Source organism: Trichosurus vulpecula, chromosome 8, assembly GCF_011100635.1.
Source record: "Trichosurus vulpecula isolate mTriVul1 chromosome 8, mTriVul1.pri, whole genome shotgun sequence".
Taxonomy (NCBI): domain Eukaryota; kingdom Metazoa; phylum Chordata; class Mammalia; order Diprotodontia; family Phalangeridae; genus Trichosurus; species Trichosurus vulpecula.
Genome location: NC_050580.1, coordinates 89,635,184 through 90,097,739, shown reverse-complemented (window position 1 = coordinate 90,097,739; position 462,556 = coordinate 89,635,184). Strand labels below are relative to the sequence as shown.

At 39.8% G+C, this 462,556-nt stretch overlaps 3 protein-coding genes and 1 pseudogene across 10 annotated transcripts; 2 read left to right on the top strand and 2 right to left on the bottom strand.

Moving 5' to 3' along the window:
* Positions 1-5,828: 5,828 nt before the first annotated feature.
* On the bottom strand, positions 5,829-21,696 carry NSMCE4A (NSE4 homolog A, SMC5-SMC6 complex component). Its single transcript, XM_036737077.1, has 11 exons — positions 21,268-21,696; positions 19,146-19,226; positions 17,609-17,739; positions 14,419-14,570; positions 13,057-13,156; positions 11,769-11,859; positions 11,419-11,513; positions 9,807-9,855; positions 7,738-7,829; positions 7,562-7,641; positions 5,829-6,008 (listed from the first exon to the last, which is right to left on the bottom strand). Exons 1-10 carry the CDS (start codon positions 21,533-21,535, stop codon positions 7,579-7,581), a joined length of 1,122 nt encoding a protein of 373 aa, XP_036592972.1. The 5' UTR covers positions 21,536-21,696; the 3' UTR covers positions 5,829-6,008; positions 7,562-7,578.
* Positions 21,697-38,662: 16,966 nt separating this feature from the next.
* Positions 38,663-349,889, top strand: TACC2 (transforming acidic coiled-coil containing protein 2). 8 transcript variants are annotated; one of them, XM_036734239.1, is made up of 24 exons: positions 38,663-38,784; positions 71,352-71,437; positions 73,890-73,949; positions 100,739-100,920; positions 126,442-131,868; positions 132,469-132,576; positions 188,558-188,683; positions 203,797-203,931; positions 271,209-271,345; positions 294,340-295,657; positions 300,899-300,959; positions 303,538-303,739; positions 312,724-312,785; positions 314,903-315,018; positions 316,264-316,429; positions 318,054-318,194; positions 319,151-319,240; positions 326,999-327,142; positions 327,622-327,698; positions 330,841-330,884; positions 338,829-338,989; positions 339,822-339,928; positions 343,031-343,151; positions 349,673-349,889. In XM_036734239.1, exons 2-24 carry the CDS (start codon positions 71,405-71,407, stop codon positions 349,736-349,738), a joined length of 9,084 nt encoding a protein of 3,027 aa, XP_036590134.1. In that variant the 5' UTR covers positions 38,663-38,784; positions 71,352-71,404; the 3' UTR covers positions 349,739-349,889. The 8 variants fall into 8 exon arrangements, with proteins under 8 accessions (XP_036590134.1, XP_036590130.1, XP_036590135.1 ...); XM_036734235.1 differs by having other exon boundaries at positions 303,538-303,841; XM_036734240.1 differs by lacking the exon at positions 203,797-203,931 and having other exon boundaries at positions 303,538-303,841.
* LOC118827897 lies at positions 66,279-67,849 on the bottom strand (annotated as a pseudogene).
* Positions 349,890-353,568: 3,679 nt separating the features above from the next.
* On the top strand, positions 353,569-458,149 carry BTBD16 (BTB domain containing 16). Its single transcript, XM_036736544.1, has 16 exons — positions 353,569-353,586; positions 354,944-355,041; positions 366,662-366,886; positions 375,026-375,099; positions 379,062-379,205; positions 383,068-383,157; positions 384,307-384,421; positions 398,492-398,561; positions 401,244-401,374; positions 409,372-409,491; positions 439,701-439,792; positions 443,300-443,382; positions 445,104-445,181; positions 450,752-450,850; positions 453,358-453,546; positions 458,081-458,149. The coding sequence occupies exons 1-16, from the start codon at positions 353,569-353,571 to the stop codon at positions 458,147-458,149; spliced, it is 1,695 nt and encodes a 564-aa protein (XP_036592439.1).
* Positions 458,150-462,556: the final 4,407 nt, after the last annotated feature.

Below are 462,556 nucleotides of genomic sequence, written 5' to 3'. Positions count from 1 at the left end.
TAAGTTTAAAAACCCCACTCTACATAGACTATCATTTCATCTGCAAAAAAAGCAGTAATTATTTCCTCTTTGTTCATGTTTATTCCCTCAATTTCTTTTTCATGTCTTATGGCTATAACTAGCATTTCTAGCACTATACCAAATAGAAGTGGTGATAATATGCTTTATCCATAATCTTATTAGACCCTTGTCTCTATGCCCATATGTATAATGTGGGCTTTTAGTTTTAGATAGGTACTATTTATTAAGATCCATTTATTCATTTTCTAGGGTCTTTGCTATAATAAGTATTGTATCTTCTCAAAAAGCCTTTTCCACATTTATTGAGATATTCATGATTTTTATTACTTATATATTTATTTTGTTGATAGTTGTTTCCACAATCTGGCTAGCAGCTGCTGTGGGGGTGTAAGATCTACCCACAGCCAGCACCCAGAAAGCTGCTGGCACGCTGCAAAAGCACAGGTTCTTTTGATCTGCTTTAATAAGGAAAGCAAGGTTAAAGGGGTTAACAAGCTTACTTTAATTCAGCATACAAATATCATTCACTTAGTTCAGGGGAAAAAGCCAGCACTCTGAACTTCAGAGCAAATTACAAACAAATTACAAACATTAACAGACAGACTACATACAGATTCATAGTTACCAACATCTAGGTTCAGCCCGGGAGCTCAGAACAAGGGCTGGCCCAGAGTCATGCAGTCACCACTGCTATGGGTAAGAGAGCTCCAAAGAACAGACAGCCAACCCCTGGTTTTTATATCTTCTTCAGCATCAGGGGTGAGTCACATGGGTGTGACTCACCCACATGACCTAGAATCATCACAGAGGTGGACTTAAACCCACTGTGGTCTAAGAGCCTCTGCTCTCCCAGACATGTAAACTAGGCCCTCCCTGGAGTTAGCCCCACCTTGGGCCCCACCTTAGTTGCCAATCCACACCCACTAAGGTTTTACACCTAATAGTGATTTGGGTTTGGGCCTGGGGCTTAGCACCTAGTAAGGCTCAATGAATTACTCAAAGGGAACAAAAGCCAAACTATTCAAGGGCACCTGTTGAACTAAGTGCTAAGGAGCCTATTTTACTTACCAACACAATAGTTCTACTAATACGGAATTAACCCCATTATTTCCAATATAACTCCAGCCTGGCTAGATTGTATGATCTTTTTAATGTTTTTATAACATCTTTGATAAAATTTTATTTAAAAGTTTCATGTCAGTGTTCACTAAGGATATTGATCTATAGCTTCCTTTCTCTCTCTTGGTTCTTTCTGGTTTAGCTGGCAAGACCATATTTGTACCATAGAAGGAATTTGGGAGAAACTCTTCTCTTTAAAAAATGGTTTACGTAATGTTGGAATTAATTGTTCTTTGAATGCTGCAGTGGTAAGTAAGGTGGGACTTTCTTACTGTTTTAGAATGATAAATTAATTGTCTTTGATTGAGCATTACTAGGTGCAGAGCCCAAACCCCTAATTACTAGGTGCTGAGCCAATATGGGCATGAAGCTCTTAGGGTCCTAAGGGGAGTGGCTAAGACCAGAGCAAATAGTAGGCACATAAGCTCTGGTTGCTCAGATGATGATTGATGACGTCTAAAGAGTGTATAAAAAGAGAGAACACAGCTATTTGCGTAAGGCTCTCTTGGAAGAGTGTTGATGTGGAGACTCTGGGCAGGTGTAGTTAAGAGCCCTCCAGCTTGTGAACCTAGATATTGATGCCTTCTTGGTAACTATTAATTGTATTTGGTCTGTTTATAATGTATCTTTGCAATTTGTTTCTATTTGCTCTGAAGTTCAGGGTGCTGGCTTTTTCCTCTGAACTAAGTGAATGATATATGTATATGTTGGATTAAAGTAAGATTGTTAACCCCTTAATGTTACTTTCCTTAGTAAAGCAGATCAAAGAACCTGTGCTGGCTGCATTCTGGTTGTTGGGCTTGTGTTGGTCTTTCACCCCCACAACAGCTGCTAGCCGAATTGTTGCAACAAATGCTTGATAGAATTTGCTTGTAACCTCGTCCCAGGATTTTTTCTTTGGGAGTTCATATGTAGCTTATTTCAATTTTTTATGATATTGGGTTATTTAAATGCTCTATTCCTTGTTCTGCTAATCTGAGCATTGAAAAATTTAACAAATATTTATCAACTTAAGTTGCCAATTTTATTGGCATATAAATGTGCAAAATAATTACTAATGATTTCCATTATTTCTTCATTTGTTTTCTCTTTTTTTCATCTTTTGATACTGGTAATTTGGTTTTCCTGTTCCTTTTAAAAATCAAATTAGCTAATGGTTTATCTTCCCTCTTACCTCCCAAAAAGAAACAGCTCTTGATGTTATTAAATGTTTTTTCTTTCAATTTTAACAATCTTTTACTTGTTTTATAATTTTTTATTGGTGTTTTATTAGACTTTAAATTTTTTTTTGGTTTTCTAGATTTTTTATAGTTGCATAATCACTTCATTGATCTATTCCTTCTTTCTTGTTTAACAAAAATGTTCAGACATAAATTTTCCCTTAAGTACTGCTTTGGCTGTATCCCCAAAATGTTAATATGTTGTCTCATTGCTGTCATTATCTTTAATGAAATCATCTGTTGTTTCTATTTTTGTTCTTTGACCAATACTTTAGAATTTTTTGGTCTTTAAGTAATTTTAATCCTTCAGTGGCCCTAACTGAATAAAATTTTATTCCATTGTGGTCAGTAAATCATAAGTTTCATATTTCTGCTTTTGTGCATTTGTGAGGTTCTTATGCCCTAAAACATGGTCAGTTTTTCTAAAGGCTTCATGCACAGCTGACAAAAATGTATACTCCTATTTTCATTCAGCAATTGTGAGAAATCTATCATGTCTAACTTTTAAAATTCTATTCAACCTTAACTTTTTTCTTGTTTACTTTTTGGTTAGATTGTCTAAGTCTAAAATGGGTATATTGAAATCTCTACTAATAATAGTTTTACTGTACTTCTCCCTACAACTTGCTTACCTTTTCCTTTATTTTTTAATGCTGTGCCATTTGGTGCACACATATTAACATTAATTCATTTTCTATGTGTTCTTTTAGCACAACAAAGTTGCCTTGTTCATATCTCTTAATTGAGCCTGTTTTTGCTGATATCTTATTTAAGATTATGATTGATAGCCCTATCCTTTTAAGTTTAGCTGAAGCCCAGTAGATATGCTCTAGCCCCTTATTGGAACTGTGTGGATTTTTATGTTCCAAAAGTGTTTCTTATAAATGCCATGTTTATTGTTAGATTCTGCTTCCTAATTCATTCTGCTTTTCACTTCCATTGTTAGGGAGACTTAATCTCATCTACATGAACAGTTTCAATCACTCTGCATTTTTCTCCATTCAATGTTCTTAGAAGAATGTAAATGCTTCATTCTTGGTCCCTTTTGATAGCTCACTCTTTCTTACCACTGCATGTTTCTTTGACTTCCATGTTTGTTTTTCAGAGTTTCTTCCCAACTCTGGCCTTTTCATCAGGAATGATTGGAAGTCCTCTATTTTATTAAAAATACATTTTCTCCCTTGTAGGATTATACTGAGTTTGGGAGAATAGGTTATTTGGGGTTATAGGTCTCTATCTTCTGCCTTTTGGAATGTCATATTCCATTTGTTCCATTCCTTTATAAGCCGTAGCTGCTAAATCTTATATGATTTTGAATTTGGCTCTATGGTACTTAAAATATTTAAAGCTGCTTGAAGTATTTTCTTTTTGACCTGGTAGTTTTGGATTTTGGCTATAATGTTTCTGGGAATTTTCATTTTGGGTTTCTTTCCAGATGTGACTGGTGGATTCTTTCCATTTTCACTTTGCCATTTGGTTCTCATGGATAATAGGCATTTTCTTTGATGATTTCTTGAAATATAATGTTTAAGCTTTTTTTTGTCATGGTTCCCAAGTAGTCCAATAATTCTTCAGCCTTCATCTAATTTCAAGGTTACTTGTTTTTTTATATGAGATACCTTACATTTTGCTCTACTTTTTTAGCCTTTGGACTTTTAATATTTCTTGTTGTCTGAGTCATTAACTTTTGTTTGCTCCATTCAACTTTTCAAGATATATGTTGCTTAGGAAAAGTTTTGTACCTCTTGTATTAAGCTATTAATTCTTCCCAGTCTTTCTTCCAAAACTTTTTCTTTTCCAATTCTTTCCCCTAATGTTTTCATTTCATTCATAACTTTTAACATTTTACTTGACTCTTTGCTTTAGTTCTTTGAAAAATTCTAGCTGAACTTATATTTAGCCTGTGTGGGCTTTGCTTATGCTTTTGGAGTCATTCTCTTCCTCTAGGTTTGTCCTCGGGCATCTCTGTCACCATAATAGCACTTTATAATACAAGTCTTTTTTTGGTTTACTCTTTCCTCCAGCCTTACTTTTTGAATTGGGACTTTGCAAGAAATTCTGCAGGGAATTTCTTGGTTTAGTTTAGTCATGATTTGTATTGTCTCGGTACCATGTTGCTACTTTCTCTGGATATTAAGTGCTAGGCTCTCAGGCGACAGACTAGCAAACTTTTAGTGGGCCCAAATTAATCTGGAGAAACATAGCATTCCCCACTTTTGAAAACGGTGTTGACTGAGGCTCCCACAGACATTTAAGGATCATAAATTAACTCCACTACTGTTCCAAGTCCTGTGAGTTGATACTTGCAGAGACATAAACTCCTGATTAGCTGAGACCTTGAAGATCCTGACTGGATAGACTTTGGAACAACAGTTTAAAAGACTAAGTATTAGGTTTTGAATGTTAGGATAAAGATCACCTAGGAGTCTCCAGACACATGGAGAAGCTGGCCCTCCTCAACATGTCCCTTTATTCCCAGTTCCTGTACCCCAAAGATTACTAAGAACAGATTTCCCTGGTAAAATCTTCCCTCCATGATCTCAAAAAGCTCACTTACTCTTAAGCATTGTTTTGTCTGTTCTAATCTGTATAATTTCACTGATTCCGACTTACTATTTCCTTGGATAAATAGGTTTGCTCACTGTCTTGATATTTTTTGTGTACCAAGCATTTGGTAGGAGGGAGTTAAGCTGCCTAAAGTAAGCTAACTGCTAACTTCCCCTTTGGAGCAACTGTGGAAAGCAGCTTTTATTCTCAACCAGGGGTGGAGAACCTGTGGCCTTGAGGCCACATGTGGCCCTCTAGGTCTTCAAGTAAGGCCCTGACTAGATCCAAACTTTACAAAATACATCCCCTTAATAAATGGATTTGTACTGTAAAACTTGGCTTCCACCCAAGGACCTAGAAGGTCACATGTGGCCTTGAGGCCACAGGTTCCCCACCCTTGTTCTAATCCCTTACAAAAGCCTTGTACCCCTACATGACCACAGATATCCCTTTCCCACCTCAACCCCCAGGCTACTGGTAGTGCAGCCACAGCCCTCCCGCCCATAACTCTCATTGCAATAATCCATGTAAGAGGTGATAATGACTAAAGGTACAAGGAGCCAGATTCAAGATATATTTTGAAGACAGATGCAGTAAGATTTGGAAACTAACAAACGGGAGACTGAAAGAATGGTGCCACCTCCAAAAGAACTACGAAAATTTAGAAAGCTGATGGGTGTTGGGGAAAAAATGAATTCAGTTTTCATGTTGAGATGTCTCTGTAACATCCAGTTTGAGATATACAATAGGTTAACTAGTGACAGGGGTCTGAAGCTCAGGGAGGAGAAGCAGAACTGAATATAAAGATGTAAGTCATCTGCATAGGGATCTGTGAAGACCCATGGGTAAATGACCTAATAGAAGTTAAATGATCATAAAATATAGTATTGAAAGAATCAATAAAAAAGGCAGACAATTATGTACAGATATGGCAGTGAATCTCTTTAATCAGAGGAAAGCAGGGCAGCTTCAAAAACAATAAAATAAAATACACATAAACAAAAAAACCTAAACATCTGATTCTCTGAAAAACACATTTCATAATACAATAAATGTTATATGCTTCCTTCCATTTGAGGTGCCAATTTTCATTTAGGACACCTAGAAATAAGGAATAATCAATCAAAAACAAATTCAAATATAATCCAATTAATATAGCTTAGTTTGCTAGATTATCAGGAAAGCCCTACAAAGGTACAAAAGCCAAGGCAAATCAAAGGCTAAGCATCCTATTCTCTGATTTCTACACAGGCTAAAACAAAAATCAGTAATAGCCTTATGGCAGGAAAACAGTTACATGAAGGAAACTTAAGGGTTATGAAAAGGGTGATCCCCCTTGATTTGCCTCACTGATGGAAGCAATGTTTATGGCTGATACTATATACTAAATGTTATTCTTTTTCAGTAAGAGCTGTCTTCTCACCCACTCTGAATGCTTTCCAATTCATTGCCTAGCTGCTGTCTAGAATGGCTCCCTCACGAAAAGCCAGGGAAACACAGGGGACCTATCAATTAGAACTACTTTAACCTCAACAGCTTACTGAAACAACAGCAAGCTTTTACCCAAAAAGAAATCTAAATAAACATGGCCGATAAAAAAGGCACTGATTGCTGTGATGACAACTATTACTGGGCTCCTAGGATTCATTTATTCAAGTGAAAGTGCTATTGTCCTGCAGAGCCCCTGCAGGGCCCTCCTTTTTCCCAAATTTTTGGTGCTATTCTACTTTTGTTGGCAGACAGCAGGATAACTGAAAATAAAATGTCTACATGGCTGTCGTGTTGTAGCTATGAAAAACAATATTTTGTAAGATCAGAAAATAAAAATATTAATAGCTAAATTATATTTTAGTAATACTATAATGGTCTGTAACAATTAATGGCAAAATATTAAAATTGCCTCAAATAACAAAAATGCAATTTCAACCCATCCCTAAAGATTGCTACTAAGCTTGAGGGTCTAAACTGTGCAATAATCAGCAAATGGAAAGCTTTTCACAAACCATTTGGTGACCTAATTCATTATGGAAAAATTTTAATCCATAAAAAATATATTTTATAATGAGAAACTTAAAAAAAGCTCCATTTGCAAATACAATTCATTGTAACTAGATACTTATAAAATATCTCTGAAAAACTTCCAAAGTTATTATCATATAACAATGAAAAATAAATATGACATCAAAACATCTATTAATTTTAAAGGTTTTATAGTAACTACCAGGTATTAAAGAGTGATATTAGGGAAGACAAAAGGGAAGAATGGAACATTTAGAACTGTAACCAAAGTCTATCTTTCCTAATCTTCACCTTTTAATTTGAAGCTTTCCCTATAAGAGTGGTAAAAGGAATCAATTCAAGTTGAACATCTTGGTAGCCCTTCAAGAGGACAAACTCCTGCTTTACCTGTTTATAACACAGATACAATTTTGTCTGTCAGAATCACCATACAACTCTGTCCAAAGCATAAACTTAGCTGAAACGTTACATTTGTCTTGCCAGTGTCCTATAGTCAACACGACAACGTTATGACAATAGAAGGAGACACACAGTAACTACAGGAACATAAAACTACAGCAGAGAGAGCCAATTACCTCAGTGGTATAAGTCATATAGGAAAGCAGTTTTAGATGCCAAATAACATGGAACCATACCTTGGAAAGCTTGGATTTTACTTGCTACAGCATGGAGGAGAGATCATAGGCTGTGAAATTTCGAAAGTTCTCACAATGTCCTGATAGAAAAAAATGAACGTTAAAGAAAATGCCATTCAACTTAAAACCAATGTAGAAAGTCAAGATTTAGGAAGCTGAGGACACAATGCTTTTACCTTCCAGTCTTGATAACTCAGTGATATAACGTCTTGGTGCCTGATCTGGGTATTCTGTTGTTCACTTTCCTCATTACCATGGGTAATGGGCTCTGTTAGGTAAGAGAACATTTTCAAAAGGGACTAAATCAGAGGAGTATTTCACCAATAATAGGACTGTAAACTTTACAGGCATTTGTCACTTCTCTTAATTTAAAATGTACTTAACAATTCAGTCCAGTGGCATGGGACATGTCAGTATATTTTCAATTTACTGCAATAACTGAATTTGGGGCAGCTAGGTGGTGCAGTGGAGAGAGAACTGGCCCTGGAGTCAGGAGGACCTGAGTTCAAATCTGGCCTCAGACACTAGTTGTGTAATCCTGGCCAAGCCACTTAATCCCGACTGAGGGTGTCCCCCACCCCCACCCAAAATAACGATTTGAATTTACCTCCCTTTATTTTCAACAGTAATTGGGTATTAGGTAAACAATTATTTTTTTCCCTACAAACATGTTGAGTGCCTATAGAATACATGGTAATACAAAAGGCACTTGGGGTGAAACTAAGGAAGGAGAAAACACTATCATTGATGTTGAGGAATTTATAATATAGTTGGCTAAAACAAGAAAAATTTTAAAGCAGCATATAAATGCAAACAAGAACATACATGAGACTTACATGTATGTGTGGGAGTTTAAAGAAAATTAAATAAAGCAGAGTAATCAGGTTAGCCTTTCTTGAGACATGGGTTTGGAGTTACATATTATAGGAAATAATGGATATGGATTAGTAAAATAAAGAAGAATGAATTCTAAGTAAAGAAAATGGCTTAAGTAAAGCCATGAATCTGAAAATTACTAACATTGCCTAAAGGGGTGGGGCAAAAAAATTGGCCATGATGGAACAAAAGAACTATTCAATCAAATTGAATAGGCAAAGAGAAAACATGCTTAAGGTACAGATTTATTGAGTTAGCGAGTTTCTAGGAAACCATTTTGGCTTAAGTAATAAAAAGACATGATGGAAACTTTGATATAAAGAACTTTGGAGTAGGGGAGACAAGAGGAAGATCAAATGAATTAGACACTTAGACACTGAAAGCTTGAGGTAGGAAGACTTGGACTAAAAGCATTACCTTCATCCAACCTCACCCAAATGAAATTGTGGGGGAAAAAAAGACAGGACTTCATGATAATGAAATTAAAACATATGGGAGGCTTAGCAGACTAGGGGCAGAACACTCCACGCTTACGTGCATAAAGAACTTGGATGACCATAGTTTGATTAAAAACAAAAGTAAAATTAGGAAATGGTGAGTGTTTGGGATAAGATAATGACTGGTTCCATTTTCAACAGGCTAAGTTTCAGGTGGGCAATCCTATGGGCAATTACAAATTTGAGAATGCAGATGGAGAAGAGCAGAGCATCAAGAAATTAGCCCCAACATACTGTAGAGAAAAAGGAAGAAAATTAAAAATTTTGAGGACATTTTACCACCTTTTAGTGGAAGGACATAAGCATTTATATGCATAGAGTCAGTATGTTGCCAAGAACTGTGCTAAGTGTTTGTCTACAAATGTTATCTCATTTGGGCCTCACAACAGCTCTGGATTTTATTTATTTATAATATTACATATAATATAATATATATTTTATATATACTATAATCATTATATATTATTATATAATATTATTATAACATTTATTATTATCTCCATTTATAGTTGAGAAAACTGAAGCAGATAAAGGTTAAGTGACTTGACCAGCGTCAGAGAGCTAATAAAGGTCTGAGGCTGGATTTGAATTCAGTCTTCCTGACTTTAGGCCCTGAGGTCTATTTAGTTATTTTATCCCTCACACTGTAAAGATAATACTAATATGACAAGGTATTTTACCTATAATTATGTTTATTGTTTTTAACTAATCTTATATTTCCAGTTTTCAGCTGTTGTTAAGCATTATATAATAATGAAGTAAAAGTGTAAACCTTGCAATAAAACTCATTTGCTTTGAACAAAATAAAAATTTGTCCTCTTTAATTAAAAAACCAAGTCTCCATAAATAAATTTTTTAAACAGAATCATTACCTATTATTGGCAGTTTATCTTGGTCAAGCCTTATTCTTGCAAAGCCATCCTAAAGTACAAATGTGATACATAATTTTACCACCTGTTAGTGAGACACATCATTTATTTTCAACTCATATCTCCAATGGTAGCAATATGGCATTAGAAAATAGAGGTAACAGTACAAATAAAGGCTAGGAAACAAGATTTTCCTTAACTTCCCTGTCATGTTGTGGCCAGTAATATAAATCTTGATAGTCTGCACTAGAGAGGACCTATACACAAAAATCTATGCCAAGAATAAATACAAAACTTCACCTGCTTCAGTCATGTGTTAAACTCAGCAACATTTGGCAGGCCAAGAATCCAACTTTACAGTAAGAAAAGATTGAGCACTGAAAGCTGTCCAGCAATGAGAAAGCCTGCCTTCAAAAATAGAGGCCTCTCATGAAAACTGGCCAAGCAAGAGATGGATAAAAGGAGGATCTGACTCAAGAGTCAGTGTTTTGTCCATCATAGCGCCAGTCCTTGACAAAATGCTCTGCAAATCATACTTATATTAGGACTTTGCAAAATATATTTATTTATATCTTTGGTTTTTTCATGACCAAAATTTATCCCAGTATCCTCCTCCTCCTCCCTCTCAAAGAGCCAACCATCTAACAAAGAATATTTTTTAACGAAAAAACAGAGGAAACCCTACCCCCCCACGCCCCAGCAGAACTGGTCAATAAAAAGTCTAAAAATATATGCAACGTTCCACACCAATGGACACCCTATCTGTGCAGGAAGTAGGGTAGAGTGATATGTCTTCTCCTATCTCTACTTTGGAGACGTGTTACTTTTAATACTTGCAGGAGGCAGCAGGTGGGTGGGAATACTGCTAACCAGGGGCCCCTTTCGGACTTCCGGGCTTTCCCAGATTCTGATTCTGTGGCTGAACTTGCTTTTATTAGTCTTCTTTCCCAACTGGAGTCCCAGGAAAAAAGACTGTCTAGCTTTTTCTCTTTGCATCCCTAGCACTTAACACAGTGCTTGATACACAGGAAATGCTTTTAAAAATACTTTTCCTTCCTTTCATTCATGCATTTTATGACTCTGACATCTACTCCAGAAAGCTTTGTAGTGGTATAATATAAATATAAATCACGTGATTATAATATAGTATGTATGTTTATACAAGTAATATTATGTTTTCTATTTGAAAGTGGGCACAGTACTACCAATCACAACTCTATCTCCTAACTGCACAATTTCTTTCAGAAATGCAGATTCAGTCTACATCTTTTTAAGGAAAATGTCTTGACACTGGTTCAATGACTAGCTGTATCCAAACTCTTATTATGTTGTTTCAAAATGAATTTTAAAATTTCCAAGCTGCAAACTCATGATATTAATTTATTTTAAACAATTCTATCTTAACAATAACAAAGTAAAACCAATGGTACAGAGAACATGAAACAGTTTATATCTGGGTTAGTTTCTTCTACCTATTTCCATACAAACATTTCCTTTCAAATAGCTAGCAATGATAAGGGTTTCTGCAAAACTGGCTTGAACAATTCTTTTATGTATGTTATTTGTAGCTTTTTTACTTAGAAAAACAGTTGAAAATTTTTTAATTAAGCCTTACCCTTACAATGAAGGAAACATGGAAAATATTTTCCACCGTTCGGGCAAAAGAATTTGGATCAATCACAAAGTCAAAGAAGGATATAGGAGTCTCAGCTATAAATATGGGAAAATAGAAAAGAAAAAGTTACTCTTCACCTAAGTCCACACAACAGCATTCCCCTAAAAGGTGGAAGTGGTATTAACTAAAAAATGGCAACTCATTTTTTGGAAAAATACTTAAAAATCAAATTTTTAATACACTTAAGATAAAAATGAAACACCTTTTACAAGAAAATAATCACTTTACGTAAAATTTGTAACGCTTGCTAAATGCATATTGTTCAAGTTACGAGTTGAAGTCCCACTCACGCTCTTCTCCAAAATAGGTCTGCAGTAATCCCAGGATCCTCTCTACCTCTTTTTCTGTAGCCTCTTGTTGGGACTCCTCCATTTTTTTCACCTGGAAAGTACAAGCAAGTTAGCAAACAGGAATGTTCATCATCACCATCGGACAAAAAGGTTTTACCAGAAACAAGTTGAGTCCCTCAGGTACCTATTCATACTCATGAAACTTCTATAGAATAGAAGACTTGGGGTTTTGGAGGACCACCAGCTCAAAATGAAGCCATGTTAGGGCATGGAAGCCAAAAACACTAATGGTATCTTAAGTTTCCTCAAGAGGAGCATTATATACAAAAGGAGAGAGACGGCAATTTTATCGTATGCAGCCCAGATGACACCACATCTCAAGAGTCATTTCTAGATTTCAGTACCACATTTTGAGGAGGACTCCTGACAAAATGAAGCACTCTAAAGGGGCAACCAAGTGGGTGAGTGCACAGGAAACCAGAGGACTTGAGGGTAACTTGATGTACTAAATCTATTCAGCCAGTGGCATATAATATAACCGTCTTCGAATGTCAGAAACAACTGCCAAATACAAGCATGATTAGACTTGTTATGTTTAGTTCCAAGGGGTACATCTAGGACCTATCTGTAGAAAGTGCAAAGAGGTAAATTTTAACTTGATATAAAAAACAAAACAAAATTTCCTAATAATTAGAGTTGTCCTAAAGTGGAATGAGTTGCCTTAAAAAGCAATACTCTATCACTGCAAGTTTTCAAATGACTATTTATATGATCGAATCTAAGGAATATTGAAGGAGATTCCTATCCTGGTACAGGCTGGACTAAGTTATCTCTGAGGTTCCTTTATGATTGTCTAGTCTTCCTAGCTGAAAACCACGTATTTACCAGGTAGCAGCAAGGATGACATCCAAGCATAAATTCGTCAAATACCATAAATATTACATTTAAAAGGATAAATGTAAACTTTCCGTTTCTAGTAAAAGAATTTGAAAAAACTTATCCCTTCTACTAATAGAAGAAAACAATAAAGTTAACAAAAACATTTCTTAGAATGGTTACAGAAGAGATAACTGGTAACTGAATTCCAAAATGAATCAAAACAAAGTCCCATTAAAAAAACAAGCAACAAAATATAAGAATGATAGAAAATCACAAGAAAAACATAGTTCCAAAAATGCATCCCATTTTCCTATCTCACGACCTCCCTCCGATAATGTCTTTGAAACTTCTAAAGATGGCTGACTATTATGTTTAAATATAAAAACAATATTGACTGCAAGAAGCAAACCTCGGCAGGCATGGCCCTTTCTTCTTCTTTCTTATCTTTTCTTCTCTGACGTTCATTCCGTGGCTTTGGCACAGGAGGATCAGTCTTGAATGAACCAAACCTAATTAGAATGAGAAAAAACCTATCTGTTCAAGAAAGCTCTGATTTACCAAAGTCATTAGGTGACTCCTGCTCAACATGGTATGATGGAAAGAGCACTTCTCTTGGAGGCCTTATATCCAAGATACATAAAGAATTAACTCAAAACTATAAGAACAAAAGCCATTCCTCAACTGACAAATGGTCAAAGGATAGGAACAGACAGTTTTCAAAGGGAAAGCCAAACAATCCTATGAATAAATGCTCTAAATCATTATTAATTAGAGAAATGCAATTATAGCAACTCTGAAGTTCTACATCATACCCATCAGACTGGCAAAGTTGACAAAAAAATTGTTAGAGGGGCTGCAGGAAAATGATACATTAATGCAATATTGGCACAGCCATGAGTTTATCTAAAAAAAATCATTAAATTATGCATGTCCTCTGACCTAGCTAAACCACTTAGGTCTACACCCCAAAAATATGAAAGAAATTTTTAAAAGACCCACACATATAAAAATATTTGGTTTGTTTTTTTTTTGAGGAGGGAAGGCAGAGCAATTGGGGTTAAGTGACTTGCCCAAAGTCACACAGCTAGTAAGTGTATCAAGTGTCTGAGGTCGGATCCGAACTCAGGTCCTCTTGACTCCTGGGCCAGTGCTCTACTCACTGCGCTACCTAGCTGCCCCTATAAGAATATTTATAATAGCTCTTTTTAGTAGTAGCAAAAAAAGTAGAAGCTATGAGGATACCCATCTATTGGATACTGCTAAATAAATCATGGTATACAAATTCTTATTGTCATAAGAAGTGACAAAATAGAGGGTTTCCAAGAAAACTGGGAGAACCTAAATAAAAAATGCATAGTAATGTGAGAACTAGAAGAATTATTTATATAGTAACATTATTTAAAAAATAATGTTAAAAGACAAGATCTCTGACCAATGTAATGACAAATCACAATTCCAGAGGACTGAAGATGAAGCATGCTACCCACCTCTTGACAGAGAGGTGACAGATTCAGGATGCAGACTGAGATATACATTTTTGGACATGACCAATGCAGGAATTTGCTTTGTCTAACTATGCTTGTTATAAGGGGTTTCCTTTTTTTTTTCTTGTTCATTTAGGAGGGAGAGAAAATACATGTTTGTTAATCGAAAAAAAATTTTAAGTGCTTTATGAAGTTCATCTATACTCATGCTAAATATAATATTATCTCTAAAACAGAGAACAACTTGTCAGATATCAACCCCTCTGCCAGGCCCCAAATAAACTTACAAAAAGTGGAATGTTGGAGCAAACTTTAAGTATTTTATTGATATTATTCCTACTCTGAGCCAGGAATCTTCAGGTAAGAATCCAATAAGAAGACATTCTTCCTCACTATCACTTTCTTCTACTTCAAGACGATTTAGGCCCATATACTTAAGCTGAAATGATAGAGGGAAAAGTCTTAATTTAGTCAAATGCCATCATTTACTAGATGAAAACCATTCCTAAACCTCCCAGTTAAATGGTCAGAAACTATATCATATCTCTGGGCTACACACAGCTACAACACAGCAGCTAAGTAAGTTTATGAGCAGCCATGAAATAAATTGTATGTTCCATGTAAAGGAAAGCTTACATCTTGAACCTAAAGAAAAATTACCCAGCTAAGTTATAAACTCTTGGTAAGAAAGTATGATGGTCTAACTCTTCAGCTTCTTAAGTGCTATTTTCCAGCAGCACAATGTGTACTAGACCTTTTTGTACATGTCTACAAACAGTTTTTTGGAAATAGCCACAAAATTTTACAAGCTCAAATTTAAATCAACTTCTATATATGTGATACATGCAAAACACTTTTCTGTCCTCAGAACAGAGATTATGGTATTGTTGGAAGAGCCACACATGCAAGTGGCCATTTTTAATTAGGCCAGTGACACAGTCATGAAATTCGAAGATTACTTAAATTAGAAAAAAAAATATTTAAAAAAAGGAATATTTAAAATATGCTATTCACCACCCAAATTTTATTAAAACAGAATTCTTGAAATATATGGCACATTAATAAACAAAAATTAACTGAACAGTATACATCATGATACTAAGCACTGAGGAGGAGAGCTTAAAGTATCTTAAATGAAAAGTCAAAATGGTATCAAAGTCATTGATGTAAAGGCAGTCATAATCACTTCTTTGCTAATACAAGAAAACTAAAGATATCACATTACATTTGAATTAGGATCATGAAAGGGCATTATTTAATTTTCTAGATGCTGTTAAGAAAAGGTTTACAGTATCTGGGAGATAGGACCAGAACCCTGCGGTCATGTTAATCTATAAACTCCTCCCTACTTGGAACTTCATTTGCCTTATAGCCCATTAATTCCTTCCTGCTACTCCTCAAATCCCTGAGACTCTGAATCACAATCTGCCCAGGCAAAAATCCCCCAATCACAATCCAGCTTAGTGCTCTCTCTTTTCAAAGTTCCTTCACTACTTGGTCTACCGTTTCCACTCCATCACCTAGAATCCTTACTCTATCATTAAAAAATAACTTTTCATTCTCCGCCTCTACCACCATCTTTTGGCAATAACTTAAACCCTATCCTTTACCATCTTCTACAACACCAACAGATTTCTCTCATGTCTTGGATACACAGGGCCAGCAAGAGAAGCAATACTCATTGCTCCCCACTGCCTACACTCAATAAGCAATTTCAGGTCCTATGAAGTCCACACTTTCCAATTATATCATCTGGTCCACAGCCTCAGCTACCAATCTCTATCACATCCCAGAAATCTCTTCTTTCTTAAAGATCACTTTCAGCCCTGGAATTCATACCTTGGAAATACCCTCAGTTCCTCTCTCTGAACCTCTCCCAGAACCTCCATTTCAGGAGGCGGCTCAGAGCAGCCATCATTTCATTTCTCTCCAGGGTGAAAACCTGGACTCCTCTACCATGCCCCCACAAAGGTACCTTCCTCTCCCTCTGCCCCCATCCTTACTTCCTTTTCAGTTCCCTCTTCTGTGTTGTCTTCACCCTTTAGAATGTGAGCGCCTTGAAGGCAGGGACTGTCTATCTTTCTGCTTGTATTTGTGGTCCTAGTATTTAATACAGTGCCTGGAATGTAAGAGTTTTTAATGTTTGTGGACTAACTGGTTTATTTCTGATCCATATTTTCCAACATTTTTCATCATCTTGACCTAGTCCTACCATGACATTTATGTTTTACCAAGTATCCAAATATATATTAAGACCTTCAAAATTAAATCAAATCCTTTGGACAATTTCTTACCTCTTTATCCTGTGCAACGACTATTTGTACATGATAGGCAATTATTTTCATGGTACTTTTTGCAAATAATTATCAGAAGTATTATAACATGCAATGACCAATGAGTGGCCTAATGAGAATTTAGTATCTTTGGATGCACAATAAAACCGAGTCCTCTATTTACCTCACTCCAAGGGGAAGTTGTGAGCCATCCTTCCTTTTAGTTATATTTCATTTTGCCTTCTATTTTCATGTATTTCAAGGATATCAAGATTTATACTATTCAGTTCCTCCAGTAGTATGTCCACTTATTGGTCACCAGATAAGACATTCATCTTGAGTACCAGCAATATATCTAATTAACTATTCATTATGTATGACCAGACTATTCCTCAAAGACCTACCCTTGCTTCACTGTGGCATAAAGGTGCCCCAGGGCTTTCAAAGGTTATGCCAACAGAGTATAAGCTCTGGTTGGTTTAGATGTGGGAAAGGCTTCAAGTTCAGTCCTGCCAACAGAATGAGTAGGTGCTTTCTGAGGACCAGTCTAGCTAAGCATAGAAAGGCTCATCATTAGTAGGCTGGCCCCTTGGCAATGATTTCTTTAGTTATGGAAATTCATGAAACAAAGAAAAAAATATAAAACAGTCTTCAGTACCATGCTTTCCCCTTCAGGTTCTACAGTGATAGGGTGAGAGTGGTAAAAAGGGGGCAGAATGTACTAAGAATCCATATTTAAACTGTCTATAAACTTTAACTTAGCAGTCTGTTCAGTAGTAGACACTCTTTTGAAACAAGCCAATCTTATTAACAACCTATTTAAAATAGTAAGATCAGAGCAGAGAACTACCCAGACTTGATTTCAATTTTGCCCTACTATAAAAGAAAGAAATAAAAATTCCAAATAACCTTTTGAATTCAGTCAGCCTCAATTTCACAAAGAACAAAAGAAAATCTTATAGTTTTGAAAGAAAGAGACCATCAAACATTATGGTAAAGCGAAATATACACCTCTATGATTACAAATAAATGTCTAATACCCAAGTCATTGTTTCATACCTATCTACTAGCTCCATGCTTGATTCCAACACAAGGGAAATGGAGTATTAACATATAAAGTTGGGGTAGGAGGCCATTTAAAACCCATTTCAAAATCTAGTAAAGTGAGACAAGGGTTCTTAAAATTCAGTAGCTTTGAACTTACTAAATCTTCAGTATACGATGTTGGATCAAATAAGGTCATATCAGAATGCAACTGATTTGCTTTTTCTTTACCCAAGTCTGAAGCCAACACAAGAAACTGGGCATCTAGGGCTGCTTCTCTGGCTTGGGACACTGTTCAAAAAGGGAGAAATGTTATCAAGATATGATAAAACAGTCAAAGTGCCTAAGTTCAATATATCAGTCATGAGAATACACCTGCAATTAATGAACTGCTAACCTCACAAACTGAAAATGGCCCTTCCCCTAACTGGGCATTCCATCCCCCTCCGAACAAGGCTATAACTCTGTCTAGAACATGTTCCCGCTTCATTTCTATCTTTTGGAATCCTTCCGCTGAGGCTCAACCCAGGAGTCATTTCCTTCATGAAGCCTTACTTGATTCTCTCAGTCATCGGTGTTCTCTTCCTGAAGATCAAAACTCTATACCTAGGAAAAATGCTAGAGACCATTTAGTCTAGCTAGCCCCTCATTTTACACCTGAGGAAACTGAGGCCTTGAGGCTCAATATCCTATAGGTAAGACTTGTCAAAGGTTGGATTTGAACCCAGGTTCTCTGTGTCCAGAGCCAGTATCCTTTTCACTATACTCTGCTGCCTTTTAAATGACTTTCTGTTTACTGGTATACATGGTGTTTAAACTCCCTGAAGGGATTTTTTCATTTTTATTTCAACATGCTTATCATTTCATACACTGTCTTATGCAGAACAGATGTTTAACCATTTTTTGAACTAAATTTACTAAAACAGAACTCTCACCTCTTTACCAAAACAAAGTTCTTTTCCTCTTTTCCCTATTTCTGTTAATGTTATTATTTTCCCAGTCATTAAGGCCTGTAGACAGGAAGACTCATCTTCCTGAATTCAAATGTAGCCTCAGACACCTACTAGCTGTATGACCCTGGGTAAGTCACTTAATCCTGTTTGCCTCAGGTTCCTCATCTGTAAAATGAGCTGGAGAAGGAAATGGCAAAACGCTCCAGTATCTTTGCCATGAAAATCCCAAATGGGGTCACAAAGAGTTGAATACACTGAACGAAATGAACAACACCTCTGATTATCTTCTCCTCCCCTTTATCCAATCATGATTATTACCATTAATAAACATGCACTGAGTAACTACTGTAGAGCAATAATACTAGGTGATGTGAATACAAAAAGGAAGACGCCTCAATCAATGTCAGGTGAATGGCTGAAGAGACCATAGAACAGGAAAGTACTGGGATGTTATTGTACTGTTAGAAATGATGACTATGAAGAACTCATAAAACCTTGTAAAGAGATGTATGAAATGATGAAGAGCAAAGTAAGCAGAACCAAGAGAATGCAGAAAATGACAAAGGAAAACCATACTTAAAGATATTACAACTCAGATAAATAAAAGAACCAATCCCTCCTTACAAAGCTCTCCATGTCACAAACTTGATATCAACAATTTAAATCTAGCTATAAGCGAATCAATTTGAGTCATCCTAACATTCCTGGTTACGTTTAAAAGTAGGCATTATGTCTATCACTTACCTCTGTTAAACAGCTGGTTGGCTTGTTCAAGTGCATCTGTTAATTTGTTGCTTTTTGAACTCAACATATCTTCTCGTTGCTCTGTTTTAAAAATACATACTTTAGAAAATCAAAACTTTAACTAATACATCATTAACAAAATGCAACACAACAGCAAGTATTTCCAAAGGTCCTGCTCCCATATTTTAGGGAATTATCATGAAAAAAGTACACATAAGGATAAAGGTAGTTTATTGCCTTAAAAGAGCCTGGAATCCTTACACTTTATATCCCCAACCCCTTGGTTTTTTCCATACCTCATAAGCTCCCCTTTATACAACTAACCTACAGAAAGAAGGTTGGGTATAGTGTTAAGAGGCCTGGATCTGGAGTCAGAAGAACTGAGTTCTAATCCAAGTCTTGTGATACTGGTCAAGTTACTCACCCTCTGCCTCAGTTTCTACAAATGTAAAATGGGAACAAAGTTGCTCTAGGAATACTTGGGGAAAAAAAACATTTAAGGCATGATTTGCATGTGGTCTAGACTTGTGAGATTCCATTGGGGTACGGAACTCACCAGCAAAGAAACTCCCTCTATCAATGCAGACTAGCAATTGTTCTGCAGCTTTTAATCTTAGAGTTACCTGGGACACTGAGAGTGACTTGGTCAGGGTCACACAGCCTGCATGTATCAGAGATAGGATGTGAAACCAGTCTTCCAGTCTCAGATTCAGCTCTGTCCATTCTCCCCTGCTGCATATGGTGGGCCATTAACATTTCAACTGATTCATGATTATTATGATTAAATAAACAACACCATGATCTTTAAACAGTCTTAAAAAGAAAACTTTGTAAAGTACAAAGTCTACGTCAAAGTATTCCAGAGCAGGAAAGTTCCCCTGACATGGTCGATGCCAGCTTCTCCATCCCAGGAATGAAAAAACGGGGATGCAGAAGGGTGTGTGACTGGTCCAAGACCACATGAAGTACGACCTGCAGCCAGGCTTACCTTCTCTCCCCCGAGCCAACTCAGCCCTCTCACAGTGTTCTACTATTCCACACTCTCATTTCTGTCTTTTTGGTGGTTGTTTTCTGAGATGCCACCACCACACACCCTTTGTTGCCTTTCTTTTAAAAGCAACCTTGAAAGTTGCTAGGATCAAATTCAGGCTGAGGTATAGGCAACCGAAATTGAGGAAGAAAGGCAGAACAAAAATAGCAGTTCACGTTTATAAAGGTGCTTTATTCAATGGTCCCTGTGAAGCAGTCAAGTATCAACTCCATTTCAGATCAGAACAGTCAAGTTAGCAAGCATTTATTAAGTGCCTACTATGGGCTAGGTACTGGGCTAAGCCTGGATCTAGTCTTTAGTCCAAGCACCATTGCTATTTTAGAGACGAGAAAACAGGCTCAGAGACATGAAGTGTCTCGTCCAGGATGATGTAGCTACAGAGTTCAAATCCGTGTAGCTGTGTGACCCTGGCTAACGCCTGCCTGTTTGCTCATCAGTAATATGGGGACGATAGCACAGTATTATGAAAACCATATGAGATTTTGGTTTGTAAAGCGCTTTGCAAACCTTAAAAGGCACAAATTAAATGTGTGCTACTATTAATCATTATTGTGATTCAGTAGCTGTAAAGATGACACGTGATGATGGTTTGCAAAGCACTCTGAGCACAAATTAAAAGGTGCTAATTAAATGTATGTTATTGAATACCCACTATTATTGTGAGTCAGGGTAGGGGCTGGCTATTCAGCCCACTGTACAAATGACGGGCAGCTAGGTGGCGAAAGAGGTAGAGAGCTGGAGTTAGGTGATCAAATCTAGCCTAGCTGTATGACCCTTGGCCAGTCACTTCACTTGCGAGCCTCAGCTTCCTCCTACATAAAACGGAGATGAAAAGCCGCCTCCCCTCATCCCCCCGAGGGGTTGTGAGGATCAAGTGACACCTCATGGTAAAGCGCTCCTCCGCACACAGTGGGAGGTACACAGTGGGAAGCACACAGCGAGAGGCAGAGAAAGGGCTCTTCGTAGAGAAGGCACAGCCGGAGGTCAGAGGCAGGGAGCGCCCCCAGTACCGCCGGCGGAAGGAGGCCGCCCCGCCCCTCTCCCCTGTCCCGCCCCTCTCCCCCGGCTCACGCTGAACGTTATGGATGAGCTCCCGGTACTGGTGGCGGATCAGGCGCCGCTTGCCGTCGTCGCCCTCCATCTCGAAGTTCGGCTCTGAGCCACCGGGAGCCGGGCAGGGCTCGTCCTCCGCCGCCGCGAAACCATCGCCCCGGTCGTCGATGCCCTGGCTTCGCTGCGGGGTCCGACAGCCGCTCGCTTCTCGCGGGGCGAGGGGGAGCGAATCCCGCTGGCGGCTGGTGCCCGCCTGGGGCGTGCCGCGGTTGTAGTTGCCTAACATGGCCCTAGACCCGCTGTTTGTTCACGGAGAAGAGTAACTGTTAGCAACCTTCGAGGGGAAAGGGGGAGGGGAGGAAGATAGGCTGCTGCGCGTGCGCAGCATCGCCCAGTGGCTTCCCAGCTTTAGATAATTTCTTTTCCTGCTTCTAATTAATGGAAGGCGGACGGTGGCTCAGCAGGCACAAAACGCGTTTGGTTTATAAACGGAATCTATGGATGCAACCACTTGTGGGGGAGGGTTGTCTCTGCTTTACCACGCCAGCCGTTCTTAGCCATTTTGTGTGTCCTGGAGGCATTGTGGCGAAGCCTATGAACCCCTTCTCAGGATAATGTTTTCAAATGCATAAGATTGCAACAGAAGCCAACTCTACTGAAATACAGTTACGAGAATATTTTTAAAAAACAATTTCACAGGCCCCTGATGAAGAATCTCTGCAGGGGGTGAGGAGTTTGCAGGTTACACCCCCCCCCATGCAGACACCCCAGGCTGGTGGTTTCCATATTTTGCTTAGGAACGCTCCTGTCATTTTTTATGCTGTCGCTTTTCATAAAACAATATATGAAAATACAACAATTTCTATATTTTGTTTAAATAAAATTAAAGATTTATTGCAATTCTTATATAACACAAATCTTAAATGTACAATAAAATTGTGGCACACAGCTGATTGAATCCTTTATGTATGTATCAGTATCCATACAGTTATAATTTCATAACAAAAGAAAAAAGATTTTAACGCAATTAATGGGCAGCTTGTTTTTCGGTTAAAAAAAAAACACAAAACTTGGTATTATTGGTGATATTGCTACTAGTAAAATTTTTTCCAGGAACTTCTGTAGTGATATCTTGTCACTGAAACAAATTGTAGCAGAAAACCCTATTTCACATGAATAAGAAGTTACAAAAAGCAGAAAATTTGTATTGCTTTGTTTAATGTACTAGATAATTCTTTATTCACCCATTGCCAAAACATAAGATTTCAGTAGCTCTTGTTCTGATGGAGTAAGAACAAATGTATCCTCTTTGTAAACAGCAAATGATTTCATTATCCATTATTTTCGTCCACTAGTATTAAGAAATCCTGAAGTCTTTAAAATAAAATATATTGTTTCTTCATATTGGTCAAATGATTAATAAGAGATTAATAAGTTGGTGCTTTATTAGTTTCATTTGCAAGGCAGGATTTTAAAATTGGGAAACATAAAAATATCATTTCATAAATTTATTTCCATAGCTCTGTTTTGTTGTTCAGTCATGTATGACTGTTCCTGACACCATTTGTGGTTTTCTTTGCAAAAATACTATAGTGGCTTGCCATTTCTTTCTCTGGCTTATTTTGCAGATAAGGAAACTGAGGCAAAAAGTGTTAAGTGACTTGCCCAGAGTCACACACCTAGGAGGTATCTGAGGCTGGATTTGAACACAGGAAAATGAGTCTTCCTGACTCTATACACTATGCCACATATTTTTTTTTTTAGGAAATAATTTTTTTTTAATGTATTTAGTTTTCAGCGTTGATTTTTACAAGAGTTTGAATTACAAATTTTCTCCCCATTTCTACCCTCGCCCCCACTCCAAGATGGCATATATTCTGGTGGCCCTGTTCCCCAGTCAGCCCTCCCTTCTGTCACCCCACACCCCTCCCATCCCCTTTTCCCTTCCTTTCTTGTAGGGCAAGATAAATTTCTACGCCCCATTGCCTGTGTATCTTATTTTCTAGTTGCATGCAAAAACTTTTTTTTTTTGTTTTCGAACATCTGTTTTTAAAACTTTGAGTTCCAAATTCTCTCCCCTCTTCCCTTCCCACCCACCGTCCCTAAGAAGTCAAGCAATTCAACATAGGCCACATGTGTATCATTACATATAACCCTTCCACAATGCTCATGTTGTGAAAGACTAACTATATTTTGCTCCTTCCTAACCTATCCCCCTTTATTGAATTTTCTCCGTTGACCCTGTCCCCTTTTGAAAGTGTTTGTTTTTGATTGCCTCCACCCCCATCTGCCCTCCCTTCTATCATCCCCCCCACTTTTTTTTTAATCTTCTTCCTTCTTCTTTCCTGTGGGGTAAGATACCCAATTGAATATGTATGGTATTCCCTCCTCAGGTCAAATATGATGAGAGCAAGATTCACTCATTCCCCCCTCACCTGCCTTCTCTTCTCTTCCTACAGAACTGCTTTTTCTTGCCACTTTTATGCAAGATAATTTACCCCATTCTATCTCTCCCTATCTCCCTCTCTCAATATATTCCTCTCTCATCCCTTAATTTGATTTTATTTCTTTTAGATATCTTCCCTTCATCTTCAACTCACCCTGTGCCCACTCTCTCTCTCTCTCTCTCTCTCTCTCTCTCTCTCTCTCTCTCTCTCCATATATATATGTATATATATATATACACATACATACATACATACACATTCACTTATACATAAACATATATATATATACGCATATTCCCTTCAGCTACCTTAATACTGAGGTCTCATGAATCATACACATCATCTTTCCATGTAGGAATGTCAACAAAACAGTTCAACTTTAGTAAGTCCCTTGCAATTTCTTTTTCTTGTTCTTTTTCTTGATTGCCTTTTCATGCTTCTCTTGATTCTTGTGTTTGAAAGTCAAATTTTCTATTCAGCTCTGGTCTTTTCACTGAGAAAGCTTGAAAGTCCTCTATTTTATTGAAAATCCATATTTTGCCTTGGAACATGATACTCAGTTTTGCTGGGTAGGTGATTCTAGGTTTTAATCCTAGCTCCATTGACCTCCAGAATATCGTATTCCAAGCCCTTCGATCTCTTAATGTAGAAGCTGCCAGATCTTGGATTATTCTGATTATGTTTCCACAATACTCACATTGTTTCTTTCTGGCTGCTTGCAGTATTCTCTCCTTGATCTGGGAGCTCTGGAGTTTGGCAACAACATTCCTAGGAGATTTCTTTTTGGGATCTATTTGAGGAGGCGATCTGTGGATTCTTTCAATTTCTATTTTGCCCTGTGGCTCTAGAATATCAGGGCAGTTCTCCTTGATAATTTCTTGAAAGATGATATCTAGGCTCTTTTTTTGATCATGACTTTCAGGTAGTCCGATAATTTTTAAATTATCTCTCCTGGATCTATTTTCCAGGTCAGTGATTTTTCCAATGAGATATTTCACATTGTCTTCCATTTTTTCATTCCTTTGGTTCTGTTTTATAATATCTTGATTTCTCATCAAGTCACTAGCTTTCACTTGCTCCAATCTAATTTTTAAAGTAGTATTTTCTTCAGTGGTCTTTTGGACCTCCTTTTCCATTTGGCTGATTCTGCCTTTCAAGGCATTCTTCTCCTCATTGGCTTTTTGGAGCTGTTTTGCCATTTGAGTTAGTCTATTTTTTAAGGTGTTGTTTTCTTCAGTATATTTTTCAATATTTTTTTGGGTCTCCTTTAGCAAGTCATTGACTTGTTTTTCATGGTTTTCTCACATCCTTCTCATTTCTCTTCCCAATTTTTCCTCTACTTCTCTAACTTGCTTTTCCAAATCCTTTTTGAGCTCTTCCATAGCCTGGGACCAGTTCATGTTTTTCTTGGAGGCTTTTGTTGTAGGCTCTTTGACTTTGTTAACTTCTTCTGTCTGTATGTTTTGGTCTTCTTTGTCACCAAAGAAAGAATCCAAAGTTTGAGACTGAATCTAGGTGCGTTTTTGCTGCCTGGCCATATTCCCAGCCAACTAACTTGACCCTTGAGTTTTTCAGTGGGGTATGACTGCTTGTAGAGTTTAGAGAACTATGTTCCACACTTGGGGGGATGCGCCAGCTCTGCCACACCAGCACTGCTCCTTCCCCAAGAACCCCCAACCCGGACTGGACTTAGATCTTCAACAGGCTCTTCACTCCTGCTCTGATCCACCACTTAATTCCTCCCACCAGGTGGGCCTGGGGCCAGAAGCAACTGCAGCTGTAGTTCTGTAGCTGCCCTACCTCCGTTGCTCCCAGGGCAGTAGCCGAACCACGAACTCCTTCCACTCCTGCAGCTTTTCCCACTAACTTTCTCTGTTGTCTTTGGTGTTTCTGGGTTTAGAACTCGGGTAACTGCTGCAGCTCACTTATTCAGGGCTCTAGGGCATGCTCCACCTGATTTCTGGTCTGGTTGGTCCACGCCGATCATGCTGGGGTCTGCTCCGCTCCCAGCTCCATGCGGGATAGACCTCACCCAGAGACCATCCAGGCTGTCCTGGGCTGAAGCCCTGCTTCCCTCTGCTGTTTTGTGGGTTCTGCAGTTCTAGAATTGGTTCAGAGCCATTTTTATAGGTTTTTGGAGGGACTCGGTGGGCTGGTCCCCACTTTCTAGCCGCCATCTTGGCTCCACCCCACCACTATGCCACATATTAAAGTGCTGCAGTGTACAGTAGTTTTTGGTTCTGTCTGACTCTTCATGACCCCATTTTTGGGTTTTCTTGGCAAATATACTGGAGTGGTTTGCCATTTCCTTCTCTAGCTTATTTTACCTATGAGCGAAGTGAGGCAAACAAGGTTTAGTGACTTGCCCAGGGTCACACAGATAGTGAGTCTTCCTGACTGTAGGCCTGGTGGTCAACATGTTATGGTTTGGAGTGCTGGGAACCCCAAAATACAAGGGTACAGGGGTCTGCGTAAAAGAATTCCACCTCTCAAGCCTTATTTCAGTCAAAGTAGCAAGGTTTATTTGTGAGCCCATAGAAGTGGGCTGGATTCTAAGTGAATCTTTGAAATTTAATGGCAGTAAAATTGGTACTTATATACTAGAAAAGAGTGAGAAGATCTGGATGGGATTAAGGAGTGGTAAATAGCCTGGGGTGGTCCAGGTGCAGATAATGAAGGTAGTTAAGTGGTGGGAGAGCCACAGTGAAAGGGCAGTTAAAAGGATTATTGAGCTTCTAGGTGGAATGAGATGGGCCAGAAGCCTCAGACCAAAGCCAAGGACTGGGCTGTGTGGGAAAGTTCAGGGAAACTGCTTCCTGCTGGCAAGGGCCGTAGCTTTCAAAGACGTGGTCTCTTTCTTTCAGACGTCCAGGTCTCATCACCCCATCATATCCACCATACCACCTAGCTGTCCAAATGTTTCATAAGTGTCAGTAATTGTATTCTTCTAGATTGAAATACGAATTGGAGGACCTTACATTGATTCACTTATGAGTATAGTTTTTCAAAAATATTCACCAAATAGCATGTTTCAGGAGAATATTTTTGTCATAGAATGAATCTGTTGTATCTATATCATCACTAAAGAAAAATGGTAATTTCTCCTCTTAGCTCAAACATTCTTTGAAGTACTTTAACATAAGAAAGCCAAGAGTATTTTAGAGCAACATAGAAGTTACCTGTGCTCTGCTCCCATGTTGTCCCACAATTTATAAAATCCTTTTAATGGACTTATTAATAAAGTTGATTACTTTTGTTACAACTTGAAAAAGTACATGTAGCTTCTCATTCATATTTCTCAATACAGTGAAACATAGGTAACACTCCCTCTGGACCAATTTCCTAGCTTGCACTTATACATTGTTTGTTTCCTCAGAGGGAAGACAATATTCTCAGATTCTAGAGGTACCTGGTGTATCCGCGTTCCTAAAAGAGCCCATTGGTGAGCTTTCCTTCAATAGCTGGTAGACACAAATAGCTCATACCAAAAGCATTCACTAAGATGGCACAGTAAAAGCAATAGTTACAAAACATTCCCCTACACAAACCTGTGGTACACCTCCCACAATTACACACAGAACCTGTTTGAAGGATGAGAACAAACTACATAGTAAGATATACACATGGGGACTATATGTAGGCAGGAAAACTCATGACTCTTGTGATGCATGGATCTGAGGTCTTTTTCATCTTTGTGGAGTCTGCTAGAGAAAACACCTCTGCTGGGTGAGCCGCTCCATCGGGTTTCCTGGGTCTGTTCCTCTACATTGCTAAACTCTCAAATTACAAATCTAATTCTCCCTTGATCCATAGTTAGCTTCCTTCTTTGCTGCCAGGGATCTAACTTATTGAAGCTGTTTCCTGATTAGAATGGTTCTCCTTTCTATGTCTCCATTGAGAGTGGTTGTCTCTGCTACTTACTGGGACTTGCTGGGTTAGTTCCTGTCGTATGCTTTAGATACACCAGCATTCTATGGATGCAACATCCATAATTCGTTATGGAAGAATCCGTTATACTCAAAATGGGCCCAGTAGTACAACAGATGGACCTACTCAAACATTCAATCATGCTGAAGTTACCTCAAAGAAACTAGCCTCACTGGTAAAGGAAATACCAGAAAAATGCCTGTCCAAATATAGTCCAAAACAAAAAAAAAAATGTTAAATTTTCTCCACTGAACCTCTGAAAACCTGCAGTGTCCAAAGGGAATCCTGGATGGAGGATCTCTCCAATGTACACATGAAAATGCATAGTGAAAACAAGTACATCCTGGATGAAGCCCCCATAGTGTAGCCTGATGAGCTGATGCTTTCTGATATAGGTGCAAGAGTCAAAAAGCATTTATTAAGCGCTTACTATGTGCCAAGGAAAGACAAAAACAGTTCCTGCCCTCTAGTATTCATTTCACATTCTAATATGGGAGTCAGCATGTAAATGACTCTGTATGTGTGTGTGTGCTCAAGAAGTGCTGGGGATACAAAAAGAGGCAAAAGACAGGAAGCTCAGGGAGCTCACAATCTAAAAGGAAAGACAGTAAGTTAAAAAAATATGCACAAGCAACCTATATACATGATAAATAGTCATTTAATAAATGTTTTTTGACTATGTTGAAGTTCCCTAGTATGAGAATAGGAATTTTAGTGAAGATAAAGACTGAGCCAGGCACTGAACTCATTGAGGAAGGAAAATGTCCTGGAGGTCTATAGATAGCAATAAAGACCTGGATTGTATAATAGAAAGATAGCATAGACTAGATAGCATAAGCCTCAAGGGAGAACTTGGCAGAGGCCGCAATGGAAAGGGAAGATCTGGAGTGGGACATTGCACAGCAAGCGTCGAGATGAATAGAGCAAGGGAGTGGGTTTGTGCACTCCACAACGCTCCTCACTTGAACCTTTTAGGAGGCCGGAAGAGGTGTGGCCAATTATTACCCAGCCAATGATTTTGCTGCATCCAATTCAATCAAAGAAAAACTTATTCATGTTTCATAAAGGGACATAGACACATCTTTAATAGTTAATTTAGTACCTTGTTGTCTGGTCATTATTTTCTATATTTCCTATATCTACTAATGGATTGAGAAAAAGACATTAGTTGTATAAAAATTAGCTACCTATGCAATGCAATGTATATAAATTGTATAAGCGGCCAAATTTTAGTCTAATGATCATCAACCTGCTTTCATCCTTGCCTCAACTGGAGCTCCATTAGTGCAGAGTCCAAGATTTTAATTTCTCAATTAATTGATCATAAAGTCTTCAGACATACAGTCAATTATCTTTCTCACCATGGTATCCCCAAGTAAAACCATTCAAAGTTACTTTGCATACAATGAGACAAGCATCATTTTGACAATCAGAACTGCAGGGGGAATCAGTGTTTCATCTATCAAATGGGACGTTTTACATTTAGCAATTCTGTAAGTAACGTCATATGATGCAGACAGTCATTCTAATGTGTTTATGTGGTTTTATAAAACGTTTGGTTTTGTTATTAGAAGCCTTTATTCTGGAAAAAAAAAATGTCCTTACATTGCCAATGTATTATGTGCAAATAAACTTTGAACTTGCTATTTCAATTTATTAGATTTTATGCCATCTGCAGCTATAGCATTCATACAAAGCAATCATAGTAGTCTATATTTTCTATCAATAATGGTACATGTGAATCCAAGGGACAATTACAGTAGACTATATTTTTAAAATTTGTTCTCAAGGTTTTTTTTCAGTTGTATCCAACTCTTCATGACTCCACTTGGCAAAGATACTGGAGTGGTTTGTCATTTTCTTCTCCAGGTCATTTTACAGATGAGGAAACTGAAGCAAACAGGATTAAGTGACTTGCCCAGGGTCATACAGCTAGTAAGTGTCTGGGCAGGATTTGAAGTCAGATCTTCCTTACTTCTGGCCCCACGCTCCATCCACTGAGCCTCCTAGCGGCTCTTTATTAAAATTTAAAATTTTCATTTTTGTGTCTTTGTATTTTTGCTACTTGAACTGTCTCTGTTGTCTTTGTTTATACTATTTTCAGCTGCTCCAATGGATTTTCTCTTCAAACAGTTATGTTTTTATCTACTATGGATATTGTTTCACTTAAAAACCAGAGACAATAAAAATACAAGAGAAATATGTTTAATTGTTGAAATTTTCAAATGTTTTTTTTTTTACTTTTCTTGAGCTATTTCCATTTTTAATAGTTTAAAAATTCCCTTCATATATTTGAGGGGAAATGGACTATTATATTTTACTTGCCAAAATGAATTATGTAGAGAAACATGAGAGATTGTTGTGATACTTTTTCTTTCCACGCAAAGATTTTTCGATTTTGAGATTATGTCAGATTCAATTGTGGCAAATAATGCAATAGAACAACTCACTTGACATAAGCCTATGCCAATGGTGGTGGATTGTACCTACATCAAGATTCAGCATACAGAATCTCAAATTTGACTTTGTTTATACCGTTGTAACATGGTCATCACCCATATGTAACAAGGGTTGTAGAGTGTGGCTTGAAGGGAGTCCAAAATAGACACTTGCTAGAGAAGGGATACTAGACTATAATTATTACTATTATTAGTCTAGGGGATATAGTTTTTAGATTCAAGCTATATAGCTTGAGGTTATGGTAAGGTCTAGTGAGAGAGAGATTAAGGGAACACAAAAAAGGGTTTACCTCATCAAGAGGAACCCCCTCTTCATCACAAATTGGAGTAAAAAGACAATTCAACTTGTTTTGACAGTAAGTATATCTTGTCCAGCTATATAACTGTAAATTATAGAATAACACAATATTTGAAGAATCAAAATTGTGAGTGACCCGAAGTGCTAAGGAGAGACATGTGGTGGGCATAAATAGGCAGCAGCACATTACCAATGAGAGTTTGTGCTCAAGAAGCAGCAAAAAAAGAAAGGACTCAATCAAAAGATGTATGATTGGAAAAGTAGGGAAGACAATTATGTAACAAAAGTGAGAGATGAGTTCAGGTCAACAGGATGAGTACAACGCTGCTGCTTATTTAAGGTTAAAAGATAAAGACAAAAAGGCCTCCACTTTCTTGGGTGGGTACTTAAAGAAAAGATTTGTAGGAAGATTTGTGTGGGATGAGAAAGTATGGATGAATTACAGTATAGAATGAGGTAAAAAAACTACTGTTGTTGGAATATAAATTATCATCATGTCATTTTTCTATGTAATAAATGAATATATTGATAGCTAAAATAATTTATTCTAATATTATATGCAAATTGGAATCCATTCTACAATAATCCTGATAGATGGTCATCCAGTCTCTGCTTGAATATTTCCAGTGACTCACTATTTTACTGGACAGTCCATTTCATTATTCAATAGCTCTCATAGAAAATTTTCCCTCCAAAATAATAATACTTCATTATTATATAACACTTTAAAGTTTACAAAATACTTTCTTCATACAAACCATATGAGGTTTATGATGCAAAGATTATTATCTGTGTCTTATAGGTACCATGGAACTCTTGCATCATGCCACAGGAAATCCCAATGAAATAGATCGTCATCTTAAAGAGAGAAGTATACTCATTCATACTGAAAAAACCAAATGGATGAAAAATTCTTATTTCTCAGTTTATAACACGCAACCCATTAAATTAGTCTATGTGTATATCATGTATATTTGTGTATATATACATGTACACAGAAATATATGGATATATGTGTGTAAATACATACAAATATTTTCATATAAATGCAAATATATTTGCATATATGTGTATGTACATATTCATACATATACTATACACGCACAGGTGTGTATGTGTATATGTTTTAGATAACTGCTACAAATGAATAAATTAAGCCTAAAAGTGAATAAAAAGAGATCAATCATGTTGGATTGTATTTAGGAAACTGCAAAGTGCTTTTAAGGATCTTGAGCTGCTCAGTGTCACGGCACCATGATCTCAAAATTGCACACCCTAGAGACCAGGAGCATAATGGGGCCAGCCATTGATGTCTACCATTCAGGGGGCTCCAGTCTGTCATTCAAGTCTTTTACTCTCCACAGCCTCACGTGCATGTCCTTTCTTTATGTGTCTTTTCCAAGAGCATCTAGAATCAATTCAGTAAGTCCCTTATATAGGTGTGCAGCATTTTGATTCAGGAGGAAGACTCATGTCTTGCTCCATCTACAAAACCTGATGCTCAAGGCTGTCTTTCAGGTAACTGCCCCAAACCCACCTGGGCAGGGGTAGGGCTTTAAAACTATAAGTATAATTTGGGGTGGAGAGGGAAGGGGAGGCACTCACATCTAGGGGTTCAAGAAAGGTTTCATGTGGAAAGTAACACTTGAACTACACTTTGAAGGAAACCGAATATTCTAAGAGGTAGAAGGGAGATGTGCATTCCAGGTGCAGGCCATTCTATGCAAACCCACGTAGAGAAGATCTGGAATGTTGCAGGTGAGGATCGGCCAAATAAAGCCAGTGTGGCTTTAAGGATAGTGTGTGAAGGGGAATATTTTGTGATAAAGCAAGGAAGGTAGGTTGGAGTCAAGTTGTGAAGAGCTTTAAATATTTTTTTAAAGTGTTTCTATTTGATGCTACAGATAACCAGGAGCCCCTGAAGTTTATGGAGTAGTGGAAAGACATTGGTCAGGCCTGTGCTTTATGGAGATCACTTCTGTAGCTGCATAAAGAGTGAATTGGAGAGCGGAGATACTTGAGACACAGACACCAACAGGGAGGCTATTGCAGTGGTCTGGGGAAGAAGTAACGAAGACCCGAACAAGAGTGGTGAATATGTGATGTAGAGAAAAAGGGATGGAGATGAGAAATGTAAATCCAGAATCAACGAGATACGGCAATTGATTGTATTTAAAGGTCAATGAGTTAAGGAGGACTGTGAGTTTGCCCAATTCTCATCCAAGAAAAATAAGAAAAACCAGGATTAGTCTTTAGTGTAGTAGCAATTACAAAGGAAATATTATGTTCAAAGTTTCAGTGCCAATGATTTCTAAGTGCTTGGAAGGCTAAGAACAAAAAATTCATTCTTAAGATTCTTTGTGAAAGAAAGATTTAATATTGAGTTCGACCTAATGCGATACATACCCATGATACTCACCACAATATACATTACATACAGGCTAGGTCTTATTACTACAAATATTTTTGAAGTGAAAATCTTTGTGTGAAAAGAAACCCCAGTCAATGGACTTTTTATTTCTGCCAACTTGATTCAATGAAATTCCATCAAACCAGGGATTTTTGGATAGTCCTTTGAAGTTGGTAAAAATGTGATTTGACCTCTCCTTCAAAGACAAAGTAAAAAAAGAACTGTGCATAGAGTACTAATTTTCAGCACTTCCTGCTCCAGGTTAAAAAAAATTATGCAAGAATTACTCATCTTTGCAAAATGGTTTCATCATATGCTAAGCTAATGACAATGATAATATAAATGAATGACATTAAGCCAGTTCTACAGGTTAGAGTAGGACTCAAGATATACTTGAACTGATAAAATCTTTTCTCTGTATACTAGGAAAAGCATGGTTGCATTTGGTTCCATTTCAGAAACTTCATCTTCATTCATGTGTGTCTGAAGAAAGGGAATTGGGAAAGCAGATGAAAAACTATCTACCTAAATGTTCCCATTTGCTTAAGTCATAACCCAGGAAATCATGACATAATGAATATTTCACAGCCTGACAACTCCCACACTTCACTATCCCGATGTACCTGTAATCTAGTCAATGTGAGTATTTCCTTTAACAATAAAGATGATAACATAGGCTCATCCCATGAGACTCTTGTTCATGTTCTCCCATGAGTTCAGCATGAGGTAGTTTACACAACATGCTTCTTCATATTCTCCCTTATTTTATTTTTTAAGTTAAATTTTTATAGATAACTTTTGTATGTATACCACCTATATTTGCTATTGTTGTCCTCCCCTTTGTCCCCAAAGAGCCATACTTAAATGTGAAGGTAAAAAAAAGTTCTGCAAAACTAAACAATATGATAAAAAAGTCTGTTACATCTAGTATTTCATGCTCATGTCCACTACTTCTACAAACGAGGGGAGGGAGTTACCTCATATCTCTTCTTTGGTGACAAACTTGGTCATTCTAATTTCATAGTATTCTATTTTGATTATGTTGTCATCATTATTCCTTTCATTTATGTTGTACTCATGTATATTGTTTTCCTGGTTCTGATTACTTCAGTTTGCTTCAGTTCATATAAGACTTTTCACGCTTTTCTGTATTTGTCATATTTGTTATTTCTTACACACAGAGTAATCTTCCACTATATACATGTAACATAATTTGTTTAGCCATTCCCCAATTGATGGGTATCTTTGTTTCTAGTTCTTTACTAACACAAAAAAGTGTTGCATAAATGTTTCTTTTTGTCACTGACCTCCTTGCCTAGCACATAACTAACACTGGAATCTTTGGGTCAAAAAATAGGGATGTTTTAGTTACTTTCTTAGCGTGGTTCCAAATTGCTTTCCAGAATGAGTCTACTAATTCACTGAGCCACCAAAATGTATCAGTGTACCTGTTGTTCCATAATCTCTCCAATATTGATTATTTCCATCTTTTGTCACTGTTTCCAATATTCTGGCTGTAAGGTGCAAAATCACGGTTGTTTTGATTTGCATTTATATTATAATTAGTGTTTTGGAGGCATTCTTTCATTTGGCTATTGTTTACAATTCCTTTGAGGATTATTTGTTCATATTCATTGACCACTTATCTTCTGCAGAATGGCTTGTGGTCTTATGTATTCCGTTAGTTGTCTATATATCCTGACTCTTAGACCCGTACCAGAGACATTTGATTCTATGTTTTCTTGAAATCAGAAGAGTGCTACTTAGTCCTCACTCTCTCCACGTGACCAGATGATCTTTTCAGTTATTAGTTTCTTTGATAATATCATTTACTTTTTTTTTAAACAACACCACAACTTCTTTTGGACAATACCATGTTCATAATGTTACAACCTGCTGTGACTATTGATCTTTGAATGATCCCCATTTCAGTTCTTCAGAGACTATAGTATTCCATACCTCATTGACACCAGGAGAATAATGTTATTTTTTTAATGAGCTTTTGTTTCAGGGAGAAGCTTGGGGTCATTAAAAGAATTTTGAAATTTCCCAAAGACTTTCCAGGCTGCTCTTCTTGTGTTCAATTATGAACCCAGACATTATTTTTCAAGTCTAGAGGGCTGGCCTGTTTCAACTGGAAAAGGCAGTGACTGTTGTGTCTGCCCCTACTATGTACCTGTTAACCCCTTTGGCACTACATCAGTATATAACAGTATCCTATGGGTCAGAAAAGCATGTGGACTCTATGTCTTTCTTGCCTTGATCCATGTTCATTGTGCTATGGAACAGAGCCCCCCACACTCTATTCCTTATCCTTTCTACCTTTCAGTATCCTCCCTTGCTACATTGAGTTTCCAATATCTTCTATTTGTCCTTTCTGTTTAGAAGAACAACTTTGAGTGAATAAATCATTTTGACTATTGTAAATACTCAAATTAACTACAGAGGACATATGAAGAAAGAACCTATTTGCATCCAAAAACAGAACTGATAAATAGAAGTATATATAGAATGATTTTACATATATATGTATGTATGTATGTATATATATATATATACACATACATATTTGTGTCTAATGGTAGCTATCTCTAGGTTGGGGGGGAGGGGAGGGAAAAAAAGAAATTTACTTGACAATTTTATTATATATTTAAAAGAAATAGCAAGTTACACAGAGTAAATTTGCAGTTTCATGTGCAATCATCTTTTTGATTATACTATGTTATGAAAATGCTTGTTTTTATTCCATAAAATAAAAATAAATAAAAATTTAAAAGAAGAAAAGGATCATATTTGGTGTATTTTCACTGTCTGCCTGGATAGCCATTTGTCTGGTATGTTGTTAAGGGGATGTTCTTTCAGGTGGAGGTTGGACTAAAAGGGCTTTAAGCTCTGAAGATTCTGTGATAGACAAATTCTATAGACTGTCAGTTTAACTGCATATCAAAACATTAGTGGTAAATAAATTCTTCAAAGGACTTCCAACTGGCACCTGGAGCTGCACTTTTCTTCCCTGAGAAATATTTTAAAAATCATCTTAGCAGAAGGAAAAAAACCCCAAATTTTAAAATGGTCATGTTTATTATGCATTGTATGAGCATTGTTAAGCTTCCTCTGTTATTTGTGTTATGATATATACATTCAAATAATAGTACCTCACACTTGCTTTCCATTCTAAAAGAACTTACCAAAATATAATTGAATGTGAGCCTTATAACACTGTGAGGTAAACTGGTCAAGTATTAGTGTCTCCATTTTATGGATGAGAAAAACAGACTCAGAGAAGTTAGTGCTCTCCCAAGATTGCACAGCTCATAAGTGGCAGATGCATTATTGACACAGTCAAATGCTTTAATTATTAGACATTTTAGAACCTCACAGTCTTAAATGGTTATAATCTTAAAGTTGATCATCTTATAGATGACTGCCTTTCTAAAATCCCAGCCAAATCTTTTAAACTCCCAATCATTTAAAGTATTTAATATACCAGGACACAGTATGGTATAGTAGATAGACTGCTAAGTCAGGGTCAGGAAAACCTGGATTCAAGTTTTACCTACAGTATATGCTGGTTGGTTGTTCCTGGCAAGTCACTTAATCTCTCAGTGTCCTGAGCCTAGGTCACTCTCTAGGACTGAGTTTCAGAGCAAGTGCCTATCTTTATCAGTAGAGAGAATTTCTTTACTGGGAGTTCCCTCTATTGATGAAATTAAATTGTTTTCGTTGTTTTCAGTTGTGTCTGACTCTTCAAGACCCCTTTTGGGGTATTTTTGGCAAAGATACTGAAACGGTTCACCATTCCTTCTCCAGCTCATTTTACAGATGAGGAAACTGAGGCAAACAGGATGAAGTGACTTTCCCAGGGTCACATAGCTAGTAAGTGTCCAAGGCCAGATTTGAACTCAAGTCTTCCTGACTTTAGGCCCAGTGTTCTATCCACTGTGCCATCTAGCTGAAATTACATGCAGGTCCAAAAAGATAGGAAGTTGATGTTAGAAGATTTATAGAAAGAAAGGTATGCATAGTTAGTGGGTATGTAAATTGGTCCAACCTCTGGAAAGCAATTTGAAAACATGCTAAGAAAGTGATTAAAATGTTAACACTCTAAGATGACTCAGAGATTCCACACTAGGCATATAGCCCAAGGAACTCAGAAGCAAAAAGAAAGACCCTGTGTACCACAAATATTTTTAGCAGTACTTTTTGTAGTAGTTAAAAATGAGAAAGAAAGAAAGAACAAATGTAGATGCCTACTGATTGATACCTATTACATTCATGTAATAGGCAATAAGAATCACTGAATATGATGAATATAGAGGAAAACAGCAAGACTTATATGAACTGATGCTAAGTGAAGTAAGCAGAACTACGAAAACAACATATATGATTATAATAGTGTAAATGAAAATTACAACAGCAGCAAAATAATTCAAATTGAATTCAGTGAAATGATAAAGGACTAAGCCTGACCCTAGATATTTACTAGCTGTGTAACCCTGGGCAAGTCACTCAACCCTATTTGCCTCTGTTTCCTCATCTGTAAAATGAGCTGGAGAAGGAAATGGCAAAACACTCCAGTATCTTTGCCAAGAAAACCCCAAATGGGGTCTTTAAGAGTCAGACACAACTAAACAACTGAACCACAAGAAGTCTGACCCCAAAGAAGAAATATGAGAAAGTTCCTCTCCTGCTTCTTTGAAGAGGTGGGAGACTGGGTATAAAACCCTATATGTAATGTTAGCCATCTCTAGGATGGAAGCGGTGAGAGGAAGGAGAAAAAAAAAGAAAGTTACATAACTTTGTATATTTGTATAACGTTGTGTATTTGAAAGGAATAGCAAGTTTTACATAATAGATCTGCAATTTCGGATGCAATCCTGTTTTTCTATTCCACTTTGTCATGGAAATGTGTTCTTTTATTTCTTAAGCTCAGAATAAAAAAATGTTCGACCTTCCCCCACTAAAAAAAAAAAATAGAATGTAAACTTCTTGAAGGCAGACTGTTTTTGCCTTTCTTTATTCACTTAGTACATAGTAAGCACTTAATAAATGCTTGCTGATTTGAAAAAAAAAATCAATAAAATGTTTTAAAACAAAAAAGAAATTATGAGACCAGTCAAAAAAATAATGTTATAATACAGTATGGAATTCCTTTCAATTGTCCAGAAATAAAACCCATTTATAGTCTCAGGGGATTGACTAAAGATCAGACAGGTTAAGTGCCTTGTGTATAGTCACATAGCTAGTAAGCATCAGAGGCATTATTCGAATTCAGATCAATGCTACCTCCTAGGCTGGGGCCAAAAAATAGGACAATAGAAGTTTCAAAAACCTAAACATTTTCAGCATGACAGGTTGACTTTTAGAGTTCAAAAAAGAGGGATTTATTGAAGGTATTCCAAGAAAAAGAGGACTGCTCTGTTTTATGAAACCTACAGGGGCCTGCACGGTCAGCCTGACCTGCCACCGTATATCAGGTCTATTAACTTTTCAGGTTGTTTCTTTCCCCTTCACCACCTACTCCCCCTTTAGTGTTAGTTTAAAGCACAATTTGGCCAAGTCAAAGAATAAGGCTGTTTCCGTTAAAGGAATCTGCCTGCATAAGTTTGTTCAGGATGCCTTCGTTTTCCAAAGAGGCGGCACAATTCTCCTAAATATACAGTCAAAGGATAGGAATAGTCTCCCCTCAGCTCTACCTGAGAGCTTGCTGCCGCTAGTGTTATTCTCATCTTGCGACTGAAAATTCCTTTTGAGAACTGACGTGTCACAGCAGTAAAGCTCCCAGGGTCAGATTCCTTACACTTCGCCGCCATCCAACATAGTGTTCTCAACCTGAAGCCAACTCACATTTATAGAACGCTTGCTTTCATGTGATCCTGGGGGTGAAAAGAGGGACTGTAAGTCGAGAGAGAGAAAAACAGTGGTGAAAAGTTACAAAATCAGGAAGAGAGTGGCCTTTTTTCCTTATTCTTATTCATGCTAGAAGAACACAGGGTAAGTAAGCCACAGATTGTATTTTCTTTACTCTTTTAATGAACATGTACTTTGAACTAGTTTGGCAACTGAGATTAGAGGGATAAAGTTGAAAAGTCTTTTTTATTTTTTTTCTTACATAGTAAAATTTAAAGCTTATTTGTGTTTCTATTTTTGGTTTGTTTTTTAAAAATAATATGGTTTTTGTTTCTTTCCCCAAAATAGCCAATGGTTTTTTTTTTAAAGCAAAATAGTGACAATTATCCCAGTTTTTCTGGACCTCAGTTTCTTCATTTGTTAAATGAAAGGGTTGGGTTGAATGACCAAGAGTCACTCCCTTCCAGCCTTAAAATTCTACAATTTGATGATTCTGTCAGCAAGAGGTGTTAATATCACACTTTTGTAATTAAGCAGCAACTGTAATTTAAGAAGGTACTTGAACTTCAGACTTTATGGAAAATAAGTTATTTATAAGCTCTTAATCATATTGGCTTATAATTGCATTTGTACTCATTCTTATTTGGATTTTCACAAAACAAAATAACTTTCCAGACAGATTTCCTCATTTGTAAAATAAGAGATTGGGACAAGGCGATTCTAATGGCCATGTTGCTATAGGGCTATTTTGGAAGTTGTGATTATTCATTTAAGCTGCCATGATGTTCATAGAAAATATGTGTTTCTTAGAATGATTCTCAGTGGTAGTTATTAGCAACACTGACAGGTCAAAACTGACCCAAGCCTGAACCTGAGGCTTGGGACAATCTACATATTACTTCACTAGAGTACTTAATTTTAAGGACTGATTACCATCTTGTTATAATTTGGTGTTTGGGTTTGGAGGTATTAGATAAGTTCTTGGAGCTTTTAACACCCCTATGGTTCTAGATCTGTAAGTTAATAATTTCAGATATTTTCCCAAAGTGGTGGTGAAAAAAACTCACTATATAACTTTTGAAAGGTTTTTTGGGAAAGTGCTTTATTTTATGTTAAACCAAATTCATACTCTAGGAGACAGCTGGATTAAAATGGAAAGAGCTCTAGACTTGGTATTGGAGGATCTCAAACTTAATGCTGGCTTACTACTTCCTCCCCTGTATCATCTGGGACAATTTCCTTAGTCTTTCTGGGTTTCAGTATTCTTATCTATAAAATGAGGGGGTTGGACAATGTGATTCCTAAGGTACCTTACAACTGTAAATCTTAAGATCCTCTGATCTTCCTATATCTTTAGAATATTACAGGATAGCAGTGAAAAGTTAAATTTGGCTATTTTTATTTGCAGGAAAAAGAGAGGAGTATCTCTCAAAGTTTTGCACGTATGCATCTCAAACTCATTGTGTCCAAAATGGAACTCATTTTATTTCTCCCTAAACTTGCCCCTTTTCCTCACCATCCTTCCTTTGAGTCATCTTTCACCCCTCTCTCTTCCTCATCCCCCAGTCCCCCATCTTATCAACTGCCAAGTCTTGTCCAGCCCACTTCTGCCACATCTCATGTGCATCCCCTCCTTTCAGGTCATGCAGCCACCACTCCAGTTCAGCCTCTCATCACCTCTCATCATATCTCCCTGCAGTTGGTCTGACCCCTCTCCAATCAACTTCCATGCAGTCACCAAGTTAATATTCCTAAAGCACAGGTCTGACCATGTCACTGCTCTGGTTAAGAAACCTCAGAGCTCCCCACTGCCTCTAGGATAAAGTACAAATTCTGTTTAGCCCTTAAAGTCCTTTGCTTTCTAGAATGATTTCTAGATAGAATTTCTAGATAGAACTTGCTTTCTAGAATGATTTGGGGCCTCTAAAATTTAGCCCAAATGGCCTAGTTGTTGTTCCTTTCACATGACAGTCCATCTACCAACTCAATGGCTTTGCACTGGCTATCCCCCATGTACAGAATATTTTCCTTTCAAATCTCAGCTCGGATGCCACCTCCTAGTCTACATGAGTCCTCTCCTGATCCCCCAGGTCATTATGCTCTCCTCTCCAAATATTACTTTTTATTGACTTTGTCTATATTTTGTACTAACTTAGCTGCGTACGTGTTGTATCCTCCCAATAAAATATAAGTTGCTTGAAGTTAGGGACTGTTTCTTTTTGTCTCTGAATGCTCAACACCTAGCATGGTGCCTTGCACAGAGTAGTCACTTAGGAAGCTTGCTGAATTGAGTTGAATATATTCTGATGTTAACAAAAATTATAGGCCCAGAAGAGAACCTTGAAAGGCCACTTAGTCTAACCCACTGACTCCATGTAGTGCTGATTCAAACAATTCCTTAAAACTCACACCCTTCCCCAAAATCTTTTTCCTTTTCTTTTCTTTTTCTTTAAAGGTCTATGAACAATAATCCATGATACCTTCCCATTTCAAATCTTGTCTTATAGTCATATAAATATATTTATCTATTTCTATAAATGTATTCTTCTTATCCTTCCTTCAGAGGAAATATTCATATGACAATCTTTAGAAAGTCTAGAATTTAAGGATCCCTCAAAGGATCAAGCTACATCAATTGATAGTGCATTTAAAAAATCCATAAGGCAAATAGAGATAGGATGAAAATTTTTATTTCAGAGTAAAATTATAATAAAATCTTGGTGTCAGTCAACATAATTGGTCCTGCTAGTATTAAACCCCCTTTCCATCTACTCTTTACTGGGCCAGAAAAACTCTCTTCCCTTAGGCATCTCCCAATATTATTCAAACACAAATTTATTGAGCGCTTATGTAAGTCAGCACACTGTTTGCCGTGGAGGATTCAAAGAGCAGAGGCCTTGGTGCCTGTCTCTGAAGAGTTTATAGTCTAGTAGGGGAAGCAATAAGCTCAGGGAGAAGATTGTCTAGGATGCTAGACTGAAAATGACAGGAGCCACAAGAGCAGGAGGAATGTAAAGTGCTATAGGAGTTTAAAGAAGGGAAGAGATTATGATCAAAAAACAAGAAAAGAAAGGAAGAGAAAAGAAAGGAAAGGAAGAGAAAAGAAAACAAAAGAAGAGAAAAGAAAAGAAACAGGATTTGGGGGAAGGGTGTGAGTTGAACTAGGACTTAAAGGAAGATCCAGATTTTGATACTGAGAGAAAAGAAAGGAGATATTCCAAACAGAGTTAATGCACAAAAAGCATACAGGGAGGAAAGCACAATGGGGACAATGGATAGATATGTGTAGTGAGAGTAGAGGATTTGTATCAGGAAGCTCCTGGAAAGATGGACATGAAGAGCCTTGAATGCCAGGTAAAGACATTTAGATTTTATCCTAGGCAGTGAGAAGCAATAGGAGGAGTTCTGGGAAGGGAAATTAGATGAGGAAATGATATTTAGGATGGTTAATCTGGCATCAGGTTGGAAAATGGTTCAGAGGAAGGAAAGAAAGGTGACAGATGAAACTGGTTAGAAAACTGCTCCAGTAGACCAGGTGTGAGAGATGATGAAGGCATCAAAGTAGAGTGGTAGCAATAGGAATACAAAAGAAGGGATGGATTCAAGAAACATCTGAAAAAGCAACAGGACCTGGCCAATGTCTTATTGGGATGGGAGGTGGGAAGCCAAGATGACTTACTGTAAATAAATATAAATGCATTTAAAAAATCATAATTTGTAAGGATAAATTTATGTCTACATTTCTGTCCCTTGTGAAATATACATGTACGGCAAGAATAAGAGAAGTAGTTTTTGCAAGATTACTGCCTGAGGGTTTCCTAAATATTATTAATAATGGTGTTTAAAATTGACACAGTGTGATTAGTGCCCATAGTATGTAACTAAAAAAGGGGAAATCCTGTTGTGCCAGATTAAAGTCTGTGAGCAGCCCACGTGGACCGGGGCCAGGATGGGTTTCCATGAATTTTAACTCCAGATTAACTCCAGCATCATACACCAGTGTTGTAAATCAAATAGGACCCACAAAAGGGATAACTTTCTGCGGTCGAACAGCTAGCATCTGTTTGCAATCAGGTAGTGATTACAGTGGATTGTGTCTCACTGCTCTGTGGCGTTGGAGAAGTAGCTAGCATCCCCAAATCCGTGTAGATAAAGAATCCTGAGGCACAAAGAGTATTTATGGATGTATACATTTCTGGTTAGATTCATTATTCAGTTCAACAAAGTTTATTAAGCATCTCCCGTGCGTTGGATGAGCACTGGTGTTAGGAGCTGGGGTGAAATACAAACTTTAGATAAGGCATGATATAATCATTATGCTAGCAGGTGCTTTGAAATAATAATAATATTAGACTCAAAGGGGCGTGGCTTACATTTATTTAGTACTTTAAAGTCTGCAAAGCACTGTACATAGATAATTTCATTCAATCTTCACGACAACCCTGTGAGGTAGGTTACTATTATTTATAACTCTTTTAGAAACATGTCAGCTGGGTCTCAGGTTAAATGATCTGGCTATGACCACAGAGCTATGGAGGCAAAAGTGAAACTCAGGTTTTTCTGACTTCAAGTCCAACACTGATTTTATTTATTTATTTTTTTTTTGCTTTTTGGCAGGGCAATTGGGGTTAAGTAACTTGCCCAAGGTCACACAGCTAGTACATGTGTCAAGTGTCTGAGTCCGGATTTGAACTCAGGTCCTCCTGACTCCAGGGCCGGTGCTCTACTGACTGTGCCACCTAGCTGCCCCAAACACTGATTTTTATATAGCACATTACATACATACTCTCATTTGAACCTCACAACACATTTTTAAAAAGTTTTGAAAATTTTTTCCCTAGTTACACGTCAAGAAAATTTTTAGCATTCATTTTTACAAGATTTTGAGTTCCAAATTTTTCTCCCTCCCTCTCATACTTCCCCTCTTCTGAAAATGGTAGGCAGTTTGATATAGTTTATACATCACAACACCCTTCTGGGATGGGTACTACAAGTAATACAACCGTTTTACAGATGAGGAAACTGAGGTTCCAAGAAACTAAAGAGACTTGGCCATAGTTAAACAGCAAGTCAGAAGCCAGGCCTTTCTGATTCTAAATTCGTTACTCTTTCAATATATCATGCAAAGCGTATGCAAAAACTTGAGGGATTTTTTTCAAAGCAGACATCTGAGTTATTGCAGCTAAAAGAAGATATTAGCGAAATGGCTGGCTGATAAAGCTGAGCCCCATGGGTCTGATCCCATATAGGTCTTGTAGGTTTAGAAGGAAACTCAATTTGATTGGTTCATCTAGGGGTACAGAACTCTGGGAAGCTGATTCACCCTGTTCAAGCTTACAAAATTAGAAGTCTAACTTAGAAACCAGAATGTCAATTTGCTGATTTACGGTGACGAGAACTGGGGTCATCCTTTTATATAGAATATATATTCCTTCTGAATGATCCAATCAAGTGAACCCTTCCAGGTGAATCCACTCAGGAGGTCAATTGGCAAAGCCAAGAGGTTGTTGGTGAGCATGGAATTGAAACCATACGAGTTGGATGTTAAGTACTATTTCCACCAAGTTCGTATAGCTTGACAAATGGTACTTCTCCACTCTGCCTAGATTTCTTTCCAAAGAACCAATAGAGACCATCTTTAATCTAAGCATCCTCCCCCTCACTCCCACCCCGACAGTGCTGAATAAACACTGACAAATTCTTAATCTCTGGCTTTCCTTTTTCTAGTCTCTAAATAGACCGATCTGTTATGAAAACATTACCTTCACCACGACACAAGAGAGAGTTCCCTTTGCAATCACTCACACTTTAGTCACTTTTGGAGTAGGTTCTAGCAGACCCCAAATTTATTTTTGGCTTCTGTTATTCATTGAGGCGATCACAACTTGTTAGTCACCCAAAAGCAACATTACCTCACACTATAGTACAGTGCCGGAGAGAAGGCTTTATTTACTTTAGCTATACTTTAAAGTTGTGTTTCCCAGAGGGGGTTTCAGAAGACTGTATTCTCATCAACAGCCTATTCACACATCATCTCTTGGCCAGCCTCATTTTATGTTGATGCCATTTTAAAGAGGGACATTTTCCTGACTTGGTTTCCAAATTCTGGAGAGTGGCCCCCAGATCTAAGTTTATAACCTCCATGCATTTGGGGGGCAGATATGTCACTTTCAGAGGTCACTAGAACCAGTCCACTAAATGAGCAATGACTTGATTTCATAGAATGTGTAGCAATCTACTCACTTTCAGGCAGTTAGTAAACAATGTCTGTGAACACACTTTTGCTAAAATTGATAATAAAGTTCAAGTTAGAACCTGACAAAGTTATTTCACATCTCAAATTTCATACCAGCCAGATGAGGCAATTAACACTTGGACTCTAGACCAGTCACAAGATCTCCTGCTCATATTTTCCAATTCTTTGAAGAGCATTTCATGACATTAGGGTTTGCATTGCCAAATGAGAAGTACACTCCTTGGCAGCAATTGAATGCCCCCCTCCTTGCCTCCAGGACTTTTTGAGGACCTTTCTTTCTCATTTTTCACAGATGAAAAATCTCAGGAACCTTTTTTACTGAGTACACTTTGTAACTTGCCTTTGCCCACATTGCACTCTATCTTATGGCATAGTTATCTGCACACAGTTGGTAGTCTACAAACCTCCCCCCACTCCAAACATAAGCTCCTTAGAGGCTATGACTATCATTTAAAAAAAAATCTTTGTATCTCCAGTTCCTAGCAAGTGCTCAATAAATGTTGAACAGAATCTTGGTTAGAGAGGAAATAAGCATTAATATAGCACCTGCTGTATGCCAGACATTAAATGATTTACGTATATCATCTCACTTGGTACTCACAATAACTCTGGAAAGGAGGTGCTATTATTTTCTTCATTTTACAGTTGAGGAAACTGAGCCAAACAAAGGTTAAATGATTTCCTCAGGGTCATACAGCTAGTGTGTTGAATATCCAAGGTAGGATTTGAATTCAAGTCTTCTTGACTCCAGAAGCAGTGCTCTATCCACTGTGCCATCTAGCTGCTTCTGGCTATGGCCAGACAGCAAGCCAAGGGTTGTCAAGGAAATGAAGATTTATAATCCTGTAGCTTATCTGTATGAGCAGTTACGTGGTGCAGTGGATAGAGCGCTGGGCCTGGAGTCTGGAAGACTCATCTTCCTGAGCTTACTAGCTGTGTGACCCTGGGCAAATGCTTTTAACCCTTCTGCCTCAGTTTTCTCATCTGTAAAATGAGCTGGAGAAGGAAATGGCAAACCACTTCTCTTTGCCAAGAAAACTCCAAATGGGGTCACGAAGAGTCAGACACGATTGAATAACAACCACAACAACAACAACAAAAAACCCAACTTCTAAAGCTAATCTGCATGTAAGGTATGATGTATTGGTCTAAATCTAATTTATTAATATGGCTGATTAAATTTATAGTTTTCCTAATATTAAACTGATGCTGTCTTCCTCGTATAAATCCAACCTGGTAATAGTGTATAACCGTTGTGATTTTTTTAGCCACTCTGTTAATGATTTATTTAAAATTTTCACATCTGTGTTTCTTAGGGATATTGATTGATCTGTAACTTTCTTTTTCTGTTTTGATTCTCCTTGGGTTGTATATCAAGATCATATTTGTGTCCTTAGAAGGAATTTGGGAATATCCCTCTTTTTGCAGATAATGTATATAATATTGGAATTAATTGTTCTTTGAATGTTTGATAGAATTCATTTATGGTTCCATCATAATTTTAGAAGACTGGTGAATGAAACATGCTATACATTACAGAGGTGAAGGACTTAGGGTGCAGAATGAGGCATATTTTTGTATGTAGCCGCTAAGGGAATTTGTTTTGCTTGACTATGCATATTTGTTTTTTCTTTCTTTCTTTTTCTTGCATATTTGTTATGAGAATTTTTTCTTTTTTTCCAGTGTAGTATGGAGAAAGAGAAAGAAAAAAATAGATTTCTGTTAATTATTTTTTAAAGGAGAGCTTGGGGAGTACTTCAGATGTGGAAAGATGAAGTCACTATACTTAGTTTTACTGAAGTGTTTTACTTTGTCACAAGAGACCTCTCACAAAGTGGGAATAATCTGTAAATATTTGTAATGTATAACAAAGTATAGCAATAAAACTTTTAAAAAGATTTAGTGGTGGTGGTAGTGGAGGGTCAGAAATGGGGCTCCCGGGCTGCTCCTTGGGAAATATAGATATGCTCTGAGGACTTGCTTGAAACATAGCTCCTGGGATTCTTCTAAAAAAGATCAGTTTAGAGCAAGGGTGGGGAACCTGAGGCCTCAAGGCTCCTAGGTCCTCAAGTGTGGCTGAATCCAGTCAAAGGGTTCCCCACCCCTGGCCCAGAGCTCTCACAAATAGAAGGGTGCAGGTAACTCTTTCTGTGGCAAGGCTACTAGATTTCAGGGACATTGATAGGGCCCCTTTCTATTCCTCTGCCCCCCATCAAAATAACTTCTCCACCCAGTTCCAGAAATTCAACCATTTGAGTTTCATAACTAAGGAGATTGAAGGCCTTTCTATCTTTGAGAATCCTCTATTAAAATGTAAAGAAGTCTAGGAGTGGAAACTTCTGAAGCCATTTTCAAGGTGCACCTTAAGGTTTTAACACTCTACTCTCCAAAGGAACTGTGATTTCATCAATGCTTTGCTGATCATCGCCCATTCAGTCTGTAAGACTTATGTTCTTCTACAAATTCAGTACTCAGTGTAGACTGAGGCAATTTGCTGAAATGGGATGGGGAGGAGGTGAAGCTCTGGGAGGAAAGAAAGAAGGTTTAGTGAAAGAGAAGTGGGAAAGTAACAAAGAAATTTTATCTACTTAGAAACTGTGGTGGAGGAACATCTCTGACTGGGGGACAGACGATCATCAAACTGTCCAGGGATTATTCAAAGGTGAAGAGACCTCCAGTCTATTGTGTCAAGAAAAAAATCCCTGTAGCTTCCAAGGCAGCTAGCGTGCTGGAGTAGAAGAACCATTGGAACTCACTTCAAATTTGGATTCTGATTATTCATCTATGTTGTTTCAGACGTGTCACTGTTTTCTGGGACTTAACTCAGTTTCCTCATCTTTACGTAACAGGGGACTGGCCAATGATAGCGCAAGCTTCATGAGCATGTGCATTGTTTTCTTCCTGAAAATCCCTTGGATTCCCTTGGACCTTGGAGAATGTGTAGACATTCTATGACTGTTTAATGTTAGCTTATTGAGAAGTGAAGAGAAAGGTCTCTTTGTTGGGCAGGAACTGATTGAACATACAAAAGACTCCCATGGGGACAGCTCAAGCTCTTCTGAAAACAAGTGAACCAAAAAGTGTTGGATCTCCTATAGGGAGGGATCTTGGAGGCTCTTCACCTGGACTCCTACCATGTAGCCCATGAACACGCATCCCCACTATTGTTTCTGCCTCTTGTCTGCCTTGTGAAATCTCAAAAGACCCAGGGATTAGAGTCCATACCAGGTTTTACCAGCAGCCAGAACTGTTTGTGGCACCAATGACCTGCTTGACCCAATGTAGTAGTGGATTATCGATGCTAGTGACTCATTCAGCAACTATACTGTATTCGGAAGTTAGCTTGGGGGTGGGGGGAATGCTTTGTAGCAACTACTTTTATTTTGAGCCCACTCTCTCCAGGAGCCAAGATGCTATAGTGGAGGGTGTGAGCCTAGGTATTAGGGGAGAGGGATGTTTTATAACTTCTGTTCTTACTATATCTTCCCAGCAAACATCCTTTCATAAAAGCTAATTGCTATTAATTGATTACATGGTGCTAATCAATGGGGTAAATCGATGACATACCTGTAAGTGGTGATTAAAATCGAGAACACACCAGAATATGGGCTCAAGCTGATAACATTACAAAGGGGTCTCAAGCCCCTCAGAACTACCCCTAGAAAAGCCAGCCTTGCCCTAGGCTAGGGAGCCTGACATATCAATGTGAGTGGGAGTTGGGGAAAAGACTGTGTCTAATATAGATATACATATAAAAAGAAGAAATTAGACAATGATTTTTAAGGACTCTCCTCCAGAGGTTCCCAAAGTGGGCAATACTTCCCCCTGAGGGGGGGTGCAGGAAGATCCAGGGCAGGGCAGTAGTAACCTCAGGTGCAATTGGGGGGTTTTGAATAAAAATAAGGGGGCAGTGGGAGCATAAGGAAAGAAGAGAAGATAAGAAAATTTTGAAAAACAGTTGGTACATCTTTCATCTGTTGTGTAACAGTTAAAGTAGTAGTGATTACATTATATTCCAAATAAACACAAAATACAAGTTATAATCAATCAGTGGTCAAGTCCACCCACAGGTCTTAACAAGCAAGTGTTGGCAGGCGAGCATGTGGCACATTGTTGGGAAGTCCAGTATGCACTGGCAGGACTATGTGCGTGTAATGACTTGCTTACTGTATGACACTACATGGTTACATGACATAGTATTGCATCATCAAAATTTCAATGCAGGAAAAAACCCCACAAATTTACAACAAATTATTAAGGTTAAGATGCATCATTTAAAAAAATTATAGTTTTTTGAAATGATGCAAATTTCAAAAAAAACAAAACCAAAATAACCCTGTTAAAGGGTTCAAGATTTCCTGGGGTGGAGGGTGCTAAGTAATTTTCTTTTTTATGAGGGTGGTAGGCCAAATAAGTTCGGGAACCTCTGCTCTAAACATTCCATGATTCTACACTAAGAATATTTAGCAAGACAGATTGTCCTCCCACCCTGCTGGGCTCTTCTCTGGTACAGTACCAAACCCATCCCTCCCTGCCTAAGTAATATGTCTTCTTTGAAGTATTCCTGCACTTGTCTCCTCCATTAGAATGTAAACACTTTGAAGGCAGGAACTGAGTTTTTGCCTTTCTTGCCTCCCCAGCACTTAGCACAGTGGGTGGCACATAGTAAATGCTCAATAAATGTTTGTTGACAGGCTGACTGACAGACCTCCTCCTGGTAGCTGTTTGGTGTTCTGCTCTGCCTACCTCCCTTGGCATAATAGAAAACACTGGATATAGAGTCAGAAGACCTGTGTTCAAACTCTAGGTCTGATACTTACTACTGGTGTGACCTTGGGCAAGTCACTTTCCCTTGTAAGGCCTCTGTTTCCTCATCTGTGAAACAAGGGTCACAAGCTAATTAATCTCCAAGATCGTTGTCTGCTCTGAAACACAAGATCCTGTTATGTTTATGTGTTAGCCAGACAGTGAGTAGCCTTGTAAATCAGACTAGATTTGATGATAAAGGATCTTTCTTCATTCAAGTCCTGATTCTGCCACTTAGTAACTTGGTTTAAAAAAAAAAACACTTTACTTTTGCAAAATGATCATTACACGATTAACATTATTTTTTTAAAAAATTGTAGCGATGCTTTTAAAAAACATTCTTGCCACTTCCCAATATGATGTCAATAGATTACTTTTGTAATAAAGCAGAATTAAGCAAAATAAACGAACACATTGATCGTGTCTGATAGAATTATTCTTATTATTACTAAATGGAGATGAAGACATCTCCCACTAGCTGAGGATGGAGTCATCCTCATTCCTGATGAAATGGTGGTTTAAAGGCATAAGCTGCCATTTTTGAATTTTCACAGTGTTTTTTTGTTGTTAAATAGCAAGCTCTTACCCTGTAGTTGAGGTCCTTAGGTTTATTGAATACTGTTCAGTTGCTTCTGTCTCCCTGGGCTGGAGCCCAGAGCTGGAGCTCATGGTGTGGAAACTCCCTCTACCAATGCAGATCATCAACTATTTTGCAGCTTAGAGCAGGGCTGTCCAACCTTAGGTTATCTTAGGTGCGTCATCAATATGATAGGCCAAGGAGCGAAGCGTGAAAGCAAACACAAAACAACAAAGCAACAACACAACAGTATAAAGGTAAGTATATACTGGACTGAACACATCCCACAGATTAATTGAAAATTCCATGCGATACTTTCCATCCATAATACTGCTTAAAAACACCAAAGAAAATCAACATCAACAAGATTATTTATTAGTGATGGAATTAAAAAATCTAATACTCATTCCATGCAAATTATTATTTTATTTTTTTGCTTGTGGAAATTAAAACCCACAGGTGGACTGCATAAAATTGTATGCGGCCCACAGGCAGTATCTTGGACAGCCCTGGCTTAGAATATAAGAGAGTCACTGTAGCTACTGAGCCACTGCAAGATAAAGTGACTTGTCTAGGGTCATACAGTCAGTATGTATTTATCATAAGAAAATTTTAGTAAAGCTTCCATTTTTCATGACATAAGTCATATAATTAACTGAAACTTTTTGAATTTAGCTGAGACTCCAAAAGTTTAGCTCTGGCTAATTATAAAAGATTTCTGGCTCAGCTTTATTATTCCTATTTACTTTAGTTGAGAAATCTCCTTTTAGATCTGGTGATCTGGTTAGTTCCTGCTCTGTCTACAACATTCCGGTTAAAATCCCCTAATAATTGTTGATGTGATCATTACTTTACCTGACATAGATATTCATCTTCTGCTCTCAATTCTTTGATATATAAATCTTAATGTTCCCCTTTGATCTCTGTAAAATTCCAATTGTATCCATCCTGCCTTGTCTTACATAAGACTGTTGGATATGCTACTCATGGCCCATTGGTTTTCATGTACCATGGAACTATGCTGAGCATATAAGAAAATGGTTATTAAAATATCTTTGTGTGTTGATAAGTATGATTGGCAGCAGTACCTATCAATGTATCCCTGAATATTTTAAAATTGTGCTGGGACAGGATTTGAATCCAAGGCTTCCTGACTTCAGAGTTGGCTCTTGATTGGGGTATCATTGTGAAATCCCCCTTTTCTCTTGAAAGGAACTTATTTTATATGTTTTTGTTTTACAGTATTTTATATATACTACTGAATATCAAGTCCCACATTAATCCAGGAAAGAATATTCTACCAAAGGTCCAAAAGCCAGTATCAGGAAGAACCAGTCAGGGTTAGAGTGTAAGTCAAAGTTTAAATTATGAAATTTCTTGGTCAGATATTAGGGGTAGAACTGACACATCAGGGAACAAAATTGTTTCCAAAAACAGTGGATTAGAATCTTCTCATGGCAAATGGCTGTAACAAGTCAGGATTTAAAGAGCTTGTTTAGAAAACTGTGTGAAAGTATGAAGGCAATGGAGTTTAAATATTCAACAATGAAATTAGTATTTCACCAAGAATGAAATAAATAAAGACAAATAATTAGCAACAAAACTATGTTCAGATTCTCTACCATGGATGAGCAATGCATAGTCCTCTAGGTCAATGTGGTATTTTGGATCTTCATGTACAGGACTTGGGTTCAAATGTTACCTCTGATTCCCATTACTACCCTTGTATGATCTTAGAAAAGTCATTTTACCTTCTTGGGTCTCAGTTTCGTCATCTCAAAAAGAAGGTTGAGCTAAACGGCCTCTAGATCTTCCCTTCTACCTCCTGAAATAAGTCTATGAATCAGCGCTGTGATTATAAGCAGTATTGTAGCCTTTGAAGGACTAACTGCTATTAAAACAAGCAGCCTCAGGAGGGCACTCTAACTAGACAATCATTAATCACCTACCGTGCACGATCCATGTACCTGCATCTATGGGCCATCTTTTGTCTCAGTTCTTACCTAACCCTTAGTCACTGAATGGGCACGGCCTCAGACAAACAGACCTAGGAAAGACCTTAGTTTAGAAAGGCCAAGGTTACCCGCTGCATCCTCCACCATGACCAGTCATCTTGATCTTCTCTTGCCAATGGACCCCAGTGACTCTGGAGGAGAGAGGGAGGCTGATGACTTTGAGCAGCTCTGCCTCATTCAAATCCAATTCACAAGCAGGCCAAGATATTACACTCATGATATCATGGGTCCTCTTCAAGAACGAAGGACACACAATAACAACATTGTACATGATATATGAATTAATTAATGCAATAACATCAACAAAACATGATGTTACCCATTAATGCCGGTGAATTATGGTAGCCACCCATGGTTCACTTTTGCTCTTTATAATAGTCTTAAAGCAGCTATAAATCCTTAATAAGGCAGGCAATATGGAATAGCGAAAAGAACACTATGCTAGGAATCACAAAACATGGGTTCAAGTACCAGCTCTTTCATTTCCTGGATTCGTAAACTTTGTCAAATCACTTAATAAATTGAGCCTCAGTTTCCTCATTTGTATTTTGGGGAGAGTAATTTCTGTGGTATCTACCTCCCAGAGCTCTTGGGAGGCTCAAATGAGATCATAAATGCTTTGCAAAGCTTAATATGTTATATATTGTATATAATTATAGGTTATATAGTGGAAGTTCTTATTGTGGTTATAGATGTCAACTTTTTTTTTTGAAGGGGAGAAGGCAGGGCAATTGGGGTTAAGTGACTTGCCCAAGGTCACACAGCTAGTAACCGTGTCAAGTGTCTGAGGCCGGATTTGAACTCAGGTCATCCTGACTCCAGGATTGATGCTGTACTCATTGCACCACCTCGCTGCCCCATAGACATCAACTTTGACAACTGGAAATCACCACATTAATGTAAGATGTCATTAAACAAATGAGGAAAAAGCATTCATGTTCCTGATGTGCCTCAGACACACTGGAAACCCAGCACCTTCTCCTGAAGAGCTCACTTAATAAAGATAACCTTAAAAACCTAATACATATGATTAAATACGTGATTCTTGCTCTCCAGCAAGTGAATGATGAAGAAAGGCATGTATTGGCTCAAAGGTTATTGAGGAAATCCTGAGGCTTTTTTTTTAAAAGATAAGCTTTAAAGGAATATTTTACAAAGTCTGAAGAAGTGGCTTCCTACATCATTCACAATTTTTTCCCTCAATGATATTGGTCTGAATTCTTCCAAAGGCCACAGACCCTCCCATTTGTCATGTGTCAAGTAAAAGGTGGACATTTTTGGGGTAAGTTCAGCTGTACCATGTGTAAGTGTCCATGCCTCTCACTCTGACTCGATTTGTCACAGATTTCTTCCCTCCTATACCTAAACATTCTGGTTAGGCTGGATAAAGTGATAAGATCCCCTTCCCCTTCTCAACAGCCTCCCCGTCCCTCTCTACTCTCTCCCTTCCTTCTTCTTTCTCCAAAATCCCCTCCTCATCTTCATCCCCATTATTGTTTCTCTTGTCCTTGGTTTTTCAAAATGACAGCATGGCTCAACTTTGGGGTTGAACACCAATGTTTGGATTTTTGTGGGTTACAACAGCTTGTTTTTATAAAGAGTCTGGTTCTTTCTAATTTCTAGCCTGCATGGAAACTTTGAGTAAGGTAAAGCTGAAGTCTGAAAGTTTCATCAAGGATTTGTTCTTAAAAAAGAAAAGAGACCCTTTAGTTCAAATCAATATATGGGTCTGGGTTTCCGTAGTAGACCGAATAACTGCACTCGCTGCAACACACACACACACACACACACACACACACACACACACACATATAACATACATATAGGTATGCATACATACATATATAATTATAATCTATAATATATGATATCCATCATATAGCCTCAATTTAACTTTTTTAAGTATATGTATTAAGAATCTACTATGTATGAAGCGCTGTACTAGGTGCAAAAACAGCAATGAAACAGACTTTACCCTAAAGGAGTGCATATCCAATTATTAGGGGACAATATCCAGATTCTGATGAACAAATACAGAAATTTCTGAGTACTTAGGGAAGTGGCAATCACAAAAAGCTGGTATGGCTTCATCAAGAATGGTTTATTCCAGACTAACCTCATTTCCTCTTTTTTAACAGGGTAACCAGATTGGTAGACCAGAGGAATGCTGTAGACATAGTATACTTCGATTTCACTAAAACATTTCATAAAGTCTCTCAAGCTGTGTTTCTGGATAAGGAAAAGTGTGGGCTAGATAAGTGACAAAAACAAATGCATTTTCCTGGCAAGTCCCCTTCCTCTTCTCAACAGTGTCTCCACCCATCATTCCCTACATTCCTTCCCTTCCTCCTTCATTTTTCATAATCTCCTTTCCATCTCCATGCCCATTATGCACTGTTAGTTGCACTTGTAACTGATTGAATGACTGGACTCAAAGAGCTGGCATCAATCGGCCTATTTCAGTTTGGAAGGTGGTCACTTGTACAGTATCCCAAAGATCTGTCCAAGTCCTGTGCTATTCACCATTTTAATGAGTCACATGAATTAAACCAATTAAGCTGTAGTTGGCATGCTTATAAATTTTTGGGGGGATGTAAAGTAAAAAATGAACTATTTCCTGCCCTTCTGGAACTTACATTCAATAGGGAAAGGACTACCACACACACACATACACACGCACACACACAAATATAGAATACTTGCCAAGAAAATGCAAAATAATTTGAATGAGGGGAATAACAATTGGGGTGACATAGTAGATGGCACTTCAACTAAGCCTTGAAAAGAACTAGGAGGTGTGGATGAAGAAGGAAAATATTCTTTGACTGAATCAAGAGTCTTTGATGACCTGCTTAAGTCACAAGAAAGCCCAAGTCACATGAGTTTGAGTCACATGGTTGTGACACCCTCTCACCCTGAAGAAGTGTATATATACCCTGAGGTTAACATTTTGCTTCAGGGGCTCACTCATTGGAGGAGTGTTTGTGTGATTTGGCCAGACAAGACTCTGGGTAGCCGTTAAGGAGCCCTCCTGGCTTTGAAAACCCAGATGTTGGTGCTTCTCTCTCTGGTCACCATGTATGTATTGCTATGGACAGACAGTTAGAAGCCCTGTCTGCTGATTTGTGTTATTTTCCTTGTTTATATAATTTCTGCTTTTAATTTCTGTTTGTGTTTTCTCTGAAGTTCAGGGTGCTGACTTTTCCCTCTGAATTAAGTGAATGATATATATATATATATATATGTTTAATTAAAGTGAGATTATAAACCCCTTAAAGATGTTTTCTTTAGAAAAGCAGATCAAAGAATCTGTGCTAGCAGCCCTCCTGTGTGCTGGTGTTGTTGGTCTTAAACCTCCACAGTAGCTGCTAGTAACATTGTTGTTACATTTAGGTAGACTTCTGGTTAAGATCTTGATGTAAAAAACCCAGGAGCCAAGATTTAGGTGCAATAGGAAGCAGTACAGCTTAGCTTCTCTTCAAAATCCTTCAAACAAATCTAGAAAATGTACCAGACTGAATCCTAATGTAGGAACTCCCCCACCCCCCACCTGCCCCGCCACACACAAAGTCATATATTGGGCCATTTTTCTAGCCCAGGTAAGCCCAGGGAGACAGAAGCAACTGAACAGTATTCAATAAACCTAAGGACCTCAACTACAGGGTAAGAGCTTGCTATTTAACAACAAAAAAACACTGTGAAAATTCGAAAGTAGTGTGGCTGAAATTAGATTCACACAAAAATATAACACCATATGTTAACCTAACTCACAAGTGGATACAGGACCTAGATAGAAAGGATTTTATCATAAACAAATTGGAGAAACATAGAAGGAAATATTTTTCACAGTTTTAGATAAGGTGAGAATTCTTGACCAAACAGCAGACAGAGGAGATCGCAGGAGAAAAAAAATGGAAAATTTTGATTACATAACATTGAAAAGCTTCTGCACAAACATCATCATTGCAGAAAAAACTACAAGGGTAAGAGTTAGCTATGAAAAAATCTTTGCAGCAACTTTCTCTCATAAAGTTTTCCTATCCAAGATAGACAGGAAACTGATTTAAGCATATGGAACAAGAGCCATTCCCCCCAATAAATAAATGGGCCAAAGATACGAAGAAGCAAGTCTTAAAAGAAGAAAGCTGTCAACAACCATAGGAAATCATCAACAATAAGAGAAATGCACATTAAAACGACTCAGAGGTTCTATACCAAACCCATATAATTGGCAAAAAGGAGAAAAAAAGGAAAACGACAAATGCTGGAGGGGCTTCAAGGAAACAGGCTCATTAATGAACTGTTGGTGGATCTATGAATCAATCCAATCATCTGGAAAGCAATTGGGAACTATACCCAGAAAATCACTAAACTTTGAATTTAGTCATACTCTTTGACCAAGTGATACCATTACTTGATTTAATCATCAGATAAAGAAAGAGAGGACCAATAGTGGCTCTTGTCAAAGAACTGGAGACAAAGGGAGTACCTATCAATTGGGGAATGGTTGAACAAATTGTGGTATATGAATACAATGCATATCATTGTATCACAAGAAACAATGAAAGGAATGAATTCAAAGAAACCTGGGAAAACATGTATGGGCTAATTCAGAGTGAAGTTAAGTAGAACTAGAAAACAATTTATACAATGACTACAACATTGTAAAAGAAATAATTTTGAAAGATTTAAGAACTATGATCATTGCAATGGACAACCATGGCTCCAAAAACTCAATGATGACTGCTTCATTTCTGAAAAAGAGGTGATGGACTAGAAAAGCAGAATAAGATAGAACTTGAACAGTGTATATATTATTTTGCATGACTATTTTTATTTGCCTAAATGAGGTTTGATTTTTTTTAAACTTTGGGAATCTTTTGAGGAAGAAAGGGTTGACTGGTAGTAATATATAAAAGAAAAAAAAAGAAGACAGTCAAAGAAGAAAGTTCAGAAAGAGATAGATAAATAAGACAGCTCAGAAATGTTGAATTTATTATATTCTTTAGAAGAAAAGAGTAAGTAGTACATGATAGCAACTCATGATATTGTATCGTAATACCAACAGTGAGCAAGACACGCCACAGAGTATAGGTTTTAAATGGAGAATTTATTAGCCGGTGTCCATTAGGGGATCAACCCAAATTAGAATGGCCCCCAATTGGGGTAAGGAGGTAATTTAGATAGAAAATACAGGGTGCAGTGGTTAATTATCTCTTGGACTTTACAGGCCAGGTCACAGGGTAGTGGGTGGTCCCGGGGAACAGGCATAAAGGTCCTGACAGATCAAAAGATTCTGACAGGTTATCGTTAAGTGGGATAATCTTATTGACATTCCTTGGTGGAGTCACGGAGCCCCAGGGACATTTGCTAAATGCCAAAAGGTCTGAGTCCATTCCTTATTATACAAACTGGGGTTTTCTCAGGGGTCTCCTCAGCAATAACTGATTTTTCCAGTACCACAGTACATAATCCTCTTTTTTTTGTATATGTAAATTGTCATTTTTGTTAGTATTTGTCAAGTTGAGAATAACAAAAAATAAAAATTATTTTAAAAAGTACATGTACAAGCCATCGTCACATGTTATTATTAGTAATAGCTAGCACTTGTATAGTATTTTAAGGTTTACCAAGTGCTTTACAAAAATTTCATTTGAAACTATTGATGTCAAAACTATATCAAAATTATTGCCTCTTAAAGTATTAGTATACCATTGTATGTGGTCTCCTCTCACCAATTCATTTGGCACACAACTGCTAAAGTGATTTTTCTAATGCACAGTTCTGACCAGATCATTCATCTACTCAATAAACTCCAAATGTCTCCCTATTATCTCTAGGATCAAATATAAAAATTCATCTTTTGGCACTTAAATTTCTTTACAACCTGGCCTCTTCCTACTCTTCATGTCTTCTTAAGCATCATTTTTATTCGTGCACTGCATGGTCTTGCCATAGTATTGGCCTACAGGTCTCCCAATGCATCCTGAGCCATCTCCAGTCATCCTGGTAAATATCAGGCCACTGGACCCAGATGGCTCTGGAGGAGAAAGTAAGGCTGGTGACCTTGCATAGCCCTCCCTCACTCAAATCAAAGTCAACTGCAAGTCATCTCCCTGATATCATGGTTCTCTTCGAGAACAAAGGATGAATACCACCATTACACACGCACATGCTCATAAGATACTCTGTATCCCATTTCCACACTTCTGTCCTGGCTATCTGATGTCTGGAAGGCCCTCTCTCCTAACCTTTGTTGTTTGCAATCTCTATTTTTCTTCAGATTTTAGTTCAAGTATTACCTTCTACGTGAAACCTTTCCTGATGTCCTGATGTTAGTGCCTTCCCTCATCAAACAACTTTATATTTATTTTGTATATATTCTGTGTTAGCGTGTCCCCTTCTCTGGACCTACTCTCCTAACATGCACTCTCATTAATGGATTGGTCGCTGCATTGATAATTGGCACAGACATTTTTCAATGTTGTGTAATCAAAATTATTCATTTTATCTCCTGTAATCATCCCTTGTTTTGTGAACTCTTCCCTTACTCATGGCTGTGAAATGTATCTACTTCCATTTTTCTCTAATTTCTTTAGATGTGACTTTTTTTTACATCTAGGTCCCACATCCATTGGGAGGTTATTTTGAAATATTATGTAGTATGTTGACCCAAAACTAATTTCTAACCAACTTATTTCTAGTTTTTCCAGCAGTTTTTGTTGAATAGTAAGTTCTTTTCTGGCAGTTGGGTTCCTTGTGTTTATTAACCACTGTCCTATTATGTTCAATTACATTTATGTATCTAATCTGTCCCATTGATTAAATGTTCTATTTTTAAAATTGTACCAAGTTGCTTTGAATGGGCAGCTAGGTGACACAGTGGATGGAGTGCCAGACCTAAAGTTAGGAAGTCTCATCTTCATGAGTTCAGATCTAGCCTGAGACACTTAGCAGTTGTGTGACGCTGGGCAAGTTACTTTACCCTGTTTGCCTCAGTTTCTTCATCTATAAAATGAGCTGGAGACGGAAATGGCAAACCACTTCAGTATTTTTGCCAAGAAAACCCCAAATGGGCTCATGAAGAGTCAGACATGATTGAAACAACTGAACAACAACAATGAAATTTTTTTCTATGATTACTACTTTATAGTACAGTTTGAAATCTGGTACTGCTAGGCTCCCTTCCTTTCCACTTTTTTTTCCCATTATTTGCTTTAAGAGTCTTGACCTTTTTTTCCTCCAGATAAATATTGCCATATTTTTTTCTCCTATAAAATTATAGTTTGGTAGTTTGATTCATATGATATTGATTCAGTAAATTCATGTAGATATTATTATCAATTATTACATTAGTATAGACCAATCATGAGCATTTACTTCTCCAGTTATTAAATTTTTGTAAAGAGTGTTATATAGTTGTGTTCATATAGTTCCTATGAGTGTCTTGGTAGATGAACTCCCAAGTATTAATGATAATATTTTGAATGGAATTTTTTTTCTCTTTCTGCTAGATTTCATTGGTAATGTAATTCAGAAAGGTTGTTGATGATGATATATATGTATATATAGAGAGGTACATGCATACATATATGTTTATTTTATATCCTGCAATTTTGTTGGTTATTAGTTCTATTAATTTAATTGTTCTTTGAATATCTGACAGACTTTGCTAGTATCTGAGCCTAAGTCCTCCCCTCCCACACCCGCCTTGGGAGTTCATTTATAGCTTGTTCTTTTTCTAAGACTGAGTCATTTATGTTTTCTATTTCTTGTTCTGTTTTTCTGGGTATTTTATATTTTGGTAAATATTTATCCATCTTATTTATCAGTTTTGTTGGTACATGATTGGGTAAAATAGTTTCCAATTATTTCTTCTTTTGAATTAATTTTCATTTTTATACTGCCATTTTGGTTTTCCTCTTATTTGATATGATTAGAGAATGTTTTATCTATTTTATTAACTTTTAAAATGCTCCCAGTTTTATCAGTTTGATGTTATATTTGCTTTCAATTTTCATGATCTCTTTTTTTGATTTTTTGAGTTTCTATTGCTTTGGGGTTTTTTATTTGATGCTTTAAAAAGTTTAGAAATTTATATGCTCAATTCATTGATCTATTCTTTCTGTCTTTTGTTAATGTATGAGAAAATATGTATTTTTCCCTTAAGGACTGCTTTAGCTTTGTCCAAAAATATTTAGTATACTATCTCATTGTTGTCATTTATGTCATTGATGAAATTATCTATTATTTCTATGATTTTTTTCTTTCACCCATTAATTCTTAAGAATTAAATAATTGGTTGTCATTCACTCATGTCCAACTCTTTGTGACCCCATGGATTATAGTGTCCATAGAGTTTTATTGGCAAAGATACTGGAGGGGTTTGCCATTTCTTTCTCCAGTGGATTAAGGCAAATAGAGGTTGAGTGATTTGCCCAAGGTCACACAGATATTAAGTGTCTGAGGCTAGATTTGAATTCTGGTCTTCCTGACTCCAGGACCAATGCTCTGTCTACTGAAACATCTAACTGCCCCCCTTTCAGTAATAATTTATAGTATCTTTTGAAATAAATAATAATTTAGTTTTCATTTAAGTTTGAATACATTCTTCAATTGCCCTTGATTAACTATGCTTTTTATTGCAATGTAGTTATTAAATTATATACCCAATAGTTCTGCTTTTTTGAATTTTAATGACATTTTAATGTTTTAGCCTATGGACAATTTTTGCAAAATTTCCATCTTCAGCTGAAAAGTATGAATATTACTTTCTATTCCCATTCAGTAACTGCCAGAGAATCAGTGCATATTGCTGTTCTAAAATATTGCTCAGGTCCTCAACTCCTTTCTTGTTTGATTTTTTTGTTAGATTTGTCTAAGTCTGAAAGGACATGTTGAGGTTCCCAACTATTATATTTTTACCATTCATTCCTCCCTGTATTTATATTAGCTTTTTATTTAAATACTTAGATTCTATTTCATTCATTGGATTCATGTGCATTTCAGTGAGTGTTGTATTATACGTGAGGAAGAGAGGGAAGCCCAGAAGATCAAAGAGAAGGCCACTCCACTGTTCCTCATTCCTATTTACCATGCCACCTCTATTCTCCCACTTAAACATCTCTCTCCTCTATTTCCTGACTGTTTTCCAATTCTGTGCGTATATGTGTGTGTGTGCCTATGTACATGGAAGTGTATATGATCAATCTTCCTTTGGTTCAAGTATGAGTGAAAGTTACGAGATACCCACTTCCCTAACACATCCTTCATATTCATATATTCTTCTTTTTCACCTCACTTATAAGAAATAGTAAGTTCCTTCTTCTTCCTCATGACTTCCCTAGGATATTCCATTTTCCTTCCTTTTCTTTTTTTTAAACCATCAACACAAAACAAACTATCTTTAGGCCCTGCATTTATTTAGAGAACTCTAACTCCCTCTGTGATCCTTGTAACTAATAGGGTTCTGAAGAGACATTTGTCTTTGCCCCCCATTAGAATGTAACTGGTTAATCATTATCTATTACATTCCAGTTTCTAAAATGTATTTACCATTTACATTTCTCTTGACACCTACGTTCTCATTTCTGAATTTCTGTTTAGCTCTAGTTTTTTCATCAGAAATAATTGAAAGTCTTCTGTTGGAAGTCCACTTTTCCCTGTGTAATATTATGCTCAGTCTTACAGGGTAATAAATTTTTCATTTGTTTTTTTTAGAATAGTAGAGTCTAAAATTTGATTTGACTATTCTTTGCCAGAGTAGCAAAGTCAACAAACATTTATTAAGCACTTACTATGTGCCAGGCACTGTGTTAAGCATTGGGAATACAAACAGAAGCAGAAAGAAAGACAGCTCCTGCCCTCAAGGAACTTAAATTCTAATGGAAGAAGGCAACAAATAAAAGAAAGCTGCAAAGGTCAGGGGTGGAGGTGGGGGCAAAAGGTATCGTTAAGAGAACATGCTGGACTGGAATGACTTATATAAACTGATGCTGAGTGAGGGGAGCTGAACCAGGAGATCGTTATACACAATTATAGACACATGGTATCTGTAAGGACTAACTTTGATAGACTTGACTCCTCTCATCAATGCAAAGTCCAAAGACAGCTCAAAAAGATTCATGATGGAAAAAGCTATGCACATCTAGAGAAAGAATTATGCAGACTGAATACAGATTGATGCAAACTTTTTGCTGTCTGTCTCTTTCTTTTCCTTCTTTTTTTGGTTTCATTTCTCCTTTCTCATGATCCATTCCATTGGTTATAATTCTTCTTTACAACTGGACTATTATGTAAAAAAGTTCAGTGTGAAGGTATATGTAGAACCTACATTGGATTACATGCTGTCTTGTGGGGGGGGAGGAGAGGGAAGAAAAGAAAATTTGGAACCCCAAAACTTGTAGAACTGAGTGTTATAAACTAAAAGTAAAAAAATTAATTTATTGTTTTTTGAAAAAAAGAAGACATGGTAGAAAAAATCTGGATTTTCAGAAGTAGAGCCCAGAGAGGAATAAAGACATAATAGACTTGGACATTTTCTTTAAAATGAATATTATAGGAAGAAATGACCAGCTAGAGAATAGGGCCCACAATGGCAGAATGAACATCCAGGGTAATAAATCTACTATAACATGGTGGAGGAAGAATAGAGAATCAATAGGAGAGTCAAGTGAGTAAGCGCAGAACAGGCTTGTGCACTCTTTTTTATTTTTTTTAATTTATTTATTTGCAGCGGGGAAGGCAGGGCAATTGGGGTTAAGTGACTTGCCCAAGGTCACACAGCTAGTACATGTGTCAAATGTCTCAGCTGGATTTGAACTCAAGTCCTCCTGACTCCAGGGCCAGTGCTCTGCTCATTGAGCCCCCTAGCTGCCCCCAGGCTTGTGCACTCTTTATAGTAATTCCTTTTCTTCTAGCTGCTTAATAGTATTTTTTTCTTTGACCTGGAAGCTTTGGATTTTGCCTGTGACGTTCCTGAGTATTTTCAATTTGGGTTTCTTTCTGACTTTATTAATATATTCTTTCTATTTTTACTTGCCTTGTTGTTCTAATAGATTTGAGCAGTATTCTTTTGTCATTTCTTGAAATATGGAATCTGGGTTCTTTATTTGGTCATGACTTCCAAAGAGTTAATTGATTCTCAAATTATCTCTACTTGACCTTTTTCAAAGTCAATTGTTTTTGAAAGCAGATGCCTCATATAGTCTGCTATTTTTCAGTGTTTTGACTTTATTCTAATATTTCTTGTTGTCACCTAGAATCATTGAGATACATTTATTCTATTCTGGTTTTTTTAGGAAACCTAAAAGCCTGTGTGAGGCTTTCCATTTTCAGTTCTAAGCTATTTATTTTTCTGAATTTTTCTACATTGCTTTTATTTTGCCCTTATAATTTTTAAATCACTTTCTTCAGCTCTTCAAGATACTCTTCAAGTCTTTGAGGCCAAGTCATTTTTCTGTCTGAGGCTCTGCTTGTATTGTTGGTAAGGTGCTTTCTTCTTACGAGTTTACCGCTGTTATTGTCTTTTAACATGTAACATTTCTTCATTGTGTTGGATGTTTTCTTCCATTTACACAGCCTGTTTCTGGTTTAGGACTTTATGTCCCCAAAGGGCCAGGCTCTGTTCTCTTGCACACTCTTGCATGGAGTAAACAGGCCATATTTGGTCACATCCCCAATTTCCCATGCCCATGTGAAAGTTTCCATATCTTCTTGCCATCTGTGTGGCAGCCTTTCAGGCCCTACTAAAAAATCCTTAGTTAAACTTAAAGGCTTCAGGTCACCTACCCATATCCTGAAACTTTACTGGCTAAAGTGCTGAGGGCCTTCAGCCCCCTTGAACATCCTAGGTTAGAGCATAGGCCAGTTTCATGCTTGTTTACCTGAGGGCATCCTAGCTTCCCGGGCAGGACTCCTCTCTCAGTGTATAAAACATTGAGGAGGAACTTGGAAGGACAATATTTGAGCCTCTCCAACATATCTAAAATTGAGATTATGTACAAATCTTTCAAAAGTACTACAGTTACACTAATGCACTGTTGGTGGAGTTGTGAACTGATCCAATCATTCTGGAGTGCAGTTTGGAACTATGCCCAAAAGGCTATAAAACTCATATAACCTTTGATCCAGCAATACCACTGCTAAGTCTATATCCCAAAGACATCCAAAAAAATAGAAAAGGACCTATTTGTACAAAAATATTTATAGCAGCTTTTTGTGGTAGCTAATAATTAGAAATCAAAGGGATGTCCATCAATTGGGGAATGGCTAAACAAGCTGTGGTATATGATTGTAAGGGAATATTATTGCGCTATAAGAAATGATACGCAGGATGATTTCAGAAAAACATGGAAAGACTTACATGAACTGATGCACAGTGAAGTGAACAGAAGCAATGATCCAAGACAATCCCAGAGAACTAATGATGAAACATACTATTTGCTTCTAGAGAAAGAACTGATATTGATTAAATACTGATGAATTATACTATTTTTCACTTTTTCTTTCATTTTTTGTTTTATTCAAATCTTGTACAAAATGACTAATATGGAAATGTTTTACATAATTGCACATGTATAACCTATATCTGATTGCTTACCATCTCAGTGAGGGAGGAAGGGAAGGAAGAGGTAGAATTTGGAACTCAAAACTTTAAATAACAATGTTAAATTTTTTTTAAAAGTACCCCAGTTGATTTTTGGGAATAGCAGATATTTAATAGGAGAGAGAAAAGATGGGGGAATTGACCAAGGACCTTGATCCACTGAATGTCCTATTTAACAGAGATAATAAAATGTTAAGATTTGGCCCCTTTCAGACTTTGCCTTCAAGCATTCACAATTTGTAGAATGCACAAAACTTTCCTTGAGTGAACTATTCAAAGATTGTAAAGGGGCATAAAACCAGGAATGGAGCATCCATAGCTTATAAAGGAAGTGCAAAGAAATGACCTTGTATTTATTTTATTTTGTAAATCCTTATATAAGGACATCTTCCCAGTAAAACGATAGAATATAAGCTCCTTAAGAGCAGAATTGTTTTATTTTTGTCTTTGGGTCTTAAGTGCCAATGTGTTCCCTGACATGTATAGGTTCTTACTAAATGCTTGTTGATTGATTGGAAAGGATCTCAGAGATCTTTTTTTTCTAATTCCTTCATATGAAGAAACTGAGGTCCAAAGTCAGGAAATTTTTTACCCAATTTCTCAAAAGCTTTTAGTAATAGGCCCAAGATGGCAGCCCAAGTTTCCTTACTCTTGGTCCAGGATTCTTTCCACTACATCATACCCTTCCTCCAGCTCCAACATACAACCCAAATTTATATCTCAACAATGGCCTCCTAGAAACATAAAACTCCTTAACGATGACACAGTGGTGATTATTCCAGGTACCATGCCAAGTCTTGAGGGGAAAGAATGGTAGGCAGGTCATTCCTGTGGCATCTCTCCAAACTCATCTCATAATCAGCAATCTCTTCTCACATATGGGTTGATCCCAACCATCAAGGACCTCTGTGAACATGGTGCATTTATGTATCTACTTGTCAGAACCAAAGTCACATATTAAGTATAAACAAATACCAGACTGTTTGCATCACCATTTTTTTAAAAGAGTAACTTTTTCCCCTTTAAATCAAATTTCTTTAATGAATTTGAAAACAAAGGCACAAGTCTCTAGCTGTGGCAAATATTTCCATTTATATTGCTGCCTCATCCCTGTTCCTATTGGTCCAAGTTGTGCTTTCTTCAACCACTAACTTCATACTTGGAACATAGGCAAGTTCAGTAAACTGTAAGGTTTTTTGTTTTTAATCTGAAACCTTATGGAAAACCAGCAGGTAAAATTTTGAGAACAAACTCTTCCTTTAATAAAGAGTTTTTGTTCCGTAGCTCTTCAACAAAAATTCATTTTGGTCTTTTTTTACTCTAAACTGATTTGCCCCTCCATGTTTCATTGCCTTTCCTAATATCAAGGTGGCACTTTTAATTCCTATTAACACATATCTTCTTTGTTAGTTTTTCTGAGGTGTTGTTTTCTTCTTCTGTAGTATCACTGTAGTCCCTTTTGGTTTTTATTTCCTCTTCTTGGCATACCTGTGGCTGCTTAATTCTTCCCCTTCTAACAAAGTGCTGGATCCGGGACTCCAAGCCTTCACATCTAGGACGATCCAATAGCTTATAGGTTTGTGTTTTCACTCCCTCTACAAAGGCACTGATCTGCTTCTGGACAGAAGGTTTGACATCTCTCCACTGAACCATTTCATTTATCTTTGATCCTGACCCAGGACATATGGCAGCAGAGTACATTCCTTGTAGCATGCTGCATAACATGTGACTTTTAACTGCATAACTAGCCCACAATTGCTGCTAGTGTGTAACATTGAACTCCGGGACCTCCCGATCATAGATCCACTTGATGTTCTCAAATTTACAATCATATAGAACTAGAGGAAATTCCACTGCCATGCTGTACTGTGGTTTTTGGGGATTTTTCTCTATGTTCAGCAGTTCATCAATGATGTCTGGTTTCTCCATCCTCTGGCCAATAAGAAGGAGAATGGCCATCATACAACATACTTGATGGCAAAGAAATGCCTGCCCAATCACTTCAAATTGACATAACTGGAATGGTTCCTGCTGTTGAAATTTCTCCCCTGGACCCTGCAAGGCCACTAGTTGCACTGTAGCAGACAGGATAGTCCTCTGGAAATTTATCACACCATTGGCCACATCCATTTTACGTAAGTTCTGGAAATCATGAGTGCCAACATATTTTTGGGCTGCATCATTCATGGCTTCAATATCTAAATCAGCACTGGGGAAAAAGTAGCGGTAAGTCTGTTCAAGGCAGCTGAACTGGGCACTAAATCTGGGTTCTACAGGGGCCCAAGCCAGCACCCGGATGTCTGGAAGGAGCACCCGATTAAGAATATGGGTATAACGAATCTCTTCAGCAGCATCATTGATACTGTCTTTCAAACTTTGATCTTCTGGATTCTTGCTCCCCAGAAGTTAGGAGCGAAGGTGAAGGGAAATCACCTGTCCAAAGGCACTGACTCCTTTGTCCGTTCTCCCACACAGGTGGTAGTTAGATGTCTGTCTGCTTTCTACTAGCCGAGTCTTGGTTAGTGCCTCAAACAGTTTCTCCTCAATGGTGTTGTTTGTGTTTTCTTGACTGGCAAAACCCTGGTATCCCCAGCCCAAATAAGCTATCCTTAGAGCTATATGTCTTTGGCCATACGCACTGAAATTAAAAGCACGCTGTCGCTGCTGCTATTTCTTTGGTTTCCCAGCTTCAGTGGGACTTTCTCCCTTAATGTTTGGGCTCTTCTTCTTGTCAGCCTGTTCCTGCTGTAGCCTCTGTACCTCTGTCTCCAGTTCTCGTATTCTCTTCAGAAGTGTCTCAGTCTGATTTGACGCTATGTTTCTTTCCATCATGTATCTCCGAAATGTAAAAAAGTATATAGTTTCTCTGTGCCAATATTTCAGATGAAGATTTCTGAGTGCCTTGATCCACATCTTCTCTCAAGTATTCAGCTCCATCTTCAAGGTGATAAAATAGAGGCTTCCGGCAGCAAAAGCTTCCAGGAAGCATTCTGTGCATCACCATTTTTCAAAAAGTGTTTATTGCTTTTCAGCCTTATTTACTGCAAAATAATTCCCATGTATAAACAGTACATTTTATTCCTTTTCCCCCAGACAGGAAAACTCCAGTTTCCTGCTTTAATGTGCTAAGGGCGAGTAAGCATATAGTATTCCAGTGTTTTCATGCTCTCACATTTAACACCACTGTTGTAAATCACTGACATAGTTTTAATTTGGATAAGCCCTTTCTAAAAGGAATTCTGCTGATGGAATAATTGGAAAAGGCTTCAGTGGTGAAGGTGATGGACTAGTTATTAGGATTAATGTGTTCAGCTCTTAGTTTTCTAAAATGTCAGCTCTGCATTAGACAGAAACTTTCAGGAAGCCTCATTTAAGCCATGCCCTGTCTAAGGAGGTATGAAGTAGAGCTGGTTTCCGTCATCCAGGGCTGGCTGAGGGTGGAGACAGTGCTGTTTGCTCAACTGGTTAAGGTGGCTTAGTTTAGATCTCATGTGATTCTGAATGGAGGAGTAGAAAGTACTATGTGAAATCACATCCAGCTGAAAGTAAAATATTCGGGTTTGGTGGAGCTAGAGGTAGCTGAGCCCCCCAGCTCATTTTTTTAATGTAAGTATCAAACAAAGTTATGTTCTTTGGTAAAAATTCTTACTGGAAAATAAAGGGGGGAGGGGAGCTATAATTTCAAAATTCATTAGGAAAGCATCTCAAGTCAGGCCTTTCATATATGCTTTTTTGAAATGCACATACAATCAGAGGTAGTTTTTAATTTTTTTGTATTTGTCTGTTTAATTGCTTTGAAGTATTTTAGATGTGTTGGTTTTTAACCCAAATGCTTAGTTTTATTTGGTCTAATATGCACCTTAATGGCAGAGACTGTTTCATTTTGTCTTTGTATCTACATGGTCAGCATTTAATAAATGTTCATTAAACTTAAATTATATAAGAAAATGACTCATTTAGAAAAGTATGATATTTGGTACACTGTCTTTTTTGCAACTAGCAAATACTTTCCAAATGGATATTTTATATTTATCTAGCACTTCAAGTTTTGCAATATATTTTCCCCAACTCCTGAGGTAGATAGTACAAGTATTATTGTCTCTATTTTACAGATGAAGACACTGAGGCTCTGAGAGGTAAGAGGCTTTCCTATGATCATATAACTAAGCAAATGTCTGAAGGAGGATTTTGACTTAGGTTTCCTGACTCCATGTGCCTATCCCATGCTCCCAGATCTTTGAGGAAATTTTACTTACAGTAAATTCGAGTAATTAATTTCTTCTTATTCCTTATAAGTAATACATTTCAAGGGAAGGGGAAAGAAAAGGAAACAAGATTTCGTGATTAGAAGATTGTTTTTTAAAAAATCATACTTACCATAAGAAGTTTTTCAAAATGAATCTTGAGGTCATGTTGTCCCAACTCCTCATTTTACAGACGAAGAAACTGAAGTCCACAGAAGTAGAGAGAAATGCCCAGGGTGCCACACCCAGCTAGTTACAGAACTAAGAATAGAACCCATGAGTTCAAATCCAGGGTTTTCCACTGCTCCACACTGACTCTTTGGTGTCAGCTCCAGGCCATTTTAATTAAACTTGTGACAACCTATTATGATGAACTGAAGTGATCTTTTCTAGTAAGTGGGTATTTTAAGATGCTCAAAAATCAGTTGAAGACCATTGGGAGATAAATTTGATAAATATGGTATCTTAGAAAGAACAGGGGCCTGAGAGTCAGGAGACCAGGAATCAAAACATACTCCAGCCACTAAGTAGCTGGGCAAAGCTGGCCCTTGTTTGCTTCATCAATATAGTGACTAAGAAAGAGGGTGGGACTAAATGATCTGAGTTTCCTTCTAGTACTAAAAGTCTGTCATCTTCTGAATTCTACTATGGCTTAGTAGTATGCTTACAAAGATAGAGGCAGTGTGAGACTGGGGGAAGAGCAGTATCCTTCAGAAGCAAATGAGGAGGATTGAAATTCTACTTCTAATGCCTACTACGTATGTGGCTTTGAGAAATGACAACTAGTTTGTTCATTTGTAAAACGAGGAAGTCGGACTACACGGTCTTGGAAGTCCCTTCCAGCTCTATACCTATCATGGCCTTTATATTCCTTATAACTGATATGTGCTAGAGGAGGAAAAATAAATGGATTTTTTTTTTAATAATTAGAAGATTGTAAGACAATGTAAACAATGAAAAGACAAGCTGGATTTCAGGTCTATTTGCAATCCCGCTAAGTTTGTAACAATCTTGAAGAAAATAGTGCTAAACACCTGTGGGATCCTGTGGGATCCTTTGTAACTATATAAATGCTAAGTACCATCATTATCATGACAATTAGTAATAACACTATCCAATGTATTTCCACACACATATTAATATGCATTTTCAGTTCAGTTGGCAGGACAGCCCTGTACGAGGAGGCAGCCTAATTCAGGCTGTGGAGTCAAAAACCTTCCCTTCGAATCCTACTTCTGACCCTTAATACCTTTGTGAGCTCAGGCAGGCAGGGCCCTTCACCTTTGAGTCTCACTTTCCTCATAAGTAAAAGCAGGGGTGTGTGCTCTAATTGGGCTTTAATGACACCCCATTTTCTTAAAACGGGAGAACTATACTGACTTCTTTAAAGCCTCTTGCCAGAGTAATAGAGATAAAGATATAAATACATATATGTACATATATATATAGTCTTTATATCGATTAGTTTGATAAAACATTGTTTAAAGATTTTTAAGTGCTGTTGACAATCCTTGCCACTGAGTTGTATTGTCACCAGTTGTGTGAAGGCAGCTCTAGGGGTCCCACTTCCAAAGTGACCTGTTACAGTGAGCAAGCAGCAAGCAGCAGCCTGGGCAGGGGCAGCAGGCTGGCTGGCAGCAGCAGGCTAGACAGCGGAAGGGGCAGAAGCCTGGGCAAGGGCAGCAGCCTGGGCAGGAGCAGCAGTAAGCTGGGCAGCAGAAGGGGCAGCAACCTGGGCAGGGGCAGGAGCAGTCTGGGCAGTGGAAGGGCAGCAGCCCGGGCAGTGGCAGCAGCAGGCAGGGTAGCAGTAGCAGCCCGGGCAGGGGCAGGGGCAGCAGGCTGGCTGGCAGCAACAGCAGCTGCCTCCACCTCTAACAAAGCATTCTTGGCAGGACCATGCCTTCATTTATATAGTCACTTGTAGTTCAAGAACACGGTAACAAAACTGGCTTTTCGGCTGCATCTGCCAACTTCGGGGTGGTAAAAAAAAAAAAAATTTAAAAAAATAAAAAATGAAACAAGCGACTGCCAACCCGTATTGGGAAAGAACTCCTGGGTGGCACTTCTCTCTCAAGAGAAAAGTTTTCCAAGCGATTTTCCATGATGTATCTGTTGAGATATTGGAGCAGAGGAGCGCGCTCGAAGTAGGGGTCCTATTTTCGTGAGTTTCATAAAGGTTTCTACTTCTTTTTGTCTCTTCTGGTAGTTCGTCTTTTCCTGATTAAGGAGGGTCCGCTGAGAGAGTCTCCGCCAATCACAATGGGGAACGAGAACAGCACCTCTGACAACCAGGTGGGTGTTAGGAAACTGCTTCACTCCTCCTTCCGCCCCCCTCCCCACCCCCATGCTTAACCTTTATTGAAGCTTACTTTTTTTCTGCCTGGAAAAGTCGTGTTCGTTGTTGTCGTCCTCGTCGTCGTCGTCGTCATCATCGTCATCTCATCATCATGCCAGCAGCTCATTAACAAGGTTGAAGGAGCCTTATGTTTAAATAGGCACCTGCCACCACTTCTATCTTTTCTAAGATTCTCTTTTAATTACGGTGTAGCCTCTTTTTTGGACAAAGGGAGCATTTTCATTCTCTTACATCTATGTCACCCTCTCTTTTGCGAAACAGATTTCACAAATTCTTTCTGGATTCTGTAATTAATAGTCACATAGTTCTAGTAGTTAGGTGGTTAAAATAGAAGTTTCCCTCTCCGCTCCAGAAAATTTTTGGCTCTTGGAAGGTTAAAAAAAGTAAACAAATCTATATTACTCAGAGCTGTTAAGGAATGTGAAACAGATTGTCCTCATGATAGATAAAGTTTCAATAGCTTTTCTAAGCCAAAAACATTCTAAAATTGAAGATTGGATTTCAGTTGCTTAATTGTGCATGCACAGATGTAGCATTTCTCATCCATTGAGGTTTCATAGTGGAAAAAAATTAAATTCTGGTAATATTAATCAAATGTCTTGGCACAATCTCATTCAGCTAATTAATACAGCAAAAGCATGATGCAGATTTAGAATGTAATGGTATTGCATTCCTCAGATGAGTAAATTGGATCTAGGAAGCTGGCATTCTCCATCTGGCTTTCTGCTGTGGTTGTCTCCTTCTGATGCAAGATTTCTTAAGAGGAATCCTACTTTGGCAACTTCAGTCCAGCCTTGGAGACCTATATGCTTTGACTACTTGGGGCATAGTTTGAGAAATAGTGGGACATTTTGGAATAAGAATGTCAAACATAAAAGGGAAAGTGTGCATGGGGGCTGGTCAGAACTATGCAATTCAGGTCCTTTGGAAAGTACTACAAGGAACAGGTAATTTAAAAGGTGCTCTCAAATAAACTTTTTAAAGACAAATTCTTTTGATCAAGCTGGATTTAGGAGACATCCCAAGGGTAGATGCTCGACCTCAGGGCACAGATCCTGCAGGAAAAGAGACTGGTATACCAGATAGGGAAGAGACAGAGACCCTGAGGTAGTATGAGGATGAGTGGGTAGGACACAGGGAAGACGTGTTCACTTGGGGTCCAACCACTTGGGGAGGGAAGGAAGTAGCCCATTTGGTAGCTTCCCATTTTAATTCAATTAAATCCAAGATTTATTAAGTGCCTGCTATGTACAAACACTGTAGGGCTACAAAGACAGAAAATAAAATTGTCCCTGTCTTCAAGGAGTCAGTCAGTCAGTCAACAAACATCTACTAAGCACCTAATATGTACCAAGCATTGCACTAAACAGCGGGGAAACAAAGAAAGAGGAAAAAACAGTCTCTTCTCTCAAGGAGTTCATAGTCTGATGGGGAGGGGAGCCACAAATAATTATTCAAGTTATATAAAGAAAACAAAAGAGGGAGGGAACCCAAACATCAGGGATGTTTTCTAGAGGAGTTAGCATCTGAGTTACGTTTTGAAGGAAGACCCACAGTAGGCACTTTGTAAATGGTGAATTGAATGAGATGACCAGAACAAATCACTTCCCTTGATACTAGCTAAGTAGGTGCTAAGCTTCATTATTTCCACTAGCTGAAGGAGTCAATACTCTGTAAACGTCAGCGCCTTGTGACAAAGCCCCAGGTACACCTCCCTAGTTACAGGACTAATATTTAAGTCAGCTCTTTCCCTTTTCTTCAGATGAATTAAGAAATCTTGTGAAGGGACACGAAGATTTAGATAACAGTAGCACAAACAGATGAGAGCTATACACTTAAAAATATGAAGTTTGCGTTTTTGAGACCTAAAAACCTCTCTCTGCCTCTCTGATTTTTGTTGAATTCTTACTCCTAAGGTAAATATTCTACAAGAGATTTAAATTTTAAATGCCTCTATTATTTTTCTCCTATCACATCAGCCACATGGCAATCCCTTTTCTTCTCTACCTCCTGGTTTCCTTCAAGTCTTTTCTCAAATTCCGCTTTTTCAGGCCTGTCTCTAGCACCTGATGAATCTAGGTGATTTCATGGGGCCTACACCATGGGGAAGGGAGGAAAGCAAGAAGATCCTGTGTGGTTTCAATTAGCTGGAATGCTCAAAGAGGCAGCATGGTACTTTCTTTTTTCTTTTAAGGCCATCTTGGCAATCATTTAAACTTAATTTTACCTGGATAAAACTTGGGGGATGGCTCACAAGATAGAATTTATTCTGGCTTCTATATGCTGTAGGGAATACCTTGAACCCTATATCTCTAGCATTGCTGCTGCCAACAGGTGATGCAGCTAATGCACTGCTCTCTATAACCATTTCACTCTATTTGCTTTCAGTCAGAGGATGCTGGCTCCAATAACATCATCCTGCTGCCACCAAACCTGGGTGTACCACAGGTACTGGAAAACACGACCGATATGCATGGCTTGTGTTTCAGCCATTTGAAAGCATTTGTGGATGCTTTCCAATTTTGTATTTGGCATATCTGCTTTGGTTCCTTTTTTGTCTCTCCCCCTCCCTCCTCACCCCAGCAAGTTGTGAAACATTATCTAAATTTGCTTTCTTTTAAATATGTGGTTAAGCGTTTGCTTTTCATTTCTTTCTTTCTTTCTTTCTTTCTTTCTTTCTTTCTTTCTTTCTTTCTTTCTTTCTTTCTGTGTTTGTTTGTTTTTTTTGAATAAGATTTTTCTGTATATACCCAAGAATGTACTGGTTAAGATGCTGTAGGGAGCTGGAGAAGGTCTTTGCTCTCAATAGTAAAATAGATGCTGGGTGTAACATCTCTTTTATCAGGTAGCTCTTTGCCAGATCCCCCAAGCTGCATTTTGGGTCTCAGTTCATGGCAACACCATTACTCTCAGTAGGGTAAACTAAATTGACATGAAAGACTGGCATTTGAAATCAGTGGCAATATCCTTATGCAGTTATAAAGGACAGAAACTATACAGCTTTGCCTTATATAATAATCATTTGGGGGACCTTGAGGATCAAAAATGATGAACCAAAACCTTGTATCAGTTTTATCATTTTTATGGATTGATATTTTTATGCACTGATTGTGGGTTACTATGGTTTAATAAATTAGTTACATGGTAAATTAGTCCTTCAATAAACTAAGGTCTCTCATTGACCTTTCCGTGCTACCTTGATAAAGTGCTAGAAATAGACATGTGACTCCATAATTTAGAAAATAAAAATGAGCCATTTTAAGACAGATAACACTAGCATACAGGATGGCTGCTAGCACAGGTTCATTTTTGATCTAGTCAGACAGGAAAAACAGCTTTGAAAGGGTTAATTATCTTACTTTGTTCTAGTCTAGTCTCCTCACAAGAGGGTTGCTGATAATGGCAGCACAACTCCTACAGCCTTTCCTAATCACCCTTCTGGCAGGGGCCAGCAAGAAGGGAGGGGCAACTATCCCTACATCTCGATGAGGTCAGTCGAGACAGGCACTGCTGGTGCACTCCCCTAAATCCCTTCAAGCCTCAGGGGGGCTGGTTAAAGCAAACATAGAAGCCCCCAAGCTGATGGGGTGTTGATGGGGGCTGATCAAGGCACACACAGCAATCCAGCTTGTGCATTCAACCTTAAGGGTTCCCCACTCCCTGACCAGTGCCCCCCTGTTTATAGGGCAACAGACAAAGAAGGCATATTGCCAGCAATAGCCTAACAAGTTTGCATCACCTCAGCCCTCTATCTCACTGTGAATTCCCAGTGGATGTTTACAACTTAAGCACAAATGTTTATATTATTTATCATTATATAATGCTGCGCAAGCATGGTGGAGATGTTTTGAACCATAATTGTGAGAACTCATATCTAATACTTGGGAACAAGAGATTGTTATGGCTATGGATCCTGGGAAACTGAACCTTAAGAAATAATAACAAAAATCCACTCTACACACACTAAAATCCACCTTATTTACAATCACCCTAATTCAAACTTCAGGAAGCTCAGACATTCTGCCTGATGCTGTCTTTCATGTCTACCCCTCCACCATTCTAAAGCAAATAGTCTTTGATTTTGTCCCTTTTTAGGGTTTCCTTAAAACATTTATAGGTTCAAAATAAACTGTAGTCTTTATTACCTCCAGGATCTAATATAAAATCCTCTGTCTAACTTTTAAAGTCCTTCATAGCCTGGCTTCTTCTTACCTTTCCAGTCTTACACTTTACTCCCCTCAAAATGCTCCACAATCCAGTAACATTGGCATCTTTGATGTTCTTTGAATACGACACTTTATCTCCTGACTTTGTGCCATTTCAATGATTGTTCCCCATGCATCGAATGCTCCCCCTCCTCCTATCTGCCTTTCCTTGGAGTTTCCTCACAGGAGCCCCAAATTGAGAGGTATATATCTTGGGGCAGTAAGCAATTAGATTGGATAAGTAATATAGGGCCAGCTTTCAGAAGGACTGGTTTCGTGGTTTCCTTCAATTCTTTTCTCAAATTCCACCTTCTCCCTCTCAATGCTAGTGCTTTCCTTCTGAGTTTACCCTGTATGTATCTTGTATGTATAAAGTTCTTTGCATGTTGTCTTCCTCATTAGAATGTGATTTCCTTTGGTACAGGGGCTGTTTCTGCCTTTTTGTAACCCCAGTGCTTAGTACAATGTGTGGCACATAGTAAACACTTAATAAATGTCTGTTGACTTGATCTGTTAAAGAACTTAGATATGGAGGGGATCCTATTCTCCCTGATTTCTATATGAAGAAAACAAGACCCTGGGAAGTTAAGTGACTTGTCCAAGGTTACTCGGTTTGCTAGTGTTCAAGCTGGAACTAGAATGACAGTATCCTTACATTCAATCTGTGCTCTTTCTACCATGCCAATTCTGCCCCCCCCCCCCCACTGCTCACCAAGAAACAGGTGGTTAAGTCACCTTTAGTCATCCATCATGCATTGAGTTCAGCAGAATTTTACTTTATAGCAAATATCATTTCTATGCTTCTAGTTCAGCATTTTCAGCCCCTCTTACTAGTCATTTAATACTAAGAATTGTTCATTAATGACCCTGCTGAACCTGTTCAATAAGCCCATGTTACTTAGGATGTCTTCTAATGTGAGTCCTGGAAAGACATACCTAAGTTCAAGGTCTCTCTTCAAAAATCACAGCTCATAAGATCCCATCAATGTTTCTCTTTTACCAGACCAAGCAAGAGGACAGGATAATTCAAAGTAAAAGACTTTAAACACAGCAGAGTAGTAAAGTAAATAGCAATTTTCCCCAGACAAATGAGGGCACATTGTACTACAGATTCTCACATCACTTCTAGGGGAAGGGAACATGCATAGCCTGGACAACTCATGTTACTAGGGCTTAATCCTAATACCATCCCAGCTGGTACTTTTTTTTTTGTCTCTAAAATTACTACTTGCTGCTTCTCTGCAGAGCAATTGGTGTCATTTTCTGGGCCATTTTCTCAGCTGAAATGCAAACTGCCAGTATCATTTACAATGCTGTCTTTTGGGCTGCTGCTGTTATTTGCTCATTTTCCACTGAATTATAGCTTTTATGTGGCATCGTTGAGATTCTGTGATTCTCTGTAATGGAGTATTGACAGCTCTTTTAGCCCTTAGCCACATGGCTACTTTAGATTTTTTATGAATCAGACTCACAGATGGATCCAGTCAACACTCTCTTCATGTTTCTGTTGGCTAGTGATGGGCCAAGAAAATTATCCTGAAGCTTCACTCTAAACATATTATAGGAGTCGGGGAAATTGGGGACTTTTGATCTGCATGCCTATAGTTATGTCCAAATGTCTGCTGTCCTTGTACTTGGATGTGCTGTGTTTGTGCCAAGACCAAACTTTACTGAAATATAAAAAAAGAAGATTGAGCCATTACAGTATAATTTGTTTAGAACCGTGGTTCCTAACTGTAGGTCTGTGAATTTATCTTTAAACATGTTTGATAATAGTATTTCAATACAATTGGTTTCCTTTGTAATTCTATGTATTTTATATTATGCGTTTTAATACATTTTGAGAAAGGGGCCATAGGCTTTACCAGATGGCCAAAAGGGTCCATCACACACACATACACACACACACACACACACACACACACACACACACGTTTCCCTGGTTTTAGAGCTTAATGTAAAGTTGATGCTATCTTCTATTTAACTCAATTAAATTTAATAGACCTTTATCAGATGTAACAACAATGTGCTAGGTGTTGGGAAAAGAGATGACATTTAAATAAAACATTGCCTTTGTTTTTCGTAGTAGAGTATGACATATACACAGATAATCACAAGATAGAATAGCATGCTGTGTTGCAAACAAAACAAAGAACTATAAGTCCTGACCTTACCTTCCAAGCATTATCCAGGTCTCATTTATCCAGGGCTTAAGTCATTTTTCAGCCCTGTCTGACGCTTTGTGATGCCATTTGGGGTTTTCTTGGCAAAGTCACTGGAGTGGTTTGCTATTTCCTTCTCTAGCTCATTTTACAGATGAGGAAACTAAGGCAAACAGGGTTAAGTGACTTGCCCAGGGTCACACAGGTAGTAAGAGTCTGTGGCCTGATTTGAATTCAGGAAGATGAGTCTTCCTGACTCCAGGCCTGGTGCTCCATGCACTATGGCACCACCTAGCTGCCCATCTAGGGCTTAGGGGGCTGAAAAATAGAGTTTAGGTTCAGTCTCGGGAATGAAGTAAGACTGTCAGGAAGGAACTGTGCCTTCCCAAGGGAAAGAGTTAGATGAAGGGCCCATTGACTAGAAGGAATTTTTTTTTAAATGTACCTGGAAGAGATAATTTGGTGCTTTCAAGATGTGCCAAGCTAACTGAGTTATATGAGACTGTGTACTTGAAATTACCTTAACTCTATGTCGTTTAGACACTAAGATCTCCTTGTATTACAGTAAGGCTTAGTTACAAGCATGAATTAGTTCTGAGTGGTTTTTTTATTGAGGATAATTAGCAGAGGTGAGGTACCACCAAAAAAGAAAAAGTGAGAAAAAACTGACTCTTTTTTTGAGTTCCCAAAGTAAAAGTTTGCCCAATACCATTGGTAGCAGGAAAGAAAGGGGCATCATGTCTGATCCTAAGGACTTCCCTTGAGGTTTCCTGAAAGGAGTCTAACTCAGTGGATATATATTTTGGGGAAGTTTAGGGCCAACTTTCAGAAGGACTTGAAAGCCAGGCAATAAAAGTTTGGACTTCATGCTAGAGGTAATAAGTACCCATTGTGTTTTTGAGCAAGAGGCAATATGAGGAAAAAAATATTTTAGGAAGATTGTTCTGACCATCCTATCAAGGAACATTAGAAACATGGTACCTAGGATTAGGGAGTTGATAGCCCCACTATACTCTGCCCTGGTTAAATCGCATCTATACTATTTTGTTCACCTAAATTCACTGTAATTTTGGAAGGCCATTGGTAAATTGGAGAGAGTCCAGAGGAGCTCAGTAAGGATAATGAAGAGCCTTGAAGATCATGCCAAATGAAGGTCTAGGGATGATTAGCCTGGCAAAGAGAAGACTTAGAAGCAAGGACATGATGCCTGCCTTCAGGTATTTAAAGAGCTGTCAAATGGAAGAGAAGTAAGATTTAGGATTGAAGAAAGGAAAAGCTCCCTAACAACTAGAGACATCCCAAAGTAGAATGGGCCTCCTTGGCCATCTTTCTGAACGGAGGTCTGTAAGTGTGGGTTGGGTGACCACTCGTTGTGGGTCATTTCAGAGGGGATTCTTGTTTTGAAGAATGGATCAGACTATATGAACTCTGACGTCTCTTTCAAACTCAGAGATTTTTCGATCTTTTAATCTTCCCAAATTTCTTTGGGCAGCCAAACTTGTTCACTAGTTGTCATTCCTATGACTGGTGTCAAATGCTCTAATAAAGGCTATTCAAGGCAAAAGAGAAGGTTTTCCTGAATGTCTATATTTGCCAGGCTGTACGATAATCCCATTGCCTGTTACATTGTGACTGAAATCCTCACGGTGGTCCAGATTCTTCCTAGTGGACATGTGGCACAGAGCATCCTCTGCAGAAGGACCCCTTTCTCTTGCAACATTAAGGGTGGTAAAAACATGAAAATGGGTAGATGCCCATGCAGACGTTTAACTAACCTCTTTTCCTACTTGAACACTTTGTCAGCTCTTCACGCAGGGAGGCAGAACATATTTCTGAGAATGACTTTGAAAGTCTGAGAGGACAAATCACCTTATAGTTACTTACTTGTATCCATGTTGCATCCCTCCAGTATAATGTAAACTCCCAGAAAGCAGGGTATGTTTTGTTTCTACCTTTATATCCCTAGTGCCTAGCCCTTGAACACATTCAAATCCTTAAATGGATCTGCAACCTCAATGATTTAGATAGTTTCTCCCAATGATGCAGGTATCAACCCATCTATGCCTTCCTATGCTGTGCAGCTCTGGTCCATGGCCTGCCATAAGTTTTCCACAGAGATATATCCAACTCAGAGATCTATCCAACCCTTGCTCTTAGTAGGTACCTAGTAAATTTTGTTGAAATGGGGGAAAAGTATGAGGGAGGAGTACCTATGAGTTTATATTCATATCAGTGTCTTGAACTGGCAGAAATTAGTACTGATGCCATCATTGTAACTCAGCTTTGAAAGAATTACCTTCTAATTCTCCCAATAGTATGTAAGCTTCTTGAGGCAGGGACTATCTCATTTTTGTATCCTACGATCCTAGCACAGGAAGAGTTTAACAAATGAATACATGAATTGACTTGTCTGGGGTCATGCGGGTAGAAATGAGGATTTGCACCCAGGTTCCTGTGACTCCAAACGAATCTTTCTAAGCCTCAGGAAATGTGGAAACAACCTAGTGTGAACTTAGAGGTCCAGATAACATGTTTCTCAATGGCTGGTGACAACACCTGAAAACAATTTGACAAAGTCTCTGCCCATCTACCACTACACAGCTTGTCTTTTAGTGTAGCTCCCCATATTCTGGGTTGTCCTTTTCATGTGAAGCTGACTTAGAGGAGGCAACTAAATTATCTGTGATGCAGTCTCACAGGCCACGGCCAGGGCCATGAAAATCATCTCTCAACTGCTGATTTCTGATATACCATCATTTGGGATTTATCCCCTTAATGTTAAGGTTTTATTCCCTTTAAAATGCCTCTGAAATGATTTCAGCTTTTATTAGTCATAATGACATAGATTTAGAACAGGACCCAACCCCCTTACTTTACAGATGATAAATGGGTGAAATATGTATTAAGCTTTTACTGTGGGTCAGGAGCTGTGCCTTATAAGTGCTATGGATTCAAACACAAGAAAGCTAGGAGCTTACATTCTCATGGCGCAGAAACACAGAAAGGAGATCTGGGAAGGAGTAGGTGCTAGCCACGATGGCTTGGTTTAGAAATGGGGGCCAGGAAATGACTCAGAGACCTGCTTCTGGGCAGGATAGCTCAAAAGCTTACCTGTCAGAGCCGTGGATACTTCCAGAGTCCATGACGAGAAAACTATCACCTGAAGAAGTTATTGTACATACATACCTTTGTGTAGATTTCAGCTCTAGCTTTGGTTTTCCTTCCCTCTGGATGGAGGAAATAATTCAGAGGTTATTGGATTCCTTGAATGGGAAGAAAAAGAGTTGAGGACCAAGGGGAGAAAAGGTAACAGAAAGATAATACTTGTAAATCTAAACTGCAAACTGCCTATTTCTTAGTTTTCAAGTGGGCCCTAGTAGGTAATATAAACACCAAAAAATTTAATTTCTGATGAGAGGTAGTAATTAGATCTAAATGGTGTGACCCAAATGGGGACACTATTACAAATGATTATCTCTACTTTCTTTAAAACCTCTCTAATATCCCTTAATTTGTAGCAACAGATATCACATGTTGAAATTCTCACCTAACAAATTACAACCCATGATACAACCTGACAATTGGGGTGCTTTAATGTATAGAGGGCTAGCTTTGCAGTTAGGAAGAGTTGGCTTCAATGTTGTCTTCTGACATATACTGCCTGTGTGGCCATGTTAAGAGGTCATGACCTCCAAATGCCTCAGGCACCATTTTAATTTCTTCATGGGGAGTTTCCTGCCCTGGTCACTGTCCTAATTTATGAAACAAAAGAAAATTTATAATAACTCAAAGATAATGAAGAAGTTTTCATTTATAAAAACCTGTCCCTAATGGGGTGATACACCTAAATCTAGTCTCCTCACTAACACTGGTATATTTAGAGGGAACGATAAGTTGTCCATAATAGATTTGCAATCTTTTTTATTATACTATGTTACGAAAGTGCTTGTTTTATTCCACAAGTTAAAAAAAAAAGTAAAATACTGGTGACCACACAATTCCCTTGGTTTAGCCTAGGGGTGGGGAACCTGGGGCCTTGCACATGAGGACCTAGAGGGCCACATGTGGCCTTGAGGCCCCAGGTTCCCCACCCCTGGCTTAGCCTGTGTCTTTATCTTTGGTCCTGACCTATGATTTCATTAACCTATCGCTCTTCCTTCGTGGATACGGCTTTGGATTGGCAAAATTTAGAAGGTACAGTCATCAAGCATTTATTGGGGTAGTGAGAAGTAGGGGTCTTGTCCAATATTAATCCCAACACTAGCATGTGCCATGGACAGGATGGGAACTGAGATTTTCCTGCCTCTAAGACCAGCCCTCTACCTGCAGCCCTGGACTGCTTAAGTTTTGTTATATCTGGCAAACACGTTTACACGTTCTTGGAAAAAAGGCTGTTCTAGAAATAATCTCTGGCCGCCTGGATTGAAAGAAGCTGTGCCCCACCTTATTTCAAATGTCAGGGAACTTTCTGAATCTCAGAGCACTTAAAAACAAAATTACCAGCATTGTTAATGCCTGGCTTTTGTTTGTGTTTCCATTTAGAATTGCTTTATTGATTTAGAGTTGCCAGCTGCTGCTGATTCTGCTTAATAAGATGAATCAACCATTCAGCTGCAAGCCCTGCCTGCCTTGTGAAAATTATTTGTTGCATGCTGAGACCTGATTGTTACTCCAGATTCTCTCCAGGCAGCTAATCCAGGACTAAGAAGTAGGGTTGGCCCCAGCAAGCCAAGTCTGACTTATGGTATCAAAATGCCCAGCAAGGAAACCTAAGCTTGCTGTCATGATGTTGTGGTTGCTTTCTCTGGGCTTCGGGATGGGGGAGGGGTGCCAATGCAATGGATTCAGGCATATATAACCTCTGAGGTCCCTTCTGGCTCTAAATGTAGGATTTAACAACCCTAACTGATCTGCTGCTGTTTTTTTTTCCCTCTGGAAAGTAAAGGCAAGGCAGAGAGACAACAGCAGCGGTGGGTCTCTCAAATTTCTTCCTTTTCTTTTGTAGTAAAGTATAATTTATTTGAAGGCAGGGGGATGTTGAGTGGGGAAAGATAGTTTGTCAGAATGTCCTATTTGAGATAAAGAGATGCTCTTGGGAAGTCTCAGAATACTGGCATGTGTAGTGACCACCCTGGACAAGTGGAGGAGGTTGGCATGGAGATGAGAGGGTTGCTCCTAAAGTATCCTCCTCCAATTTTGTTTGTGGGACGGATTGCAACATGACTTGGTCTTGTGACGAAATGTCAGTTTTAGTTCATACCTCATCAGTCTGAACCTGCAGGATAGGAGCCTGAAGAAATCAGCTGAAACACTTATAAAGGGTCTATTATATTTGCAAGGCACAACTGAAAAATTAGTGAATGTTGTTAGGCTGTAGCCAGACTATGGGCTGAATGAAAATTATCATCTGTAGTTAGAATGGCACAGAACTGCTTCAGGCCAATTTATTTGTCCTCTGGTTCAATGGGGAAATACTGGATTTGGAGGCAGGAGGCCTAGACTCAAAGTCCCCCTCTGTTATCTACTACCACCATGGCCTTGGGCAAATCTGCTCACTACCTTAGTGACTTTGCGTAAATCACTCGGCTTCTCTGGCCCCAGTTTCCTTGTGCAGAAAATGAAAAGAATGGACAAGATGGTTTCCAAACCCTTCCAGCTCAAAAATTTATGATTTTTTTGGTGCATCTTTAGCACCTGGCATTTAGTAGGTGCTTAATAAATGTTTATTGATTAGTTGGTCCTAGGATCCTTCAATGGGCCTCAGTTTCCTTATGTTAAAATTAAGACTTTGGACTAGATGACTTCTAAGGTTTCTTCTAGTCCTAAATCTAAGTTCTTACAATTTCCTGATGCTCTTTCTGTCACTGTGGGAAAGTTCAGGAAAATATGTTTAGAAACAAAAACAGACTTCTCTGTAAGACTGAACAAATGAAAAAGTCTTGAAGTAGACCTATTTTCCTTTAACACAGCAAACTAGTTAATAGAGAAAGATCACACCTGGAAGTGGAACTCAGGAGGATTTTGACAAGCCCAGGAGATGTTTATGTGACTTCCTTGCCCCATATAAGGTGGTTGCTTTGTCTCTGAGTGTGCCTGTGGGTTTGCCTCCCAGCCATCATAATTCCGTCCTTGCCCCTTCAACTCAAATCCAAAGACTGTGAGGGAGGAGATGCAGTGTGTGAAACCAGGAACAGATTGTGACTGAGACTTAATCCTGAAGGGATCCTGAATATTGTGGATTGTAGAATCTTTTAACCTTCAAACAATGATGACTTTTGAGAGTCTGGCTTTTAATTAAACGCATCCAAAGTTTATCAAAGGCAAGACACAAAGAACAATTTATAATCTAGGAAAGGACCTGTCACATGCAGGTGTTGCACAGGAATGATTATAATAATTCTTAGCAGAGCACTTTAAAAGGCTCACAAACTGTCTTTCTCATGACATCTCGGTGATGTAGCCAGTGTACTGTCTGTCTCATTTTTTTTCCAGAGGAGGAAGGGAGCGCACAGAATGAGTATGACTTTGCCCAGCTCGTAAATGTCCAGACAGCCCTGGAACCCAAGGCCCCAGCACTCCTGCCACTATGCTGTGTCTTTAATAAAATGTCAAACATGAGGGTATAAGAGAGGAACACGATGCTAAGGGGATTCAGAGGAAAGACAAAGAGAAGAGAGAGCCCTTCTGGCTCTGGGAATGAATGTCCAGAAAGAGACCCAGCAGCATTGGGAGAGGGGGATGAGGTTTGGTTTGGTTTGGTTTCTCCTTTGCCAAACACGTTTATTGTGAGGCTTTGGCTGCATAAGAATATGAACTTAGGGGCAGCTAGGTGGCTCAGTGAGTAGAGCACCGGCCCTGGTGTCAGGACGACCTGAGCTCAAATTAGGCCTCAGGCACTTGACACACTTAGTAGCTGTGTGACCTTGGACAAGTCACTGAACCCCAATTGCCCTGCCCTCCCCCCTCCAGAAAAAAAAATATGAACTTCTAGTTGAGGCCTGTGTGTATGTCGTTCAACAATACAAATAATTTATAAAATAAGTTTGCTTTGTTTGGATGCACTCTCTTGACTCTCAGACAACCACAGGGACAAAGAGTTGCAACAGCAGTGAGGCAATTATTTGAATTAATAATATTTTTATTGAGGCAGATGACTTCTGGGAAGGAAGGCAGGTGTAGGGAATTATTGTGTAGGAATCATGTAGATAGAGCTCTGGGCTTGGAGTCAGTTGAAATGCGGCTGCAGATACTAGTTGTGTGCCTCTGGGGCCAGTCTATAAAATGGGGATGATAAAAGCACCTGCCCTCCCAGGGTTCTTACGAGAATAAAATGAGAAAACATTTGTAAAGTGCTTTGCATACCTTAAAGTGCTATTATACATACTTATTATTAATTATTATTAATGAAAAGAGAAACAGAGGGAAGATTAAGCCAGGCAGCATCGAGTCATACAGAAAATCAATTTCGCTAAGCTAACTCCTCTTGATTTTTGTGCAAATTACTGTCCTTCTTAGGACCAACCCCCTTATGACATTGGCTTTCAGTAGCCTTAAGTGTGTAGTAAGAAAGGGCCAAGTCAGCCAAGTCCGGCTTCTAAAGAGTTAAATGATTTAACTATAGAGGAACAAGAGTAACTATCGGTAATAAATGAGTGGAAGACTTTCTCTTTTTAATAACACTTACAGGAGAAAGGAAGACCTTAGTCCAAGTCTTGCTTTTGACACATACTGTCTGTGATGCTGGGCAATTCCTTTACCTTCTCTGTGCTCAAGGTTAGATGTGTCCAACATGCTGCCCAGACACTCAGAGTTAGTGCCAGATTAAAATGTTACTGGAAAATATTTAACAAAATAAATAAAAGTATGAAAAGAACATAGATAATGGCAATATGTGTTTTTCCAAGTCGACATGTAACTGTCAAGGGTTCTTCTGTACCGTTGAGTGGACACTGTTTCTATTTGAGTCTGACATCATCTCTCTAGATAACTTTTTAAGGGGCAGCTAGGTGGCGCTATAGTGCACAGAGTGCTGGGACTGATTTTCATGAGTTCAAATCTAGCCTCAGACACTTATTAGCTTTGTTTCTTTGGGCAGGTCACTTCACCCTGTTTGCCTCAGTTTCCTCATCTGTAAAATGAGCTGGAGAAGGAAATGGCAAATCACTCAAGTATCTCTGCCAAGAAAACCCCCAGTAGGGTCACAAAGAGCTGGATACAACTGAACAACAACAAATGTGTATACAGAGATGTTCCATACATATCAGGCCATATCGAGTTTTGTTACTTTGAGATGTGGGCATCCTCCCAAATTCCAAACTTTGCCCCTTTTGAGATTTTGTTATGATGGTCAGATCTATAGGTAGGATAAGGAGGAAAGATGACCATCTGGGGATGTCTAATATTTCAATCTGACTAATGCTTTCAATGCTTCCTTTCCCCTTCCCCACCCCCATCTCTAGTTCTAACCAGCTGCCCCAAGATTTGCATCCTTACCAGTGCATTGTCTGTTAAGCTGTTTTGCCCTCTTCTGTATGTTAAGTACCTATTCTCAATTGCTAGTTTTTCAGAGAAAGTTAGGAGTTTTCACAAAATCTTAGAATTGGCTTAGAAAATTCTCTAATTTGACTCAAACACATTTAGTGGATGTAGAAAACACTGTCCTAGGTGATGGAGGATGTACAATGGCTAAAATAAAAATATCCCTGTCCTCATGGAGCAGAGTCTAGTAATTGAGCATATATACAGATAACAATGACGTACAACACTGGATACAAGTAAACTGAGTCCTGGCGATACTCATCATTACACAGCAGTTCACTTAAGGCAGGGTGAAGACTAGGACCAAGTGCTAGTCCAGTATTCTTCATTTTTGTGATACTGTCAAATCCATCATTACGCCCAGAGTTTGAAGCTAGAGGTTAGGCAGGACTTCTGTGCAAGACATAGCCCAGTAAGAAAGAACATTCCTTGGGTCACGCTATGAGAGCAGGGTGTTCTCCCTGTGGATCATGAAGGAGTAACCTCTCCTGAGCTGCCCCTGAACTGTAATGTGTTTTTGTCCTGAACATACCGCATAGGTCCCTCTGCCTGCTCATCAGTTCATAAGTGATACACATGTGGGACATTCATCTCCCCTTGATGGGAATGATGGGTGGCCTGCTGCCTCTAACATTTAACATGTGTTCACCCTCCATATTTGGTCAGCTTGGCAGTTGTTTCTGAAATCTGATTCCTGAAGCCATGGGGATGACCTTTGGTCTACTTCCCAGCATTCACCTGCAGCCACACTGTTCCCTATAGAAGATCCTTAAGGAAGTGCTTGACTAAGAGTGAATGAACTGGTCATCTTAACAGATTTGAGCATTCAAGTCAACATAACCAGTAAGCCTCGGTGTCTTTGCAGAACGCTACAGGGAGGGAAAAATTTAAGAGGTAATATCAGTGGGATCAGTGGGGAGTTGGGGTGAGGAGCGAGCTCTTTTTTTTTGAAGTGTAGTCGTTAGGAATGGAAAGCTTGTGTGACTTTTTAAAAATTGTTTTCAACTTCAGTCAGGATTCTGGTATATTCTAAACTGCTCCCCAAAAGGCTGTATGTCTTAATCAAACAAGACAGAGAAGAAAAAGATTTGTGGAAGCAACTCGAGAATAAGTTTGCCATTGGGATTTGTATTTTTTTTCCGGCTTCTCTCTTTACTCAGTCCTCTGTTCTTAAGGGTAAATGATAACTCCATAAATTCCTGTTTTAAATGATGCCTGGTTCGTGTTGAAACATCAGACCTCTTGGAATCTTGTAACCAAATCCAGCCCCAGCTCTCACTGCTGTTGCTAGGATGTTAAACCTTGTATGGGAGATTCAGTGGGAGTTGCAGAAAACATGGCAGGAGACAGCTCAGATAGCCAAATAGATTTTTTTTCAAGATTTGCAGAAGAGGCTGCTGCATGAAGCCAGAATATTATAAGTTGTTCTTTTTGATTACTTTGTGCTTTAGTGGTCATGCTTTTAAAAAATGACAATGTTCTTTCAGATCTGACTTTTATGAGGGTAGAGAAGATAGGAATGAAAGGAATCCATCTTTCCATTTCCCAAACACTAATTTGAGTCCTTCTTGTATTTTCTTTGCCCGAGGAAATTTTGAACTTGGTACGTTTATAAAGGTCTACTTGCTTAATATGTATGTTACTTGTATCTGTCTTAGTTCTTATGTACATGTCAGAACCACTACGGGATTGTTTTAAAGGAAACTGGATTATGGAAAAGAGTGCAGCTTTATTTAATTTTCAGAAAATCACATTTTCTTTCTCGGTCATGTAAAGATTTTAAAGAGCACTACAACCTTTAAAAACTTTACTGACAGTTGAATTCACATTTGCCAAAATCCTGAAAGAGCAAATTTTATTATATAGCGCTGAAATTTGGATCAAGCAATGATTTGAAATTCCAAAATCTCAGTGACCCTGCTTTATCAGAAATTTTTCTTTGTATTTCATTTATTGAATTGCCACAGCAAATTTTAAAATCATGGCATTTATTTTTTCCCCTTTCTAAGTTGTTCGATGCCCTTTATACTTTGAATTGAAGGCAGTTTAAACTTTCTAGTGTTCTGATTTGGGGAGACAGCAAAGATTCTTGCCTCATTTTACAGATTGATGACCAAACAAGGGGAATCTCGCCACCTGCGTCACAGGAGATGTTTTATTCGTCTCTGCTATGTAAAGGGATTAACCATCGGTGGTCGCGATCATTCAGATAAGAGAGGCTTGAGTCAGAGGAAGAGGTTTTCTGAGGGGTCAGAGAGAGGAGGAAACATCTTTACTGAGGAGAACCCTGGGATATTCTGGTGTAGTCCTAACTATATTACATCAGGATGTTCCCTTGAGTTCCTCTGTAGAGACAGATGCTTGACTTGGAGGATTCAGACAAGAATCGTACATGATTAGAGAGCTCAGGAACCCAAGGCATTAGCAAGGTTATGCTAGGACCCAATTATTCAGTATGATTCTTCATGACATCAACTTACACAGCAAACACGCCAGTGAGTCTAACTGTGGCCGGTTCACTTTCTACCAGGTGAGGGAATCTGCTCATCCTCTTGTCACTTCAACATTTAAGATTTGAAACAGGGCCAAAGTTCTTCTTCCTATATCCCAGGTTAACTGAATTCTGTTTCTTATCTTGAATTAATGGAGGTTCTTGAGGTGCAGCTAGGTGGAGCAGTGGGTAGAACATCGGGTTTGGAGTCAGGAAGACTCTTCCTGAGTTCACATCTGGTCCCAGACTCTTACTAGTTGTGTGACCCTGGGCAAGTCACTTACCTCTCTTTGCCTCAGTTTTCCTCATCTGCATAATGAACTGGAGAAGAAAATGGCAAACCATTACAGTGTCCCTGCCAAGAACACCCCAAAGGGGGTCATAAAGAGGTGGACATGACTGAAATGACTGAACAAACCAAAAAGACTTGAGGTGCCGTGCCCATTTCAGCTACTTTGAAATGAGGTATCTTGTACACAAGTTTGAGAAATAGATCTGGGTGATCCAGTTACTCAGAGACCTAAAGATTTTATTCTAGAGGAGCCCCAAAACCTTGCTTTTAAGCCCATGTAGCAGAGGAGAAAGAATACTGAATTTGTTATCAGAAGAACTGTGTTCAAGTCCTGGATATGCCTTTAACATTTCCTTCTCTTAGTCCCAGTTTCCTTATCTGTAAAATGAGCAGGTTGGATTAGTTAATCTCTGAGTTTCTTCCTAGCTCTAACAGTCTAGGATACCATATGATTTGCACTTTTTAGACTAGAAGTATTCATAAAACATCAGTGGATCCCTGATATCATAAATGTATCCTTCATCAATGTAGGCCCCAGCCCATCCTCATTGTCACTAGTCAATAAACATTTATTAAGTGCCTGCTATGTGCCAGGCGCTGTGCTAAGCTCCAGGGATACAAATATGAGATAAGAAAGACCTCAAGGATCTTAGAAAACACAGTTGGAAGCAGAAAAGCATGTGGGCTGGGGAGGAGGAGGAGAAGGTATCCAACATGGAGGCTTGGTGGAGAAATCAGTCAGAAAAGTCCCAACATAGCACAGCCAGGGGAGAAACGAGATGTCTGAGCAAGCTCTCTCATCATGTACGATTCTTGTCTGAGTCCTCTGAGTCAAATATCTGTCTCTACAGAGGAACTCCAGGGAACTTCCTGATGTGATATAGTCAGAACTGCACCAAAACATCCCAGAGCTCGACCCAGTAGAGATGTTTCCTCCTCTCTCTGACCCTTCTAGAAACCTCTTCCTCTTATTCGATCCTCTTCTTCTGTGAATCCCTTACCTGAATGATCTGGGCCAATGGTTAATGCATGGAAGAGAAGAATAAAATATCTAGTGTGAGGCAGGTGGAAACATTCCCCTGTTTGGTCATCAATCAGTCAAGCTATTACTATTATTTATAGTTAGCACTTATGTAAGCTGTTTTCCTATGGCTAACTCATTTGATTTGATTCAAACAATAACCCTATGATGTATTGATATCCCCATAATAGAGATCAGGAAACTGAGGCTTTATTGTTATTTAGTCATTTCAGTCATGTTCAGCTCTTCATGACTCTGGAAAGATAGGACAGGGCTAGGTTATTAAGGTCTTTAAAAGCCAAACAGATGAGATTAAATTTTATCCTAGAGGCAATAGAGAACCGTTAGAGCTTAATGTAGATTTACCAAGGAAGACTCAACAAACCAATGGAGCATGTTTGCGGAGAGAGCTTTGAGAAAGACCCTCTCTGGTAGCCTGTTTCATATTCTTATGTCTGAGGTGACCTTAGGATTAGAGATCTAGAACAGAAAAGGGTCTCCAAGGCCATCCAAGGCAGCCTCCTCATTGTAGAAATGAGGAAACTGGATTCCAGGAAGGTTCCCCAAAGTTACACAGGTAATAAGTATCAGAAGTAGGATTTGAACACAAGTCCTCTGACTCCAAAGTCTCTTAGAGGGAATGTAAATGTACTTTTTTTATAATTAAATTAGTAATTTGCCTAATTTGGTTGATTTTCATTGACTTTACAAAAAGCATCAGCTGATTCCTGGGTGACAGGGAGCCACTGCTACTGGCAAAGCATAGCTCAAGCTACAGATATTCAAGGGAGGTAGCACAGTATAAATGGATCTTGTGAGCCTCATACCTGGATTCTGAGATCTATAGCTAGAAGGGACCCTTGCCGTTATCCAGTCTGACCCCTCTACTTTGCAGATGAGGAAACTGAGATCCGGAGAAGTGTCATATGGTTAACTAGTGATAGAATATGGACTAGACTGCATATTCTGTCACTAGTTAACCATATGACAGGGGTGAATCCAAACTTCACAGAATAAATCCCCATAATAAAAGGATTTGTTCTGTAAAACTTAGACTCAGTCAAAAGGCCGCACCTAGGGACCTAGACGACCACAAGTGGCCTTCAGACCACAGGTTCCCCAACCCTGCTAGAGCCAGATCTTCTGACAACCAGTCAAGTGTCCTTTCAATTCAGCAAACATTTATTGAATACCTAATATGCGCAAGTCTCTTCAAAGGCACTGAAGGCAAAACAGAACAGCTTATAATTTCTACCCTCCTAGAGTGTTGAGTCTGAGAGATGGAGCTTGAGATAGGGAGTGACAGATGCATCCTTGTACAATTTTGTATTGTTTATTTGCAAATTTAAGGTACAAAGTGTCATGGAGAGGTCACAGTAGTCAGGAGTCACTTCTAGTTGGGGGAATGTAATGTTAATGGAGGGGTGTAAGATCTTCTCCATCCATTAATAGGCCTCATGTGGAGTCCATTAAGGGAAGCTTGCTTGCTTGTAGGGAGGTTTGCACACGTTTTGTTAGTAAGCTAATTAGGCAATGAGTCGGGTTGTGATGCTTTCTGGCTCTGAGGCTATTAGCTGAAAGAGTATATATTGTGAGAGGTGAGCTCTTGCTTTGGGGGCTTGCTCATGAGAAAGATGCTGTGATTTTCTGGTTGAGACTGTGAGGGACTGTATGTTCAGAGCTCTTCAGCTCCTCAACTCCTCAGAGGTAAAGGCTCTCTCCATTTGGTGGTGGATGTAAAGCTTTGATTTAAGCAGTAGAGCCCTGTCTGTTGGTCTCTATTTCTCTTTTCTGTATTTCCTGTGTTTGTATTTTATGTGATTAAAAAAGAAAGATTGTTGACCCCTGAAACAGTTGTCTTTCCTTAGTAAAGCAGATAAAAGAACCTGAACTAGCAGCCATCCTGAGTATGCCAGTGTGGTTACCATTACAGGGAATCTGGAAAAGCTTCGCATTAAACCACGCTCTCTCCCTCTCTGTGCTTGTTTTCTTCCTCATCCTCTATTCCCTTTCCCTCCGTCTCCTCCTCTTCCTTCCTCTTCTTCATCATTTATTATCGTCATCATAATTTTTAGGACTAGAGGGTAAAATTGTAGTCAGTGATATTTATCCCTCAGGGTGTTTAATGTTGCTTATGTAAGGATCCCTGGGGTAAATTTTAGCTCCAGTGAAGTTCTAGGAGAAAATGTATGTTTTCTTTCATCAGAAAAAGAAAATTATGTCTCCCATTGTGTTTCTTTTTTTGTCTTACCTAGAAGAAAACTTGGGGTCCAAGTCGGTGCCAGGAAGTAGTTCAAAGGTTCCTGGTAGTACCTACTCCTACTTCCTTAGATGAACTTTAGTTTTTATTTTTCCAGAATGTATCTTGTCCAAATGTAAACAAACCATCATATTTTAACCTGTCAGCTGCCTGAAACCTTCTTGGAAGTAGGTGGGGTTGTAAGTGGTAAGTAAAATAATATATGGAAATTGAGAGAAGGGGTGACTCTATGAGGTCTTTTTTTTCCTGTTGGCAAAGACAATATAGCAATGTGATCTGGTTAATATTGGCTTTCTCCCTCTGTGCTGTGCTGAATTATATTCGTTGTAAGTTGAAGGAATATGAGAATTGGCTTTTTCTATTTTCTTGAACTTCTGACATTCTGACTTCATTCATATTGCTTTTTGCCAATTAATATATTTCTGCCAGGAGGAGATTTCCAAGTTGGCCCAGTTTCTAGGAATGTAAACAAGTACCCATGGCCTGCCATATACCTGAATCTGTGAATATTCTTGTTATTTAGCATTGGCTGGGGGGAGAAAAGCCCCAGATGTTTTTTTTTTCCCTTCTCCCTTGGGGCAGTGTTTGAATCATACCACATTTCAAGTACCCTACACTTTCTTACATTACTGTATTTTCAAATGTTCTGTCTCCTCTGACTTAAATGGCTTCTGAATCTTTAAGACCCAACTCAAATGTCACCTATTCCATAAAATCTTTTCCAGTCTTTCAATAAAATGTCTGTACAGATTGGATTGGGTTAGACATCTCCTTCTTACAAATCCCTATAACACTTCGATCCAATGTCTTTTATGGCACTTACTATATCTTGCCATAAATTGTAGGTATTTGTTTATATGACTCATCCATCTACCAGACTGTAAGCCCCTTGAGGACTGCAATCATATCTTATTCATCTTTATGTTCCCCACAATGCCTAGGCAAGTACCTGGTATGTAGTAGGACCTTAAAAGAGATATGATTTTTGAATGAATGGAAACTAGGAATGAATTTAGATCTGTAAATATTTCCATATGGCAACATGGTGAAAACCAACTTCATAAATCAAATATGAACAGTGCTGAGTTACTGACTTAGTTGTTATGTGAAAGTATGTGTGAAAATAAAAACCAAGTGGGGGAAAAATCCATCTTGCAGAATCTTCTTCAATGGTTTTAAAAACTAAATGGAAAGTTACAATCATACTTGAATATATCCATCATCTTGCTGGCATGGGTACTCATCCTGCCTTCCCTCCCTTCCCCTATTCAGAATACTAGCCTTCTACGATGTCTCATTAGGTCTAATTATGGTTCACATATTTACTTTCTATTGTATCCTCTGTAACCCATGTTTTATCTTCAACAAACTTCCCTTCACTTAAGACCCGTTCCTTTCATGTTTTCATCTTCTTGTCCCCTGAGATTTGGCTTGCCTCCAGAAGATGCTCTATGTCTAGCCATCTTTTCTTGTAATGGTCGCACCTTTTCTCATGTCCCTGACACACTGGACATATTCTTTGCTCATCATTGCTACTGCCACACTCTCCCTTTGTCACCACCACTAAGCAATGTCATCTCCTTTTAGGCTCATTTCAATTTCTCAAGGCAGTTGTCTATTGAGTTATTAAAGGCCATTCTCTCTCCTTTCTCAAGGAATTCAGTACCTGACCCACAGGCTTCCTCTTCACTCTACCCTCTGGTTTTATACTAGTGTACTTTAATATACAAGCTGATATTTCCCCAGATATCCAGTTCATCTCTTTAACTCCCATAACCTACATCTTACTCCTCCCTGAGCCACATACAAGCATATTCTTGATCTCCCCATCATACAATTTCTGTAATCGAAATTTCCAAAATTCTTGTATCCTATCACAAAATCCTAACTTTGCACCACTCTTCCTAAATCTAATCTTCTAATTTTTTTTTGTATTTTGAACTTTACAAATATAACATGAACACTTTTATATATAAATAGCAGTAAATTATTATATACAAAACTGAAAACAACATATATAAGTTATCTAAATCCAGTCTTCATGTGCCCTTACCTACCCCATGCTTAAAAAGCTCTTATTTGACCTACCATTCCCTCAAGCTGTCACCTCCTATATCTTTCCTCCCATTCATAGCCAAACTCCTAGAAAAAGCAGTCTGTATTTATTGCCTCCACCTCGTCTCTTTTCATTCTTCAACCCCTTGCAGTCTAGTTTCCAAACTCATCAACTCACCTGGCATTGCTCTCTCCAGAGTTACCAGTGATTTCTATATTGTTAGATTCAGTTGTCTTTATAGCATTCTCTTCTTAGATATTTTCTCTTCTCTGACTATTCTCTCTTGGTTCTTCTCCTACCTGACAGGTTGTTCCTTCTCACTCATTTGTAAACTCATCTATATCTTGCTCCTAGTTGTGGGTTTAACCCCCCCCCCCCAGGAATGGGGAACCTGTGACCTTGAAGCCACATGTTGCCTCTAGGTTCTCAAGTATGACCTTTTGATTGAATCCAAACAAATCCTGAAGTTTGGATTCAAAGGTCCACACTTGAGGACCTAGAGGGCTACATGTGGCCTCAAGGCTGCAGGTTCCCCACTCCTGCCCAAGGCTCTGACCTGAGCCTTCTCTTATACCTCACTTTCTTGGTAATCTCATCAGCTCCCAAAGGATTTTATTATTATCTCTATGTCTATCACTCACATCTATCTAGCCCTAGTCTCTGTCTCTGAAGTCCAGTCTGGTAATACCAAATGCCCTTTGGAGACTTCCAATTGGATTCCAAACTCATCCTTCTTCCTAATTTCCCAGCTGTCAAGAACACCACCATCCTTCTAGTCACTCCATTTCACAACCTTGAAGTCAACCTTAACTTTTTGATGTCCAGACTCTGTTCCCATCCAATCAGTCTTATGGCTACTATTTCCACAACACTTCTCCCATTTCCCTCCTCTCCACCCACATGGCTAGCATCCTAGCTCAGACCCTCATCACTTTTTATTCTTTTCAATATTCTTTTACAAATAAGTATGTGCTTTAAATAGGTGTTGCTTTTGGCTACTGTGCCTTTGCCTTTGGAATGGTGATTGTGCTTGTTGGCTAAGGTAGTTTCTGGCAACATGATATAATGGGAAAAGCAATGGATTTGGCATCAGGAGAGATCTGGATTCCAATATCGCGATTGCCCATAGAGGGTTGTTGTGAGGATCAAAAGGTCTTTGTAAACCTTAAAGCACTTTACCAATGTTAGCTAAATATTACATCAAAAACAGCATATCGACGGTGTTGTCTTTGGAGGTGCCTCCTTCCCCAGTGTGGTCCTTTCATCCTATAGCAACAGGAAGCATCACATGGCTTAGCTGTGTAAATGATCCACTTGGTCTCTGGCTGGGGATCTAGAGTGGAGAGTGATCCTATTGGGAAGTCAATCAACAAGTATTCGTTAGGTGCCCACTATGTACTAGGCACTGATGAATTCCGGAAGTACAACTGATCAATCAACAGAAATTTATCAAATGCCTAATAGGTGACAGGCATGAGCTGTATACAAATACAAAGAACGGGGCAATCCATGGCTGTGGATCATGAGAATTATCTGCTGAGGGAATTGCCTTCTCAGTTGTTGTTCAGTCGCATCCAACTCTTTGTGACCCTATTTGGGGTTTTCTCGGCAAAGATACTGGAATGGTTTGCCATTTCCTTTTTCAGCTTATTTTACAGGTGAGGAAACTGAGGCAAATAGGATTAAGGGACTTACCCAGGGTCACACAGCTAGTAAATGTCTGAGGCTGGATTTGAACTCAAGAAGACTCCAGGCCCAGTGTTCTGTGCACTGCTCCACCTAGCTACCCATCTCATCACTTAGCCTCTATTAACTCTACATATCTTCCCACATTTCTCCCTTCCTAGTCCCATGCAAATGATAGTTTTTTTGGTTTTGACCCAAGAAAGTATAAGACACTATATTTTCAGTTGAGAGGCAATATTGTATGATGGAAAAAAGCTGAAGTTCTGGGACTTTTTGGACATAGTATTTGGACACTGGACCAATTAAGTCCTATTGTCTAAACCTATTATGTCCCAAGGCAGCCATTTTACTTCTGGATAACTTTGATTGTTGGGAAGTTTTTCCTTTCCAATTGAACTGAAATCTTCCTCTTTCATTTTCCATTTATTGATCCTGGTTCTGCCCTCGGGGACCAAGAAAAATTTAATCTAATGCCTGAAACACATGATAGCTCTTTATATGCTTGAAGGCGATTTTGGCATCCTTGCAAATCTTTTTCTCCAAGCTGCACATTCCAGTTCCTTCAACTGATCCTTATATGGCATGGTTTCTAGTCCTTTCACCAACCTGGTCACCGCTGGACATGTTCAGAATCATCACTGACCTTTAAAAAAAAATATGGTGCCTAGAACTGAATACACTATCCAGATACAGTCTGGCTGAGGTAGAGTTCAGTGGGACTATAACTTTTTTTGTTTTGGATACTTCCTACTTCACAGACTTTAACAGGTCTGTGATTTCAGAGATCATAATGTTGGAACTCCCTTCACTAATGCAGGTTCCAGCCTTTCCATGCCTTAGCAAACACTTTCATGAGCCTTTGAGGACAAATAAGTTCAATGTCTGACATCTGTCCTCAGATGATGACACATGGCCAGGCCCATCCATACCCATAACCTTTCTGCTTCTTGCCTGTACTTCAATAGCATGGCGCCAGAGTCACCTTCATGCTATTATGAATAGGAGCCTAACTTCCCATTAGCTTTTGGGGATGCCACATCAGCCTATTAATTTGGGTTGAACTTGTAGCCCACTAATGTCCTCCTGTCTTTTCCTCATGAACATTCATTCTCTGGTTCTAAGATCTGCAAGAGCTAAGGAAATTATGGTCTCATCACCTAGCTTCCATCAATTCTATGTATCTTCCCATATTTCTCCCTTCCTGGTCCCATGCAAATGATCTTTTTTAACTCAAGCAAGTGTAAGACCCTATATCTGAAGTTGAGAGGCAATATAATGTGACAGAAGAAAGCAAAAGACTGTAATTCAGAAAACCTTGGGTTTGACAGTGTGACCTTGGGAAGTCACTTGATCTCTCTCGACTCTGTTTCTTTATTTGTAAAAATGTGGGGATGGGGAGACACAGCTAGGTGGCATTGTGGATAGAGTGCTGGGCCTAGAGTCAAGAAGACTTCTCTCCTTGAGTTCAAATCCAGCCTCAGACACTTACTAGCTGGGTGATCCTGTCCAGGTCATTTTACTCTGCCTCAGTTCCTTATCAGTAAAATGGGCTGGAGGAGGAAATGGCAGACCACTCTAGTATCTCTGCCAAGAAAACCCTAAATGGGGTCACAAGGAGTAGGACACAACTGAAACAACTCAACTACAACCCAAAATGAAGAGAATGGACTAGATGATTTCCAAGGCCTATTCTTCAGTTAGCCATCTATATGCCTATAGAGCCATATTTTTTGTTTCTTCATCTGGCTAATATTTGAAGCAGGTGGTTCTCCTCACTCCCAGTGTAAATAACTTTGTTGTTTGTTTTGTATTAGACTGTTAAATATGTTAATTTTAAAATCAGTTTCCTTTTGCAGACATTTTTAATCTGGGATACATGACACTGATTTTTTAAAAAATATTAATAACTATATTCAAATATTTGTTTCTTTGGTAATCCTAGCCGATGTATTTTGTTTTTATGAATTTAAAATCATTATTCTAAATAGGCTTTGCCAGACTTCCAAAGGGGTTCATGACACAAGAGGTTAAGAATTCCTGATCCTGGGGCCTGTGTGGAGGGGACAACCGGGTCAGCACTGGGAAAAATGATTGGTTTTCATGTTCTAATGTTCCTGCGGATCCCCCAAATTGACTTGATAAATGAAAATATGAATATTTCTTTTATAACTGAAGCACATTGATAAACTGGAGAGCATGTGGAACAAGACTACCATGACACCATTTGAAGGAACTGGGAATGTCCAGCTAGGAGAAGACTTGGGGCTTTAAGTGAAGGACTGGCCCCTGGAAGATAGATTAGATTTATTCTGCTTGTCTCTAGAGAACTGGGAACAATGGATGGAAGTAGCAGAGGCAAATGAAGGGCTGATACAAGGAAAAACTTCACAATGAATTAGATCTTTGCAAATGAGGAATGGGGAACCTTGGGAGATAATGGTTTTCCCCCTCACTGGAGGTCTTTGAGCAAAAGCTGGGTGACTACTTGTCAGGTATGTTGAGAGGATTATTTTTCAACTATGGACTGGATTAGATGGCCTCCGAGGTCCTTTCCAATTCTGAGATTCTATAATTCTATCAAATAAGGCTTTGATTTAAGTTTCCAAAAGTTAAAAAAAAAAAAGAGGGGGTCAATTCTCTACTTCATCCCACTGTCTCTCAGTTCCATTACTGTTGTCTAAATGTTGTTTTTTATGGTCATCTTCTTCCATCACAGGCTTTCTTCTTTATTCTCTCTGCCTGCTTTTATCTCCCATGAGCTCAACTATCTTTACGTAAAGACTCAAAGATGTGGGTATGTAGGTATAGGTCAGAATTCCCTATTCCTGCAAAACGTTTCTAACTGGCTGTCCTGAAGTTATCTCAAACTCAGCATGTCTTAAATGCTGCTTGTTTTTGTTTCCTCCTAAATCCACCCATTCTCCAAATTTCCCCATTTTTATTGAGGGTTTTCCAGTCACTTAACTTTATAACCTCAGCCATCATTGACTCTGTCCTGTTTGCCTCAGACTACCACTTATCTCATCAGTTGGGATACCTAGGAAGGTAGTGAGCTCCCCTTTGGAGGCTGTTAAGCAGAGACTGGACAGCTATTTGCTGGGAAATTGAAATTGTAGTAGAAATTCCTTTAGGGCAGAAGTTCTTAACTTTTCATGCACGTGTGTGTGTGTGTGTGTGTGTGTGTGTGTGTGTGTGTGTGTGTGATGGACCCCTTTGACAAACTAGTGAAGCCCATGGACCCGTCCTGCAAATATTGTTTTAAAATAATTGAAGGAAATGCTAAATTTCAGTTAGAGATTAGTGAAAATAAAGATGTCTTTTTCCTATCCATGTTCAAAGACCCCCTGAAATCTATTCAAGAACCCCCAAAGAGGAGTTAAGAGTCCCTGCTTCAGGTTGTGGGTTAGACTAGTTGGATGCTTCCCTTCAAAATCTCAAATTCTGTGATGTTGTCCTTTTTTAGGCTTTGCATGTGAAATCAGGGTTACTCAGGACAGTTTGGAGGAATGTTTAAACTGTCTCCAGAAAGAGTGAACTGTCCTATTGTTAGCATTTGGATGGGCCAGATTGAGGATGGCAAGGATCAAAGATTAGACAGATTTGCTTGGGGAAGAAATCCCACTCCCAACACCCCCCATTGCATAGAATCTAGACTAATCAGGGAGAAATCCGGTAATTGGAAATACGGTCCAAAGCAGTGTCAAAATCAGAAAAACCTCTTTGTCTACTGAAGCAGATTGGAAAGATCTCATTGGGCAACAGTTAACAAGAACCAGGAAAGTCTGCTACAACTGGGAGGGATAGACAGGGAGCAGAGGTTGGCAGGGTCTGCAGGGGTGGGGAACCTCTGGCATCAAGGCCACAGATTTCCTGCCCCTGGTCTACAGCCTGGGAAATCAGAGAGCACTGATGAACAAGGTTGGAGAGCACTCATCCTAGAAAAATCAGTCAACCAATCAGCATTTATTAAGCTCCTACTATGTGCCAGGTATTATAGAAATTAATTTTGTTTGGCTCTTTTTTTTATACTCTCTGTTATATATTAGGGCAGGTAGGTGGTGCAGTGGATAAAGCTTGAGCCCTGGAGGCAAGAGGATCTGAGTTCAAATGTAGCCTCAGACACTTATTAGCTGTATGATCCTGGGCAAGTCACTTCACCCTGTTTGCCTCGGTTTCCTCATCCGTAAAATGATCGGGAGAAGGAAATGGCAAACCACTCCAGTGTCTTTGGCAAGAAAACCCCAAATGGGGTCAGAGAGCTAGGCACGACTGAAGCAATTCAACAACACACATGGGGAGCCCAGGACCAACAGATGCAGATCATAGCTGAGAGCTCAAAGACCCTTAGGGGATTCCTGGCTGCTAATGGGGGGGGGGGCAAGAAGAGAGAAACTAGGATTACTTCCTGCTTTGAAGACTTTGTTCCATAACAGAAGTGAGACCACTGGTCTGCCCATGTCCTCTCCTCTCTTTACGCATTATTTAATTCCCTTTTGTTGCTTTTCCCATCCTTCTTTCTGTTTCAGGGGGTGTCACCGACTCCTACACCAGAAGCAGCACAACCTGCTGGAAGTAGTTATGATATAAAGCAGAAACAGGGAAAGAAAACTGGAAACACTGGTAGCAGCAGTAACTCCCCTGGCGTCTGGCCAACTACGGCTGTGCCCCATGCTGAAACTACACCGGCGTTACTGAGCAGTGCCACCAGGTAGGAATAAGCTTTTATGAAAACTGTAGTCACAGAATGATCTGGCATGTGACAGCTCAGATGCTTGTTGCTTAGACAATCCAAACTAACATCAGACAACCCATAGAAAAGAAATGAAAACCTCACTGCTTGTCATCTCTCTCTTTAGAATCGACTTGTGCCAGAGTATTAGAAAATTCAAATCAGATAAACATTTGATAAATGCATACACTGTGCTAGGCCCTAGGGATACAAAGACAAAGGGAAGAACAATTCAGGCCCTCGAGGAGAATATAGTCTACTAGGCGAAATGTCTTCTTCCAGCTGTCTAGTAAATGTGCTTGCTCACTATAGGCTCTTATTTCCTCCAAGTCCACTCTCAGATAGACCCCTAAGGGCAGATCTTGAAATGTAAGATTGAGAAAATGAAAACACCCTTCTGAAGTGTCCACTTCCTGTCTCTCTTGATGGCAGGGCTGATTATTGCAGTAGACAATTTGCCATTTGAGTGGTAAACTCAGGCAAAGAACAAATGTCCCAGATGGGATCGATGGACATGGCCCAGAGATTGACTAAAATCCAGCTTGTTTGATTTGTGTAGTTGATTCTTGGCTAGGTTCAACACATCAAGAACATCCCTGATGACTCTTTTCCCAAGAGACCAATCACATGTGGATTTCTTATTGTTTCCTTTGGTATATGACACTATCGAATACAGGAGATTTTCTGTCCTTAGGTCTAAAAGCACACTGTGCCATAGCCATTCCCAAAAGATCCTAGCCACAGTAACTCTGCAAAGAGGCTCCAATTTGGGGTTTTGGCTGCTTAAAATAAATACAATTGACTACAGGTGTTTGGAAATCTCAGCCTCCCCTCCCCCTCCCTCTCGTTTTCTGCAAGTGGCCAACATAACTCATTATGTGATTTAGCCGTGTGGTTTCAGGAGGGAGGGACTGGCTACTCTTGGTATGAGTGGAAGATTTTTGCAGGGAAATGGAAGCAATTGAGATTCTGAGTAATGTTGTCCCGGAGAGGAAACCAGCCCTCACAGAACAGCGTCACTTTTCACCCTTCTCTTCTACTTGGGGTTTCCTTTCCCCTTTTCCCTTTTTTAAAGCTTGCTCCACTTTAGAGTGCATTTTAGCACTAGTAACTACATGGTGGTTTTCATTCCTGTTCTCAACCAGACAACTTAATTAGCTCAGTATGACCATGAAATTAATTAATGACTATTTTTTTTTCCTGAAATCTACGCATAACAGAAATCACCTTTGGCAGAGACCCAAATCTTCATTCTTCTTCTCATTGTGGTTGAAAGAGTCCTTCTGTGGTTTATGGATCTGGGTTTTGGTTCTGCCTCACATCTGAAGGCCAGTAAGGGCTAAAGTCCTTTACTTCCCATGACCCCAGCCTCCATCACTTCTTTTTTCTCTGAAAGTTTGCCTCTTATTAAAATGGAAATGCAATAGGAGGACTTTCCTATTAATGATAGTAAATCCTTATCATCAACAAGAGAGGCAAGCTATTGAATGCCTACTGTGTGCCAGGCACTAAGACCACAAGAACACAAGGGCAGACGCCTAGTGTTAAACGCTTGAGAAACTAACAATCTGGTTGGGAAGATGTGGAAAAGGTAGCAAAGAGACCTCGTGTCATCAGACAATGACATCCAGTGACCAGAACAGGATGTTGACCTTGTCTGCTGGTGTATTTGGCAGAATGAACATAGACCGCAGATGGATAATGAGGTGGACTCAGAATGAGGCAGGAGGGGGAGGATGGGGCTGAACTGCATGGGGGATCTGCAAAGTTCTTCTAGTGCCCCTCTCAAACTTCTCCCTGAAGTGAAGACTCATCTTTCTGTGTTGGTTTTTCTTATTTTTTTGGAGGAGGGAAGGCAAGGCAATTGGGGTTAAGTGACTTGCTTGAAGTCACACAGCTAGTGAGGGTGTCAAGTGTCTGAGGCCGGATTTGAACTCAGGTCCTCCTGACTCCAGGCCTGGTGCTCTACTCACTGTGCCACCTAGTTGCCTCAAGACTCATCTTTTAAATACTGATGTTCTTCTAGTATTGTTGTTCAGAACTAAGTCATGGAATACTATCCTCTCTGAAGAACTGAAAATGAGAATCCTTCAAAGAATACGTGGGTCAATAAGCATTTATTAAGTGCTTACTGTGTGCCCAGCACTGAGCTAAGTGTTTTACAGATTATTTCATTTGATCCTCACAACCCTCCAAGGTAGGTGGTATTATTATCCCCACTTTACAGATGAGGAAACTGAGGCAAACAGAGGTTAAATGGCTTGCCCAGAGTCACATAGTAAATATCTGAGGTAGGATTTGAACTCAGGTCTTTCTGACTCCAGACTTTGGACTCTCTAAATAACTAGATTCATAGAAGACACGCTCTTTCCCTCTCTCTCCCTCCCTCCATATACACACACACACACACACACACACATATATACGTGTATGTACATATGTGTGTGTATGTGTGTGTGTATATATATATACACACATATAGAGAGAGACACACATACACAGAGACAGACAGAAACAAAGACAGAGTGGGGGGAAGTAAGAGAGGAAGTGAGGGAGAGAGAGAGAGGGAGAGGTGGAATATGAAAAGTAATCTCAGAGGGAAAGACACTAGAAACTGGAGGGACTGGGAAAGGAGTCCTGTAGAAGATGGGCTTTAAGTTGAAGGATGCCAGGGAGGCTAAGAGGCAGGAATGAGGAGCTAGAACATTCCAGGCATGGGACAGCAAGTGCAAAGGGTGGGAGATGAAATGTCATGTGGGGGAATAGCAAATAGACCAACTGGATAATAGAGGGCGTAGATGGAAATAAAGTGTAAAAAGATTGGAAAGGGAGGGAGGGAGGGATGTAAAGAACTTTAAATGTCAAATAGAGGAGTTAATATTTCATTCCACAGGTAATAGCAAGCCACTGGAGTTTATTGGGCTGTGGAGTGATGAGGTCAGACCAGAATCTTAGGAGAATCACTTTGGCAGCTGAGAGGAGGATTGATTGGATTGGGGAGAGACTTGAGGCAGGGAACACAATTAGGAGGTGATTTCAATTTGTTGTTGAGTAGTTTCAGTTGTGTCTGACTCTTCATGACCCCATTTGGGTTTTTCTTGGCAGAGACGCTGGAGCCATTTGCCATTTCCTTCTCCAACTCATTTTACAGATGAGGAAACTGAGGCAAACAGGGTGAAGTGACTTGCCCAGGGTCACACCGCTAGTAATTGAGGCCAAATTTGAACTCAGGTCTTCCTGACTCCGGGGTCCTGCACTCTATCAGCTGTACCACCTAGCTGCCCCTGGTGATTTCAGTAATTCTGGTAAAAAGTGCTGAGGGCTTGAACTTGAGTAGTGGCTATAGGAGTAGAGAGAAGGTGACATATACAAGAGATATCATGAAGGTAAAAAGCTGAGTAGTGGACATGATCAGGCCATACCATGTTACAAACAAGGAATTACCAAAGAGAAGCCGTGGAAAGGCTGTGATCATGGAATAGATAAGCAGGAAAGAAGAAGATAATTTCCTTTGCTTACATGGTGAAGGAGGAGCGATGATTGATGGGTGCTCCTCATGCTTCATGCACATCTAACACAAGAAGGCTCTTAGCACATCAGACCTCCATGACGAGCTAGTCAGAAGACACGGACTGGGGTCACAGAGGATAAGCAGGCATGACGGGCTGCGATCTGTATCACTAGAGTGAGGCCTGTGACATTGCTGAACTATCTGAGTGGTTTGAATGAGTAAAGGCAGAAAAGGACACAACTTACTCAGGAAACAACGGATGGACCAATGTGGCTTGCTTGAGGGATTTAAGTGGGAGATTGCTTAGAGGTAAGTCTGGATGGGTAGGTAAGGAGCAAAATGGAAGCTAGGTGCCCTAGTGGAGAGAGTGCTAAGCTTGGTGTCCTGAGACATTCGAATGTCAGGAGTTCAAATCCTGCTTCAGACACGTACTGGCTGAGTCACTTTACTTCTTGCAGCCTCAGTTTCCCTATCTGTGACACAGAGGTAATAATAGTAACCACCTCACAGGGGTATTGTGAAGGGTCAAGTGCGATAACATTTGTAAAGTGCTCTGAAAACCTTAAAATGCCATAAAAGTGCTACGATTATTGTGGGTAATAATATGTAAATAATAAAATTTAGCAGGATTCGAATGCTAAGCTAAGATGCTTATACTTTATCCTATATGCAACAGGAGAGGCAGAAATGCTAAACTTAAATATGTAATTAATTAATATTAAGATCATTTACCGTAGTGCAGTAGACAGATTGATTGAGGTAGGAACCAGAGACCAGGGAGACATAACTATGCAATTTAGACATAAATATGACTTTGGCCTGGATAAGGTCAGGGAGAATGTGATTCCTAAGCATGATACTAACAATGATGTTTATATGACATTTTAAGGTTTGCAAAGTACTTGACTTTGGGAAAGTAAACAATCTCCTTTGATCTTCATGACACCCCCTGAAGTAGGAGATTATCACCATTTTATAGATGGGTTCAAATCTTGGCTTGGCTGCCTGCTGCCCCGTGTGACCTTGGCGGATCACTTAATCTTGCTAGGCTTCAGTCTGCCCAACTATAAAGCGAGGGTGCTGGACTAGAGGGGCTCTGGGACCCCCCCCCCCAGCTATGATTCTGTGATCTCACTTATGGTAAGTCCTACTTTGGGTTCTTTTAAGTTTAATAGCAAAATTAAAGTTTGGATAGCTTAGTGACTCTAAAAGAAACTCAAGTTAGGGGCTGGAGGAAATTAAAATGAAAAAGATTGATTTCTAGATCCAGAATTATAGGTTTTTGTAGGTCATTTTCATAAGTTTTTTAAATAAAATCTATAGGTCTTTGGTCTATCTGATTAGAGGCAGCTAGTTGACATAGTGGATTGGGCTCTGGACCTGGAGACAGAAAGATCTGAGCTCAAGTCCAGATTGACACTTATTAACTGTGTGATCCTGGGCAAGTCATGTGACCTCTGTCTCAGTTTCCTCAACTGTAAAATGGGGATGGTAATAATGGTACTTACCTTCCAGGGTCGTTGTGAGGATCAAATAAGATAATGATTATAAAGCACTTCACATCACTTTTGGCACATAGCACTATAAAAACATTAGCTAGTATTATTTCATGGTTAAAGGCAGCTAGCTGACATATCGGATGGAGCACTGACCTGGAGTCAGAAAGACCCCAGTTCAAATCCACACTCTGACACTTACTAGCTGTGTGACTCTGGGCAAGTCATTTAGCCTCTGCATGCCTCAGTTTCTTCAACCGTAAAATAATAGCGCCTGCCTCTTGAGGTCATTATGGCAGTCAAATGAAATATTTGTGAAGCACTGAGCATGGTGCCTGACACATAGTAGGTGCTTAATAAATGTTTATCCCCCATTGCTTGATGGGCAATGAAACCAAACATTTCTGGTATAATGAGAAAAGCAATGGCTTTATAGCCAGAAGACCTGGATTCAAGTCACGACTCTGCCACTTACTGGCTATTCGACCTTGGGCAAGTAATTTAACCTCTCTGGGCCTCAGTTTCCCTCTCTGTAAAAAAGAAATAAAAATAGCTGTGCCAAATAGGGTGGTTGCAAAGAAAGCCATAACATTCCGTATAGACGTCAGCTGCTGTTTTTGAACTTGGCTTAGTTGCACTGCATGCCTGACCCCAGACAGCTGTCATGCAATTTGTCACAAAGTAGCGTCTTGTAGGTGGATCAGCTCCAAATCAATCTGACTCTTATAAAACAGAATCAAAACCAATGGCAGCCCAGTCTTCTCTGCATATGAAAGATAATATTATTTATCATCGGTTCTTAAGAGACAGATCCTTTATTTCCTGCCTTAAAATGTCCTGAATACTAAGGACATCAGCCATTCCAGTATTGGGCGGTTGTTTCTTTCTTTGTCCTGAAATAGAATCATAATGACTTTTCAGTCTGCCAACAGGTTGGTGTGTTGATAACTTTGTTTATCAACAGATGTTTCTATGTAGCACAATCCAGAAAGAGAATTAGATCCTGTGCCAGGAAACTCCTTCTGTCACCAGCTAGCTGAGTGACCTTCAAGGGCAGGGGACAGGAAAGAGGGTGACTCAGCCTCTCTGATTCTTCATTTCATCATCTTTAAAGTGAACTTGTTAGACTCTCAGCCCTGACGTTCTAAAGTCTACATGTCTTTGGTCCTCAGTGCTGATGTTCTAAAAGTCTAGATGTCTCTGGTCTCCTGGAGGCCCTGATTCCAATCTGTTTATTTGTAGGGTGCTGTTAGGATCATGACAGATTGTGTCAACTTTTAATTGTAATTTCTAGATTCTGCTTAGCTCCAGGAAAAAATGATGGTTATGTTTACTAAAGTCATCACCATGACTTCTTATAGAAGAAGTTTCATTTATAACTAAAAATCCATTGGTGTTTTGGGTAGCGGCAACTTAAGAGGAAAGAATGAAAGATGCAAAATAACTTGAGAAAAATAGGGCTTCACCTTTTAAAAGGATGTTTCACAAACCACTTGCAGGGTGATCTACATGTTCAGCCTAGTGCCTGGCAAGTAGTGGGTGCTTAATAAATGTTAATTGAATTGAAAATTTGTAAATTTGCTGTATCATCAAAATTCAGTCCATAAATGAAATTTCTTAGCCCTAGTAAAACTAAAACAAAACAACCCTCCCCTCACCCCAAAATAAAAAACACGAAACAAACCTAAAAATGTGATCTGGTTATAAAATAGCAAGTCTGTTCCAATGGACTAAGAGAAACTTTTTATAAATGCCCAGCATTTTCTTAAACTGCTCATTTCTACCCCTCCCCTCTCGTAAAAATCCCTGCTCCACGCCCATACTCCTGACATGCCAGGATGTGTCAGGATAGGATGGGATGGGATGCCGCCTCTACCCCTCCCTGTCCTGTGCCTGACTCACTAACACCCCCAACAGGAAGTAAACACTCCCAGAGAGCTGTTTGGCGTAACTTTTTAGACTGAGAAGATGCTGTTCTTAAGAAGAAGAGCAGCTGTCTTTTTATGCTTGTTGGAGAAAAAGGACTTTTTGTATAATACATATGTCCATGCTGCTTCTATGAGGGATTTGTATTTAAAAGTAAGAGAAACTTAAATGGATGAAAGCACAGCAGGACTGCATAGCAAGTCTATATAGCAGTGCATTTTCAAATCCAAAATCCCCTTATAATAGCCCTTTAAGATGAGGCTCTGATAAAAAATGCTGCTTTGTCTCAGCCAATGAAATCATTTTTTGGGTCCCAGTGCACAGTAGATCTCCATTTCCTTCTGAGAAGAGCAAGCCAGCCCTATTTTAAAAGACCAAGGATAGCCTTCTAAATAGTCTAATTCCAATCATCTAATTAGTTTTTCACTAGTAACCTGTCTTTTGGATCTTTAGTTCCTAAGTAATGACAAACAACAGCAGCAAGGGTTAGCATTTAGATAGCATTTTAAGGTTTGAAAAGAACTTTACAAATTGGTCCTCACAAGAACCCTGTGAGGTAGAAATATCCCATTTTTGAGTTGTTTCAATCACATCAGATTCTTGGTGACCCCATTTGGGGTTTTCTTGGCAATGATATTGGAGTGGTTTGATATCTCCTTCTCCAACTCATTTGACAGATGAGGAAACTGAGGCAAACAGGGTTAAGGACATGCCCAGGGTCATACAGCTTGTGTCTGAGGCTGGATTTGAACTCAGGTCTTCCTGACTTCAAGCTAGCGCTTTATCTACTTCACCACTCAGGTACTATTCTTCCCCCATTTTGCAGATGAGGAAACTGAGGCTGACAGCAGCTAAGTGTAGCTAGTGAGTTTCTCAGGCTATGTTGCAGTTTGGGGTTGCTGGGAACCTGGAAATGTCAGGGTACAGGTTGAGTCTACTTGGAAAGAATTCAAGGACTCAAGCCTTCTTTCAGTCAAGGAGCAGTTTATCGTAATGCCAATAGGAGTAGACAGAGTTCCTAGTGAATCTGCAGCTTAATGGGGGTGAGACTGATGCTTAGATACAAAAAGCACAGTGAAAGGAATCTGGATGGGATTAAGGAATGTTAAGTAGTCTGGGGTGGGTCAGGTGCAATAGCAAAAGGAATATCAAGTAGGCTAATTAGGTTATCTAGATGGAATTAAGGAGTGATGGGACCCAGATGGCTCTGGAGGAGAAAGTAAGGCTGGTGACCTTGCACAGCACTCCCTCACTCAAATCAAAGTCAACCGCAAGTCATGTCATCATCTCCCTGATGCCATGGTCCAACAAAGGACAAACACAACACAAGGAGTGATAGGTATATGCAAGTAGTCTGAGATGGGCCAAGAGCTACAGTAAAAGGAGGGTCAAGGAAGCTAATTAGGTGAACCTAGGTGGACTGGAGTGGGCCAGTTGCCTTGGGCAGAGGCCAGTGATCTGGGCTGCAGAAATGTATGGCAAAATTCAGGGACTGGGTTGCTTTCAAAGATATGGTCTTTTCCTTTTAGGGATCTAGGCCCCATTACCCCATCATTAAGAATCTCACCCACTGCTATTGGCATTACAACAAACCTTGTCACTTGACTGGAAAAAGGTTTGAGTGCATGAATTCTTTCCAGGCAGACATGCCCTGTACCCTGACATTTCCAGGTTCCCAGCAACCCCAAACCATGTCATCAGGGCTCCCAGTAACTCCAGACCACATCATCTGGATTTGAACTCAGTTTTTCTTACTCTTTCCTTCGCTCTATAGTACAGTAAGTTTTAAAAGATTATAATTAGATAGAGTGAAGAGTCCTCCACTTTATAGTATAGTATTTAAAAGACAACAGAGTGGCAGTGGGGGGTGGAGGGAGGGTCCAAAGCACTGAGCCTCAAGTAAGCAAAGTTGTTTTTGAATCCTGACTCTCCTATTTACTGTGTTACTTTGGGCAAGTCCCTCTGAGGCTATTTTTAAAACTGAGAAAAAATATTCACATGACTTATAATGTCATGAGAAAAATCAGTTCCACCAGCATTTATTAAGTTTCTGCCAGGTGCCAGGCAAGCACTTTTTAAACCTGAAAGTTAGAAGACAAAGTAGTTAATGCTGACTGTATAATTTTTCCTACATGAAAAATTTGAAATGGACTTTAAAAGATTAAATTATATGCCTGAATAAGTTTTTATTTTATTATGCAGGAGGTCCGGTGAGAGGCTGGACATCACCTGATGTCCCTTAGACATCTTAAGTCTAACATGTTCAAAGTAGAAATAATATTTTCTCCCAAACTCACCTTTAGGACCTACCTCCCAGGGTTGTTGTGAGGATCAAATGAGATGTTATTTGTAATGATTATTTTTTACAAATGTAATGTGAAATGTAATGTAATTTATAAAATGTAATTTGTAATGATTATTAATAACCAATTATTTGGGGAGATTCAGTGTTCACCCTTTTTCTAAAGTCCTCAGCCTCTGAAGGACAAGACTTAAAATAGAAGATAGGATTAATCTAGGTATTGCTACCCCACCCAACTTTATAAGGAATTTAATCTAAGGTGAAAGTCCCGGTCCATTGTCTTCTTCTCAGGCTTGGGTAGGGTATATAGATTCTTTGTCTAGATTTCCCTGGGGGAAATTTGGAAGTGTCATAATCAAAGTTAAGTCCCCTAGCTCCTCATTAGAATAGGTCCACTTATCATTGTAATATTAATTCTCTCTCATTAATTGTTAACCAGTCAGAGTTGATTGCTACCCTTAGGAACACCCATTCTTCCAAAGGCATATAAACTGTGAGCCTCACCACCATGATTGGTATTTGGCATTTCAGAGGGTCATTGACCCTTTTATTAATAAAATGCTAACATTATTAATAAAATGATTAATTACTCAAATTACCTCTTGAACTTTTAAAATGTCACACACCAGTCCCTTTATTTTCACTCACAGAGTCTCCTGTTAGTGTTGTTCAGTCATTTCAGTCCTGTCTGACTCTTCCTGACCCCATTGGGGGTTTTCTTGGCAGAGATACTGGAGTGGTTTGCCATTTCTTTCTCCAGCTCATTTTACAAATGAGGAAACTGAGGCAAACAGGGTTAAGTGACTTGCCCAGGGTTACACAGCTAGTAAATTTCAGGTTGGATTTGAATTTAGATCTTCTTGATTCCAGGTCCTATGCTCTATCCACTGTGCCACCCAGCTGCTACCCTGTAGAAATAGGAAGTTCTAATCTTATTATCACCCCCATTCTATAGACAAAGAGACTGAAGTTTAGTGGGGTCAAGTGATTTGCCCATAGGTTACAACTGATAGAAAAGGAACTCAAACCTAGGTTTTCTGACTTTTCTTTCCACTAAATCACATATTCTCTCTAAATATGAATGAAGTCAAATTGGCTTTTGGAAAAAATTTCAAAACAAACCAAATTTGGGTTACCTCCCCTTTCCATCTTCCCATTCTTACTACATACCCCAAACGTTCTCATTTCTCTTAATCATGAGAAAGGATTCAAAACATTCACACTAAAGTGGAAATGACTGATAGCAGCTTAACTCTCCTGGGAATATGACTATCTAACCAGGGTCAAAGCTTTAAACTAAAAGAATGAGGCTGTCTTCTATTGGAATTTCAGGCATCAGCCAGCAGGTGGGGAAGGTATTTGGCAAGCCTCCAAACTTTCCTATAGTTTGTGAAAAGTCAGCCTTGTCCGGCGCAGCCAGAGACATTTTGGCAATCCAACTTTCTAAAGCATTTTCCAGGATTAAGAATCAATATTTTATGCTGTCTTGTGCAGGTCACATTGTAAATACGATCCCAGAAGGTCCTTAAAGTCAAATATTTGGTTCCCAATACGTATATCCTTTTTCAAAACCACAGAAAAAATTGATGGAGACATGGAAGAGATCCCAGTGATAAAACACTCTCAGACTAACACAATAATCCTTCCAGTGCATGGCAGGAACAACATGCCATTTTGATATATATTATTCTGAGACAGTTCACGTATGGTGCTTTAGGAGTCTATAATTGTAATCCTAAACCTTGGGTGAGTTAAGGGGTTTTTGTTGTGTTTTTTTTTTTTTCTGGCTCTGCCTAGCGTAGTGAGAGTGGCTGACTTAAAGAGGTCCCACTCATTAGCTGCACCTAGGCATCTTTTAGCTAATCTGGATGTTAGTGGACATGTAAGTTCATGGTTCACTACTCTGAATGGGTATTGAGATGCCCAACTGAATGAAAAAATAACAACCTTGGAGTTAGTGGATAGTGGGTGCATTCAGCATGTTTAACCTTCACAGTTTGCAAATTTCCTTATTGGTTCCCAGTATAATCTAGACACTGCTTTTCCTGGGTAGAGAGAGCTAGCAAACTTTAAAAAAAAATCCCATCCCAAACATACAGCCAAGATTTCAGCTATACATAGTTAGTAGACATGGTTTTCAGTCCCATTTTTGCTTCTGATCAGCAATATGACTCTTTTTTTTGGAGGGGGGAAGGCAGGGCAATTGAGGTTAAGGGACTTGCCCAAGGTCACACAGCTAGTAAGTATGTCAAGTGTCTGAGGCTGGATTTGAACACATGTCAAGTGTCTGAGGCCATATTTGAACTCAGGTCCTCTGACTCCAGGGCTAGTGCTCTACTCACTTCGCCATCTAGCTGCGCGCCCCCGCCACCCCAGCAATATGACTTTGGGCAAGTAATGTTACATTTTTGGGCCTCGATTTTCCCATTTGTAAAGGGAGGGGCTATTGGAGGAATAGATAGCAGGCCAGTAGCTATGTAACTATGAGCAACTCATTTAAACTTCTCAGTATGCCAGACAACTCACTAAGACTATAAATTATAGAGGAATTCTTGATTTAAATAGTAGAGTTTCCATACCAGAAGTTTTCTGCATTGACCCAGTCATATATTTGGACAAATAAAACAAATATAAGGGGATAAGATCAGTTCATTTCTAGTCTGCATTTTTAGTTAATTTGTTCAATAACTTAAGGAAATAGACAAATTCTTTTGGAACTGGGCCTCTGAGCCTAGAAATTGGTGAAATTCTATTCGACTTTGTGCTGGCACTGGATCGGATGCCAGGGCAGTCCCAAGTGGAGAAGGGAGGCCAAGTAGGGCTGCTCTTCTTCCCCGATTCTGCTGCAGGTGTCACGAGCGCAGGTTACTTGAGAGTCCAGTTCCATCCTCACTGAAGCACTGAGGACACAGCAGTGAAAAGAACTTTTCGAAAGCCTCAGTTGGTTTGGAGAGCCAGAAAAGGATGTTATCTCATTCAAACCGCCTGCCAGTTTCAGGCTTGTCACTGATCACAGCCCCAAATGAGGGCACTTGGGAAGAGCTGCTTAGGAAATCCAGCTTGGAGCAAGGGAAACATTTGCAACATTTGCCTGCTCCCCTCCTCTCCTTCTTTTGCGGGCTGTGGGCTGGCATGCAGCTGTTCCGAGCCCTTGAAACAGCTGAGCGCTCTCTGTTTCAGCCACTGGCAGTGGGCTCATTCCTTTACATAACTCCTCTTAACAATAGTGACTGGACAGGCCGAAGAAACATTCAGCTGGCTGTTTAAATTCCCACTTGCCTGGTGTACGTCTCAATGTTTTGTTTTGTTTATACTAACGTGAAACAGAAATGTCTCATTTTGCTAAGCCTCTTATTTAAAAAAAAAAAAAAAAAGCAGAGAATTCCCCTTTTAGGCTTTGCTGAGAATTTTTTTGGCCCTGTCCTGGGGAGGAAGTCTAAGGGGAACATAGTAAAGAAGAGATATTTTTTTCCTTGAAGAGCTTCTCAATGAAGTTGTCTCAAAAACATTTTGATTCTTCTGTCAGTGACCTTTTATAGTCTCAGACATCATTCTTGATATCAGTTCATTTTCCCTGCACTGTTGTTACTTTACCTTCTGCAGTCCTGGAGAAAGTGGGTCAGAGGGCCCAGAACTAGAGAGTCAGGGCCTGGAAGAGGTGGAAGGAATTTTAGCTACCATTTAGTCCAATATTTTTATTTTATAGTTGAAGAAACTGAGGCCTAGAGTTAGGAAGTAACTTTCTCAAGACCACAGCAGCTCAGTGGTGTACTGGGGAGTCTCTGACCTTTAACCAGCTTGCTCCCAACTAATCTTTTGCTGACATGTTCCCGTTTAGATGGGTGAAAAATGCTGCGTTAAATATTACATGAAGAACTTGATTTTTGTCTTTATTCAGTTTATGAGAAGGAGGGAGGCGATGAGGATTGAGGTTTATATGGTGCTTCATAATTCTAAAGAAAGCATGTTTCATGAAACATGATCTCATTTGTTCCCCAAACACTCCAGCAAGAATGGCCTTTCTACTGGCCTTATCTCCATTTTAAGAACACTAGCCCAGGCTTATTCAATGCCTCCCAGCTGACGTAGTGCCTTCCCCAATATAATTCTGGGAGTTTGACCTAATGACTGTTATTATCCCCTTTGGATAAGTGAGGAAACTGAGGCTTATAGTGGCAAAGGAAAAGTTACTTAGGGGGAAAAAGAGGGAGCCAGAACTTGACTCCAAGGTCCTCTGTCTCCAAATTCAGAGCTCTTTCTATTATCCCCGAAGTGCCTCTGTTTTTTACTGCTTGATGTGGTCTGTGCTCACGTTACAGGTTGAGCTACGGTTTCTTTCATATAGTTTCTTTGTTAACCTACAGGGGAAAACAAATTCAATGGTTCTGGTTAACAAAGAACATCAGCTTTTTTTTTTTTTTTACAATTTTTTTTGATAATTTCCACCTTGGGGCGCAGGATTAGTGGCGACCCCCATTCTTACGGTGTCTGCTATGTTATGGAAGATAGAAGACTTTGGATCAGGAACATGGTTGGGACCTTAGGGGTCATCTACCCTACTCTATCCCTTTTGTTTTATTGATAAGGAAAGTGAAACCCAGAGAAATGAGATGCTTTCACGGTCACACAAGCAGCAGGAAGTGTCAGAGTTGAAATTTGGTCCCAAATCCCCTAGACTTCCTTCCTTTCCCATTGTACTGCACTGTGCAACTCTATGAGGAGAAGTAGTTAGTTGCTTGCCTGACACTGGCCTGAAAGACTTCTTGTAATGTCCCCAAAGCCCCTAACTGACTTCCAGGGAGTAACTTGAGAGCTGAAGACGTAGCAGCTATAGTATCCTTGGTGGAAAAAAGAAAAAAACAACCAGAAACAATGATGATCTTCGTTCTGAGGCAGGAGAGCCAAAACACCCGTCCCGACACTTGCTGGATGTGCTAAGAACAAGCATCTAATCCTTCCTTGTGTCAGGAGATGTCATCCTGTGCTCTGCCAGGGGAGATCCTGACGCACCTTAGTAGACAGCTTTTATGAGTTAGTGTGAGCAGAACAATTCATCACCATTTCATCACTGCCTATGTACAGCTCATGGTAGACAGCATTCATCAACCTGTGCCCAGGATTTTCCATTGTCCTTTGGATTCCCTGCAATTTTGATTATTCTTAGCTGCAACTGGGCCAGGGGAAGGCAGTGTGGTGCAGTGTCTTTGGAATCAGAGGGTCTGGGTTCAAATTTCACCCCTGATGCTTATTATCTTTGGGACCTTGGACAAGTCACTTAAACTTGAAGGAAGGAAGAAGGTGGGGAGAAAGGAGGAAGTGAGGGAGGAAGGAAAAAAGTACTTACGAAGGGCCTACTATTTGCCAGGCACCATACTGTGTTTTTGTTTTGCTTCGTTTTTTACAGATATTATCTCATTTAATCTTCAGAACAACCCTGGGACATAAGCGCTATTATTATTATTATTATTATTATTTTGTAGATGGGGAGGCTGAGGCAAACAGTGACTTGCCCAGGGTCACATAGCCTGGATTCTTGACTTGTCACACAGTACTTACTCTACATACCGTGGTGCCATCTAGGTGCCGGTAGAAATCTAAACAGTTTTCCATGCCGAGAGGCATTTGTACACTTGAAGGGAGCGGCCTTGTCTCAATCTCAGTCTTAGTCTTCTCTTTTCCAAGCTGAATCTCCTCAGTGCTCTCGACTGCTCCTTTTAAAACATGGACCTTCCCCATTCTGGTTGCCCTCATCTGGATATTTTTCACTTAGTGTAAAATAAGACACCCAAATCGAAAATCACTTTTCAGATATGCTTTAACCAGAGCACAGAGTACGGAGGGACTCTCACCTCTTTGGTTACACACACAATTCTACTTTAAAAGATCATCTCTGGAGATTGTTAGCACATAGTTTGGCTGTCTTCTAACTTTGTCTGTAACTCCAGTGCTTGGTACAGCACCTGGTGTGGGGATAGGTGCTTAATAAATGTTTATCAGCTGACTAACTTTATCCTTCTTGGTGGCCATGATACATAGTTGATTTATATTGAACTTGCAGTCACTAAGAACTCAGGATCTTTTCCACGTCAATTCTTGTCTAGCCATATTTTCCCCATTTTGTACTTGCGAAATTGATTTTTTAAACCTATTTATAGGTTTATTTTTAAACTTATTTTAAACCTATATATGTTTGCTACAACTAAAAGGAACTTTATTTTGAAATAACTTTTGACATGGGTGCATGGAAAAAGCTCTTTAGTTGGCTATATATGTGAATGAAAAAGAATTAATCAATATTATATAACATTATAATAAGTATATATAACAAATAATATAATATAATATTAACTAATGATATAACTAATACAGCTATATACAAAATAACCATAATAAATATAATAATAATAATATATAATATTATAATAACAGACCTCTAAACATTGACAATGCATTGGCAAGCAAAGTAGACAGCCCAAAATGAATCTTAAACCTGTCTTCTATTATATTTATACTTTTTACTTTTCATCTTGAGACTCTAGCTTTGCCACTTCTGCCTGACCTTGTTCTGTTAATGCCCGTACCCTTCCATAAAAAAAACCAAGTCATTTAATATATTCTCTTTTCCTTCTAATGCCTAACACAGTGATGGGCACATTGTAGGTGTTCACTGATACTTGAGTTTCAGCTGCCGTCATTAGGCTTGCAGGGGGCATTACAACTTTAAAAAATGTTTCATGACTAGGAGATTCTATTTTAAACTGGTTTCCCATAGTTTTTACTTTCCTAAGATTGTTGTTGTTGTCATTCATTCATGTCTGACTCTTCATGACCCCATTTGGGGCTTTTTTGGTGAAGATACTGGAGTGGTTTGCCCTTTCCTTCTCCAGTTCATTTTACAGATGAGGAAACTGAGGCAAACTGGGTTAAGTGACTTGCCCAGGGTGACACAGTTAGTAGGTGTCCGAGGCCACATTTGAACTTAGGTCCTCCTGATTCCAGGACCAGCACTCTACGCGCTGTGCCAACTAGCTACCTCATAAGATTTAATATTTATACTGTGCAATCTGGTTGTGATGCCATAACAATTTCATAGCTGATAAAATGCTGACTGGTGCTTCCTGTGTTTTTGGTTTAGAAGAAGCTGCCTTATTTCTTGGTGAAAAAAAAATCCTTTAAAATTGAACTAAGTGAACCACACATTGGGAGAGACTGCAAAGCACAGTCTCCTTCTTCTTCTCCTTCTCCTTGTTTCCTTCTTCTTCTTTCTCCTCTTTCTTCTCTTCCCCCTCTTCTTTCTCTTCTTCATTATCATCATCATCACCACAGGAATCCTGTAATATTAGAGCCAGAAGGGGTCTTAGAGGTCATCTAGTCCTATCCTATTGCTTTATAGAGGAAGATATTGAGACCCAGAGAGAAGTGGTGAGTCTGAGGTCACCCTCCTGGGTTAGGACATCACCACAATGGCAGAAAGTCAATTTATGTGTTTGAGTTCTTGGCCCTTTTATTTAGAGGACTTGCTATTCCCACATTTAATGAGTAAGCTGAGTCATCCTGAGCCTTAACCTCTTGGTAGCTTCTATGGAAATGTCATAAAAACTGAGTTGCTTTCATAAGGAAGGAGTGCGTTTTTACTACAACCAAGAGGCAGGAAGCAGAAAGGGCTATACCTCCGGACGTTTGTCAGAAGCAAACGGAAATGAGGTAGAAATCCAGTTGTGACTCTCCTACCTGGGGTTTTATGAACCAGTAAAAACACATGAAGTCCACTCACCCCTGCCCTTCTCTCCTCTAACCGGTGCCTCTTCAGGGCTGAAGGGATTCAATTTTTTTTTTCAACCATTCAGAGACTTGCTGTTCAGCCCCTACCCTGCTCTAGATTACCTAGGGTCTTTTGCTTTTCTCTTGCTGATTTTTGATCCTCTGTCTGTAGTTAAACCACTTGGCACCCTTATTAGTTCCTGGAAAAGGAAGGAGGTAGTTAAGACCCTTGGCTAAAATAAAGCTTTATTGTTTGGTGAAGCTAGGTGATACAGTGGGCTGGGAATCATTAAGACTCATCTTAATGAGTTCAAGTCTGGCATCAGATACTTACTAGCTATGTGACCCTGGGAAAGTTACTTAACTTTCTTTACCTCAGTTTCCTCATCTGTAAAATGAGCTGAAAAAAGAAATGGCAAACCACTCCAGTATCTTTGACAAGAAAACCCCAAATGGGGTCACAGAGTCAGACATGACTGGAAAAAAAGACAACAATAGTCTGCATATTTTCCTGCCTCCATATGTTTGTTCAGTGATTATATGTGCCTAGAATGCCTGTTTCCCCTCCCATCTCCATTGTGTGTTGAATTCTTTTAACATCCAATTCAAATGCTACCTCCTCCATGATATCTCTTCTTCTCTTCCTGCCCCCAGCCAAGTTAGTAATGACTTTCCTGTCCAGACTTTGCATCTCTCTTATATATTTCTATGCATTCAAGTTATTTGAATATATGTGTATTTCCCTACTAGACTGTAAGTTCTATGTGGATAGGAACCGTATCTTACTTAAATTTGAATCTCCCTGAGCAACTTAGCACAATGCCCTACAGATTGGGTGCCAAATAAATGTTTCTTCAATATTGAATGCTTTGAGGGGAAGAGGAGGTATGGACTTTGTGGCTCGAGTATTCAAAGGACTAGACAGAATAGTTGATACTTTCAGATTTGGGGAACAACTCCAACCATTTAGTTACTAAGTGTTAACAAGTAGTTCAACTTTAACCTCTCAACTGTATTGTAGTAATGCTGGGCACTTTGGCCCTCATGTGCATCTGTGAGTTGAGATTGCATTTTAAAGTCTGGCCCTGAGCCCTATAGCTCTGCCAAGGTCCGCAGAGTCCCCAGGCATCCTCTGAGCAGTGTTTGGACAAGTGAGAGCCTGTGGATTTTTAATTGAATCCACTTTGTCAAGAATTTTGAAGACCTTTCCACAGAAGTTCCTCTCTCCATTAAATATTATGTTCTAGCTTTTAGCACATGGCAATTTTCTTGGCCCGCCAACAGGGCAGGATTTTTCCCCCTTTGGCACTTATGTTAGGGGATGTAGGTCATACCCTGACATATGTGTGTATATAAGGTATACATTTGTCCTGTCAGTCAAAAACATACAGTAAGTACCCCATTGTGAGCCAAACTCTGAACTAGGTCCTTAGGAAAATAGCAGAAAAATAGCATATGTATGGGCAGCTAGGTGGCATGGTAGATACTGTGCTAGGCCTGGAGTCAGAGAGACCTGAGTTCAAATGTGAACTTAGCCATTTATTAGCTGTATAACACTGGGCAAGTCACTTAACCCTGTTTGCCTAAGTTTCTTCTTCTGTAAAAAGAGCTGGAGAAGGAAATGGCAAACCACTCCAGTATCTTTGCCAAGAAAACCCCAAATAGGGCCATGAAAAATAGGACACAGTTGAAATGACTGAACAACAAAAGCCTATGTGCGTAGTTGTCCTAAGATCTGGCAGATCAAGTACATGAAGGATATCAGGATATCACTAGGACAAGGCAGAATCAATATTACAGCATATGGTTTGACTTGAAGGAGCCTGAAATGACCTCCTATCTCAAAATACATCTGAAACATTTATATCAATCACTCCTTGGTCTTAAAGAACAAGGAGAAGTGTAATGGAGAGATGATTGAGAACCAAAAGATGCAGTGTGAGTCCCAGATCTCCCCTTGACTAACTGTGTGGCCTTGGACAAGCCCCTTTACTTCTTTTGGTCTTAGTTACTCTCTCTGTTAAATGTGAGAGTTGGAATACACTGAAAGTTTTCAATCTCTTTGATATATTGGGCCCCTTTGGCAGTCTGGTGAGAGCTATTCACTCTTTCTCAGAATGTTTTTAAAAGCATAAAATTAACTACACAAATTGCAAAGAAAACCAATTAAATTGAAAAACAGTTATCAGAACATAAAAAACCCCACCAAGTTTATGGACCCCAGGTTAAGATCCCTGGAACACAGGATTTCTGAAATTCTGTCTTAGTTCTAATATTTTAATTAAAAGCCCTTGTTGGATTGTACCTTTGGAAGAAGTCACACATTAAACCATTTATCAGCCAGTAACATTGTAGCTCAAACTGGTTTTCATTGGGCTCGGTTTATTCATTTAGCAAATTTCTGAAATAAAGATACTTGATAGACAAGTTTTAATTTGGAGGGTAGGCAAACAGGGTGGAGAAAGAAAGATCTAGAGCAGGGCTGTCCAACCTTAGGTTTTTATTGAAACAATAGACAATATATTTTGATTTGCCATTTTAGTGAGAGATCCTGGTTTGTCGTTTCCTCCAGAGATGAAGAAACTGAGGCAAACTGGGTTAAGTGACTCATCCCAGGTCACACAGCTAGTAAGTGTCTGAGGCTGGATTTGAACTCACAAAGATTATTAGATGATTCCTGATTCCAGTTCTGGAGCCCTATCCACTGTGTCACTTAGCTGTCTTGGCTCAAATGAGATAATGTATGCAAAGTATTTTCTAAACTTTATAGTGCAATATAGTTGTAAGCTGCCATTTCTGTTATTACTACACACAAGTATGAAAGGCAGCGGCATGAGGTGGTGGATGCTGAGGTGGCCTAGAATCCAGCAAGATCTGGGTTTGAGTCCTGCCTTTGACACATATGGCTGCCTCACCCTAAGCAAGCTGCTTGCCTCTCAGCGCTCTAGACAACTTTCTAAGACTGTAAGTTATAGAGAAGGTGCCCATATGCATTGGTAGATGGGATTTCCCCATTAAGGAATTTCTTATACAGATAAAATCAGAAGCCCAGTCCCTGACTCCACACACACACACACACACACACACACACACACACACACGTATGCACGTGCTATACATTAACCTTCAAATTGACCAAAAGCCTCATTTCTAATTAATTTTCTCCTCTTAACAAATGAGGGCTTTGGGCTACATGTTCTTTAAGGTGCCTTCTATTTAAATGTGCTTCTATATTACTCAACTGAACAAAAAAAAACAATTTGTGGGATACTGTTACTATATCAAATGTGCTTAGCATGATCTCATATGCAAGCTAATTCTAGGGATAAGTTTTACTTATCTTATTCTAGCTTAGAAGACTTGTTGAGAATGTTCATGCTTGCTCACTGACTGGCACTTATGTGTATGTTGAGAATTTATAGTGAGAAAACCTAGGGCATTCTGGGAAGATGGTGGAATAGGTCAGAAATTTCTGAGAAAATCTAGAGCTCTGGTCACCAGCCCTTTAGGAATGAATCAGTCTCTCTCTGTGTGTCTCTGTCTCTGTCTGTCTCTCTCTCCCTCCCATTATTTCTAGTCAGGCTAGTTTTGAGGCTCTTTCTCTCACTTTTCACAATCAAACTGAAAATTGGCTATGTTGCCAATAGTCTGTTTTTGCTACTGGAAGTCCCTGGTTACTCCCAGCTTACTTCCATTTATTATAGTGGTATTCTGATTTCATGCAAAAAGTTTGAAGGATGTGGTCCAGTCCTTGTATCCCCACAGACTTTATTCAGAAAGGGAATCCATTGTAAAGACTGAATGCCTTCCATTGTGATGTCTAACTGGCCCACAAGAGTGCTCAGTTTTATTCTGTATAATGTCCTACCAACTTGAACACTGAGTCTAAATCACAGAAGCATAAAAGGACATTTTGTGGATTGTAATTAATGCACAGACCTAAACAGATTAGTTCTGAAAAATTTTCCCCCTGGCAAATCTGCTCCTAGTGAGTGCCTTTTAATGTAACTTTGACATAAATAGCCATTGAGACAAAACCAAGGAAATCACCAGCATCCAGCTCACATGCAAGAAAACGTGGGCTTTTTTTCTTTCGAAGCTGCCCATTTACTGACATGGTTGGGCCCAGATAATCTCTGATGGTGTTGTATAACTTTCTGAGGTTCTAAAATGGAGTAAATTTATAGCCTTGTTCCTTGTTTACATTATTTCAGCCAATCTTGTCTATAGCCATTTACCTCCCTCCAGTGGATTTCTGGCAGAGGAATAAAAGTGAGTAGTGATTTGGCTTAGTTAATTGCCTGTCCATCTCATGGGCTGGGCTATATTTGAATATTTATTGGTTAAAACTGACTTAAATGGGGATACTTCATTTCTGAATTACATGCAGTACATCTCATGAACTACTCAACTGTTCAATCATTAGTTTAATGAATAGGGTATAATTAAATTTGTAGTGCTTGTTAAAATGAAAATTAATGAGCTGATATCAAAGTGATTTAATCTGTAGCAAAATTCTTAATAAATACACAGTGCCATAGAGAGGAAGGTTGAATTTCATGGAAACCTTGTTGATTGCTATAAATACCCCCTTGGGAAGTCTGGTCCAGGGTTCTTAACCTTGTTTTGTGTCTTGGTCCCCTTTGGCAGTCTGATGAAGCCTATGGACCTCTTTTCAGAATACTGTTTTTAATTGCATAATTGAAAAAAACAGAATTACAAAAAAAATCAATAGAAAATGTTTTAAAAAATTCATTGACCCCTTAAAATCTATGCAGAGAGCCCTTGGGCCCTGTGGTCACCAGGTTACGAATCCCTGGCCCAATCAATAGCAACTTCTCAAATGGTTTAGGGAGTATTTGCCTCATGTGAAGGTTAGTAGCTTCCCTTGGGTTCTTCTTTCTTTGATGGTCATTTTGGAATATAAGGTATTAGGCATAATTATCCCAATCTGATTTCTCTTTCTGTAACTCGTTTTTTTTTTTCAGTTTTATTGCTCAGCCAAAGAATGCTAAAATGGCAGATGTAGAAACACTCTTCTCTTCCCTTGGCACTTTCCCTCCCACAAAGTAATGGGTGGCAGTGCTTGTGACGTACTATGATAGTATTATAGAATATTAGGAATTGAAAATTACTAATGACCAAGAAAGAAAATGATTTGTCCAAGGTCACACAGTTTAGGTATAGAGCCCAGGTTCCTTGATTCCCACCACAGGGCTTTTTCTTTTCTACCACCTATACTACAATTATGAAAATGTGTTACATAAAAAGAAATGCCATTATTCTGATTTGAATGTACTTTACAGGTTAGCTTCTATATTTTGGATATCACCATATAAAAATTTCATTTATGTATAAATACGAGTATACAATTCGTGTTGCCCAGAATTCTTCAGTTTTGGCAGTGGTGACATCGAAGCAAAGTTTCACTAGAAGAAGCCAGTTTCGGTATGTGTGCCTGTGTTGGAGCACAGGGGAGCCCATTAACATAGACCACAGAGGCGTATGTGACTTGCTGGGACAGATTGGGGTTGTTTCATAGCTTTGAATTACTGTGTTTCTTACCCCACTCTCTTGGTCTGGAAGTGTTTTTCCAGCTCAGGTGTAATAGTACTCCATTTCACTGTTGTCCTTGGTTAGGCCTCAATATTCACCTGCTGATGGATCCTGGTTAGATGAACCCTATTGGGCTGTCTTTCTGTTTTTCGAAACTGGGTGGGGGGAGTACCTCACTAATCTACCTACACTTAAAGGCTTGATCTCTACCAGGCAATTATTCCTTGGTGCTGTGATTAAGTGGCTAATAGTGCCATGACTGTACTTGGGGATGCATAGTAAATAGACCCAAACAACTTCTAAATCTTTCCCGGTTGGTGGATATTCTAGCACTGTGCTGTATAGAAGAAATGGCCTGTTGGTCCTTGGCGTGTCCTTTGGCTAATAAACAGGCCGATTTGAACCATTAGTCAGTGACTGATCCCTGTTAGCAAGATCCATACCATGCAGCTGAAGTGGCCATTAGCTCCATGTATATTTGATCACGTTATAAAGAGCAGGTCACTTAACTTCTTGGTACTTGAGTTTTCTCAACTGTAGAAATGAAGGAGTTGGACCCAATGACCTCTACAATCTTTTCCAGTTCTGTGATCTGATAATTTAGAATGCATTTACTCAAATTTCCTTGTCTTTCTCCTGGACAGCAGCCCATAATGGGCTTAAGCAACCATATTCCTACTGAATCTAATTAACTTAACCAGAGCAGTTTGTCCTGATGGAAAAGTATAGAAAAGTTATAAAAAGCTTAAAAAGATTGCTCAGGTATTGCATATGCTGAACAACTTTTAAAATGACTACAAATCAGTGACTGATAAACTATGTATAGATTACCTCCAGCAAAATTTTGAATTCCAAAACAATTTCTCCCTAAGTGTATTTGAGTCTTAGCTCTGACACTTACTAGTTATATGACCTTGGTTAGTATTTGTAATAATAATGATAATACATTTCAGAGTGATTTAAGATTTACAATGTACTTTTTCACCATATTTTTGTGTTTGGTCACAATAATAGTACTAGCTCCATTTTACAGATGAGGAAAGGGAGTCTCAGAGAGGAAGTGATTTTTCTTTGGTCAGAGCCAGCGAATATCAGCACCAAGTCTCTTGACTCCCCGTCCAATGTTCTGCCTGCTGTATTAAGCACAATTTCAGGTCCTTTATCTATAAAAGGAGGATAATAATTCCTTTCAAATTTATTCCACATGTAGACTTTTTTTAGTCTGTACCTATGGTGTTATAGGTATGGGGAATTCCCAGCATGGAGATTACCTCTCCTAATGAAGATTAGTGAATATTTTTGGGTTCCAAATTTTCTCTCCCTCCCTCTCCTCCCCCCTCCACCCAAGATGACATGTAATCCAACGTAGGTTCTACATTTACCTTCACATTGAACTTATTTATATAATAGTTCAGTTGTAAAGAAGAATTATAACCAATGGAATGAATCATGAGAAAGGAGAAATGAAACCAAAAAAGAAGGAAAAAAAAGAGAGCAAAAAGTTTGCCTCAGTCTGCATTCAGGCTCCATAATTCTTTCTCTGGATGTGCATAGCTTTTTCCATCACGAGTCTTTTGGAGCTGTATTGATGAGAGGAGTCAAGTCTATCAAAGTTAGTCCTTACAGATACTGTATGTCTGTAATCATGTATAATGGTATCCTGGTTCTGCTTCCCTCACTCAGCATCAGTTCATACAAGTCATTCCAGATTGTAATGAAGTCCATCTGCTCCTCATTTCTTATTACACAACAGTATTCTATGACATTCATATACCACAATTTGTTCTGTCATTCCCCAGTTGATGGGCATCCCCTTGATTTCCAATTCTTTGCTACCACAAAAGAGCTTCTATAAATATTTTTGTACATATGGGTTTAGTCTTAAAGAATTATCTGGTGTAGGAGAGGGTAAGTGATTTGCCTAGGAACGCATGGTCAGTGTGTGTCAGAAAAGAGACTCGAATTCCGGTCATCCTGACTCCAAGGCTAGCCCTCTATCCATTAGACCGTGCTGCCCCTCACACAAATGGATATTTGTTTTAAAGCATAATTTTGTGCACATGGATTTTTCTTCTAATATATAGGAAGTATCTTTGAGGATATGAGACATGCAGTTGTAGCTCAAATTGTGCTTTATAGTTTGTTTTCTGAAGTTTGAATCTGATTCTTGTGTTTTGTTTTGTTATTTGGGGTGTGTGTATCTGTGTGTGTACGTGTGTGTGTGTGTGTGTGTGTGTGTGTGTGATGTCACGTCGTGTCTGTCTTTTTCTCCCAGCAAGGGAGCTGGTTGCACAGTGCCCTGAGTCTGAATCCAGCCTCAGATACTTCCCAGATATGTGACTTAACCTCTGTTTGCTCAGTTTCCTCAACTCTAAAATGGGATAATAATATCACCTACCTTCCAGGGTTGTAGTGAGGATCAGATGAGATAGTTGTAAAAAGTGCTTAGCACATGGCCTGGCACATAGCAGTAGGCATTAGATAAATGCTTATTCTCTTCCCTTCCCCTTCTCCCAGCAGCTCCTGACTAGCACAAGGTAATGTCAGAACAACACATTGAGATTTCCTGCATGAGTTACTGCGCAAGGGTGAGGGCATTTTTAATGGATGGGGGAGTGTCACACAGCAGCAAGATTCCTGTGAGTCAGGTGAGCTGGGTTCCTGCCCTGGCTCTGCCCCAGTTCATCTCAGTGATGTTGGGCAGGTTCTCTGGTCCTCACTTTCCTCATCTCTAAAATGTGCAGGGCTTATACCATCTCACTAAGGACCCTTCCACCACTAACATGCTGCCATCTCCTCTCCACAGTAAGTCTGCCTGCATGGGAGGAATGACCCCAACACCTAACACCTTAGTTGCTTTTTTTTTTGGGTGGGTTGGAGAATTTTGTTTGCTATGCTCTTCTGTCCTCAATGATAATGAACCAATGAAACGTTTCCATTGTTGGCAGCATCAATCATGGAGTCACCAGTGGCTACACAGTGAAGGGTGCAACCAACCCCAGTTCATGTGCTGTGTCTTTGGAGGTGACTGGACAGAGAAGTCTCCTACAGGAAGACCAGAAGACAATAGCATCTGCCTCCTCGTCCCACCCAGCTGAAGGAACACAAGAGAACAGTATCTCTGTCTCCATGCCTTTTGCAGAACATATCCAAGATATTCTCCAAACAAATCAGGCCTTGGCCAGTGAAGATGGACTCATCCTGCATGGTAACCTAGGGGAGCCCATGCCAGACACTACAGAGGAAGACCAAGTGAGACTTGCCCCAGTGGTAGATAGCAGTGTGGAGACCAGCCTGGTCACTACTATTGTTCCTGTTGATGATGGAAAGAATGCACCGAGGGAAGGGGGCAGGGACTCTTCTTCTGATCATGTTATCTTGTTACAAGAAGATCCAAGGACACATTCAAGGATATTGGAGCCATTTAAACCGATGGCACAGCTGTCTGGGAAGGGTGATTCACATAGCAGCTCTTGCCCCCCTGGGAAAGAAGTTGGAGATTATGTTACCACTCAAGAGGCCCTGCAGAATCCAGAGCCCCTGCAAACAAATCACGAGGCCCCAGCTGTAACCCAAAGAGGTGAAAAGAACACAGATGGGGTAGATGGCCTGCAGTTGAAACAGGAGACCCTGTTACTAAATGACACTGCCCCAAGCACATCAGATGGAGAGGAAGGCAAAGTGCTGGTGAAACCTCAGAATTTGGATGATGATTCCAAAGTCCTCCTCAATGTCCACTGCCAAGATTTTAAGGATGTAGAAGCTGCCCAAGAAAATAAGGCAAATGCCGCTCCTTTGGAATATAATCGGGAGCCAATAGCAACTAATCTTCCCCTACCAAATTTACCCCAGAATCCTGTCCTGGATTCAAAGGCCAAAGGTCCTTCAAGGGAAGCTGTTACCATATTCGATGCTCTAAGCCCCTTTCAGAGTGGGACACAAGAAAAGTTATCTGATAAACTAGGCCCCAGTGCCGAAGGAGATGGGCTTAAACCTGTACTTTCCCAAAGAGAAGAAGTGTGTCTGATTTCCAGCATGGGTTCAGAGAATATTCCAAATCCAGCTGCTACTGTTGCTGAAATAAGACCCAATTGTTTGGCCACAGAGACTCCCGTTGTCTTGGCTACTGAGACTCTTCCAGACCCCACAAAAGGGTATCCCATCACAGATGTAGGAATGGTACCAGGGAATTTAGATTTAAGTGGCGAGAGCAAACATTCTGAGATGAGGCCTAAGGAAGATCCTGTCCATTTATCTAAGGAAGAAATAGAAACTCCCACGAATGAAGGAAAAACAGAGAGAATACAAGGAGCAGTTCCTACTGTGTTTCCCAGTGGGTTGAATGAAAGCATGGGGGGGAAGCTGGAGGGGAATGGTGAAGGCCAGGCACTTGTTGATGCTGAAAATCAAAATGGCACTAAAGAAGAAAATCGAAGCGATAACTCTCAAGAAAAGGAAGTTCTTGCACAGGATACCAAATCCACAAAACCTATGCATTCACAGGAGGAGACCTCACTTGATTCCAGTGGCAGATCCAATCAGGGAGTGAGCGAAACAAACTACACAAATTTGGAGCCCAGCTTGCTGCACCATCCAGAGTCAGCACAGTTGCCAAAGGACACAGTTCTCATGGAGCTGGAGCAGCCTGAGAATCAGTCAGAAAACTCAGCCTTGTGCTCCCTGCCTTATGAGATGACTGATGGAATCTGTGCTGTCAGTACATGCGGTCTACTCCCTGTGCACTGTGGGAGCAGTGACGTTCAACCTGTTGAGCAGGATGGAGATGAGGAACAAATTACTTCTACAGAAACTAGTCTAGAGGTTACAGGCCCAAAACCTGAGCTCCCAGATACTCTTCAAGGTCCTGAAGGAGGGGAAAGAATGGAATCTGTTCCTATTGCAGAGCCTGGGAAATTTGGTATGTGTGTCTCTCCGGAAGTTGATGCTGATCCTGAAATCCAGGAGGCTGAAAGTAAAGGACAGGGTAACCAATCAGTTAAGGTGCTTTGTAGCAAGGATGCCGAGGACCTGCTGGTACCTAAGGTTGGACCTTTAAGTACTCCTGCAAATGCGGAAGTTGGACAGGAATTCAACCCAGATGTGAAAAACCATCCTGATAATGAGACCTTGACTAAAAAAAGTGGAACAGAGCCTCAGGGGCCAGTGCAGAGTCAGCAGGGAAATGCATCATCTGCAGGTGACAGCAAGGCAAGGATCACTCAGTTAGGAAATCCTGAACCATCAGCAGGGACTTGTTCCCAGCAATCTCCCTCATGTTCAGAATTTTCTGTCTCAACGAACTTCGGTGATAACACCTCTCCCTCTGAAAGTAGGAAAGAGATTCCTCCAGATGATCTTGAAGGAGTGAAGACCAGGACTGAAGAGCTCTCAAAAACCGTACCATCCGCAGAACTTGGGGAAAACTTGAACTATCCTCCTCCCCGCAGTGGACAAGAGCCAAGTCCAATATCAGAATTCCAAAATATGCAGTATGAAGAAAGTCTGAATGATATCCAAAGTTCAGGTACACATGATTCTAAGGAAAAAATTTTGGACAGTCCTTCAACAGAGCAGTTGGACTCATCAGCACCAACAAGAGAAAAGTGGCCTCTAGTGATGGACCAGGAGAAACAGTGCAGTGGTAACCAGTCCTTCAGTATTTCTTCTCCTGTTGTGGTCAACTTAGAAGACTCTTCTCTTCCAGATAACTTAAATGTTAAAACAGAAGAAAGTTGCTGCACTAGGCAGATGCCTGACAAGCCCCAGCAGGAAAAGGAGGATGCTTTGATCTCAGACACTCAGCATGAAGAAACATGCCAAGAAAATGGGTTTTCTGAGGCAGCTGACAGGCATGCACAACCCAGTGGCTTAGGTAATACAGAAGACGCAAGTGAAAATGAGGTAGGGGCTCCTCCTTGTCACCTAGGTATACATCCACCTATTAATGCTGCTGCTGACATTCAGCCTGCTCCATCAACTGGCAATCTCAACACTATACCTCCTGATGCCCCAGAGAAGGTGCTTGATGAAACGTCAAATAACAGTCAGCTTCTGTTGGACACACAGGAGAAAGTTGAGCTTCCAGCCCCCTCAAACCAGGAGATTCAACAGCATCTGTCACTCAGTAGCAAAATTAGCCCCCAGGAGGACCATGTGAAACAGAATTTTGAAAGTATATCTGCTGAAAGAGGAAAGAGTGTTGACCAAGGAATTCTGGCTACATGTCTGGCATCACAGGAGCTTGGAGAAGCTGTTCCAAACAAGGATTTCCTTCAGACTGAATGCAGACCTAAAGTGGATGCTGAGCCAGCTCCCAATAGTGGTAAGAGTGAAGGCACCTTTGTCTCAGGTAGTCCCTGCCAAACTGGGCAGAAGTCTGGCAGCTGCAAGAATGACTCACGGCTCAAAAGTGAAATGGGTGGAATTGTCAGTGATGTCTTGAGTACTTCAGCATGTCAGACCATCTCAGACAGGGAGCAGCCAGAGCTGCCGACTGCTGGGATATCCAGGCAGACAGTAGTGGTAGCTCCTGAGAATCTTAACCTCAATATAAACACTGCCGTTGGAAGAAAATCAGAAGATAGCCAGACAAAGACTGATTCCTCTGAAGAGCCGAGTGTTTCTGGTGAAAGTTCCTATAGTGAAGGAGAGTCTATGTTCACCTGCAAGGACTCTGTAGATTTCCTTACAGTTTACCTCTCACCCACATTGAAGCCTGCCCAGGCAAAGGAAGAAATATCTGCAATTAAATCCAAAGAGAGCCAAAACGAGAAAAACTTCAAGACCCAGACAAGGAGTTCCGGGGAAAGCATTCAGAAAATGGCAGATGTCCCTAGAGAGGATGCAGAGGAAAGTAAGGAGAAGGCAGAAGATACCTCCAAGGCACACAGGGACACATCTGACTGTGAGAACTCTGCTTTGGGACAACCTAGCATGATGGCTGGATTTCCTGATTTCAAGGCACACATCAGCAAAATATTTGAGAAATCTGTCCTTGGTGCTTTGACCACTGACCGTCCACAGCTTATATTGCAGGAAAAGGATGGGTTTTCATGGAGCCCCATGGGAAAGGACTCTTTGGTGCAGCTAAGCACAGAGAAGCATTCACATCATGGTCAAGGAGGAGACTACATCATGATTTCCACTACTCGTGTTGGGCAAGGGGTAGACGCAAAAGGTAAGGAGCAGGATTTGACTTTGGAGACTGTCTCCTGCCAAACAAACCCAGACAAGATGACTTGTCAAGAAGGTATAGTCACAGAAAAATCACCAGGCTTAACTGCTCCCACCATGAAACAGAACCTGATAGATACCAACTTGGAAAAGAATGGAATTGCATCTGGTGTCTCGCAAAAAGAAAATAAAACAGAAAACTCTGAAACAGCTGATGAGAAATATATAGGGATCACATTTGAGCATCAAAAGCTTCAGGGAGGAAAAAAGCAGGGGTTATTTTCAAGTCCCCCTTTAGACATTTCTGTGCAGAAGACACCTTTGGAAAATACCACCCTCTCTAAGGGTGAAGAGTATTATGTCATCTCCCAGGTCCATAGAGAGATGCCTTTATCTCAAGAGGGTCTGAATCCTCCAGGAAGCCAGCAACCAGAAATATCTCCCAGCAAAAATGTGCCCAAAGATGATGAACTCTATGCTTTGATTGGCACCAAGGAACTGGACAACAACCCAGGACTTGCGCATGTCCAGGAAATTTCCTCTCCACCTAGGGACATCCCAATCCCTCCAGCTACAGGCAATAAGCGGCTCAGTGCTAGCATGCCAAGGAATGAAAAGAGGCCCCAAGATGGTGACAGTGCTCCTGATGACTCAAGAATTTTGGAGAACCCAAGAACAGAAAACATTCTGGATTTACCAAAGCCCAGTGGGCCTTTGACACACTCTATAGTTGATTGCTTCAAACAGGAGTTAGGTTTGCAGAGCCTCCAGCTAGGTGTCTTACAAGAACCTGACCCAATGATAGAAAAAGCTCCAAAAGCAAAAAGTGAAAATTCTTTTACTAAAGTAGAGTCAGAAGCTCAGACCTCTGAAGATCAGCCCTTAAAAGGCAGCCCTGAAACTGGTACTTTGAGAGTGTCATTTAGCCCAGGTTGTGACTCAGCTCTACAAATGAAGCACCCTAATCAAGGCCCAGAGGCTCAGTGTGGCTCCTTGAAGGCAGTTCTGGGGATGGAGGAGAAGGCTGCTTCTCAGTGTTTAGAGAACCAGGCTGGGAACCAACAGACTGACCAGCATTCTGAGCATGAATTCTCACTACCTGACAAGGATGACAAGTTACCTGTCTGCTCACCTCTTGGGCCAGATAAAGGACAAGTCCAGAAACCCCAAGATGTTGTTTCAGAAGAGGGACTCACAGAAAGGTACTTAAGGCCAATTAATTCTTGTGGGGATCATCATACCTTTTCCAAGATTCATTAGAGATTAACCTGACTAGAAAAGTCAGTAGGGTGTATATATGGGTGGGCTTTCGGGGAATTCTGTCCCCTTTATCCAACTGCCCAAATTCTCATCTGCTAACTTCTCTCAATTGCAGCAATTTAGACTTAAAGCCTAAACAACTGAGGAGAGAAATATTTGAAGAATCGTGACAATTACTAATTTATCATGTGTTTTCTTCAGTTCTTTCAGTTTAATTTAAAACCGTTTATGCTCTGGGGATTGTAGTGTCATAGGTTAGCAGTCATTCATAGAGTATGGCTTTGGTTCCGATGGGAGTTCAGATACATCTGTTTTTTAATCTGGATTTGTTTAGGAGGACCATATTTTTTGGAGGGGGGGAAGGTTGATATGCTTCAAATGTCCCCCAGAATTGTTGAGTGAATGAATTTAATTTTTTTCTCGTGCATTTTAGTTCAACTGTAGCACGAAGCTCTCATTGGAAAACATGTGTTCATTCAGAGAAACATAGAGATGAAAACCAGCTAACAGATTGTACTTGTTGCTTTCTTCCATCATCTCAGAAAGAGCCCCGAGCCTGATCACTCTCTTCTCCCTCTGGTACCTGAGAAGGATGCTCTAGATGTTACGGCCCGTTCAGCCAAGTCCAACGAGGATGACAGAGTAGAAAGGTACAGTGACAGATCTCAGTTATTTGGAGAATCATCATGCTGTGTATAAATGTAAACATTCTAGATGTCCTAGTCTCCTGACTTTGGATCCTTAAAAAAAATGGAGAAAATGGCCACTCTGCATACTTTAGCACTTACACTGGCAACACAGTAATAGAACAAAAAACCTTCTTTTGTTCATGTCCTGGGATGTTAAAAAGGGGATTTCTTTCTCTTTTAAGCCCATTTTAATTTTGAGGTAAATTTGCTGAACATTGATCCAGTTTCTCATTCCACACCCATAAATCTACTTGTTCATACAACTCTTGCTCTCCCGAGACCCTCTCCGGGCCTCCGTTTTTTCATTCTTAAAATGAGGAGGTTGGTCTTGGTAGAATAATTCATAATCTTCCTTGCAAGTCTAAGTCATATAGATTTTGGCGCGTGAAAAAAGACTTTGATCTTGGGCAAGTCAATTAATCTACCTATGCCTCAGTTTCTTTATTTTTAAAATTAAGGGGTTGGACTTGATGGCCTCTAAGGTCCCTTTCAGCTACCAACCTATGGAATCCCAGACTTTACCATCCCCCACCTCATCCCCCCACCCCCACTGTATTTCTCTTGCCTGCTGCATGAAGACTCCACCCCCCCACCCCCAGTAGACCTTTTCTAAGTGAATTGTCACCTAATATTGTTGAAAAGATGCTGCTTTAAAGTGGTTTCCTTTGGGATTTTCTGGACTATGAATAAAACAGTGCAAAGTTAAGATACATGTGTGAATAGACTGTGAAATTCTTTTAAGGCTTTAACTCTTTTTGTGGTTCTCTGTGTGAATATATGTGTGGTGGATATTAGACTTTAAATTAGTACCTGTGGCTGGGGAGATGCATTGTACCAAACAGCTGCTGGCATTTTGTAAACTATTTGATTAATATTTTGCACATGCTTTAAGAATGTATGATCACCTGTTTTTCGAGTCTGAACACTTCTTCCTTCAGAGGCAGCTGCCTTCAGTGGCCTACAATAGCAACTCTGTTAACATGGTGCCTGGGTGTGCAGGTGCCCAGTGAAATGTATGCATATTCTTCATAAACATATGTAAAATTAATCTCCAGTTGGCACTTGTTTCTGCTACTGATTTGTCATACAATTCCCTAGGGCCTTTGCTGGTATGTATTTATCACATTCCCACTTAGGGTGTAGGAAAATATTTGCTCAGCAGGACAAGAATAGGGCTGTTGTTTTTCTTTTTTGCATATAGATATGTATATAGAATATATTATTATTAAGCTCATCTTCATGAGTTCAAATCTAGCCTCAGGCATTTACTAGTTGTGTGACCCTGGACAAGCAACTTAACCCCATTTTCCTCAGTTCCTCATCTGTAAAACGAGCTAGAGAAGGAAATGGCAAACTACTCCAGTATCTCTACCAAGAAAATCCTAAGTGGGATTACAAAGAAGTGGATACAGATGAAAATGACAACAACAGATTATATACATGCATATATATATATATATATATGTGTGTGTGTGTGTGTGTGTGTGTGTGTGTGTACATATGCATGTATATAAATATTTCAGATGCTTGGTTTTTCATTAGTCTGTGAATTGCACCATTCTTTAGGGAATCAGGGGTCCTGCAGATAGTAGGTATTTAAATACGGGGAGGCATGATGTTGTAATGGAAAGAGTTTAGGATATAGAATTAGAACACCTGGATTCAAGTCTGGTTCCCTCACTGTCTGGCCATATGACAATGGGCAAGTCATTTGACCTCTCTAACCCTAGTCTTTATGATGAGGAGAATGACACATGCACCATATACCTTATGGGTTTTTTTGTGAGGAATAATTTTGTCTACTATAAACTACGATTCAAATGTGAGATACTATGCATGCACAAAAGATGCTGGGTGGGTCATGATGATGGACAACAGATGGGCTGCCTGACTAACAGATTGGGTCCCATGTGAATACAAATAGCTAAGAGTCTGAAAAATTGATGGAATGAGCTAATAATCTGTTCCTTTGCAACATGATGGAAACATGGATCTTTGGTTCTCATCTGCTGTAAATTTATATCATTGAATTGGTTTGAATATAAAATTAGTGTTGCAATTACTAATTTTTCAATTCGGACTTAGGTTATTGGATAATTTGGGTCAAAGTTCTTCCAGTTTACAGATGGGAAAATTGAGGAAAGAATAAATATAAGAAATCTTTTGAAAGAAGAATAGGTAAGATTTGGTGAATGATTGGATTGCACAGAGAGAGAGAGAGACAGGCAGACAGACACAGATAGACATACACAGACAGACGGGGCGGGGGAGGGAGAGGGAGAGGGAGAAAGAGAAAGGAGCAAGGAGCCAAGGGCAGCTCTGAGGTTTTGAGATGGAAGAATAATGGTGCTATTGATAAAAAGAGGAAGACGTAAGTGGGGTAGTAGGCTTTAAGAAAAGGTTATGAGTTTGGGTTTAATTATGTTGGATGAAATAACATATATTGCTGTATATGGCTGTTGAATTTATAACCAAACTTTCTTGTCTTTATTTAAAAATCCCTTATAATTGGAGGATAATGATTGTTTAATGAGGCAACGATGATGGATGCTGGTCCCAAATAATATGGAATACCGTAGCTTAACTACGGGTTAAAACTTTGCCTCTGATGCTTCTCGTTTATGTGACCGTGGGCAAGTCACTCAAGGAAAGGAAAGGGAATAAGCCTTTGTATAGTGCCCTCTATGTGCCAGGCACTATGATAGGCATGTTTTACAAATATTATCTCATTTAATCCTTGCAACAATCCTGGGAGGTAGGTGGTAGTATTATCTCTATTTCACAGTTGGGAAAACTGAGGCAAACGGGTTAAATGACTTGCTCAGAGTCAAACAGCTAATAAGTGTCTGGGGCTGAATTTAACTCAGGTCTTCCTGGTCTGGGCACTCTATTACCCTACTCTGTGCCTCAGTTTCCTCATCTGTAAAATGAGCATGTTAGAATAATTGGTCCATGGGTTACCTTCTAACTCTAGCTCTCTGATTCTATGATCCATGATTCCTGCATATGCCCTCACAATGGAAGAAAAGGTGAGCTTTGAGGCTTGAACTATTCAGATGGATAATTGATGATTTATTCCTTTACAATGGACTGTGACTATCTGGCACGAAAGGACATAAATAGCCCAATTAGGTTAGAGAATGAGTTTTTGGCTTTTCTTTCTTGCCGAATGTGGTCAGCTTTGGCTTGGTCCTCCTAGTGACAATTAGCGCAGAAAGTTCTTCAGAGGTTAACGAAGGGACTTGATGTTTATTCTGTGCGTGAAGCTAGGTGTTATGAAACTGGAGAAATTGGAGAAGGAAACGAGCAGTCTCGTGGCATTGTCTTTTCTGAGCACCTGCAGCATTGCGCCCCGTGTTGTCAACGGAGCAGCTAGGTGGCACAGTGGATGGAGCACCAGATCTGGAGTCAGGAAGACCTAGGCAAGTCACTTTAACCTCTGTTTGCCTTAGTTTCCTCATATGCAAAGTGAGGGTAATAATGGCTCCTACCACGCTTGTTGTAAATCAAATGAGGTAATAATTATAAAGTACTTAGCAGAGTGCCTGGCACATAGTAAACGCTGTATAAATATTAGTTAGGATTATTATTCCTCAGGCTGATTCATGTGTCAGTGACCTGGCTATTGGCATTGCCACATGTTTTCCTATATTCTTCTGAGAGTTATCAGATCTTTTCTCTTCTTTTTCCTTATCTTCCCTTTTTCCCTTTTTGACACTGGGTTTACCTCTCTTGCTGGAAGTACAGCAGCTACTCAAGAGATGAGCCCACTACTGATCTGTACAGAAGCTTTGACCTGCTCTGCTTCAAACCTGTTCCCTTCCCCCCCTTCCCCCTCACATCCCCCTTGGAGCTCATGATACTACTGCCAGATTTAATGCAGACAATCTATCAACTTTAGCCCTACTGAAGCTCAGAACTCCCAAACTCAAGCAAGTCACCAGCATTATTCATCTGGTAGCAGGAATGCACCACCACCACCGGCTATCAGATCTTTTTTCAAAAGCATTTTATCCCCCTGACTTTCACTTAAACTTATCCAGGATAATGCTCACTATGGACCCAGATCTATCAATCCCAGTGTTTTATATCTGTGCATTCTGTGAAATCTATATGTATACTTTTAGTTTAGAATCTTTTAGGCTCAGGATTTAACTAGTTCTCCAAACAACCAGTTTGGATTATTGAGTTTAGATGCTAAGAGAGAGTCCATTGTACTCTCAGAGTCCTATGATGGGAGAATCAAAGGTCTCTAGAAAGATATAGACAGAGACCTCTAATTCTCTTTACCCCAAACCCTCACAGAGCCGAAGTGGGAAGTGATCAACAAAGATACTGAGCATGTCTATGAGAGGAAGTGGATAATATCACTTGGGGAAGGGACAGGACAGGAGGGATAGGGCAGAGGTTTGGTTCAACACCAGTTTCTAGTGTGATGGCAATGAGAGCATTTAGCGGGAGCAGAAAATGTAAATGCCAAATCCAAGGGAGTTGTCAAGAGCAGAAACCAAACACTGTTTGCTGGACAAGGAAGGATGTTAAAAAGGAGCCCATACTATATGGGGGCATGTAATAGGAACACCACCATAGGAAGGCCAGGACTTAGAAACTAGGGAGAAGTCAGAGATAACAGGGACTATGTTTGGAGTTATAGGAGAAATGATGGACTATATGCCTGCCTGTCAAGAGGTGGAGAGGGCTGATTACAAAGGAACTAGTATGTTAGAACCCAGACGCAAGACACTATAGGCTTCCGTTGTTACCTTCCACTGCTGTGTTAAAGAGGAGCCCAACTAGCTGTCTCAAATAAAATGACCGAGAGATCACCATTGGGGCAATTTGGTCAATGGAGTCTCTTACATGGAGAAATCATAGGCAAATGTCTCCTTGCCTGGTAATCTAGCTTGTAAGAATTGGTGCAAAGTTTTCTGGAACACCGTGATCCTGCCATGAGGAAATTGACTCATTACCCTCATGAGGGTTTGTCTACCATCTTACGACTTTATGTGGATGGCTGAAAAGTGTTTGGAGCTCCTCTAGGCAGTGAGAGAGTCACCAGTGTTCCTGTGTTACTCAGGGCTATGGTATTTGTACTAATGACGGTAGGTGGGGCACAAGCAAGAGACAAACAAGATCCACACATTATTACTCAAATCCTTCCATGGACCTGTGATGTCACTGATCTGGGAGTTCCCTCCTATGATGTTGACAGATTATAAACTCTCCCTCCCTTCCTACCCTTGGCAACACCTCTTCATGTTTTCCTAGACACGTGATTTTCATTAGACATGTGATAATAAACTGTTGTTGTTTAAAAAGTGCTTTAGTTCATTCTATTAGTTGACCCTCACAGCAACCTCCTGATATTGGTAGTGAAAGTAGCATCACTGTTTTAAAAATAAGGAAATTGGAGGCTCAGGTCATGTGAATGCCCATGGTCACCTAGCTATTAAGGGACAGAGCTGCATCTGCCTTTAGTGCAGTCCTCTCTTCACTTAATGCATTGCTGAAATTGAATGGCATAGCTATGGCTGCCAGGCAGAGAAGGTAGGAGTCTCTAGACTTAAACTGAATTCTGTCCATGGTTCTCTCTTCTTTATATAATGGCTGTTTTTTATTCCCTCCCTTCCTCTCTACCTCCCTCCCTCCCCTCTTCTCTCTCATCCTGCCTTCCCTCTTTGTTTCCTGCTTTCTTCCTTTTTTCCCTTTCTTCCTCCTTTCCTCCCTTCCTCCTTTCTTTCCTTCCTTCTTTGCCTCCTTACTTCCTCACTCCCTCCTCCTTCCCATTTTCCTTCCCCTTCCTCCCTTCCTTCTTTCCTCCTTCCTTGCCTTCCCTTCTTCTTTCCCTTTTCTCCTCTCTTCTTTCCTCCCTTCCTTTCTCTTCCCTCCTGCCCTCCTCTCTCCCCCTTCCTTCTCCTTCCTTTTTTGGACAGGCTGATGATTTGGTCAACAATCCCTCATGGATAGGATGTTTTTTTCCATGATCTCTATCTGTGTTCTTAAATGACCAAGAAAGCCCAGCTGAGCCTGGAAGAATTTACAAGAGTGCAAAGAGGAATAGGCACTCGTAGAAGTTTGTATTTGCACACCATGAGAAGTGTGGCACTTCAAATTCATTTGGCATAATCCCAGCTGGCCCTATGCTGTCACTCATCCCATTCCCTACGATGACTATTCCAAACTTTTCCTTCTCTCCTACTTTCCTTAATTTCACTTCCACCGCTAACACTTAGCGATGATTAGGCATGAATTCAGAGGACCCCTGATGAAGCACATTACCCACCTCCTAAAAGAAAGGTGATAGACTCAAGGTGCGGAGAGAGATTACATTTTTGGATGTAGCCATTAGTGTGGATTTGTTTGATTTGATTATGTTTGTTATAAGGTTTTTTTTAATGGGGGGAAGGGAATCTGAGGAAGGAAGGAGAATAGCAATAGCGATGCAAAAAAACAAAGAAGGAAAAGAAAAATAGAGCCATTGAAAAATTTTTATATGTACAGAAGAGAACAAGGAAGTTCTAAAAGAAACACATTTAAGGAGGATAGATCTGAGAGTAACATGTTGAATTTATCGTAGAATTTTTTTTTAAAGCAAACTAAATGAAATAAAGATTCACAGTTTCATTTACAGCCCTCTTTTTATACCCTACTTTGTAGCTGGAAATGCTAATTTTAGGTGTTAAATTCAGAAGAAAATAATGAAGTTACTAAAAACAAAACCAAGCCAAAATTAGGAACATGTTTATAGTCCCTTACAATTATATATCTATAATTTTGTGATCTTCCCTCCTAAATCTGTTCTTCCTCTTAACTTCATGATTTCTGTCTGTGGTGCTGGTCATCTTGTCACATTCAAATTATTGGAAGTGGTTTTAACTTTCTTCTTACTATCTCATATTCATCATTTACCGGGTCCTGTTGATTGCATTTCTACAAAATCCTTGCTACTTACTCCCTTACCTTCTATTCCCACTGCCTTAACACAAGCACTCATCACCACTTGCCTAGACTATTACAATAGCCCTGTAATAGATACTCTTGCCTCCATATTTTGCCTCCTCTGGTCTATCCTTGGGCAACTAGATAGTTCAGTGGGATAGAGCACTGGGCTTGGAGTCAGGAAGACCTAAGTTCAAATCCAGCCTCAGATACTTACTAGCTGTGTGACTCTGGACAAGTCATTTAAACTCTGTTTGTCATAATCCACTGGAGGAGGAAATGGCAGACCACTCTGGTATCTTTGCCAAGAAAACCCCAAGGACAATATGGTCCATGGGGTCCTGAAAAGCTATACTTCTGTTGATGCTTTTTGTTGTTATGTCACATTGACTTCTAAATGTATCCCTCCCCTGCCCAAACCCATGTAGCCATCTTTTTTAAATATATATTTTATTCCCTCTATTATATGTTAAAACAATTTTTTAAAATTTGTATTTTTTTAAGTTTTGAGTTCCAGATTCTGTCCCTCTCACCTTCCCTTTCCTTCCCCTCCCTGAGATGGAAAGTAATCAGATGTAGGTTATACCATGTAAAATATTTCCATATCAGTCATTTTGTACAAGAAGACCTGAATAAAAGAAAAAGAATGAAAGAAAGAAAGTGAAAAATAGCATTCTTCAGTCTGTATTCAAACGATATCAGTTCTTTCTTTGGAGGCAGAATCCTTCATCATTAGACCTATGGGAGTGTCTTGGATCATTATATTGCTTAGAATAGCTAAGTCGTTCACAGTTCTTTATCATGCAGTATTGTTCTTATGGTGTACAGTGTTCTCCTGGTTCTGCTCACTTCACTTTGCATCAGTTCATGTAAGTCTTTCCAGGTTTTTCTGATAGCATCCTGGTTGTCATTTCTTATAGCACAACAATATTCCATTTTAATCATATACCAAAGCTTGTTTAGCTATTCCCCAACTGGTAAGCATTCCTTCAATTTCCAATTCTTAGCAGCCACCACAAAAAGAGCTACTATAGATATTTTTGTACAAATAGATCCTTTTCTCTCTTTTTAAAAAATGTCTTTGGGATACAGACCTAAGCCATGGCATTGCTGGATCAAAGGATATGCACAGTTTTATAACTCTTTGGACATAGTTCTAAATTGCTCTCCAGAATGTAGCCATTCCTTTTAACAATGATTAAAGAAGAAAAAGAAAAAAAACAGTTCAGCAAAACCAACTAATGTTGCCTATGTTGGCTCCAATATCTCATACCCATAGTATGTATTACCCTCTGCAATGAAGCCTTGTCCAACCCAGCTACATCCTCCACATTGAACTTCTTGGATACTTCCTAGTCCTTAGTAAAGACCTTCTGCTTTGAACTTCACTTTCTGAAATCTTCTGCCTTCACATTTGTTTTATACTTCTCTAAATTTCATATGAAATGTGATGTACCGTATTATCATTATTTCTAATCTCCGTTTTTCCTCCTTCTGCTCTGTGAGCTCCACGAGGAGATGGATCATCTTTTTATCTAAAGTTTTTATTGTCTTCTAATATCTAGAATAACCTTTACATACAGCATGTATTTCAACAGATAAATAAAGCTAGTTGAGTGAATGAATGCATGTATATATCTTCATGTAGGATGGAGTTGAGCCATAGTTTCACATGAGAATACATAAAATCCTGGGATTTTAGAGGAATGAGGGAGTTAGATTAGGTGATACAATGGTTCTTTCATCTCAATTTTTTTCTCATTTGTTCTTAAAATGGTCATTGAAACCCTTGCTTTACTCTTCTCCCATCCTTTTCTTCTACACCTCCCTTCTTGTGTCCATTTCTCCCTGTATTCTCAATGTCTTCTATAGTTAATTACAAGTTTTACTGATGCCTTTCTTTTCCTTTTCTTTTTTATATCACGGTTGTTTCTTTACTCCTCCAGGTTGAACACACCCTTGTAACAAAGAAAAACAGTTAAGCAAAAACACCTGGCACAAAGACCACTTCTGACAGTGTATATATACAAGAAGGGAACAGTAATTGTTTGGGGAGCCTAAAACTGGAAATTTTGTTTATATTTCTGAGCCAGAAGAACTGCCCTCGCTAAACACACTTCTAGATTCTTCGTCTCACCAATTATGGCCATGCCTGGTCTACCACCACAGGGAGTTTTCTCATTTGATGAAATTATGTCCCTGAATTTAGACAGAGCAGTGTGAACTGCTAGTGCTCTGTGAACCGCTTGAGTGCCCACTGATGCTCGCTTTCCTTCAGCACGGCCGCAGACTAAACCATCTGAGGAGAAAAAGCTGTGAGGGGAGGGAAAGGGGGAGACAGACTGATTGTAATTTGCTGAGAAAATACACTGTTGGTTCCAAAATAGTTTTGAGACCTTGTTCTCTTGCCTTTTAGCTCTTTCTCTTTCCCTCTCTTTTTCCCCCTTGTTTCTCTTTCCCCTTTCCCCTCTACTGCCAACTGCATTCTTGGAAAGAACTAGCTATAACACTATGATTTACAGTCTGAGAATAAGGTTTTATATTAGATTATGGGCACAGCTATGTAAATTAAAGGAGAAAATACTAGCCTCATTCTCTTTGCAACTCTGCTGAGACCTTAAAGCCAGGTTATTTTCTCAGATTGTTCCAGACATTGTCTTCCTTTAGCTTTTTGTAGATTTCATGGCATAGTCAAGAGTAGGATGAATTTTAAACAATCTCTTTAATCAAATGGCAGGTATAGTGGAAAAGACTTGGCTTCAAATTCTGACTCTGTTTATTACATTGTGATTATGGGCAAGTGTAGTCATATTTGGGAATTCTTGTGCCCAGGGCAAATTCGGGGAAGGAAAGGGGCAGAGGAAGGATAGTATGCTCTGGATGTTAGAGAAGGGGTAATCTGTCTCCTAGAGGGTCTAGCCTATAGCCCCACAGCCTGGCTAATGGTCCTTGATCACCCAACTAGAGAAGATAAAGAAATTAAAGAAGTGGCATTGGGGGAGAGGGTATGGGGTAGAGAAAGGCAGGCCCTAGGGGAGGTACATCATGAGAATGATGTCTTGGGATGGCACCCCTTGGTGGGGTAAGGAATTGTGATTCACCCTGCAACATGGATTGGGTCAGCGGAGTGCCATGAGGCATGGAAAATGAAGTGTGGCTTCCTTGGATGTTCATACCCTGGGATAAAGCTCTAGTTGTTCTGCCCTAATTATACTTCTGTGGGAAAGTAATTTAACTTCATTGACCTTTAGTCTCTTTACTATTTAAAAGGGGGTAGTAATATTTGTACTACTTATATCAGAGAGTTATATCACACCATGTGTATGGCATCAGGTGGCAAGAAGATGACCAGGGTGAAATGTAAAGCATGGCTAGGGCCAAGTGACACACTCGCCCATCGGGAGAGCCCCTCACCTCAGGTTGGGAGATGAAAAGCTGAGAGGGTTAAGTCACCCAGAACATTGCCCTAAGAAACATCAATTAAAGTGCTATATAAATGTGAGCTATAATCTTAAGATATGCTGTGATAGAAGCATAAACCAATTCTTAACCAAATGTATTTGTTCACAAATTTGCTGAAAATTAACTAATAGGATTGGATCCCTTAATTAAATCGTACTGTCTTCTAGTTTCTGTCTCTTCTGCTACCCAATTATGTGACTCGGGTCAAGCCTATTGACCTCTCTGTTCCTCAATTGTATTGTCTATAGCATGGAGATAATAACATCTGTTCTACACCCCAGGGTGGTTATGAGGACAAAATGAGATAGTAGAGAACAGTACTTGGAAAAATAAAGCACTGTATAAATAGTATGTATCATAATAAAAGCCTTGCTTAGAAACAGATGTAACATTTTTGCAAAATTATCTCTAGGTCTCAGAGATCTTTTTGAAATGTAGCTATATTATAACTTTTACAATCTGTAATTGAAAGAATATTTATTTTAGAATATCTCTGACGTATGTGTGTGTGTGTATATATATGTATATATATATATTTTTGGAAGGATCAAAGATCATAGAATCATAGATTCAGATCTGAAAAGACCTTTTGAGGTCATCTAGTTCAAGGTCCTCATTCTATAGATGAAGAAATGGAGGCCCAGAATGATTAAATTGCCCAAAGCCCCAAATCACTCAGAGGCTCTAGACCCTTTTTAATTAATGCTTGATTTTTAAAAAATATTTTTGTTGACATATTTTATATTACCTAGATTTCTCTGGGTCCTTTCCTTTATGCTCCCCAGAAAGCAATCTCTCATGACAAAGAATTTAAAAAGGAAAGAAAAAGAGAAAAAATTAATTAAAAATGACCCATACGTTGAAAAACATCTGACGTTAGATGAAATATTGCACATGCATGGATGTAATCACTTCAAAAGAGCAGGGGGAGTTATCTTTTCCTGTCTCTTCCTTGGAGCCAAGTTTGGTCTTTATAATTTCACAGCATCCAGTTTCAATTTTTTTTTTGTGGTTTTTATTTATATAGTTGGAGTCGTTGTATATATGATTTTTCCAGTTCTTGATGTTGCGTCAATCCGAATCTTTCCATACTTCTTTGTATTCATCATATTCATCCTTTCTTACAGCACAATAATATCCAGTTACATTCATAGACCACAATTTGTTTAGCCATTCTCTAGTTGATGGGCATCTGTTTTCTTTTTTCTTCGTTGCTACCACAAAATGTACTGCTATGAAATTTTGGAATTGTAGAGACCTTTTTTTTGCCAGTGACCTTCTTGGGATAAACCTAATAGTGGAATCTTTGGATCAAAGATTATGGATATTTTAGTGCCTTTATTTGAATAATTCCAAATTTTCCAAAAATGTTGTACCAATTTGTAGCTCCACCAACAATGCATTAGTGTACCTGTCTCACTCAGACTCCTCCAACATTGACTTTTTCCATCTTTTGTCATCTTTACCCATTTATGGAATGTGAAGTGTTTGTTTTGAATTATCTTTTATAATTATGATTTGGATCACTCTCGAATGTGATTTTTAATATTTTGCAGTACTTCTTTTAAGAATTGTTCATATCTTTGGCTACTTTTCTATTACAGAATTTTTATCCTTATTATTTATTTAGCACCTACTAAACATTTATAGAAGGGGTGGTACTGCCTTCTCGGAGAAATGCCATGATAATCTGGGCCTTCAGGTTTGTGAGGGATCTAAAAGCAGCATCTTATACTACTCGGTCTTTTAGATTTAAAGGGACCCTGTCTGATCACACTGTTAACTAAATCCAGCAAGCCAGCATGGGAGGAGAATAATCCAACAGCCATTTAAAAGTCTTGGGGGAATTTAGAATTGAAGGTGGTAATTATCCAAATTAAACATGGACACATCACTCCCCCCTCTCTTCTGGAACCTTTAATTACTATGACCTGGTGGAAGCCCTGACATCAGATTTGGATGCAGCCTTATTTTTAGAAACAATATTTTGGGACAGGCTATTATTTAGGAGAGAAGCGGCCTCCACAGTGGACCATGCAAGTCTGAGCACTTTGGGTATAGGTGTCCATTTTATTTTTGCTAAAGAGTGACTGGAATAAATATACAAGAGACTCACTCTAATGGTCTAGGCAATATTGTTCACTATCTCATATAGATTCATAGATATATAGAAAGTTAGAGCTGGAAGGGACCTTGGAAATCACGTGGTCAAACTGCTTGTGTTGGCAATCAAAATGGGCTCTTAGCACTCAGTTCAACCAAGTGCCCTTGAAGAGTTTGGCCTTTGTTTCCTTGATTAGATTGGGAGTCCTTGGTGACCTCCTTGCCTCAGGGGAGGGCCTAGTTTACATGGGTTTTAGTGGCACGTTTGGGACATCAGAGGCTTTTAGACCATGTGGGTTTAAGTCACCTCTTTGTGACGATTTTAGGTCACATGGGTGAGTAGCATGTGTGACTCACCCTTGACCCTGAAACAGATATAAAACCAGGGGTTGACTTTCTCTTTCTCGGAGCTCTGAGCCACAGGAGAAGTGGCATGTGACTCTGGGCCAGCCGTTGTCAAGCTTCCTGGCTTGTGAACTCAGAGGTTGATGCTTTTTGGTAACTATGACTTGTGATTTGGTCCGTTTCTAATGTATCTTGGTATTTGTATTTGCTCTGAAGTTCAGGGTGCTGGCTTTTTCCCCTGAACTAAGTGAATGATGTCTGTATGCTGGATTAAAGTAAGCTTGTTAACCCCTTAATGTTGCTTTCCTTAGTAAAGCAGATCAAAAGAACTTATGCTGGCAGTGTTCTTGTTGTTGGGCTTGTGTTGCTTTTTCACCCCCACAGCAGCTGCTAGCCGGATTGTTGAAACACTGCTTCATTTTGCAAATGAGGAAACTAAAATGTAGAGTGATGAAATAACTCACCCAAGTATTCAGGACCCAGGGAATATAATGATAGTGATTAATAATAATAAAAATGATAATAACAATAATAACATTCATCTTAGGCTTTAAGGTTTGCAAGGACTTTTATGTAGGTTAACTCATTTGAGCCTCACTACAACCCTGCGAGGAAGGTGCTATTATCATCACCATTTTACAGTTGAGGAAACTGAGGCACAGAGGGGTTTGCCCAGGGTCACACAGCTGATAAGTGTCGGAGACCCTCAAACTCAGGCCTTCTTGATTCCAAGTCCTGTGCCCTGGGCTGCCCCAATTGTTGGAAGAACTGGAGGCTGTCTTTTTAATGCTGCTTCGCCTAAAGGTAAGTTTCTTGGAAGCACGACCCGTACCTAATCTCATCTTTGTCTATCCTCAGCATGCAGCACAGGGTCGCAAATGGTAACTGCACTGTTAGTATTTGTTGTATTAACTTGGCTGTTGTATTAACTTGTAAGGGCTGTTAGTATCAAAGTATAATTAGATTTCAAGCTGGAAAGTGGCACAAAGGGCAATGAAATCTTTTTTGTTGTTGCTGTTGAGTCGTTTATCAATCATGTCTTCGTGACCCCATTTGGGGTTTTCTTGGCAAGGATATTGGGGTGGTTTGTAATTTCTTCCTCCAGCTCATTTTACAGGTGAGGAAACCGAGGCAAACAGGGCTGAGTGACTTGGTGGGAGTCACCCAGCTAGATTTGAACTCAGGAAGATGAGTCTTTCTGACTCCAGGTCTGATACTCTATCGCCCTTGGAGCTTCTAATAGAATCTTAGAGGTCATCTTATTCCAACCCCTTCTTCTTACAAATGAGGAAACCAAGGCCTCAGGATCAGGACTTGCCTCAGAATCACACAGGCTGTGTGTAGCAGAGCCAGGGTTGGAACCTCAACTGTCCAAATCCACAGCCCTTTCTATTTGTATTACACTGACTCAAATAGCATGGCACCATGATAGTTTATGAGAATCGCCTTATGACAAGTATCGTCCTCTGAATCACCTTTCTGATCAGGCTTATAAAGGATGTCCCTCATTTGCCTCTGCATTAAGTGGTTCACTGAGTAAAAGCCCAGAACAATGATGTGGTTTTTAAATTGATTTCCTCATGCTGTTAATGTGCTAAGACACTTACTGGTGGGAAAAGAGCTTGAAAAGTAGCTTATTGTCTAAACGTGGCCTAACTTATCAGGGGCCTGGCTTGACCTTTTCTTCTCCAGGAATAGCAAATAATCCAGTACTAAATATTTTCCCAGGTTTGGTGACTCAGGTATGGATTTCCTAACTCTTTCCCTGTTTTAGGCACACATTGGAGTAGGATCTGATTACTGACACTTTTAGGGCCCCTTAATCCACTTTCCATTAGGAAAGTTGTTATTTGGGAAAAAAATAGTCTCAGGAGGGTGGCCTATTTCTGTTCCTTGGAGGGGAATTTTGTGTGTGTGTGTGTGTGTGTGTGTGTGTGTGTGTGTGTGTGTGTGTATGTACATGTACTTGGATCAGCTGCTGCATAGATGCCAAGACTCAGTATAAAAGATACCTTGGGGTGTGCCAGTGTGCTTTAAGGGAAAGCTCCAAGGTGAAGGTCAGAAGAACATTATTTTGTCTCTGCTGTGATTTAGACGTAACTTCTAGACAATTACTGTCGTTCCCTGATCTTGGTCTGCTGTCTTCCACCTCCGTGCATTCATACAGTTTGCCCCCTCATACCTAGAATGTATTCTCTCTTCATCTCTGACTGTTAAAAGTTCTTTTTCTTCAAGTGCCCCTTTTCCACAAAGCTTTCCCAGACCATTCTCTATAGCATCACTCACTCCCCAAGTTTTCCTGAAGCATTTTGTCTGGCTCTCTCCCTTTTCTCCATCACATAATACAAGGATTATACTTAATCTGTGCATGAAGAGGATCTCCTCCCACCCCTAATCCCCATTACCCCCGGTGGCATGGGAGCCTTCTGCAGCACCTACCACAGTGTCTTGCCCATAATAACCACTAAATAAACGTTTGTTGAATTGAGATGAACCCTTACAGAGGACCCATCGATCTTTGAACAAACATTTTTGGGATCCTACTCTGTGCTTAGGTGAAAGATACAGAGTCTATAAAATCACTACCCTTACTATCAGGGACTTTAGATTCAGTTGGGGTGGAAAGACTGGCCCTTGTGAACAGACACCACAGTACAGGATAGGACTAAATTATGGGGAACAGACTGTGTTGCCCAAAGTTTAGAAGAGAGAGCTCTCTGAAGGCTGGGGGAATCAGGGAAGGCTTTCTTAAAGAGACAGGACTTAATCTTGGCTTTGAAGAACGGGCAGGGTTTTTGTAGGAAAGAGAGGCAGGAACCTCCAGGTAAGGGAATAAGCTGGGATAAGCCATAAAGACAGGAATGAGCATGGCGGGGAGGAGAACAACCTTAAGGGTCAGTGGGAGTATGTGCAGTTGTTGACTTTCATATAATCATACAGCCTGTGCCAGTTCTACCCATTACTAACGCCTGGAACGTAGTAGGTGTTGAATAAATGTTGATTGATTAATTGATTCAGGAGTCCCCTGTCTGCGCTCTCCCGACCTCTGATATGTGGATGGCTTCCCTCCTACATAAAACCATGTTTTTCAGGGTTTCCTAGGTTCTCCCCTATCTCACATCTAGGAATCTGATGGATATTTCCTGGGGACCTCATAGCCCTTCCCCCTACTCTACACCACTTCTTCCCCAGAATCTTTGATAAAAAATTAAATAGAACTTTTGCCCTCTGTTATTATTTTTCCTGTGCTTATTTTAAACAGGACAGACTCCATTATAACTTTTCAGAGTCATTTCACTGTTATTCCCCTTCACCTATTCTCCATTAAAGTTGAACCAACCTTTATTGCTGCTCCTGGTACTCAGCATTCTATCTCCTGCCCATGTATCTTTGCAGACTCCCTGCATGTCTGGAATGTACTCTGTCTTTTGAATCCTCAGCTCATTTCAAGGCAACATTCCGCCTACCCTTGATATTTCTAGCTGGTAGTTCTCTCTCTCTCTCTCTCTCTCTCCCTCTCTCCCTCTCTCCCTCCCTCCCTCCCTCTCTCTCTCTCTCTCTCTCTCTCTCTCTCTCTCTTTCTCTCTCTCTTTCCCTCTCCCCCCTCCCCAAATTATATTGTATTTATCTGATAGAACATATATCAAGAGTCGAAAGAATGTAAGCCCCTTGAGGGATTTTTTGTTTTGTTTTATCTTTCTTTGCTTAGCTCCTAGTACAGGACCTTGGACAAAGTTCATGCTAAGTAAATGCTTATTTTATTGAATTTTAATACTTACTGTAGTGAATTGTATTTAATTTAAAATTGAATTTTAAGCACTTCAGCAAATGTACAGGGTACAAGGTAAAGGAATATCATTTATAGTTGGTAAAATATGATGGTTATGGCCACATGGAATAAGAGACAATATGCCAATAAACAGTTTGGTATATTGGTACTTCCCTCTACCACCCCCTATCCCCCTGCCCATTTGCCAAAATTAAAATATAATCCAGAAAAAACGCCTCTGACATATTGAGAGAATCCTTTATGGAGGATTTCTGAAAAGACATATAGAAATATTGTGCAAGATAAGAAGGTGTGAAGGGGTTTTCAATTTGCATTAATGGAAAGAGTTCCACACCATGAAATTGTGGATTTGTCAAAGTATAGTCACTTTTATTTAAAAAAAAGGTAGGCACCAAAATTTTGTTAGGAAACAGACCTCCTAGAAATATTTCTATAATAAATTCAATATCATCATATCACTATATATAGTATATTTTCTAGTAAAATAACATATTTTAAATTTCTGAGATAGGATCTATAAGGCTGATTGGGGGAGCAGGTCTTATACATCATGCCATTGCTCCGGACTCTCCAATTTGAGGCACTTATGAAACTGGAAGGTAGGACTGGCTACAAATGGCAAAGCCTAAAAACATGTATGTGTGCAGACCATTCAAGCACTGCAAATGGTGACAATTTCGTCTAACACTACTCACTGGTACTTGCTTGGTATAGAACTAATGCTACCTGAATCTGGGGTTTCATATATCATATGCTACTTCTCACGTCTTGGGATTTATAGTTTTGACCCTGATTCTGGTTCTGAAGCAGGAAATAGCAAATTGCTACAGTATCTTTGTCAAGAAAACCACATGGATAGTATGCTCCATGGGGTCATGCAGAGTCAGATATGAGTGAATGATTGAACAACATTCTGGTTCAGGCAGTGCCTTCTTCCACTGATCCTATTAGTTCTTTGACTTATCTGTCTGGTTTTTTTTAAATCTTATCTTATTGATATCATGATTTTGACACCTACCTACATGGAAACTTCTCAGCAACAACCCCCTCCTCCGTAAACCTGAAAGGATTCATTCAGTACCATGCTTCTCCCATAAGAGAAGGAAGTAGATATATCTTGGCTATTTTGGTGTTTGGGTAGGGGTCTTTTGTATTTTCTTTTGGACTATATAAAACCAATTCAGTTTTTGTATCTTATTAGACTGAGTGCTTACGTAGGAATTCACTTCCTTTTAAGGGAAACACATAAGCCATAGTCTGATGTTCCCAGGGGAAACTCTGAGTTGGGACATGGCATGGGAAATTCAGATGTTATCTGGGAAAAAGGGGAAATACAATCCAAAGAGACTGTGAGACACTCTAAAAGTTGAATCTAGTTGATGTGAGTCCAGAGCTATCATTCTGTTTCATGTCAACCACAAGGTTGACAGAACCCAATCTAAGTTCTTACCAAGAGTATACTCATGGGGCAGATTTCTTTCTATGGACCAAATGAACCCCAAATAAATGTCACTCATTTCATTAAATATTACATTCTTTGTTCTTTTGCCTTAGATATTTTGAACGTAATATCTTACGACTATATCAATCCCTAGAGGAATTGTCCTTCTAATAGGAAAGTCTGATAACAATGCAATATCATCTTCCTAATCTTTGCATTCAAAGTGCAATCTATGTAATGAATGTAAAGTGCTTTACATATATTATTTCATAGAGTGTTCACTAGAATCCTGTAAGGTGAGTATTTTTATCCCATATATAGATGAGGAAACTGAGGAAAAGAAAAAACTAAGTGACTTGTCCATATCCACATAGCTAGTAATAGTCAAAAGCAGAATTCAAACCCAAGTCTTCCTTGAAACCAGCGCTTCAGCTGGTCCACTCCTTCCCTTCGTTCTCACTGCATGTTCAAACCATGGTGGAATTCTGTGAAAGACGACTGACTGTACAGTCTATATACAGAATATATTCTCCTCCTAGGAAAATCAGGGCTTTGGGGTTAATGTCCCAAAATAGATAACTGTAAAGATGCCCAAACTGAAATCTGTGGTGGGAGGATGCCAAGGGTTTGTTTAAAAACCAATAAATCTTGCTGTTTGGTAACATGCTCTAACTGCATTTTATTGGACAAACTCTGCCTCCCACTACACGAGTGAAAGTCCCTGAGCTACTGTCAGTTTTTCAAAGTACCCGAATGACAAGCAGGGGGATGGGACTGGACCCTAGTCAGACCCTAACATTGAGGCATAGAAAATAAGACTCTTCAAAAATAATGAGCTGGAGGAGATTTGTCTGGGCAAATGACCAAGTGGCTGCTGCATAAACATGTGAGACCACAGTTGGCTGGAAAATGAGAATTCTGAAGGGGAGTGCCAAGCGTGGGCTTACTTTATCAACTATAGGGCTGCCTTTGTGTGTTATCACCAAAGGACTTTAGAGAAAGCCCCCACCAACTACTTGTAAATGCCCCATCCTCTGAACCTGGCTTACTTGGGTAATCATTTGATGATGACAATCAAGAGCTCAGGGAATGTGAGTATGATTGGCCAATGACTGGTATCATTGATAGAGATAGTTTTAACTATGAAGGCTAGTGGATGCATGATGGCAGAATGGATTTCCTTGTAAATTGAACTTAAATTTAACTTTCTCCACTTTTCCTTTGCTTTTTCCTTCGTTTGGTCATTGGATTATATCTGATGAGCAACACATGTGTGCAAGTTAGCTCCTGAGCCTTGTGGAAAATGAATTAAGCCTCTGCCTTTGTTCTGAGAGAGCCCTGAGTTTCTTTTGCAAATTGCCAATTGCAGTAGACTGCCATCAATATCAGGCATACACTGCTCTTAGGTTCTCAGTTTTGCCACCTCTTTTTTGAGGTAGGTAGACAAGTTGCTAAGAGGTATTATCCAGGATGATAGAAAGAGTGATAGATCCATGGAGACAGGTAGGGACCTTAGAGATCATCATAGAGACCATCTAGGGAGGGGAGGTGACTGGCCCAAAGCCACAGAAATGTTGTTGCTGTCCTTGCTGTTCTTTGCACAAGACATTCCATCTTCCGACTCTGGAGACACTGGTTGTCTCCCATTCCTGCCCAACTAAAATCCCATCTTCTACAAGGAGCCTCTCCTGATCCCTCTTAATGCTAGTGTCTTCTCTTGGTTGACTATCCCCAACTTCCCCCGTCTGTATCTTCTTTGCTCATATTCATTTACCTTTTGTCTTTCTCATTATACTATGAGCTCCTTTTGAGCAGAGACTAGTTTTGGCTTTTCTTTGTATCTCTAGTGCTTGGCACACTGCTTAGAACATGGTAGGTGCTTTAAAAATGTCTTTTTGCTGACCGACTGATAGAGCAGAACCTGGATTCAAACGCAAACTTGCTGATTTCAAATCCAGTGCTCTTCCCACTGCATTATGTTTATGAGGAAGCCTTGGTTCATAACCATTTTAAGTCTTCCTGCATTAGAGTCTTTGAACCCAAATGACTTATGGGAAGGCATCTTGATATAGTTAAAAGAGCCCTTGATTTGGCATCAGATGACCTAGGCTGGAATCCTGGTTCAGTGTTACTTTGAGCAAATCAGCTGGTCTGAGCTTTTGCTTTGCACATCTGTAAAAGGAAGAAACTGGATGAGATGCCCCTAAGGTCCCTTTGGGGCAGCTAGGTGGAGCAGTGGATAGAGTCCCAGACCTGGAGCCAGGAGGACTTGAGTTCAAATCTGGCCTCAGACACTTACTAGCTATATGACTCTGGGCAAGTCACCTAACCCTGTTTGCCTCAGTTTCCTCATGTGTAAAATGAGCTGGAGAAGGAAATGGCAAACCACGCTATTATTTTTGCCAAGAAAACCCCAAATGGGGTCATGAAGAGTCAGATGTGACTAATCAACAAAACAACAAAAAAGGTCCCTTCTAGTTCAAAATCCTGTTTGCATGCATTCGTATGGAAAATTCAAGGAAAAGAAATTGAGAATATACAAGGCGGTCAGTTTCTAATATGTTTGGTTACTTTGGTGGATGATGACAGGAAAAGAGAAATACACCCTCCAAGCTCTTGTGGTTTCCTTCTCAGTGCAGATGGCTGGATGTATGTGCTAGGCACCCACTCGGCATGAGGCAAACACTTGCTAACTTTAGAATGGGTACCTTATACTTTGTAGGAGAAATGCTTCTCTGTGAGGAAAAGTCAAATTTTAATGGCCTAAAAGCTTTTACCCAACCTTGCTTTGTCTTCTATTGAAATTTCAAAGTCCACATTTTTGAGATAATATTTAAAATTCCTTGCGTCACTGCCACAGGGTTACTTGAAAAAAGTGCTGTTCCTCAAGTCTGCCAGTGGGAACTTTAGATTCTTTGTCCTAAATCTCTTTTCCTTTAACTCAAAAGAGTAAGACAAATAGGGGAAAAAGTTGGTTTAATGTGGGTATGAAACCTGGAAGTTGGCAGATATTTAAGGCCAGGAACTGCAGAAGTAAGGTTCTGATTGTTCTTTTCATGATAATGCTAGATGGCATAATAGACAGAGCATGCACTATGATGGGGAAGACCTAAGTTCAAATTTGACCTCAGAAACTAGTTGTGTGATCCTGGGTAAACCATTTAACCTCTATCTATTTCAGTTTCCTCAATTGTGAAATGGGGATAATTATGACACCTACCTCATAGAGTTGTTGTGAGGATCAGATGAAAGAATATTTGTAAAGTGCTTATCACAGTGCCTGGCACACAATAGATGCTTAATAAATGGTTTGTTTCCTTCCCCTTCTCTTTTCCTTTTTTCCCATTGATCACGTGTTTGACCTCTTACACAGCCTTATAGGTAGTATACAAGCTTTGAGTGAAGAAGGATTTTTTTTTAATCTTCCCATTTATATACTGTTTTAAGTCTGACTAAGCTCTTTCTTCTCAACAACACCATAGGAGTGAGTGGTGTAGTAGCTCCATTTTATGGATGAAAAAACCAAGGCTCAGAAAGGTTTGTTTCTCATCTAAGGTCACACAGCTGGTATGTGGTAGATCCAGGACCAGAGCCCATGTTTCTTCTCTTTAAGATCCTTACTCTTTCCACCACACTGGTGATTCTTCCTATAAGAATAACTTTGGAAACCATCAGCCTTCCGTGTGAAATGTTGCCTGAACATTCTGTCTCCTTGCCCCATTTCATATGACTCAATGATCTCATTTGAGAAATGCCTCAATTCATTGATCAGTTCAGGAACTGGGTCAGTACGGGTTCAGTCTTGTCAGACTGAGTAGGTTTTTCCTGCCACAAAAAATAATCAGATGACGAGTTCAATTAAGTGAAACAACTGGCCAAGTTTGTTGGAAAAGAAATTATTCAAACTGACCATTTGGCATAATTGAAGACTAGAAAAAAAAATCCTACCACTTTAGCTCTCTGAATTTCTGACGTTTATACCAGTTGCTGTACTGTCACATGGATTGTCTGATGCTACCTCTTGGGAGAGATTTCTTTGCTTGAGGAGGCCAGGAGCAGCTGTGGGTTTTTGCCTCAGCAACTTAATCTTGCTTCCTTTGTTTGCATGTTTAACATCAGGGCTAGGCTCTGATTCAAAGTTCAAAGGACTGGATATTTTCTGCTCAAGTCTTTTTCTGGGCCTTCTGAATCTGGGTCTCCAGGAGGGCAATGTAAAGAATGACCTGTTTTACCGAGTCAAAAAATAATATCCATCTGGGAGGTGAGGACCCTCAGGGTTTCTGGCCAAAATAGAAACAACTGTTATTTACATTCACTTTGAGCAATCAAAGCCCAAACAATGACCCTGTGGTCTTGGGCTGGGACCTATTATTGGCTAATCAGTGAGGTTTAAGGCATGGTCCTTAAGAAAGAAATCTAACTTGTAAACCTCAAGATATCTTGCAAGGTCTCAGTGATCTGAGTTTACATTCCTTTGAGCAGAGCACCTGCGGGTAAGGGTATGATACCTTATGTAAACAGAGGGGCAGGAAGGAGAAGAGGAGAGGACAGGAGAGGAGTGGAAGAAGGAAGGAGCTGCATTGGTCAACTGGAACTGGCCAGTTGGGTCCCCAGTTGGGGCAGCTCCTGCTACTCATAGGTTACTGTTTGTCCTTCCTTCTCAAAGAGGACTATGACATCAGGAAGGTGATGCCATGACTTGCAAGTGAATTGGATTTAAGTGAAGGAGGGCTATGCCCTAAATCAAATCACTCTGGCCCTCATTGATTGGCCAACAATAGGTGCCAGCCCAAGTCCACAGGGTCATTGTTTGGGCCTTGATTACTCAGAGAGAATGTAAATAGCAATTGTTTCTGTTTTGGCCAAACACCCTGAGAGTCTTCCCCTCCCAGATTGATTTTTTTTTTTCTTAGACTAGGTAAAAGAAGCCATTCTTTGCCTCATTTCTTACCTAGCCTTAATCATTGAATGGGTGTTGCCTCAGTCAAACTGAGACCTGGGAAAGACCCTAATTAGCTTGAAAAGGCCAAAGTCCCCTATTGCATCCTGGGCCATCTCCAGTTGTCCTGATCTATATCTGGCCACTGGACATAGATGGCTCTAAAGGAGAAAGTGAAGCTGGTGACTTTGCACAGCCCTCCCTCACTTAAATCCAATTCAGTTGCGAGTCATGACATCACCTTCCTGATGTCATTGTCCTCTTCAAGAAGGAAGGACAAACAACAACAAGAGGGTAACATTCTTGGAAGTATTGTCAGGTATACTTGGTTTTCCGAATAAGTCTCTTTGCTGATTAAATAAGATTCCAGCCTTCCCTGGTGAAGTGTTTTTCTCTTAGAGGCCTTGGTGTGCCAAGTTGACTTTGTCTTTGAGAACAGTACTCTCAAGGAAAATTCCAACACTGAGCCTGGAAAATCTGGGTGAGGCTAAGACACCACATGGAATACTGCCCACACATTTTTCTGTGTGTAAATTTGTGTCCAAGCTGACATTTAGTTTTAGCATGGGTGGAGATAATGGCTGAATTTTCTGAAGGCCTGAGTCTAGCCTATAAATATTTCTCTATATTTCTCTGCCATCCCCCCCCCACTCCCTCCCCCTCCCTGGCCCCCAGCATAATAGTATCTGTTTGTTAGCTGAGGTTTGCCATGGAACAATGCTGGACCTCACCTTGTGGTCCGTGAAGGAAGAACTGGATCATATGTACAGATCATGACTCCAAATAAGAGCATACTTTTGGAAAATAGTTTGACTAAAAGTTTACTAAGAAAAGTATATATGAGAGCTATAGAAAGGGAAAATCAGGCTTTTATTAACTAATTTGAAGGTTGATCCAGTGTGATAGAGCCAAGGTCAGATGGACGTTCCCTAAGCTTCTCAAGCTATGCTTTTTATTGACATAACTTCAAATCATGGGTTTTCTAAGTACACAAAATAATCATAAGAAGTTTAGACCTTAGTGAATTAAAAAAACTAAATAAATTATTTTCAAGCCTTAAAACACTCTTTAAAAACATGATTCATCTTGACTTGTAGTAACAGTAGAGGGTAGGTTGCTATGTGATAGTGGGATATCATTTTTCATGAAGTTCCATTTGATGACAACCTGAAGAAGCCAAGATGGCCATTTTAAATTTTTTTATTTATTAAGCCTGGTGCTGTGCTAAGGGCTGGGGATACAAAGAAGGCAACAATAAAACGAAACAAAATAAAAAAAAAACCAGTTACTGCTTTCAAAGCCCTCAAATTCTAATGGGGAGGGGAGGACAACATACACACTAGTATGCATGTACAAGATAGATAGATTGATAGTAAATGAAGGTGGTCTCAAAGGGAAGATACTAACGGTGGGGGATAGTGGGGCAGGACAAGACTTCTACTGGCTTGGTGAATATCTGATAGCCCACAAATGGAAGTAGAGAGTATGTCATTCTAGTTGGACTTTGGGCAACTCAGGCAGATAGGTGCTGTTGTTGTATTAGGAAGCTGAATGCACTGGCTAATGGAAGCTTAGAGTTTGAAAAGTCATTTTAGATGCCACTCCAGTCCAGCCATTTACAAAAGGGTTTCTTCTACAAAGCCTCTGCTTACAACACATACAGTGACAAGCAACTCACTGCCTCAGGTCCTTACTAGCTGTGTAAACCTGGGCAAGTCACTTAATCTCTGCCTCTGTGTCCTCAAATGCAGAACCGACACAACAATAGCACCTACCTCACAGGGCTGCTTTGAGGGTCAAACGAAATAATGTATAAAGTGCTTTGTGAACCTTAAAATGCTCTATAAATGCTAGCTAATATTGTTATGAGCTACCCCATTCCATTTCTACATAGCTCTAATGGTTAGAAAGTTCTTCCTTGTTCTAAGTGGAAATTTGTCTCCCTCTAATTTCCACCCATATACCAGAAGGAAAGGTGACTTAGTATGGAGGAAAAGACATGGAATGGGGAGTTAGTCAGGCCTACCTTCTGGTACCAGCTCTGCTATTAACTGGCTGTGTCACTTTGGGTAAATCCTTTTGCTTCCCTAGGCTTCATTTTCCCTATCTATGGTATATGGGAGTTGATCCAAATGCTTTCTAAGGTCTTTTCTAGGTCCAAGATTATATGATTCTCAAATAGTGTGAAATCCACAAAATTATGAGCAACATGGATAAAATGACTATGCTTTGTTCACCAGATCAGAGAATGCTAAGACTGGGGTATATTTGTGTGATGGATGCTTCGCCCAAATAAGAGAATGTTTATTATCTCAAGGACTGGGACTGGCAGAAAATATAAATAGATTTTAAAAGGGTTTGGATAAGTTCCTAAGTGGCAGAGCCATACATGACTATTAAAAGTATCCAGAATTCAATTCAATTGAACACATGTTGAGTGAGTACCAAAATTTGTAAGGACTTGTACCTGGGGGCTCTGGGAGATCCAAAGATGAAGAAAATTCAGTCTATGCTTTCAAGGAATTTACAGATAAATAAGGTAGGGAGTAATACCACATAGTTGTATAGTCTTTTAGATTTCCTCGCAACAAACCTTTAGGATTCGTCACAACAACCCTGTAAAGTATATTATATCCTAATCCCTGTTTTGCAAGTGATGGGAGGGAAGGAAGGAAAGGAGGGAAAGAAAGAAGGAGGGAGGGGAAGAGGGAGGCAGAAATAGAGGGAAGGGAGGGAGAGAGAGAGAGAGCTCGGAAAGAAAAAAGAAGGGAGGAAAGTAGGAATAGAGAGAAAGAAGGAAGGAAAGGGGGAGCTTACAAATGCTATCATGAAGTATAACAGATGAGTTGCTGGTGAGCATTCTTGAAATCCTTGAAAATAGCCAGCTGTTGTTTTGGGAAAGAATAAAACAAAAGGAAACATACCCTGTAAATCCATCAATTGGTAACTGTCTCTTCTACCTCTTTGATGTTCCCAGTGGTGCCTGGTCCAGTGTCTGTACCAATAGATAAATGCTAAAGGTGGCTGGGTGGTGCAGTGGATAGATCACTGGGCCTGGAGTCAGGAAGACCTGAATTCAAATCCAATCTTAGATACTTACTAGCTTGTGACTCTGCACAAATCACTTAACCTTGTTTTCCTCGGTTTCCTTGTCTGTTAAAATGAACTAGAGAGGAAATGGTAAACCATTCCAAGATCTTTGCTGAGAAAACGCCAAATGGGATCACAAAGACAGGGACTGAAACAACAACATGGTACCTCCTACAGAGGAGGCCTTTCCTGATCCACCCAATTTATTCTCCTTGAAATTATTTTATATTTATTCCTTCTGTGTTTTGTATTTACTTATTTGTGTGTATGTTGTTTGCACCTAGAAGAATGTAAGTTCCTTGAGAGAAGGGATTATTTTCCTTTTGTCTTTATATCATCAGCCCCTTAGCATAATATTTTGGCTCATGGATTAATTAATTTATATATGCTGGTTGAATTGAAATGAATTGGAGGTATGAAAGGATGGTAATCTATACCGATTGAAAGAATAGTCACCGTTGATGAAAACACAATTTCATTGGAGAGGATCAGGATAGAATGCTGGGCCTGGAGTCGGGAAGAGCAGAGTTCAAATCTTGTTTTGGATACTAGTTATGGGACCTAGGCAAGTCACTTAACCTCTCTCTATTTTAATTTCTTCATTTGTAAAATGGAGAAAGCAATAGTACCCACCTCATAGGGATGTCGCTAGGATCAAATAAGATCACGTGTGTGTGAAATCATTTGTAAACCTTAAACTCTTTGCTATATAAATCTTTTTAGTATCAAGTGATATCATTTACTGTCTTTGTGATCAAATGAGACAATAATTGGAAAGGTCTTAGCACAGCGCCTGACACATAATAAGCACTATATGAATGTTTGCTATTATTCATGTAATGGTAGTAGTTTGCATTAGGCTACAGAGGTATAAAAATGTGCTCCTTGCCCTCAAGGGCCTTGCAGCCTATTTGGGGAGATAAGATACACACATAACACAATAAATTATGACTTAAAAAAACACATGTGACAAAGGCCAATTTCCTGTAGAGATCAAATAAGTAAGGGTCGAAAGTTCAAAAGAGGCAGCAATCTCTGGATTAGGATGATGTCAGAGGATGTGGGATTTAAGCTAGGCCTTAACGGATGAGAGTTAGCCAAAGGTATTCGAAGCAAGGTGTAGGGAATGGAGGAGGAAATTTGCATCACAGATGGAGAACTTGAGAGGGAGAGCAGAGGTTTGGTGATGGGGAACAGTCAGAAATGAAGTTGGTTAGGTCAACTGAGACTAGATTATGCAGGACCTTGAAAGCTAGATTAAAGTCATGGGTCTTTATCCAATAGACAGTGGGATGCCATCGAAGGATTTAAATTTTTCTAGTCCCTGCCTCTCCAAAGGAAACTAAACCTAAGGGAAGAGAGTGTTCCTTACACTTGACATTTCCCAAAGCTACCAGTATAGTTCTCTGCAAAAGTAGGTGTTCAATAAAGATTTGTTCAATATATTAACAAAGGCCTCAATTCACCTCTAGGAATCTAATCTAATGCAACAAGCATTTATTAAATGTCTGCTGTGTGCAAGGCACTGTGCGAGGTGATGGAAATTATAAAAACAGCCACCACCAAGTTCTTGTTTCCAAAGAACTTGCATCCTATTACTTACTGTTCCTGGCACATAATAAACGCTTACTACATGTTGATTGATTGATACTGGTTTACAACATGGAAATAGAGAAGTGTATATTTGCTTATTAGAAGATAAATTAGGGAGTTTAAGACATGCTTCTTGGAAGAAGTGGTACATGGGAAGGTTTGATGAGAGTCAGGGAGTGTAAGAATTGGAGTGGAGGAGGAAGAGCATTCCAGGCATGGGAAGACAGTGTGTACAAAGGCATGGAAATGGGAGAACAGAATGTTGAGGTGGACCAGTTTGGTGAGGTTGGGCACAGGAATATAGACTGAACAGACTTGTAATTCTCTGAGCCCAAGGTGTTCAGTGCTGGGAACAATGCTTGACATAGATTCCCTTTGAGTATTTTTCAAGCTACACCCCAAGACTACATTTTATGGAGTTGACGTAATACCTACCAGCAACCAGGCAGGTTGCTAATGCATGATTTTTCTTTAGGGTAGGCGTCATACTTCAATCCCTCTATCAATTTATCAGTGACTTTATATGCAAGTTTCAAACCTCAGTCTTTAATTTCCAATACTGCTCATTTGCAATAGCAAAACATTTTTTCCCCTTTGGTCAGGTGGTCTAGTGCTGGGATTAGGAATATGAGAAAGCAGGGATTAATGGTAGCTAGCTGAACTAACTTTTCCTGCGATTCCAGCCCATACTGGTCTCTTCCTTCTCTGAATTCCTATTTCAGTTTTGATCACTCAGTACCATACCTTAGCATATATTTGTTTTTTAATTTTTTCACCTATGGTTGTCTTGTGCCCCTCATGACGCCTTGCTTTCCAGAGAATTAGGTGATCAATGAAACTGTGTTGGTGATTTGATTGATTATAGTCACTTGGATACTAATATATCACAAAGACTGTCTATCAGTTATTTTACGGTCTCGCTACCTGATTGGCTTACCACTTTTTTTCGGTCATGTCTTGTTCACATATCACCTCAAAATTTTAGACTATCATCTCGATAATAGCAGTCAGCATTCCGAGTCGATATTTTCATGTTGCTGGGAAGCTCCTCTTGCTTGTTATCCCACTTGATATTTGGTTGTATGAGCTTTGAGACATTTTCTGTTCAAGATCCATGACTAGAATGGGCCGCCCAAAAAGGAGCAATCCAAGTCAAAACTGTCTTTAGAGTGGAATTGCTGCAAGGAGTGGGCAGAGAGACCATTTTACAATGGCTGCTGCCCAGAAGACAGGCTCAGAAAATGATCGCGCCTGCAGTGATTCAACCAATCTACCGTTAGTTAGCAATGTGTGTCCCCTCACTCTCGTTTATATTCATGTTGTTTTTTTAGCCCATATTTCCAGTTGGAGAGTAGATGAATGCATGCTCTGGTTAGACGGTAGACATATGTTCTATACAGTAATAATGAGTTTTCATATTAACTTGGAAATAAAATCCAAACTGCTCAGGCTGACATTTAAGACCTGCCACAATCTGCAACCACCCACTCTTTTCTTACTCTCTTTGTCGCAGCCAGACCGGACTTCTTGCCATCCTCCATATGCATTCCAAGCTTTCTTGTGTTTGTGCCCTTATTTCAGCTCTTCCTCTGCCTGACATTCCCTTCCCCCATATCCACTTGTGGACATTTTACCAATGCTTCAAAATCTAGTTTAAATACTGCTTCAATTTACCAAAATAATCATTAAGCATCTACCATGTGCTAGGAACATCACTAGATACTAAGTTATCATAGATACAAAATCAAAAATGAAACAGTTTCTACCCTTAAGAAGCTTATGCTACTAGGGTTGGGACAACATGAACATAAATAAGTTGATGCAAAATTAATACGAAGTAATTTAAGGAGGATGAATAGGGTGCTAATAACCAGGCACATCAGAAAACTTCTCTTGTACGATAGGAGATAATACTTAAATATGAACCTCGAAGGGAGCCAGGGGTTCTAAGAGGCATAGGTGAGAAGGAATAGAATTCAGTGGCATATGAGACACATAATGGAAGACGGAGTATCATGTATGAGGAAAAGCCCATAGGTCAGTTTGGCTGGAAAATACAACATAGGAGAGAGTAATTTAAAATTTTACCTGAAGTCTTTCTTGATTTTTTTTTTTAGTTAGAAATTGTCTTTACCTCTAAGACTTTACATAGTATATTGTTTTAACTAATCCTAAGTGATTATCTTATTTTGTTTTGCATCCTATTTATCCAGATACACGTCTAAATACCCTGCTTAAACCAATCAATCTGAATTTATTTTTTCATATTTTCTTTTTAGTGAACTTGAAAAAAATTAACATATATAAACATTTCCACATACAAGAACAGAAAAATGTTGTATATTAAATCATGGATCTATTAAGAATAGATTTTTAAAGTATATATTAAATTTTACATGATAGTACCAATACTGTTCTGCTTGTCTGTGTCTCCTCCTGAACTCTTGCTCCTGCTGTGTCTCCTTCTTTTCTCGTATGTATATTTTAAAAATATTTGACACCCTTTCTTTCGTTTTTTTTTAATCTCCATCCTTCCCTACAACTCTACCCCCACCCTGCAAAATAATAAATAAGCCCTCCCCTATAATGAGTAAGTACATCCAGTGGAAACAAATTCATCCATTGGTTATGTCTGAAAATGTATGTCACACTCTGCATCCTGCCTGCTAAGAGGCGTGAAGCATGCTGTCTCATCAGTTTTCTGGAGTCATAACTGGTCTTTTCGTTACTCAGATTTCTTAAGTCTTTCAAAGCTGTCTCCAATATATTGGTTACCATATAAATTGTTTTCCTGATTTTTCTTACTGTAATCTATATCAGTTCAGACAACCCCAAGTTTCTCAGAATATACTCCATTCCTCATTTCTAAAGGCACAACAATATTCTATCATGTTTATGTGCCATAATTTAAGTCATTCCCCAATTAATGGGCACACATTTTGTTTCCAGTTCTTTGCTACAACAAAAAGTGCTGCTGTTATGTGTGTGAATACAAATCCATTGCCTATTCCTTTCATCTTTTTGGTGTGGGGTGGTGGGGTGGGAGGATAAATGCCTAGCAGTGGTATGGTGGAATCAAGTGTATTGTACAGTTTAGTGACATTTGGAATATTGCTCCAAATTGCTTTCTAGAATAGTTGGACCATTTCATAGCTTCACTAAAAGGGCATTAATATGTTTTTTTCCCACATCTCTTCTAACAATTGCCATTTTCCATTTTGGTCACCTTTGCCAATAAGAAAGGTGTGAGGTAGAACCTCAGAGTTGTTTTTATTTGCATATCTTTTATAAGTGGCAGCATTTTTTCCATATGGTTGTTGATGGTTTTTTTTTCTTCTTTTGGGAACTTCCTGTTTACAACCTTTGACCATTTATCCTTGGGAGAATGGCACTTATTCCTATGTGTTTGTATCAGTTTCCTATACATCTTAGATATCGAACATTTATCAAAGAAATTTGCTGCAAATATTTGGAGAGGTTGTGGGACACAGAAACTAGAGAATGGAACGTCATGTTCAAAGAACACCAAGTACTCCACTGTAGCTGGATTATAGAATTGTTTGGAGGGGAATAAAGTGTAAGGAGACCTAAAAAGTAATAAAAGTTATGAAGGGTTTTAAAGGCCAAATAGAAGATTTCATATTACAATTGTCCAAGAAAGAGGTGATGAGTACCTGAACTGGGGTGGTGGACATTCAAGTGGAGAGAAGGGGAAGAATGAGAGATGTCATGGAGGCAGAAAAGACAAGATCTGGTAACTTATCATAGAATTTGAGAGTTAGAAGGGACCTCAAAGGCCATCTGGTCCAAGCCATACATGAATTCCCAATATAACTCTCTTTTTCTTTCCTCCTGGGGTACAGAGTTGCAGAGGGCAGCTTTATTGTTTACCTCATCTGTGAAGAGGCCTTTTCTAGAGCAGAAACTGTGGGCTGATAGCCTTTTGAGGGCTCTCTCCTCTGGGCTCTTTTCCTCTCTCTATTCTCAGTGAGAGGGAACAGTTTTTGGGGGGTGGAGGACAGGGCCTCCTTGGCAGAAAAGCCTGGCATAAAATGGCCCTTGTGTTTGTTATCTACCTGACCTTTCTATGTTGGTGGCTAAGGCCGACATTTTTGATTGTGGACATCTATCGTTAGTCAGGATTTTGTATCTAATATTAGCTGGCATTTACAGAGCACTTTAAGGCTGGCCAAGTGCTTCACAAATATTATCTTATTTTATCCCCTCAATAACCCTGAGGGGTAGGTACTATACTACAATTGTTCTCATTTTACAAATGAGGAAACTGAGGAATCTGGGTCACAGAGCTAATAAGTGTCTGAGGCTGAATTTGAACTTAGGTTTTCTTGACTCCAGGTCTATCCACTGTGCCAACTAGTGGCTGTCTAACTTCATGTTGTTTCTAATCTCATGGTGCTGGAAGATGCTATTGTAATAGGCTCTTGAGTTCACCTCCGTGAAAAACTACTTTGTACTGCCAAATTGTGGCCACTGCCCAGATTGAACATTGCCTTAAAGGTATGTTAGAACTGACCACAACCAGTCCCCATTCAGGCCTTAGGCTTGGGGTTGGTGGTGGAGTAATTCCTTCTATAGTCCAGTTATTTTTATTAAAATGTCAGGCTTTGCCAAGGGTATGGTGGCACATAAACAAATTCCCTTGAAAATGTTCAAAGAGAGAAACCAGTAGGACTACGGGGAATGAATATTTAAAAGACATGGTGATAGGAAGGTGTCTGTGAGTGTTTTAAAGTCGTTTCCTTTTATCTGTGAGAAGAAAGAAATAGGGAAGGGTAATCACTCAGATTTTCCTCAGCTCTTTACCCCTGAATGGATGGATGGTGTGTAGTATGTCTCCAGCTCTTGGCTTCAGAGTTGGAAGTCATCTTAGATGTCATCAAATCCAACACTTGAATTTTACAGGTTAGAAATCTGAGGTCCGGAGAGAGATTAAGTGACTTGTTCAAGGCAATAAATAAGTGGCAGAATTGGAATTCAAACCCACTTCCTCTGATGCCAGATCTCATGTCTTTTCCACTGTATCACGTTGCCTTCTCAAGCTAAATGTACAGCATGCGCCATGCTGCAGTAGTGATTAGAAGACCTAGGTTCTACTTCTACCATCAAGTAGCTGTGTGACTTTGGGCTAATTAATTCTCTGCCTGTCAGTTATCTTCTAAGCAAAATAATCTAATGCTAGATTATCTTTAAGCTTCCTTCCAAATCAGAGCATCTCTGATCTAGTCTACCTGGAGGCAGGGGCAGTTATTTCATGAGGACTTGTAAGATACAGCTCTGGGACCTAAGATTGATTGATGAGCAAGAGACTTAACTTTTTCCTGAAAGTATTTCATTGATTTTAATATATTAATAGATCTGTGATCTCAGTATGACCTTGGGCAAGTCACTTAGACCTCTATGCATATCAGTTTCATCATCTGTCAAATGATTAGGTTGGAGTAGATGAAATCTAAGGTCTATTCTAGCAGTAAATCTATGATTCTTTAGATATCCCCCATCACCCACTATCCATGATGAATATTGCAAATGATCTATGCCTTGTCATCCCAACATGCTCTCCCCTTAGATTTCATGAGTACCAATTGGTACATGGGTACCAAAAGAATAAATGGATTCTCACTCTCATTGTGACTGTCCCACCTCCTTTTCTGGTGATGTATGTCTTTGAGAATATCTTTCATGTTGCTTCTCCCGTGCAAGGCATTGTGGTTGATATGCCAAAGGCTACTCACACTCATCATATGTCTGTGCATTGCACTTTGAGTAATCTACAATCTGAATTCTTTAGAGGCCCTGGTGTTCCATAGTGGATAGCCATGTAGTATCACTGGCATTATATTGGCATGAAAAAAGGTAGGTCTTTGTTTCAAGGAGAAACTTGAGGTTATTAAAAGTATTCTTTGAAATATTAAGATATTTCAATACTTTGTCCTCTCTTGGTTTCTGGACTTAAAAGTCAGGGGAGACCTGGGTTTGAATTCTTCCTCTGGAGCTTACTAGGTACATGATCATAAGAAAGTTACTTTACCTTGTTGAAAGTCAGTTTTCCAGTTTGTAAAATGGGGAATACCTGGAGTAGCTACTCCATAAAACCAATGTGAGGTTTAAATCAGATAATTTCTCTTAAGTGCTTTGTAAATCCCACTAAAGTGCTATTTAAATGCCAGATTTTTCCCTTATCTCTTTTGTTGGTTGGTTTTTTTTCTTTGCCTTTTCTCCAGTTTTTGTCTCTTCTCACCACTTAAGTGAGCCTTTCCTAAGCTTATGGCCTCAGCCTTCTTTTTTCCTTTTCCACATTCTCTCCCTTGACTGTCTCTCACATTTAAGCATCAGTTGCACTCCTATGCAAATGACTTTGAAGTCTACTTCACCAGTCCCAGTGTCTCACTTGAACTCCAGATCAATATTTCCAGCTGCCCATTAGAGATCATTCTGTCCAAAAGAGAATTCATTATCATCCTCCAAAACCTGCTCCTCCTCCTAACTCTCTTATTAATGGTACAATCATTCTCCCAGTCAGGCTCCAAACTTTGTAGCCATCTCTGACTGTCCCCTTTTCCTCATTCTGCATCTTTCATTAATCACAGTTGACTCCACAGTACTGCTAGCATCTACTCCACTCTTCCATCCCCTTTGCTAGCACCCTAGATCAAACCCTCCTTACTATGTATCCAGACTACTGCAATAATCTCCTATTGCATCTCCCTGACTCCAATCTTTTCCTCCATCCAATCCTTCTTATATGCTGTTGTCAAATGAATCTTCCTAAAATGGAGATGTGAGCAGATTGTCTTGTTTATAACCTTCAATAGCTCCTGATTGTCTAACAGATAAGATCATAAATCTAGCTTGGCATTCAAGGTCCTCCACAATCTGGCTCTAACCTTCCCAGTTTCAAACTACCACCCTTCACCTATTCTATACTCTAGAGGTTCATAACCCTTTGACAGCCTGGTGAAGCCTGTGGAGCCCTTCTCAGAATAACATTTTTAATTGAAGGAAATGCTAATTTTCAATTGGAGTTTAGGGAAAATAAAGGTGTATTTTTTCCCATCCAAGTTCACAGATCTGTGAAATCTATTCACAAAACCCCTTGGGAGTCCGTGGAGCCAAAGATAAGAACCCCTGCTCTAGACAGACCAGGATGCTTGCTGATCAGCCTCCTGAACATGATCATTTCCTACCTCCATACTTTTACTCACATTAGTTGTTATGCCAAGAATGTCCTCCCCAACATCTCCACTGGTTGAAATCATACCAGTCTTTCAAGATGCAGTTCAAATGCTACCTCTTCCATTAAACCTTCCTCAGTCTCCCAAATGGAACTGATCTCTCCCTCCTCTGAAATTCCACAGCCACGCTGAACTCTGATTCATATTACATTCTCCTTAGGGTTGAAGGTGTGTATGTACATGTCTTATCTTCTTTGTTAGACTGTAATTTTTTTGGGAGCAGGGACTATGTTTTATTCATCTTCTACCCTTTCCCCTTCCTTCTGCCCCGCCCCCCCCCAATTGTCTTGAACCTGATAGTCATGAACAAATCTCTGATTTAGGCTTGCATGGGCGACTAACTTTGTGAGGCTGCTGCTTTAAGAGGAAGAACAAAGCGTTGAATCATTTATGAGTCTTTTGCCCTTTGGTCTCTGAGTGTGCAAAATATACTGGGATTTTTTTTTTTAACTTAAATAGGCATACCTAGTATGTCCATAGAACCTTGTGGGCACAGCCCTATGACTTTACTTCCTCAAAGAACGATAGTAACTAATAGGAGGTAAGCTCTGATTGGCAGGAGGTGGGCATTAAAAGAGTTAATTTCATCTGTATGTTTAAAAAAAAAAAGCTCAGAAGTCTTTGTCGATTGGGATCTTATGCTCTGCTTATCTCACAGGGCCCAGTAGTGGGAAAGAGGACAGGACTTGCAGTCAGGAGACTGAATCCAAAATGTCCCCAGCCACTTACTAGTTAGGTGACTTGGAGCACCTTTTCATCTGTTTCCTCATCTGTACAATAGAAGAGGATAATATTTACATAGCCTACTTCATGTGACTTGTAAAACTGGAGTTTGAAAACTTACTCAGTACTATAGAAGGCATGACCATCTCTTTGGGGAAGAAAGGACTGGATATAATTGGGCAAGAGTCAAACGAAGCTATTCCAACGACTCCTTTGGGATCCTTTGTGCTTGACGCCTTCCAGTGTAGTTGCTCGATCCCTTAGCAGAGGCTCTCAGGTGAAATGGTAACCAGCATACATAGTCTGCATAATTGGGCCACCTGGTTTGTGCTTTGCTGTTTTAATCATTTCGCATGTCGATGTGCTCATTGACTTGCCTTGCCATGCCGAGTGGAAAGAGTTGTGGAAAGACCCAAACAGCTATCAACTTGTCATGACTCAAGTAGTCCTGGAAGGGCTGCCTCTAATGCACTCAAGGGGAAAAGAATGGAAACCACGTGTCTGTCTCCTATCTCTCTCTCTCTCTCTCTCTCTCTCTCTCTCTCTCTCTCTCTCTCTCTCTCTTTCTCTCTCTCTCTCTCTTCCCCCCCTCACTCCCTCCCTCTCTCTCTCTCCCCCTCTTTCTCCTAACTTCTTGGCAGCCCTCCGTGGTAGGCAGGGAGTTTCATCATTGAGCAGACCCCTTCCTTTGGGCTTTTAAGGCAAGTTGGAGTTTTTCAAGAGGAGGAGGAAGGGAAGGGATGGGGGGAGCAGCCGCAGCCAGCCATGCCGCCCCCGGTTCCTCCCGCCAGGAGCCAGATCGGATGCCTCTGGAGCAATCTCCTGTTAGTTAGATACAGCCCTCTCCTCGGCTTGCCTCGGGGGAGGAGCCTTTGACCGACGGCTGCCGTTCCAGAGTCCTTGCCCTTTGTGCGTTTCTACTTCTAAGCCGCCCTTCATTCAGAAGGGGAAGCGCTCCGGAGACATGCAGCCCCAAGCAGTGCGGAGCTGGGGAATGAGACGAGAGTTGGTTGGGGCAAGTTCGTGCTTGCCCAGGGCTCTGCCGTGAAGGCTGGCAGCAGGCAGTGGGCAGCGTGGGTGCGCGCCCGGACTTCGGAAGTCTCCCTTGCAGCAATGGTGGCTTTCCAGAAGTGACCTCCCCAAGGAAGGAAGGAACTGTATCCGTGCGGTTATTTTCCTCCCGTCTCGTCCAGTCCTCTCTCCTCCCCTGCCGGTGCAGGGTGATGGTTCTCAGCTTCAGCCCTGGGCACTCGCCTACCTTGACATTGGTAAGTGTACTGTTTGCGAGGGTGGCAGGGACAGCAGTGAACTTTACTACTGTATTCAGAGGCAGGCAGACGGGCAGCCAAGCAGGCAAGGTAATCTCACTTGCCAAAGCGAACCGGATATTTACAAACGACACGATTTTTAAAAAGAAAGTACTTAATTGTAGTAGTGATATTACACAACATCTTCCGCAACAACGAGTAGGCTAAATGCCCACAAATATAGTAAGTTGGGCGTTCCTAGGTGGCCCGAAATAACTGGCGAGGACTTTTAAGGAATCTTGTCGCCCCCAGATGTGGATTAATGTTTGTTGCCGGTAGCTAGGAAGGGCTCGCTTTGGACCATGGACATAGACAGAAGCCTAGTTTTTGTTGTTTTTCCTGAGTTCCGGCATATGCCAAGGCACCTCAAGCTGTTCCAGGGAACCCCGTGTCCTAGGTGAAGCCATAGAACTTTTGACTTCCTCTTAGTTTGGGGACTTAAAAATTCCCTAATAATTAAGTCAGCAGGACTGAGCGTAATTCAGGGCTTCCAGAGGAGCATGTGACCTTCAGTTATCTTACTTGGTCTGTTTGACTCTAGCTATGTCAACGGTAGGAGCATTTTTATCAATTTAAAGAGTGTTTCATGTGGACTAAGGAATCAGTTGGTATAAACTATTGTATTGTTGTTGCTAAGACCGCGGGCAGGGTTTGCAAGAAAGCTTCTGGCTATTCGTATACAATTTGTTTTATTGATGTAATGCCCTTCATATTTTTATTTTTAAAAAATTAATATTCTTTTAGAAAGGCATTTTAAACATCTCAGATTTTGTCTCTGTTTTGATGAGAAGTTAGTTTTCCCTTTTGGTAGTGTAATTTAGATGGGCAACATGAGGACAATGTATAAAAATAGAAAAAAAGAGATGGAAGGAGTGAAATGAGGGGGCATATAGGTGAAAAGGAAGGCACATTTTGATGAGCTTAGAGGGTAAAAAAAAAAGTTGAATCCCTGGGAGACATTCAACAACACATTGCACTGTGAAAGGAACTCTCTGAAAAACTGACAATATTTCTAGTAAACATATGTTTATGGTATCCAAATGTGGGAGTATTTCTATACCTTGCTTCTGTGACAGAATTCAGAATTTTAGAATTAGAAATGGTCTTAGACCCAACCCTCTCACACAGATGAGGACCCTGAGGTCCAGAGAGGGGAAGGGGCTTGGCCATAATACGCCATTCCTATAGTAGGAAATGACCAATCAGAGTTGGCTTTAAACTCGACTTCAGAAGTATGTCCAAGATAATTGCCTCTGAATCAAAGGTTCAGGTCTATTTAGTCAGCATGGGATATTGAGATTCTGGTTTCTCTGTGACTATAATAGGCAGTTTGAAGAAGGTGTTCATGTTTTATTTGGAAGCAACTTTGTTTGGAGCTTGATCTTTGAACATTCTGAAAGCCTCCTTTCATAGGGAGTTTTATTCACCTAGCTAAATTCTAATTGCCCTTGCCTGGTAGTCAAGAGACCCTGGATCTTATTCTTGCTGTGTTGCTGTGACTTTGTGTAAATTTGGGAAAATCATTCTCCCTTTCTGGGCCTCAGTTTCCTCATCTATAAAGCAAGGGGTTTGGGATCCATCCTCTCTGAGGTCCCCTCCCTTCCAGCAAACAGTCTACTACTCTGATTTCTAAAGTTGGGTATCTACCGCCGTACTGACTAGAGCTTTTGGGGCTGTATCTGGTTTGACAGCTGGAAACCTTATAAAGGGAGGGAACCTTTGGAAGGCTCCTCTGGGAGTCAGTGACTGAATTGGAGCTCAGAGCTCCCAGGTTTCCAGTTCTACCAGACACGCTGCCTCCTCTTAGTAAATGAGGTTAGTCTTGGCAGTGCCCTTTTAGGGGGATGGAGGGGGCTGTCCCCTTGGGGCTCCTTCTTAAAGGAACGAAAGAGGGGTAGAATTTCCCCAGAGCATGTCTTCAGTGAGGAAAGTGTCTTCTAAGCATGACTCTGGCAGACTATGCAGTATTCCCTTGTAGGGAATGTCTTAAAAAACTGTTACAGGCTGCTTGCTATCCACACTTAAAGTGGTAGAGCAATAGATATCATACTGTAGTTGGAGTCAGGAAGACCTCAGTTCAAATCTTGCCTCAGACACTTACTAGCCGTGTGAGTCTGGGCAAGCCCCTTGATTGCTCCCAGTCTCAATTTCCTCATCTATAAAACAGGAATAATTAGTAGCACCTATCTCATAGGGTTATTGTGGGAATTAAATGAAATAATGTTTGTAAAGTGCTTTGCAAACCTTAAAGTGCTATATAAATGCTAGATATTATTATTAGGTGTTACATTATTCCAGATATTATATTATTATTATTATTATGGCAAGCAGCTGACACAGTGGATAGAGTGCTAAGCTTGGAGTCAGGAAGGGTCATCTTCCTGAGTTCAAATCTGGCTTTAGCCCAGTGGTGGGGAACCTGCTGCCTGGAGGTCACATGTGGCCCTCTAGGTCCTCAAGTGTGGCCCTTTGACTGAATCTAAACTTCACAGAACAAATCCCCTTAATAAAAGGATTTATTTTGTAAAACTTGAACTCAGCCAAAAGGCTACATCTAGGAACTTAGAATGCCACATATGGCTTTGAGGCCACAGGTTCCCCACCCCTGCGATACTTACTGGCTGTGTGACCCTGGGCAAGTTACTTAACCCAGTCTGCCTCAGTTTCCTCATCTGTAAAGTGAGCTGGAGAATGATTTGGCAAACCCCTCCAGTATCTTTGCTAAGAAAACCCTAAATGGGGTCACAAAAAGTCTGACATGATTGAAGTGACTGAACAACAAAATGATTATTATTCTTATTATTACACAGTATCTATGGCCCCTTGGCCAACAAATCATTGTTGGCCACCTGTAATACATCAGGCATTATCTTGGGCATTATAGGGAATATAAGAAAGTAAAAGATACTGTGGCTGCCCCTCTGAGAGTCTGTAATCTACTTGGGGAGACAACAGTGTGTGTGTGTGTGTGTGTACACACAAATATATACATATATACACACACACACATATATATATATACACACACACATATATATACACACACATATACATATATATGTATATGTATATATATGTATATATGCAGAATCCTAAGAATTCAAGATAATATAGAACTGGTGCTCAGTGGTATAGGCTAGAATTGCCATGGGATTTAAGAGGCCAGAGAAAGAAGATTGCCTGGGGAGGGTAGGAGAGGAAAAGTCCCTATGGAGATACTATATCAGTTGATAAAATAATCTTTATTCTAGGCCTAATTAAAGCCTACAACCCTAAAAGAGGAAGGCCAGGTTTGGATTTTACATTAGTGCTGTGTACCTATGAAGGTAATCAGGACCTGGTAGAAGTGGCACTGAATTTGAAATGAGAAGAGGCCTGGGTTTGAATTATAGCTCTGACAAGGAAGGAGCAGATCACTCTCTGACCCTGTCTTATCTTTAAAATGGAGATTAACAGTGATGATTATAATGATGATGAGGAGGATGATAGCGTTTACATAGCTCTTTTAAGGTTTGAAAAACACTTTCCATATGTTACCTTATTTGATTCTCACAACTCCCTTGTGAGGCGGGTGGTATTATTATTCCATTTTACAGATGAGGAAACTGAGGATAGAAAAAGTTAAGTGACCTAGGAGGTGTCTAAGGCAGGTTTTGAATGCGGGTCTTCTTGACTCTAAATCCAACAGCATCCAGTGGCCCACCTAGTTTGTTGACTCATACTACCGACTTCACCCAGTTGCTAAGAAGAACGAGTTTTGGAAATTTTAATATGCAATTGAAATAAGATTTCTTTTTATCTCCTGATTTTACTCTGTAGCCAAATGGAAATGGTTTTTGGGCTGTCTGGGCCATGGTTCCCTTAGTATAGAGTTCTACTTCATGGTTTAGGGAACTAGGACTCTGCTAGGCCAAGTGGCCTATGCAAGTGAACATGGCAGATCAAAGAAAAGAAGAAGTCTGTAGACCATAAAGTACCACCCTCACAATTTGGGGGATCAGCAGATTACATTCACTTAACCTTTCTCAGCTTTACTGAGTCTTGTTCGAACCAACCTTCTCCCCTATTGAGGCCCTAATCCTTTGTTTACACCGTCAATAACTATTTCCACAGCAACTCATTGGAACAACAAAACACATCTCTGGGATTATGAAATCTTATGGGAGACAGGAGAGCAAATAAAAGGAGGAACCATAAAGAAACAAAAGTCTATAAGAAAATTCATTTCTAAATATAGAGTGAAAAAGAGGTTTTCTGAATTGATTCGATACTTGAGCAATTTATAAATAGAAATGTTATCTCAGTTATAGTTTACCTCCTTCCCCAAATGTATATGGGCACAGGTTTGTTTGGTCTCTCATTTTTAGGTAATTATAGAAACCAAACATGTACACAGTTCGAAGGCCTCATAGTAGTCTACGCTACAGAATGGGTATAGATTGATTCCATGGACGAAGAACTGAATTTGGAAGCAGAAGACAGTTGGGCTGTAGTTCTGGCTTGGTGACTTATTAGCTGTGTACCCTTGGGCAAATGGGCAGCTAAGTGATGAAGTGGCTAGAATGCTGGGCCTAGAGTCAGGAAGACTCATCTTCCTGAGTTCAAATGTATTCTTAGACACTTATTAGCTGTGTGACCCCGTTTGCCTCAATTTCCTCATCTGTAAAATGAACTGGGGAAGGAAATGGCAAACTACCCCAGTACCTTTGCCAAGAAAACCCCAGATGGGGTCAAGAGGAGTTGGTAATGACTGAAGAACGATAGAACAACAAACTTGGGCAAGTCTCTTAACTTGTCTAGGCTTTGTTTTCTCCCCTTCTGTAAAATGGAATGATAATTCTTAGACTACTTAGAGTACAAGGTTGTTATGAGGAAAGTGCATTGTATTCTATATAACTAAGTTGTTGTTGCTATTTTATTATTATTTCAGCATTTGGTTTGTCAGTCGTATTAAATATTTAAAAGAAAATAAGATCCACTAATACGCTGTCATTCCAAATTCCACTTCTCTTATAATGGACTTCTCTCTTTTCCTGAAGGCCTTTCTTCCTAAGGCCGAGGTGGGTAACTTTCCCCCTCTTTAATTCCATTAAGCAAACACTTATAAGGACCTCCTTTGTGCAAGGTGCATGGGAATATTTAAAGACAAAACCAAAACAGTCATTGCCCTCTCAAGCTTGTATTCTCTTTGGGGCAATCACCATGTGTGAAAATAAGCCAATATAAATTGTATTTGAAGTAAAAACGAAATAATTTTAGGAAGAGAGGACCCCACTAACAACAGAGGAACAGGAAGAGCTTGACATTTGAGCCGAGCCTTGAAGGGAACAAGGGTTATAACATACCTGTGTCAGATCCTGAACGCTGAAGGATCAGGTTCAATTGGGGGGGGGGGTCTTGTCTAGTTATGGTCTTGAAATCTCCTGCCCCCACTCAGGGTCCCCTCAGGAACATCAGAATCTCACTTGTGTATTTAAATGAGCCTCAGTTCTTCAAGATAACACAAGTATCAAATATCACGATAGGTTTATTGGCTTGTGTCTGGGATTGGGCAATAGCAAACCCCATTTCCAATTGTGGGTCCTTTGGTTTGCGTAGCATTCCACTACAGCATCTTTCCTCAACCTCTTATGGGTCTCTGTGACTGGGGCCAAAGGCAGTGGTTCCTTTGTTCTGTTCTATGCATTGTCATGCTCCAGTGCTCTCTGTCCACCGCTAGGCCCTTGTCTCTGCCTCTCAGCATAGCACAAGCATGTACATGGCGTGGTATCCACCCCCCAGCCACTCGGGTCCATGCTGGCTTTACTTCGACATGGTGGATAACCTGGCAGTTCTGGGCTGGTGCATCCTATGCGTACCCTTGGGCTCCCTAGCTCTCTTGTCGGAGAGGGGATAAGGGAGAGGAGAGAAATTATTTTAACTCCTATCGGCACATTCCCACTACATATATGTGTGTGCATTAAGTAATAGTCTATTAGTATATACAGAGTGTTCTAAAAGTCTTAGAGCAATAACCCCTTTTTAGAGCTTAAAACTGCCCTAAAACTTTTGAGACACCTTGTGTTAACATTCCAGTCTGCTTTTTTATTATAAGCCTAGGCACTTAGACAGTCATTTGTCAATTATTGTAAAGCTGATTTTTCCATGCTGTATATGACTAGTTACCCAAAGAGTATTATTAAAGTGTCAGTTTTAGTAGTAAGCAGTTCTAGCCAAAAAAAAAAAGTTTCTGGCCTATGAGTTAGAAGACCTGGGATCTAGTTCTGCCAATGACTAGTTATCTGATTTTAGTTGCTACTTTCTTTTCGCAGGCCTCAGTTTCCTTATTTGTAAAAAAGAATTGGATTTGTAAAATGAATTTGGATTAGACAAATAATAACACTTTTACATAATGCTCTATAAAGTTTACAAAGTACTTTTCTTATAGCCACCCTAATATGACTCATTTATAGGACAAATGTCACTGGTTTACAGATGAGGAAGGAGGCTCAGAAAGGTGAAGGAATTTGTCCATAGTTAGCTGTTGTTGAGTCATTTCAGTTGTGTATTATTCTCTGTGACCCCATTTGGGTTTTTCTTGGCAAAGGTACTGGAGCGGTTTACCATTTCCACATGGCCAGTACATGTCATAGGTAGGATTTGAGTCAAAGTCTCTCCTGACTCTTTCCAACATCGTGCTGCTGAGTTCCCCACTGTAAAGTTATTTTCAAGCTTTTAGGGTTCTATCATTGTATGATTGTTGCCTAGAACGAGACGGTGGATTTCAGTCCCTCCATCCCGATATAACAGAGCACTGTAAATTGGCTATGGAAACACAGTTTTCTCTAAGGTTAATAATACTAGAATTCTCCTCTCTGCATCTTTTATTGATCTGGGCAAAGCCTGCTGGTTCTGTGATCATTAACATGTGTTCTTGTGTTTAATATAAATACAAAAGCTGCTTGAATGCCTGGTCCCAATGAGTGGAGATTAATAGATCTGTGTCCACCAAGTTCCTCCATGTAGCTTTCTTTGACCCCTAAGTGAAAGTGATCACTCCCTCCTCAAATGTCCTTTTGCCTGGCTCCAATTGCCCCTATCATATCTTACTCTGTATTATATTAATTAGTGTAAATGCTGTATTGTCCCTTTCACCCTTATCCCTTTGGACAATAAGTTCCTTGGAGGCGGGAACTATGACCACATCTTTTTTTCCTCTGTGTCCCTCCCAGGCCTAGCACAATGTTTCAGATATCGATGCTTAACAAACATTCCTTTTATTGAATTCTTTATTTTAGCATCTCTAGTGTCTCTAGAGATTTAGCATCTCTAATCTCTAATTAACTAATCTCTAATTAGCATCTCTATTAGATGCCAATTAGCTGCAGGGTCCCTGTTTCTAGACATTTTTATCAATTACTTGGATGAAGGCCTAGTTGTCATGCTTGTTAGATTTTTAGTTAACCTTAAAGCTGGGAGGGATGTGATAAATGATAGCCTTGGGATCCTTTCTGATAGGTCTATAAGTTAAAAGAATGGGTCACCAGATCCAATAAGATGAAATTTTAATGCAAATAAATGTAAAGTGCCTCGTCAACTTTAGTAATCAACTTTAGTAATACAGGATAAAGTTGAAAGGAGGCATATGAATAAAAACCTGAGTAGAATTGGCCCAACCATTATAGAAAGAAAGCAATTTGGAATTGCACAAAAATGACTAAAATACCCATACCCTTGGACACTTCTAGGTATGTACTCCAAGAAGGTCCAAGGCAGAAGCTTAGAGGTGTTCTATAAATATGCAGAGCGGTATTTTTTTTTTGTAATAGCAAAGATTTGGAAACAAAATAGATGGTTAAAGATTTGGGAAACAGATAAGAAAATGTGTATGTTAATGTAGTGGAATATCACTGAACTGTGAGAAGTGATGAATATGAAGAATTCCGAGAATCATGGGAAGGCTTATGTAAACCGATGCAGAGTAAAGTAAGCAAAGTAAAGAAAACAATGATTACAATAATATAAATGGAAGGAATAGAAAACAAAACCAAGTGTGTCCTAAGAGAAGAATTGAGAAAATGTACACATCTCCTGGCCCTGGAGTCAGGAGGATCTGAGTTCAAATTCTGTCTCAGACTCTTACTAGCTATTTGCCTCAGTTTCTTCATCTGTAAAATGAGCTGGAAAAGGAAATGGCAAGCCACTCCAGTATTTTTGTCAAGAAAATCCCCGGTGGGGTCATTGAGAGTCAGACATGACTGAACTGATACAACAACAACAACATACCTCCTGCCCCCTTTTTTAATAGAAGAAGGGGGTTATGGGTATGAAATATTGAATATATTGTCAAATATGACTGCTTTTTTATATTAGGCCTAAGACTGGACCTGTAAAAAAACTTCCTTTAATCACTATAGGATTTTTGAAGAGTGACCAGATAAGATGGAGTAGTAGGGTGTCATGGTATCACCTTCCTTGTTCTTTTCCATTAAAACCAATGGAAAACCACTTATTCTTAGCGCAGTGCCTGGCACCTAGTAGGTGCTATGTAAATGCTTATTTCTTTCTCTTCCACTAATACACTTTCTCTATCCCAAGGCTCCTAGCTACTATAACTTTCATGTTTACTTTAGATTCCTTCCTCTTTCTTGTGTTACCACTTAGAGCTATAACTAGTAATTTTTGCCCCCGAGGTGATCAGTATGGCAGAGACGGATGTGGCCACTGGAAGCAGGAAGCGTATCCTAGAATACTGGGAAGATTATATGCTGTTGAAGACTGTCACTGTTGCCGCTGGTGACACAGCACATTAAAGAAGGAGGGGGCTGAAGTGGGGGCCAGGTAGTTAGAGGAAGAAGCTCGTCTCACTGTGGTACCATTAGCATCCTCTATGTTTCTTTTCCTGGGCAAAATACTGGTTGTTTTACCCTGGTTACAGCTCTAGAGCTTTGCCACCACTTCTGGCCTGGTTCTGCCTAGTGCCCTTTCCAATCCAATGAACATATTGGGAGTTTTTGTTTTGTTTTGTTTTTGTTTTTGTCTCTTGTAATCTGGCTTCAGCTTTCTGCGGCCTTCTGGCCTAAAGTTTCTGATGTCTCAAGCCCTCCAGAAATTAGCATAAGGGCTGAGAATTGTATACAGGAAAAAATTGCTGAAGGATCCCTTGGAACGGCTCAAGGGGAACACAAAAGAATTATCAGGATGGGAAAGTATGAGCAACCAACAAGTTGGAGTAGGAGTAAGACCTAGCGCTTTTGTCTTTTAACATGTTTTGGGGACTGGATGGACATGATGGAGAACAGTCAGAGGTATCAGGAAGAACGGCAGACTACTGAAGCTGTATATAGATTTTTGGAGAGCTAACAAAGTAAGATAAGAAAAACTAAATATTTTGTTTGGTTGTATTAAGGGAATTATGTCTCTCTGGGCCTCAGTTGCCTCAAATGCATAAAATGAAGGGTTGATCATAGCTTCTGGAAGGGAGCTTGAACATTTCAGTTTAACTCCTGTTGTTTACAGATGAGGAAATAGAGGCCAGAGAGGTTAAGAAATTTGCCCAAGGTCACATAGGAGTCTATAGTAGAGTCCCAAAATCAGATCTGCTGATTTCAAATAAATCATTCGTTCTGCTGAAACATGCTTCCTTCAAAGGTGTCTTCTAGCTCTAACAATTTATGAGTCTATAGGAATTTCTTGTCATTCATATCTAATTACCTTTATGCATAAGTTCAATCTGTAGATTCATAGAACCAAAATTGGTTTTAGCCTGAAGGGAGAAATTTATAGTGGGAAAGTGACTTTTGGTGAATCTGTCCTTGTTTCTTTTTATGACTATATGTTTTTAAAAAAGTACTCATTCATACTTATTCACAAAATTCATATATTTAATGGCAGGTAACTAGTCCTATAAGCAAGAAACATTTTCTTCTTTCATGATTGTTTTTTGGTTAATTGTTTTCATTTTTGTGAGACAATCAGGGTTAAGCGACTTGCCCAGGGTCACACAGCTACTAAGTATCACGTAGTACTAAGTGTCAAGTGTTTGAGGTTGAATTTGAACTCAGGTTCTCCTGATGCCTGGGCTGATGTTGCCCCTGGTTAATTGTTTTTAATAGAGGTATAAACCTTAACAGTAGGTTGAACAAACTTTTGAACCCTGGGTAGGGACATCATTTTGGAATGCATTTGATTTTGAGATTTATTCATCCATTGAACGTTTACTATGATAGAAGAGATATAATTTTGGGGGTAAGACATTGCCCCTACCCTCAAGGGGTTTACAGTCTAGTAACAGAGAGTAAGGCACAAACACCAGTAACTAATGGCTACATTGCATGATATGTTAATATGAGATGTGAGAGGATCTGGGATTAGTTTGTTATTTCATTTACAACATATCACATTGTGTGGTTGTCAATAGAACTGTCTGTGTGCTTTATCCTTGGAACCTAGCGGGATTTCTGCAGTTACAATATGTTTATTTGTCCTTTAAAAAAAGAAAACAGTTGCTGTAGTTGTGAATTGTTTCTCTAAAGAAATACTGTATCCCAAATATAGGATCCCTCCAAATATAGATGGTACACTTAACATGAAATCTTTTTGAAGCATAGTAAACATACGGCTATGAATTGATAAGCAATTACACATCATTCTATCCTTTTTTACTGTATAATTAAAATATCTTTTCTAGTTCCAATAGTTGATTTCTTCACTTTTATCTCCATCAATCTTCTTACCTTTATTATTTGTGTTATTCTCTAAGAGGGTGATCATTGGCTGTATTGTGTTTTGTTTAAGCCAGATTTGGGGGAGAGTATGGTCTTGATTCAGACCAGTTCTATACTTTTCACTTTTGAAACATCTTCTCTTTTGACATGCCATAAAAAAACTGAATAAACATTCATCCACGTGGCTCCTATTAATCCTGAAAGCCTTGACAATAGTTGGATCCTTTTTTTAAGGTATACTGAGAAATGAAGTGTTTTTTCCTCAAGGGCACCCAGTGAATCCAGGACACAGAAAAAGTCATGTAACCCTTAGCTTTCACCCCAAAGTTCTAACCATCAGCCTCTCATCTTTCCAGTGTGACCTTGGCCGAGTTAATTCATCCCTACGGGCCTTTGTGATTTCATATGTAAAATGTGGCGTGTGGATTGAGTGACCTCTGATTCTGATGTCCTTTCCAGCTCTAACATTTTATAGTTTTATGATTTTCTATTAAGAACTAAGGAATTTAGTATTTTCTTACCAAGTCTCTGGGGTCTCAGTTTTCTCCTCTGTAAAATAAAGAAGTTAGATTCTATGGTTTCTAATTTGTAATGTTCAAATAACCTATGACACACCAGTCTTAAAATGGTTATAACCAAGCTAATAACATCTTTTTTTTTTTTTCTCATCCTCTTGGGGCAAGCCATAGGCTGCTGTATCTTTCTTGGTACCATACTAAAAACCCTTTAAATCACCGCATCTCACAAACCACAGAAGTTTCAGATGAAAAAAAAAAACTGAGCTATAAAGAGCAACTAGTGATCACTCCCTCAAAAGGGGAAACGGAGGCCCAGAGAGGCTAGGCCATGTGACCAAGATTACAGTGCAAATTGGGGGCAATGCCGGGTCCAGAACCAGGATCTCTGGACTCCAGAGTCTGGTAGTCCTTCAATAGCAGGGTCCTCTTCCGACTTGTTTTCCTATATAGGTACTTTCTTGTACTTTGGCTTTCTTTCTCTGTTCATTTGACTCTAACTTTACTTGATTATATTAGCATTTCTGCTGATGTTTGACTTGAGGAGGGCAATTTTGTTGTTATGCAGTTGTTCAGTTTCCGTCACGTCCGTTTGGGATTTTCATGGCAAAGATACTGGAGGGTTTTGCCATTTTCCTTCTCCAGCTCATTTTACAGATGAGGAAACTGAGGCAAAGAGGGTTAAGTGACTTGCCCAGTGTCACACAGCTAGTGTCTGAGGCCAGATTTGAACTCAAGAAGATGGATGAGTCTTCAATGACTTTGGTCCTGGCAGTCTATCCACCTCACCACCTAGTTGTCCAAAGAGGACGAGACCAAATACACAAAAGGAAACGTAGCATGGGCAGAGCTGTGATTGCATCTTATGGGTCGTCTCCTTTAAGATGCAGCCATCAGCTATATGCTCAGCTTGAATATACAGGCTTCTCTGAGGCCCCAGTTCCCTGAGCTCATTAGGGCACAGATCATGAGTTGTATTCTGGCCCTCAGGAGTGTAGGGCTAATAGGCAAGACTAAAAAAGCCATTGATTCCATGTTCTAACCTTAAAAGGCTTCCTTTCAGTGATACCACACCTCCAGAATGTTTGGGCATGGTCATATGCCCTCAAGAGGCGTTTAGCCTGGCTTTGAATTCTACCTCCACTATTTGCTGATTGACTTTGCATTACCGAGTTCCTTGAGCTATAAAGTGAAGAGGTTACCTGCTTACCTCCTAGAAATGATGCAAAATCCTACATTGAATGTGAAGCCAACAGCTTCATAAGAAAGTCCTTCTGAGATCTTTAGAGGGAAGGCATAAGATAGAAGCAATGTGGTTGAGAGTCAGGAAGCCAGGATTCTAGGCTTGCTTTGGCCACTGATTGGCTGGGTGACTGGTCCTCAGCTTCCTGGAACTAGATAATAATAATGGTTGACATTGATATAGCACCTACTGTATGCCAGGCACTGTGCTAAATGCTTTACAAATATTATTTCATTTGGTCCTGACAACAACACTGAGAAGTAGATGCTATCCTTATTCTCATTTTACATATGAGGAAACTGAAACTAACAGAGGTTAAGTGACTTGCCCAGGGTCACACAGCTAGTAAGCATGTGAGGCTGGATTTGAACTCAGGTCTCCCTGACTCTAGGCCCTCATTACACTGTGCCTCTAGCTGATCTCTAAGGTTCCTGTCAGCTCCAGTGTTCTATGATTTTTTTTTAAAGGTTGTTTTCCCTAGAAGTCTGTGGGTGAATGTATCTTGTGTCCTAGGCAGAACAAGGTCCATAGTTGGACCTGAGCTAAACTACTTCACCTTCACAGACCAAGCTTATCTTTACTAGCCTTTCCCAGCTGCCATTGAGCTTAGGTAGAGTCAGCAAGTCTGAGTTTGAATCTTTGTTCTACCACTGACTTCCTGTGGGGTCTTGGGCAATTTTCTTTACGTATCTTGACTTTAGATTCCATATCTAAAAAAAGGGGGAAGTAGGTAATCGTTGCCAGGATTTTCAAAAAAAGGGAAGAAAATAGAAATGGTAAATTGAAGGTCAATGAGTTTGACTTTGATTTGGGATGGGGGCAAAGAGAAAGACTATTACAAACAGGTTGGTAAGTAAACATCAGAAAAAAAAAGAAGCAATGCTTCATCAAGAAAAGCATATACAATCTAGCTTTCTTATCTTTCTTTTTAACTAAACTGGTAGATTAGAGGAATGCAGTGGATAGATGTAACTCAGATTTTAGCAATATATTTGCAAGTTCTTCGTGTTATTCTCATAGAAAAGATGGAGAGATGTGGGCAAGGTAGATAGTACAGTTAGTTGGATTTGGGGCTGGTTGGACGTCTGGACTCAGAGAGTGGTCATTAATGGTTAGCCAGCTTGGTGTTGCAGTGGATTGAGGGCTCAGCCTTCAAGAATTCAGGTCTGGAAGATTAAGTTCAAATATGGCCCCTGAGCAACAAAGGGCTATAAATCTGTGCATACCCTTTGACCCAGCAATAGCACTACTAGGTCTCTATCCCAAAGAGATTTTAAAAAGAAAAAGAAAAGGACCTATTTGTACAAAGATATTTATTTGTAGAAGCTCTTTTTGTGGTGGTAAAGAATTGGAAATTGAGGGGATACCCATCAATTGGGGAATGGCTGAACAAGGTGTGGTATACGAATGTAATGAAATGGAATGGAATACTCTGTTGTGCTGTATGAAATGACAAGCAGGATGTCTTCAGAAAAACCTGATAAGACTTACATGAACATGCTAACTGAAGTGAGCAGAACCAGGAGAACATTGTACACAGTAAAAGCAATATTATATGATGAACAGCTGTGAATGACTTAAGCTATTCTCAGCAATAGGAAGATAGGTGTGGCTAGGTGGCACAGTAGATAGATTGCTAGGCCTGATATGAGGAAGACTCATCTTCCTGTATTCGAATCTGGCCTCAGGTACTTACTAGCTGTGTGTCCCTGGGCAGGTCACTTAATCTGGTTTGCCTCAGTTTCCTCATCTGTAAGATGAGCTGGAAAAAGGAATTGTAAACCACTCCAGTGTCTTTGCCAAAAAAAAAAACAAACCAAAACACATGGAGTCATGAACAGTCAGACATGACTGAAAAATTACTGAACTGTATGGAAGAAGGATTAGAATTGTTCCCTTTGACCCCAAAGAATAAAACTTGGAACTATGGTTGGAAGTTAGAAAGAGATGAACTTAAACTTGATGGAAAGAAAAACTTCCTAAGAATTAGAGCTCTCCAAAAATGGAATAGTTTGCCTTAAGCAGGGGAAGGAAAGTCCCCTTCCTTGTCTTCAGGCAAAGGTTGGATGACTGCTTCTCAGGTATTCTGCGGAAGGGATTCTTTGGGGGAATATGGGTTGGACTGGATGACCCCAGAGGTCTCTTTGAACTTCAGTTTCACAGGACTATGACCAACATACATGAAACACTACAAATGCAAGGGGCTAATATTGTGATTTATTGCAATCAATGATCTGGAGTGTCATAGGGAGCCTAATGGGGGCACATGCCTTAGGTGTCTCACTCTCAGTATCAACACCAGTCAGACTTGCCCTGTAGGGCCTGTTAAACTGAGTGTCTGGGAAGTCACATCTAAAACCAGAGTACAGGTGTCTGGTCTTCGTGGATAAATGTGAACACTGTCTGAATTCTTAGAGTAGAATCTTTGAAAGGATGCCTGTAACTATTCTAGATGTTAGGAGTGCCCTTACTATTACTTCATGCCGTCACCAAATGTAGCCTGGGTTCACAATAATCCAGGAAAAATGATGTCATATACCATTGATCTGGGTTCAAATGCCTGGATCTCCACCCTATACTGGATCTGGACCCTGGGCAAATTTTTTAACCTTCTCAGTGCCCCAGCCAGATCTCCAAGACTTTAAGTTGCAGTGAGGTGCTGGTATACACTGGCAAAGAGAATTTCCTCACTGGGAGTTTGCTATATCAATGAAATCACAGTTTCAGCCCTGCTCCCTGCCAAAAAAATTACGATGGATTTTTTCAACTTAACACTTAATAGGCATGAACAGTATGGGGCTGAATCTCACCCATTTTTGTAGTTTAGTTTGTGACATTCCTGTTTTAAAGGGGTTTGAAAAAATGTCATTTTATGCTCGAGTGTGAGTTTTAAAAACTCACTCCTTGAGATCTTAGTGACTCCAGATCCTCTTTGAAAAAGCCCTTGTTGATGAAAGCTTCACTTTGACAACATTCCTCTAGGAAGCTGAACCCCTAGGCTGCCTGACTCAGCTTACAGTGGGCTGCTTGCAGCTGTTTTTCAGCAGCTGATTGCGAAACTAGGATGGATTTTTGGGGGCGGGGGGAGGTGGTAGAAAAAAAATACATCAGTCACGCCAACCTCACAGCCATCAGCAGAATTTAGCAGATATTTGTAGGAGTGGATTTACTATGGTTAACTTCCTGAATATATTTAGTCAGGTGAGAAATGTTATTATAACACCCCTCTCATATGGAGGCCTTGATCCTCTGGGGACCAACTTCAGACACCACTGATTCAGAACCTACTATGCGCTGAAGGAAAAGCTCTAACATTTACATAGAGCTTTCCATGTCATCTCATTTGATATGGACAGTGCTGTGAGGTAGGCAATATCATTTTCTCCATTTTACGGATGAGGAAAGTGAGGCTGGCAGAGGTTTAGTAAGTCACCCAGTTAATATCTGAGGGTCTGAACTCAGATCTTCCCTACTTCAAGCCCAGCACTTTAGCCACTAAATCACATAGGTGCTACTATGAAATATGTGTTGGTAAAATATTAAACAACCGGATCTCCAAAAATGAATGACATGCTTTTAAGTTTAAACTGCGTTATTAACATTTTTCTCCATTACCTTCTTAAGTTTAGACAATCAGCAAAAAAATAAAGAATGCCCTGATTTGTAGTGTTTGCTGATTTCTGGGGTGTAAATGCTGGCGCTGAAAATTTAACAATCGGCTTTCCAGAGCCTTTAGGGTTCCAGGAAGCTCTAGTATATTCCTAGATGGTTCTATGCTGTCATGGAACTTACAATCTAATGGGACATGTGTGTGGTAGTGGTAAAAACATTATATAAATAACAATTGCAAAAAAAATTATGAATGATAAATGCCAATGGGATGAAAACCAAATGCTTGCTGAAGTACCGGGAAGCAAGGATTATTATTGACTGGGGGCAAGATGATAGTTTACCTCCGGAAAGAGGTTATATTCATGTTGTGGTTGAATTGAATTAGGAAGCAACAATATAATTCAACAGACATTTATTCAGCAATCTCTTCTGTGTAAAATATCATATATGGGCTTCAAAGGACCAGCAACTAGCACAGCTTGGCGCGCTTAGTAGGTACTTAATAACTGGTTCAGTGAATGAATGAAAGAAAAATAAAACACAATTACTGCCCTCGAGAATGTTATTGCTTAACGTGAGGATAAGGCATATACACAAATAATGGTGCTGCAAGGAAGGAAGGTGGTAACCATGAGCAGAGAGATTTACAAATACAGTAGCATTCTGAGGAGGGAGAGATCACATCTGTGGAGGGTGGGGATGGTGCCAAGTTTCAAAATTTAAGCAATATTACTCTTACAATAATTGCAACATAATGATACCTTGTGTTTATATAATACCTTAAATTTTGTAATAGTCTTTACATGTGTCATCCTCTATGGTCCTCACAACCAAGTAAGGTAGGTGATACAATTGCCCGCATTTTGTAGACGAGGAAATTGAGGATCATAGAAATTAAGTAACTTGTCCAGGGTCACTCAGCAGCTAGTCAGTGCCTTAGTCAGGATTAGAACTCAGGTCTTCTTGACTCTAAGTTCTGTGCTATGCCCACTAGTCCACCTAGCTGCCCATAAAATAGATAGATCCTAAAGCTTGTATGCTTTATTCTGTTGAAAAGGTCCTTAATCCATTATTCAGAGCTTATTGACTATTAATTTATAAATAACTTTAATAATGGTGCTTAGATTTCTTAGCCCCCATCAAATTAGAAGGTATAAATTATACAAGAAGGACTGAATACCAGCAGGAGAGAACAAATGACAGCCAGGGAAGAAACAAACAGATTAATATTTTATAGTCGAGGGCAGAAAGTAATGGTTGTAATGATGGCCCTGAGTCACGATCTCTTGGAACCTCAGCCTCCTCATTTCCAGAATGAGGGAATTGGAGTAGATGATCTTTATCATCCGTCCCAGCTCAAAAATCTATGGTTCTATACTGAGAAAAGATGAGCTCAAATTCAATGTGTGTATCGTTTTAGAAGGCAGGGAAGTATGCGTTCTTAGAGCAGAATCTTTAACTGTTCTAGATGTCAGGAGTGCTTTTGCTATTGTTTCATACCATTACCAAATATAAAAAGATTGCCTTTCAAAACTGGATAAAGCAATGTAAAAATTAAAATTAAATTTTTAACAACAAAATATTCTGTTTATGTGGAAAACTCATCTTTGTTAACTATTGCTCCCCATTGCTGCTGGCTAAAGACAGTGTTACTGGATTCTCCTCCAGTTTGGAACAAGAAGCCCAAATCTGTTTAGTGTTAAAATAATAATAATGATACAGAAAACATGGGAGACTTTGTCCAAACCTTCGTGGCTTCTGTGTGTTTCAATGAACTGGGCACATTGGTTTTTGTTTTTATTTAAATCTGAACTCAATTTCCGTAGTTTATATCATTCTGGGTCAGCATTTCCCAAATTATGATCTAGCAGGTAATTACCAGAGTCACCACCCAAGTCTTGTTCTCTCCCTTTTATGTGTTCTTAATTTTCCTGAGTTTCTTTATTTACTCACAAACTATGGCATTAACCAAAACAGAAGCACTGCTAATACTGCCTCAAATTGTAGTGCTTAAAAGATGTTTAAAGCTCTTTCACATTTATTCTCTCTGGGAAAAGTACTGGATTTTGCATCAGAGGACCTGATTTTGAATTTTGGCTTGGTTATTTTACAACCTATGTGATTTTGGGCAAGTCCCAAACTCTTGTGTGCTATAAAGTACGGACTTTTGCATAGATGTAAAGGCAGCAGATTCATCTTTTGTCCCAGATGTGGCCCTAGAAAAAAATCTGAACTGGAGTCGAGTATGCTATAATTGATTATGGTTTGACTTGGGATCAATTTAAAGCAAGTCACACACACACTGGAACTTATAGAATGAAATTCATTATGAGGCAAGAAAGTAGTGGAATGAATCCAAAGGGACTTCATTACTGACACATTCAGAGAACTTTTGTGTCTATATGGGATGTTGCTATAAAGATCTTGGAAGATAGTCTTTTAGCCGATGATGTTTCTTAGATTGGGATAAAATGCTTGTTAAAAAGAATATTATTTTTAATTAGTAACAAATATAGTTATCCGCCTACAAAAAAAAAATAAAAAAACAAAAACCTAACAAAATCTGAGTGCCAGTTAGGTGACACAGAGAATAGAGTGCTAGACCTGGAGTCAGGAAGACTCATCTTTCTGAGTTCAAATCCAGCCTCAGACATTTACTAGCAGTGTTACCCAGGGCAAGTCCCTTACCCTATTTATCTTAGTTTCCTCATCTGTAAAATGAGCTGGAGAAGAAAATGGTAAATCACTCCAGTATCTCTGCCAAGAAAACCTCAATTGGAATCACAAAGAGTTCGACAGGATTAAAATGACCAAACAACAACAAACAAAATCTGAGTTTTGACTTCTGGTCTCTTCCCTTGTCTTTTCCCATTTTTTCCAGTTCTCCTGTATTAGGTGATGTCATCCATTCGACAGCATCTGTTGATCCTCCAGGGCAGCCTGTAGCTGTTTCTTCTCCCTGTCATGATGTTCCAGTCTTGGATACTGCTGAGCTGACTGCTTCCAGGTATGGTTAGAGTCTGATTACAAGATCTGAATGATATGTGGCCACAGCTCGTTCTACTATCTATACGTTAGCTGTGCTGGTTTAAAAGACTGTTGTTATAATATATGTGCAGATAGCCTCCCATGTGGTCTAATGTGAGGGGTGCAGGAACAACCTCCATGCCCAGAAATACTCCCCACATTGGTTTTAAACTGGTGCCTAAAAATCCATCATTAAAGATTCATTCCATTGTGGTCCTCAAGGCCTTTAGTAAAAGGCAACTTCCCCTGAAGATAAAGGCTGTTAATAGCTTACGTTAATATAATGCTTTATAGTTTGACAAAGGGCTTTCCTTGCAACAACTCTGTGTGTAGGTGATGTGTGTATTATTATCCTCAGTATACAGAAAAAGACACTGGGTCCCATTACATGACTTATTTAAAGAAGCTAATGACTTTGAAAACTGTGAAAATTTAACACCAATGACTCAGCTTATCGCCATTTCTTAGAAAAGTTTAACTGTTATAAAACAAATCACCATCGTGAGGAAGCCAAAAGAATCCTGAAACTGCCTCAGCCAGAAAACATTTGATCTCCTTGCCAAGGAGAGACATGACAGCCCAAAACAACATAATAGAGAGAAGCTCATTTGTAAAACATTATAGAAGATGATGATGGAAGATGACAGGCAGTCACCTCATAAACAGCAATAAGTAATTGAGAAAAAATTAAGCTGTAGGAGCTTTGACATAAGATCTAAAAAGGCAGATCATCCCGTCAGTTTATAGATAAAATTAGGAGGATAACAAATAGATATGAAGTGGAACAGACCTTTCAGCATTTTACAGCAGTCTGATCTTGTTATCGATAATGGCACAGCCTCCATTTAAACTGTGATGCCTCTGTACCTAAGGACATAGGTGAAGGAATTGAAAAGACTTAAGAAATTGAAGCTGAGGAGTAACTGGAAAAGGCTCAAAACGTGCAGAGGAAACCTATATTAGAAGTGACATGATTTGAAAAGCCTTCAGGGGTCAGTTAAGATATTTCAAAGAAGGAAAGATTCTAAAAGAATAGAAAAGATCACATATGGCATTATGCTTTAAAAGAGGGGAGGGAGGTGATGGAGTAGAAATTGGGAACCCCCGACTCACATGCCTACTTTCTTATTCCTACAAAATCTTTTTGAGAATGATTTATCAGAGGTATCCTTAATGGAGATATTTTATTTAATTATTTATTTTTAAACCTAATCAATGTCAACAAGATAAGTAATCAGATATATGAAAAAAGAATAAAACCATGTCCTCAGAATTTGACAAAGCAGAACTTTTTTACTTGACTTCCCTTCCTTGCTGGATTTTTTAAAAGCATTTGATTTGCTGGAGTAAGCAATAGCTCTTCAAGGTTTTCTCCACGGTTTTTTTCATATCCCTGTCAAGGTCGTACAAAATCCATAAAAGTTGCGATACAAAGACAAAAACAAAAAAAAAATTGGTCTGCCTTGGAAAAGCTTTCATTCATTTGGGGGATACAACATATGAGTAGGTAAATAAACATACAACTTGAGGAGGAAGAGCATAATTAGAACTGAGGGAATCAGGAAGGATTTTGTGCAGGAGTTAGCACTTGAATTGCACATGGAAGGAGGTCAAGGGATTGTAAGAAATAAAGGTGAAGAGGGAGTGCATTCTAAGCATGGGAGATAGCCTGTGCAGTTAAGGAGATGGGCAGTGGAATGCTGATTTTTGTCAACAACAAGGAGGCCAGCTTGGCTCCATCATAGAACACATAAAGGGGGAGAAGTTTAGAGTGAGCCCAGAAGGGTAGACTGGAACCATATTGTAAAAGGCTTTTGGTGGCTGGCTAGGGCAGGTTGGATTTTGTCTTTGAGGTAGTAGGGAGATACTGACACTATCAAGGGAATGACATGGTCAGACCCCTGCTTTTAGAAGATTATTTTGACAGCTGTGTGGAGGATGGGCTGGAGAGGGGAGAGACTGTAATCTAGGAGACCATTTATGAGGTTGTTACGGTGATCCAGATAAGAAGTGATGTGGGCCTGACCTAGAGTAATGACTTGTGACTGATGAGAAGGGAACATATGTGAGAGACCTTATGGCTGTAGAATCAATAGGCAATTGATTTCACTTGGTGGAGTGAACATGGGCGTTGGGAGTGAGGAAGAAGGAAGAGTTAAGATTACTTCAAAGACAAAAATTTGGGTGACCAGGAGGCTATTATCAAGAGAAGCAGGGAGTTTAAAGGACAGATTAGCTCATTTGGGGGGGGAGGTAACAAGTTCTGCCTTCAACATACTGAAATTTGAAATGCCTACAGACTCTCTTAGGTTATCCAACAGACAATTGGTGATGTGGGATCAGAGTTCAGAAGAGAGATTAGGGCTGAGGACATCAATTTAGAAATCTTGCCAAAGGAATTTGCCACTATCTTGGAGGATAATATTTGCAGAGCAATAAATGAACATGTAGGGAACTCTCCATGTGGAAACTTCACCTACTGGTTGAGAATGGTAACGCCATTGTCACATAGCTGTAGAGAACTGCCCTCAACACCATGTCTGGTCATGGTCACAGAGTAAGTATAGGTCAATGTCAGGACCTGAACCTAGGTCTTACTGACTCCCAGGCCAGGCTGCTATCTGCCTTGCCATGCTGCCTCTTTAAAAGAAATACTAAGTGAGAAGTGAGATTTTCAGCAAGAACTCGGAATCCTTAGGTAGAGGGTGATTCCTCCCCTGCATTTACTGAGGCCCTATTTCTTTGTTCCAGCTGCCACGCCCCAGAGTCTCAGGAATGCTGCCCACTGCTTGTCCTGCTGGTCAGACAGATGGCAGGAACGCTCCTTTGATGAGGCGTAATTTCTGGAATGGGGATTTCCTTTTCATTAAAATGGTCTGGCTCGCCTTTATTTGTCCACTAGCCAATTTCTAATAAAGCCTCAGACAAGGTTAGGGTTGATGGATGGCTTGTACACAATCACTTAAGGAGCACAGTCAGGGCTCTGCCACTGAGGAGGCGTGTCTGCCGTGGCTTCCTAAAGTTTCTATAATTCAGCAAGTATAGGTCAGGAGGAACTCTTAAAAACTGGGCTCTTGTTGGGCCCCTGAGAAGAGGAAGATAAAATTTATGAGTAGCTAGCAACAATAGGGAAACATGCACATGCGCACGTGCACACACACACACACACACTGTTTGGGTTGGGATATAGAGGATCGAGCTAAGAACAGCAGGTAGAAGATGCAAATCTGAGCCTAAGGAGAAACTTGCTTATTTTCAATTAGAGCCATCCTAAAATGGATTGGGCAACCTCTGAAAGTGGTGGGTAGGTGTTCCAGCCAAGGCCAGAAGACCTCTTGTTGGACAGATTATAGAAGGGATTCCTTTTTAGGTGGGTTTGACTAGCTGGCTGCTGAGGTCCTTTCCAGCTCTGCAATTTTGTGATTAGAATGATGGAACTAGGAGGGACTTCTGCAATCATTTCTGACCTTAGAGAAACTGAGGCTAAAAGAAAAGTGGGTTTTCTTGCCTCCTACAATTATTTATTAATAAACAAGTTGATTTCTTCACATCATGCTGAATATAAAATGTCCAAAGCAGAAAAGCTTTTAAGTGGGAAAGACCAAGAATGACTAAATGACCAAGACCACATGACTAAATGACCAAAAGACCAAATGACCAAGAATGACTAAATTTATTGAAGGTGTAAATGACAAAGTGCTGGCTTAGTTGTAAGACTTACTTGTTTTATTTCCCAGTCAAAAGAATGGAAGAGTAGAAGGATGATTTATTTTTAACAATAATAATGATATTTGTGGTAGCAAAGGATTGGAAATTGAGGGGATGCCCATCAGTTGAGGAATGGCTGAACAAGTTGTAGTATATGGTTGTGAAAGAATTGTTCAGTCATGTTGGACTCTACATGGCCCCATGAACAAAGTCCATGGCGTTTTCTTGGCAAAGATACTGGAGTGGTTTGCCATTTCCTCCTCCAGTGTGTCTCCATTTTACAGATGAGGAACTGAGGCAAATAGAGGTTAAGTGATTTGCCCAGGGTCATACAGCTAGCAAGTGTTGAGGCTGGATTTGAACTCAGATCTTTCTGACTCCAGGCCTAGTGCCCTACCCACTTCATCACCTTGCTTCCCCCTAGGCATTGTGATGGAGTAATTATTGTGCTATAAAAAATAACAAGCAGGATGCTTTCCGTAAAAACCTAGGAGGACTTACATGATCCACTGTAGAGTGAAGTGAACCGAATCAGAAGAACATCCATTGAACACAGTAACAGCAATATTATACAGTGATCAACCGTGAATGACTTAGCTATTCTCAGTAATATGGTGATCCAAGACAATTCTGAAGGACTTATGAAAAATGCTGTCCACCTCCAGAGATAGAACCGATGGCATCTGAATGCAGATCGAAGCAGACATTTTTACTTTCTTTGGTTGGTTGGTTTTTTCGGTCTGTGTTTTCTTTTGTAACATGGCTAATATGGAAATGTGTTTTGCATGACTACACATGTATAATCCATTTCAAATTGCTTGCCTTCTTAAGGAATGAGGTGGGAAGGGAGAAAGGGAGAAAATTTGGAACTCAAAAGTTTTTCAAAATTTGATTTTTTTTTACATGTAATTGAGAAAAAAATAAAATAAGAGAAATGAAATAAAAATAAGTAGTAATAGCTACCATTTATATAATATGAGGTTTACAAAGCACTTTATGTATGTCCCACTAGAAAGAATAGGTGTATGATTGAGGGAGGGGGAGGCAGGGTAAATAATGGAGAGAAAAAAAACTTGTGAGGGAGAGTGTTTGAACAAAGATTGAATGATTTTTGTCTTCTAGCATCATTTACCTCACTTTGTTGGAAACCTATGAAAGAGAAATTCTGACTAGAATTGTTTTGGGTTTTTAAAAAATGATTAGGTAGAGACCCATTTAAAAAATTTGGAACCACTCTACTGGCAGAGATTTTTTTTTTGAAAGTATGGGAGTTCTGTCTTGAAGAAACAAAAAGCTACTATTGTTTCTTCCCTCAACACCCACCCCCTTCTCTCTGTCTCTGTCTCTCTCATTTTCTCTTGTTGAAGAAAGGGCACTGAGAGGACTTTGTGTCCTTTTTTCCTCCACTCTCCCCTCAAGAATTGTTTTTACTGAATAGAAGGGAAGATAATTTCTGACTCTCCCATAAAAGTCAGTTTTCAAATAAGATCAAACAAGTTTTGATGAATATCCTTCTTTATTATTGAAGAGGTGAGCAGAACATCAAAGATAGTGTTCCTTCACAGGGAAAGTCAGACCATATTGCCTTAAGGTGGCTACGCAGCTAACTTTACCTTTAGAATGTGGTGTATCCCACCAGGCCTAGCTGTCAGTCTTGAGATCTTCATACAGGATTCTGAGACTATCTTACCCCATGATCTCCCACTTTAAATCTTTGGAATCCTGATTTACTTTTATCTCGTTCATTTCCATGCAATTAAGTGATAATTCCCTGGTTGCCATCTCACACCCTCCTCCAGTTCCCCTTAAAAGCTAATAAATTTTGTCAAATGTGAGTGTGTGCGTGCGTGTGTGTGTGTGTGTGTGTGTGTATATATGTATATATATATATACACCTCTCTCTCTCTCCATATATGTATATGTGTATGTATATGTGTGTGTGTGTATGTGTGTGTGTATGTGTGTGTGTATGTGTGTGTGTATGTGTGTGTATGTATGTATATATGTATATACACCCATACACATATAATATTATCTATATATATGTATTATAATAAATGTTACAGCTATGTATGTACAAGATTGTGAGCTCCTTGAGGGCCTCTTTTTATATCCCCAGTGCTTAGCGCAGTACCTGACAGAGCAGGTACTCATACTTAGTGTTTATTGATTAATATATGTAAATATCTATACATAGATATCTGTATTCATATTTGTGTATATATGCATATATGCATGTATACACACATATGTGAATAGAATAAATGTCTGTTGACTGATCTTCTGATCTGCAAATGGGATCTCTGGCTTACAACAAAGTAGCTGGGGCCAGCTGTTACACTGTCAAAGCTTTGCCAAAAAAGCACATAAACATTGAGCAGGTTGTGGGATTTAAATCGGTATTTAAACTCCGAGAGAGAGAGCGAAGCTTTCAGAAGTCATTGCTCTGAGAAGTTGGGCTGGTTTCTGCCTTCTTGGTTTGCCCATCACCACCCAGTTGCTTAGATTACTCTGTCTTTCTGTATCTTGATGTGATTTGGGGCTCTGTTTGCCACACACATGAGATCACATACACATTGTAAGTTAATTTCACTGTAAGAATTCTCCGAGAATCTGAGAAGTGTAGGGAATTCCCTTTATGGAAACTCTCTCCCTTCCCCAACATAGATGTCAACAGATTTTGGAGTCAGTAGATAAATCCTAGGAAGTTGCTTAAGGTACTTGGAAGTCACAGGAACATATATTTATAGTTCCAGGGGATCTTTGAGGTCATCAAGACCAACTTGTTTTACGGATGAGGGAGGGAGGTTGTGACTTGACCATAGCCACGCAGCTAGTTAGAGACAAGATTTGAAGTCAAGTCTTCTTGTTGTCAGCCCTAGGACTCTGTCCACCACCCCAAGGTGCCTGCTACTTTTAAGACAATGGAGTATCAGAATTAGACTTTACAGAACAGATAAATTAGGTGGTAATTCACTTTACAAAAGGAATCACCACTGGTTTTCTTTAACTAATTTGTTTGGTATGGCACCTTTTAAAGTTTATTTTGTTTGACCAAAAATAATTGAATTGCTGTTTCCCAGAAATTAGCCTGGATAGATTGAGGTTCACTTGTATATTTATGCAAAACACTAGACTCTTGATTATCCTGCCCATGCTTCATTAATTTATACTTAGATTCAGAGACTTTTATAGCTAGAAAAATCCTCGAGAGCATCTGTTTAACTGCTTCATACTGTTTCTGTTTTGCTTTCTAATTTTTCTGTCTAGATGCTTTATATGTGTAGATTTTCACCTCCCCAAATAGATGAGAAATTCCTGGATATCAGGGACTCTATGCGTGATTTTTGTGTCCCTGGATAGTCCTTTGTATAGGGCTTTGTACACAATAATCACACAGCAAATAAGTGATGGCATTTGTTCAGGGGGAGGGAAGGATAGAAATAATGGATGATTCAATAGTCATTTAGGTATTGGAATCTTCTGGGATTTTTTTTTATTCCTTTGGAAGTAATGTTTTCCTTTCTCATTATATTTGAATGAAGCTACATTTAAAATTATTTTCCCTATGCGGGGAGGGGGTAATAGCCCAGGAAGTTTCTGGATGGGGAATTAGGAAGTTAGCTTGGAATGAAAAATTGCTAGGAATGACCCACCAGCAAATATTTGCAGATAACCCACTAGCAAATATTTGAGAGCATTGACCACATACCATATGTAATTTACTCATGAGCACATAGGCACTTGTATATGTGCAGCTGTGTATCCTGCTAGTGATGGGAGTTAGCTACTTTTACTTTTCAAAAGAGTTTCATTTCACAGCATTTGGTCCAATTTATCACCACCTCAGCATACATTCTAATTTCCAATTCAGAGCCTTTCAAAGGCAGCTTTTCTGAGTCCAGGCTGCTCTGATATTGCAGATCTCCCAGGGGAGTTTAATTAAATTCCAAATCCTCCTTGGACCACTGTATGTCATTGATAGGTTTAAAGTTCCTCAAACCTTCAGTTTCAAAGCATTTTTTTTTCTTGCAATATACATTCTCACTACTAATTTGAGCTGAGTTTTGGCCCTAAAGATTTTGTGATCGGGTGTACTTGGAAAGGAAAAAAAAAAAAAGGCAGCCTCTGAGGAAAGCCCATTATGCTAAATATCTTCCAGATGGTGATGTGAAACAAGAGATAAGGCTCTGTCACTCCAGCTGTCCCATAAAGGAATTATGTATTAGGTTTTCACCTCTGGGGCAGTTATCTCCCCCTGTGGTGATAGCCTAATACTCACCCCTTAGGTCAGTCTAGTGTTTGTCCTTGGAGACAGGCTTGGTTTGGCAACTCTAGCAAGTCTCTGAGATGAAATTAGCAATCAGTTCACTGTAAGATCTGCCAAGAAATACTCAAAAGCCTTTGTACAGAGAACAAAAGAACACCAGTTGTTGACAGTATATCACTACAGTTGGACATGTGTTATTCTCAAACAGAACCCAAACAATTGCTGGGAAAACTTTCTTTTAAAAATTTACTCACCTACTCCAGAGGTAGTCTTCCATGCCTGCCTGTCTCTCTCTCTCTGCCTCTCTCTCTCTCTGCCTCTCTCTCTCTCTCTGTCTCTCCCCCTCCCTACCCTGTGTCTCTCCCTTTCTCTCTCTTTCCCCTTTTCTCTCTCTTTCCTTCTCTCTCCTCTCTCTGTCTCTATCTCTCTGTCTCTATCTCTCTCTCTCTTTCTTCCCCCTTCTTCTTCTCTCTCTCCCCCTCCTCTCTCTTTCCTCTCTTTTCTTCTTTCTTTGATTTCTTTCCATAAGATCCTAAATGGGGTTTTTAAAAAGTTCAAATCCAAACCTACAACAACCCACCTGAACTCAATTTCTTTGCCATTCCATATTTGAAGTAGGTTATACCAATAAACTGGTAAACCCTTTTCTTCAATCAATCATTTAGAATCCTAGAATGTCAGAAATAGAAGGGACCTTAGATATCTTTTCTAACCCACTCATTTTACAGAGACAGAAACTGAGGCCTGAGAAAGAAAGTGAGTTGCCCAAAGGTATACAACTATCTATCAGCAATATCACAACTCTGCTAAGATACTGGGATTTTCAATTTCAGTCCCCATTTTTTTTAGCTTTTAGGAAGTACCACACTCACTCCTGTGAATGAGTCAGTCAGCCCAAAGAGATGATGCTGCCTTCCAGTAGGGCTTCCTACAGCTGAGCTTTGCATGAGAGCAGTAGATCATTACAAACTTCCTTAGCCTGGAGATGTGAAGACAATCAGAGTTGTACTTTTTTGTCTCTAAATTTTTATATGAATAAGGATATACACATATCAGTAGCCATCCATCTATTTCTATCTGCATATATATACAAACATTTACTCCCATCACTGATACTTTAGTAAATCTATAGGCACCCAGTGGTATGTTCACATTACTGCATCTGCACATACATTCCTATAGATCACCACATAGGGAAGAATTAGCTGTACGGAAAAGGAAAAGGAAGCCTTACTCACCATCCTGAAGGCAATTGATGCTGTACTCTGAGTTTGCAAGATAGGATCGCTAAGACACTATTCCCTTTTTAGGTTTAGGAAATGGCCACCGGCTTAAGGCAGAGTTAGGAAGTCAGCATATTTCTCTGATGTGCCTAAACCTGGCTTTGCCTTGCTTCTTTCTTTCTTTCTTTCTTTCTTTCTTTCCTTCTTTCTTTCTCTTTCTTTCTTTCTTTCTTTTCTTTCTTTCTTTCTTTCTTTCTTTTTTTTAGTCCCTACTGTCTCTTTTCTTTAAATATTTATTGAGAGCCTGCCATGTGATAGTTATGATGTTTTCTGCTGTGAGAGATAGGGAAACAGGAGATATATATACACACATATTTATACATACACATACATACATACAGATAGATAGATATATAGATAGACTTTGCTTTCTAGGAGTGTATGCTTTACCAGGTGAGACAAGACACACAAAGGTAATTAACAATAGAAGACAGTGTATAACTAACAAGTGAGAAGTTCATATACTGTGTCCTGAAGATGGGGCAGTGGTTAGAACATTGGATCTGTAGTTAGGAAGACCTGAGTTCAAATATAGCCTTCGACACTTAATAGCTATATGACCCTGGGCAAGTCACTTAAGATTCACAGGTCTCTGTTTTATCATCTGTAAAGTGAGGCTATTACCTGCCTCCCAGGGTTTTTTGTAAGAGTGAAATGAGATATTTGTAAAGTGCTCTGCAAACCTTAAAGTGCTATGTAAATGCTAACTACTGTTGTTATTGGAAGATTTCCAAAGAGGCAAGACCATTCACAATAAGCTACAGTGGCTGGGGAAGGATTCTCATAGCAGGTTGAGTTAGTCTTTGAAAGGTGAGTAGGGCGATGTGGCTACAAAGGATATAGATTATCCTTGTCTGTCTTGTGCTAGACAAAATTTCTGAGCTTTTCCCTTCCTATCCAGTGCTCTCAAAATCCAAACTTGCTTTTCAGCAAGGATTCAATATTAGTCATTTGTGCCTTAGGGACGATTTAAGCCAATGGTTGATTTCTTTCCAGAGTACAGGCGTTTAAAATTTCTTCTCTCATTAGAGAATGAAAGCATTTCCCACCGTTGAAGAAATTTCAGAAATCAGTGAACAAACTGGGGAGCTGGTGGGCAGGGTGATGGGGAGCTTTTCCCCAAACTTTTGAAACCATATCCAAGTACTTATGTTTTCCTGGGGCTTCCTCTAGTGAAATATGCACATTTTAAAGAGAATACAATGAACAGGAAGCATAAGCATCACTAGTTTGTGGGTCCTAATTAGTTTTGCCTGATTTGGACATTTTAAGTATTAGATTTCTGTGTTCTGGTTGTCCATGCCCACTCTTTCTTTTGTTTTTAAATTTATTTTTAATTTTTAGTTTACAACATTCAGTTCCACCAGTCATGCCAGCTCTTTCTTGATGAACCTCCAGTTCTAGAACTTTCCCTCAGGCTTCTTCTTAGGATTTTCCATTAAGCATTCTTCAGCCCTTAGAGACGGGGTGGGGTGGGGTAGAATCTATAGTGAACTCCCGCGTTAGCCCCACTGACCCTTAAAGTCTTACTTTTAAAAGATTCCATGTCTCTAAAGGGAAAGGCCCTTTGTTTGATGGCTAGAGGATCAATCGAGATAAGCCCTGGCTAATAGCTAACATTTATATAGTCCTTAATGGCAGCTAGGTAGCATTTAATATGTGCCAGGCACCCTGCTAAGCACTTTATAATTATTATTTCATTTGATCCTCACAACACCCCTGGGGGGTAGGTGCTATTATTATCATCCCTGTTTTACAGATAAAGAAACTGAGGCAAACAGGGGTTAAGTGCCATGCCTGGGGTCACATAGCTAGTAAACGTCTGAGGCACCAGCTATATTGGAAGGGGACTTGCCAAGTGATACTGTAGATACCTCCCAACCATGGGTCACCTGGGGCTTAATCTATTCCTGCTAGCCACCTACAGTACCAGTTGACCAGAGCTGGTATATGAGTGACATAATCAGGTCACTGAAGAGAAGTTGGACTGCATTGAAGTCATCCTCATCTCCTCCTTACCGGTTAGAAGCTATTCTGGTCAGGAGCATTTGCCGAGTCTATAGGTGTTTAAAACACCAGCTAAGAACATATGAAGACCACATTGCCCTTACCTTGAAGGATCTTATAGTTTAGGTGGGATAGAAGAATTTCACATATTAAACACCTAGAAAACAAGATCAGTCTAGGCCATTTTTCTCTTGGCAGGGGTCTCCCTGTTTTTTTGGGGGGGTGGGGTTTTTTGTTTTTGTTTGTGTTTTGTTATTTTAATTCGCCTTTTTGAGGTTTGGTTATAGCCCTGGTACGTTTAGTCACTCTGCTTTTCTGTATCTTATTGAACCTGACAATATTAGTGCTAAGGGAAGAGATGGATGGGTGGGAGGTAGCGAGGAGAGAAGGATGGGGGTTTGCTGTTCTTAACTATTGAGTGATTTGTTTGGACCCATTGAGCTAATGCAACTCAGACCAGAGCAGGAAGGGTGTGGCTGGGAAGAATTCCATGGATAACAAGATGGAAGGATATAGAGAGAGCAGTGAGGCCAGGATGCCCTTTGGGAGACTTCAGTGACTCATCCAGGACTCACAACACCTCCTACGGCAGGAAGGCTAGCAAAGGAGAGAACAAGAGGGAAGAATTCAAAGGAACTTGTTATAACTCCATGTGGTAGAGGAGTTTATGGTTGTTACTTGGTGTGGTAGGGCCAATGGATTTACATCCTTTACTTGGCTGGTGTGGACTTCTTTCCCCCCTTAACATCTGAGCCTTCAGGAGCCTCTACAACCTTATCGATACTTTGTCAGGTTGTCTTTAGTGGAGCTGCCTATGGGTTAATCAGTATTTCCTCTGCCTCATGCATTTCCCCCTAGTGTTTGCAGGGCACACATTTCTTGTAACTTGTCTTTCTATCTTGATATTAATGTGGATTTTCTCTCTTGACCTGTCACTGCTTTCTAAGATGGAATCAGGTCTTTTACTTTGATGGAGTGCACCTTTAACCAAAGGAAACACAGCAAAATTGGAATTCTTAGAGCCTTAGCAAGTGGAATTGGACTGTGTTTATTGAGAATGACAGTCGGGGCCAAGGGGGCGAGGGAGATAAGTCCTGTCTGAATCAGTGAGGCTTCAGAATGATACCTTGCTCTTAAAAGCATGGCATTTGATTACTTTTAAGTATGTGCAACAACAGAAACCAGGGTTCTAGCTTTAATCCTTAGAGGTCTACAGTAGGGGCCCATCTCCAGTCATCTGGATCTATATCTCGCCACTGGACTCAGATGAGTCCTGAGGAGAGAATGAGGCTGGTGACTTTGCACAGCCCTGCCTCACTTAAATCTAATGCACTTGCGAGCCAAGGTATCACCTTCCTGATGTCACTGGTCCTCTTCCAGAACAAAGGACACAACAACAACAACATTTGTTGAATAAATAAGTGGAGGCAGCAGTTAAACCAAGGACTTCCTGATTCTGAAGCCAGCTTTCCATGCCTTGTAACACAGCCCCTCCGGGGTCTGATTTATTAATGTTTAACTTAATTCCAAACACATATTTCACATTTTATCATCATAAAAAGGATTTTTATTTAAAGAAACTTGCTTTCCCCCCTCCACTGTCCTTTTTTCAGGGTGTGAACCATGGTTTCCAGTTCTTCCTATGCGTTTCTGGTGTTCTACAAGTCAGCAGACATTTATTAAGCATCTCCTGTGTGCTGGACCTTGTCCTAAGTGCTGTGCCATATTGCAAAGGGCTTGGGATTGGGAACCAGGAGACCTTGGAGATAGGTTTTCACCAACTACCTCTGTGGCCTGAAGGAAAAACATTTAACCTTAGCATCTCAGAGCAGCTGGGAGGGACCTTGAAGATCATATAGTCCAACCTCATTTTGTGGATGAGGAAATTGCTAAAGACGATGTAATTGGTATATTTCTGGGCCTCGGTTTCTCACCTGTAAAATGACAAGATTGTACTCGATTGACCCCTGCAAAATCTATATGTGCTTCTTCTGTGCTGGTCCTTATAGACTAGTCTTACAGTGGGATCTTTAAATCCTAGAAAGCTGACACAGGCTGATTTTTGAAAGAATATAAATAAGTAAAATATTCTTTCAATAAAAATGTTGCCACCCTTAACTATTTGCTGTTTGGAAATGACTAGCAGGTGCAGAAACCTAGGAGGAGGGATTCATTCTTTGCAGGAAAGGCTGTGAAATCTCAATCGCTGGGGCTTTTCAGGTGGTGACCTAGCAGCTGGATTTCAGAGACCTCAACTGCTGAGTCATATCATTTTAGCCCCATGGACCCACTGTAGAGCCTGCAGCTTCTCCTGTTCCTTTTCCTCTCCCTCAGCTCATTTGGACAGCTGGAGAGAGGTTCAGAAAGCAAATTCCTTCCTGGCCCACTCAGCTTCAAACTGTTCACAGTTTTGTCTCTGTACAGACATAGTATTCTTGTTTTTGCTGAATTGGGGAAATTAAAACTGATTTTTGAGTTGCAAAAGAGAACTTGTGCTCTTTTGCCTTTTGAAGGCATGTTTCCGTGTTGCTGGAGCATGTTATTCCTCACTCCTGCCTGCCTCCCCCTCCCCACCTCCTGCTAAACCAAGAACCTTTCCAGAAAACTTCATGTGGGGGAGAAGTCCTTTCTGATTGTTACCAGAACACTTAGCAGTTACCATGTGTGTCCAGTAGAGGGCACTCTTTCATTAAAACATTCTCTTCCCATCACTACTAAGCATCCCCAAAGACGTTATTTCCATCCTCTGTGTTTCGTGGTAACCCTGCCAGAGGAAGGGAGAGCTGTCCTAAGAATGCATCAGTGTACTTAATTTACTGTCTCATGACCTAGCCTTTTCTAGGAGACGCCCTGAGGTATTATCTTCTCTCTCCAAAATTCTTGTAGCTCCTTTTCCTGGACCTTCTTATGCACAGAATCTAAGTTGAGAGGGTTGGCAGAGTCCATGCAGTCTGGTCTTTACCTATATTCAGAACACATCCCCTTTATAGCATCCCAGACAAATGGTCATCTAGCCTTTGGGTGAAAATCTTCAGTAAGAGGGACTCACAACCTCCCCATGGCCTGCCCACGTCTCCTTGGAAAGCTCTGATTTCCCTGTCTCTTGTACTGTAGTTGTTTTTTTTTTTTTTTTGACATTTCTTTTTCTCCACTCCCTTAAATTGTAAGATCCTTGAGAATAAATTGTATTTTATCCTCAGAAATGAGCACAATGCCTCATCTCTTCTAGAAGCCTAATAAATGTTTGTTAAATTGAATTGAATTCATAGTTTTTAGAGTTCTTATTTCACTGTATAGACTATCGAGTTGTCCTTAAATAATACTAATAAATTACAAACTCTTGAATACCTGAACTGCTTAAGTGAAAAAACTGTCAAGTCAAGTTTTGGTTTATTATAACAAGAGAGAAAATTCACTGTAGCAGCAGCATAACACTGGTTCATAGGATCATAGATTTATGACTAGAAGGATCCTTAGAAGTCATCAATTTCATGTGCTCCATTTTAAAAATAAGAAAACTGAGGTACAGAAGAGTTGAGTGACTTGACTAGGTTTGCACAGCTAATAAGTGACTGAGGCAGGATTTGAACTCAGGACTTCCGGACTCCCAAGTCCAGTGCTTTATCTACCATACCATCTAGTTGTGTCTGAAGTTGCATTTTCTACTGCTCAAAAATAAGATTTCCAGGGAATAGCATAACAGTGCTGTTTCTTTAAATAGTCCTTTGTGGGAGGGGGCAGGGGTACAATTTGGTAAAGTTTTACGAATATGGCCACTAAGGAGCAAGGCTTCCATTCAAAATAATTCTTCCCTTGTTTGTATAGGACCTCCAGGGCAATAGCAACCTGTGAGAACATAGTTCCCGCATCTTCTGAGGATTTACATTTGGCTCCCGCCCCAGCCAATGATGCAGAATTACCAGCTTCTCAAAGCCAAAATCTGAAGAAGGACTTAAAAAGGTATTTTGCCAAGTATGTCTGAGAGCAGGCCTCTTAGCAGAACCTCACATAACTGAGGGTGAAAAGAGGCTAAAGTGGAAATTCTGTTTTCCTTTTTACCAAATCAAGGCACATCTCTGTGACCCTGGGCAGCCGGCACTAGGTTCTCTGGATGTGATGTTTATTGTGGCTTCATCTGTTTTGGCTTGGAATGTGTGATAGGCTTTGCTCTCTGAGTCCCATTTTCATAGAGAGTACAAATGAATAGTAGAAAGAAGAATAAAACCCACCATCTATATGCAAATGATTGACCATTTATTACATTGTAATCTTGGAGTCAGATTTCATCTTCCTATTACATACCTGTGGATGCCTTATTTGACATTCAACAAATATTTCTTGAAATTAATGGAATATGCTAACCATGGATCATTCTTTGTATTCTTCAAAGCAGGGTCCCAAAAGGAGCTCCTCTGGGGAACTCTTTATTAACCTAGTTTCAAGTTTAAATTTAAACCAACGTTTGTTGAATGCCCACTATGTAAATAATACCAAGCTAGGTGTGAGTGGTTACAGAGAATTCCCAGTCCTTGTTCCTAAGGAGATTATAATCTAGCTGGGGATAGACGCATGAAAGAGTAAATAACAGTGCAGGTACAAAAATATGAAAGCTGTCACAAGGCGGCATTCAGTAAGTCTCCCATGAGTCAGACAGAAGACGAATGCTCTAGATCGTCAGAAGAGGCCATTGTGGGATGGCCTTTATGGGAGCAATGGGACTTGAGTGAGGTCTTGAAGGATGAGTAAGGTTTATGTTAGTAAAGAGGAGCAGAGGGTGTTTCAGATGAAGGAAAGCAGTGTGAGCAAAAGTCCCGAGGCAGGAACATGGACAAGGTGATGTAGAAAAATTAATAGCCTAGCTTACTTCGTATTTGATTCATCTGGATTATGTATTAATTGAATAGATATTGGCTACCTGTAAGCTATAGTTCATATCATTGGCCAATTCAGTTACCCTGACTTAATGAGCTTTTAGTATATAGCTCGAGTGGAGTGACACATCAGGAGAGGACTGTTCATCTCTTTGCTCAAGGGTCAGACTTGTTTTGTCTAATTTGAGAGGACAGAACAAGAAACAATAAGTTGAAATGACAGAAGCAGTTTCAGGCTCTTATGAGGAACGACTCCTAACAATTAGAGCTCTCCAAAAGTGAAATGGGGTCTTTTGGAAGGCAATGGATTCCCTACCACTTGAACTCTTTGAGCGTAGCTTTGATGATCACTTGTTAGGCACTTCATAGAAGGGATTTCTGCTCAAGCACGGGCTACAACTGGGTGCTCTAAGATCCTGTGCTGATTTTTGTACCCTAGAGTCTAAATTTTGGCAAATCATATAGTGGTATAAGGAAGCTGGTACTCTGTTAGTTTAGGTTCAGCAATGTATCAAAAGGAGATCCTCATAGATCACTCAACAGCCAACAAGACAAAATCTACTTAGCCACAGTGGGAGGATACCCGAAAAGGCTGTTCATTGAGGACACCTTGATTGAGCCTGCTGAGTGAAGCTTCCTTGCCTAGTTTATCCATCTTTTTCTACCAGCCAAGCATCAGAGAGCACTTGGGGTTCTTCCTGTTCCTTTGCACTTAAGCAGTGAGAAAGTGATGTCGATAGTCTGAGCCTTTAGTCCCCTGAGCCAATCAACGATGGTCGCAATACCTTTTAAGGAAAAACTAATGTGTATTGGGTGGGGGGAGGTGGGAAGATGATTTAATAAGTTGCTCCCACCACAAGTGGTAGAACTTGTAAATCTTAGATCACAATAAAATAGGATGTCAGAGTTGGCTAGGAACTCAGAGCTTATCTGGTATAACCTCCTCATTTTATAGATCGGGATACCTGAAACCTTCATTTACTTGCTATTGGCTTAAGACTTCCTAAAGACACTGCAGCTATCCTGAGCGTCCCACCTAATTTACACCCTATGGTGCCAGAAGCCAGGGCTTCCCATGTCCTAAGACTAGTGCACTTCCACTGTTCTGGTTGTGCTTGTGTTAATATTTCTAGATTCTAGCCTGCCACATTGTTTCCATCTGCAGCATCATAGTGGCAACTTTGAGCCATCAGAGACTCTAATCCTTAACATTTTTTTCAAAATGGATCTTTTATTTTTACCTTCTTCTGGTGCTTGTGAAGTTGGCTTTTTTGTTTTCAGTGTGAAGAGGTAACTTCATTTCACTGAAATACGCATTATTCACCAAGGCTGGAAGGAAGGCTATGGACTACACTGACCATTTATGATGTGGATGATTCATTCTTGGTCAGTTCAAGTTTCAAGCCAATGTTTGCCCCTTTGGGGTATAGCAGTTTTCTCTTGACTCATCTGTATAAGGGCTGCTGAAGTCTATTTCTTTCCTTTCCCTCCTTTGGGAGGATAAAGGCACATATCCTGCCTTCCTAAGCTCAGAATGAATCTCTGTACAGAATCAACAGATGTTGTGGTCCCATAGCTATGCAGGGTGACTTCCTGCCACCAATGAGCCCATACATTCTAGTCAATGCAATATCTGCTGCAGAAATCATGACATCATCCTATATTTTGAACTGAAATGTGGGCTTTTCTCCAGGAATTTTCACACTACCACACTATGATTACTGATATTCATTAGGCCACAAGACTTGCTTCACGAAAAACAGATGTGGCACAGAGGGAGGTGGGGGAGTCAGATAGTAAGGAGAAAGAGAGTTCAAGCCACCATGCCTCCGAACCCTCCTGTCTCAAATGTGACTCAAGCCAAATCGTGTCCCAGGAGAAAGATAACTCACCTCCGGGAATGATTAACAGTTGAGGAACTGAGAAGGGACCAAGACATGTTGAGAAATGTAAGATGGCCAGTATATGGCACAGTGCCATTATTCTATTCTTTCTGCTCAGGAGGAAAGAAAGTAAATTAATTATGGCTAGACCCGAGAAATTGGCTTCACCTCTTGTAACAGAGTGAAGTCAGACAAGAACATCTGGTGGAAAGAACTGGAGGAAAAGAAAATCCAAAGCCTTTTATTAGATAGAAAAGTCTGGCCATCTTGCTTTTCTGGCACACTTGGTATTCTCACATGGTTGGGAACAAAAAGAGCCAGTGACCCTTGAGTCAAAGAAACCTAGTAACAAATATTCTTGAGGCTTCTGGGCTGTGAACCCCACTTCTTTTTGCAGGTGAATTGAGTCCAAAATATATTTCTTATACAAAGCTCAGCATTGTAGCTTGAGAAACCCCTTAAACAAGGTAATCTATGTAAAATTCATTGTAAACGTAAAGTCTCACATGAGTGAAAGGTATTATTATTGACAAAGCAAAAGCAGAGAGGGATTGGCTGGGGGAAAATAGTCCTGGAAGAAATAATGATATCAACAATCATTAGAAATGTTGACAAGTGGCTTAATCATGTAAATGTATTTATGGAAACCAATGAGTTTATGCTAAACAACTCGAGAACAGGTCATTTCTACCAGAAACTGCAGAAAAATTATCCTGATGTAGCCTGGACTTAATGAATAATGTAGATTATGTGAGGAAATGGTAGGAACTTTGCAGGATATTGCTGTTGATTGCAAAAATTTTGCAACTGCAAAATATCTAGCAAGACACAAGGTGGTGGCCAGAATCATGCATCAGAAGCACGCTGTCCTTGATAAAGTAGCAAACAACACACCCCCGTACTACAATCCAGTCCTCAAAATATCCTTGAGAATTAAACAAATGAACATCATTGCAGAAGAAATTGTTGTCCACAATCACCCAGACACAATATGCATCGGTAACCACTTGAGAGTGATATTTTTCATCTATGTCACTATGCCAAATATCTGTAATCTCCAAATGACACAGAATTAAAAGCTCTCAAAATGGAGAGATCTGGTGGAAGAAATCAAAGCAATGTGGGATCGGGATAAGGTACTACCCCCATTCTGCCTGTTATTGAAGTCATCCTGAAGATGCTTTCAGAAAGCCTACTACAGATGAGTTTAGATCACAATACCTTTACTTAAGTACCGAAAAAGTTCTTTTGTCCACTAATTCACAGATTAAATATTTAAAAGTAGTAGGACAGCATCTTGTCTCTGCACCACGTGTATCTGAACCCCATTGAGAAAGATAAGATCAACGAGATAATATAATGAAATTCATGTTTCTGTAGCACTTTACATATTTACAAAGTACTTTCTTCACAATAGTCTTGTGAGGTAGGCAGGGCAAATATCATTCCTCATTTTGCAGATAACAAAATGGTCTCAGGAAGGTTTAGTGACCTGTCCCTGATAACAATGCTAGGAGATGCTGGAAACGGCCTTCTGTATATGATTGACTTCTTGTGACCACACTCTTAATGACCATATAAAATGTCTGTATTAGGAAGGCTTGAAATACTTATTCACAGATTATGGAATGGGGAACTAAAGGGTCTAATCCATGTCAGAATGGATTTACATAAATAATGTTTTAATCATTGTCTTAGTCTTATTCCAGCTGTTGTATGGCAGACAACTAATTAATACATTGTACAATATTACCATTTTAATGAGACAGTGAAAATGCTTTCCAAAGCTAGATTCCAGGGTTTCTTGTTGACTTAGAATATAATGATTTTCCTAAGGTTTTTCTAAGCATTGTTATCCAAGTGCCCTTTATTTTGTGGGGGTAAATAACTTGGTGAAGTTATTGGCATCATAGGATTAAAGGATTTAGATAATCTGGTCTAACCTCTTCATTTTATAGATGAGGAAAACTTAAGGCCCAGAGATGCACAGGTTTATTCAGGTAGTTAGCTAAGTTGGGATTTGAATCAGGTCATCTGGTATTGGTCATTTAACCAATAAGCATTTAGGTTTTCTTTTAAACTTAACTTTTGTTCTTTATTATAAAGGATGGCTCTCTGGGAGGAGGTGAGGGAGAAGATATGGTGGGGAATAAAACTAATGTAAAAAGAAGATAGCAATAAAAATGTATTTTGTAAAAGAATGCAAGAATCAGTTATTGACCTTAGTGGGAAAGAATTCGTTTCTTAATGACATATAAAAGCCAATGACATATAAAAATTTCAGACTTCATGATCTAAACACAGAATATTTTTTAAATTTTTCCTTACAGAGCAAAAAAAAAATTATAGGAGCACAAGTTCTGTTTAGAGACACAACACTAATGTCTAAGAAATTATAAAAATATGACAACTTTTTTTAAGAGTGGGGCTGTCTAAAATTAGATGACATCTATGTTGTATCTTTATCAAATATGTTTGCCAAAAGTGCAAGAACATGATTACACAGTTCATTTGCTGAAAACTGCTGTATCAGGTAAGTCGCTGACAAAGTCAGACAGAAGTTTGGTGCAGCTAACACTGATCAAACAAAAAAGATGTTTAATAGTGAAGAACCAAATGAAGTAGGGAAAGACAGGTATTTCGTGTTTCAGCCGAAGTAACTCGAGAAGGAGAAATATGGGAACAAATGATTTTCATTCCAAAGTACATATTCTGAACAAAAATGTCCATGTGATATTCCTCCAGGCCTTTAAGACTCTACTAGGCCACAGCCTTTGCTGCTTTTTCTGCCTTCCTTCACTTTGTTTTTCCCTTTTCCCTGTTGTGCCTTTAGTTTTTCCCTTTGCCTCAGGTGCATCCACACTGGGTACTGTCCATGTTCATCTAAAAGACTCTTTTTGTTTTTTAATCATCCACTTCCATTTTCGATTCACCCTCTTGATCTTTCCCCACAGAGTCTGTTTTCTCTGATTTTTCCAGGCTCTACCACTGTTGCTGTCTTTTACCTCTTGCATTAAAACATCACCATCTATTTTAAGTATACTTTTTAGGCGACCAAGTTCCATCGGTGCATTCTTCTTTCTCTTTTCTGCCCACATCTTCCTTTTCCACTTACTCTGTAAGCTTTTTGCCATTTTTACCTGGAACTCAAGGCCCTCAGAGCCCATGGGGAGAATTACTTCTCTAAGCATTTGTTAAGAGCTTATTATGGACAGCTAGGTGAGAGTGCATAGAGCATTGGACCTAGAATCAGGAAAACCTTACTGACTCTTACTAGCTAGCTGTGTAACCCTGGGCAAGTCATTTAACCCTGTTTGCCTCAGTTCCCCTGTCTGTAAAATGAGCTGGAAAAGGAAATGGCTAACCACTCCAGCATCTTTGCCAAGAAAACTCCAAATGGGCTCATGAATTGTTAGACATGACTGAGCATCAACAACAACAAAGAGCTCATTCTGTGCCAGGCATTGTGCTAAGTCTTGGGCGTAGAAGGAAAAACTCTCTTCTTACCCATAAGCTGCCTTTATTTTCTAAGCGACTTGGAAAGTTCACCTTTCAGGGATGTTTTTTCCCCTTTAGTGAAATGAAGGGCTGGACCGGATTTACTTCAAATTCAACTAAAATTATTTAGTGCATACAATATGCAAGGAACTGATGATACAAAGACAAATGAAATGGTGCCTGCCCTCAAGAAACTGACATTCTGCTGGAAAAAGGGAATACGATATGCATAACTATGAATAATGCAAAGTATTATATAATTATTTCAAGAGCACAGAGCACAGGAAGTGGCTTATTAGGAAGAAGCCCTTGAATGATGCTTAAGAGAAAGCTAGAGATTTGGTGGGGCAGAGGTGAGAAGGAAGACATTGCAGGCATGGGGGAGGGGGCCCACCTTTGCAAAGGCAAAAAAGCGGGAGGATAGAGTGATCTCAATGATGATCACTGAGGTTTCTTCCAGACTGAACGTTCCATGACTCTTCTGGCCATGCAAATATTAATGAAACATTGGACCCGGGTGTTTGATCATCATCCCGCGAGGACTGTTTGTCCAGGGCATATCGTATTAGAAAGGAAAGATCAAAATAATTAAGAGGGAATTAGAATCCCCAAATAAGTGAGAAGATGGTGAGAGAGCATCTGGTTGCCCTCAGTCTCTTCTCCCTTAGAGGCAATGCATCCCAGAGAACGGAAAGGACAGGAGGATGTGATTGCTGAGCTCCATACTTGGCAAAAACCAACAAATCAAAAAGACCGAACTCAATGAAATTAACAAACCTGTGAGGAATAGGAGAAGCGCTGAAGGAGGACTGGAGACAAAAATACCGTCCTCATTTTCCAAAAAGAGTGAAGAGGTGGAGATTTTCCAGCCTCATAGGCAGATGACCTTAACTTCTATTCCTAGCAGAATGCCAGCACTTGTTATTTAAAAAGTGGTTTGTGCACATTTAGAAAAGGAAGTGCTGATCCCTAAGAGCCACAGGCCACATGAGGCCAGGCTAACCTCATTTCCTTTTCTGAAAGGGTGATTAGACGGGTAGAGGACTATAAGGATGCCACAGATATAGTATACCTGGATTTCAGCAAGTTGTCATGCTTATAAAAATTACAAACAACACAAAGCTGGGAGAGATAGCTAACATTAGATGACAGAGCATGGAGCTAGAATTCCTGATAGACTAGAATAATGGGCCAAGTTGAAAAAGCTGAAATCTAATGGGAATAAATGCAATTGAATTTTAAAAATCAACTATTTAAATGGCTAGGGTGGGGATGAGTGGAGCATTATTAGAAACAATTTGTATGAAAAAAAGGTCTCAAAGTTAGTGGAATGAAGGTTCAGTATGAGGCAATAGTTTAACATGGTAATCTAAAAAGCTAGTATGATTGTGGACTGCAATAATTTTGGCAAATTGCCCATCCAGAATAAAAGATGTGCAATCACACACTGAACTCTACTCTGGCCAGATGTCTGGAGTACTTTTGTCTGCTTCTGGCATCCTGTTTCATTGGTATACCCACCATTTGACAAAGTTAGAGCATGTCCGAAAGAAGGCATTATGATTGTGAGCAGACCAGAAGCCAGGCCGTATAATAGTTGAAGGACCTGGGCTGTTCAGCATGGAGAGGAGAAAACTTGGAGGTGGGATCTGAGAGCCATGCTCAACTGTTTGTAGATGAGGACTTGATTTGATCGGCTCATGTGTCCCATGACAGAGGTCAGGACTGGGAGCACTGGATGGAAGGTGCAAAGAGAGATTTTGGCACAATAGAAAATTTCTTATACAGAGCTATCCAGGAGCGTAAGGGACAGCCTCGGGGCAGAACTTCTGTCTAACCAAGTCGGGGTGATGTCTTTAATCAGAGGGTGGTTGACCCTTTGTCACAAATGTTATAAAGAGTGTTCTCAGGTGGTCTCTGAAGTCCCTTCCTCAGGTTCTAAAGTTCTTTCCAACTCTGAGATTCTGTGATTTTTTTGGTGTCTGTGGCAGGGCTCTAATTGGCAATTAGCACATTTATCTTTCCCGGGGGGGTGTTACATTTCATTATAGATTTTTCTTCACAGGTTTCTTTCTTTTTATTTTTTAAGGTCCTTACAATTATCCTGTTGAGTATGTCTGTCACATCAAGAAATCGCTATAACTCTGTGGTTCAAATTTTATTTAACTCATGTTTAAAATGTTTCATGGCAAGGAGAATGTAATGAAATTAGGGGTGCAGATCACAACCCATCCTTGCCTGCTCAACACCTTCAGATTCGTCCTGTCCTACCCTCAATAGAGCTCTTCTTACTGGTCACTTTCTAGGAGCATAGAACTTACAGGCCCCACCCTCTGAGGAGCTGACAGGTGATTAGGGGGCCAGTGAATGGGATATGGATTGGGGAGTATCTAGATTTTCCCAATGGTACCTGTACAGCTGTAGCTGTGGGAACCCCATAGTGGTTAGGTTATATCTGCCTCGGAGTAGGGACTAAAACCAAATTCAGAAGCAGAGGGTTGGGAAGCTTGCAGAGCAGAAGGAGGGTTAAAGTGGGAGTAGTGTTCAGGGGTATCACTAGGGGTAGTGGTATTGGAAACAAGCCTTGTATTTTGCTTTTGGTGTGAGCTATAGTCTTACCCTCTTCTTGTTTGATCATGTACCCTCGGGGTTAAGACATAGCTTGAGAATACCGATTTAGACCAATAGGCCATAGGAAACAAGGTGCCTGCCACCATAGGGTGGGGGTATACCTTAGTTAAAGGATCAGTACCCAAACGTGAAAACAGCCATTTCAATTACAAAAATAAAGTTATAAGAGGACAGCAGATGTCTCAGGGTCCAATATAGGGTGAATGCATAGTTGGGTGAGAGTACTGGGGATACCCATTCCTCTCCATTTTTCCATATTCAAAGGGGAATAGAGGATGCTTATCCTGGATAACTTCTGATTTTCTTCCGAAACAGGTGAATTCCTTTGAACTTACAGGTTCAACTGAAGATATTGAAAAGGGAGGTTGAGGCTTATTAGAGCAAGTCACTTATAAAATGTGTCAGATCCAAAAGTGATAGGGAAAATTAATCCTCAGAGTTAGAGAGGGAACAATACAAAGTTAATTTTAGACGAAACTTCTGCTTATTTGCCTTTGCCGAAGAGCCAAAGGGGACAAGAGTCTGTCCCTAGAATATTCCCCTGAGGGGGTTACTCACCAACAGTGGCTGGTCAGAGGTATCTTTAGCCATCACATCAGTTTCCAGATGGGTGCAATTGATATCATTAAAGCAAGACATGAGCTAGTGACTTGTGCTCTCAGGAGTGTGAAGTTATGAGTAATGTGAATATAAGTGGAACAATCAGGACATTCCCGCCTCTGTTGGAACATTTTTATTCCTTGGTGGCATATTAGTTTACTCTGCTTGTGATTTACCTTTTCTTCCTGGGTGACTGGGAATCATTGGGTCATAGGCCTAAAGCGGGGAAGGGACCTAAGAGGCCTTCTTATCTAATCCTCTCATTTTACAGATGGGGGAACTGAGGCACAGTGAGCTCAATGACTTGCCCAAGATCACATAAGTACTGTCAGAAATGAGGTTTGAACCCAGGCCTTCGGAATCCAGGGCCAGTCTCCTCTGTACCTCACTGCCTCTTGGTCTGATATTCTATCCTAATTTATTAAGTAATTGATTAGAATATATTAGAGAAAAGTAAATTTAAGTAAAAAAGTAAAAAATTAAGTAAAAAAGAGCATCAAACTGTGTACCTCTAGCCCTGACTTTGTAGTTTGGCATCATCAGAACAAACCCCCAGGAAAAGGGATTCCTTCCCGTGTGTCTTTGGTTTGACACAGTCCAGAAAACACAACTTTGTTGTCTTGTTCAGTTTCTATTCATTCATTCTACAAATATTTGTGAGCCTATGCTACATTCAGGGCGCTTCAGCATGGGGAATAGTCACTGCATTTACTTTGACAAAAAATATATTTAAAACAGCAATTTGGAAATCAATGAATTAATATTACTGTAGCCAGGGCCGTGGTTTCTTCCCAGTGTCCTATGGGAGATGTTTTTGGTTTATAGTTTAGAATTTATCTAGTGCTAGCAGTGTGGTGCTGTGAAAAAGAGCGATAATCTGAGGAGTAAATGGGGAACAGGCACTTATTAAACACCTACTGTGTTCCTGGCACTGTGCTTAGGTGTTTTACAAATATTTTATCTCCTTGGATCCTCACGGCAGCCCTGAGAGGTGTTATCATTACCTCATTGTACAGTTGAGGAAACTGAGGCAGACAGAAGTTAAGTAACTTGCCCACTGGGAGGTGGATGCTATTTTAATCCCCATTTGCAAGTCGAAGACACTGAGGCAGACATCAGTGACTTGCCGTGGTCCTACAGCTAGTGAGGTTTTGAAGGCCAGATTGGAACTCAGGTCTTCCTCACTCCAGGACCTGAATTCTACCTGCTCTGCCCAAAGGAATGTAAATTTTGATCACTGAATACTCAAGATATCTTGGGGTTTACAGGCTAGATTTCTTTCTTAAGGACCATGTCTCAAACCCAAATCACTGGTTCTCATTGATTGCCCAACAATGGGTCCCAGCCCAAGACTTAGTCACTATTTGGGCCCTGATGGCTCCGAGTGAATGGAAATTGCAACTGTTTCTGTTTTGGCCAGAAACCCTCAGGGTCTTCCCCTCCCAGATTGATTTTTTTTTTTTTTTTTTTTTTACTAAGTAAAAGAGACCACTTTCTGCCCCACTTCTTACCTAGCTTTAATTACTGGAAGGGCATCGCCTCAGTCAAACTGAGACCTATTAAAGACCTTAGCTTAAAAAGTCCAAGGTCCCCCACCGCATCCTGGGCCATCTCCAGTGATCCCGCTCTGGAACTTGCCGCCAGGCCCAGATGGCTCCAGAGGAGAGAGTGAGGCTGCTGACTTTGCACAGCTCTCCCTCCTTAAATCTAATTCATTTGCAAGTCATGGCATCACCTCCCTGATGGTCCTGGTCCTCTTCAAGAAACAAAGGACAAACAACAAAAAGTGACTAGGTGACTTCTCACTTCTTAGAGGCAGAAGATCTGGGTAAAGTTCTGGCTTCAGCAGTTGCCAGCTTGGAGCTTCAACTTCAGTATCTGGTACAATAGAATAGCTCCCTGGCTGTGGAGTCAGGATCTGGGTTCTGCTCCTACCTCTGACACTACCTACCTATGTGACTTTAGGCAAAACATTTCACCTTCAGATTCCTCATCTCTAAAATAAAGGGGTGGAGCGAGAGAACCTCTAAGGTTCTTTCTACATTGAGATCTATAATACTAATATCCCCATCTGCAAGTGTGTGTGTGTGTGTGTGTGTGTGCGTGCGTGTGTGTGAGTGAGAGAGAGTGTACACATTGCCATCCTCCCAGGGTTGTTGCAAGGAAAGTACTTTGAACATCTAAGGTTGCCATTCAGACATAAACTATTTTTAGTAGGAGGACCCATTATGGACCTAGTACTGAGAGGCCATGGGATCTATTTGAGATAACAATGTGTTTAGAAAAAAAAATCTTTGCAAGATAGAAACTTGGGACCAAGCCACTATTCTTTGTAGTCAGGGCAGACATTCTTGTATCAGTGTTTGGAGGCGAGCCAAGATTGAGTCTCTAACACAAGTGAGAAAAGGGAGGAGGGTGGTGGGATTTTAAGGAAAAAATAGAAAAGTTAAAAGGAAGTATGAGAGAAAAGGATTGTGTGTAGGCTCTAGCTAGGATAGGGTTAAAAATTGTCCCCAGAGTCATGTAAAAGATCCCCCAAATTATCTAACAAGCATCTTTCTGCTGGTTGAGTTAATCCTTGCTCCTCTTGGGAATATTTAACAAAATCTCTTGGATCATTAGCAGCTGGGGGTGTGGTTACAGGCATCAGCATGGAGACAACTAAGACTATTGCACCCCTTCCCCTCCCCCAGCTGAAACGGGACCGACAACAGACTCTGGTCTAAAGGGGTTTTCCCAGAAGAAGCAGCATCTTTGCAGCCGCTGGAGGCAGACTTAGCTGAGGTCACTGTTTCCTTTGGGCAGCTGCTCAGGCGCTGGTGGAAACTTCCTTCCTTGGTGGTATATATAGGTAGGATGTTTTCTGGATATGGAGATTGATCGGGTGTAGAGCATTTGAGTTGGTTGATTGGGGGAAATCTGGGTATCCTGGAAATTGCTAGGAAGTTGTGTAGGGAATCTTGCACCGAATACTGGGGCTACAGGAGGATTGTAGCAATCTTATCATCTCACCCTCTTCCCCTTTTGCAGAAGAGGATGTTGAAGATGAGAGGTAAAGTTCAGCATGATAGAGCCATGGAAAGGGCACTGAATGTCAAGTCACAGGACCCAGGGGCAAATCTCTCTGTTATTTACTGCCTGGGTGATTTTCGGCAACTGTCTTCAGCTTTGGGAACTTTAGCTTTCTCCTCTTCAAAGTGTTGAGGTTGGGGATGGGGAGGCAGTATGGTGCAGTGGTTAGAACACAGACTCTGCTCCTTTACCACCCATGTGATGCAGGGCTCAGCCTTTCTGGGTCTCAGTTTCCTCCTTTGTAAAAGGTGGGGATTGGATTGATGGCCTATAAGGGTCCTTTCAGCTCTAAAGCTGTGATGTCACGATTTGATGATTTTATAAGGTTCTTTCCTACTCTAGATCTGCTTGGGGTCTTGTAGCTAGAATCATGGCATCATGGTGCCACCTTACAGATAATCTAATCTCTTTATTTTACAGTTAAGGAAACCGAGGCAAAATGCATTTTAGGAATCTGTCTGAGGTCATACACCTGCAATGAGCAGAGCCTAATAGGCTTTGAACCTAGATCTCTCCAGTTCTAGGTCAGCCTCACTTCCATTACCCTCTCAACTTTTAATGGCCTCAAATTTCAATTCTGCTTCTGGTATTGCAAACTGTGCTATTACTGCTTCTTCTTTTGTGCACAGCCAATCAGAAGATGAAGCAAATGGGGATCACTTTAGATCCAAGTAATCTTCCTGTTACTATAATTGTGGCACGCCTATCCTCAAGAATTTTCAGTAGCTCCCCATTGCTAAATATAATATGGATTCCTGTTATATTCAAGGCTCTTTACGGTCTGCCTCCAATCGGCCTATTTAGCCATACTAAAAGTTTCTCTATGTTCCAGTCAAACCATCCTCTCTTATGCTGTGATCTCATTTACCCATGCCTTTGCTCAAATCTCCTCCCTGCCTAGATAAGATTCCTTTCTACTGCTTCCATCTCTGCCTGTTAAAGTTTTTTTCTTCCTTCAAGGCCCATCTTAGTTTCAACTTTCTCCTTGGACCCTTCCTTGACCTCCCCCTTCTCTGTAGGGGAAAGAGATCCATCGGTCTTTTCTTTCAAATCACTTTGCCTAGATTTCTCCTCAGCACTTATGTTAGCCCACCTCGGAGCTGTTATTTGGGTATTTGTCCTTCTCCACATCAAAACTGAGAGCAGGGCCTGTACTGTGCCTCTTTTCCCAACACCCAGCACAGTGCCTGGCATCTAGTAAGCAGTTCATAAATATTTGTGGAATTGAATTAATGCTGAACCCCAAGAAAAGTAGAGCTGTTGGGACAGAAAACACTTTGTAAATCTGAAAGCCCTCAGGCTTGTTACTATTCCTCCTTATTCCGGTGTTCTTGATCTTTCTACAGTCACCCCACCCATGCCTATTATTTAGCTCTCCTGGGGTCGTTTTAAATTGCTTTCAGCTGAGCAGAGAAAAAATCCTCAACTCCTTTTAAAGCTTTCAGGACTCCTCCATCCCACTTCCCCTTACCCCACCCTAGCTCATGGCCATGACCACACTGCAGATATCCTCAACATGAACTCAAATCAGGGCTGGCATTCATAGGGTGGAGACTAAGTCTTTGTCCAGAAGGAAGTAATAGCCTCTTAATATTTTGCTAGAGTTCATTGTCAACAAAGTGAGAATTGGCCCTTTATTTCCTCTTATAACAATCAGTGAAAGGACTGTTGACCATCAGGTCAGATTTTTATATAATATCTGCAGAGATTCAGGAGTGGGGAACCTGCAGCCTGGAGGCCACATGTGGCCCTCTAGGTCCTCAAATGTGGTCCACCTCTGGTTAGCTCATAGAGTGGGGATGAGTGGGTTGAGAGCAGTGAGAGATGAGACAGAGAGAATCATAAAATATAGGGGGTTGATTTTAGCTTATTTTCTACAAGAATCATTTAATGTTGTTTTGTTATTGAAAGAAATCACTTCACTACAAATTCAAAGTTCTCTGCTACAGGAATATTGGGAAAACTAGTAGTATTTGAATTTTGTACCTATAAATGTAATGTATGGCACTTTCTGTTGCCATTTTTTTAAATGTAAAACTATGGAGATTTTAGGATTTGAAATTATTGTTAGGAAAATTTCTTTTTGGAAGTTGGCAGTAGATGCTTTGAATTGATAAATATGAATGTGGTAGAGATTTAACATGGAGATAACACCTATACGTGTAATTATATTCTGCAAACATATACAGAATTATGAAGGTATAGCCCTGCATTTCCCAGACAAAGCTATGTATTTTGCTGAAACCCCATAGGTGGCAAATGCCCTTTTTTGTTATTGTTACATGTGTGCCCCAACATGTAACAGTGAATAGTACTTTGGCCCTAAACGTCTCAAGTTGAGGTATGTTAAATTTTACCCCTCCTCTGGGGTCCTTGGTACCCTTATAGGGATTAGAGGTGTTAAATCTCTGCCATTGACTCAAGCCCCCACTGATTTGGTTCCCTCAATATTAGAGATCCCCAGTTCCCTTTAACCACTGAAGAGTAATATTAATTTTACAAAGACTTATTTAGTTAAAAGGTATTAGGAAGAAAAACCATACAAACATTCCCCATACCCACTTAAAGAGGGAAAATGAATTGTTTTCATTTCAAAAGGATATTCAACTGACAATTTTCATCCAAGCCATCTAAAAGGATCTTAAGACCAGGCTTTTGACTATGAATCCTCTGCATGAGTGAAGAGACCTTGAATTGGAGAGCCCTGAAATACCTAGACACAATGAGGAAATGGAGTAAAATGCTCTTCCGAGAAGGTGCCCAAGGGGAGGGAAGGCTCATCCAGATGTTCATGGTTGTGAATTTTCAAAGAAGACAAAGGAAATCTGTTACAGCAAGTTGTCTTTTTTTCCTCTTAGGAATAGTAGTGTTTTAATGAGGCTTAGGTTTGACCTGGACCTTAAGCCAGAATCTCTCAGAAAGAAAGAAGAGGAGGGAGAAAGAAAGGAAGGAGAAAGGAAAGAAGAAAGAAAGAAAAAGAAGGAAAGAGAGAGAAAGAAGAGGAAGAAGGAAAGAGGAAGAAGAAGGGAAAGAAGGAAAGAAAGAGAAAGGAAGGAAGAAAGAACTGTCATGAGAAATGAGGTTAAGAGCAGTGACTTAAGCTCCAATTTCTCCACTCTCCTCAGTTTGGGGTCTCATTACAACCAAGTTTCTAATGTTACAGAGCTTGCTGGAAACAACATGAAAGTGATTCATGCATCGGCATGATAGTGGCCATAGATCCTCTTTATCTCCATGACTCTAATGGAGAGATAACTGATCGGGAGAGATAGCAGTAAGTGGGAAGAACTGAGTTCTAATCCCTTCTCTGCTGAGTGACTGTGTAAGTGCTCAGAGAGTCAGGGATTTTTTCTTTCTTTCTTCATATTTTGTGTTCTTAGTGCCTGGCACAAAATAGCTGCTTAATAAATGCCTGTTGATTGGTTGATTGAAATCATTTAGCCTCTCTGGGACTCAGTTTCCTTTTCTATAAAATGAGATGATCTCTAAGGTCTGTTCCAGCTTAAAAATGTTATGCTTTTGATGATGCTTTTAGGTCATTTAAAGACCATATGAGGTATTGTGTTTTATCTACGAGGGACAAACAGAAACAAAATCTTGTTCCACCCTGATAAAATAAAATTCAAAATTTCAGTGTGGGTCTGTACTTTTTTCCCTTGGTCCTTTGATTTTGCAAGGCATGTGAGCTAAAAGGTGGGGTTTAGAATCAAAGTATTTAACAATTTTTTTTGTGTATACGTTGAACTAGATGTCTGCTAATGTCCCTTCCTACTTTCAAATTCCATAAATCTATGAAATGTAGGGATTTCCTTCTCCCATATTCCATGTCTGATAGTTAAAGACCCATTTTTCTTAAAGGCCCACCCCAGATTCCATCTCTTCCATGAAGCTTTCCCATTCACTCCTTCCTCCCACACCCAGGTAAAATTGCTCAGCCTCTCTTGATCTGGGTCTCTTCTTTGCATTTATTTCACTTTCCCTTGCATCTGAGGTTACCTGATTCAACTCTTTCCTTGTATGGATGAGAATGAAGTCCAGAAAGGTCAAAATGTCTGCCCAAAGTCATGCAGGCAGTAGATAGAAGAGCTGGAATTCAACTCCAGATTCTCTGATTTCGGATCTATGTCTTTTCCAGCTATACCAACCTGACCCCATCCCTGGCACATAGAATATACTAGACTGATAAAAAAAATGCACGACTGATGAGTAAGGTTGTTATCAATCAATGTACTGCCCATTACTTTAATACCAAGTATTAGAACCCATTCAAATGTTTGTGTAAGACTTGTAACTCTTCATCTCTTTCTAGATTACCAGGTTAGACAGAAAGGAAGGAGCCATGTAAATACACAATTGCGTTTGCTTAATACCAAATGCTCCATAATAAATAGAAAAAAAACTATCATAAACACTTGTTAATTTTTAAAATGAGCACATCTGTAACACATTGTTTTTCTATCAGCTGAATGATATAATTCCATCATTTAGCAACTGGGAAAACCTGTTGTTGTGGATGGATCATTTCCACAAATAAATTCTTCTGAATCTTGGCTTTTAAGGAAAAATGTAACAATAATAATAATTGCCATTTATATAGTGCTTTATGGTTTATTTATGTATTTATAGCTATTATATATTTATAGCTATAAATAGCTATTTATATGGTGCTTTAAGGTTAGCAAAGTATCTTATAGATGTTATCTCATTTGAGCCTGAATGTGTTTTTAGAATACCATGTGTCACTTAGTGCTGCGTTAGTGACTACAAAGAGTCACAGTTGCCCTTCCACATTTGTTATGAAATATGGAGATATTTTACTGTTAACATTCAGTCTACTCACTTATATTAAGCTACAAATAGAGGCATTGATGCTATTTCAAACCCCAGGAATTCCGGGCCAGTCTGATTTGGAACCTGGGAGTTGGGATTTTTTAGAGGTCCAAGATGCTTGCATTCATTCCATGATTCAAAAATAGGACAGCACAACTTCGGATTTTGAATAGTTCACCCACAAACATGTGGAAAGTCATTCGCAACCTGAACAACTGAAGACTCCCATGACCTAGATGGTCGGTCTCTCCGAAACCAGATGGAAAGTATCCAGAAATGTGATGACAGCTTATTAAAAAATAAGCAAGATTGAGAAGATGCCTAGAGGACAGTAAGGTTTACAATTTTTTTTAACGTTTTCTTCTTTGAAAGAATATGGGTTCTAGAAAATTTTTCTGGCCTACCAATAGCATCAAATCAGACGTGTTATTTAATGAAGAATTTCTCAGGTTTAATGCTTGTTTCTCAGCTACTTTGGCGATTAAGAGAGTACATCTTCTTGGAGAGAGCTAGATGCCTAGTGTTGAACTTGGAACCTGAGTTCAAATCCTAATTCAGACAACTACTATATGATGTATAACCCTGTTTACCCATGACCTTCTTCAGGCTTGTTTTCCCATCTGTAAAATGAGGATATTAATAGCATATTTTTGTGTGTGTGTCTCACTGGGTTGTTGTAAGGCTCATATGAGATATTATATATAAAGTGCTTCTTCTATATTTAAGTGTTACATGATATTAGTTATTATTGCCAGTTACCAATGCCTTTCTTGAGAAGACCTTTCTCTCTGACACAAATAGCCTTTCATTTCAAAAACTTTTAAGTTGTGGATTTCCTCAGTGAACTTTCTATCACATTAGTTAAGTATCATGTTAAAAGCCTTGCAAATGATAGTTTTTGGGTTGTTGTTGGGTTTTTTTTTAACAACCTTGAGGCAGTAGGGTAGAGTATAAAGAACATGGCTCTTGAAATGTGAAAGCCCTGATCCTGAGTGTTGGCTGAGACACTGCCCAGCTGTGTGACATCCTTTAAGCAAGTCACTTGCTCTACCAAGATTTCACTTAGATGTTGGTCTTTTACAGGGGTGAACGTTTACCACAAGCATCATAGCAAGGTCTTGAGTGTTTCCAGTCTTAGTAGATGTGGTATTTGGGTTCCTGATGGTCTTTTTCTCTGCCCATTCCAATATAAGTATAGTCTTTACATTGCTTTGGTATTTCAGGGCTAAAGTTATAAAATGTCTGACTTCTTTTTTGATTTTTTAGGTGTCAGAATTGCAAAAAGTCCTTTTGTATTCTTTCTCTTGGTATAAAACAGAGCTCTATCACTTTGCTGGCCTCCTTTGGGGAATATTTCACGGAGTTGTTTATTTCTTGCTCCATTTGAGGGGCTAATAATAGCATTGTCAACATTCATTGTTTCATTAATCAAGGGAATGAGATGTGGTTTTGTTTTCCTTGAGAATGATGCCACTGAGAGTTTTTCTCATTAGAAAGGTACGATGTTTGAATTTGGTGAAGGTTGGGGCAAAAGTAGAGTAAGAAGAACTTCCCGAAGCTGGGCAACAATTCAGTCAACATCTATTAAATGCCAGCTGTTTGCAAAGCACTTCAGAAAACAGAAGGCCAAAAAAAAAAAAAAAAGAGTTAACATAGGAAAAGGCAGGGCAAGAGAGGTTGCTTGAATTTTCCCTAGTGGCATCAAAAAACCCAACCACAGTTTCAAGGGCCTGGCACATGAGATTTGGGTAGAAATGTGGCTTTAAAAAACCCCCAAATGTGGGCCACCCAGAACTTATGGAGTAATCCATAAGCAAAGAGATCAGGAGTACAGTGGACAAAGGACATCAATAGTACCTGGAATGAAAACAAAATAATTCTTTTGTTATCCTTGAATTTTATTAAGATTGAGAGGTTCCCAAGAGCCTGTGTAAAGCAGCTAGGTGCAAAGTAGATAGAATGCCAGGCTTGAAGTCAGGAAAGCTTGTTTTCCCGAGTTCAAATCTGGTCTCAGGCATTTTCTAGCAGTATGACCCCGGGCAAATCATTTAACCCTGTTTGCTTCAGTCTCCTCAACTGTAAAGTGATCTGGAGAAGGAAATGGCAAACCATGCCAGTATCTTTGCCAAGAAAACCCCAAATGGGATCCTAAATATTCAGAATGACTAAAACAACCAAACAGCAACAACATAGAGGCTGTGTCTAGATCATCTTTACCCAGTCAATTTACAAATATTCATTGACCATTGACTCTCAGCAAAGACCTGTGCTATATAGGTGGTAGTGATGAAAACAGAAGCATGATCCTTGACTTTATAGCACTTACAGATTAATAAGGAAGACAGGGCAAACACATCCAAAAAAGGAAGCAGTATGGTATAGTGGAAGGTACATTGAAATTGGAGTCAGAAGATCTGGGTTTGAAACCCGGCTTTGCCATTTACTACCTGTATGACCTTGAGTAAGTGACTTTTAACTTCTCTGGACCTTAATTTATTTGTCTGTTAAATGAGGAGGTTAGCCCAAGATCCGTAATAGTTCTAAACTAAGTTCTATGATAAGTAACAACATGGGATACTTGAAGAGATCAGGGGCTAAAGAGAGATTCCTGTGTTCTGGGGCATCGTGGAAGAGGCCAGGCTTGAGCCAGGTCTTTAAGAATGGATTGGCAAAAAGGGGATGGAAAAAGGTATTTTGTGTGAGAGGTTATAGTTAACGCACACTCAGTGTATGGGGTGCATGGAGAATAATGCTGCGTTATATTTACATACAACTTTATTGCTTTCACATACTTTATCGTCATTTGATTTTTACAACAAGCCAGTGTAGTAGATAGCACAAGTATTATTTTCCTTGTTTGATTTTATTTTGTTTTGGAGTCTGTGAATATTTAATAACAAGAGAGATTTAGATTCTCCAAATATAAGGCTGGAGAAAGTATTACACTCATTTTAAAGATGAGCCACATGAAATGCAGAGAGGTTAAGCAGCTTGTCCAACTGCTCAATGGGAACTCGATGGGATTTATAGGCCCAGTCATGCAATTTATCACCCATGCCCCTTCTTTGTTTCTGTTTTCTCATTGTCTCATATGGGTAACTCTTATAGCTAGGAAGAATTGGAGCTTGGTGTGACCCTAGTCTTAGGACTCCAAGACCAGTACTTTTTCAGTTATACCCCAGAATGTGCTGAGGACCCAAAAGAGGAACAATGTGCTATGAAAATCCATAGGCAGCCAAAATCATTATTATCTGGAGGCATTGCAGGGGATTTTATGTGGGGGGTATTTAAACCGGACTTCGAAGGATGGGTAAGATTTTTAACAGGAGGAGAGAGATGGTGTGGGAGGGCCTTCCAGGCATAAGAGAAATGCTAGTTGTTATAATAATGATAAGAGTTATTATTATTGTAGCATTTAATAAGTGTTCTCTTCCCCCCAAAAACCCTTCTTATATCTATTTTGTATATATTGCTTTTATAGTTATATAGATTCATGTTGTCTTTCCTCAACTGAATGTGAACTCCTTGATAGTAGGGTCGGTTTGCTTTTTGCTATGAACATAAATTTATTATACAAAAGAAAAGCAAACTTTATATAATGGTGATTCAGTTTTGTGTACAATTCGTTCTGTTCTATACTATAGATGGAAATGCTCCTCCGATGTTTGTTATTAAGTTAAATTAAAAACTTTAGAGTAATAAAAAAGAAAAAAATAAGGAATATAATAAAAACCTTGATCTTGAATACTCGATCTTGAAGGGTGGGAGGCATCCATCTTGTTTTTCCCACTCTTACATTGGTAATAGTTGTGATACATCAGTTGGCAGCAGTCAGTGGGCCAACAAAACATAATGCTAACTCCATGGGTCACATTCTCTTTCTTCATGTAACATTCTTACTAGTTTCCAAATGGATTTCTCTGTGGTGTGACCTACTTTCTTTGAGGCCTGTGGATCTGTGCTAATTAGCACTTAGGCGGTACTCCATGAGCGGTATTTGGATGCTTTTGCTGCTATGGTAACCAAGGAGCTTCCTGAAACTCCAGTTTGTGAGAGTAGAGCTTAACATGTATTTTTATTGTTATGATAGAGATTATTTTCTATTATTTGCCTTCCCTGGCCACCTCAGTGCACTTGGGTTGTTCCCTTCGCTGAAGTAGATGGCATTTATAGTCTGAATCATACAATTTATCACATGCACCTTTTTTGTTTCTTTTTTCTCCTTGTCTCACGTGGGTAAGCTCTGTTCACCCTCCCCCCAAAAAAGATTGTCAGCTGCTTCAGAACAGAGATTGTTTCTTATACTGGTATTTTTGTTTTCCCCATGATGTCAAGCACATAGCAGACTCTGAATACTCACAGGATTTGTAACTGGAAGAGACTTTAGAGATCAGCTGGTATAACTCCCTCACATTTTATAGTCTCCTTTACAATAAATCTGACCAGTGGTTACCCACTTTGGCTTAAAGATTCTATCACACTGATATAGTCTGGAGAGAGAGGTGAAATGGTTTACCTGAGGAAGTCCCACAGGTAATATTTCAAAGAATCCTATGACTTAGCACTGGAAGAGAGCTTGGAGATCATCTGGCCCAACTCTCTCATTTTGCAGAAGACCCTGCAGGTAGTTAAATGTTAGGATCAGGATTTGAAGCCAGAGTCTCTGATCTAAATCCAGTGTTTTGAATGCATGGTCTGGAATGGAAAGACAGGCTGTTTGATTTCTCAGGATTTTCTAATGTTGAAGATGTTAGCAGGCTGTCCAGTTTGGCTGCTTGGTAACCTTTTTAATTTGCTTTTGAGTTTTTGGATGTTTGTCCAATAGCTGAAATTGAAGGATAAATGAGATGCTGCCATTATCTGGATTCTAGAGAAAAGGACTATTTTATTGTGGTCCATTTTTCCATCTTACATTTGGGGAAAAAAAAAGAGATACATGCCTATATATGTCCCTTTCCTTTTCAGCTTCCTTTTGTGTGTTGTCTTCCCCCAAACTCCTTGTGGGCAGGGACTCTTTGTTTTGTAACCTCAGTGCTTAGTACAGTGCCTGGAACATTGTAAGTGATTAATAAATGTTTACTGACTAGCACACACATTATACACACATACATACACACACGCATGTGTATATATACACACATATAAACTATGTATTTACATACCATGTTATATATGTGTGTTTTATATATATGTATATATATAGGCACATAAATATATATATTTTGTGTGTTACATGCTTGGTAGATGCTTAATAAATGTTCACTGAATTCAATTGAATATATATGCACACACACATACACATATATATGTACATATATGTACATACACACATACACACCCCAATAGATATAGAGACATGTATATGTATATATGAGTATATGTGTGTGTATGTATGTATATACTTTCATTTGCCTGTGAGGGAACAACATACTGAACATAAAAACCACATTAGATGCCCTGGTAGATTTGTAAATTGTATAAAATAGTGTATTATAGCTACCTATATTTGTATCATCTTGTTATAAGACTGTAAGCTATTTGAGGGCAGAGACCATGTCTTGTATAAACTTTGCATCTCTCTGGTCATTATCATAATGCTCTGCATACATTGGTTGGATATAAATAACTCAATGAATGAAATGTTGGTTGTATGTTTTAACTGTTTTTCATGCATTTGGGATAGGTCAAATAAAATGAAAATGCATTGGCCATTACATTGTGTTAAGGCACTGGGAAAGAGGTATTGGAAACTGAGAACATGGTTGCTTTCTTCAAGAAACTTACAATCTTGAAAGGTCTTGACAACATTTTTTTCTCAGCTTGACATGGTAAAACTATTTAGCTTAGACCAAAGGCTAGCTGAATTGAAGAGACCTGGAAGCCTCTTGTAATATGAAAATGAACTCCTGGAGTACTTAGGATGATAGTCACATGAGCACTGAGTGGGAGCTCTGTAGGACGGTGAACTGAGCTGGTGTTGAGTGACAGCTTCCTCTAGAGTGGATTCTCCATTGAGATCCCCATCATCCAAGCCCTCTGACAGTTACTGCTGGCTCCCTGGGAGACTGACATATTCATTAGCTATTATTTTAACATTAATGGGAAGTAAATCCTCTCAATGCTTCTTGGAAATTCCATGTTGTTCTCTCTCAGGAAATAATTTGGATTGGCTGGTTTTCTGTTTGACACTGCTGTTAAATATTTGCATACAAAAGTCAGCTTTTTATTAAGCTTTAAAAACTCTCATCCCAAGTGGTGCTTATCAAATGCTCTGATCCAGATTTCCATATCTGTACAATTAGTACCACCTTAAGGTGATAGGGTGCAAGTGGGGATATGGAATGTGGAGTGTGCAAGTGAAACATTTTGGAGAACACATTTTTCATAGTTGTTTGCTTTCATTCTTTTTTAGAGTTACTTCTCAATGGCTTAAGAAATAAGGGATCTAATGGTTTTTTTGGGTTATGGTTATACAGGCTACAGGGGTAGTCCCTGATTTCCAAAAAGGCTATGTTCTGAGACTTTGTTTAGAGTGCATTTTCCCCATAAAAACCACAGCTTGAATAATGATTAAGTTTCCAGGTTAGCTCATTAAACTCACAATTTAACTGAGTTAATACTGGTCACATTAGACTAAATCTCTAAGAGCCCAGAGAGCCTTAAGTTCACTTGAGCTTTATGCCTGGATAATAGGACCGTCAACTTTAGAGATTATCTGGTCCAACATCCTCCTTTTGCAAATGAGGAACATGAGGCCACATGAAGCTACATGATTCTCCTTTGGCCATCTAGCTAGTAGTAAGTAGCAGATAAGGGACCAGAGCTCAATCTTCTGATTATGTTTGAAGCCAAGGTACTGCATAGTGCCTCTCTGAATACTAAACCATGAACCCCCAGAACCAAAATCCCCTTCAGTCAGAGTAAGGTGAAAAATGTGCTGGATTTGCAGTCAGATGGCCTGGATTTGAATCCTGGCTCTGGTCCTTACCACCCAGGTGACCTTGGGTAAGTCTCTTCACATCTCTTGTTTCCCCATCTCTAAAATGAAGGGATCAGAAGGCCTTCAAGGTCCCAGTTGGCTCTGTTCATGATCCTATGATTCTGAGTATTTTCCAAGGTGTATATATGAGTCTAATGGTAGTTGGTAGACAGAAGGGGGAGAGGTAGCTATGAAAGGTGATGAGAAAGGCCATTTATAATCTATGAGAAAAGCAGGCTGAGGGCAAAAGAGCCCAGTGCCAGGAGATAGGGTTAGTAGATGCTGTAGGTACTGGGGTTGTTTTTAAGTAGAGTGGTCTTCCATTGCGAATTGCCTATACTTAAAATCAGAGGCCAAGAAGCTGTTTGATTAAGCAGATCCTCTGTTTCTCAAGATTCTTCTACAGCCCTTAGTTTCTGTATCTCATCATTGCACTTAGTACAGTTTAGGTTTTCAGTGACTGTGTTGCTCTTTAGTTTGTGTGAATACTAGGAATGTATTTTTGCCTTGTAGAGAAATCAAGGTTTTGGCCAAATATGGTAAGAGTAGCACATGGAGAATCAGAGCTTTCCCTTCTCCCTTGCTGGCCTGGTGAAAGCCCCTAAGACTGCCCTAAATGGGCGCACTTCTGGATTGGGGTGAATTGCTGTTTATATTCAGAGCCGGCAATCCATCACAGGTTCAACCATTCTATGTCTGAGAGTCAGAATCTTTCCAGAGTTTATGTATAACCTGAAAGAGAGAGAGAGAGAGAAAAAAAAGCAAGCTTCCTGATGAGAGAGAAAATGGTTAACTGAGATGTCAAGCATATGGCCCCAGGATGCTCACACACTGGCTTGTTTACCTTGGCTACCCCTACCATTCTCTCTACTTTCCTTCATGGGAGAGTCCATTGCTTTTTTTCCAAGAGGGATGAGCTACACAATGGGCCGGGCTCAGATCTCATAATCTGTGTGGGAGACCTTCCCCATGTCAACATTGGAAGATGGTCATTGTGCTCCTCCAATAATAGGAACTGGGCACACAGGATCTATTACCCGGTTCATTTGCATTTCAAATGCCTGGAGCTAGCAACACAATGCAATGGTCCTGCCTGCGGGTCCCCCAGGGCGGCACAGCACAGTAGCTGACAATGTATGCTTAAAGGGAGGGTCTTCATTTCTCTCTCTCTCCTCTCTTCCACTCCCGCTCTCTCTCATAGCCAGTAGCTGAGCCTTGCAAAGGTGCTGGTTGTTCAGCTGGCTTGAACGTGGCTGATTAGGGACTGATGACATCATCGATTCTTACACAGTAGCTGGGGATCATTCTCCCCGCTCCCGACCACCTCCCCCTCTTTTCAAATCAGAACAGAATCTTCGCTTGGACCACACGCAGACATACCATCCTGGCTCCGGTTCAGAGAAGGGAGGCTGCCGCTCAAGTGTCTCCGCTGCTGCTGCTGCTGTGGCTGCTGCCGCTACTGATGCAAGCAGCTGTTTCCCTCTGCAGTGCAGTATCCATCCCAGGCCAGGCCAGGCAGAGCTCTCGGGGCTGCTTGCTGGAGGAATTTAGCAAGGAAGCTGGCTCTGCTCCCCACAGCTAGCCTCGACTCCAGGGCAAGCCGAGGATGGGAGGGTCTCAGTCTCTCCAGCAGGCCCCAACGAGCAGCCTGAACCGGGAACCCTCAGAAGCAATGTGAGTGCTCTGTCTCCTGCTCCATTTCCTCACTCTCTCTTTCTCTAGCTATCGGTGGCTCTCTCACGCTCTCTTTCTCCCTCTTCCTCTTTGTATACCTTCCTCTCCTCTCGCTCTGTCTCTCCCTCTTAGGCATCCTGTCAGTTCCGTTGCCATGCTGCTTGCCTTCATGCTGGGTCTTTGTTAATGTCGCTTTAATTCCGGAGGAGCAGATATGGGATTGCAGTGAGCAGTGGGGGAAGATTAGCAAGCACCTCCCCCTCTGCTTTGTAGCCCTAATTCTGATACTAGAACTTGGATACCACTTTACCCAAAGGCTCTTCTTCTAATGGTCTCTTTCATTCACCTGCCTCAAGTATGTGGCCTGGGGAGAAGAAATCACTTGAGAGTTTCTATTGAGATTGCAGAGCATAAGGCATCATTTCTGCACTGTGTTTGGGCTCCTCATCAAACAGACATGTTTCAGCTCAGCTCATCAGGCTTGGTAGTCACATCTGGCTTGGGATTATTTCTTGCAAGGAAGCATCATAACTGGGCATCAGTAGTGATCTTTTCCTGCAGAGGACAATCGTAAATGATCAATCCACTCAGAGAGAAATGACTGTTATTAATGGTCACCCATGTGACTTTGTCAATTGCATGAAAGGATCCACAGCAGGAACCCAGTTTGGGTTAGTTTAAACACCCCTTCACACCTATACATAAAGGCAACCCTGAAAACACAGCCGTTTGCTAAGCATAAGCCAAACTGTAATAGCCTTGTCATTTATGGTATAAGGCCTTAGCTTTGCACTGAGCCAGGAATTTGATATTTTCCTCTCAACCACAGAGCAGAGCAGCCGTGATGCTCAATGGGTGTTTGTGAGAATTGCCGTTCCTATTACTGCCAAGCCCCTAATGTATATGGGCATGTTTGGAAGATGGGACTTATTAAATAGAGATGTCTGAGGAGCTCATGTTTCAGGGAGTCAGGCTGGCATTCGCAGTGAGCCTCCATGTCCTAATCTTACCCGCTTCCCCTTTCAATGCAACCTAAGATAAATGTATTTCTGGGAAGAGTATTTTAAGGCGTGGGGGGAAGTGGTAGATTGGTGAAAAAGCTCTTTATTTGCAGGTTAAAAACCTTAAAAAGACAAAAGCTTGATGTACTGTAGCAGGGAATATTGCCCAAATGGGTCTTTTCCAATGGTTCCCTGAGATGAAAGCATCTCAGAAGAAACACTCAGTGAAATGATGCAATGCTTAGCTATGTCTATGGGTTGAAACCACATTATTTCTTAGGTTTGTGGCTTCATTTTCAGTAGTAATCAAAGCTTGGTGGTTGATTTGCATGGTACTATTTTATCTTCCTCTGTATGGATTTAGAATTCACCCTCTTAAAAAAAAGGAACAACATATTTTCTTGAAATGCCCTGTACCATGAACTAATGCAATCTAATTTTTTTTAGTATGTATATTTTTGCTCTCAGTATCATGGATTTGGGTTGTTTAAAAAATAGCATTTCCTTTAATTCATCATTGTTCTCCATATTGAGATTAACAAAGAATTCGTCAATAAATGATAAAAGACACCAGTGGTAGTCCTATTCAGCACAGACCTTTTAAAGCACCTGCAGTCCAATGAAAGGCCATTTGACTGTGTTTGGGAAATTATGCTGTAAAATGATTAGAAAATCAACTGTTCAGTACCTAACCCTATAGTCTTTATACTCTTGAGTGAAAGAAATAACTGATTTTTACCTCCATAATTGATCTTTTAGAATAACTGTCCCACCATTTTGGGATAATGGAATTCAAAGCACTCAACACTTTAGGGATGGTGGTAGAAAAGAGAACTTTAGAATTAAACATCCCCAACTTAATTGGGCATGCAATTAAATATTTTTTTTGAATTGAGTTGTTCCATATGTTCTCTTCTTAGAATTCTCATCAGAGACTTCTTCCCCCTGAGCAATACCAATTTCTAAAACTTTCCTATACATAGATCTTTGATATATACTATATTTTTTCCACACAGCTTTCTCTTCTCTCTACACCTTAACATTTTCATTCCAAAAGGAGGCAGATTATGCAAACATCTGGATTTTTGTCTACTGCTATCCTTAGTGGCCTATCTTTGACATTATCAACCCATTACTAAATAATCTGAATTTATTGTTACACAGCAATCCTGACTTAATTAAAATGAAAACTTCTAACACTTTTGCTCACCTTAGAAGAAATTGCTTTAAATGATGTTGTCTTTGTGGTTATGAGAAAAGGCTGTGATGGAAGAGGCAGATGATTATCAAGTAATTGAAACATCTATCTATCCAGCTTGTATCTCGTTTGTACTTCTTGTCTCCCCTATCATCATGCAAGCTTTTTGAGGGTTATTGTTGTGGTGGTTGTTCAGTTGTGTCTGACTCTTAGTGACCCCATTTGGGGTTTTCTTGGCAGAGATACTGGAGTCATTTGCCATTTCCTATTGCAGCTCGTTTTACGGATGAGGAAACTGAAGCGTGCAGGGTTAAGTGACTTGCCTAGGGTCACAAAGCTAGTATCTGAGGTGGGATCTGAACTCATGAAGATGAGTCTTCCTGACTCCAGGCCCTGAACTCTATCCACTGTACCACCGAGCTGCATTTAGGGACTGTTTTTGCCTTTTCTTTTTGTCTGTTCAGTACTTAGGATAATGCCTGGCATCTAGAAGAGGCTTAATAAATGCTTGTTGATTGAATTTTTTTTGGAGAGGGTAGGAATATGATTTAATTTCAAGTTTAAGTTTTTAAAATATTAGGCTGCAAACCCAGGTAACTTCTCTCTCTCTCAACGCAGGGATGGCTTAGGGTCTCCAGTATCTAGTAGAGAGGAGGATGGAAACACAAAAGAGGAAGTGGAGAGGCAAATGAGTTGGGTCACTGGAGTGTGAGGAATGAGCCAGTGCAAACAAATGGATATTCCTTTAATTTTTTATTTGCTTTGGTCAAGTCCAAGCAAATTCCACAGTCATGCCATCAGTTGCTGTTTCAAAGCAACAAAAAGATAGATGAATGAGAAAATAATAGAATCTGTATTAGAATCTACATTAGTAGTAGTATGTCAGAGCTGGACTAGCCCATGTCCTGGAGTCAGGAGTCTGAGCTTTGAGAAGGACTTACACATCCTTGGGCAAGCCACCTCTTTCTATGCCTCAGTTTCCCCATCTATCAAACAGTGGCATTGAATTAGATCATTTTGAAGGCACTTTCCAATTCTAGATTCCATTAGGGAATTAACAATTTTTGTTTTAATTAAACTTGTGATGTCATTGGTTTCCTTTTCCAATCCCAGTCAGCACCTGCTCTGTAACTTTTAGTTTTGGAAGTTTCCCTGGCTTACTGAGAGGTTAAGTGAATTGACCAGGGTCAAATAGAAAGCAGAACTTGCACCCAGGTGCTTCTGACTCTCAGTCTGGCTCTTCATACACTATGCCATGCCGCCTTGATGCTGAACACAAATGTATCTTGGAATGTAATTTTTAGTGTACACAATTTGCTACTATGCCACAGAGTATATTCAGGAAAAGCTAGTCTTCTATGGTATTGTTATCTCAATGAGAAATTCAGGAAATGTCTTCTAGAAGGCTTTTGCTTTGTATTACATGGCCCAAGTAGCATTAAATTCCTTATTATTATTCTAGAATAGCTGCGTAAATCACAAACTATTGTATGTAGTGTAGAATTAAAGGAGATGCTCATGGCAGATGACTGAAAAAAAAAGCAAAATTAGATTGAAAATAGAGATGTGTGTATTTTTAGATTCATTTAGCAGATGCTTGCTAAGCACCTTTCCTAGACAGTGCGTGGTGCCTGATAACAAAGATATGTAAGCCACTGTCCTTGACCTCAAGAAGCTTAACTGTCTAGAAAGGGTCATTTGTAAACATGTAGAGAGGACTACCATGTCAGTAATTCACACAAAGAGTTAATGTGATAATTTCTGGCTGGGTGAGTGGGGAAGGTTTCATGAAACAGGTGGCATTGAGGCTGGAACTTGAACATTAGATAGGAGTTAGAGATGGAGACATGGAGGGTAGAAAATCCTAAGCTGAGAGAATGTCACAAAAACAAGTTGTAGAAGCAGGAACATACAAGTTTATTAAGTAATGGGGTCTAGAGTAGTTTGCATGGTATATACACTTCTCATAGGTACGGGAGACAAGGCTTGAAATGTATGTTAAAAGCATATTGGAGTAAAAGGATTTGAATATTAGAGTAAGCATTTCATGTGGTAGGCAATAGGGAGCCTTCATAGTGAGAGTGGGAGATAGCCAGTGTGGTCTGTGTGTTCCATTTGTGTCTATGAGGTATGAAGGTTTCTAGAGGAAAGACTCCTAGCATATTGAGAATTTGAGAGGATGTTAACAACGTTCACACAGGGTGTAGATGGGCTTCAATATATGATGCTGGAGGGAGTAGCCATATCAGTAAGATCATAAACATATCAAAGAAGAGAACCCTTCAAGAATTTTGAACCGAGGAGTTATCTGATCAAAGCAGTGCTTTAGGAAAATTAATTTGGCACTGTCAGATCACAGATGATGTTGGAATAGGAGAGAGAACCAGGAGGCAGGAAGATCAGTGAGGGAGCATTTCAGCAGTCCAGACAGGAAACATGGAGGACCTGAACTGGAGTGGTGATATAGAATCAAAAAGGAAGGGACAGATGGAAGAGATGTTAAGAGGAGGATGGATTCAGTGGAAGGAATGATGGATGAGGAAAATCAAAGATGTGGTTAGATGCCTAACAAGAATGAGAAATTGTTGATGCTCTTAACAGAAACAGAGAAGTCAGAAAGAGTCACTGCTTGGAAAGGTCTATGGTAGAAATTGAGAAGATGATGGATTCTGTTTTAAACATATTGAGTTTAAACTATTGGTAGGACATCCAGGTAGGGAAGTCCAATGGGTAATTGGACATGCAGGACTAGACCTTGAGAGAGAGTTCAAGGGTAGTTTAGCTTAATTGGAATTCTTCCTAACGTGTGATGAATGCAGATTTCTTTCTGGGCTTTATAGTTGGTTAGCCTGGTAGTTTAGTAGGATTCGCCTTCTTCCAAGGTGTATGATTTACCTAAGTTCTTCAGGTCTACTCATCTGCAGATTCCTTGCCCCACCTTTTGTTACCAGCTTTCTCCATTATCATCTCTGATTACTCTCTTTCTCATTTTCTTACAGACAAATGCATGTAATTAATGAGATTCTGGTCTTCCTCTTTTCCTCCTGAAGACCAAGAGAGTGTTCCTATTTTTTTTTCCTTTGCTCTTTTCCTCCTACAGCTATACCCTCACCTTGAGCCATGGCCTTTCTCATTATGAAAGGAACAAAATGAGAAAACAGAGCTCATCAGTGTAACTGCCACATGTGGACCTCCTGCCAGGGGTTAAATCTTGGAGATAATTTCAGGCTCCCCATGTCCCACTTCTCTTGTGCAATGGTCAGAGCCTCTGGCTTCTTTGGTTCCCTGCCAGCACACCCACTATCTTTCAGCTGAGTTCTTCCCTAAACATCCACAGCCCTTGCAAAAAAAGAGGTTTACAACTTCTTGCAAAACACACAGACCTTTAGATGTTCAAAACCAAGGCGTTTTTAATCTTTCTATTTTCTCTTTCTTCCTCCTTCCCTCCTCTCTTTTTTCTTCCTTCCTTCCTTCCTTCCTTCCTTCCTTCCTTCCTTCCTTCCTTCCTTCCTTCCTTCCTTCCTTCCTTTTATTATGGGCCCCTTTGACAATCTGTCAAAACCTTTGGATCTCTTTTCAGAACAATGCTTTTTAAATGCATGAAATACACAAGATTACAAAAGAAATCAATTCTATTGAAATAGTAAAAAAGAGTTGAACCCCAGGTCAAGAACTCTTTTAGGAGTTTTACTGCAGGTCGTTATTATTGTTGTTCCATCATGCCTGACTCTTTGTGACCCAGTTTGGGGTTTTTGTGGCAAAGATGCCGGAACGCTTTGCCCTTTCCTTCTATAGTTCATTTTACAGATGAGGAAACTGAGGCAAACAGGGTTAAGTGACTTGCTCAGGGTCACACAGCTAGTAAGTATCTGCGGCTGGTTTTGAACTCAGGTCTTCGGACTTGAGGCCCAGTGCTCTATCCACTGTGTCACCGAGCTGCCCTTTTTTACTGCCAGTAACCACAGGGAAAAAATGGTGCAAGTTACAGAAATCTTAAAAGCCTGTAGTTGACTTTGGTCTTCAGTGAAATGTGGTTGGATCCAAGCCAGGTCTATCTATCTAGCTTCTTCTCTTTTTCATCGAATCATCTTTATTTTGGTTCCTGTCTTTGGAGTTAGGCTTAACCTCACCCGGATTGGGTCTTTATGCTAGCCAAGCTCTCAGATTTGAATTGGCACAGACTCTAGGTCAGGTGGGATTTTGCCCCTACCCTACACCTGAGCCCCAGAACCAGCAACCTAGTCTTATCCAGACTTATCCCTGGGTGTGGACTTTCAGTTGGAGCTCCTAGCTGGCCTCCCATATTTCCCTACCCCCTTGCAGACTTCCTTGCATTGACATCATATTCATCTCCTTCTTTCCTGAGTGTTTCTATTTCTCAGAACTTTGAAAGCCCTAATCTTTTCCCTGACCCATTTTTCTTTGTTTTGTCTGTTTTGTCTGAGGTATAATCAGGAACTGGTTGTTAAGGAGAATCCTGTACTTTGGTCAAGGTTCTAAAGTAGAATCTTGGTGCCTGATCCCTCTAACGGATGGCCATGATGATGGGTTCTATTGTTCCTAGACTTTGGAAGTGGAAGAGGCAGTCTTAGAGACAGCAACTCCACTCCTTTCAGAGATGAGGAAATTGAAGACCTCCAGAAAGAGGGTGTGACTCATAGGAAGTCACACAGGTGTACCTCATAGGAAGTCACACAGGTGTACCTTAGAACTGAGATTTGAGCCTTGGTCTTCTCCATTCCAGGGCTCTTTCTACTACATCATGCTTCTAGAACTGGACTGCATTACACCAGTTCCATTCTAAAAGCATCAGTCTTGTTTCTTCTTGTTTCAAAGCTTGTGCTTTCTCACCACTTTCTCATTCAACTCCTGATTAAAGTCTTAGGAATATCTCTAGTTCAATTTTTAGCTCATTTATAGGACTAAAATGCCCGACACACCCTGAATCCAATGACTGATAAAGCTCAGATTACTAGATGCATATACATTGTTTTTGATCATTCATTCAAGTGCTCTATATCCCCCTCACCCTCCAACATACACACCAGGAAATGGCTTTTCTAGAATCTTGTCTCTTCTAGAATATTGACTACAATAAAGAAATATATTCATCTATAGTAGTTAGAGGATTGGTCTCTGTACTCTTCAACCAAGGGGGTCACCTTGTTGTAACTCCTTGCTGAGCTACTGAGCTTGGATAGCCTGCTTACATTGGGGTCAAACAGCCAGGAACTGGACATCAATGGGGTACACTAGTACAAGAGAGGCTTGAGAGCCCAGCCCCTCTGCTTCTTCTCTTCTGTCTCTCCACCCCACTGCTCCTCCTCCCCCTCTCATTTATTTCTACCGTTGGCAGCCTGTTTCTGCGGCTATATTGTTCGTTGCCTAGGAACCCACTTTAGGGTGAAATATGATTGGCCAATCCTGTCAAATTGATTGCCAGGGCTGGGGCAGCATCTTAGGTGTGCAAAGGATTTTTGAACAATTCCGTTTTCAACCTTTAAGATTAACAGTGAGGAGTTAGTTACTCTAAATGATTGCTTTTAAGAAGTCGGCTGTGAAATTGATTGTTCGTGGTATAATATTTTATTCTGGGTGAAATGAGTTTGGCCACAAGGAATATTTTTAAAAGCCTGAGTCAGCCAGAAATGCCTATACACATCCATCCTGTGATGAAAGTTGGTGTCCTGGGCTGACGTTAGTTCCCATTTTTATTTATAAATTACTTTTAGCAGTTGTTTCATGAGTATGGATTGTGTTCTCTCTTCACTGCCACCAAATTGAAGAAACAGTCAGGTATCTAAGGCGTTGAAGCCAAGACTGGAGGGAAGGGTATCTCCCTAATGGTTTTCTGCCTCTCTCATCGGTGATCATCAGATCCGATCCTCTTAAAATCACCCCTCTGGTTGAAGGCTGGGTGGGCACATGGAGATCATCGCCTCTGACCCCCTCATTCACGAATGATGTAAAATGACTTGCTCACGGTCACACAGAGCCAAAATGTGAACTGGGGTTCCCCGATTCCAAATGCAGCCCTCTTTTTGAAATAGATGTTCCATAGGTATCTCCAACTCAACATGTCCACAACAGACATCGGAATCTTTCCTTGCCCCTCGTCCAAACTGCCCTATTTCTGTTACACGTAACATCATCCTTCTAGTCACCTGGGCTCACAGTTTCAGTGTCATCTTTGAATCCTCACTCTCGATCACCCCTATACCCAGTCAGTTGTTAGATCTTTTGTTTTGACCTGTACAACATCTCTCTTCACTCTTATAAGAACCACTCTATCACGGGCTTTCATCATCTCTTGCCCGGGTTATCTCATCAGCCTCCCATTTGGTGTCTATCTCAAGCCTCTCCCTCCACCCACACATCTACTACATAGGTGTCTTAGGGAGTTTTCCTAAAGTGTCCATCTCATCTTACTATTCAGTAAACTCTAGCACAGGGGTGGGAGGGGAACCTGGAGCCTCGAGGCCAGATAGGGCCCCTTAGGTCCTCAAGTGCAGTCCTTTAACTGAATCCAAGCTTCACGGAAGTTGTCTCCACAACCCATCTCCATCCTGTTCTTTCAGCCTTATTACACATTACTTCTCTTTACACACATAGTGGCCCAGCAAACTGGTCTCTTACTGGGATGCCTGACACCAGTCCAATCCTTGTGCCTTTGCAATGACTGCCTCAATGGCTGGAATTCACTGCCTCACATCACCTTTGCCTCTTGGAATCCCTGGGTTCTTTCAAGGCCTGATGTAAACTGTAAGCTTCCTGCTCTCCCAGTTCTGGTGGCTCCTCTCACCCCAATATCTTGTATCTGCTTTCTATAGGAGAGTCATGCTCTAATGGAGAGAAAGCAAGCCTTGAATCTTAGGAGATCTGGGTTCAAGTCTTGCCTTTGACATATATTGACTGTGTGACCATAGGCAAGTCATTTAATGTCTTACTGCTGTAGGCCCATGGTATCTGACTCAAATAGAAACTGAGGCCACTAAACTGTTCTAAAGATCCCTTTGGGCCTCATAATGACTTTGTTGTTGAGTTGTTTTTTGGTCATGTCTGACTCTCCATGACCCCGTTTGGGGTTTTCTGGTTAAAGATACAGGAGTGGTTTGCTATTTCCTTCTCCAGCCCATTTTACAGAAGAGGAAACTGAGGCAAACAGGGTTAAGTGACTTGCCCAGGGTCACATAGCTAGTAAGTGTCGGAGGCCAGTTTTGAACTCAGCAAGATGAGTCCTCCCGACTCCAGGCCTGGCACTCTATCCACTTCACCATTTAGGTGCCCAAGCTGGCACATAGTAGGTGCCTAATAAATGCTTCTCGATTAATTGATTGGCTGGTGGTTAACCAAACAAAAGCCTCTATAGAAACACATATACAAAAGCTTCCCAATAACGAATTAAAAATAGCTCTTCGCTGACAAGAGCATTGCTCATTTTCAAGGTCGGGATGCTGTTCCTCTAAAGCACCAGAAGTCTTAAATACTTTTACTTTTTTCTCTTTCCTCTCTAGTATATTTTGCTTCTCCTGTTCTCCTGTTTCTTCCTTCTGAAGCATGTACTTCATAGTACTCCATTCTCTAGGGGTGTCTCTGTGCTGGTTCCATATGCCAACTCTCCTCCCCAGAGCCCCTCTTGCGCCCATTCTATGGGTGCACCGTCTTCTACAATCTCCCCCTGCCTTCTTTCTTATAGCAAAGGTTTGGAGAAAAGGTGTCAGCTGAAAACAACTTCCCACCTTCTCTCCCCACCCCCCCCCCCCGCCCCGCCCCACCCCACCCCAGTGAGCACTCATTAAGATCCTGGGAGAACATGGCACACTAGATTTGGAGGCACAGAGGACTGGGGTTCAGATCCCAGATCTGTACCTTAGAAATCTTGCACCTGGAGTTCCACACGCACGTTTGTTTCTCTTCTGATAAATCCGGGTGCAATGTATGTCTCAGGGACTTGTGATGGTTTTTTTTTTGTTTTTTTTTTTGGTTAACCCTACCTATGGGCAAGTCACTAATTCCAGGAATTTAGTTTCTTCATGTGTAAAATTAGAAGCCTGTACTGAATGATCTTGATGATCCGGCTCTGGATTCTATGATTCTCCAAGTATTGTTATCAGCGGATTTTTCTCTGCTGTCTAAATTGGGGTCTTGAAGAGAAAAAGAGATTCTGTGAAATTGACTGTGAGTTTTCTCTGATACAATAGGTCCCACATACTCCTCCGGGCTTTTGAAGTCTCTTAAGGTTACACAGCTGCCAACTCTCTTTATTTAGGAGGGCTCGTGCCCGAGGGCTTTTCTTGATTAGCTGACTGCTCTCTCTTATCCTTAAATGGAGAGGCACCGTCTCCTATCCTCTTAAGAAGCGCCCTGCCAGGGCTGAGGTCTGAAAACAGCCGGGGAGATGGGATTTGCGGCCCTGCGTTATGCTGGCGATGACTAAAAGGCAAACTTCAATATCTCCTTTCTTTTTACATGTTAAATGTTCTCCTCCTGAACCCTTGGAAATCTCTTGTATTCTCCCAGTTAGCTCTACAGCCACAGTCTCAGAACTAAATGACAATACTAATCCTAACTAGCTTTTATTATAGTGTGTTAGGATTCGCAAAGTGCTTTATAAACATAATCTCAGTTGATCCTCCTGACAACCCAATTTTACAGAGAAGGAAACTGAGGCAAACAGGTGAAAAGACTTACCCAAGGTCACACAGCTAGTAAGTGGCTGAGTCTGAATTTCAATTCAGGTCTCCCTGATTGCATAATTGGCACTCTGAGTGGTAGTGCCAGTGGGATGATTCTTGGACGTTTCATTGTTGTTTGTATAAAACAAACTTGTGAAACTTCACAGAGGCTTTTCCTGGTAGTCGATACTCAAAGTAAACTCAATGATTTAACATTTGCCTTTTTTCTCCACCCACTTTTCACTTTACTAAAGTAGTTTTTTGGTGGGAGGAAGGAAGAGCGATGGAGCCAATCACTTATAGGAGATTCGTAGGATTCAGTTGGAAGAGACCTTAGAAAGCACCTGGCCTTTCCAAGTCACTGAGGCCCAGAAGGATCTTGTGTCTCATTCAAGATCGTCTCCAGTCATCCTGATCTATGTCTGGCCATTGGACCCAGATGGCTCTGGAGGAGAGAGTGAGGCTGGTAACTTTGCACAGCTCTGCCTCACTTAAATCCAATTCACTTCGCAAGCCAAGACATCACCTTCCTAATGCCATTGGTCCTCTTTGAGAATGAAGGACAGATGACCAGAACAGCAACAAGATTCAAGATCACACCTGTTAGGATCCAGACCTATTATTTATAACTCCAAATCCAGTGTTTTTCCTACTGCACCAGGTTGCTTTATTAAGATTAAGTAGAAGCCACCCGTTTTTTGTTGTTGTTTTTTTTTTTTGCAGGGCAATTGGGGCTAAATGACATGCTACCTGTTTAGGGTAAACATATATATATATATATATGTATATATATATGTATATGTATATTAAATGAACTCTGGGGTTTCTTCCTTTTTTAATTATCAAAATGTATTTGCACCAAATTAAAATAGTACAATCTTTAAAAATCATTTAATTTTTTGTACCTTCTAAATTGCAGCTTCTTGGAGAAGAGCACCCAGTGTTCCATCTTAGTTACAGTTATTTGCAAATCAACTCCTTCCAATGTACAAGTGCAGATTGTAACTGTCTTTTTTTAAAAAAAAATTTTTTTTCCAATTACACGTAAAAATAAATTTTTACATATTTTAAAAATTTTGAGTTCCATATTCTCTTCTTCTCCTCTCCCTTCATTGGTAAGGCAAGTAATTTGATGAAGTAATATAGGTTATATAGTTATAGTCATGCAAAACATATTTCCATATTATATTATGAAAGAAAGAACAGACTAAAAACAAAGCAAAATAAAACCCAAGAAAAATAAAGTAAAAAAAATGATATTTTGATCTGTATTCAGACCCCATCAGTTCTTTCTCTGGAAGTGGATAGTATTTTTCATTATAAGTCCTTCAGAATGATCATTATATTGCTGAGAATAGCTAAGTCATTCACAGTTGATCACTGTGCAATATTACTGGTACTGTATACAATATTCTCCTGGTTCTGTTCACTTTAGTTTGTATCGGTTCATGTAACTCTTTCCAGGTTTTTCTAAAAACATGCTGCTCACCATTTTTTATAGCACAACAGTATTTTATCACAGTCATACACTACGACTTGTTCAGCTATTTCCCAATTGATGGGCATCCCTTCAATTTCCAATTCTTTGTCACCACAAAAAGAGCTGCTCTAAATATTTTTTTGTACACATAGGCCCTTTTCCTTTTTACAAAAATCTCTTTAGGATACAAACCTAGTTAGTGGTATTGCTGGGTCAAAATGTTTTTATAGTTTTATAGTCCTTTGGACATAGTTTCAAATTGTTCCCCAGAATGGTTGGATCAGTTCTCCACCAAGAGTGCACTAGTGTCCAAATTTTCCTACATACTCTCCAATATTTATTATTTTCCTTTTATGTCATATTAACTGATCTGATAATAATTTGCATTTCTCTAATTAAGTGATTTAGAGCATTTTTTCATGTGACTGTTGATAGCTTTGATTTCTTCTGAAAACTGCCTGTTCATATTCTTTGACCATTTGTTAGTTGAGGAATGACCTGTATTCTCATAGATTTGACTCATTTGAGACATGAGGCCTTTATCAGAAATTTACTATAAAATTTTTTCCCCATTTTTATGCTTCCCTTCTAATCTTAGCTGCATTGGTTTTGTTTGTACAAAAAGTATTTAACTTTGTGTAATCAAACTTATCCATTTTACATTTTGTAATACTCTCTACCTCTTGTTTGGTCATAAATTCTTCCCTTATCCGTTGATCTGATAGGTAAACTATTCCATGCTTCCCTGATTTGCTTATGGTATCACCCTTTATGTCTGAATCATGTAGTCCACTCTGCTATCTGCTTCCATTTTATGGCTGAGTTCATCCCATTCAAATTCATAATCATTATGTTTAGTAACTGTATATTTCATCCCATCCTACTTTTTTCCTGTTTATCCTTCTCTCCTTCTCTCTGCCTCCCCCCTTCTCCCTCTCTCTCTCTCCCTCCCTCTCTCCTTTTACTCTCTCCCTCCTCAAAAGTGTTTTGCCTCTGACCACTGCCTATGCCAATCTGCCCACCCTCCTATCAGTCCCCCACCCTCTTCTCTTTTTCCCCTCCCCCTCCTACTTCTCTGTAGGGTAAGTTAGATTTCTGCACCAACAGAGTATGTTTGTTATTCCCTTTTTGAGCATATTCCAATGAAAGTTTCAAGCATTGCCTACCACCTCCTCCCATCTTCCCCTTTACTGTGAAAGCTCTTTTGTACCCCTTTATATGAGATAATTTATCCCATTCTACCTTTTTCTTCCCTCTTCTTTTAGTGCATATCTCTTTATCATCTCTTTATTTTATTTTATTTTTTGGATATTATTCCGTTGTAGTTAACTTACACCTGCGCCCTCTGTCTATGTATACTCCTTCTAACTGCCCTAATAATGATAAAGTTTTTAGGAGTTACAAGTATCATCTTGCCATGTAGGGATGCAGACAGTTTAACTTTATTGAATCTCTTATGATTTCTCTTTCCTGTTTTCTTTTTTTGCTTCTCTTAAGTCTTGTATTTGAAAAATCAGATTTTCCATTCAGTTCTGCTCTTTTCATCAGGAATGCTTGACAGTCCTTTATTTTATTAAATATCCGTTTTCCCCCTGAAGGATTATACTCAGTTTAGCCGAGTAGGTGATTCTTGATTATAATCCTATCTCCCTTGCCCTCTGGAATATCATATTCCAGGCCCTCCAATCCTTTAATGCAGTACTGCTAAATCTCGTGTTATCCTGACTGTGGCTCTGTGATATTTGAATGGTTTCTTTCTGGCTGCTTGCAATAATTTTCCCTTGACCTGGAATTTGGGAGTTTTCATTTTGTGATCTCTTTTAGGAGGTGATTGGTGGATTATTTCAGTTTCTATTTTACTCCTATCAAGGCAGTTTCCCTTGATAAATTCTTGAAATTTGATGTCTAGGTTCATTTTCTGATCATAGCTTTCAGGTTGTGCAATAATTCTTAAATTATCTCTCCTGGATCTATTTTCCAGGTCAGTTGTTTTTCCAATGAGGTATTTCACATTTCTTCTATTTTCATTCTTTTGATTTTGTTTTATTGTTTCTTGGTGTCTCCTGGAGTCATTAGGTTCCACTTGCTCAATTCTGATTTTTTAAGGAATTATTTTCTTTAATTTGCTGTTGTACCTTCTTTTCCACTTGGCCAATTCTACTTTTTAAGGAATTCTTCTCTTCAGTAGACTTTTGTGCCTCTATTACCATTTGGCTTGTTCTGTTTTTTAAAGTGTTTTTTTTTTCAGTGTTTTTGGTGTGTCCTTCACCAAGCTGCTGACTCTTTTTTTTTTTCATGATTTTCCTTTTTGTTTGTTTTTTTGTTTTATTTATTTAATATATTAGTTTTCAGCATTGATTTCCACAAGATTTTGAATTAGAAATTTTCTTCCTGTTTCTACCCTTCTCCCCCGCTCCAAGATGGCATATATAGTGATTGCCCCATTCCCCAGTCAGCCCTCCCTTCTGTCACCCCACTCCCCCCCATCCCCTTTTCCCTTACTTTCTGTAAGGCAGAATAGATTTCTATGCCCCATTCCCTGTATATCTTATTTCCCAGTTGTATGCAAAAACAACTTTTTTTTGAACATCTGCTTTTAAAACTTTGAGTCTAAATTCTCTCCCCTGTTCCCTTCCCACTCACACTCCCTAAGAAGGCAAGCAATTCAACATAAATCACATGTGTATCATTTCACAATATTCATGTGAAAGACTAACTATATTTTGCTCCCTCCTATCCAGTCCCCCTTTATTCAGTTTTCTCCCTTGACCCTGTCCTTTTTCAAAAGTGTTTGCTTTTGGTTACTTCCTCCCCCTGTTTTCATGCTTCTCTTGATTCTTGTGTTTGAAAGTCAAATTTTCTATTCAGCTCTGGTCTTTTCACTGAGAAAGCTTGAAAGTCCTCTATTTTATTGAAAATCCATATTATGCCTTGGAGCATGATACTCAGTTTTGTTGGGTAGGTGATTCTTGGTTTTAATCCTAGCTCCATTGACCCCCAGAATATCATATTCCAAGCCCTTTGATCCCTTAATGTAGAAGCTGCTAGATCTTGTGTTATCCTGATTATGTTTTCACAACATTCAAGTTGTTTCTTTTTGACTGCTTGCAGTATTTTCTCCTTGATCTAGGAACTCTGGAATTTGGTGACAATATTCCTAGGAGCTTTCTTTTTGGGATCTTTTTTAGGAGGTAACTGGTGGATTCTTTCAACTTCTATTTTACCCTCTGGCTCTAGAATATCATGGCAGTTCTCCTTGATAATTTCTTGAAAGATGATATCTAAGCTCTTTTTATGATCATGGATTTCAGGTAGTCCAATAATTTTAAAATGATTTCTCCTGGATCTATTTTCCAGGTCAGTGGTTTTTCCAGTGAGATATTTCACATTGCCTTCCATTTTTTCAGTCCTTTCGTTCTGTTTTATAATATCTTGATTTCTCATAAGGTCACTAGCTTCCACTTGCTCCAATCTAATTTTTAAGGTAGTATTTTCTTCTATGGTCTTTTGGACCTCCTTTTCCATTTGGCTAATTCTGCCTTTCAAGGCATTCTTCTCCTCATTGGTTTTTTGGAGCTCTTTTGGCATTTGAGTTAGTCTATTTTTTAAGGTGTTATTTTCTTCAGTATTTTTTTGGGTCTTCTTTAGCAAGTCGTTGACTTGTTTTTCATGATTTTCTTGCCTCACTCTCATTTCTATTCCCAATTTTTCCTCTATTTCCCTTACTTGCTTTTCCAAATCCTTTTTGAGCTCTTCCATGGCCTGAGACCAATTCATATTTTTCTTGGAGGCTTTTGATGTAGTCTCTTTGACTTTGTTGACTTCTTCTGGCTGTATGTTTTGGTCTTCTTTGTCCCTCAAAAAAGATTCCAAAGTCTGAGTCTGAATCTGAATCTGAGTCCATTTTCACTGCCTGTTCATGTTCCCAGCCAACCACTTGACCCTTGAGCTTTTTGTCAGGGTATGAGTGCTTGTAGAATAGAGAGTACTTTGTCCCAAGCTTGAGGGGCTGTGTTGCTATTTTCAGAGGCACTTCTACAAAGCAATTCTGCCGCACCAGGGCTCCTTCTCCCCCAAGAACCACCAACCAGGATTGCGGCCTAGATCCAGGCAGGGCAAGACAGGCTTTGCACTCCTGCTCTAATCTGCCACTTAATTCCTTCCACCAGGTGGGCCTGGGGCCAGAGGCAACTGCATCTGTAGCTCTGGAAGCAGCCTCAGAGCTGCACCACCTCGGCACCCCCCCTCCCCAGGGCAGTGGCCGGCTGGGAACTCCTTTCACTCTATCCCAGAAGTCTTTCCCACTAATCTTCTCTGTTGTCTTTGGCGTTGGTGGGTTGAGAAGTCTGGTAACTGCCACAGGTCACTGATTCAGGGTGCTACGCCTGTTCCACCAGGCTCCTGGTCTGGTTGGTCCTGGCATGGCCCACACTGGGCTCTGCTCCACTCCCAGCTCTGTGCAATAGACCCTTCCCAGGGACCATCCAGGCTGTCTTGGGCTGGAGCCCTGTTTCCCTTTGCTATTTTGTGAGTTCTGCAGCTCTAGAATTTGTTCAGAGTCATTTTTATAGGCGTTTGGAGGGACCTGGGGGGGAGCTTAAGCAAGTTCCGTCTTTCCAGCTGCCATCTTGGCTCTACCCCTTTTCATGATTTTCTTGCATCACTGTCATTTCTTTTCTCAATTTTTCTTCTACTCTTATTTGATTTTTAAAATCCTTTTTGGGCTCTTCCAGGAATTCTTTTTGGGTTTCAGACTAGTTCGCATTTTTCTTTTGAGATTTTGCATCTAGTTGTTTTGACATTGTTTTCCTCTTCTGAATTTGTATTTTGTTCTTCCCTGTAACCTTTCTAAGGTCGTGTTCTTTTGTTGTTGTTTGCTCATATTTCTAGCCTATTTATTCATGTTTAAGCTAAAGTTGAACTCTGTTCCTGGGTTGGAGGGGGTACTGTCTCCAGCTTCAGGTTTTTTGTGCTGCTGTTTTCAGAGCTAGTTCTGGGGGTCTTTAAGTTTTTAGTTCTTTTAAGGTGGTATGATCTAAAGAAAGGTGTGGTCACGCTCTTTAGGCCTAGTCTACGAGTAGCCCCTCTTTTCCACTCTGCAACTGTGTCCAGGGTCCCCTCTCTTGCCAGTCCTCCTCCTTCCTTAGACTGTAACCTAGAACCACATGTGGGCAATGCAACAGAATCCTGTTCCCAGTGCCAGCAAAGGGTCCCCTGTAATCTCTTTCTGACCAGTTGTCCAAATCTCTTGTCATCTGTGAGAGCTCTGGAAGCTGCCACTGCTGATCCAATACCCCCTAGAGCCTGCTGCTTTTGTGTCACCCCATCTTTTTGTTGGTTCTGCTACTTCAGAATTTGTTTTGAGGTGTTTTTCTAACATTGTTTGGAGGGGAATTTGGGAGAACCCAGGCAGGTCCCTGCCTTTACTCCACCATCTTGGCTGTGCCCCAGGTCTGGTTTTTTTTTTTTTTTCTTTAAGTAACACATACAGTTAGCAGTATTGAGGAGAAGAAAAAAAGATCATAATTTTCCTGGCCCTCAGTTTCCTTCTGTGTAAAATGAGGGTATTAGAGTAGATGGCTTTCTTTCAACTATGGGTCTCATCCTCTGACTCTGTGATCACTCTTAATTAGGAGTGGTCACAGGATATGAGGTAAAGCCGGTTGAAATCTCCCCAAGCTCAGCCTGAGTTGTGCTGCATCTTTATTCATTTAAGTGTCTCTCACATCTCAAGACCACCCAGTGGTTCCTCAAAGAGGAGGCATAAGACCCAGGGGAGTGGTTAATTGTTCCAGACTTCCCATCACAATCTACCCTTGATAGCCTGAGTAACCTTGGGTAGAAGCTTCTTATGCTGCAGTAGGAGGCTCCTGGGAAGTTCAAGAGTGGCCAGACCATCCACATCTAGCAGTTTTGAGACCTGCCCACCCCTAAGGCAGAGGTACCCTGGACAGAAATCAGCCTAGGAAAGCCAAAGAATCCAAAGGGAGTTGGAATCCATATTTATTAAGTCTGTTGGTAAAGAGCAGAGGGATGGAGACTAGTCAGTGGCTCCTGGCATTTTCATCACACGCACAGGTCCTATAGTGTAGCATGCTGTTTGTTTATAATTTGTCATCTGGAAAACACCCAGGCTGCCTTTTTTAAATTGTTGTGAAAAACACTACAATTAGAGCTGGAGGCATGTAAGGAAACTTCCACCCCTCAGAGAGGCTTGTCTTTTCTGCAGAGCTCCCATGGTAGTCCTGGTGCTCAGTGAAGATCAGTTTTGGGCCTGTTTCTCCCGTTTTTATGTGAACTTGAAAGGTAGTTAGATCAAAGGAAGCTCCTGCCTCTGAGATTTCCTTTTCTCTGTCAGCCACGAGGCCTGCTGATAGAACTCTCTAATTCTTCGTTGTTGTACATTAAAGGGGCATTAATATAGCACTCTGATATTTTTGCACTTTAGGAAAAGAAAGCTGGATAGGCTAACTTTACTTTTTTTGGGCAAAAAAAACTTTCATGCATTTATATCATATACATCGAGGATTTCTAACTAGATCCTTGACATATATAATTTATGCTCATTTCCTTAAAATAGGGAGTTTGTCCCTAAAGCGGAGGGCGTGAGTGTCCATCTTGGGGTGGGGGTGGGGGTGGGGTGGGTGATTGGATCCCCTTAGTTGTAATGGTGATTTCTTACGGCTTTTGTCTCCGAAGTGGTTAGGGCCAATGGCCCAAGGCAGCTACCAGGGTTTAGAAGGGGAATCAAGAATAGAAAATGGGAACGGGGAAGGAATAAATAGTGATTAGCTTTTCCGTATCATTTTATTTTTACATTTTATATTATTGTCTTTTGTCTTTTATCTTACAACCATTTCCTAATACCTGACACTCTCCACCCACCTTCCTACTCTGTAACAAAGAAAAAGTCAAGCAAAGCCCAGGTAATAGTGACTTTTTCTTCTTCCTAATCAAATCAGTTCAATTTAACAAGAATTTATTAACTGCCTACTATGTGCCAGATGCTAGGAATGTGAAGACAAAAATGAAAAACACTTTGTAATCAAGAAGTTTATGTTCTACCAGGGAAGGGGAGGTAGGAGAGGAACAGATCATATCTATAAATATGAATGGATGAATGTGATTGAAAAAGCATTCATTAAGTGCTATGTATCAAGCACTGTGCTAAGTGCTAGTAATGGGTTCATGGCGTACCTCAGCAATGTTGGGGTGCCACCATAAATGGTGGAGTAAAGTTATGTGGGTTCTAGTGTCCTGAAAGAAAATTGCTCGGACAGTTTTTCAAGTTAAGGAAAGGCATCTATTCAAGTGACATACCCAAGCAGGCCTTGCTTCCACGTGGGAGGTAGAGAGCTTGGGCTGCAGGCCCTGCTGCCCTAAGGGAGGCAGAGCCATTGGCCAGGCTAAAGGTCTGGTTTAAATATGATTTTGTGGAATTGGGGGAAGGGGAACAAGAGAACGGGAGGAAGGGCAAGCACAGCTCTGGAATGCTCAGGTAGGCAGCAGGTGCCTTTGTCATACAAGGAGAACAGGAAAGGGGGAAGAGGGCCCTGCTCCGGACTCCAGGCAGATAAGCAAAGGGAGCAGGAATGGGGAGAGGAAGAGCAATTGGGGGTGCTTTGTGAAAGCACACGGGTAAGTCCATGGTGGGGTGCTTCAATGAATAGTCTTCTTTGATCACTTTTCTGGCTGGCCACTTCCTGTATCCTGCTTGCCTCATCTGCCACAGCACTCCTCGTACCTCATTACCGGGGCTACATATCCTAAAAGGAGATAGGTTCTGCTCTCAAGGAGCTTACACACTAATTAGAGGAGACAACCTGTATAAGAGAATTCAGCTGCAATGGCAAGGTCCAGAAAGGCTGATAGCACACCAGTGGGGCAGATGCCAGGCCTGAAGGGACAGCCTCACTGGCAATGCTTCCACCCATAAGGTCCGGGGGTTAAGGGAGAGCTGAAGAGAAGGCAAGGGCACCTCTGTGGGTAGGTTTTTCCACCTGGCCACACTATGGGTCAGGGAGGCCAAGGGAAGAGAATAGAGAGAGCAAAATATATACAAAGGAATTTGAGGAGGAAGTGCCAACAGTCTGTTGAATCAGAAAAGACCTTCTGTAGATGGCAGTACTGTTCCCGTTCAAAGGTGTAGAAGCCAGAATTAGAATGTTGTGTGCAGGGAACATTTGCCAGTCAGCCAGTTTGGAATGTAAAGTGTGAGTGAGAGGAAAAATAAAGATATTGAGAATAATAGGAAATCATGGGAAATGAGCAGTGGGAAGTGGTTAGAGCCAATTGTGAAGGTCTTTACACTCCAAATGGAGGGGTAGGTGCATTTGTCAAAGGTGATAGGGAACAACTGAACCTTGTTGAGCTAAGGGCGTGATCTTTTCGGATCTGTGCTTCATCAATTGTCTGTTTGATATTGGAGAAGAAGGATTTGAGAAGGGAAAGGCGGGGAGCAGATCAGTTGAGAGGCTGCCGAGGTCTTGAGCTAGGTTTCCTATCCAGGAACTCTGTTCTCCAGTATAAGCAATGACTGGTTTGCAAACCAGAACTCTACCTCTTCTGGGATGGAAATGAGAAACTCCAGAGAGCAAGGAGAATTCAATTCAATTGAATAAACATTACTTAAGTGCCTGGCACGTGTCAGGCCCAGTGCTAAGCCCGGGGGACACAAAAAGAGTACAGAGACTGTCCCTGTCCTACCGGAGTTTACAGTCTAACGAGGGAGACAAATATATACAAAAGCAAGCAATATGCAGAATAAATAGATCATTAAAAGAGGGAAAGCACTAGAAGTGAGAGGGGGGTAGGGAAGACTTCTTGTAGAAAGTGAAATTTTGTTTAGGGCGTAAAGGAAGTCAGCTGGGTCAGTAGTCTGACCTTGAGGAGGGAGAGTGATCCAGGCATGGGGGACAGCCCGAGAAAATGGCTGGAGCTGAGAAATGGAGTGTCTAGTTTGGAGGCCGGTGTGGCTGAATCAGATACAGTTCAGTGAGTGAGGTGTAAAGAAGACTGGAAAGGTAGGAGGGGTCTAAATTATGAAGTGCTTTGATTGCCAGAGCATTCATTTTATATTTGTTTCTGGAGACAACAGGAAACCACTGGACTTTATTGTGTAGGGGAATGACGTGATCAGATCTGCATTTAGGAAAATTACTTTAGTGGCTGAATGGAGAATGGACAGGAGTGGGGAGAGATCTGAAGCAGACAGACCCACCATCAGGCTATTGCAGTAATCCAGGTGTGAGGGGATGAGGGCCTGTCCTAGAATGGTGACAATGTCAGAGGAGAGAAGAGAGCATATTCAAGAGATGTTGCAAAGGAAAAGCCAACAGGCCTTGGCAACAGCTTGGATATGGGGGTGAGAGATAGTGAGGAATCCAGGATGATTCCTAGATTGTGAGCTAGAATTATGCTTCAGGTACTGTTCTTTTTCCCTCATTTATCTTATTAGCTTGCTCCTAACAAAGTAGGACTCATATGCCCTGAAGTCAGTGGTTAAGTGGGGTTAGAATCCAGATTAGAAATCCACCATCCTATGAGTGAGGGGTAAGTATCAGAAGACTTGGATTCCAGTTACTGCTTGGAAGCATTAGATTTAGGTACGGAACCAAGACTCAATTCATAGAATTGCACAATCTCAGAGTTAGAAGAGACCATAGTACCCATTTAGTTTAAATCATCCCTGATAGAGAATCTCTGTTATTACAGTATCCCAAACCAAGAGGTCAGTCATATGACCATCACTTGATGACCTTCAGTGAAGTCTCTCTCTTGACTTAGTTTATTTTTTCCATCTTTAAAAGAGAATATTGGACTAGGTGATTGAGAAGCTCCCTTTCTGTTAAAACCACATACAATTTCTGAACATTCATTCTGTGAGTGCTTCTTCTCCATTCTCCTTCCATAATCTCCTTTTCATAGGCTTAAGTGGAGAAATGGATTGGTTGCTCCCGATTCCCCTCCTGCTAGATTATAGTGACTACCTCAAGCCCTTGGAAACCCCCCTATTAGGTACATCTCTTTCCCTTTCATTCCCTGAAGAGAAAAGGTAGAGATATTTGGTTTCAGCCCACCAAATATGAAATAATTTGAAATACAAAGAAAGACAGCCATGAGAGAGTTCTACGCTCCCACGTGATTAACAGTATCAGTCAGCAGGCAACTGGACTCTCTGTTCCTCCTAATCCCTTTGCTCTCCATTGCCTGCCATTCTTTGGGCGTGTGTGCGTGCGTGTGTGTGTGTGTGTGTAGTAATAAAGGTGTTATAGGATCAGGGGTTTTTTGGGGGGAGGGGGGGAAGAGGAGGGAGATGGTGAAGGGTGGCCACTTTGCCATTTTGAAAAATGACAGTAACCAACCAAACTAGCCTTTTCCCTCTGCAGAGATGAGTTCCTCTCTCATTTCTCTTAGGTGTGATTATCAGGATGTTAGGAAGCAACCTTTCCCTCCTGTATCTGAAGCACATGCAGTTTTTAGAATTTCCTTCCTTGACCTACGCTACTGATTCCCCATGAGGCTACATGGGGTCATCCACTCATCTCTGTAACCTGCTGTAAACAGTAATAGGGTTTTAGCTGCCAGCAAAAATCTCTAGTCTAGGGCTCTGAAATCAGGCAAAGGTACAGAGGCAGAACAGAATGGAGTACAATGAAAATGAGACTGGAATTGGAGAAGTCATCTATTTTGTCCAAAGCCTGGAGCAACACTGGGCTAATAACTCCTCAGTATCTCTGAGTGTGTCTACTGGCTAATGATAGCCAACAGTGTTGTAATAATGACACATTTAAATAGTGCTTTAAGGTTTTCTTTTTTTAAATAAGCTTTGTTTGATGTCTGTTTTCAAAACCACATTTCCTCCCAGTTTCTTTCCCGTCCCCTCCCCGTAGAGCCATCCTATATGACAAATAACATTTGTTTAAAGACAAAGAAAAGAAGAAAAAGGGGGAAAAGTCAGCATGACTGATCAGTACACTGAAAAAGTCTGAAAGTATATGTAATATACAACACTTGACCTACCGCCTCTTCAAGGGGGTGAGGTGGAAGGGTCTTCTCATGTTTTGAATTTAGATTCAGGTTTACAGACGTTTTCATCTGATCCCCACAAAGAGATTTAGAAAGGTAAGGTTACTTGCCCCAGATCACACAACTATAAGCTTTCTGAAGTAGGATTCAAACTCAGGTCTTTCTGACTCCCAAGTCTGATCCCCAGTCTGCTGTTCCACACTTCCTCATGTGCTAGGGTGATACTGCTAGGCTTAGATATTGCTTCTTAGCTGTTCTCATTGGGGAGAGTAGAATCATCGACTCAGAGAACATAAGAGCTAGAAAGGACCTTAGAGATCATAGGATCAGAGATTTAGAACTGGAAAGCACTTTAGAGGTCATCCAGTCTAACTCTGAGATGTTATGGTTAGAGAGACTGAGGCCCATAGAGGTGAAATGCCTATATACATGTCAGGCAGGATTTGAACCCTGATCATCCCAATTCCACTTTCACTGTTATATCTGCTGTACCATGTTGTGAATCATGTAATCAAATGTCCTCATTTTCCCAGAGAGATAGTTACCCACCTAAGGTCACAAGTGGCCACGCCAGTGAATTGTCTGCTCCTTTGCTGTCGTAACTATATTAAGTTTTAATCCATAGAGTGTGAGAGCTATAAGGGATGTCATAGTCCTCTTTGAAATCTATAGATTTTTTGATAATTAAAAATTTAAAAGAAACTCTGAAATAGCTAAAGTGGTATGGGGGAGGGAAATAAAGGGCCAAAAAAATGATGAGGCATCTCTATTTAGGGGTGTACTCATAAATGTTTAACAACCAGGTCTCTGAAAAGTAGGAAACACTGTTAAGTTTAATCTACATTATTGACATTTTTCCATCATATTCTTAAGTCTAGACAATCGATAAAACAGTAAATCAAGCACTGATTTGTAGTATCTAAGTGTAAGTGCTCGCAGTAAAAATTTAACAATCAGCTCTTTTAAGCTGATTAGAACTGGCTCCAGCACAACCCTGCCTCCATTCCTTCTTTATAGCCTTGAAAGAAACTTCATAATAAATGATAGTTTAGTAACATGGGGACATGTCGTGAAGGAGAGAATAAAAGTGATAAGCCTCCTACATCTTTCCAAAGAGGTGAGAGACTATGGGTTTAGAATAGGGTATATACTGTTAGATTTAGTTGTGACAGCTTTGCGACACTGCTTCCCCCCACCTCCCCTTATTTTGTATTATGAGGAATAGAAAAGGGTGAGGGATAGATCCATAAATGAAGGTGATGTGAAAACAAAAAATATTAACAAACATTTACAAATGAGCAATCACAAACTTTGATCCAGGGCACCCATTTGATCAAATTAATGGAAATGGAGGGGTGGGGAGGAGAAATGGAAAAGGAAAGGATGAGATTGTCTCACTCTCCTACCACATCACACTGAACCTTCTTTCTTTCACACCTGAATTTTCTAATTTGTAATTTAATAGTCAGATTAGCCTTGGCTTTGTATTTTATTGATCCTTGTTCCTTGAGAAAAATAATTCACCTTTGTACTTAGGGATTAAGTCTGGAAATACAATATGGCCATCCTAGAATCTTTCCCAAGGTCCAGCCCTGTTCTAATACCCAATATGAATTCCTAGACTCTTGTGTGGATGATGGTGCTCTGCTACAACAGAATAGTTTGAGTTTTTTTTTTAAAGGAAAACTATGTAAAGACAAGATTGGAATAACAATTCTTTATTGATATAGTCCACAAAATAAATTACTCCATTCAATTTACTGCTTTTAAGTTAGGAGAAAATTTCAATATCACTGTTCTTAAGATCTGATTATGTAGACATTTTTCCCCCTTAAAGGACATATTTTTGCCATGTAGTTAATAATACAGAGAAAATTTTTTAAAAGGCATTAGTTGATTATGTGAAACCTAAATTTTTTTTATAAAATTAACTATAGTGAACTTGCAAGGGAGGAGAAGAATAGTGGATGTTAGAAGATTTTTAAAGCTATTTTAAATACTTTATTTTTGTTTATAATTTTCCCATTGAACAGGAATTTATATTCTTTCCCTCTTTCCTCCAATTAAACAACAGAAAAGAAAATCTGAATAACAAATATGCTTAGTCAAACAAAACAATTCCCACAATGGCCATGTCCAAAAAGCTATCTCATTATGCATTTTAAATCCATCCTTCCTCTGTCAGAAGGTGGGTAGAATGCTGGTTTTTGGTGCTCTGGAAATATAGTTTTTATTGCATTGATCAAAGTTCTAAAGTCCTTCAAAGTTATTTTTCTTTAGAATGTTGTTGGTTCTCCTGATTCTGCTCACTTCACATTGCATCAGTTCATAGAGGTCTTCCCAGTTTCCTTAAGGGATTAGTAGATAAGAAAAAAAAATAGCTTATAGTAGCAGCAAGGAAGGAAGCTTGGGAAGGGAAGAGAGAAAGGAAGTTGCATGTGGGGGTTGGTTATGATTCAAAGAACAAGGAAGTGGTTATGTATATGACCTTTTAAAAACAAATACAATAGATGGTCCCATGATTGGGCTCTCTAAGCATATTGCTGGGGCAATTAGGAAAACCACAATGGAGGCAAAGAAATTGTATACAGTAAAGAGAGAAAAGCCAGTGGCACATTGGGGCTGTGATTTAAGTTACATAGACAGACCCAAGCTTTGCTACATGGACAATTGCTTTTGAAATAATCCTTTTCATTTATGCTTGTTTTTCACCAGGTGGACTACTTGTTTCCAGTATAGCAGTGTTCTTTCTCCCCAGGTCTCCCTAGAGCCCTGCTAAAGGAGGACTCTTTAGGGTACTCCATCTCCTCCCCATGAAAAATGAGCTATGGAGGGGAAAGGTCCCCTTGCACAATCAGATTGTGTTCTGTTTTCATTCTAGAGATATTCACCATGCTGGAGAGCAGATTCTGACAATGTAGTGAGCTACATGTGCAGTCTGATTAGGAGATTCTTCTGTGGGTGGTTTCCAGCTGGGAAGCAGATGGAGGGTGGAGGCTATAGTTAATTTTCAAAACAATTCTTTTTATTGGGATCCGTATAGAGAGTTCCCATTGCCTTGGAAGAATGAAGGGTCCTCGATATAGCTATTTCTAGTCTTCCCTCTCCCCTCCCCACTCCACCCCAGAGCATTTGCAGTATGTCCAAATGCCAGAAAACCAATCTTTTCATGCTCTCTGGTTCCCATTGTGGGTCACTTTGAGCTGTGACTTTCATTCTTTTTTGTGTGTGCGTATGACCTTCGTTCTTGAAGAAGACCAATGGCAACATCACAAGGGTAATGTCTTGATTTGTGCATGAATTGGATATGAGTAGGTCAAGCTGCTTAAAGTTGTCAGGTTCTCTCTCTCCTCCAGTCATTGAAGTCCGGTAGCAAGACAAAGGTCAAGACAACTGGCGATGGGGGTCACTTTGAGAGGTAGTAGGTGTATGGCTTCTCCTTCTGGGAAGGAGATGTTAAGTATACCCATTATCTTAGGATAAAGTGAAATTGTCTTGGGAAATCCTCATGACATTATAATTGTTCACGATCAATCAAGAATTTGGGCACTAAAGGCCCGAATTGTCCTAAGTGACATGTGGGAACCTCCTGTCTCTCACGAAGGAATATCTTGTTAGGTCTTAAGGTGAATGTTAGGGATTCTCCAGAACAAGTGTCTTACAATACTTAGTGAGTTTCTGCTTTATCTCTTCCTTGCATGTTTCCTTACATTGATCCTTTTGGGGGCAAAGGAATGAAACTTACTCTGTCACCGATACTTATTATAAGATTTCTTGAGTTTTTAATCTAAATCTGGAAGCTGTGTAATTATCAACGTTGTTTTTAGATTCTTGTCAAAGCAGATTGGCTAATTCCTACACCAACTCATAGACCTATTGACTCATAAAATGTTGGTAATGAAAGGATCTGTGCTAGTGATGGAGTAGTCATTGGGGTAACTGACTCATTTCTCACATCTGTCTGTTCTCATCTCACAAGGTCTCTGAGCCCTAACTCAGTGGCTCATCAGCCTTTGCCTGGACCTTTCATATTGCAATAGTCTTCCAAGTGATCTCTCTTCTAATCTCTCCCTTCTTCAATCACTTTCCTCACACATACTAAAATCATCTTCCTCGAACAACTCACCCCCTTACTCAGAAAATCTTCAATGGCTTCTAAGATAAAGTATTGTGCAAACTGCACAGTTGGGGACATAGAATCCTCCAGAATATACCTCTAGTCTCCCTTTCCAGCCGTATTTCCCAGTGTTCTGCTACACACACACACACACACACACACACACACACACACACACACATACACTCACACTGTTTCAACCAAACTGGTCTGATAATATGGTAATAGAGTATTACCATATTAACTAATTACTACCTGTTCTACCAGTTTCCATTTTTACCCTAAAAAGTTCCTCATTCCCAGAATATACTTCCTCCCAGTTTCACTCCCACATCATTATCTTCCTTTAAAGATCCCCTCTCTTCAATGCTCAGAGCCGATACCACCTCCCTGAGGCTTTATTGATTCTCCTATTTAATAATGTTTTCTCTTCAGATGACCTCAGATTTACTCCTTGGTATATATCTCCAGGAGAAACTTAGTTCCTGAACAGCAACTGTTATTTCCACTTTTATCTTTTGTTCCCTCTGTACCAAGTGGTGTCTGACACATATTCACTAAGCATTTAGAGAAGCAGGGTGATATTGAGAACTGGCTTTGAAATCAGGAAGAACTAGATTCAAGTTCTGCTCAGACCCATATTGACTATGACTTTGGGCAAGTCACCTAACTCTTTGGTGCTCTGGGCCATTCTTTAACACTAGAAATTGCAAAGCAGATATTTGTAGAGAAAATTACTCTCTGGGAGCTTTTTCTACCGATGAAGTTACAGGTCTGGTTAAAGAAAAAAAGTCAACATGTATTTATTAAGCTCCTTCTACATACCAGGCATTGTAATAGATGCTGTGGTTACAAATAAAAAAATGAAAATAGACCTTGCCTTCAATGATTTACATTGTATTGGTAGAAAAGAAATTGGACACAGAAAATTAAATATAAAATATATACATAGATACAAATATACACACAGACTTACATATGTGTGTGTGTGTGTGTGTGTAGATAGTGATTTCCTAGAGGAAGATACTAGCAGTGTGTGTGTGTGTGTGTGTGTGTGTGTGTAGATAGTAATTTCCTAGAGTAAGATACTAGCAGTGTGTGTGTATGTGTGTGTGTGTAGATAGTAATTTCCTAGAGTAAGATGCTAGCAGTGTGTGTGTATAGATAAAAAGTAATTTCCTAGAGGAAGATACTAGCAATGTGTGTGTGTGTGTGTGTTTGTCTGTGTGTAATGAAGATGTACTTTTTAATAAATACTGGATTTAATTGAGATATAGTATGGGACAGAGATGGACGCTAGACCTGTGATTTCATTGATGTAGAATACTCTTGGGTAGGGAAACTCTCCCCAGCAATGCAGCCTGGCCACTTACTGTGGCTGGGGACAATGAGGGGCTAAGTGACTTATCCAGGATCACACAGCCACTATGTTTCAGCATCAGGACTTGGATCAAGGTCTTCTTGGCTCCAGTGTGGCCTCAAAGTAGCAAGAGCATTGAACTTGGCTTCAGAAGACCCTGGGTGGAATTGTGACACTGACATTTACTAGCTGTATCACCATGGGGAAATTGTCTAACATGGGACTATTCGTCCTTAGCAATATTTCCACTACCAACCTCAAAGGGTTATTGTGAGCAAATGTTTTGTAAATCTGAACACTTGTGAAGTGGGCAGTGCAAATATCTTCAAATGATGTCCACTGAGGGAGAACTTGTCGAGGTGCATATTTCCTCCAGCAATGCGGATCTCAACCCATCCATACTACCCACCTCTTATCCAAGTCCTTCCATAGATTCACTAAAGGTAGCCTACCTAATGGCCAGTGGGAGGGACATGGGGAAAGCTTCCTTCTATCTTCTTGATATTGTGAGCATACCAGTGGAGGATGCATGCTGTCCATCATTCATCCCTTGCTCGTGCCATGTACCCAGCCGATCTTCTTTTCTTTGATAATCTGATTATGTTAATGTCATACACAATTTTGCCTTATACTCCCTTCCAACCAGGGAGTATATTTTCAGCAATACTTTCCATACCATTTATCTGTGTCTGTCCTAAAGCGATACAAAAATAAGTAATTATCAAAGCGAGTGCATACATTTCCCTATGCAGTCCGTGGGATGCGGGAGTGGAGCATCGATTCTCCATTTCCTCAGATAAACCTAGGAAAGACTTTCTTTTTATGTTTATGACCAGTTTCTAAAGCATGAGATGAGGGAATTGGATGGAATCCTTTGTGGTCCCAGAGTCTGATTCATCTTAGGAAGAAGGCTAAGCTTCTTTATTTCATGAAGCACAGGTGAGAGTCACAGAATGACCAGTCTGGAGTCAATGATGGCCCCTCATTTGCATCTTTTCATTTTAAAACTTCAGGAAGGAGTAGTTGAAATAGGTCTCATTGAGACAGAGACACCATAAAGAGTGTCTCTGTCTCAAAATCCAACCCATACAAATAGATATCAAGAGAGAAATATGAATTCCTGAACATCTCAGCTAGGGGACACAGAGGGCTGACCCAGGAGGCAGGAAGACCTGAGTTCAAATCCACCTTCAAATAATCATAATTGTGGGGCCCTGTGTGAGTCACTTAACCTCTCTTGGCCTCATTTTCATCATATGTAAAATGAAGATAGTAATAGCATGTGCCTCCCAGGATTGTTGTGAGGATTGCATGAGATAGTATTGATAAAGTGCATTGTAAATTGTAAAGTGTTGCATGAAAGTTAGCTCCTATTAGCAAGCTATTATGATCACAAGTATGATTCTGTCTGTCTAAGTAGTTTTAGGAACTTGGTTCCAAAGTTGAAAATTTATATTCTGCAGGAATGAAAAGTTTATGTTGGAGGTTAGAAGTACATCAAACCCAGTGATAACTCAGGCCAACTCTGACTCTCAGGAAGTCAAAATTATATGCATGTACATATTTTTAAAATAAATATCTTAAAATTATAACATTCTGCAAAGTTTCGGTCTTCTAGATGATTTTTTAGGGGACTTAGGAGAAGCAAGACCAACTACATAATAGAAACTGAAAGTCAGCATTTCTTTTGTTTTGCTGATTTCGATTCCTCTCAGGGTCACTGCACTATAATTCAATGAACACTCAAGTAAAAATTATTACTTCACGTCATGGCGCCATATTCCACAGCCATTTTAATAGTGAGCATTAAATTTTGCAGGGAGGGACCTGGAGGGCCAAACATTTTCTCTTCAAGTCATACATTCTTATGCATCACTATTACAGCTGCTAGAATTTCCACATTTAACAATTCCTTATTTTTGCCCCACACTTACCCAACATGGTCAGGGAATGGGGTGTTCTGGCTAATTAAATACTCTCATTAACCAAGTCCAACATTAGTTATAGGCATTTATTGAGCACCTACTGTGTGGGGGGTGTTGTTAATGTTTTTTCATTTACGTAACACTTTGCAGTCAGTCAATAAAGCTTTTTTTTGTTGTTGTTCGGTCATTTTCAGTCATGTCCAACTCTCCGTGACCCTGTTTGGGGTTTTCTTGACAAAGACACTGGAGCGATTTGCTATTTCCTTCTCCATTTTATGGATGAGGAAAGTGAGGCAAACTGGGTTAAGTGACTTGCTTGGGGTCACACAGCTAGTAAGTGTCTGAGGCCAAATTTGAATTCCTGAAGATGAGTCTTCCTGATTTCAAACCAAGTGCACCAGGTAGCTACCCAAGTATTTACTAAGCATCTACTATTCACTGGAGAAAGAAATGGCAAACCACTCCAATATCTATGCCAAGAAAACCCCGTGGACGGTATTGGCGAGCTATGGTTCATGGGGCCGTGAAGGGTTGGACAAGATCGAATGACAATAACAACAAACGTTCTATAGCTTTCTGACCACCTTCTCTTTGATTATCTCATTGGAGCCTTAAAGAAATCTGAGAGATGCTGGCTGGGCATTACTATTCTTATTCAATGGACTGGGAAACTGATGTGGAGAAGTGGAGTCACCCGGCTAGTAATGGGCAGTAGAGTTGAGACTCCTATGCATTCTTCCCTGCCGGGTGGCCCATTACTTCTGTTCACCTTTGCGACCTTCAGCAAGCCACTTCACTTTTTTTGGCCCTCAGTTTTCCCATCTTCAAAAGGAGGGGGTTGGATGAGATGACCTCCAGGGTCCCCTCCAGCTTTAAAAGTCGATCAGTTTTCTGACTCTGTTGGGGTTCTCTGCACTCACTGTACCACAATCTTGCTACCAATTTTCCGACAAATGTAGTGTGGTGTATTGTATAGTAAGCACAAAACTACGACAGGCATAATTCAACCTTTCTTCTGTGAATCAGAACCTTGTAGTGCTGTAGGGTCATCATTACGAACATCTGTGATCATTATACTGGGGAGAAGAAAAACAAAACTTGGTGATTTGAGCTTTCTGGCTTTGGGGTTTTTCCCATCCTGACTTTCCTCCAAGGGTCTTCATGCTTACTGAATTGCAAAAAAAGAGACTCTGACAAGGACAGTGAGGTGTGAGGCCCCTCAGAGAAGGTGATCACAAGCCCTCCTTCTTTCTTTGTCTTCTCTGCTTCCTTCCCTTTCACTTTCCCCTGCTGATCAAATACAAGGTGTCCCCAAAGTCTTAGTTTGAGACTGAATAACTTAAGGCTGCGCTGACTTTGTATAGAAGCAGCCTCTAATTATTGGCCTTCTTCTGCCCCAAAAGGGGACCCTCCTAAGGGAATTAGCCCTAGATCAGCCTGTTTCCTCCGCAAATAGCTGTGACCACGAGAGCTGGTGGAAGCTGATCTGGAAGGAAGGAAAGAAGCATTTATTAAATACCTACTGTGTGCTAAGCTTTTTATAAATATTGCCTCATTTGATTCTCACAACAACCTGGGGCGGGGAGGTTGCAATTATCGTCCTTATTTTTCAGTCGAGGAGGCTGAAGCAAATAAGTTAACTGACTTACCCAGGGTCCCACACCTAGTAAGTGTGTGATGTTGAATTTCAACTCAGGTCTTTCTGACTCCAGGCCCAGCACTCTATCCATTGTGCTACCTAGCTGCCTTGGAGATAAGGGTGGAAACCCAGATTCCTGGGATCTCTGGCCAGCCCCTGTAGCTACCAGACCTAGCTATAAAGAGCTGGTAACTTGTACTAAGTCCTAGGCATTGGGGTCCAGGGCTTGTATCCAGTGAGACAGGACAAAGGCACCCCTAAATTAGGTCTCATAATCCAATGAATTGGGCCAGAGCGAAAAGATGAGGTCTGTTCAGTCTGTGGTGACAGAATCAGCATCTATAAAATCCTACAGGGAATGGAGAGAAGATAAAGAGGCCTTGACTACCCACCTCTACAGATGGCTGTGAGAAAATGCTTTGTTAACTTTAAGACCCAATAGAAGGAGCGATTATTTCCTCTTGAGGCTTGTAAACAAGCTAGGCAGCCTCCAAAGCTCTTGGAAAAAAAAGGGCTCACTGCAATTCAATTACAAATAGCTTAAATCTTGAACCAGAAGGAGTTTAATTCAAAACTATTTCTGCATTTCCTACAATTGTGCTGTAGGCATCAGTGCCTTTATTTCTTCCAGCTTAGGGACTGGTGTCATTTTGTAAATAAGCTCTCTTTAACAATGTGTGTTTAGGAGAGTGCCCAGGGACACATACTTACCGAAAAAGCTATCCCAAACTCCTGTCATTGTGGAAATGTTCTATCTTGCCTTTTCTTGCCTATTGCTCGAGCAATATGGGCCTAATTTAATTGGTAAATGCTTTGGAAATAACCAGTGTGTCCATATAGTCCAAGGTTCTGCCCTTTAAGAAAGGGCGGGGGAGGGATTTCCTCCTCTACAATCAAAGCTTCCATGGAGATTTTTTAATTCACTACCGTGCGAAAGTCAGCAGCTTTGGCCCTATGGGGACAAATGCAGATCACTCTGAGGGGCGACAAACCTTAAATCTCCAAGCAAGATGGAAGTACTAATGCTGAATTACTAGCAGCTTGGGAAAAGTAAGCCACAGATCACAGAATGGTTCACCTTAAATGGGGGTCACTCACTTTTAACAGCCTGATTAAAGTCAGATAAACTTTTTCAAGGTTTCTAGTTCCATGGTGAACATTTTTAGTTAACTCCCCTTGCTGTCTTCCACTACTAAAGTCACTCTGTGTGACCCTGTCCTATATAAACTGAATTTATGCTCTTTGGTGCTATCTACAACTTCTTGCCCTTTGGGTTTTTAAGAAATTCAGCCTTCCAATAAGTAGACCAAATCCCCCATGGTCAATATCTCTACTCTTTTGTCCATTTCTTCAGATTCTCTACTTTCTTCTGTAGGAAACTCCTTGATGTAGTAACTGTATATGTGGCTTCATGATGCTTACATCTTACTTTACTTCTGTAGCTTTTTTGCTTATGAAAGTTAATACCATCTTTTCATCTGTATCACTGAATTCTGTCAGCGGAAGAATGGAGCCACAATTTGGAAGGAGCTTGGATGATACTGACTTCAGCCTTGTATGTTTTGGTTACTCTCTTTACCAACTTATTCCTAATGTCTAGGAATGCAATAATAATTGGAAAGCAGTATAGGAGAAAGAGCACTGGACTTTTCATCCAGAAAGACCTGGGTTCAAATCTTGAATTCAACGCAGACTCATGAGAATCTTGGGTTCAATGCCCTTGCTGTCATTAGTTTTGTACCCACCCAGAAGGTAAAACTGATCCTATGATTGCCACTGTATAAGTATGTAGTCAGTCTTAGAAGAATCAAGTAATCCACTTTGTGAAGGATGCTTATGTTTCATTGTTCTCATTAGGGAAGGCACACACCTTCACTTGGTTCAGACATTGCCAGTCAATCACACCTGACATTGCTCTAAGTCTTGGGGCCGCAGAGTGATCTTGTCTCCCTGAACTCAGCCTTTATGGGGAAGTGATCAGGGAATCCAGAGGAGGCATAGGAGGCTAGAATATCATGATCGTATACAGCTTTATTAATTAGATTTTTTCTTCATGTAAGGTACACAGGATGGAATTATTGGAAGTATAGAAAGGAGGCTTTCCATTCCCTCACTATTAACCCCATTCTACCTATGGTATCCAAATTCCCTTTCTAAAATGGTGACAACTAGAAGGGTCCCATGGTATTATGTAGTTCAACATCCTCATTTTAAGGAGAAAGAAATTGAGATCCAGAGAAATGCAGTGACTTACCCAAAGGCTCACAGCACTTAGTCTTTAACCCCTGGACTGCTGTGTTTTATCCATCCAGCCAGGGTGTTGAGGTTAGTATTTTGGTGGGTTTCACCAGAGAAATATGTTTACTTGTGCTTCTCTTGGGAATGGATTCATCCTAAAATGGCTTCATGACAATCAGTTGACATTAAAGGAACAGGTAATTGTTTCAGTGCTTGATACGTTTGTTTCCTGCTAGCTACAATTCTCCTTCATAAGAATTGCCAGTGACAGCCTTTTCTACTTGTACTTGTCTGTATACAGACAAAGTATCTTAATTGTATAGGCAGTTCAGAATGAAAGGGCATCCAACTTCGTCAGACACTAGCAAGGGAGTCAGAGAACTGCTAACTAGCTTACTTACCTTGGACAAACCATTAACTTTGCCCTTCATCTGTAGAACTGACAGGTTGGACTAGACAACATCTAAGTTCCTTCTAATGCTCAATTCAATTAATCTATGATTTTAAGTTTAATTTGAAAATATATTTTGATGTTGTTGTTAAGTCATTTCAGTCTCATCTGATTCTTCATAGCCCCATTTGGGGTTTTCTTGGCAAAGATACTGAAGTAGTTTGTCATTTCCTTCTCTAGCTCATTTCACAGATGAGGAACCTGAGGCAAACAGGATTAAGTGACTTGCCCAGGATCTCACAGCTAGTAAGTGTCTGAGGCCGAATTTGAACTCAGGTCTTCCTGACTCCAATCTCAGAGCTCTATCTACTGCCCCACCTAGAGCAGCAAAATAGCAGCTACTCTTAAGGGTTTCAGTATTATTCTTATTTTGCATCAGAAACACCATATTTAATGAGATTTTGAAACATAAACTATTCCAAGGAAATCTTAGAATTATCCTTTTTATGAACTTTTTAAAAATTAGCATTTTTTGTTTTTCCATCATTCTTACTTTCCACCATATTTCTCTCTTTCCCTCATCCAGAGAGAATTATTTTTTAAAAAGACAACAACAAAAACCAAACTCTAGTTCTAGAAATATGTGCCATAGATCTTTATTATTAGTACACCCTCTTAATTAAAAACATATATCTTCTTTGATTTACCGTATTGGCGAGGGTACATTATTGACCTCTGTAACCCTGTAAGGTTTGAAAAACTATATTCATTATCTTCTTCGATACTCACAGCAACCCTGTAAGGTAGATGCCGCTTTATCCCCATTTTACAGTTGAGGAAAATTGAATCTCAGAGCAGTTAAGTGACTTGCCTTTGGACACACAGGTAATATACATCAAAGTCAGGTTTGCAGCCTAGGTTGTCCTGATTATAAGTTTGGGGCTCTATCAATGAAATGATAAATCTTGGTAAGGCTTAGTGTAGCGCCATTTTGGTTGTTATTTAGCTGTTTCAGTCATGTCTGACTCTTTATGATCCAATTTGAAATTTTCTTGGCAAAGATATTGGGATAGTTTGTCATTTCCTTCTCCCGGTGAGGATACTGAGGCAAACAGAGTGACTTGCCCAGGGTCACACCGCTAGTGTCTGAGGCTGGATTTGAATTAATGAAGATGAGTCTTTCTGACTTCAGGCCTGGCACTCTGTCCACTGTACCATCTCGCTGCCCCTCAGTGCCACGGTACACGCTTAATAAATGCCTGTTCCCTTTCCCTTCTCTATATCCACTATGATTCCCTAGCAATGACTTCCGTTATTTAGTATGCATAGGCCACTATGTGTTTTGCTAATGATACTATTCCTATTTCAGGGAAAGTTATTCTTTGTTGCATTTTGATTTGGCTCAAATCACATTCCTGAATTAGCTAATATCTATATTTATGCTTTCTAGATGCTCTTATTTTTCTTCAATAAAGTTCTGTTCTGTTAGTGGTGGCAATTCTTGTTTCCCAAAGTCAATGCCAATGAAAGTTTAGCTGCGAGGTTGACACAGCTTTGAATATAAGTGGGGGAATGGATTGTTTGCCACATGGTAGTTTTTCCCTCTTCTTTTTGTAATAGCAGCTGCCTACTATGGCATGCAGTCTGCCTCTGGAGGAAATCTCAAAACTAATGAAGTGGGATTTTTTTTTTGGAGTGTTAAATTATGCCACCTACATAGCAAATAGTCGATGCATACATTTGTAAATTGATGTCATTATAATCTGGAAAAGTTACGTGGCTCCCTGATACACAAGCAGTTCCGCCAATTTCAATCTTGGCAAATGAAATCAACCTCCTTTTGGTGCTACAAGAGAACATTGTTTTTCTAGTAGGGGAAATAAAAATGACTGTTTTCTGTGCTGTTGGGACTCACAAATGCCGCTATATTTTTATGTGCAGACTCATTGTGGGTGGAACACAGAGATTCCTGGTCTTGAAATACTTTTCGGAGGACAAGGCCATTGAATACTGAAAAACATCTCATTAAAAAAGCTGCCATCCACTTCTTCTAATTAACTTGCTCTCTGCTACCCAGAGAGTTTGCTGAAATGTGCAGGAGTTTATGCTTAGAAACAAAGCGTGAACTGAAAGAAGTCGATGCAGTGCTATTCATTGATAGTGGCGAAGTGTTTTCACCGGAAAGTCGGAGTAAACAGGCAGCAGGAACAATAGCTTGTGCCCTCCTGGCCCCTGACGGGACTCTACGCAGATATTATGATGGATGGGCACCTCGAGGACATCGTCTAGGCAGCTGCAGGAGCACAGATCTCATTGGAATTCAACAGAGACACGAAAGGGCAGCCGGCCCATAGTGCCACTTCAGTTGTCAAAAAAGAGCCAGGGTCCTTTGTACTCCGATAACGACATGCTGCTGAACCAGAGGGAGACAGAAGCAAATGCAATAGGATACACTTTCTTTGCTCACGCTTCTGCAGGTGTGGAGTGATATAAAGGCATCTAAGAAGCTAGATAAGTCCAGGAAATTGATAACTGGAGTAGTAGTTAAAATTGTAGAGGTTACCCACCCCAACATTGGGGAAATCTAAAGAGCTGTGGATTCTGTAGAAGGCAAACACTAAATGCATTAGTTGGTGGGGCATTTTCTTCAGGCGAGATGGCTTTTGCTTCCTGGCATGTCTGGTCTCCCATCGAATGGGCACGTTGGATATGGACGGCGGTAAGAAGCAATGGAGATTACAGTTTCTTAGTCCTGCAGGGAATCTCGGGAAGGAGGCAAGTTGGTTTTTTCTATCAGATCACTGTTCTAATCCGTGGTCATTGTGTGCCACAGGTCTGTAAAAATGGCGTGTGACTTAGGGACAGATATAAAGAGGAACCCCACAGGAGGGATATTGAGTCTAAATGTGTAAAACCTGTTTTCTCTTTGGGTCTCAATGTTATAACTACTTTGTATTTTTTTTCCTATAGGTAAAAAAAGTTAAAAAATTTTCCACTGCCTTGACTGAGTTCATAGAATTGTACGATCATAGATCTGGATCTAGAGCTAGTTCAACGTCATTATTTCCAGATGGGGAAACTGAGGGCAGGGGAAGTGAAGTGAGTTTCCCAGTCACTTACGTAGAAGGTATAAGTGACGGGATTTGAACTTAGTGTCCCTGACTCCAGAATCAGGCCTTTTTACATTGCACCACCCTCCCTCAAAGTACTACAACAAATAGAATACAACAAATATCTATTAAGCATCTATTATTAGCGCCTGTGCCAAGTGCTGAGCAAAAACAAAGCCTAGATAAAACTTGTTCCTTACCCCCAAGGAGTTTATAATCTGCAAAGTCTGGTCCGTGGGTATTCTGTGTGTTCTGTAGGCTGGTTTCTTTTGGTATTGATATGTTTATAAAAAGATATCATCTCTCCTTTTGTTTCTGGTGTGAATTAAGGGTTCACTTGTGCATTTTTAAAAAACTGCCATTTCCTCATTGGTATTTCCTTCTTCCCATTCCTATTCTGAAGTGTTTTGTTTTATTTTATTACGTTTAATGGTGGTAACTAGAAAACATTGTAGAAGGGAGAGGGGAGTAGAGAACTCCTTTGCCCTGCTAAATTGGTCGATAAACTCAATGTGTTAGGACTCGTTACTTTCCATTGGCACTTGGTCACATGGATTCTGCCTTAAAAATGTTAATTTCTCCATCTCAATCCTTCCTTTATTGCTCTGGCTGGTAATCATGGAAATTGTTAGGAGCACAGAATTTTGACATCTGAGGAGCAGAAATCTAAAGAATCAAAGCTTGTTCACTATTGGCATTAGAATCAGGTCAGATCATCCAAACAACAAATATTGATTGACTACCACTTGTGGTTAAGATGTTCCAGGTGATGTAAAGAAATATTAGGGGCCATTCCTGTCTTCCTGATACAGTCTTACCAGGGAGACAAGACACAGAAAATAATACTTCAAGGTATTACGAGTTTGTCAAAACAATATGGAATTGGACTTGGTGGCCTCATAAGACTGCTTCTAGCTTCAGTTCCTGTGATCCTGTGACATTGGACTTGAGCTTTGGCCTCGAGGGACAGACGGGCCTAACTAGGTTTTTGCTGTAGACTGGGTTTGGGCAACCTAGTTGAGTACAGAAGATAATGAAAGGGGAGACATGAAAGCTGATGTTAGTACTTGAATCTCTTGCTGCCATAATGGTTGACCTGTGACATATCATTTAACACAGGGCCAAGCACTATTAAGAACTTCATAAATGCTTTTTTGTTGATGTAAATGACTTGGGGGATTCATTCTCATAGATTAAGTAATATAGACAATGAACCAGAATGTTGGGTGAAAATGCTTTGTACAGCATTGGGAATTCCACTAGGGAAGGATTGTGCACGAAGTACTTTTTGCATTTTATTCTCCTTTAACCAAGGGCAGCACTCTTAATGCTCTTCAGTAAAATAGTTACTCTTTTCATTTCAAAGTGTAGCCACCTTGGACATGCACATGCAATGGTTTTGTGTTTGAGTGGAAACCTACTTTGACAGTGAAATTCCTTGTGAGCATTTTGACCACACCTTTCTGCCTTATGTGCTTTGAATTTGCAACCATGTGGGTCTTCTTATAATATGGAAACCTCTTGGTCTTACATTATGCTTAAACCCTAGAAGAAATGCTCCCCACAACACACACACACACACACATACAAATCCTCTTATTCTTTCTGTGTCAGTTTCTATTACTCTATTCCAAGAAATGTTCCTAATGTTCATAAAAAAGACTACATTGTATTTGCTTTCCATGCAAAGCTGGGAAACACATCTCAAGTAGAATTGAGTTGAAAGTGGGTATTCGTTGAAGAACAGGGCTATGTAAAACCTGAAATGATGATATTCTCCCTTAAGAAGCATGCTGCAAAATGAATTTATTAATTTTTACCCTATATCCAGCCTGATTGGAAACTGAGAAACTTATCTAAAGGTGAATCAGTCAAGCAACAAACATTTATTAAGCTCCAGTTATTTATCAGATTCTGTACTAGAAACAGGGGTATGAAGAAAATAAATCAAACCATCCCTCTCCTCGAAGAGCTAACATTTTATTACTCAGGTCGCCTCTTAATTGATCTCCCCACCTCACTTCAGGTCTTTCCCCCTTGCAATCTGTCACAGGATCATAGGAACTAAAGCTAGAATGAATGATTTTCTTAAACCACAGTTCTGACTCTGACCCTGCCTCTGCCCTATGCTCATCTACCTCCCCATTCACTCAATAAATTCTAGTGACTGCTTTTCATCTCTAAGATCAAATACAAAATCCTTTGTTTGGCATTTAAAGCCCTTCACCACCTGACTCTAACTTGTCTTTTTGGTGTTTTTACGTTCACATTTCATACACACTATGATCCACCCACCTTCATACACACTATGATCCACTCAAACTGGTCTTCTCCTGTTCTTCATATGTGGTCCTCCATGTTTCTTCTCTGTGCTGTCCCATAATGCCCAATATTCTCACCTCCTCCTCTTAGAAAGGTTAATTTTCCTCAAGGCTCAGCTGAGATGCCACCTTCTACATGAAACCTTTCCTGATCCCCCCAACGTCCCCCTCCACCCACCTTGTAATAGCAGCTGGTGCCTTCCCCCCAAATTATGTTGTATCTGTTTTTAAACATACCTGTATACGTTGTTACACACATACACACAAGCTACTGACCGTTTTACTTCTTTCTTTGATTTCCCATCCCTTAGCACAGTGGCACATTTTGTTGTTGTTTAGTTGTTTTTTTCAGTCATGTCTCACTCTTTATGACCCCATTTGGGGTTTTCCTGTCAGATACTGGAAGGTTTGGCATTTCCTTTTCTAGCTCATTTCACAGATGGGGAAACTGAGTCAAAGTCAAATGACTTGCCCAGGGTCACACAGCTAGTACGTGTCTGAGGCCAGATTTGAACTCAGGAAGATGAGCCTTCCTGGCTCCCAGCACTCTATGTGCTCTGCCATCTAGTTGGCCCAGTGGCACTTGGTGGGTGTTTAATAAATGCTTGTTAATTGATCTGTTTTGTTGGATAGCTCTATTATTTACTGTAGTTGCTGTGCAACTCTCTCATCTGAACCAGTTACGAAAATCAACTCATTTTCTCTGTTTTGGTCAGGAGTTCCGACTCTGAAGAAGCATTTGAGACTCCGGAATCAACAACTCCTGTCAAAGCCCCTCCAGCCCCACCACCTCCACCTCCAGAAATCATCACAGAGCAAGAAATCAGGCCACAGCCACCCCCAGAAGACCCAGGTAATGAAAATGATGGATGGTTAGGACTGCTCAGGAGGGGGAGGGCCTTTAGGGAGTCAGCCATGTGATTGTTAATTCCAAAAAGAAAGGATTCCAATATTACACTTGGGAACTTGGCTAGAATTGAACACCAAACCCCAGGAGTCCATTTATATCCTTAGGAGGGAATGAAATGTAACCTGAGCTTTTTTTGCAATGTGGACCATGGAATCGGCCTCTTTTTTTTTGTTTAGGGATACGTGTGAGGAGAGTTTGAGCTTCATGCATTTTTAATACAATTAAGTGCACAGCCAGTTAAAACATCAAATGAGTTGATTCAAAACATTGACTTTGCCCATTTGTAGAGGCCTTAGAAAATTCTAGTGAAATCACCCATTGAACTGAGGGTGTAGAGAAAGGCATTTGGAGATTAAAGATAAGAGAAGGTAATATAGTGCCGAAATGGGCTCAGAAAGAACACTAAGGAGAGTAATATCCCAGTGTGGTCCTTGTTAACTGACTAACCTCCTAATTTCTGTTGTGTTTCTGACTTCCTCTCTCATTCTTTCCCATTCACTCTCTTCTAATGATGTGTTAAAATATGACCAGAGGTGTGTTAACTCGAGATGTTGATGCCACTTGCCCTGAACATCCGTCCCACGACCTACCGCTGGTTGTCTGAAATCTGTGTCCTTGTATCTGAATTTCTCTTGCAAGCAGGAATTTTGATTGTATATCTGGCATACTCAGAAGACTATTTACTTGCGGAAGTTGAAGGAGGAAGGAAATGCCGAAAGTGAGCACATCATACTGATTTAGGAAAATGTTGAACCCCAGAATAAAATTGGATCTTCACCTAGGTGTTGGTTTTGCAAAAGAGATGTAGTTCCATTCTGGATTCGTAGGTCTAAGCAAGCCGTTGTTTTAAAAGCAATCGATAGCAGGCAGTGCTTTGTTCTTGAGCAAATATACTTCCCTGGGCTCATGGGTAAGGGGGGAAAATCAAGGGAAACCCACTGCCTTTGCTAGTGTCAAAAAAATGCCTCAAGGAGTGTTAGAAATTGACAAATGCAATTTTAATACTCTTGCCAGCAGGTTCTCTTCAGTGGTGTCAATCAGTCAACAGCAGCATCCAGACACACTTAGCAAATTTGAGATCTTGTTCTCAAAAGGAGGGTAATTTCTTTTTATTTATTTGATTTTGAAGTGGAAGGAAATCTATAGGGATTCTTCTATTCCTTTCCCCCCCCCATTTTTTAACAGATCTACTTTTGTTACTTTCCATCAGTAATAAAGTTCATGGGGAAAAAGCTGAATGGCACTTAATTAATATGAATTTTTTTTTTAAAAAAACCATTTAACACTTACCTTTTCATAGAAAATTACTGTGTGCCAAGTATTTTATAGTCAAAAGTGGAATTAAAATGAAAGGATTATTTTTTGAGTTTATAAATTTTGCTCATGAAAATGCATGGTATAATTCAGAAAAGGATTAGGAGGAAGGCTGTAGCATATTGAGCTTCTCATATATGTTTCACCTCAACAGAAAAATCTAAATCCCACAGAAATATACACGTGCATGTGAATGTGATATTTTTAGTCAAATATCAGCTACATTTTGTAGAGGATTTAGGGAGTTGCAGAGCTAATGATTCAGTAGAGTGTTAGAGATCATCTGATAACAACCCCTTAATTTGCAGATGTGGAAACTGAGGCCTAGGGAAATGAAAGGCCCTGGTCCAGCATCACTTAAGATACTGGCAGAGTTGTGACCCAAACCCAGCTTGTCCAACTCTCCGGTGCTCAGGGGTCTTTCCACTGCTCCAGTCTCACTATTTGTCTTTTTCCTTTTTTTTGGTAAATTTTTAAATTTAAAACAAATACAAAATAAGAAAAGGAAAAAAACCCATTGCTATGTGCACAGCAGAACGTGAGAGGATTCAAAATATAAAGCAATAAATTTCCATTTCAAGAAAGCCTATATGATAAACACTACACGTTATGTTCAGAGGTTTCCATCTTTGTTTCCTTGTAGGTTTTATTTTGTTCTCTACTGTGCACTGTTTACTTTGTTCTTTTTTCCACCTTCCTCTTCCCTTCTCCCCCAAGAAAGGTACCATTAAGCACAGAAATACACACACACACATATACATATATAAATGTGTATACACATATGTACATACACACATATACATACAAACATATATAAACATATATACACATATACAATTACATAGAAATCTATAATCATACAGGTATATACTCATATACATTCATATGCCATCTAACAGCTAGGTAGCACAGTCCATAGAGTGCTAGGCCTGGAATCAAAAAAATCTGAGTTCAAATCCTGCATGAGGATTCTATCAGATGTGGAAACTGAGGCCCAGGCAAGTGACATGGTTTGACACAAGGAGTTAGTGACAGAGGAGGAGATAGCCAGATCTCTCAACTCACAGATTAGTTGCCTTTCCACTCTGAAGTACAGACCTGTATCTGTTAGAAAATTGCCTTTTCATGATATGGAAAACTTGATGTAGGAGATGGAAGCCAACATGAGTTATTAGAAAGCATTGCAAAGCAGCTCTCTATTTGGCTGGTTGGCTAAAGAAAAGGGGGCGCTTTTCGTGGAGAACTATGTCAATGGAGGGTCAGGAAAGGAAAATCTTATCATTTACTTTTTTAAACTATCCAAGTCTCTGTTGAATCTTACTGAAAGAGCAGTTTTACACAAAAGCCAGAGGGCTCTACCCAGAAAACTTAAGTTTTCTATCAAAGGTCTATCAAACAATCACCTTTAACATAAGTTGAGCCAACATACTGTACATGCATTTCCTGGGACAGTTTCTATGATTCAGAAGATTCAGGATCCGTTCCTCGTTAGTTGGTTATCCTTGGACTAGTCATAGTTTGCTTCAGAGCCTTGGTTTCTTCATCTGCCAAATGCAGGGATTGGATTAGATCTTCATGATTGGTTCTAGCTCCAAGAGCCTTTGAATCTCTGCAATCAGTTCTTTGATACGATTGCTCTAGAGCAGAGACTCTGAACGATTTTTGGTATCCTGACTGGTGAAGCCTATGTTCCCCTTCTCAGAAGCCTGCTTGTTTCCTACATTCATAACTGAAATAAGTGATAAAAATCAAGCTGTATTTTTTTCACATTCATGTTTACAGGACTCCCCCCCCCAAAATCTTTCTGTGAACCCCTTGGGGATCCATATATCCCAGGTTAAGGGTCTCTGCTATAGAGAAAGGACAAGGCCATGTGCCAAGCTCAGTTAGGAGTTGATTAAATAAATTAGAATAATACAAATGCCTTACATCTGTATGATGCTGTACAGTTTTATAAATGCTTTTGCAGATGTTACTTCATTTTAAAATGATAATAGCCCAGGGCATTGGTATTATTATGCGGCTCTACAGATGAAGGAAACTGAATCTCCAAGAGATAAGGTGATTTGTCAGAGGCCACACAATTATTAAATGGTAATCTAGAACTTAAAGTCAGGTTTCCCATCTTGTCCCTTGCTTTTCTCCATATACCAGGTTAGTTCCATCAAGCAATTTCAATGTGGCCAGAGCGAAGGTCAAGGTATCCTTTGAAAACCAGGGACCTCGCCAATAAAACAGTGGTTAGTGAAGCAAAAAAGTTGCAAGGTGAGGAGCAAACATATTGTCATAGGTGAAAAGATGATTGAGGCCAAGGCAGAAAGGATGACTTATTCAGATGGTCTCATTATGCCACATGATCTCATTTTTGGCAAGCAGACGCCAACTGTGAGCTAGTCAAGATAAGCCTTCTTAATCTTGTCGCACTCAGATTATGTCTAGTAACTGTCAGGCTGTTAACCTCATCCATGCCAGGACCTTGCCAACCACAAATGCTCACTAAGCTCGAAATGGGAGGGAGGACAAAGCCTGTGATTATAAAGATAATAGAAAATTCCATTCCTAAACAGGCTTGACACTTATCAATAGACATACCTTGTATTTCTTCCTAGAATTGAGTTAATATTCTTTTTGTAGTTAAATTTGGAAGCCGTAGGGTTGGTCAGATCCTAGGGCCCCAGATGACAGCTTTAGGAATGATATGTTAATCACAACAAGCACAATATTTTTTTAGCCAGAAACCTATTTGTTACTGTGGATTTAGAGTGCCCTGAGAAAGGTTTCTGCTTGCTCTCAATCCCAGCAGCTCTGTCCAGAATCATGTTAACAGGGGACATAACTCAGATTTCCAGCTTTGTATATAATTACATGGCAAGATTTCAAGTGGTTAACATTTTAGCAATGCAAGATCCTTTCCACTTGGCCCCTTGGTTTGTTGATGAAGCATCCTAAGACAAGGGGATGTCATCTTAGGAGTGGTACCTCGTGAAGGGAAGGAACACGGGGTGGAGGTGGTGTTGACTATTTTTAAAGGAAGTTTTCAGAATCTGATGACTTGGGTTTGAATCCTGGTCTTTTACTTAGTTTCTGTGGAACAAATCATGTAACCTCTCTGGGACACATGTAAAATGAGATGGACTAGGTGATCTTTCAGTTCTCAACCCTATGATTCTGTGTTATCTTGATGATTAAATCATGGGCTCAAATTACAAGGTGCTGAAAGTGATTTAAGCAAGATATTAATAGGACTAGAGAGCTTTATTGAGTGAATGATGGACAAACAACATCCAGTGGAAATGAGCATCCCCGCACAGTCTATTTTCACTGGGCTCACTGCCTTCTGAGATCCATTGTAGATACCACCAAAAGCCAATGTGCCCAGAACAGTGCAGACCACTGCACTCAGAAGTGAAATCTCATGACCTTTCCTGGGACACTCTTTTGTAATACACCTTAGTGGGGAGGCTGAGGAATAGGAGAAAATGGCAATAAAAGCATCCTACCTCAAACTCCTTACTCGCTGTAGGACCCTGAGCAAATCCCTAAGCCTCTGTCATCCTCAATTGCCCCATCTGTAAAATGGGGATAGTAATAGCAGCTATTTCATAGGGTTGTAATGGGAATCAAATTATATATATGTGTGTGTGTGTGTGTGTGTGTGCGTGCACGCATGTGTGTATATATATGTATATATGTGTGTGTATTTATATATATGTATGTGTATTTATATGTATGTATATATGTATGTATATATATGTGTGTGTATTCATATATATATATATATATATATATGTTTGCAAACTTTAAGCACTCTATAGATATTAGCACTACATAGATATTATATTTAGGAAAGATTGAGGATCCGTAGTAAATCTGCCCCACTTGGGCTCTGACCTTGTCCATGGGCTACTAATCTGTTATACTTACACCCACCCCCCCCAACCCCCCACCCCTCACAGGTACTATAGACATGGATCTTATAAGGATAGGAGTTTGCCTGGGTTCTGAAAGATGGAGACAGATTTAGGGTGAGGTAAAGCCAGGTAGAAGCACTTTATTAGCTTAATGAGTCTGCATGCTGATCAAAAATGGAGATGACTTCCATTTATACAACATGATTGTCCCCTACCCTTCCACCTGTGTGATCAGGCCTGACTCCTTCCGATGATTCAGAAGATGCTTTCAACAGCAGAGGGATGACAGTTTCATGAGTTACTATGGCCCAAAATCCATCATGTGGTATTTTAACCTTCCTATGATGAACCTCTTGGCACTGTCTTCCTTATGACCCATAATAGATCTTATGACTCTTCTGATCCATAATAGTGGCGGTTTTTAACACTAAGTATTCTGTTAGCTATCCTCAGTTGCTATAGTGAAGCAGACCTCCTTGAGTTCTTCTTCAGGGGAGTTCTTACCCTTAGTCTTGTTCACTTAGATAATTAGCAGAGAGGACAGTAAGAATCCAGTAGCAGCGTTGGGCTGTGAGAGTTGGACTATAAGGGAAGGTGAGCACCTCAGACTAGACACTTTTGAATTGTGGTGCTGGAGAAGACTTTTGGGAGTCTTTTAGACAGCAAGGAGACCAAATCAGTCAATACTTACAGAAACTAACTCACACAATTCGTTGGAAGGGCAGATACTGAAGCTGAAGCTTAAATACTTTGGCTGCAGAATGAGAAGACAAGATTCATTGTTGGGAAAGATTGAAGGCAAAAGGAGAAAGGAAAGATGAGGTGGATAGAGAGTGTCATGGAAACAACGATCATGAACTTGGATAGACTTTGAGAGACAGTGAAGGATAGAAGGGTCTGGTGCACTATGGTCCATGGGGTTGTGAAGAGTCAGGCACAACTCAATGACTGAAGTACAGTCACAGCATACCTATGGCTTTGCCCAACTTACAAATATTTCAGGGGGCAGCTAGGTGGCACAGTGAGTAGAGCACCCACCCTGGAGTCAGGAGGACCTGAGTTCAAATCCGGCCTCAGACACTTGACACATGTACTAGCTGTGTGACCTTGGGCAAGTCACTCAACCCCCATTGCCCTGCCTTCCCCCCTCCAAAAACAAAAACAAAAAAATACAAATATTTCAGAGTCAGCATTTCAGTAGGAATGGGGAAAGGATAAGGGCAAAAGGCTACAGAACGAAAGCTCCATATTTTAAAGTGAAATTGATGGAATGGGTGCTAAAAGGTTTAACTCCCTCCATCCAGAGAGAATGAGGTTTATTTATTCCTTGACTTTATCTATAACCCTTGGTCATCTCCCACACATCATAAAAACCTGCTAGACAGCAACATGGCATGGGTTAATCATTAAAAACATTGACTCAAAGCCCATTTTACCACTGTCTTTTCTCTCTGTCGGGGTTTTTGAGGTTTATATGTTCCTGAAGCCTTGCCCTCATCAGCCTATGAAAAATGATGGCCCACCAGAGCACCAACAATATTCCCAATGGCTTTCAGGTTTCTTTTAATGCTCCTGTAATCTAATTGATTTATAACAGTGTGACCACAGAGTGCAAGGCCCCAGATTCCTTTTCATGGATGGTGCAGAGGAGAGATCCCGTTTCCATACACACTGCTGTTCTCTGACGTTTTCTTCCAAAGAACAGGGATGTTTAATAGGTTAGGAGGAGATGACAAAGCACAGTACACAGTATACCATCCATTGGTGTCCCTGAAGGAGATGAAGAAAGGTTAGGTGCCCAACAGGGCTCTTGCTGAAGTGGGAGGAGGGTTGGGCAGTTTCTGTCAGAGAAGGAGAAAAGGAGAGGGAGGCTAATTATGGGGAGTGAAGAATTCACATTTTACGACCTTGTTAACATGTATGCAGGGACCGTATGACATCCTTACACTATTGTGATTTACTGCATTAAAACCAAACTTCAGATAGCACTCACCATAAAGCAAGGTTCTCTCTCCTTTATGGGTTGGCCTTTTGATCATCAATGCTTTTTACCCACTACCATTAAATCTGAGGCTACTTCACTCCTGGAGTCAAGCCAGCGCCAGACACAGTCATAACTATTTCAGTAGTTTGTTCTTCGCAAAGGTTATTCTGACCCCAGAGTGGGAGCAGTGAATGGAAGATGCAAAGAGGCAGATTTAAGTTTGATAAGGGAAAAGCATTTCCCCCCCTAACAATTAGAACCAAAGTGGAATCAGTTGCCTCAGGATAGTCCTTGGAAGTCAAAGGGTGAATTACCAGTTGCTGGGGATGCTGTTTAATGGGGATATTGTTGAGGTTTGGATTGTAGTAGATGGCCTCTGATGTTCCCTTCCATCTCTGTAATTCTGTTTAGAATATGTTGCTAGTTGGGGGAGTAGATAGAGCTCTGGACTTTGAATTGAGAAGACCTGAGTTCAAATTCTGCCACAGCCACTAATTAGTTGTGTGACCCTGGACAAGTCAGTTAACCCCTGTCTGATTCAATTTCCTCATCTGTAAAGTGTAGCTAATAATAATAATAATACCTACCTCTTAGCATTGTGAGGACTAAATGACAATTTTTATAAAGTGTTTTACAAACCTTACAGTGTTAGATATAAATGTCATTGTTATAATTGTTGGTTATTCACCAAGGAGCTCCTCCTTTCTGTCTTATTATTTGATCCTTTGGTGGATGCATTATGTCATACTCATGAGTACTCCCTTCATGCATGCTGATTGCAGCCCATTCATGCCACATCTCCTGTTTCATGTGACCTCCCATAAATCCTCTATAAAGGGCCTATCCATTTTGCTGGAAGCCTTCCTCTGAGCTCTTAACTATTTCATAGACACCAGTGAAGAACTCTAGTCATCTGTCATTTATCTCTTCTTTCCTACATGGCTAGTCTCCCTTTCTCCAAATGTTCATTTCACTGGGGATCTTTAATTACCACTTCTAGATAAATCATCATTGGTCATATGCTGCTATTGAAATGGTATGCAACCCGTTAAACTCAGAAGTAACCCCCCAAATTACCCATTGTGCTCTTGCCTTCACCCTATCAAAACCTGTTCTTAGAAATTGTCTGAACCTTGTTTACTTAAGATGTAAATGTTTGATAACAGCTCAAAATGTCATGGGTGGAGAGAGATCTGCATTTAACTAGAATCAAAACCTTCTGCTAAGGAGGGAGCTCTTTGGGTAGATTTTCAAGCATTCCCAAGTGCAGATGGAGGAATATTCTTTGTGGGCCATTACCTGCCCCCCCCGTTCCTGTGAGTTCCCAAGTGTACCCCTTTTCCCACCCCCACACACTCCCTCTGCCTTTCTGCTTTGGAGGGTCTGGCCCCCTCGTTTCCACTGACTGGTGAGACCAGGTGCATTGGGAGATACATAAATGTCTGTAAGATTTATGATCCTATTCAGCCCAGTCTGCTGTTAGTGAATCAGTTGTTTCCTTCCTAGCTTTAACATTCTGTGGTCTTACAGTACTAAGGAAGGACTTATTAGTCAGGAGGCAGCCAGAAGGGAAATGGAGAGAAAGCAGAATAATATTAAGTTGTCTTTGCCGCAGCTGTCCTATATGCCCAGGAGGCCAGATAACACACAGCACCTGTCACGGAGACTCAGGGAATATTATCTCTGGCACTGTTCATTCATTGCTTCAAAGGCTATGATTATCAATTATGATAATGACTATCAATAACCCAAAGCTATGCAAATGGAATTTCTGGGGGATGCTGGACTTGAATGCAAAGCCAATACCAGCACGACCTCCATTTTACCTCAGAAATAGCTACCATTTATATAGCGCTTTAAGGTTTGTAAAGTTTAGTACATATCTTGTTTCATTTGGTCCTTGTGGCAGATTTGTGAGGTAGGTACTATTGTCAGTATGCCCATTTTACAGAGGAAGAAACTGAGTGAGTGTCAGGGGGGTTAATTCACTTGCATAGGATCATGTAGCTAGTAAGTGTCTAAGGTAGCATCTGAACAGATGTTCCTGATTCTGAGCAGAATTCTATCATATCACCTAGCCGTCCCAGTGATCCATGACCTCAGAATGTATAATGAGGATATTCTCTTTTCTGGCTTTCACGAATAAACTCTATATGTTTCTCTGGTTGTAGAAACCCCTCCCTTAGAGCCATGAGCTTCCAAGTATATCCCATACCATTTCACAAACCCCTCTTATGTGAGGGCCAGCCTTTATCATCTGAGAAGCTTGTTACCTAGGGAAGGTTTTTTTGACTCTCCTTGGCATATAATTTCTTCTTATTGTGATTCTATAAAATGATAGAAATCAGACCCTAACTACCAGCCCCCCCTCACATCCCCACTCCTTGGATCCCATTTCTTAAATGTATAAAAACTGAATAACTTACAGGAAGCAATAAAACTAATTACAATTGGCCTTCGTGTAGCACTTTAAAGTTTATGGACCACTTTTCCTGTATCATTTTACGGGATCCTCACAACTATCCTATGGGGCACATTTAAAAAAAAACAAACAAACCTCTTTTTGCTGTTGTTCAGTCGTTTTAATTGTGTCTGAGTCTTGTGAGTCCATTTGGGGTTTTCTTGGCAAAGGTACTAGAATGGTTTGCCATTTCCTTCTCCATCTCCTTTTATAGATGAGGAAACTGAGGCAAACAGAATTAAATGACTTGCCCAGGGTCACAGAGCTACTAAGTGTCTCAGGTCAGATTTGAATTCATGAAGATGAGCCATCTTGACTCCATGCCCAGGGCTCTATGCGCCACCTAACAGCCCTAGGTATCTAGGTATTATCACCTAGAAATGATAGAAAGAGTCTTGACGTGAATTTGAATGCCAGCTCAAGTCCCATAAGTTTTCTGGGCCTCTCCTTCCTAATCTTTAAAATGAAGGCTTTGAACTAGATGACCTTTAGCTTCCCTTCCAGCTCTAGATTCTGTGATCCTACAAACTGCATTATAACAATTTTTGAGGCAACTAGGTGGCATAGTGGCGCTAGAATGCTAGATTTAGATTCACAGAGACCTGAGTTCAAATGTGGCCTCAGACTCGAAATAGCTCGGTATCCCTGGGCAAGTCACTTAACTCTGTTTGCTTCTGTTTCGTTATCTGTAAAATGTGGATAGTAATAGCACTTATCTCCCTGGGTTATTATAAGGACAAATGAGATAATATTTGTAAAGAGCCTTGAGAACCTTAAAGCATTATATGAATGCTATTAATATTATAATTGTTATTCTTAATAATAGTAATAATGAGTCAAAATTCTACGGAGTTGAGCTTTTTTTTTTTTCATTCCAAAATGATGCTCAAGGATCTTCCTTGCCCCATGGTAAAAATAGCAAGATTTTAAAAATCTTTTTAAAAAATCTTTTAAAGATATTTTTAAGACGTTAAAACTCTTCTTGCCATCAGTATTAATGATAAGAACATGATTTGGGCTGTACAAGATGGTGAGCTAGAGCATGGCATGAGTAGATTCTGGATCATGCAAACAGAAAGTATTACTGAATAATGTTTTATTTAGAAGTAATTGATCTAAATAATTTTGAGACTTTTCAAATATATACTCACATTTAAATAGCTGCAGTAGGAGGTTATTTGCATGGTCAGAAAATGGAACTTTCTTTTTTGAATATTAGATCATTATTTTAGAAATAGAATATTATTGAATAATTTCCTTACACAGCTTTAACTTATTCTGAGAGATATTAATTTTATTTATAAATTCTTTATCATAAGCTTTATCAAATATTAACTATTTCGCTTAGCAAATGTTTACATTTCAACGAACTTATTTCAACCCATAATGTGTCATAACTTGTGAGTCCCATCTTAATTTTCATCAGGATTCTTTCTCCATTGTCCATAGATAGCCATCGTCAAAGTATTCTCTCTTCTTCTGCTTCTGCTTTCTTCACTTTGCCAAAGGTCCTAAAAACATAAAGATCTTTTGAGATACCTTTGTATCTTTCAGACTTGTCCATCTTAGTTTTTATTATTTTCTGTATTCCATTCAATCAAGGCACCGCAACATATGCAGCCATTCCACCATTGTTGGACATTAGATCACTTCGAATTCTCTCTCTCTCTCCTTCCCTCCCTCTCCCTCTCTACCTGTCTATCTGTTGTTCAGTTATTTCAGTCATGTCTGACTCTTTGTGACCCCCTTTGGGGTTTTCTTGCCAGAGGTACTGGAATAGTTTATCATTTCCTTCTCCATCTCATTTTACAGATGAGGAAACTGAGGCAAGCAGGGTGAGGTGACATATCCAGAGTCACACAGATAGTAAGTGTCTGAGACCAGATTTGAACTCAGGAAGATGAGTCTTCCTGACTCCTGGTTTGGCTCTCTACATACTGCCCTATTTATTTATTCATTAATTCATTTATTTGTTTATTTTTTTATTCAGCAATTACAAATGGCTGCTATGAATATATTTGAACAGAGAGCCCTTTTTTTCTTCTTGCTAACATATTTAAGGTATGTTCCCAATAATAGGCTTATTGGGGATGCCTACAGTGTCGTAGAATTGGAGAGCTAGAGAGAGTCCAGGCCTCTCACTTTATAGATGGGAAAGCTGGACCACAGAGAAATGAAGTGGCTTGCTCAGTGGCAGACCCAGCACCAGCACCTGGGTCTCTTGACTTCAGGACTATTACTCTTTCAACCACGCTGTGCTTTGAGTAGAAGTGAGCACTAGATTTCGAATCAATCAAACATTGTGGCCAAGTAGAGAAGTCAATTGTCAGTAGAAGTGGATTTATGTGATATGTGCGTAGATTGCTTCTATGACTCTTGACCAGATGCGCAATCCTGTTCCTGCAGATGGTGTGTGGTGGGAAAGGTGAGAATCTCGGCTGGTAAGAAGAGCTCTAATAAACCACAAATCGGAGGGTGATAGATCTGCCATTGGAGAAAAGAAAAAAAATCAATCGGATCACATGAGTTACACATTATTAGCATTGAATAAAGTAGAGTAGAAATTGGGGCTTAACTTTCTTCCTTTTCCCAGGGTTCCTGCAAGTTTTCCAAGTGTTTGAAATTAACCACACACTTTCCTTAAAGCCATAAATATTTATTTCTACATTCTGCTCATCTCCAGATACGGAGGTGATTGGAGTGAAAACTCAGGCATTTGTTTTTTCTTTTTTGGACATGGCTAACACAGGAATTTGTCTTCCTTAACTATATGTATTTGTAACAGGTTTTATTTTTCAACAGGAGGAGGGGAAGGTAGGAGGAAAAAAATTCAGGTTTGAAAAGAAATCGAATTAAGAGCATTTTTTTCTGGTAGTAGAAAATCCCTAACTTATCTTTCAGAATGCAAGGTACATAAGCTGGCTCATTCATCATACCTAGAGCAGAAGGCATTTATGACAAAAGACACACCACAGAATGTTAGCTCCTTGAAAGCAGGGATCATTGGGATCAGAGAGAGAGAGAGAGAGAGAGAGAGAGAGTGAGTGTGTGTGTGTGTGTGTGTGTGTGTGTGTGTATGTGTTTGTGTGTGTGTAAACTCTGAGTCTAGTGCAGTATCTGGCACATAGTTGGTACTTTATTTTATATGGGGAGGAAAGTGGAACCATTCATTCAACAAGTATTTGCTAAGCATCTATCATGCACTGTGCTGATACAAAGAAATGAAATAAATATATATGGGTGTTTGTTGATGGTATTGGTGAGAAACCGGGGATCAAATTCTGACACTCTTGTTTAGAATTACACTTAGAATGCCACAGTTTAAATTTCCATTTCTATGAGGACTTCTTCTTATAGGGGAAGCTAGGTGCATAGTGGATATAGTTTCTAGGTAGGAAGACCTGATTTTAATTCTCCCTCAGACACTTTCACTAGCTGTGTGACCCTGGGCAAGTCACTTAACTTTCTCATCATCAGTTTCCTCACCTGTAAAATAGGAATATTGGTGACACCTGTATGTAAAGCACTCTGCAAACCCTGAAGTCCTATGTAATTGCTAGTTATTCTTACATGTTTCATCTAAACAAAATATTAATAGGTCATTATCACACCAAAATGAAGCATTTAGAGTGACATCCTCCGAGCATTTCTAGTCACACATTTAAAATGTGTTTGTAGTGTATGATGACTTAATTAATGGATGTCAGGTCCAGACAAGAAAATCATGGCAAGCTGCTGAGCAGCTTTTGTTCTTGGGGATAAAAATGAACAGATGGCTAAGTGTAATATCCGCCAAGCCCTGTGTGATTCAGAGGTGCGCTGCTGCTTCATTTTCGGCAGGGTGGGGGGCAGTGGTCCTAGATGCTTCCTACGTATCTCTTCACCTGTCTAGCTTAATGGACTAAAATCCTCAATTATATTTCACTTTCCTACATTATTCAACGAACAGTTATTAAGCACCTTGCTAGACTTTGGGAGAAAATTCAATTTAATAAATATTTATTAAGCACCTAGTATGTGCCAGGCACTGTTCTAAATGCTGGGAATACAAATAAGGAAAGAAAGACAGTGTCCGCCCTTAAGTGTTGAGGTCAGATTTTGGGAGAGCGGTTTAGGTGCAAAAGAATTCACTTAGACCTTCTCTGTAGCCATTGGGAACTTTATTATGTGAAAGCTACACATGCCTCCTTTAGCAAGAAATCTAAGTGAGACCCCGATATTTGGGAGAGTTATGCTTATATAGAGGTGTCAGAATGATGATGTTGTTTTAGAGGTTTTTATGGGGGTTAGAGATTAAAGACACAGGACAAAAAGGATTTTATGACATAGGATGAGGGAGACAGGGAATTTTTTATGGTTTAAATATTTAAGGACAGGGCGGGGGGGACACAGGTTAAAGATCAAAGGACACAGGGAACACAGGATAAGGGAGACAAAAGTAATTCTTTTGATACAGGTTAAGGAGAAGTGTTATGGTATTTTAAGATAAGGGGAAAATAACTTTAGGATGTCCCCAAGTTACAGAATAAGCTACGGGGCTTCACAAAGTACTGGAAAAACAACCCTTAATATTCTGCTTCACCCTTGGGGCACCGTTTGTATCCACAAAGAGTTAACAGTCTAATGGGGTAAGACAAGATACAAGATAAAACTAGAATGGGGAGAGAGGACAGGACACCAGGAAGTAACTGGCTTGGGGCATCTTGTTCTGAGGAGTTGAGACCAAGCAAAGCTGCAAAAGCAAAGTGGAGTGATATATGCAGTCCAGGTTCTGCCCTCTATAAAGGAAGGCTTTGGGTGGAGTTTGGTGCTCCGCCTTCCAGCCCTCCAGGCAGAGGGGAAAGGAGACTGGAAGTTGGGAGTGTATCCAGGGTTGAGTAAAACAGAATGAGGAGGAAATTTCTGGTGATCAGCTAATCCTGGGAGGGGCATCTTGTTCTTGAGACCTAGCTAAATTCTGGAGCTTACAGTCTTAGAAAAAGACACAGACAGATGAGGTGCAAAATGAGATGCTACCCTCTGGATTTGACCTTCAGAGACCACCCTTTCCCATCTTCTTCCCCAAATTCATTCAGATTTAGAACCCCTCCCAGGGCTCTGCTGTTTGACTGGTGAGTACAAATTCCCATACCTACTAAATCTAGCCATCCCCACATCATGTTTCATATTCCATCCACCCACTCTGAGAAACTTGTCCTGTCACTGTGTGTGGTTTGTTTTCACTTCCTCACATGCCCAAACTCCCATCTTTTTACCTCTTGCTATAAGGGAATATTAGTGAAATCACTGTGAAGGTGGCCTCTAGAAAGGGCATGACAATCAACTGCCTTCCCTGTGGCTCCAATCCCAGTCCCTCTGACTCCCCAGACCAGAACTCCTTTTGCTGACCGCTCCCCTCTATAGATGTTGTCTCTGTATGTGACAGCGCATGCTCCCTAGGGCCAAAGGCTGCCCTCCTTTGTATTTGTAACCCCAGTGCTTGGCACACAATAAGCTCCTCATAAATGCTTATTCATTCATTCATATTCGAGATCTAGGCATGAGGGAAAGCTGTGCTCAGGAAATGGCAATCTGAAATGAATTAATACTTCAGTAGGCAAAAAAAACCCTCTAGGCTTCTGAAGCAATGTAAACAAAGGAAAGGTGTTTGAGAATGTGGTTCATCTTTGGGTTGCAGAGAACAGTCCATTGTGACTGGAGAAGAGTGTGCATACAGCTGCTTGGCAGGTCTGTTTCTTCTCCTGTCTGATCACCAGCCCACGACTGCTCATTTCTTTTTTCTTACCTTTGTTAATGTCCCTTTCACTAATATGCTCTCCCCTGCTCCTGCTTGCCTGTCTAGACAACAAATGGTAGAGGCAAGTGTCCTGTGAAAGGAAAAGGAAAGAAGGAAGGGAGGGGAGGAGGAAGGAAGGGAAGGAAAGGAGAAAGGGAGGGAAGAAGGAAAGAAGGGAGGGAGGAAGGGAGGAAGGAAGGAAAGAAGGAAGAAAGGGAGGAAGGGAGGGAAGAAGGAAGGAAGGAAGGGAGAAAGGGAGGGAGGAAGGAAGGGAAGAAGGAAGGAAGAAAGGCAGGGAGGGAGGAAGAAAGGGAGGAAGGAAGGAAAGGAGGGAGGGAGGAAGGGAAGGAAAGAGAGAAGAGAGAAAGAAAGAGAAAAAGAGAGAAAAAAAGAGAGGAGAGGGGAAATAAAAAGAGAAAGAACAGAGCTTGCAAATTGTAAGCCAGTGAGTTGACTCCAATTCCTGGCAAAACTATATAGTATATTATTAAAAGGGCAGTGAGTGAATATCTAGAAAAAAAGAAGCCTTCATCAGATTAAACCAACATTCTTTCAACAAGAACAAATCTTACCAGCCTAATCTTTCCCTTTTTGACAGGGTCACTAAAGTGGCAGGTCAGGGGAATGCTGTCCATATAGTTTACCTGGCTTTTAGCAAAGCATATGATAAAGCCTCTCATGCTGTTCTTGTAAAAAAGATGGAGAGATGTGGACTAGATGTTGGTACCGTTAGGTGGATTCACAAATGTCTAAACCAGGGGCAGGGAACCTGTGGCCTCAAAGCCACATGTGACGTACTAGGACCTTAAGTGCAGCCCTTCGACTGAATCTAAATTTCACAGCCCAGGTCTAAACAGTCAAACTCAAAGAGTAGTGATTGATGTATGACTCAGTATCACTTAGAAAGGAGGTCCATAGTGGGGTGCCCTAGGGCTCTGAGCTTGGCCCTGAGGTATTCATTAGTTTTTCAATGATTTGATCAAGATGTAGGTGGTGTGTTTATCAGGTTTACTGATGAGGCACAGCTGGGAGGGATAGCCAACAAGCTAGATGGCAGTGATGACCCAAAAGTATCTTGACAAGTTAGAACATCGCTCTGAATAAAATAAGATGAAATTTAGTAGGGATAAATTCAAAACTCCTATGCTTGAGTAAAAAAAAAAACCAACTCAGATTCACAAATAAAACATGGGAGGCATGGCTACATAACAGTTTGTCTGAAGATGATCTGTGGAGTTATAGTCTCTTGTAAGTTCAATACGAGTCAATGGGTTCTAGAGTCTGCCAATGCTAACACAACATTGGACCCCATTAAGAAAACCATAGCATCCAGTGTGGGGAAGGTGATAGTACTGCAGTACTTTGTCTTGATTTGACACCCCTGGAGTTCAGTTCAGGGCACTGCATTTTAGCAAGGACATTGCAAAAGTAGCCAGGTGGCTCAGGACCTGGAAGACCTGATTTCAAATCCAGCCTCAGATACCTACTGGCTGTGTGTGTCTTGGCGAATCATTTACTCGCCATCTTCCTCAAGTTCCTGAACAGTAAGATGAGAATAATAATAGCACCTACCTCCCCAGTGTTCAGGTCACTTAACCTCTGTCTGCCTCAGTTTCCTTAACTATAAAATGAGGATTGTTATGAGGATCAAATGAGATAACATTTGCAAAGCACCTAGCACAATGCCCGGCACATAGTAGGGGCTTAATGAATGTTTTTCCCCTTCCATTAAAGTGAAGACCATCCATAGAAGGCCAACCAGGATGGTAGAGAGCCTTGAGAATTGGCAGCATGAGCTGTCGAATCTATGGACATTTAACCTGGAATAGAGAAGATATAAGGGGTACACCATAGCTGTCTTCAAGAATTTGATAGGTTGTCATGTGGAAAAGTGAATTTAAGCATATCTTCAAAATACTTTAACAAATATGAGCCAGATCTTTCCAGAAGTTTGTTGTAGAAATGGTAAATGCTCCACCTTGAGGCATAGTAATGGCATCCCGGAGTTAATTACAGCCTGTAGTAAATCAACTTACCCCCAGAGGGCAGAATTTGGAGCAACGGGTAAGACTTTAATTGAAACAAATTTTAACTTGATCTACTTAAAAGAGAGATATTTAAGAGTACACTGGCCTACCCCTGGAGGTGACGAGTTCCCCCACACTGTAGGTGTCAAAGCAAAGACTGGATGACCATTTGTTGGGGGTATTGTTGAGGACTCTTTTCCAGGCATGGGTTGGACCAGATGACTTCTGAAGGTTGATTTCAAATCTGAGATTCAATTTTTCTGTGAAATCTTGTCTTAAAGGCCTTATTTCAATCCTGCTTCCTCCATTGTTCTTTCTTTTAATGCAGTTTTTATTTTTCTCATTAACTCAGTTTTATTTTTTTCCATTTAAAAATTGATAATCTTTTTTTCTCTCTTATCACCACTATTTCCTAATATATTCCCTTCACTGAATCCTCCTTTGTAGAGGGGGAAAAAAATAGTTAAACAGAACTGATGGAACCCCCAAATGTGATAGCAATGCAACATTCTGCACTTGTAGTCTCCCACCTCTCTACTGAGAGGAGAGATACGGGTTTCAGCCTTTGCTCTCTGGAATCCACAGAGTTCATTGCAATTAATCTGAGTTCTCTTGCCTTTTAGTGTTTCCTTTGCATTATTGTAATCGTTGCATATTTTATCTTCTTTTGGTTTTCTCTGAATTGCTTTGTATAAATTTTCCAATGTTTTTCTGAATTCCCAGTATTCATTAGTTTAATGGTACGATAATATTCCATTACATACATAGGTTACAATTTGTTTAGCCATTCTCTGATCGATATGTAGCCTCTGTGTTTCTAGGTGTTTTTTTTCTTTCATTATGTCAGAGCAAATGAGTATTTTGTTATACGTGGGGCCTTTGTTTCTTTCCACGTTGACCTCAATGGGATATATTCCAAGTAGTGGTATGTCTGGGTCAAAAGGCATGAAAAATTTAGTGAATTTTCTCACATAATTATAAATTGTTTTCCCAAATGATTAGACTAATTCACAGCTCCACCTCCACTCTGTTGGTCTTCTTGTCTTCTCACTTCTCTTCTAAAATTGGCTAATTCCATTTTTGAGTTTCCCTTTCAAAAATTCCCTGTTCACTTTTAATCAGTAGCACACAGTTTAGCATTTAATATTTCTCTAATCCTTTCAAATGCATAATTCGTCCCGGCCCCTAATTAGATTATAAAGTCTAGGAGAGCAAGAACTGGGTCATAATACTTTTTAATTTCTGTGTAGGTACTTAATATTTTGTTGCTGGTCAGTTGATTGACTCAGTGATTTAGAGTTGTGTTTAGAATTGGAAGAGGGAGGAAGAAGATGCTAAAGCTTGAATTCATTAACGTTCCTTTCCATATCACTGAAGAAACAAAAATTATAAGGGAAATCAGTAACTAATATGAATTTAAGCATATCCTCAAAATACTTTAATAAACATGAACTAGATTTTTCCAGCTGTTTAATATAGAAATGAGAACTACTCCACCTTGAGGCATAGTAAAACCAGCTTGTCGTAATATAAATGAGAATTTACCTTGATTATTTAAAATCAGCTAGGGGTAGCTGGGTAACACAGTCAATAGAATTTCAGGTCCAGAGTCAAGAAGACTCATCTTTGTGAGTTCAAATCCAGCCTTAGATACTTTCTAGCTGTGTGACCCTGGGCAAGTCACTGCTTCAGTTCCTTGTCTATAAAATGAGGTGGATGGCAAACCATGCCAGTATCTTTGTCAAGAAAACCCCAAATGGAGTCTCAAAGAGTCAGACACAAGTGGAACAACAACAAAATTCAAATTGAACAGCCACCATTTATCACATGCTTACTATAGAAAGACACTGTTCTAGGCACTTAGGGATACTGAGATCAAACATGTCATAGTCCCTATCCACAAGGAGCTTCCATTCTTCTGGAAGGAAGTGAGGGATCTGAGCTTCACAGAGATAAATAGTACAAATTAGGATGTGATGGGATCAAAACAAAATTCCAAATGAAATTCTCTACTAACATTTGAAGTGATGAGAAAACACTTCAAGCTGTGTCTGTTAGTCCACAAGCATCAATTAAGTGCTTACCATGTGCCAGGCACTGTGCTAAGGGCTGAGATAGAAACAAAAGCAAAAAATGAAACAAAACATGGAGCTCACATTCTCAGGATGAAGGAAGAGTCGGGATTAATAAAGCTTTCTTGGAGGTGGTATTATTTGAGGTGGGCCTTGAAAGAAGAGGAGGCATCAGAAAGGCTAAGATGAAGCTAATGACTCTCCCTCTTAGAATTCCTATAATGTAGAACAAGTTATTTTTATACAACATAAGGCAAATATCTATGTACCATTAAATAGATCTTTAGCGCTCAAAGCTCTTCTCAATAAATCTAAGTATAATATGTTTCTTCTCAAAAGAGTAACATTAAATTAAAAAAAACTTTATCTGGAGATAAAAATTTTCAGTGATTAGAATTTATACTTCTCCTAATGTAAAGGTGATTTTTATACTTCTCCTAACAAAACTGGATCATGGAACCAGAGATTTTCAGAGCTCAACTGTAGACTAACCCTGTCCCGACATAACTTTTTCCTTATTCTGACTCTTTTAATTCTTATGTATTCAGTCAGCATCATGCTATGCCGGGCATTCAGTAACACTTCATTTACTTAGAGGTCACTTTTTTTTTTGTTGAACACTTAGTGACCCAGAACAACTGTAACAAACTCCGAAGAGTGACTGTTCAAATCAGTGACAGAAATAGCTGAAACTAAGCAAAGATGTGAAGATGACACTATGAACGCTGGAATCACTGACCACAAGGAAAGGACTTTCATTGGCCAGTAATATTTGTAGGTGGTGAAAAGCATGGTCCACATAGCAGGGACACGGAGAAAATAAATAGAGAAAACAATAGGCAAGAGACAAGAGTGTGACACACAGGAGGAAGGCTGCTTATCCAATAGGCAGAAAAGATAAATCTGGGGAAGGAGATGAGGGAAAGACAATAGTCTCTCAGAGATAACTTCAAGCTTCCTGGTTGATTGGACCAATGGTGGTACGAGGTAGCATGGAATAAGGAAGTGAGCCACAGATCCACTGAGCAGCATAAAAAATAATTGCTAAAAATGAGTAACTGTGGTTATGGAGACCGAAGAAATATCCACTGGGCCAGCAGAGCAGTTCAGTGTCAAGATAGAATGAATTATGTGCTTTTCAGTAGCCCCTGAAGGCATTGCTGTTAGTGGCAAATACACGTATCACTATTCCTAATAATGATTGTGAGACATCTAGAAAGGGGTACATTGTGTTCAGCATATTCTTTACTAAGACAAAGAAATGTATAATGTATTTTTAGAAAAAAAAAGGCTATTTTATTTTTTAAAAGTTTTAGTGATTAACAGAGGGGGAAAATTATGCATCCAGAATCCACCATCCAACCAACCATTCCATAAAACTGAGGCATCGCTGTGCATTTTCTTGGGCTTGTTCTGCAGTTGTTTCAGGTATTCAGGTATAGGTTGGGCCCGTGTTATCTCCAGGAGCTAGATTATATATTTCTTTTGGGTAGGAGTTGTGTAAACAACCAGTAGACTGATATATGCAATGCTAAACCACTAGCTTGATTTTGGGGTCTGTTTTTTATTACTGAACTGTCTGAATTGACCATTTTTCTCATATTGTATTGACACAGCCAAAGGTACACTCCACATTGGACTGTTGACTCTCGTGTGACCATCTTCTCCTTTCTTCTGTTTTATCTTGTGACTATACATCTACATATTTACCTTTGGGAGGTGGTGTGGTATTTTTGACCAATACCAATACTGAGAAATTTGCAAGAGGCTTAAAAAAAATCCACCTTTTCTCAGGTTGCGTGGCCGAGAGCTGACAAAGTTTGTCACCTGCGCATGACCGTGTAGGGTTGGATGCATCCAAGGACCATCCTCACCCACTTTAAGCTAACCTTGTCTGATTCAGATCAGCTGGACCCAAATGTGGAAAGTTGGAATTGGCTACAAGGAACATTTTATTTGGATTTTCTGGGCTGGGGTCTAATGGAATGATAATTATTTTTACTGTTGGGTAGCCGTCATGTTACATTTGGAATCTGCTAAGCTTCATTGCTAATCTGTCCTACTGGACATTGGATTAATAATGATTCTCCCATGAGCTTGTCCATCTGCACAGAACAGATATTTTTAATTGTGGGAGTTTTCACTGATAGTAAGTGCAATTTGTGGTTATCTTTGCTCCCAAGAGAAGTTAGGCCATATGGTTGGAGGACCATTATAGCTTCAGGTTATGTTATGTATGTGTATAAAAGAATACAGCTTTCCTGATATTTCATGATAGAGCTAAAGCATGTTAATTCTCGGTCTGTCATTTCCATAGCCTATTCCCTTGCTTCCCTTCTTTCCCACACCAACCTTGTGGCCCTCCTATTAAATTATTCTTTGAAAGGACTAAACTAGGAGATTTTCCCAAGATGATACGGAAAAATATAGAGATTCCCCCCTTTTAGTATACAATATCACTTTTACCCCAAATGGGTATGCATTGGCAAAGAACAGTGAGTCTACAAATTTTTTTGGTGTTGATTTCAAACTTGTCTCTTTCCCTAAATAAAGAAAATTAGAGATTTCTCTAAGGTTAGTACTTGTATAAATTGAATTTTTAGTATGGGGAAAACACTTTAACATGGTGATATGGGAAGAGAGGACCAATGTGTATATTATAAGGAGGTTAGAGAAGGTCATTTTTATATACAATTATATTTTAGAGGACAAGATTTTGTCTCTCGGCATCTTAAGCTATGTGATAGTAAACCGAATAATAAGATTCTCCCATTAAAAATTAAGGTCATTACAATATTTCAGTAGTTCCTGGGAAACATTACTAAAGTGGAGGTCATCATGCTCCAATTTAGAAAAAAATTAATCCATATTACGTGTTCCTGGGGCTAATTGTAGGTACATTAAGTACCCCCAATTTCAAAGAGAGGTTCACATGGCTGCAGATAGAAGCCTCTCAGGACTCCTTGGGCTCTAGCTTACTGTTTAGAAATTACTTGATCCATTTTTTTAGTGTGGAAACCCCAATATAATCTCTTCTCTCTTATGACTAGGTATACAGCTATGGGATATCTGAACTAGAAAAATATACTTTTTCAGATTGCTAGACACAAATTCAGTAGTTTCTTGGGGGGGCAATTCATTGTTTCTTCTCTTTAGAACTTGCTTAAAATTGTTCATTTATTAATTTGGAAAAATGGAATCTCAAGATCTTGGAGGCCAACCCGGTAGGCATCCAGTGAGCCCCTGAAAAGAGCTGTACCCCCCTTTTAGCTGATGCTATTGCTTTGGAATTTCCTTACTAGCTCTGAAAACTTAGAACTCTGACTGAGGGAAAGGAGAAGTCAATGTTGAACATCTCCTTAAATGTGACCTATTTGTCTCTGTTCCCATAGGGCTGTGTTCTGAGACCGTCTCCATCGCAGATGTGCCGCATAGTGAATCAGTGGAAGGAAGCCCTTTCCGTCCTCCATCACATTCTTTCTCCACCGTCTTTGACGAAGACAAACCAATAGCCAGCAGTGGGACGTACAACTTAGACTTCGATAACATCGAGGTGGTAGATACTTTACAGACCTTGGAACCTAGCTCCTCAGATGCCAAGAATCGGGACTCCAAAGTGAATGTCCGGAGAAAATCGACAGATTCTGTCCCAGTCTCCAAATCTACCTTATCCCGATCTCTCAGTTTGCAAGCTAGTGACTTTGATGGTGCTGGTGGTCCCTCTCAGGAGAATAACGAGGCAGGGGCAGTAGCAACTGATGCATACAGCACGGGTACAACCAGTGCTTCTAGTACCCTTAAGAGAACTAAAAAACCCAGGCCCCCTTCCTTAAAAAAGAAACAGACCACCAAAAAACCCACAGAAACACCACTGGTAAAAGAAGCGCAACAAGACCCTGTGGAAGAGAGTCCTGTTATCAGTGAGGAAAACCCAGTATCTGAAACAAAAACTGAATTGGGTAAGATAGAAGGTTCAGGACCAGAGCTGTCAGAGGAGGGCCCACTGGAGACTACTGCTGGATCCAAAGCATCCTATCCCCTGGACCCTGATAGTGCAGAAGGGGATATTCCACCCAATACAGGCAGCAGCAAAGTACAGAACTCACCCCCGATTGGGAAAAAGACATTGCCTCTGGCCACAGCCCCAGAGGCCGTGGAGGTGACCCCATCTGACACTGGAGGGCAGGAGAACTCCCCAGCCAAAGGGCTCTCTGTAAGGCTGGAGTTTGACTATTCTGAAGATAAAGGCAGTTGGGACGACCAACTAGAAAACCCCCCTCCTCCCAAAAAGATAGGTAAAAAGCCAGTTGCCAAGATGCCACTAAGGAGGCCAAAGACTAAAAAGACGGTGGAAAAACTTGATAATGCTCCTGCCTCACCCACTAAGTCCCCTGTTGACCCTAATGAAATCCCTATCTCCAAAGGTTCCTATACCTTTGATATAGATAAATGGGATGATCCCAACTTTAACCCCTTTTCTTCCACTACAAAAATACAAGAGTCTCCCAAACTGCCCCAACAGACATACAACTTTGATGCCGACATCTGCGATGATTCTATTGACCCTTTTAAGACATCTTCTAAGATCTCTAGCTCACCTTCTAAGTCCCCAGCTTCTTTTGAGATCCCAGCCAATGCTGTTGAAACAAATGGAGTGGATGGAGACAACCTAAACAAACCTGCAAAGAAAAAAAAGACGCCGCTAAAGACGTAAGTTCAAGGGTAGAGTTGGATCAGGATTTTGGAGCGGGTAGCGGGTAGTAGAGTGATTCTCATCTTGGTGCCTGGATACATTTATGAAGGCTTTTGGCCTGACCACCAATCATTATAGAAATGACATTGGACAGGGAGAATATCTTGTCCTGTTCTTTGCAGCAATTGTCATGGCACTTTCCCAATCACGTAAAGGATGCACATCTAAGAACTACCATCAAGAGATTCCTTAAAGGTTGGATCCCTGAGCTTTTGTCTTAATAAGTTGGTGTTTTTAAGATTTTTTTTATTTTTGGCTAGGGTCCTCACCCTCATTTGTATGATAGGTGATGTCTTTACGTAAGACAAACACTGAATCCTTTAGAAACGAAACAATTTCTCTCTGCAGTAGGTTCTGAGAGAAAAACTTTATCACCTTTACCTATGCGCCCTCTTAGCCATTCCATGTATAAATTTGTTTCCTGGAGTGGTTTAGTGTCCAGGATGCCCAGACATATTCATTATCTGTAAAATGCTAGTAACATTTTTTTTTGCAGTGGTTTTTCTCTGAGGAGAAGCCAAGGCACCATCTCTGTTATGGACCCAGCTGTTAAACTTAATTCACTCTCTAAAAAATTCACTATTGCCCCTTGGATTTCTAGGACTAGCACCTTGACACCTTCTTACCCTAAAGTCCTTTGCAATCAAAAATTCAAAACTCCAGTTGCCCAAGTAGAACAAATGAAACTTTAAAGGAAGGAACAATCTTGGCCAAATTCTGTCAGACTATTAAAAATAACTACTAGAGATTATGAACTTTTAAATTTAGATTTATGTTGAATATGGTGAGCTCTCTAGGCAACTCTGTAAGACTACAAGTTATAGAGAGGGGTTGGTCCTGCATTGGTAGAGACATTGCTTATTGTGTAGTGAATAGATTGGGAGTCAGGGAAACCTGGGTTCAGATACTATCTCAGGTAGTAGTAGGACTAGTAGTAGTGGTAGTGGTACTGTTGGTGGTGGTGGTGGTAGTAGGAATAATAATAATACTGCCATCACCACTACCACCACTACCACTACTACTACCACCACTACTACTACTACTACTTCTACCACTAATACTGTTACTACCACTACTACAGCTACAGCTACTTAGCTAAGACTTTACACACACTGCTTTAAGGTTTGCGAAGTGTTTTATAAGTATTACCTAATTTTATCCTCACAACAATCCTGGGGGTTAGGTGTTGTTATCCCCAGTTTACAGATGAGGAAACTGAGGCATATATAGGTTAAGTGATTTGCCCACTTACAGCTAGTGACTGAGTCCAGATTTGATGTCAAGTCTTCCTGACTCCAAGTCAGCCTGTGCCACCTAACTGCCTAGCAGCGTGACCTCAGGCAAGTCACATTTCTGTACCTCAGTTTCCTCACCTATAAAATGGGAGGGGGGTTATACTCAATGGCCTCTAAGGTCCCTTCTATCACTATATCCATGATCCTGGAAATCATGGGCTCATTTTTAATCACTCCCCCTAAGAGGAATTCATGGGTAACTCCTGTGACATGTATTCCAGAATCAGAGGCCAGCTGGCACCTTAGTAAAGGTATTGAATGTACATCTAATGCTGTTGTCTGCTTAGCAGCCTTGAACCTCTCCTCCAGTGGGGTTTCAGGCCTGGAACCTTTGCAGATTTCACAATTCTTCTGTGTCCAGTCATCACACTGCGCAGCCACAGAACAAAGGACAGCTGCTGGCCTCTATCTGCCCACTTAGCCTGCTCAGCTTGCGGTCTGAGCCATGCCCAGGATTTAACACTGGAGAGGGACTCAGAAGGTCTCAGGAGGACTGTATTTAGATCTAAGAGGAGACAGCCTTGAGATCGCCTTCGGCAGTAGAGCAGGATCAGACAAGCTGGGAAACAGATTATGATGTTTCCTATCTCTGTTTACCCAAACACGCCTTTTTTTAGAGAATTACTCAGAACCCCTGGCAGGAGTCTTTGTGCCCCAAGCTGCAAATGGAAGGAAGGCATGTTCTTGTCATTTGAAATGCCTGACCCTGATGCTCTTCATTTCTTTTGGGGGAAGGGAGCATTTTTGGCGAGGAGAGGAAAGGATAAGGGATCCATGGAACTGACATAAGCTAAAAGAAAACTTATTTGTGCATCATCTTATTATCCCATTCCCACTACTGATCTCCTTGAGAGCTTGTGGGCATGTGTTGCCAAGTCAACAAGTCCAGCCAACATGCATTATTAAGCATCTACTATGTGCCAGGCATTGAAGCTACCACAAGAGGCCAAAAAAAAAAGCAGGCTAAAACAAGATGGAACTATTCTAAGCAGTTTCTCACTCCTACCTCCTGAGTATCATTTCCTGTATGCACACACTCTCTCTATGGCTTGGGAAATGCCCTAAAGATCTGCGGAGAAATACCAGAAGGCTTAAATCAAGACCTTCCCAGAGAAGCCCCCCTCCTCCCACAACCTTGAATGTTGTAGTTTTTCCAGCGGTCTCTACAGTGGATGGTGATTTTTTTCCCTAACACGTTAATAACCAGTTGTCTGCAGATTTATCTTTTTTGTCAGTTCCTTCTGTCTGTCTCTCTTTTTCTTTGTCTTTTTTGTCTTAGGATGGTAGAAGATGTGATGTCTGTATGTTCTCTGTTGTAAGTAAACTTAATGGAATCAGATTCTTATGCTAAAAAGGGCTTCCTCTCTTCACCCCCATCTCTCATCCCCATTTGTTTCTGGCTTCTGTGCTCTCCTTGTTTACAATTCATGGCTGCTCCATACATATTTCTATGGCATGATGGGGAATTATGGGGCATGGGGCTTCACATTAGTGGGAGTCATTTTTTCATTTGTCGTGATTAGCACAAGTGACATTGCTTGCCTGCTTCTTGGGAGTGAAACTTTTTTCTCCCCATATTTGATGTCATCATGTGAACCTTCACTCTTATTTTTTTCTTTGCATTTTTTTCCCTTTCATTATCAATTGGATGGGTGAAAGATTGCTTTGGATAACACCGTGGCTCAATTTACCACTATCCACCAAAATTTGAATCCATAGATTTGGGTTCATAGCCATGGGTAGGGTTTGTTCTTGCTAATGGACAGAGTTGAAATGTTTTAGTAATTTCAAACTGATACAAAATTCACAGTGCCAGAAGGTGCTGAGCCCTCAGGCCAGAAATCTTTTTTTTCTTCTTTCTTTCTAAATATGGTGTGCACGGATGTTAGAGCAATCCACAGCCCTTCATACATTCCCCTCCTTGTTTTTGAAGACACTGACAGGCTGTCAGTTGGAATGCATCTTTGGCATCCATGCACGGTCACACTAGGCTTTGATAAAAGCGGAGATGACCGATTCTCAGCTGTTGCTGCTATGCCCTGGCCCACAGAGCTCTATCAAACAGCTCAGGTGTGGAGAAGAGGGAGGCAGCTTCTCTTCCTTCCCTTCCTTAATAATGAAAACCAGCATGATCTTAAGCAAATATCTTGCAATCCCCATGCAAAGCCCTGGGGGAGGATGCTTGCTTTATCTGGTTCTCTTATGCTAAAGGGACTTCTGCTAATCCTTCAGAAACACTTCTAAGATATAAAGAATATGCATATATAATAGGTATATTTATATCCCTGAAAAATATATATGCAGATCTTTCTTTTGACTGCTCTCAGGGAAAGCGCTGTTGCTCTAGTTTCTTATTTTTAATATAACAATGCCATTGTTGGGATATTTTGGTTGAAAGAAAGTGAAGAACTTGATTGCCAGAAGTCACACCTAAGAAAAGGGGGGGTGAGTTAAAAAGGGATTAGGATGAACAGAGCAATCACTTCCCTCGTGTAATCACAGTCTGACACTTAGGTGTGTATATAACAATGTTTCTTAAGGCTGTGTCACAGAATATGAAAACTGACCCTCTACTTACTTAAAAATGGCCTGACCTCGTTACCCAAGCGATTTTGTATTAATGTATTATTCTCTACTTCCTGGATTCTTTCCTTATCTCTAGCCATCTCCCAATACTCTGAGAGATGTCATTTTTGGCTCTCCCTCCTCCTAACTTACACAGTACTGGTCTTATAGCAGGTGTTTGGTGCATGGGTGCCTTGCACACTTGTAGATTCTCAGTAAGTTGAATCGATAGGAAGTCCAGAATCTAAAACTACCCTATTGTCATGCGTAGATCTTTACAGGATCGAGAAGTCATCTAGTTCATCTTGTGTCACCTTTTGTCAAGGTCAGTGGTGTGCTGATAAATGCTTGACAATTAGCTCTCCAAAAGAATAAATCAATAAATGTAAGCATGGCACACTTTTAAGTTTTATCTGGATCGTTAACATTTTCTCTGTTACTTTATTAAGTTAAGACAATCAATAAAATAATAAATCAAACCTTGATTTGTAGAGTTTACCAATTTCCAAGGTGTAAATGCTCACACTGAAAATTGCTTCTCACAAGCTGATATGATCAGGCTCTAGCACACCCCTGGCTTCTCACTTATTCCCTCTGAGAGAAATGAGATTACATATATAAATGTACATTTAGATGTACCTACGTTTCTGCATAAACATATATATGTACATGTGGATGGATAGATGGATAGATAAATAGAGTGAAATAGTTCTTCCGATAAGGAGATGCTCTAAACATTCTTTATAAGTACTTACTAGCCCTCGCTTCCAGTTTTGTGACCAGCTGCTGCTGCTCTCTGGCAATCTGGTTGTGAGCTCTACCCCAGCCGACCAACTATAAAAGGAATACATAACACCTGCTTTGTAGGTACATGGCGAAGTCAAGCAAGGTAATACTTGAGAAGTCCATAATGGCGCATCCACTAAAGGTAGCATGTTTTAAAAGTAAGATGGTGAGCCCATCAATCCTCCCTTCCCTTGGTCTGATGTTCTTTTATAAGGCAACTATATTAATTGGCTAAAAGATTGGCTTTTTGGAAGCATGACCCAAGTCTAGCCTAAATCAGCTTCACTTTCTGGATCCCTTCTCCAAAATGGCATCCTTTTGTTACTGATGCAGCTCTATGTTCGTTTTCCTTGGGACCAAATTAGGAGTAGTTACTAAAAGCACAATTTATTTTCAGGAGGGATCTATTTCAGTAATGCTGGTGTGGTGCACATGGGAGTATGGAGCAGTATGGGCTAGCAGGAATGGCGGTTGTAGTCCGCTTTGTATCGCGATGCGACGGGTTCTCGGTGCCTCTGTTTGTTGTGTTTACATTTTAAATTTTGTTTCCAGTGATACATTTAGGGTGAAAAAGTCGCCAAAACGGTCTCCTCTGTCTGATCCACCTTCACAGGTATATAATGTTTTTCTTTTATTTATAATTTTATTGCTGATAGGGGGAAGATCTGAAATGAGTATTTTTAACCCCTTACTGCCAGTCTCGTATAAAATTTCTACTTGGTATGGATCGGTTTTAGGTGGGGGTGGGGGTGGAGGTGGGGTGGGAGGCAGCATGGAGGAAGACCTGGGTTTCTCTTCCTATCTCTGACACCTCTGGGCCTCAGTTTCTCTAACTGTAAAACAAAGTGATGCTCTCTTCTCTGTGTATTTCACAGAGTTGTTGCGAGGTTCAAATAAAATAATAGATGTGCAAGTGCTTTGTAAAAACTGTGCAATGTGCAAGGCACATATAGGGTATCAGGATTGATATTGCGTGACTCTGCTTGCTTTGAGGCATTTCTCAGTGACAGACTCACAGAGTCTCAGTGATGGAAAGGACCTCAGAGACCATCTAGTATGACCCATTCCTGCATAGTTACTCCTCTGCCATGATCCTGACACATGGTCGTGAAGCCTTTGCTTGTTATACACTTCCAACAAGAGGGCTGCCCACTCCTGGCCTCTGGATAATTTTTCATCATCAGGGAGGTTTTCTTTATATTGAGCTGAAATTTGCTTCTTTGCCAGTTAGTTGCCATGCCCTATGGATTCATCCTATATAACATCTTTCCCCTCCATCCCCTGATTGACAGTTCTGCTGCCTTCACTCTCATTTAAGCCCTAATCACCTACTTCTTTTCTGGACTATTTTAACAATCTCCTGATTGCTCTCCCCACCTTCCATCTCTCTCTTTTCCAGTACATCCTTCATCACTGCCAGTGTTATCTTCATAATCCCAACTCCATCACCCTCCTATCAGAATCTTTCTAAGCACTACTGCACACAGGCTATAATATAACCCTGCCAGTGTTGTCTTCATAATCCACAACTCCATCACCCTCCTATTCAGAAACCTTCTCTGGCTATCTACTGCACACAGGCTATAATATAAACCCTGACTCTGACATTCATGGCCTTCACTACTCCCCTTTATGGACTCCTAATCATTTTCTAATTTTTCCCTACCTTCTCTGGCCTCTTTGCATTTGAGTATTTTACCTATACCCTGGGCCAGACTCCCTCCACATTTCTGACTGTTGAAATCTTTCCCTCCTTTCATTGCCCAGGTCAGATGTATAAGCTATTAACAATTAGTAACTGGGGATGCCTTCAAGATTTCCCAGCTGGAAAGGGTCCTTATGTCCCTGTCCCTTTCTTGCCTCTTCCTCTTTGACCTCCACTTACTTTATTCTAGTTCACATTGCAACAATTTCTATTTATGTCTCATCCCTTTACTTTACTTAGGTCCATTCTAATTATGAAAGATCAGTCTTTGGGGGAATAAACAGATAGTTCCAGAAAATTTTAGTTGGGTCTCTGGAGGAAGAGGTTCAGTCTATTTTACTGTATTCTATTCTGACCAGTTAGTCTTTGAAATACTTGAAAATCTCTCAGTTGTGAAGATCAGACTAGACAAAGGAATGTACAGTGAAAATATGAATTATAATGATCTATAGAAAGAGAAGGAAACTTTTAAACTAGTGGTGTCAAACTTAAGTAGAAACAGATTCCTGCAGGCCCCCAATATTGACTTAGAAAACCACAAATTAACATTACCTATATCATACCATATTTTAATGTATCTTGTTAGACTTTTCCCGATTAAGTTTTAATCTGGTTGGGGAAGCACTGTGTGTCTGACTCCTCTGCTTAAGATTGCTTAGGAGAATCTCTAGGAAGACATTAGTTGTACAGATAACCACATATTCTTTTGCATAATGGTACTTTGATGGGAGGACAAAAAAGTAACTTCTTAAAGAAATGTGGGAATGTAGCTCATTTTCTGACATTTTAGATTGAGTTTCTACCTTCTGTGTATCATACTCTCAAGGAACATAAATCCCTTTGACTCTCTAAGGCATCAAGTGGTATAATGGAGAGAGCCCTGGATTCAGAGTCAGAGGAGCTGAGTTTGAATCCTACCCTTTCTGCTTGCTACAGATTGGACCCTGGGCAGATCACTTCGCCTTTCTCAGCCTCCATTTTCTTATCTGTCAAATAAGGGAGCTAGATTAGAAGGTCCCTTTCAGCTCTAAAGCTATTATCCTCCAACTGATACCATTGTATTTTTGTGTTTGCTTTTAGCAATAACAGGGGAAGCTGATGTCTTAAAAGTGTCTAATTTGTTAAAGCATTATTTGGGTTTTCCTGTGGGTAATGGAAACAAGCAAATTCTACCTCCACAAAGCTAGGAAAGTTACTTTCAAAGTTGTATAATGTCCTTAAGTAATTTTCCTGTATTTCTCAACAGTGAAGAGCTTGGCTATTTCAAATTCCAATGATATGGGCTCTATTTACCAAAATGGTGACCCTTAACCAGGATTTACACTCTGAAAAAATAGTGGGAAAAAAATTGAGGAAGAGGAATTTGAGAATTTAAATTTGGCTAATGTATCATGGAGAGATTCAGCCCATAGTTCTGGGATGGAAAGGGCATTCTTGACTAGGAAATAGGATGAATAAAAAAATGGTGATTATTTGTATTTCACAGGATCCCACTCCACTGCCTACTCCAGAAACACCCCCAGTGATCTCTACTGTGGTCCATGCAACAGATGAGGAAAAACTAGCAGTGACCAATCAGAAATGGACTTGTATGACGGTGGAGCTAGATGCGGACAAGCAAGATTACCCTCAGCCCTCTGACCTGTCAACTTTTGTAAATGAGACCAAATTCAATTCTCCCGCAGAGGGTAAGCAAATTAATGGCCATTCGGACCCCAACCCAAACCTGGAAAAACTTGCTCCAAAAGAGCAAGAGGCAGTGAAGGACCATAAAGAAAATCAGAAGCCAGGTAATTTGGGCCACCATTTTGCATGTCCTTTCCAAGCCCTGGAGACAAAAGCTGCACTTTGGTATAATGTGTGGCTTTTCTTAAAGCTATAACTGCTACATTCCACTATGGCTGGTGGAGCCCAGCAACTGACACGAGCTTTGCTGCTCTTTGTATGCACTGCTGGTGATTGTGAAGGGCTCAGCCTAAAAGAGGAGTGGCAGTGTTGCTGAGCTTCCTGGCTTTTCCTAATGACCCCCGTGGCTGCTGAGGTGTGTGAGCCCAGAAGGTTGAAATTACCTGGTCAGACTTCACAATGAAAAACCCTCATCAGGCATGAATCTAAACATACTTGATAACGACAGAGGAAGTCCTTTGGAAAAGGAATCCCTTGTTCTAATTTTCTTTAATTTCCAGCTTCTTCAATTCCTAGGTTTCAGGTTTCTTTCCTAATTCTGTGGATTATAACACAAATGAATTTCGAATGAGCACAAAGTGTGCCAAAGGGAATCAAAAAATATTTCTACATATCTGGTTGGAGGCACAGATTTTTGGAATTCAGGAGAGTTACATACTGGGAAACATAACTATGTGTGATTGTGGGGAAGTATCATAATTAATTTCTCTGAGACCTAATTTCTTTATCTGTAAAATAGGAATAGTAATACATATCTTGAGATATGGCCTAGTGTATAGAGGGCCAGCCAGGAAGACCTGGGTTTAAATCTTATCTCTGATTCCTACTATCTGTGTGACCATAGTCAAGCTGCTTAAACTCAGTGGCCCAGATAACTCTCTAAGACATACATGAGTTGCTGATCTTTATCAAGGAAGGGAGTTTCTACTTGAAGAATTCTCTATATTAGTGAAATCACAGCTCAGGACCAAACACACACACACACACACACACACACACACACACACACACACACACATACACATATCTTTTTCCAGCATTTAGCAGCGTGCCTGGCACATAGTAGGCACTTAATAAAGGCTTTTAGATGTGTGTGTCTGGGTGGATGGGGGTAGAAATCAAATGACATAAAATATGTGAAAAGGGCTCTACCAATTGAAGGTGCCATTATTATTCTTTTTAAGAATAGTATTCGTACCCTGATGCCTCATGAAAGTATAAAGATGACCTTTGGTTGGCCAAGGCTAGGTCATTAGAATGAAAGCTTTGCCAACTCTTACCAAGATGGAGAGTATTTGAATATGGTCCTAGTAATACATAGATTGTGACTTTTGTTGGAAACCTAGCCCAGCTTAGTAGGCTGTCTATGGAGTGATGAAATCTTTGACCGTAGTGATCCATTATAGAAAGCTAGACCTGCAGCTACCAATTTTGATACCCTGCACTGGTTGCATGAATCGCATCCTAAAAATCAATTTTGTAATTCATGATGTAAAAATAGCAGAAGAAATAGTAAGACAAATTCATTTGAGTGGGTGAGGGGGATAAATTATTATATTGACTTTTTAGGCTACTAAGGGAATGCACATGTGAAATTTTGTGCCCTCAGAATTCGGTCCCCTAAGACAAAGCCACAGTCATTCCAGTTTAAGAAGGACTGTCAGAAATCTGTTAAAATGTGAACTAATTACTCTTAAAGAAGCTTTACCCTAGTCCTTACTAGTGAATTAACTCTTCCACCCCTGGTTTCATTAAGAGAGAGTGGACCAAGCATTTTATTAGGCACCTACTATGTGCTAGACACTGTGCTAAGTCCTTTACAAATGTAGCATTTGATCATAACATCATTAAGCTTCGAGCACAGTAGAAGCTGTTGAGTTCATATGGTCATCTGTGCTTTCCATGATGGTTTTAACTTCTTATTATTGTTTTTAACACAAGAACTGCCCAAAAGTAACATTTAGTTTGAAAATTATTTCAAAATCCATCAGGGAATTAGTACCAGAAAGGAGAGCATTATTGTTAGGAAGGTACTGTTTAAACCATACAGTGATACAGAAGCTTGAATTTTTATTCAATTTGAAGGCATTCCTTCCAACTCTTTTGCTAATAATAGAAAGAGTACCAAGATTCTAATTAAATGCTAATGACCATACCATGCTTATGTGCTGAGTGGTGTGATGTTCCAAAAAATCCAGATAACAGTAATTATATCACACAATGCTTCCTCTTGAGATTACTTAAATAACTGGGCTTCCCCTTGGTAGTTTGGTTTTTACTGTGGGAAATCTCTGAATTATACAAAAGAATTTCCTCTGTGAGTCACTTAACACATTTTTCTGTGCTTGTGTGAATATCTCTGAAAGCTGCCTTTATGGAGCTTGACAAAGAGCAGATTCCCCAGATTTTGCCACCTTGGGCTCTCATTTGGCCTGGTACTTCATATAAGAGTACGGAGTTTCTTTCCCTTCTTTATTTAGGTGGTTGCTGAGAGGAAACCGACTTCCTCATATTTACTACATCGACATTTGAAATATATCATCAACAAAGCATCATCTTCCTCTACAGCTGAAGGAGAGAGCTTACTGTCAATTCCGTAGATTAGTTATCTTTAGCAGATGGAGAGTACTTGGCCACTTAATGGAGTTAGATGTCAGGGCAGAGGAAAGGTTTTTAATCTCAGGAGCAAAGGACACTGTCATGTCCGCAGGTATACATGGCCATTTTGATATTTTCAATGGCACCTGTTGTGTTAGAAGGTTTTCTGCTGGTTAATTATTCCCTAGGGTTCACTATATGCTAAGCATTCTCATCCCTCAGACAACTTTAAACAAATAGAAAAAAAGGATTTCAATATCATTCTCATTCTCCTGCTGTTGCAACCAGGTTTTAGCAGATCTGCAAGCTAATCCTGATGTGTGTGTGTGTGTGTGTGTGTGTGTTTTGCGTTTGAGTTTTATCAGCTGGAATCAAACACATGTACTTTTTTTAAGAGGGGGAAAAGCCTTCTAACAGAATTTTATAGGATAGTAGAGTTAAAGATGAAGAGGTTGTTGAACTGTGACTGCTGAAGCTCATCTTCACCTCCCAACATTTTAATAAATTCACTCCCACTGTGACTGATGTGACAACTATTCATTTCTAGCAGTAGAAGCAAAAACAAAACACTCCCGATATGTAAATGTTTGTTTTGGTCAATGTAGTTGAAAGTGGTCTATTTATGTGATTGTGAAGTGCTAATACATGGTGAATAAATTGGCAGTCTGTCATAATTTGCTGCCTGATTGGATGAAAATGATTACAACTTTAGGATACATCATAGGACAGGGAAAGGATACTGGATTTGCAATCAGAGGACCTTGCTTCATGTCCCAGCCCTGCCATTTGCTAGGCCAAGCCACTTTACCTCTATAGGCTTTCTGCCTTATCTAGAAAATGAGGGGCTCAATGCCTTCTAGTGTTAACTCTATGATCCAATGATGCCTTGGACCATTGTAGGTTTCTTTTGGGATATTATATGTGTTTTCACCAAAGTGATGCATAAAACTGAATCCAGAACTCTCTACTGGATCATCCTCCATATTTTACATCAATTTAATTCAACAAACATTCATTAAATGCTTACCCTGTACAAAGCCTTGTGCTAGATGGTGGACACACAGAGACACAAATGGAAGACCCTGCTTTCCAGGGGAAGAGAGAAAGAGGAGAGGAGAGGAGAAAGAAACAGGGGAGAGAGGGAAAGAGCAGGGAGGAACACTAATAACTGCAAGAATTAGGAAAACCTTTGAGTAGGAGGTGACACCTGAGATGAGCCTCAAAGTATACTAATGATTTTAAGAGATAAAGGTGAATAGGGAATGCATCCCGGGGTGAAGGATAGCTTGTATAAGTGTATGGAGGCAGAAGATGAAATGGTGACTTCATGGAACTTGGGGATATAATCAGGTATATCCCAGCAACACTGGGTATGTGACCATGCACTGGTAATTTAATCATCAGTTTGTATCTGCTTGAATATTGGTGCTATGATCAGGGATTTCTAGAGTGCCTTAGTCTGTGCTGAAGTTACAAGTCACAGAAGCTAATGAAATGAGGAAGGAAAGAGGGAGAGGTTCAGGGCCAAGCAAGTGAATACTAATGATTTTTTGAGGGAAAACCTTATATGATCATGGGGTCTACTTACATTTCATGAGACCCTGTAAATGTGTATTTTGAATCTTTTTTTTAAACAAAGATCAGAAACACTTAAAATCCCAAACCTAGAAAGGACTTTGAGATTTATCCATTTCAGTGTTTCCCAACCCCAACTATGGAGCACACCGCTTTTCCCATATTAGCTCAGAGGGCAAGGACTGGGAACCAGGGGATAGAAGAAGATTTAATACAGTGGAAATAATACTGGCTTGGGAATCAGAAGACCTGGGTTAAATTCTTGACTCTGCTGCCTACTCCCTATGTGACCTTGGGTCATCACTTAATCTCTCTAGGTCTCACCTCTGTCATCTATAAAACGAGAGGAGTTGGACTAGCTACACCATGAGGTCTCCTCTAGCTCTGTTCTCCCATGAAAAAAGTTGTTTTTCAAGTTCAAGAGAATGTAGTACACTCTCTTGAGTTCTAAATTTGGAGTCTGAGGACTTGGCTTGAAGACTGGCTCTCCCACTTGCTATCTGTGTGACTTTGTACAAGTCACTTCAGCCCTCTGAGCCTCGGTTTTCATCTCTGTAAAATGAAGGGATGGACTAGTTGACTTCCAAGGTCCTTCTAATTCTAAATCCATACTCTCAGAGTCGTAAAGTAAGGTTAACAAGTTTTCCAAAATGGTGAAAATTTGCTGCGGATTCTGCAGAACAGAAGTTAGGAAATACCGATCTACTCTGTTCCTCTTCTTTAATGTAACACCATTCTTAAATCATCCAGAAATTAGAACTGATAATTTTTCACTAGCTCAAGCCTTTGTCTAAAAATCCTAAAAGTCTTTTGATAAAAGAAAGATAATCATCATGGAGGTTTCTTCTAAAAGTCCTCTGCTGGGCTCTTTCTTATGGGCTGGCCATGTTGTTCGAATGTACATCATACACTTACCAAAAAGACCATTTTATGGAGAACTCACACAGGGCAAGGGCTCACATGGTGGCCACAAGAAGCGATACAAGGACACTCTCAAGGTCTCTCTTAAGAACTTTGGACTTGATTGTGTGACATGGGAGTCACTGGCACAGGACTGCTCAGTATGGCATGCCCTCATCATAGAAGGTGCTGTGCTCTATGAGCATTCAGAATTGAAATAGCTCAAAAGAAACAAAGATGTGCAAATTTGGAGAATCCATCCCAAATGTTCACATAGACTATTTGTGCCCAACCTGTGGTAGAACATTCCAACCTTGTATTGGTCCAATCAGCCACAGTTGAACACACTGAAACTTGACTCTGACATAATGATGTCATTTTGGTCCTCTTGGAGAACGAAGGACAACAACCAACTGTGGTAAAGGTTCCACCATGACTCTGCAGTTGTTCTACAGGGGCGATTTAGTCATGGACCCCCCAAATGCTACAGAGTTAATATTTTGCTAACCAAAAATCCTGTGATGAATTAACTGATGGGACTTGTTGGAAATGACTTCTCCCCTCCTCTTCCTTTCCTCATCTTTAAGAATGCATAATTATATTGACATATCCATATTTAACAGTAGCAGCATTATTCCTTAAATGAGACAGGAATTTTTGGTGTCTGAAGGAAGTCAGATTAAGGTTCCTCAGAACCCCAGAATTCATAGTACTTGTTCAATTTTGTCTTGGGCTTGATCCATGCTATGACATGGTCCCTCTTCTCTTTGATGATTATGGAGGGGAGGGGAGGGAAGTGCCGCTAAGACGTGGACATCGAGTCAGTTGAGATATTTCCTCAAGGTCATGGAAAGAGCAGTACTAAATAGAAGGGCTGCTTCATTTTCCAGCTTGAGTCTTAACTTGGCTCATTCGTTAAACAAACATTTAGCTCCTCAGACTACTGCGTGCAAGGCTCTTTGGACATGGATAGAATCACTATTCTGAAATTTTAAGTAGGAGACCTAAGATAGCTAGTTCTCTAAAATGAGTCATAGATACATGAATGCTTTAGGTCCCTGGGAAAGCCCAATCATAACTAGAATAGATGCTTATGTATAAAATTAGGCTGATTCAGCACATTATTATTAGTTTAAATGCTCTATTTTTGAAATATCATCTCCCATGGTGGGGAGGAAGCTGATGAAATTGGGCAGTTGTACAGGAGAAATAGACCAGATGAGATGGGAGATCTGAAACTTGTCTCAAGGTCCAATGGCTAGGAATAAAATTTACATCTTGGGTAGAAGGGAGGAACTGGAAGAGAAGTCTCTTGAAAAATACTTTTATTTTCTTTATTTGGCCACATTTAGCATACATGCTCTCAGCTGTGGTGAGAGGAGCTGGATTATTGCTTTTGAATAATTAAAGGTCATTCATTTCCAGGGTCACACTAACAATACCGTGGGGATGGGCACAAGCTGATTCAGTTATTCTGCCCACCACCTTGAAAGAAATGATGAGATTGGGAGCGCTCACGTTCTGTGCTTTATGCATTAGGCCAGATTATGTGTGTGTGTTTATTATAGAATCTTAGCATAGTTGGGCTAGAAAGGAAGGTAGACACCAGCTAGTCTAATTTTCTGTTACTTTTTTCACTCAGTGACTCACCAGGAAATAGAAATCAATAATGATTAAGGCCTACAAGAAGAAGGAAGCTGTTTTTAGATTTCATTATTACATAAAATCATCTTTATTCTCAGGAAGAACTGGTTCCTTAAAGCAAAAGTAATTTGACATAGATTCTGACAACTGCCAACACCTTTTACTATCCTAATTTATTGACTCTTTACAACACACAAGAGGAAAATCTTGTTCAAAAAATCACATTAAGTAGTATTTTATTTTAAAAATTATATTCCCATGGACTAATAAATGGAAATTAAAGGAGGAATTGCCCTGAAGTGTTGATGCTGAGGATTTTAGACTGGGTCCATAAACAAAAATGATTCAGATCAGCAAGTTGACATAGGTTGTAATTGTACATCTCAGGTGAAAATGTTTGAGGATTCTTCTCTGCTGTCTGGTTAATTTTGTATTAAAAATTATTTTGGAAGGGTTGGAAATTGAGTAGACATCAAAAAAAAGATGAATGATGTCAACTCTAAGACAATTTAATGAGTTTTAGGAATGTTTCAAATGCTATTTAAGGTCATAAAACAGTGTAGTATGGTAGAAAAGTTGGCTCAGGAGACCTAGGTTCTAGCCCTAGTGCTTACTATGTGGATTACTTTTATGTATATATCACTTAACCTCTTTGATCTTCCATTCCTCACCTACAAAATGAATATCATAACATTTGTACTCCCTATCCTACGAAGACCGTTATGAAGAAATTGTTATAAACGTTAAAATGCTACATAAATGTGATATTAGTAATATTATTACAGTACCTGCAATCCCGTGTAGAATATCCAAATAACTACTCTGGTTCCATTTAGTAGTTCTATATATACTCAAACTGATAGCTTACAAGCCCCCACCAGCATATTTTGCTTTTTCTCTCATCAGCCAGAGGACACAATTAGTTCAAAGAAAAAACACTTAATGAAGTTGGATAGTAAAAAGAGTCGCAATTGAACATTTCTCTGTTAGCATAGTCTCCTGTAAATACATATGCCACAAGTGAAGACAGTGATTATAAATAGAAATCACATGTGAGAGGTCCAAATAAAGAAGAATATATGTAGAGGAGAAATTCACACTTCCTTTACTGAAGGAACTCTGATGTCTGCTGGTGATGTTCTTGCCAGCTTCTGTATCTTGCTAGGTGTGGGATCTCTGCTGGGTATATTCCCTCACAGGAGCTCCTGGGTCTGCTCCTCACTTGGCTCACTGCTCTATTGAACTCATTTTGCCTGCTCTTGTTTGGGTAAATTGCTCTGCTGGGATCTCTGGAGCTACTCTTCTCTAGGCATGATGTCTCTGCTGGGCCTGCTGGGCATGTTGCTGCTCTGTCCTTTTTTTTAATAGTACCCAATGGTACATTCGTTCCTTTAGGGCCAGGACAGCCATCTCAGCTAGGGTATAGTGGCTAAAACTTCTCCCTGATAAAGTCAAGCTGAAAACCTTTAGTCAAAGCCACCATACCCAACTAACAAAAGATGACTAGTGGCCCCAGCTAAGATTAGGATTTTCCTTATCAATCCTTATGTCTCTAAGGAAAATCAAAGTCTCCTATTACAGATGATTATCTGGTTTAGGACTCTGGCAATCTGACATATACCTAAAATCTCTTAGCTTAGCTTCAGATAAATTTGAAATTGAACAAAAGGTAGTCTGGAGAGACAAGGTCAATGTTTTCCACTCAATTAAGGAATTCTTGTCTTTACTATTGACACAAATTACCATTTTATCACTTGAGGAAGCCTTGAAGGAATTATAGAAATCTAGATGTAAAAGTTCCATGCTGGGGGAGCTAGGTGGCACAGTGAGTGGAGCACCCACCCTGGAGTCAGGAGGAGCTGAGTTCAGATTTGGCCTCAGACACTCGACACACTTACTAGCTGTGTGACCTTGGGAAAGTCACTTAATCCCAATTGTCCTGCCTTCCCCCCCTCCAAAAAAATTCCATGCCTACCCTTAAATAGGGGTATATCTGAGATTTCTTAGAAGGGTCAATTGTGCTATTTCTAAGCATATCAAGGAAAGGTAACTATAGTTTCAAAGAAGCTGGATGTATATGTTAATCATTATTATGTGCTTTCAATTATTATAAAGACACTAGTGCTAAAACTGGTGGGGCAAGTCAAACTCTTTAAAAAGCAGACTTGTCCCCACCATACAGATCATTGTTTGAGTACAGGCCAGTTAACAGTGCAGACTGTTTTTTTTTTCCAATGATTCTTGACATCAGTCTTTGTTCCTCTTGCAGAGCTGGATTATAGAAACTCTTATGAAATAGAATATATGGAGAAGATCGGCTCCAATTTACCTGTAAGTTCTTTTGCATTCTAATTGTTACATCCATTATTGTGCTTCTATTTACTGTTCTTTGCTCTAAATGTTATGAGAACATAAGAATCAAGAGCAAATGGTAGATTGAGTGTGTTTCTCTTATTGCAGTCAGAATAATAGCATGCTAATGAAAAATTAGGGGTATCTGTGTTAATCGCCAGCAGGAATAAAAGTAATCTAAGAAATAAATAATGAACCAAAACCAGTCTCTTCCACAGAACCACTTCACTTGATTCTAGAGCGTTTGACACCGAGAAGTTAAAGTTTGAGCTTTCTGAGAAGAAAATCGTTTTATTTCAAGCAAACCAACCCAAAAAAAAAACCCTTCCAGTAGAATTCACTCTGTCGTCTCATCCTTGTTTCTAGGTGACCCTGGGTTCTTCAGGGCAGCTAGGTGGCACAGTAGGGTAGGATGCAGGGCCTGGAGTCAGGAAGACCTGAGTTCAAATCCAGCCTGATGCTTACTAGCTGTGTAACCCTAGGAAGTCAGTTAACCTCTGTCTGACTCAGTTTCAACACCTACCTCCCTGGGTCATTGTGAGGGTCAAATGAGATACTATTTGTAAAGGCTTTGAAAACGTTAAAGTGCTATAGAAATGCTGGCTATCGTTATTATGGACATTAAATAAACATCGACTGGGCACAGAGTTCTGTTGTAAACACTGTAGGAAGTACAGGGTTTAAAGAAGTGAGAGTCTCTGTTGTCATTGAACCTTTAGTTTAAGAGATAACAGTTTAAAATATAAACGATTCTCTATATGCCTTGAAAGGGCAGCTGGTGGCACAGTGTATAGAGCCCTGGGCCCAAGTTCAAATCCAGCCTTAGATAGTTAGTAGCTGTGTGACCCTAGGTGAGTCATTTAACCTGTGCTTGCCTCAGTTTCCTCATCTGCCAAATGGGGATAATAATAGTCCAGGATTGTTGTGACAGGCAAATGATTTAATAATTGTTAAGCACTTAGGATATTGCTTGGCACATAGTAAACTCTATATCATTTTGTTGTTGTTGAGTCATTTCAGTTGTACCCGACTCTCCATGACCCCATTTGGGGTTTTCTTGATAAAGATACTGAAATGGTTCACCATTTCCTTCTTTAGCTCATTTTACAGGTGAGGAAACTGAGGCAAACAAGGTGAAGTGACTTGTCCACGGTCACACAGCTAAGAAGTGTGAGGCCAGATTTGAACTCAAGAGGATGAGTCTTCCCGATCCCAATCCCAGCATTCTATCCACTGCCCCCCCAGCTGCCCATGCCACCTAGCTAACAACGTAATTGTTAGCTGTTATTGTTGGTTTTGTTGGTGTTGTTATTAAAGATGGTAGACTGAAAGCTCTTTATCAGCTCCTGACCTTTAGTCAACTCCTTAGCTCCTCTGGCTTGCATTAAAGTACAAAACCACGTAGTTGCAGTTGAGCAGCTCAAGTGCCTGACCACTTCACCCTGTACATGATTGTCTGAGCCCGGTGTTCCTGCTCTAGTAAAGCTCTTGACCCAAGGCTTTGGGACCCTGAGAGTACGTTACAGCAAATGTAGTACTTTATGACTTGAGATGTTGGGCCCAGCTCGTGGTTGTGTATGAATGCCTTGGTTTGTTTTTGTTTGTATATAGGCCCAGACCCTGCTTTATCATAGCGTGTTTACTTAATAACTCTGTGCCTCTTGGCCCACTACTCCTTTAGTGCTTTCCACAGGCCATAGTGTGTATGTATATCCAGGGATAGAGAAGCATGATGATATTTCTGTAAAATGGGAACCTGCAAGCATCGGTCATCACCTCTACCTTTGCATACTCTCTGTCGCCTCTGAAGAGTTATCCAGCCCTCAACTGGACTGACCCATAGAGCAGGAGACTCTAAAAAGGAATCCACTGTACTGCATATGAATCAATTTTTCAGAGAAGTTGACTAAAATCATATGTCATAATCATTTGGTTGCTTGACAAAGGAAATAAAGGCTTTACATTAAAAAATGATTGTCTTAGAGAATAATCTGCGCTTGTCTGTGATCAAGTCTGTCATCAGGTTATTTATCACATTGATTCTACCCAGATTGTACTCATTTAATAATTAGAATTGATTTCCTTTCTTTTCACAGCATGATGATGGCACTCCGAAGAAACAATCTCTGTATCTTATGTTCGATGCCCCTCAGGAGAGTCCGGTCAAATCTCCTCCAGTTCGGTTATCTGATTCCCCAACTCCATGTTCAGGGTACATTATTCCCATAAAGAGCCTGTAATACTAAAATATTTTCTACTTTAATGAATGAAGTATTAAATGCTTTCTATGTGTCAAGCCCTGTGATAAGCCCCAGGGATACTAAAAGAAAAGCAAACCTGATCCTGTTCCCAGGGAGTTTACATTCTATTTGGGAAGAAGCCACTTTTGGAAGGTTTCAAATGCAAAGTGGATGGCAAGGTCCGAGTAATCGTTAAGATTTATAATTTAAAGCATACCAAAGATCCAAAAACCAAAAAATTCTTTACATCTGTCTATTTTATTGTTTCCTAATGAGGTGGTAGGGTAGCTAGGTGGCACAGTGGATAGAGTGCTGGGCCTGGAGACTTGTCTTCTTGAGTTCAAATCTGGCCTCAGACACTTACTAGCTGCTTGACCCTAGGCAAGTCATGTAACCCCATTTGCCTTAGTTTCCTCATCTATAAAATGATCAAGAGAAGGAAATGGCACACCACTCCAATATCTTTGCTAAAAAAAAAACCAAAACATCAAATGACGTTACAAAGTCTGCTATAACTGAAAACAACTCAACAAGAACAAAATGATGTTGTCCTGTGTTATTGACCTTTCAACCCCTATTCCAGCCTAACCTAGATCTGATAAGCAAATTCCATCACTTTGAGAGTGAGAATGCTTTGAACTAAGGCTAAATCTCTTAAAAGAAACACGTGTGACTTTTTTCTTCCTTTTAATTTTGTTTTAGTTATATGGGCCCAAGTTCATGTTCTTATCAGAGTAATGTGTATTTCTGGATAGATCTAGGTTCTCAGTTCTAAATTTGGACACTCTCCTGTTCCTCCTTTGATCTCTCTGAATGTATGGACTGGACCCTGCTGCCACCCTCATGGTTTCTTGAACTCTTCTTCCTCCTTTATGTGCCAGTAATCTTTAAGAAAAGGAGCTGGCCAGAATAGATAGAGAAGCTGACTGCTGCCTCCCTTCTCCCTTGTTTGATGCTTTAAAATCAGCCCTCAGTCCTTAGAGGCGTAGATAGGATCTTCCTCTCCCTTGGTCCCACCATGTACAGATGAATGACGCATGGTACAATTTGTACCAAACTGTAGGGACTACCTGATATCCCTCTACCATCTTATTCGAGGAGAATACACTTGGAAGTTAAGTGTTCTTGGGGGAGGCCTAAATGATAGATTATTGTTACTCTGATTTTGAAGGGATTTCTAAAGAAAAAGATGGGAGACAATTTTTTTTTCTCCTCAGGTCAAGTTTTGAAGAAACAGAAGCTCTGGTGAACGCTGGGATGAAAATCCAGCATCCAGTCTCTCGAGTCCTGGCTCCGAACCAAGAGGCACACTTACAGGCTTCAGAGAAATCAAACCAAAAAGAGTCCATGGGCTTAGGAACGGCTTCAGATGCTCTCGAAAGAGTAAGTGGGGACCTAATAAGCCCAAAGAACAAGTGCATAGGCATCCAGTGGACTAAAAGCAACACCTCAAGCTGTACCCCAAAAAATTTAGTAGAGAAATTCAAAGCCTGCAAACAATATGCTGTCATATCTCTCTAATACATTACCTCTGGAGAGAAGAATATCCTAGAAGTAAATCCCTTTATTTTATTTTTAAAATTATCTTTGCTTTGTTTACCACGATGATGTTTTCGATTTTCTTTTCTGAGTCCTTATGGTTGGATTGTCACCTGGGCATTCATCTCCTGATCTTTTACTTTTCCTAGCATCCTTTATGGTGGCAGTTTAGGACATTAACACATGTGCTAAGGAAGAAAGATAATCTTCTTTTGAGGTGAACAGTAGGTTGTACTGGTCCTGGGACTCCATTTGATTCATTTAGGAGTTTCTTTAGGACCAATATAAAAAAGATCCTTTTCTCCTTTCTCATACTGAGATCTTAGAGCTCAAATGTAACTGTGGTGGTAAAATACAGTTTGAAACGTGACACAGAAAAGTACATTGTCTTCCTACTATCCATAGGCTCTCTTAAGTCTCAGAAAAGTTTTTATCTATTGGTTAAAATCCCTATGTGACACCCACTATATGGATATAGATATACATACACACATATATATGTATAAATATATACACACATGCATATATAAGTATATAAAAGCAAAATATTACATCTTGAAGGCTACTGTGTTTCCAGTATGTGTGCATATGCATGTGTGTATATGTATGTACACTGTTTCCTGTGTGTGAGTGTATACACACACATACTGGAAACAGTATCCTTGAAGATTTAATGTTTTACTTTTATTGCACTGAATAGATTTACTAATGAAAAGTATACTTTCCCATTTAAAGACCTCCTACCTTCTTGAATAAGGCGTCTAGGTAACCCAGTGGATACAGTACTGGACCTTGAGTCAGGAAGACCTGAAGTCAGAGTTCAAATATGACTTCAGACGCTTACTAACTGTGTGACCATGGAAAAGTCACTTAACCCTTTCCTGCCTTGATTTCCTCATCTGTAAAGTGGGGATTACAATAGCACCTAACTCCTAGGGTTGTTGTGGAGATAAAATGAGATAAGATTTATAAGGCAATTTGCAAACCTCGAAGTCCTATATAAGTGCCAGCTATTATTTTGATTATTAGAAAACATCTTTTCTTGTCCTTAAATACATCTATCTTTCTATTTAAATCTCACTTACTTTAATGATAATGCATATATCTTTATTACTCATGGTTTGAAATGCCAGCAAATGGATCACTTCCTTCCCTGTCCCCAGCCCTAAACTGCCTTCGTCCAGTTTGCAGCCAGGAATCAAAGAGCATGTTGGATTTTGTTTTTAGTTTACTAATGGGCTATAGGAGGGAGGGTGTTGGCTGTCAAAGCAGTTCATATAGCAGCTATTTCTCCCCACTGTTTTAAACTAATCTCAAAATACCTATTGCTCTTAAAGAATGGACATTAAATTTGGTAATTTCTTTAGCATGAAACCAAAAATGTCAGACCAGTAGATGATGCTCACCTAGACTTGCTGTTCCTCTTTCTCTCCTCTATTTTCTGTTCTATATCCTCCTTGCCATGTAGACAGCTCCTGAAGATTCCTATGTCTCTGCTGAAGCTCTCCTCAATAGGATATCTCATCAAACCTCAATATGCGATGCGCTTGAATATCTAGAGCCTGATTTAGCAGAAAAGAACCCCCCAATATTTGCTCAGAAACTTCAGGTTTGTAGCCCAAGTGTAACCTGTCAGTGTTCCTTTCTTAAGTTTATCACACCTCAGTAGAGAATGAAATCCCTTACACATAAACCAAACTGAACTATGATTTAAATGGGGGCAAAAAGGGAGCCAAGAGGAGGTGGGAATGGCCAAAAGTCTTCCAAATAAAAATCTTTTCTTTGTGGCCAGGTATGCAATTTTTCCCCTAAAGATGTCAAAATGATATGAATGTTGTGATTATATTTTTAACAAGACGATTCTTTTTAAATCTGGAAATGGGGCTTAAGTTTTCATTTTTCAGAGGTCATTCAATATCCCTAAAGGCATTTCTAGTAATTTATTCACTGAACAGATTATATTAAATCACCTTTGAGTAAGCTATTTATGTACACGAGAATTTCTCTTACTCCCATTGCAATAACATCTGGACGTGATGCAACATCTGGAACCAAAATAATTATCTAGCATCTAATTTAAAGTTGGCAATTTTAATTGCTCTCCTCTACATGAAAGGACTCTCTTAATGAACAAATCTCAAGAGATTATGAGAGCAGTGTGAGAGATAAGGTTTTATTAGCTGAAATTATTGGGAAACTTTATATTGAAAATGTACTTTAGGGTATGTAGGAAAAGGAACAAAAACAACCAAAAACTTCGCAAAAATAGAAAGCTTGCAGAAAAAAAAACCATCTTATCTTCATCAGTAAAATGCTATGTTTCCTGACAGTTATTTATTTGAAAGGCTTCTGAATTGTTCTTAATTTTAAAAAATCCAGACTTCTGCTGTCCTGGGCTGCTGAGGTGTTTCTCTTGAAAAGAACACTGACTCTGTGTGTTATATCTGAGTTGTCATCACAATGCGTTTAAGTGTGGCATCCGTTCTCTGGATGTGAACAACATTTACATCCTGTCTTAATGCATTTTTCTTCCCACGGTTTACTCATAATGCCACCATCTAACAGGAGGAGTTAGAGTTTGCGGTCATGAGGATAGAAGCGCTCAAGCTAGCCAGACAGATTGCCCTGGCTTCTTTCAGTTCCTTAGATACCAAGGTACCTGTTCCTTGCTTGGAATGCGATGCTACCTGGGTGTGTCATGTGTGCCGGTAACGAAACAGGAGGCTGCTTTCCTAACCATGACGCACAAGTGTGGCGCTGGAAACCTGCAAAAGAGCATGTCCATGCAGGAGGAGGGAGCTACTCCTCAAATATAACCATGAGAAATTGGTCCTGGGAAGTGGCCTAGAAACCACAGTCTCTGTAAATTAAGCTCAAGAGCTAAATTCCATTGCAGTTTGCATAACTCTTTGGCATTAGCCAGACTCCTCTAATATATTGTGAGAGTGCTATTCAAAAGTTACATGCCAGCATTAATTTAGGGGTGATGAAAAGCCCTGTTGTTGTAGAGATTTTACTCTTGACCAATTGTATGTGTGTGCACTTGACACATAATAGATGCTTAATACATAGTCATTGGTTGATTGATTGTATAGTATAGCCATCTGTCACTGAGAAAGAGGGCCAATTATTTGGATTTTAAAGTTTCAAAGCTCAAAGTTTGGTTCTCTCAAGCTCCAGAAAATTGAAATCTGAGATTAAGCCCTTTGTGACCTTGGACAAATCATTACCCCTCTCTCAATTTCCTCAGCTCTAAGAGGATGAAGTTGAACTTGGTGATCTCTATTGTCCTCCTCAACTCTAAAATTCGGTATGGTTTAGTGATTGTAACAATGGAGATTTGATCACTAAGAGATACTCAATCCAGTCTTTCAAGGGTCGTAATCTTTGTTATTTTTGTCACTGACATTCATGATTATGATGATCACAATGATAATGATTACAAAAGCAGTAAAGTGAGCTTACATTTATACTTCATTATTTTATTACATCTTCACAGTGAATTAGAGTAGATATTATTACCACCATTTTACAGATGGGCAAACCAAGACATAGAAACATTTGGTGACTTGCCCAAGAATAAACGGTGGATCAGTGGTATAGCCAAGACTAGACCCTAAATCTCCTGACCCCCAACAGTGCTCTTTCCATCCTAGTTCAAACCATTCTATTCCTGATGGTACAATTCTTCATTTTATCCATATTTTCATGACATGCCAGTAATAGGTACCCATGTGTTACTTGATTATAATGTCAGTGTTCAAGCAGTGCCCATGAGCAAGTGGAGTGTGTTGTCCTCATGAAGAATCGTCTTGGAGAACTCTTCCAATTTAAAGAGAATGTTTATGGCTTCTAGTGTTCAAATTGGACAGATTTGGACCCAGGGGAAGAAAAATTAAAGTGATAATCACTGGCTGTAGATTTTCTTGTTCCTTTTATTACCAAAACAAAAAAATTGCTGGTTTGACCTCAGCTTCTTCCTAATTGCCTTAATTTCATTTAGATCAGGAGACTCTAAAATTGAAGAAAGCAGTGGGAAATTGCTTTAGATAGGTTTCTTTAAAGTGATAATTACTGGCTGTAGGTTTTATTGTTCCTTTTCTTACCAAAACAAAAAATTGCTGATTTGACCTCGACTTCTTCCTAATTGACTTAATTTCTTCTGAAATAGGAGACTTTAAAGTTGAAGAAAGCAGTAGGAAATTGCTTCAGATGGGTTTCTTTCTTTGCTGTGATAGAATGAATTGGCTCTAAAAGGAGTCATTTCACCTAAGTGAATTTATGTGACTATTTCCCCGAATAGTGTTGATTCCTAATTTTAATCAATATTGATGAGACTATATATCTCTGACCACTTTGGAACTATAGATCATGTTCAAGTCATGATTTGATCTGCTGTTGTTAGGTGGAAATTGCTGGGAATTTGAATTTCTTTTGAACTTATTTAAAAAAAATAAGGTTAAAGAATAAATTTAGAGCCTCTCAATAGGCTATGACATGGTTAGCTACTTTTCCAGTGCTGCAAAGATATAGGTCTTAAGAAATATAGACTCAAAAGAGAGCAAAAGAAGTATTATTCTGGGCCCTATTTCCAACTTTAACTTTTTGTAACGATCCATGATTTTGAAGAGAAATCAGCCCTTATTTTCTAAGCTGTAGTAGCCCAAGAGTAACTCAATTTATATAAACTCAAGATTCCATTGAGTCTCTAGCTCATATGCAAGTGGATCTGTGATCTCCCCTAGGTAGCATATTGTACAGAATTCCTACTTATGTATTGGAAAGTGCTGGTGCATTGAGGAAAAAACAGCAGCTGCTTATGCTGTTTGCTCTTTTTCTTACAAACATATTTTAGCTGCAGGTTGACATAACATAGATTCTGCCAGTTCAGTCTTTAACACTCCAATGGGATCACTTGGAACTGAAATATCATGTGTATGTTAGTGATCATGAAATATGATACAGTGTGAATTGCTCATGGTTTTGTAGAATAGACCCAATTTGTATTCCACATTAGACTACACAGATTGGGCTATAGGAACATAGTTGGTCCTTCAGGAAACAAGTAGATTTGTCTGTCTTTCATTAAAGAGGAAGAATCCCATCAGGAAACATCAATAGGAGTCAGAACGCCTGGTTGGAATTTTATCCTTATCTCTATGAACATCTGTTTCGATTGAATTCAATTTAAAAAAAAAAGAAGGTAGACTTCATTAATTTACCCCCTTGTGACCACATTTGACATTGAACTTTTCACTTTTCAGCCTGCTCTTTTGCTTCCTATACAGACAGAACCTTAGTGTCTTTTCTGCACAGATTTGCATGAGATACTAGCAATGAGAGAGATAAATTTCAAATCCGTATTTAACTGATCCTGATTAAAAGCAACGAACTTTCAAAAAAATCTAATTATGCATACCACCAGATAATTGAATAGATTGTTTCTGGAATAGACAAGATAAGAAGCATATTATTAGGAGAAATATTTTGTTTTCCATGAGAGTTGCTTATTCCTCCAAGATTCTTCTCTTGATGACAGAAATGTGCAAATTTCAAATCATGAAAAGGGCTAGATACCAGCCCTTAAACCAACATTTTGATATTCAAAAAGTGCCTCTAAAGAAGTATTACAAATCAAACCTAAAAATAATGTGGGTTGGGATGGGGGGCAGAGAGGACAACCACTTTTGGTTCTCTTATTGTCTAATTTTAGAACAAGTTAATGAAAAAGTAATCTACAGTTTCTAAATGGATATTGTCAGACCTAGGACAAATAGACAAGGTGGGGATGATAAACTTAGATTTGGGAGAGCCATCTGGAACCATGATGCCAGGTAAGCAGGCATTAAAGTCCACAAGCATTCATTAAGCACCTACTATCCTAGGTACTGTGCTAAGCTAGAAAGGAGATAGAGGGACAGTCTTTAGAAACAATGGATAGGACGACCTTGACCCTGAGACAGGACTCCCACCATGTTGAATCATCAGGGACGGGAGAGTATCATTCATAGGAGTCAGGATTCAGTGAAGATAGGCGAGAAGAGACAAATAAGAGTAAAAAAAGAGCTAGTAACCATAAGAATGTGCAGCAGGTGAAGCCTTATACCACCTTTCTATTGGCTTGGGAGCCCAATGACTGGCCTTCTAGGTCAGATACAACAGCAGCTCCTTCACCTAGTCAATAGTAGTGTAAGTACTAGTTTAATGCAGTGATTTATCATACCTGGCAGTTCCAGACAACTTTGATCAAACTGCATCATTTCTTTCCAGACCCACTGAGTTTTATTAATCCCCACATATCTTTCTAAATATGCATAACCACTTGATGCCTGTACTGGAAGACTTCTGCACTAAAAACTGAAAATATTGAAGATATTCCAAAGAAATATTTCTGTGTCTTATCTGGAAACCACATCTCTGAAACAGCCACTATTGTGTGGATGCTTCAGCAATCACTCACTATATTTGTGTGAGAACTTGTCAAAAAATGAAAATTTCCATCTACTGTTTAAATTTATCATCTGCGTGATACTAAGGAACAAATTTACTGGATCTTCGGTCAAGTCAATGAAAATAATTTTATATATTTTTAATGTAATAAGACATTCCAATGTGAACCTACTACTCTGTTTTCTGTCCTCATTTTCCTGAGAATTTTTTTAAATGAAGCAGAAAAAGAAAGGCAGCATGGCCTCATGGGTAGAGGGCCAATCTTGGGTTTCAGGAGGACCTGGACTATAAAATGAGGAGGTGAGCCTGGATCACCTCTAATTCCCTTCCATCTCTATCACTACAATTCTATGATTCTTTGACACATATGAGCTGTGTGATCCTGGTCAAGTCACTAAATTTCTTGGTGTCAGGCAACTTTCTGGGACAGCTAAGTTGCCTATTTGCATAGATAGAGATAAATTACAGCCTAAGATTTCCATGTACTGATGAAATCACAGGTAGAGTGGTTTGTCTAGACAAAGAACGGGGACACTTCTCCTTCCTCTCCCCCACCTCCCCCTCCAAAAAAGAAAGAAAGCACTTTGAAGGAAATGAAGCTATTTGCTTTTAGTGAAAAAGCCTTTTGAACCTGTCAGATAAGTCTAGTCAGAAGACTTCATCAGTCTCTCACAACAAACCTACAAATCTATCTACAAACCTAACAAACCTATCAAATCTATGTTTTATATTAATGGAGTTTCCATTATTTATTATTTTTTTAATGAAAATCAGCCAGTGCTAAGCCCCCCAGGTACAATTAGAAAACATTTATTTTGTCCAATAATAGGCCATCAGGAGATATGCAAATTCAAACAGTTGAGTAGGTGTGTAGAAATCATCAGGGCCAATTGATTGTGGCCAGGTTGGCAATCACAGTGTATGTGCAATTCATAAACTTTTTGTTGTTTGAAGGCAGGCTTATTCATCGAGGTATCATGCTTCATTATCCTGGTTTGCAGGCCTTTTGGCTTTTTTTGTTTCTCTGAAAGGGCAATTTCAAGTTTGTTTGAGTGAGCAAAAGCCTAATCTAAATCCGATCTTAAAATACTATAAATGAGAAGCAAAGCTGTTAACTTCAGTGAAAGAGAATTCCTGGGGGTCAGGGAAACCCTGAGTGCAGCCACTGCTTTTCATTAACAAACAGATGCACATTCACTCATTCAGATTGGTTGTGAGACTGTTTCTCCTTTTACAGAAAACACCAGGTGGCTGCTGTGAAAGGTGATAGTGAATCACTGTACCTGGCAGGGTTAGTTTTCATTTGTTTAAAAAGCTCATCAGTGTCAGACTGCCGTTGGTTTCAGACTAATACTGGAAAGATATCTTAAATTCACTTAATTATAGATTATGCTTCAGGGAGCTTGATTTATTTTCAATCAAAATCAACTCATTTAATAATTGTAATTACATGACCATTGGCAGGTTTCTTAATTTCACTAGGTCTCAGTTTCCACATTCATCAAAGAAGTGGGGTTGGACTAGGTGAGCTCTAAGGTTCTCTCCAACTCAAACTTTCTAATATTCTACAATATTAATCTCTTTCTCGTTAAACATGATCAATTAGCAGTTTGGACATTTATTTTTTTGTGAAAGAGCACTGGCTTTGGAAGTAGAGGACCTGGGTTCAAATCCTACCACTGATGTTTATTATTACCTGGCATGACCTTGGGCAACTTGCTTTACCTCCCTGTGCCTCAGTTTCCTCATCTGTAAAATGAGAGGATTGGACTAGGTGACCTCTGAGGTCCCCACCTATTCTAGATCTGTGAGCCTAATAAGCCTTATAGAGAGGGTTTTTTGCTTATGAACTTGTATAATTCATTCACGAGTTTAGCTCTGGTCTGTGTCTTATTATCTTCTGTTTTCTGACAAATTTTTCATAATCAATAAACTGAAAAACATTTTAATGAAAGTTAAATGTAATTACCTCTACATGTATGACATTTGAGCACATGTAATTTTCCCCTGGCAGTTTAGTGACGCTCTCCTCAGGGAGATATCAGTGAGTTCTTAGCATGCCTTAATATTTTGCAAACTAGTGCATCTTTAGAGATTTTATTTGCCTGCTATTTAGAATGTCAAATTCATCTCTATAACCCCAAGAATTGAGGTCTAGGGATACCAATGTCTGAATGAAGAAGCAGTTGTTTCAGGTCACATCTCCATGTTAAGTGGCAGTCTTTTCATAGCCGATAATTCCTGGTCAAATCGTAAGAGTAAAACCAAACCAATAAAAGCCCATCTCTAATCCAAATTCAAGCACTTTATTTCCTTTGCATGAGTGTTACTAACTAGATATAACAAGTTGCTTCAGTGCCAACAGTCCTATCCATTAAACTTTTGTTTCAGTTTTTTTTTATTCTTACTATATGAAGTAAAATTTTCCTCAGTGTAATGAGAGCTAGCTTGGCAATCTGTATTTGCATCAGAGTAATTCAGCCAGTACTAAGGCCTCTTGTTGATTTTTTTTTCAAAAGGCCAAATGAGAAACTATCCTTTAGTATCTCCAGATGCTACCTTCCTTATGTACTCATAGAACCATTTATCAGAGGTTCTCAAATTATGACTGATGCCCTTTAAATGATATAATTTTTCTGCATTTATCAATATTCTAATATAGTGTCTTCACAGAACAGTTTTTTTTAATTTGCATATGACAGTCACCAAGGGGGTAGGGCATGTATTTCTTTATTACGTGAGGTCCATTGAACCTGCAAGACCACACTTGCCAGTATTACTTGGAGCAGAATTGGGCTGTTTCTTTTTGTTTCCTCTAGCTCTGGCAGCCACAGTGGATATTTTCTGCTTCAGAATGAATAGCAGCACCTAAAAGTTAATGAATAGGACTGAGATCATGGTTGGTTTATCCCTTTCTTTGCAGTGAAAATCATATGCCTCTTTACTTCCATAATTTACTCTCCTAGTCTCTAGTTCCAATCATGACTCTACACATAGCATCATGCTTTCACGGTGAACATTGTCATAGGAGTATTTAATAGAAGGTTAGAGACTGGAAGAGAACACAACAGAGTGGCCATTAATTTTCTGAGATCACCATTTTGCTTCCATGAGGACCTCATGCTGAAAAGATCCCCAGTCCACTTGGTTCAACTGGTCAGTAGAAAAAAAAACCAACAATATCCTGGTTGTTTAGATATATTTTAAAAAGTAGTTACTGTGATCAACTGAGTCTTTTCACTTTCTAGTTTCTTGTCATGGAAATCCGTCTATGATGAAAGCTTTGCTTTAGCCAGTCATAATGCATAGGGAAAATTAATCTTTCTAAGGTCAAACTGATTGACTATACCTGTTTTAGGAAGCTCATCTGATGGAAAGTTTTTCTAGTGGGAACACTTCCTTGATACCACATGATCTAGACGCTGATCCTCACAGGGGCATGCATGGCACTAAAATGTAGGCAGTCTTACAAAGGTGATCAAATACACATCCATTATCAACTAGGAAAACATAGAATGAAATCCAACATCTGCTGCCCTCTCCTTTTTTCCATCCTATGTATGCTGAAGAATTAGGATCCTGTTAGATAATGACTCTGTTCATACTTGTTCTGCTTAAGTGTTTTTTGATTCCTGATAAATGGCTATGATAAACAAGCTTCTCATATAGTCTATTCAAAGGCAAACTGTACTGCCATCTAACTTCATTGTTTACTGCACAGGTGTACAATGATAGATTTTTCATAGACTGTGGCACACAGTCTTCCCATCCATTATCATGACTCTTCACATTTTCTCATAGTTTTTTGTGTTCACCATTTACCAAACTAACAAAAAACATGAAACCCCCCCATTCTCCCTTCCAACACACACACAATTGACCCATTCATGAAGCGGATTAATGTGATCTTCTTTGTTTTATGATTAATGTTTACTTTTTTTTTAATTAACAACAATTCCACAGAGAGAGGCTGCACTCCCAGCAGATGTTCCCATCTCTAAAACTGCCTTGTACTCTCGCCTTGGGACCTCTGACTCAGAAAAGCCTCCAGCCCTTCTTTATCAACAGTCGGATTTAGATGCTTCACTTCGAATCGCTAGAGAAGAGGTATTTCCAGTGTGGGATTTGGAGAAGGGGCCCCTTTGATTGCCCTTCAGAAGCCTCATTAAAAATCTGGCTCCCACAACATGTAAACAAAGAATGCCTATGCCAAGGCAACTCATCTCTGACAATTTAGTTCTTATTTTGGATACCATGGGTGAACAGAGGGGTGGCTGAGGAAGCTGGGTTTTGATGGTCTTAGATATAGTCAATGTAAAATGTGTTTATGGAATTTAATTGGATTTGTGACCAAAAATATTCTCAATCTTGCTTCTCTGTGATCAGGCATTGCCCAAGGAATGTAACTAGTTATTCTCTGTCTCACCAAGGTTCACTAATCAGAAGTGCAGCTTGATTGGAGTACACTGTTCCTCCCAAGGGATGTTTAACTGGTTGTTTTTTTTTTTGTTTCCCCACATATGTTGTTCTATGAAAATTACTTGGGTCTAGACTGACATATTTAATATTTCCTCCTTCGATACTAGATTATCACCAAGGAAAGAGAGGTCTCAGAATGGAAAGACAAGTATGAAGAAAGTAGACGGGAAGTGATGGAAATGAGGTCAGTGATTAAGTCCAAGAGCCAGAATTGAAAGATGTATCTTCTTGTTGCCCTGAAAATTCTTGTGGTATGAGTAACCATGTGAGGCAGCTTGGAGTAGTGGATAGAGGGCTGGCCTTGGAATCAGGAAGACCTGAATTCAAATCCTGCCTGTGACACATGCTAGCTGTGTGACAATGGGCAAGCCCTTAACTTCTCAGTGTCCCAGACAACTCTCTTAAGACTGTAAGTTACAGACGAGTTGTTCATCTGTGTCAGTGGAAGGCGTTTCCACACTGGAAGTTTTCCACCCTGGTGAATTCACAGAGCTGGACCCCCCTCCAAAAAAGTGAGTAATCATTATAGAGTATATGTGTCATGACTGGTTTCTTTTCTTTTCTTTTATTTCTACTGAGAATATTATGTAAATTACTTTTATAAAGTCTTATGTGCAAAATTCATTGTCTTTTCCTTTGGAATTATAATTTGTATGTTTGTTTTGTCCAGAACTGTGATTTATCAGCATAGAGAGCCCCCAGTGAGAAAACTCCCTCTACTAATGCAGATCACAACTGTCTTGCAATTTATAGTCCTGGGGACTCACCAAAGGCAGTGAGAGGATCCCACAGTCAGTATGTGTCTGAGATGGCACTTGAACCCAGATCTTTCTGATTCTTAGGCCCTTCCTCTATTTAGTATTCTATATGGCCTCTGTTTGTAGCATATGTGGAATCTGGCCACATTAAGGCTTTTCAAAGTAAAACTGTTGAATTAAGTTCAGTTTAAACCTCACCCTTGAGTCAACACATTATTTTGCTAACAAACCAGACAGTTAGACTATGATTTGGACTGTGTTTCCTTTCCCTAATATGCCTTAGATAGCAAAAGTATCTCTTTCTGTCTCCTGTTGATGACTTCTATCTTCTGATGGTCTCTTTCTGGCCACATCTGAAACTATAAATGCTGTCTGTTTTTAAAACAGCCTGACCTTTTGTAGTTTACCTGTGCCCCTCCCTCGTGAATTTGGAGGGTGCTCACAGGAATTTGAAAAAGCACCTATCGTGGATGCTGTGAGATGTCCCAGTGGCCCATTTTTTCTTGTCAACCATAGGCCCCAGACCTGCATCAGAGGAATTTATTGGTGGTGAACAGGCTGATGACTCTTGATGAAGTCAAGGGAAGGCATCCATCCTATTATTTATGTTTGGGCACTGCCCCACCCTCTCAACCCCTAAATGAAGACTATTTTTAAAGCTAGAGATGCCTTTTAGACTTGCTTGGACTAGTGTTTGTCTCTGTGTCCCTTAGGAATTTATGTAGTTGGTCTTTCCTTTTCTTTCTTATTGTTTTGCCTACAAAGCACTTTTTCTAAAAAGTGCTGATTTCTTTTAAAGAATTTTTGCGATGATTTTTTTTTAAAGAAAGCTTTATGTTTCTGAAGAAGTCCAAGCCAAAGAAAACTGGGAAATTCCAAGAATGCCCAGGGATTATTTTGTAGCATGGACTGAGCCCAGGAAGTGGTTTACTCTTCATAGCATAGCAGAAGCTGGTTTCATCTCACTGAGGTAGCAAAGCTACCAGGAATGGATCAGCTGCCTGAGTTATATTTAATTAGTTTATATTAATCTGTTTTCAAGAAGAAAAACTCAAGATATGTGGTCAGCAAAGACCCTGAAGAACGACTGTTACAATGAATGCTAGGAGCAAAGGGATTAGCTGGAAAAATGTCTTTTGCTCTTCTTAGATAACAGCAGGGTTTAAATATAATAATATAAATATAATAATGGAACAACATTCCTGTGATGAGTGTTGTATAAATGGGAAATCTGGCTATTAGAAAAGCAGTGTGTGTTGCAACAATCTGCCAGCAGCTGCTGTAGGGGTGTAAGACCCACCAATAACCGACACACAGAAAGCTGCCAACACGAGTTCTTTTGATCTGCTTTACTAAGGAAAGCAGTGTTAAGGGGTTAACAATCTTATTTCAATCCAACATACAAATATCATTCGCTTAGTTCAGGGGAAAAAGCCAGTACCCTGAACTTCAGAGCAAATACAAACAAATTACAAGCATACATTTATAAACAAACCAAATACAATTCATAGTTACCAACATCCAAGTAGAGTGGCTACCCAGAGTCTGGCGCTTCCCAAGAGCCTCTCTCGAATAGCTCTGCTCTCTTTTCATGCACTCTTTAGCCATCATCAAACGTCGTCTGAGTGACCAGAACTTAGGCTCCTACTATTCGCTCTGGTCTTAGCAACTCCCCTTAGGGCCCTGCAGGCTTCATGCCCGCATAGGCTTAGCACCTAGTAGATAGGGGTTTGGGCCTAGGGTTTAGTACCTAATAAGACTCAAAGACACCCAACTTAATTGATATTACAGTGTGGTATAATAGAAAGAAGATTGATTTGGGAGTCAGAGAACCTGGGTTAAATAACAAGCTGTGTGAGGCAAATCACATTACTGCTTTGAGCCTTGAGAGTTTTTGTTTTGTTGTCATTTTTTTTAGTTAAATGGAAATAATACAGCTTGCACCATTATTCTAGAATTGTCATGAGAATTATATTAGAGAAATAATTGAATGTATATTGTAACCATAATGCAAATAGTTATTGTGACTTATAATCATGATGATTCTCTTTCCTACAGGAATAAGGAAATTTAGTTTAAGTCTATTATTAGGAAGTAACCTAGCAATACTTGTGAAATTGTTACATGGACAACATCAGTAAAGGGGAGGAAAACACAGGGAGTAACTCAGGAAATGCCAGCTGTCAGTAAACAGAGAAATGTTAGCTAAGTTTGAGGAGGTTAGGAAGGAGCCAGATCATGGAGGAAGTTAAATACCAAGCCAAGGAGTCTGAACTCCTTTAAGGTAATATGGAGCCATTGAAATTTTCTGGAATGAATGTTTAGGGTTGTGTTTTTATGAAGGTTAACACCTGTTGTTTAGTGTGTAAGAGGCCACCAATGAAGTGTGAAACACCACTTTTACTTAGTGAGATTTCTATAAGTTGCTTCCTATTTAGAGACATTTGCCCAAGTCTCAGTCACAAATACGCATTGTCTATGCCATCACTGCCTAAGGCTTCTTGGCTTTATGAGATGAAGGATCAAGACCCCTAGCAAACATCTATACTGATCTAATTTCTCTTACAGGAAAATAGTGGCAGAGTATGAAAAGACCATCGCTCAAATGATAGGTAGGTGACAACTTTCTGATGGGTATTGTCCTTACATCTTGATTTTATAAAGACTTTGTAGGAAGATATATCTGAAGAATATGTCAGTCATTGAGCTCTAAACTCCATTAAAAGAACTAAGGACATAATAAGGTATCATAAGCTTCTTATGTTCTGGTTTCTATCTCATCAAATAGTCCCCTATAGAAAATATGCCTAGGTCAAAGAAATAAGTGATTTAGAAAATCCACTTGGATATGGAAACATCACTGAAGTTCCCACTACCAGAATCCATAGTGTATGAATGCAGTCTTAATTGTTTTCCTGAAGTAATGGTATCATCTTTATGGCTGCTGTTCAACCCATCTAAGCTACCTGGTCAGGAATAAACTTGGGCCAGTATTCTATGATCTATGTACTCTGTTTGTTCATAGGAAAGAAAAAAATTCAGTCAATTATAGTCAATCACATTCATTCCAGGTGACCTTTAAATGAAAATTAATCTTTAAGAGACATAATGGCCAGATCCACTTTATTCCAGTTCTTTTGGACCTAAGAAAAAGACACCATTCACACCTTCAGAGTTTAGTCTCAATCCTTCAGCATAAAGCTTAGCTCCTATCAGGTAGTATTCTCAAGAAGCCTTGGCATCATTTCCTCACCAAGTAGAAGCTTTGTGTGAATACAGTAATATCTAGATAAACTGGAATGCAGGTTAACTGAAAACAAAGCAAGAAAGGCATTTTGTTTCATTTCCTCTTATTCAAAATCTGTTTCCTATGATTTATGTCCCCATCCTTCCTTAGCAAATATAATATCACAAACATGGCATTTCTGTGGTGATTAAAGATTTTGCAGGGCATCTGGTCACCATTTTTAATGTCAATTATTACTGTACAGTATTGTGCATATTATAGACTACGAAGATTCAGTATTAACCATAAACAACCAATCAAAGATATTAGATATTTTCTTGTTACTGGTTTTTTCCTCCTAAGAGAGGCGAGTGTGAGGGGGTGTGGAACAATTGAAGGTTATGTGACTGCATTCCAGTTAATGAAGGTTTTACTGTGTTGTGACATGATAAAAGGTTGCCTTTGGTGGAGGATAGGAGAACTTTCTGAATAATAATTGCAGAAATCTCACCTAACCCAAGATCAATATAATAATAGCTTTGGCATCTGAGAAGAAGGCACCAGTTTTACCATTTTCCATTCTGATGAGCTGAAGCCTTCTTAAAATTAGAGGGTCCATTCCCCTCCATGACTTGGAGAGAGGAACATAGCCAATTGTGCCCTGTGTGCAGTCTTTGCTCCGTGTATTATTTAGCAATGTATAATTGATTATATATTATCTTTTATTAGCGTAACAATTTATGATGGTATATGTACATGGAGGTTCATCCTTTCGTGACTTAAGTGTTATTGAAAGTGATAATGTTAAAGGTTCATGTCCTCTATTATCTAGTGTTTGGCAACTTACCAAGGCCCAAAGGTTTTTGATAAAAAGTCTTTTGATGTGAGAACATCAGTAAAACCGTTATCATTTGTTTCTCTTCACATCTGAGTAATAGCTTCTTAGTATTGCTTTTGGTGTGGATTTATAAGCAAATATTGAAATAAAGAAAGGGGGAGTTTCTGCTTGTTAATGAAATTCTGCCCAAAGGCACCTTTTGTTTCTACAGCTATTTTTTTCAATAAACTTCCTTGCTTGCATCTTCACCCCTCCCCTACACACACACACACACACACACACACACACACACACACACACACACAGAAAGAGAGAGAGAGAGAGAGAGAGAGAGAGAGAATATATAACACAAACAAAAAAGACGACTAGAGAAACGTTCTGGTTTGTATCCTGCCCTAGTCGACATAAAAGGTATTTCTCATTCTGCTGCCTTCTTTACAGCATAATCCCCTGAGATGATTCATCCAGCCAATGGCTATTTCCCTCTTTCCCTCTCCAGTCAATCTCATGAAATATGGACAGGTCTGGGCAAAAAGGATGAATTATAATTAAGCTTCTCTGAAGAATCAGAATTCTTTCTTTCATAATATTTTTAAGTCTCCTGAACCTTTCATTCTGCACTGATGCCAGAGTTTATAAATGTATCACCTGAAGATCTATTCTACCAAGCAACATGGTGACAGCATCACTTAGATAAATCTATGATCATTTATAGATAATTTCATGTGTTTCCCCCAGTGTATGGTGCTCTGATTGCTTTCCAGCACCCAGTCCATTTTCTTAAGATTCCTGCTTGCCTTTTGGAAGTATCACTGCCTTTGAAAAGAAAATTTCATTGTGTGTTCCTCTACCATCCTTTCCTGAATTCTCATTCATGCACACCCATCTACTTTTTCATTTTTCATGCCTTTTTAAAAAAACAACAGAAACATGGCATGTTTGTTGATACTATCAGGCCATCAATCATGCAGGTAATTGATTAAAGGCCACCCTTGCATTTAAAAGTTCCTTTTGGAACAATGGTTTGCTATATTAATATAACTGAAAATTGAAACAGACAGGACTTAGCCCTTAGACTTGATAACAAGGCTATTTTCTAGGGATTTCTCGGCACTGCATGAAGTTCAATATAGAAAAAAGCCATTTCTCTTTATGTATATTTCATGCCTGTTTCTGTTTCCATCCATCTCTGTCACTTCTTTCCAAAGGCATCTTGCATGATTAACAGATGATGCTAATCGGAAGCTTGGAGAAAGTGCTTTATCCAGCCAGTAAATCCAGTTCAAAATAAAACCAGCTTCCGTAGGCAGAAGGAGCCTTCTGTGGGATCCATTGGTCCATATGACCAGTGTTTGTGTCTGTCTTTCCCAATTCTTTCATGTTCCCAAACACTGCATGTGATAAGAGTTCTTTTGCATTCCCATTTCAGTTTGCGCCATTTTCAATTTCCACTGGAATTTTTTTTAAGTATTAACACTTCTTGAGCCTAAATATTAACAATTCAGGATTAAAAAAAATACTTCTGTGCTTTCTGCATTACAGGTTGTTTCGCTGTTTTTTTCTGCTTTCCTAACAATTTCCCTGATTATCTGTTTTGCTTTCGTTTTTGTTGCTTCTTGCTATTTGCTTGCAAAACAAAAAAGGCAAGCCTGGTAAGTAATGCTTCTCACCCACTTTTGACACCTGCATTGCATCTCTTAATCTTGTCTGGCTGTCTTTGCTTTTATTGTGTACTTGCTACATTCCCTGAAACTTTTTATAAGCATTTAATGCCATTACCAGAGCTAAAATATACCTTTATATAATTTTTTATAAACATTTTAACTCCATCACTGGGGCTCTAGCATACCTAAAGATATAGCAAATGTGAGGCATGTTTTTTCCCCATCTCTTCTAGAGCCTCTGTGACCCAAGGGCCAATTTCCTGAGTTAAAGACTGTAGTCATAAACATAGGGAAATATTGGTGAATGATTACATTTTCAGCATCATGGGGACAGAAAATTCTGTTTCAGAATTGAGACTGGAAGGATATTAGGCAGAAGTTGTAAAATTGTCTAAGCCCAGCAAGGAGTTTCAGTGATGTTTTTTGATAAATTTTATAGCAGAATGAAATTTAAATAAAGCTAAAATGGACTCATAAATGTATACACTGTGTATGTTCTGGGATTTAGGGAAGAAAAATGTGAAGCTAACTTGGAGGGAAAGGCAATTTGACCTTTGCAGCAAGTCCAAATACCCTGTTATTTATTGTGGCTCCAGGTGAAACTTTAAAAAGTTAGCAGAGGGGTTCTAGATTTCTCTCTCTTTTTTGCCTCATTAGACACTAATCTATTTCATAGCCCACTGGAACTTTACAATATGGGGCATGTGTGCTATGAAATTATAGTTCGACAGTTGCAACAAAGTCCCTCTGGGATTTCTGGTAATGAATTTTTCTCAAACTTGTAACATTTAAGAATTAGAGGAGGCCTTGGAGATAATCTAGTTCAACTCCCTCAAAGAGATGAGGAAATTGTGGTCCATCATGATAAAGTGACTTAGCTAGGGGTCACACGGAGGCAAGCAGAGCTGGCTGAGAAGTCAGGTCTCCTGGTCCTCAGCCTACTCGTCTTTCCACCACAAGACACTGCCTCAGCTTTTTAAGTAGAACAAGATTGTGCTGAATTCCAAGATTCAACCGAGCTCCAATATCTCCTGAATCTAGAAACATAAACTCCACCAATCAGGGGAACTGGGTTTCTATAAATCTGGGGATTTAAGGCATCCCCCAATGTCTTTCTAATTCATAGCAAGAAAAAGAGACATCTTGTCATCAGTTATAGCCTTTGCGTCTGATTTAAAGTAGAACTAACTACTACCTTTGTAAAACGAGCCCTTTCAGGTCACAACCAGAGTTTGTGGGTCCCCTTTCCACTGTGGCCCTGTAGCACAGTGCAAGGCAAGCTTTGGCTTCACTCAATATACCTCAACACCTAGTTTGAGCTGGGACTTTGGGGATAATGTCTCAATTTTCACAATGAGGGCCCCAGTGGATAATTCCATATATGGCTACTTTCTCCTTTCCGTTGAATTACCTTGTCAGAGTAAAAGCTAAAATCCTGAAGTAAAAATTTCTGTTAAAAATAAATAGATAAACTTTTTCCCAAGTGGAAAGGTCACAGCAGGATTTCAATTTAAGAGTTGTGAAGTGATATGAGCTTATGGGGCTTTAGTCCTGATGGAAAGACAGGTGTAATTGCCTGATTAGACTCTAGTCTAAAAATAATCCCAGGAAGAAAAGGTTGAAAGGAACATTAAGTAAGGCAAAAGCTTGTTGGCATAGAAGGACCAGCGACAATTGAACTGCTTTACCTGAAGCAGTCTCTCACAGCTGGGCCAAAAGTCAGTCTCATTTTAGAGCATTATACCAAAAAAGTCATGGCTTAGTTTGACAAAAATAGCCTGGTTAACACAGAAATTAGCACTTCCATTGTCCCAAAGCAAGCTCTTGGGTTTCTTTAGGAGACATTGTTAACTAGAGTCTAACGGTAAGACAGTTATGATGGCTTTATATTGTACTGATACTGGAAGGAGTGCACAATTGCTTTTTTCCCACTTATTTGCTTTTCATTTAGGTAGTGAGAGAACTACCTACCCACTACAGCCACAATGAGACTTTGATCCAGGGGTTGGGTTCTAGCACAAAATGCAGTAAAGTTTTCATAAAATCAAAGCCTTCAGAGGTCATCTAGTAGAACTTTTCCCTGACCAAGAATCCTCTTTACAGTAACCCCAACAAATGGTAGTCTCTAGTCTATCCTCGAAGATGTCTAGTGAGGGGATGGGAGCCTCTCACCTCCCAAGAAAACACATGCCATTTTTTTTTATAATTCTAGTGGTTAAGAAGTCTTTCTTCACATTGAGCCTAATGCTGCTTCTATGCAACTGATTCTAGCCTCTGGGGCCAAGAAGGAAAAGTCTAATCCATCTTCTAATTGGTAGCCTTTAAAAACCTGAAAACAACTGCCATGTTCTCCCTAAGTCATCTCTTCTTTAAACTAAATATCCCACTTCTTTCAGCGGATCTTATATGACAGTCAGCGGTCGACCTCTCTGTTCTGGTGGCTTTCTTCCATGCCAGGGTATTAGAGTCCTTGTTAAAATGTTGTACCAAGATGAACCCTACACTCTAGATGTGTTCTAACCAGGGCAGAGGACCATCTCTTCTTATATGTTGGAGACTTTGTCTCTCTTAATGCAGCCTAAGATCACTTTAGTTGGCTGCCATGGCACATTTTTGACCTTCATTCAGTTTGTGGTTCACTAAAGTCCCTAGATCTTTTTCAAATGAGCTACTATTCAGCCATGCCTCCCCTATTTCCTATTTCCTGTCTTAAAAGATCAAGTGTCCCCGTTCTTTGTCTAGACAAACCACTCGACCTGTGTCCTCAATCCCATCTATTCCTTCTTCCTCCCTCCCTCCCCTTCTTCTTTCTTTCTTTTTCCCTCCCTGTTTTGTATCTCCCTTTGTTGTTTCCATACTCACTAATCTTCAGGCTGTCCCTTTCCATTGTTTTTTTCCTGTCTGCCTCTAAGCATACTCAAGTATTTTCAATCTCATAAAAACCTTCCCTCAGCCATTCTACTTCCATGACACTAAGAGCCCATCTCTCTCTTTTTTTTTCCTTTTACTATCTAATTCCTTGAAAAAAGCAATCCACACCCCAAGACTCAGCTTCTTTCTTATGCCTTGCTCTTTGGCCTCTGTCCACACTACTAACGATACTCCTAGTGGTCATCAGTAACTTCCTTATTCAATCCAGAAGAATTGGCTTAGTTCCCCTCTTCCTGGAGCTCTCCATATCTTTTGGGACCATTGACAATCTCCTGTTTCAGAACACAATCTTTCACACTCAATCAGTTTCTGATACACTTCTTTCCAGTCCTCTACCCCAGGGGTCAGGACCTGTTCTAACCACCCCGTTATTTCCCCTTAGCCTTCCTTTGAACTCCTTAGTCTTTGCCCAGCTTTTTTGTCCATTTACAAGACTGTTCTCAGCTGTCTTTTCTTTTCCTTCTAAAACTCATTCATTCCAATGGCTTCAACTATCATTTCTACCCAAATGACTTCCAAAACCGTATTTCTAGTCCCAACCTTTCTCCCAAATTCAGATAATTGAATCAAGACCTTTTCACATGGAAGTTTCACTAGACCCTCAGATTTAACATGTCATAAAATAATTTTATTATCTTCTCCCTCCCCCTACCAAAAACTGATCCCTGTACCAATATCCCCATTTTAGACAATGGTGATATCACTTATCTAGTCACTTGTCTTTGAAACTCTGATACTAATTTTGGCTTTTCCTTCTCCGTATGTCCAATGAATTATCCATTTTTATCAGTTCTACATCTTGAGTTCCAAGATAACAGATTTTGAAAATTGAAAGGAGTCTCATCAGCCATATAATCCAACCTATACATAAAAGAACCCTGCTCTGTAGTATAGCCACAAGTGATCATCTGGCCTCTAAATAAAGGAAAACAAAGGTAATCCTTCTTATATAGGATAGCCCTTCACATCCCCACTAAGTCTATTAGTCTTTCCAAACTAAGTAATGTCAACCTTCAATCAGCTTTCATAACCAACTCTCATATTACCATCAATTCAAAGGCCTTCACCATCCTCGTTGCCCTCTCCTCTTTAATCTGTCCTCCATATTGTTGCCACATTGATCTGCCTTATACATGCTCTTCAATGGCTGGCTGTTGCCTTCCTTTTTCTTGATATCAGAGGCTTTCTACAAGCTGTCAACACCCCAAGTCTGTCCATATCTCCCACTATTCCCTGACTCATCCACCAAACCAGAAATATTTGCTGTCACCCAAGGATGCTCTGTATTGTATAACCTATGTGCCTTTGCTTGTGCTGTTCACGATGCTTGGAATATCCCTCACTGCCCTCCCATATCCACCTATTTAAATCCTATCCATTCCTAAAGCTGAATTCTCAAGTACCATCTCATCCATGAAGCCTTCCGTGATCCTCCCCAGTCAGTAACTTCCTCTCCAGGAAGCACATGGTGTGCAACTCTTTATGTATGTATCTGGTATCATCTTAGTGACAGTTCTTTATGGGTATGCATTATACCTCTTTCCTTCTAGATTGTCAGCTCTGTCACAGCAGGGACTGTCTTACTTAACCTTAGTATCTACCATAGTACTTAGCCTAAGTGCTTAATAAATATTTAAAGTTGATTAAAAAAAATAGTTGCCAAGTTTCCACTTCACTTGATCTAAAGACTCAGGCCCAATATTCATTTGGCTGGCATTCCTTCATTTTTCCACTTGAAAGGGAAAATGCTGGTAGCTTTTAGAAAGCCATTCTGTCTCAAAGCATATAATAACTTAGAATATTGCTCATTAGGCTCAGTCACGTGCAGCAAGACTAAGAGTGAGGCATTGCATAAGTCACAGGCTCAATTGTTTGGGTATTTCTATTTTCAAACCAGAGGATGAACAGAGAGAAAAGTCGGTCTCCCACCATACTGTCCAGCAGCTGATTGTGGAGAAGGAGCAAGCCTTGGCTGACCTGAACTCAGTGGAAAAATCTTTAGCCGATCTTTTTAGGAGATATGAAAAAATGAAAGAGGTCCTGGAGGGGTTCCGCAAGGTACGTTTCAGGAATCAGTACCTATAGCTCTTAGCATTCTGTTTTGCTCAGAGGTAATAAGTACGTGTTTGTTGGGCAACAAAATATTGAGTTCTTCTTACCTCAAACTTATTCTCTAGTGGCCATGGGGAATTGCATAAGAGAATACTCACAGATTGTAGGATCATAAATTTAGAGGCTGGAAGGTTTCCTTTCATTTTACAGATAAGGACACTGAAGCACAGAGGGGTTCACTAAGTTACCCAAGGCTGTGTAGCTATTATGTGTCTGAGGTGAGACTTGAACCCAGGTGTTCCTGACTTTAGGTCCAACTCCCTATCTACTCGGCAGCACTGCCTTTTGTGTCCTGAGCTGATGTACTGGCTTCGGAGTCAGGAGAAGCCTTGATCTCAATTCTGTCCCTGACGCTTACTATTGTGTGCAAGCCTTAATTTTTCACCCATGAAATAAGGGATACAAATACATCAGTAACTCTCACAGGATTGCCTGAGACTCCAATGAGATAGTGTATTTAAAGCATTCACAAATGTAATGTCGGGTTGTTGTCTTTTTTAAATACGTTTAGTTCAGAATTGGGTATTGGGAGGACCAAAGCGAGAAGGAGAAAAGCGTTTTGAGTTAGAAAAAATGATTCCTGTTGGGAAAAGGAGCGCGTTACAAGATGCCATTATGGAAACAGTTCTGAATAAATGGTCAAATATGAGTTAAAATTGACTAGGGAGTCAAGTGGCTTTGGTTCTGCTGGGAGCAGCGAGGTCTCCAAGTTGCTCTTCATGCTTTTGGGTTTCTTTCTGCCTCTGGGATCTGATGTCATTTTCCTTCCCTGTGTTAGAATGAAGAGGTGCTAAAGAAATGTGCTCAGGAGTATCTGTCCCGTGTGAAAAAAGAGGAACAAAGGTACCAGGCACTCAAAGTACATGCAGAGGAAAAACTGGACAGGTAAATGACTTCTTAACATGTCATCCTTGATTCTTCTCTCTCTCTCTCACCTCCCCATGTCCAAACAGTGGTCAAGTCTGGCGCTTTCTCCCTTTGAACTATCTCCCTCTCTCTCTCTCTCTCTTTTTAGTCATTGTCACTTTGCTTTTAATAATCAGAAATTATAAACAAACTGGAAAATGCCTGGACAAATTGTGGTATTGTCACCCTATTACAAAATACAAATGTAAATTTTTTTTAAAAACCACTTATACAGAGTGATGTAGAGCAAGCTATGACTGGGGAAAAAAGTTTTTAAGCCCCTATATAAGACAGTTGATCAGGAATTTTTTTTTGGAGGGGGGAAGGCAGGGCAATTACCCAAGGTCACACAGCTGGGAAGTGTGTCAAGTGTCTGAGGCTAGATTTGAACTCAGGTCCTCCTGACTCCAGGGCTGATGCTCTACTCAGTGCACCACCTAGCTGCCCAAAACCTAATGAAATTAGGTTTAATTAGCTGAAAACCTAATGCAACTGTGGCTCTAGCTGAAACCAGTTTCAATAAAGCATAACTGAGTCACAAATACGTATAAGTTTTTTATGAGCCATCTCTTAGATATGCCCCTTTCTTTCCCCTGACACTACTACCTCTGTGATGTGAGTCCTTGTCACCTCATACCTGGACTATTGCAGGAGTCTGCTAGTGGGTCTCCTTGTTTCTAGTCTTCCCGCTGCAGTCTCTTAGATCTTCCTAAAGCATAGGTCTGACCATCTTATCCTCCTATTTAATCAACTTCAGAGCCCTTCACATTATTCCTTCTTCCTTGTGACACTGGCCTCCTTGCTGTCTCTCCCACAAGATGTTCCAAGTCCTGAATCTTGGCTGTCTCCCAGACCTGGAATGTTCTCCCTTGTCATCTCCACCTCCTAGCTTCTCTGGCTTCCTTCAAATCTCAGCTCTAGTCCCACCATCTGCCTTTCTTAATTTTAATCTCAGTACCTTTCCTCTGAGACTACTCCCAGTTTATCCCGTATATATGTTGTCTATTGTTGTTTGCATGTTGTCTCCACCATCAGACTGTGATTGCCTAGAGACAAGGGATGATATTTTTTTTGCCTTTCTTTGTATCCCTATTACTTAGTACAGTGCCTGCCAAAAGGAAGAGTAAATAAATAATAATTGACTGACTGACCATTCTTACTGAATACTTATTTTTTAAAAGTCCTATTTTTAAAATACTTTTAAATACTTATTTTTTAAGAAGTCAAGAGAGTCTGTATAGTATAGATTTACCAGCTTATCTATATAAATTTATTAAAACAAATTTATGCCATAGGGGTTTTGCTTTTAAAGATAAATATCGGTCATTTAATTTTCTTGGGGAAACCCTTGCAATAACAAATCAGCATGACTGAAGAAAACAGCAGGATAGCATTCAGATCCCTGGATTTACAGAAATAAACTGTGCATAAATATGCATAAATGTGTGTAAACATAACTTCCTAGACTGAATAAATTATTGAATACATGTATAAATGCTTTTTTCCTAGATGGAACAAATTATCAAAATATATTCACAGAAAATCCATGAAAATATTTACCTAACTTTATGGAATATAAACCTTTTTCGGAAAACTTTCTTAGCTCATAATATTAACCTCTCTGATTGACCCACACACTTGATTTGGGAGATGAGAAGGGAGGGGTGACCTCCCAAAAACCAACTAATGTACACTTGGCTCTGAGAGGAAAGTGATAACATTTTCCTTTTGAACAGGAACCAAGTTTTCTTCCTAACCCAGGTTGTCTTTGAAAAATTTCTAGGGATTTTCTAAAGTCAAATGTTTTAGGAGAATTATTTGCTGTGTTGATAATTGGCATTAAGAAATGTTACTTTGACCAGGTAGTAGTCAAGGACATTGTGAGGGACAAGCCAAGAAGATATTAGAATTAGAATTATATATCATATGTTATAATTATATATATATATATATATATATATATATATATATATATATCATGAGAATTAGAATTATAAGAAAATACCCAAGGTACAGTTGCAATCTTCCCAGGCTCCAACTATATTTAAAACCACTCAAGAAATTATCCTATCCTTTCTTAAAGGCAGACTATCCAGAAAAGGTGGGCATTGCAGACTTGTGGAGCATGGAAATGGTCTTGATGTCATTTTGCCCTCTGCTGTCTTGCCTTCAGTTGTGGTACCTTGGTTATCATGAGCAAGAATCAGTTCAGGATGAGGCAGCCACTCCATCTCAAGTCTCCTTGCTGGATGTTTTCAGAGAAACCTAGGGAGACTGCTGTGAACTGATGCGGAGTGAAGTGAGCAGAAGCAAGAGAACAATTTAGACGACAAAAACATTGGAAAAATGAATAATTTGGAAAGAATTAAGAACTCTGGTCAATTGTATATGTAATAATGGGTATCACATTTCTTGCCTTCTAGGTGAGCGGGAGGTATGAAGGTAGGGAGAGAATGTAAAACTGAAAACCAATGTAGAATTTAAAATAAAATTTTAATTAAAGAAAAAAAAAGAACTCTGTTCAACATGGTGATCAACCACAGTTCCATAGAACTGTGAATGAAGAATTCTATCCAATAACCTCCTAACAGAGGACGTCTGTTAGGAGGTGAGTAGAATGCTTCAGTAGCAGTTCTCTGCAATTTTGAGTAGTTAGAATGGAAGGTCCTTGTGAGTTCTGATTGTTCATACATTGGATTTGTATCTCCAGCGCCTGGCACATAGTAGACACTTAATAGAGACTTATTGATTGATTGACAGATCATAGAATTGCCTGCAGCACTGACAGGTTTATTGGCTTGCCTAGGGTCATACAGCCAGTACTTTCTGAATTCAAGCCCAGCTCTCAATTCACTGTACTATGTAGCCTCTTGGTAATATAATATAATATAATATAATATAATATAATATAATATAATATAATGCAATGTAATGTAATATATAACATAATATATAATATAATGTAGTGTAGTATAATGTAACATAATATTGAATTGAATTACAGAATCGTAGAAAGGCAAGTGGAAATATTAAAGTTTCCTTAATCAATAATATTCATCTGTGCATCGTATATTCCTACAGAGCCAATGCCGAAATTGCCCAAGTCCGAGGAAAGTCTCAACAAGAACAAGCAGCCTACCAGGCCAGTCTCCGAAAAGAGCAGCTGAAGGTAGATGCTCTGGAAAGAACACTGGAACAAAAGGTAACTTACTGAGTAACTCCATCGTGTTCCCAAGGTAAAGTCTCCTTGGAGATGTGGTGTTTGCTGGCATGTCAGTCCATCAGAGGTAATGTGGCTACTGCCTTCTGCTTATCCTCGAATTAGAGCCACCAGAACGTGGCTACAGCCAAGGAGCATTTATCTTTTATCGGGTGAAAAAAAAATCATCATTCCCCATGATGGGGGTAATTCCTAATGCTCTGACTTGCTGAGTGTGACTCTGTCCTCCTTGCTGCCTCCCCCTTTGACTCTTCTCGGGTATTTGGAATGCCAGGGTCTCTATGTTCTTCTCAGGACCTTACGTTCTTTCGGCAATAAGTTTCCTGGTGTCATGAGACTCCTACCCTTGAAAAGAGAGTGTCAAAACCCTCAAAAGTATTAAAGGTTTCCCATTGTAATAACAATGAACATGAAGATTAAAAGAGGTACCTAGTTTAGTCCTTCAGGCCAGAAATCAGAAATTCAACCAGCAACCTTAGTTACTGACCATTAAAGATCCCTTAATTTAATACTCTCATTTTCTATGCGGAGAAACTGAAACCAAAGAGGTGGGGTGATTTATTTTGGATTTGAATTCAAAAGACCTGAGTTTGAATGCTAGCTCTATCACTATCCCATATGACTTTTAGTGAGTCGTTTCAGTGACTCAGTTTCTTAATCTGTAAGAAGAGGGGGTTGGACCAGCTAACTCATGAGGTCCCCAACTCTGCATCTACTGTGAGATCCTATGATGTATTGGATAAGTGGAGCCACAACAGAGGCTCCCTTTAGTGCAGGCCACTGTGACTTCTGTCAGGAATTTATTGTGTGACAAGCAGCATCTAATCCTGGAGAGGTCAGGAGTAGGTTCTTTCTCTGTGCTGCCTTTTGTCCAGCCTGATGTCTGTGGTAAAGGACCTGCTTACAGCTCAAACCGACACGCTCTCAGAAGGCATTGACCCCAGGGTCTGTGGTCTTTAGTACGCCTTAGAAGCGTAGGCTATAGAGTTGGAAGGAGTGTAGGGCAGAGCACTGGGCATGGGGGCAGGAAGACTAGGAAGTCGTACCATAGACACTTATTAGCCATGTGATCCTGGACAAGGAATTACCCCTCTCTGAGCCTCAGTGGTTCATCTTTGAAATGAAGGAATTGTATTCAAGAAACCTCTAAGGTGTTTTCCAACTTCAAATCTATGAGCCTGTCAATCAGTTGGGTTTCTTTTTTCAGTTGTGTCTGATCCTTCGTGACCCCATTTGGGGTTTTCTTGACAAAAATACTGGAATGATTTGCATTTCCTTCTCCAGTTCATTTTACAGATGAGTAAACTGAGGCAAAAAATAGTTAAGTGACTCGCCCAGGGTCACACAGCTCGTAAGTATCTGAGGTCATATTTGAACTCAGATCCTCCTGGCTCCAGACCTGGCACTCTAAACATTGTGCCACCTAGCTGCTTGCTATGATCCTATATCCTTAACAAATGATCTCATCTAGGAGTTCTTAATCTGGGGTTCATGAACAGATTTCAAGGTATCTCTGAACATGGGTGAGAAAAAAAATGCATCTTTATTTTTACTAACCTCTAACTGAAGTTTATAATTTTCTTTACTTATTTAAAAACAGTATTCCGAGCATGAGTCCAAAGGCTTCACCAGACTGACAAAAGGGTCCATGGCACAAAAAAAAGTTAAGATCTTTGGTTTAGTCTAACCCTGTCATTTTACAGATGAATAAAAAGGTCCAATTAAATTAAATGACTTTGCCAAGGCTATACAGATAGTGAACCTAGTTCTTCAGGCTCTCAATCCAGAATTCCATTATATCATGATGTACTTTTCTAGTATAGTGACATCCCTGGAAATTTCCCAGAATCCTTCTACCTTGTGAAGATTTATCCAGTTGGCCTTGGAGAGAATGTTCCTACTTGTCTGTGTGCTCATTAATCTGAATTCTGTGCTTGGAAACATTAGTGTTCTAACATCTCTTCCAAAGTTGCCTTTGAGAGACAGCTAGGAAATGTTTGTTTTGAGAATCTCAATCTTTATTCAGGGCAAAAGTTCTCTCACTTGGTATGGTAAACTTGTTTTCTTTTTTTTAATATTTTGATAGCTATACTTAATGTAGTCAGTTTCCTTTTTAACCTTATTTATTTTACATATTTAAAAACATTCTTTTGAGAAGAGATCCGTAGGTTTTACCAAACTACCAAGGGGTTTGGTGACATGAACAAAAGTTAAGCTTCTGAACGAAGGCAAGAGATCCCAATGAAATCAGTGAATAAATGCAATCCCTAACTTACTTCCTGAAGGAATGAGGATGAATCGAGACACAGAACTGTTATCACTTGACAACTACCAACTATTACTTAACTTTAATGATATAATGGAAAAAGCCTTTGTCTGGGAGTCAGCAGATCTTTGTTGTAGTTTAAAATCCAATGATAATCATCTATGGGGCTTTAGGCAACTTGCTTCAATTCTCTGGGCCTCAAACTTCCTCATTTGTGAAATGAGAAGTTGGACAATGGAATTTCTAATGTCCCTTTCAGCTGTGGGGAAAAAAAATCCCTCATTTTCTCATGCTTCTTAATTTCATTGTGTCCTTTTAACCTACTGCCTTGTAGTAAGTTACTCCTTTTATACAGCCTTCAAACAACCAGAAAGCTGAGATAACTAGATTTTTTCATAATTCACCAGTTTTCAACTTTTATAAAGAAAGATTGTCAAACAAATAAACTGATATGAGGGGCAGATTTAAAGTCAGTCTCCAGAGTGTGTCACAGGATCAGTACAGACAGCTTTGGATCATTTTCACATCTCTGCGACTCTGCAGTGGTAACTGATGCTCCCGGTGATTGATGGCCCTAAGATGGCCTACAAGATCCTAAAGTCCTACATAGTCAGGAAAGAAAGATTCATTTGTGTTACAGTTTTTAGGGCCAAGGTTACTTGTTTGTATTCTGGCTTTAAAAAATATTAATTCATCCATGGCACAGATAGTGACTCTCAGCTAATCAAAAAAGAAAAATCAAAGAAGCACAAAGTTTGAGTGTTAGAAGGCCATCTGATTTAACCCATGCACAAAGAGAATCTCTGCTATAATACTCCAAGGAGTATTTCCTAACATTTAAACTACATCATCCTCTTTGCAACTTCTACCCATGGCTCCTGGTTCTGCTTTCTGGAGTCAAACAAAACAAGTCTGATCCTTCTGGCATACGGCAGCCCTTCAAATCCTGGAAAACAGCTACCATAGCCCATCTGAGTCTTCTCTTCTCCAGACTAAACCCACGCAGTTCCTTTAACAAATCGTCATGGTACAAGAATTCAAGGTCCTTCACCATCCTGGATGGTCTTCTCTTAATGCTTTTCTCCTTGCCAGTGTCCTCCCTTAAGCAGTCTCACTCAGAATGGAACCCACTACTCCAGATGATGTCTGACAAGGACAGAATATAGTGGGATAATTGCCTGCCCAGTTTAAGACAGTGTGTATGCCTACCTACTTTCTAAAGGACCTGAGGCAGATGGTAAAACATACAAGAGAGCCGAAGGAGCGGCTCATTTGAGAGGCCTTAATTGAGAATGACCATACTTGAGTGTTAAATTGGGCTCTAGGTTTTTAGACAGCAAAGTCAAAAAAGGAAACAATGGATGTGTAAATTCACATGGAGAGGAAGATATATGTACACATGTATACACATGTATACATGTATACATACCTGTGTATGTGTGTATATATGTACGTATATATGTGTATGTATTTTCCTGGAACTAAATACAAGCAGAACTGTAAAATGATTTGAACAGGTTTGAGATTGCATTCAGTTCATGATCTAGCCCTCTAACAAGGATATGTATCATCCCCTTTCTTTTCTTTGGATTAAAATCAGAACCCCAACTTTAGAGATGAGATATGAGGGAGGTAATATAGCCTTCTTTTGTAGAAGCCTCAAACCTAGACATATATCCTTGCCCAAGAAGAAGACCAACACATTTATTTCAACCTTGGCATGAGCAGCCAAGAATTCCCACTACCCCACACACTGCCTCTTCCTCCCCTCACCCCCAGAAAGCTATTTTTTTTTGTCTCAGAAAGGAATTTTAAATATTCTCAAGCTTTTCTACAGGTGATTGGTTGAGATGCCAAAGTTTCTGAAAGAAGTGGCTTTAAGTAGAAGCATGTTTAGGAAAGATACTGTCAACCATTTTCCACTCCCATAAAGAACTTCAGTACGGCCTAATAGTGTGTCACCAGTCGCCATGCCTTGTACATAGTAACTACTCAATAGATATTTATCAAGTAAATCTTATTTTAAGAAGATTTATATTTTATTGGTCCCTCTAGAATAATGTGGTGGCAGAAATACAGTCCTTAAACACAAAAAGTCTGACCTGTTGAATAGGGTTGGCTAGACTTGATTGCTTAAATATTGGTGGACATCTATTGAATGACTACTTAATGTCAGTGTAAGTATTGCTAAGATGTTCTTTCTAATGATGTCTAACCAAAAAAATTCAACTGCTTTTAAGGCCACTTCTAGGCAGAGATGATTAAAAAAACAATTATCAGGTTAAAGCAGATGTTTCTCTTGCATCTTGTGTCTTATACAACAATTGAATTTCCCATGTTGATAGCTTTTTGAGAAGAAAGCTAGCAGAGAGTTTTACAAATACAGCCAACATTTTAAATAATCTGTAATTTTGAGGTAAAATATAAAGTAAACCACACTTAATGCCTGTCCTGATAACCAAGACAGGGCCGCCATTCAGCTCAGATACCAATGTACACATTTGTGATTCCATGATTTGTTTTTTCCTTAGACCTTACATGGCACTTCATACCTCCTATGTTTATATCATTTTTATTCTTCACTATGGCTAATATGTAGTTATTGCACATTTATTTTGTAGTTTTGCATACTTCCACATATTGTTCCCTTCCCTAACTGGACTATAAGCTCCATGAGACCAGGAGTTGTATCTTAATTATCTTTTCATCTCCTCCTGTTGCTTAATACAGAGTCTGTTCATAGGACATCATCACTACTTCTAAGATCCGTGATATTGTTGGTGAGAAAGGGAAGAGAATAAGCATGTATTAAGTGCCTACTATATACCAGGCACTGTGCTAAGGACTTAACAAATATCTCATTTGATCCTTACAACAATCCTGCAAGGAAGATGCTATTGTTATCTCAATTTTAAAATTGATGGGACAGAGGCAGACAGAGGTTAATGACTTGGCCAGGGTCACACATCTAGCAAGTGTTTGAGGTTGGATTTGAACTCATGTCTTCCTGACTCCAGGCCCAGTGCTCTAGCCACTGTGCCACCTAGCTGTTGGTTGTGGTACTCCCTTAGCCAGTGTAGACCACAACCCATTCATACTTTGGTAATCATTCTTCCAGATAGAGAAAATGGGATTCCTGTGGGAGAAAAAAACTATCACCTCTTGGCCAACTTTCTAATTATGAGCCCACAGTCAACGCCATGCTAACACGAGGCATTAAAATATAAGAGGAGAGGCTGCACGTAGTAAATGCTTAATAAATAGTTACTGAATGAATGGATGAGTTTTAACAGCAAGATGTCTCCTAGCACCTTATTCAACTTCATCTGGTTAATCAAATGCTTGGGAATATGTGGAGTGATTAGTTTCTACTTGGGGAGTGGAGGGAGAGAAGGAGGGAGGAGAGAATTCCTGATATCTTCTAAAGAGGCACATCTACCACAAAAATGTTTCCAAATAATCAGAGTTGTCACTGATGGTTGAACCAGGTGCTTCCCACTGAAATCGATCATAATCCAGTTACTTGGATAAATTGTTTGTGGGAGGATTTGCATTCGACTGGCCTTTGAGTGACAACTGATTTTTAATTTATAATGTTGTCTAGAAAGCTTAGCCATATGTATAGTTTTAGGAATGGGGAGAAGAGGAGATTTCTCATTTTTTTGTTCATGGAAACACATTAGTCTGACTGGGGGGCTGTTGAAGCTTCTATCAGTAATTTGTATATACTTTTAGATGCTTAGACAACAACAAACTAACTGAGGAACTGGAAAGATCATCGTGTCATGTTAGTCTCCTTCTACAATCTAACACACATTAGAGTCTAGAATCTCAATTCAGCAATCCTAATTCATTGCATTTTCTGATATGAGGATCCAGCAAAAAGTAGCGCTAACCCCAGTCTACATAGAATTACTTAATTCTTTATTTGCTGATATTTCTCAGAAATGCTCGCCAGTGTGAGTTAACTTCTGTCCTGGATTCCATAATTCCATATATATGATATGTGTGTGTGTGCGTGTGTGCGTATGTGTATTATATATATATACATATCTACATATACATATACACATATACATATATACATACACATACACACACACACACACACACACACACATATATATATATTAGACAAGTAATTCTAGGGATCAGGAGGGCAAAGTTGATGAGGACCCCAAAAGGAACCAAGATGAATATTTTGCTCCGATTAATAGTCTCTTTCCTTCACTTTCAGAATAAAGAAATAGAAGAACTTACCAAGATTTGTGATGAACTGATTGCCAAAATGGGAAAAAGCTAACTTTGAACCAAATTTTTGGACTACACTATTGAGTGCAATATGACCATTGGCACACTGATGTCCATACCTTTATGTGGACAGGTTATATTTTCACTTTTTCGTATGCACTACTGTATTTTCTTTCTAAATAAAGTTGATTTAATTGTATGCAGTTCTCAGAAGACTATCAGAATTTCTTGCTATTGTTTGCATTTTCATAGTATAATTCATAGCAAGTTGATCTCAGAGTTCCTGTATCAGGGAGATTGTCAAATTCACTAATAAATGACAAATTGCCGATCCTAGCTTATCCCTTTGTACATGAGTTCCCATGTTGGATGTCTTTTGGATTTAATATGAACACGTATTACTTTGCATGGGGACTCTTGCCTTAAGGAGTGTAAACTTGATCCGCATTTGCTGATTTGTTTAAAAAAAAAAGAAAAGAAAAAGAAAAAATGCATGTTTCAAATAAAATTCTCTATTGTAAATAAATTTTTTTTCTTTGAAACTTCGAAACAAGTGTGGCTATGTTTTATCTTCTATGAAGACATTTGTTCCCAAGCTCCCCATTCCCTTTTGATACCTTGAAAAAAATATAGTAGTAAAGAGGTAGATCCCTCATTTATAAAAGAAGCGGGGTGGGTTAGATTTCAAAGGTTATTTCAGGCTTCTTGATTGGAAGATGTCAGCCTTAGGGTGTGAGGATGAGAGTTCTTTTCCTTGACCTAGTATTCATTTCTCTGGCTGTAAGTCAAGAGACATCCCTTGGAAGGTAGGGAAAGTTCTCATGTGCCTGGTCTATACCATGAAACTACTGAGAAATGCTCAATTTCTTCTTCATGTGAATTAATCAAAATGGTTTAGATCTTGATAATAAAAAAAAACTTTTGGTTTTAAAAATCTAATTTCTATTAATTGAAAAAAGAAAAACGAGCCTGCTTTTTCTATAACCAATTTTCTTAATAAGCACTGTATTAATAATAATAACTAACATTTGTATAGTGCCTACTATGTGCCGGGCATTGTGCCAATCACTTTCCAAATATTATCTCATTGGATCCTCATGATAATCCTGGGGGTTAGGTGCTATTATCATCCCCTTTTTACAGATGAGGAAACTGAGGCAAACAGCAGTTAAATGACCTGCCCACAGTCACACAACTAAGAAGTGTCTGGGCTCAGATTTGAACTCGATCTTCCTGACTCCGGGTCTAGCACTCTGTACGCTGTATTGCCCCTAGCTGGATTGTAAAATGCTCTGCAAACTTTGAAACACTAAATGTCAGTTGTTATTACTATTATTACTTAAACTCAAATTAATCTGCGATCTCAATAATGTGGGTATTTCCTCCAATAAAGTAGATCACAGCTCATCAATGTCTGTTCGTTATTGTTAATAATCCTAAAACATTTTCTGTTCATTGTAATGCTGATTTTATTAACAATGCTAAAACATTTTCTGTTCTTTTAATGTTGATTTTATTAATTTAATGAGTTAATTTGAACAATACTAAAACATTTTCTGTATATCTAATTTAACCATGAAATATTAGGAAAGGGCCACCAGCTCTCCATGCAAAATATACAGTTTAACTGCCCTCGAGGTTAAATTAACCATATGGTTGTTGTTATATTCCTTTAATTCTTTCTGGCTAGAAATTATGAATCACCAAATTAGAAGCTGGTGATTAAACTTTTATCTGTGTAGGGGCAGGAGTGATAGAAAATAGGCTAGTTGGGGAAGGATGAAGTGTATTTACTAGAAACCTCTGACCTGCCCTCCCCACCCTACCCCACCCCAATTGTCATTGTCCTCTCCTGGTTCAATTTCTCTTGTTTTTACTCACCTGGGTAGAGTGTAAGCTCCTAGTGGGCAGGAACTGTCTAATTTTTTTCTTTGTATCTCAGCACCCACCACAGTGCCTTGGACATCTTGTAGGTGCTTTAACAAATGTTTGTTGGATTAGATTAAATTGGATTGGATTGGATTGAATTGAACTGCAATTGAATTGAAGAAATAAAAGATAAATCAGAGGCACAAGGCCCCCACTCAGCCCGGGGTTTTCAGGGTTGCCACCTCTCACCAATGGAAGCAGCAATGTGTCGGCCAGGTGTTTTCCTGGTTATTGGCTCATCTTTATCTTCAAGATGAAATTTATTGTTGACTCAGGTAGAAGAATTTGTTCCAGGGATCCATGCAGTGGGCAGCATCAGTCACCCTGAATCTCTCTGTCTGCTTTGGCAGAGTGAAATAGAGAGCTGACCTACTGAGTTCATCAAGGTACATAGCTGGTTGGTACCACACGGGGAAAAAAACCTATGATATTCCAAGGCAGTGCTGTGCCCTCCACAGTGGGTGGTGGACTTGCAATCTGGAGACATCACTTCAAATCCTGCTGCTGATGCCTCCTTTGCTATGTGACCCCAGGGAGCCCTTCACCTCTGGGCTTCAGTCTTCTTGTCTTTAACACTTGCTCAGCGTACCTCACAGGGTTGTTGTGAGAAAAATGTTTTGTAAACCTTAAAGGACTATAGAAAAGGATTGTGGTTTATTTTCTTTTGTCATTTTTTTCTTGAATGATTTTTGTTGAAACTGTAGGGGGTTCCCAAAAGGCCTGGCCCTCAAGCTCCCGCCACATGCACCTGTTAGCCCTTATCTTTTCCCCATCCCGGGATGGGAGAACACAGACTCTCTCATCACAGGCAGTCCTACACTACTTGTATCATGTGGACCTTACCACTTATTCAGGCTCCTGAGATGCTCCTCCCAGGCTTTACAGTTCACCTTTGTTATATGTGTATCTGTTTTCTTGGTGCAGTGAGTGCCTCTGGAGGCAGAGGCTCTTGGTTCAAATCCCCCTTCTGCTGCTGTGTGATCTTGGCCTAGTTTCTAAAAGAGGGGGATGTACTAATTGGCCACTAGGATCCCTTCCATCTCTAAAGCTGTGATTGTAGGCAGTTTGGAACAGTGGATAGAGCCACAGAGATCTGTATTCCAATCCTATCTCTGACAAACACTGGCTGTGTGTATGACCCTGGGCAAGTATTCTCAATCAGTGGTGTCAAATTCGATTAGAAATGGGGACCACTAATCTGTACATAAGGATCCCCATAGGCCACATTGACTTAATTTTAAAATATAACACTATCTCTATTTTATTGCATTTTTATTTACTTTGTTAAATATTTCTCAATGTAATTTTAATTTAGTTCAGGCCCACTTGGCAGTGCATTTGACAAATCCAGTCTGAGCAGCATTCTAAGACTAAATTGCCAAGAAGGTGCTGAACTGAATTGGTAAAGGGTTTCTTCATCTGGGAGTTTCCTGTACATATGAAATCAAAGGTGAAATCCCTACCCTTATCTCTATATCCCTGTGACCAGCCTGAACTGTGAACTCTAAGCTTTGTTTTTGTCTGCATGCTTGGACTTCATTCCTGACTGTGCCCTCTATCCTGGATCAGACCTGACACCAACCAAGCAGCCTTCATGCCCTGCCTGGCTTGGAGGTGTCTGTCTGTCTGTCTACTCAGATGCTCAACTTTGCCCCCACCTCTTGTTTGTCCTGGCACCTTTGATTTGGCCTCACCTCCAGGACTCATAGTAACTGGGTACCCTTCTTTCTGTACAAATGAACCCCTGCAAGTATCTTGTTACCATCCCACTTGTCCTAGTCCCAAAGGAATCTTTGACATGGTGTTGAAAATCTAGGTAAACTTCCTCCCACCTCTTTATGATGTAAAGCTATGTTTTCATGAACATGTCCTGTAAGAGTAAGAACTGTTTCTGCTCACTCTGTTTTCCTCCTTTTATGGCCTTTCAGATATTTTTCTCAAAATTAAGAGATAATGACTCTAACAAGTTGGGTAAGTACAGTTCTGTAGAACCCATTATTAATACATGTCCAAAACTGAGTTCATTATCTCCCCTCCTCCAGCCCCCTAAACTGCATCTTCTTTTGACATCACTATGTTACGTTTGGCAGTCGTATCCACACAGAGCTTATTTTCTTTTTAAAATTAAATTTTATTTTTTCAGTTATCAAGAATTTTTTTCCTCCCTCTCATTTCCTCCATCCAAAAAAGAAAAAAGAAAAACCAAATCCTCACGTAACAAAACAAACCCTGCATATAACAACATGGTCAACCGAAAATAAATTTCCGTATTAGCCATGACCAAAAATGGGTGTTCATTCTTCATTTTTAGTCCATCACCTCTCTGTCAGGAGAGAATATTTTCCCCTAATAGCAGAAAACAACATTATAGAGAAGAGGTGGAAAGGGAAGATGGTTTAGGTCTGGGGAGCCCCCTGGAATAGTGAATAGAGTCATAGGGAAGTTGAGTGACAATCCCTTCCAAGAAGGGATGATACTTGATTTGATCCCTGTGCCCAATGCAAAAGGTAGAAAGCTGGGGTGGGAGAATATCAGGACAGGTGGCAAGATGGCACCGGGAGCCAGCCGGATGGGTTTGAGTGTTACACGTAGTGGGCTGCTATAGGCTTACACTTAGTCAAAGCCCTCTCCTTGCTTACCTTACTGAATTCCCACCCATCTTCTAAAAGCTCAACTTAAACACCATCTTTTTTTTTTTACTCCACCTTTCCTAATGCACTTCTCAAGCATTATTGACATTATCTGTGTTTGTGTCTTGGTTCCCTGCTATTGTGTAAGCTCTATGAGGGCAGGGGCCTTGTCTTGTGTCACTTTGGTGACTCCCTTAGCACCTATCACAGTATTATCTGCACACAGTAGGTACAATCTGTGTTGCTCTGAATTGAGTAGCTAGGTTAAATAGCAATATTTGATTTCCCTCCAGATCTTTCATTCAGAATGAGTGTCTTCCTAGCCAATCTTAGCTCACTTTATTTAGGGTGTCCCATATTTCTTAGTGTAGTCTTAAGCTTTAATCGCTTAGACTTTTGGGACACCCTGTATCACACCATGCTTATGTAAATATTTCACCTCCCATACTTTTCTTTTTTACTCTTATTCCTCCAATGAGGAGTCAGATTATAGAAGGTCTTGGAAAAGGTCATTAGCGACTTTCAGTAATGACTTCAAATTCTCACTTCTCTTTAGCTGGAGGCAGCTGATGGAATGGGGAGGGCACTGGATTTGTAGAGAGAGGACCTAGATTTGCATCTCAGATCTGCTGCTTCCTAGCAATGTGTTTTGGGCAGGCCACTCCTACTTTTCAAGCCTTGTTTTGTTCATTCTACAGATCGACTCCAGGGACACACCAGCGGGAATGCAGTTTGGGATGAGGACTCCCAGAGACTCCGTGGGCTACACAAGGAAATATAAAAGGGTAATCTTCAGGTAAGAGGAGCAGCACCCAAAGGGTCCAGATGTACTTTAAGACATTTCTTACTCTTCTGGTTCACGGTCCCTCTCCCACTCCACAGAACCTGGAATAACATATGTATGTTGCTCTCTATTTTCCACCCAGTTTCCTGAAGCTGATTCTCTGCTTGTAGCTAAGCAGTTCATTTATTGTTCAGTTATTTTTCAGTTGTGTCCAACTCGTTGTGACTCCATTTAGGTTTTCTTGACAAAGATATTGGAGCAGTTTGCCATTTCCTTCTTCGAGTCATTTTACAGATGAGGAAACTGAGGCAAACAGGGTGAAGTGACTTGCCCAGGGTCACACAGCTAGTAAGTGTCTGAGGCCAGATTTGAATTCAGGAAGATGAGTTTTCCTGACTCCAAGCCTGGCACTATATCCACTGTGCCACCTAGCTGCCCCTAGCTAATTCATAGTAACTAGTATACAAACAACTAGTATTACAAGCAGTTCAGAGTAACTAGTAATAAAACTTTATTGGAAGAAAGGAAATGAAACAGATTTTGGAATGGGAAACCATGGGGCTTCCCTAAGAAGATGCCCTCTCCCATAAAGCGCTATCTGTGCTTACCATAAATGGAAGCGCAGGAATACAGCTGTCATCTGTTGGCTTGACTTTCTCCATCCCCACTTGCTCAGGCCAGCACGGCCACTTTTCTAGAGCCTGTCAATCACTGACATTGCCCCAGTCCTACATGAGGGCAGAGCATCTCTCACTCGAGGCCTCTTCTTGCCCCTTGGTTGCCAACACTTTCTTAGCCCCTCCCTTCCTTTACTTTGTCAGATCTCTTTCCTCCTTCCTTCTCCCACCCATTACTCTGCATATCCCACGGGGGGGACACATTTTATTCTCTCCAGTCACTCAGATATGGAAAGGAAAGAACAAATACGCCTGGACTTCGAAATAGCAGGAAATGTGATTTAAAAAAAGATAATCACAATGCATTTTTACATCTATTCCTTAACGAGCTAAATTAGTGAGTGATCTTGCCATTAACCTTTAGGCTCAAGTAAGTCCCTAGACTATGAAATTTCTTGCCTTGTTTAGCTTATCAACACAGGGCAAGACATGAGAATTAACTCTAAGCAGTGATGTTAGTGGGCTTTTCTGCCTAAAATACCATGTTCCCAAGCATAGCCAATTGCACCAGTTGGCCTTTCCACATTTTTTTAACAGTGGTTTCCTAGTGCAGAAGTGTGGTCAAATAGAAATATTATATTTGGGGGCTACTTGGACAGTAAGGCATCCCCAGGGTGGCCTGCTCACTGGCATAATGGACAGGATGTTAAATATATGGAGTCAGGAAGAAGCAAGTTCCCATGCTGTCTGAAATAGTAGTTCTGTGACCCTAAGAAGGTCACTTACATGTTCTGTGCCTCAGTTTCCTTATCTGTAAAATGAGTTCATTGGACTCGATGGCCTTTAGGTTTCTTAAAGCTCTAAATCTATGGTATAGTAGAAAGAACTCTAGACGTGGTATCAGAGGACCTAGATTCAGATTCCACCTTTAAAGACCTGAATTCAAATCCTGCCTCCGACACTTACTAGCTGCCTGACTGTGGGTGAGTCACTTAACCTTCTCCCAGCCTCAGTTTCCTCATCTGTAAAAGCACCTACCTCACGTGGCTAATAATAACACCTACCTCACAGGGTTGTTGAGAAGATCAACTGAAATAATGTCTATAAAGCATTTTGCAAACCTTAAAGAGCTCGAAAAATGTTGGCTACTATCGCAATTGAAATTTAGGTAAACTGAGGCAACAAAGTTCAAAACATGTTCATGTTACCAATGAAAAGGAGTCTATAGGGGCAACTAGGTGGCAAAGTGAGTAGAGCACTGGCCCTGGAGTCAGGAGGACCTGAGTTCAAATGTGACCTCAGACACTTGACACACTTACTAGCTGTGTGACCTTGGGCAAGTCACTTAACCCCAATTGCCCTGCCTTCCTCCCTGCAAAAAAGGGGGGGGGGATCTATAGCTCCTCCACAAGCCAAAAGACTCTGAGGTGGGGTTTACAAGGCTTCATGGTTTAAGGAAAGTGGATAAAAATTGAAGAGCAGATATGCAGGATGCAGGATTAAGTCCTCTGATTTCTGTTGGCGGGAGGGATGAGATTTTCTTCCTTGTTGCTAGGGAAAGCTGATTGATTGTGTCCACCTGTATCAAAGACAGCTAGCTAGGACAGCTAGTGGTACAGAGATAACAAGTCTCCTTGACGTAAAGATAGAACAGGGATCTACAGGAAGACCGAACTTAGGGATTTCTAAACTTAACTCAGAGACAAAGAAATGTGACTTAGCAGTTATATAAAATGGTGTTTGGTACAGAATAGAATCAATTACAAAATGAAATTAATTTGATTTTCTTACTACTAGTAGCAGCAGCAGCAGCAGCCAATAGCTACGTGACCTTGGACAACTCATTTAATCTCTCTGGGCCTCAGTTTCCTCATCTGTAAAAATGAAGGTAGTGGACTAAATGACCTCTAAGATACCTCCCAACTCTAAATCTATGAGGCCTTGAGCCTATGACCCTTGGCGTACTAGGCAGAATATCAATGAGTTTCCCAGGAAAGAAGGGCTTCAGTGAGTGGTGGGAAAGACTCATGCTACGCACAGGTGGAGATAGTTGAGATGAATGGTTGAAACACAAGAGAAAAGGTTGAGAAGTACGGTATGTAGGGGTCAAGGTTAAGAAAGAATTAGGGCAAGAGGCACAGAATGTGAGGTGTGTGAGAGCTCAGAGATCATCTTGTCCAATCCCCGAAGGGCTTGCCCAACATCACGCATTTCTCTTCATTACAAAACGATACTAGAAGCCGAGTCTTCTGATGCCTAGTCCAGTGTTCTTTCCATGATGCCATGCCATGAGTCCAGGGGACATACTTCCTTGTGCATACGTGCTGTGGAGGAAGGCGAATGAAGGAGAGTTCGGAGGTGAGGTAGTACTAATGATCCTAAAAAAGGAAGAAAAGAGGAAAAGATGACCTCAGTGGTGCTGTCATTGGCAGCAGTGGAATTGTCCATGGCAACTAGAGGATTCAGTGGATAGGCTGCTGGGCCTGGAGTCAGGAAGATTTGTGTTCAAATCTAGCTTCATATGCTTACTAGCTGTGTGACCCTGGGTGAGCCATTTAATCTCTATTTGACTCAGTTTGCTCAACTGCAAAATGGGGATAATAAAGCACCTGCCTCCAGAGTGGTTGTGCGGCTCAAATGAGATAACATTTATAAAGCACTTAGCATAGTGACTCACACATAATAGGTGCCTAATAAATGCTTTCCCCCTTCTCTTCCTTCACCCCTGTTTATTTAAAAATAAACTGAAGGGAACAGAAGGATATACAAGCAGGCAGTGTCAGAAATACCATGTTATATTTGAATTTTTAAAAACTGAATATAGTAGAGAAAAACCAAACTATATATATAACAGAAGTTGACAATTTCATATCTAATTCCTTTTCTTTTTGTTTTTCTTTGTATATGAAGTGTTCATGTTTGTTGATGTTTATTAAGTTAATAATAGAAAATATTATTTTAAAATAAGAAAAAGCAACCCTCTTTTCCCCCTCTCCCAAAAAGGAAATGATTGGGCACCCCAGCCTAATATACAGATTTGTAGGGGCCCAGCCATTGGAAATGTGGGTCATTCCCAGACTTGTAAGGGAGCTTAGGCAAAGCACATTCTTCAGAGCAGCTCTTATAATGTGGTTCAGTGAGCAAACAGACCTACAGGGCCATGGTTCCATTATACCTGCAGCCACATTTCATTCACCCTGGCAACTCTGTCTTGTATTATCTTGCTGTGATTTTCCACTCTCCTTTGACAGCCCCCCACCCCAGTTGGCCTGTTGCTCATGGACAGACCTCCCCAGCAATGGCCTGGTTTTGAGCTTGACACCTTGCAGTACAACTTAAGAACTCTGCCAGAGACCCCTGAAGCTGTGGAGATAAAGGTGACTCATTCATTCAACAAGCATTTCATATTCAACAGATACTTACTGAAAGCCTACTGTGTGCTGAGCCCTGGATCATGTGATTCAGACTGCTAATCCAAGGGTCAGGAGACCTGATTTTGCCTCGTAATTCTGGCCACTACCAGCGCAAGTTAAATTATTAGAGAGTCAAGTCCTGACAGTGTAAAAGAATTGTAATTAAGGATTCCTGACCCCCCCCCCTCCCCGGGCTTCTTTTTCCTCTTCTATGAAACTGAGGGGATAGTGTTGCTCCATAATCTCTACAATCCATTTCATCTTTAAAACTCTACAGCCTTATGAATTATTTCTGTTCTCTCATATAGTGGCCAGCAGGGGGTGCTATTGTGTTCAACATGTATCAGGTCCTCAGGTTATCTGTCTTACGATTCATTTATTCTGTGGTACTTCTCCCTCTCCATCCCTGGTCTTTGGTTTCCCAGACCAAGTTGTGGGAAAGGTTGAATTATACCTCAGCATTCTTCTGGCCCTGCTTTCCATCCAAGTTTCTGCCTCTAAGACCAGTTCTTGGTCCTCAGGAGAGTGGATAGAAACCATTCATTAATATTTTTTAGAAAAGCACAACAGGAAAACATACAGGATTTAAAATAACAAAGATAATTAGTTAATGTTGGTCCTGTATACTAAGGTACTAGCAGGTAACCAAGTCAACCACACATATTGAGTGCTGCTGTGTGCCAAGTACTGTGCTAAATTCTAGGGATACAAAGGCAACACCCATTGCTGCCCTCAGGAGACTTGTAGTCTAATGGGAGGAACAACATGTAAACAGCATGTAAACATACAGAATAAATAGGAGATAATCGTAAAGGGCAGGCACTAGTGTTAAAGGGGATCAGGAAAGATTTCTTGCAGATGATGAGATTTTAACTGAGAACTGAAGGAAGCCAGAGAAATCACAGGGTGGAGGTAAGGAAGGAGAACATTCCAGGAATGGAAGACAGGTAGTAAAAATTCAGAGTTATCTTCTGTGAGGAACAGCAAGGAGGCCAATGTCTCTGGATCACAGAGTATGTAAAGGGGAATAAGGTGTAAGAAGACTGGAAAGGACTTCAAAATTTTTAATTAAAAATTTAAGTTAAATTTTAAAAATTTAAATTTAATTTTAAAACTAATTTAAATTTTAAAATTATTTCAGTTTTGATGTTTTGAATTAAAATTTAAATTTTTTAAAATTATATTATAATTTTACATTTAATGTAAAATTTTCAGAATTTAAATTAAATTTTAATTTAAAAATTTTCAATTAAAGTTTTCAATTGAAATTTTAAAATTTGATTTAGAAGTTTAAAAAATTTTTAAATTAAGGAATGGACTGGGAAGTTAGGTGGTGCAAACTCATCTTCCCAAGTTCAAATCTGGTCTCAGACATTTACTAGTTATATGATCCTGGGCAAGTCACTTAAACTTGTTTGCCTCAGTTTCCTCATCTATAAAATGAGCTAGAGAAGGAAATGGCAAACCACTTCAGTAACTTTCCCAAGAAAGCCCCAAATAGGGTCACAAAGAGGGACATGAATGAAGACAACTGAACCACAACAAAAGGAAGGGAGTAGGAAGCACCCAGGTTATGAAGGACTTTAGAAGTCAAACAGAATATTTTCTGTCTGATTCTGGAGGTCACTGGGGAGCCATTGGAGTTTACTGAATAGCTAACTGAGAAGCATCAGACCTGCACTTTAGAAGGATCATTTTGATAGCTGAGTTAAAGGTGGATTGGATTAGGGAGTGGCAAGGCAAGGAGACCAAAGGGAAGGCTATAGAAGTAGTACAGAGTTCAGTGTCAGAGGAGAGAGGGGACTGTCTGGGAAAGGTTGGGAAAGTAGAATTGAACAGATTGGATGTGGAGAGTTCAAGATTTGAGCATGACCCCTAATTTGTGAGACTGGGAGCATGGCAGTCCCCTTGAGAGTAACAGGAAAGTCAAGAAGAAAGGAAGATTTGGGGAGAAAGAGAAATGAGTTCAGTTTGGGACATGTTGAGTTTGAGATATCTACAGGACATCAGTTTCAAAATGTCTAATAGGCCTCATTTTCCTGATTTTCTCCTCTCTCATCTAAAACCTTTCCTTGATTCATCCTTGTAGTTATATGAGATCAAGGCTTGCAGGCTTGTTTGCTTTTTCCTGTTAATCTCCTAGGCTGGCTTCTCCTTGACGTCCCACTCTTTCTATTGGAAAACAATTTGGTATCATGGAAAATATTGGTCTTGGAGTCAGGAAACCTGGGTTCTAAGCCTGGTTCTGCCTTTTAACACCTGTACACTCTGACTTAAATCCCTTCACCCATTTCACCTCAGTTGCTCATTAATATGAGGGGGGTGTCTGTGGGGAATGAGGAAAATGGGTTAGATTAGATCATCTTCGAGATCTAAATCTATGAAACTATAAATTTTATTATCTGTGTGACCATAGATAAGTCATTTAAGGAAACAAGCATTTATTAAATATTTACTCAGCGTCAGTCACTGGGCTAAGTTGCCTTACAAATATTATCTCGTTTGATCCTTACAACAACCCGGGGAGGCTGGTGCTATTACTGTCCTCATTTTCACTTGAGGAAACCAAGGCAGGCAGAGGTTAAGTGACTTGCCCAGGGTCACATGGCTAACAATCATCTGAAGCTAATTTGAACTCAGGTTTTCCTGATCCCAGGCTCAGCCCTCTATGCACTGCACCACCAACCTTAATCTCCCTGAACTTCAGTTACCTGTGGAGAACTCACACAGGGTGGTCAGAAGAAGCGCTACAAGGACCCTCTCAAGGTCTCTCTTAAGAACTTTGGAATTGACTGTGTGACATGGGAGACTCTGGCACAAGACTGCTCAGCTTGGCATCCCCACGTCAGAGAAGGTGCTGTGCTCTATGAGCAAAACAGAATTGAAACAGCTCAAAGGAAATGCAGGATGTGCACATTTAGAGTATCCACCCCAAATGTTCACACAGACTATTTGTGCCTGAGCTGTGGTAGAGCATTCTGAGCTCATATTGGTCTGATCAGCCATAGCCGGACACATGGAAACTTGACTCTAGCATAGTGATGTCATTTTGGTCCTCTTTGGGAACGAAGGACAACAACCAACCAACCCACCAAAATGGAGATAACAGTAATACTTGTACCACCTACTCTGTGCAGTTGTTCACATCCCAGTGCTTTGCAACCAATCAATCAATCAATGAGCATTTATTTAGCACCTACTATGTGCCAAGCACTGTTGTGGGTGTTAGGTGTACAAAGACAACAATGAAATAGACCCTGCCGTCAAGTAACATAGTAGGTGCTTTTAAAAAATGCTTCTTAGATTAGATTGCCTTAGAAGGGGCTTTGTAAGCTGGAAAGTACCTTTTGAATATGTTATTGTCAATGTGTTCTTTTTATGGCAGGAGAGTTAAAATTTCTCCATTTAGTCCCCCTAAGAGCTGCTCTCTGTGTCACAGGTAGTATCTCAGAATGTAGATTGGGATAGGAGATGTCATTCAGCCTCATCTGGCTGTTGTCAGGATGGATACCTGAGGGGGAGCTCCCATGTTAGCAGTCTTTATAGGAAGCATCCCCTTGTCACAGGCCACGATGTCATCTTAGGTCACTTCTCCCAGGAGTCTATGACTCATTCCAGGGGGCTGCTGTGTTAGTGAGCTTAGGAAGCCAGTCTCACCTGAACCCAGGACAGGAACTGGTTGGAACCTTCTCTACTGTCTCCAGGGAGACCACAACTGCCTCCAGGGGAACCAGGGAGACTAGCTCTCACCTTCAAGAAACTGAAGGGGGCAAACAACAAAGGGCCCTCTGGTTGTCATGAGCCTGATGCGAAAAACAGACTCGGAAGGTGGACCATCCTTTGCCTAAGATCCAGCACCTCTGAAAGCACATCTTTAAATACCAACACTATGACAGCTTCTGCTTTTACCCCAGTCCATTGACCTCAGCCCCAAGAATTCTAGAGCTTGCCAGTGGTAAGTCTCACTTGGTGGTGTTATTCCATTTCAGAGAAAATCAGAACAGTCAGAATGGCAGAAAAATACTCTGGACCTCTAAACGTTATTCTCCATCACTGATTCTCAAACCAGACACGGGCAGGCTTATTAAAATTATATTTTAAAGTGAAACTGGCATCTTTGGAAGATTAATAGAAAGAGAAGGCAAAGTAGAAGCAATGAACCATTGACCTTTTCTAATACGAGGAGGCAGTGTAGCCCAGAAGAAAGGAAAGTATTCTGGACTTGGGGTCATATGGAACTGGGCTCAAATGCCAGCTCTGATGCTGGCTACCTGTGTGACTTGAGTCAAGTCACTTGACCCCTCTTTTCTCCTTTCCTTCTCCCCATGTCCATATTTCCCTAGAGTTCTGACCATAGGCAAATCGCAACCTCTCTATGCTTCAGCTTCCTTATCTGTAAAATGGGAATAATGTTTGCCACACTTACCTCCTTGCGTTTTTGTGATTAGTGTTTTGTAAACCTTAAAGCAAATCTCAGATCTGCAGCCCACCAGCCACAGAACTCCATAGAGGGAGAGAACCAGATTAAAATGTAATTGGGAAATGTTTCACAAAATATCCAATACAACATAGATAATGTTAATTTGTGGTTTTCTAAGTCAATAAGAGAGGGGCAGCTAGGTGGCACAATGGATAGAGCACTGGCCCCAGAGTCAGGAGGACCTGAGTTCAGATCTGGCCTCAGACACTTACTGTGTGATTCTGGGCATGTCACTTAACCCTGACTGACCCCCCCAAAAATAAAAAACAAAAACCCAAGTCAATAAGAGGCTTGTGGGGATCAGTTTCTTTTTAAGTCTGACACTACTGTTAAGTGCTATGTAAGAGTGTGTTGTCATCATTATTTCTTGCTTCAGAAGACCTCAGGAAATCAATTCTAAGAGGTGCAGGATACCCAACATCCTGGTGAAACTACATCTATACCGGTAAGACCTACAGCTTGTTTTATCACCCAGTCCAAAAAGGAGGACAGGGCTGGCCTCCTAAGATGTGCAAGAAAGGGAGGTCCTTTAGCAAGGGAGGAGGATTGAGAAAGAGAAAGTCCTAGCTGACCTGCATATTTGGATATAGTTCTTTGTAATTTATATGCTTCCCAGAATATAGAGCCACATGGGATACTCTTACATCTTAATGTTGTAGACCCCATTGGTAGTCAGTCTGGTGAGAAGCCTATGAATCCCTGGCTCATAATGTTTTTAAATTCATGAAATAAAAAAATAAAATTACAAAAGAAACCAATGACATTGAAATACAGTGATCAAAACTTTTTTTAAAATTTTAATTTTAATTTAATTTAAAATTTTCTATTCTAGAGCAACCCCCCCCCCTCATTTAACAGATTAAAAAAACCTGAGACCCGGAGAAGTTAATTGACTTACTCAAACACAGTGTTATTTTCACATACACTGAAATGCACATTTTCCTGTAGGGAGATGCCCTAAAAGAAGAGTTAAGTGCTCTTTTCAGAGCAAGGAAGAAGAGAAGGACCCTTTTCCAGTCCCACAGGTTTAGCTGAGGGGTGAGGGAAGAGTATAAGAATGGGTAAGCAGTGTCATTCAATGAGTAACTATGTCCCAGGGCTTATTAGTAGACAAAAAGAGTGGAGTTACCAGATGCATAGTATGAAACCTCTTAGGGTTCATCTCCTAAAGCTCCACTTGCAAGATAACTGTTGATTCTACAAAGTTTCCTATCAACAAGTCTTCTGCTTGATGAGAGAGAACGTAGTGAGGACCACCTAGCCTAGAGTTTGTGGTTGCTTATGGCCCCGTCTCTACTGACTCCTGAGTGGAATTAAAGCATGTTGCTCTTAAATTGTTAAATGACGGCCATAGCCCAGCAAAGAAGAATGGCCAAAGAGAAGTGTACCTCTGCTAGAAACATGCATTTGATCTTAGTTATTCTTATCATTTTACTTGGAACGGTTAATATAGATATATCTCTAATTTGCTCTGGGAGAGAATTCACAGGAAAACAGAATCCACACAAAGAAAGCCTTGGGAAATTTGCATCATCTTTGCCTCTCTTCCATCTTTCAGGTGCTTGTCCAGACTCTTTCATAACATTTTGAGAAAATCACATCAGTGAAGAAAATGTTGAGCCAGGTACGTAGACTGTTGTTGTTTCTGGTCCTTCATTCTTGAAGAGGACTGTGATATCAGGGAGGTGATGCCATGACATACAAGTGAATTGGATTTAAGTGGGGGAGGGCTGTGCAAAGTCACCAGCCTCACGTTCTCCTCCAGAGCCATCTGGGTCCAGTGGCCAGATATTCATCAGGATGACTGGAGATGGCCCTGGATGCAGTGGGGGACCTTGGCCTTTTTAAGCTAAGATCTTTAATGGGTCTGAGTTTGACTGAGGCAACACCTGTTCAGTGATTAAGGCTAGGTAAGGAATGAGGCAGAGAATGGCCTCTTTTCCCCAGTCAAAAAAAATTAAAAAGCAACTAGATTAGTGTCCTAGAAAAACCCAGAAAATTGTGACCCAGAAAATCTGTGATTTGCAGAAGGAATAGTTGGGTCCAAATCTCACCAGGAAGTTGTCTTCAAGTCCTACTCAAAGATAGTTACTTCTCACAGTGTTTTCTAGACAATCTCATCTTTAGAGAGTGAATTTTTATAAACTACTAAAAATATATGTCTTTTCTAGCTTGTGTAGCTATCCTCTTCCTGACCTTTTACCTAAAGATGCTCTTATCTTAGATTATGGGATCCAAGTTACTTTGGGGCTTAAAGGCATCTGTCCTCTGACTACAAAGCCTTTACTTTTTTTAAAAAGGTAATTTGCCATTTATTTTAAGGTAAAAATTACATGGTATTCTTTTCTTCTTTACGAGTTAAAAGTTTTTTAGATAGGTATTTTTTGTCTTCATATCACATTCTTTTCCAAATATATTCCTACCACCTTACCCTGTAAGCCTTCTCTTTTAACAATTAAATTATCTCTCCTGGATCTATTTTCCAGGTCAGTGGTTTTTCCAAAAAGATATTTCACATTATCTTCCATTTTTTCATTCCTTTGGTTCTGTTTTATAATATCATGCTTTCTCATAAAGTCACTAGCTTCCACTTGCTCCAATCTAATTTTTAAAGTAGTATTTTCTTCAGTGGTCTTTTGGACCTCCTTTTCCATTTGGCTAGTTCTGCCTTTTTTAACAATTAAAAAAGAAACAGAAAGAAAAGAAAAAAAGCTCAGAAAAAAAACAACCATGCATCAATCATGTCTAACAGTAGTCTCTCACTTCTGCAATGAAGTGAGGTAGATAAATTTTCTCAACTCTCCTGTGGGATCAAATTTAGTCATTGTAGTTATATGCTATTACATTTCATTTTGTTGGGGTTTTTTGTGTGTATCATTTTAGTCATTGTGTATATTATTCCCCTGGTTTTCCTTATTCTATTCCATATAAGTTCATTTGTTTTCCCATGTTCTTCTAAATTTTCCATAGCCATCTTTTGGTAAGGTACAGTAGTATTTCATCACATCCACGTACCACAATTTGGCCAATTTGTTGCCCCACTTGATGGGCACCTATTTTTTAAGAAAGCCTTTATTTTCAAGAGATAAATACTTGTAAGAATTAATATTTAACAACAACAGAAACGAGTCAGAAACCCCAAACAATGAGAGAGAGCTAACAAGATTTTCTGTTTCTTTCTTTGGTTACTCAACTCAGAATCCACCAAGGTTGGACCGTAGAATCTCTGGAGTAAATGATCGTTGGCGCTTCCCAAGAGAGCCTTACCTAGGAGACCTCCTGGGGCTCTCCCAATTGTCTAGAGCAACAGGAGTAGATATCGACAATGAGCTGAAGATAATTGACAGGTAGAGAGAATGTAAAGATACATGTCCACAGAAAATCTCACTTCTATAAACTATATTATTAGGTAGCTTGGTCTAATTGTTAGACTATTCAACTGAAGATAGAGGAGTTTATTGTTGTCATTTTTGTTGTTGTTATGTCCTTAGTCTTCTGTAACTTCATCCCCCCCCCCACCTAACTCTACATGACAGTGTGGCAGACAAGGGGCAGGGGACACTAAAATTCACACCAGTTATAGACCTTCTAAAAACTTTGACTTAGTTATTAGTACTCTAAATGAGAGCTGCTTGTTTATTCACCAGTGTGAGTAGACACCCCACTGGAAGGACTGAATCATAGAAATCTTGACATTCTCACTGTAATTGAAACCAACGAAATGATAACAAAAAGTTACAACTAGATGGAAGGTTGGTGCATAGGTTCTCCTTGGAGAGGTAAACGAAAGAATTAGTGGAGTTCATTGGTGGAGCACACCCAAAGGCACAAAGAAACAACATTTCAGGGGCATTTGGTCATCTTGCCTTGATGAATAATTGCCAGAAGACTGCCATTAAAATAACTGAAGTCTGTTCACCAAAAAAGCCACAGAGGATGTAGAGGAAGAGAAATTCTACATGGAACTCAGTTAGATCCTCCCAGTTAAATCAACAAATGCTTGGTGGGAATAGGGGAGGATGACTAAAATATGTTGGAAAATGTGATTTAAGAATAAGGAATGAGAGAGATCAAAGACTTGTAGACTGTGGAGGTTTCACACCTACATATCCCAAAAACTTTGAGAAAAGAATCAGAATGTGCTGGACATCATGGACACAGTTTTGTAATGGGAAATACACTGGGTTTTGAGTCAAAGGACCTGAATTAAAACCTTGACTGTTTTACTTGGTACCTGTGTGACCTTGGGCAAGTCATTTAACCCCTTTGGGCCTCATTTTCTTCCTTTATAAAATAATCAAGTTGGATTAGACATCCTCCCAGGCCCCTTCTAGTTCTGTCTGTCAGCCTGTCAAAAGAGGAAAGTGATCACATATTTGAAATGATGTGTTACTGATGTGGGAGTCAATCCTAAATGTATGGTGTTAAAGAACAGAATTAGAACAAAGCTATAAGTATAAAAATTAGGAAAATTTATTACACGTGATTAAAATCACCCCAAACCAAATGATTAAGTTAGTTGTTGATTAAAAATGGGAAATGAGAGAGGAAATAACCCAGTCACTAACGACAGTAATTTCATACAAACGATTAACCAGTAGAAATTAATTGCCATGGCGAGGAGACCAAAAGATCCTCCATATCACCTTAATCTTCAAACACTTGATTTCCTTAACACAGAGAGAGAAATGACACTTTTAGATGATAAGCTTATTTATAAAATCTTAGGGAGGATCATGGAAGATTGTGGAGTGTATCAACTCACAAAATTAAAAGAAGTATAAGGGGATAAAAGGCAGTTTAAAGAAAGTATGTCTAGAGATTCAACCAAGGAATGTCATCCCAAAAGTATTCAAGGGTGAAAGCAGGAGAACAAAAACAAAAGATGAATGGAAAGACTATGCAAAGATTTCTATAACATATTATTTTCACCGTGGAAGACAGTGCATCTACCACAGAAACCCGAATATCACAGTCCTGAATTACTTTTAGTGGAGGTGGAAGTGTCACTAAAGATGAGAAAAGCAACTGAATTACTTCAAGCATCAATGGAGAAGATAGATCCATTCCTGAGGTGACATGATTGTAAAGGTGTTAAAGGACCCATTTAAAAGGAATCTGAGGATGGGGAAAGTACCTAGGATGTGGAAGGATCTTATCATTATCTCCCCCCCAAAACTAGTGCCTGAGGATAACTATATGCTTACTTTACCATCCATATAAATTTTTTTTTGAAAATGTTATACACATGTATAGAGTTTTGTCCTTGGGGTCAAAAAGACCTGAGTTCAAATCCTGCATCGGACACTAGCTGTATGACCCTGGGCAAGTCATTTAACCTCTGTCTGCCTCAGTTACTTATCTGTAAATGAGAGTAATGAGTGCCTTACTTGCCAGTCTTGTTTTGAGCATAATATAAGATAAGATTTGCAAAGCACTTAGCAAACTTTAAAGCATTATGTATGGTTTTTATTCTTGATGAGAATGTTAGTAAAGAGACAGGTTTTCATAAGCTATATTCAACAGATGAACTCATCTTCACCATCACTCAGCCAATTGAGAGATGTCTAGGATATGAAATCCAACCGTATTCACCGTTTGTTGATTCTAAAAAAGCTTTTATCTCGCTAGAGGAAAGCACTGCTTTACAGGCTGTCTTCCAACAAAGCATCTGCCATGCAAACTATTCTGCAGTACAGTTATGCAAAAATCTTAAAACAAAGGTAGCCTTGTTTGATGATCCTCTGATCATTAATATTAGGCAAGGCATAAAACTGAAAAACATCTGCTTGCCTCCATGGCCGTGTGTGTTGGCAATCAAAATGAGCTCTTAGCACTTAGTTCAACCCAGTGCCCTTGAAGAGTTTGGCCTTTATTTCCTTGATTAAATTAGGAGTCCTTGATGACCTCCTTGCCATGTAAACTAGGGAAAGCCTAGTTTACATGGGTTTGAGTGACATGTTTGTGACATCAGAGGCTTTTAGACCACGTGGGTTTAAGTCGCCTCTTTGTGACGATTTTAGGTCATATGGGTGAGTCGTATGTGTGACTCACCCTTGACCCTGAAAAAGATATAAAACCAGGGGTTGGCTTTCTCTTTTTTGGAGCTTTGACCCACAGCCGTGGTGGCGTGCATGACTCTGGGCCAGCCCTTGTTATGAGCTCCTGGCCTGAACTCAGACATTGGTAACTATGAATTGTATTTGGTCTGTCTGTCGATGTTTTTAATTTCTTTGTATTTGCTCTGAAGTTCAGGGTGCTGGCCTTTTCCCTTGAACTAAGTGAATGGTAGTTGTATGCTGGATTAAAGTAAGATTGTTAACCCCTTAACGTTGCTTTCCTTAGTAAAGCAGATCAAAAGAACCTGGGCTTTTGCAGCGTTCTGTGAGCTGGTTGTTATTGATTTTACACCCCCCATAGCAGCTGCTAGCTGGATTGTTGAAACACCATGGAAGAAAGACATCACTGTCCAGTTAGAACAAGAATTCCTATAGATGGTAAGGTCCTACAGATGCTTCTTGATGATGAAGACTTTTTCTGGTTGTATGAATGCCCAGAACACTGCAGAGCCTCCTGAAAGAGATCAGTAACCATGCTAAAAAGAGCGGTCTAACAATCCACACAAGAAACACCAAGTTATGAAGTAGGGCTATTGCCCACATTCAGAGCTACGCAGCCTATAATGTACATCCCCTAGGCTGTATATCAGACAGATGTTGACAATGGACAATAAGCTGGAACCAGAATTAAACAGGGGAAGGAAGGCAGGTGGGATTTTCTTTGGGAAATTGGAAAACTCCTTTAATAACCCCAGATTCTCCTTGACAAACGCTTACATTTTAATGCTAACATTCCATTGTTAGTGAGGCTGTGAGTCCTGTAACAATATGGTCTCCGAGTGAATTAAAAATGAGTATCCCTCAGAGAGAAATGAATTGGTACATGGCAGGTGGGCAAATACTACCACATATAACAAGGAATTACAAGGAAGAATTGGAATAAAAAACCCTCATCAAACAATCAACAAAGAAGATTCTGAGTCAGTCAAATGGTACGAGTGTGGGAAAACGTAATTGCACTGTTTGAATCTGACCCTGAGTGGCTGAGAAACCACAACTATTGCTTAGAGACCAGATTTACTTAATGCTTAACCCAGGATCTAGGTTGTGCTGACCAGAAACCTTTCAGATCTGAAGATTAATGCAAGGAGTTTTCTCCTGCCATACATCTCAAGCAACCTACATGTCTTATCTGGAAACTGCCTCTGTTCTGGCCAATCAGCTACTGTTTCCTTCCTCTCTCTCTGTCTCTCTCTCTCTCTCTGTCTCTCTCCTCTCTCTGTCTCTCTCTGTCTCTCTCTCTCTCTCTCTCTCTCTCTCTGTTTCTCTCTCTCTCTCTCTGTCTCTCTCTCCCATCTCTCCCCACTCTCCCTCTCTCTCTCTCTCATCCTATATAATATGTAACTTACCGACAATGGGGGGAGAGCGGTGAGCCACTCCTTTCTCCTCTCCTTTCTGCCTGATGACTTTTTTTTCTAAATTATTTCGGTTTTGGGTTTTGTTCTCTGCCACATGACAAGTAAGGGACTGCTGCTGAGCAGCCTGGGTATCTCACTTTTATCCCACAATGAGAAGACAGTGAGGAAGGCCTTCAGAATTTTCAATGAATTCCCTGTGGATAACTTATGGGAAGATAGGGACATACGTTTCACAGTGTGATCAGGCCTGAATGGACTATTCCCTGCATTGAAAGGAACAATTCAGCCCACTTCTCATTAAGCTCATTAAATTCACATTAATGAGATCCCAGATCCATCTGAGTATGTTTACTATGCCAGGTGATGGGGATACAAAGACCAAAAATGAACCATTTCTGCCCCCAAGCAGCTTATATTGTACTTGAAAGATACGCTGCATATACAGATAATTAGAATATGAAGGAGTATTAGAGAGGCAAAGAAGAAATCAGACAAAGCATTTTAGAAGAAGTTAAGGAGGGAAAAAGTCTGATCAACTGAAAAGATTGGGGAACGCTAACCACACAAAGTGACACCTGAGTTTGGGAAGATAAAGAACTGAATGTCAAAGATGAGGAAAGATTTCATTCCAGGCTTGGGGGATGATCTGGAGATGGCATATTAAGGAGCCACTAGTAGTTTGGTTTTGTTGTAATGGAGAGTATAGGGAACATAAAAATATCAAATAAAGCTGGAAAATTAGGTTGAAGTAAGATTTTGGTAGATCTTTAGAAACAAAGTTAAAAAAGATTTTTCCTAAAGGTGATAGGGATATAGGTGTGGATAGATAGTCGATAGATAGATATAGATACATACATATAAAGAGATACATATATCTCTTATAAATACATATAAAGAGATGGCCTAAGACAGAGATTTAAGGGATATCCCCATTTATGGAGGCAAACACGAATGGTATACCAGCAAGAAAGACTGAATGAGCAGACGAGTGGTGTCAGTGGTTGCTCACACAGGTTCCGTCTTCCAGGATGCCCTGGACTACTGATGTCACCCAAATAATAGTATTTTTAAGATTCTCCACTTCTTAGTTCACTAGCCATATCAATACACAATGAATGATAACATAGCCAAAAGAGGCAGACTTGCCTTTAGTAAGTCTAGGGATGTGTGAAAACAGTTGTTAATATGACTTTTTCTTCATCTTAATCACTCACCTATATATTACATTCAACTACTCCCTGTTGGCTCTTGGCTTTTATTCACACATTTTAATATGTGGAGAGGAACATGGGAAGAAGTTGAGAAAACTCATTTCTTATCAGCTATTGTATTTCCTCAGAGCTAAGGTGACTTTCATGTAAATGGATCCATGCTTTGCCACTGAATGTGAAAAATGGAGCCTGGAGAAGTCAGGGGGAGCTGGAGAACCGGGAGGTGACAGAAAATCAGAATTTCTCAGAGGGACTGAGGCACAGAAAGTCATAAGTTGACAAATGGCTCTTCTTGCTCTTTGACTTTGAACCCTTCCTGACTTTTTAAAAAATTAATTTTAATAATCACCACCTCCACCTCACCTCCTAAAAAGACAAGGTAACTTTGCTATCAGATGGGGAAGTGAGGGCCTGTGAGCTGGGTATAAGGTAATGAACAGAATATGGAGTTGCTCAGTAAGGATTGGAGGCAGAAGTTGGTGCCTAGTGCAAACTGAGATTTTAGAAGAAAAGATATGTATAGCCAGCACAATATTTAAGAATCAGGTCTCCCGGCAACTGTTTTCTAATATAAAATTCTTGACAGAATAAGAGACTTTTCATGATATTTCAGAACTCTGTGAATTCCAAATGTTATAGCAAAAAAAAAAATCTTCCAAATGGGTCTCCCAGTGGGATTCTACAGTGTGTTCCTAAAGTCTGGACACATAGGCAAAAATGCATATTTTCAAGAAATGAAATAAATGAAATTTTCAACAACATTTTATTTAATCGGAATATTAACAAATAGCATCTTCAATATGATTTCCATCATTTGCAATGCAAAGGTTGATGCATTTTGCAAGATTCAAGTGAACACAATGCAATAACTCCACATTGCTGTCAATCTTCCTATGCATCCAGACTTTAGGGATACCCTGTATGAGGTTCATCACAACCTCATAGACCCTTTCTTTTCCCTATGGGTGAAGCTTTTATGGTTCATAATGCTGGCCAGCAAAATCAGGGTACCAATCAGGAAGCATTATAAGATAGATCCTAATCATAGGATTAAGAGCTGGATGACCTTTAGGGACCACTAACCAATACATGTTGTTTTAGAAAGGACACTTATAAGATAAGTGAGTCCAGACCTCCCACTTTATAGAGTGGAAAAAGGTCCTGGAGCTAGTGAACGGCAGGGTTGGGAATCTGAACCCAGATCCTTTCTGTCCATTCTCTCCCTTTATTCCTCCAGGCTTTTACATGCCTACGTGCCTATCTGTCATGTTGGTTATGATTAAATACCACTTAGTACCTACCAAACGTAAAGGATGAGAAACAAAGCCTATTTCTTTTTCATGACACTAAAATAGTTTACCCTGAGAGCTTAGATTCTTCAAAACCCCTAACACAAGCGAGAAATCATGCCCCTGCAGTTTTTGTGATCCGGAGACATGACAACTCATGTTGTAACCGTGACCCTCTAGCTCAGTTGGTTAGATTATAGTAACAGTGGGGTCATGTGTTTAATTCTTGGATTCTCCAGTGAGCTCTGGTCTGTTCTGTAGTCACAGACTGCACCTTTAATTATTGCCAGCTATCTTGAAAACGTGTGACCTTGACTACAAGGTGAACTGAATGAGAGTGCAGTTGGCACTGGTAAGAAAATACCTCAAAGGCCGAAACCTACAGATGGCAAATCAGGAGTGTCATCTTTGCTTGGAAAGGACAACACATTAACACCATTCCAGTCTGTCACTGGCTCTCATTCTAATTTCCATCCATGAATTTCAGGGATATGACATAGCCCTGTGACACAGCCAGACTTAGTTAAGTAAATCTTCCAAGGTGTTCATTAATACTGGTTGTTTGGCTGTCTCTACTAGTTCTATTTTCCTAAGAGGTGTTTGGAGTGGGTAGATATGATTTGAATATCATTATATTTTTCTCAACTTCTAACTCACTCAGCATGATGATAATGGTGGCAGATGACCAACACATAACACAGTTCATATTAGATGAGAAATATTGGTAGGTTATCTGGTACCACTTCATAGAATGAGTTACCAGCTAAGTAAAATGGCAATCTGCTGTCTGCAGTGGCTTTCATATATGGAAGACACAGACAAAGACGTTGAGGTCTTTTCCACATCAGCTTTCAAAACGAGAGAGGATATGATCTTGGCAAAGTTAACAAACTCTCTCAAATGTGAAAAACATGAGAAGATGTTACACGGGAACTTGTGCTTTGATGATAGATGCCCACCCCTGGGGGTGGGGGCACTTGTACCCAATATAGAGGGTGGGGCTTAAATCCTGCCTCTGACATTTACTAGCTAGATACTCTAGGGCAAGTCACTTAGCCCTCAGTGTCCTTGTCTGTAAAGCAACAATAACATACTATTTACCTCAAAGAGTTAATGTGAGGCTCAAATGAGATGATGTCTGTTAAGAGCTCTGTAAACCACAATGAACACAGTTCTCTGCAGACAAGAGACCTAAGACCAAATCCCAGCTTGGCACTTACAAGCTGTATGACCAGGCAAGTGACTTATCCTCCCTATCCTTAAATTTTCTCTGTAATATGGAAAGAGTAGTTATAGCTACCTATCTCAAAGGGTTGTTGTAAGAAAAGCATTTTGCAAATAAGTCACATTAATGTAAGTATTATTAACGTTAAATGCCATCTATTATTATTATGGGATCATATTAGTTTGAGATGATAATGATGCGATGATGATTTATGATATAGATTGCCTTTGCAAAGCAGATGTCAATATTAATTCCTCGATTTTTTAAAACCTATTCTTCTTAAGGTTACATATTCCACAACTTCAGAAAATCTTAACTGGTTCAATCAAAAAAAAACCCAAACAGTACACCATGGCAGGTAAGTCCCTATCTCCAGTGACATGAATAATTTAGATTACTACATACCTATATGTATAGAATGGGGTCCTGAATTCGTGTAAGTAGGTCTATACTTCCTATTAGTAATCCGAAAAATATGTTTTCATGTGCTTATGGACACAAGCAAGTTATCAGTCAACTACAAACAATCCCCCTTTGGAATGGACAGCTTAATCAAAATACCGTATACGAATATGCTAATTGTCCTCTCCTCACTCCTGCTATTAGCAAGAGTTTAGTCTTTTGATATGAAATATACATTTGTGTTTTACTAAGATTGAGCATGATAACAAGCACCTAGGTTTTTACCTCCATGATTTCTGCATTGTGGTAAATATCTATTTGGCAACTCAGGGAGGAAACACGTCTTCCATAACATAGCTCCTAAGAATTTATGAAACTTCTATTTTCTTGGGAAATTGATGCTGCCTATATAAACCTGTGCTTCATCCACTTGTCGCTTATTGTACTCTGTTCTTTATTATCCTCATACAAAATCCCTTACATCTATTGAGCGCTTTAGAGTTTTGATTTTACATCTATTATTTTATCTTCACAACAATCTCTTAAGATAGATCAGGCAGGGATTATCATTCTCATCGGACTGATGAAGGTCCTGAAGCTTGGATGGCTCAGGTTCATTGCTCAAGCTCACGCAGCTCTTGACTTCCATCCCAGACTCTTTTCATTAGATTGTGATGGATTCGGGTCTCGTACTCAGCCAACACACCCTAGATTTCCTCCATCTTCTGTCCTTGTAAGTTTTTCCTCTCCTTACTCTCTCCTCCTACCTCCACAAAAAGCCCTGCAAATTTCTGGTGAATTACATTCACTTAAACATGAAGTTCCTACTGTGTGCTAGGAACCTGAAATACCGTGACAGTAATAAAAATAGTTCTTGCCTTCAAGGAGCTTACCTTCCACTGGGAGAATACAACCTGTACAAAGATGAGTGGATATCAAGATGAATCAGGTAAGGCTTCTCTAAGAAGGTGGGGCCTGAACTGAGTGAGCCTTGGAAAAAGACAAGGATTCCAAGTGTGGAAGTCTTGTTTCAGATGTGAGCGTATGCAAATGAACAGAGGAGGAAGGTAGAGACAAAAGAGAAATGGAAACCAAGCAAAGGGGAATTGAAAGATAGGACATGATTCATTTTCTATTCATCTTTCCTCTTGGTTTATGTGTTGGAAAGAGCATGAAACTTGGAATTTTCATGAAATCTCAGGGTTGGTAAGGACCTCAGCGCTTAAAGCTGGCAGTGTGACCTTGAATGAATCACAAATCATTTCATCTCACCAAGCCTTGGTTTTCTCATCTACGAAATGAGGATAACACTTGCATTACCTACCTCAGAGGCCTGTTCTGAAGATCAAACGAGATCAAATATGGAAAGTAATTTGAAAATTTTAAAACACTATAAGATTGTAAATTACTGTTTTTCCACAACGTATTACTTATTTTCACGTGGCTACATTATGTGGACTCCGGGCTTGTTTGTGGCGTGGGTGTTTGTCAATTCACTCAATGTATCTTTATTGGGTACCAACCATGTGTAAATCATTCTGTTCATTATAAGGGATGCACAGATGAGCAAGACAAGGCCCCAGCTCTCAAAAAACTTTCAGTCTTTTTTTGCATGACTTCATATTTGTAATGAGTTTTGTATTTCTTGCCTTCTCAATGACTGGGGGAGGGGTTTAGGGAGAGGGAAAGAATCTGGAACTGAAAATTTTTTAAAAATGAATTAAAAAGAAAAGAACTTACAGTCTGCTAGAGCACTAGGATCAAAGCCCCTGCAGCCCCACCCTAGTAGGGACTGTGAAAGGAGGCCAAATGTAAAAGCACAGTAAGATACTTCAAAAATGCCAAGTCTGCTAAAAACAGAACTCGGTGAAAGCTGTTTGTTTGTTTTTTAATCAGTAAGTCCAGGAAAAGTTATTTTCTCTTTTTCATTCCCTGTTCCTTGGAAGAAGGAAAACATAGAAGTGTCAGAAGGCTGTTATTGCTAGGAGAATATAAACTTGAGAGCAGACAGTTTCATTTTTTTCTTTAGTATTTCCAACTTACCATGTGCCTTGGACATTGCAGGCCTTAATAAATGGTTGTCGGACTGAAATGAATTTACTTGGCAGTGGATCTGAAAGCACTCCCTAATAGGCTCAGGAATTGTCCTGTGAGATGTCACCTCGTCCCAGGGCCGATTGAAAATGTTCCCTCTGGAATTCAGATAAAGTTGTAGGAATTACAGTTAACAAGGACCCTAGAGGCCTTCCGTACTAATGCCATCATTTTATACATAAGGCAACTATTTTCTTAACACATGAAAACTTTTTACTAGCGTTACATTGATTTTAAATCTTTAATATTTATGATTTTGAAGCTTTGAATTTTAGTCCTATTTTTACCTAGAAAATTCTCAGTTGATTTTAACATCAAAGCCAATACATTTTTGGCCTTTTCATATCATTCGTCCATTGTCTTTCTCCAGCTTTGGGTTTTCCTCCTCTCCTCACTTTAGTTTCCTTTCTAGTTCTTCCTCCTCATTCATTCCCCAGCAAGTGAGAAGTTTTTTGATGAAAACTTTTGCTTACTGGCAGCTTGGAACAAGGCTTTAAGTATCTGTCCCATGAGCTGGGGTAGCTAGATGGCATAGTGGATAGAGTGCCAGACCTGGAGTCAGGAAGACCTGAATTCAAATGTGGCCTCAAACATTTACTTGCTGTGTGACCTTGGGCAAGTCGCTCCACCCTGTTGTCCTCAGTTTCCTCATATATAAAATGAACTGGAAAAGAAAATGGCGAACACATTCCAGTATCTTTGCCAAGAAAACCCCAAACAGGGTCATGAATAGTCAGACACAACTAAAATGACTGCACAGCCACACTTAAAAAAAAAAACTTGAAAAGAACAAAAGAGCTACCACAAGTAGCCTGGAGCCATAGATGTAGAGTTGGAAGGGGCCTCAAAGGTCTTCTGGTCATAGTCATTGGCTTCTCTATTGGAAGGAGCATCAGACTCAGAATTTTCATAAAATCTCAGAGTTGGTAAGGATCATAAGTAAGTCATAAGATCACAGATCTAGAGCCGGAAAGGGACCTTACAGGGTCCAAATCCCTCACTTTACAGAAGAGAAAACGAGACCCAGAGAATTTGCGATTTGCCGAAAGTCGCAAAAATAGTAAATGGCTGAGCTGGGATTTGAACCGAAATCCTCTGATGCTAAACCTAGAACTCTAACCACTATACTATGCTGCCTCTGACAGAAGTTTTCCTGCCTGCCTCAGGTTGGTTATCTGAGCCCTTTAAGGGAAAATCCACATCAACAGTGCTGTTGTTCATTTCACATTTCAGTCATTTTTGATTCTTCGTGACCCAATTTGGAGATTTCTTTTCAAAGATACTGGAGTGGTTTACCGTTTCCTTCACCAGCTCATTTTATAGATGAGGAAACCAAGGCAAACTGGGTTTAAGTGACTCACCCAGGGTAACACAACTAGCAAGTGTCTCAGGTCCTCCTGACTCCAGGCCCGGCTATCTATCCACTGCCACCACCTATCTGCCCTACTTCAATCATAGGTTGAGACAATTCAGGGAGACCAATTGGAAGAACTATTTAAAGAGAAAAGAGAAGGGGGTCCAGAACAGAGCCTTGGAGGATATCCACAGTTACTGAGAATAACCTGGATAAAGATCCAGGAAAGGAAGCAGAGAGAGCAGGCAGCCAGACAGGGAGGAGGAGAATCAGGAGAAAGCAACATTGTGAAAATCTTCAGGAGAAGGTGGAGAAAGCATCAACAATGCCAAATGTGGCAGAGAGGGCAAGCAGGATAAGGAATGAGAAAAGGCCCTTGGGTTGGTTCTTTCCCTTCATGGTTGCTCCTTAGACCGTTCTAGCCAGAAAGGTTGTTGAACACTTTGCTCAAAATGGTTTTCTTCCCTCAGATGTGACACTTGATTGTATGGGCTTCAAATGGGAGCTCCATCAACCTCAGCTCTTCAATTCCGGGACCCTAACCAAGCTCTACATACATGCCCTGTCCCAGAAGAACATAGACCCCCTGAAAGAATTGGAGAAACTTCTGAGAGGTATCTTAGCATCAGATCCAAGAGCCCACTGTTGCGCTGTTTTAGAGATGGTGGCATGTGTATGTGTTGGGGGTGGTGGGGTGTGGGACTCTTAAAGTTTTATTATAAGCAGCTGGCAAATGAAGGATTGATTGGCCCCTTTACCAATAATTTTTTATTTGGACCTAAAATTTCTTCCGTGTAGGGAGTTTCTGGTAAGGAAATTCTACTGATTCAGGTCATTAACTTCCCTTCAACTTATAATCTTAGATAGTTCCTGAGAGGTTAGATAAATGGCTCATTCAGGGTCACACAACCTTTTTGTGTCAGTCAGTCAATTAACAAACATTTATTGAGCCCTTGTGTCAGGTATTGTCAGAGGAAGGATTTGAACTCAGGTCTTCCTGGCTCAGAATCTAGCTCTCTGTTCATTCCCAAACCACACTGCCCCTCCTCTCATCTTGTGTTTATATAGTGTTTTGCAGTTAATGCTTTCACTTTCATAATTTTTTTGATCCTCACAATAACCTTGAGAGGCAGGCGAAGTGACAAAGCTAACAAATGACAGAGATAATACTCAAACCTAGGTCTTTTGAAGCTCAAATCTGCATTCTTTCTAGTGTACCATGTTGTATCTTTAAGGAAAAATGATTTATGTGTAGGCCTATGAAGTATTGACTATAGAATATTGACTATATTCTGCCTTTTTGTGTCTGTGGGTCTGAAGGCTCAAATTGGGCTGATCAAGTTTCCACCACTCAAAAAGCAACAACTCCCCCCTTGTCTCTGCAGTTAGTTGGATCCCCAGTTGGCCACATGTGGCCAAGCACTGCCCTTTGGCACTGTGCAACACAGCCTCATGCCCAGCATGAGAAGCAGGTGTCCCGGAAAACCCACAGACACTGAAGTCCACCAACATGCCTTAGGATTCAAGTTGTATTTCAAGTAAGAGGTAGCAAAGCTCTGGGATGGTGGAGCCAAACAGGTCATTGGAGGTGCTTAGCCTACTGTTTCTACTCCATGGGCTTAGAGAATGAGCCCCCACATTCTTCTGATGAAGAGTGGGGAAGACAACCTTAGATTCCCATGTCACGAGCTACTACTGCCCATTTAGAGAGAAAGAAGCTGCCCCATCAGGGGTACTATACTAGCATTAACAATTCCCTTGAGCTGTGGATAAATAACTGTGGAATAACGGTGTGGAAGATTAACCACTGAATGAATTCAATTAGCTTCTTTGGGCCTCAGTTTCTACATCTGTCAAAATGAAGGAGTTGGACTCAGTGGCCTCTGAGAGCCCTTCCAAACTCTAGATGTGTGGTCCTATGATTCTCACAGAGATGCTAGAAACCCCGTATTTAAGTGTTTCCCTTCCATTCTGCTTCCATAAGTCTCAATATTTGTCCTTACCTCCTTAGTGGAGGATCCAGAACTTATTTCCCCATAGGGCCCAATTTACTGGTTTGCCTACAGAGGGTGCTCCATTGATGGCGCTATCTAGACTAGGGGTCCTTAATTTTTGTGTGTGTGTGCCATGGCCTCCATTGTCAGTCTAGTGAAACCTATGGACATCTTTACAGATAATATTTTAAAATAAAATAAACAAGAAACCAATTATATTGAAATAAAGTTATTGAAATTTCTTTTAAAACAAGTTCATAGACCCCGGATTAAGAATCTCTGCACTATACTCCCTCTCCCAAATAGTTTGAAAGGAGGAAAAAAACAACACTGCTAATAAATCGGCAGCTTTTATGGTGCCTCACAACTTTATTTTCAGTATCGAATCTAAGTTCCTAGAAGACAAAGACTTTTTCATTTATTTTAATCCCTCAGGGCTTGTACATAGTGTCTGCCTAATAAATGTTTATTGAATTAAGTTGACTTTTTGCTGGATCCAACCTATTAAGTCATCCAAAATGATTTGACTGGCTTTTTTGCCTCTGACTTCTGCTTGCTCTCTGATTGACTAGTAGTTGGAAGTCATTAAGAGGTGAACGCCTTTGGAGGTGCAAACCCGTAAATTCAATGGTTAAATGTAGGTGCTTTGAACAGCTTGAGTACCTCGTCCAAGGAGGAAGGATCACTGACATTGTCTTTTCAGCATGTAGAAGGGTATACCCACAATAACATTTTATAGGTTTTGGAACTCAACAGGACCTTGAAGATGAACTAGTTCAACACATTCATTTTATAAATAAAGAAATTGGAATCTAGAAAAGTTATGTGATTTGCTCAATGTTGCGCTGGTTGTAGAAGAGCAAGAATTTGAATTTAGGTCCTCTGACTCCAGATCCAGGGTTATACCATATTTATGTAAAGTGCTACAAGATGTCAGGGATCACAGGAGAGGGAGAAGGATAGGGGCTGGGTCTGTGATTTCATGAAATTGGTGAGCAGATTCCCTCTTACTCTGGCAGGTTGGCACTGTGTCTGCCATGATGGTCTTAGAGAATTGCTTAAAACATCGAGATGTTAACCTACTTGTCCAGAATTATATACCCTTATATATGTCAAAGATAAGACTTGCAGGTCATGCTGGCTCCAAGGCCAACTTTCTATCCACTGTGCCACAATATTTTAATAATGATGATTTCTATGCCTCTTCTAAGTTTTACTGCTATTGGATAGGCTTAAGGTTAGGATTTCACTCTTTATAATCTGAGTGATTTCATCAGTTCCAATGTGTTCAGTTATCCTCTCTATGTAGTTGATTCACATATGTGTGTGTGTGAGTGTGTGTGTGTGTATGTGTGTGTGTGTGTGTGTGCGCATTATCCCTAGTATCTCTACTGAGCTTGGACATCTCCAACCACCTCTTGGCCATTTCAAACTAGAAGGTCCTAGAGACATCACAAACTCAACACATCCAAAAGAGAACTTACTATCTTTTCCCCCAAACCCTCTTCCCTTCTGGACTTCCCGATTACTGTGGAGGGCACCACCACCTTCCCGGTCACACAGGCCTTTGACTTCAGTGTCATCCTCAATTTCTCATTCTTAATCTCCCCACAAATCTAATCCTACCTAGTCTTCTTAATCCCTTCTATATATTCTACAATCTAGCTAAATTGGCCCACTTATAGGACCTTGAACATACTCTATCTCTCATCTCCTGCCCCCTGTGCCTGAAATACCCTTCCCGCATGTGTCCACCTCTTTGTTCCCTTGGCTGCCTTCAAGGCAGCTCAAATTCAATCTTCTTCAAGAAACCTTTACCAGTCCCTCCCAGCTGCTCTTGCTGTGTTACATTCACCTGCTTCTTATGTATCTTATCTGTACCTAGGTATTTATATGTGGTCTCCCCCACTAGAATTTGAGTTCCTTGAAAGTAAAGACTATTTTTTGCTTTGCTTTATATCACCAGCAATCAGGACCTTGCTTGGTACATAGTAAGCATTTAATAAATGCCTGTTGATTGAATGACCAACTGACTGGATTGATGACCTTCAGTCCCCCCCCCCCCATATATAATACACACACACACACACACACACACACACATATATATATATATATATATATATATATATATAGAAAAAAAGGAAAGGTGGGTGGTAAATTTGGATGGCTTCTTGCAAGTCCTCTCTAGATCTAAATTTATGATCCTAAGTCTCTGAACAGGTAGGAGGAAGTCTGATAGCCAAGTTGATTGCCATGGTTGGCTATATTCCTCTAGCTTCTGTAATCTTCAGTGAAGGTCACATGACTATGACAGTCCGATTAGAGAGTGGAAAGGCTTTGTGAGTTTCCCTAGCTCCTAGCCCACTGCCTGGGGTATGGGAAGGGTGGGCTCTCATGAAAATATCTTGGAATATTGACTGTGACTGGAACAGTATCATTTGCACAATTCTCACCCCATGTGTCTCACTTAATTTCTTAGCTGAATCATCCAAAGAGCAGCCAAAAAGGTATCCAATAAAGAAGATAGCCATCTCCTTGAAGATTAATGATCCTTTAGTCACTAAAACTGGTAATGTAAACTTCCTCTTTTGTTTTTTGAGAATGCCATTGAATCAGACTTCTATATGTATGAAGAACCGATGTTAAATCCATTCATTTAAACGAATTGAATAGATGAAAAGGACAAAGAATCCCACAAAATTAAAAAAAACTTTTCAATGTGAAAAATAAAAAAAAAAAATGAATAAGAGCATAAAGTTAACTAAAGATAGAAGCGACATCTTTGGCAAGGAAAAATCATGGAATTTAAGGAGAGGGTACAATGTTGGGCAGATGTCTCCAGAAAAACTTATGCCCCCAGGGCACAAGCAAACATTTGGCTTAGGAAATCCCTCTCTTTGGACCTGCACTGGAGACTCTCTTCTTTAATGTGATTTACCAACATGTCCATTGCCACTCAGTTTCTAGCCTTGCCCAAAGTGGGCCCATGCTGAGATTATTCTTTTTCGCGATACTTCCATTATCAAAAGGAAATCCTTTCATTTTAATACAATACAAGCCTTTTTGATGAAGGCTCATCACTTATCTCAAGGCTGTACCCATAAACCCTCTTGGTTCGACCATTTTGGTAGCTAACCAATCAGATCAGGGTGGGAAACAATTGATGTGGTTGATGGTTGAACTAGTTGGATACATTCTCACTTTCCCAAAGGAATATTAAATACACCAGAACTTCACAATGATGCTGTTCGCTAGGACATTGAATTTGGGACAAGGCAAATAGATTTTAAACCCCATCTAAGGAGAATTGATTATTTAAGCACCTCAAATACCTTGTCAGTAAGTGATCTCATGGCATTTACCTTGGAATCAAGGTAAGAGGGAATGTCAGGTATACATTTGGGTTACTCCCTTTTTGTACTATCTCTGCTTTCCAGCATTTATTCAACATGGAGCAATGCAAAGTCCCTCTCTTCCATTTTCCCTGGCTTTCCAAATAAAGGTCTGAACGACATAAATTTGTGATAAAAAGTTGTCTTCAGTGAACTCTGCTCATGGTCACTGACATTCCAGTCATTCCTGTCCTCCTTAGGGTGAAGAAGCCAGTGAATGATAACCTGGGGCTATTTGCAGGACTTTACATGGTGGCAGGTGAGGGGTTTGTCCCCAGGGAACCTCATGCTGAAGCAGTTTTCTCTTTGACTGTTGCTTCCTACAGCCTTTGCCACAGCCCTGAAGAGTCTATACACCAAAGAGACAGAGGTGCATATGGAGGATGTCCTGGGCGTTCTGGCATCTGCAAACATTCTCCAGTTCCCTGTTCTGTTTCAAAAGTAAGGAAACACTGGTAGGAATGTGGATAGGGCTGGCCATCGGCAAAAATTTGAAATGGGATCCTGATGCCTTCCTACTTCTCCGGTGTTGTAACATCCTGGCTTTTCTGTTTCCTGCACCCGCCCACTGCCCCTGGGTTGCTTCCAGAAGCGCAGGTGGCCCATCTGACTTGCCTTCCCTGGGCAGTGCCTGATGCTTTGGACCTATCCTTTCCCTCTCCTAAAGCCAGCTGGAGAGGATTTGAGGCAGATAAGAAAGTGTAATGTTAAAAGAGCACTGGCTTAGACCTCTGACGATCCAGGTCTAAATCTCAGCTCTAGTCCTTGCTACCTGTGTGGGATTTGTCAAATTAATTTGCCTCTTTGGGCCTCAGTTTCCTCATTGTAAAATGAAAGGGCTAGACCAGATAATTTCTGAAGTTCCTTCTGATGATGAACTTCCATAGTGTTATGGAAGATGGGACAGAAAAAAAATAGAAGGCATCACGTAGGCGTCAGCAGATCTGGGTTCTACTTCGTACTCAGTCACTGACAAACCGTATAATGTTGGGTTAAGGTTGCACATTTTGTCTTTGGCATCGGTTTCCTTGTGTGAAAAATCATGATTCTATTATACCTATTTCCCAAGAGATTTTTTTCATGTTAATAGGGGATGAAATTAATTCAAATGAATTCATTTCTAAAGGTTGTCAGTGGAGTTTTTAGGCAGAAGAGTCTTCTCATTTGCCTATCAAGTCATAGATAATATACATTTCCTTCTGTTGCTCAAACTGAACCTGTTTTCCAAGTTATCAGCTAATAGTCTCTTACTCACCAGGGACAGAGAGAGGAACTGGACCTGTGACTGACACAGGGAACTCCCAGAAGAGGAATTTCCCTCTACCAAAGCAGGCCAGCACCTTCTCTGCAACCTCAAGGCCTTGAGAGTTGCTGGTGAGCAGTGGGAGCTTGAGTGACTTGCCAATGGTCACTCGGCCAAGAATGTGTAGGAGGTGGGATTCAAACCCAAGTCTTTTTGGCTCTGGAGACAGCTCTTTACACAGGATGCTATGACTTCCTCTCCCTCACTTATTAACCTTCCCTATTTAGGAATCCCAACTGGCACACTTGCAACAAGACTCTGGGGTGATACTATGTCACACTTCTGGCTGTTGGCAATGCAGATGGAACTGGACAGAGGCTGGAGAGGAAGATGATATCTTCAAGTGAATTGACCAACGACCTGAATACTTGATCCTTTTAGACGCTACCTGGTGAATTTTGATGCCAATCAGTCTCTACCCAGAAAGAAGTCAGAGATTTTTTAGATCTGAATTCAGTTCATTAAGGAGCTAGGTGGTACAGTGATTAAGATCTCTGGACATGGAATCAGAAGGACTTGAGTTCAAATGTGGCCTGAGATACTTTGACTAGCTGTGTGACCCTGAGCTTTACAAACCTTAAAGGGCTATCTAAATGCTAGTTTTACTATTAAACATTTATTTCAGACGCTTGATCCATTTAAAGTGTGATAGTAAGGAGTTAGCATTCAAGTCGGTTTGTATCTAAATGCCATTTGAAATGTGGCCAGAATGTTTTCAGACAGGAAGGCAGAGATGTTATTTATAGTTTATGTGTAAAGTCATTGAGTTGTAATGGAAAAGCCTGGTATGGGAGTCATGAGATCTAGAATCTGTGCTCGGTTCTGCCATTGACTGATTATGTGAATCTGACTATATATGGAGCTAATCATTTCTACCCAATCTATTACAAGGGCTTATTGAATATAAAAAGAGATGTGTATGAAAGCAATTGGAAAAGTTGTGTTATAAGAATCTGGGATGTGAAGAGTTCCTTGCATATCCACAATTCTAGCCCCCATTCTTCATACACTGACCTTAAAATAGTTGGTGATTGCAAGTAGTTTGGCAAATAGGTAATTCATAAGTGTGTATACATATGCATAACCATATATGTATGATATTATACGTGCCTGTATATATGTATGTGAACTATGTATAATGTATGCATATACACATACAAAACATTCAAAGTTGCTATGAATGACATTTTATGTCTTCCCAGTACGGCCTCTTTTCCTTTCCTGTTCTGCCATTTTATCAGACTGGTGTTGTTTGTCCTTTGTTTTTGAAGAGGACCATGACATCAGGAAGTTGACACCATGACTTACAGGTGAATTGGATTTGAGTGAGGGAGGACTGCGCAAAGTCACCAGCCTCACTTTCTCCTCCAGAGCCATCTGAGTCCAATGGCAAAATATAGATCAGAATACTTAAATGGTGAATATCTCCATTTCATAGGAAATTGGTGGCTTTTCCATCTGTGATTGGTCTCTTCATCTAGATTCTAAAATTCTCAAGGGTAAGGGCTATGCTTGCCTGCCCACTTCAATACTCTGCACATTGTAGGATTTAAATGGCATTTTTCTTTTGTTTTAAATCACCACTGTGCTCAGGAGAGTGGCAGCTAGGTGACACAATGGATAGAGCACCGGTCTGGGAGTCAGGAAGACTTATGTCTGTCATCTTTCCTTACAGGGACTAATTGTTCCTAACCTTGAACCAAAATTTGAGTGTATCTTAATTTCCAGGTTTGTTTCCCTGTACCTTTCACCATGTGACCTTCATATGGATTTCTCCCCTTTTCCCCTCCCCACCCCCTGGCTATTTTTCCACTTTTAAAATAGGAGGGAACATTATAAATTATGTACTCCAATGAAGGCTCAGGGAAGTAAAATGATTTGCCTAAGATCCTGGCAAATTTGCCACTAGCTAGGATTATGACAGTCAGTTGATAGTAAGAATAGTTCAAGGTCAGAGAGAAGAAGTAGACATAGGCCAAGAGTTGAGCTGTGTTTTACCTTTTTTTGGAAAAGCTGATGATGCAGGGAATTAGGTAGAGATCTGACAGCAGCAAGCCCTAGAGGCTGAAAAGAGATGATCCCCTTGGTCCTTCCTATATAATTTTAGAGTCACAGGATCTTCTAATTGAAAAATAGCTTAGAGGTCACCAAATGCAGGGATTTATTCTGCATCCTTTTGGGTCTGATTCCAATGCAGCTTGGGTATCCAATTCATGAAGCAGTAATGACAGAGGTTACCAGGTGTCAGTCTGGTGACTCATCCAGCAATGTGGGAGTTGGCACCTCGCTCTCTTGGCTAGATAAATAGCTGGGTGACATTTAAACACACATGTCCCAGGGAAAATGTTTTTAAGGCTATTTAGGTTCCTTTATTCTGAGTCAGAATGTTACAGCTAGAAAAACATTAGAGGTCATCATGGTAATCTTCCTGTCTCCATCCCCTGTCTATCTCTATCAGTGCAAGCCTACATGATTGTGAAAGCTCCCAGGGGATACAAAATCCATGAAACCCCCTTCTATGCTTACAGAAAGGCACCAACATTGCAACCAAAAAAGTAACAATCTAGGTAGGCCATTATTTGTACCAATAACAGTTCATATTTGTACAGCATCTTAGAATTATGAAGTACTTTATATATGTTATTTAAGTTGGTCCTCACAGCAACCCAATGAATACATGCTACCAACATTTTTTTTTCTCAAGCTACATTTGAGGAAATTGGAGCCCACAGTGATTAAGTGACCCGCTCAAGCTCATGACTAATGGTAGGGATACCATAGCCCAGACCTCCCGATACTAAGGAGATATTTCTTCCACTGTAAAGTAGAGAAAATCATGCCTCCTCTACTTCTGGCTGTTCATAAGAAAATCATTCCAAAGAGTTTAGCGAGTTAATAGGGAGAAGGTAGAAAACGGTTAAGGAAGTTAGAAACCGAGGAGAATCATGGCTGACCTCATAACAACTGAAAAGAAAATTGCTGGAGTTGTCAAGGGCTTCTAAAGCTGGAAGGAACCTTAGAGATTATTGGGTCCAGCTCCATTTATTTTACAGATGAGACCCAGAGATATTAAGCAATTTTACAGGATCATATAGATTTAAGTGAGAGGCATGGACAGGATTTGAATTCAGGCCATCAAATCATAGACCAGGAGTGGGGAACCTACAGCCTCGAGGCCCCATGTGTCTTAGCTTTGGGGCCAAGCCTAACAAGTCTAATCCCTCTTACACAGGACAATTCTTTATCCCTGCCCCCTACCTCCTCCCATCCCCACCCCACCCTCCTTGGCAAGAAATACCTTTAATTCCTTCAACCAATCCTCAGATAGCATGATAGACACTCACCATCTTGATTGTTCATTTCTGGACACACTCTACCTTATCAACGTTCTCCCTAAATTGCGTCTAGACCTGAACATAATACTCTCAAATGTGATCTAACCAGGGTAGAGTGGCCAGCAGGGTCAAACTCATGGCCCCCGAGGCTCACAAAACTCTCTGTTGTGACCCAACCGCATTAAATTGTAATTGGGAAATGTTTAACAAAATAAAAATACAATGAGACATAGATAGTGTTAATTTGAGGTTTTCCAGTCAATATACTGAGGTGGAGATCTATTTCTATTTGAGTTTGGCTCCACTAGTGTATGTAGACTATGACTGGGAGTCCAAAGGGGCTCTCTCATGTTATACATGAGACGATTCCATGGAAATGGAGTCATAGAATCACAGAATCTTGGAGTTGGAAGGATGGAAAGAAGCAAGGAAAACAAGCATTTATTAAGCGCCAACTATGTGCCAGGCACTGTGCTAAATGCTTTGCAAATATTGTCTTATTTGTTCCTCATAATGACTCTGGGATGTAGGTGCTACTGTTACCCCCATGTCATAGAAGACAAAAGGCAGCCAAAAGTAAAACGATTTGCCCAGGGTCACACAGCTAGTCTGAGGCTAGATTTGAACTCAGGTCCTCCTGACTCCAAGGAGAGTACTCTATCCACTGTGGCACCTAGCTGTCGCTGAAGGGACCTCAGTACAAGGAATGTATTAAGAATCTAGGTTCCTATTTTCCACTATGGAGGCCCATCTCTGGGTTTGTGTGAACCACATTTCAACCTCAAAAAAGACTAACCTCTAAAGAGAGGATTTGAGCTTTTATTTACATTGTCTCTCACCCATTGCATTTCCACCCCATAATAAGTCTCTGGGAAAAATTTCTAAAACAAAATTTAGGTTTGGTTGATGTCTATGGTCTCTTACAATAAAAGAGAGAAAGAGAGAGAGAGGTCCTTTGGGATCACGATTGGTTATTATGTTAATCAGAAGGCTTAAGTGTCTGAAAGTTGTTCATTTTTACAGTGTTGTTAATATAAATTGTTCTCCTGGTTTGTGTTCAATTGACTCTGAATCAGTCCATCCAGCTAGTCCAGATTTTGTCTGAAATGATCTATTTCTTCATTTCTTAGGTCATCAGAGCATTCCATTATGTTCATTGACTATACTTTGTTCAGCCATTCCACAATTGATAGGAATCCCCTTAATTTCCAGTTTTTTAACCACAGTAAAAACAGTTGTTATAAATATTTTTGTATCTATGGGTCATTTTTCTCCTTAATTCTTTGGGGGTAACGGACCTAATTACAATATTGCTGAATCACAAAGTGTGTATGCACACCTTAGTAGCTTTATGGGCACAGTTTCGCATTGCCTTCCAGAATGGCGCTCTCAATTCATGACTCTGCCAATGGTGCATTAATGTGCCTATTGGCTCTCAGCCCCTCCAACGTTAGTAATTTTCCTTTTTTTTGTCAACCTAACAAAATTTCTTTAACAGAGAGAAATGACCAATTGCTAATGTAGTAACCATAGACATTGAATTAGTTGTTTGTGTTACAGCAGCTAGGTGGCCTTGTAAATAGAGTGCCAGGCCTGAAGTCAGGAAGACTCAGCTTTGTGAGTTAAGATCTGGACTCAAACACTGTAACCCTGGGCAAGTCAATTATCCCTGTTTGCCTCAGTTTCCTCATCTGTAAAATAAACTGGAGAAGGAAATGGCAAACCACACTGATATCTTTTCCAAGAAAACCCCAAATGGTGTCACGGAGAATGAGACATGACCAAAACGACCTGAACAACAAGTGCAATCAAACATTGAATTTGTTCTTATGAAGATTAAAATCAATGCCAATTTAGAATGATGGATAAAGATATAAAGGGGATGCAACATATAATAATGATAGCTCCAACTTAAACTGTTTAAATAAACCACTGAGGGTAAAAAAATGTGAAATGGAATGAAGAAAATATATTGATATGGAATGTCACAATTTGTTACAGAGATGCTTCATGGATGTAGAACAAGTCTTATAAAAAGGTAGAAAAGTCATGAAACTACCTTAACCAGCAAACACTTGATCTCCTACCTCAGTGGAAAGCCAAGGGCAACACTGATTTAGAAAAACTAAATTTAGGGGAAAAAACTCACTGGCTTACAAATCTTTACAGAGAAGGATAATAGGAGATTCTGAGCAGTATTGTCTCACAAAACAATGAGAATCAGTAGAGGGAGAATCAGTTTTGCAGATAGCTTAGTATGAAATCCACTTAAATCAGATTATCTGAAGAACATTTAAAGATGAAATTTGAATAAGATCAATAAATACGTGAAAATTCAAGCATTTCTACAACATTTTTTTTTACCAGTGACAGTGTAACCACCATGTTTGGATTTCATGAAGTGGAAATGGTTCTAAAGACAAAGGGAAGAACAACTGGACTTACACATGTATATAGAGAGGAAATTCATACCAGAGGCAATCCAGTTTTGAAAACGTTGAAGCATAGATTCTCAAGATATTCCAAAGAAAGGAAGTCACAAAATGATTTGGGGAAAAACTGACCAATTACTCACCTACATGTCTATTTTTATATACATAAAACTTATCTGAATGATCTATATAAAAATTGAGGGTATCCTTAATGAATAAAAGAAACAGGAAGATTTTCACAAAAGATATTCTTTAGTAGACCACATCTTTGCAGATCCTACTGTTTATTGTTTGTTGATTATTTTTAAAGTATTCGATCAGTAAAATGAAATGCATTCATATAGGCTCTCCTCCAAAAAGATGTCTTCCATGCTTATGTTAAGATCACACAAGATTTCTTCAAACATTTCTCAACAAGAAATCGCCGCTCAACAATCCTCTAACTAGCAATATTAAGTGAGTGATGTATAGCTCAGCTCAAGTGGTTCCTCACACTCTAGGCCTTTTCAAATACTAGTTGCTAGTACTTCCCCTACCAAAATTATATAAATTTTGTATATATAACCATATACACATATAAATATATGTTTGTATACATCCATATAAATAGATATGCTCAGTCATTTTCATTTGTGTCTGACTCTTCATGACCGCATTTGGGGTTTTCTTGGCAAAGATACTGGAGTGGTTTGCCATTTCCTTCTCCAGTTTATTTTACAGATGAGGAAACCGAGGCAAACGGGGTTAAGTGACTTGCCCAGGGTCATACAGTTAATAAGTGTCTAAGGCAAGATTTGAACTCAAGAAGATGAGTCTTCCTGACTCCAGGCCTGGCACTCTATTCATTGCACCACATAGATGCCCCAAAGAGATGTGTTTGTATATGTGTGTGTGTGTGTGTGTGTGTATGTGTATGTATAAGTGTATATGTATACACACACATATATATGAAAATTCACTAGACTATACATTCCTTGAGGTCAGAGACTTTCACTTTTGTCTGTATTTGCAGTGCCTGGAACATCATAGGTGCTTGATAAATATTTATTCTTCTGACTATATCAAATGATGCAGAACACAGGAACATACAAGCTCACCTAAGCTGTTCAGCTCTTCAAGGAGAATGTCTACTACAGAGTCCACATTTTTTTTATTTTATTTTTTTTAATTTATTTAACATATTTAGTTTTCAGCATTGATTTTCACAAGAGTTTGGATTACAAATTTTCTCCCCATTTCTAACCTCCCCCCCACTCCAAGATGGCATATATTCTGGTTGCCCTGTTCGCCAGTCAGCGCTCCCCTCTGTCACCCCACTCCCCTCCCATCCCCTTTTCCCTTCCTTTCTTGTAGGGCAAGATAAATTTTTATGCCCCATTCCCTGTGTATCTGATTTTCTTGTTGCATGCGAAAATATTTTTGTTTGTTTTTGAACATCTGTTTTTAAAACTTTGAGTTCCAAATTCTCTCCCCTCTTCCCTTCCCACCCACTCTCCCTAAGAAGTCAAGCAATTCAACATAGGCCACATGTGTATCATTATGTATAACCCTTCCACAATACTCATGTTGTGAAAGACTAACTATATTTTGCTCCTTCCCAACCCATCCCCCTTTATTGAATTTTCTCCCTTGACCCTGTCCCCTTTCGAAAGTGTTTGTTTTTGACTACCTCCACCCCCATCTGCCCTTCCCTCCATCATCCCCCCATTTTTTTTAATCTTCTTCCCTCTTCTTTCCTGTGGGGTAAGATTCCCAATTGGGTACATATGGTATTCCCTCCTTAGGCCAAATCTGATGAGAGCAATGTTCACTCATTCCCCCCTCATCCTCCCTCTCCCCTCCTCCCACAGAACTGCTTCCTCTTGCCACCTTTATGGGAGATAATCCATCCCATTCTATCTCTCCTTATCTCCCTCTCTCAGTATGTTCCTCTCTCATCCCTTAATTTGATTTTATTTCTTTTAGATATCTTCCCTTCATCTTCAACTCACCCTGTGTCTGCTCTCTCCCTCTCTCCCTCTCTCCTCTCTCTCTCTCTCTCTCTCTCTCTCTCTCTCTCTCTCTCTATATATATATATATATATATATATATATATATATATATATATATATATATACACACACACACACATAGATATACATACATACACATTCACCCATATATATACATAAACATATATGTATGCATATTCCCTTCAGCTACCCTAATACTGAGGTCTCATGAATCATACACATCATCTTTCCATGTAGGAATGTCAACAAAACAGTTCATCTTTAGTAAGTCCCTTGCAATTTCTTTTTCTTGTTCTTTTTCTTGATTACCTTTTCATGCTTCTCTTGATTCTTGTGTTTGAAAGTCAAATTTTCTATTCAATTCTGGTCTTTTCACTGAGAAAGCTTGAAAGTCCTCTATTTTATTGAAAATCCATATTTTGCCTTGGAGCATGATACTCAGTTTTGCTGGGTAAGTGATTCTAGGTTTTAATCCTAGCTCCATTGACCTCCGGAATATCGTATTCCAAGTCCTTCGATGTAGAGGCTTCCAGATCTTGGGTTATTCTGATTGGGTTTCCACAATACTCAAATTGTTTCTTTCTGGCTGCTTGCAGTATTTTCTCCTTGATCTGGGAGCTCTGGAATTTGGCGACAATATTCCTGGGAGATTTCTTTTTGGGATCTATTTGAGGAGGCGCTCGATGGATTCTTTCAATTTTTATTTTGCCCTGTGGCTCTAGAATATCAGGGCAGTTCTCCTTGATAATTTCTTGAAAGATGATATCTAGGCTCTTTTTTTGATCATGGCTTTCAGGTAGTCCAATAATTTTTAAATTATCTCTCCTGGATCTATTTTCCAGGTCAGTGGTTTTTCCAATGAGATATTTCACATTATCGTCCATTTTTTCATTCCTTTGGTTCTGTTTTATAATGTCTTGATTTCTCATAAAATCAGTAGCTTCCACTTGCTCCAATCTAATTTTTAAAAGTAGTATTTTCTTCAGTGGTCTTTTGGACCTCCTTTTCCATTTGGCTAATTCTGCCTTTCAAGGCATTCTTCTCCTCATTGGCTTTTTGGAGCTCTTTTGCCATTTGAGTTGGTCTGTTTTTTAAGGTGTTGTTTTCTTCAGTGTATTTTTCAGTATTTTTTTGGGTCTTCTTTAAAAAGTCATTGACTTGTTTTTCATGGTTTTCTCTCATCCTTCTCATTTCTCTTCCCAATTTTTCCTCTACTTCTCTAACTTGCTTTTCCAAATCCTTTTTGAGCTCTTCCATGGCCTGGGACCAGTTCATGTTTTTCTTGGAGGCTGTTGGTGTAGGCTCTTGCACTTTATTGACTTCTTTAGGCTGTATGTTTTGGTCTTCTTTGTCAGCAAAGAAAGAATGCAAAGTCTGAGACTGAATCTCGGTGCGTTTTCGCTGCCTGGCCATATTCCCAGCCAACTAACTTGACCTTTGAGTTTTTCAGCGGGGTATGACTGCTTGTAGACTAAAGAGTTCTATGTTCCACGTTTGGGGGGCAGGTGCTAGCTCTGCCACACCAGCACTGCTCCTTATCCAACCCCCAACCTGGACTGGGCTTAGATCTTCAGCAGGGTGTGCACTCCTGCTCTGATCCACCACTTAATTCCTCCCACCAGGTGGGCCTGGAGCCGGAAGTAACAACAGCTGTAGCTGCCCCACCTCCGCTGCCCCCGGGGCTGGAAGCCGAACCACGAACTCCTTCTACTCCCGCAGCTTTTCCCACTAACCTTCTCCACAGTCTTTGGTGTTTGTGGGTTAAGGAGTCTGGTAACTGCCGCAGCTCACTGATTCAGGGCTCTAGGGCCCCCTCCACCCAGCTTCTGGTCTGGATGGTCCACACCGACCACGCTGGGCTCCCAGCTCCGTGTGGGATAGACCTCACCCAGAGACCATCCACGTTGTCCTGGGCTGGAGCCCTGCTTCCCTCTGCTGTTTTGTGGGTTCTGCCATTCTAGAATTGGTTCAGAGCCATTTTTTATAGGTTTTTGGAGGGACTCGGTACGGAGCTCACAGTAGTTCCTGCTTACCAGCCACCATCTTGGCTCCGCCCCCCAGAGTCCACATTTAAAAAAAGGATTCCTAATAGGTGATGAAGTTCTCCTAACGTTCCTGTATGTGGATAACGCTGGGCTGATAGCCCTGAAATACTACAGAACCTATCGAGTGAAATATGCAACCACTCAAAAGAACTTCATGTAACAGTCCACAGAGAAAGAACAGCATGTAATGTTAGTTTTCCAAACTATGTATGATATGAAGCCGTGTGGACAATGCAATGAGTTGGTGATCAGTACATATACCTTGAACTGCTGATGGGCAGTATGCAGGACCTAGAAATGAGTAGGAGGAAGAGAGTAGATTGACTTTCATTTGGGAAATTGCACAGTATTGTCAACAGTCTGAAACTACCTGCTCAAACAAAAACCTAGCTTTTAACACCAAATTTTATTGGCAATGCTATATGGTTATGAATTATCGAACAATCTCTAACAATCTCTAAAGAATCAAAATTGTGGGTGACCTAAAAGGTGATGGAGAGACTTAAGCTGGGTACAAATAAGTTATAGCAGATTACCAATGAAGATTTATGTGCAAGAGGTAACATAAAAGTATCATCCAAGTGGTATTTATTTGGTTTTCCAAACAAACTGGTCCAGGTGAACTAGCTGTGTATTGAATGTGAAGATTGACTTATAGTCATTCTAAATCCTTTGTTGGTACTCTTGTAATGTTAAGGAAAGTCTTTATCCTATAGGCCACACTCCCTATGGAGTATTTTTGGGAAGTCACAGATAAAAGCTAAACAAGATGAGAAGCTGTAATTGGGTTTCAAGCTTCACCAACTTCACCATTCACATGAGTACCCTCATTGATGTTAACAGATATATACAAATATCGAAGATGTACAGTTTGAAGGTAATAAATTCCTTATATACAAATATTGAAAATATATAGTTCGAAAGTAATAAATTCCTTATATTATACTCCTTTGTGTAAAGCATGAATTCATTATATCTGTCATAAATTGACTTCTTTTAATAATAAAATGACTTTTTTTGCTATCCGATTTCTCGTAAGCTTAGAAAATTCAGATAGGCTGGGGGAGAGGCCATGAGCTGCTGTTACAAACAAGGCTGGTGCCATTACTCTGCTTTGTAGAAGGCTCCCAGAAACTGCAGTGCCACTAATGGTTTATTTTCTACTCTTTTGCTTATGTTTTCTTGTCTTTTGATGAACTGGCAACCACCTTCAGCCCAAACATGGTTAAGATAAGAAAACTTCGAAGTTTGGTAATTCTACCTCTTTTGTTAAAGTATAGGACAATGTTTTTTTCTTTTATCTGCCAGAAAATCTAGGATGGATTTCTTTTTCTTTACTTAAAAATGTAATTAAACTCTAAAGCTCTCAACAGTTGTCTGATGTTTTTACCATGACGATACCCTCATGTGATGTGATGTCCAGAGCATTAGAAATCTCAAGTGCATATACTAGTCTTGTGACTTGCCACATGAACCTAGGCAAGCCCCTTAACCTCCTCAATCCTGAGTTTCTCCAAATGTAAGACAGGGATACTATTTCTCATCTTGTTTATTTCATAGGGTTGTCAGAAGAACCAATACGATAATATGTATAAATGGATGTATACATTTAATCTCTTTATAAAGAGTTAAATTAACTTCACATGTGTAAATATTCCTATTTTGCCTTATGTTTTCTAGAATATATATGAGCAACTCATAGTAATTCAGAGTTACATGAAATTTTAGAACTCACAAATTTCTTTCCGTATGACCATTCTGTAAAAGTGGGCTGATATGGTAAAAGGAATATTGTACTAAGACATAAAGAATGTGGATTGGAATTCTGGAAGTATTTATTTGGGACCTTGAGCAGGTTGCTTTACCTTTATGAGTCTCAGTTTCCCCTTCTGTTAAGTGAGTTAACATTATTGGAGGAACTGAATAAAATCAATCTCTATATTGTTGCTATAAATGAAACCAGCGGACAAAAGGACATTGAGACTAAATGGAAGGATGGCTCACTTGTACTCCTTGGAGACACAAATCAAAGAGATGGAAGAGTTGATTCTACTGTGTGTCTAAAAGTAAGGAGATATTGCATCAAAGTTATGGTTCACTAAAAGGGCAATATAAAGGTGTGTGGTGGTCATGAATGTGCTACACATATTAGCCATGAAGAATTACTCAGAAGAAGTACAATAAAGGATGTCATCAAGATGTTTTTTGGGAAAAAGAAGTGGCATGATCGTAGAGCAAGAACAAACGGTAATGAGCAGATGTGTTACACTAGTTTCCACAAAATGCAAAGAGATGCTGAGGAAGGTCCTCAGGGTGGGACCAGCCTGGGGAAGATTTCTGAGCAGATACGGACAAGACTGACAGCATGAAATGACATGGATGGGTTGTGCACCATTGGAGGGAGTACCTACATTGATGAGGTCCCAGATTCTTCAGAGCATCAAAGAATGCTCTCTCTGTGAGGTAAGAAGGGCAAGTATCATGAGCTCCATTTCATTGATGAAGAAACTGAGGCTCAAGTCAAGTGACTTGCTCTTGGTCACATGGCTTATAAATTTGAGTTCAGGTCCTCTGACTCTAAGAAGGTCTGTGCCCTTTGCAGGACAGAGTACTGCCTAACTAACAAGATGTACTGAACCATCATTATAGCAGTCACAAAGCTTGACATTTCTCTAGCTAGAGTCCTCCAAAGACCTGAGCATTTTCCTATCTGTTACCTTCCTTTGGTGACATTCATCATGCTATCTCTAGGGACGGAAACAGAATTAGAGAAATGTGAGGTGACTTGTCCAGGATGTCATGGTCATCCCTCTTCTAGTTTTTGAGGGGGTCCAGACCTGTGATTTCATTACTGTAGAGAATTTCCAGTGAGAAATACATAGCATTTACATAGTGCTTTAAGGCTTGCAAAGCACTTTTACGTATTTTATCTCATTTTAATCATCACAACAATGCTGGGAGGTAGGGTGATGTTCTTATCCCTGTTTTATAGATGAGGAAACTGAGGCAGAGGTTAAGTGACTTGTCCAGAGTCATACAGCTAGTAAATGTCTGAGGCCAGATTTGAACGTTGGTCTTCCTGTCTGCAGGTCCAACACTCTGCCCTCTATACGACCAACCTGTGCAGAATGTTAATTGCATCTATCTATATGTATCTACAATTTTTCTACATCTTATGTTCTTAGAACGTTTCCAGGGACATTAAGAGGACAGTCAGTATGTCTCATAGGTAATATTTGAACCCAGGTCATCCCGACTGCAAGACTGCCTCTTTATCCTCCATACCACGCTGTATTAACTTAAAAAAAAATTTAAATCATGGCACTGCATTGTTGTCCCAGGACTCTTTTATAATAGAAACACTTTCAATTCTCTATTTCTAGGTGTGTATCCTTAATGAAGGATGGAATTTCTCCTTGTACCATTCAAGCCTATTACTTGGCTGCCTGCAAGGTAAGTCATGCTGGGGACCTACCACAAAGGGGACTTAGCTTTTCTTACCTCTAGCATTAGCTCTACTCGATATTCAAATAGCCAATGCGTGTGTTTCTATTTGGCATTTGATACATGCATAAATAAGAGGGCAGCTATGTGGCACAGTTGATAGAGTGCTGAGCTTAGAGTCAGGAAGACTCATCTTCCTGAATTTAAATCTGACCCAAGACAGTTAATAGCTGTGAGACCCTGGGCAAGTTACATAACTCTATTTGCCTCAGTTCCTCATCTGTAAAATGAGCTGGAGAGGGAAATAGCAAACCACTGCAGTATTTTTGCCAAGAAAACCCAAATGGGATCACAAAGAGTCAGACATGACTGAAATTACTGAACAAAAACAACAAAAAACCCCCAAACATTCCAACATTGAAAGGTTGGAAATGATCTTAGAGGTTGTCTAGTTCAACCCATTCTTGAACCAGAATTCCCTCTACCATCCAAACAGGACATCCAAACAAATCACTCCAGACAGGGTATGACTAAGACAGAGTATGACATGATTCTTATTTCTCTCATTTTAGATACTATGTTACCCTGTTAATCCATATCAGGTTTTTTTTTCCAAATCAATTTATCTAACTTCCCCTGATTTTGCAATTGATTATTTGAACCAATTAGTAGAACTTTACATTTATCCTTACTAATTTTCATCTTAGATTCAGTCCATTACTCTAAGCTGTCAAGATCTTACTGGATCATTTTGGAACTCAAAGAATGTTATTAGAAATGATATTAGAGAGATCATCTAGTTCAACCTACTACTTTTACATTTGGGAAAATTGAGACTCAGAAGGAACAGCAACTTTCTCAAGGACACATAGTGGTATCATTGGGGCTCAAACTCAGATCTCTAGATTCCTAGAGTCCAAGGTTGTTTCCAAATAGGGAAAGTATGTCTACAGAGCTTCCCTCTCTTATGGTATCACCCCTTCCCTTTTAGAACACTTCTTACTCCTAGGATGTTCAAGTTGTCTCAAGATAGACTCCCAAATCCTTCATTCTCTAAAAATTTCCAACCCATTCTTCCTTTAAAACTTTATCTTTCCTCTGCCCCACACCCTCAGAGCCCTCTCCTCAGAGGCTAATTAATCTGATAAACTAATATATTCAGGAGTAGACTGGCCTGCTTATAATCAGCACATGAGAGCTGATTGTGAAATTTTTACTGTATGGACATTGGATTCTTGGAGATCCAATTGTTAAACATTTACCATACACTGTTAAGATGCGAATGGAAAGATTACTAGACATAGAGTCAGCAGACCTGGTTTTGAATCCCAGCTCTGCCACTTAGGAGCTTCTTTAGATACTTTATGTCCATGCCCTTTAGTTTCCTCTTCTATAAAACATAGGTAACGAGACTTATAATTGTGGTTATGAGGATCAAGTGAAATAATATTTGTAAAAGATTTTAGAACGAAAGGTGTAACATGGATGTCAGCCGTTATTCCATCCCTACTGCGGGATACACCCTGCCTTAACCAAAATGGGAGCAATTCTGACTGGTGGGAATGTCAGATAGCCAAAGAGGCTAATAGGGGAGAGATTTTTGGTGGATCATTCAAATCCCATACATCCAGGGGTGTGCTGGAGCCATCTCGTACTGGCTCAGGAGAGCTGGTTGTTAAATTTTCAGCATGAGCATTTATAGCTCTGAAATTAGTAAATGCTACAGATCAAGATTTGATGTATTGTTTTTGTTGATTGTCTAGACTTTAAAAAGTAAAGGAGAAAATGTAAAAAACCAGGCAAATCAGACTTAAAAGTGTGTCATATGTACAGTTTTCAGAGAACCCTTGTTAAGCAATTACTAGCATATTCCTGCACGCATGCCTTTGCAAAAGGACTATCTTTTCTCATTTTGTGAAAACCCTCAACTGAACATCTAAAACAACGCTGGTTACCTCAAATCTCTCAAATCTAGGACCTTGTGGACTGCCCTGACACCCTTCCCCACCATGAGAAAAACAGGGGGTGGGAATAAGAGTTAATCCCAATTTGTAGCTGAATATTGAAGCATGAAGCCATTTAAAGAACTTTCTGGAATGAGAGAATTAGGTGTCCCAAACTGAGGGCCCAATTTCCCTTGGGCACAGTGAAAATATGGCTGGAATTGGGGGTCAGAGGACCTGGATTTGAATTCAGACTTTGCTGCCTACTAGCTGTGTGATCTTCTACTGGGTCTCAGTTTACTCAACTGTAAAAGGAAGGATTTTTGTCTAGATGATCTCTGAAGTCACACTGAAACCTTGATGAAATAACAGACCTTTCTCTCTTTCTCCTATGTTTCCTATCATGTGCAGAACTTACAAAAGAACCACCTCAAATATTTAATTCCCTTAGTTGTTCTATCCTTTTTCATCTTCTTTTGTAATGTCCTTACTTGCTCCACTATGCAGATTTCTTATAAGAGCTCAGTTTCCTCTCTTTTCCTTGTGTATGAGGTGAGAGAGAGAGAAAATAAAGTGCTTGTTAACTGAAAAAAAAAAGTTTCACCTGTGTGGTTGATGAGTTCCATACCAGGCTGCCGTTTTACAAAACACCTGTTCTTTAATGGCTTGGTAAATACTAGGTCTCACCACAAGGTGGTGCCCAGAGCTCATAAGTGCCTTGGCAAATCCATTTTTCCGTCTCAATCAGTACAAGGAAGAGTTGCTGATCACCGCCTGTGAGAAGTGGCTAGAAATGAACTTGGTTCCCCTGATTGGGAGGCAGATTTATCTCCGGACAATACCACAAGAGTTACTCCAGAAAGTGCTCAAGTCCCACAGGTCAGTGGGTGGCCCCTCAGTGGGTGTCTCCTTTGACTGAGGATTGAAGGCTTGGGAGGTCGATGGAAATACAGCAGCACTGGATAGCGGATGGTGAAAGAAGGGGGAGAGAGAAAGTTGGGTTTTGTTTTTTAAGAGTTTCTAGTATTGGCACCCTCACTCTTATTCCCTGAAAGCTTTAGGATTCCCCAGGGCAGAGGATGAAGTAGGAGGGCATCTGGGTACCTCTTAGGGTCTTGCTTCCAGTCTCGTAAAGGGACACACACTGTTCTTTTTATGCCCCAGACCGTATTTCCCCACTGTGTAGATGAGGGGAGAGGGAAGATGGAACAGGTCACAGTCATGGCCATGATCATAGATCCCAAGCTGGAAGGGACTTTATTTGTTTTGGTTTTTTTTGTTTGTTTTTTGGCAGGGCAATTGGGGTTAAGTGACTTGCCCAGGGTCACACAAGGAAGGGACTTAATAGGTTATCTAGTCCAACACTTCCATTTTATAGACGAAGAAACTGAGGAACAGAGAAAGGTTAGGTGACTAGCCCAAAGTTACACAGATAGTAAGCAGATCTGGGAACCTTTGTGGAATTCCTCTCAGGGATGGACGTGGAAGGCATCTTTCTATGATCTATCCCAGAGGCTCATCATTCTTTCCACTGCCCCTTACTATAAATCTCCACGCCTGATTCCACATTAGGTCGTGTAGAGACAGTTGGGGGTATGTTCTCTCCACTTCCTCCCCCTCTTCCTCCTGGATCAAACACTTCAAATTCCTAAGATTGCTATTTATGAGGAGGATGGATTTTGAAAGTGAGAATTGAATTCCATTAGGGATCTTACTAGAATTTTAGGTGTGAAATTTGAAATAAATGTTTTTCTCACATCCCCTCAGTGAAAATCATTCAGATTTTTTTTTATCGCCAGCAGAGCAGTTCTAAAGAGTCATGCATTAGTTAATTACGATTCCAGAATGGCAGATCCTCAGGGACAGGGCAACTAGTTGTCACTCTCATCCTTAATGGAGAATGAGTTTGGCAGAGCATACCTCCTTCCCTCTCTGCTGTAGGATGCTTTGTTATCAAACAGGACCTCACTAACTCAGAGTCCAAGACCCAGTGCTGGCAGAGGACTTTGTTCAATACATCATCCTCTCTCTGTCTGGGTGCAGAGAAGAAAATGTTTTGAAATAGTTGGATTAAAGATAAACACGTCTTCCCTTGCACTTTCAAAACATTCCCACTCCCTTGGAAAGAGTGTGTTGTCGTACCCTGGTAGTATTTGACCAAGGGCGGAGGGAGGGGAGTGGGGGGAAGAGGAGGAGCATTTGACCGTAACCCAGAAAACTGGAGGTGGGATGAGGAATTAATTTCAAAATTACAGCAGGGGTGGAAAAGAGGCCAAGAAACCGAAATGTCTAGCGTCTCGTCTCCAAAACTAGGGTAGATGTGACTGTCTTGTGTAAACTGGCTCCTTTCTCCTTTTGTCCTGTCCAAAGTTCTGTCTGCACAGTGAGTACCAAAATTACTACAAACTAACTTTGGTGTTCACGTAAATAGCACCTATCCCTGGATGAGCCAGGGTTGGGGTGGCCAGCTCCTGTGGGAGGATAAAGCCAGATGACCAAAGCTTATAACCAACCCAAATCCTCGTGCCCTCATCCAAATGATCTCCAAAGACCTAGATTATGAAATGCGGAAAGAGTCATTAGAAAGGGCAGAGGGCAAAGGTTCTTAAGCAGCTCTTAGAAGGGTGGCTCGCTAATTAGCTCACTTTGATAAAAACAATGAGTTTCCTTAGTAAGGGCCCAGCTTTTAGTTTCCCCGGCTTCCTTCAGATCTCGCTCAAATTTCACTTTCTGCAGGAGACCTTTCCCAGTCATCTATCTGCTAGAGCCTTCCACTCTGAGGTTTCTTTGCATCTCCTGTGTGGATCTTATGTATACCCACTTGTTTAGACGTTGCCCACTCCCATTAGAAAGTAATCTCTTTGAAGGCAGGAATTGTATTTGCCTTTTCTTTGTACTCCCAGGGCTTAGCACAGTGCCTGACGCATGGTAGATCCTTACATGCTTTGACTTAACTTGGCCGACTGGTACAGATGCAAAATGAGTAATGTGGCTTCGTTCCAGAAAGACAAGTCTGTTCTATGAAGAAAAATCTCTGAGATAAAAGAGGCTTTGTGTGAAGATGCCAAATGCTGGAGCCCTAGAGAGGAATCTTCCTATTCATTCACCTAAACAACACTTCCAGCTGACCCCTAGAAGGAGCCAGGTGGTACCTGAGATAGAGTGCTGGCCTTGGAGCCTGAGTTCAAATCCTGCCTGAGACATTTATTAGCTGTGTGACCCTGGGCAAGTCACTTAACCTCTGTTTACTTCAATTTCCTCATATATAGAATGAAGCCAATAATAGCACCTACCTCACAGGATCAAATGAGAAATATAAATGTAAATGTAAAGCATTTTGCAAACCTTAAAGCACCATATGATACTATCCTCCATCCCCAGGGCTCATCATTCCTTCCACTGTACCTTACTGGAAATCTCCACCCCTGATTCCACATTAGGTCATGTAGAGACAGTTGGGTATATATGCTCCCACAATTGTTTCTCCTCCTCCTGCTGGATTAAACACTCCAAAGTCTCATATATACTATATCAATATTATTCCATCTGAGAGCCAGGGTGCCCTACCCCATGAAATGCCCTCAAGATACTTTGGGCACTACTTGGGCCTTTGGTGACTAGTATTTGGTATTGAGGGCTAGGTGGGTTCTTGGGCAGGCACTCCCTCTATTTTTCCATTAAATATTAGTCTGGTCCCGTTCAACTCATATAAGGGCTACTTGGCTTCCCTCTTTCCCCCCACTCCATGTTGCATGGGCTTCTTTTCCTTTGAGGGGTTTTGTTCTCCTTTCTGTAAATAGCCTGAAACAAAATATGTATGGTTTCCTGGAACTTCTTCTCCAGTGGTTTTTGCCTTGTTTACTTGGGCATTCGGTTTGAACTTAATTTTCTTCTGAGAGGTCACCTCTAGGTTATTCTACTGTATAAACTCCCAAATCCTATGTAATCCTCTTTCTTAGATGTTTTTCACTGGAATTTGTAGTTCTCATGGAATTACAAGACCAGAGAAAATCCTTCCAGATGTCACTTAGCTCAATCATCATTCTCCATGGAAGACTATTCACACCATCCCAGAATAATACCATCCATTGAAAAAATCATTTCCTCCATGTTTCAATAAATAGTCTGTACACCATGAGAAGTACTAATTATGAAAGCAAAGATCCTGCTTGATGGTGAAGACCATGTATTCCATGATGTATTCCATCACTTGACTCTCGAGTTCCTAAGTGCCTATAAAGATATCATTATTATCAGCCTTGTTGTCATTATTTTAAAGATAGGGTCTTCCTATCTTGCCTAGGCTGCCAGAAGTACAGGGGCAACTCATAGCCAGATCCGACTACTAATTGTCCAACCTTGCCCTGCTCCTTTTCCAATCTGGGATAGCTCACCCCTGGCGAGAAATTCTTATGAACCTAACTTTAATCATCAGCAATAAAATGTATTGTCCATCTATATTCAAAGATATGAATTTTAATATTTAAAATATCTATAGTAATTTATTAATTACTCTCTATGTATATCTTCTCTGTATTCCATCCTCTCCCCACAAAAAGTTTGAACTTTATATATATATAATTTTACTCAGAAGAAAACCAAGCAAAGCTTTAATATCACAAAGTCATAGAATCTAAGAGTTGCAAAGGATCTCTCGGTCAACCTGTGGCCAGACAAGAATCTATAAAACACCTGGCAAGAGGTCATCTGGCATTTGCCTACAGGTCTCCAGTAAGTGGGTGTCCACTACCCTTGAAAGTAGCCCAACCTGCTTCTCAAAAGCTCTCCTCGATAAGAAATTTGACTTTATAGGGAGGTGTTTTTTTTTTTTTTAACCAAGTTCATTTCTCCAAGTTCTGCCTTTGGGGTCCAAGCAGAACAAATCTTAAACCTCTTCACTATGGATTCATTCAAAAATATGAAAGAGAGTTTAATGTAACTTTTAACCTTTATCCCTCATTTCCAGGCAATGTAGTCCCTTTCACTGTCCTAGTTGCCTTCATCTGGGTGGCTCCAGTTTAGAAATAATTGGGGTAGCTTGGGTGGCACAGTGGGTAGAGTGCCGGGTCTGAAGTCAGGAAGACCTGAGTTCAAATCGTGCCTCAGACATTTACTAAGTGTGTGACCCTGGGCAAGTCACAACCACTGCCTCAATTTCCTCATCTGTAAAATGCGGATAATAATTGCACCTACAGGAGCGGATTTGTAAAGTGCTGTGGTAGGTGCTTATGGGGCAGCTAGGTGGTGAAGTGGATGGAGTGCTGGGCTTGGAATCGGGAAGACTCATCTTTCTAAGTTCAAATCCAGCCCCAGACATTTATTAGCAAATAACCCTGGGCAAGTCACTTAACTCTGTTTGCCAAAGTTTCCTCATCTATAAAATGAGCTGGCCAAGGAAATGGCAAACCTTTCCAGTATCTTTGCCAAGAAAACCCCAAATGGGGTCATGGAGAGTCAGAGATGACTGAAAAATGACTGACCACCAGTAACAAAAACACAATAGGCACTTAGTAAATGCTTATGATATTGGGAATTTAATTCAGTTCAATAAACATTTACTAAGTGTCTACTGTATACAAAAGTACTTTGGTAGGTGTTGGGACACAGAGTCACAAAGTAGCACTTGACCTCAAGGAGCTTACATTCTGGCAGGTAGAATCTAGAAGGTTTAGAAATATAGTATAAGGGGAAGGACAGCCAGGTGGTGAAGTAGATGGAGCACTGGCCCTGGAGTCAGGAGGACCTGAGTTCAAATCCATCCTTAGACACTTGACACTTATTAACCCCCAATTGCCTTGCAAAAAAGAAGGAAGGAAGGAAGGAAGGAAGGAAGGAAGGAAGGAAAGAAGGAAGGAAGGAAGGAAGGAAATTGAAGCAGGTAAAAGTACTAACAACTGAGGGAATTTAGGAAGTCCCTGAGCTAAGCTTTGGCCTAGACATAAATGCCCTCTGACAAGAGCAGAGTGTAGCAACAAACTTATCGCCTCCCTCATCTATGGCCCTAGGCCTGTCTCAATGGAGCCTTACAATCACATTAACTCTCTTGGTCACCATAGTCTCCTGTTGACTCATATTGACCTTGCAGTCTATTGATACCCAACCCCGAAAATTATTTTTTCAAATGAACTCTTCATCAGGTGAAGCTGATTTTCAAACCAAATATAAGATTTTACATTTATTCTGCTAAATATTAAGATATTTTAAAAGTAATTTTAAAATGAAATTAATTTCAACTTTTTAGATTCTTCTTAATTACTGCTTTCCTTTCTAGATATTCCATAGCCATCCCTTTAATAGTACAGCTTAGAATTTTGCCAGAATTCATTGTCCTATAATATGCCTAAAATACGTTAACATGTTATTGTTATGACCAGCACCTGTGGTTAAACTACTTCAAAGACAACTGGACTAGCCAGGAAGTCATCCTATAAATTCATATCCCTAAAACATGTTAATATTTGCTATTATTATGACCAACACCCATGATTAAACCATTCCAAATATGATAGAACGCTCATGGTAAAGAAACACATATAGACACACATATATGCATACACACATGCACATACATACATATGCACACATATAATACCTGGCATATTATCTCCTAATTATGTAAGCAGGCCATTTTCCCAACTCACAATCTTAAACTACCAACCTTGACCTAGGGAGGGTATTCTTAAGACATATTGAAGCACCCCACATTTGAGCTCATATGTTGATTCAGCGGGGAAAGCTATCACCTTTGAGTCATATGTAAAGTGGGGACTGAGTAAGGACTGGGGGAGAGTTATGTTTCAGCCTCCTAGGGATTTCACCGTTTATACTGAATGAGTGCTTTATGGGTTAAATTTACTCTTGAACAATTTTTTCCCCTTAGAGGACAAAGGCCTGTGGTACAGTGGAAAGTCAAGTCCCTACTTCTGACGCTTACTACTTGTGTGACCTTGGGCGAGTCATTTAGCTTCCTCATCTATAAAAGCAGGAATTTGGACTAGACAGTTTCTGAAGTTCCTTCTAGACCTTGATCAGTGATCCTGTTATTCTATGCTCTCAAGCTCAGATCTCTTCCTCAACAAATCCTCTCTTAAAGAGCAATGTTAGTGTTGTCTTGGCAGGCCGTCATTTCTCCAAGGAGGCTATCCCAGATACACACATATACCCACTGGCTCCCAATACAGTCACCAAAACAGTAAGTCTTGCTTAAATAATTATCCTCCACAATACAAACTGAAACAGGATCTTAATTCATGTGTTTGTTTAGTGAGAGACATGTCAAACCTTAACTTATAGACTTGCATAACTCAAACTTGAGCAATTTAATCTAGACCACAAAAGGGAACAGATCATCTGACAGCTTCTTGGTGCTTTAAATCTTAAAAATTCCTCTCCCATAGGCCAACACAGCACTGCTCTCTGCAGGAATTTTCCCTTCCTGCCTTAACATTATTACATGTTTTTTTTTTTTCTTACCAAGGTCAAATCCAGATGCACCAGCAGATGACATAAAAACCAGATACTCAGCAAAAGCCAGTTCTGCACTTGCCAAAAATAGCATAAGATGGTGGTAATATTTCCACTGTCCTTCTGAAAACAGATTTTATTTTTTCCACAGGCTTTCCATCCACCATTGCCACCAAAAGTGGCAGATGAAAGAGGTATTAATAGAGCAGTGAATATACAGGCATGTGTAGGACAAAGCAGAAAAAAGGAGAACATCAGCCACAGTTAGGAAATATCATTCAGTTCAGGAAAGTTAAGTTAAATCCATGGATTCTAGGAAGCTGGAGTTTGGGGAGGGTGAGGCAGGTCTTGAACATTCCTGTCCTTTTGAGCTTGTGGTCATGGAGTGCAGCCACCCTCTCCCATATATTATTATCCCATGTAACATCCCTGTTAGAGCAAACAGTAGGCTAGATCAGCAGTGGGGAACCTGCGGCCTTGAGGCCGAAGATTCCCCACACCTGCCTATAGATGGTCCATGGGTCTGACCAATGTAGCAATTCTTATGTTTTTATTGAAACACCGAGAAGAATTCCACATTTCTTAGGTAGGTGCTAAAATTCAATCTTCTATTTTGGCGCTATAATAATAAAATAATACCATAATATAATAATTTTAGTTGGTATATTATGACATAAATACATACTATTATATATTAAATTAATACTGTAACATAATATATAAAATATTACTATAATATAACAAAATAACACTATGATAACAAAATAATACTATAATGATAATTTTAATTATGTTGACTTTGTAATGAGGATTTTTCCACCGTTAAGTTTTCTTTCGCACCTCCACCCACCACCCCCTCTGATTTTACTCTGTTTAGCCTGCATTTGTAAAAATTTGTAGGGATAGCTGTATGGTAAGGTAGAAAAAATAATCCCTAAATCTCTTATTATTTATCTGTATGACCTTGGGCAAATCACTCAAATCAATTTAATTCAACAAGAATTTATTAAGTTCCAGGTACTGAGTATGATCTAAATACAAAAAACAGACCTTGTCTTCAAGGAACCTACATTCTATTGAATGTAACCACCTGGACCTCTCTTTCCTTATCTATAAAATGGGAGGGACCCGAGTGGGGGGAGAGTGAGGAGGAGGGTGGAGATGTACAATGATATCTAAGATCTCTTCTAGTTTGAAATCCTATGAGTAAGTGATACTCTCCCCTGAAATAGTTTTCAACATTCTTTTACAAGTATGGATAGATTAATAAGGATCTGCTTTGCTAAATAATCTCCCCCCCCCGCCCTCTCTCTCTCTCTCTCTCTCTCTTCCCCTCCCTCTCCTTCTCTCCTTCTCTCCCTCTCCCTCCCTCCCTCCCTCTCCTCCTCTCTGTCTCTGTCTCTCTCTCTCAGGCTGTTTACTTTCAGTGAGTTTGATCTTCTAAAAACAGCATTATACTGGGTCTACCTCCAACTAAACCTCAAACTTCAGTCAATTCCAATCTATGAGACCGTCCTGGCATTTTTTAACAGGTAACAAGCTTCAAATGTTAATGTTATTATGGAAAACAACAACAACAACACCCTTCAATAACATGACTTGCAGTGAGAAGGAACTAGGACCTTCTGCAGTAAGAAGAGAATGCAATTTCATTATGGGACATAAGATTGGGAGACGTATTTTAGCAAATAATTTGCTTGGAAACATATAGCTGTTATGAGAGGACCATATGGTTCTCCAAATTTGTTTTATGTTCAGTAATAAGCATTATAGAGTAGGGATATATCAGAAAAGAAATATTATACTGGTTTTAAAATACTGTGTGTTTGAAATGTATTTTAATTAGGCTGTTATCTTTATTTAACTACGTGAGCAGAACAGAATACTTTGTGGTTACTGAGCAATTAAATATGCATGTTTAGAAAGGACAGTGATTGTGAGGCCAGGAGACTGAGGTTGAGTCCCAGCTCTGACAGTAATTAACTGTGTGACCTTGAGTCAGTCACTTCAACATTTTTTTCTCACTTATGCAAAATATGGGCGTTGGACTAGATAATCTCTAGGGCAGTGGTTCACAAATATTTTGGCCTGAGGACCACTTTATGCTCTTAAAAATTATTGAGGACCCCAAGACCCATATATACATATATATATGACATATATATGTTTATATGGGTTATAACTACTAATATTTATCATATTAGAAATTAAAACTCATAAATTTTAAAAATACTTATTAAAACAATAAGTCTATCAAATTAACATAAATAACATATTTTAATGAAAATAGCTATATTTTCCCAAAGAACAAAAATTTAGTGAGAAGAGTAGTATTGTTTTATATATTTTTGCAAGTCTCTTTAATGCTTTGGCTTAATAGAAGATAACTGGGTTCCCATATCTGTTTCTGCATTCCTATATGTTGTTTTGGCAGAAATATATGAAGAAAATCAGGTCTCATATAGCTATGTCACTGGAAAAGGGAGAGGAGTATTTCTACAGGCAAATAACATCTTAGTGTTATTATGAAAATAGTTTCGACCTCTGATCCCCAGAAAGAATCTCAAGGACTCCCGTTAGTACACAGACCACACTTTGAGAACTGCTGTGCTAGGATTTCTTTCAGACCAGACGTTCTGAGTCTTTGGCTTTCTAAAGCCATGTGTCATAACGATCATTTATCACCCATATTCAGAGGGATGAAAGAAAGTCTTTATGTTATAAAAGTACCATAGGACATTGAGTGCCATAATGGGGTGTATATGGACAAATGTCGCAGGCACATGAGTAGTGTTGGGAGCCTAGAGCAGTGTTGTGGGCTCTTAGCTGGGACTATGAGCAGGAGAGCTTAGAATGATATCTGGGGGGTATGTTAGTGGTTTTGTGATCTTTTGAGAAGTCCTCTACCAGTGTTAATTGCAACCTATCACATGCAGTCACGAGAGTGGGATTCAGCCAATGTGATAGCAACCTCTCTCTGTTGTTTAAAAAATGTTTAAAAAAATTTTTTTTAGTATTTCATGGACACCAGGTAAACACTTGGACCCTCTCTTGTGTCCCTTGCTCTTGCCAGATGGCCCATCTACTTTTCCATTCATTCCAGTGTTTGATGATGCTTTATTTTAATTTGTTCATGCAAATAATTTTAGATAACATCGTGAACCTGCTTATGCCTCTATCTACTCTTTCTATTGCTCTTTGGATCACTTGCAGTTGTGACTCATCTGAGGTGGTAGTCTTCTATTATATTCAGTTATTAACTGACTTTTCAGAGGCTATGGAAAAAAGAAGGAAATAAAATAACATTATTGTTGCTCTGCATAGCAAGTCTGGAATCCTCAGTTCTTTCAGCTCCAATAAGTAAATACTCAATAAGTATTTATTGAGGGACTACAGTGTGCCAATTGCAGTGCCGGGTGCTGCGACATAAAGACAAAAATGATCTGTACATATTTTAGTACATAAAAAATTTTAATTTTTAATTAAGTTGATTTAGGGGGTAAAGAAAGACCTAATGTGGAAAGTAGTATTGAAGCTAAACTTTGAAGGAAACAAAATATCATTAGAGATAGTCTTAAGGAGGAAGTGCATTCCAGGTCCAAAAGGGTCCGCCAGCACAGAGATACAGAGATGGGAGAAGTAGGGCCACATATGAGGAATATCAAGGAGTCTGGGTTGGCTAGACTGCAGTGTGCAGGAAAAGAGTTAATATGCATAAATTTAGGCTCAAAAAGTAGTTTGGGGCCAGGTTGTGAAGGACTTTAAATCCTAAATAGAGGTGTTTATTTGACCCTGCCAATGACAGGGAGACAACAGAATTTAATGAGGAGGGAAGAGACATGGTCAGATTTACACTTCAGAAAAATCAATTTGCAGCTGTGTGAAGGATGGATGGGAGAGGGGGAAAGATGATATAGAGAGATAAGTTAAGGAGCAATTGCAATAGTCCAGGCAGAAGGTCACAAGGGCCTAAACCAGGATAGTGGTCATGCGACTACTGAGAAGATGGATGGGAGAGCTGCTTTGAGCTGTTTTGATGGGAAGAAATGACAAGATTTGGCAGGTGAATGGAAATGTGAGGTGAATGAGAGGAAGGAGCTGAGTCCTTAGTTTCAAACCTGAATAACTGGAAAGACCATGGGATCCTTGACAGAAACAGGGAAGGTCAGAAGAGGGGAACACTTGGAGGGAAGGAAAATGAGTTCTTTTATGGACAAGTTCAGTTGAAGATACTTATGTGAGATCCAGTTTGAAATGCCAGTGGACAATGGGCTATGTAAATCTGGAGCTCAGGAAAGCGATTAGGGCCAGAAATTCGGATCTGGGAGTCATCAGCATAGAGATGATAATTAAACCCATGTGAACTGATGAGGTCACCAAGAGAATGTAGAGAGAGAAGAGAAAAGAGCCCAGGACAGAGCCTTGAGGCACACTCACAGTAGAGGGTGCATGATGGATAATGATCCAACAAAGGAGACTGAGAAGGAATAGTCCGACAGGTAAAAGGAGAACTAAGAGAGAGCAGTGTCACCAAAACAAAGAAAGGAGAGAGTCTCCTGGAGGAGAGGGTAGTAACCACTGTGCACTAGTCTGATGTTGAAAAATCTTGTTCTTGGTAGCAAAGGGCTCTGAATGTGTACACCTTCTCAGGCCCCAAGGTCATGAAGTCATGGAATAAGAATCATCCCCTGCCAAAGACAAAAATGATAGGTTCTGCAAAACTAGTAATCTAATTGCAACCCTCATGATGTTGCCTTGGACTAGGCTGAACATCCCAATGCCACCTGAGAGGCCAGGACAGTTCCAGGCTCCCCATGGGGTGCTGGAAGTCTAGGATCAGGAAAATTCCGAGCTTTGGGTCCCCAGGATGAGTTGAGGCTACTGCACACCACATTCACCAGATCTCGGCAACATCTCACCATACAAAATTCAATGTGCCTTGTGGGTAATAATGCTCCCCAGAATATCCACAAGCCCACTCTTATATAGAATATATGCTGTTGGAAAGCAGAGACCATTCTTCACTTTTTTTGTCTTCACATCCCTAACATCTAACACACAGTGCCTTGAACATAATAAGCACATAACAGACCTTTGTTAAATTAAATTCAAATAGTAGCATGGCGTAGTACCTAGAGGAAGACCTGGGTTCAGGTTTCACTTCTGACACATAGTGTAAGAGTAAGTCACTTAACTTCTGAGTGCTCTATACAACTCTTTAAGATCATATGTTGCAGACAAAGTATCAATCTGCTTTAGTAAAGGGAATTTCCTCAACTGGGAGTTCTCCATTCCAAAGAATTAGCAGGTCCAGTCCCTATTCCTATGTTTAGCTTTGTGCATTTAATAAATATCCATTATAGACATCCATTTTTAACCAAAGTTCTTCTAGGTTGGTGTATTATTTGAAAGCAATGAGTCAGATTTCTGGAACAGCTGTGCACCATGTTGACTAGAGCATCCATCTTTAATGCCTTCTTTTTTTGGTGCAGCTGTCAGAATTACACATATTTTGCTCTATTTCTTTGTATGTTACTTTGAACCCAAGTGTTTACACGTTCTGTTTTTTTTTCTCTTCCTGATACCCCATGAGACATTCTTTCCTATGAGTCATATACACCATAAGAAATTTCTGTTTGGCTCAAAGTTAGGCTGTCATTTGGAAACAACATCTCCACACTAAGAGATAGGAAATGAGCTAAAATGTGAATGATTCACAGGGATTCTGGCTGTGTTTACTGTGGGAGAAACTAGTAGGAAATAAGAAAGTTATGGTGTGGGTCTCCCTCCATTTATTATATGACAGTGAGCATCATTTGGTGGCCTTACACACCATTCCTAAGCCACATATTCAAAGGCTATTCCTGAATCTTAGTACAGCATGCATGTACTTTTTCCCTTTCAAGCACAGCTTTTTATTTTTCATGAAGATATCTTGATAGGATCCTTAAAACCAGCATGTGGCATGATGCATTGGTATAAAGCCCATTTGAGACACAGTCTCTTTTTATCATATAATCCTATTATATTTTATCTTGTTATGCTGCATTTCATTTTTCCCAAAGGTTTCAAATGTCATAACTTGAATCAAATCATGTTTCTTGATGTGATGAAACTGTATTTGCTTGGATATTTTGCTCAGAGGTTTCTAATGCCATTTTCCTGGTGGCTTCTATCTCCATTACCCGAGCTGGTCATTTACAATGACCTCTTCAGCAGGCAGCACAGTGGGAAGAGAGAGGGTTAGGTTAATAATTAGGGGGTTCTTAACCTTTTGGTACTCTAACGAAGCCTACCGTTTCCTTCTTGCTTCTTGTAAATTGGGAGTAGTGCTAGTACTGTACCTACCTCACAAGGTGGTCGTCAGGATCAAACAAGATTACAGATGTAAAGCACTTCATGCAATTTAAAACCCTGTGTAATACTATTCTCAGCATAGAAAAATACATAGGATCATAAAGGGAACCAATTACATTGAAATGTGATTATAAAAAAAAAATTTCAAACAAGTTCACAGACCGCAGGTTAAGAACCCCTTACTTAAAGAGATGACTTCTGTTCTTCTTTAGAGGGGCTGACTTCAAGTGAGCTTTCAGCTCAACTGTAGTGGCTCTGGTTAATTTTTCACACCATCTTACCTACTTTCAGACAGATGTGTAACATTTACCATCCTTCCCTCTTTCTTCCACACAACTTCTTCCCAAACTTTGTTGCTGTTCAGTTGTTTCAGTCATATCCTATTCTTCATGACTCCATATAATTCCAAATTGCTTTCCATAATGATTATGTTCATTCACAGGTTCACCAACCACCAACATAATTATTTTCCTACAATTCTTCCAATGTTTTATCATTTTCCTTTTTTTCTCACCTTTTCCAATCTGACGAATTTGAGGTGGAATCTCAGAATTGCCTTTGATTTGTATTTCTCTAACTAGCGATTGGGAACATTGTTTCATATAGCTTGGATTTCTTCTTTTCAAGGTGGCCCATTCATATTCTTAGAGCACTTATCAATTGGGGAATGGCTTTTATTCTTATAAATTTTAATCCATACCTTGTATATCTTGGAAATGAGATTTTTATCAGAGAAACTGGCTGCAAGATGGTTTTTCTCCCAGTTAGTTGTTTCCCTTTTAATTTTAGCTTTATTGGATTTGTGCAATAATTTTATCTTATGCAATCAAAATATACGTTTTATCTTCTGTAATCTTCTCTGTTTCTTGTTTGGTCATGAACTTTCCTTACATTCTATCCATAAAGCTGATAGTTAACTTTTTCATGCTTTTCTCATTTGTTGACGGTATTATCTTGTATATCTAGATCACACATATCCATATGTAACTTATCTTGGTGTGTCCCAGGTGGGAGGTGTGCAATTTTCCCTCAAGTCATTGTCAAAAACCTATCTTTATCCCAGGAACTAGGATCTTTGTGTTTCTCAAGTTTTAGGCTCCTATATTAATTTTCTTCTCTACCTAATCTGTTTCACTAATCAATCTATTTTTAACCAGTACGAATTATTGTGAGAATTACTGATTTGTAGTATAGTTTGAGGCATCTTTGTTCCCTTTTTTCCTATTATTTCCTTTGAGATTCTTGACCTTTTTAGCCTCCATATGAATTTTGTTACTGCATTGAAAAAATTAATCTAGATAACACTGTTGTTTTATTATATTTTCTCAATCTTCCATCAGCAATTAATATTTTTCCAATTATTTAGGTGTGTATTTCTGTAAACAGTGGCTTATAATTGAATTTATATAGCTCTTGTGTATATCTTGGTAAGCAGACTCTCAAGTATCTTCTATATTCTGTGGTTGTATTAAATAGAATGTCTACTTTTCGCTCTTCCAGCTAGGTTTATTGGCATTATATGAAACTTCTGATAATTTGTGCAGATTTATGTGATATACTGTGTTTTTCCACGTTATCATTTCAACTATTTTTTAGTTGACTCTTTAGAGTTTTTTTGGTATACCATCCTATCATCTGCAAAAAAGTAATAATTGTGTTTCTTCTTTTCCTGCGCTTATTCATTCGATTTCTTTTTGTCTTAGTGCTATAGCCAACATTTCTAATACTCTTTTAAATGAATAGTTACAAGGAATATCCTTGTTTAATTTACCCCTAAATTTCCTGAAAATGGTTCTAGTTTATTCCTATTGTATATAATAGTAGCTCTTGGTTTTAGATATACACTATTTGTTATTTTAAGAAAGAGTCTATTTATTCCTATACTTTCTCTTGTTTGTAATAGAAATGCACGTTATATTTTCTCAAAAACTTTTTCTGCATCTATTGATATAATCATATACTTTTTGTTGATTCTGTTATCAATGTGGTTAATTAAGTTTATGTGCTACTAAGCCAACCATACACTCCTGATATAAATCCAACTTGGTCATAGTATGTAATCTTTGTCATATATTGTTTTAAATTCTTTTCTAATATTTTTTAAAATCATTTTTTCATTAACATTCCTTGGGGATATTGGGATGTAGCTTTTTTTCTCTATTGACTTTCCCTGGTTTATATATGAAGACCATATCTGTGTCATAGAAAGAATTTGGTAGGATCTCTTGCTATTTTTGCAAGCAGTTTATGTAAGAATTATATAATTGTTCTTTTAATGTTTGATAGAATTCACTTGTGAATCCATCTGGTCCTAAGGCTTTTGTTTTTGTTTTTCCTTTGGAAGTTCATTTGTGGCATATTCAGTTTCTTCCTCTGAGATGAGGTTATTTAAATTCTCTATTTCTCATTTTGTCAATTGGGATATTTCATATTTTTTTTAACTGTTCATTTAAAGACTCAGCAGAAGTCGCAGCTTTTGTACAAGGCCTTTCCCACTCTCTCCTCCTCTCTCCCCTCCCTAGCCTCGAGCATCATCCTCTGTCATACTACCTTCCATCTACTCCATATGTGTCTTGTATGTGCCTATTTGTTTACGTTTTGTCTCATTAGAATGCAACTTCACTTTTTCTCCTCCTTTCTTGGTATCTCTAGGTCTTAGCATACTGACTGGCACATAGGAAACACTTAATAAACGCTTGTTGAATGAGTGGCTGACAGTCTTACTGTAGTGAACAGAGAACTGGTCTTGGAATAAGGAAGAACCAGGTTGAAACCCTACCTCAAATACTGCATGTATGACCCTAGTCACTTAGCCTCTAAGTGCCCCTGGAAACTCTCTAGGATAATGAGTTTCAGAGAAGGTATCACACTGGTGAAATTGTAATTTCAGTCAAAAAGTGAGAACAAATATAAAATCCTCAACACACAAATCAATCTCATAAACACTATAGAAATGAATAAACAAGCTGATTGTTCGAGAGTGACGGGTTTTCTTGATTGCTCTTTTTTAACGTAACATTTCCGTCCGTGATCTTTGACATTTTTTTCTAATCTTACCCTTTAGTAAATCTTGAAAATCCGTCCCTGAGTACTTTGGAAATCCTGCTGCTGCCTCCAGAGCTGGCTTCTTCTGGTTTCCTCTCTATTAGTAGGCTCAGTCACTTTTTCCAGTTTCATTTTTTTGATCGCCGTTCTCTATATAGCATATGAACTAACTGAGGTGTTAGAGTCTTAATATGGAAGCTCCACTGTCGTCAGTGATAAAAATAGATCACTTTAGAAGTATGAGCAGAGCTATTCCATTTCGCAAGTATTGGTTGTCTTCTTCTCAGTTTTATCTATAAATGATTCTGGAATGATATGACTTATTTAATCTGAGGCCATACTCTTTGCAGGCTTGTTTCCCTTCCACTGTTTTGTGAGACGATACTGGCTTATAATCTTTTGAATTTATTTTCTAAACCACTGCTACTGTTCCTTTCCACTTGGATGAAATATTCGATGTTTACTAGCTGAGAAAGTCCTTTGAGATCCTTTTGTGATTGCTTTACATCTTACTTTTCTAAGAAATGTTGATCAGAATCAATCGATGTCTTTACTTTTATCCTTTCCCCCTCAAAGATAATCGCTTATTTAAATCAGACTCTGACCAGAAACTTTGAGGGTCTTCCCCTCCCAGACTGAAATTTTTATAATGGTTAATTCAGCCATCTTTTGTTTCAGTTCTTCCCTAGCCCTTAGTCATTGAATGGTTATCACTTCAGACAAACTGAGACCTGGGAAAGACCTTAATTTAGAAAGACCAAGGTCACCCACTGCATCCCCAGCCGTCCCCAGTCATCTTGACATTTGTCTTGTCATTAGACTTTGAAGACTCTGGAGGAGAGAGTGAGGCCAAAGATTTTTCACAGCTCTGCCTCACATAAATCCAGTTCATGTGTCAACACATCACCCTCTTGATCTCATTGGTCGTCTTTGAGAACTAAGGATGAACAACATTTGAATCAGATTGGAGTGTTTAATTGAATGTATTCTAATCTTTCTTTTTTTTCCCCTCTTTAGTATATATTTACTTTTGACCCTAACTGATCTGCAAATGACTCTTATGTGGGTAACAGTTCTTTCCTATTGGTTAAAGTGGTCAGTTTAATTTTTGGTGATGTTATTGGTGTTTCCCATTTCAACCAGTCGGTCTTCACTTCTTAAACAATGTATTCCTGATATGCCAGTATAAGACTTCCGAACAAGCCACAAATCTTTAATCTCTTTCATTTCTAAATTCTGAATCATATTTTCCAACATTTTCATTGTCTTCCCCTATGCCTACATTTTCATTGAAGTCACTTAGTATCAAGGCATATCTTGACTTGGTTTGAAAGATCTTGTCAAATTTTTTACAACGTTTCTCCTCTTAATCATCTGCAAGAGATATTGCTACATAAGCCACAACTATCTCACATCAGTCCCATTTCCCACATTCATCTTAGGTGAATACTGAAGGTTATGATGAACAATTTGTTCTCAAGTATTTGCATTTCAAATTCATCACAATGAGTTTGAGTGATGAGTAATTTTCCTCGATGTCTTTTAAGTATTTTCCATTGGACTATTATTACTGTCAGAAGCAGCTCAACATTGACATTCCTAGTGCTTTCCCAAAGCATGTTGACATTTCAGTTGACTTTACTGATTCTAGTGTGATTTTTTTAATCCTAAGATAAACAGCCTTTTACAGGAAAAGAACTAATATTTGTAGTCTTCTTGGAATATATAATCTTTTGAAAATTTGCATTCTATTTTGTGATGGGTCTGGGGACAGTACCAGTAGGGATTGAGATCTTTTGATGGAACATGGAACGCCATGGCCAATCCTGAACATCGGTGACAGCTAGGGGAATGGAGTGCTAGAATGGGGCTTTTGCTGGTGTACAAGCGCTGTGGGGGTTCAAGAATCCTAGAACGGTCATGGGAGAGCTGCTTCATGTTGGGTAGAGGTAGGAGTTTGTGATGAAGTTTCATTCATAGATACTTGGGATGGCAGAATGATCTGATACACCTTTTTATTTGGGAATAAGCTGAAATACAACTGAATAGCTAGCCCACCATAAGAGAGACTAATACATTTTTTTTTCAGTTGGGAGCTGAAGCAGAAGAGTGAATTTTAAGGTGATTATACTGTGGCTGTCTTTAAAATGTAAATTTGTTCCTATAGTACTACGGAGTAACTATGCTCCATAAATATTTAACAGCAAGAACAGTTACATTTAATTGGAATTAAATTTAAGCAGGGGTTGTTCCTTCTTATGTGTATATAGCCTGAGGAAAAGGCAGAGCTCCCACAGGGGAAATAATAGGATGAACTGCAGGAAATAAAAACCTGTCTTCAACTCTTTCTCACAGTAGAACAAAGCCATCTCCAGGAGGTTTTTGTGGAAGGGTGGACCTAGGTTGTATTCCAGCTCCTAGGGAGTGAGCAAACAAAAAGAGTGTTGTTTTAGCTTTTCCAATGTAATCATTCAAAAGCCAAATTGAGAGCAAAAAGTGCCCAAGGTATGCATTGTGCCTCTTGAGGTGTTGCAAATATGCTCCCAAGATGTTATTTCTTGCTCTAGGAAGCATATCAGAAAAAGGGCACAAGACACAGGATGTATCTATGTCTAACAGGTTTTTCTCCTGGCAGCTTCTATTTAGGAAAAACCCATGGGCTGCCCAGAACGAAATGTAATATGGTCATGGAGGAAAAACTGAACATGAGCAGAGATGCAACTACGGTCCTTTGTGAAAGGAGAATCCATCATTTCACCCTAGTCAGCAGGCTCCACAAATCAGGAGTGGTTGTGAGGATTTCCAGCTGAATGAGAGAATGGGTCTGAAAATATGCCTTTTGGGGTTACTCCCACCCCAAAAATATAAATTAGAAACTTGGGAGATTTGATGGAGAAGATAGGAGACCTGCCTACTCAGAAAAGAGATGAAAACTCAAGTATTTAGAGCAATTTTCCCCTCAAGTATCTCATCTAAAAGACATTGGAGTTGTCTCAGTGTAGAACAGATCCTTGTGGAAGGGAAGTCAGATTTTGAATCCGCTAATCCCCGTCTGACCCTGAGCTCTGTTTTTGAACACTGTCCCACCTGTACTAACCACATGGCAACTTCACATTCTAAAGTTAGAACTGTCCTCAGCATTTCTGCATTTCCACTTGCCCATAACTGAAAAACCTGAAACTGAAACTTCAGCATGTTGTTTTCCTTTCTCCCGCCCCTCTATTCCCAGCTGAGACATCCGCTGGAATAGAGAAATGCCCAGCCTTCTCACTCCAAGATTTTTTCCCTTTGGAAAACTTCAAAATCACTGGGAACTGCAGTTACAAGACCAATGCTACAGGAAGGAGAAATTGAACCATTCTGTCCTGGCCCTGGAAACTGGGCTAGAATGATTTTTCAATAGCAATCTCCTCAGCTCTCCTTAGTAACATCTTTTGCATCTTTTGATTCAATGAATGATATTTTCATTTGGGGAAGAGAATTTTGGGAAAGTTTCCTCCCCTTTAACTACTCTCGCTCCTTCCCTTCCCTGCTTTTTTCTACTCGGGTTCAGTTTTCTCCATCCTTACTCCTAGGTCTCTTTTTTCCTCTCTAATTCAGTCTCAGAAAGCATACTCCTTTAATAGGCAGCTGATAACTAAAAGATTCTAACATGGAGATTCTCCCTCCTCTCCTCAGGTAGAATGAGAAGTCAATAAATATTTCTCTGCCATACAGATTATTGCCTTCAATACTTAACAGTTTTCTTCCCTTTTCTGAGTCATTAGGTTGGAACAGTGGTAAATGGTCTCCCATCTCCTCCATCAGGCCTTTCACATCCCTAACCCATGTTTTTTTGGTAACCATAATGTAATTTAAAAATCACATTTTCAGATGCATTCCCTCCTTCAGTTGGAGAGCATCACAATTCTCCTTATTATGGTTTATGATGTTCTGGTGCAAGCAGAATGAGGAGTAAGCTGGTTCATACGGGAACAAAGCCCTGGAAATCTTTCTTTTGTCTGTGTGAGAGGTTCAACTAAGGCATAAAATAGTAATTAAGGGCCTATTGCTAGTGATAATTTTAGACTTCAATTTTAGCTCAGATTTGGTTATGACACGAATCCTAGTGTCAGAGTAAAGGGCTCATTTCAATATTTTTTCTTGGCTTCTGACTAGCAAAATGGCAACTTTATTTTAAGCTGAAATTTTGTTTGCGTATAAATGGAAAATAGTTCACAGCACTGGCAGACATGGGCAAGGGGTGGTGGGCAGGGGCAATGCCTAGGAGCTCAGTTTTCAGACTTCTTGGTCCCATAACAATATAAACAAGTATGATGCTCTGAGTCTCTTTTTCCTCCTTTGGACACCCCAGTGCAAGGACAGCGAGGTGTGGTAGCAAGTGGAGTCTAAGGACCTAAGGTGAAATTCCAGCTCTGCTATTACTGGCCGTAATAGATTCATTTACCTTCTGTGAGCCTCAGTTTCCTCCTCTGCCAAATAAGGGAGTTGAATTAGTTGATCCCTGTGGTTTCTTTCAACATGAAATCTATGATCCTGGGAACCTCCTCAGCCGCCTTGAATTGTTTTTCACACTTGGCTTTACACATGAATGATATTTTCTTTTGGGGAAGAGCATTTTGGGACAGTTTCCTCCCCTTTAGCTTCTCTCTCTCCTTCCCTTCTTCACTTTTTTCCTGTTGAACTTGCAGAATTCTTTTCCTGGAGCAGAGCAGTTTTTTTTTTTTTTACTTTCAGTGAAAGGAATACTTTGGAATGTTGAAGAATCCATTATGTCATCAGTGTTATGTACTCTTGACACAAATACACCTTTTCATACCTTCTTTTCCTGTAGGATTCTTGCTTATGGAAGGCAAAAGCATCCATGCCCATTTTGGGTACTGGAGGAAGTGGAGAGGTGGAAAGAATGAAGAGGGAATGCATCTTAATGACATTTAGAATCATATTTCATTTATCTGGCATTATAGGAGGATCAGGTGTTCTGTATAATATATGTAATTAAAGTTTTTTCCTTTTAATTGGCAAATCTTTTTTATTTAATATTTTAAATTTTTTCCAATTACCTGTAAAAACAATTTTTATCATTTGTTTTTTTTAAATTTTGAGTTCCAAATTCTCCGTCTTCCTTCCCTCCCCCTCCCTGAGCCAGCAAGCATATATATATCAATACAGATATAGATTTGATATAGATTCTACATGTACAGTCATACAAAACATTTCTATATTAATCATGTTGTGAAAGAAAAAATAGACTAAAAACAAAACCCAAACCAACCCAACAATAACACCAACAACAGGAAAATAAAGTTAGAAAAAAAGTGTGCTTTGATCTACATTCAGACTTCTTCAGTTTTTTCTCTGAAGGTGAATAGCATTTTTCATCAAAAGTCCTTCAGAATTGCTTTGGATCATTAAATTGCTGAGATTAGCTAAGTCATTCACAGTTGATCATTGTATAGCATTGCTGTTACTGTTCACTGTTCTCCTGGTTCTGCTCACTTACTTCGCTTTGCATAAGTTCATGTAAGTCTTCCCAGGTTTTTCTGAAAGCTTCCTGCTCATCATTTCTTATAGCACAATAGTATTCCATCATAGTCATATAGCACAGCTTGTTCAGCCATTCCCCAACTAACAAACATCCCTTCAATTTCCAATTCTCTGTCACCACAAAAAGAGTTGCTATAAATATTTTTGTATATATAGGTCATTTTCCTTTTTTAAAAAAAAAATCTCTTTGGGATATAGACCTAGCAGTGGTTTTGCTGGATCAAAGGGTATTGCTGGATCACAGCCCTTTGGGAATAGTTTCAAATTGTTCTCCGGGATGGTTAGATCAGTTCACAACTCCACCAACTGTGCTTTAGTGTTCAAATCTTTTTTTTAATTAATCATTTTAATGGGAATCTTTTAAAAATATATTAGGAGTGTATTATTTAACCATTTTTGATGGTACACAGTCATAATTATGAACATTATTATATTGTGTTAAAATGTATTAGTACCCTCAAGGGCTATTTGTTCACTTCCCCTCCCCCATACAATACCTACATACATACATATATACATATGTATATGTAGGATTGTTTTTACAGGTAATTGGAAAAAATTTAAAATATTAAATAAAAAAGATTTGCCAATTAAAAGGAAAAAACTTTAATTACATATATTATACAGAACACCTGATCCTCCTATAATGCCAGATAAATGAAATATGATTCTAAATGTCATTAAGATGCATTCCCTCTTCATTCTTTCCACCTCTCCACTTCCTCCAGTACCCAAAATGGGCATGGATGCTTTTGCCTTCCACAAGCAATATGTATATGTACATACATATACATCACTGTGCTTTTCTAGTTCTGTTTGAATTTTAATTTTTCTATCTTTTTCCTCTATGTCAACCCAGCAGTTGTTAGTCTTATTGGTGTCAGAATGCCCACTTGTACCCATATTCTTCTACCATTTAAATTTGTTACTTCTACTCAACAGTGAGCTGGGAAAAATATAATAAAGTATCGAATTCAGTCTTAGGTACCACACTGCAGGAGAGATATTTGGCAGGCAGGAAGATGTCCAGAAGAAGGATGACCAGAACATTGAGCAGACCTAGGCTGTATCATGAGATTTAGCCAAAGAAATTGTATTATTAGAGAGACTTAGGGAGGACATAGTCACTATATTCAAAATTTATTATATGGAAGGGGATCAGACAACTCCAACTTACACAATAAAGACCAGCAGGTAGAAATTGTAAGTAGGGAAATGTTGGTTCAAGATGAGGAAAAAGTGTCCCACAATTCAAACTGTCCAGTCTTAGGAGGTAATGAGTCCTCTTTTATTGGAGGTCTTCAAAGGGAAGCTTGCAGTTGTTATAGAGGGGATTTATGCTTCAGGCAGGGCTTGGAAAAATGTGCTTTGAGAGCCCTTCCAATTCTAGGATCTTATTCTATGTGTATCAAAAGAGGACTGTTATTGCTCTTACGTCTAAGGGCTTTTTCATATTTTCCAAAATGAATAAATTTTGCTACATTGCCTTTGTGGAACAACTACTTAAATGCCTCTTTTCCATCTTGATGCCCTAGAGGGTGGAAGTTGCTAAACACTTGATTTCACAGTGTCTGGCACATAGTAGGCACTTAATGTATGTTCATTGATTGAATGAGTGGTACATTACTATGTACCAATGGGGCAGCTAGGTGACATAGCGGATAGAACACTTGGCTTAGAATCAGGAAGATTCATCTTCATGAGTTCAAATCCGGCTTCAGACACTTACTAACTTTGTGACCCTGGACAAGTTACTTAACCCTGTTTGCCTCAGTTTCCTCATATGTAAAATGAACTGGAAAAGGAAATGAGAAACCACTCTAATATCACCACTCCAATATCTTTGTCAAGAAAACCCCAAATAGGGTCACAGAGAATTGGACATGACCCTTAAAAATGACTTAACAACAAAACATCTTTATAGAGAAGTGCATCTCATAGGTAATTATATAAATAAAGATACCTGTCATTTATATGGTGCTTTAAGGTTTGCAAAGTTCTTTACAAGTATGGCATTTGATCCTCACAACGATCCCATGAAATAGGTGCTATTATTAGCCCCATTTTTTCAGATGAAGAAACTGAGGCTAAGAGAAATTAAGTAACTTGCCTGGGGTCATACAACCAATAACTATCAGGCAGGATTTGAACTCTAGTCTTGTTGATTCCAAGTCCTGTGCTTTAAAAGTGATCAAATGTACTTTACAAAAAAATAAGTAGTGTTTTTTAAAATGAGAACAAGTATGGCATGAAATATTGCCTTCAAATCAAGGAGAAATAACTGCCAGGGTTAGGATTGCGTGGTGGCTAAATAAATTCAGTTCGTGGTTTTCCTTTATTAAAACCAGAAGTGATGACTAATTCCTCTTCCTGTAGGAGAAGCTACTCTAGGTTTCTTTTGTCACTGTCTTGTTTGAGGTGCAGTCATGAGCAAGAGCCATTCAACAGCGATCATTCATACTAAGGCTTCCCTCCGTTCCTGTGTACAGACTCTCCACAAACTAGCAATCCCAGCTCCTGCCAAAATGGCCCAGACACTAAGCCCCCTGACACCTGTTCTTGATTATGATGGTCGAGGGTCATCCAGGACAGTTGGTGCATGGAGGCAGATGAGTCAGCTCTGGACGAGAGTAAGGTGATGATAACCATTTTTGAACGGTATCCAATCATTTCCAGACTACTTTCGTCCTGGTTTGCTTTTACTTTTTGAAACAACAAAATGTCAGGTCCCAAGATGAAGAACTGGGAGGGAATTTAGAGATTATCTAGAGCAATCCTTTCATTTTTACAAAAAGGGAAGCTGAGGCCCAGAATGGGGAACTAATTTGCCCAAGAGTAAGTAGAAGATGCAGGATCTGCACTAACCTTCCATACGATGTTGAATAAGACACAAACTACTTTGGTCCAGTTGTTAACATCTTTCCATTATCAAGTGTTGGAATTATTTTGAGGCATGTAAAGAGGAAGGAGACTAGCTCCAGAGTCAAAGGTCCAGGATTCAAATCCCGCTTCTGACATTTACTACCTGGTGACTTTGGACAAGTCCCAACCTCTCTAGGCCTTGGTTTCCTCATCGGTAAAATGAGGAGGTTGGATTAGATGACACTGAAGAGGTTTTTGTAAATGAAGATTGTAGGGGAACCATATGTTTCTAGGGGTGACCGCCGCGGCCCCAAAATACCTACACGCCGGGTCCTGCCGAAAGAATTCGACTCAAGCCTTCTCAGCCAAGGGAAAAGACAAAGTTTATTAGGGATTCACCATAATGGGCTGTCTTAAGAAATCCCACCCTTTGTGATGCCTGTTTCCACAAGCGGGCCAGATTCAACCTACTGAATTAGATTGAATCTGAGCACCTTCATGGAGGTAAGATGGAGTTTATATACACAAAGATTGCAGGAGGGATTGAAGGGTGGTCTGGGGTGACTAGAAGGGGTTTAGGGAGGGTCTTGAGGGGAAGTCTAAGTAGGATAAGGTGGGGTCAGAGTCCAGGAACCTAGAGAATGGAATTAAGGATGGGAAGTAGCTGAAGGCATGGATACTGATATATCAAGGGTGGGGAAGTAGCTGGACAATAAAGGGTGAGGCTAGGTAGAGATTTGGGCCTAATGATAATGTGAGACTTGTGGCCTTAGGGGAAGGCCAGATCCAGTTGGAAGATGCAAGGACATTTCAAGAGGGCTCCCAGAGACTGTATTCCAGATTCAAGGGGGTTCCCAGAGACTGTGCCCTCATCAACACCTGAGGTCCCTTCCAGCTTTAGGGCTTCCTAAAGTCACAAAATCAGAGAACTGGGGGGCTAGATGAGGTCTTAGAGAGTTCATCAAGTCCAATTCTCTCCGTTTTCCAATAGAATGGGAGCTTCTTGAAGGCAGGAACAAACTCTCATTATGGCTTTGTATGCTCGGGGTCTATCTTGCACCGGGAGGGCTTAGCTTAAATGCCTATTTGATTAAATTTTACAAATGAAGACAATGAGGCCTATCAAGGTGAAGTGATTTGCACAAAGTCAAATGAATCCACAGCAGCAGCAGCAGAGCTCAATTTTAGCTTTGCAGTTCCTAAGTCTTTTCCCACTCCTATGTGTATGTTTGTTGATAACTTCTATGAGCAAGGAAACCAGATTCATGATTCAGAGCTTGGCCCAGGCACAGTAACTACAATGCTGTCTTCTACAAAGAGATACAGGCGAACAGGCACAATGATTGGCTTTTTCCCCCTTGGGATTCACTTGGTGAGCACTCAGAACAGCCACCTTTTTCTGAAGCCTCTGTTATGTCTTATAACCATGGTGAATTTAATTTACATTGACTCTGGGGAGATGGACTCTTTCCTGAAACACCTTATTTCAAGAATGAAAGTCACTGAACACTTAATGCCAAGTAAATAAATGCCTCCATAAGAAAAACGATAACTTTTTAATTGGCCACTGCTGCTCAATTCTTATTTCAAAGCAAATACTGGGTTGTTGTTTTTTTTCAAGGCCTTGCATGAATGGACTTGAGGTTTGTTTAAATAATAATGACAATCCTTTACATTTTTATAGCTATTTATGGCCTACAATTGCTTTCACATCCATTATCTTATCTGATCCTCACAGCAATCCTGTGAAGTAGGTGTAGAAGATAACATTAATATATCCATTTTTGCAGATAAGGATCCTGAGAATTAGATAGCAGAAGTGAATTTCCTAAGGTTAATATTTACATAGTGACAAGAGCCCAGACTTAAATCTAGTGTTTATCATTTACCCAGCTACCAAAATAATCTTCCTAATTCATACATGGGTCTGACCCTGTCATTGCCTTGTAAGAAACAAAACAGAACTATTAAGTAGCTCCTTATCACCCAAAGGATGAAATACTTGGGATTTAAGGCCCTACACAATTTTTAAAATTTAATTAATTTATTTTTAGCTTTCAACATTCACTTCCATAAGTTTTACATTTTTCCCCTCCCTCCCCTCTCCCTTGCATCTCATTATAAATTTCTGTCTTATTAATGTCTTTCCCTTTGTATTATATTAGTAATTGTTTTCATGAATGCCACAGAGGAATGTAATGGTATTATCACCTTTCAAATTGCATTAGTGAGAATAAATAAGATGTATGTCAGGGTAATGAAAAATTGCTAATTCAACAGTGAAGTGTAATGTAATGATTGTTGTTTGACATTTATTGAGCACCAATAATGTGTTGGGCACTGAACAGAAAGCCAAGGACACATGGGGGAGTCTGCTGTACTAGAATACACCATTGTGAGCAGCTACTTAATGACTTCCTCCCTCCCTCCCCAAGATGCCCTGTAATCTGATATACATACACTCCTATTAAACATATTTTCACATTAGTCATGTTGTATAGAAGAATTATAACGAATGGGAGAAACCATGAGAAAGAAAAAAAACAAAAAAAGAAAATTGCTTCACTCTGCATTCGGACTCCATAGTTCTTTCTATGGAGGTGGATGGCATTTTCCATCATGAGTCCCATGGAATTGTTTTAGGTTTAGCAATTGCATTGCTGAGAAGGGCTAAGTCTATCAAAATCAGTCAAAATCAGCTGTTATTGTGTACAATGTTCTCTTGTTTTGCTCACTTCACTCAGCATCAGTTCATATAAATCTTTCCAGGTTTTTCGGAAGTTCACCTGTTCATCATTTCTTACAGCACAATAGTATTCCATTACATTCATATGCCACAACTTGTTCAGCCATTTCCTAATTGATGGGCATCCCCTCAATTTCCAGTTCTTGGCCACCACAAAGAGAGCTACTATAAATATTTTTGCACTTATGGGTCCTTTTCCCATTTTTATGCTCTCTTTGGGATACAGCCCTAGAAGTAGTATTGCTGCGTCAATGGGTATGCACATTTTTATAGCCCTTTGGCATAGACCCAAATCACTTTCCAGGATCAGCTCATAGCTCCACCAACAACGAATTAGTGTTCCAACTTTCCCACGTCTTCTTTAACATTTATCATTTTCCTGTTTTGTCATGTTAGTAAGGCCCTATGCAATTTAACCCTGACTTGTGTTTCTGGGTTTACTCCATAATACTGTCTTTCATAAACAATATATTCCAATCAAACTGGATGGTTAACTGTTCCCTGAACTCAACATGCCAACACCTGCTTCCATGAGTTTGAACAAGTTCTTCCCTATGCTGGAATGTGCTCTCTTATCATCTCTGCTTTAAATTATCCTTTTCTTCAGAGTTCATCTACAGGACCTCCTCCTCTGCAAAGCCTCTCCTGGTCTCTCCAGCTACTAGTGCCCCATCTCCTTAAACCATCTGGTGTTATTTGTGCACATACACACTCACAGACCTCTTCCCTAGTAGAATATAAGTTCCTTGAGAGTAGGAGTTACTCACCCTATTTCTGTAGCCAAGTGCTTTGCATATGGCAGGCACTTAATAAATAATTGTTAATTGATTGGTTGATAGTGCATATCAAGCCCCACTTAGTGCATATTACAAGCCCCTCCCCCACACTTTCTCATCCTGTATGCTTCTTGCTCATGTTTTCTCACAGATCTTCTACAGAGGTCCTACCCAAGGCACTGAAGTCCTTGCTTGCTCTCATTCTTTTCATTGCTCAGACTACCATCATACCACACAGGGTGCCCGTCCATCTGTTGTCACTCATTTCACATCCCTGGACGTCTTCTTCAGTAAAGGGTGTCCCTTCTCTCCTTCCCTCTGACAAGCTGGACCAAGAAGTGGAGTAAGCATGCTTCTTGCTCCTCACTTCTCCTATTCTAATTTCTGGAATCTTTCTTTGCTTCCTAACCCTTCTAAGCCCTGTCCCTACCGTCAACTGTCAGTGGCCTTTCCTCCTTTGAGATTCAGTACATCTGTATGAATCATTCTATCAAGATCCTGGTGGCTATTTTCAGCTGGTCTCTACTCAAGTTCTTTTTTCCATTTTTTTTTCTCAATGAGTTCAATACCCACCTCACTGTTTTCCTCTCCCTATACCACCCCATCCCAACCTCTACCCTTATACTTGGGGACTTCAGTTTACACATTGATATTCCCTCAGTACCCTAGCTTCCTAGTCAGTGGCATATTTTGGATTCTACTCCACCATCTCACCCACCCCCGAGCCCCCAGGAAAAAACCACAACTGATCACCAGGAAACTCATCATCACAGATTGCTTCAGCTTTGGTACTCACACCACATTAGAACCCTTGATAGCCTCTGCCCCTCTGATGATTGGTGGGCTGGAGGGTGGAGCAAAAAAAAACTCCCCCTAAATCCTCCAGATAAAGATGGCTTAGAAGCCCAGTGAACTCTTAATTCCCTATCAGCTGAGCTCTTTGAATTCCTTTCTCCTGTCATGGTGCCCCGAGTCCCTTCTCTCCCCCACCCCCCAGTCTCCTCTTTTTAGTTTCCTTTTCTTCATCATCTTTCCCCATTAGATTGTAAGCTCCTAGAGGGCAGAGACCATCGTTAGCAGTTATCACAGTACCTGGCACACCACAGGCACTTAATAAACGTTTATTATGTTGTGTCATGCCATGTTGTATGGTGTGGTATTGCATTGCACTGCACTATATTGTATTGTAGTTGTCTCTCTTTTTCTAGTAGTGTTTTACAGCAAAAGTTGAAGAGGTTGGTGGTTTGACCCTCAATTATCTGTACCCTCATACCACTCTATTTATGTCCAGTAAAGATCATCCTCTTGATTACATCATCACCCACCAGTTTCCTACCTTCGTAATCTGTAATTCTGATATTCCTCTTTAACCAAAACCTCTTATCCTTTTGTCTTACCTCTCCTACACCTATCTTCCCTACTCTGGCCTCACTTTCCTCCCTTTAAAATCTTGACCCTTTAGTTAATCACGCTTGGCACTGGCCTCTGCCCTTGAATACTTTGTACCACTGTCCAGGCGCTGCTCGTCCCCTTCTAAAGCTCCTGGATTACTCCCACCATCCACCTTCTCCACTCCTGCAGCACTGGAGGAAGATACATAGCTAGAGCAGACTTGTTCTACTACAAATGTGTGAGGCCTAGCTTACCTGGACCCTCAGTGCTACAGACCAAATCTTTCACCCTTCCATAATTAACTCTGTTAAACTCTTCATAGTAGCTGTTCCAGAATCTTTTTCTTCTCAAGCCACCTACAACAGTTTCCTCCTCCTTCTCAGCAGAGGACTTCACTGCATATATTACGAAGAACATTGTCTATTCTAAACTCCCTCATCTCCTCTATTCCATACTTCCAATCACATCAATATTATTCTCCATTCTCACAACCTTTGCCCTGTCTTGAAAGATAAGACAGACCTTTTCCTTGCCAATATCAACACCTCTCCTTGTGCCCTTGGTTCATTCCTTTGTATTTTCTCCAGGAAATTTCCCTTCTTTTTCACCACTTCCTTTTTTTTTCCTTCTTTCCTTCTTTCAAGCTTTCAGCCTCTTCTTGTTCATTGGCATTTTCCCTGATTCCCACAAACATGCTCAAATCTCCCACATCCTTTTTAAAAACACTTCATTTTGGGGCAGCTAGGTGGAGCAGTGAGTAGAGCACCGGCCCTGGAGTGAAGAGGACCTGAGTTCAAATTTGGCCTCAGACACTTGACACGTACTACCCATGGGACCTTGGGCAAGTCACTTAACCCCAATTGCCTGGCCCACCCCCTCCAAAAAAAAGAAAGAAAAACACTTCATTCGACTCTAATATTCACTCAAGTTACCATTTTATCTCCTCCCTTTCACAGTCAAGTACCTCAAAAAAAAATCTGTCTATGCTCATTGCCTTCACTTTCTCTTCTCCCAGCCCTAATTACTGAATAGGCATTGCCTCAGCCAAAGTGAGAACTCATACCTTAGCTTAAAAAGGCTAAGGTCTTCCACTGTATCCTGGGCCATCTCCAGCTGTCCTGGTCTATATCTGGCCACTGGACCCAGATTGCTCTGGAGGAGTAAGTGAGGCTGGTGACTTTGCACAGCCCTCCCTCACCGTAATCCATTTCACTTGCAAGTCATGGCATCATCTTCCTGATGTCATGATCTTCTTTGAGAACAAAGGACAAACCACAAGCTGTGAATAGTCTAAGCTGCCCAATGGGGACCAAACTAGCCAGTTCAGTTGGGCAACTCAGCTCCTCCTCCACTCTCTCCTCTCCTCTCCTTTCTTCTTCTCTCATCTCCCACTAACTTCTTGAACCCTTGCAATCTGGCTTCTGTACACACCACATGATTGACACCCCTCTCTGCAAGGTCCCCAGTGGTTGATCTTCTCAGTCCTAACTGACTGAAGACTACACTGCAATATTTGATGTTGTAGATCTCCTCCTTCTGAATACTTTTTCTTTTCTGAGTTTTGTGGTACTACTTTTTTGGAGTTGGCTTTCTATACAACTAACCAATCCTTTTAGTCTTCCCCACGCTCTAAGCATAGCTATATCCTGGGACTCTGTCCTAAACCCTCTGCTATTCTTTTTCTGTAGTAGATAATGCTTATTAATTGACTGACTATTTGATTCTTGCTACATGACTGACCCATCTATCTCCTTTTCCCATCATATATATCTTTCAGATATTTATTTGTTTTTCAATATTACATATATATGTTTTTATTTAACACTTTGTTTTTCAATATTCTGTATGTGTGTGTGTGTTTGCACACATACATACACATACATAATTTCACTAGAGATGACATATTTATTATTTACATATTTATCTAGTAAATTTTATTCTGCATATGGGCTACACACAGAATGTTAAATAAATGCTTGGTTTGTGAATGACTAAAATCAACTTTGGAAAACCAACAGTCTCAATTCCTCCTCTTATTATTTGGTTTTGTGAGTTAATGTGTTTCTCTTGGAACCTTCCCATTCAGATCTGGTTCTCGGTCTTGATCTTATTTGTATGTTCTTAGGAGAGCAAGGGTCTATGGGAAAATCTCTGTCTTTCTGTGGATAACAACAAAAAACAAGGCAGCTGGTCCGGTTAATGTGGGTAACATGCTACTGATGAGAACAGGCTACAGGCTAGGTTAAGTAGGGTCTGGTCTGAAAGTAGAGTTCTCTGGTGTCTTTCTCCACACATTAAATGTGGTAGCTGGGAAAAAAAATAAATTCTTCATGTGAGAAACCTACATTTTAGTATTCATTGTGTTGGGATATAGTTAATCTGACATGTGCTAATCACGATGTTAGATGCCCCTAGAGCACTACAGAGTATGATACTTAAAAATACTGAGACCATGGCTCTCACACACCCCTCTTGTATGTGACCTCCTCTTCACTGCTTCTACTTTGCATATTATAATATGATATCATACTAGACTCCCTAGGGCACGCTCAAAAGGGTCATGTGGCTCTTTTGATTAATAGTGGTGGCCAACATGGGTCCAAAGTCATAAATAACTGTGGTAAATTTAATGATCTCCTTACCAGAAATCCTGATGAATCAGAGACATTGGACCATTAAGTCATCTCATTCAAAATTGCTCAAAGTCCTACCTACGTGTGAATGGCTAGTATGTCTTTGGGTTACAAAGCCTCCCTCTATCTTCTTTCTTTTCCCTTTCAGCTTTCTTTTTTCTTCTGCTGTGTCCATCTTCACAGCTACCCTATCTAGAATTCCTACCCTTCTGCTCTCTAACTTCCCATCCTACCTAGCTCCCTTATTCCTTCATTTTCCAATTTCTTGAATGTTTTAATGCTTCCCAGCATTTCTCAGTTGCCCCCTTCTTTACTTCATCCTTTCACTTTATCAGAAAAAAACCCAGATATCTGGATTAAATTAATTTATCAAAAATTAAATGTAAGTCTTTATTCAGTTTCAAAAGATCATAGGGACTTTAGGTCATTGGGTAAAGATATGTGGCTCCATGTAGGAAATGTCTTTTGATTGGCTGGAGAAAACTAAGTCTTGCCTCTCGGGCTACATATTAAAACTGTACTTTATTTCAGAGTCAGTCATTTGAGTGGTAGAGGACTCCAAAGCTCATATCCAGGGATTCCAGGTCCCTGGAAGGGACTTGAACTTGGGGAGACAGAAGAGAGGGCTTCCCTTTCCTTGCTTTTCTCTTCCCCATTGACACATACTGACCATGTTATTAGAAAGACTGGACTAGTAGAAACCAATGCATCTAGCTGGGTATAGATAGAGACATGCTAGCGGTACATAGAAGTTCTCCTGAGAAAAGACAAATAACCAGAGATACACTGAACCAAGTTATGACCCTGTGAATTTCAAAAGGTCAGGAGACCTAAAAGTACATTAATATCTACAGGAGTCAGTAGCTACATCTCTAGAGCATCAGTGATAGATGGCAGTATCTGCATTGGTAGCTATGAATATACCACATACATCAGGGAAAAACGGCTTCAGAACTCTATAAGGACATTGACCCTCAGCGTTCAGCAGACAGCTATCCCTAAGGGGAACTTCATGAAGACTCCAAGACAGGTGAAAAGAATTTCTAGTAATCCAGAAATATGAGTTACTTCTTTTCCTCATGGATGCCTTATGCATGTGTCTTACTACCATTTTATTATAAATTTAAGCCCTCTCTCCCCAAGGACCTCATGTTTACAAAAGGAGAATACACCTCCAATTTGGGAAGATTTGTTTCTGTAACAATTGTTCTTGGTATATGTGCAGTAGTAAATCCCTTTTCCCAAAACTAATTAAGTCTAGTTTGATAATAAATGAAAAGCAATCATGTGAGTCCTAGTGAGCTATAGTATTAAAATTCCATTTTCCTCAGGGTTACTCCTAGAACCCTAAATAATAATATTCAGCATGCTAGGTGGGAAAGTAGCCCCAAAGGGATTGCTATACTTTTTTCTTATACAGCCTCCCAAACTGAAAAAATCTCCATGTGCCTTTTAAACCACAGATATCCCTGGACCATTTAAAAAGTGATCTGTACATTTTTGAAACAGATACTAAGTTTCATTAGTGTCAGGAACTCCTGGAGGGGAAACTCCTTCCACTAATGCAGAGTAACAGCTTCTTCATGTTTTAGATCGCTTCTCCGTGCACTGAGATATTAAGTCATTTATTCAAAGTCACCCAGACAGCAAGCATCAGAAGTGAAACTTGAATCCAAGTCTTCTTAACTCAGAGGCTGACCATCTTCTCTACATCTATGTCTACATAGTCAGCATTTAATACATGTTGGGTGTCTGATATTGTAGAAGGAGCACTGGAATAAGCATAAGACCTGAGTCGTAGATCTCTATCTTTACTACTTATTAGCCATGAGACCCTGAGCAAGTCATTTTACCTCTCTGTTTCCTCATTTAGGGAATGGGAATATTAATATTTGTAACCATCTACCTTACAGGGCTGTTGTGAAAATCTTTGAAGGATTGAATTGTCCATTGTAAAACGAGCAAGTCACCCCCTTCCATTGTTAGCTGTTGCCAAAACACATCTATTTCAAGAAATGCTTTAGGAGGCACTTAGTAAAAGCAGCCATTGGCAAACTGAAGTCTTTGGGCAAGTGGCTTTGGGCCAGGATTTTAACAGAGATTATAAATGATTCCAGGAGAAGATGGGATGCAGGAAGTGGGGCCAATACTGGGAGCAGCTCTAAACTTACAAAGCAGGCTGAATACCTGGTGAATGGAGAACACACTTTATATCTAGAGAGTGGGGTGGAGGGGAAATATTCAAAAGCACTTATTAAATGCCAAGGGCTGCTCTAGGTTCTGAGGATATAGATGTAGTACATCACAGAAAGGAGCCCTCAGAAGCTGAATATATAAAATTCTTCTGAATAAGAAGGAACCGAAATCTGTTTGAGGATCATGGCATTAAAGGGATTCTTAACCATTTTTTTTACATGAACCTCTTCCATTGTCAGTCTGGTGGATCCTATGTACTGCAATTATAGTGATTAAATATCTACCAGGGAAATCACAAGGGCAGGCAACATCTTTCTGTTCCCTTATCTGTTAAATGAAAGAGTTGGGCTAAATAATCTTTAGCATTTCTTTCAGTTCTAAAATATTCTGTGAATCTTGTTTCCAGCTGCCTCAATGTTAGAACGCCAGCAGGAAAGAAGACTCCAAAGGTGATGGTTGATTTGCTAATGCCCAAGGCACCTTTGAGTCTCTTTCATCTTTCCCTTGGATATGAGGCCTCTGGTGTGGGACAGCTGTAATTAAAACACATTCTAACATTCAAGTGTCCCTCTGTGATTACATATATAAATTTTAAAGGCAAGAGCACACCAGTGTTGGACACTTTCCTCATGAATGGCACATATGTATTACAGGATTGATAGAGATAGTAGGAGGTCAATACATCCACCCCCCCAGCCTATAGTCAGGGTTATAGTCAAAACATCTCAGATTTATGAGTATCTATCTAGAGAAATCCTAGAAAGGAAACTCTTCAACATTTTAAGTACAATGGCAAAGGAAACAATTTGTTGCTTCTATCATATATTTCTTCCTCCGTCTAGTAGCTTTCCCATAGGCATCCACTTCTTCAAACCACTAAAAGAGGGGAGCCAGGAACTAGATAATCTACCAGTCCAAATGAATTGTCTTTCTTCTCACCTTTGTTCTTCTCAGTGGCAGAATGTAATTCTGTTTAGCTTAAAGTCGTCCTTATCTCTGTAGCATTCTTCCAAGCAAACTTCTTTTTTTTTTCAGTCTTTGGTTCTTCCCACCCCAAATAGAGGTAACTCTTGGCCTTTTAAGAGATGACCTCAAAGACTATAGATGATCCATTTTTACCTTCTCTTTTATTTCCTGCCATGTGGTGAGTTCACTGTTTATCCACATCTTACTTAAATGAAGGATGAGGGAAAATGAAAGAGGTGAGATTCAAATCAAACAACTTATCTCTCCATGTTACAATTTTTAGAAAATCTAACTGGGGAAGGTAGTGGTGGGAGAAAGAAGACAATATCTACAAGTTGACATTTTTATACTTCTCAGTGACTTTGGGTTATCCTTGCTAAAGGTTTGATTATAGTACCAACTGCTCTGCCTCCCCCACCATGAGCATCACCAAATTTCTTTGCTGTCTTTTCTCCCTCCTTCACACATCCTCCTCAAGCCCTTTTGACCTAGGTAAAGAGGTCAACTCCTGATGTCTGGACCAGTTAACAAATTTCCCTTCGAGTCTCCAGGGATCATGGCAATAAAATGGTTACTAAGGAGTTTGATCAGAGTACCAGGCAAGGGTGGGACACAATCCCATCATGCCTTTGACTCAGCTGGGATATTTTGTGATTCGGACGCCACTCTTGATTCATGGAAAAACAATCTAAAAGTGTCCTTGGCCCGTCTTGTTTGGGATGTGCCCTCAGTGAGTGACTTTGTGTTTCCAAAGGGACTTGGAAAATCTGGCACAATTCCCCCCATTTTTTAGGAGGAACCATTTTAGAAATAACTTATTCCTGGGTATGTGTCTGTATGAATAGCCTTATGATTCAATCAATCCTTTTCTGAAGACCATCCATGTGTGGATCAGATGGATTAGAATTTAACATAATAGGCCTGTTCATTCAATCAACTTTTTAGGCAAATACTGTAATAAAGTAATAACTAATAACTCTTTGTATTTTTATCATCACAGTTTTAAAAATATTTTAAGGGGCCCATTTCATTCATCCAAAAATTATTTATTGTATATATATATATACATATATATGCACATACATATATATATATATATATATATATATATATATATATATATATATATATATATATGTTGTATGCACAGCATTGCTCTAGGCACTGCATGGAGAAATACAACATAATGAATAGTCATTTGGGCTCTGCCCTCTAAGAACAGACCATCCAGTTGTGGAGCCCAGATATACATACACAAAATGAAGCAGTTAAGTAACAATTCAAAGCAGTTTGTGCCTTTCCTAGTCCCCCTTATTGTTAGAACTTCTCATCCTCCAAGTTATTTTGTATCTCCTTTGTATCAACTTGTCCATGTACATGTGGATTCCCTCCAGTAGAAGGTAAGCTCTTTGAGGGTAAGAGCTATTTTTATTTTTGTCTTTGTATCCTCTGTGCCTAGAACATAGTAGCTGTTTTGAAAGTTCTCATTAAGTTGAATTCTATAACAAGTGTCAGAATCAGCTGTACAGGCTATAAATACTATGAAATGGTGCCTCCCTAGTCTGTTCCTTCTGCTGTTTTCTCAAGCCTTGGGGAGAGATTTATTTAAACCAGTAGAATTAATGGGACCAGAAGCCTCAGAGTAATAAGAAGTAAATAATAATAGTAATAATATATATATATATATATATATATATATATATATGTAATAAGAAGGTACTTTCCCTTTTCATACCACAAATATTTTCTTTCTTCTCTCCCATCTGAAAAGTCTAGCCTTAAAGGACTTGGGTGTAGATGTGAGTAGTTCTGGGTATTATTCTTATTTCAGGTGAATTTATTTTCTCATTGAACCTCCAATATTCTTTTATCACTCCAGTAGCCTGATCTGAAATGATGAAATGGAGATCCTAGCACTATTGAGGATTATTCAAGAGATTTGGGATTAATAGAAGCAGAAGAGGCGAAAGGACAAAGGGACAGGGACTCAAGAGGAGACAATTGTGTCTCATGAAGCTGTTTAACTCTGGGGTCAAGACTCTGTGATGAGAGAAAAGTCAGACTAGGTTAAGGTGATAGATGGGGAAAACAGGGAGGGGTTAAAGTAGTTCTTTTTTTAATTTATTTTTTATTTTTAGTTTATAACACTTAGTTCCACAAGTTTTTGAGTTTCAAATTTTCTCCCCTTTCCCCCCACCAAGATGGCATATAATCTGATATAGGTTCTATATATACCTTTGCATTAAACTTATTTACACAATATTCAAGTTGTAAAGAAGAATTATAACCAATGGAATGAATCATGAGAAAGAAGAAACAAAACCAAAAAAGAGGAAAAAAAAAAACAGAGCAAACAGTTTGCCTCAATGTGCATTCAGACTCCGTAATTCTTTCTCTGGATGTGCATAGCCTTTTCCATCATGAGTCTTTTGGAGCTGTCTTTGAACCTTGCATTGATGAGAAGAACCAAGTCTATCAAAGTTAGTCCTTACAGATACTGTGTGTCTGTAATCATGTATAATGTTCTCCTGGTTCTGTTCTCCTCACCCAGCATCAGATCACATAGGTCTTTCCAGGTTATCATGAAGTCTGTCTGTTCCCCATTTCTCATAGCACAATAGTATTCCATTACATTCACACACTATAATTTGCTTAGCAGTTTCCCAATTGATGGGCGTCCCCTTGATTTCCAATTCTTTGCCAATTAAAGTAGTTCTTAAGATTGCAGTGAGAATGCAGAGCAAGTTTGGGAGGGGTGAGGCAAGAGGAAGGGTGGAAGGACAGAAGATCATGATCAGAGAGATCCTTTGCAGAGCTCAAGATCCTCCCTCAGTAGGTTCTAGTTTTAGGAAATTGTGGTCTGAAATAGAACCCTCAGTCCTGTGGAGGGCTAGTGTTGAGTAGAGACAGAAGTCATGGGAACTGAGGAGGTCCATGAAGAGGCAGGACAAGGAGTTCAAAGGATCATTAGTGTGAATAGGGAAGTCGACAAGGATGGGGGGCAAGAGGTTGACTTGAAGATGGGGGGAGGGGGAATGTGAGCCAGTTACTGGATCCACTTGAGAAAAGGGGAGGATTGGCCGTAACTGTAGAGTGAGAGATGATGAGAAGAATCTGGACCAAGGACAAGACTTGCTGTTTCGTTTTTATCAGCAATTAAAGCTAAACCTGTCTAGGACATTTCTGAAGGCCTTTTATCCTTCATTTGTGTTTCTGCTAAGCTTCCCCAAGAAATGTCCTTTTCTGGAACGGGAATTGGGTCAGAAGTTCCTGCCTGTATTTCATTGCTTGCGTCTGCATGGCATCACTAAAGGTAAGATACAGTGTGTGTGTGTGTGTGTGTGTGTGTGTGTGTGTACTCTGTAGGATGATTCCATTGTCAGGGGTCCTGCATACCTCTACTTCTTCAGCCATTCACTGTGTGTGGTAAAAACCTGAACCATAGCCACCATGTCCTAAATTAACTATGAAATAGCAAGTACTTGCCTGCAGCCTCTGGGCCTGAATGAAATCAGGTTATGACCAAAGGAAATAAGCAAAAACAAAAACGTAGAAGTTAAATAAGTGCTATCTGTGATTTATATTGTATTCCCAGAATCCTAGAATGTTGGGACTAGAAAAGCTCATAGGCTCATTAGGATTTCAAACTGAAAAGGATCTTAGACATCATTTAATTTAACCCAGCTAGGTAGAACAGTGAAGAAAATACTGGGCCTGGAGTCAGGAAGACTCATCTTCCTGAGTTCAAATCTGGCCTCAGACACTTACTGGCATTGTGACCCTGGGCGAGTCACTTAACCCTGTTTGCATCAGTTTCCTCAACTATAAAATGAGCTGGAGAAAGAAATGGCAAACCACTCAAGTATCTTAGCCAAGAAAACCCCAAATGAGGTCACAAAGAGTTGGACATAACTAAAAAACAACTGAACAACAATTCAACCTTTTCATTTCACAGGTAGCCAGAGAACTGATTGCACTTACCCAAGGACACACATCTAGTTATTAGCAAAATTGAGATTGCTTAATTCAGACCTCTTAATTCTCAATCCAGTACTCTGTGCTCTACAAAACAAGATTATCTGATAGGTGCTTTTGGGGGGAATGCTGGGTATATTAACTAAACTCAAATACTGGTACTCCTATAACCTAGCGATGTGGGAAATAGAAGAAAGCATCAGTGGCCTGAGGGTGGAGGTGAGGGGAGAAGGGGCGTGGGTGAACATGCACTTACAACTCTTAAGAAGGCCATGGAATAAATTTATGTAGGCCTCGTGAACTTTGAAAAATATTTTAAAGCTCTTTTCCCCTTTTAAAGTGTATAGAGAAAATCAACAGCAGCAAATGCATTAGATTAATTTTGTTAGGGTTATTTTCCAGATGCGTATTGGAAACTGATTCATCAATTTAGAATTACCCTTAATGTTCACATCCCATAGCCAGGAAGTCACAAATGCTTTCAAGGAGAGTACATTGCTACTGTATATAGTTACTTGGTCTCTAAATATTCCATAAGTCTTACAAATTTGATGACCCTCTGAATGAAGGTTCAGGGAAGGTTAACTTTAAAAACTTAAAAAAATACCTTTTCCCTCAAATACTAATTATCACTCACCTTGTTTCAGCACTCTGTTACAAAACCTTTGCATATTTCATTTAATCTTCACAACAATCTTGTAAAGTTGATTGTGCATGTTTATTAGCCCCATTTTGCAGATGAGGAAACTGAGATGTAAAGAGACTTTCAAGTGCTCAAGAGTATACAGATGTTCTCCTTTACAACTTGATATAACATTTGAAGGAATAGAAAAGTACCACAGACTGTTATGCTGGTTATGCTGATAATTTCTCAAATCAGAAATCTGATGCTTTCAAGGTGGTTCTCAAATGATGGTCTAAGATTCCCTGGTGGCCTGTGAAAGCCCCCCAGGGGCTGGGCATCTGCTCTCTTGTAGAGTGGATGTTTCTAATATTATAGGGCTATATTTGGGGGAGCACATATTTATTCACCGTTCCTCTAAAAGAAAAGTCAGACAACAAGACTGTGGATGTCAACAGAGGCCATGTCTTCTTCTTCTGGTCCTTGGGACCTTGGGTCAAGGAGGAGGTGGAACCAAAGTTATGTCCAAACCCAGGGACCAAAAAGTTTTGAGAGGGACCTATGAGAGTTGTGGAGGCAGAACAGTAACTTTAATTCCAGGTCCATGACCAACTGGCTACGTGACCTTAGGCAAGTCACATCCTCTCCATGAGCTTAAGTTGCTTCAACTTTAAAATAAAAGGGTTGGACTAGATAAGCGCCTTAGTCCCTCCCAGCCCTAACCATCTAAGTTCAAGACATTTGGTGCAAGGGAGACAAGAGCTATGGATATCATTGCCAATTTTCCTATCGGTACTGGTGCTTTTCAAATTGGCTTTAATGATGCCAAGTGGGAATGAATAAGTAAATTATCTACTGTCAGCATAGTCCATAAGCTGAAAAAAATTAGAGAGTAGGCATGAATTGATAATTCACCCGCAAGATTATGAAATAGGGACAAGCATGCCTGGTTCTTTAGGTACTTGCCAGGAAAGACCATGATTGTCCCCAGGAAAGGGGGTGGCAATCACACTTTAATTAAACACAGAAGGCATGGGGGCAAAAAGCCCAGAAAGTCAGAAACAAGCAGTGAAAACTGGTAGAGAGGTAGTGAAGAAAGGCAGATAGGGAGAAGGATGGGAGGAGGAGAGGCAAAGAATATCACTCACATACCCATGGATTCGAGGTGGGAGCACTAGGCAGCATGGACCCAATGGAGAGGGAAGAAGACTGGGAGGACAGGAGTTTGATGGCTCATTTTTATAAGGTATTTTGAGGAAACAGACCACTGTCTATCGGTGCCATATCTACCATATCTAAATCACATCAAAGTAAAGGGTAGAACTTCAAAGCCGTCATCCCAAAGTTATCAGCACCTTTTGATGTTCTGGTCTGGATCAGCTGGGGTCTGGATTTTGTCTAGAATTTACATATCGCAAGACCAGAATCCTGACCGTAGCATTTAGAAGTGGAAACCCTGATTTAGCGCATATTACCAGGATGTGAATTTTGGTTAATATGTGATACAATCTGTAAATTATACTCCTTCGATCTTTGGGATGGTCTGTGTGTGACTTCCAGTTTGCTCTTGGCAATCTTATTTCTACTATTGACCCTTTATACTGGCTACCTATAAACTGATTTACTATACTGACTTGAAGGAGAGGTGGTGGTGGTCAGAGGGACCAGAACAAGATGCAATATTAATACGAGGTACATGGAGGAATTTGGTATGGGGCCAGAACTAACTATGAGATGCATAAAGTAAGACACTGAAAGGAGAAGATTGATAGTGGAAGAGTCTTCTAGTTGAGGCCCAGGGATCCCTAAGTGAGGCAGCCCCGCCCCCAATAGCGCAGTATTGTCATGGCCTTGGAACAAATACCTCCTCACTCAAAGGGACATGTTTCAAAAGACTCCATCCCAAAAGTTGAGTTGTTATATACACAGTCTAGGAAAGTTCCTCTTTAAAACATGAACTACCACTCAGTTATATGCTCATCATATGCAAGGTTTATGTGTATAAATCTAAAGAGAAAAAAAAACATGACTTTGGAATGAAAAAAACACATGTGTATTAGTCCCACAAAGTCTTGTTTGAGCTTTACCAAACTTAGTTTGAAAAGCATGGCATTCTTTTTTTTTTTTGCCCCTCAACTCATAACTTTATTTTTGTATGTGAAATTTTTGTGGGGTTTGTTATGAATAAAACCTTCCAAATTTCTCCTTTATTTTTTCCCCAAGGCAAAGACCTGGAAGATATAAAGCATATTAACTTCTTCCCTGAGGCAAGGATAGTCCGAATTTTAGCCAACCATTACCACGCAGTGAGTTTCTCTGCTTAGAAAAGGAAGCAGTTATATAGATTTTTATATGCCTTTCTGATTCTGCCCTCTTCTCTATGCCCCATAACCCCTCACAGAGATGTGCTTTCCATCCACGACTATATTGTAGATCTGTGTCTCTGAGGTTGTGATGAATCTAGAGCAAGCCTCATGCAAGGAGCAGGCAAAGCAGTGATGGGAAGGAGTCACAGCCTTTGGGATCCAGGGCTTTTCAGCATCACGGCAAGCTCCCTGACAAGTCCTGGTATGCTAGGCTGCATACAGGAGAACAGTAATAGCTCATGTGTGTAGAGCTCTTTGAGAGACAAGGCTGGTTAGAGGGACTCTAAGGCCAGCTTTGGGGTCAGGAAATGCCTTGGACATGGATTAGCCGGGTGGCCTTAGATAAATGTCTTCACTTCTCACTATCACAGGTAACTGTGAGATGAAAAGTTAGAGAAGAGATGCTTATCTGTACTGGTGGAGGGCATTTCCACATCCAGAATTCCTTGTCTATTTTGAAATGATAGGTCCAGGCTTTATACACACATACATACATATACATACACACGTACATACTACATATATATATATACTATATATAGACACACATGTATATACATGCTATATCTATGTAAGTATATATGTGTATATACATACTGTATGTACAACATACATACTATATTGCATATATACATATACACATAGATATCTATGCATGTGCATACATATGCATACACATACACCTGATACATATCTACATTACATATATCCATACATACACATATATGCACACTATATATGTACACATATACACACTGTATATGCACATATATAAACACGTATGTGTATGTGTTTACATATATGTGTGCACATGTGTGTGTACACACCTGCCCATATGGGTTATACGGATCCAGAGAAGTTAAGCAACTTTCTCAAGGTCACACAGTTGCCAAGTGGCAGAACCAAAGTCTTCTGCCTTACAGTCTCCTCTTCAGGCAGATTCTTTTTTACCAGACCACATTGTCTTTCAGTTGAACAATGTGCATAAAAGCTGGCGTTCTTGTCCCATGAAATAAATATGCTTTTGAGATATTTTCAACTTTGTGTTCTTAGAGATGAAGATGCCTTGTCAATATACAGATCCTGAAGATTTGTAGTTCACTGACTGAATTCCCAGTTAAGTGGATGATAAAGTTTAGAGCAGGGGTTCTTAACCTGGGGACCTTGGGTGTATGTGATTAGATTTCAAGGAGACTGTGAATTTAGGTTTTTTAAAAATATATTTTTATAATTATATTTAATAGAGTTGGTTTTCTTCATAATCCTATGTATTTTATTTTATGTTTTATGCATTTATAAATATTCTGAGAAGGGATCCATAGGCTTCACCAGACTGACTGCCTGGGGGTTCACATCACCAAAAAAGATGAAAAATCATTGCTTTATAATCATTCAGTAGCATAACTGTGAGACTTTAAAGGTGGCAGAGAAGAAACTGCCTCCGTGGACCTCCCTGCCTTAGTAAATTTCCCCTCTCCCTCCATCTCCCCCTTCTTTTCATTTCTTAGCTGTTTATTCTTTTATGAATGCTTTTAAAACAGAAATTTCATGATGCAACACTCCAGGGGTTGCGTTAGAATTAGTGGACTTCAGGATAGAAGGAAACAAGGTAAGTACTAAAGTTAAGGGCATTTAATCTCTCTAAATTGTGTACATTTCAGCTTGAGAGAGGTGGAGACATGTTTCATGTGAAAGATCTTTCTACTCAAGGTATAAGATTTGGTCTCCTAATTAATCAGGTATGTAATAACCAGAGTGAGCCCCCAGTGGCCTGCCACTGTTGACATCTAAAGGTCATTCTACAAGTGCATAATTGACATTCCCCAAATAAAGGCTGTAGCTCCTCCACTTCTATTAATTGACTATATGACCTTGGGGAAGTCATTTAATCCCCCTTGGCCTCAGTTTCCCCACCTATATAGCATAACAAATTAGACTAAATGATGTCCAAGTTCCTTTCCATCATTAACATGTGGACATTCTCTATAGTTTTGCTATAAACTTTCATCTATTTTCTTTAATATGCAATGTCTTTAAATACCCAAAATAATGGTCTATAGCCAACTGGATCACTCAAGCTTTTAAAGAATAGTTTAAAAATATCTTGGACTAGACTCCAATTGTAAGTGTATACGTTTTACATACTGTTTTATACAAGTGTGTGTGTGTGTGTGTGTGTGTGTGTGTGTGTGTGTGTAGGGAGAGGCAGACAACACAGAAAGAGAAATTGTATAACGAAAAATTCATCAATTCACTCTCTTGGAAGAAATATTAAAAAATCTAAATAGTTTTTTTTAAAAATAGTAATAAGTTATATATAGTATTTTTTGATTATGAAGTACAATTCCTCCATTACTTCATTTGTTCCTCACATAAAACTTGTGAGGTGGGGTAGTTTGAGTATCTTTTCCCCATTTTACAGCTAATGAAACTAAGGCAAGGGACAGACAGCCCTGTTGTGATGGGTCCTCCCTCCAGTGCCTTCTGTTCCATGAAGCTTTCCCCTGCTCTCTCCCTGCAATTTTCCCTATTCCAGCTGTTTTTCCTCTACAAATTATCTTGTATTTTCTTGCCTGTTTCTACCTTATATTCCATTAGTTGAATGTTGGCTCCTTGGGGGTAAGGACTACTCCATGGTTGCTGGTTTTTCGTTGAAATTTTTTGGTCTTTGTATTGCAGGGCCTAGAGTAGTACTAGGTATCCATAATAGGGTTTTAAGAATTTTTTAAAATTCAATTAAGGAAAAAAAAAAAATTCAATTAAGGATTTTTATAAGTAGCACAAAAATTATCCTTGCTTATCTTCTCATGTGGAATGCCCTCCTCCACTCCCTTACGTCCTACCCATATTTCAAGGCCAGGTGAAAACCCACCTCCAAAGTATGGTGTGAAAAGCATTGGCCTTAGATTCAGAAGACTCAGGTTAAAGCACCAGACTTATTACTCATGTGCATATTAGGAGTAAATAATTCAAGGGAGTTATCTCCCTTCCCTGTGCCTCTTTCTTCATCTGAAAAAATGAATGATTTAGACTAGATAATTTCTATAGTTTCTGACATTCTGGGATTCTTCCAGGAAGCTGGAAGGACCCCTCCTCCACCCCCTTCTCCCCTTTCTCAGACCTCCTGTTTATTACCAAGTAATTAGCACTGAGGGTCTTTATAAATATTTGTTTATTGGTTGAATGTGTGTGTGTGTGTGTCACCTTCCCAACCAGACTATAAGTGTTTAAAGAGCAGGAACCACAGGTTTTCTATTTCTCTTGGCTCCCTATAAAATCTAGCCCAGTGTCTTGCACATAGTAGGTACTCCTACATTTCCAAATTAATTGAAACATTTATCTCCGTTAAGAAATGTTAAGCAACTATTTTGACTAAGACTAGAATTAAAATAAAGAACATTCTTTCTTTCGTCTTCTTGCCTGAGTTCTCTGTATTATATTTCAGTTCACTTCGGAAAGACAGGTTGGCATAGTGGATAGACAGGGCTGGCTTTGGAGTCATGAAGCTTTGGGTTCAAATCCTACTTCTGATACTTTCCGAATCACAGCATCACAGATTTAGAGCAAGAAGGAACCTGATAGGTCATCAATTCTAGCACTTTCATTTGCAGCTTAAGAAACTGAGGCACAGTGCTTTCCCCAGGGTCAGATAGCTAATTAGTATCTGGAATATGATTTGAACCCGGTATTCATGGTTCCAAGGCCAGCATCTTACTCACTATGTTATGTTACTCTTCATTGGTTCTCTTAAGTTAAATTATGCTTGCTCCTTGCATGTGTTCATTCATATCCAGCCTAGAAATATAGTACTCCATGGAATTTTAAAGCATGGCATTTTAAGGAAACTAACGAGCACATATTGCGAGAGGTTTAATTTTCTCAATGATACAGCTAGGTGCCACCGTTAGACAGCTAGAATGGATCAAGTGCTGGGCCTGGAGTCAGGAAGATTTATATTCCTGAGTTCAAATCCAGCCTCAGACATTTACCAGCTGTGTGCTCAGGGGCAAGTCACTTAATCCTGTTTGCCTCAGTTTTCTCATCTGTAAATGAGTTGGAGAAGGAAATGGCAAACCCCTCTAGTATCTTTGCCAAGAAAACCCCAAATGGGGTCACAGAGAGTCAGACATGACTGAAGTGACTAAACAACAACAAAACAACGAAGGAGGCACAGTGGATAGAGCACTGAACCTGAAGTCAGGAAGACCTGAGTTCCAGTGTGACCCCAAACACTTACTAGCTGTGTGATCCTGGATAAAGTTACTGAACCTCTGTTTGCCTTAGTTTCCTCACCCGTAGAATGGGAATAGTAAAAGCAACAACCTCTCAGGGATGATATTTGTAAAGCACTTAGCGCAGTGCCTGGCCCAGAGTAGGTACAATATGAATGTTAGCTATTATTATTAATTAGATTCTGATAAACCAATTCTAATGTATAACATAGGTTACACTCAGTCCTCCAGGCAATTCCCTGAGACTTTAAGTAAAAGTAGATTGCAAATCTTTATTGGTGGGATTTTTCCATCTTCACTGATGAAATCAAAGGTCAGTATCCCTCTCCTCGCCCCAAAACAAAAGGAACCTGCCATGAGCGAGGAACTGAGGGAGATAAAGCAATGAACAGGACATAATCTGCCCCCTCAAAGAAGTCACAATCTAGCGAGGAGATAAGATGTGTGTGCCAATAATTATAATACAAATCACGATATGCGAAATGCATAGGAGACATCCAACAGAGGTACTGAGAGCCTTCCTTTAGAAGTTGCCTCTCCCAATTAGGACATGAGCTCCTTGAGAGCAGAGAATGCTTTGATTTTCTATTTTTGTATCCCCAGCACTTAGCACACACAGTACTTGGCACATTTAAGTGCTTAATAAATGATATTCCATTCCATTCCATCCAAGGAAGGAGAAGTAGTTCCAGCTGGCAGGATCAGGGAATGCATCATGGGAGTAACACTGGGGCTGAGCCTTGAAGGCTAGGTATGAAGGATAAGCTATGATGATCATCCATCCCCCACCCCACCCCACCCTTGTGGATTTTCTGATCCAGGACGAGAGAAAGGCAGTGAGTGAAGAGAGAACTGGCGACCTGTCTGATGAACTCAGTTCAACTCAACAAGCATTTATTAAATACCTACTGTGTGCAAGACACTGGGGGGTGTAAAGACAATACAAAAAGTAGTCCCTGCCAACAAAGGGCTTACACTTTATGGGGAGGTTATTTGTAACATTTAAATATATGAATAATACATTATGATGTGAACAAGGAGAGAGCATGAACAAATAGAATGTCAGGGAAGGTTTGAATGTTAAATGAGTATTCCAGTGTGGGAAGCTGGGCAATCTGGAGTCTAGCTCTGACTGGGGTTGACATAGCTGCTATGTTCCTTATCTGTAGAATGGGGAAGTTGGACCGAAAATTGTCTAAGTTTCCTCCCAGCTCTAACGTTCTTCATGTCTACTCTTATATAGTAAAAATTATCAACCACTTGGTCAAGATAGAGCATTCAATAATGCTATATATTTGACTGTAACCTTCTCTCAGTCTAATTTATAGAATAGATCGACACCTGCATCTTCACTTACCAAAAAAAAAAGTTAGTCAGTGGAGCTGTAACTAGGAATTTTTTTTCACCTAGGGCAACAAAACCAACCTTGGAAGTGGGACCATAGGCACAAACACAACTAACATAATAATGATAACTAACATTTATATATCACTTTAAGGTTTACAAAGTACTTTGGAAGAATAAGATGAGATATTTCCAACAATCCTGGGCAGTAGGTGCTATTATTTTCCCCATTAACAACCAGGGAAACTGAGGCAAAGATTAAATGACCTGGCCAGGATCACACAGCTAGTAAGTGCTTGAGACTGGATTTGAGCTCAGGTCTTCCTGACTCAAAGTTTAGTGATCTGTCTTTTGTGCCTCCTACCCACTTAAGAGAGATGACTGTTCCGGGTCTGTTGCCCTGACCCAAACGAACTCTGACACTTCAGCTTCAGCTATAGAAGACTATAAAGTAAGGCTCGCAGCAATAGCTACAGGAAGCATACATCACCCCTTCCAGATGTGGACACTGTGGGACAAAGCCTCGTTTGTTCTGTTATGGTTCTATGAATCAGTACTAAAGATTGCAAAAGGCTAACTCTTCAAAGCTTAACATAAATAGAACTCAATATAAACATGGTAGCCAGAATCCCAAGAACCGATCACAGTGATACTATCTTTCTTGCTGGTTACAAGACTTACTAGTCACCTGCAATAAGCAAAGATATTACGTAAAATCACTTTTCCCCCTGTATGTATTTATAGCACTCCTGGGAACAATCCCCAAATTCCATTTTCAGAGTGTCAGAGGCAGGATAATATATTGATGTTCTTTATTGGTGATCATAATAATTCTTTACAATTCTATGGAGTTTTACAGTTACAAACTACTTCACATGCTATTTATTTGATTTTGGCAACAGCCCCATTGAGGTAGTCTGTTTTACATATAAGGAAACTGAGTCTCATAAAGATTAAGTAACCTACCCAAGATAATAGTCTAAGTGGTAGAGTACTCACTAGATGCCCAATTTTAGCACTTGGGTACTTGTTAGGTATCTGACTGCGTGCTATTCACTTAACTTTTCTGCCTCAATTTACTCATTTCTAAAATGGGAACGATAGCACTTGCTCTCCCCACATGTGCAAATTTTAAAACGCTATTTAAAATGAGTGGGATTTTTTTAAAAAAACGTTTTTATTCTGATTCCCAGCTCCATGCCCATACCACATTACCTCAAATACCTTCTAAGGAAGGCTCCCCCATCTCTCAGCCAAGTATGCATTTACAGGCTCTGGGCCCATGTCTGTTGGTTACCTTCCATGTAGCTAGACCACAAACGTGCTTGGCTGGTTTTTAAAGTACCTGCAGTGGCCAACTCATCAATCGCAATTGACGTGCAACATCATAGATGTGCAGCAGTGATGTATTCAGAGCGCCTCTTGGACTTAAAGAAATACACTGAGGTGTTCTGTTTCCAAAAGTCAGATAGCAATGGTTTTTCCATCTGGTAGCCTGCTGAGTGTGTTCTCTTTGTCACTCAGAAACATCGAACGGTTCAGAACAGACGTGACTTGTCACTGAATGATGGTCTTTGGATTATAGCTACAGTACGGCTTTCTTTGTTCATAGTATTTGAAGGTTGGAAGTCTTGTATGGATTTTAACATTTAAATCAAGGGTCATTTACCTGAATGAAGTGAAAGATTTTCTCTATTTTTTTGTTCATCTTTTTATTCTTCAACATAACCTAGGAAAACAAGATTTACTCAGAAATGATTGGTGTGTATGGATTCTTCTTTGAAATTAAGGGAATCAAACACAGTGGCTCCTCCTATAGTTTTTACATGCAGGTAAGAGGTGGGTAACATCCAGGAAAGCAAAATCTATGAAAGTCTTGCTTTTGAATAACTGAAGACTGAGAAAAGAGACCTTTTAAAAAAATCACCCTTCCATAATGAGCAATACTTAGTGTCAGACAAATGGAAAAGAAGACTAATTTTGTCTGAAGGGGGAGTGTGGTGTAGTGGAAAAGAGCCCTGGAGAATGAGTCAGGAGGTTTGACTTGTCATTCTGTCCCATGCTACAAATTAACTATGTGACCTTAGTCAAGTCATTTCTCTCAGCCTCTGGGTTTTTTTTTTTAATTTGTAAAGTGAAAAGAAAATGGAACTTCTAAAGCATGAAGAAAATGTAGTCAACAAATCAGTGAGCTTGACTTCAAATCTTGGTATAAAATTCTAGGAAGTATAGTTAAAGGGATAGTGAAGATCTCAAAGAGCCAGAATGGCTTCATCAAGAATAAGTCAAGCTACATCAACCTAGGAAGCAGTTAGCACAGAGTATAAATAGAATGCTAGCTACTTCCTAGAGTCAGGAAGACCTGAGTTCAAATCCAGTCCCAGACACTTACTAGTTGTGTGACCCTGGGCAACCACTACTAGCCTCAGTATCCTCATTTATAAAATGAAGTTAATAAAAGCACCCATCTCCCAGGCTTATTGTGAGGATAATGTGCGATAATATTTAGAAAGTGCTTTGCAAACCCTAAAGCAATTTAAATGCTAGCTTGCTATCTTCATCATCAGCATTGAGATTACTAGACCAGTAGATTAGGGAATACTGTAGGTGCAAAATAGTCAGATCTTAGCAAAGCAGTTGGCAATGTCTCAAAGGCTATTCTTGTGGAAATATGAAGAGATGTGGGGTAGATGACAGTATAATTTGGCAGACTGAGAACTGGTTAAATGGCCAGTGCCAAAGAGTGGTCATTTATGTCAACTTGGAAGGACGTCTCTAGCAGCTCCAGGGGGCTCAAGTTGGTCCTGTGCTATGACTTTATTTTAATAACTTGGATAAAGACATAAATGGCACGCTTGTCAGATTTACAGCTTATGTGAAGCTAGGAGGGAAATCCAACTTTGCATGGCAAAGTCAGTATTTTAACAGATCTTGACATGTATTGCCATTGCACAAAATCTCTTAAATACTCAATTATTCAGATTGATCTGAGATCTCATTGATAGAGCATCCTTTCCAACAAGGAGGATCACAGTCTATCTCTATCTGCCCATCCTGCACAACTCTTACCCATACCTTCACCACAGGGATCTATGCCAGAAGCTTCCCTCTCTTTCTCTTGACATCACAAGGACAGTAGTGGAGCTTTTAAGCTGTCCATTGATCCTATCCTTCATCCTCACCAGCCCATCTTCATTTGCTAGCGTACATTTCCCAGTTGACATCATTTACTTGTGCTCTTCAGAGTTCCTCATTGGTTATATGTTGCCATTTGTTGACACCTATCAAGTACCTCCTTTACATTGCCCTCTACGTGCTATTCATTTTCACTTCTTCAGAGATTGCTGTGTTCCATCTTCCATTGTGAAAGTTATGTGAACTCTATGAGTTCATGAGTTCTGTAGAGTTCATTCTATGAATCTAATGAGAAGAAATCTCATAAGGATAAATGTAGATTTACACATTTTAAAAAAATCATAAATACAAAATGGGGAAGGCAGCCATATCTACATAAAAAAGATCTGGGGGTTTAATGGACCGCATTTTAAATATGAGTCAACAATGAGATATGGCAGTCAAGGAAGCTAATGCCATCTTAGGCTATATTGAGAGGCGTAGTGTCCCTGATTCTAGAGATGAAAGCCCCACTCTGTTTTGATCAGACAACATTTGGAGTACTGGGTTCAATTCTGTGTGCTACATTTGGGGACAATAATAATAGTCTGTAGAGAGACCAGAGGAGGACTACCAGGAGGGTGAGGGACCTTGAGTTCATGCCATACAAGGATTGCTGGAGAGAGCTGGGAATGTTAGGCCTAGTAAACAGAAGATTGAGGGTCTCACGTTAGCTGTCTTCAAGTATATGAAGGGCAGTCCTGTGGAAGAGGCAGCAGACTTGTCTGGTCAGCCCCAGACCGCAGAGCTAGGAGCAATGAGTGTAAGTTGCCAGAGGCAGATTTCAGGTTAGAAAGTCCCTAACTCTTACTGCTATCCAAAAGCATAATGGACTGCTGTAGGAGGGAAAGGGTGCCCATACTAATTGTAAGAAAAAGCTGGGTGACATTGTGTTCATCTAGCTATATTGTCAGGTGAAGACTTGATATGGTACAGGTCAGATTAGATGTTCTCCTGGGTCCATCCCACTTCTGAGGTTCTGCAATTCTGGGTACCCCAGAGAAATGAAGATACTTGCCCAGGGTCACACACCAGCGAGTGACTCTTGTTTGAAAAAAAGGCCATAGCCACCAGAGGAACCATTGAAATTCCGATAGACAAAAATAGTTGTCATTTTCTCAAATTCTTTTGTAATTTTTACTCAGATAAATTAATATCCTTTCAGAGAATCAAGTATTCAGACATGAACTTACCTGCCGTCGTATGTGAGCGGAGCCCAGTTAGCCTCAGACAGGAACGCCTAGTGAAATATGAAATCCGAGCACAATCCCTGGTGGATGGAAATTGGCAGGAGTTCAGTACCAATACACTGACCCAAAAGTTTGGACTTATCAAATCAACGAGCAAAAGCCATGTAAGTTTCTACTTTCAATAATAATAATAATATAATAATGATAGCAGCAATAATTAGTATTTATCTAGTGTCTCAAGGTTTACAAAATGCCTTACATAAATTGCCTCACTTGATCCTCAAAGTCACCCTGTGAGATGCTATTATTATAATCATTCCCTTTTACAGATGAAGTAACTGAGGCCAAGTGGTTAAGTGGCTTGCCCAGGGACGCACAGATAGTAAGTGTATGAGGCAGGATCTGATTCCAAGTCCAGCACCCTACCCACTGCACCACTGAGCATCGACCTTGTGGCTCTGGAGTTGATAGTGATCTATGGAGTGAAATTTTCTCAGTATTCTTGGGCCAGCAACCCATCTCTGTACAGCATCAGGAGCCTCTCCAATGATGAGTGGTCAGCATCAATTAATACAATCCAAATGGGCACACTCAACATAGGACCCAGATATAAGGGTCAACATTGTACTAGTGCACCTTTCATTGTCCTTGCATTATGGACAAGAAGGCCAAAAAAAGTGTGTGGGATCGGGGAAGTGAGAAGAGTACTCACTGCTAGACATTTTACAAATAACAAAGAGGAAAGACCTCCTGGGCCAATCTTGGCAGAGGGATCCAGAATTTAATTTGTTGTTGTTTAGTCTTTTCAGTCATGTCTGACTCTTCATGACTCCATGTGGGGTTTTCTTGGCAAAGATACTGGAGTGGTTTGCCAATTTCTTCTCCAGCTCCAGATGACAAACTGAGGCGAACAGGGTTAACTGACTTGCCCAGGGTCAGACAATTAGTAAGTGTCTGCAGCCAGATTTGAACTCAGGAAGATGAGTCTTCCTGACTTTAGGCCCAGCACTCAATTTGCTGTGCCACCGAGCTGCCCTGAATTCAATTTATATCACCTCTATTATTAGCAAAGTAGCACTCTCTCATTCATTTATTTAGTCAATCAGTCATTTACCAAATGTCATTTACTATGTCATATGGAAAAAAAATTCTAGGCACTGGGGGAAGTAAAAAGATCAGATATGACCAGGTCTCTGCCCTCAAGGATCATATAGTCTGGTGGGGCATGTGGCAGAGCAGGGCACAAACCTAGGTAACTGGTGCATAGTATTGCATGATAAGTGCATTACAGTAATGCAAAGCCAAGTGTTGTCTAGGGCTAGAGGAACAGGGTTTATTGATGGAGGGATCACTGAAAGCTTTGCAGAAAGCTTCAGGTGGCACCTGACTCGGACTTTAACAGAAAGGTAAGATTTCAAAAGGCAAAAAGAAGTGGGAGGGCATTCCAGGATTAGGGAAGAGTGTGAGCAAAGGCTCAGAGGAGGGAGAGTGTAGGATATGTTAGGAAGATACAGCAATTCAATTTACCTGGAATGAAAATTACTGGAAGAGATTAATATGAGGTAAGAATTTAAAGGTAGGGTAATACCAGAGAGTGGAGAAGTCTTGACTGCCAGGTAAAGAAATTCAAATTTTACTTAACAGAAAATTAGAAGACTGAAAAATGTTAGACTTTGAAGTGACACAAACAGATATATTTAGATATATTTAGGAGGCTGTTGCAGCAGTCCAAGCAGGTAGGTAATGATGGCTTGAACTGTGATGGTGACAGTGGAGATATGGAAATATGGAAAAGGGGAAGAATGTCAATAACAGTGTAGAGGTAAAACCAATGATATTTGACAACTGATAATATGTGAGGGATGAGGGAGAGGGAAGAGTTAAAGATAGACCTAAGATTTTAAACATGGGAGACTGTGAATAGGAGTACCAGTAACATAAGTAGTGAAGTCAGAGCAGATTGAGGGGGAAAAGGAGTAAACTCAATTTTGGACAGGTTTAGTTGAGGTGTTAGTAGCAATATCCAAGTCGAGGTGTACTGTAGGCAGTTGTGGATGCAGGTTTGGAGTTCATGAAAGAGATCAGGGCTGGAGTCATCTGAATAGAACTGTGTTAGTAGAAGTCAAGGAAATGAATGAGAATCCCAAGGAAAAAGACATTAAAAAAAAGAGAACAAAAGAGGACCAAGGATAAGTCCTTGGGAAATAGCCACTTTAAAGGGCCAGGAAGACAATGAAGAACCATAGAATGGGACAGAAGAGGAAATCTAAGAGAATGTGAAGTCTCAGGTGACTAATTGTATCAAATGTGGCTGAGTGGTCAAGGGCAATGAATATTGGGGGAAAAGTATATTATACTTGGTGATTAGTAGGTTGCTAATATTGGAGAAGAGCAATAGAGTTGTGGGAATAGACTCCAAATTTCAAGTGGACAGAGAAAAAAATGAAAAGTCTGGAAGTAGTAGTATTTTGTGTAGACCAATTTTTCAGGATTCTAGTAATGAAAAGGGAGGAGAAAATGGGACAGCAACTGAGAGGAGTAGAAGGATCAAAGGAAAAGTTTTTAAAGGTTGGGGTAAGTATGAAGAGTAGGTTTAGTGAAAAAGTGAGAGAGGTGGATGAATAGTAGGCTGTGAACGATTAGAGCAATTTTAAACAATGTTTATAGGCAAATGCAAAGGAGCCAGTAGTAAGGATTAGATGAAAGATCCATAAGACAGAAGTAATGGTTGTTGGAACAAAGTTAATGAGGAAACACAAGGAAATAGGGGTTAACTAAATGGAGGGATTAACCTTAGTGAAAAGTAGAGATATCTCTGCTGTGAATAGAGGGACAGAAGAAAGAGTGGGTATTAATAGTAAGACTTTCTGAGGAGGGAAGAGTGGGGATTGAAGTGTCACCATAGGATAAGCTCAGTGAAAGAGGACTCTTCTGTAAGTGTGGGGTTTAGGTAGCAGAAGGGTTGGATGTGAGAGGAGAGGGAAAAAGGTTTAGAACAGTCAGCCTAGAGAAGGAGATGGGAATCAACAGGGGTATAGCAGAAGATTGTCAAGTCAGAGTAGAGGAGATCCACTGAGGTTCTGTAACATAAATTTGTAGTGAGTGGAATCAGCTCAATAGTGTGACTTTTTCTAACGCTATCCAGTAGCCCTGGAGCAGAATTAGAGAAATCAGATGGTGGAGGATGCCAAAGACACAAGAACTCATATATTTGGAACAATATAGGTTCAGGGGGCAAGGGATTCTAGGGCAGCAGCAAGTGGAACTTTTAAGTAGGATGAAAACTGTATAGAGTCAAGAAGAACTGAAGCAGGAGATAGATTAAGAGGCTAGGAATGAGTTAAGAAGCCAGAGGTCACAGCAAGTATGCAGACCAGGTTCAGTGGGAGAGGCAGAGGAATAGGATGTTATGGATATGGATAATATAATTGCCAAGTTCTACAAGTTTCAAGAGTCCATATCTATGCTAACAAATGGCTGAAAGTGAGGCAGAGAAGAAAGTTAATAGAATTGCTCTTCTAGAATAAGTCATTATAGATGAGGTAGAGAGGATGACCATGAGCCCTGTACTAAAATTAGGACTAGACATTCCCTAAGGTCCTCTAAATCCTATTAGCTGTAGGAATTACCTGGAGGTGAGGAGATGGCAGCGATTCAGTACAAAAAGTATTTATTAAATACCTTATATGTACAAGGCACTCTGCTAGGCACTAGAGGTACATGAACAAAATACAAAGCAAGCAGTGAAAATAGGGAGTGGTGGTACAGATGGATGGCATGTGCTTCAAAAAAGGAAAGATTACTGGCATGATATTGGGGAAATGGTCTGGAAGTATTAATAGAGAGCAAGAAAATATGGCCCCATGAGTCTTGCGCACTGGATGAGTAAGTGACCTCCACTGGTGAGGAATGCAAAGCAGTGTGGTGTCAAAGGAGAACCAGGGTTTCAATTTAAGTGAAGGATGAAATAGGGGCAACTAGGTGGTACAGTGGATAGAGTGCTAGGCCTGGAATTGGGAAGATCTGAGTTCAAATCCAGCCTCAGACACGTACTAGCTATGTGACCCTGGACAAGTCAGTTAACCCTGTTTGCCGCAATTTCCTCATCTGTAAAATGAGCTGGAGAAGGGTGAAAATAGATGTTAGAAATTTGAGGATCTTAGGGAATTTGTAGAGAATAGAATGGGGATTCCAACAGGTTCCTTTACATGCATCAAAAAGTGAGTTAACTGAGGTGAAACGGGCCTGAGAAAGAAGGATAGGGCTGATACGGGACAGTAATGCAAACTATAACTAAGGCAGTGAGCTTACATGACCAGAATTAGAGAGTCAGTACCCTGGGAGATGAGTTGATGCCCTAGTTCATTCTACTCAACTATGTATTGGCACATACTCCGCTATTTGGTTAAACAGAAACCACCATATGAATACACCAACTTTAAATGATCTGTGAACAGGTGTCTAGCAGCAGTTCCATGCATAGTAGTTGATGAGAGGACACCAGGACTTGCAGTTCTGGTAGGAACCTATGGGCGCATAAATTAGGATGATGAAATCGTGACCGTAGAAGGCATGGGCAGAAAGAACATGATTTTGCCTGACACCGGCAAAGGCAGGGCCTTCTTTTATTTTTTCTTTTACCTTATGGAGCTATTTCTTCCATCCTAAACCCTCCCTTTGTTTTGCTTCCTGTTTTAGACGTTGAAAATTGAAACTGTGGGCAATCCTGTCTTTGTGACTTTTGCGTTCATTTTTCCGGTGTCATGACAATTTCCAGAAGAAATGACGGGATTTCTACTACCACTGATCAGCATAAAAAGAGAAGCAAGCTATTAAAGGGCTCACTCAAGTGAAAACCCAATGTTGCAGGTCGATATTTGTCCCACTCTTGACTTTTGCCCACACTCAGGTCCGTTTAAGGTGAAAAGTCCACTGGACTCATGTTCATTCACCATCATTGTCTGCAGGTTGGCAGGGAATAGAGGATGACTCTTTTCCATATTATTCCGTTCTAGAATTGGGGCATAAAGGCTTAAAAAATGCCGCAGCCAATACATTATCTGATTGTACTTAACTCATTCTCCCTTTCCAAGTTACTGTGTAGCCACATAGAGGTGGCAAACCAACATTTGTGTCTGCATTGTAGGCACCTGGATAGATAACACCATTGCTACAATGAGGCGGGGGAAGGGAAGGGAGTGGATAGATTGTGTTCTATTTCAACTAGAGGAATGCAAAAACAAGATGATTTGTCCTTTATCACCATACTTACTCAAAGGTATCAGGATGGTTTCAGACCACCTCATCTATTACCTCCTTTTTCCCCCATCCCCCCCCAAAAAGTGGGACAGCCATCTACTCCACTTTTGTGTGGCATTTAATTCCAAGAAAGAAGACATCTACTATGGCTGTGGAGAATTAATAGAGATTAGAAAAGGACATGCTGAGAATGAGATGATGTTACCTAAGTTTGGTGTTTTATCCTGGCTTTGGGGAATGAGGGAGGGAGCTATGGAAAAAGAGCCAGGAATTGTGTGTGATTTCCATACCTTATGGCAGAGTTGGTTGGTTGGTTGTAAGCAGAGATGGGGAGCAAATAAGTTGGGTTAAGGAGGATCAAAGAAAAGAAGAGAAGCAGAGGGCAGAGGGCTGAATTTTTGAAGGGTAGGTGGATACGATCTGGGAGGAAAATTATGTTGGCTATAATATGAAAAATGAATTAAAAGAAAAGAGGTCTTGGGAGAAGGACATTATCAAAGAAAATACCTCCATAGGTCAGGGCCTAAGGGAGGATGGTTAGTTACGTAGAGGAAGAAACACATATCACTGAAAGTGTTCAAGAAGAGGATGATGTTGAGGAAACTCCTGCATTGGGTGGGAAGCTGGATCAGGTGATCTCAAAGATTCTGTGATACTGTCCTGTGTGAGCAGAAAGAAGCACACCTCTATCAACTCCGCACAAGGAGTGGTTATCAAGGGCCCACAATCTCTGGGGCCCATCCTAGTAAATTCTGACAGTGCTCCCAAAGCAGGATATGTGGTAATCTCGTGGAGAGCCATTCAGTTCACCCACTACTTGGCAGCTACCATTCTCTAGCAAACATCTCTAATTACAGAAGAAACTGCACACAGATTGTTAAAAAAAAAAATCCACTTCTCAGAATTTCTTCTTGAATGTACATCACTCACTGTGAAGAGATGATAAAGGTTTCCACATAAGCTGGTAGGGAATGTTTAGCAACATGTCACTAATACTCAAAGTAATCAAAATGATGAGCACTGAGAGGAGGCTTATGGATAGTCTGCTCCTCCAGAAGAGAGAGATATGATGACATGGTATATGAAGCCCTATTTCATGGATGTGACTTAAGTTGGTAAGACTTTGGAAAGACTTTGTTGTCTAGAAAGAGGAAAGCTCAGAATGACCATTTCATAAACCTTCAGAGTTAGGAGGGACCTTACAGGTCATCTAGCCCAAATAATGTTATCTTATAGATTAGGTAACTGAGGCCCAAATTAGATTACTTGCCCAGGATTATTCAGTTAAAATATAGTGTAATCAGGGCTCAAACCTAAATTTTCTGACTACAAATCTAATACTCTGACTACTTTTCTCACTATAATCATGAAAATCCTTCATTAAAATTTGCTAATTCATTTGATTCCTGTATGTGCCTGAGTTGGTTTATCTCTCTGGGTATAACAAAATTAAAATCATCTTCCTGAGTTCTGATCCTTTGAAGAACAAACTACAGAATTCTGTGACCTGAAGGGGACTGAGCTTGGAGAGAAATTGTAAATATGACTCTGGGACCTTGAGAGATGGTTTCTCCTATCGTCAAGCAGATATGTGCTTTGAGAGACAGACTGGCTAAGGATTCAGAAGTCTCAGCAGAACTGAGTACTGTTGGACTATCTCATTTACATGGTACTTGAAGTGTGCTTATTGTTTTAAAAGTTCCTCAGCATATGCTTCTTGTCAAGTGACTTATAAATGCATATCTATTTATATATATTTTTTCTTTTCTATTTTGTAGATGGACAAATTTTCTCTCATACATGTGTGGCTATTAAATTCAGAATAAAAAATTAAATTAAAAATATATATAAGTTATTTATTAATATAAGTAATTTGTATCATGTTTGTTTCTTTTGTTGGTATGTACTCCTTTTAATCTCCAGGAGTCTTGAAACAATCACAGAAAGTGCTCATATCAGTCAGACAACGAGTATTTATTAAAATGCACTCTCCTAAGCACTGGAGATACAAAGAAAGTAAAAAACCCCATGTCTGCCCTCAAGGAGCCCACATTTTAATGGGAGAGACAACATGAAAACAACTAGGTACAAAGGATATTTTCAGAATAAATAGGTAATCTCAGAGAGAGGGCACTGTGGGGTGAGGGCACTCAGAAAAGCCTCTCAAAGAAGATAGTATTTGAACTGATGCCAAGAAATGGAGGAGAGAAGGGAAGAACATTCCAAATACTGTGATTGGGGGGGCCAGGAGAGCTGGTGAAAAGGCACAGGAGGAGCAGCAAAAAGGCCAGTGTTACTGGATTATAAATTGCACAAAGGGGAGCGAAGTATAAGGAGACTGGTAAGGTAGGAAGGGGCCAGGTTGTGAAGGGCCTTGAACATCATTAAAAAGGATTTTTCTATTTGATCATGGAGATCATAAAGAGCCACTCAAGATTTTCGACTGGGGTAGGGAGGGTGGCATGGCCAGACTGGCATTTTGGAGAAATCTTATGTCTTTGTTAAGTTCTTTGCACCTTTAGAACTACCTACTGGATTACTATCAGGCCTAAGAATAATGGGATGTGTAAACAGGGGGAAACTTTAGTGAGTTGGCCCTCCAAAGCTTGACAAGAGCCCTCAAGGAGAGCACAAAGGTGATGAATTCATGGTTGTGAAACTTTGGGAATATTTTGTTGGTTTTCTGGGATAAGAAAAGTTCATGTTATCTCCCTTACTCAGTATTTGCAGAGTGCTTAGCCATGGTCACATACAATAACCCTAGAGGCAGGATGGAGGGGATACCCTGGCACATCTTGGGAAAACTCCAACACTGAGGTTTTTTGACATGAGACAGCAAGATGCTAAAAGCAAGTGGCCTTCTCTAAAGACAGTGGAAACTCGCCTCCCCAGAGGAGGATCTTTTCCCAAAGGGTATCTGAGTAATAATGTTAATCCAGCTCTACTTTTTCAACAACTTTTAAGTTCACAGGTAAGAAAATTTTAGAGAAATCGAGTTTTACAGCTACAACCATGGAGAGGTATGCCTTCCTCACATGGGCAATATGATGCATTTCTTTCTTTCTGCCCCTTTTTCATCCCCCTTCACTCATCTATGCTTTCTATCGCTTCATATTTCTCATTCCTTTTCCACCTTCTCTGAATGACCAGAATAGTATTTTAGAGAAGACCCTGGTCTGCGTATCAGTAGATCAACTCAACAAGCCTACTGTGTGCCAGGTACCGTGCCAAGCGCTAGGGATATGAGGAAAGAAAAAAAAGTCTCCATTTTCAAGGAACTCACAGTCTAATGAGGGAGACAACACACAACTACATACAAACAAAATGTATACAAGATAAATTGGAGATAACCTTAGCAGGAAGTCACTAGCATAAGGTGAACCTGGAAAGGCTTCTTACAAGAATGTGGGATCTTAGCTGGGTCCTGAAGGGAGTCAGGTAAAGTAGGCCCTGTAGTTAGATGACCTAGTCAAATAATTCAGCCTTTCTGGGCATCTGTTTCATCATTTGTAAATTGAGGGGGTCAGATAGGATGACTTAACCTGTTTCCTTCCAATTTTAACATTGTATCATGGTGAGTTTTTGGGTAACTAATTCCATCACTGCCCACTAGAGGGAGTGGTCCCCCCTCAAAAAGTCAAAACCCAGCACTTCCTAGTGGAAAGTAACCACCAAGAGATTAATTTGTGTAGCAATACGGATAATTAAGTTAATATGTGCTGTTACATGTGTCAAGTGTCAACCTTTCTACATCTCACGCTGGGGAATTGAGAGTATGTGTGTTCATTCAAATAGCCTCAAACATACTTAATAAAAACATCTGAATTCAATCATCTGAATTGTGAAGTATAGTATATACAAAATCATAGACTTATACTATAGCGTCATAGACAGCCCTGTTAGGGATCTTAGAGA

What these genes read in the sequence shown, in the direction of transcription:
- BTBD16 (XM_036736544.1), top strand. An exon ending in ATTACTTGGCTGCCTGCAAG is followed by an intron (nt 398,562 to 401,243) that starts GTAAGTCATGCT and finishes CGTCTCAATCAG; the next exon opens with TACAAGGAAGAGTTGCTGAT. An exon ending in AATCAACGAGCAAAAGCCAT is followed by an intron (nt 453,547 to 458,080) that starts GTAAGTTTCTAC and finishes TTCCTGTTTTAG; the next exon opens with ACGTTGAAAATTGAAACTGT.
- TACC2 (XM_036734235.1), top strand. Translation starts at nt 71,405, where the DNA reads ATGGGGAACGAGAACAGCACCTCTGACAACCAG. An exon ending in GCCACCCCCAGAAGACCCAG is followed by an intron (nt 271,346 to 294,339) that starts GTAATGAAAATG and finishes CTGTTCCCATAG; the next exon opens with GGCTGTGTTCTGAGACCGTC. An exon ending in TTCGAATCGCTAGAGAAGAG is followed by an intron (nt 327,143 to 327,621) that starts GTATTTCCAGTG and finishes CTTCGATACTAG; the next exon opens with ATTATCACCAAGGAAAGAGA.
- NSMCE4A (XM_036737077.1), bottom strand. Translation starts at nt 21,535, where the DNA reads ATGTTAGGCAACTACAACCGCGGCACGCCCCAGGCGGGCACCAGCCGC. An exon ending in CATCGTATACTGAAGATTTA is followed by an intron (nt 14,571 to 17,608) that starts GTAAGTTCAAAG and finishes CTATCATTTCAG; the next exon opens with CTTAAGTATATGGGCCTAAA. An exon ending in TGAGTTATCAAGACTGGAAG is followed by an intron (nt 7,642 to 7,737) that starts GTAAAAGCATTG and finishes TTTTTCTATCAG; the next exon opens with GACATTGTGAGAACTTTCGA.